Here is a 440,185-nt window from a genome sequence, read left to right on the forward strand (position 1 = left end):
TGCTGAATTGCACCAGATGGCCCAAGCTCAAAATCTGGGAGTCATCCTTGACTCTTCCTTCTCCTTTATCCACAATATCAAATCACCCAGTCCTCCCTTGATTCTACCTCATACACATCTCTTAAGTCCTTCCACTCTCTTCATCCCAATTCCCAGTACCTTAGTTTGGGCCAACATTATGTCTCATTGGGATATTTGCAATAACCTTTTAACAAGCCTCCATACCTCCAGTTCTAATTTGGTCAATTGATCTTTATAGGTTTTTAGAGCTTACGAAAAAAATTAAAAATAATCTTAGAAAAAAAATTGAGTGTTATACAGTTACTAGCACAAATATTCTGCTTTTGGATGTTGTATTATTTTGGGTTTGCCATAGAAACAGAGAGAGAGATTCTAAGGAATTGTCTCGTATGATTATGGAGACTGGCAACTCTAAACATCTGCAGGGCCAATGTCCCAACTGAAAGACACACAGGCTGTTTAGAACCAGGAAGAGCCAGTGCCAATTCAAAGGCTGTCAGGAAGAGCTGATTTTGGAAGACCAGGCCTTCAGGCAGAATTCTCCCTTGCTGGGGGAGGGTCAGCCCTTTGTTCTATTCAGGCCTTCTAGGGATAGGATGATCACAACACACACTAGAAAGGGCAATCCACTTTACTTAGTCCACTGATTTACATGTTGGCTTCATCCAAAAACATCCTGACTGAAAAGTGAGAATATTATCTAAACAAATATCTCGGGATCTATAGCCCAGACAAGTTGAAACATAAAATTAACCATCACACATGGGGAGAGTAAATAATATAATAAGCCTGAGTATTAATAAGTCTAGCTAGGTGGCTAGGTGTGGTGTAGACAAGCTTACCAGTTTTCGTGTCAAGACTCACAGGCATATTTTATCTCAGCCTGTTTCAGTAAACAGTAATGACACTTTCCTCAAAAAACTGATATGGTTACATGAAAAAAGCTTTTTTTTTTTTTTTTTTTTTTGAGATGGAGTTTCGTTCTTGTTACCCAGGCTGGAGTACAGTGGCGCAATCTCAGCTCACTGCAACCTCCGCCTCCTGGGTTCAAACGATTATTCCGCTTCAGTCTCCCGAGTAGCTGGGATTACAGGCACCCGCCATCATGCTTGACTAATTTTTTGTATTTTTATAGAGATGGCATTTCATCGTGTTGGCCAGGCTGGTCTCAAACTCCAGACCTCAGGTGATCTGCTACCCCACAATCCCCCGGCCTCCCAAAGTGCAGGTGACAGGTAACAACATGCTAGCAGCCCTGGCTCGCTCTTGGTGCCTCCTCAGCCTCAGTGTCCACTCTGGCTGCACTGGAGGAGCCCTTCAGCCCGCCAATGCGCAGTGGGGGCCCCTCTCTGGGGCTGGCTGAGGCCAGAGCTGGCTCCCTCTGCTCGCAGGGAGGTGTGGAGGGAGAGATGCGGGAGGGAGCTGGGGCTGCACGCAGTGCTTGTGGGACGGCGTGGGTTCTGGGTGGGCATGGGCTCAGTGGGCCCTGCACTAGGCGTGGCCGGCCAGCACCTACTGGGCTTGATCAGGGGGACAAGCTCCCTCTGGGCTGCCAGACTGTCTGGGCTAGGAGCCACAGAGTCCCACGACGAGTGCCATTGAGAGGGGAAGCTGGCTAGGCTTCTGGGTCAGGTGGGGACTTGGAGAACTTTTCTGTCTAGCTAAACGATTGTAAAGGCAGCAATCAGCATTCTGTGTCTAGCTAAAGGTTTGTAAACTCACCAATCAGTGCTCTGTCAAAATGGAACCATCAGCTGTCTGTAAAACGGACCAATCAGCTCTCTGTAAAATGGACCAATCAGTAGGATGTGGGTGGGGCCAGATAAGGGAATAAAAGCAGGCCACCTGAGCCAGCAGTGGCAACCCGCTCCGGTCCCCTTCCATGCTGTGGAAGCTTTGTTCTTTCTCTCTTTACAATAAATCTTGCTGCTGCTCACTCTTTGGGTCCGCACCGCCTTTATGAGCTATAACACTCACCACGAAGGTCTGCAGCTTCACTCCTGAAGCCAGTGAGACCACAAACCCACCAGAAGGAATGGACAACTCCAGACGTGCCATCTTTAAGAGCTGTAACACTCACCGTGAAGGTCTGCAGCTTCACTCCTGAAGTCAGTGAGACCATGAACCCACCAGAAGGAATAAACTCCGGACACATATGAACATGTGAAGGAACGTACTCCAGACACACCACCTTTAAGAACTGTAACACTCACTGCGAGTGTCTCCAACTTCATTCTTGAAGTCAGCGAGACAAAGAACCCACCAATTCCGGACACATTTTGGCGACCACGAGGGGACTATCGCCTATCGTCAAGTGGTGAGACTATCGTCAAGCGGTGAGACTATCGTCAAGCAGTGAGACCATCGCCTATTGCTGAGACCATCACCTATTGCCAAGTGGAGAGTCCCATCGAACTCCTTTCTCTTGCTATTCTGTCCTATTTTTCCTTAGAATTCGGGGGCTAAATACCGGGCACCTGTCAGCCAGTTAAAAGTGACTAGCATGGCCACTGGACTAAAGACATGGGTGTCAGGCTTTCTGGGAAAGAGCGCTCTAACAATCTCCGACTCTTCAGAGTTGGGAGCATTGGTTTGCCTGGAACCAGCTTCTGCTTTTCCTGTACTTCTGGGCTGAGCCAAGCATCGACAGAGAGGAAAGCCATTCAGCTTCAGGGTGCCAACAACAAGTTGGTTGACCCAGCAGCCATGAGCGGAACTCTCAAAGGCATGTCGCCCAAGTGAGACTCGCCCATCTATCCTATCTATCCTGACCCTTGTCCCCTGGGTCCTAATGCTTGCCAGACAAACTTCCCCTTGCCTCTTTTCTCTGAGGCTAGCCCCCCTTCTAAAAACCACTCCCTATCTCTGGTGCTTTTCTAGTTTCTCCTATAACAATGATTTCTAGTATCAACTTCAGGACTCTGTTACCTTCTTTAGGCACCCAGGCTCACCAATCAGAAAGACATAATTTTTGCCCAAAGCCCCATCATAGGGGGAACTATCTGGAATTTTAGGATACCTCCTCAGACAAGCAGGCATAACAAATGCTACTCCTGAAGCTAGGAAATGGGGAGCCTCAGAAATTGTATCCTTCCTGTTCATATAAGCGAGGACAAAAGGCATCACTCTTCCAACTCTGGAGATCCCTTCCCTCCCTCAGGGTATGGCCCTCCACTTCATTTTTGGGGCATAACATCTTTATAGGACACGGGTAAGGTCACAATACTAACAGGAGAATTCTTAGGACTCTAACAGGTTTTCGAGAATGTGTCGGTAAGGGCCACTAAATCCAATTTTTCTTGGTCCTCTTTGTGGTCTAGGAGGACAGGCAAGGTTGCAGGTTTTTGAGAATGTGTCAGTAAGGGCCACTAAATCCAACCTTCCTCAGTCCTCTTTGTGGCCTGGGAGGAAAACTAGTGTTTCTGCTGCTGCGTCAGTGAGCGCAACTATTCCAATCAGCAGGGTCCAGGGATGGTTGCAGGTTCTTGGGCAGGGGTTGTTTCTGCTGCTGCATCAGTAAACACAACTATTCTGATCAGCAGGGTCCAGGGACCATTGCAGGTTCTTAGGCAGAGGGAGAAACAAAACAAACCAAAACTGCGGGTGGTTTTGTCTTTCAGATGGGAAACACTCAGGCATCAACAGGCTCACCCTTGAAATGCATCCTAAGCCATTGGGGCCAATTTGACCCACAAACCCTGAAAAAGAGGCAGCTCATTTTTTTCTGCACTATGGCCTGGCCCCAATATTCTCTCTCTGATGGAGAAAAATGGCCACCTGAGGGAAGTACAAATTACAATACTATCCTGCAGCTTGACCTTTTCTGTAAGAGTGAAGGCAAATATGGAGAGAAATACCTTATGTCCAAGCTTTCTTTTCATTGAAGAGAATACACAACTATGCAAAGCTTGCAATTTACATCCCACAGGAGGACCTCTCAGCTTAACCCCATATCCTAGCCTCCTTATAGATCCCCTTCCTATTAATGATAAGCCTCCTCTAATCTCCCCCACCCAGAAGGAAACAAGCAAAGAAATCTCCAAAGGACCACAAATCCCCCCGGACCATCAGTTATGTCCCCTTCAAGCTGTAGGGGGAGGGGAATTTGGCCCAACCTGGGTACATGTCCCCTTCTCCCTCTCTGATTTAAAGCAGATCAAGGCAGACCTGGGGAAGTTTTCAGATGATCCTGATAGGTATATAGATGTCCTACCGGGTCTAGAGCAAACCTTCGATCTCGCTTGGAGAGATGTCATGCTACTGTTAGATCAAACCCTGGCCTTTGATGAAAAGAATGCAGCTTTAGCTGCAGCCTGAGAGTTTGGAGATACTTGGTATCTTAGTCAAGTAAATGATAGAATGACAGCCAAAGAAAGGGATAAATTCCCTACTGGTCAGCAAGCCATCCCCAGTATGGATCCCCATTGGGACCCTGACTCAGATCATGGGGACTGGAGTCATAAACATCTGTTGACCTGTGTTCTAGAAGGACTAAGGAGAATTAGGAAAAAGCCCATGAATTATTCAATGATGTCTGCCATAACTCAGGGAAAGGAAGAAAATCCTTCTGCCTTCCTTGAGCGGCTATGGGAGGCCTTAAGAAAATATACTCCCCTGTCACCTGAATCACTCAAGGTTCAATTGATTCTAAAAGATAAGTTTATTACCCAATCAGCAGCAGATATCAGAAGAAAGCTCCAAAAGCAAGCCCTGGGCCCTGAACAAAATTTGAAGGCGTTATTAAACCTAGCAACCTCGGTGTTCTATAATAGGGACCAAGAGGAACAGTCCCAAAAGGAAAAGTGAGATCAGAGAAAGGCCACAGCCTTAGTCATGGCCCTCAGACAAACAAACCTTGGTGGTTCAGAGAGGACAGAAAATGGAGCAGGCCAATCACCTGGTAGGGCTTGTTATCAGTGTGGTTTACAAGGACACTTTAAAAAAGATTATCCAATGAGAAACAAGCCAACCCCTCCTCCATGTCCACTATGCCGAGGCAATCACTGGAAGGTGCACTGCTCCAGAGGACGAAGATTCTTTGGGTCAGAAGCCCCCAACCAGATGATCCAACAACAGGATTAAGAGTTCCTGGGGCAAGCGCCAGCTCATGTCATCACCCTCCCTGAGCCCCAGGTATGTTTAACCATTGAGGGCCAGGAAATTGACTTCCTCCTGGACATTTGCATGGCCTTCTCAGTGTTAATCTCCTGTCCTGGACGACTGTCCTCAAGGTCCGTTACCATCCGAGGAATCCTGGGACAGCCTGTAACCAGGTATTTCTCCCACCTCCTCAGTTGTAATTGGGAGACTTTGCTCTTTTCACATGCCTTTCTTGTTATGCCTGAAAGTCCCACACCCTTATTAGGGAGGGATATATTAGCCAAGGCTGGAGCTATTATCTACATGAATATGGAGAACAAGTTACCCATTTTTTGTCCCCTACTTGAAGAGGGAATCAACCCTGAAGTCTGGGCATTGGAAGGACACTTTGGAAGGGCAAAATATGCCCACGCAGTCCAAATCAGGCTAAAATACCCCACCACTTTTCCTTCTCAAAGGCAATATCCCTTAAGGCCTGAAGCTCATAAAGGTTTACAGGATATTATTAAACATTTAAAAGCTCAAGGCTTACTAAGGAAATGCGGCAGTCCCTGCAACACCCCAATTCTAGGAGTACAAAAACCAAATGGTCAGTGGAGACTAGTGCAAGATCTTAGACTCATCAATGAGGCAGTAATTCCTCTATATCCAGTTGTACCCAACCCCTATACCTTGCTCTCTCAAATAACAGAGGAAGCAGAATGGTTCACTGTTCTGGACCTCAAGGATGCCTTCTTCTGTATTCCCCTGCACTCCAACTCCCAGTTTCTCTTTGCCTTCCGGGATCCCACAGACCACACATCCCAACTTACGTGGACAGTCTTGCCCAAAGGGTTTAGGGATAGCTCTCATCTATTTGGTCAGGCACTGGCCCAAGATGTAGGTCACTTCTCAAGTCCAGGCACTCTGGTCCTTCAGTATGTGGATGATTTGCTTTTGGCTGTCAGTTCGGAAGCCTCATGCCAGCAGGCTACTCTAGATCTCTTGAACTTTCTAGCTAATCAAGGGTACAAGGTGTCTAGGTCGAAGGCCCAGCTTTGCCTACAGCAGGTCAAATATCTGGGCCTAATCTTAGCCAGAGGGACCAGGGCCCTCAGCAAGGAACAAATACAGCCTATACTGGCCTATCCTCACCCTAAGACATTAAAACAGTTGCAGGGGTTCCTTGGAATCACCGGCTTTTGGCGACTATGGATCCCCGGATACAGCGAGATAGCTGGGCCCCTCTATACTATAATCAAGGAGACCCAGAGGGCAAATACTCATCTAGTAGAATGGGAACCAGGGGCAGAAACAGCCTTCAAAACCTTAAAGCAGGCCACAGTACAAGCTCCAGCTTTAAGCCTTCCCACAGGACAAAACTTTTCTTTATATATCACAGAGAGAGCAGGGATAGCTCTTGGAGTCCTTACTCAGACTCATGGGACAACCCCACAACCAGTGGCCTACCTAAGTAAGGAGTTGATATAGTAGCAAAAGGCTGGCCTCACTGTTTACGGGTAGTTGTGGCGGTGGCCATCTTTGTGTCAGAGGCTATCAAGATAATACAAGGAAAGGATCTCACTGTCTGGACTACTCATGATGTAAATGGCATACTAGGTGCCAAAGGAAGTTTATGGCTATCAGACAACCGCCTACTTAGATACCAGGCACTACTCCTTGAGGTACCTGTGCTTCAGATACGTACGTGCGTGGCCCTCAACCCTGCCACTTTTCTCCCAGAGGATGGAGAACCAATTGAGCATGACTGCCAACAAATTATAGTCCAGACTTATGCTGCCCGAGATGATCTCTTAGAAGTCCCCTTAGCTAATCCTGACCTTAACCTGTATACCGATGGAAGCTTATTTGTGGATAATGGGATATGAAGGGCAGGTTATGCCATAGTTAGTGATGTAACCGTACTTGAAAGTAAGCTTTTCCACCAGGGACCAGTGCCCAGTTAGCAGAAATAGTGGCACTTACCCGAGACTTAGAACTGGGAAAGGGAAAAAGAATAAATGTGTATACAGATAGCAAGTATGCTTATCTAATCCTACATGCCCATGCTGCAATATGGAAAGAAAGGGAGTTCCTAACCTCTGGGGGAACCCCCATTAAATACCACAAGGAAACCATGGAGTTATTGCACGCAGTGCAAAAACCCAAAGAGGTGGCAGTCTTACACTGCCAAAGCCATCAAAAAGGGGAAGGTGAGGGGACAACAGCAGCATAAGCAGCCGGCAGAGGCAGAGAAAGACCAGCAGAGAGAGAGATACAAAGTCAAAGAAGGAAAGAGAGAAAGAGACAGAAAGGAAAGAGAGAGAGACAAAAAGTCAAAGAAAGAAGGAGAGAGAGAGGAAGAGACAGACAAAGAAGGAGTCAAAGAGAGAGACAGAGAGGAAGAGAGAGACAAAGAAGTCAAAGAGAAAGAGAGATGGAAGTAGTAAAGAAAAAACGGTGTACCCTATTTCCTTTAAAAGCCAGGGCAAATTTAAAACCTACAATTGATAATTTAAGGTCTTCTCTGTAACCCTGTAACACTCCAATACCACCTTGTTGTCAGTGTAAAGAAGGGCATAGCCTGAAATCACTGAGGCCACTGACAACCCGTAGCCTTCCTATCAAAAATCCTTAACCCAGCAGGTTTCCTAATAGGAGATCTAAATCTGAAGGTCCGACCACACATAGGAGGAACTCCCTTCAGGACAGGATGATAGATGGTTCCTCCCAGGCAATTAGGAAAAAAGACACAATGGGTATTCAGTAAGTGATAAGGAAACTCTTACAGAAGCAGAGTTAGGAAAATTGCCCAATAATTGGTCTGCTTAAACGTGCGAGCTGTTTGCACTCAGCCAAACCTTTAAGTACTTGCAGAATCAGGAAGGAGCCATCTATACCAATTTTAAGTTAATATGGACTGAACAAGGTCTTATTAATAGCAAAGAATAATTGAAATCCCAAACTTACAAGGTTTTCAACTAAAGTAAAGTTTGCTAAAAGTTAGTAGTGTAACATGCGTTATCCTACTGCCACACACTCTCAAAGGATTTCTCAGTTTGCAGGAAGTGATGAAATCTATCCTTACTCTACAATCCCAAATAGACTCTTTAGCAGCAGTGACTCTCCAAAACTGCCAAGGCCTAGACCTCCTCACTGCTGAGAAAGGAGGACTCTGCACCTTCTTAGGGGAAGAGTGTTGTTTTTACACTAACCAGTCAGGGATAGTACGAGATGCTGCCTGGTGTTTCAGGAAAAGGCTTCTGAAATCAGACAACGCCTTTCAAACTCTTATACCAACTTCTAGAGTTGGGCAACATGGCTTCTCCTCTTTCTAGGTCCCGTGGCAGCCATGTTGCTGTTACTCGCCTTTGGACCCTGTATTTTTAACCTTCTTGCCAAATTTGTTTCCTCTAGAATCGAGGCCATCAAGCTACAGATGGTCTTACAAATGGAACCCCAAATGAGCTCAACTAACAACTTCTACCGAGGACCCCTGGACCGACCTGCTGGCCCTTCCACTGGCCTAAAGAGTTCCCCTCTGGAGGACACTACAACTGCAGGGCCACTTCTTCACCCCTATCCAGCAGGAAGTAGCTAGAGCAGTCATCAGCCAAATTCCCAACAGCAGTTAAGGTATCCTATTTAGAGGGGGGATTGAGAGATGACAATGTGCTAGCAGCCCTGGCTCACTCTTGGTGCCTCCGTGGCCTCGGTGTCCACTCTGGATGCACTGGAGAAGCCCTTCAGCCTGCCGCTGCACTGTGGGGGCCCCTCTCTGGGGCTGGCCAAGGCCGGAGCCGGCTCCCTCTGTTCACGGGGAGGTGTGGAGGGAGAGGCATGGGTGGGAGCTGGGGCTGTGCACGGTGCTTGCGGGCCGCCATGGGTTCCAGGTGGGCTTGATAAAGGAACGAGCTCCCTGTGGGCTGCTGGAGTGCCTGGTCTAGGTGCCACGAAGTCCCACGGCAAGTGCCATCAAGAGGTGAAGCCGGCTAGGCTTCTGGGTCGGGTGGGGACTTGGAGAACTTTTCTGTCTAGTTAAAGGATTGTAAAGGCACCAGTCAGCACTCTGCGTCTAGCTAAAGGTTTGTAAACTCACCAATCAGTGCTCTGTCAAAACAGATCAATCAGCTCTCTGTAAAACGGACCAATCAGCTCTCTGTAAAATGGACCGATCAGCTCTCTGTAAAATGGACTAATCAGTAGGATGTGGGTGGGGCCAGATAAGGGACTAAAAGCAGGCCACCTGAGCCAGCAGTGGCAATCTGCTAGGGTCCCCTTCCATGCTGTGGAAGCTTTGTTTCGCTCTTCACAATAAATCTTGCTGCTGGTCACTCTTTGGGTCTGCGCCCCCTTTATGAGCTGTTAACAGCGAAGGTCTGCAGCTTCACTCCTGAAGCCAGTGAGACCATGAGCCCACCAGAAGGAACAGACAATTCCAGACGTGCCGCCTTTAAGAGCTGTAACACTCACCGTGAAGGTCTGCAGCTTCACTCCGGAAGTCAGCAAGACCACAAACCCACCAGAAGGAAGAAACTCCGGACACATCTGAACATCTGAATGAACAAACTCCGGACACACCACCTTTAAGAACTGTAACGCTCACTGCGAGGGTCCGCAGCTTCATTCTTGAAGTCAGTGAGACCAAGAACCACCAATTCCGGACATACAGGGATTACAAGCGTGAGCCACCGTGCCCCATCATAAAGCTCTTAATATAGTACCTGGCACATCTTTCAAACTCAGAATTTTTGAAACATAACACATTTTTTTTTATGTTAACAATTTCATCTTAGAACTGACTTTAGTCTCGAGTCTTTAAAAAATTTACATAAGCTGGGCGCAGTGGCTCATGCCTGTAATCCTAGCACATTGAGAGGCCAAGGCAGAAGAATCACCTGAGGTCAGGGGTTCAAGACCAGCCTGGCCAACATGGTGAAACCCCATCTCTACTAAAAATACAAAAATCAGCCGGATGTGGTGGCGTGCACCTGTAATCCCAGCGAGGGAGGCTGAGGCAGGAGAATCGCTTGAACCGGGCAGTAGAGGTTGCAGTGAGCCAAGATCACACCACTGCACTCCAGCCTGGGCATCAGAGTAAGAATTTGTCTCAAAAAAAATTTTACATCATTCCTTTGGGGTTTTTGTAGGGCTGGTAATGGACCGTTTACTACGTTTAAAAAAATTATTAAGTCTTTGAGGAAATATTTACGCTTTCAGCTCTTCCCCAACTTCTCCCATAAAGCAAACAGAAATGTAAAAAGGTCACTTTGTAAACTCTTAAAGTGCCCATAGAAAGCTCACTACCTGACACCAGCAGTTGTCCTAAGCTGACATAACTCAATAGAATTAGAAATCAGCAACATGTTTTTTCTTTTCTTACAGGGAAAGACAAATTGAGTTTTAGCATGGAGTTAAGCAAATAAATCTGTAGTGGAGGAAATACAATTTCTCCTCAAGCCTCATAAGTTCATAGTTGGGACAGATCCCTATAACAAAAGACAGATTAACGAGAGAAAAACAAGTAATTTTATTAATATATGCAATGTACATCACACAGGAGAAAACTCAATGAAAAGGTAAACACAAGTAGTGGCTTACAACTCTGGATTATATAGCATCTTCCACAAAGAATACATTTCAGAGAAGTGTGACAAGACGAAGGAAAGCAGTTTTAGGCTTCCAGAGGCAGAAACTGTGGAAGGTAAATATATGTTAAGAAACTAATAGTTTCTTGTTTGTAGATTCCTCTGGTGCTGTCTCAGCTGATTAGAGCCATCTTCTCATCTTGGTATCAGGAAAGCATCTTTCTCAAAGAAGTTTGTATGGCTTGCTACAGGTAGGAAAGGACAGTTAAAATAGCCATTTCTGCAACTACTGTTAGTCAAGCACCTTTAGCTCGAAATAATCAGTATGCCAAATCGGCGTATTTGGGGGTGGCATGTTCAAATTTCCTTCAGATAAAAAGAACAGAAAGGTCAGAATCTGGCCCTTACATAGTAACTGCATGACAGATGATGCACTTGAAAAATTGATACTTGGAGGAACAGCTATAAATATGTAAAAATAATTAAAACAAGATTCCAAAATCATGCCATAAAAGAAAACAAATTTCAGTTGGACTAAACATCTAAATGTTAAAAACAAAAATTTTGTAACTTTTGGAAGGCTGAATAGGACTATTTTTATGACATTTCCTATATAAAAACCAGAAAAAGCAAATCATTATGAAAGATTGGTAAAATTACGTTTTTAAAAATTCAAGATTTTATAACCAAAATATGAAGACAAACCAGACTAAAAAAGATAATTGAAACATACATAACAGATCGTTAGTATTCAAAATATGTAATATCTAAAAACTGACAAGTAAAAAAAAACAACATAGAAAAATGAGCAAAAATGCCTGTAATCCCAGTGCTTTATAGGAGGAGGCGAGATGGGAGGATTGTTTGAGTCCAAGTTTAAGGTTACAGTGAGCTATGATCCTGCCACCACACTCCAGCCTGAGCAATAGAGTGAGATCTTGTCTCCTAAAAAAAAAAAAAAGAGTAAAAGATATGGCCTCAGAAATCACACACTGCATTTGCTCAATATCCTGGTAGTTACAAAAGTCAGCACTGTAAAATGCAGGAGAAGGCTATACTGGGGCATGAACACCAGGAGGCCAGGGATCACTGGGGCCATCTGGAAGCTGGCTACCACATATATAAAACAATATTTTGTAGCGCTTTTAAAAAATATATTTGTATTAAAAATATAAAAACATGCTAGAATATATGCCCCCTCTAGTGGTTACCTCTGGGGACTCTGGGGAGGGAGGAACGGGACAGGATCAAACAGGTAACAAAGCAAACTTCAAATGTATCTAACATTTGCAATTACATGCATATGTGTGTCTGAAGAAAATATAGCCAAATGCTAACATTTATTACATCTGCATAGTAGAAATACACGGATTTTCTTGAAATCATTTACCTTTCCTATATCTTTGAAATATGTCAATAAAAAGTTTTAAGGTAATGAATCCAAACAAATGGAAATAAAATGTGCTTTTAATAATAATTTATTTTTACACATTTTAAAAATTGCAATTTTCAGGAGATGTAAGAAGAATATTTTTCTAATACTGAAATAAGCATATCTTTGGTATAGAAATCACACCCTATGTGTTTATCTTTAACTAAAAAAACTAATCAAGAACTATGACCTAATATGTTAAACAAAACTATTCTTTGCCCATCCATCTGTCCCCTCTCATAGCCCTATTGTGGGGCATTAGAATATAGTTCTGTACCTATCTCCATATCTACAAAGAATTAAGATGTTGTATCAAAAATGTCCAGAAGTTATATATGGTAGAGAATTAGTTGGCTTAATCGTTGACACACAACACAGAACACCAAAAGCAACATAAGATACAGGATGCAAAATAGAACACTGTCACTAAGATCAAATAATACAAAAAAAACACATCATTTAAATTTGATGCATTGCAAACAAAGTAACTTCTTTAGAATTATTATGTACACAACTTGCAAAGCTCAAAAAGTAATAGCACAGAGCCATAAATCTGATAAGGCACTTTAAAGATAGCAATCAAACATATACAAATATCAAATATAAACACTGTTAAACTGCAAAAGCAGTAACCACAGAAATAAATAGGGAAAAAATATGCATTCTTTCTAAACAGTCTTTCCCTTTCTGAAGTAAAGTCTTTAAAAAAAAAAATCAAAGAAGTACAAAAAATATTTATCATATATTTTTAAAACCTATCATCAAAGTCCAAATCTCTGTAAAAAAAGAATGTTTTTCTTCAAGTCAAAAAAGTTCAGATTCATACATTTCCTAGAGAAACAATGACAGTCTTCATGCTAAATATAGGAAGAAAAAAAGCTTTCAATTATGTTTGTTAACTCTTTTATTCAACAAACATTTAGTGAATGTTGTGTGACCCTGTTTTAGGTGCTGGGGATATAGAATAAAGACACAATCATTAGCTGTAGACAACTTAGCCTAACGGAGCTGGATCCACCACTAGCAACCTTAAAGTTACCTCCCTTGGTCCTTAAGATGAAACGCAACTTCAAACTCTGCCATGATTAGCATCTTGTTGCAAAACAAATAATGGTCTACCTAGTTTGCTACTGGTAGCACTGTGGCTCTATTAATATTAACTGTCTATTGATGAAGTTAACTTTCATAAAGGATTCTATGAAAGTTCAGAGGCATAAAGTATTTAAGGACAAACAAGTACTGGTCCGCAACAAAAATAGCATCAGTATTCTGCTTTCACAAAAACCAAGAAAACCAAGAAAAATTTCATTCTGAATATATACAGAACTGCTGGACAGAGGTCATCCTATATGGGTGGTACATGTACAAAATATGACATAAGAAGTATGAATTATTGCAGTCATTATTAAACAACGAAGTATGCCAAATCAGTCATCAGGTTTCAAAGAATCATAGCCTTCTTTCAAGAGGTCCCGCCACGTTTTAAGGAAACGTGCATTTTCTGTACATTTGAAGGCAAGTTCTTCCACTTGAGCTGATACTGCAGATGTGGCTTCAAGAAGTTTGGTTAATGAAAAGGCTGCCTAAAAAAAAAAAGTCAAACATAATTTTATTTTTAAAATTCTCATCTCATTTTATAAGCAGTCTAAAAATAGCTTAAGGCTTTGAATCCAATGCCCATGTTATTTTCTTTAAAAGTAATCAGTTTTCAAACTAAAGCACTGGCTCTTTCAGGGAACCTAAGAAATTCTTTAATATTGAGTGAACTTTGAAGAAACAGGTCTGCTAGAAAAATATCCATTATGTCTGAGACATGACAAATCACTATAGTTGTTTTCTTTTTTTTTTTCTTTTCTTTTTTTTTTTTGAGACGGAGTTTTGCTCTTGTTTCCCAGGCTGGAGTGCAATGGCGCGATCTTGGTTCACTGCAACCTCCACCTCCCGGGTTCAAGCGATTCTCCTGCCTCAGCCTCCTTAGTAGCTGGGATTACAGTCATGCGCCACCACGCACGGCTAATTTTGTATATTTAGTAGAAACAGGGTTTCTCCATGTTGGTCACGCTGGTCTCGAACTCCTGACCTCAGGTGATCCGCCTGCCTCAGCCTCCCAAAGTGCTGGGATTACAGGCGTGAGCCACCGTGCTTGGCCCAGTATTGCTGTTTTCTATGAAAATACACTAGAGTCTCAGCTCAATAAGATGACTTGGACCCTTGACACTAAGTGCCAGATATATCTGAGAGATTTCATCATAAATAATTCTTACTGCTATTTGGGTAACATGGGCATTGACCTGTGAACACTTTAAACAATGAAAATGTATAGATCAAAGAACAGAAACTCTGAGCTCTGACAAATAACATTAAAAAATCACACACAAATGCAGAAAACACTCGGCTCCTAGTGGAAAATTCACTTTTCAGCCAAACGTTTTCTTCACCAATGATATAAAATAAAACAGTGTTCCTCAATAACACATTAGCACTTCATTCTACATATTTACTTGCAATCAGTTTGTTCTGCAAAAATAAAAGCTGGTTAAGCACTCTAGTCATCCTTAAAAAAAAATACTTGCGGAGCAATGAGATAATCTAGTTCATCCCCTAGTTTCCAATCTGCAGGAAAGGTCAGGCCACAGAACTCTCCCAGAAGGTTACACCCTACATACCTCATTCCACTTGACCCACTCAAGAGAACATAAAACTCCCCTTCCCTGTCTTCTCCCCTCCAGTGGTGTGTGAGTTACGGTTGGGAGGTGGGGTGCTAGTTTCTGGGGATTCGAGATTTAACAGAAACTATCCTAAGTATGCATTCTAGCAATCATACAAAGGGAGGAGTCCTGAACTAAACCGTCAAAGAAGCCAATCCACGTGACCTAAACCCTTCAAGCTGGGTCCAGCGCTAAGCAGGCCTGGGGCAGACAATGGCATTATCAGCTGTCCCTGGGCAGGTGGCCAACTAGAACAGCAGGCTCTAAGTCCCATGGAAAGAAATCACAGCCTGATCTCAAGTACCCACAGAAAGCCAGCAAACCCATGCAGTGAAAACTATTCTCCGAAACCCATGCAGTGAAAACTATTCTCCGATGGGAAAGGAGGAGGCAAAGAGAGCCAGCAACAGGCAGCGCAGAGCTGCGTGGCTTCGGGTTACTGCGGATGATTGAAACCAGAAGGCGAGACAAAAAGAAACCAGTGAGGGGTGGGGCGGGTGGAAGGATAACCCCTTAAGACTCCTCACCACTAAATCTAAAGGGGGAACCCTCAGAGAGGGGTGGCACTTTAGAGGCTGGCATCCCTCCCGCTTCCCGCCCCCACGCTCTGGGGCGCAGAAGGGCCGGTCGTCCCGGGTCGTGGGGGTTGGGGGACCGACTCCCTAGCCTCGCGAGCCCCGCCGCCGCCGGTCTTCCCAGAGGCGCCGAGGGGGGACGCGGTCCCGACACCACACTCACGTCTCCGATCTGCAGCTCCACTTCCTCCAGCTGGTCCACCGTTGGGCCGCTGCTCCTGCTCGGAACTGGCCAGCCCAAACTCACTGGGCCGCCCGGGGAAGATGCTGCAGAGGCGTCTGAAGAGGAGGGAGAAGAGGGAGGCGGCGGGGGCGGCGAAGAAACCTGCAACTCCTCAGGGTGGGCCATGGGGAAGGGTTGGGACCGCGGAATCCGACCCGAGAAGCCGAACCGACACCAACTTTTAACCACTCGCGCCCAAAGCCGAGAGGCCCCGCCTCCTAACGCCAGAAATCCCGCCCAGTCTCCTCGTGGGTCTCAGCCCTGGACCACAAAGACGGTTCATTTTTCGGGACAGCCAATCATATGAGTCAATTCACCTTAGGCAGCTCACGGCTCCTGCGCGAGCCTCCAGTAGATCTCGAAAGGCGCTCGTAGAGAAAACTACACCTCCCAGGAAGCCGTGTGCGTCGCCCCGCCTTCTACTACCTTTCACTGCGCGTGCGTCGTGCTGTGGGATTCGCGGACCCTTCTGGCCGCGCTCTGTTTCACCGCTCCCGGGCTGGGACTTGGAGTCCCTTATCTTTTCCCGGTTTGGTACATGACCCGGAAGCCTCGGCTGGCCGCCGCGTCATCCATGGCGCCGGCGCAGAGCGAGAAGGAGGTGGGAACGCCGTGAAGCAAGAGCGGTCGGCAGAGCGGGGAGGCGAACTGCAGCAGAGTTCTTGCTTTCCGGCAGGTGATGGCGCCCCCCGCGGCCTAGAGGTCCAGCGCCCGCCGCGAGCAGCGGACAGTCCTGTTGTGTCCGACCGAGAGTCCTGGTGACTTTGAACATGCTGGTGCCGCTAGCCAAGCTGTCCTGCCTGGGTGAGAGGGAACGGGCGGTGGGGATAAGTGGAGGAGTTAGGGCAAAAGGGACAAGGCCGGTCCTGGGGGCCGTAGGCACCTCTCGCCCCTTCTCTCATCAGCTTTCTCAGGCTATCTAGGGCAAAGGTCACGCGCTGTCAGCCTGATGGGGGACCCCGGCTTCCTCCCTCTGGGGTTGCCCCAGTTGGTAGAATTAATATCTAGGCTAAAGGTCAAGGGCGGGGAAAACTTGTCAACACGCCCTCGGCATCACCACCACCTGTCAACACACACACACCTCGGTGGACTCCTGAACTGAGGCTTCCCAAATCCTGGTTCTAATCTTCAAACCTCTGTTGGAAATGGAAAAAAAAAAAAATCGTATTTGCCCAGTTTTTCTCCCTGGTCCTGACCTGACTTTCGTCTTCGCAGCCATTCTAGTTCAGTCTAAAGAAATTGAAGTCTGATCTGTCACATCATGGTTAACATTCATATGTTGACCAAGTCACCCAAGTGTATCTGGAGCCAGTTTTTCTGCGTTGTCTAAAATTAACTCTAAGGGCTGGGCGTGGTGGCTCAAGGGTGTAATCCCAGCACTCTGGGAGGCTGAGGCGGATGGATCACCTGAGGTCAGGAGTTCAAGACCAGCCTGGCCAACATTGTGAAACCCCATCTCTACTAAAAATACAAAAATTAGCTGGGCGTTGTGGCCCACTCCTGTAATCCCAGCTACTCAGGAGGCTTAGGTAGGAGAATCACTTGAACCCGGAGGTGGAGGTTGCAGTGAGCTGAGATCGCACCACTGCACTCCAGCCTAGGTGAAAGAGCCAGACTCCGTCTCAAAAAAAAATTAAATTAAATTAACTCTAAGGGCTTTATCGTGTTATGGGTATTCTTTGAACCATCGTGACAGATGAAGTTGGATGGTCTTTTTAAAGTTTTACTTAAATTTTTGTTGTTGTCGTTAATTCAAACAGAAAAGTTCCCTAAAGGATCTCATATTCTGTCATAACTGGCTTAATTTTTTTAAATCTTTAGTTTACTTAAGTTTTGGTGATAGAATCATTAAGTCTAAATATTCCAAATTCAAGGATATTCTTATGAAATTTCATGAAAGTAGAATTTTGTTAAATTTGGCTTCCATATATTAAGAAATTAGAACTTTGTTTAAATTTCATGTCACCCATGCATTTTTTGCTGCACTTAATGTATGGATAAGATGGTGTTTGGAACGTTAAAGTAGTCAGATGCTATCTGCCTTAGAGCCTAATTTAGATGCAATCAGCCTTGGGCCCAGTGCTAACCAAATTCCACTACCATTTCTGTTTTCTTTGGATGGCAATTCATTGCCATTTTCGTAGCCTGCTGGCATGAAAGAGGTAGACACCAATGTACCATCAGTGTGACTTTGATATGGTGATGCTATGAGTTCAGTGGACTTTGTGACCTCTCTTCTCAACCACGGAGACTGAATATTCAAATCTCTAAAGTGAGATATCAGATGTGTTTTCAGAAAAGGGGTAAAGGTTGTGACTTTTTTTTCCAGTCCTTTGGAGAAATTCAGACTACACAGTTCCAAATATTCTCAAGAAAATCAGTAGCTATACAAGCAGTAGAAATAGTTTGTCATATGTCAGTCATCAGTTTTCAGAAGTAAATAACTTCTATGCACTAAACTAGAATGCATTGAAAACTAAATATTTTAAATATTCGTTATAGTGTATTTGAACTCTTGAACTGAGTTCTAGAATATCTTTATGTATTTAATATACTTTTTTTTTCCAAAATTGAGGATAGGTGAATAGTTATCTAAGGCTTAAAAAGTGTTGCCAATATAGTTTTTTTGTCTTTTGGGGTTTTTTTTGACACAGTCTTGCTCTGTTGACCAGGCTGGAGGGCAGTGATGTAATCTCAGCTCACTGCAACCTCTGCCTCCCGGGTTCAAGTGATTCTCGTGCCTGAGCCTCCGTAGTACCTGGGATCACAGGCGCCCACCACCATGCCTAATTTTTGTATTTTTAGTAGAGACGGGGTTTTGCCATGTTGGCCAGGCTGGTCTCAAACTCCTGGTCTCAAGTGATCCTCCTACCTCAGCCTCCCAAAGTGCTGGGATTATAGGCATGAGCCACCATGCCTGGCCCCAGTGCTATAGTTTTTAGTATGCGTAAGTAAGTTCATTTCTTTGCCACTTTAAAAAAAAATGACCAAACACAGATTTTTATTGCCTTTTCACAGAAAATTACTCTGAAAAGCATTAATATTTTATAGTACCATGTGTCAAGGACTATCTAATATTTAGTCAACAAATATGTATACCTAACATTAGGTTTTCACATACAACAAGGTCAGTGCTTTTGGAGCATGCTATCTGCTGGAGAATACAGACAACTAAAGACATTTATATTTTTACCCTTTTTTGGTCACGTAAATGGTTTAAATTTTTAGTCTAATGATATTGTAACTTTTTAGATTTTTATCATTCTTAGAAAATAACTTTGAAAATCCTAGATTCTAAAAAAAAAATTACCTGTTTTCTTCATAATATTTTTGTGTGTGGCTATAAATGCTCTTTTTTATAACAGCTTTAATAAACTTTAATAAGATATGTCACAAATCATACAATATATACTATTTAAAATGTACAATTCAATGGTTTTTAGTATAGTCAGAGTTGTGAAACCATCACTGCAGTCTATTTTAGAACATTTTCATCACCCCAAAAGGAAACTATTCACGCCCAAGCCCCTTCCAGCCTTAGACAACAGTTAATCTACTTTCTGTCTCTATAGACTAGCCTATTCTGAATATTTCCTGTACATGGAAGCATATACTATGTTGTCTTTTTGTGACTGGCTTCTTTCACATAGCATATTGTTTTCAAAGTTCTATGTGGTAGCATATATCAGTATTCAATTTCTTCTTATTGCTAAATATTTCATTATTTGGATATATCACTTCTTACCATTTATTGATCAACATTTGGGTTGTTTCTACTTTTTGGCTGTTATAAATAATTCAGCTGTTGGCCAGGTGTGGTGGCTTACACCTGGAATCCCAGCATTTTGGGAGGCTGAGACGGGCAGATTGCTCGAGCCCAGGATTTCGAGACCAGCTTACACAACCCAGTGAGACTGCTTGTCTACAAAAAAATAGAAACAATTATCCGGGCATGGTGGCATGCACCTGTAGCCCTAGCTACTCAGGAGGCTGAGGTGGGAGGATCACTTAAGCCTGGAAAGTCAAGGCTTCAGTGAGCCATGATCACATCACTGCATTCCACCCTTGGTGACAGAGTGAGACCCTGTCTCAAAAAAAAAAAAAAAAAGTCAGCTAGGAACATTCATGTGCAAGTTTTTGTGTAGAAGTATGTTTTCATTATCTTAGGGATAGACTTAGGAATGGGTCACATGAAAACTCTATGTTTAACCTTTTGAGGAACTGCCAGACTGTTTTTCAAAGAGACTGCATCATTTTTGCATTCCCCCAGGAGTGTATGAGGGTTCCAATTTTTCCATATCTTTGCTAACTCTTGTTATTGAAACCGCCCAACAGGTTCTCCTTGCCCACTACCCAGACAGAGCCAATTTATCAAAACAGGAGAATTAGAATAGAGAAAGAGTTTAATTCACACAGAGGCGGCTGTACAGGAGACCATAGTTTTATTACTCAAATCAGTCTCCCCGAAAACTTGGAGACTGGGGATTTTAAGGATAATTTGATGAGTAGGGGGGTCAGAAAGTGGGGAGTGCCAATTGGTCAGGTCAGAGGTGAAATCACAGGGAGATGAGTTTGTCCTCTTGCACTGAGTCAGTTCCGGGGTGGGAGCCAAACGACCAGATGAGCTAGTTCATCGATCTGGGTGGTGCCAGCTGATCCATCAAGTGCAGGATCTGCAAAATATCTCAAGTAGTGATCCTAGATTTTACAATAGTGATGTTATCCCCAGGAGCAATTTGGGAAAGTTCAGAATCTTGCCACCTCCAGCTGCATGACTCTTAAACCATAATTTCTAATCTTGTAGCTAATTTGTTAGTCCTGCAAAGACAGTCTGGTCCCCAGGAAGGAAGGGGGTTTGTTCTGGGAAAGGGCTGTGATTGTCTTTGTTTCAAAATTAAACTATAAACTCCCAAAGTTAGTTCAGCCTACTCCCAGGAATGAACAAGGACTACTTGGAGGTTAGAAGCAAAATGGAGTCAGTTAGGTCAGATCTCTTTCACTGTAATAATTTTCTCAGTTATAATTTTTGCAAAGGTGGTTTTATTATTGCTTGACTTCTCGACTATAGCCATGCTAGTGGATGTAAAGTAGTATCTCATGTGGCTTTGGTTTGCATTTCCCTGATGGCTAATGCTGCTGAGCATCTTTTCATGTACTTATTGGCCGTTTGTATATCATCTTTGAAGAAGTGTCTATCCAGATCCTTTGCCCACTTTTTAATTGGATTATTTGTCTTTTGTTACTAGATATAAGAGTTCTTTCTATATTCTAAATATAAGTCCATTATCGGATATATGATTTGAAAATATTTTCTCCCATTCCACGGGCTATCTTTTCACTTTCTTGATGGTATCCTTTGATGCACAAAAGGTTTTAATTTTGACGAAGTGCAGTTTAACTGTATTTTTTGTTGTTGCTTGTGTTTTTGGTTGTTCTATCAAAGAAACCATTGCCTAAACCCAAGTGTTGATGAAAAAGCCAAACTCCATAAACTATTTGAAGAGATTAATTCTGAGCCAAATGTGAGGACCATGACCCACGATACAGCCTCAGGAGGTCCTGAGAACATGTACCCAAGGTGGCTGGGTTACAGCTTGATTTTATACATTTTAGGGAGAGAAGTTACAGGCAAAGACATTAATCAGTACGTATAAGGTTTACATTGGCTTGGCCTGGAAAGGCAAGACATCTCAAAAGTTCACGAATTTGTGTTGGGCCACATTTAAAGGCATCCTGGGCAACATGTGGCCCATAGGCTGCAGGTTGGACAAGCTTGCCTTAAAAGGTATCAGACTCTTAGTTAAATCTCTCCTAGATCAGGAAAAGGCCTAGAAAGGGAAGAGAATTCTCCACAGAATGTAAATGTTTCTCACAAGAGACAGCTTTGCAGGGCCAGTCCAAAAATTATGTCCAAGAAATATGTTTTGGGGTACAATACATTGATTTCCTCTAGGGCCTGTTGTCATGTGATGTTATACCAGAGTCAGGTTGGAGTTGGTATCTTATTGCTACAAAGAGGCTGTTCTGTCAGTCTTAGGATTTCAATATTAATGTTAATGCTGGTCAGTTATGTCTAAACTCCAAAAGGGAGAGGGTATAATGAGGCATGTCTGACCCTCCACTTACCATCATGGCATGAACTACTTTTTTGGGTTTCTTTGGAATCCCCTTGGCCAAGAAGAGAGTCCATTCAGTTGGTTGGGGGCCTTAGAATTTTGTTTTTGGTTTACACAAGGTCACAAAGATTTACACTCATGTCTTCAAAGAGTTTTATGGTTTTAGCAAATATAGGGTTTGATCTTTCTTGAGTTAACTTTTTTATCACCATAATCTTCTTTTTAACTTTTTATCTTGAAATAGTTTTAGATTTACAGATGAGTTGCAAAAATAGTACTGAGAGTTCCCATATGCCCTTTGTTGAGCTTCATGTCTTATGTAACCATAGTATAATTATCAAAACTAAGAAATTAACATTGATGAAATAAAGTTAATTAAACTACAGATTTTATTCAGATCTTCTTTTTCTGTTCCAGGATCCAGTCCAGGGCACAAGGTTGCCTTTAGTTGGCAGGTCTCCATAGTCTACTTCAATTTGACAGTTCCTCTGTCTTTTCTTGTGTCCCAGGACCTTTACAGTTTTGATATGTACTGGTCGAGCATTTTGTAGAATGTCCCTCAATCTGAGTTTTTGTGATCATTTCTCATGATTAGACTGAGGTTAAAGATTTTTGGGGATAAATACCACAGAGGTAAAGAGCCCTTTTCACCACATCATATCAGGGATACATGGTATCAATATGTCTTATTGCTGGTAACATTAAACTTGATCACTTGCTTAAAGTGGTATCTGCCATATTTCTCTACTGTAAAGTTAACATTTTTCACTTTCCATTCTCTACTTGTTAGAAGCTACTGAATAAGTTCATCCCACATCACTCAAAGGGAGGAGAGAATTGAAGAATTTGTGGATATATCACCATCTTTTTTTTTTTTTTTTTTTGAGACAAGGTGCTTGTTGCCCAGGTTGGAGTACAGTGACGTGGTCCTAGCTCACTGTAGCCTCGAATTACTGGGCTCTAGTGATCATCGTACCTCAGCCTCCTGAGTAGGTGGGACTGCAGGTGCATACCACCACACCTAGCTAATTTTTTTACTTTTTATTTTTTATTTCTGTAGAGAAGAGGTCTTGCTATATTGCCTAGGCGGATCTTGAACTCCTGGCCTCATGCAGTCCTCCCACCTTAGCTGAGATTTACAGTCATGAGCCGCTGTGCCCAGCCAACCACAGTCTTCTATACTTTGAACCTTCCCTAATAAAATCTTCGATCAAATATAATTCATTTTGACCTAGGGAGCAGAGTATACTTTTTGCTGAATGGCTTTCTAGCTATCTCTGCACCATTTAATGAGTAACCATTTCTTCTCCCTAATTTGAAATGGTATCTTTATTATATACCATATACCTATGTGTATTCTATTTCTGAACTCTTTATTCTTTTTTTAATTATTCTATCCCTTCTCCTATAACAGACTTCTAATGAATATAGCTTCAAATATAAGTTTCTATATCTGTCAAGAGTGGTTTCATGGGAGGATTCTTTGTCTTTTTTTAATGATAGGGACGATTATCAAGATGAACAGAGGCTGAGAAGGGAGTCAAAATTGAAGCTCAGAAGGGATGGTATCAGATGGAGGAATGTCTCTAGACAACGGGAGAGATAAGCCTTCTCATCCAGCTAGAAAGATTAACCCCAGTGGAGAAGAATATAGTCTGTTTCACTATATTCATTGAGTACAATCAACGGGAGAAAAGACATCTCTTCTGCTATAAACTGAGATAATGAACAAAGTATGGGCACAAATACAGATAATATTAGAAGTTACTGCCAAGGAGTTGAGAAAATTCCCATCTAATTGCTTCTGTCTTTATGAGGTTTGATGCTAGGGTACCTGCCCTGGATAAAGGAAAGAAGAGGTGGAGTTGAAGGTTTGAGGACAACAGAGAAGGTTCAGTGAACATTTTTGCAGATAAATCTTTGCATATTTCTGTTCATTTCCATAAAATACTTTTCGCTGACTCAAAAATGTATACATTTTTAAGGATATCAGAAGATACTGTGACCAGGTGCAGTGGCTAACGCCTATGATCCCAGCAATTTTAGAGGCTGAGGCAGGCAGATCACTTGAGGCCAGGAGTTCGAGACCAGCCTGGCCAACATGGCAAAACCGCATCTCTACTAAAAAAAAAAAAAAAAAAAAAAAAATCCAAAAATTAGCTGGGTGTGGTGGTGTACACCTGTAGTCCCAGATACTCTGGAGGCTGAGGCGTGAGAATCGCTTGAAACCAGGAGGCAGAGGTTGTGGTGAGCTGAGATTGCACCACTGCACTGCAGCCTGGGTGACAGAGTGAGACTCTGTCTCAAAAAAAAAAAAAAGAAGAAGAAGAAAAAGAAGAAGATACTGCCTTAAGAACCTGACCATAAAACCAAGTTTGTGCTTAAAGCCATTGACCTAACACGGTGATTATACTACTCCATATTACTCTCAAAGTGTTCAGCTTTCATGACTAATCCATAGTTAAGCCTGACATGAGCTAAATTGAATAAATTTGCTTATTAGTTTTAAAATATTTAAGATTTGAAAACATTGCTTTATGAGAAAAAGCTATTCAAAGTGTTCACCTAGGAAAGATTATAGTATATTTCACTATACTCATTGAGTATAGTCATTCATTTATATTTTTTCAGTCTACTGAGGAAAACTAATTTTAAGGAAGATAATAATTTTCGTAATTTTTGTGCAGCATATCAGTGCTTTCATGCCTTAAAAATTAAGAAAAATTATCTACCTCTATGTGCTACAAGATGGTCTTCAACTTCTGCTGTGCCTCGAATTACTACCCATTATACTATTTATCCCCGGGATAAGGACAAGAGATGGGAAGGTAAGTAATAATTTGTGTATAATTCCTGAGACTTTTCTGGATACTTTGTTTCATTTTGTGGAGGAGAGTATTATATTTTTCATAACTTAAAAACATCTAGTAATATTTTGTGGCTTTACCAAGTCACATGCTGCATAATGACCCTTCAGTCAACAACACGACAATTATAATGGTAATCCCTTGACATTATAATGGAGCTGAAAAATTCCTATCACCTAGTGACATCTTTTAGAACATAGCTTCCAGACCATCGTAGCTCAACACATTACTCAATTATTTGTGGTGAGTCTGATGTAAACAAACATACTCTACTGCCAGTTCTTTAAAAGTCTACCATATACAATTATGTACAGTACATGGGCAAACGACTGTTACTGGTTTATGTATTTACTGTATTATACTTTTATCATTATTTTAGAGTGTACTCTTACTTAATTTTTTAAAAAAGTTTACTGTAAAACAGACACAGACAGGTCCTTCAGGAGGTATTCTGGAAGAAGCTACCATTTGCATAGGAGATGACAGCTCCATGCGTGTTATTGTCTTTGATGACCTTCCAGTGGGAGAAGATGTGGAGGTGAAAGATATTGATGATCTTGACCCTGTGTAGGCCTAACTAATGTGTGTGTTTGTGTCTTAATTTTTAATAAAAGAGTTTAAAAGGTAAAAGGAAAAAAAATTTTAAAAAGAAAGACACATAGAAAAATGATATAAAAACCATTTTTTGTACAGCTGTACAATGTGTTTGTGTTTTAGCTAAGTGTTATTACAAGAGAGTCAAAAAGTTTAAAACATGTAAAAGCTTATAAAATAAAAACATTACTGTAAGCTAAGTTTAATTTACTGACAAAAAAATTTTTTTATAAATTGCGTGTAACCTAAGCATACAGTGTTTATGAAGTCTATAGTAGTGTAATGTCCTTGTCCTTCACATTCTCACTGCTCACTCAGTCACTCACCAAGAACAGCTTCCAGTCCTGTAAGTTCTATTCATGGTAAGTACCCTGTACAGATATACCACTTTTAAATATTTTATACTGTATTTTTGCTGTACTTTTTCTGTGTTTAGATGTGTTACATACATACTATATGTTATAGTTGCCTACAGTATTCAGTATAGTCAGTCACATGCTATATAGCTTTGTAGCCTAGGAGCAATAGCCTATACCCTGTTGCCTAGGTGTATCATAGGCTGTACAATTAGTTTGTGTAAGTATACTCTATGATGTTTGCAAAAGGGCAAAATTGCCTAACGATGCATTTCTCAGAAAGCATTTCTGTCATTAAGCGACTTGTGACTGTATTTTACACAAGTAAATATTTGCTAAATGTATAATAATAAATCTCAAAGCCAAGAATTAGTTTATGGAAACTGAAATAAAGTATGTACTGGAACAGAACCTAAGAATATAATCATACTAATACAGTAATATGCTTAATATAATTATTGTGCAAAACACAGGGAGAATTTCCATAAATAATACTCTGAAGCACAGTGGATATTTTTTAACTGTCATGTGATTTATCATGTGATTATTGGGTCATATTAATCCCAGAATTATTATTTCTCCCAGGAGTGAACATGGAAAGGTTTGCAGAAGAAGCAGATGTTGTAATAGTTGGTGCAGGCCCTGCAGGGCTCTCTGCAGCTGTTCGTCTAAAACAGTTGGCTGCGGCACATGAAAAGGACATCCGTGTGTGTCTAGTGGAGAAAGCTGCCCAGATAGGAGCTCATACTCTCTCAGGGGCTTGCCTTGATCCAGGTGCTTTTAAAGAACTCTTCCCAGACTGGAAAGAGAAGGGGGTATGAAAAATTGTTTTTTATACAAAGTCTAATCTTTTGTAATTGTATTTCAGTAATTGTTCCCAAATTACTGGAATATAGGAAACCCTTTTCATGTAACTCTATCTTTTTTTTTTTTCTTTTTTTGAGATGGAGTTTCACTCTTGTTGCCCAGGCTGGAGTGCAATGGCACGATCTTGGCTCACTGCATCCTCCACCTCCCAAGTTCAAGTGATTCTCCTGCCTCAGTCTCCCTAGTAGCTGGGTTTACAAGCACCTGCCAACACTCCCAGCTAATTTTTTGTATTTTTAGTAGAGACAGGGTTTCACTGTATTGGCCAGACTGGTCTCGAACTCCTGACCTCAGGCGATCCACTCACCTTGGCCTCCCAAAGCACTGGGATTACAGGCATGAGCCACCACGCCCAGCCCATGTAACTCTAAGGGAATAATTATATACTTTTTAAATTAAAAAAAAATTTATATCAGAATTGTAATTTATGATATTAAATATTTTTGTGTAATGCTTTCTACATGTATTTATGTAATGGGTATATGAGAAGATAACTTGAGAAGACCTTTGAATATTTCTTGGGAGGCATTTTGTATTTTGAGGGTATTTTTAAACTTGTTCTTTAAGTCTTTGTATGATTGTTCTTAATAAAGTAATAATTTCTGGGACAATGCAATATCTAAAGCCAAAGAGGATAACCTAATTTTCTGAAGAAACATATTAATATGGCTTCCCATAACCTAAGCAGAAAAACCACAGGTGTGATATACAGAGGACCAAGTCCAAGTTTTATTGTCTTAAATAAAATTTGTATGAATTTGGTTAAAATCTTAGATTGTCAATTTTTTCTTCTCTAAGATGGGTTATATTATACCTGTCCTACCTCCTAGATTAGATTATTCAGTGGTTGTGAATATACTTGCAAAGATCAAAAATTATATAAAATCTGTATTTTTTCCATATGGAATAAATTGAATTCCAAAAATTTCGTCTGTCTCTCCTTTCTGAAATATCAGCTCCCTTAAACTAGAAATACTTTAATTGGGCCCAGTTGAATTTATCCTTTTGATATTATATCAGAAATGGATATTATTGAATTAACACTGACATAATATCAATTCTAATAGAAAATGTTTTTCATGTTGAAGCCCTTTATTGCTTTGGCACCTTTTTTTTGAGACAGGGTCTCACTCTGTCACCCAGGCTGGAGTACAGTGGCACAATCATGGCTCTCTGCAGCCTCAACCTCCGGGGCTCAAGTAATCCTCCCACCTTAGCCCCCTTAGTAGCTGGGATTACAGGCGTGCACCACCACACCCAGCTAATTTTTGTATTTTTTTAGTACAGACAGGATTTTTGCCATGTGGGCTCAAATCCACTAGCTTCGGCCTCCCAAATTGCTGGGACTACAGGCCTGTGAGCCACCACACAGACTTTGGTGCCTTTTAATATGTATAGCCAGCAGGTACAGTGTAACAACATGTTAATTGTCTTTATCCAAAAGGAAAATAAAACTTCTCTTACCTTTCACCAACCAGGAAGTTTCAACTTAAGAGCCAAGCACCTTGGCTAACCTCTCCACAGAGACAAAAAGACATGAGGGTCACGTTTCAAAGGTGTTTCCAAGACTCCCAAGAAATATATTCCTGGGATGCAAAACTGGCAAGAGGTTTATTTAGATTTTTAAAAGATTCCCAGCCGGCCGGGCGTGTAATCCCAACACTTTGGGAGGCCAAGGGGGATGGATGACTTGAGGTCAGGAGTTCGAGACCAGCCTGGCCAACATAGTGAAACCCCCTCTCTACTAAAAATACAAAAATTAGCCCGGCATGGTGGCAGGTGCCTATAAGCCCAGCCACTTGGGAGGCTGAGGCAGGAGAAACACTTGAACCCAGGAGGCAGAGGCTACAGTGAGCTGAGATTGCACCACTGCACTCCAGCCTGGGTGACAGAAAGAGACACTGTCTCAAAAAAAAAAAAAAAAAAGATTTCTGTACATCTCAGACAGAGAAAGGATTCACAGTGACAAGTTTTATAAAGGAAATGCCAAAAGAAAATTAGGGGGGAGTTCTTTTTTTGTCATCAGAGTACATTTTATAGTTTTTTTGTATTTATATTTACACTTGCAAATATAAACTAAAAACATTTCTTTTTCTTCTTTTATTTCTAGGCTCCACTTAACACTCCTGTAACAGAAGACAGATTTGGAATTTTAACAGAGAAATATAGAATTCCTGTGCCAATTCTTCCAGGTAAGGTATAGTGAATATGCATAGAACTATGGAATTCCACAGCTGGAAGGAACTACATTTCATCTGACGAAATTTCCTCCTTTTACAGACGAGAACTGAGGCCCAGATATTTGAAGGACTTACTCAAAGCTATACAGCTAGCTGGTGGGAGCAGGACTAGAACTCAGTTCTTTTGTCTTCCAGTCTAGAAGAATTGAGATAGCCTTGTAAGCCAAGCAGGAATTTCTAACTTAGTGCTTTAATGTTGTTTGTAATGTAATAAATTAGAACTCTAGACCAAAATTGTAGAAAATAAGTTGAAAGTGTGACCATCAATGTAGCACTTATGTAGAAATACATATTGATTCGAAATTTTAAAGTATTTATGTTTTTGTAATGTCTTATCAATAAAAAGTCAGATTTATAAATTAAGCATATATTTATAGGGCTTCCAATGAATAATCATGGCAATTACATTGTACGCTTGGGACATTTAGTGAGCTGGATGGGCGAACAAGCAGAAGCCCTTGGTGTTGAAGTATACCCTGGTTATGCAGCTGCTGAGGTTTGTATAGTTTTGTTTTGTTTTAATATTTATAGGAACTCTCTTTTTTTAATAAGTGGAGAATTTTATAAAGTTGAAGAAATAAATATTTTTTAAAAGCCATGGGATTTTAGAATTATAAGATTAGAAGGAATCTTTAAAGTATCTAATCCAAAGAGTACTTGAATTCCTCATGTTGTACCCCCATCAAGTGATTGTCCAACTTATGATTGATCACCATAAGGGATGAAAAATTGTAGATTGTTGGTAATCTCTTCCTTATTTTGAACAGAACTTACCTATGGTTTTATACTATCCAGAACAAATCTATGCCCTCTTCCAAGGACAACTTTCTAATTATAATTATTCCCTGCTCTCTCTTCCTCCCTATCTTTACTCTGGAAATTTTTTTTATTTCCCAGTATAGGGGTGGTATAGGAGTTAAGGGAAAGGTTTGTCTCTGCCCTCTGAAGGTTCACCAGAAATGAACTGACAATAGACAGAGTAATAGGAAAGAAGCATACAGATTTATTTAACATGCATAAGCACAAGAGAATGATGACCCGATAACCCAGTGAGGTCCAAATGCTTATCTACCTTTCATCAGAAGGGAAGGGGAAATTGGGTGTTTAGCAATCTTGAAAGGAAGTGAGTGATTTTTAGGGAAAATGAATGCACCCAAGACACAGAAATTAACTTGTAAATGATTCTCTTTGGAATTTGAATGAGCCTGAGAGGCAGGCATGATCTTATGAAAAAGTGTTTGTCTAGGTGTAGTTGCTTTTTTCTGTTTTCTTTTCTGCAATAGATATTAACAATAAGATTTCAGGAATGGGATGGAAGACCATTGTGTTCTCTTTGGCAGGTCCAGTCTTAAGGTAGAGAATGGAATATCAGAGAAGAGCCGCATCCAGTGCTTTAGAAGAGATAGGATTGAAAGACAGGAGGAGGGGAAGGTCAGAGAGACCTTGAAGCTGCTGCTTTGGTTTAGCATGCCAGAGTGCCATATTTTAGCCTATCATTTTCTGAGCCCCAATAGCCGAAAGGTGTGATACCCTTCCTCGCCCATCATAAGGGTCATAGCTGACACTCCTATAACAAAAGACAGGGTAACAAGAAAAACATACCGCATTTGTTTAATCAAAGTTTTACATGATATGAAATCCTTCAGAAATAAAGGCCCCAAAGACCCAGGGGAAACCATTTTTATGCTTAGGTACAATAAGAATGGACAGCCATGTTGAAATGTGATTAGACAGAAGGGTATGATCTAACGGTAGTAGACTGAGAGAGGAAGCTAAGCAAGGCCTGTCTGTTCACATTCTCTTTGGCCTTTTTGTGTAGCATTTCTTCCTCCAAGGTATGGCTGGAGCAGAACTCCTCTGGAGTGAGAGTTTTCAAGGGGAAAGGGAGAAGTAAGAAAATAACCTTTCTAGGTTTTATGGCCTGTATTAAGGGAGAGGATTTCTGGTTTCTATGACTCAACCTTGAGGAAGAGGAATCCTGGTTTCTGTGACTTGCTTTAGGGGAGAAAGAGGGATGGGAGAAGGTAAGAAAGACCTTGTTTCTGAGGCCTTCCAGTCTTTCTTCAGTTCCAGGTACTCAGCATAGGGGCTGAGTGCCAAGGTAAGACTTCCCCCTCACCCTCTGAAGGTTCATAGAAAAATCGGCTCACAAGAGGCAGGTTAGCAGGAGAAAAGGCATACAGGTTTATCAGCGTGCATGAAGGGAATATTACAGAGTGATGACCCTGCCACACAATGGGGTACAGTTATATGCCTTTCTTGGTAGGGAAAATGGAGATGGGGAAGTATGGATGACTTTAGGGGGATAGTAGGTGATTTTTAGGGGAATTCAGTGGGCTTGAAGAACATACAGCGACCTGGGACAAAGTCTCTTGAGCCTGCAGAGGAAACAATGGTTTCTGACAGAAGCCTGTCCAAGTTTATTGACAGACTTCAGTCATTCTTCCTGCAATATGAGTTCAGTTCATGAAAACTCAGGAAAGGGACCAGAAGTAATTGTTTGCTTCTTTGGTAGGCCCGTATTTTAGGAAGATAAGGGAACTTCAGAGAACAACTTCATCCTGTGCTTTGGGAGAGACAGACGATTAAGAGATAGGGACAGTTGGCCAGGGAAGGTCAGAGAGACACTGAAGCTTCTTCAGTTCAGCATGTCAAAGCACCATATTTTGGGATATCGGTTTCTGAGCCTCAACATCGGCATGCCAGGGACATACTTTTTAGGGTATTATCTTATGAGCCCCAGCACTAGCTTAAATATTCTCAGTTCTTTCAGCCATGACGGTACATAATTTGAGTTTTGAGTTCTTTCAGTATTCTTGCTGCCCACTTCTGAATGGATCCTCTTCTTACCCCCTTTACAAAGTAGCACCCAGAATGAATAAACCACTTCATGTCTAGTGTAGAACTGTTATCTTCTCCATTCTAGAAACTGGTCTTCCATTAATTCCCTCAAAGTAATTACTTTTTTGGCAACCACATCACACTATTGATTCTTATTATGCATTACTGGGGAAATTATTAAAAATAAAATCTTGGCCGGGCACAGTGGCTCATGCCTGTAATCCCAGCACTTTGGGAGGCCAAGGCAGGCAGGTCACGAGGTCAGGAGATCAAGACCATCCTGGATAACATGGTGAAACCCCGTCTCTACTAAAAATACGAAAAATTAGCCGGGCATGGCGGCACGTGCCTGTAATCCTAGCTACTTGGGAGGCTGAAGCAGGAGAATCTCTTGAACCCAGAAGGCAGAGGTTGCAGTGGGCCGAGATCATGCCACTGCACTCCAGCCTGGGTGACAGAGCGAGATTCCATCTCAAAAAATAAAAAATAAAATCGCCTGAGGACCCAGAAAAATTCTCTTCATAAATTATAAAAAAGAATGAAACAGGCCAGGCGCAGTGACTTATGCCTGTTATCCCAGCACTTTGGGAGGCCCAGGTGGGCGGATCACGAGGTCAAGAGATCGAGACCATCCTGGCCAACATGGTGAAACACCGTCTCTACTAAAAATACAAAAATTAGCTGGGTGTGGTGGCAGGCGCCTATAGTCCCATCTACTCAGGAGGCTGAGGCAGGAGAATCACTTGAACCCGGGAGGCAGAGGTTGCAGTGAGCCGAGATGGTGCAACTGCACTCCAGCCTGGCAACAGAGTGAGACTCTGTCTCAAAAAAAAAAAAAAAAGGGCACAGTGGCTCACACCTGTAATCCCAGCACTTTGGAAGGCTGAGGTGGGCGGATCACGAGGTCAGGAGATCGAGACCATGGGGAAACCCCGTCTCTACTAAAAGTACAAAAGATTAGCTGGGCGTGGTGGTGGGTGCCTGTAGTCCCAGCTACTTGGGAGGCTGAGGCAGGAGAATGTCGTGAACCCGGGAGGCAGAGCTTGCAGTAAGTCGAGATCACGCCACTGCACTCCAGCCTGGGTGACAGAGCAAGACTCCGTCTCAAAAAAACAAAAAAAAAGAACGAAACAGTTTTATTCTTGAATTAGGCTTAAACCAAGACTATGATGCATATCACAGGCCAAGACAGAAATCTCACCCTTTTAAATAGCCAGGTAGATACAATCCATTCATTACATACATGTTAACTGTTTTTACAGGTACAATCTATTCATTACATACATGTTAACTGTTTTTACTCTAAGGAAAAATAAAATATCTCGTTTTTTTGTTGTTGGTTTTTTTGTTTGTTTTGTTTTTTGACAAGCAGGAAGTTACAACTTAGAGCCAAACACCTACCCAAATTCCCATAGACACAGGAAGACAGGAGGCATCCTTCTTGGTGTTCCATTTCAAAGCAATGGCTCCAAAGCCCTAAAAAAGACATTCCTGGAATGCAGTTTAAAAAGACTGCCATGTATCTCAGAGAGACAAATAAAGGATTTACAGTTGGAAGTTTGCTAAAGGAAATGCTGAAAGAAAAGTTATTGGCAGCAAGGAAAATTCAGTTTTTTTCTATTTGTTTTTACCCTTACAGTTTGTAAGTCAAATAAAACACGTAGGTCCCTGTATTATACTTGCTGCTATAAATTTCTGTTTTCCTAACCCATATACATGCATTTGGGGTTTTTGGACCCAAGTGTGGGATTTTGCATTTCTCCTTGTTAAACATTGTTGACTGGAATCGGTGTCAAAGTCACAGGTAGGTGGTTTGTAGAATCCATGATTTTCACTTTTGGAATACATACATGAACACTTATAGTCACTTGTATCACTTTTCTTTTTCTCAGGTCCTTAATGATTACCATCAACAGATTATTGATCTCTTTGCCAGGGTTTTTTGAGGGTACGCTGAGCCAAACTTCAGTTTAGTCTGTAGCCATATTCTGCTGTTGATTTGTTCATTTTCAGGATCTCAAATAAAACCTTCATATATATATATATATATGTATATATATATATATATTTTGTGGGGGGGTGGGTTCATATCCATTGCTGCTAATCTTTTCTTGTACTTCTCCATGCCCATGCTTTCTTACAATCTGCTGTGTAATTGCATTGTACATTTTGTACTTTACTATCCAGCGAGCATTTTCCTCCACAGAGAAAACAGAAACCAAGGGTTACAGACTATTGCTATTTCTCCTCATCAGAATTACACTTTTGACCTATTTTCCCCTTTTTTCTTGCTCCAAAAATAAATTTTTATCATCCTTGGTCTGTCTTCAGCTTCTCCCTGTTTTGTTTTATTTTTGTTTATTGAATGAAGTCTTCACTCATTTGAGATGTAAGCTTTCCTGACAGTTTCTCTCCACCTTCATGTTCTTCATGTGTTACAGGCCTCCATTTCAGATTCTTTACACGATTTGACATCTGAAGGGCACTTCGTGTTTAATCTTACTGGTTTCCCTAGTAATCTCTCTAGTAGTCTCCCCCTTTTCTTTCTCATCAAGGTTGTGGCATTGTTTTCATTTCCCATTGTGCGAGCTCTGTTCTTTAATACTCTGGAAGGGAGTACCTTAATACATGTCTCTTTATTACCTGAACATTTTAAACTCTGTATTTCTATAATCTAGAGAAGATGTTCACCTTCTAAGAAACCTAAGGCTGTTTACTGTTTTTTTCAAGATTATTATGAATTCTAAGGTATTAATAAATTTGTTTTTTATCGTTTTTAGGTCCTTTTTCATGATGATGGTAGTGTAAAAGGAATTGCCACTAACGATGTAGGGATACAAAAGGATGGTGCACCAAAGGTAAACCTTTTTAATAGTTACGTGCTTAATAAAGCGACAAACAACAGAAAGAACTGTGTGGGCATCAAAGTGAAACCCCATCTCTCCAAAAAAAGAAAACAAAATTAGCTGGGCTTCGTGGTATACACCTGTAGTCCTAGCTACTTTGGAGGCTGAAACAGGAGGATCACTTGAGCCCAGGAGTTCGAGGCTGCAGTGAGTCATAATCACGCCACTTCATTTCAGCTTGGGTGAGTGACAGAGCAAAACCCTGTCTTAAAAAAAAAGAAGAAGAAGAAGAAAGAACCAACTTAGACTTAATAAAGGTCTTGCTACAAACTGTACATTAATTATATGGGTGTTGGGATGCCAAGGCAGATAGATCACTTGAACCCAGGAGTTTGAGAACTTCCTGAGCAACATGGTGAGACCCTGTCTCTATCAAAAATACAAAATTAGCCAGTCTTATAACCTGGTCTCAAAATAAATAAATAAATAAATAAATAAATAAATAAATAAAAAATTTTAAAATGTCAAAAAATGTGGGTGTTAGAATACAGTAATTAATATGGAATTTTTCTTTCATTAAAAAATATAGAAGCAACTTTGAGCTAACAATGGTTTAGGCAAGTAGTTATAATATGTTTAAACATTTTTTAAAAGATAATAACATACAAATATACAAACATAAGTCAAACACATGTCAAAGATTTTATTTCATTTAGTTAAGGAGAGAATCAGTAAGATGTTACAACCAGTGCAAGGAGAATTCAAACATATACACATTTATAGGCCATCAATCCACTGCATTAACCAAATACATCAAATGAAAATAGTTTCCACAGTTTTTATTTCTCCACAATTTTCATTTCTTTGGACAAGAATCATTTTGCATTACTATCAGTAGGTAAATAGTGATATACTTTGACGTGTTTGTTTGTTTGTTTGTTTGTTTGTTTGTTTTGAGACGGAGTTTCATTCTGTTGCCCAGGCTGGAGTGCAGTGGTGCAATCTTGGCTCACTGCAACCTCTGCTTTCCAGGTTCAAGTAGTTATCCCGCCTCAGCCTCCCGAGTAGCTGGGATTACAGGCGTGCGCCACCATACCTGGCTACTTTTTGTATTTTTATTAGAGATGGGGTTTTGCCATGTTGGCCACGCTGGTCTTGAACTCCTGTCCTAGTAATCCACCCACCTCGGCCTCCCAAATTGCTGGGATTACAGGCGTGAGCCACCGTGCCTGGCCTTTATCACAGTATTCTTAAGCACTTTGACATGATTTTAACATCTTTTGGTAGATATAAAACTGATTCTCCACCTCCCATTCAAAATATAAACCTGGATAATTTTCAGGTTTTCACATCTTGTATTTTTGAATTTGAAAGCAAAACCGTTAGAACATAGAATTCTCACTCTTTGGAAAAGATAAGGAAAAAAATAGCTTGCTGTCCTATAATATGAACAAAACACAAATTAACATCTCAATCAACTAACCTGCCTATTCAGGTTTATTTATTATCCAATTTCCCAACTAGATTATAAGCTCCCTAAGGATGGAGATCCTGGGGTTATTCTAGTGCCTGGCATAATGCCAGATACATATTAGGTATCAGTAAATATGTGTCAACTGATAGTTTATCCTCCTCTCTGCCACTCTTGGAATAGAATTAGGAATCTACAGTCTCTTCCAGCAGATTTTCTCCTTCTCACATTTCCTGCTTTAAAAGCAAATAGCGGCCCGTCGCAGTGGCTCACGCCTGTAATCCCAGCACTTTGGGAGGCTGAGGCAGGCAGATCACGAGGTCAGGAGATAGAGACCATCCTGGCTAACACGGTGAAACCCTGTCCCTACTGAAAAAAAAAAAATACAAAAAAAATTAGCCGGGCGTAGTGGCGCACGCCTGTAATACCAGCTGTTCGGGAGGCTGAGGCAGGAGAATGGCGTGAACCCAGGAGGCGGAGCTTGCAGTGAGCCGAGATCACGCCACTGCACTCCAGCCTGGGCTACAGAGCGAGACTCCGTCTCAAAAAAAAAAAAAAAAAAAAAAAAAGCAAATGGCAAATCCTGTTTGGGACTCCTAGTGGTTTAACTGGCCCCATCAGAATCATGTGACATCTTGGGGCTCAGCCTGTCCCGCAGTAAGGCCTAAGAAGCTGTTTTTTAACAAGCCTCCAGGGATTCCGATGCATAGCCAGGTTTGTAAAGAACTGTTATCTCATACTGCCTCTCAGTAAAAGAATATGGTTTTTCATATATTACGGTTCTTTTCTATATTATGACTAATTATAAATTATATTTTAGTCTAAATATTTTTATATTTTATATTATAACAAAATTGAAGCACACAAATTCTACCATTCTAATATTTCATTTTTGTGTGTTCTCATTTGTTCAAATATGGGCTTATTTCAGGTGGCAGAGGTTGCAGTGAGCCGCGATCGCACCACTGCACTCCAGCCTGGGCGACAGAGTGAGACTCCATCTAAAAAAAAAAAAAAAGATTAAAAAAAAAAAATATATATATATATGGTTTTTAACTTTATGCTTTGCATTTGTAAAAACGTTTACATTTTGTTTGTTGTATTTATACAGATCTAATAGCATAGAAGAGTACAATGGAGTCTTAGTAATTTGAGCCCCAAAATCTAAGTTTTTAAAAATAGTACTACCACAAGATTAGAGTGGGGAAAATCAAAGATTCTGTTTAAGGTGTTGTTCCATTCTCTATTTAACCCACTGTAGCTAAGCTTTCTCCCTGCCATTTCACTGAAACAGCTCTTGTTAGAGTCACAAATACCTCCATTTTGCCAATCTGGTGGACAGGTCTCTGTTTTCCCTTACTTGACCTTCTAGTGGGTAGCACTTGACACAGTTGGATTATGTTTTCCTTCTTGAAACACTTTTTTGACTTGGCTCTCTTACAGCCTTCTCTTGGTTCCTATCTCCAATATGCATCTTATCATAAGAATTCTGATTTGGACATTTTTAAGTTACAGAGGTTAAGTAACTTGGCTGGGGTCAGACACCTGGTAAGTAGTAGGGCTGGGATTTGAATACAGGCTGTGTGGCTCCACGGCCTGTCCCTTGAACACTAAAGGGCATGTTACCTCTAAGAAGAAACAGAAATATGTTCATTAATATTTTAGTTCATACAGATTGAATTGTTTTATAAGTGGTGCTGGGGAAACTATATCCATCTGGAAGCAAATAGAGTTGGACCCCGGTTTGCTGGTTGTTTCTTTCTGGTGATTTAAAGATCTAAAACAATACAAATCAGAAATCTAAGAGATGACAGTTAACAGTTTTGGTGTAGGGTAAGCCACCCTACCGCAACAAGATACTAAAAACCTGTGAAAAAACAGACAAACCTTTTTTAACTTAATATATAAAAGTTAAACAATTCTTTATACCAAAATATACTATAAAGTCTGTAAATGTTTGACTGTCTGTAATATCAAGGTGCACTTAAACATCGACAAGAAAAAAGACAACACATTGGAAAAATGGGTAGAGTCTAAAAAATTAACAATTCATAGAACAACTCCAGTGACCACTAATCATAAGTAAAGATACTTAAATATGTTTTTTTCAGAGTCCAGAGGTTAAATGTCATTTCTTCAAAGAGGACTTTCCTGATCACTCAATCTAGAATAGCTGGCTTCTATTATTCTCCCTTGTAATACCCTCTGCTCTCTTTCATAGCACTTAAACAATTTGTAATTATATACTCATGTATTTATTTAATGTCTGTCTCTATGGCTAGTCCAAAGAAAAGGAACATATATTTTTTTCAATTCATCCATGTATTCCCAATGCCTAGCACAGAACCTGGCACATTGTAGGTATTCATTCACTATTTCTTGAATCAAAAAGAAAAGATGCTCAAAATAGTAATCAGGGAAATGCAAATTAAAATAGTATTGAGGGCCAGGCACCGTGGCTCACACTTGTAATCCCAGCACTTTGGGAGGCCAAGGTGGGTGGATCATCTGAGGTCAGGAGTTCGAGACCAGCCTGGCCAACATGGTGAAACCCTGTCTCTACTAAAAATACAAAAAGTTAGCTGGGCTTGGTGGCGGGTGCCTGTAATCCCAGCTACTCAGGAGGCTGAGACAGGAGCATAGCTTGAACCCTGGAGGCGGAGGTTGCAGTGAGCCGAGATTGTGCCATTGCACTCCAGCCTGGGCAACAAGAGCACAACTCTGTCTCAAAAAAAAAAAAAAAAATTAAAAAATTAAAAAATAAAATAGTGAGTTATCACACTTGATACACTAGCAAAAATGTAAAAGGAACAGTTATATCTGTCACTAACTGTACTATAGGGAAAGGGTCTTATATACTACTGATGGAAATATATGCATTGCTTCAGGCTTTTTGGAAAGTAATATGATTATATCAATTTTTAAAAAATAGATGTACCCTTTGATCTAAGAGGGCCACTCCTGGGAATCTATCTTATAGGAATAAAAGCACCAATATTGTACGTGTATACAGGTGTCCCTTGGTGTGCACGGTAAACTGGCTCCAGGACCCTCCAAGCATACCAAAATTCATGCATACTCAAGTCCCAAAGTTAGCCCTGCAGAACTCACATATATGAAAAATCGGTCTTCCATATACTCGGGTTTCACATCCGGTGAATACTGTATTTTCAATCCTCATTTGGTTAAAAATAAATCCTTGTATATGTGAACCCACACAGTTGAAACCCATCTTGTTCAAGGGTCAGCTCTATATTAAATATATATTCAAGAGTGTTTATATCTTATAACATTGTTTATGTTCATGCGTAAGCTGGAAACAGTGAATGGCTATTATCCATTGGCAGAGGAGCTGGATAATCTATCCTGTCTCTCTACATGGACTACTACCTAGTCATTAAAGAGAAAGATTTGAGCTATACAGTGACTTGAAAAGATTTCCATGAGGTATTTTAAGTGAGAAGAGTAAGATTATATGATTCTATATATTATATATTTACTATGTGATTCTTTATAATATTATACATTAGCACTGTCTCTTCTACATCTGAATCATAGTTCAATTTAAATCTGACTAGAATGTGAATGTATTTTAAATTGTCAAATGTTGCCATTTAACATGTTTTTGCTTTTCAGGCAACATTTGAGAGAGGACTGGAACTACATGCTAAAGTCACAATTTTTGCAGAAGGTTGCCATGGACATCTAGCCAAGCAACTATATAAGAAGTTTGATTTGAGAGCAAATTGTGAACCTCAAACCTACGGGATTGGACTGAAGGAGGTACCCTGGTTTGTTTCTGTAATTTTAATTTTGAAAGATGGAATTTAAATTTATTTGTATTATCAGGTAGTTTATAATACTGATTTAATTTTAGTTATATTTTTTCATTGTCTTGAAATGTTCATTATGACTAAAACTTATTTGCGATATTTTTCAAGGGTCTAGAAGATATTACTGATCAAATTATATTACTGGTTAAGTTAGTTTTACATGTTGGAATTGTTGTATCAAGTGTTGCTTGAAGTGAATCTTGAACTTGTGAATATTTGAATCTTTTTTATTTTCATTGTAATGCCATCTGCCCTGTTAGGATTGTTCTTGTTATCCATATGCTGTTTGTAGGATGACCACATCCTACGAAGAATTATTTTTTCAAAATTGTAATGTGAAGTTAATTTTCTTTATGAAAGACACACTCAGCCCTAGTATATTAATCTGCAACCTAAAATTTAATTAGGTTATGTATTGTACATTTTCTCAATTTATCCATTCTCTAGTCTTATTTTCCCAAATCCTAGGCTTATTAGAATGTAAATGTAAAATTTTCATTATAACCCTTTTGCTTAAATATTTTTGTGGAGCTAGCAATGGTGGCCCACACCCATAACCCCAGCATTTTGAGAGGCCAAGGCAAGATGATTGCTTGGGTCCAGGAGTTCAAGACCTGCCTGGGCAATGTAGTGAGACCTCATCTCTACTGAAAATTTAAAAATTAGCCAGGTGTGGTGGTGCACACCTGTAGTCCCAGCTACTCTGGAGGCTGAAGCAGGAGAACCACTTCACTCCAAGAGATCAAGACTGCAGTGACCTGTGATCATACCACTGCACCCTACCCTGGGTGACAGAGTGAGATCCTATCTCTAAAAAAAAAAAGAATATAGTAATTAACAACAAAAAATTTATTTTAGGTTAAATCTCAGAAAGGTTCAAAGTCTATATAAAACTAGATTCATTATATTGTGAATAAGGGTTTGTTTTGATAGATTGCATATGTCTGATTGCACATAATATTATCTGACTTAGATAAAATTTCAGATAGAAATTGTTCAGAATTTAAAATTTACCAGTCTGAAAAGAGGGTGAACAATTTATTTCAATTGTGGGGGGCAGGGTAGAGGGAATAAATTGCTTTGTTGGAGAATACATGTCCATTATGAAGAGGCCTTAAGTGTACAGCTACATTAATTTTTACATGGTGAACATATCCATGTGGCTGTCACCCAGATGAAGATAGAGAACACTACCAGTACCGCAGAACTTTCCCTCAGCCTTTCAGTAGGATTTCCTAATTTCCTATAATTGTATAAAAGTCTTTACCAATTTGAGAATCTATTTAATGTCTTAAAGAGTTCATAAGTTTTCTGACCTGTTTCTTTAATCTGACTCATGCTGCAGTTTGATATAATTTTCTTTGATATTCAAGGTGATCCACCTGTATTCTTTTTTCTTATTTTTTTATTTTTTTTTTGAGACTGAGTCATGCTCTCTCACCCAGGCTGGAGTGCAGTGGCATGATCTTGGCTCACCGCAACTTCTGCCTCCCGGGTTCAAGCAATTCTCACGCCTCAGCCTCCTGAGTAGCTGGGATTACAGGCATCCGCCACCATGCCCAGCTAATTTTTGTAGTTTTAGTAGAGACAGGGTTTTACCATGTTGGCCAGGATGGTCTCGAACTCCCGACCTCAAGTGATCTGCCCACCTCAGCCTCCCAAAGTGCTAGGATTGCAGGCGTGAGCCACCGTGCCCAGCCTTCTTTGATATTTGAAGTAATTTTGTTGTATTCTTATATTAGAGTTTTTCACTTGTAATTTTCATAAATAAGACATTAAACCTGGCAAGTTTTATGCATTGTGGTGACATAAAAACATTTTTAAAATACTGCAGGATTACTTTTTTGTTTGTTTTTGTTTTTCTTTAGTTATGGGTTATTGATGAAAAGAACTGGAAACCTGGGAGAGTAGATCACACTGTTGGTTGGCCCTTGGACAGACATACCTATGGAGGATCTTTCCTCTATCATTTGAATGAAGGTGAACCCCTAGTAGCTCTTGGTCTTGTGGTAAGTTATATTCCCATTAGGGAAAATTCTACTGCTAGAGTTATATTACCATCAGTGTTGTAAAATAAGGGTTTTGAATCTGAAGACTGTAAAATGCTTTTTATTTAAAGCTTACTTTCTAATTTTATCAATATGTAAAGTGCTTATGGCTGCTGTGTCGTTAAGTCTACTAAACACACGTAGCAATAGCAATAGTAGCTGCTACACTCCAGGCACTGTGCTGGATGCTTTTCTGAGATTTCTAAGTAAGTTTCATAATAACTGTGAAATAGGTATATCTTTATTTTACAGATGAGAAAACTGAAGTCCAAATAAGTTAAACAACTTACCCATATACACCCATTAAATAACAGGCAGAAATGCCTGACCTTGTCTGACCTCAAATCCCATTTCCACTGTGGCATGCTACCACTGAAAATGAAATCAGCACTAGGTTTGAACTTAGAACTTTTTAAAAATACCAGCAGTTTCTCCTTTTTTGGCCTCCTACACATCTTTGCAGTAAATTACATGTTGAACATTACAAAGAATGGAAAAATTAGTTTCTGTACCTTGCAACTGGTGGCAGCTTTATAGTTTAGTGTCATGATTAGACCTCCATATGATACATTGTTAAATTTATGTGTTACTGGTGTTTTTTGACCCCCCAGTCAAATGTTCATCCCATCACCTTTGGATATTTATTCCTGTGACTTAATTGTATCAAAGAAAAAAGATGTGGTTAATTTTAACACTTTGGTAATGCATTATAAAATATAACCTTCTATATTTCTTTTCCTCTTTTTTCTGAGTGTAGTTTACATCCTTTTTCTTTATTTTTGCCCCAGTTGTACTGTAGTATAGATTATTAGTTTCTTTCAAATTGGTATTGATTAATGTATAATAAATCATTACAGCTCCTTTCATAGAAACATAATCTGAGATGCTTACCTACAGATATTGTTCTAATTTGTTTTTTTTTGTTGTTGTTCATTTTTATTTTCTAATCTCATGATAGATTATGTTTTTCTAATTTGAACTTTGAGTTCCAGAGCAGAAGGATTTAATATGTTCTAAATTCTCATAATTTTGATGATAATAAACACATGCTATCCTTTTCTTTACCTTTTCTTTTCCAAACAGATTTTATACAATTTTTAATTTACATTTGGATTACTGCACATAGTGCTCCAAATACTTTTGAGTACAAGAAATTTAACCTACATGTTTTCTGATAAACATTGCTTACATTTTAGCTTGATTTAATTTGAAATAAAAATGTCTAATTTAATATAAGTGTAAATTTTTAAGGTTGGTCTAGACTATCAGAATCCATACCTGAGTCCATTTAGAGAGTTCCAAAGGTGGAAACACCATCCTAGCATTCGGCCAACCTTGGAAGGTGGAAAAAGGATTGCATACGGAGCCAGAGCTCTCAATGAAGGTGGCTTTCAGGTAACTCTTCCAACTTTTATTTTCCTTATTTCTGTATTATACATTCAGAATTGAACATATAATGTAACAAATTTAGATAAAGAATAAAAACAATATTGGAATAAGAAAAGTATGTAGAGTTTATAAAACTGTGTCACACAGTACTTCAATTACACCATGAATTTAGTTTTAAGAATATATTAGGCTGGGCACAGTGGCTCATACATGTAATCCCAGCACTTTGGAAGGCCGAGTTGGGCAGTCTGCCTGGGCAACATGGCGAAACCCCATCTCTACAACAAACAGAAAGATTAGCCAGGCATGGTGACGAGTGCCTGTGGTCCCAGCTACTCAGGAGGCTGAGACAGGAGAATCACTTGAGCCTAGGAGGTGGAGGTTGCAGTGAGCCAAGATTGTGCCACTGCACTCCAGCCTGAGCAGCAGAATAAGACTCCATCTCAAAAACAAAAGCAAAAAATAATATATTGATCTCTAGAGATAAATTCATGGACATTTTGTTTGTTAGTTGTTTTAACCAGAAAATAAAAACTGTAATCCATAATATTTCTCTTTATTCCTTAACTGCCAGGAAACTTAAAGGCAAATTTAGTTTTCAGCAAACATAATTCATTCGTTCCAACTACCTAGTAACATTCATGCCTTTTAGGTTACCTCTGTTAAGCTTTTACCTTAATTGTCCTATTTTTATATACATTCAAAATCTTCTCAAATATAATGTATTCAGTATGTATTAAACAATGAAATAAGACCTAGTAGCTAATTGTCATAAAAGCTGTTAATACTGTTGTAGAAATGTTATCATACAGGTAAGATGATCTAAAAATGTGCCCTAAAGCTTGTACCAAATTATTTGGAGCAAGTTCTTTAACTTTGGCCTTAAGAGATCATCTGTAAAATAAAGATGATCCCTCTGTCTCTAATATTCTAGGAATCTAGGACTATCTTAGAAATTGGATTTCTTTTAAAAAACTTATTATAAAAGTAACAGGTAATAGGAAAATTTGGGGAGGAGAAATTGCCTTATCTTTAAAAGTGAGGTTCTAAATACTTTATTACTGTAATAGTATTTCATAAACTCAAAACCATAGCTACATTATAAACATAATCACTAGAATCTTAAAATAATGCTGTCCCCAAAGTCTGTCATGAGATTACTTCTCATGAGATTGTTTTTGTTTCTAGAGTAGTAATTCCTTTGGTAGAAATATGTATTGAATTACATAACTGTATTCAAGCCTATTAAACTTTTAAAAATAATGTCCATAATAGTTACTGTCAATCTAACCCTGCTCTAATTTATAAAGGTTTCAGTATATTCAATAGTACACCCAGATTTTTATTGAAAACCATCTATCCTGTGTACTTAAGCATGTCAAACATGTCAAATGATTTGCAAATTGACAGGAGATGACTCTCCCCTCCCCCCACCACACCCACACACACACACACACACACACACACACTTTTCACCTGAATTTTCTGATTTCATTGGCCAGAGATTCAGAAACTTATTTCCAGTTAAGGTCTTGAAGACCTTAAGAGGCAACAAAGACTATACTTTCAGGGATCATTTCTCTAGTTCAATACTACAGAAGTTTCTCTGAAGGTGTAGCAAGCACCAGAAACCACGAGGAAAGTGCAGTATTCTCTCCCAAGTGTGATGCCGCCTGTCTCTTGATGTTGCTTTGCTCAGCTGCCATTCGGCATTGATTGTTTTATCCTTCCTTAGGGAGAGTGAGAGGGAAAGGATGCAGTCCAAGTGGCTCCCATTTAGGTAAAGAAAAAGAAGAGGCAACAATTCGAAACATTCAGTTTTGTTTATTTTGAGCTAACAAATACTGTCTAACTTTTTTCTCCTTCTTCAGCTGACTATACCAAAAATCATCTTCCCCTAGTAGGTTTCTAATTACTTGTAGCCCTAGTTTAATGAATGTCCCAAACAAGGTGCGTAGCTGCTAGTAACACAGCCCACCCAAGGTAGGATCCTCCTAGAACTTAAAAACATACATTTTCCTAGGGCGTAATATTTTTAGTCTTAGGATTTAAGCACCTATTTTGGAAGAACTTGCACTCATAGTTTATATCCTTTTATTAAATTTCACATTCTTCTGGTTCTTGAATCAAACTTGGTGTCAACAAAGCCACAGCCTTATTTGAGAAAAGCATTGTCATCATCTAAGTCCCTAATCTTTATCTGTTTTCAGCTAGTAGCACTCCAGATAGCACCTCCTCCCCATTGTCTGCTCTGTGGTCCTGATTTAATGCTCTTTTATCTAAGTGGTCCTAATCCTGAGTTTGGTCTGAGAACCACAGTCATAAATTCATTCCCCACATATACTGTGAAAGGACCTGGGCCCTGATCCTTCTCTCTTACCAGCATTCCTTCTGCCCCCTAGTTTTGCTTTTCACCACTATTCCCCCACAGAATTGTATCACTGATGAGAGCTGTGGCGACAGAGTGCTCACCATGTCTCTTTTGCAGTTGGTGTCAATAGTTTCCTTGTTAGCTCCCTCCTCTGAGTCCTTCTTAATACCATCAGCCAAATGTACCACTCACCATTTTCTCAACAAAGACCCCATGGCTTACTTTAGGAAATCCTCAGAGAAGAAAAAAATATAGAATGTGGAAAGAACAAGGCTGCTTGGCTCTCTTCTTTTCAAACTATAAGAGTACATTTTCCCATGCAAACAATCTATAGTTCAGTTGCTATATTGTGGGCTACATATAGACATTTATTGTCTAAACTGAAAAATATCCCACCCTTATTACATTGTTTTTTTAATCAGAAATGTATACCAAGGTCCACAGAATTGTCTTTATGTTTTATTTTGGAAATTCAGCTTGTCCGTAATCAAAATCTATTGTTTAGGGTAGTAGCTAGTTGCAGTGGTGCCATGATTAGAGCATAGGTTTCTATCCCTAGCTGTCAAAGTAAAATAAAGAGGGTGTATAGTATCCTTTGTAAGTCTTGTATTACCCTGAATGCACGTAAAAGCAAATCACAGGTTTTTTTTTTTTTTTTTTTTTTGTATATGCCCTTTGAAATTTTCAGGTCCACTTAATTTTGGGGGGAGAGAGGATACAATGTGATATTTCCATACATGTGTATAATGTTTAGTGATCAAATCAGGGTAATTAGTATACCCATCACCTCAAACCTTTATCATTTGTGTTGGTAATATTTAAAATCTTTTCTTCTATTTGAAAAAAATAACAAATTATTCTTTATTATAGTCACTCTACAGTGCTATAGAACAATAGAACTTATTCCTCCTATCTAGCTGTATTTCTGTATACATTAACCAATCTCCATATCCCGCCCCCACGCCCCGCATCCCTTTCTACCATTCCCATCCTCTAGTAGCCACTGTTCTACTCTCCACTTCCATAAGATCAACTTTTTAAGTTTCCATATATGAGTGAGAACATAGGGTGTTTATCTTTCTGTGCTTGACTGACTTAACATGTCTTCCAGGCTCATCCATGTTGTCACAGATGACAATATTTCATTTGTTCTTCCAGCTGAATAGTATTCCATTGTGTATATATATACCATGTTTCCTTGATCCATTCATCTGTTGGTGGACACTTAGTTTGATTCCGTATCTTGGCAATTATTGTGAATAGTGCTGCAATAAATATGAGAGTGCAGATATCTCTTCCACATACTGACTTGCTTTCTTTTGGATATATACCCAATAGTGGAATTGCTGGGTCATATGGGTAGTTCTATTTGTAGCTTTTTTAAGGAACCTCTATACTGTTTTCCATAATGGTTGTACTAATTTACATCCCCACCAACAATGTGTGAGTTTTCTTTTTCCCACATCCTCACCAGTAAATTTTTTGTCTTTTTGATAATAGCCATTCTAACTAGGGTGAAATGATATCTCATTGTGGTTTTGATTTGTAAGCAAATCACAATTTAGATAACAGCATTCAGGTTTAGAGAATATTTTAACTATGACATGGATATGTGTAAATAAAACATTCTATTTAAAACATATTGATGCTTCAGTCCTAAATCTGTCCCATGTAGATCAGTTATGAGGATAGAAAAAGAAAAACTCTCACAGAAAAATAGTAATAGTCCTAATCCTCACTCTTAGGGCAGGAAGAAGAAAACTGCCCCTGCTCTGTTTTATTCCTTTGCTCAATTCATTTTCATGTATTTATTTTTCAACCTTTCCCTACAACTCTAGAATACTCTAAGACTGATTTGGAGTATTCTGTTGTTCTTGTTTAATTTGAACTAACAAATGTATTCTGAATCTTTGTTTCCTCAGTCTATACCAAAACTCACCTTTCCTGGTGGTTTACTAATTGGTTGTAGTCCTGGTTTTATGAATGTTCCCAAGATCAAAGGTACTCACACAGCAATGAAAAGTGGAATTTTAGCAGCAGAATCTATTTTTAATCAACTAACTAGTGAAAATCTCCAATCAAAGACAATAGGTAAGAAATTCCTGTGTAAAGTATACAAAAGAAAATTGCTGGGTTATGTGTATTTCAATTGACATTAAAAGATTTGTATTGCATCTGTCACTTTATAGAAAGTATTAATAAGCATGCTATGCAAAGAAAACTACATGGCTTATTCTCAATAATTACAGTCAGTGATTTTTTTACTGTAATGTTCTGTTTTATTCACATCAAAAAAGTAGAAAAGTACCAGCGGTAGCCAGCCACGGTGGCTCACGCCTGTAATCCCAGCACTTTGGTAGCCTGAGGCAGGTGGATCATCTGAAGTCAGGAGCTCGAGACTAGCCTGGCCCACATGGTGAAACCCCGTCTCTACTAAAAATACAAAAAATTAGCTGGGTGTGATGGCGGGTGCCTGTAATCCCAGCTACTTGGGAGGCTGAGGCAGAAGAATCACTTGAACCTGGGAGGTGGAGGTTGCAGTGAGCTGAGATCGTGCCATTGCACTCCAGCCTGGGCAACAAGAGCAAAACTCCATCCCCCACACACAAAAAAGAAAAGAACCAGTGGTGTCCCACCTAGTTAGAAACTATTACAAATATGACAGTACTGCATTTATATTGCATACATGTAATACACACAATTAAGATACCTCCCAAATACTTAAGTATCAATGGAACAAACACCTTTACAAAAGGCGGAATTAGCTACCTATTCTTTAGCAAGCTTTGTAAGTATAGGCCTATGACTCTTCTGCTGTGGTGGAGAGAAACAGCCAGCACTTATACCTCCGTAAAGCTTTAATCTAAAAAGACCCTTTACCAGCTCCAGCCACACTGGCTTCTTTACAGTTCCCGGAACATGCCAAGCACTCCCACCTCATGGTCTTTGCTCACGGCTGGCTCCTTTGTTCTCTTTCCCTTTGTTTAAATAGCACTCACAGTGGCCCTGCCTTGACCACACCAATTAATGCACAACACACAGCACACACACAGTTCCCCCTGCATGGCCTTTTCTAGCGCATTTTCCACTTTTTGGTACATTATATTACTTACTTATTTATCAACTTTTGTCTTCTGCCACTTGGATGAAAACTCCGAGACTAGAGGTATTGCTTAATGTGAATCCTACACACCTGGCACACGGTAGCGACTCCATAGATATTTGATAAATGAGTCTTAATTCTTAGAATCCCCAGTAAATGTTCCTCTAGTTAGAGGTATGTAACCAGGTTATGCCTTCAAATCTTTGTAGGAGTGGAGGCCTAGCGTGGGGAGATGAAGTGGAAAACAGAAAGGGCAAAGGGTACTTCAGGGAGAATGGAATAGCCAAGATGGAGTGCAGTGGCTGGGTAGAAGTTTTTTTCTAATTTTCTTGTCAAGTATCGTTCCTTGTTGGACCACCAGCCATACTTGAACTGTATCATGTGTATATAGTACCACACATAGATAATACTGGAGCCAGTATATCACCAAAGACTAGATTGAGGGTTAAAGCCTAAAGAAAAGGGGAGTGGAGCCAGAACAGGAAACAATGACTGGAAAAAGTAGTCATGTGGAGTCCACCAAAAGCCGTAAGGGAACCAATCTGTCCTCTTTATTAAGTGCATGCACCAAGTTTTCTCTATGAAGTGGTGGGTTTTTGTTTTTAGAGACAGGGTCTCTCTCTGTTGCCCAAGCTGGAGTGCAGTGGTGCAATCCTTGGTCTCTGCAATCTCAAATTCCTTGGCTCAAGCAGTCCTCCCACTTTGGCCTCCCAAGTAGCTGGAAATTACAGGCTAGAGCCACTGTGCCCAGTTCTGTCCCTTCTTCTAAGGATACCAGTCATATTGGATTAGAGACCCACTGTACTGTAGTAGACCTCTTCTTAACTAATTATATCTACAACCACTAATAAGGTCACAGTCTAAGGTACTGGAGGTTAGGACTTCAAAACCTATTTTGGGGGGACATATTTCAACCCATAGCAGGTAGAAATAGTTTTGAGTTGTAAATTATGAAATTTTTTCACTCTTACAGGTAGCATGAACTTTTTATCTTAAAGCTTCTTTCTCAGTTTCACTAAAATTTGAAACTAATTTTCCATGCTACCAATGTAAGAAATCAAATGCCTTACTGCCTATTAATAACATATATATATCTAATGGTTGTCTTTTTGGAAGATGCCAACATTTATACATGAAAGAGCCTTCACTGTGGACCATGTTTTAAAAAATAATTAAGATTCACTCATCAGCCAGGTGCGGTGGCTCATGCCTGTGATCCCAGCACTTTGGGCGGCTGAGGCGGGCATATCACTTGAGCCCAGCAGTTCAAGACCAGCCTGGGCAACATGGCGAAACCCTCTTTCTACCAAAAACACAAAAATTAGTAGGGCGTGGTGGCGTGTGCCTCTGGTCCCACCTACTCAGGAGGCTGAGGTGGGAGGATGGCTTGAATCTAGGAGGTGGAGGTTGCAGTGAGCCGTGATCACACCACTGTACTCCAACCTGGGTGACAGAGCAAGACCTTGTCTCGAAAAAAGAAAAACTTCACTCATCAGCTATCAAAGTAGCAAAATACTTAGCGTATTTTATGCACATTTGGGCAGTTTCACACTTAACATTTCATGTTTTTAATAAAAGGATTCCATGTAACTGAATATGAGGACAATTTGAAGAACTCATGGGTATGGAAAGAGCTATATTCTGTTAGAAATATAAGACCGTCCTGCCACGGAGTACTGGGTGTTTATGGAGGGATGATTTACACTGGAATCTTTTACTGGATATTGAGAGGAATGGAGCCATGGACTCTGAAACATAAAGGTAATTCAAACAAGAGTATGAGTGACATGATCATTAAAAATTCATGAATGGGATCCGTTAGAGAAAGTGATTGTTTTAATGTTTTCAACTTGGAGAAATTATAAATTTAGTGTCTAAGAACAGTATATTATTACTTGAGGGCTAGTCATATTTCTTTGGTGTAATAATATTTTGAAGTTTTTATACAAATAGGCTTAAGAAAAAGTACTTCAAAATCATATTTTGTTAAGCATTTCCCTCAAAATTGTTGAAGGTTCTGACTTTGAACGGCTCAAGCCAGCCAAGGATTGCACACCTATTGAGTATCCAAAACCCGATGGACAGATCAGTTTTGACCTCTTGTCATCTGTGGCTCTGAGTGGTACTAATCATGAACATGACCAGCCGGCACACTTAACCTTAAGGGATGACAGTATACCTGTAAATAGAAATCTGTCGACATATGATGGGCCCGAGCAGCGATTCTGTCCTGCAGGTAATAATTTCCATCTATTCCTAAATATTTGCTTTAAACATTTTAGGAATGTGATTTTGTTCTTTTAAAAAATGATTTCTGTATCTCCTTCCATTCCTTAGAAATTGTAAATGACTTCATCCAGCTTCCTTTAGGAAACATACTTTTAACTACTGGTTTTGTTAAGCCTAGTTCAGATAACATTTCTCAAAAAAAAAAAAAAAGCCCTTTGTCTACGCTCAGACTAAGATGAAGATTCTTGAAAATGAAATACCTCTCTTTGCGTGTTCATGTGACTATTTAAAGTCATTTCTGTCATGGCAGCTCATCTGTATGTATTTGGGTGCATGTACTAGAATAGCACATTATGATTACATTCAGTCCAAGGAATGCTCTGAAACTTTAAATTCACCATGAATATTCTTTTAGTGCTGAGCTTTCAACTGAAATTACAGTAATAGGAACCAGGTCTCAAATGATATGGTAGAACAAAATAGTATTCCAATACTTGAAAACTAGTACATTCACAAAAGAAGATAGTGTGACTTGGTCTTTTGGCTTTTGTCATAACAGTGGGTTGAAAACTCCCTGAGGTTACTAAGGGACTGGATCTAATTTGGTTTTTTAGCTGTACCGTTAGGCTCCTCTTACCCCCAGTCACCCACAGTCTGAAAATAAGAAAATTCCAGAAACAAATAATTCTTGAGTCTTAAATTGTACACGTTGTTTTAAATTGTGTACCATTCTGGCTTGTCCCACCCTGGATGTGAATTATCCCTTTGTCCAGCATATTCACACCTAACATTCGTTATGTCACTTGGTAGCCATCTATCAGATTTACTGTCACATTATCATACTTGTGTCCAGTAACCCTTTAAAAATATCCCAACGCAGGAGTAGTGATGCTGACAATTCAGAGATGCCATAAAGTGCTTCCTTTAAGTGAAAGGAGAAAGTTCTCTATAAAGAGAAAAAAATCCTATGCTGAGGTTGCTAAGGTCTATGGTAAGACTGTATCTTCTGTGAAAGAGGAAAAAGAAATTTGTGTGTTTTGCTGTTGGACCTCGAACTGCAGAAGTTATGGCCAGAGTGTGGCAAGTGCTTCCTTAAGATGGAAAAGGCATCACATTTGTGGGTGAAATACATGAACAGAAACATGTTCTGACTGACAGTGTAAGTTGAGTACTACCTGAGGTTTCAGGCGTCTACTGGGGATCTTGGAACTTGTCCCCTGTGAATGAGAGGATGACTGTGAATAAGGGAGGACTTCGAGGTTGTGTGGAACTCAAACACTCAGTGTCGAGTACCCTTGATAGTGAGACAACTCAGCTGAATACTGCTGTACCTCCTTTTATTATGTACATGTAATTTACACTCACATCAATAGCAATGCACCAAGGTCTTCATAATCTCTATGGGTAAGCATTCAGAAAGCAACCTTTAAGGTTTCTGTGGCTACTCTTTCCTTAATTTTTACTTTTGAATTTAAAAATTTTTTAAAGTTAGGCACTTTAATATTATTTATTTTTACTTTTCAGGAGTTTATGAATTTGTACCTGTGGAACAAGGTGATGGATTTCGGTTACAGATAAATGCTCAGAACTGTGTACATTGTAAAACATGTGATATTAAAGATCCAAGTCAGAATATTAACTGGGTGGTACCTGAAGGTGGAGGAGGACCTGCTTACAATGGAATGTAAACGGCAGCTAGCCAGTTTCTTTCAAGTATGGCAAGATAACATTAAAATGTTTAGAGATTAACAGATTTCAGAATGTCTTTCTGCATATTACTGAATAGTCACAAAATGATTATCAAATAAAAATTTTATACTATATCTAAGATTGTCCCATAAAAAAATTATGGGTATTGCTTTTAAATAACCTTTATAAGAATGCAGCATCTTCCTACCTCTTCAGTTCTTCAGAGATTCAGTACCAAGAGCAAAATTCACTACTGGACTTTATGTTTGACTTGCCAAAGTTAAGTAATCAAATATAAAAATGAATATATATTCTAGACTGAAGTTTTGTTGAAACACAGCCATACCCATTGGTTACACATTGTCTATGGCTAATTTTGAATTACAACTGTGCAGTTGAGTGGGTGTGACATTACATGGTCTACAAAGCCTAAAAACTTTATGATCTGGCCCTTGCAGAAAAAGTATGCCCATCCCTGAACAAGTTTGTGTGTGTGTGTGTTTGTGTGTGTGTGTGTGTGTATTATCTATAAGTATGAAAACCTAGCATCATCCACCATGGATACATCAAAGAATTGAAGGAAACAATATACAAACTTAAGCTCTCATCTCTTTATTCAATAAGATGTGTCTTTACAAGTTTAAAAAGACTGGACACCATTATTCTTTATGAATAATGCACATAACCATTTTAAAAAACATTTTACTTGGCCGGGCACGGTGGTTCACACCTGTAATCCCAGCACTTTGGGAAGCCAAGGCGGGGCAGATCACGAGGTCAGGAGTTCAAGACCAACGTGACATGACCAATATGGTGAAACCCCATCTCTACTAAAAATACAAAAATTAGCTGGGCATGGTGGCACGTGCCTGTAATCCCAGCTACTTGGGAAGCTGAGGCAGGAGAATTGCTTGAACCCGGGAGGCAGAGGATGCAGTGAGCCAAGAGTGCACCACCGCACTCCAGCCTGGGTGACAGAGCAAGACTCTATCTCAAAGAAACAAACAAAACCACTTTACTTACTGTATTGTGACATGTTTATTAAGCATGAACCCCTATCAGTACTCCTAAACTGTAAAACAGTAAGGAACTAAGGTGTCAAACACATTAGGGATCATATTCATAGACAAAAACCTTTACATTTTCTTATTGCATTTATACAATCAACACAATAAGCAAAACTGAATCCTTTCTAAGCAAACATTTTTGCATATACTGCCTTCTCTTTATCTTTCTGTGCCTTTATCTTTTGTTTGACTTTCAGCAATTCTGCCTGGATAGCTGTAAAATAAATATGCAATGTGAGTTATTTCTCAAAATATCCAAAAAATTATGGTGACTAACAAACTATTTTAATGTTAACTACCCCTTGAAAAAACTTCTCTATAAAGTAACTAAGCCCTAGTAACAGAAAATCTGAGCAATCACACAAACACAGAAATGAAACGTAATTTTAGAGGACTGTCAACTGAGAGAACTCAAGCACATCAAGATTTGCCTTCTCCCTCTACATTAGAGAACAGTAATTGCTTCCCTTGTTTCATTTTAGTAATAAGAGACCAAAGACATTTTGTAATACCCAGATCTAGTGTCACTATTCATAGTTGGTTTATTTGAAAAACAAGCTTATTTTTGTCATAGTTTCCTAAAACATATAACCAGTACTTCAATACTAAGGTTATAGCCACATTCAACTTGAATGGTCCCAAATGTTAAATTTACCATGAATACTGTGTCTTACAATGCTGAGCTCTCGACTAGACTAACCAGAATAGGAACACAGTCTCAAAGGATACCATAAGACAAACAGTATTTAGACATATAAAAAACTACAGAGATGATAACTTGAAGAATAAATAACGTGAAAAACTATATTCTTGAATGGGAGTAGAATGTAAGCTCTTTGAGGGCAGGGACTTTGACTGTCTTGTTCATTGCTGTATGATAATGCCTGGCCCAACAGCAGGCATTCTGTAGTATCTGTTGAACAAACATCTAAAATCTGGCAAAGTGAACAATGGTTCCTGAGGATAAGTATTTAAATAACAAAATTAACTTTCACTACAAAAGCTGCCAGCTTACCTTTATCTTCTGGTGCTATCTCCTGAGCTTTCTTAAGATCAGCCTTTAATTGGAAAAAAACATTTAAGTTAGGTGTATGATTTATAAAGGTAGTTGTCTATTTTAAAAAATTAAACATTTGGAACAAAATTTACCAATGCTTGATCATATTCTTTTAATCCTTGCCATCCTTGAGCTCTGCGGTACAATGCTTTGGTATTTGATGGGTCTACTTCAAGAGCCTACAAAAAAGTATAAAGCTAGTATTTATATCAAAGTATTAAGTATTAGGCTTATATGCCAGATTTCAATTCATTGCCTATCAACTCCAAACCCATCCTTCACTGCTCTGTGAAAATGGAGCTGAAACATGCAAATAGCTCTCCTCTGCCAGTGGGCACTAAGTTTTGTCAGCAGAGGGCACTGAATGGACATGGAGGAGAAAGACATTTCTCTAGTTTCCAATATGCTCCCCACTGTGGTTTCAATCTCCCGAATGGGCCTGAACTAACAACTTTTAAGATAAAATCATTTTGAAGAAAAATTTGTATACACTTTTTACTTGAGTTATAAGTTTTTTAAGGAACATTAATAACTTAATAACTCTTAAGTTATAAACTCTTAAGTTTTTGTTTTTTGGTTTTTTAAGACAAGGTCTCACTCTGTGGCCCAGGCTGGAGTGCAGTGGCCTGATCACAGCTCACTGCTGCCTCAACCTCCCAGGCTCAAGTGCTCCTCCCACCTCAGCCTCCGAGTAGCTGGGACTACAGGTATGTGCCACCACACCAGACTAATTTTTTTTTTTTTTTTTGAGACAGAGTTTCACCATGTTGCTCAGGCTGGTTTCAAACTCCTGGAATTAAGCGATCCGCCCACCGTGGCCTCCCTAAGTGCTGGAATTACAGGCATGAACCACCATACCCAACCTAGGTTTTTTTCCTACAACAGGTCTTTTAACCTAAGAGACTTTATGCATCAGGTCTCTCCCCTAGAACAAACATTTTAAAATTATCTTTTGTTTATGTAACATCTTTTAATGGCCAATACTCAGATTTTACCTGCCTCACAGGTCAAAAAGAGATCGAGGCTGGGCAGAGAGGCTCTTAACTATAATACCAGCACTTTGTGAGGCCAAGGCGGGTGGACAGCTTGAGCCCAGGAGTTAAGAGACCAGCCTGGGCAACATGGCGAAAACCCATCTCTACAAAAAATTTAAAAATCAGCTGGGTATGGTGGCGAGGGCCTGTAGTCCCAGCTACTTAGGAGGCTGAGGTAGGAGGATCACCCGAGCCCAGGAGGTTGAGGCTGCAGTGAGCTTTGATTGCATCACTGCACTCCAGCATGGGTGACAGAGAAAAAAAAAAACCCAGAGTGAAGACCCATCTTTTCTTTTGATAAGTTTTTTCCTCTGTTGTATGATCCCTTCTAAATATATTCCTATCCCTTATTCCATCTACCCTACAAAATTAGGATCTCATTTTAGTTCTACTTGCTCTGAGCATAGCTAGTCTAGGTGCATGGCTTAATATGTAAAATTCTTAAAATGTTTCATTTGGAAAACTTTTCAAACTATACAACAGGGAAGAGAGTCATAATTGCTCTATTTGAGGAAGGTAAAACTGCCACCTTTCTAGCTTTATCAGTTAGCATACCTGGATGGCCCTCCTAAAGATAAATGACCTGTTCCAATAGAACCCATTCTCCATACACAAGTCCTGATGAACCTAAATTGAAACTGACCCCCTCCTATCCTGAATCACTTATTAAGCTTCTTGAGGGTATGGATCTTTTAATTAAAATAACTCGTCTCTGTTAGGTGCTTAAAATGTGCCAGGCACTACACTAAATGCCTTACATTGTGTTATATAACTCTCTATAACTACTTCACGGTGGCTCACACCTGTAATCCCAGCACTTTGGGAGGCCAAGGCAGGTGGATCACCTGAGATCAGGAGTTTGAGACCAGCCTGGCCAACATGGTGAAACCCTGTCTCTACTAAAAATACAAAAATTATCTGGCCATGGTGGCGCATGCCTGTAATCCCAGCTACTTGGGAGGATGAGGCAGGAGAATCACTTGAACCCGGGAGGCAGAGGTTACAGTAAGCCGAGACTGTGCCACTGCCCTCCAGCCTGGGCAACAGAGTAAGACTCCGTCTCAAAAAAAAAAGAAGAAGAAAAAAGCCATGCCTGACTGACTCCATAACCCACATTCTTAGTCATTTCTGACTTTGTCTTCTAATGCCTAACACATAATAGGTGCTCTTAAGTGAATACATGAGCTGATATATGTGCTTTGAGAAAAAAAGGCAAGGATCTTCATGGCTGTTAAGTGACACAGAGTTATAAGCAAAATGAATGTAGAGAAAGAACTGAGGGTCCAAAATATTTAGAAACAAAATGTTTTCTTAAGCCTCATTAGGTCCTATGCGATAAGATATATTAATGTATATAAAAGTTGCTACTATTCAAACTAAGTCTTAATCCAACTTATTCAAAAAGTTCAAAATCAAACAGACTTACCTCTAAACAACTGTCAATTGCTCCCTGCCAATTTGACATCTTCAGTTTACAAGCACCAATATTCAGTACACAGCTTAAAGCTATAGGTTGCAGCTTGGCTCTATCTGCTGTCTCAATAACAGCCTTTGAACTGTCCACGTATCTGCAGAATGCATTAATAAAAGCAGTATGAAAGACCACATAAACAGGAATTACTCTTCTGTATGTCCAGAAGTGTTATGTCATTTCTGATATAAAAAGCTCTAAAAATGCTATTAATAATCTTAATGATCACACTTTTTAAAATTTTTAAGAAGGCTTAAAAAAAATTGTTTTTGTTCCCCGAAGTGTTCAAAGAGGCTAATTTAAGAGCAATTCCCAAATCTAATTATGCACTAGTAACACTTTTCTATTTTTAAAACTCAGGTCCCCACTATGTACTTTCCAACATAATTATGTTTGGAACCAGGATTCTCATAATAGGAGAAGGGAATTCAGTAGAGGAAAGATGAAGGAGAACTCTATTGCGTTGATTTTGCATTGTCCCTGAAAAGGGCCCCAAAACTGAGCACACCTGGCCCCCAGAATTTGGTTTCTAAAGTTTTCTTTCTCTAAAAGAAATCAGAGGTCCTTGGAGAAACTGCCATATCAGATCTGAAAGTAAGGTAAGATGAGCTTAGAACATCTTGTGCAAAAAAGCAAGCAAGTGCTCACAGACTAATAGGAACATGCCAAAGGAAAGGGGCCTTCCACTGAACAAATTTGGAACCCTTTGGGCATGAAAAAGAATGACAATAATAGCGTACTAACAAACGGAATTGAAAACTACCCATAAGATATCCTCTAGTCCCTGCTACTTGGGAAGGTGAGGAGGGAGGATTGCTTGGGCCCAAAAGTTCCAGACCAGCCTGGGCAATATAAAGGAGGCCTTGTTTCTATAAAAGGAAAAAAAAAGAAAAGAAAAATATCCACAGGTCTATAGTGATACTTAAAAAATATGCGGGAGGCTGTTGCAAACAGAAGAATGCTAGTTAATAACTGTACGATGATAAACTTAGAAGTTCAGTATAACAGATTCAGGCATGGATTTTTCAATGATGCTAAGATCCACTGTGTGAAAGGTTGTTGGGGACTAGAAATTCATAGAATTTCACGATACCACCTCGGACTAACAAATGCTTCTGGCTGACACTACTTTAACCATGTGTGTGAACTCAAACAGGCCAAAGCGAAATGTGTCTTCAGGATGTGATATCATAGGTAATACAAAACAACACCTAAGTCTTCTTGCCAAAATATTTCACCTCAAACTAATCTTAAGGAAACAAACACATACAGATGGAAGTCTATAAAAACAACTGACTTGGACTCCACAAAAATGCAAATGAATAAAAAACCAGGGGAGGTAGGAAACGTAAGAGATACTACCACTAAATATAACACATAATCTTAGTTTGGACCCTTGATTTTTCTAAGAAATTGAAACAACTGGGGAAGTTGGAATATGGATTACTTTTTTTTTTTTTTTTTTTTTTGAGACAGAATCTCACTCTGTCGCCCAGGCTGGAGTGCAGTGGTATAATCTCGGCTTGCTGCAACCTCCACCTCCTGGGTTCAAGTAATTCTTGTGCCTCAGCCTCCCAAGTAGCTGGGATTACAGGCGTGTGCCACCAGCCCAGCTAATTTTTGTATTTTTAGTAGAGATGGGGTTTCACCATATTGGCCAGGCTGGTCTTGAACTCCTGACCTCAGGTGATCCGCCCAGCTTGGCCTCCCAAAGTGCTGGGATTATAGGCATGAGCCACTATGCCCAGCCTAAATATGGATTGATATTATCTATCAATATTACTTTGGGGTGTTTTAGTGGTATTGAACTTATGCAGAATGTCTTTGTTTCTTAGGAAATACGTGCTGAAATACTTAGGGTAAAGTATCACAGTATCAACAACTTCCTATCAAAATAGTTCTGTAAAAACGTAAACAGCAAAAGTTAAAAATTGGTGAATGTAAGTAAAACATATGAGTAATTATGTATTATTCGTTCAACTTCTGTCTTTTGAAATTTCTCAAAACAAGCTGAGGGAAAAAAAAGGAAATGCAACTATTTCAACACACCTGGTTATTCCACAAGTAATTTGCAAAAATATAATGAGCAATTCTTAATTTTAGTTTATAATTCAATTTATAATTTCTTAAAAATAATTTGTTAGAAATAATATTACCTTAAAACTTTTGCATATTTTTTAATAGCCATCTCCCAGTTCTGGGATTTGAAAAAAGTATTTCCAATGTTTTTTAAGTCTTCTGTTATTAATAAAATTTTATCTACCTGTATAAAAAAAATACAAATATGTTGGATTTTAGTAAGTAATGTGGTTTAATGCTAGATTCTATCATATGAGAGACTGAAAAAAAAGCTCAAACTTTTAGTACTAAATATTTTCACTTACTAAATTAATTAAAGTTTGACTAATCTGAAGGTACTCACATCTTTTAAATCTATATCCGCATCCTCAGGGAAGTCTGGATGACTGTCGCCAGAGCCATCTTTTGGGAATATTCCCCCGTCATCTCCTTCCTTCAATTCTCCACATTCTGCAATAACGCACAACTGTAAAAATAACCCTAAATTGTAGAAGTGCACTATCGTAATAATGAGAGATAAAAGCTATACAGCTGAAGTCATGTGCAACACTGTCCAATTCACAGATTTATGTGAGAAGGCTCATTTATGTACTATAATGCTGTTTTTATACATTCCAACTAATACGACAATGTTAGTATTTACATAAGCATTTTATTGCTATTCAGGAGCTCAATAAACACAGAATAAGTTGGCAATTTTATCATTGTCTATGTAAGTGGCGTTAGGTGGGGCATGAGCTTCCGGTTTACTACTATTCTTGTCATACATTGAGTGACAGCCTACCTCCTACAAGTAACTGAGCTTCCAACTCCCACTCACAACCCTGTCACTCAGGCTGGGTAGTATTACGGTCGTTTAGGGGTTTTTCTTTTTTTCTTTTTTTTTTTTAATAGAGACAGCATCTCACTATGTTGCCAAAGCTGGTTTCCAACTCCTGGTCTCAAGTGATCCTCCCACCTCAGCCTCCCAAAGTGCTGGGATTACAAGCATGAGCTATCATGCCCAGCCAATATTAAGGTCATTTTGATTCACAGACATTAAGTACACAAGGGTCTTCAGAGATAATCCAGTCTAAACCCATAAGTAATTTAGACAGGAGAAAACACGTGTGGAAAAGTTAAGTAACAAAGTCAAGGCCAAGCCTCTAGTTAATGCTACAATCCAGACAAGATTTTAGGCTTATTATCCTCATTCTACTATGTACTACTATACATACCAACTGAACAGTTTTGCAGGTATAGGAAGACTTAACGTAAACTAGCAAAGATCACCAAATGAAAGTTGAAATAATAAAAATCTTTAAAACTACCCTAATTGTCTTTCCCATTGTAGAAAAGTTAAAAAAAAAAAAAAAAGTGGCAGATCCTGGCTCCTATACCCAAAATTATTATAACATTTTTCCAGCTAATAATCACCTGATCCTTTTACTTATATTTCAAGATAGCAACTAACAGGCTGGGTGCAGTGGCTCATGCCTGTAATCCCAGCACTTTGGGAGGCCGAGGTGGGCGGATCACAAGGTCAGGAGTTTGAGACCAGCCTGGCCAACATGGTGAAACCCCGTCTCTATTAAAAATACAGAAAAAATTAGCCGGGTGTTGTAGCGCGCACCTGTAATCCCTGCTACTCAGGAGGCTGAGGCAGGAGAATAGCTTGAACCCGGGAGACAGAGGCTGCAGTGAGCCGAGACCGCACCACTGCACTCCAGCCTGGAACAGATCGAGACTCCGTCTCAAAAAGACAGCAACTAAGATAATAAGCGTATTCCACTGTAACTTTTTACTTACTTTAGCAGGTTTTTCACCTTTCACTTCCACATTTTCCAATATCCTTGCCACTCCTATTCCTTTAATTACTTGGCCAAACACCACATGTTTCCCATCCAAATGAGGAGTTGGAACTGTTGTGATAAAAAACTGAGAACCGTTTGTGTTGCGGCCTGCATTTGCCATGCTCAGTAAACCCTCCCGATCATGCTGTAGAAATAAAAATTCAAAGAAAACCAAGGTTAGATGTGTTCTTTTCTGAATTGTGTGTTAGTCTGAACTGTTCTTTTACTGAACATAAAACTAGGGTGCACTATACTACCATTTAGATCAAACTACTTTTTTTTACTTTTCACTTATAAAATTTTTAAATTACTTTTTATTTTTTTATAAACTGCAACCTTTAATTCACAAAACATGGGGCACTTAATCACTTTAAACTTTAAAAAACCTTATCAAAGTAAATAGGTAACAGAAACAATAGTCGGGGGGAGGGTTATTTCTAAATTGGCCATGAGAAAATACTTACACTTCACCTTTAAAATGAAGATACAGCATTATGAAACTCTTGTAATATATTTTGCCCTTTTTATGATGAAAGCTCTTTTTTTCTGGGAAGACCTGAACGGTCTTCCAAATTCATAAATATGCCTACAGTTTAAGTCTTCCTTTACAAAACATCAATAAACTGGAACAATAATGGGATACTGAATTTACCCAAGACATTCAGTTTGGTACTTTCCTAATCTCAAAAGAATCCAGATCATACAGGATTTGGATTAGGTTTTCATCCCAGATGAATCACCTCTTCGGAGAGTGCTCAAAAGAAACTGCTGCGTACATCTTGAAATCAAAATTCTACCTTGGCATAATCCTGTCAAAGGATCTATGAAACCCAATTTCTTAACCTTTTCACTTTATCTCCTAGGCTTTCTAAATGTATTCCTTGTTGGCGCATGCACCGTAACTCTCATGTTATACAATGTTTCATGACACCCCCCCACCCCACCAAAATGCCTTTTACTCCCCTCAGTCTAAATCAAATTCAGATTTTAAGGCCACCAAGTTTATAGAAAGCAAGAACCATGTGTCTTGTCTATAGGCCCCTTTTCTCTATATCAATGTGATCATCACATCACCTTTAGTTTTCATCCTTCTGGTAGCTTCCTTTGGTACAACAGTAACTAGAACTTTATTTCCTCAACGTCTCTTGCCTTTGTCTTTCCTCACCGATGTCCCTTTTTAAATTCTGCATCAATACTACAGTTCCTGCCTAACCAAATCTCAGACATGTTGCCGCCTTGCAAGACCCAGTCTGCACAGCCCAAGTAGCCATTCCTCCTCAATGACTTCCATAATAATTCAGACTGCATAAATCACATCTTTCTCCTGCAGTATACGGACAGTATTAGCAAAGTTATACAAGCAAGGATATTCAATCAATTTAGCATTTATTTATATACTATTATTCTCCAGTAGTCCCATGTATCTTAATCTTGTCTCTGAGGTAGGATTATAAATTCCTTGTCATCAAGGCCTTTCATTTTTATAAACCCTTTGGTGCCAGTGATAGTGGCTCAATAAACACTGGCTGGAAGACTGACGACATTTTTTCAAATTATCCTAATACCCTTGCTCATATTCCTTATTTCCAAAAATATCACTTTACTTTTGTACTTACATGTCCATTCTTATAACTTGAATGATGCAATATACCCCAATTACATCTTGGGACAACGAAGACAAGAAGGCACAGGCACCACTAACGTCCTTTAGGAGCTTGGACATTTAACTATATCTGCTAGTGTGCAAATCCCCTGATATCCTGGATATTAGTGATGGTTTTGTTGCTCTTCAAATTCAAGGATAAGGATGCACAAGTTACCATCCTTCCAACAATGGAAACATTTTTCCTGGAAACAATTTTGCCAGATGCTGGTCGCATTTAAAAACTCACTGGCTTAACTGAAGCATATAAAAACTGGATCACAATGAAATAATGCTGAATTAATCATTACTGAATGAAAACTTTTCCATATTAAAGAACCATTATTTACAAAAGTGATTCCTATTACAAGAAATGGAGAATCTAAGCACACTTGAAACATTTTTTGGTGTCTTAATCCAACAAGTATTCCAGATATATAACAATCTTTTTATCAGCAATAACATGCATTTTCTCTACTTTACCTTGTAATGGAAATTTTCATCTTCAAATTTTTCACCATAAATACTTTCTCCACCTGTCCCATTCTGATTTGAGAAGTCTCCACCCTGAATCATAAATTTCTTAATAACTACAAAAAAGGAAAATGGCTATTAGTGACTGAGACATGGATGCCTTTAGCAATGCTTACTAATGGATATGTACGTAAGACAACTTTGTAGTGCATGACTCTAGTCATGTCACTCTCCTGTTTGTCCCTCCCCACCCGTCTCCGCAACTCCAAACGCTTCAGGCTTTTCACCATCTGAATCCAACCTATTTTCACTGCCTGATCCCTGCTAACATTCAGAAAATCGGTTCAAATGATACCTCCCCTATAAAACTGTCACTGAAATCCCAAAGCTGTTATGTCCTAATTTTTCTCCCACAGTATCTTGACTCTGCCTACATAACATATGGCATTATGATCTGCCCCTTCCAGCAAACAATGATCTCCTTAAGTACACCAACTGTATTGTTTTACATCCTTATAACTATGTGCATGTACACATAGTACATATTAGTTACTCAATAATGTCTGCTGAATAAAGACCAATGATTCCCAGTAGATTTGTTCTACCCTAATGGAAAATTTTCAGCAAATATATCACTTTGTGTCAAAGGTTACCAAGATTGCTTTCATGTTCAGAGAACCCTAGAGCTCACACAAATCAGTATGTGGTTGGATCACAGTGGTAAGGATACACAGCGAGATGACGAGGGGAAAGACACAGGCAGAGTCTGGAAAAATCCATGTGCAGGCTTCCTTATGCTTTCTCCGTCACATGAAGTGCCACAGAACACACACTTCCCCCAGCAACAAAAATGCAGCAACATGTACACAGTTATTTCTGCCCAGGAGAGCCAATTAGAGACTCAGCACCCAAGGTATTTATTGGGCACACTCTACCTAGCATGTACCAAAATTCCAGACTCCCCAAAAGAAAGCACACATTCATGTTTGTACAAATAGACTAGGCATAGTAAATCATCATTACTATTTAGGAAATGGTACAAGTGTCAAGTTCCCAGACTCCAAACAAGTGCTACTCTTGCAGGCAGACCTTTCTAAAGATAGCAGTCTCACACTTGCTATGTTAAATATTTTCTGCATATAGTTTATTAGCATATTTCAAGTTTTTATTAAACATGAAAGTAAACATTTTAAATATTTTTTTAAAAGTTAATTTTTTCTTAATAAATCGTTTAAAAAAATGTTGCTCTTGTGATTATTGCTTATTTGCCTATTTATTAAACAAATACTTACTGAGTTCCTACTCAATAACTGTATTAGATGCCAAAAACAAAATGGTGAAAACATACAGTTCTTGAACTCATAGAGCCTGCAGTCTATTGGGAGAACCATTATCACTAAACAAAAGTATGATTCATTATAAAGTGTGATAAGCAGTATGAAATGGCATATTTTGACCACACTATCACCCGTGTGCCCAAAACACTGAATCTTCAAATCTGCTGCCTTCCCAAGCACTCATGCCCAAAAATTATGCATAACTTTTTTGTCACCAGGCAATGAAGCTACCTAAGGTTGGTTGACTATGGCCTTCCTTTCTCAATCAAATCTTCTTAGAGTGAAGGAGAATGAGAGGATGGGTAAAGCTAGGGGAGTCCATTTCTCTATAGATAAACCTTAGTACCATAAGTAATTCCACCTCGCACAGCCTAACCTTTACGAAACTGAGTTACTGCCTCAGACATGGACGCTAATAGTACTTTTTAAGCTTCACTTCCTACTTAGTGTTTTCTTCCCCAACTCCTAAAGAACAGGACTTGTCTGTATGAAGAATAACAAGATTAAGAAAATTTACACATACTTCGATGAAAAGGGCATCCTTTGAAATGGAGAGGTTTCCCAGTCGTGTGTCCAATGCCTTTTTCTCCTGTACACAGTGCACGAAAATTTTCCGCAGTTTTGGGTACGATATCTGCAAACAATTCTAAGACAATTCGACCAACTAAAAGAAAAGAAAATCTTGTCAGTATGCAAAACAACCGAATAGACAAATGATAAAAAGAAGGTTGGTATAATTATGGTAGCAGATCAATCATGAATTACCAAGTTCCCCTTTATTGTAATTTTTCTTTTTTGCAATTTCAAGAACACAACACATTGCTACTAACTATAGTCATTATGTTATACAATAGATCTCTTAAATTTATTCCCCCTTTCTAACTGAAATTAGGTCTCTCGTGATCAACATCTACCCAACCCCTGAAATCCACCATTCCATCCTCTACTTCAAGGTCAACTTTTTAGAAACCACATGTAAGTGAGATCATGCCTTGTCTTCCTGTGCCCAGCTTATTTCATGTAACATAATGTCCTCCATATTAATTCATGTTGTCAGAAGTGACAAGATTTCATTATTTTTTATGGGTGAATAGTACTCCACTGTGCACATACACCACATTTTTTAAAAAAAATCCATCTGTGGATGGAAACCTAGTTTGATTCCATTATCTTGGCTATCATGAATAATGCTGCAATGAACATGGGAGTGCAGATACCTCTTTGACATACAAACTTCATTTCCTTTGAATATACTCACTAGAATTAGTGAATCTTATTTTATTCTAATATTCAAATTTAGTCTACCTACTATCATGTATGTATATAAACAAATTTGAAACATCACACTAAGGATCATAACCAATTACAGTAGCCAAAAGATTAGCACCATGCAAGAGATATCATTAAATACAAATAGTTTTAAATCCTGAGTAATTCTTCAAGAGGTACTGAGAATTTCCAATCACCAAGCAACCAACAGGAGAAAATTGAACAGTCTTTGGGTGGGCGGACTTGCCACGTGTTACGTATACCTGCAGCCTTTGTGCTCTGAGCAAACTGCCTCATGCAACCTCTGAAGCAAAAGCTGTAAAAATTCCTCCTCTAGATAGCAGCTAAGACAGGTGAAATTAAACCTAGCCCTAGCTAGTTGCAACAAACCGAATGTACGTGTAAACGTGTGTGTGTCCTGTACATGCATTCAAACACATTGCCTGGCCAACAATTCCAACGTGTTCCAGAACAAGGCCAATCCAGTTACAAAGCAACACGCTCCCTAATTCACCAGGCCTTAGGAACTTCTGAGCGGCTATGTAACCTAGGCAACACCATCACTACGTTGAGCGCATTTTCCCAATGGCAAATTAAGAGAAAATGTTTGCTCATCTGAACGGACCTCTAAATTAAGAATCAGTAATAAGGCAAAAACAATGAGCAAACAAGTCCCTTTAACGTATAAATAACACAGCACGTGCTGATATATTATCTCATGTGGCAAATATAGTTTCCTGGGGCCCAGCAGACGCATATCCCAGGATATGCTTTCTGAACTGTCCCATTGCAAACATAAAATAATCTTATTTCATGCTAACTTGGTAGTGCAAAGGTGGCGTGGAAGTGCCACCAAATCAGGAGGCAAACCTAAAGGACGCCACAATTCCCGAACTAGAAATTTCCAGAAACTTCCGCACCACCGATGGCACTGATATAAGGGCGCTGGATCGATCTAGCCCTAGATCTCCGGGCTTGCTCCGGCGAACCAGCCTAGGCAGCCATCCCCTCCGCGAAACTGAGCAGCCACCGGCCGGAGCCGCATTCCGCCCTTGGAATCCCCCAAATCCCGGGAACCCCCGCCTCCTCGGGGCTTTTCCGCGAGCGTCAGACTCCGCTCACCTCGCTCCCCTCCGATGTCCACGTCAAAGAAGACTCGAGGGTTACTGGGGTTGGAGGGCTTGGCCTGGGGGGACGGGTGCGACATCTCGACTTGCAGACGTGTTTAGGACGGAAGATCAGAGTACCTCGTGGCCGCCCCGGCCGCTCAAACTCCAGAGTCCGTCTCCGCTGGAGACCGGCAGCGACGCTGACCGGCCACTTCCGACGCGAGAACCGGAAGCCATGGCCTGACTTCCGGCACCGCCCCGCTCCCCCGCGCGGTGTTTCAAAGAGCCTGAGCGACTCCGTGCAGCGAACCGCGTGCCCTCCGCCACCTGTTCCTGGCTTCTCATTTAATGAAGTTACGATCCCAGTTCTCATTATTCTTCTCGCTTGTGTTTCGTTGTCTTTCCTACCCTCGTGGCGTAGAGAGCTTTGGAGTCAACCCCATGCCAGCGTCAGCTCTGCCACCAACTTGAGTGTGACTTCTCAGAAACTCAGTTTGCTCCTCTGGAAAAAGAATAAAAACGCTGACCTCGGAAGGTCGTTTTGAGGATTAAAGACATGAATCAGTACAATGCCTGGCATAAACTGGTGGTACCCAACCAATAGGAGCCTTATTATTGCCATGTCGTTACAATTTGATCTTCACATTACAATGTAAGTGGTTAAGGGTTAGACTAAACGCTCCAAACAGCTAAAGCTGAGAGTCCAGAAGAGAGCACAGTTTTGATTCCTGATAAAACTGTATTTGGCGGGGCGCGGTGGCTCACGCCTGTAATCCCAGCACATTGGGAGGCCGAGGCGGGCGGATCATTTGAGGTCAGGAGTTCGAGACCAGCCTGACCAACATGATGAAACCCGTCTCTACTAAAAATAAAAAAAAAATCACCCGGGCGTGGTGGTGCTTGCCTGTAGTCCCAGCTACTCGGGAGGCTGAGGCAGGAGAATCGCTTGAACCCGGGAGGCGGCGGTTGCAGTGAACCGAGATCGCGCCACTGTACTCCAGACTGGGTGACAGAGCGAAACTGTCCCCCCCCAAAAAAAGAAAAACAAAAAAATACTGTATTACTATAGCCCACTTTTCCCTTATGGGGATCTGTGTAAAACATTTACTTTTTACACACACACACACACACACACAGATATATATGAGGAGAACATAGCCTTGCCTCTTAATAAAGCCTAATTTTGGAGAAGAGTGGCAATTCCCTGTGTAGATGCTTTGCCCTGTAGTTCTGTTGGAGCTCAGCAATTTGGATTCAGCCTGAGGCTTACTTTATCAATAAGGCAGGAGATATCCTTAGATGCTTCACATTTTTTTTTCTTATGAGAAAGTAAAAATATTGGAATCCAGCACTCAAATAATGTCTCAAAAGCCAGGAGCCTTGTGTCAACAGCAGCAGCCAGAGTGGCTTTTTGGAAGGAAAGACCAGTGCTAATTTTCCCCTATCAGAGCTGTCACCATCCCTCTAGATGAAGGCTCCTGCCCTACTAGCTACCTGGTCTTAGGATAAGTAAAAGTTAGAAGGGTTATGGTTAAAGAACAACTGATTCCTATTCTCAATTTGAATTTGCCTGTGATGTTATACACTGGACTAAGCACGAAAGTTGATGTTAAAAAAGAAAAAAAAAAAAAAAGCAAAAGCTTCAAGTTCTGACTACACGTATACTAGGCATGTTACCAAAGAAAAGTCATTTGATTTCTCTGAACCCTTCTCATTTCCTTTTCGGTAAAGTGCCAAAGAACAGGGTATGAGAATGGAAAAAAGATAATGTGTAAGCACTTGCCTTGTAATCTCTAAAGCATTCTTATACACTCTTTTTTAAATTACTGAAAATTAGATGCTATGGTGCCTGAAGTTGTTTTAAAATAACCTGGAGTCAGGTAAGTGGGTTGGGTTGTGGATGAAACATAAGGGCCAGGCAGATGATTGGTGCATGGGAGTTTATTATACTACTCTTCTTTATTTTGCACATTTAAATTTTTTCATAATATTTTAAAAAGTAAAAGAGAAATTACATGCATTACTAGCTACTCGTAATAAAACCAATTTGTTGGCCGGGTGTGATGGCTCACGCCTGTAATCCCAGCACTTTGGGAGGCCAAGGTGGGTGGAAAGCTTGAGCCCAGGAGTTCAAGACCAGCCCACACAACATGGTGAAACCTCATCTCTACAAAAAATATTTTCTAAACAATAAATAAATAAATAAAACCAATTTATAGAGTCGTTTTTAATTAAAATACCAACATACCTTTTGTGAAAAAATAAATAATAGGTGTCGGTGAAATTTTAGGACAAATCAGTAAGGATATTATATTGATTGAATTTTTCTGTGTAATCAAAAATTTGCCTTATTAACAAAATGCATACATACATAGGCATGTCCACATAGGTACTCAGCAAAAGTTGATTCAATTATATGACAAATATTTAGCTCTTACTGTATGCCAGCCTCCATTCTGAGTGCTGATGATACAATGATGAAAAAACATATTCCTTATCCTTTTTTTTTTTTTTTTTTGAGACAGGGTCCTGTGCTATCACCCAGGCTGGAGTGCAGTGGTGCAATTACAGCTCACAGTAGCCTCAACCTCCTGGACCCAAGTGATCTTCCCACCTCAGCCTCTTGAGTAGCTGGGACTACAGGCACATGCCACCATGCCCAGGTAATTTTTTTTTTTAATTTTTAAGTGTAATTCAAAATGATTTCCTATCAGATTTCCTTGCTGATCCTTTCAAATTCCAGCACATTAAAGTTAATACAAAATGTTAATTTCTTATGTTCTCCAATTCCTGGTGTTTATTCATGGTATTTATTCATGGTGGTTCCCTGAAGATCCAGGACGGCTCAGAACAAAACTCCTGTGTCTCTTGATAAACAAGAGCATCAAAATCATTCATTAATCCAGTCTCATGTCTGGGCTGCAAACTGATAACTTATACTTTGTCTCATATATATCACAATAAGTTCACATTAACATTTTTATTCTGATCTACTAGCTTAAATTTAACATTTTAGTAGAGATGGGGTTTCGCCATGTTGCCCAGGCTGGTCTTGAACTCCTGGGTTCAAGCAATCTGCCCACCTTGGCCTCCAAGAGCATTGCAGGCATGAGCCACCACGCCTGGCCCCTTATCCTTAACTACACAAATTATACAGTCTTATGGGGGAGAAAGACTATTGAATAAACCTCTACAATGCAATATAATTAGTGTTTTAATAGGAAAAAGACAATCACATTCAGCACACAGCAGGGGCACTGAACACAGTAGCCTTTTCTAAGGTCAGAAATATGAGTAAGATCAGTCACAGGAGCATATGTGGCAAGGAAGACAGGTAAGGAAGGAACAGGTAAAGAGCATCTTCAAAGGAGGGGAACTATATATACTTATAAAGTGAAAATGGGCAACGAGAATGTTATTTCTCCATGAGAAGCCAGTTTTTCAGATAGTGCTGCTACTTCAGGTGGGTGTGGACCACTTGTGTATTAGTCCATTTTCACACTGCTATAAAGGAATACCTGAGACTGTGTAATTCATAAAGGAAAGAGGTTTAATTGACTCACAGTTCCACATGACTAAGGAGGCCTCAGGAAACTTACAATCATGGCAGAAGGTGAAGGGCAAGCACACTTGGACCTTCCCATGTGGTGGCACGAGATGGAAGAGTGAGGATCGAAGGGGAACAGCCCTTTATAAAACCATCAGATCTCATGAGAACTCACTCACTATCACAAGAACAGCATGGGAGAAACCACCTCCATGATCCGATCTCCCTAGACACATGGAGTCTTTCCCTAGACACATGGGGATTATGGGGATTACAGTTCAAGATGAGATTTGGGTTGGGACACGAAGCCTAACCATATCAACTGGTTTCAACGTTGAAATCAGAAGTCATGCTTTGGTTTGTATTTTTGTCCAGCTCCTTCAGATTGAGTTTTCAGAATGAGTAACGGTTTTATAACCTAGCCCATTTTATCCCTGAAATAGAAAGGAAAAAGAACACTAAGAGGAGCAAACTCAAAGATACCCCTAATATATCTTTCCATAGCACTTATAACTTTGTAATATACTGTTTACTTACTTATTTCTCATACTCATTAAAAATCAGCCCCTTGGGAATGATAGATAGTAAGAGGAGTTTAAAAAAACAAAATTTAGCTCCACAAGGACAAGAACCTTTGTTTTTTTCATTACTCTATCCCCAGCACTTCTAACAGTGCCTGACACATAGTAGGTGCTCAGTAAATATTTTTGAATGAATGAATTATACAAAATACTAATGGCTTTGAGAATTTTATAAAACAATGTTAACAAGAAATTTTATTTCCATGCCTTTAAGTGTAATTCAAAATGATTCTGTGTATCAGATTTTCATGCTGATCCTTCCAAATTCCAGCACATTAACATAAATATAAAATGTTAATTTCTCATGTTCTCCAATTCCTGGTGTTTATTCACGGTATTTATTCATGGTGGTTCCCTGAAGACCCAGGACGGCTCAGAACAAAACTTCTGTATCCGTTGATAAACTAGAGCATCAAAATCATTCACTAATCCAGTTTCATGTCTTGGCTGCAAACTGGTAACTTTGTCTCACATATATCACAATAAGTTCACATTAACATTTTTATTCTGATCTACTAGCTTAAATTTAACATTTTATTACAAGAATTGACACTCATATGCCATAGCCTCTCAACCATTATTATCATGATGAATATACTTAGGTAGGCATATCTTCTCTGCCATCAGAATTCTGGGGTTCACATTCAGTCTGTAACAGATCATAGTTTGTGCCTTTGGACGAGTTACTTAGCCTCTTTGTGCCTCACTTTCCTCACCTATAAATCAGAATAATAATATGTATCTCCTAAGGTTATTATGAAGATTAAATGAAAAAGATTAAATAAAAGTGTTTTAGTATCTGACACACAGTAAGTACTCAATAAGGGTAAGCAATTACTAACCATAAGTAGCTAATACTTCATTATAATAGTTACATCAACATATTTCAAAATGGATGTTAAAACTGCAAAGGAGTTTTGAGGATTCCTTTGCATTCTTACAAGGAAAAAAAAGTCACTCTGCTTTACAGGTTTCTGGGTGTAAAAGATTAATTCAGATGTTACTCTCACTATGTCTAGGTTTTTCACAGTAAAGCAACAGCTTTATATAAACTGTCATATTCCTAGAACCAAACCAAATAAAAGAATTGTACCTTTCAAAACCACTCGGAACTGGATCTCCAGTGAAAAGATAAACCTTTTCCTAGAAAACACTTGTCCTACTGTCAGTCTGATTACATGGAACAGGACTTCTGAGTTCTGACATCTTGTCTGTGCTTAGCAAGGAAAAGAGCAGAAGAGGCAAAAGCATGCCCCGTTTCTTAGGGTTAACACAGTTTCATCCAGATGGAGTGGGGAGTTTTCCTGATAGCCTTGTTGTTATAATTTCTGTCTGTTGCTCATAAATGTGGTAGAATAATATTAATAGATTGCCTTCCTCCCCAATATTCTCTTTTCTCAATCTCATTGCCCATCACCCCAAGCAAGCAGCTAGGCATTCTGTGCTCTTTGCTTTTAAAGAAAGAAGTGACAGCAAAGAAAGCAGAGGGAACAAAGGGAATCTCTTCCTGACTTTGGTGTTGCAAAAGGCTTGGCTTTACAGAAACAGATAAGACTCTTGGCTATAGCAAAAGATTTGGACACAACATCTTTTATAAGGTCATGGCTTTCCATTCTCAGAAAAAAAAATCAAACAAAAAACCCACTTTCTGTGTTGGGAGATGACAAGATTGTGGATGGTGCACAGGGGAAAGTGAGAGAGGAGGCAATGGCAAGGCAGATTTCCACAGTCCCAGAGACAGGGAGTCTTACCATGGTCCCCGTCACATACCTGGGAAGCCACCAAACCTCCATAGATGGGTTTGTGAAATCCAGGAGCAGAGGGACGTGTTCCTTGATTCCTGAACTGTCCCAGGAAGGCAACAGGCCCCAGAAAGAGAACAAGATTCATGGTGTGATTAGGTAGATGGGAACTAGACAGGGTCACAGAGATTTTGTATGCCCTAACTTGAAGTGGAAACAAAACAATATCCCTGTACACTCATGTATGACATGGAAAAGAAAGGCAGCCTCCACATTTAAAGGGAACTTGCAGAAGGGAACTCTGAACTCATTAGAGGTTTGTAGAACTGATAACTGAGTTAGGATCATGAATTTCTCACTGGATGCCTGTGTAGGCAGATCACATTGAGAACCAGAGGCTCCAAACCCCCAAATTTCTGTTATATTAGGCTTTTTTGAATTTAGATCCAACCCCAAGGGAGAAAAAGGAGGAATACCAGAAATAGACACGGATTATGATATTACCAGCCCTTTAAAATAGGCAATTCAGAATTGAATTTCAGCGGAGTTATAGAAAAATAAAGTTGTATTTCATACAGATCTAACTTTATTCCTTTACATGGGCATAGGTTGTAGATCACTGAGGTCCTTACTAGGATCCTGGACAAATTTGAAGTAACATCCAACCTCTTTGTCAAAGATAAGAAATTAGGAAGGATAGCAGAGTTAGAAGAGGAAATTTCAGGATCCTGTCTGTAGAATCAGACTCTGAAACCAAAGATAGAACTCCAAAGAACAGTTTAGCATGTAACTCCTTAAAGAGGAGACGAAATGATTCTGCTCCTTCCTAGAGGAAGCACTGGTGTTGATGAGACAGTAACATGTGGGAGAGTTTCCTAACCAAGAATTTCTGCTCTGAACCACATAGAGAAAGTGATGCTTCCACTACAAGAGTCATAATTACAGATCAGAATGAGATAGCAACACTCAGGTTTTGCCTGCTAAATTTACGAGTATCTAAGGATAACTGTAGGTCTTCTGAGCCAGAACATTGAATAAATGAAAGACAGCAAATGCCACCAGGGGACAGCAGAGTCTCCACCACTGGCAGAAATCATTGCACAGACAGAAGTGGTGCAGTGGACTTAGTGCCTGAGGACTCCCAACGGGACAAGCTTCTTCATCTAGGGACTGGAAGTGACATGGCAAAAAAGGATATTGATTATTAGTTCACAATAGCACCAGGTAGACAGGGCTTATGTGCAATAAGGAGTAATAGTAAAATCTTTCTGAAGAGCAGTAAGATTATTTTCTTCTCTGCAGAGTAATAGGATTAATGTTTACTGTTTTCAGTTGAAAAAGTGTATTTACCCATATTTGATAGAACAAAACCAGTGATAGACTTGTTCAGTATTTCTTTTCTCTGAAGAAAAAAAAGTTACATGAACCTAAAAGAACTTTTAAAACAATGACTTCGTGACTATCATAAACAAAAATAGTAATAATTAGCACCTATTGATCATTACTATGTGCCACACTTGTGCCAGGTACTTTACATACTTTATCTTAGTTAGTCCTTAAAATAACTTTGGAATGTAGGTAACTTTATTATCCCATTTTACCTCTGTAATCCTTACAAGGCAAATAAGGGTTAGAGAGGTGAAAAAATGTTGCCCAGTATGATTCTAAAACCACTTCTACCATACACTAGAAAAATATAATCTAACAATCTTGATAGGTTTAAATATTTGTTTTAAAATACCATGATATATAAAGGGCCCCTGAGCTCCTTCTGACATTAATGCCGGAGTTGTTTTATCCCTATATAATTTGGTTTTGAGATATCATAATAAAATGGTTTAGGTTTTTATACCTTTTGTAAGATATTCTAAATTTATAGAATGTGAATAGAGGCAAATAATACATTTTTTTCACAGGAAATAAAAACAATAATAAAATTTCCACCAAATCTCTTTGCATGGAGTGAGAAAGGTTAGAGAATTAGTGCCAATCTTTTGGCATCTCCATGAACTTCCCTAATTCTGGGCAGAGATAGAAGCCAAAAGAAACAAATAGATGTGCAACTAACAGACGCTGGTGTCTCTGAAAAAGGGTTATGCTAAGTAGAAGAGTTTATATAGAGAGGATCTGTTAGGGCTTATTGATTGACTCGACTTTTGTGACCTGTTGAGGATTTAAGATATTTTCCCAACAGCAACAGTAAACCAATGAAAAGGATTTTCAGCAGGGTTGACATGAAAAGATTTGCATGTTTAAAAGACTATTCTGGACCAAGCACCATGGCCCACACCCATAATCCCAGCACTTTGGGAGGCTGAGGCAGGGGGATCACCTCACCCAAAGTCAGGAGTTCAAGACCAGCCTGGCCAACATGGCAAAACCCCATCTCTACAAAAAATACAAAAATTAGTTGGGCGTGGTGGTGGGGGCCTGTAATCCCAGCTACTTGGGAGGCTGAGACAGGAGAATCACTTGAACCCAGGAGGCAGAGGCTGCAGTGAGCTGAGATCATGCCACTGCACTCCAGCCTGGGTAACAGAACAAGACTCTGTCTTAAAAAAAAAAAAAAAAAAAAAAAAAAGACTATTCTGGTTCTAGCGTGGAGAACAAAATGGAGGGGAGCCATAATGGATTTAAAGAGGACACTGAGCAGGTTACTATTGGTGAGCGATGACTCCACTTGTACTAAAGTTGTGATAGTAAAGATGGATAAAAATGAATGGATGGGGGCCGGGCGCGGTGGCTCACGCCTGTAATCCCAGCACTTTGGGAGGCCGAGGCGGGCGGATCACGAGGTCAGGAGATCGAGACCATCCTGGCTAACACGGTGAAACCCCGTCTCTACTAAAAATACAAAAAATTAGCCGGGCGTGGTAGCGGGCGCCTGTAGTCCCAGCTACTCGGGAGGCTGAGGCAGGAGAATGGCGTGAACCCGGGAGGTGGAGCTTGCAGTGAGCCGAGATCGCGCCACTGCACTCCAGCCTGGGCGACAGAGCGAGACTCCGTCTCAAAAAAAAAAAAAAAAAAAATGAATGGATGGGAAAGGTACAGGGGTGATCAACAGTAACAAGTGTTGGACTGGATGTGGGATATGACTGTGCAGAATGGAAAAAGGATGACACTTGACTTCCTGAGATACACAATTGGATGGATGGTGAGGCTGTTTACTGAGATGAGGAACACTGGAAGAAAAAGATAGCGTTTGAGTGGAATATCATCACTTTGGTCTCAGACATGTTGAATTGAGGTACCTTTGAGACATCCAAATAGAGATACTGAGTAGTTAGTGGGACATATAAAGGGAAAGATCTAACACTCAGACATAAATTTAGGTATCATGGTATACAGATGATAATTTAGTGGGGAAAGGTGTAATAGTTGGACAAGGGGAGTAGAGGGTGAACAGAGAAAAGATCCTAGGACAGAGCCTTGAGAAACTGCACTTTTTAAAGGCCAGGAGGAGAGAAGAATGAGTCTGTAATGGAGGCAGAGAAGAAGAGTAGAAAGACAAGCCAGGAAGAAAATGTGGCATTATGACATTGATGGGAAAAAAGAGTGTTTCAAGGAGAGAGTGATAAACAAGTTGACTAGGAAATTAAGCAAAAAGAAGACTGATAGATATCCATTGAATGTAGTGACATGGAGGCAATTAATGAGCTTGCTGAGACTTTAAAAATGAATGGTATTATATCTCAAATAAAATATCCTGTGATTTTTCATTTTTTATATTCCTAGTCTTAACATTTATTCCTAGTACTCTTACTATTGTAATACCGTTAAAATGTATTGAAAATGATGAATACAATTTAAAAATCCTATAAACATAAAAATTTCTTCTTAATAATAGAGAGTTTTATTCCTTGAGATTCTGTTTCTTTGGCAGAATGATTTCTGGGAATTAAAGATACAAAAACAAAGATTACTCCATACCTACTGTGTGCCAGATGCTTTCACATATAGGTACCTTCTGTATCCTAATGCCATTATTAACCATCCTGGATACATATTGATTACTAACAGTTTGAATTTGGTAGCAGTTTGATTACTAACAGTTTGAATTTGATTGGTTTGAATGTCAAAGAAGATGGATTGGCACTTGGGAATTTTTTAGTCATCTTTCCAATATCATATCCCACCAAAGTTGGTATATCCCAAAGTGAACTCTCATCTATACCTTACACTCAAATTACCTTCTCCTGTTACCCTCTCTATTTTTTTTAAAGGTACCTTGGTCTAGAAACCCTTAAGATCTCACTCTACTTATGCACACAGTAGATCTCAGGAATGTTCACTGTCACCATCTGTCAATTCTTCTTGTATAATATCTCTCCAATTGATCTCCCTTCTGTTCAGGAAATTTCGTACATAAACAAAATAGTCTATTAATGGTTTTCCATCTCTATGGTTTCTCTACATTATAAGAGAAACATTAAATAATATAATGGGTACCATTCTTGATAAAACCAAAACAGAGAATTACTCCTCCCCAAGGTATTTTCTTGTATTAACCATCAAAAACAAACAAATGAATATATACTATTTTTGCAAATGGCCAAATAATGCTGTCTAGTTGTACAGATTTCTAGAATTCAAATTTGAAGGGTGAATAAGTTTAGTAAACCACAGGGCTTAATGGCTACCAGATTCCTTATGCAATTCTCCCTGACTTTTACCTGTATCAGCTGAGCCTGTTTTTTTTTTTTTTTGAGACAGAGTCTTGCTCCGTTGCCCAGCCTGGAGTACAATGGCGTGATCTTGGCTCACTGCAACCTCCGCCTCCTAGATTCAAGCGATTCTCCCACCTCAGCCTCCCAAGTAGGTGGGATTACAGGTGCGTGCCACCACATCTGGCTAATTTTTGTATTTTTAGTAGAAATGGGGTTTCACCATGTTGGCGAGGCTGGTCTCGAACTCCTGACTTCAAGTGATCCACCTGCCTCGGCCTCCCAAAGTGCTGGGATTATGTCGTAATTGAGATCACTAGTGACAATAAGAAATTCAGGATTTCTATGCTGGCTAAAGAGTAATTTATGTGCCCTGGATACTAGTGAGGAGCAAAAAAAAGGGGGGTTTGTATTGTTGCCCATTGAAAGGAATATCTCACTTCAATAAGAATGAGGGTTTCAGTGAGGGTTATGACATTTCTCAAATTGCAGCAGTGGATCTATTTAAATTGTGGAACTCTGCTGGAGCTCCAGAAATCTGTGCAAAGCATCATAAAAAAAGTTGACCATCATTCCACAATGTATACATATATCAAAACACTATATTGTACACCATAAATATATAAAATTTTTATTTGTCAATTTAAAAAAAGTGACCTTGGCTACTGAACTTGTGAGGCAGGAAAAAACAGCATACATGCTCAAGTGACTCTACCAAAGAGGTATGGAGAGAAAGTTATTCCTCCATTCCTTTTAAGCATAAACAAAATGCTATATAAACAGAAATTGGGAATTATGACTTGTGGCTTGTTTTGGTTTTTTTTGTTTTGTTTTGTTTTTTGTTTTTTGTTTTTTTTACAAAAGTGCAATTATTTATCCTGTGATATGTTTTTCTCACTTACTATACGATGGACATATATCCAGTTCAACTGACATAGATATGATCATTTGTTTTTAATAGATGCATAGTTCCATTGCAGGAATGTACCAGTTTTATTTAACTATCTCTCTCCAGGTTGACCTCAGTTTGGTTTAAGTTTTTGACAATACAAATAAAGCTAAAATAAACATTTCATATATATAAAAAATAAAAACATACCCGAGAGGCTGGTATTATACTCCTATTTCACAAAGAAGGAAAGAAGTTACCCCATAGCCAAATTGTCACAGCTACTCTTGTTTCTACAGCAGACTGTAAAACATGCCCTCCTAGGTCACTAAAAGCATTAATCTAACAGTCTGTCTAGATGTTTGGGGACAACTGTCAAAAAATGACAATTTTGTTTTGATCATTAGTGATATGAGTTGTTGCTCCTGAGAAAAATTAGCCAACAGGATCAATTACTTCTTGAACATTTCCTTAAAAGTGATCATGGGACCATGTTGTCAGAAGGAGGCTACATGTTCAGCTCATACACACACACACACACACACAAACACACACACATATCAATCATTTCAGCTTAAAATTGGCAATTTAGATCACAATTATTTGTTATGAAATTAATTTGAAATTTGGTCTTGGAAAACAGAATTCCTCTATAGTCTAATTTTGAGATATGCTGGATAAAGACTCAACACTCTTCATTTGATTTACTTTTATATTGAATTAAAATACCCTAATATTACAATATAGTGATAATATTTGCTGAAGTAATTTCATTAGGATGTAACATATCTACTGGGAAAAATTAGTCTTTATTCTGCAGATATTATTGAGTACCTAATACATGTTGGGCTGTGCACATAGTTATAACAGTGAAAAACAGTGCTGCTGCTTTTGAAGAGTTCAGTGTTTACTGAAAGAGACAGAGCATTATAAAATGTGTTATAAAAGGGAGGTAGCATTAAGAATCATGGGAGAAAAATTGGGCTATCCAACTTTGCAGGTTTCTAACAATTTCATAGGAGATGTGCTATTTGATTTAATAAATCAAATGTTTTAATAAATTAAATGTTGGAAAATACTAGGCTACAAGATTAGAGTCTAGAGGGACACATGCTAACATCATAGAGGTAACAAGCCCTAAAAACTGTTTATATTAGTCAATTCTCACGCTGCTAATAAAAAAGACATCCCTGAGACTGGGTAATTTTTTTTTTTTTTTTTTTTTTTTTTTTGGAGACGAAGTCTCTCTCTGTTGCCAGGCTGGAGTGCAATGGTGCCATCTTGGCCCACTGCAACCTCCGCCCTCTGGATTCAAGTGATTCTCCTGCCTCAGCCTCCCAAGTAGCTGGGACTACAGGAACATGCCACCACACTCGGCTAATTTTTGTATTTTTAGTAGAGATGGAGTTTCACCATGTTGGTCAGGCTGTTCTCGAACTCCTGACCTCAGGCAATCCACCCGCTTTGGCCTCCCAAAGTGCTGGGATTACAGGCGTGAGCCACTGCACCCAGCAAGACTGGCTAGGTTATAAAGGAAAGAGGTTTGGCCAGGTGTGGTGGCTCAAGCCTGTAATCGCAGCACTTTGGGGGGCCGAGGTGGGTGGGTCACTTGAGACCAGGAGTTCAAGACCAGCCTGGCCAACATGGTAAAACCCCATCTCTACTAAAAATACAAAAATTAGCCAGGTGTGGTGGTGGATGCCTATAGTCCCAGCTACTTGGGAGGTTGAGGTGGGAGAATTACTTGAGCCCAGGAGCTCAAGGCTGTAGTGACCTATGACTGTGACACTGAACCCAGCCTGGGCAGCAGAGTGAGACTCCATCTCCAAAAAAAAAAAAAAAAAAAAAGGAGAGAGGTTTAATTGACTCACAGTTCAGCATGGTTGGGGAGGAATCAGGAAACTTACAGTTATGGCAGAAGGGGAAGCAAACACATCCTTCTTCACATGACGGCAGCAAGGAGAAGTATGAATGCCTAGCTAAGGGGGAAGCAGGCCCCTTATAAAACCATCGGATCTTGTGAGAAATAACTCACTACCACGAGAACAGGATGGGAGAAACCACCTCCATGACTCAATTCTCTCCACAACATGTGGGGATTATGGAAACTACAATTCAAGATGAGATTTGGTTGGCGACACAGCCAAACCATATCAATGTTTCTATCTAAGAAATTAAAAACCAATAAAATAAGTGAACCTGTTATTACCAAGTGTAAGAGAGAACAAAATAGAATGTTAATAACAGCATATCTAACAAAAGTGAGAAACCTACATGTGTAGCTTATTGGAAAAAAAAATGCTAGAACAGCCTGATGGCCTAAATACATATAAGTCAAATGGGAAAAGAAGTGAGGCATGGTGGTGTGCACCTGTAGTTCCAGCTATTCAGGAGGCTGAGGTGGGACCACTTGAGGCCAGGAGTTCAAGGCTGCAGTGCGCTATAATGGCACCTGTGAGTAGCCACTCACTCCAGCCTGGGCAACATAGTGAGATCTGTCGGAAGGGAGGGGAAGGGAAAGGGGAAGGGGAAGGGGAAGGAGAAGAAGGGAAGGAAGGGAGGGAAGGAAGGGAGGGAGGAATAAAGAAAGAAAAGAAAGGATGGAAGGAAGGGAGGGAAGGAAGGGAGGGAGGAATAAAGAAAGAAAAGAAAGGATGGAAGGAAGGGAGGGAGGGAGGAATAAAGAAAGAAAAGAAAGGATGGAAGGAAGGAAGAGAGGGAAGGAAGGGAGGGAGGAATAAAGAAAGAAAAGAAAGGATGGAAGGAAGGAAGTAAAGAAGGAAGGAAGGGAGGGAGGGAGGAAGGGAGGGAGGGAGAAAGGAAGAGCCGGGTGCGGTGGCTCATGGCTGTAGTACCAGCACATTGGGAGGCTGAGGTGGGCGGATCACTTGGGGTCAGGAGTCCGAGACCAGCCTGGCCAACATGGTGAAACCCCATCTCTACTAAAAATACAAAAATTAGCTGGGCATGGTGGCGCATGCCTGTAGTCACAGCTACTCAGGAGCCTGAGGCAGGAAAATCGCTTGAACCTGGGAGGTGGAGGTTGCAGTGAGCCAAGATCGCGCCACTGCACTCCAGCCTAGGCAACAGAGTGAAACTCTATCTCAAAAAAAAAAAAAAGAAAAAAGAAAAAAAGAAAAGAAAACACAAATGGAAATAAATTCTTCATTTTTCATTTTTTCTCAGTTTATCCAGATTTGCTCAAAGCTCAGGACTACAAACAAAACACAACTATATATAAATAAATCTATCTAAAATATGTTCAATATTTTTATTCATTTTTCAAAATCTGGTAATGTTTGAGAGAAGTTTAAATGACATCTATTATCTACCAAACCTCCAATGGCTCAAAGACTAAATCATGAGAAATTTTCATTTGTATATGAAAACTTTTCCTTCTAGTCATATTCTTTGCATATAAGTAGATTTTTAAAAATTACTGGATATTTTAATACCTTTATTAGAGATGTAAATGATAAAGGACCAGATTGTAGGACTTCATGGGTCCCCCCAAAAAATGCCCTTATAACTTAAAACTAAGACCAATTGTTTAAAATTACTTATATATCATAATTTTTTTTTTGAGACAGGGTCTCTGCCACTCAGGCTGGAGTGCAATAGTAGTACCATAACTCACTGCAGCCTCAAACCCTAGGCTCATGTGATCTTCCTCCTTTGGCCTCCCAAAGTGCTGGGATTACAGGTGTGAGCCACTGCATCTGGCCTAGTATTTCAATTTTTAAACAGGTATTTTTTTTAGTCTCTGGATATCTTTATTTTAGTGGAAGATAATCATTATCATTAAGTAAACATTTAAAATAAGTGTTAACATTTATTCCATGCTTACCCTGTATCATGAGTGTTCCATATATTTTATATATATTTTATTTTATTTTATTTATTTATGTACTTATTTTTTAGAGACAGGGTCTCACTTTGTCACCCAGGCTGAAGCGCAGCCTGGACCTCCTGGGCTCACGTAATGCTCCTGCCTCAGCCTCCCGAATAGCTGGGGCTACAGGCATGTTCCCCAATGCCTGGCTAATATTTTAATTTTTTGCAGAGATGGGGGTCTCACCTTGTTGCTTAGGCTGATCTTAAACTCCTGGACTCAAGTGATCCTCCTGCCTCGGCCTCTCAAAGTAGCATGAGCCACTGTACCCAGCCCATTTTATTTTTTAAAAAGCTACACATTCACAAAGTACAATCAAAAGATGAAAAGGAATACACAGTGAAAATTTTCTTGGCCACTCAACTACCCAAATTCAAGCTTTAGAGAAATTCAGCGCTACCATTTTCTGTGATTATGCAGCAAATATGTACATGTATCATCTACTTGTCACTCATTTTTGCACTGTTTTATACTTTGCTTCTTCTAATTAACACTGTATCTTGGCAGTACCCCTTGTCATAACATAAATGTTTCCTCATTCTTTTTTCTGGCATGGTTCAGGTTGAGTGTCTTAGTCTGTTTAGTGTTGTTATAGAGAAAAACCTGAGGCTGGGTAATTTATTTTATTTATTTATTTTTAATTTATTTTTAACTTTTTTTAGACAAGGTCTCACTTTGTCACTCAAGCTGGAGTGCAGTGGCATGATCATGGCTTCCTGCAGCTTCTACCTCCCAGAATCAAGCAATCCTCCTGCCTCAGCCTCCCTTGTAGCTGGGACCACAGGTGTGTACCATCGTACCAGCTAACTTTTTTTATTTTTTTTATTTTTGTGGAGGCAGGGTCTCACTTTGTTGCCCAGGCTCATCTTGAACTCCTGGGCTCAAGCGATCCACCTGCCTCAGCCCCCCAAAATGCTGGGAGTACAGGCATGAGCCACTGTGCCTAGAGGCTGGGTAATTTATAAAGAAAAAAAGGTTTATTTGGCTCATGATTGTGATGTCTGAAAAAGTTCATGATTGTGATTCTGCATCTGGTAAGGGCCACAGGCTGCTTGCACTCATAGAAGAATGTGAAGGGCAGCTGCTGTGTGCAGAGATCAAGAGAGAAAGAGGAGGTGCCAGGCTCTTTTTAACAACCAGTTCTTGTGGGAACTAATAGAGTGAAAATTGATCCACTCCTCTCCCCTAGGAGGTGGGAGAGGATTCATCCATTCATGAGGGATCCACTGCCAAGGCCCAAACACCTTGTATTAGGCTCCACCTCTAACATTGGGAATCAGATGTCAACAAGGGTTTAGCGGAACAAACTTCCAAACCATAGCATTGAGTATCTCTAATCCAAAAATCTGAAAGCTGAAATGCTCCCTAAATCCAAAACTTTTTGAGGGCTCACATGCCACAAGTGGAAAATTCCACACCTGGCCTCATGTGACAGGTTGCAGTCAAAACACAGTCAAAATTTGTTGCATGCACAGAACTGTTAAAAATATTGTATAAAATTACCTTCAGGCTATGTGTATAAAGTATACATGAAATATAAATGAATTTTGTGTTTAGACTTGAATCCAAAGATATCTCATCATGTATATGCAAATATTCTGAAATCCAAAAATATCCAAAATCTGAAACATGTCTGTTCCCAAGAATTTTGGATAAGGGATTCTCAACCTGTGTTTGATTGCATAAGTCCATCAAAGCAGCCCCTTATAGATGGAGATTTAGGTTGTTTCCATACTTTCCCTACCATAACAGTATTACAATAAATATCCACACATAGGTATCAATTCACTCATTTACAAGTACATCTGTTTGAGAAATTCTAGCAAGAAGAATTGCTGGTTGTAAAGTATGTATGTGAGCCATGCACAGTGGCTCATGCCTATAATCCCAGCACTTTGGGAGTCTGAGGTGGGCAGATCTCTTGAACCCAGGAGTTCGAGACCAGCCTGGACAACATGGTGAAATTCCATCTCTGCATAAAATACAAAAATTAGCCGGGCATGGTGGTGCATGCCTGTAGTCCCAGCTACTGGGGAGGTCGAGATGGGAGGATCACTTGAGCCCGAGAGGTTGAGGTTCCAGTGAGCCATGCCTCTGCACTGCACCCTGGGCAACAGACTGAGATCCTGTCTCAAATATACATACATACATACATACATACATACATACATACATACATACAATTAAAAAATAAAGTATGTGGGCTTTAATTTTTGGTAAGTATTGCCAAACTGTCTTATGTAATGGCTACACTAATTTACACTCCCCCAAGCAATGTATGAGAGTACCTATCTCCACCAGACTCTTACCAACAAATGTATTTTTAAACTTTTTGATCTTTGCTAATAAGATTCAGTGGAAATGCCTTAGCACTTATGTTCTAAATAGATTTTCTCACTAATCTCTATAATAGTAAGTACTATTATTATCACCATTTTACATATGAGAAAATTAAGGCTTACAGAGGTTAGGTAACTAGCTAAAGTCATTCAGAGAAAAAGTAGAAGAATCCAGATTGCACTCCTGTTTGTTTCTTGAAAAAAACTCCTAACCACTAAGTACTTCCATTAAGAAATACCGTCAAATAGCTTTTAAATGTAAATTGCATTTCTCATAATTACCTTTAATGATACAAAACTGTTTCAGATAGTTCAGCAGGATTTTACAGCCTCTTCGTGTCCTTATCAGTATAATTATCACTGAACAATAGATGTGTGTCCTAGTTTAAAAAACAGCCTAGTAGACAGATGCCAGGTGAACTCCCTATAATGGTCTCATATGATATCACCAATTTGAAAGTTGTATCCCATCACCGAAAGCTTCAGCCCTCATTCTCCATACCCAGTGGCTCTGTTTCAGTTAGTTAAGCACAGATGGATGCTTAACTAGAATGCTGAAATCACAACATTCTGGAAATCTAAAAGATAACGTGAGGATTGCAGTAGCACCTTTGTTATCCATAGTTCAAGACGATTTGCAAATATTAAGGTGTGGCCTTCATCAAATGTAGATGGAATCAGTCTGCAAAACAACCAACCAAAAACTATGTGACTATTCTTTGCCACCCTTTGACAGTATTGGAGAGAATGTGCGTGGGGTGGAGAACTAATTATATCAGAATCATGTGCTCACAACATCTCAAGCTACAATTTGGAGACATTATCCATGCATTTTCTGGGTGTGGGCTTTCAGCACTTTACAGGTTTGACTTGTTTGCAGCTCTCAGTGGCATGCAGAAGGGCTCTGCCAGAACAGGTTTCACAAAGAGAAAATGCTGGTACCTCAACTTCAGCTCACAACCATTAAATTCTGCCTTTCATTCTGCATTTCATGTCAATGGAGAAAACAGTGGAGTATCCAAAAAATGGTATGGAGACACATGGGTGGCCATATGGGAAAAAAATTAAAGTTAGAAGTATACTTCACACCTTGTCCCAAAATGAATTCCAGATAGACAAAAAGATATATATATGTTTAAAAGTTTGATGAAAAAAATATGTGTATATATCTCAGGTGGGAGAGGACTTTTAAAATATAATACTCAGAACACATAAAAGAAAATATGAATAAATTAGACTTCCAATTAAAAAAAATTCTGTGTAGAAAAACCCACCATAAACAAAGTCAAAGACAAATGACAAACCAGGAAAATTTTATTCCAACTCATATCACAGACATAGTGTTCATTTCCCTAATGTACAAAGAGCTTCTACAAATAAGAGAAATACCAACATCCTTAGAAAAGTGAGCCTGGGATATGTGCTTACAGTTTTCAGACGTGGAAATAAAAATGGCTCTCAAACTCCCTCATAAGGAATGCCAGTTAAAACTACATGGTGATTGTCAAAAATTCAACAGTTAGTAGCCTCAGTTGGTCAATCTATGGGGGAAACTTACATGCTCATACATTATTGGTGACAGTAATTTGGCAATATTTATCAAAACACAAATGCTGGCAAAGAATGGGAAGATTGAGAAAAGTAATAATAAAAATCAAAAAGAAACACAAATGCTATGCCTATTGATTCCTCACTTGTACTTTTAGGGGAATGTAGTTTTAAAGAGGGTGGTTGGGAAAGGACAAAACCTGAAGGAGCTGAGGAAGGTTCAGGGAAGAACAGCCCAGGCAGAACACCAAATACTAAGGCCCAAGTTGAGAACAGTGTGAGGCATATGCTAGAAACAAGAGTGGCTGGAGTGGAATAAGTGATGAACGAGAATATTGGGAGATGTGTCAGGGAAATATTAGTAGGGCAGGACGTGGAGGGTCTACTAAGTCATCTTAAAGTCTTCAGCTTTTACTCTAAGCAGATAGAAAATCATTGGGGCATTGTGAGCAGAGGAGTGACCTTGTGTAAACTACATTTCTCAAAGACCACTTTACTGCTGTGAAAAGAACAGAGGAGAGAACAGTTAGGAGGCTACGGTATGAGGCAAGAGGTGGCAGTGAACTGAATCAAGATGACAGTAATAGAGGTGGTGAGAAATGACCAGATTTGGGGTATATTTTGAAAGCAGAGTCACCTGAATTTGCCAACAGATTGGATATGGGTAGAGAGAAAGAGTCTAGAATGACTGTAAGATTTTTGGCCTGAAAAACTGGAAAGACAGAGTTGCCATCAACTGAAATGAAGCAATGATTTGGAAGGAAGTCAGGTGTTAAATGATTAATGTGATTAACCTGAGATGCTTTTTAGACATTCAAATGGATATATCAAAGAAACAGTTTGGTTACATGAATTCTGATTTCTTGGGTGAGATCTAGGCTGAAGCTACAAATTAAGAAGTCAGCCCTTACAGGGGTCAGGCATGGTGGCTCATGCCTGTAATCCCAGCACTTTGGGAGGCTAAGGTGGGCCGATTACTTGAGCCCAGGAGTTTGAGACCAACCTGGGCAACATGAAAAAACCCCATCTCTACAAAAAATACAAAAATTAGCCAGGTATGGTGGCACTCACCTGTGGTCCCAGCTACTTGGGAGGCTGAGGGGGAAAGATCATCTGAGCTTAGGAAGTCGAAGCCGCAGTGAGCCCCATGACCATGCCACTGCTCTCCAGCCTGAGTGACAGAGTGAGACCCTGTCTCAAAACAACAACAACAACAAACCCCAAAACCGGAATTCAGCATGTAAAAATAGTTATTAAAGCCTGAGAACTAGATGAGGTCACCATGGAGTCAATGCAGATGGAGAGGAAAAGAGAATAAGAACTAATCCGAGAGCATGCCACCATTTAGAGGTAGGAATCATAAAGAGGAGCCAGCAGGAAAAGAGATTGACAGGGAGCAAAAAATGAGGTAAAAGTAAAACAACGAAAAGTGTGGTGTCCTGTAAGCCTAATAATGAAACCCACCAATGCGGAGAAAGTGATCGATAGTGTCAAATACTGCTGATGGATTGGGGAAGATGAGGGTTGAGACCATTAGAGTTAGCAACACAGGTCACTAACAAACTTGAAGACACACATAGCTTTAGAGCAACAGTTGTAGTTGCAGGAAGAGGAAGGTGGTACCTTTCCTCCCCATCATAAGGGTCACAACTGACATTCCTATAACAAAACGCAGGTTAACAAGAGAAAAGCATAACAGATTCATATAATCAAAGTTTTACATAACACAAGAGCCTTCAGAAATGAAGCCCTACAATCCTGGGAGAAATATTTTTATGTGTAGATTCAACAAAGAATGGACAGCCATGTAGAAATGTGTTTACAGACAAAAAGTGTATGCTCTAATAGTAACAGGCTAAGAGGGGATATCCAGCAAGTCTTCTCTGTTCAGATTTTTCTTGGTCTCTCTGCGTAACGTTTCTTCCTCTCTGGTGTGGGGCAGGACCCCTCTGGAGCGAGGGTCTTCTAGGGAGAAGAGAGAAGGAGGAAGGGAGAGGGTAACCTGTCTAGGTTTTATGGCTTGCTTTTGGGACAGGAGTTCTCATTTCTGTGAACCACCTTGGGGAAGAGAATTCTGATTTCCATGATTTGCTTTTGGGGAGAAAATGGGGGAGAGACAGGAGAACAGAAGAATGTCAGAGAGACCTTGCTTCTGAGGCCTTGAAATCTCCTTTCATTCCAAATACATAGCATGGCAAAGTGCCATACTTTGGGGGATCCTGTTCTGAGCCCCAACATGGTGAAAGCATGAGTGGAGTGAATTCAAGAGAGAAGAGAATCAAGTGTCTAGATATAACTACCAATACACAGGAAATATGGAAGAAAGATGAACGTGTTAAACAAAACCATGAGGATGCAAGCAGCCAAATCCAGAATGTAGGAACTTCTACAGGAAACAATGATCTGTTTTTTAAAAATAAGTCATATAAATGGCATGAAAACATGGGGGAAGAATACTGTTAGAGATGACAAAAGACTTAAAAAACATACCAGTGAAATACAATGTGTTTAAAGGCTGATTTGAGCAAATCTACATAAACGAGAAGTTTTTTGAAACAATCTAGGAAATTTAAAACCTAGCTGTATATTTAGGTTTGTTAGATATGATCATTGCTGTTGTGATTGACATTTGTAAAAGTCATTATCTGTTAGAGATGTGTATTGGAGTATTTATTTATTTATTTATTTTTGAGACGGAGTCTCGCTCTGTTGCCCAGGCTGGAGTGCAGTGGCGCAATCTCGGCTCACTGCATGCTCCGCCTCCCGGGTTCACGCCATTCTCCTGCCTCAGCCTCCCGAGTAGCTGGGACTACAGGCACCCACCACCATGCCTGGCTAATTTTTTATATTTTTATTAGAGACGGGGTTTCACCTTGTTAGCCTGGATGGTTTCGATCTCCTGACCTGATGATCCGCCTGCCTCAGCCTCCCAAAGTGCTGGGATTACAGGCGTGAGACACCGCACCCGGCCATGTATTGGAGTATTTATAGGCAAAATAATATGATGTCTGGGATTTGCTTTAAAATACTTTAGAAAACAGACAAAGGCAAGGTTGTCAAAATAAAAAAAAAACTTTAGAAAATGTAGGGAAAAAGAGTAAATGACATAAGATTGATAAAATGTTTCTAATGGTTGAAACTGGCTAAGGATATACAAGGCTCATTATTCTGTCTCTCTACCTTTGTGTATGCTCAAAAAAAAATGTTTTTTGTTTTTTTGAGACAGGGTCTTACTCAGTTTCCCAGGCTGGAGTGCAGTGGCGCGATCACGACTCACTGCAGCCTCAACCTGCTGGGCTCAAGCGATTTTCCCACTTCAGCATCCCGAATAGCTGGGACTACAAGTGTGCACCACCACACCCAGCTAATTTATAAATTTTTTTTTATAGAGACGGAGTCTCACCATGTTGTCCAGGCTGGTCTCAAACTCCTGGGCTCAAGCCATCTACTCACCTCAGCCATTCAAAGTGCTGAGGTTACAGGTGTGAGCCACCATGCCAGGCCAAACATTTTTTAAATAGTTCTTTTTATTTTTAGAGATGGGGGTCTTGATATGTAGCCCAGGCTGATCTCAAACTCCTGGGCTCAAGCCATCCTCCCACCTCAGCCTCCCAAGTTGTTGGAATTATAGTCATGAGCCACCACACCCGGTTTAATGTGATGATGTGGGGGGAGAAAGGAGACTCTTTGGAGGAATGTCTTTGAATAGCCAAGAAGGGATGAGAGCTGGTGCAAATGTGGAAGTGCTGGTCGTAAATAGGAGTACAGGACATTATATCCACAATAACGGGAGGCGAGGCAAGACAGAATATTGGCTGCTATGGTTTGAATGTGTCCCCTCCAAAATTCAGGTGTTGTCAATGTGATAGTACTCAGAGCTGGGGCCTTAACAGATGATTAGGCCACAAGGGCTCCTCTCTCATGAGTGGGTTAAAGCCCTTTATAAATGAGGCTTCATGCAGCATTTGGCTCACTTGCCCCTCTGCCTTCCATCATGTGAGAACACAGCCTGCATCTCTTCGGATGATGTGCCATCTTGGAAGCAGAGAACAGCTCTCACCAGACAACCGAAACTGTTGGTGCCTTAAACTTCCCAGTCTCCAGAACTGCGAGAAAATTAATTTCTCTTCTTTATAAATTACCCAGTCTCAGGTATTTTTTTTTACAGCAGCACAAAATGGACTAAAACATGGGCACAGATGTGAGAGGGTAGGGAAAGAAGAGGTGGTTGAAATTCTCTTCTGAAGCCTCAGTTCCCTTAATGAAACAGATGCTGGTTATCCATGAAGAGTGAGGTTGGGGGACAAAGTGTTGGAGGTCTGAGAAAGGGCAAAAATTGTTTGTCTAGGAGGGTGGGAAGTGAAGGTGCTAGAAAGATACGGTATGATTGCTAGGCAGCATTAAAATCATACTGGAATTTGGTGGCCAAGAATCTAATCATCAAGAGTTTTCTCCGGCCAGACTCCATAGATGAACGCATGTGAGGAAGAGGTAGAGTTTTAACCAGGGTTGTGGTTTTTCCATGCTAGTATTAGCAAGTGAGAGAGCACCAAATAAGTTGAGAGTTGTGTTATTTAGAACAAAGCTAGATTGCTATAACAAAGCAACCCAACATTAATTCTGAGACTTAAGTCAGATATTTATTTCTACTTCAAGCAACAGTCAGAAGTGACCATTTCAGGTCACTGGGTCTCATCTTCAAAGAATCATTTAGGGACTGGGGATCCATCTTTCCATCTTGTTTCTCTTCCACATCCTAGTGCATTTTCCTCATTTGAATCATAGAAACTGGTTGGCAGACACATCCTTTACCATTTACCAGGAGGGGGAAGAAGAGCTTGAAGAGGAAGCCCTTGCTTTAAGGGCCTAGCCTGCAGGTGCCACATATTACTTCGGTTTATATTCCACTGGCAAAATTTTAGTCTGATTGCTACACTTAAATGCAAGAAAGCCCAGGAAATGCCATATGTATGGTTAGCTATGTGCTTAGCTACAATTCTATCACTTTTGAGAAAGCAGAGGATGGATTTTTGTGGACAACTATAACTGTCTGCTAGGGAGTGATTACAGTTGACCAACGGATGTATACTAAGCAACAAGGAATGAGAGAATCTGAAAATCAGGAGGCATAGAGTAAAGGTAGTAGAATCAGGGATGGTAGACCTCAATGGAGTGAAAGAATGGCTGGGGTAGGGGTATGAGACATGGAGAATGCTGGGCATGGGGAATATGGAGTTACTGTTACTGACTATGTCAAAGTCTAGGGTATGATCTCACAGTGAGTGGCTGATACAGGGTGAAAGGTCCAATCACAGGAAGAAGGGAGGTGAAAAAATTGAGGCTAAGACATGAAAGCTGACCATTTTGGATTTTAAAATTACTTAGAATTATGCTATGTGTGCTGTTGGACAAAGTGACCCCACACTGAGCTGCTAACATCTGAGAAATGAGGGCAAGTGACTATGAGGGTTAGTGGGTGGTATAAACTGATGCCATGAGATTCAAAGCTGGAGATTTTTAGGGAGGAGGAGTGGTTCAAAAGTGAAAATGAGGTGCGAAAGGAACCTTCATCCCATCTCCAGGACCAACATCATGTAGATGTGGATTTGCTCAGAGAAGATCCAGAGGAGATAAATATATGCTTCTGATTTCTTCAGATTTTGAGAAAAAATACCAACTTTTTCTACCTGTGAGGCCCTTTGAAACACTATTTCCATTGAATAATACAAGGATAAACAAAAATTTTCTTTTAGAAAGGATGTATGCCTCCTGAATGTTACAGATTTGAATTGCCTTTTAAATAAGAAATGTGGGCTGGGCGCCGTGGCTCATGCCTGTAATCCCAGCACTTTGGGAGGCCGAGGCGGGTGGGTCACAAGGTCAGGAGTTTGAGACCAGCCTCGCCAATACGGTGAAACCCGTCTCTACTAATGCTGGGATTACAGGTGTGAGCCACTGCACCCAGCCCACATTTCTTATTTAAAAGGCAACTTAAATCTGTAACATTCAGGAGGCATACATCCTTTTTAAAAGAAAATTTTTGTTTATTATTCAATGGAAATAGTGCTTCAAAGGGCCTCACAGGTAGAAAAAGTTGGCATTTTTTCTCAAAGTCTGAAGAAATCAGAAGCATATATTTACCTCCTCTGGATCTTCTCTGAGCGAATCCACATTGGGAGAATTTGTCTAACAACCAAGTCATTTTTTTCTCTTTAGATCTGGCCTATGGAATAACCAAGCCACAATTTATTATCCATTTGTGAGGGATTATAATTCTTTTGAGGCTTTTCCTGGCAAAGCCCCCAGATTCTTCTTGTTGCATTTCTAGTTTATGAATCAAGCCTTTCATTTATTTATTTATTCAACAAGTATTTCTTTCCTTAGCAACCAGTCTAGCATGGCTTTATCCTAGGCACTTACGAGGTTATAAGGGCAATCCATTCCCAATCCTACAAGAGTTTACAGTCTATTTGGGATGACAAGAGAGAAAGAAAGAGAAAAGAAAAAAGGAAGGAAGGAAGAGAGAGAGGGAGGAGAAATAAAAAATACATTTAAAGTAACTAAAATACATGTGATTGTAAATTCAAAAAGAAATATGTGAAATCCATGAAAAGAAAACTATAAAACATTATTGTGGGACATGAGAAAAGGCTTGTAAAATGGAGAGACTTACTGGATTCCTGGGTGAGAAGAATCAGTATGGAATGGTATCAAATATGTTGAAATTAACCTAAAATTTAATTTATTTTAATAAATACTCCAACTCAAATTTTTAGAACTTGACAAGTCAATCATAAAATCTACTAGGAAAGATATCTATAAGCCAAAAAATTTTTTTTGAAAGAGAATAGCCAGCAATCCCACTTCCAGGTATATATTCAAAAGAACTGACATCAGTATTTTGAAAAGATGTCTGCACTCCCATGTTCACTGCAGCACTATTCACAATAGCCAAGACATGGAATCAACCTAAGTGTCCATCAATAGGAATGGATAAAGAAAATGTGGTATATATACACAATGGAATACTATTCAGCCTTAAGAAAAGAAAGAAATCTTGTCATTTGCAACACAGATAAACCTAGATGGAGGACATTATGCAAGTGAAATAAGCCAGGCACAAAGAGACAAATACTATGTGATCTCACTTTTATGTGGAATCTAAAAAAGTGGATCTCATAGAAGCAGAGAGTACAGTTACCAGGGATCGGGGGTAGAATGTCGGATGGGGACAGGGAGATGTTGACCAAAGGGTACAAAGTTTAACTTAGGAGGAATAAGTTTTCAAGATTGCACAGCTCAGTGACCATTGCTAATAATAATGTATTGTATATTTCAAAATTGCAAAAATATATACATTTTAAGTGCTATAATTACAAAAAAGTATATGAGGTGATGGATAAGCTTGACATAATCATTCCATAATGTATACAAATATTAAAACACCACATAGTGCCCCACGAATATATACAATTATTGTCAATTAAAACTAAAAATTTAAATTAGAAAAACAGGAAAAAAATGACAAAGCGTAAGTGAAAAATTTGCCCTAACAGATATCAAAATACCTTGTAAACCTATAATGATTAAAGCAATGCAGAAACTGCTTTAAAAAAGACTGAAAAAAGAATAGAAAGTCTGTTTAAAAACAATTGGAAGTTAATGTTAACTTTTAATAAGGAGTTTTCATGTGCTGGACACCAATATAATTTTTGATGATAGAATATGGTGATTTTTTTCAGTTTTCAATTTTTAATTTTTGTGGATACATACATAGGTGTATATATTTATGGGGTACATGAGATACTTTTTTTTTTTTGAGATAGAGTTTCGCTCTTGTCACTCAGGCTGGAATGCAATGGCGCGACCTTGGCTTACTGCAACCTCCATCTCCCGGGTTCAAGTGATTCTCCTGCCTCAGCCTCCCGAATAGCTGACAGGTGCCCGCCACCATGCCAAGCTAATTTTTATGTTTTTAGTAGAGACAGGGTTCCACCATGTTGGCCAGGCTGGTCTCGAACTCTTGACCTCAGGTGATCCACCTGCCTCGGCCTGCCAAAGTGCTGAGATTACAGGCATGAGCCACCCCACCTGGCTGAGATACTTTTATATAGTATTCAATGTGTAATAATCACATCAGAGTAAATGGGGAGAATATGGTGATTTTTAAAAATATATTTTGGAACAAAAAATTATAATTATATGCTGCTACAAACTCCTTCCATTTTCACCTACTTATTTATGTGAATAAGGTTTCTTAGCATTTACAACTATTAAAAAATTAAAAATATAAATTAATATTGAACCTGTCTCATTCTTGCAGTGTAATCTTCATTCATAAGAGTGAATAAATTAAATTTAGCTCCATCTGTCATTGAGAACAATGCAATTTTGTTTATGTTTAAGAATTACAAATTTGAGGCTGGGCACAGTGGCTCACACCTGTAATCCCAGCACTTTGGGAGGCTGAGGCAGGAGGATTGCTTGAGCCCAGGAGTTTGAGACCAGCCTGGGTGACATACTGAGACCTCATCTCTAAAAAAATTTTTTTTAAAGTTAGGTGTGGTGGTGTATGCCTGTCATCCCAGCTACTCAGGAGGCTAAGGTGGTAGAATCACATGAACCCAGGAGTTCAAGGCTGCAATGAACTATGATTGCACCACTGCACTCCAGCCTGGGTGACAGAGCAAGACGCTGTCTCTTAAAAAAAAAAAAAAAAAGTGGGAATACTACTACTACTTCTCTCAGAGGGTTGTTGCCAGGGTTAAAGGAAATATGAGATACACACAAGGAAAATGCTTAGAACAAGGCTTGAGATATAGTAAGTGCTATGCATGGGATTGCTATTACTTTTAAGAAATGGTATGCCACACCTAAGAATGTCAGAGATGACATATGAATGAGGCACCTCTGATATGTGAATTACTACATAATCAGCTTAAATACAAATAATGGTCATACTATATGTTACTGTTCATTCAACAAATATTAACTTGTCACTTGCTGGTTTGTACTTTTCTATGTGATGCATCTTCTTTTAAAAATGTTTTATACTTTTTATTTCCACAAAAATAAAACTTAATTTCTCTAATTTCTTAATGTATAAGGGTTTATAAAAAATAAATCAAAATGTAATACCTTCCATTTTGGATTTCATGCCAAAAATAAAATTACATTTTGCTATGTATCCAAATTACATCTTACGAACTCCTATAGTGTTTTATAAAGACAAAAACAAATTTTTAAAGGTTGAAAAAAGCTGGGCATAATGGAACATGCCTGTACTCTCAGCTACTTGGGAAGCTGAGGCAGGAGGGTTGCTTAGCCCAGGGATTTGAGACCAGCCTGGGCAACGTGGCAACACCTAGTGGCTATTTTTTCTTTTCTTTTTTTTTTTGAGACAGAGTTACACTCTTGTTGCCCAGGCTGGAGTGGAATGGCGTGATCTCAGCTCACCGCAACCTCCGCTTCCTGGGTTCAACAATTCTCCTGCCTCAGCCTCCTGAGTAGCTGGGATTACAGGCATGCACCATCACGCCTGGCTAATTTGTATTTTTTGTAGAAACGGGGTTTCTTGATGTTGGTTGTTCTCAAACTCCTGACCTCAGGTAATCCGCCCGCCTCAGCCTCCCAAAGTGCTGGGATTACAGGCATGAGCCACCGCACCTAGCTAAATTTTCTTTTTTAAGTGTTGAAAAAGTTTGGTAGAGACTGGCTTGCACAATAAAATTACTAAAGTGTTGTCTAAATGTATGCAATTGGCAAAATACCTGCATTAAACTTTTCCAGTTGGACTATAGTACTTGTAAGTGGCAGTTATAACCATTTAAAAATTATTGAATAACCACATACGAGCTTTTTTTTCAACTGAATATAATTTAGCTACAGGGTTGGTCAACATCATGGTAGGTAACAATGGATTCATACTAACTTTTTCAAGCCCCTAGATTTCTAGTCAACACATTGCAAGTAGTAATGCACTGGTTTTCACCATAGCAATATACTAAGCAATGGACTAAAAATTTAGCCAATGCTTTCCAATCTGTATCATTTAATGAATTTTATAAAGTGTTTAACTCACTTAACAATAATTAGCTCTGCTTTTGATCTTAAATAAGTAATGGAATCTCAATTATTCTTGGATAAAGGCAGGCAAGCAGGAGGCAGAGAACAGTGATTTTTAAACTTGCTTAGGTTTGAGGCATCACAAGAGAATCTGAAAAATTGTGAACTCTCTTCAAAAAGCTGCACATTCCTACAATACTTTGTACACAATTTGAGGGATCTAAGTGCTGTTTCTCAAAGTATCATCCATAGACCATCTGCTTCCAAATTTCTTGAAGTTCTAGTTAAAAGTTCAGATTCCTGAGCACCACTGCAGATTTACCAGATTGGCCCAGAAATAGGATTTTTAAGTGTCCACAGATGAGATTATTTTAAGATAGACTGTATTTTTTATCAAAGAAGAATGCACAAATAGCATATTCATGTGTAACATTTTAAAAGTCAAATAGTACTAAAAAGATTGTAATTAAAAAAAAAAACAACAGTCAGGCTGGGTGCAGTGGCTCATGCCTGTAATCCCAAGGCGGGAGGATCGCTTGAACCAGGAGTTTGAGAACAGCTAGAGCAGTATAGTGAGACCCTATTTTTACCAAAAAATTTTAAAAATTAGCAGGGTGTGGTGGTACATGCCTGTGGTTCCAGCTACTTGGATGGCTGAGGTGGGAGGATCGCTTGAGCGCAGGAGCTCGAGGCTGCAGTGAGGTATGATTGCACCATTTCACTCCATTCTAAGAGATAGAGCAAGACCCTGTCTCAAAAACCAAGCAAAAAAACAACAGTCTCCTATTGCAATCTTTCCCACACCCAGTCTCAGCCCTACAGGTTACCACCCTCAACTTTTCTAGCTAATTTCACTGATATTTTACTCTATATCTTTAAAAATTTATATGCTCGTGTCACTATGTCTTGACTAGCCAATTTTAGTCCTTGTCCATTGACTGCCTGCCATGGTGAATAAACACTAGGATCTTACTACCCTATGCTAACTTTACGTTCCTTCCCCCATGTCCCAGTATAGTTGTATAATAACTTTTTGTTAAATCAAGTCAACATTAATTATTAAGGCAATGTATTGCACAGAGCCAGATAATGCATTACAACCTCTTTTCCTGCATAGCTTTCATTTTTTTCTGAAGTTAGTAACTGCCGCATTGCATCGTTTGGTTTTCCATTTACCTATTGTTAATTTTTTCCCAGTGTTCCAGTGTCTTTGCATATACTTATCATTGACTTCTTTTTTTTTTTTTTTTTTTTGAGACAGAGTCACACTCTGTTGCCCAGCCTGGAGTGCAGTAGCACTATCTTGGCTGACTGCAACCTCGCCTCCCAAGTTCAAGCAATTCTCCTGTCTCAGCCTCCAGAGTAGCTGGGACTACAGGCATGTGCGAGAGCACCCAGCTAATATTTTTCGTTTTGGTAGAGACAGGGTTTCACCATGTTGGCCAGGCTGGTCTTGAACTCCTGACCTCAAGTGATCTGCCTGCCTCAGCCTCCCAAAGTGCTGGGATGACAGGCTTGAGCCATCACGCCCAGCCAACAATGATGTTTTTTATGCCCAAACATTTAAGTTCCATTTTTCTGAGCTACTCCTGGTGCCCTCTTCCCTCCCCCTCCTCTCTGGCCTGATTGTTTTGTTTTGTTTTTCTTTGAGATGGAGTCTCGCTCGGTCACCCAGGCTGGAGTGCAGTGGTGCAATCTCAACTCATTGTAACCTCTGCCTCCCAGTTCAAGCGATTCTCTGGCTAATTTTTGTATTTTTAGTAGAGATGGCGTTTCACCATGTTGGCCAGGCTGGTCTCAAATTCCTGACCTCAAGTAATCCACCTGCCCCAGGCTCCCAAAGTGCAGGGATTATAGGCGTGAGCCACCACACCCAGCCCTGGCCTGACTGTGTTTTAGAGATCCTGGGACATCCCTTCCTACAACCTTAGGAATTTTCTTGTTGCTTTTCTTCATTGCATCTTCTTTCCCATATCTTCTATTTTCTTGTTTTACTTCCCTATTTTGCTAAACAGCTTCGTAAGAAAGGATGCACAGATGATGTAATGTTTAAGACCTCGTACATCTGAAAATGTGGGTATTCTCTATGACTTGATTTATGGTTTACTTTGATAAAGGATTCTAGGATAAAAAGTTTTCCCTCTGAATTTTTTAGGTTGTAGTCCATTATCTTCAATCATCAAGGGTGGCTGGTGATAACTCTAATGCTTTTCTGAGTCCTATTCCATTTTTTTTTTGTGATCAGCTTTTTCTCTCTGGAAGATTCCAGAATTATTTTCCTTATCCAAGATGTTCTGAAATTTGATGATGATGTGCCCTGAAATTGTTTTGTTTTTAAATTGTTCTGGGTGGGCCCTATCAATATGAGGACCTCTATCCTTCAGTTCTGGGAAATTTTCTTCTATCATTTCTTTGATGATTTGTTCCCTCTCTGTTTTCTCCAATCTTTCTGAAACTTCTATTTTATTCACATCACTGTATATTTAATTTTCAGAGCTCTGTCTTGCTTTCCTTTTTCATGGCTTCCAATTTGTTTTATAGACATATCTTTTTGTCTCTTTGACATTAATCAATTATAGGGTTTTTTTTTGTTTTTTTGTTTTTTTTTTTTTGAGATGGAGTTTTGCTTTGTTGCCCAGGCTGCAGTGCAGTGGTATGATCTCAGCTTACTGCAAGCTTCAAGCAATACTTGTGCCTCAGCCTCCTGAGTAGCTGGGATTACAGGCATGTGCCACCACTCCTGGCTAATTTTTGTTATTTTTCATAGAGATGGGGCTTCACCATGTTGGCCAGGCTGGTCTCGAACTCCTGGCCTCGAGTGATCCCCCCACCTCAGCTTCCCAAAGTGCTGAGATTACAGGTGTTAGCCACCATGCCTGGCCTATTATAGTTTTTTTTGAAGTTGCCTTCTCCTTGCATGGTCTCCACTTCTCCAGGTCCCTCTTAGTTCTAAGTATGTGTTTTCCTTACCATTTTGGAGGCATTCATCAAATGTTTAGTGATTCTTGAATTACCCTTCATATTTAAGAATGACACCCCAAACACTTGATTTGAAGTTCTCTGTATGGAGTACTGATTTATGAAGTTCATGAATAGTTGCTCCAGCAGTGAACCATCTCTTCACTGGACTTTCCCAACTGTAAATGTCTGGAGAGCTTTTCTCTGCTGCCATTCCACTTCTCTAGGAGCTGAGCATTCACTTGATTCTCCTCTTTTGGTCCACTGAGGGACAGTTGTCCAGCCGTGCAGGGTAGGTGCAGAAAGGAACCTGGGGTCAGCCAGGCGTGGTGGCTCATGCCTGTAATACCAGCACTTTGGGAGGCCAAGGCAGGTGGATTACCTGAGGTCAGGAGTTCAAGACCAGCCTCGCCAACATGGTGAAACCCCACCTCTACTAAAAATACAGAAATTAGCTGGGTGTGGTGGTGTACACCTGTAGTCCCAGTTAACTGGGAGGCTGAGGCAGGAGAATCACTTGAACCCAGGAGGCAGAGGTTGTGGTGAACCGAGATGGCACCAACATATTCCAGCCTGGGCAACAGAGCAAAACTCCGTTCTAAAAAACAAAACAAAACAAAAAACAAAACCCACAAAACCTGGGGTCTATTTACGTGTAGACTTTCAAACATCTCCCATGTTTTGAGCCTACACACCTGACCTATCCTTTAGCGACACCTCCTGTATCCCAAATGTTGACACTTTAAGGATCTCTGAGGGCAACTGGCCCCTATCTTTACACTTAGGTTTTGACCTGTTCCTCTCTGCTAAGTTAATTACTACTTCTTCACCCACTTTCCGTCTTCCAAACATGTGTCTTTGTCCAAATACTTGTCGAAATCTCTAATTCTAATTGTGTCTCCCTTCTCTTTGTCTTTATTATTGTAGATTAATGTGTTTTTATTCCTCTACTGTCATTTTAGTGGGCTTTGAAGAAGTGAGAGGTGGGGAAGGGAATGCTTGTGGTGAAATTACAATCTGTAAATGGAATTCCTAAGTAATTCTTGTGCAACACACGCTTGAGGGTCACTGGCTAGAATACAGTGGGTGCTGGAATACTGGCTATTGACTAATTATGTCGTGAACTAGATGAATTTAGAAAGAATTAAATATTTAAAAGCAGCAAAAATGGTATTTGTTAAACTACTGACCTAAGGAGTCTCATCAGATCCCAAAATGAAAATCCCTGCCAAATAAATAACAAGAAAGAAAAAGAAGGAAGAAAGAAAGGTCCTAAGTATGTTAACTGTACCTATTTCTATCTATCCAGGTTGTGGAATAGATACCTTATTATATTCTTCTTTGTACTTTTCTGCATTTTCTAAATTTTATGCAGTGTGCATGACCGCATGTATGAGAGAGTTTCTGTACCTCTCAGCACCTCACCTCTGGAAGTAAAATAAAGTCCACAGAGTCTGAAACATATACATTAATTGAACAAGTTTTTATTGAGTACCTAAGCCAAAGTTAAATACCACAGAAGCATTAAGAAATAGGTAAATATTTTCTCGCTTTTTTTTTTTTTTTTTTTTTTGAGACAGGTTGTCACTCTGTTACTCAGGCTGGAGTGCATTGGCGCAATCTCAGCTAATTGCAACCTCAACCTCCTGGGCTCAATTGATCCACACCACTATGTCTGGCTACTTTTTGTATTTTTTTCGTAGAGACGGAGTTTTGCCATGTTGCCCAGGCTGGTCTCGAACTCCTGGTCTCAAGTGATCCACCTGCCTTGGCCTCCCAAAGTGCTGGGATTATGGGATTACAGGCGTGAGGCACTGCACCTGGTAGCTAACTATTTTCTGAATCATAACCTGAAAAGCTACTTAAAAAAACAGTTTGCCTCTCCCTCTCTCCTCTCTCTCTTTCCACGGTCTCCCTCTGTTGCCAAGGCTGGACTGTACTGCCGTGATCTCGGCTCGCTGCAACCTCCCTGCCTCGGGCTCCCGTGATTCTCCTGCCTCGGCCTGCCGAGTGCCTGGGATTGCAGGCATGCGCTGCCACGCCTGACTGGTTTTTGTATTTTTGGTGGAGACGGGGTTTCGCCGTGTTGGCCGGGCTGGTCTCCAGCTCCTGACCTCCAGCTCCTGATCTGCCCTCCTCGGCCTCCCGAGGTGCTGGGATTGCAGATGGAGTCTCGCTCACTCAATGCTCAATGTTGCCCAGGCTGGAGTGCAGTAGCGTGATCTCGGCTCGCTACAACCTCCACCTCCCAGCCGCCTGCCTTGGCCTCCCAAAGTGCTAAGATTACAGCCTCTGCCTGGCCGCCACCCCGTCTAGGAAGTGAGGAGCGTCTCTGCCTGGCCGCCTATCATCTGGGATGTGAGGAGCCCCTCTGCCCGGCCGCCCCGTCTGGGAAGTGAGGAGCGCCTCTGCCCGGCCGCCCCTTCTGGGAGGTGAGGAACGCCTCTGCATGGCTGCTGTGCAATCTTCCAAGTGTGAAGTGACAGCCTTTCTGCAGGTGTACCCAACAGCTCCGAAGAGACAGCAACCATCGAGAACGGGCCATGATGATGATGGCGGTTTTGTCGAAAAGAAAAGGGGGAAATGTGGGGAAAAGAAAGATCAGATTGTTACTGTGTCTGTGTAGAATGAAGTAGACGTAGGAGACTCCATTTTGTTCTGTACTAAGAAAAATTCTTCTGCCTTGGGATGCTGTTAATCTATAACCTTACCCCCAACCCCGTGCTCTCTGAAACATGTGCTGTGTCAACTCAGGGTTAAATGGATTAAGGGCAGTGCAAGATGTGCTTTGTTAAACAGATGCTTGAAGGCAGCATGCTCCTTAAGAGTCATCACCACTCCCTAATCTCAAGTACCCAGGGACACAAACACTGCGGAAGGCCGCAGGGACCTCTGCCTAGGAAAACCAGAGAACTTTGTTCACGTGTTTATCTGCTGTCCTTCTCTCCACTATTATCCTATGACCCTGCCACATCCCCCTCTCCGAGAAACACCCAGGAATGATCAATAAATACTAAAAAAAAAAAAAAAAAGTTTGGGTTGAGAGAAGAAAGTGTCTTGGGAGGAATTTTTTAAAACTGAGAAGGCATGGAATCATATGAGCATTTTTACATTTGTTTTACAAAATGTATTCAGGGCCGGGTGTGGTGGTTCATGCCTGTAATCTCAGCACTTTGGGAGGTCCGGGTGGGCGGATCACCTGAGGTCAGGAGTTCCAGACCAGGCTGATCATGGAGAAACCCCATCTCTACTAAAAATACAAAAATCAGCCAGGCATGGTAGCACACGCCTGTAATCCCAGCTACTTGAGAGGCTGAGGCAGGAAAATTGCTTGAACCCAGGAGGCAGAGGTCGCAGTGAGCCAAGATCACACCACTGCACTCTAGCCTGGGTGACAGAGCGAGACTCCATCTAAAAAAAAAAAAATGTATTCAGTGACTAATATCTCACAGATTCTATGCATGGAGTTAGAGATGCAAAAATCCAAAAATCCCCCGTCTCATCCCTTAAGAAAGATCCATGGTCATGATGTAGTAGGTTCCTGAAAAATACTCAGGAAAAATACAGCTGTCTGCATTTTGTAATTTATAAATTAATTTATATGCAGCCAATTCTCGTGGTTGTTTGGCCACCAGTCATTTTCCCCACTCCCCCTTCTCTTTTTGAGAGACTTGGTTTTGTTCTGGTGAGTATCACTCCACCGGGTGACTCAGGGAATAGTCTCGTTAGTCAAAGACAATCATAATAACACCACATCCCCCTTGCCAGTGATTAGATGCTGCAGAGCTTCTGAGAAAATGAAACACACAGGGAGAGACCAGCCCCATCTCCTGCTGAATATAGTTGCACCTGCACATAGTCCCCAGAAGTGTGGGGCCATCTTGGTGCCAGCCCGAAGAAGAATTTAACACATAGAGGAGAGCAGAGCCAAGGGAATCCCAGAGAAGCAGGGGTGGCTCTAGTATGCCATGACTGGCCCCTGTCCTACCTCTAGACCTAACATTTTATGAGGTAAAATGTCCTCTTATTGTTTAAGCCAATTTGCGCTGGAGCTTCTATTACTTGAAGTAAACGGCAATAACTGATACAGTCTGCTTTGTCTCAGGAAGAGGATTTGGTATAAGAGGGAGAAGACAGAAGGCAGATAGTATTACATGTTAGGTGATTCAGAAAGGCAAAATTCACATTCACAGTAGGAGACCCAATATTGGTGATGCTGAAGCAAAAGGGCTTTGGGGTTAAGCCAAGTAATCAAAAACAAAAGTCTAAGTCCCCTATACGATCAGTTTCCTAATGGGGACTTACAACTGAACAGCAATGATCTCTTCTTCCTCCCAAAATAAATAAATGGAAAAAGCTAAGAAAGTCTTTCTCATCTAGCAATTTCCATGGCAAATTCTTTTGTGAGGGTCTAGAGCTTACCATGGTGTAGGGATGGCAAACTCCATTCATTTATTGACTCATTCATTCATTCAGCCAACAAATACATATCTGAGGAGATACCATGTGCCAGGCATATTAGTCAACAAGTCAGACATAGTCTCTGACCTAAAGGAGTATATATGTTTAGTGTGGGACAAAGGTGTTATAAATTTAGTGTGGGACAAAGGTGTTACAAATTTATTTATTGGTTAATTACAAATTATCGTAAATGCTTTAAAGAAATAGAAAAGGGTGGTATAACAGAAACACTGGGGGCAAGGTGGGAGCTTTTAATTAAGAACACAGATTGAGGGAATCAGCCAGTCAACATGTGAATAAGTGACATTAAGTTGAGACCTGAAAGATAAATGGGAGTGCTGGGTGCAGTGGCACACACCAGTAATCCCAGCACTTTGGGAGTCTGAGGCCAGTGGATTGCTTGAGCTCAGGAGTTTGAGACCAGCCTGGGCAACAAGGCAAAACCCCGTCACTACAAATACAAAAAAAATTAGCCAGGCGCAATAGTGTGTGCCTGTAGTCCCAGCTACTCAGGAGGATGAGGTGGGAGGATCGCCAGGAAGCAGAGGTTGCAGTAGGCCAAGATCACGCTACTGCCCTCCAGCCTGGGTGACAGAGTGAGACCCTGTCTCAACAACAACAACAACAACAACAACAACAACAACAACAAACACATAGGAGTTAACCAGGCAGAACTGTGGGATGGGGGTGGGAGCACTCCTGACAGAGGAGGCTTGGTTGAAGAAATGAAAGCACACCAATGTGGCTAGAAGACACCAAGGGTGAGGTCGGGGGTGGATGATGTGAGATGAATTTAGAGAGGAAGGCAGGGACCCAAACCTCTCTTGGCAATGCTAAGAATTTTGGATTTTACTAAGCGTGATGAGAAACCACTAAAAACTTTTAATCGAAGAAGGGACATGAAAAAAAGTTACATTTATAAGTGATCCCTACAGCAGCTGCACTAGAGTAGATAGGAGTTGGGCAAGAAAGTAACCAATTACTACTGCCAAAGTCCAAGAGATAAACGGGGCTTGGACTAGGGTGATGGCAATGAATAGAGAAATAAATGGATGAGAAATATTTTGGATGATGAGATAAATAGAAGGATTAAGGATGCTTCCTAAGTTTCAGTTTAAACAAATGTGTAGAAGGAAGGTGCCATTTACTGGGATAGGGAAGATGGCAAAGGAAGCAGGATTTGGAACAAGCAAAGATAAAGAGTTCAGTGTGTGATGCTTTTAAGATATCCCAGTGGAGATATTAAATAGGTAGCTGGTTGTAAAATTCTGAAGAGAGGTCAGGACCAAAGGTAAAAATTAGGTGTCATCGACAGATAGACGGCATTTAAAGTCACAGGGATGGATGAGTTTATCTAGGGAGCTTAAGAATACAAATGAGAAGAATAGAAGTGAGACAAGAGAAGCCCGAGGAATTTCATACTTTAAAGGATAAGAGAGGCTGGGTACAGTGGCTCATGCCTGCAATATCCCAGCACTTTGGGAGGCCGAGGCAAGAGGATTGCTTGAGCCTAGCAGTTCTAGACCAGCCTGGGCTAATAGTGAGATATCATCTCTAAAAAAAAACATTAAAAAATTAGCTGGGTGTGGTGAGTGCCAGTGGTCCCAGCTACTCAGGAGGCTGAGGCAGGAGGAATGCTTGAACTTAGTAGGTCAAGGCTGCAGCGAGCTGTGTTTGTGCCACTGCACTCCAGCCTGGGCAACAAAGTGATATCCTGTCTCTAAATAAATAAAGGATGGGAAAGGAAGACCCACTAGTGGAGACTGAGTAGCCAACAAGTTTAGTTAAAACTAGAAGAGGTCTGCAATACTGAAAGATGAAAGTTTCCAAAAGGAGAAATGGTCAGTTGAATTGATTGCAGAGAAGAGAAAAATGTCGCTTGATTTCAGCACCATGGAGGTCACTGATTGCCACCGTAAGATTGTCAGGTGGATGGAGCTCTGCAAATACCAGAAGAATCAATTTATAGGATTCATTAGATTCAATGTTAGATTTTGAGGTTTTCTTCCCTGAGAGCTTCTGCTTTTTATTTGTTGTTGTTGCTGTTGTTTGTTTTTAAACACGGTCTCACTCTGTGACCCAGACTGGAGTGCAGTGGCACGATCAAGGCTCACTGAAGCCTCAACTTCCCAGGCTCAGGTGATTCTCCCACTTTAGCTTCCCTAGTAGCTGGGACTAAAGGCGCATGCCACCACGCCTAATTTCTTTTTAACTTTCTGTAGAGACACAGTCTCACTATGCTGCCCAGGCTGGTCTTTAACTCCTGGGCTCAAGGAATCCTCCCACCTTGGCCTCCCAGAGTGCTGGGATTACAGGTGTGAACCACTGTGCCTGGCTGGTTCTAACTGCTTATAAGGATGGTTATTTCATTATTTTTATTCTTTCTTAGACTCTCACTTTTTCCAAAAATGTAAATTTCCCGTTAAAAAATATAATAAAACTCTATCTTGCAAGTCCCACATAGGGTCCACTGGACGCTTTCATAACTTAACAGGATCTTGGTGATTCTGATTTCCTCTAGCTCCAGAAATTTTGCTATATCACTATCCTAGGGATTATTTCAACATTTTTCAGCAATTCCCAACTGTACAAGACAAGACAAAAATAGTTAAGGTGGGTGCTATAACAGAAACACTGGGGACAAAAGTGAAATAAATCATCGCTATTAGATGATTCTTCCTTTATCTTACTGTAATGCCCAAAACACTGTATCATCTTTTAAGAGGGTAGAAAAAAAATCTGGAGATATTATTTTTATAGTATTTGTTGTTTTTTTTAAAGCTTTCGTTGATAAATATTCAGAATTTTTCATTTTTTCCCATAACGGCAAAGAGAAGAAAATTGATAAAAATATTTCTAATAATTAGAAAAAGCAGATGTCTAATGCAAAAAGACAGAGGACTCTATACTTTAAAGATGATGGTGAAATTTTATTTATTTAATTTTATTTTAGAGACAGGATCTTGCTCTGTTGCCCAGACTGGAGTACAGTGGTGTGATCATAGCTCACTGCTTCCTCGAACTCCTGGGCTCAAGTGATTCTCCTGCCTCAGCCTCTTAAGTAGGTAGGACTACGGGTATATACCACCATGCCCAGCTATTTTTTTTTTTTACTTTTTGTGGAGAGAGGGTCTCACGCTGTTGCCCAGACTGGTCTTAAACTCCTGGGCTCAAGCAATCCTCTCACCTAGGCCTCCCAAAGTGCTGGGATTTATCGGTGTGAGCCATCGTGGCTGGCCTGAAACATGTAAGTGAAATCTCAGATTATGAGTCTTTAGATAATGATATCCTAGATACATTTTCTCAAACTCAAGAACTGACAATTCAACAACATATACCTAAGGATAAAAAGGAAATAGGGTATTCTCATCCAGTTTGACATTTAATAGGAATTACTTCCTTATTCAATACTTTGCAACAAGAACCTGAGCCATCCTAAAAAAGTGTGATATATTGTCATCTTTCATGGTGTTGTGCATCCAATATACTTCACATAGTTTATAAGATAACAAATGATAAAGGCAGATGTATATATACAAAGGTGAAGGGAAGGAGATCTATAAGGAAGAGATGAAAAAATTCATTGGATTGCTAATTCTACTTGGTGTTTATAAATCTAAAAATGAAAATATTTTGCAACTAAGAAACAAAGAAAATAACTACTGTCTCTTCAACAAAATGATGAGCCATCAAAGTTTTCAAAAGCACTGCTTTTTGTTTATTCAAGTGCAAGCAGCACAAAGGTAATGATAAAATAGAATCATTAGAGATGTATTTGAGGCTGGGTGTGGTGGCTCACACCTGTAATCTCAGCACTTTGGGAAGCTGAGGCAGGTAGATCACTTGAGGTCAGGAGTTCAAGACCAGCCTGGCCAACATGGTGAAACTCTGTCTCTACTAAAAATACAAAAAATTAGCCGGGCGTGGTGGTGGGTACCTGTAGTCCCAGCTACTCTGGATGGTTAGGCATGAGAATTGCTTGCACCCAGGAGGCGGAGGTTACAGTGAGGCAAGACTGCGCCACTGTACTCCAGCCTGGGTGACAGAGTGAGACTCTGTCTCAAAAAAAAAAAAAATGTATTTGAAGCCTGGAATCAATATTTATAAGATGATTGTGTTCCTGGTTCATATATGCTAATTGATAAGTAGTCAGTTACGTTCAAAGAACACTGTCCATTTAGGGTAAATAATCCTTCAAATGCAGGAAAATATAGAATAAAAAACGGGTTTGCTGTACTGAAATTAAAAATTTTTTAAAGAATTATTTTTCACTATTCCTTTATTCTTAGCTCTGTAAATGATTTGCAAAATGACTTAACAGTATGAAAAAACAGAACAGGACCATTGGTGACAAGTATTTTCTCTGGCATATTGAGAGATAAACAGATTGGCATTATTTGTCTCACATAACAAGCAATAAAGAGGACAGAAAACACGAACCTGCCTCAGCCTCTTATAGACTGGTCTATAAGAAAATAGAAATATTATCTCACCTAATGGAGAGTGTCAGGTTAGGGCAGAGGGATTGTGGCTCAATAATGCCATCAAGGACCCAGCTCGCTTCTATGTCTCTTTGCCATCTCCAGTCCTGGTTTCATCTTTAGGCTTGTAGCAAGATGGCATTAGACCTAGACATATAACATCCAAAGGAAGAAAAAAACCCACCTATCTCTCTCTCTCTCTCTTTCTATTAAGAGTGAGGAAACTTCTTCCAGAATTACTCCTTTTCCTCCAGCTCCTTTCTCTCTTGCCTCCTGTTAGGAATAAGGGTAACAGGTATTACATAGGCTACAAACAGTATCAATGCCAGTCTAATTGCAGAAGCAGAACTAAAACAACTTATATAATATCCACTAATTGAGAACTGTCACCAGGACTCAGAATGGACCGGACTAAGTAAGTCAGCCCTTTACAACTTCCCCTTTCCCATTTTAGTGTTGTTCTGTCATCTCCAAGCATTCAGGATATTGTCTTATTCCCTGCTCCTCTTGACAGCTGCGTACAAGAACAGCCAGCTGGTATATTTTCCAAGATAGGGTGAGTGGGAAGAGGTGAATAAAGGAGATGTATGGAACTGGGCGATGGGCCACGTGACCAGTGTTGGAGACTGAGATTATGACAAGCCTCAGGGACCAGGCAATGACCAATGGATGATGGGCAAAAGATTGGGTTTTTGTAGCGGCCTTGAATAGCCAATAAAATAAAATAAAAATAAAAAACAAGAAGACTGGGAGAGCTGGCTAGAGCTGTCTCCCAGAACTTTTTTGGCTAGGATTTTTGTATACTTTAAAAATCCAAAGGAGGAGGTGTGGCCAGAACCAGGATGAGGAAGAATGTGATGCTGAGAGGAAGCAAAGGGAGAAAGAGGGGAGAAGGGAAGCATTTTGGTTCCTTTTGTCTCCTTTAACTGAAGCCCTGGCTTTAATAGTTTAAAATACACACTCTTCCTTTATAGTTGCCTAGTCAAAACCAAAATTGAAGATGATGGCTAGAGCAGGTTATGATTTTTTAATTGCCTCTTTTGGATGATCTTGTCTATTTGGACTGGGTTGGAACTGAAAGAGTCCTAGGAAGTGAGGAATGAGGCACAATATGTCAAATTCCTCTTCTATATGCAGTTACAAAAGCTGCTAGGCTCATGAGGAACATGCAGATTTTAGTCTGGAGAATAAAGGACATTTTCTGACCAAGGATGGAGTAAAGAAAGGTGGTGAGTTGCTGGCCACAGTATGACCTGGGACTGTATCTGAAAGTCACAACGTATAAAGCCAATACCTTCTATATAGCATCCTGACCAACACTGGCAGCCCTATGAGGTAAAGGCCTTCAGCAAACAGAAATAGCAAAGTTGCAAATTAGGGTTCTGTGTACACTCAATTGTGCAAAAGGATGATTGCTCATCAGGATAAACAATCCACCATTTTAACAGTAAAAGTCTGAAGGAAACAAATGACTAAGTTTCCATTTCTACCACCTTTCTCTTACCTTTGTGAAATTTCAGCACATTATTCACAGCTAGTTCCCAACCAAGTCCAGAAACTAACACAATTAAAAAAAGAAAATGCAAAGTAAAATAGGCCCAGAATATGTTCTTTTGATTACTTATGTTTTTGGAAATATATTTTCCTTTTTGAGTCTCCAAGAGTCCTCCTCTCAACAAGTGTAAGAGAGCCCAGGTGAGTCACTGTTCTCTACTCATGGAGAAGCTAGAAGAGGCATGGTTGGGGTCTTACTAACTTTATCTCTATTTCCCATCATGGGAAAAATTCGTGAAGCCCAACGCTCTAAAACATAGATTAAGAAGTTGCTTTGAGTCTGGTAACGTGTCCTACACTGGCTGTTTAGAGCCCTGCACCACCAAGGATTAAATTCCAAAGGGGACTGGGGTGGGACAGGGCAGGAAAGTGGACTCAAACACATGAACTCCTCCCTTCCTCAAACCAAATATCTGCTGCTGATATACCTTGATTGACTGTTAAATATGTATTAGGAAAAACAATCCCTTGTTATAAAATATCTTAAGTTTCTAAATCTATGTAGTGAGTTCTGTGTGTGTGTGTGTGTGTGTGTGTGTGTGTGTGTGTTTTAAAGGGGGGGCTTAATATTTCAAATGCAACTTCTTATATAACCATGGTATGGTGGCCCAAGACGCCAAACAGAACAAATGATTTGGATAAACAGTTTACATTTTGTGAAAGCCTGGAGGAATCGAATTTGGACATGGAGGAAACCTGACAAAACCTTGGGTGCTATGTGATTCAAATCACAGCCCACCGAAGCGGCCACCGCACGTACCAAGCCTTCTCCCCTAGCATACGCCTTCTGTGAACGGGCTCTTGTACCTGAACAAAGCGAGGACCCAAGTTCAGGGGCTTTGTCTCTAAAGAACAAAGATCGGCCTAGCTGCATGCTCGCTGTGCGAAAGAACCCAGGCTCCGTGGGAACCCCACGCCACTCGCGGAGCTGCGCCCCGGCGGCCGCCCTCGCCTCCCGGGCCCCTTTAAGTGCCGCGCCTGCCCCCGTCCGCGTCCCCCGCGTGCCCGGAGTACTGGGCCGCCCGCCCGCTCCTGGCCGCACCTCCCACCTCCCGCCTCCCGCCGGGGTTACGTGAGCCCGGGGCGGGCGGCCGCCGGGCCAATGGCCGCCGCCGGGGCCGCCGCGCTCCTCCCGCGCCGCCGCCGCCGCCGTGGGGCTGCGGGCTCCTCCCGCAGGAGATAACTGTCAGCGCGCGAGGCGGTGGCGGGCCGGCTCAGTCATATGACCGGCAGCCGGCGGCTCCGGCGCCGAGCAGAGTTACTCAGTCGCAGCGGCCCCGCGCTCCCGCAAGGCTGGGCGGCCGCGCCGCCGCGATGGCCCCGCCACCGCGGCCGCCGCCCCCGGCTGCGCGCTGAGCCGCCGGCCCCCCGAGCGCCACGGCCGGAGCTGCGGCGGCGGCATCATGGCCCCGACCCTGCTCCAGAAGCTCTTCAACAAAAGGGGCAGCAGCGGCAGCTCCGCGGCGGCGTCTGCCCAGGGCAGGGCTCCTAAAGAAGGACCCGCCTTTAGGTGAGGGGGCGCCGGGGGGCGACTCTGGCGCGGGACCCGAGTTGGCTTCGGTGCTCGCTGGGGAGGGGACGGGTAGGGGAAAGGGAAGGGGCCGTCCAGGACGGCGCTGCCCATCGCCGGCACCTGGTCCCGGGCTTGTCAGCGTGGACGCGCCTGATCCGAGTGTGGCTCCGGACCCTCCGTGACCCTTCCTCCCGCTCTTTCTCCACAACTCAGGGTCCTTCCCCATTTCAGAGTTCTCTTGTGTTCCTTGGGGTTCCCGGGCGTGCGCTGTGCTTGGCTGTGGCGACCGGAGATTCTCCGGTTATTGGGGTGAACCCCTTCCGAGCAGAGCCGCCTGGGCGCCTCTGCGGGCCCAGCAAAGCTGTGAGCTGTCATTTTGAGGGCAGCTCCAACCTATTGTGTACGTGACAGTGTTTTGAAGTTCTGAAGGAGCAGCAGTCACGAAAAAGGCATCTTTCTTCTTTCTTGCCATATATGACAAGCTCTCAAACGGATGAATGAAAGTATGTAATTTCCACATCATTTGGAAGGTTGATGCCGCATGATGTGTGGAAAGGAGGAGTAAGATGCAATTATGAAATTTCCGAGATTTCAATTGATCAAAGCTGATATGTATATTTAATAGATTTGATCTCTCGAACACATACCTTTGAATATTGATAGCATTTATGGAGAGCTTACTACCTAAAATGCTTTATGTTGATTTCTGTCGTTTACTTTTCTGACAATGCGGTGAGGTAGGTGCTATTATAGTTCCCATTTTACAGGTGAGGAAACTTAAAGTCACAGATAACTTAGGCGGCTTGCCCAAAATCCAGCTGTCAGTGGTAGAGCCTGTGTTTTGACCCAAGCAGTTTGACCACAGATTCCAGTCTTTAAAATCCTTATGCTATTCTGATTTCAAGGGCTAACTTTTAAAAGAAGCCTTAAAATGTCCTATATTGCCTTTGAGCACAAGTATGTTGAGAAGTTTATTTATCTTTATTTAACAATTTTTCAACACATTTTAAAATTGAGCACCAATTCCCAATTCTGACACTATGCTAGGTGCTTTTTGGCCAAAATGTCTTGCAAAAACAGTTCACTATTAAACAGATCTAGACCCAGTATAATAAACCTTTAAAAGTTTCAAGTGAAACTTTGAAATAAATTCTGGATTAAGTTTTATGTTCTAGATTTTGCTTTTCTTGAATTCCGTCATTTAAAACAGTCTCTCACTGTGGTCATGTGAAAATTAAACGTGTGTGTGTGTGTGCACGCGCGCGCATGGAAGGCATATTGTGAGGACCTTAAACTCCCCAAGTTAAATTCTCATGTTTTCTTTAGGCTAACAAGCCTTATAATTTGAGTGGGAATTCTATGCCTTTTGTTAGGCTGAGTACTAGTGATGCCATGTACCTTCTCAGAATGGTAGAATTACTTCGGACCTAAGGTGTGTAATTTCGTCCCTTCCCTCCCTGTAACCCAGACTCCATCAAGGGTACAAAGCCTGGAGTGGAAGGAGCATGTTACAGGTGTCTGTACTTTGGCAGCTCTTGCCAAGGACATTTAAAGCCATTTGAATGCAGGAGGAGACAGTGGCGGTTACATTGTCATTGTTTTCTATGCTCCTTGCCTAATTGCCCACCACCATTTCCGCTATCCACAAGTTTAACTGAGTGTATTTGAACAAAAAAAACTGTGGCTATATTTAGGGTTTTGGGCCATATTAGGGAAATTGATTCCCACTTCATGGGAACATTTTCAGTAGTGTTCTGACTTCTCATTTGTGTATAATGAAGAACAGAAAATCGTGCCAAGTACGGTCTTTTTTTTTGACCTCATTGGGATTTTCTACAAGAATTTGAGATCGATGTTTTTGGAGAATTTGGGGATCCCAGTTGAACATCCTACTTGATGAGGGCCCCCTTCAATAGTGTCCCTGATAGAGGTCACCATGGAAAAGAAAGTAAAGTAGCAGATGTGAGCAAGGATGCTGGAAGATGGGAACAAACCATCCTGTGCTCACCAGACTGACAAAGGAGACCCCAAGCAAGTCTTTCCTTTTGCTCTTTTCACCTGGCTTAACTCTAAGATGCTGTGTAGCTGGTCTGGGAAAAGCTTCCAGGAAAATTTTTCTCTCTACCTAAAAAATTGTGAACCTGTGTTTGATTTTACCCAGATTTTGCCAAATAGGAGTTGGTATGTACTTCGAGGGGAACAAGGTGCCTTATTGCAGGGCATTAGCTGCCCTTGGGAACTACCTTGTAGTTAAATAGAGTTTTAGAAGTGAAGGTAAAACCCTTAGATTAAAAATGAAGTATTCCTAACATGAATTTGTATTCTTTAGTGCATTTAAGTACAGGATGTAACTTGTTTATCTGGAGATTGAAAATTCACTGAGGATTCAGGTAGACTTTTGGGACAGTTTTGTAGTGTATATGGGGGAGAATCTAAGATCCAACTTTTTGTTTGTTTGTTTTAGAGTTTGTATATCTTCTGTTTCCATGATGGACTTTCACTGGTTATTTTAAACTTCTCTTCTCAGAATTGTTTTGCCCTTGTTGTTAGTCTTTTTACTCTTGTGCACTTCCTAGTCCCTTCGCTGGGCTTATGACTGTTCTCATTCCTCCAGTTTTTACACACTTGATTAGAGAGGAAATCTGTTGTCCAATATAACTAGTTTATCTCACAGGTCATTTTCAGGACTTCATGCTTCCTGGCATTTCATCTAAAAACAGGATCATCATAGTCAAGATTTCTTCTGGAGTATTTCCTTTAGGATCTTGACAGAAAGCCCTTTTCATAGCTTTGAGGAAACAGGTTGCTAGGAAAACAAAAGGAATCACGATTGACCAAACTTACATGTTTGGGAGAAGTAGTCAGGAATGCTATATGATTATGGTATTTACATTTGAATAATGCTTCGTACCAGAAAAATAAATTAGGACAAAAAAAATGATGTGTACAGTGACTCAAGTCAGAAATAGAATTATGTTCTTGGTTACCTTGGATTTAAGGCCAGGATGTTTTCAAGCCACGCTATGTCCAGTGACTTACATGTGTGGTTCAAGTTTGAAGCATTATCTTAAGGTTGTTCTTGTTGTTGTTGTTTTTTTCTCCATGTCTTTTGTAAATTAATGGAGCAGTTTCAAACCCCTAAAATGTGTATTTAGCAGGGAGGTGAAAAGACCTTGGGCTACCAGATGTTCTTTTATTTTGGAGCAGTTAAATGAAGTAGGGAAGCATATATATTATCTGGGATATGAAGAACAAGTGAAGGCATTGCAGCTGCTTGTTAGCTAGCTGTGTGAATGCCAGAGAAGAGTATACCTAAGGCCAAATGGCCTAGTAAGTGCTAATCCCCACTGTTTTGTTAGAACAAATTTAATCTGTCATAGAGTTAGTATAAGTATAATTTAATCCACTTATCACATAGCATCTGATGCCTCTGTGCTTGTGGCTTGGCGCCCTACCTGTATAAATCCAGGCAGGACACCCACGGTCTCACCTACTGGAGTTTACAATCTAAAGGACAACAGATTATACACTAAGATGAATAAAGAGCAGACAACACATTGGAAACTATAACAAACAGATAAACACTGATAAAGAGTAGATTTTTATATAAGCACAGAATTAAGAACTTACTTGCTGTTCTTGTGCTTGGAGTGACTAAGGGCAGGATTGTGATTTACTCTTCCCTCACATGGAGGGAAATTACACAGAAGTGCTTCCTCCCCTCCCACTAATAAGTCTCCAGATGCAAGTATTTCTAATGAGATTTGTTCTGAGGTAGGGTGGATAATATTTTGGGAAAAAACAGTTTTGTTCTAGTACACTCAACATTTTTAATGCCAATAATATAAAACATGACATATAAATAGCGGTTTTGATTTCTTTTGACTACTTTCTAAAAGAAAGTCTTTCTGTAGATTTTTCTTGCTTGCTGCCTTGGATCTATTGGCATACTCCTTACATCATATCTCCTTGTCCTGAAAGATACTATGCACTGGTTAGTGATTTTTTCAGAGGTGAAGAAGGGAACCCTTCCTTTGAATTCAGTGAGTTCTATTAAGAGCACTTGGAACACAGATTGAGGAAGCCATTGATTCAGCCCTGCCTCATGTACCATGTTGATGGGAGACCCAACAAGACTCCATTTCTCTGATCCTCAGCTTTGTCATTTGTAAAGTGACAGCATCAGACCTGTGTAACAAAGTTGTGGTAAGGAGGTAATGAGCTTGAAAATCTTTTGAAAAGAATAACATGCAATACAAAATGATTTTAAGTATTACCAAGCATCTTTTTTTAGGTCATGGAGTTCAGTATTATTCCTGTTGAGGCTTTACGAAAATGGAACTATTTTTCAGAGGCTGTTTTCTTTCTGTAGATGAGAGTTGAGACAGTGCTGAATTGAACTGTTTTCACTTGCGTATTAGTTTTTTAACCTTGATGTAGTCAGTCATGAAACAGAGACCTTAAGTTTTCAGAGGGGTCTTAAAGATGTTCAGCGGACACTCACTCAAACCTGGTAGAGGTGACGGGGTGTCAGAAAGATTCTTAGAAATATGGTGTGTTTGTTTTTTCAAAGTTATTTGCAAGTTTTTATTATTAAGAATAAAATTGCATTTAGCCAAAAAAGGAAATTGGTTAAGCAAAATGATATAGTCACACAATGGATGACATTCTATAGCATCCAAATCATAATTTTATACACAGACACACAAAACAAAAGAAAAATGTTCTCAATAGAAGAAGTAAAAGCAACTCTAATAGCCTGACTTCACCACTGTGCAATCTATGCATGTAACAAAATTACACTTTTACCCCATAAATTTATATAAATTTTAAAAAGTAAAAGCAAGTTATAAATTTATGTGAAAAACATTTAAAAATAGGAGCGATTATGCATGTGCAGAATAGGCCAGCAACACTCTACACCAACATATTATAACAGTGGTTGCCAAGAGGTAGGTGAAAATTTTATTTTAATTTTTTGTGTTTTATTCTTGTTGGTATTTTTGGATTTTGCTCTAATGAATTTGTGTTACTTTTGTGATTTGGATTATTTTAAACCTAAATATTCTAGATTATTTAACTATTAGATTATTTAACTATTTAAAATAACTTAAATAGCATTTAGCATATTCTACACTGTGAGGGAATAGAGTAAGGATAATGTTTATGGAGAAATCTGATTTGAATAAATTTCATAGACTCTTCTTCGTCAAAATAACTGTTAGCTCCTATTATTAAAAGTAATATGTTTGTTATGAAGTTTAATGTATTTAAAACCTAAACTCATTATAAACCTCAGAGGCTAAGTTAATTGGCAGTGTCAGTAATGATAGGAGATATGTATGTGCAAAATGTTTACTAGTTTGACAGGGTCGCTACTTCACCTGAGCTTCAGAGCCCAGTGTAGTCTTCCTGGGGGCTCAGAGTACAGTTTAGGAGCTGCATGCAGCTCAAGCTTTATTTGAAATATGTTTAGAAAAGACTGACACAGCCCTTTGGATTTTGAGGGAATGTGGATAAGAGGCCTGGATTAGATGTTTTAAAAGCTAAAACATGTAGTTATAATTTTAAGTCCTGAAATGTGAATTTGTTGTATTATGCATTATTATTTGATTTAGTAGGTGGTACTAAGAGATGGACGGAGGCATGTGGTCTTTTAATGCATGGAGTATATAGCTCCAAAAAGAGCATTGGTTTTTGTTGTTGGTTTAGGTTGTGTTTCTCGTGGTTTGCCTGTAAGGTCAGCCTAAGGAAGCTACTTTGCCGTTGTGTTTCCTTGGAAAAGGAAGCTGTAAAAGATTGTCCTTGCCGTCATGAAATACTTTGGCTGCCAGCATGAACTCCTGGTGTGTGAATCTGATTTGGGAACTGGTAATGTGCTTTATTTCTCCAGCCACTGTTTTTCTTGGTGTGGGTGAAAAGGAACAAATGTTTTGTACTGATTGTACAAGCCCCTTGCTTAGTGTGAATTGTTAGGCCTGGACTATGAGATCATATACTTGGCTGTAAAAGTAAGTCTTTCCTTTGGATGTAAGAGTGCTGAAATATTTGGTGAGTTCCTACTTACCAAGCATTCTTTATCTCAGATTTATGAAAAATGATTATTATGTAAAAAAAGGAAAAACAGGATGGACTTTTCCAGCTAACTGGGCATGTAACAGTGATTTCCCTCAACCCCACCCCATCTGTAAATGGAACATCCATGACTCACTACTCATGGCCACACAGACACTTTTGTAACCAGTGCTTGAATGGGAGGGTGGGATGGGGATGGAAGGAGATGGGCTGGCACCCCACTTGTGTTCAGCCAGAATCTGTCCAGCTGCCTTTATAATGGACTTCTGAAAAGGACAATGTGCCTTCTCATGCATCATGCTACATATTTTTTTTTCCTTATTGCACTTTCTGTTTGTGCCAGAATAATACAATATATTAAGTGCAATAAAATGTAGCCATTAATACTATAATGTTGTGGATAAATGTTGTATAGCAGAGTACTCTTTCTGTTATATAAGATTTTAGTATTAGCATGAGTTTGGATCCCCGATTATCATATTTCTCTCTCCTGAACTGTGTGCCTTCATTTCTAGGAATTATTTTTCTAGTTATTTGTCCCTGTAAACTTGTTTAATTTGTAGATTACACTTTAGAATTTGTGTCCATCATAGTGCTATAAGAGATTTATATATTGGTTTATGAAGATGATTTTATTACCACACCTAAGACTTTTTAATCATAAATAAGAGATTTGTGTATTTGATATATATCTTTAAATAAATGATTGGTGTTTGGTTATGTGCTGATGTCTAATTGAAAATGACAACCAACTCATGCAGGGTATCTAAGTGAGAATGAGCACTGAGGCAGTAGGAATTCATCCCAAAAGCTGAGGGGGGCTAATTAAGAACCTACATATCTGGTGGGGACCTCAGCCTGATTCCCAGTAAGGATAGTTGCATGTTGTCATAGCAACTCTTTCTTCACAAGTTGAAGACAAGTTAGACGTTAACCTGCACATTCCTCAAGAGATGAAACAGGTGTTGATTTAGGATGTGTTAGGAAGCAGCAGCAAATTCACCAGTTCAATTGATTCTGGCTTTAACACCTTATAAATACTTCAGACTGCCAACTCTCTCTCTGATATGCCTGGAAAATTGGACATTTTTTGTCTTATAGTCAAAACCTTTGGGGTTATGGGGGGAAAAGTATGTTATCATTCATTTCTTCATTAGCTATCCTCATTTACTCAAGTTCTTTTATAAAATATGATTTAAAAATAGTAACAAAAATACCTTTTAAATTCAATGCCACAAAGTCTTTTAAAGCATACATTTGAAATAACTGTAAATGAAACAAGAAAACATACATGTGATAGTTACAGCATGGCTGTGAGAGTTCCTCTAAATCCTAGCCTTGCCATTGTGTCTCTGCTTTTAATGCAGTGCTTGGCAGGAAGTTGGCGTTTAATAAATACCTGTTGAATGAATGAATGAATTCAAGAGTTTTGAACACTGATGATCCTTAAAGAGTCTCTAGTATTCCAGAATCTGATCTCTTGAAATATTTCTTGATGTTTCTAGCATGCGTTGTGACATTTTAGAAAATGAATCTTGTTACAGACGACTCAAAGAAATTTCCTCCTTTTTGTCAATATTAGTGAATTATTTTTCTGGTATCAAAATGATAGGGTAAAAGTGCTCTAACAGTTGATTGACCTGCACCCCCACCTCCCTAAAAAAACCTTTAAGAAGACACTTGCCTAAGTAATATATCAGAGATCCAGTTATGAAATCCCACAGCTGTCAGAAATGACCTACTGAAAAATGATTTAAATATTTATGAAGCTATGAAATTGTTAGCTGTGGGTTGATGATGTAGAACTCTTCTCTATATACTTTTCAGATTCATTTGAATTCTTGTGTGCCTTGGTAAAACTGAAATACATTATGGAATGAAATGAGCAAATTGGTTCTCTCAAATTTAAGATAATAGTACACTTAATTGTGAAAACAATATTGATATTCTGAACCCTGCGAAGACTATATTTGCATGTTAAATGAAGTAAGCACTTTAGAAAAAAGATGGAATCATCTCTGCTTTCCATGTATGATTTTTCCATTTGAGAAACTAATTTAGAAATGGATTTGCGAATCTGACATGTTCTTTAAAAAGAATATGCCAGACTAACATATCATTAATGGTGGCCCACCCTGTGTGAGGAGGTGAGCCATGAGTAAACATTTTCTCCAAGCATATCAGGCAATGACTGTTTGCTTTAGAATGGTACATTGAGTAAGTTAGTTGCTAGGGCAGAAGGGGGCGGCCGGAACTACTGGCCCTGCCCTACCCAGAGGGCAGAGATGGACCCCGGGTAGCCACTTGGTGCTGAGTGCACAGGCTCCATGGAAGACCCTGTGGACGCTGGTAACTGGCCCTGCAGTGGGATTGCCATATATTGCTTAGTGTCATGTGTACCTGAGAAATTGCTTATACATGAAATTATGATTTTATTTTAAGATTTTTTCAAACATATCTGGTTAAAAGTTCATATAAAATATGTTGAAATGTAAGCCTTTTCACACCCCAATCCCCCTTCCCAAAGGCTACCATTGCTGTACCAGTTTCTTTCATATCCTTTTGGAAATACTCTATGCAAATACAGGAAAAAAAATTCTTTCCCTCAGACAGAGTGGTAGTTGCTGCCTACACTGTTCATCATTTTGCTAAAAGTTGCTTTGTATTCCTTTGAATAAATTCATGTATAACACTTAACCCAGTAGTTCTCAAGTCTGGTCAGACACTAAAGTCACCTAGAGAGCTTTAAATGTCCAGACTGCTTCTCAGAGATCTTGATTTAATAGATCTGGGCTGGGGCTTTATGTTTGTCTTTATGAAACTCTCCTTGGGTAATTTGCATGTGCAGCCAAGCACACTACAATAGTCTTCCCTTATCTGAGGTTTCACTTTCTGCTGTCAACCTCAGTCTGACAATATTAAATCAAAAATTCAAGAAATGGAGCAACTCTGGGTGCACTGCCTGTGAGTTAGCTCTGCTCTGCAAGGAGCAGTACCATTTAAAAAAGAAGAAAGAAGATTCCAGAAATAAACAATTCCTAAGTTTTGAATTGCACACCATTCTGAGTAGCACAATGGAATCTCCACTGTCACTTCATCTTTTCATGTAGGCATTTGTCATCTCACATCATCGCAAGGAGAAGGAGGGTGACTATAGTATGATGAGATATTTCCTGAGAAAGAGATCACGTTCACATAACTATGATTATAGTATATTATAATTGTTCTATTTTTATTATTAGTTATTGTTGTCAATCTCTTACTGTGCCTAATTTATAAATTAAACTTTATAATAGGTATGTATGGGAAAAAACATAGTATATACAGGGTTTGGCATTAAGCACTGTTTCAGGTATCCACTGGAAGTCTTGAAAGGTATCGCCTGTGGATAAGAGGGCACTACTGTAATTTTACCAGTCCTCTACTGATGGAGTATTTACTTTCAGGCTTTATTGTTAGAAATGGTGAACTTCCTGGTTGAAAGATTCTTATGCCATAAGCTCAAGTATATTTCCAGGATAAGAACCCAGGATGGAATTTCTGCCAAACTGCACTCCAGAGAGGTTGCACCTGTTTATACGCCTACTAACAGCATATGATAGCGGCTGTTTAGTGAAGATGATTTAAAGTACCCTGAAGAAATAGCAGTGGTAGGGTGGTGGGGAAACTTGGACCCTAGCTCATTCTTAGTAGTTGTTGATCACTTGTCTAGTTCAACATGTGTGCAGATTGTTAAACTCTTTTACAGCTCAATTTGGCTGTGCTTTCCAGACTTAAAAATGCTCATACTTTTTTGACTCAGTAACTGAAGAGAAAAAACTTTTGTGCATGAAAATGTTTAAAAAAACAAATGTTTGTGCACAAAGATGTTCTTTATATATTATCATTATAATGTTAAATAGAAGGATCTTAACAATTGTCCCACAGCAGGAAAGTATCTAAATTGTTATGTCAGCTTTGTAGGATAGTAATATAATAGTTAAATGATTATGAAGACAGTGTTAATATAAAATGTTTATGTTAAATGAAAACAACCAGCACCAGTTGGTATCTACAAGATGAATATATTAGTAAAATATGCAAATGTATGACCAAGAACTAGAAAGAAAAACAGAAAAATAATAAAGAACAGTTGACATTATGGGGTGATGAGATTGTGGGTAAATATCCTTTGTTGGTGGTGGGTTTTTTTTTTTTTTTTTTTTTTTTTTGAGATAGAGTCTCACTCTGTCACCCAGGCTGGAAGCAGTGGTACAATCACAGTTCACTGTAGCCTCAACCTCCCGGGCTTAAGTGACCCTCCCACCTCAGCCTCCCAGGTAGCTAGGACCACAGATAGGCATGCACCACCATACCCATCATTTTTTTTTTTTTTTGTAGAGACGGGAGCGGGGGTGGTCTCACTGTGTTGCCCAGCGTAGTCTTGAACTCCAGGGCTCAAGTGATTCCCCCACCCTGAGCCTCCCAAAGTGCTGGGATTACAAGCATAAGCCACCTTGCCTGACCATAAATATCCTATAAAATGTGTGGGCAAAAAATAAAAATTAGAGGCCAGGCACGGTGGCTCATGTTTGTAATCCCGGTACTTTGGGAGACTGAGGTGGAAGGATCTCTTGAGTCCAGGAGTTTGAGACCAGCCTGTCAACAAAAGGAGACCCCATCTCTACAAAATAAAAAATAAAAAAAAATTAGCTAGGCACATGCCTGTGGTTATAGCTACTTGTGGGTCTGAGGTGGTGGAATCGCTTTAACCCAAGAGGTTGAGGCTTTAGTGAGCCATGATTGCACCACTGTACTCTAGCCTGGGTGACAGAGGGAGACCCTGTCTCAGAAAAAAAAAAAAAAAGGAAAAATATAAAATTCTATTATAATACAAATAGCCACTTATTTATGATTATAAAGATGTTGTAAACCTTGTTAATTAGTGAAGACATAATTGTAGAATATGTACGTAAATGACTTCCCTGAAATCTTTTAGAAATCTTTTAGAATGCTTTTAGAATAGCTATTTCTCAAGAATTTTAAGGGAGCCCATTCTAACATTTAAAAAATAATAGTATTCTTTACCATTTTCTAGCCCCTATACCAAGAGCTTTTTACTTAAATCATTTCACGCATGTCTCATAGTTATCCTTTGATGATAGATATTTTTATTAGCCAATTTATAGATTATAAATTTACCATAATTTATGGATGAACACTTGAGGCTTGCCTGAAATTGAGTGGTTTACTAGTGACCCTGGGAATTCAAACTGAAGTCAGTCAGCTCGTATTAATATATGATCTGTATTCTCTCTCTGCAGATTAATATTTGAAGTACTTAAGACTGAGATTCAGTGGTAGATTTTGTGAGGTTTATAAGAAAGTATGAAATGTAGCTGAGTGCGGTGGCTCACGCCTATAATCCCAGCACTCAGGGAGGCTGAGGCAGGCAGATCATTTGAGGTCAGGAGTTCAAGAACAGCCTGACCAACATGGTGAAACCCTGTCTCTACTAAAAACACAAAAAAATTAGCCGGGTGTGGTGGCGTGCACCTGTAGTCCCAGCTACTCAGGAGGCTGAGGCAGGAGAATCGCTCGAACCCCAGAGGCGGAGGTTGCAGTGAGCTGAGATCGCGCCACTGCACTCCAGTCTCAGCAACAGAGTGAGAGTCCTTCTCAAAAAAAAAAAAGAAAAAAGAAAGTATGAAGTCTAAGTACTATTTTTAGGGAGCTTACTGTTAATTGTGCAGTTATGTATGATGTGTGAAAAACTAATTAATAATACAAAACAGTAGTTCAGGACCAAGTCTCTAAAGTCCTATTAAGATGAAAGGAAGGAGTGAGGGAGGGCTCTTTAATCTGGGCTAGTTAGGGAGGCTTTATGGAGGAGATAAGAGCTAATAGGTAGAATTCATAGAGGTGAAAAACTTTTTACCTTAGAGGTGTTCCTGAGTTTAAAATGGGTGGACCGGTCTCTGTGAAATCAGAGTGTTCTTGTGAGGCTAGATACATTTGGACCGAATTGTGCAAGTTGTTGCAAGCATTATTAATTTTAAAATTTAAATTTAGGTAACCCCAAAGTGTAGATGGGGAGGGACCCCAGTCTATACTTTGAGTCTTATTAGAGTAGGGCCTTTGTTACAGATTTACATTTTTTGTTTGTTTTTGTTTTGAGACAGAGTCTCACTCTGTGGCCCAGGCTGGAGTGCAGTGGCGCGATCTTGGCTCACAGCAACCCCCGCCTCCCAGGTTCAAGTGATTCTCCTGCCTCAGCCTCCTGAGTAGCTGGGACTGCAGGCGCATGCCACCATGCTTGGCTAATTTTTGTATTTTTTTGGTAGAGACGGGGTTTCAGCATGTTGGCCAGGCTGGTCTCAAACTCCTGGCTTCAAGTGATCCGCCTGTCTTGGCCTCTGCAAGGTGCTGGGATTACAGGCAGGAGCCACTGGGCCCAGCCTGGATTTACATTTTTGAATTCAAACCTGACTCTCCCACTTACAATGTGGGGCACATTATTCTCTCTAAATGAGTTTTTTTTCTTTTTTTTAATCTGTAAAACAGGTGTAAAGTTGCCTTTCTTGCAAGTTTGTCTGAAGACTAGAGATAATACCTATCAATCCTACTACACAGTGTTTGACAACTATTAGACATTCAATATGTAGTGACTCTTATAACTCTCAGAGACTTAAATATTATGTCTTTCCCTCCAGCTCTTTCCCTGTATTAAATGCATCTCTACTGATCTCAAGGTTGTAGGGAAATGGCAAGTAGCTTGTCTTTACCAAAAGGTGGAGTTCCTGCTCTGAAGGCAATGTGGAGCCACTGAGGTTTTAAGTAGTGGATTGGTGGAGCAGCTTGCTAAACACAGGGACCCTAACTTAAATTTTGGTGCTGGGATGCAAGTTAGTGCAGTTTTAGTGTATATGATATATGATATCAGCAAGTAAAACATACGTGTATTCCCCAGTCTTCCCTCTCTTTCCCCTATCCCAGACCTCTCTTATCTTCAAAGGGAAAAAACAAAACTCATACAAGCTGACAGCTTCATGCTCCCAGCCTTTAAGCTTTCCCTCCAGCCTATGGCAAAATCTGTACTTGGTAAACCTACCAGATATATAACTATCTCTTTTTGTATCTTTTAATATCAGGAGCTTCCTTTTTGGTTTTTTTTTTTTTTCCTCAAATTAGTTTCCTGACAGTTCTCTTGCCTCTTTTGATTCATTTCACAAACATTTATGAGGAGTCAGTTATGGCAGCTAATCCTAAAATTCCGGACTTATTGCGAGGAAAGGAGTTTGTGTTTGAAGGCTCTTACTAATTCAGTTCTCACGATTGTTGTATTTTTACAAACAGAAAAGGGAGAGGGTTGGAAAAAGGGAGGGAAAGGGAGAGACATTTGTATCAGAAACTGGGGGTGGGGAAGCTCCCAATTGTCCAGTAATCTTATCTACAGAGTGCTAAATACTGCCTGTAATTGTATGTAGGGGGTGGGTGCTAGTTTAGATAATGTGCCAAGGGAAGCGCACAACCTCTGCTGCTTGCTCCAACTAAAGCTGTTAAAAAGCAGTCTAGTTCCAGTAGGTGCAAATCCACACTTTAATTTGTTCATCATTTTGTCTTCATTCTTCAAATCCAGTTTGTATTGGACTTTGATCTTATAGCTGATTACTGTGCCATGCTGCTCTTTAGTTTACTCCAGCAGAGCATTGAGTTTTACAGCTTGGACTGTTAAAGTCAATATTGTGTTTAACACAGCAGTAACAGAGTGAGTTGTCTTGAGCTTGCCGTGACCTGCTAGCATGCTAAGCTAGCATGCTTAATGCTATTTAAGAGGAGAGTTCCTTTCAGAATTATGTCAAGATTAGCAATTGATGGTGAGAATTGTTGTGGTCCAATCACCAGACCACAGTAGGTAACTTCCCTGGGGTGAAAGCATTGCCATAGTGTTTTAGACCTGTGCTCTGCTCTCCATTTATTTCAGAAACCATTCTGTACAAGGCACAGGGCCTCCAACTCATCATTTTCCCTGCAGAGGTTTACCTCAGAGATGTTTTTAGTTGGAGAGGGGCAAGTTACCTTCAAGGAGAAAATAATTGGGTCTCTCTTCTTCTTTAATTCAAATTCCAAAGTATTGTAAATCTCATTTATTACCTGTCTGTTCCGAAGACTCCACTTTTCTTTTCATCTTAGAAATATTTGGCATGTGGATCTAGACCAACTCTGCCTGAAGCACTGAGGCAAGCAGGCTTGATCTTTTTTTCTTTTTTGCTTGGCCTTCTCAGGAGTCTGTTCACCATCAGATTAGTGAAATTTCACACAAATTAGTGAATTAGTGTGGCCTTGTCAGGGCAGGGGACGAGGACATTTGAACTGCATTGCTCTAGGCTCTAGGTGGCCTAAAATCCTCACAGCTGGAATTCTCCATCTGGTTCCATCCAGTTCCAGAGCCTGGACCAGTTCAGCTTCCTAGACTGAGGTTTGCATCAAAACTTACAAGTAATGAAGGGTTTATTATGTCTCCCATTGCTTTCTCTTTCTTGGGGACCTAACCGGTATGGATGGAGGAATGTACATGAGTCACATTTCAGAGGAAAGCTGGACAGGATGTGGAAGTGATGGGGAGATACTTGTAAACAAAAAGAATAGACAAAATCATGATATATAAAGTAACTTCCAAGTTTTGAGCCCGAATAATGTGGGTAGCATAATTAGTGGAAATAGGGAAGTTACAAGGAGAAGTTGGTTTTGTACACGTTGAATTTAAGATGTAGTTGAACACTCTAAGTTGTGATATTCATGAAGCTGTAGTTGTCAGAAGATATTAAGCCAATATTTGCCAAAGAGCCCAGAAAATTCATCTCTTGCTCTTTAAGACTTTTCTTTTTCTATTCCATCCTCCAAAATTACTTTTGTAGAAATTCTGTTCCTTCTTCCAAACTCGGTTTAGATGCCACCTCTGATTATCTTTGCTGATTGCCCCAAATGGGCATGCTGCTCCCTTTAAACCAGTGGTCCCCAACCTTTTTGGCATCAGGCAACAGTTTCATGGCAGACAATTTTTCCACAGACAGTGGAGTGGGGGATGGTTTTGGGATGATTCAAGCACATTACATTTATTGTGTACTTTATTTCTATTATTATAACATTGTAATAAATAATGAAATAACTATACAACTCACCAAATGCATAATCAGTGGGAGCCCTGAGCCTGTTTTTCTGCAACTGGAAGGTCCCATCTGGGGTTGATGGGAGATAGTGACAGATCATCAGACATTAGATTCTCATAAGGAGTGTGCAGCCTAGCTCCCTCGCGTGCGCAGTTCATAATAGGGTTCACACTACTATGAGAATCCAATGCCACCGCTGATCTGACAAGGTGGAGCTCAGGCAGTAATGCTCACTTGCCCACCACTCATCTCCTGCTTTGTGGCCCGGTTCCTAACAGGCCATGGTCTGGTACCAGTCCGTGACCCAGGGGTTGGGGATCCCTGCTCTAATTCTTCTTATATGGCAGTTACCACATTCTACTAGCTGTTTTTTATTTATCGAAATACTTTACCAGATTATACCTTGACAGCAACATTGTATGTATGTCCCTGTAGTGTAGAGCATAATACTAAGTACAGTACATTAGTAGGAGCTTGTTTAAATACGTTTATTTGAACCTGCATTGTTTTCAGCAACTACCAGTACTTAAAAATATGTGAATTTATTAGCCAGTATATAAAGTTCCTCTTTTTTTTTTTTTTTTTTTTTTTTTTTTGAGCCAGAGTCTCACTCTGTTGCCAGGCTGGAGTGCAGTGGCACGATCTCGGTTCATTGCAACCTCACCTCCTGGGTTCAAGAGATTCTCCTGCTTCAGCCTCCCGAGTAGATGGGACTACAAGCACGTGCCACCATGCCCAGCTAATTTTTGTATTTTTTAGTAGAGACGGGGTTTCATCTTGTTGGCCAGGATGGTCGCGATCTCTTGACCTTGAGTTCCATCCACCTCAGCCTCCCAAGGTGCTGGGATTACAGGCATGAGCCACCGCGCCTGGCCCCTCTCTTTTTTAAAACATAAATTTGTCTCCAAATTTGAAGTTTTAAGAACATCTCCATTATTTCAGAATTTAATAAATGTGTTTATCCTACCCATGATTCGTTCTTTCTTTAATTTTAAATTTAATAAGAGATGAGGTCTTGCTATATTGACCAGGCTGGTCTTGAACTCCTGTGCTCAAGCAGTCCTCCCATCTTCGCCTCTCAAAGTAGTAGAATTACAGGCGTGAGGTCCCGCGCCCAGCCCTACCCATGCTTCTTAACTGTATTTACTCCATTTTTTTCTTTCCAGTTACAGGGTTCTTTCTTTTTTCTTTTTTTTTTTTTTTAACTTCAGAGATTCTCCTCTATAGATTGTTTAATTTTCTATACCAGTTCCAGTTTAGAGTTTCGAAATTCACTGCCAAGAAATGTATGGGGTATTTTATTAAAAATACACTGTTTTACATATGAAGGCAAAGTAATTTTCATTTTGTTTCTGAGGTCATATCTGATTTACTCAGCATTTTGTTGGCTCCTCCCAGCTGACGTCTCTCTTTAGTAAATTATTTCTGTGGAACAAAACTTAGAGTTTAGGGTCTGTCATAAGAATAGTTTGAAGATCTTTTTTGCCTAAACCAATCTGACCTTTGCCTGGACTGAAACTCATTTGCCATCTGTCTCTTCCTAGAACCTTGAAAGATCTTACTGTTTATTCTCTTTACTTGGGACTTACCTGGTGAAAAACTATTAGTGCCATCATCTACAGGGATGGCCCTATCCATGACCAGTCTCCTCCGGATTAATTATGAAAATGTTAAGTTCAATCTTCACACTCATTGCTGAAAAGACCACTCTGTTTATATTTCTCCTTCCAGAGAAATGCTTATCTGTCCTTTTGTTTTCTGGACCTGACCCAGTTCTGTGTCCAAGATAAATATTCTACTGGCTTCATGCTGTTTTATCTTCATAAAAACAAGTCACCAAATACCTGTATACTAATGCAGTTCATATAGTAAAAACGTTAATTGCACAGGAGATTCAGATGAATAAAAGAACACTTATTTTGGTGTCTCATGGCCAGAGTTAAAAAAAGAAAACTAGATTTACTAGTGCACAGGTCATATGCTATTACAGCTTCAAGGAGCTGCCAGAAGCTCATTCCTTCCGTTTGCATTTTTGTGAATGTCAGTTCTGAAATAAATGAACAAACCCAGGACTTGAAAATAATTATTTCAACTATAAATTGTGCCTGTCCTCATATGGTAATGAGAATTCACAGTGGTTTTTATTTTTTAAAAAAACAGCTCGGTTTGGGAAAAGGTGCCTGCAGTCAGCCTTTGCAAACTTCTTTATTCTGTGAGATTTTTGTTCCCTGTTTTCTAAAGACAATAGTGACAAATTAACCAGAGTCAAAGGCATTGCAATTTTTATGTAGGGTTTCTTTGTCCTTATGAATTTTTTGTGATTCTCTCTTCATGATGCTATATTTTTAACTTGCCACTTTAATTGACTAAGATGAAGTAATTTCTTAGCGGGGGTGGGGATAGGAAACAGTAGTGGGAGAGATTATCTTCAGAGTCTGTATTGCTTTTGGGGGTCTCAGCTTTTTTTTTTTTTAATCTCTAAGTCTGTGATTTTTTGAATTTTACACTTGGGACAGAAGGATCCATGACTTCAGGTAGCTGATCCATCTCCCAAAGTCTAGGAGGGGAGGAACTTGGATTTAGCTGTTGTTGAGAAAGTTCAGAGTATTTTCAGCCCCCATGAGTGCAGTTAACCAGAGATCTTTTTAATGGAATCATTTCTTTTCCTTGGCAAATACAAAGATTTGTTTAGCCAATGAAATGTAGTGGGGATTTCAAAGCAGAAATGAGCTATGCATTTTGGAGGCTTAGGATGCCAAAGTTGGGAATTAGATGTTGTACAAACCAGTTTTTCCCATAGTTTTCTTTTCTAAAAATTGTGGTGGGAGAGAGGTGCATACTGGTTAAACGTGCTGCTCTGCGCCAACGACCGGTATTTCAAAGTATAAATGATAAAAGGAACTTAACTGTAAACTTGATATTTACATGAGTTTTATTTCCCAAAGCAGTTATATTTATTTTATAGAATAGGAAAAGGCTCACTCACCAAGGCTACAGAGCTAGTTACTCATATGGATAGGCCAAGATTGGGGACGCAGACCTTTTGATTCCTGCATCACACCTCAGCCAATTTTTAGTCCTATGAGTATGGCAAGTTCCCTTGTTGTGTAGTTAAAAAACTGTTATGAATTTATAGCTAAAATACATTTTTATGATTCTTAATTATCACACAACTATATTCTCTTGCATGTTGTTGGACTTTTTTGTTATTTTCATTAGACTTTTGCTTCTTTCTGGCATTGAGGGACTGAGACGTAAATTATGTAACTCTGAAAATCAAGTCCAGCCTCTTTCGTGTGGCGGCCCTGCCTCATTTCTCTTTGCGCTTCCCCTCATACTCTGAAGTCCAGTCAAAGCGAATTTGTCTCAGTTCCTCAAACAATCTTGAGTTTTTTCTTTATGAAGATTTCTTTGTTTGGAACTTGGCTCCTCCTTTCCTCCTTTAACCTGACTCACACTCCTAACTAGTGTGGTGATTAAGAGCGGGAGTGGGCTTGGAATTGGACTTCAGGTTTCGAACCCTGACACTATCACTTAATAGCTGTATGGTCTCGAACAAGTTGCTTAACCGTGCCGTGCTATGCTGCCTTTTTCTCTTTGGTATGTTGGGAATAATAGTAACCACCTCATGGTGGTGGTATGAGATTTAAGTGGGTGGTTTGCAGTTACGACCGTGCTGGGCGCGTAGTAAGTACTCTGATTCCTGGAAGCCTTTGCCGATAATCTGCTCTTTCACAGACTCATTGCACTGAGCACTCTGTCCTCCTGGAGTATAATTGCCTGTGCATGACTTACTACTCCCCTCTGAGGACAGGGATGACCATGCCGAATCTGTATTCACTTTGCAATATAAGCACTTGGCACTTATAGGCACAAGACAAATGTCTGAATAAATCAATAAGCAAAGGCCCGCTTAGCTCATGCTATAATCTTATGTGTTTAACCTCCACTTTTCTTTCTTTTTGTGATGATCTTTTTGCCTTTTATTTGGGGTTTTTGATGGGTAATTTTAGGAGAAGCTAATAGGGAAGTTTAACCTAGGTTGCTTTATGGCAGCTTCTGGAGTTGTAACACATGATTGCTTCATGTTGTTTATCCCCTTTGGGAGAAGAAGCCGTACATATGGACAGGCCTCTTGAAAAGTTGCTGTATTCTTTAAGAAAAAGTAGGTTCCACATAGAAAAGGCTAGACTCACAAGGAACTTGCAGGTTAACATTGACCACAAGTCTGGATTTAATCTAATAACTGCTGTAGCCTCCTGCTCCCCAGCTCTCTAAAGGCACACTCACAGGATTTCCTGGCACTTTGTTTTGTTGGTCATCAGTTGTGCTGTGGCCATAATGTAGCAGTGGAAGCCACTTGACTCCTTACCTTCCATGCTTCATCTTTAGGCAAGAGTAAAAACTAAAAGCAATGTAAAAGGAAAAGCTTATGCGAGAGCAGGATAGTTTCTGACTAAAAGTAATGAGAGTCCATTTTTTCCAACTCCAGGGGTTGTGACCTGGTTAGGTCCTGGCAGTGGTGGATGTGTTCTAGGTGAAATAATGCCTTACCTAAAGGAAAAGGGGAGAAGGAGTTTGCTGTGCTGCTGTGATTATTTTGTTTAAAGTCATTAAAGGTTTGGAGGGTAGTACAAGAGTGATACTAGCGAATAATTGCTGTAGAATCCATCAGATTTTCAAGGGGCAGTAGTGAAACACAAAGATCACCTGATCCCAAGCTACTTTCACAGCTGAGCTCTTCTATCCTTCACCCTCCAACCTCAGAGCCTCTAAAAGCAGTGTGTGTGTGTGTGTGTGTGTGTGTGTGTGTGTGTGAGAAATCACAGGCTTTTACCATTCAGAACGCATTTTTTCATACCTAAGATACTATGTTATGAAGGACAGTTCATTTATTTATTAGAATAATGGCTGTAAGTTAACCTGGTTTTTATAGGATGGCCAGGTACTCTGACTGCCCTTTATAATGATGTTTCTGATGTGTGCTCTGAACTCTAAAAGTAAACTTACAAATGAATTTATAGGATCCTCAATAGTAAATGTTCATTCAAAAGCATCTGTTGACATTTTCCATATTCTAGGTACAAAGCATTGTTAGAGTACAAGAATGAATAAGATAACACCCTGCCCTTGAGGAGTTCGGTTCATGGAGGTTTGCTCCCTATTCTTCTGTTATAACGTGCAACAGGAGCTAACAGTACAGATGAAGTATTCCTAATCCAAAAATCTGAAATGCTTCAAAATCGGAGTAGTTTCTGAGTAAACGCAATGAGAGTCCATTTTTTCCAACTCCAAGGGTTGTGGTAGCCTATTAAGTCCTGGCAGTGGTGGATGTGTTCTAGGTGAAATAATGCCTTACCCAAGGGAAAAGGGGAGAGGGGTTTGCTGTACTGCTGTGATTCTCTTGTTTAAAGCCATTAAAGGTTTGGAGTAGTACAAGAGTGATACTAGGGAATAACTTTTGAGCATTGACGTGACACGTCAAGCGGGAAATTCCACACCTGACCTTATGGGTCACGGTCCCAACACAATCAAAACTGCTACATATGCAAAATTATTAAAAATATTATATACAATTACTTTCCGGCTATGTATATATAAAGTGTATATGAAAGAAACATAAGTGAATTTTATGTTGAGACCTGGGTCCTATCCCCAAGATATCTCATAATGTGTATACAAATATTCCAAAATCTGAAAAAACGCCAAATCCGAAACACTTCTGATCCCTCGAGGGATTTGGAGTTTTTTCAGATTTTGGAATATTTGTAAATACATTAATGGATCCTATACTAAACTATAGGATCCTGTTAATATCCTATTAATAAATCCTGGCCATTCTATAAAAACCAGGTTAACTTATAGCCATTATTCTTAATAAATATTTTGGTTCGGATAAGGGATACTCAACCTGTATACCAAAAAATAGGCACAAGGAGACCTTACAGAAGTGCTCAGTAGGCTGGGCATGGTGGCTCACGCCTGTAATCCCAGCATTTTGGGAGGTGAGGCAGGAGGATCACTTGAGGCCAGGAGTTTGGGACCAGCCACGTAATGAGATTCCATCTCTCCAAAAAATTTTGAAAATCAGTTGGGCATGGTGATGCATGCCTGTAATTCTAGCTACTAAGGAGGCTGAGGTGGGAGGACCACTTGATCCCAGGAGTTCCAAGCTGCAGTGATCTGTGATTGCACCACTGCACTCCAGCCTGGGTGACATAGTGAGACCCTGTCTCTAAAATAAAATGTAAAATAAAATAAAATAATAAAAGTGATCAATAAAGTTTAGATGACTTAAGTGTCTAAGCTTAGTAGTATATACCTTTAATTTTCACTTTTTTTTTTCACTTAGCACTTTCTTAGATTTGTATCTTCTTATTTGGAGAGTTAGATGCTAAACACACATTTTAAAGTTGTTTTTATATTTGTGCTCATAATTTTTTAATTCTTGTCTTTCCATTTTGTTTGCGGGTGATTTTCCCAAAATAAATACCAGGCTATCATGATTAGAATTAAACAGTTTTCTGAAAACCTAACCTAATTTAATGGAATGGAGAGAGAGGGGTGAGGGTAACAAGGGAGGTGGAGGAGGGGGATAGCAATAAACGAGAAGGTGGAATTTTCTGATAGGAATTTGTGATTTCTCCCTTAACACTTTCAGGCAGTTTTGCTTCCAATCCTCTCTATAACTTCATTTTTATTTTTAGTGCCTACAGACACTCTAGTCTTTAGATGTTCCTTCTGCACTGAGAATCCTTTTTTTTTTTTTTTCTTTTTGAGACAGAGTCTTGCTCTGTCACCCAGGCTGGAGTGCAATGGTGCGATCTCAGCTCACTGCAACCTCCACCTCCCAGGTTCAAGTGATTCTCCTGCCTCAGCCTCCTGAGTAGCTGGGATTACAGGCACCTGCCACCATGCCCGGGGCTAAGTTTTGTATTTTTAGTAGGGGTTTCTCCATGTTGGCCAGGCTGGTCTCAAACTCCTGACCTCAAGTGATCCACTTGCCTCAGCCTCCCAAAGTGCTGGGATTACAGGCATGAGCCACTGCACCCAGCGTGCACTGAGAATCCTAAGAGAATTTTCATGTTGGTATGTTTGTAATACCAGAAATGTTACCAGTTACTATTGATGTGCAAGAAATTCTATTTTGGAAGGCCAAAACAGAGGATAATGCCTCCCTGCCCAGACGGTCTGATAAGAATGTCAGTAATGCCCTCTGTGTTTCATTTCCTGTGTGTTCTCTACATTCGGCATTCTGCAGTCTGAGGGTTATATACATCAGTAATCTCGAGTGCAAGCATGACACATATAGAAGGCTTGAAAATAGGTAAAACATGGTGGTAGGGGCAGCTGATAGCAGGAAAACTGTCCTTAGGGGATAACAGACAATGAGATCCAGAGAGTGGTGATCTGGAGAAATTAGCCGGGCATAGTGGTGCACACCTGTGGTCCCAGCTACTTGGGAAGCTGAGGCAGGAGGATTGCTTGAGCCTAGGAGGTTGAAGCTACAGTGAGCCGTGATTGCACCACTGCACTCCAGCCTGGGAGACAGAGCAAGACGCTGTCTCAATACACACACACACACACACATCAGGTGCTAAGTACAGTCCTCATTATTTGCAGATTCCTTATTAGTAAATTCACCTACTTACCAAAATTTGTAACCCCAAAATCAATACTCTCATCACTTTCATGGTCACTCATGGACATATGCAGAGTGGCAAAATATTTGAGTCACTTTACACGCACGTTCCCAGCTGAAGTCAAACAGGGTAACCCTCTGCTGTCCTGTGTCAGCTCTTCTATAAACAAGTGTCCTTTTCACAGTGAATTTTGTGCTTTTTTTTTTTTTTTTTTTTTTGCTGCTTCTTGGTAATGTCACTCTTTAGCCCCCACGTATAGTGCTGGAGTGCTGTCTAGTGGTCCTACTGTAAGAAGCTGTGATGTGCGTTACAAAGACAGTGTCTTTAGGTAAGCTTTGTTCAGGCATGAGTTAATAGTGCTGTTGGCTATGAGTTCAGCGTTAAAGAAGCAACAATATGCATGAAATAGGGTATCTTTCAACAGAAACACATATACACTATAAACCAAGGTATGTATTAATCTGTTGATGAAAATGTTGTAATCAGTGGCTTTCAGGAACCTAACCCTTTATTTCCCCCTAGAAGCAGTGGTTTGGTATTCACTAATTCAGTGTTCATGGTGACTTTATAGAACATAACTGCTTCACAGAATGAGAATGGGCTGCACAGTAGAAGCCCTCTGCAGCCTTAGAATGGAGAAGGTAAATGGGTGGCTTCATCCTAGAATGAGTTTTGGAGTCCAGTCTGATTGAAGGATGGAACGAGGTAGGGAATTAAAGTGATGACTTGTTGGCTTTGAAAGATAAAGAGGTGAAGTCAGGATGGGTTTGATAAAGGAAGTTATCAAGGGACTGGAAGATTGTATGAAGTCAGAGGGCAGGCCTGCAGGGAATAATTACAGCTGCAAGGATCAGAGGGTATAGTCAAAGTCTTGCTGGAAAATGGGGGAAGGTAGAAATGAGGGCAATTAAAGAAGGCAGAGAACAACACATTTGTTTTTGGATAGACCATTCATGGGAACTTTGAGCTCTAGGGAGTGATATAGGGATACTTAGGTCAGAGGACCCAGAGTGCTGATAAAGACAATTGGAGTGTGCCTACAAGGTGCAGCTGTCTGTGCAAATTTCCAGAAATTCCAAGAACCCTGAGACATGATCTAGGAATCCTAAATGTCCAGATGTGAAAGCAGGTATAAACAGGCCTATGCAAAGTATCACATGAGTGGCAGGTTCTTGACTACACAGAATACAGTGTACTTTTTCAGTTACAGGACCCACAGCATTTTACCATGGAAAGATGTAGAGAAAGAATCAAGATTTGTTTACCGATTAGGTTTAGGGAGAGGAGGGGAGGACAGGAGTGAATAGTCAAGAGTTGTTCCAGTTTGACTAATTGCTATAAGATGCTTTTTGTTCTACAGAGTTTGATGGATGTTTTACTTCCAGAGTTGTCTTTGTTATGTCATAATTCTTCAGTTTTCAGTTCCCTTATCATGTGATTTTTGTTATTATGACATTTAAGATTGGCAAATGAGCATACTTATGGTTTGGTAAATAGAGGTAATGATTCCTCTCAGTTCTGTTTGCATGGGGGTTGTGGAGCTAGGTCAGCTTCCTCCTGACTGTCTTTGAAGTTTCACTGACAATTCTGGACACTCAGATTCCAGCTTTCCAAGCTTTCCTATTGGCCACTGGGTTAGGTTTCATACTCCTTCTATTGGTTGCTGTGATGGGGTTTGTAAATGGAACGGAGGCAAATCATACTTGTACCCTACTATTGTCATTTATGTGAAGAGTTGTCTAGAACTACGCTGCCCAGCTCAGTAAACACCAGCCACATGTCTAGTCGGCCCTTGAAATGTGGCTAGCCTGAATTGAGACATTCTCTAAGTATAAAATTCACATTGGATTTTGAAGACCTAGAATGAAATAAAGAATGTGAAATATTCTGTGAGAAAGTTAATAATTTTAATATTGATGACATGTTGAATTGAGATTTTGTATATGTTGGATTAAACAAAATACTAAAATTCATTTCACTTGTTTTTTGTTTGTTTGTGGGTCCTGCTCTGTGGCCCGCTGGAGTGCAGTGGTCTGATCATGGCTCACTGCAGCCTTGACCTCCTAGGCTCAAGCAATCCTCCGGCCTCAGCCTCCCAAGCAGCTGGGACTACAAGTGTGCCACCATGCCAGGCTAATTAAAAAAAATTTTTTTTTGTAGACACAGGGTCTCCCTATGTTGCCCAGGCTGGTCTTGAACTCAAGTGATCCTCCCAAGTGAGCCTCGGCCTCCCAAAGTACTGGGATCACAGGTGTGAGCCACCGCATCCAGCCCTCACATGTATTTTTCTTTTATGTTTTTTAAGTTCTAGGGTACATATGCAGGATGTGCAGGTTTGTTCATAGGTGAACGTGTGCCATGGTGGTTTGCTGCACCTATCAACCCGTCACCTAGGTATTAAAAAAATATGGAACACTTCATGAATTTGCGTGTCATCCTTGTGCAGAGGCCCTGCTAATCTTCTCTGTTTCGTTCCAATTTTAGTACATGTGCTGCCAAAGTGAGCACCTCACGTGTTTCTTATTGCAGTTTTAAATATGGGTACTAGAACATTTAAAATTATATTTGTGGCTTATATTATCTTTCTGTTGAACAGCACTGTCTCTTTGAGTTATTTTTTGGGTTTCCATGGAATAATTTGAAAATGATTGTATTAAATGATATACTTCTAAAGAAAATTCTTGGGTCCAGTTACATTAATCCTCTCGAAGTTGTTAGTATACCTGAATGTATCCCTTATAAATAAAACAATTACTGTCATAAGTACTAAACACCCCTCTGCTAAGAGAAGTTTATTCATTTTCCTTGGAAATTCCTCTATCATAAATAAAATGAAGTCAACATTTATGACAGTTCTACTGGATGGAATATAACTGAATCCCTTTAAGAACTGGTATCAGGGTTAGCATTAGCTTGGATTTTGGACTAATCAAATGCAGTCATATTTTTAAATGTGCAGTTCTTTCTCAAAGGAGCATTTGAATCTATGTCACATTGAGCCGTGGTATAATGAGGTTTTGTTGTCCCTGAGAGAGTGACTATTTTCAGAACTTAGGTGAACAGCTATTTGCAAGGCAGCCTTAGTAAATATGACAGAAAAGAGGTTCATTTAAAAGCAGCTAGTTTAGGAACCACTTACTGCCTGCCTGCTCTCTGCTCAGTATTAACTGCACAAGCAAAACACAAAAGAAATTAAAGGTGTGGTCCATGTCCTCGAAGTTCATCCTCTGGCTCAGGGATTCCTAACTGACATCTACATTCTGAGGTATCTGATGAGATGTAAAGAGAGATTAATACCTTTATAATAGCAGCTAAAGCACTAAACTTTGAAAATTATTTCTTAAAAGTCGCAGATCCAAAGTTACTTGAGGAAACACCACTTCCACACATGTTCTGTTACGGGAATTGTGCATGGCTTGCAGGTATTCTTCCCTAAACCAGGGGTCCCCAACTCCTAAGCCACAGACCAGCCACACAGAGCAGCGGGCAAGAGAGCAAAGCTTCATCTGTATTTACAGCTGATCCCCATCGCCGATGTTACCGCCTGAACTCCACCTCCTGTCAGATCAGCAGCGGCATTAGATTCTCACAGGAGCACGAACCCTATCGTGAACTGCGCATGCAAGTGATCTAGGTTGCGCGCTCCTTATGAGAATCTAACGCCTGATGACCTGAGGTGCAACAGTTTCATCCCGAAACCATCCCCCACCCCCAGTCCATGGAAAAATTGTCTTCCACGAAGCCAGTCCCTGGTCCTGGAAAAGGTTGGGGACCGCTGCCCTAAACCGTGGTTGGTGGCAGTGTGTAGACTCGGTGACTGTTGTTCCAAGGTATAGCCAAGGGGAAAGTTGAACCATAGTTGTAGTTGGGGAGGTTCTGAGCTACAAGAAAGGTAGAGAATCCTTCAGAGGCATTGTTTATAGAGTCCGTTCTATCTTCCTATTACAAATATTGAAATGTTTTCGGAAAGGGACCATTTGGGAAGTTTTTATAGAGCAAATGGCCCTTGGTTTGGGTCCTAAAAGAACTTAGAGGATTCAGCTTGTAAAGTTAAATGAGGGGTACTTTAGAAGGGGAAATTGATGTGACTGAGGATATGTGGGGTGTTGAAAGGGGATTTATGAGTGGAAGAGAGAATACCTTATGTTAATTTGAAAGATAATTGTTCCACAGATATAATTTTCTAACTGTTGTGCTAATTTGTTCTAGAGCTTATTGTTCCCAAGGAACTTTGTGATGAGTCTATCTCAGAGTGTTTAATTGCCTGGAGCTTCCAGAGAATTGGCTATGTTTTTGGGGGAGGGAAGATGGGGTGGGAAGGTGATTGACCTTCTTGGGCAAAATCATTATTTGCCAGGTATCATTGTGGCCAAAGTTATTTATCTTGGCTTCATGTTGTATAAATACAGTGCAATCATCTATGAGTTTAGCAACTCAAATAGGACAGTGAGTACTTTTGGGCTTGTGTATATAAAAATTAACACGTTGCGTTTGTCTAGAATTTTATAGTTTTTCAAAGGGATTTTCAAATGCTCACATTTAACATCTCCAACAATTCTTGTCTATTTATGGTTAAGGAAACTGAGGCCCAGAGAGTCTAGTGTCTTTCCCCAAAGTCACATAGGTAGTGGATGACTAGGCCAGAACTAGACTTAACTCTTGCCTTCTCGTCCAAGGTTCTGTTCCTTGGTATGACACCCTCTCTCAGCAGGGACCCTGCTGACAGTGACTACGCGCTGGTGGCTGGTGTCTCCTGAGTTCCTTGTACTCAGCCTGATCATGAGGAACTGACTCAGAGAAACGAGAGTCTGCTGATTCAGAGCTGAATATCCTTTCCCAGTCTTTAATTTCCCAGCTTTCTCTTCTCCTAAATTGATTTCTGTCAGCTCCCAAGCAGCTTTCTTAGTTGTCGTAGCTATTAGAACTCTTAGAGCACTTTAAGAGTCTTTCTGACTTAATTTACTAGCAATGAATGTATTGCATGAGAAACCTTTAATTATAGCTATATTTTGGGTAGGTATCACTATTTTTGCCTGTCAAACCAAAACTGAAGGAGAACTGTCACTAACTTAACCTCTACATAGATTTCCTTTAATAATTCTCATTGACTTTGTTATTCTGTTATACACATTGACTTCCATTGAGTGGATTTGTAGCAGGCCAAGAATGAGTGAGATACCAGTACGAAGGCTATTACGGTAGTCCTGGCAAAACACTGGGCTTTGCTGGGCATGGTGGCTCACACCTATAATCTTAGCGCCTTGGGAGGCTGAGACGGGCAGATTGCTTGAGCCCAGGAGTTTGAGACTAGCCTGGTGAGACCCCATGTCTACAAAAAACACAAACATTAGCCAGGTATGGTGGCGCATGCCTGTAGTCCCAGCTACTCAGGAGGCTGAGGTGGGAGGATTGTTCGAGCCTAGAGGTCGAGGCTGCAGTGAGGTGTTATCTTGCCACTGCACTCTAGCCTGGGTGTCAGAGCAAGACCCTGTCTCAAAACAAAACAAAACAAACCAACCAAAAAACCCCAAATCCACCAGGCTTCGATTAGGGTGGTAGCAGTGGAATTTGGGATGGAAGCTGCCATCTCTCCACTGGCATGAGTCAAGAGGGAGCCAGGAGTGCCACAGGCTCCAGAGAAAACTTCTTGCCCAGCCTTCCTATCACTAGTGTTGAGAGAAGAGAGGGGCTTCTGGCAAGACCTTCTCCCACACCACTGGGAGACCTGTTACTCCATCACCACATCTGCTTTGAGACTGTTGGCACACTAATTTCATTTTCCTCTTTATCCTGTTTACAACTATTTACACTGACAGCCTTTAAAACACCAAGGCTTCTAGGTTTTTTTGTTTTTGTTTAAATTTTTGTTGTTGTTTTTTAGAGACAGGGTCTTGCCCTGTCACTCAAGCCAAAGTGCAGTGGTGTGATTATAGCTCACCGCAGCCTCAAACTCCTGGGCTCAAATGATCCTCCCACCCCAGCCTCTTGAGTAGTTAGCATTACACGCACGCACCACCATGCCTGATTACTTTTAAATTTCTTACAGAGACAGGGTCTTGCTGTGTTGCCTAGGGAGCTCTCAAACTCTTAAACTGAAGTGATCCTCCCACCTCGGCCTCCCAAAGTGCTGGGATTACAGGCGTGAGCTACCACACCTGGCCCTTCTAGATTCTTTCTTAATCCAAGTCTTTACTCTCCATATATAAGAGATGGATAATTAGATAAGTTTCCCTCCCACTGAATATTCCCTATTGCTTACCCTTCCCCTGCTTCATCTTCTGCTATAGCACTCACCATTTGTTTTGGCACACTGAATATTTTTCTGAATTATTGATTTTCTTCTGCCACTATCATGTAAACTTCATAAAGGTGGCATGGGTTTGGTTCATGTATCATCAGCATCCTAACAGGGTCTGGCACATGAAATGTTTGAAAAGATGAAGTGAGTGGAGTTTTAAGTCTTTAGATAGCACATTTTAAAAGTGAGTTCATAAATTATTCTACAAAAGCAATGAAATGCCTTTATAAACTGGAAGAATGTCAGATGTTCTTTGTTTTGTTTAATCCCATTTGGTGGCTTGTGTAATTATAATACAGATTAATGAATAACTCTTAGTAATTCCAAAATTACCCTAATGGCAATAATATGTATTTGTATGATGCCATTTACAGTAGCCTGAATGAATTTTTTATTCCTCTGTGAGATAAATAGTTGTATCTCAATGTTACAAATGTTAAAAATTATAAATGCTTAAAAATGTTGTAAATGTAAGAGAGAAGCCTATTCACAAAAACATTCCTTTCCAGGAAAACAGAGACCAGTCTAGTGTGAGACATAGGTGTGTAGTTGGTTAGAGCAAGGCATATGAGAAGGTACAGAATGATGAGAAGGTTTTACCTTCATGCTCATGAGGTGGCTAAATTGTCAGTAGTAGTTTTGGGCATGTGAGCTGCTGCTTCTCAATACTGACAGCATTTTAGGGGACTGGACTTTGTACAGCTCTGCATGGCCTGCTGAGGAATCCAGGCATCAGCAACAGAAAGTTCCAAAGCATTAACAGAAGATTTAATTATGTTATAGCTGTACATCCAAATGGAAGGGAGCTGGAGATAGCCAAGAGTTCTCTGCTAGGTGTTTTTCAGACATGCTTCTCATGAATTAAATAATTTTAGTCCTGATGTGGAGATTGGGAGCACTGAAAAGTGGTACTACCATAGAGCAGTTTTCTGTGATGAAGTAGGTAGAGTAAGCAAATGTGTTACATAAGAATTTCTGCAGCAACTCTTCCAGACACCTTCTACCTTACTTGATAACAGAGTGTCCTGATCACATGATTTGCAGAGAATGAGAGATCTGTGAATGATTGCTGAGATGATGGCCCCAACCCAGTAGCTCAGCTTCCAACTTCTTAAGCAGCTCTAGACTACTGATACCTTTCCTAGGTCCAAATGCTAGTGACAACCTGGCTCAAAATCAAAGTTAAACTTTAAAAGTTATGTAATATTTTGTTGCTGATGTGTTTCTAACTTGTGGCAGTCTTCAAAAAATAATCCCATAGCTGCTATTAATTTCAGGGGAATTAATGATCATATGATTATAATTTAATCATGGGGATGGGTTGTAAAAATCATACATAAGGAAGATAGGTTGTAGATTGAGTTCTGATATTGGACCTTTAAACAAAAAAGTCATGAAAGTCTTTATCCAAATTGCTGGTTATCTCCCTGATTCTAGAAAGGTTGAATCATTTTACCGAGACAAATAGATACGCAGTGCCTTTTCTTGTGGGTGGAGAGTTACACTGCCAGCCTGACCTGGCCACCTCTTTTTGGTGTTAAAGTTTAGATATGAAGTAGTTACAAACACAGCTTTATTGTAGCTCTTCTGGGCCGCTGTTTCGTTTATCAGATTGGGGATTTCCTGGAGCCTTAACTTTCTTTTCCTTATCTCTGTGTTGTCTGGATGCTGGTACCTGGTCAGATAGCCTTTCGGTAGCACTTTTTCAAAAAAACGTATAATATGTGTACTTTAAAAATTCCTCTCATTGTTATGTATATTGCATTGCTGCTTGATACTACACAAAGTTTCCAAATAAAGGGAAATTGTGGAGCTTTGTTTAGATACTTTAAGAGGGTAATGGCTACGGCTATATACTTTTGCTGGTTTTTATAAATATTAATGATAGCAATTATGTTGAAGGAAAAATTGTGTGAGTCAAATTGCACCCTTCCAGGGTGAGTGCTTTGCTTTTCCTTTCAGCTGTCAGAAATTGTTTTGCCTCTGACGATTCTCTTAAAATAAAGCTTGCAGAATTATTACAGATTAAGGAAATCAAGTGATCATTAATGGCAAGAATTGTTTTAAAAAATAGTTTTTCCCATTGTTTGTAAATAATACATGCCTATTATTAGAAAATTCGAAAATATAAAAGAATTTTTAAAAAGTATCCTGATCATGGCTGCTCAAAAGCGTTCTGATATTGTTTTTCTATGCTTTCTTTTTTCTGTTTTAGTTTTATAAAACTTTTTCTACATTTAGTTTTATAAAAGCATACTTGTTATCAAACTGCATATACAATTTTTATCCCATTCTTTTTATTTAACATAAGAATTTTCTATGTTTCACAGATTTTATGAAGATGTGCCACTCATTCATTGATTCTTTCAGTTACTGGGTGCCTTCTCTCTGTGCTCTGGGTGCCAAATGCTTTGCTTTTTAAAGTATGGAGACATGGGAGTAGAAAATAATCTAGATTATAACTAGGAACTGCACATCTTCCTGAATTTCCATGTAACTTTGATCTGGATCTGAAAGTTAAATTATTTCCCAGGTAGTTCCACATTTTAAGTCAAAACAATAATACTCATTGGTTTGTATTGTATATTTAAGCTAACTTTGTATGGATTAAAAAAAAAATCACTCTGCCTAGGAGTCTTTCCCTAGCTGAAGTGCTGGACTGGGAGTGGAGGGCAGAGCAGAATCCTGGGGAGGCGGTAGGGGCCGGTGTGCTTGGCTTCTGCACAGGAATTGTTTACAGGGGTGAGTGAGTAGGGCAGGGTTCATGTCAAGGTGTCCGACAAGATACTTAGTCACTCACAAAGCACATGACTTGGGCCTTGTCCTCAGAGGACTGAATTAGTGAGAATCTAAACATTCTAGGTGGCACGGAATTTGAGATGTAGAAGAAAGAATTTGACTTATCAGTCAGTGATATCCAATTGCCTCCTCCTTAGCCCCTTCCCAGATCTGTCCCAGTGGTCAGGCGCAGATGTGGTATGAGAATGAGCAGGGTGGGCCTGCTCGTGAGCAAGGATGCCTGGATTTAAGGCCTGGCTCTGCCACTGACAAACTGTATACCTTGGGCCAGTTCCTTAACCTTCCTGTGCTTCATTCTCCTCATCTGTTAAGAGAAGATATTACTACTGCCTACTTCCTATGGTTAAATGAAACACATAGAACGATGCTTGGCACATAAAAGAGCACTCAGTGGATCTAACTACATACCAGTATTTTCTACCCTATATGACTGAATTTGACATATTGACAAATTTCCTTAGCGCTGAGCTCGTCAGATGAGTTTAGATGGCATTAGGGTAGGTATGTTATTGTTTGATTGCACACTGAACTGGTATTGTGAGGATGGCCTGCTGCTTAGCTAGCTATTAGGAACTATCCATGGTCATGTTTCTGAAAACAGCCAAGTATTGACAGACTTGGTTCTGATCCTGGATCTGTCTCCAAAGCCCATTCCCCTAAAGTAGACTGCTTCAAAAAAGCTTGCACACCCCCTTACCTTAATCTACTGGCTGTAGGCTAAGAGGAGGACCTATTTTGTTTTTAATAAACTTTGATTGAATTATAATATACAAAACACTGTACATATTCGGGTTGCTGTGTGTTCACAGTACCAGCACTGGGATCAAGAAACAGCATCCCATAACCTTTTTGTGTCTTTCTGGGGACCGTGCTTCGAAGTCTCTGGTAGAAAGATTTGTATTCATTTGTTCTTGTGCAAGGAGAAGGCATTATGGAAGATAGGGAATTACCCGGATAAAGAGGAGGATCATTTGTGATGCTGTGGATCTTAAACCTCCCCCACTCCCTCCTGTCCTGTATTTATTTCTCCTTTTTTTCTCATTAATGTAATGTGAATATCAGAGAAAGAGGGATTCTTTTTTTTTTCCTTTCAAGATTGGACATACTGAGAGGAGAAAGATTCATTATTGCAAGATTCATTAAATGAGAATAATCAGAATGGACTTTTTAGGGAGCTGTATTAAGTCTTAGATTTTTCTCTTCCAAGCTACGTTTCTCAATTGTTGCTTCTGAGTTAATTTTTCGTTACATATCATGATCATTGCTTTTCATCATTTGAAGAATGTGAGGTCAAGGAATTACAGAAATGCATGAATACTTACCTAGAAACTTTCATGACTTTAATTCTCCCAACTCTAAATTAGGCATGGGAATGGGCTTTTTCTCAGCTGTCAAATCTTGGATTGGAGGTGGGTCCTGGCAGCACTGCATCCGAAGGTTTTGGAGAGGAGTCTGGGCATCACAGGAGACAATGTGATTGTTTAGAGATTTTGGCCACGGGGAAAAGAGGTTGGACTTGTGTCTTGAGTACCAGATATTTGTCTTTGGTGATCTAAATGATACTGTGCTATTTATTGATTCTTAAACTTGGCACTCTTCTGTAGGACCACTTAATACCTGGTACATGAGATTGGAAACAGTACAAATAGCAGCTTTAAAAAATTGAAGTAGTAGTCTGCCTTCCTTACATATACCACATGGATTCATCATGCTTTCATACTTCTGTGGTCCTCCCTTCCAGTGTCTTAGAAAGTTCATCAGTGTTGTGAAAGTAGCAGTGGTGGCAACAGCAGTTCCAGTCAACAACCTATTGAACCGCATGTGGAATGTGGGAGTCTAGTCAGTGATTGCAGACACTTTTGTAAATGTGTAAACTTTGGATAACCCAAATTATCTTCTATGATACATGGATGAACTGTAGAAAGGAAACAGATAACTTGGCCATGTGTAGGGTTACAAATAGGGTGGATGATAAATTGTAATATGCATAGTATTTAATATTTAAGAGCAGGCACCCAGCATGATAATGAATAACAATGTGAATACCTCTCTAAGTGTGTAATTACATTTTAGGAAAGTGAAGATCGAGAAAAAAGGGAGATTGGATTGAGGGAGAGAACAGACTCTTAAGCATAAAAGATCTACACATACCTCCTCTTAGTTACTCTCTGAGTTGCTCTAATGTCTCAGAAGAGTGGTTGTGATGATACAATTATGCTTTTTCCACTTACTGAAGAAATTTTAGAGCTCCTATTTAAACATAAGGAAATTTGAAGTCATGTAGAGACATCCCCTTTAACATATAATAGTTGTGGTTTTTTCATTTCTACCCTATTACATTTTATCAGATTTTGAACTGTGGAATTAAGGCTTATTAGTTGGGTAACAGAGGAAACGGCATTTTCACTTTTAAAAAAATCTAAAAATCCTTTCTGTTAAGATATCATGTTGGTCTCACTGATTGGAGTGATCACAAGATATTAAAAGCCTCTATGGGAGCTTTTGCTATAGTAAACGAGGGAAAGGGAGAAATGGAGTGTGAGTGTATAAGCACCCTCCTGATCAGACTGTATGCATCTGACTATCAAAGAAGCACACTGCTTGTTACAGTTAGATTCATATCATAGTTTTTGTTTTGTTTTGTTTTGTTTTTAGGTGGAGTCTCGCTGTGTTGCTCAGGCTGGAGTGCAGTGGCACGATCTCAGCTCACTGCAACCTCTGCCTCCTGAGTTCAAGAGATTCTCCTGCCTCAGCCTCCGAGTAGCTGGGACTATAGGCATCCACCACCACACCTGGCTAATTTTTTTGTATTTTTTTAGTAGAGACAGGGTTTCACCATGTTGGTCAGGCTGGTCTCAAACTCCTGACCTCAAATGATCTGTCCACCTCAGCCTCCCAAAATGCTGGGATTATAGGTGTGAGCCACCGTACCTGGCCCATATCATAGTTTTAATGCAAATATTTAGTGTTATTAAACCAATCAGAAAGTATCTGTTGGACATCTACCACGGATAAAACCTGCATGAGGTACAAAAATGAATGTCAAGACCCAGACTAATATGCAAATAATTTATAATCTAGTTAGGATCGTAAGAGATGTATTATACACTTTTTTTTTTTTTTTTTTTTTGGACACAGGGTCTCTCTCTGTTGTCCAGGCTGGAGTGCAGTGGTGCAGTCATAGCTGACTGCAGTCCTGAACTACTGAGCTAAGTGATCCTCTCACCTCAGCTTCCTAAGTAGCTGGGACTATAGGCGCATGCCACTACTCCTGGCTCATTTTCTAATTTTTTGTAGAGATGAGGTCTTGCTATGTTGCCCAGGCTGGTCTTTAAATCCTGCTTCAAGTAGTCCTCTCGCCTTGGCCTCTCAAAGCACTGCGATTATAGGCTTGATCTACAGTAGTTTTCATAGTGCCTGTATAAGTAATCTTTTGGTTCTCTGTTAAAAAGAGAAAGTGACTTTAAAGGCAGTTTATGGGAAGAAAGAACTCATGATCAGTGGCCATGTCAGTTAAGTTCTAAGCTCAAAATGTGTTCTTCTTGGAGAAAGGAATTCATTTTCTCCTAATCTGGTTTTATCTTGATACTATCAATTTAGCATGTGCCACAGAGAATTCAAGTTGTCATACGTGTGTTGCAATTTTTATTTCTCAGGAGAGGGTGAATTTCAGCTATTTTTTGAGTTTATTTTGAAGGAATTTTAGGGATTATATATATAAGATTGTCTTAAGGTAATTGAAGGCCCTGCCATGACATTAGTTTTTCTCACACTCATGGAGTGAAATGTGTGGATACCGTATATTAAAAGTAATGGCAAAAACCGCAATTACTTTTGCACCAACCTAGTACAAAGGTACATTTAAAAATTGCTGAAGCCAAAGGACCAGACAAGAGTTCATCAGGTTTTAGGAATCCATTAATGCTTTCTTCACCAAATTCCAGGACTAAGAAAAGGAAAAGAATTGGGGCAATCCCTTGTAGTTTTGTATGTAAAGATTTGACCTGTATTCCAGGGATCTTGATTTTTATTTCTAATAAAAGAAAAATGTTTTCTTCATGAACCCACAGAATCATATTGATTCTGTAGCATTGTTCTCCTTTTTCAGATGAAGAATATTAGTGTCAGAAGTCAAAATTGAGCTGCTTTTGTCCTCAGGTTGGGCTTTCTCATTTGAATATGCCTAGGAATTCAGTGCAAGAGTTCTGAGGGTTTATGGCTGCTCGTTATCATTTTTTTTTTCTTGTATTAAAGCAAGGATATATCCCTAATCTGTGTCCCACCTCCCCTTGTCATCTATACATTAAGTCCTACATTTGGCTGTTGTGGGTAACCATCCCTCACTTGCTGTGGGTAGAATTTTGCAAGATTGCAGAGTAAGACCTGTCAGCTGACACTGGCTCACATGAGAGCCATTAAGAGGGTGGTGTGGCCAATGTCAGAACAACCTTGCAGCTGAAGGCAAGTCACTGCATTGCCCAGAGCCATATGAACAGGTCTTGTGACCAATTAATTGACTACTGCATAATCTCCAGCTAGGGTGCACAGATGGAGTGAGTCAGTCCAAGCTGCTCAACCTGTTAAATGTCTTTTCTTTGCTAACTGGAGTATAAGCTTAGGAACAAAAGTAGGACTTGTCTATGTTTGTAATGGGATTGCAGACAGCGTGTTTTGTAATGTGATAGATGGATCTGACTTCCTAAATTATTGGCAGGCTTAATTTACGTAACAAATGAATGTTCCACCTTTTTTTTTTTTTTAAACCTTTGAAAGGGGAAATTAGTACACTGCTGTCAAGTAGCTTTTCTCACATACTGTATAGGGAGTGAAATGATTGTTTAGAACTGCTGGTCATTACAGAATATTCCTCACATAACAAAGGAACTTCAGGATTTGTCTCCAAGTCCATGTTTATGGTCAGGATAAACCGGAAGAACATTAAACCGTTCAGGAGATGTGCGGCGGCACAGCGAACACCACAAACCAGCCAGAGAGCTGGCAAGACTCTGCCAGATGTGTGAGTGATGCTGTTCCTGGTGCTGGGAGGATTTACAGGGCGCTTTTATGCACAAAGATTAAAAAACACACCGGAGTAGACAGGAGCACTGACCACACGGAACTCGACAACAGGTTTGAAACTTTAGTTGTTTCAAAGTCTCAGATAATTCTTTATTTAATTTACTGTGTAGTAAGGAGATGGAATTGTATTGATCTGAAAGTTGTTGTTTCTCATAAGTGCTTCTAAGTAGGAGAAATGGGGTTATTGGTGGATGTGCAGAGTCAAGTCCCTTCTCTTACAGAAGAGATGTAAGCATGGGTATTTTTTAGTGACTATTGTGACTTCGCTACCCATCTGTTTTCTTCTTTTCATTACCTCTACTGGAGCCAACTTATAAGAAGTGTGTACATCTTTGTCCCTTGAAGCTTGGATGAAACTGTTCACAGTAATTATCAGGAAAAAAAGGTGCAGTCCTGAAGTAGCAGCACAATTAGTAGATGGGGCTCAGGCCTGGGCGTTTTCACTTCATAGTCTGCGTGGCAGCCAGGTGGTTGTGCTTTTCCAGTTGGAAGCAGGGTGGTCGGGGTGACCCAGTCTTCCTCTGGAAGACCCTTTCCATGAGAAGGATGTTATGAACAGCAAATTTTAATAATGGAGCTTGTCTAAAAAGAATAGCATACTTATAATATTCTTTTTGGTTTATTTCATCCACGTTCTTCCATTAATAAATTTGGAAGAATTTATTAATTTTATTATTAGTGGTACTTAATTGAAATGCTATTTGTAAAGAATTTTATTGCATATCAATAAAAACAAAAAACTGTTTTGAGAATTACATTTCATTCCAGATTCTTCCATAGATAGATAGTAAGGAGAGCTAAAAGTTAATGATTAGTGTAAAAGCAAGTTTATAAGTGCATTTAACTTGGGCATGGTGGCTTAAACCTGTAATCCAAACACTTTGGGAAGCTGAGGTGGGAGGATCACTTGAGCCTAGGAGTTCAAGACTAGCCAGGGCAATGTAGCAAGACCCCATCTCTACAAAAAAATTTTAAAAATAATTAGCAGGGCATGGGGGCATGCAACTGTGGTGCCAGTTACTTGGGAGGCTGAGGTGGGAGGATCGCTTGAGCCCAGGAGTTGTAGGCTGCAATGAATTGTGATTTCACTTCTGTACTCCAGCCTGGGCAACCGAGCAAGACTCTGTCGCTTTAAAAATAATAATAATAAAATAAATTCACTTAAAACATTTTTTTCTTACAGAAATTTTCTCAAAATTAACATGTCTCATCAACTTTATCCCATAAGTATGCTTCTTAGTTTGGTTAAAAATAATCAGGATATAGTTTTTGTCACGTAAAAATCTTTGTCATTTTTTAATAGAAACAATAAAACAGGGCAACAGAGTGACACTTCTATCTCTAAAAAAGAAAAAAGAAACTTAATAAAATGGGATGTAGTCCATTACAGCGTAAGAGCACAGTAGACCGGAGAGTGAGAGAGAAGTGAGGAAGTTATTTTACAAGTGTTAGGTCACATGCTTTTCATTCAGTTAAAGAGATCTGTTTGTAGAGGAGGAGGTAATGATATGGTACATTAGAAAAATACATTTGAGTGTTCAGATAAGAATTTCACTTTTATACTATCTGTTTTTATCTGTTTCTTATCAAGAAAGGGCAGCTGAGTGATAGGAGAGAGTAACGGAGTGACACTCAAGTTTATCTGAATCTTGATCCCTAGCTCTGCTGCCCAGGAGCCTCTAACCCTGGGCCAGTCTCCAGGCTTTTCTTAATCTCACTCTCAACTGTTAAACTATGTAATTGGCTCGGATTATTTTAAAAATTCTTTCTTCTTCTGAGATTCTTAGATGTAGTAGTAGGGCCTTCTGTATTCCCTATTTTTGTTATTCTATAGAATTCTAGATCCCCAGATAGTTATTTAGGATGAAAGATGGGGATTGAATGTCCATGTAAGAACATAATATGCAGGGCCAATTTTTTAAAAACCTCTAAAATTTTTGATATGAGCTGCTGCTTCTTACCTTCGAAGTGATGCTTTAAATTTTAACATTTTCATACCTGTTATCCTCTTTCCTTATTTTAACTTCCTTTAGATTTACTTCTCTAGTGCTGAGAATTTTTTTTTTAGAACTTTGTACAATGATGACATATTTGTCAATTAATTGGAATTCATCTCTAGTCAGACAATGTGCTGTAGTAGACCTCATCTGCTTTCTCTTCTCCTTTCTACGATCTTGGAAACATTGCTTACTTGCAGTATTGTGCTTGGTTTCCAGAACTTCTTTAGGACTTGGGCCAACTTGAGGGTAGAAGTGAATTATTGACGGGCGCTTGCACTGAAGGACCTGGCTCCAGAGTGCTCACAGTTATCTGTTTGTCCAAGTCGTATGGCAGTCAGGTAGGTAGGACTTCCAATCTCTTTTTGCTCTTTGATATCTTAAATCAGTCGTTCCAAGTGGTCTTCTTAGTTGAGCACACTGACAAGCAGGGGTTTTGTTTTTTTTTCTTCTCATGATTTTCCAGTAACTGAAAAGATGAAGAGAAAGATTCCACAATTACAGTAGAATCACGTTGTATTATGTGATGATGGCCACAGTGTAAAACAGACGGAAACAGTGCAGAAAGAAACATGTTGGTCGTCTCATTGCGGTTCATGTAGCATGACACATTTCAGGATAGGAGTTGTCCTCTGCATCTCCATTTCCATTCCCCCTAACCTCTATAAAGGCAGATGTTGGGGTTCAATTCATTTCACAAAATTCTAGAGTCAACAAAAAACTACCAAGTTTGATGAGAGGCATCTTAAATGGCTTGTCAGTAAAAATTCCTTGTTAAAACTCCCTTCCAATCTAGTGACTCTTTGCTGGGCACGGTGGCGTTCATGCCTGTAATCCCAGCACTTTGGGAGGCTGAGGTGGGCAGATCACTTGAGGTCAGGAGTTCGAGATCAGCCTGGCCAACATGGTGAAACCCCATCTCTACTAAAAATACAAAAATTAGCCAGATGTGTTAGCAGGTACCTGTAATCCCAGCTACTTGGGATGCTGAAGCAGGATAATCACTTGAACCTGGGATGCAGAGGTTGCAGTGAGCCAAGATCGTGCCACTGCACCCCAGCCTGGGCAACAAAGCAAGACTCCATCTCAAAAAAAAAAAAAATCTAGTGACTCTTAAATATGATGCCAGGTATATGGTATCATCCTCAAATAATTGCTTTCAATCCTCTTTCTTAAAATATTGACTATAGCAAAGCTGCCAACAACTTTTGAGTTTTTCAAACTTTCCCAGCAAATTAGCAAACAAAATCCATAGGGCTGTTTATATGAGAAATCTGGGACTTGCCACACATATCTGTGAATCATTGTTGCTCTGGTGGCAAGAGAAAACTTGCCGTGTCTTTAAAGTGTACCCCTTACACACTGAAAAGGAACTGAAACAGAGCACTTCAGAGTCAATTGTGCTTTACAGTTTCATATCTTGAAATTTGAATTCAGAAGAAATTCTCTGTACTGCTTTAGAATCACCAGGATGATTCTAAATGAGTATATCCATTTTATGTACACTTTTAGATGAGATAATTCTATTAAAAAAGGGAAGTCCTTAGATTGTCTGTGGTAGTTACTTAACAAGAAAGTAAGTACAGAAACTTGAGTGCATTGTCCCCTGGTGAGCTGCTTCACATAGATAAGCTGACCATGATTTTATGACCAGTCTTTATTTATAGCAGTTGGGATTACTGACTAGGAAATATAAAAATAGTCACAGATTTAGAGAGAGATATGCTAAGGCAACAGACCAAAGAATTCTGAAGAGTATAATAAAAGGTCATTAAAAGTAAGCGTAATGCAGGTTTGTAGGAATGGAAAGAATGTTTCTCACTGCTGCTCCTGGAAACAGTGTGAAAACCACTCTACCCTGATGCTACTTAATAGAAAATGTAGCAGTTGGACAGGTTGAATGAAGTGGGTAGAGAGAAAAAACAAACCCTAGTCAGCTGATGGTCTTGTGCTTTGTGACAAGCTTCACAGAGAGGTCGTAAATGGTTGGGTGTGACTCTGATGGGTTGGGTATTGTGGTCACACGTTCTTCTGTGCTTCCTGCATTCCTTCCCTTTTTACTGATTTTTACATACCATGAGAATTTTTCTTTGACTAGTTAGAAGAGTTTATTTCTGCTGGCTAAGGGTAGAGATTTTGAGATATAATTCCAGACTGATAAGAGTGAATGAATCAAGGAATGCAGTGTTGTGTCTGATTCAGGGTTCAAGAACATTTGTCTTTTCCCTCTGAGGATACATCACTTACTAGGAATAAATCAGCAATCTTAATATAGGAGATTTTCATAGACGCTAACAACTGACATCAGCTTTTGTCTTGGTCATATTTGGATAAGCATTGATGACGTAACAGGGTAAAGCACTTGTTATTAATCACCATAGCTAACTGTCCAGAATGACAGTGTTCCAGGCAGAAGATGAGGTTAATCCAGCTCTGGAGTCTGCAGGCCAGTCACTGACTGGGCAGCTTCTGAAGCCTTTTTTCCTCAAGTTCTGCTCAGTTCTGTGCTGAAGCGGAATGCTGGCTGAACTGCTCCCCACATCCCTGGTTCTCCTGTTATGACTCCTGTGGTGAGTCAGGCTCTGGCTTAGCCTTATCCTTTTATTGTTATAGTAACAAAAGCCAAATAATTGCTGAACAGTGATGTAGCAAGCCCTGGTGGGAATTGGAGAGAGCAATAACTTGTGACCCATCTAAGATTATAACTGTCAAAAGTCACCAAAGAGAATCCAGCCTGTGGGTTATAAAAACACCCAAGGTTCCTGGGAATATTCTTATCTTTTATGAGTTCCCAAGGGGATATTTAGGTATCAGGTGTACATCCATCCATCAGCCTTATGTCTTTAAGGGTTTAAGAAAGGTTTTTAAAAAAAACTACTTTAGGTTTTTACAGAACAGATGTGAATGAAAATCCTTTTTTCTCACTATGCCATATCCTTTCACTTTCATGCCTCACCCTGTCCAAAGGCAGAAAAAGGAACTTAGTTAAGCTATTTTCCCACTTACTGATTTTCAGCTCTAGCATATGAGAACCTAGACTTAATACCAGATAAAATGGAAGGGCCTTTGACTTGGGGATCTTCTCTACCCTGATTTTATGATCTGAGGTTCTTCTCTGCCTTAAAATCACTGTCTTTGGGAACATCATCTCATCTCTCTGTTTTTGTTTTCTAAATAATAATAATTAATTAATAATAATAATGATGGTAGATTGGAATGGTGTTTCCTGAGCCTCAACTTCAGATCCACTGAACCAAATTCCTAGAGGTAGAGCTTGTGAAGCTTTGTTGATTACATACACACACACACACACAAACACACAAACACACACAAAACTTCTGGGGTAATTCTAACAATGAGCCAGACAACTTGGAACCAGTGGACAGGTAGTGTCTGAAGTCCCTTCCAGCTAACATTCTGATAATCTGTCAGTGATCCATGAGTCCCGAAGTTAGAGAAATGTAAAGGCTGGGCCTTGGGTAATCAGGGGAGTTAGAACTAGCTCAGTGGTAATCTTTTTCCATGTGAGCGAACAAGCCACGCGGGTGTTTGAGGAAGTACATTTTCAACAGAGAGAACAGGAAGTACAGAGATCTTAAGGCAGGAACATGCCTGGTGTGCATCCTAAAAAGAATATTGCCTCAGGGCAAAGATGATTTGGATTCAGCAAGTAAACGATCCTTCGTGGGAATGTGAATGGGGTGGATGTGTACTGGTGGATGGTTTAGCAGCAGCACACTGTGATATGAGAGGGAGGCAGAGGTCACTGCCCCTAATATCTTTCCCACTGGACCTTGCTTGATGGCAAAAACTCCTATTATTAAATTCTCATTTCTTTGTATTTAAGCATTGTTCTCTCTAGGCAGTAACTAATACCTTACTGTGAACTATCTTAGGGGAACATTCCCCTCTGTCAGTAGGAGCAAGACCACATGTGACAGTTGGGTACATTCTGTAGAGCAGTGTGTGAGGACTGACCCTCCTTTTTCCAGCCGGGTAGCTACAACAAGGAGGAGACGGCCTGTAATTCTGCTGAACAGGGACAGACTTGATAGCTACATCTGAAGCTGAAGTTATGTGTCCTTGGTTCTCATCTTTACAGGGTATTCTGTAGCTGACTGTAACAGACAAAAGTGATCTTCAGAAAATAATCCTGTCACAAATTTTTAAACCAGTGCTTATTCCTGAAAGTTTCTATACCTTAAAAGTTCCTTTGACAACTGAAATTAAAAGAATTTTTTCCTTCAAAAAAATTTTAGAGCAGTTTTAGGTTCACAGCAACATTAAGCAGAAAGTACAGAATTCCCATGTACACCTTGCCCCCACAGTATCAATATCCCACACCACAGTGATAGATTTGTTACCATTGAGGAATCTGTATTGACACATCTTTATCACCCAAAGTCCATAGTTTGCATTAGGGTTCATTCTTGGTGTTGTGTATTCTATAGGTTTTGACAAAAGTATAATGACATGTATCCACTATTCATACTAGATAGTTTCACTGCCCTAGAAATCCTCTGTGCCTTGCCTATTCATCCTTCCCTCCCTCTCTAACCCCAGGCAACCACTTGTCTTTTTACTGTCTCTATAGTTTTGCCTTTTCCAGAATGTCATTTGATTAGAATCATACAGTATGTACCCTCTTCAGATTGGCTTCTTTCACTTAGAAATACACATTCAAGGTCCCTTCATGTCTCTTCATAGCATGGTAGTTCATTTCCTTTTTAGCACTGAATAATATTCCATTGATTATCTCTTTGCGTACTGAAGGATGTCTTGGTCGCTTCTATGTTTTGGCAATTATGAATAAAGCTCCTATACACAGCTGCAGGCTTTTCAGCTCATTTGGATAAATAACAACAAGTCCCTTTGCTGGACTGTAAGGTAAGAGTATGTTTAGTTTTGTAAGAAACTGCCAAACTCTTCCAAGACAACTGCACCACCAGCAATGGGTGAGAGTTTCTGTTGCTCCACATCCCCACCAGCATTTGGCATTGTCAGCGTTCCAGACTTTGGCCATTCTAATAGGCATGTAGTAGTATCTCTTGTTGTTTAAATTTCTGTTTCTCTAATGACATACAATGTGGATCAACTTTTCATATGCTTATTTGCCATTTGTATTATCGTTGGTGAGGTGTCTATTCAGGTCCTTTGCCCATTTTTTCATCAGTTGGTTTGATTTCTTACTGAGTTTTAAGTGTTCTTTATTTTGGATAAAACAGTTCTTTATCAGATATATTTTTTGGGAATATTTTGTCTCAGTCTGTGGCTTGTCTTCTCATTCCCTTGACAGTGTCTTTCTTAGAGCAGAAGTTTTGAATTTTAATGAAGCCCAGCTTCTCAGTGATTTCTTTTGTAGACCACGCCTTTGGTGTTGTATCTGAGAATCCTTTGCCATGCTCAAGGCTGTCTGTATTTTCTCCTGTGTTGTCTTCTGTGAGTTTTGTAGTTTTGCTTTTTACAGTTAGGCTTGTAAGCCATTTTGGGTTTATTTTTGTGAAGGATGTAAGGTCTGTGTCGAGATTCTTTTTTTTGCACCTGGATGTCCCGTTATTCCAGCACCATTTGTTGAAAAGACTGTCTTTGCTCCATTGTATTACTGTTGCTCTTTTGTCAAATATTGATTTATATTTATGTGGATTTTTTTCTGAAGTCTCTATTCTGTTCCATTGATCAGTTTCCCTATTCTTTTGTCAATGCCACACTTCCTCCTTCTCCTCCTTTTCTTCCTCCTCCTCCTCCTCCTCCTCCTTTTAAGAGATGGAGCCTCACTCTGCCCAAGCTGGAGTGCAGGTTTTTACACCTCAGAAGGACATGCAGAGGAAGGTCCTGGAAGGAAGAGAATGTTATCCTAACTTGTTTGCTACTGGTATCAAGGTGATAGTGCAGTCAGGTTGGATGAGCACAGAATTTAGAGCCAGGAGACTTTGATTTTAGTCCTGACTTAGCCACTTACTGGACATAACCTTGTTAAAGTCTCCTAACTTCCGTGTAAAACATTATATAATACAGACTCTCACAGGACATTTGAGAAGGTCAGCTCAGGTGAATTCTGTAAAAGTGTTTGGTAAACTCTAAAATATTAGGCAATTATTTGTGCATGTGCTGTGCAGTTCTTATCACCAGCCTTCCCCTGCCTACATGCAAACACCAGACCTTCTGGAATTGGTGTCTCTAGGCTCTGCATGAATTATGCAGTAAAAAAGGCAGTTATTTAATATGATGGGAATCCATCTGATACACCACTAGAACAGCAATCATAAACTGAAAGACATACATGGGTTTAATCAATGAGAAAAGGGGTTGCTTTTTTAGAGAGAAACTTTCTCCTGTCCTTGGGGGAGGGAGGGGATGAAGGACAGGAAAATGTAGTGTACAAGTGTTGAGAAGAAAGCTCAATAAATGCCATTGTCTAGGCCAAACTACATATTTGAAAACTGAATCTGAATGCCTGGAATTCATTAAGGTGGTTTCCCTGTAGGAGTTCACCCACTGCCTCATGCTTTAGCTACCAAGAAGCCTCTTAAAGGAAACAGTAGTTAAGGGCTTGTCTTAAAGCAATGATAGATTCTTTGGGTTTAAAAAAATAGGGTGTTCCTGTTGTAGTCCTCATCTTTGTTGTTTGTTTTTACTTTTTCAAGAGACAGTACAGTCACACGGCTTAATATTCAAAAGGCACAAAATTGTGGTGCATGTTTAGAGCACAGTCAGCGTGCCTGACTCCGTGTTAAGTGCTTTACATTTAGTCACCAAAACAGCACTTGTAAGGTTGGTACTATTATATTATGTCCATTTTGCAGGTGAGGCTGTTGAGGAACAAAGAGATTAGGTAACTCCCCAAAGTTACATAGCTAGGAAGAGGCAGAGGTAGGACCTGAGCCCAGGATGTCTGGGTCCAGTCTACTACACTCCTTCTCACTATGCTGTTTTGATGGATGTTTATTACATGGTGCAGAGAAAGCCTTTCCCTTTGCTCTGTAAAGAGTGTAGAATGAAAAGTCTTCTGCTTTCTTTTTCATCAGTAATCCAGCTTTTTTTTTTTTTTTTGAGACGGAGTCCTGCTCTCTCGCCCAGGCTGGAATGCAGTGGCGCCAGCTCCGCTCACTGCAAGCTCCGCCTCTCGGGTTCACGCCATTCTCCTGTCTCAGCCTCCCGAGTAGCTGGGACTACAGGCGCCCGCCACCACGCCCAGCTAATTTGACGGGGTTTCACGTGTTAGCCAGGATGCTCTTGATCTCCTGACCTCGTGATCCGCCAGCCTCGGCCTCCCAAAGTGCTGGGATTAGAGGTGTGAGCCACCGCGCCCGGCCCAGTAATCCAGCTTTCTACTCCAGAGTTAACTAGTATTACCAATTCATTGTATTTCTTCTAGAGATAGTCTATACGTGTATAATAAAACCCAGAGTTCTTTACCTCCAATTTTTCCTTTTTCTAGACTTATGGTAGCATTCTATACACAATATTTTATACTTATTTTCGTTCCAGTCAAAAATATGTCTTGGAGTTTATTACATACTTACCTAAGGAGCTTCCTTATTCTTTGCTGTGTCAGTATAGCACTCCCTTGTATGGATGTACCATAATTTATTTAATCATCCTGCTGACAATTTGTTTCCAAACAGTGCTGCAGTCATTACCTTTTTGTACATAATCATTTTGTGCCTGTGCAAATTAATCTGTAGGATTCATTCCTAGAAGTGAACTTGCTGGGTCACGAGTATATATATATATATTTATTTTAACCTATCTCTTTTAGAGATAGTATTTTACAACCCAAAATAGGTGACAATTGTCTATTTATTTTGGTTCTTTCATCTTGCAAACGAGAGACCTTACACAGAGAATCATGCTTTTGACCTCTGGAAACTTCTTGGAAAATGGAAGTATTACCTTATCTGCATACGGTTTAATTAGATCTAGAAGTGAATAACATATAAGGCAATGTCTTGGGTATTTACTTTGAAATTTATTCAGTTGTCTATTATTAGTATATGATTTCCCAAAATGAGGGAGGGGAAAGATATGAAATCATCTTGATGCAAGTTACCTTTTATAATTGCAGACCAATATGTATTTCAGTAATCCAGGAATATAATAATGTGTTGACAGCTTTGATTATGCTGACAAGGGTGTAAAAGAATTAGCTCGGCCAGGCGCGGTGGCTCATGCCTGGAATCCTAGCACTTTGGGAGGCCAAAGCAGGCGGATCAGTTGAAGTCAGGAGTTCGAAACTAGCCTGGCCAACATGCTGAAACCCCCTCTCTACTAAAAATACAAAAAAATTAGCCAGGTGTGGTGGTGGGCGCCTGTAATCCCAGCTACTTGGGAGGCTGAGGCAGGAGAATCGCATGAACCCAGGAGGTGGAGGTTGCAGTGAGCCGAGATTGCACCATTGCACTCCTGCCTGGGAGACAGAGTGAGACTCTGTCTCAAAAAAAAAAAAAAAAAAAAATTAGCTCAGTGATTATTGAATTAATATATGCATGGAGATGAACAGTAAAGCTCTTTTTTTTTTTGTCAGTTTGGCTATTTTTAAGTACAAGTAGTTTCTAGTTTATAGATATCAGAAAAGAATAAATAATGTGCATTTAAGAATTAAGGGAACCATTTTGGGGAAAAATGGGCCATTTATAGAGATTCTGTGGGGGTTTTTTGTTTTGTTTTTGTAGAGTCAGAATCTCACTATATTGCTCAAACTCCTGGATTCAAGCGATCCTCCTGCCTTGGCCTCCCAAAATGTTGAGATTACAGGCATGAGCCACTGCACCTGACCTCTGTGGGTTTTTTAAGCAGAAAAAAGGAAGGAACTATTAATAACAGCAACAACAACATCAGAAGGCAAGGGGCAGAGTCTTGACTGCCACAGTGACCTGCCCACTCAGTGTTCCTCTCACCTCAAAAGAACTTGTACTTTTCTCCTTCAGATTTTGTGAGCACCTTTTGAAAGTTCTGTTGATTAGAGTTGTGTTGATATTAAGATGCTTATCAAAGACAGATTATGTTTAGCAGGTTTAAGGGATACCATGTAGTAATAATGTAGGTTAATTCATTAAGATTGCTTTCCTTTTCGTACCTGGCTGAGATCATCTATTCTAAATCACACTGTGCACATTTAATAGATAACTTGGGATTATAATGTGTTAGAATTGGAAGCACCAGACCTTTAGGTATAATTTTAGTCCCACCCCATTTCCCATTTTTTCTTTTTTCTTTTTTCGGACAGTGTCTCACTCTGTCGCCCAGGCTGGAGTACAGTGGTGTGATCTCAGCTCACTGCAACCTCTGCCTCCCGGGTTTAAGCAATTCTTGTGTCTCAGCCTCCCCAGTAGCTGGGATCACAGGCGCCCACCGCCACGCCTGGCTAATTTTTATACTTTTAGTAGAGATGGGGTTTCACCATGTTGGCCATGCTGGTCTCAGACTTCTGGCCTCTGATCTGCCTGCCTCGGCCTCCCAAAGTGCTAGGATTACAGGCATAAGCCACCATGCCTGGCCCCACCCCATCCTTTTATAGAGGAGGAGACACTGGATTAAGAGGTGAAGAAGTGACTGAGATGGGACTGTGGGATGGCTGCCTCCAGCCTAGGCAATCTGACATCCTGTGCAGTGCTCCGCTATTTTGTCTATGCTGTGGTGGCCCCAGGGCAGTGGCATGTGGGTAGTGGTGCTGTAAGTGCCACACACAAACTTCATCTGTTTTAGAGTTTTACTTGATGTGATCCTGAACTCAGAAAGGAAGGAAGAAATTCTGTCTTTTCCTCTCTGTACTTTGTAGTTCCTTGTTCATAGCACCCAAACCTTAGGCTGTATTGTGACACATACGATAATGTTTTGTCACTGCCGTGTGAACACATTATTTAAAGACTTATGTGGTTTTAACTTGTGACCTTTGCTACCATTTACACATTGTTTTAGTGGCAAGGAGGGGGAAAACAAGTTCAGAGCTACAACTAACCTACTTACACATAAACTTTTGGCTGTCATTTTTGTTAGAGATCAGTTATATTCAGGAAAATGTGGGGAACCTGAAAGTTATTTCAGTCTTTTGTCCTTTTCTCAGACATGGTAATCACTAAAGTGATCAACAATCCTTTATCCTATAATTCCAAAATCCTAAAATTTCTGGAAAATCTTTTGGAATTAATCTGAACTGATGTGAGGCTGTTTATAGTCTCTATCTAATCCACTTAGCATAAGTATTCATAACTTGGGCTGGTGAAATATTAATTTGTTTGTTTTGGGGGTTTGATTACATCTCAGCCCCTGGAGGAAGTATTATGTAATATGTAGTGTAGCATCTTTCTGATTTCTAAAAAAAATTCTGAATTCTGAAACATCTAGCCCCAAGGCTCTCAGTTAAGGAATTGTGTATCTGAGTAGATCTTTGAATTATGCTCTACAGTTTTAAAAGTGCTTTCATAACTTAATCTCTGTTTTTCCCAACAGCCTTGTGAGGTAGATAAGGCAGATGCATTTTGGGAAAGCTCAGCACTAGGGTTGGAGCATTCTAAAATCATCTGGGTTGAAGGCAGCAGAGCTAGAGTTAGAAGCCCTGTTTACCCTGGTGAATCCTAATCCGTGTCCCAAGCATCATGTCCTCTGTGACTCACATCCATCACTCACCCAACTGTGTGGACTTGACCTCTTTATCCTGTAGAGTCCCCATAAGTCCCTATAGACATTTATCTTGGCACCTGTAACAGTATAGTTAACTTAATATTTATATGTTGGCCTTTCCCTTCCCAGTTGTAAGCATATTGAGGTAAATACTGGATATAGTTAATTTCTGTTCCTGGTACCTTTCATGGTGCCTGTGTGAAGCCACACACTCAAAGGTGTGCAGAAGGAATGAACTCAGAAGTATGGTTCCATGCTTTTGCTGCTGATCAAACATATTTATTCTTTCATTCCACATTTTCCTTTACAAAAGGAATAAAGGATTTACATATCACCTACTTTCTTAAAGATGGAAGAATTGTAACCAACATGCAGTATAGCTCTGTGTTGGTAATATAACAGTGGACTACATTTAATTGGAATTGTTTGTAAATTAATATTAACATCTTTATGTTATCAGTATATATTAAAGCTTCTGATAAGAACTTTAAGCACTTTTCACTATACTCCTGACCACAGGATAGCAACTCAGTGGTGATTTTTTATGTAGTTCCACTGAAATTGCTCTAGGCAATTCACACAGCTGAGGCTGTATAAGTGCAAAATAGGGGAAGAAAGGAGAGCCAACACAGTCTTCCTGAGAGTACTAACATAGCAAAAGATAAATGAATTCCAAATCTGTTACTGCCATCTATTTACATAAATTTTTTCTTGAAATAAACAGCTTTTACTGGGTGGGAAATAATGTGTATTTTGTGCTGACAGGGTGAACTCTCATTGCTATGTCAAGCTTAATTTTCCCTTTTCTTCCACCCCTAGTCTTCATTTATTTTCAGGGTGTAGCTCTTTGGGTCTCCCCACTCTTCTTGAGCAAACCTTTTGAGAGATTTCTGTTTGTACTTAGAAGCTGTTTTTTGAGAGAGTAAGGAAACGGTGGAGGTTGGCAGAGAAAAAAGAATATAGAATAGGGTTAAAGAGTGGTTGGAAAATGTAATGTAGTGCGTTTCATAGGAGCAGGGTTATGGTTTGCTCATTGCTTTATCTCAGAATGCTTGCCAAGTGGTAGGCATGCAGGAATTGCTGGTTAAATGGATAGTATTTTTGCCAGTTTTTGTTGTCATCATTATTGTTTGTTTTTGTTTTGTTTCATTTTGCCTTTTCTTGGACCATTGAAAGTTTCCTATCATTCCTGACTGTTTAAATATTTACCTTCTTGGATCACAAGACTGTTCTTTAAACTCTTTATGTAAACTTATTTTTGACTATGTAGGGAGGCTTCCTTGTGTGAGACCAGGAGTAAAAACAGAGATCATGCTTTTTCCACATGGGGATACCCATGACCACTTCTACTCTGATTCCTGTAAAAGTTCAAGAGAAGAAACAACACCCACACTAGAACTGGTCTCAAAGGATATAGCAAATCACCCTGCAACATGTTATACAACTACTGCTCTTTTCCTTATTGGCCATTACTCCTCAAAACCCAGGATTTACAAGTCACTACTACCTCTGCATTTGCCCTGAAAATGGTCTTCTCAAATCACTTTAGTTCTCTTCCTAAAACACAGGTCAGATCGTGTCATTCTCTTTCTTGAAATCTTGGAATTGGCACACCACAGCTTGTAGAGCCACAGATGCATTCCTTGGCATAAAAATTTAAAGTCCTTCACAAGTAGTCCTCAGGTGCCTTTCTAGCCTCATTTGCTGTATGGTTCTTCTGTAGGAGACACATCCCAAGCACCCAGTGATACTGTCTTTTTGTGTTTGTGCTGTGCCCTCAGTCTGCAGTGACTTCCCTGTTCATTATTCTTTCTGTGTCTTTGTCCAAAATTTTCTCCTTCTTAGGAGGACACCAGTCATTGGATTAGGGTGCCTACTAATTCAGTATGACCTCAGCTTAACTTGATTATATCTGCAGAGACCCTGTTTCCAAGCAAAGTCATATTCACAGGTATAGGAAGTAGGACTTGAACATATCTTTTTTGGGGACACAATTTAAACTACAGTACATGGCTCTAGATATTTTAAAGAGAATTCTGTTTTCTGTGTTTCAGATCACTTGAACTAGTGTCTGTCATGTTTCAGGGAAGTAACTGAGACTTTGGTTCCTTGCTTTTCCAATCTTGATGAGCAGTTTCAGAAATGAGGCCTGGCTTCAATGCTAACCAGGCAAATCCTGGCATCATGGAATTTTAAAACCAAAAAGAGTCTGTATAAGTCATTTTGCTTAAATTTTACAATAAGAAAAGGTAGACAAATCATCTTCTCTTACTGTGCCTGAGGGCATAAAGTGGACATAAATAATACCCTGATGCCAAGGACAGTGTTCATTCTTTATGTTCAGCAAAAACAGAAATGAAATAATTCAGATTAGAATACATTTCCCTGAAGTGGTCAGCTATTTTTAGGCAAAAGCCCCAAGGCTTGTTTCCATACCCCTTTTGAATCATGCCGAGTGGCCCCAGTCATATGAAGAGATGTCATCAGTAAAGCACCAGGAACTGTGGTCGGTGCTCTTGGAAGCTCCACAGTAACTGTTGGTTGAATGTAGAAGTGAATGTGAATATGAAGAGAATATGTGTGCCATGAAGCTACCAATAGCTCAAGGCCTGTGTATCAGGGATGGCAGGGAAAGGGGCTGGGAGTGTGCTGGGAATTTCCATAGATTATCTCTTTTAATCTTCACAACAGGACCTATAAGTACTCCTAGGGGAGAAGTTCCCAAAACTATAAAACCGGTGGGAAGCAGAGCTGAGATTTGATCCCAAGCCTGTCTCATTCTGAAGCACTGGTGGCCTTTGTCCTGCTTCTGTTTCCTTTACCAAATTATGCAACTGTTTTTTCCTCTACTAATACTAAAATGTCAGTGTCTCACTGCACTTTGGGAGGCTGAGGCGGGCAGATTGCCTGAGCTCAGGAGTTTGAGACCAGCCTGGGCAACATGGTAAAACCCTCTCTCTACAAAAAATACAAAGAAATTAACCAGGCATGGTGGCACATGCCTGTAGTCCCAGCTACTTGGGGGGCTGAGGTGGGAGAATTTCTTGAGCAGGAGGTTGAGGCTATGGTGAGCCGAGATGGCGCCACTGCACTCCAGCCTGGGCAACAGAGCAAAAACCTGTCTCCAAAAAAAGGAAATGTCAATGTCAAAATTATATTTATGTATTTAACCAAAGGCAGTATTCATATGTAAGAAGAATAGAGTTTTCCTCTTTTTTTTTTTTTTTTTTTTTGAGATAGAGTCTCACTGTGTTGCCCAGGCTGCAATGCAGTGATGTGATCTCAGCTCACAGCAGCCTCGACTTCCCGAGCTCAGGTGATTCTACCACCTCAGCCTCCGCACTCCAGTAGCTGGGACTACAGGTGTGTACCACCATGCCCAGCTAACTTTTTGTATTTTTAGTAAAGATGGAGTTTCACCCTGTTGCCCACAAACGCCTGGGCTCAAGCGATCAGCCGGCCTCAGCCTCCCAAAGTGCTGGGATTACAGACATGAGCCATTGTGCCTGACCGTTTTGTTTTGTTTTGTTTTGTTTTTGTTTGTTTGTTTAAGAGACGGGATCTCACTCTGTCACCAAGACCAGAGTCGGAGTGCAGTGGTGTGATCATGGCTTACTGCAGCCTTGAACTCCTAGGCTCAAGTGATCCTCCCACTTCAGCTTCCTAAGTAGCTGGGACTACAGGTGTATACCATCACAACCAGCTAATTTTTAAAAAATTTTAAACAGTCTGGGTCTTGCTATGTCATCCAGTCTTGTCTGGAATTCCTGGGCTCAAGAGATCCTTTTTGCTTCAACAACCTAAGTAGCTGGGATTACAGGTACGAGCCACTGTGTCCATCACTCGTATCTTATAAAATACTTTTAAAGCATTTGGATCAAAAAATGAGACAATCTGAAATACATACTTTTCCCCTCTGTGTCTTTTTAAAAATTTTTAAATTAAAAAAATTATTTTTAGACTCCTGAATCAGAACAATTGTCCATGATTTTTATTTCCATCTTTTTTTCATTGAAAAATAACATGAAACATTTAATAAGGTGTTATGATCATTATTAAATTTTATCTCTTCTAAAGTAGCTGTTTTCAGTTTGATATTTGAATATGTGTTATTCTTCAAAAATAAGGATTGAACAACTTGGTTCTAAATTATAATGCTGTCTTGGCAAAATGTAATTATTAGGGCAAAATTCATTTAAAAGAAAATGCAAGGCAATTAAATCTGATTTTTTTTACTTTTAACAAAATCACCGTATGTACTATGTTATAATAATATATAGCTTCAGAGCCTTTTTAATGACCTCATTTTATTTATTTATTTATTTAGAGACGGAATCTCCCTCTGTCACCCAGGCTGGAGTGCAGTGGTGCGATCTCGGCTCACTGCAACCTCTGTCTCCCAAGTTCAAGCGATTCTCCTGCCTCAGCCTCCTGAGTAGCTAGGATTATGGGTGCCCACTAGTGCGCCTGGCTAATTTTTGTATTTTTAGTAGAGATGGGGTTTCACCGTGTTGGCCATGGTTGGCCAGGTTGGTCTTGAACTCCTGACCTCAAGTGTTCCACCTGCCTCGGCCTTGTGTAATTTTAAAATTTAGTGGTCTGGGTCATAGTCATCAGACTGTGTTGATTGTAAGTGACAGTGAACTAATTCCAGGAATAGTGCTTACTCAGGAACAGCTGGCTTTGGGTACTGCCAGGAATCTGTTTCATTCTATTGCTCACCTCTACTTTCCTCCACGCTGACTTTTGCTGACTTCATTTTCAGACAGGCCCTTACTTCATGATGGCAAAAATAGCCACCACCAACTCCAGGGTTACCATTTACAAGCTGAACAACTGAGTTTTGGGGCTGGCTCACACAGCCAGCTTGGGTCATGTGGCCATGTCTCATTAGCCAGACCTGAAACATGGACTCCCTCTGGACTGAGAGTAGAGGGAAGATGGTTTGAAAATAAACTTGGCTTATTATTATCAAGATTAGGAGGAAAGGATGCTGGGCGTGATAACTTAGGGCACAGCTTGTTGAAAGAAGGTACAACCAGAACTTTATATGTTTTGCTGTAGGGATTTAAGAAAACAAATCTGCTACCCAAAAAGAACATGTTCAGTATTAACTGCCTGAAAAAGGAAAAGACCAAAAATGCACAATTTGTGATTGAGTACCAGACACTGTATTAATTTTCTTTAAAAATCATAACATTACCAATCCTCTGAGGCAATTATTGCCATTTTGGAGCACTTACTGTGTGTCACACTTTGTGTGAGGCACTTTACGCTTTGTAGGACAGCTTTGTGAGGGCAGCCTTAATATTCTCATTGTACTGATGAAGAACTAGGAGGCCAGAGGCATTTGGGTTTGAATCCAGATGTGTCTGATTTCATTTATATCATCTCCTAGTTTTACAGTTTGCTTTTGTTAGTCTGTCTGTGTGTCCATCTATACTCCTCTGTCCTGTCAGAGCTCCCCCTCAGCTTCTCTAAGCAAGGCCCCCTTTCACCTCGGGCACCTCTCCAGTCCATTGGGAAACCGGCTCAACTCTGTCCTCTGAGCATGCCACCAGTGTCTGTCCCCTTTCCCCCACCTCTGCTGCTGGAGCTCTAGCCTTCATTATGAAGGGCCAGAACTCTTATTATGAATTCTGTTTGGCCTTCCTGCTTCCAGTCTTCATCTCTTCCACCCCCATTTTCCTTAACAGCCAGATTGAACTTTCAAAAAGTGCAGACCTGATCTTATCAAGCGTCTGTTTTCCTTGGCTTCTCATGGAGGGAGAACATGATCCTGGCCCCTGCCTGCCGTCCTTTCCACCTCACGGCACTCACTCTCTGGCCTTTTTTCTTCTTCCTTCTCCAGTGCAGCAGTCTTACACCTTACCACCTCCTTCTCTGTTCCTGTGGTGCGCTTCATTTGTTTTACTTCTTCAGGTCTGTGTTTACATATCACTTCAAGTCCTTAGGGACTTCTCTGTCCCTCTCCCCTACCCCTTCAATCTGGAAATCTGAAGCTGTTTACTGCTCCTTTTTGTACTTTTCACAGTTTGTAGTGATACATTCGTCTGTGATTATTTGCCTAACATTCCCCACTGAATCATGAACTCCATAAGGGTGGGGACCAGGTCTGTCTGGTTAATTAATTGCTGAGTCTCTAGCAGCAACCACAGTGCCTGGAACATCACAGACACTCAAATATGTGTTGACTGGACTGATGGGTTAAAAACTGAGTATATCCAAAGCAGTGCACTTTTAAATGATTATCTTTTCTGTAGTTCCCTCACTCTGTCATTTATTAAGAATGAACCTATGTTTTCCTCAGAGCAGTTTTATCTCAGTTGCTTTTGGTTTGCTTAGAAACATGCTTCCTTTCTTGCTGACTGTAATTGCTAGCAATTCCAGTGCTCTACAGTGATGCACTTGGTTTCTGAAACTCCTGGATTAGAGCTAGCCATAATCGGGGAAGATAATAAATTTTAGGGTATGTAATTCCTCTCAATTTGACCTCAGTGTGGGTGAGGGAAAGAAGAGAAGGCTCTACCGACTTGCTCCAAATGGTTCCCTGCCCAATAACACAGAAGCCTTAACACTCCTTTAACTCGGATATGCTGTCCCCAGAACCCAGGCATCCAAATTTAGCCTTCTCTGCATGTCCTTGTGATTTCTGACTGCCATCTGTGTCCAAATTGGCTTTGGAAGGAGAAGCTTTCTCTCCAGTGATTTATTATTTAAAGCAGTCTTCTCAGCCCTTATCATGAAAACTGGCAATTTTCGTATGGCCCGTTGGAATCCACATACAAGGCTATCTGTCCCAGGCTCACTGGTGCCTCAGTTCTGAGGGGATCACTAACCCTGCATGCTTGTGGCCTTTTGATGTGCACACAGGCATGGTGACTGGGAAGGTTATCTGTCTGTGATCATCTCATGTGCTGCAGATAACATAACTTCTTTTGCCCTTTTTAATCCACAGTTGGTCATGTTCGGAGTTTGACCTGAATGAGATTCGCCTGATAGTTTACCAGGACTGTGACAGGAGAGGCAGACAAGTCTTGTTTGACTCTAAAGCTGTTCAAAAGATTGAGGAGGTGACAGCTCAGGTATGAAATGCTGATTTGCTTTCTCCTTTTCTTTTGTTCTTTTAACCACCCTTCTGATCAATCATTTATTAATCTATCATCTTTTCTTTGAGTTATATTATACAGTGCCATTAATGGTTCAGAAGAAACATAAGCAAACATTGAATCCTTTAATCAAAGCCCTACCCCCAACAGGCATGAGTATGCTCACTGCTAAACACAAGTGAAACTGTTAGCAAGTAATCATGGCAGGAGCTAAGCAGTGTACTATTAATAGTACTAGAGGTAAATTTGCTGGTGAGTTGCAATCCAGTAAGATTTTGATGCCAAGTGAGTGCCTCAAATGTAATGGGAAAGCAGAACTCTAAAATTCATAAAGTGATAAAGTGTTAGCTTGAAGATCATTCTGTCCAGTGTTTCTCATGGATAATAATAAGTAGCACTGGGTTAAACAAAATTAAACAGCTTTGCTTACTTACAGGGCTTCCATATGCAAACCTGCATTGTTATCTTCAAAAAGGATTGTTTCTCAAACCGTTCTGACCAGGGGAGCTTTTATTTATTTCCCTTTTTTTTTTGTGGAGAGTTGTGTGGTAGTGGTGGTGGTGGTGGTGGTGTAGGGTGGGCGACAAGCGATGGGTAGAGTGAGGATAGAGCAGCTCTTGATCCCTTGTAACCAGAATGGGAATGGTAAAGTAACATGTTTAAGGTGAGAAGAGTCTGAACCTTTCTGGGTCTTTTTTGGATATGATACCAGGGTACTTGTAAATTCACTTTAGACCTTTCATTCTCTTTTCAATATTTGTTCAGATGCCTACAAATTAAATAAATCCACTTGTATTCATTCTTTTTATGTTCAATAAGTTGCTACCCATACTGACCAAATACTGGCAGTTTGTAGAATGTGCAGCTAAGTAAATGAACAGTTTATAACGCAGTCTTTGTCTCGTCAGGGCCAAGGGGTTGTTTTCCTGCTTTTGATAAGGATCATTTCTGCAGGAAGGAAGTGTTTGGTTAAACACAGTTTAGCTGGGTGGATTCCACAGTATTTTAAAGTGGAGTTCTGCCAGGTGGCTAATCATTACAGTAGTTGTTGGGCTTGTTAGGTAGGTGAAGGGAGGGAGGGGGAAACCAAGAAATCTCTCAGGTGATTCACTGTAGGCTTTCCTGGTTAGATTTGTAACAGAAATTTAGGTGAGCCAGCACTTGACCCTTTGGTGGACAGGAGATGGTTTACCTCTTAGTTTCTTGAATTATTTCCCATTTCTCTGAAGGCCTCACATGGATGGTCTAGTTGAGCAGCTATCACTGGGGCTGCTCATAGTGGTGGCAGGTGGAGGGGAAAAGAAACACAAGTTTTCAAAAGGAACTGGAATCTTCAGTGTACTAGAGCACTGATAATGCTGGAATCTGGAAACATAGGCTTTCTTAGAAGCATTCATCTAACCAAAAAGGCATCTTAGGTTCAGGAGGTTTGTAGCTTGCCCAAGGCTACAAAAGAATCCAGTCGGTGCTCTATTCACTACACCAGGTGGTGTCTCCAATAATAGACTGTTCAGCATTGTACTCCAGCCAAAGGGTCTAGCAGTCTGAGGCAGGTGGCACCTCGTGTCACTTAGGCCCTCTGAGGGGCTGTGTTTCTGGCTTAAGTGAGATTAAGTAACAGCTTTATCTTTAGCGTGTTGAGGGAGTGCTGGGTGCTCAGGAATAATCAAGTGCCACTTTGAATGCCATCATTTCTGGAGTGACAGTTGTGGTCCAGCACATTTTGTGTTTTCCTTACGTTCTTTTCCCATTTTCAGTCCCCACCGCCCCAGCCTCCCTTGGCAAGCACAAAACGTCATGAGTTTGTATCAAGCACATGACTGCAGGCATTTGCATTAGACCACCAGTGTGACTGTCACATTGGAGATTAGATAAGCTGCAATTGCATTCATGTTTTTTTCCAAGCAAAAGCTACACAAGGAAAAAAAAAAAAGGCAAAGAAGACTCAGAATATAAACAACTTATCATAGAGGGTGCAGGAAGCTTCTGTAGGGAGTAATATGTTTGGGGGGAGGTAAATATTAATAAAGGTTTATCCTTATACCTTTGTCACTGTGATAAAAATTAGTGGCGAACTCTAGGGAATGTATAGTAGAGCATCCTCTGTTGTCTTTAACCTTTGAAGACCATATTTCCATCACATGCTATGTAATTCACAGTAGCTCCTGTTTCAGGGTTTTGGTTTCATCTCTTACAAATTCAGCCTCATGATTTTCCTTCCTGTTACCTTTAAAGGAGTAGTAGAGGAGGTGTGTCATTAAAAACACAAGTAGGCCGGGCGCGGTGGCTCACGCCTGTAATCCCAGCACTTTGGGAGGCCGAGGCGGGCAGATCACGAGGTCAAGAGATCAAGACCATCCTGGTCAACATGGTGAAACCCCATCTCCACTAAAAATACAAAAAAATTAGCTGGGCGTGATGGTGGGCACCTGTAGTCCCAGCTACTTGGAGGCTGAGACAGGAGAATTGCTTGAACCCGGGAGGCAGGGGTTGCAGTGAGCCGAGATCATGCCACTGCACTCCAGCCTGGCAACAGGGTGAGACTCCATCTCACAAACAAACAAACAAACAAACCCTACGAGCCAGTCTGCCCAAATTAATAGTTTTGTTTTATTAGTTCCATTTGCTTAGTAAAAATTTAGATTTGAAGCCTCATCTTTCTCCTCATCAATGTAATGGATTATGACTCTACATAATACTAAAAAGCTAATAATCAAAACTCAAATAACCAAAACAGAGGTCAATTATATGAATTGAAGTGTAAATAATAGTTAAATTATTAAAAGAGGATAAAGTCTTAATACATAACCTGCCTCCTTTTGTCTAGAACCCTTCTTCAGCATTCTGCCATCCCAAACCATGTTTTTGTCATTATTGGGGAAAAAAAAAAGCTTCTGTTTTTTAATGCAACCTAGGCACCAGAATGCTTTTAAAAAGGAATTCCCAGTGAAGAACTGTTGACGAACCTGATATACTTAGTAATCTTTTACCTTGCCTGTCTCTCTTAACCTAGAAAACAGAGGATGTTCCTATTAAAATATCAGCCAAGTGCTGCCAGGGAAGCAGCAGTGTCAGCAGCAGCAGCATCTCTTCCCACAGTTCTTCTGGGGGATCTTCACATCATGCGAAGGAACAGCTTCCAAAGTACCAGGTACAACCATCCCTTCTGTGGGAATAGCCCCTGGGGTTAAAGTTATTTACTGTAATTTCTCCTCGGGAAATAATGCCTGCTCGAGGGCTCTACTCCAGGAATATGAGGACAAGTATTCAACAGAGTACTCTTAAATGTTTCACATCGATGTTGTTTTTGCTCTTTGGCTTTTATCTCCAATAAAAACTGTAATCAAGCAGAGGTAATACAGCCCACTGTGAACTGGATGAGGAAGAAATATTGCCAGTCAGGTAAATTACCTTGCTTTGTTTCCTTTGCGCTCCGATCCAGAATAATAAACATGTACTTTCCAGTTTTGTTATAAGAATTCCTAAGGATTCTGGGAATGTATATGGGCATCCTAAGAAAATAGAACATGCCAGTAAAAGGAAGAAAGCCTTGTATGGGAACAGAAAGAAATGGCAAGATCTAATCTGAGTATGAAGGATAAAAGGCTGATGGCATTTTTTACACTGTGTGTGTGGGGTGTGTGTGTGTGTGTGTGTGTGTGTGTGTGTGTGTGTAAGGATAGGGGTTAAGGTTATTGAGAAATGTTGGCTAACAAGATAAAAAGGAAGAAATGTTTTATAAATATTGAACGGCAAAAGGATATTAATTGATGGAGGATATATTGAACTTTTTCTTAAACCCATGTAGAATCTTTTCTACTATTTTGCTGGAAAAACAACACTAGGGAAATTACCAGCAAGTGGGTCTGGAGAACTTTGTTAATTTCGTAGTTAGGATTTGTGCCATGCATTTGCCCTTTTTGAGACACAGTGCTCCTGGGTCTCACAGCAGTCTGCAGTTTAAAAAGTATGGAGTAGAATTTTCAGCAGGTTGAGAATCACAGTTGGCATGTGGCCCTTGTACCCCAAGAAAAAGCAGATTATAAATGAAGGAGGTGGGTGGAAGTTAGTAATAAAGAATGTGAAAACCAGTTGGTTTCTGTCTGCATATAGTGGGAAGAAGTTGGTATGAGCCATAACGAGAGAGAGGAACCTAGCTGAGCAGAGCTGATAGATTTATCTTTCTCTTTCCGCCTCTGCAACCGTGTATAAGTAAGTGTGTATTTGTGCATCAGCGTATGTATGCTTGTGTGTCTGTGTGTGTGTATGTATTTGGAGTTTTAAAAAAAGATTCGGAAGAGTATGTTAAGGGTGATTCCCATGTTTTTCCTTGGGTGGAAAGCACACTGACAGAGAATGTAGTTGGTAGGTCGGGGTGCAGAACCACGGTTGCTTTGGTGGCACACTGGTTTGCTCAGCATTCATACCTGTCCTGTTCATCATTGTGTCACTAGCACTTAGCACAGGTGCTCAGAATTCTGCATCCCAAGACACTCATTCAGATGTCACTAGGTGAATGAATGTATTGGGGTATACGATTCTAGAGCTCCAGGAGAGCTCTTGGTCTAGAGACAAAGATGTAGGAGGTATTCTATGTAAATAATAATCAAAATCAAAAGAATAGTTGAAAAGGCGGGCAGTTAGTAGGGTTGACCTCCAGGCAAAACCACAGTAAGGGATGATCTGAGAAAGAAGAGAGTCAAAATGGAGAGTCATGAACAGCATCAAATATATTGAGAGAAGTTTAATAAAGCAAACTGGAAAGGGTCCATTGGATTTGACCAAGAGGGAGGAGGTCATCATTGGAACAGTTGGACTAGTTTGAGCTAAGAGGTAAAGTCAGGCTGTGGTAGATTAACAAGCCAGTGAGAGTAGAGGAAGAGGAGGCAGGCAGTCCACTCTTTGGATGGTAAAGGCATGAGAAAGACTGGTCAGAAGCTAGAGGGGTCAAATTTGTTGAAATACTTTTGTAAAACTTCAGAGTTATCAGACCATCTGTTATCTTTTGGGCCCTCATAAAACCCTATCTGCAGCAATGGGCATTTTTTATTCCACATTGTTAATTATTTGGCTGAATAATACTGAACCATATTTTTTTCAGGATGTTTTCTTAGTACCAAGAGAAGAGTTACAGTTATTTTCATAATTTAATCTTTGTATTTAGAGTTTATAAATGGAGATAATAGTAATCTTTGTTTCTCATAACACAAATAAAAATGAACTCTGATAAAACACTTGGATCCTAGGTGATGATGTTGTGTACAGAGAAGAAATCACAAACATTAGTAATACTTTGGGGGGAAAATAGGCAATCGCCATCATAAGTTAAGATTGTAAGATGACCACTTGAAGCTTTGAGAAATAGTTTTAATCACCGATGACACTAACGAGATTAATAAACATTATTTTCTGTTGCATTGCATGTCATGTTCCATGTACTAACTTTGATTTTGTTTTCTTGCATGTAGTACACAAGACCAGCTTCCGATGTCAACATGTTAGGGGAAATGATGTTTGGCTCAGTTGCCATGAGTTACAAAGGCTCCACCTTAAAGATACACTACATACGGTGAGTCTGGGCTTCCTTTTCTACTAGTTTTGAGAAGTGGAACGGTGGTATTGACTCCTTAACTCATAAATTTATTTTTCCCCTCTCCTTTTTTCCCCTCCACAGTTCTCCTCCACAACTGATGATTAGTAAAGTCTTCTCTGCTAGAATGGGCAGCTTCTGTGGAAGTACAAATAAGTAAGTGTAGGATTTTGCATTCCCCACCCCCATTTTTTAAAGTGTGTATTTCTAGATAGACTAATTCTTTAAGGGCCATAAGGCATTTTGAAATGGCAAGCAGAATGAGTCCAAATTAACAAAGGGGTTTTAAAAGTGGCTACTGTCCTATAAACAGTGAGTGGGAAAAGACCTTTGACTTTATTAGGTGGCCCTAAAGACAAATGGCTGTCTTTATATGTTTTGAGTCTCCATCTGTTACCCAGTCACCAATTTTTAATTTCCTGGGAAATCAAAAATAAAGAACAAAAGGGAAGGGGCTACATTATTCTGAAATATCTGAAAACTTAAACTCATTTTGGCATATTCATTCGTGTATTTTGAACTTTCAGGCAGAAATATTTCATATACTTCATTTTTTAAATAAAACAACAAAACACCAGTTGTACTTTGATAAATTTGAAAGAAGGGCTTGTTATAAATTAAAGGACATTCTTAGGGGTCAAGGAAAAGCTGTTTTTTCTTATCCTGGGAAATTAAAAATATTTCTCTATATATTTGAATACCATTAAGTGAGTCTTGGCTTACTCTTCAACAAAACAGTTTGAACATTTAACATTGGAATGTCATGACTTAAGCCAATATGAGAATTGTTATTTATTTCTTACGAGATTTGTTTTTAACAGACCCTTGGGATTATCTGAACGTTTATTGCATTAATTCCCTTACATGCAGATTTAAGTAAAAATTATTTTGGCTTCATTATGCTGTATTATTCTCAAAGTCTTTCTGTCGTTGTTTTTGTCAGCTCTACACACTGCAAAAGTCTTTAGTTTAATTGTTAATAAATACAATAAATTATTAAAATCTGCTTCCCTCACATTTTTATGAGTAATTCTTTTTAGAAGTTGTGAAATGAAACTCCTGTAAGAATTATAATGTCTGTTGCATTTTATTCCTGAAAAAAGTTGCTGAATTGCTCATTGATGTTAACTAAGAGTAAAAATTAATTTCATTTTGAGAGTTTATGTAAAATACTTAAAATGAATGTCAACAAATTGGCTGTCAGTTACTAAAGCAAAATGTAGAAATGAATAACAGTATCTCGGGTGTCAGTCACTGAAGCAAAATTTAGAGTTTGGTGTCTCATTATATAATATGAAATTGTTAGAAGTACAGTTGTTTAGTTACACGGGTTGAGCTACCTCCAAAATAGCTTTTGTTTTCTTCCAACAAATTCACCTGAAGTTGCAAGTTTAATTCCCTTTGGTAGATGTGAGACTTTGTTTATAAAGAAAAGTATTGAGTGACTGATCAGTCGTTGTCTATATTTGGAAGTCTATTAGAAAACAGCTTTAGTAGCTTCTTGACGTTTTTGTCCTCTTTCTCCTTTTCCCCCCATCTCTGGATATAGCTTGCAAGACAGCTTTGAGTACATCAACCAAGATCCTAATTTGGGAAAACTGAACACAAATCAGAATAGTTTGGGTCCTTGTCGTACTGGAAGTAACCTAGGTAAAATCAGAGATACAAACAAATTCTTTCTTTCTGAATACACTATTGTGGGTGTGTGTTTTGCTTTATTTGAGTTTGTCGTGGGTTTTTTTTTTTTTTGCGTTATCTTTAATCTGTGTTTATTTTTTGTGTGTGTGTACTTTGTTTGCCCTCTTCTATGTGTTTCCATCTCTAGGTCTGCTGCAAGCATGCAGCAGCAAACTGCTGCAGGGGGTAGCTGAAGGAGGACCTCTCCGGCTCACCCGGAGTGCTTCTTTCTTTGCAGGTTTGTGTGGAATGCTGAGTACAGTGTGACCCACACATATTAATAAATCCTATGCAGGTTCTTAGGAAAAATCCTACTTGTGCCTCTCTAGAAATCCAAGGGGCTCTTGTGATCACAGATATTGGTTTCAAATGCGGCCAAATCCATGGTGTTTCGAAAATTCTGCCAATGAACCTCTCTTGTAAATGTCTTCGCTAATACTGTAGTGTAAGCTGATTTTGATCTGAAATGAGCCCTTAGTATTTCCAAGAGGATTGTTTTTTTCTGATTTTTCTGGGCCTCTTCTGCTACTATGAACTGTTTCCCTTTGCCTTGGTGTCTTTTATCCATTTATTCAACTGCATCCTTACCTGCACGGAATTTCATTAAAAGTCACTCTAATAAGAGCATGGAAGACTTCTCTCTCTCTCTCTCTCCCTCTCTCATTTAAGTAGTGTAAATACAATTTCTAGGTTATTTACAGGTATAGTCATCTTGGTGTCTCTGAGATTTAACTTGTCTTAGCATGATTAACATGTGAGGAACCTCCATTACTAACATTTAAAGTTGTGAGTATAGCAAATGGTATTTTCCTTTCTGTTAAAGAACAGAAAGCCTGAAATATGCTAAGCACCATAGTTAACTGACACCCTGATAAAACTGACACGCTCCTACCTACTTAGAGTGAGGAAAATGCGTTTAAATACTCTCTTTAAAATTGTGAAAATAAACATGCTTCAAAAAATAGCTGTCAAGTATAATAATCAGGCAGAGCACTGGGCTGCTTGTCCATTTAAAACTTCACTACAGCAGCATCACATCTACCTTCTAGCGCAATAAGTATACAGCTTAGGTCAATCTGAAGCATTCCTAGAAATCTATAATACTTCAGAGTGTTTTCCACAGTTCATGCCAGAACATGAGTTTTTCTAAGTAACTCTACAATAATACTGTGTATGGGTGTATATGGAAAGAAATGGAGGAAGAAATATTTGAAAATGAGTATAAATGTTTTCTATCTGCCAAGAGAGTGGGTTATAAACAGAGAAACATTTTTTGAATTTATGAAATGGTTTTCAAGTATTTCTCTTCCCTAAGTCGCCTACAGTTACTACCAAAACTGATTATAAAGCATTTTGAAAATACATTGCTATTTAAATACTACTACTAATGAGGAAAATAGCTTAAAAAAATCTACCTGAGAATGTTTATTCATTGCATCAACTACACGAATCATTTATTATTCAGAGTTTTTTTTTTAAGAGTTGAACATCACTCAGAAAAGTTTGTATGCTTACAATTGAATACAGGCAGATTTTTATGAGATGGTTGCTTGGTTCTCTTTTCTTCTCATCATCTTTTTATATATTTAATTTTGCCTTCTAGTTAATCTCTATTATAAGCTTATGCCAATCATCAGTAGCAGTAGCCTACTTTGAAATTTAAAAATTACTGCAGTCATTTTAAAAACTTTATCTCTGAAGAGCCCAATAACATGGTTTTCTTGTTCCTTTATCTTAGCACACAGCACACCAGTTGATATGCCAAGCAGAGGACAGAATGAAGACAGGGACAGTGGCATTGCTCGATCAGGTACTTGTACTCTGTTTATTGGTTTAACTAACAGAGTGAACTATCTACAGTGGTGTGGAAGGTGGGAAAGTAGAAGACAGGTAGATAACCCTCATCCTGTTCTTTGTTTTTTCCTTCCTAAGATAGTCTGACATATCTAAAGATCTGAAACTTTAATGTACAGTATCCATGAGTGATTGTGCAACATAAACTAGTTTTTTCTAACACTCAAATTTATATGAGACTAATGTTTGTTAAGAAATTTCTTTCCAGAGTGAAGCTTCCTTGAGCCCATTGTACTAGTAATGTGCTTGCTTGACTGTTGAGTATAGACTCAGAGGAAGAGAAGGGTTTGTGGAAGTAAATCTGTCCTGTGACAGTGGGAGGACCAGCCAGCTGACCTGGTCACCGTTTCTTCTGTTCTAGAGACATGCTGATCTAGATTTTATCAGGTACCCTTCTCTCCTTGCCTCAAGGCCTAAACCTTTCTCTTACTGCTTTTAGGATCTCTTGGTTTCACCTTTTGTATGTGACCTCTTTTGAGTTTTGACTTGTGGTTCAGATCTGAGATTTTGTATTATAAGAGAAGGGTGGTGAATGAGTGAACTGAAATTCAAGGACTGGAGGTGGTGTGTGGTGCTCTGCCTGATGAATACATATGGTACAGGCAGCCCCTACCTTCCAGTGAGACTAGGAGCACCCTGCTGGTTTCTCCTGTGATACATGACACCTTCAACAAATGGGCCAGCCAGGCGTTGCTCAGACTGGATGCAGGCCTCACATGATGTTCTTCTTGGCCTTTCACTCATTTCTCTGTCCAGCTCCTCCCCTTAGACACTACTCCAAGGTCCTTGTGCTCCTGTGTAGCCTCAGAGCCTTTTAACCCACTCTGTGCAACTCTGCTCTTGTGTTACTAAATGAAATGTGATTTGTTACTGAGTCTCCAGTTTGGTTTACATATGTCACATAATGTAAAGTAATAGCATTTTATTTATGGTTAAAATTGATGTGTTTTGGTGTTCATAATCTTTTCTGTAAAGTTGAGCTGGGAACCTTTGGTCAGAAACTCTCATTGGTCAGCCGAGCACAGTGGCTCACCCCTGTAATCCCAGCACTTTGGGAGGCCAAAGCGAGCAGATCACTTGAGGTCAGTTTGAGGCCAGCCTGACCAACATGGCGAAACTCCATCTCTACTAAAAATACAAAAAAAAAAAAAAGAAATTAGCCAGCCGTGGTGGCGCATACCCGTAGTCCTAGCTACTCAGGAGGCTGAGGCACGAGAATCATTTGTACCTGGGAGGCGGAGGCTGCAGGGAGCCGAGATTGCACCACTGTACTCCAGGCTGGACAACAGAGACTCCGTCTCAAAAAAAAAAAAAAAAGAGACTCATTGATCGGACCTGTATCATTTTGACTTACAGCCATAACATAAAGTCTGAGAAGATAAAGGGAAACTTATGAAGCACTAAGTAAACTGTTTTGCTTTTGTTTCTGTTTAATGGTGCTGAAGATAACTCCTCCAGTCTTTGTGGGACACTGTCAGATAACTGAGTTCCATCAGTTACTCAAGGACAATAAGCATGTGTTACAGAGCTTAGTGTCCCAAAGCTCGGCTCCCTGCCTTTTTAACCACCCGCGACCCAGCCCCTGTCAGGACTGGCACTAGGGCTTTGTTATGGTTGACTTTCCTGGCAAGAAGATGTGGGCCTTACCAGAAGTCGCGGAGTGGGAAGCACAGCCCCTAGAACCAAGATCACTCTTAGTCAAAATGGCTGTCTTAGTGGGTGACAGAATTTAACATATTTGCCTCTGTGTGGTGGGAGCTCTTTAGCTCTCTGTGAAAGAAAGATGAGCAACATTCTACTGGGGCCCGTTCTGAACACTGACATCACAGTTTCTGCACAGCTGTAACCTTATTTATTTGTTTATGCCCCTTTTTGTTGTGGAGAAAAGATTCAGGGAATTTGAGGGACCTAATAACAAAGAAACATTATTAGGAAAAGTTTGGATTTTCCTAGGTAACTTTTCAGTTTATAATATAGTTCATATAAATGGTTCATGTTGTACAGGTTGAAATCTTACTTGTTTTGTATTCAGATTCTAAATTGCTCCTGAAACTACTTTTCCTTGCTCTTTGAGAAACAGGAAAGTTGGGAAGCCAAGTTCAAATTAAAGTAGAAAGTCAGATTAAAAGTAAAGATTCAGCCAGATCAGAATGCTTTTTTGCAGTCCATGAGAGGAACTAGGGACTGACCAGATTGGAGGGAATGGGGGATAGGTGTTGATACCAGTGTGAATTTTGAAAGCTGGAGAAGGCTGGCTTTCCTTGGTAGTTTGACTTCTATTCTGGGCAGTCTTTACTTCCAGTCTCCGGTTCTCCTGTTGGGAGGAAGGGAGCACAGATGGTGGAGAGGGCTGCAAATGGCCCTGAGTGGCATTCTGCTCTCCCTGCTATCCTGGTAGATGTGTTTACCTTCAGATATCATACCTGGGAGTGGTTCAGAAGTCACAGAGTCCACGTCAAGACTAGTGTGAGCTTCACACCGGTGGTGGCATTTAACACTCTTTTAATGTAAGAACTCTTTATGTTCACACTATAATTTGTTCTCTAAGATTTCATCTCCTTATACCCATCTAAAATTGTGTAGGGATGAAGGCCCAAGTTCTGAAACAGAGCAGGAGCTCCAAGTGTGAGAGTTAAGTTAGCAGTAGAAGATGTAGAGAAATTAAAGACATAAAGATATTATTTATTCTCTTTTAGGCCTGCTTTTTTTTTTTTTCTGGCTCTGTTGCCCAGGCTGGCGTGCAGTGGCACAGTCTTGGCTCACTGTAACCTCTGTTTCCCAGGCTTAAGCCATCCTCCCACCTCAGCCTCACAAGTAGCTAGGACTATAGGTATATACCACCACACCTGGCTAATTTTTATATTTTTGGTAGAGATGGAGTTTCTCCATGTTGCTCAGGCTGGTCTGGAATTCCTGAGCTCAAGCAGTCCACCCACCTTAGCCTCCCAAAGTGCTGAGATTATAGGTGTGACCCACCATGCCTAGCCTAGGCCTGCAATTTTTAACTTCCTGTCCAAATAGTTGACAAATGGGGAAATTTTTAAAAATAGTTTTATTTTCTAGAACAGTTTTAGACTTACAGAAAAATTGAGAAGGTAGTACAAGAGTTCCCATATAACCTGCACTCAGTTTACCCTATTGTTAACATCTTATATTAGTATGGTATATTTGTTACAATTAATGAACCAATACTGATACATTACTATTAGCTAAAGTCCACAGTTTTTTTTTGTTTTTTTTTTTTTTAATTGATCATTCTTGGGTGTTTCTCACAGAGGGGGATTTGGCAGGGTCATAGGACAATAGTGGAGGGAGGGTCAGCAGATAAACAAGTGAACAAAGGTCTCTGGTTTTCCTATGCAGAGGACCCTGCGGCCTTCCGCAGTGTTTGTGTCCCTGGGTACTTGAGATTAGGGAGTGGTGATGACTCTTAACGAGCATGCTGCCTTCAAGCATCTGTTTAACAAAGCACATCTTGCACCACCCTTAATCCATTTAACCCTGAGTGGACACAGCACATGTTTCAGAGAGCACAGGGTTGGGGGTAGGGTCACCGATCAACAGGATCACAAGGCAGAAGAATTTTTCTTAGTACAGAACAAAATGAAAAGTCTCCCGTGTCTACCTCTTTCTACACAGACATGGCAACCATCCGATTTCTCAATCCTTCCCCCGCCTTTCCCCCCTTTCTATTCCACAAAACCGCCATTGTCATCATGGCCCATTCTCAATGAGCTGTTGGGTACACCTCCCAGACGGGGTGGTGGCCGGGCAGAGGGGCTCCTCACTTCCCAGTAGGGGTGGCCGGGCAGAGGCGCCCCTCACCTCCTGGACGGGGCGGCTGGCCGGGCGGGGGGCTGACCCCCCCACCTCCCTCCCGGACGGGGCGGCTGGCCGGGCGGGGGGCTGACCCCCCCACCTCCCTCCCGGACGGGGCGGCTGGCCGGGCGGGGGGCTGACTCCCCCACCTCCTTCCCGGAAGGGGCGGCTGGCCGGGCAGAGGGGCTCCTCACTTCCCAGTAGGGGCGGCCGGGCAGAGGTGCCCCTCGCCTCCCAGATGGGGCGGCTGGCCGGGCAGGGGGCTGACCCCCACACCTCTCTCCCGGACGGGGCGGCTGGCCGGGCAGAGGGGCTCCTCACTTCCCAGTAGGGGCGGCCGGGCAGAGGCGCCCCTCACCTCCCAGACGGGGCGGCTGGCCGGGCGGGGGGCTGATCCCCCCACCTCCCTCCCAGACGGGGCGGCTGGCCTGGCGGGGGCTGACCCCCACCTCCCTCCCGGATGGGGTGGCTGCCGGGCAGAGAGCTCCTCACTTCCCAGACGGGGTGGCTGCCGGGCGGAGGGGCTCCTCACTTCTCATATGGGGCAGTTGCCAGGCGGAGGGTCTCCTCACTTCTCAGACGGGGCGGCTGGGCAGAGACGCTCCTCACCTCCCAGATGGGGTCGCGGCCGGGTAGAGGCGCTCCTCACATCCCAGACGGGGCGGCGGGGCAGAGGCGCTCCCCACATCTCAGACGATGGGTGGCCGGGCAGAGACGCTCCTCACTTCCTAGATGGGATGGCGGCCGGGAAGAGGCGCTCCTCACTTCCTAGATGGGATGGCGGCCGGGCAGAGACGCTCCTCTCTTTCCAGACTGGGTAGCCAGGCAGAGGGGCTCCTCACGTCCCAGACGATGGGCGGCCAGGTAGAGACGCTCCTCACTTCCCAGACGGGGTGGCGGCCGGGCAGAGGCTGCAATCTCGGCACTTTGGGAGGCCAAGGCAGGCGGCTGGGAGGTGGAGGTTGTAGCGAGCCGAGATCACGCCACTGCACTCCAGCCTGGGCACCATTGAGCACTGAGTGAACCAGACTCTGTCTGCAATCCTGGCACCTCGGGAGGCCGAGGCTGGCGGATCACTCGCAGTTAGGAGTTGGAGACCAGCCCGGCCAACACAGCGAAACCCCGCCTCCACCAAAAAAATACGAAAACCAGTCAGGCGTGGTGGCGCACGCCTGCAATCGCAGGCACTCGGCAGGCTGAGGCAGGAGAATCAGGCAGGGAGGCTGCAGTGAGCCGAGATGGCAGCAGTACAGTCCAGCTTCGGCTCGGCATCAGTGGGAGACTGTGGAAAGAGAGGGAGAGGGAGACCATGGGGAGAGGGAGAGGGAAGGGGGGAGAGGGAGAGGGAGAGCCACAGTTTTTTTTTATTTCCTTAGTTTTTCATCTAATAGCCTTGTCTGGTTCTGGGACATTACACTTAGTTGTCATGTTCTTCAGGCTTCTCTTAGCTGTGGTGGTTTCTCAGATTTTCTTTGTTTTTGGTAATCTTGAGGAGTACTGGTTAGGTATTTTGTAGATTGCCCCATTATTAGAATTTAATGTTTTTCTCATGATTACACTGAGGTTGTGGGTTTGGGGAAGGAAGATCATAGAAGTAAAGTGCCATTTTCGTCACATCCTATAAGGGTATATACCACCAACATTATTTATGACTGTTAATATGGTTCTTGATTACCTGGCTGAGGAAGTGTTTGTCAGTTTCTCCACTGTAAAGTTACTCTTTATTTCCTCCTGTCCAGGCTGTGTACTTTGGAAAGAAGTCAGGATGCTTACCCCATACCTAAGGGGTGGGGAATTATGCTGCCCTTCCTTGAGGACAGAGTACCTACATAAATTATTTGGACTTCTCCTGTGTGGAGATATGTCTCTTCTCCCATTTATTTGTTTAGTCATTATTCTACTATGGACTCAAAGATATTTATTTTTCACTTTTGGCTAAAACCCAATACTACTTCATTTCTATTATTTATTTATTTATTTTTTGGAGACGGTCTTGCTTGAACCTAAGCTGGAGTGCTCTTGTGTGATCATAGCTCACTGCATCACTGCAGCCTCGAACTCCTGGGCACAAGGGATCCTCCCTCCTCAGCCCCCTGAGTAGCTGGGACTACAGTCATGCACCACCACACCCAGAATTTTTTTTTTTTTCTCATATGTTGAAACAAGGCCCCACTATGTTGCCCAGGCTGGTCTCAAACTCCTGGGCTCAAGCAATTTTCCCACCTCAGACTCCCAAAATATTGGGGTTACAGGCATGAGCCACAGCACCCCACAACTTCATTTGTTTGTTGCTCAAATTGTTTCGGTTTTGACCATTGGGAGCTCTCTCAGTAGGCTCCCATGCTCCTTTAACATACCTCTGTCTGTGAGGGGTTGGGGTGAGTATTTTGAGCACTTCCTTACTTTCTGGCAAGACAAGATGCTCCAGAGTCATCTTGTGTATTTCCTATCCCCGTCCTAGAATCAGCCATTTCTCCACTTATAGAATGTCTTTGGAAAAAGCAGCACAAGCTGGGGCAGGTATGGAGGGAAATGCATCCTCATTGTATTCTCTTTTGGATATTTTGAATATGTCTTCTTTACATATACAGATCCAAAAGATAGCTTTTTAAGGGGTTATTCTAGTGGTTCCCATTAGGAATTTTCAAGTAGGGTCTTGGGAGAGAAGAGGGTTGGGTTTCAGCCATCCTAGGAGGTTGCATCAGCAAACTTCAGTGATAAATGGGACACAGGTTATGGAGGAGGAAGGAGGAACCAAGGATGCATCTCCAGTTTCTAACCTGAGAAAGCAAGTGGAAGGTGAGCATTACCCAGTACAGGGAAAGCAGGAGGCCAGGTCGGGGAGACAGATACTGAGATAATTTTCTAGCTACAGAGATTGGGATACATTTTTACCTGGAAATGTCTACATGTTCTCCAGTTGTGCATAGTCAGCTGTAATTTAGAAATAGGAAACTGGCTCTAGTGAGATGGGTTGGAGTAGAAGCTAAAATTTGGTGGGTTTTTTTGTTGTTGTTGTTGTTGTTTTGAGACAAGGTCTCGCTTTGTCACCCAGGCTGGAGTGCAGTGGCGCAATCTCGGCTCACTGCAACCTCCGTCTCCCAGGTTCAAGCTATTCTCCTGCCTCAGCCTCCCAAGTAGCTGAAATCACAGGCGCACACCACCACACTCAGCTAATTTTTGTATTTTCAGTAGAAATGGAGTTTTGCCATGTTGGCCAGGCTGGTCTCGAACTCCTGACCTCAGGTGATCCACCCACCTCAGTCTCCCAAAGTGCTGGGATTACAGGCATGAGCCACCGTGCCCAGCCAGAAGCTAAAGTTTGGAAGTCTTGAGTACATGAGTAGAGTAAGGTTCAGAGGGCTGGGATTGAGACCAGTGTCATCAAGCCTTGTCTGTTGACCTGAATTCAGCTTTAAACTCTTCCTCGTCAAGGTGTTCACATCATTGATAAGAAAAATACTTTTTCCATTCTGTCTGCAACTGCATTTCCTCTGTTCTTAAAAGTGGTAAAATAAAGAAAGTCAGTATAAGGAGAACTTACAATATATACTTTTAAACATTTTTATTTAAATGCTTTGAAATGAACTTTCAGGGTAAGAATCTACATTATCATAGTGTTCAGATAAGACGTGTTTTGGTCACTCTGCAGATACAGGATGTATAACCATCCAAAATTTGGTGTAGATGTCAAGATTGATGACTCTACATGCACACACCAAGAGGATATGAAAAGGTTTATTACTCACATAATGAGGCTGTTCTGGGGAGACAACAGGCTTCTCGAGCTGGCTGGAGAATGTCTTCAGAGAATGGGACAGGGGATTACACTGGGGCTTTTATGGTGGTTGCGAGATAAGGCTGGGGTGAGGGTTCCTGCATATGGTTTGAAATTCTCACTGGTACCAAAGGAGTGAGCACCTGGGCTTTCCTCATCAGTTTGCCCAGGTGTGGAGCAGAAAGGGAAGAGGGAGAGGAGGGTAAAGCTTAAAAGCTATCAGGAGTTGAACATCAAGAAACAAGTCAGGTTCTTTATTACAGTGTGGGACCATTGAATAATGAAGGATGGCATCCCGTTTGTACTTGAACCCTTCACCAACTGAACTGATAGAGTGCTTTGTAGAGAGGAGCAAGAGCAAAGGAGGGTACTGTTTTTATTTATTCTTTGTGTCAGGGAAAAGGCTGTGACACCCCATTGACCTTGCACAATTCCATACAGGCAAAGGCTTAAGCTGCATCTTATCTGAGCCCTGGCAGTACAACTTGATCCTCTTGGAACACTTCCCTACCTTCCCCGGGAGGCTGTCATGATAGTTTCTCATCCACTCCAGAGTTCTGATGAGGTATGGGACTTTCTGCCCTACCCGCCTCAGACTAGAGCTGCAATATATAAAAGCGTGTAGCTGCAGTCTAGAACTGACTCCCCAGCAACGGGATATCCCACAACTTGCCTTGTAGGCATCTGGCCCCTTTTGTGTTGGTGTTGTCCTTTTTGATGTATGGGGCAAAGATCACTGGGAGCTGGCACCTTTGGCTTATTCTTCTTTTCACTGTCTATGTAAGTAATAAACTATCCAAATCTAAAAATGCCTGGTTGTATCTTAACCGTCGAATCTTGGCCTTGGCCTTAGCCTTGCTTTGCCTTGTCCTTATATATGTGAGCTTGATAATCTGTAGTGTGGCTCAGTTTCTTATTTCTTTATATTTCTCCTATTTCAGATGTTTGGTATTTTCCTGGCATGGATATTTATCTTTCTCATTTCCACAAATTTATTTGGTCTTTTGCCTTAGCTTTTTCCTTTCTAAATTTGCATTCTTACATACCTGTTTAAGAAAAATTAGAAAGTAATGCAGATAGCAATAAAAACTGTAAGGGATAAAGGAATAAATCTAAGAAAAAATATGTGATACTGGTATTGAGAAATTGTAATAACTTATATTAAAAGAAGACCTAAATAAATGGAGCGATACATCAAATTCTGCAAATTAATCTATAAGTTTAGTGTAACTTGAATTAAAATCCTTCGTGGAGCCAGACTAAATAACTTTTACTTAAATGAAATAATAAAGGACCACATTTTTATGCCCTCCGTAAGTCTTTTGTAGACACCTCTTTCTTAGAGCCCAAACTATAAATAAAAGACATAGGACACTAGAATAATTTGACATATAAATGTGCAGAGTGAGTTGGTTACCAAGGTGGCTAGCGTTTATACCTTAGATAAATTAAAATTTAAGGTGTTTTACCATACAACATATCCACATAACAAAACTGCACTTGTACCCCTTATAAATTTTTAAAACCTTTGTATAAATTTTTTTTAATTATACAAATTTTTTTTTTTTTTTTTTTTTTTTTTTTTTTTTTTTTTTTTTTTTTTGAGACGGAGTCTCGCTCTGTCGCCCAGGCTGGAGTGCAGTGGCGCGATCTCGGCTCACTGCAAGCTCCGCCTCCCGGGTTCACGCTACAAATTTTTTAAAAAGGAAAAAATTTAAGATGTTTTGAAATCAAGGTGGTAAGAACATTGGCTTTTTATTAAAGGGCCTTTATAGGAATTTTATTAAAACTTTAAAGTACCTGTTTGGCTTTTGAGGACCCTTTAAAGTGCTAAAATCATTTTGTGATTTGGGAACTATAATGTATTCCTTATAATTTGATTTTCCTATTAACATTTTTGGTTTATTTTAAATGAAATTTTCCTGCTAGACAATAATTACAGCTATACTCATTTAGCTTTTAAATGCTCCTGTGTTTGTGTGTTGAGAAATACAATTGCTAAACTTCGAGGAACCTTGTATTTTTGCCAGTGTTTCAAGCTAAAACTTGAAGATAAGTAGTGTCATATTACAGTAAACAAAGATCATTATTGTGTTGTGGATGTAATACCCCCTGTGTCAAACATATATAAAAAGTGCTCAGATTCAGAGCCATACTATCACTTATGCCATCCAAAAAATTGTTTTTAATGAAGACAGGGGAGAAAAGAAAATCTAAATGCCGTATATACTGTGTTGGCCACAGGAAACTTTTAACAAATTCAGTATTCGAATTCTGTCCAGAAATGTGTTTCTCTAATGCTTCATTTCTGTCACACTTGAAGAGATGGGTATCACTGTCATCCTGCACATACTGTTTGCTCATTCTTCATCCAGCAGCGTTTCTTGAGCATCTCATGTGGCGGACATTTTTTTCTAGGATATGAGAATAGATCAGTGGTCAAATGGATATTATCCCTGATCTCACAGATTTTATATTCAATAAAGGAGAGACAGATAATAGACAATAAAATGTAGGCAACCACTTACCACTGAGGAAAAGAAAACTTATGGAAGGCCTCTCTGAGAAGATGACATTTCAGCTGAGACTTGAATGGCAGTAGGGACCAACTATGTGAAGATCACAACAAAGAGCATCTTAGGTACGGGAAGGGCTAGGGCTAGTGCAAAGATGTATCGTGGGGATGGGAGAGTGGTGCAGAATGAGCCTGGAGAGGAAATAAGGGGTCTGATCCCACTGATACATTTTTTATTTTGATGGGATTGTTTCCACATGTATTTGAATGGCCGCTGAAGACAGAGAAGAGTTAGGAGTTCTCTGCAGCATCCTTTCCCTAGATGTCTCCTTGCAAGTGAAAATGCTTGGCAGGGCATAGATCTGTTCTAGGGTCCTGCCCTGATCATTTGCTGTAGCCCTATTTCCTGGACAAAGTCTGAGGGTGCTGCCTGTTTGGAACTGTGATCACATTTTTCGGCAGAATAAATAAGCCAACCTCAAAACTTTTTCCTTTGAAGAAACTGGAGCTGCTTCTGAGTGCTTGACTTCTGCACCTTCTTTCTCGACTTACCACATTATGTGGTTATGTTGTTAAATCCTTGAAGACTTTTGTTTGTTCTTCTTCTCCCTCAGAGTGTGAGCTCCATGAGGGCAGAAACCTACCCAATCTGTCATATTAACAGATCTGTTCCCAGCAGCTCATATAGTACCTGGCATATAGTAGATGCTCAATGAATATTTGAATGAGGGGGGGAAAATAAATCCATCCATATATATAAGTAGGAGTATGCTTGGATTTTTTTTTTTGGTAAATATTGATATTATCTGGTTCTTTTCATATAGAATGTCTGGGATGTCCTCCCTTTGAGCCTTTTCCATGGCTGGCTTTTGTTGGCATTTAAGTCTCAGTTGAGATGACCCATTTTCATAAAGGTGTTGTCGACCACTGATTAAAGAATTTACCTCTACCACCCCCAAAAACCTTTGTGCTAGTTACTTAGAGAAAATCATGGTAACTTATTTTTATAGTAGTTACCACTGTCTGAAATAATCTTATTTATTCCGTGAGTGTAAGTCTCTTAAGGGCAACTACTCTGCCTATGTCCTTTCAGTTTCCATCCTAGGTCCCTAGCATGGTGCAGGCACTTAGTACGTGTTCAGTAAATATTCGTTGAGTGAATGGGTTTGATTTAAGAGCTTCAGGGCCTTATTTGGTCAAATCTAAATTCTTTCATCAAATAATCACTACAGTGTTTTCTAGTAAACTGTCACAAGTAGCAAAAATTTTTTTGCAGAGAAAGTCAAACATTAATCTTGAACTTGATTGGCACATGCCAGGAACAGCAGCAAGCAGCATTTTAAAATCTTTAGATTGATTCTCTTTTCTTGTTGTTAATCTCTGCAGGTATAAATGGATGCTAGTTGAAGATACCTCCTTAGATAGGAGGGTGGGGACAAAAGCACAGTTGTGTTTAAGCTGGGCGTTAACCAGATATAAAATGTTAACAGTAATCTGGTGATGGGACTAGTGTTAATTTTAATTTTCTTCTTAATGCACAAAACTGCCAAAGTCTTTGCAACCTATATGCATTAACTTTTTTCTAATTATAAAAGTATTGTAAAAGAAAAGCTCCTAAAAATATTAAGGAACATTTAGATATAGCACTTTTAAAACTGAAACCGAGCCTGTGAATAATTTAACTAAAAGTCTTGGCATTTGATAACTGAGGTACCAATTGGAGAATTTCTTTATCCAGTACATAGAGTTAACTGGAGGCACAGCTAGCACTGAACTCATGCAAAAGTTCTTTTCATTATCATGTAGATGCTAGGCCGTATTCCAAAGGTAGTGAGTCAACTAGGGGAGAGCCCATGTTGCTGTCTTGTCTTTCTCTTTTTAAAGAGATGAGGTCTGACTATGTTGTTTAGGCTGGACTCAAGCTCCTAGGCTCAAGCGATCCTCTGGGCTTGAGCTATCCTCCTGCCTCAGGCCACCAAGTTACTGGACAACATGCTTGCACCACCACCTTCATGAAGCTTTCTTTTTAAACAAGCTCCCCAGGTGGCTCAGATGTATACTAGCACTCGAGCATTGCATGCATTGCATCAGAAGGCCCTGCCATTCAGATAGTGAGCCAGGCCAACATTCAGATACACTGATGTTGACTGAATCCACCCTTTTGCCATGAAAATGGCAATTGTTTTCAGGTTAAGGTTAGTCCTCTTGCATTTGAAAGTTGTACTGAATTGTTATCTAGAGTATATGATTAACAATGATGTGCCGCAGCACTTTTACATAAAAATCTTAAAATACTTTTGATGAGGAAATGCTGGATAGCACTAAGCCAACACTGTAATATAAACTGTCTCATTTGCATGCCATAAAAAGTGTCATTCAGCAGGAAAAAAGGAATGTTCTCTTTGATTTTTTGCCTTCTCTTGTTATGTCTCTTTTACAAGTTGTAAGTTCTTCTCATAATTAACTAATTAGAACTAATAATCTTCTAGTACACCAAGTTGTCTTACTTGGCCCACCTTTTCCGAGAATGATTAGAAGGAGTGAAAGGCTAACATTTATCGTGTGGGTGACTGGGTTAAGTGTTGTATGCGTATTGATTTGTTTAATCTTCACAGGAAGCTTATGAAATAGCTGTTTTTTCAAATTTTTCTTTGGTCTGCAACCCATGCTAATGCATTTTACATCATGATCTAGTAAGAAACATCTTTATATATTACAGAGAAGTTTCATGGATTAATATTAACAGTGCAATATACTCTGTTTTCTTTTCTGTTTTTTTAAATGTTGGTTTTGATCCACTAGACAATTCAGAATCCGCTAGCAGATAGTAGCTTTCATGAAAAATACTGAGGTGTGGTACTTTATTGTCCCCGTTTTACAGATGAGGGAGCTGACACGTTAAGTAAACTGCTGGCCATGTGTCACAGCTACTAGACACAGAAGCAGGATTTGAACTAGGAGCCTGGACTCCTACTCAGTTTGCTAACCTGAATTATATAATACAGATAATTTCCAGAATAAATTGGACCTCAGGGTCTTCTCTGTCTTGTGTTGTAGGGGCAGAAAGGGTGTGATACCTTTTCTCACCCCTCTTAAGGGTCATAGCTGACACACCTGTAACAAAATACAGGTTAACAAGAGAAAAGCGTAACAAATGATTTAATCAAAATTTTACGTGAAGAGGAGGCAGAGCACGATGGCTGAATGGAAGCCTCCACCGATCGTCCTCCCTGCAGGAACCCCAAATTTAAAAACTATCCACACACAAAAAAAACAACTTCATAAAAATCAAAAATCAGGTGAACTATCACAGAACCTGCTTTTAACTTCATAGAGGGTGGGAGGGTAGGCGAGACAGTCTTGAATTGCCAGCACCATCCCTCCCCAATCCCCTGGACGTGTGGTGCAGAAAGGGAATCTGTGCACTTGGGGAGAAACTTTGCATTGGAATGCAGTGCTGCCAACACCAGGCAGAGCTCAGCTGGTGCCCACAGAGCACTTACTCCAGCCCTAGCCAGAAGGAAACGCCCATCCCAGCAGCTGGAACTTGTGTTACAGAAAGCCTTGCCGCCACGGGCTAAAGTGCTCTGGGGTCCTAAATAAATAAACTTGAAAGGCTGTCTAGACCACAAGGACTGCAACTCCTGGGCCAGTTCTGATGCTGTGCTGGGCTCAGAGCCAGTGGACTTGGGGTGCACATGGCTTAGTGATACACCAGCCGTGGCAACTAAGGGAATGCTTGTGCCACCTATCTCCCAACCCCAGGCAGTGTAGTTGGTAGCTCCAGGAGAGACTCCTTTCTTCCACTTGGAGAGGAGAGGGAACAGTAAAGAGGACTTTGTCTTGCAACTTGGATACCAGCTCAGACACAGTAGGATAGAGCACTGGGCAATGTCATGAGGTGCCTATTCTAGGCCCTAGCTCCCAGACAACATTTTCAGACACAGCCTGGGCACAGAGGAACCTGCTGCCTTGAAGGGAAGGACCCAGTACTGGCAGGATTCATCACCTGCTGACTTAAGGCCCTGGGTGAGACTCTGAGACGTGACATGACCTAGCACAGTCACTGCTGTGGTGGCTTTGAGGAGAGGCCCCTTATGCTTGAGAAAAGTGGTACCAGCTTGGCCATAGTGGGGTAGAGCACCAAGCAGGCACTTAGGGTCCTCAGTTCCAGACATTGGCTCTTGGATAGCATCTATGGACCTGCCCTGGGCCAGAGGGGAGCCCACTGCCCTAAGGGTGAGTCCCAGGCCTGGCAGCATTCACCATAAGCTGACTGAAGAGCCCTTGGGCGTTAAGTGAACGTTGCTATAGGCTGGCAGTAGCCACTATAGGCCTGTGGTGGTGGTGGACATGGAGAGAGACTCCTCTGCCTGGGGACAGGGGAGGGAAGAGTTGGAATGACTTTGTCTTGTGGCTTGGGTGCCAGCCCAGCTGCAGCAGAACAGAACACCAGGTAGATTTGTAAGGTTTCTGACTCCAGGCATTGGCTCACAGACAGCATCTCTGGACTCACCAGGGGGAACTTGCCACCTTTGAGGGAAGGACACAAGCCTGGCTGGCTTCACCACCTGCTGATTTTAGAGCCCTAGGTCTTGAGCAAACATAGACGGTAACCAGGTAGTAGTTGCAGCAGGCCTTGGGCAACACCCGGTGCTGTGCTGGCTTCAGGTCTGCCCCAATGCAGTCTCAATGGTGGTGGTCACAGGGATGTTTGTTTCACCCCTCCTCCAGCTCTAGGCAGCTCAGCAGAGAGAGAAAGAGACTCCATTTGTTTGGGACAAAGTAAAGGAAGAGAACAAGAGTCTTTGCCTGGTAATCCAGAGAATTCTTCTAGATCTTATCCAAGATCAGCCAAGGGGAGCACAGTGTCAGCTGGCTTGTTCAGATACAGCTGCAGTGACCAAAAACTTAGATCACAATACCCAAGTCCCTTCAAATATTTGGAAAGCCTGCCCAAGAAAGGTGGGTACAGACAAGCCCAGATTGTGAAGACTACAATCAATACCTAACTCTTCAATGCCCAGACACTGACTGACATCCACAAGCATAAAGACCATCCAGGATCACGTTACCTCACCAAATGGACTAAATACAGCACCAGGGGCCAGTCCTGGAGAGACAGAGATATGTGACCTTTCAGACAAAGAATTCAAAATAGCTGTGTTGAAGAAACTCAAAATTCAAGAGAACACAGAAGGAATTCAGAATCTTATCAGATATATTTAATGAAGAAATGGAAATAATTAAAAAGAATCAAGCAGAAATTCAGGAGTTGAAAAATGCAATTGTCATACTGAAGAATGCATCAAAATTTTATATGACATGGCAGCCTTCAGAGATAACCAAAGACCCAAGGGAAAACTGTCCCTTTTTATGCTTAGATTTGATGAAGGAGTGGGTAGCCAGGTAGAATTGTAATTGGACAAAAGGGGGTTGATCTTATAGTCACAGACCAAAGGGGAAAACCCACCTAGCAAGGGCCCATCCTGATTCTTCTTGACCTCTCTGTGTGGCATTTCTTCCTGTCAGGTATAGGACTGGACCCCTTCTGGAATTAAGGGTCTTAACGATCTACTTTCAGATAAAGTAGGCCTAAGAATTTCCTTATAGCCAGCTCTTACATAGAAAGGCAAGGGAATGTTAGAGTAATATTTCTAGGTTTCATGGCTGGCTTTGGGGGAAAAGGGGATCTAGTTTCTGTGACTTGCCTTAATGAAGAGGAATTTTAGTTTCTGTGGTTTGCCTTGCAGGGAGGAGGGGGAGCAGGAGAAAGAAGGTCAGGAGAAGATCTGAGACAGACTTGACTTCTGAGGCCTTCCAGTGTCCTTTGGTTCAAAGTGCTCAGGATGCCGGGGCACCATATTTTGGGGTACCATTTTCTGAGCCCTAATACTGTGACAGGAGAAAAGTATTTATCCAGCAAGTACCATCTGTCAACCTTGTTCTCTGCCTGCCAGAAGTTGATTTGCTCAGCATAAGGGAAGGAGAGAGGCAGGACCCTAGAGATGTGGGAGGGGCTTCTGGATTCTGTAGGGGACTTTAGGAACTAGGGGGCAGGACAGAAACGTCTAATTAGGATGTTTTATTAAGTAATTTTGTGTGACTCCAAGGAAAAGCTCTCTTCTAACTCCTTTCAAAATTCTCAGGAAAATTACCTGTTCACTGATACTTGAAATGTGGATTTGGTTTTGGGGATTTAAGTCTGATCTCAAGATGGCAACCAGGTCAGCTTACTGGGGCCAGGCACATGTAACAGTTTGGTTAAAAAAAAAAAAAAAAAGTGCCATACGTTCAGGAAGCATTTGCCAATTGCCTACTGTGGTCAAGGCACCGTTATGGATACAATGGATGCAAAGATGATTAAGACCTACCAAACAAATTTTCTGTGAATATCAGCTAGATAAAAGGAAAAGCATCTCAGAGACCTCTGCTTTGGAAAGAAACTTGAGTCATCATGTTCATTGATACTATTACAGACTTGTCCACCACTTACCCCAGTTGCCTAGCACACCTGGCATTTCTTATTAGTTGATAGCAAAGTAACTCCTGTAGTATTTAAGAGCTCAGGTCGGGAAGTCAGGTTATTTACATTTGCCTACAAAAGTATAAATGTAATAGTTCATGTGGAGACACTGCTTTATCAAGTGATATTCATGAGCATAGTATACTGTATTTACCAAAATCAATTTCCTTTGCCCTGTGATTTGTTTCAGAAAATGTTGACTGGCCATCTGTAGCACCCTATTTTATTTTCCACTGGACTGAGTGACATTTCAATGTCTAATTCCTTAGCCTTAGGGAAGTAAAAGCAGAACAAGTCTGTTTTCTTCCATTCTTTCAAACCAGTAGATGTTCATCAAGCAGCTTGACTTGAAAGAAACCCTTTGCCTACCTGAGAGGGACTAGTCCCTCCTCCCTGCCTGTTAGAAAAGTCTGGGATGGCACTGTCAGCTCATACTTCCTGAGACACAGGTGTAGGCATCTAATATGTAGCAGGAGGAAGCAGAGAAAGGTTCAGAGGCAAATAAGTAATCCAAGCAGAAAGCATATTGGAGAGTAGAGGTTTCTTTTTCACAGACAGCAGAGTAGCAGTGGGGGCTGGAGGGAAGAAGGATAAGTATTGTATATACGGAGATGAAGTTTGGGAGACAGGATACTAGATGGGGAAAAAACTTATTTGCCTAATTTTACCTCAAAGTATAGAGTGAAGGATTACTCAGGAGGAAATACGTGTAAAGTAAGCATTATGTATGGCATTAGTTACCAGGTGGCAATATAGTTATGTTGTGTGGACCATTTTAGTAGAAATCTGCAATCTACAGTCTGAGTAATGATTATTTTGCATTTGTAATATGAGCCTGCTAATTTATGCACTTGCTACATCTGTGACTTTTATTTCCTTTAATTTGTGTTCCTTTTTAAAGGATGTTTTCTTTGCTGTTCAGAAATCTTAGGAAGAGAGAAATTATAGTCTCCCCCTGCTGGATATGACTGGTAGAACCTGAAATTTTAGATTACTTGGCATAGATATTTTTTTTCCAATTTTTGGATTGTATTAAAATACATATAATATAAAATTTACCATCTCAACCATTTTATTAGGTTGGTGCAAAGGTAATTGCGGGTTTTCTCATTTTTTTTAATGGTGAAGTGTACAGTTTAGTGATATTAAATACATAATAAATGTAGAGTTCAGTGATATTAAATACATTCTTAATGTTGTGCATTATGTAGCTACATAAGGACTAATTTACCTCAACTTTCAAATTCCAAATTCTTCCTACAGCCTCACTAAGCAGTCTTTTGATCACTCCTTTCCCATCTCCAAGCTCCTCTACATCTTCTTCCAGCAGTTACCAGCGCCGCTGGCTTCGAAGTCAGACAACAAGTTTGGAAAATGGCATCATCCCAAGAAGGTGAGTTGCAAGTTTCCTCTTGCTGAGAAAAGTAGGAGTGTAGGCAGCTTGATGAAACTGGCAGGGAGGCTGTTCGTGCCTATTGTCAGTGGAAAAAGAACCAAAACTTTTTTATTAGCTTCAGCTGAGCCTGAAAGTTTACAAATTGGAAGTTCTAAAGGGAAGAATAAATAAAAGCTGAAATTTTAAAATCTCCTCCTTTGGAAGACACTGGGAAGTATCTGGGTAGTTGTATCATGTTGAGCTAGATTGGGTGTTCATTTAAAATGGTGTGCTCTCTTTAAATTGAGTCCCTTCCAGATGTAGCTTGTATAAGTAATGAAGGGTGGATCAATCTCTTCCTTGGCTACAGTGATACCAGTGTGGTATTCAAAAATATATGAAGTCAAGGGTTTGTGATATATTCTCTTTGTAAAATGTAAATTCTTCAACTAAACAGATATGAACATGATTTTAAATAGAGATGGCATCTAGGTATTTTCTGTCTTTATTTCAGCTGGTTTTGTGTGCAAAATGTACATTTGATGTTACATTCATAGCTTCCAACTTGTTCTTCCTACAATCCAAATACTTGAAGTGGAATTTTTATATGTACCTATAAAAATTCACATGTCAATTAACTGATTTAGTAAATTGACTAGTACTCAACATACGTAGAGATCTGTGAAGGTATAAGACAGTTCAGCTATGTGCCTGTACTTGGATAGTTTACAAGACGGTACATGATAAATATCACAGGGAGACATAAAGTGCCATGAGACTCAGGATGGAGAAAATACAGTGATGGTCATGGGGGGAATTAGGGAGCCCTTCCTGGAAGAGATGACACTGCAGGGACAAGCTGAGAAACTGCGGGGTCAGGGTGTGTGAGCAGCACATGTCAGGTGGCTTGCCTCGCTTCTGTTCCTTTCACAATCTTAGGGAGCTAGCTGGAAAGAAAAAATTATAGCTTTGTCACCCATCAAGAAGCTGCTTTTTGGTTGGTGGACTTTGAATGAAATGATTAAAAGCTTGGAATTTTGTGTGAACACAAGTCCTAGCTCTGTCACTCACTAGATGTCTGATAGAATAAGTTAACCTGGATTCTGAGTGTTGCATCGTCATCTGCAATATGATAATAATACTAGCACAGCTTCGGAGTGTGGCTGGGAGGGTTAAATGAGATAAATCAAGTCCGGTGTTTAACCAAGACATAGGATATGGGCAATAAAATGTGGCCAATGTGAGTTATTTACTATTATTATTGCTGTCATTGTCATTACCATTACTGCAACTGTCAGGAGACGGCATCGCCACCATCCTCACTGTCATTATGACAGCTTCTGTTATTGGAAGAGATAGGTCTTGGAAACCATCCTCTTTCAACATTTCTTTTCTGAAAATGTTTTTTTATCCCTTCAGGTTTAAATCCAAAGTTGAAATAATACACCTAAAATAAATATCTTACATTCAGAAAGGTTGTGAATATGGTCAAGGCTGGCTACCTAATTTATGGGCCAGTGCAAAATAAAAATGTGGTCCTCTTACCCAAAAAACAAGAAAAGAGTTATTAAAGGGACTAAAAAGAAAAAAAGTTTTTCTTTAAGAATACTTTATATGTAAGATATAATAGAGATGATAGTGATAGATGAATAATAATATAAACTAATAAATTCCAAACATAATATTTTTGATGTCATAATTTTATATTATAATATCATTATGTGATATCTTGTGTTGTAAGCCTTTTCTGCCAATACATTTGTTTAGTCATCAAAGTTTATAGTTTTAGCAACTTGGCTTTCAATGGATATAATTGAAAGTGATAGTCACTCCTGGCAAATGCAAGGTGGCAAATAATTTTTGATAATTTTTTACTTGGAGAAGGATCTTTCTGCTGATGCAGTCTTACATAGCTTTATGGACTATGACAACATTTGGATAATTTTTTATTATTATTATTATACTTTAAGTTCTAAGGTACATGTGCACAACGTGCAGGTTTGTTACATATGTATACATGTGCCATGTTGGTGTGCTGCACCCATTAACTTGTCATTTACATTAGGTATATCTCCTAATGCTATCCCTCCCCCATCCCCCTACCCCACGACAGGCGCCGGTGTGTGATGTTCCCCACCCTGTGTCCAAGTGGGGACATTGTTCAGTGCCCACCTATGAGTGAGAACATGCGGTGTTTGGTTTTCTGTCCTTGGGATAGTTTGCTCAGAATGATGGTTATGGATAAATTTTTGATAAACTTTCAAGATGTAAATTTTAGTACATCTGGATCAGATGATTCTTGTTAAACAGTTTTTTAAAAGATTTAATTCTTCACACAAATCCATTTTGAGTAAGTCTGAATTTAATTTTAGATGTAAATTTATACAAGCTTATTTTAATATTTCTTCTGACATTTCCTGTAACTTGTGGAGATCTTACAAGAAACTAAAAATGTTCTCATGAGTTATATATAATTCAAAAAGCCTGTTTATGCATTCTATCACTGTGTCCTCAATTACAAGGAAAAATTAATTTTAAAATGGCCTTCCTCTTTAATAATTTGTTCATTTGAAGCTTCATATGAAAACAGTGTATTTTTTTGTCCAGTATAACAATCTTTACATTCAATTTCTATTTCTATGCCTATGAATATTTACTTTGCAGTGTTGCAGCAGTTTTCAAAAACAGAGACTAAACTCTCTGCAGAATTATAATAACTCCCTGATATTCTGTATTGCAATGTCCCCATGTAGGCTTTTACTTTGTGATAATTTACTATCCTGGTGCTCAGGTCATAGAGTTAAATATCTGTGCAGACTCTATAGGGACAGGCTCTGGTGACTGATGGGCAAACTGGCCTTCCACCCTGGTTCCTGGAGCTACCAGAGTCCCTCCTCTCTCCTCTCCCCTATCACCCACAACCATGGCTACTGCAGCTTCTGTTGTCACCACAGTCACAGCCATTAGTGTGGGTCCAAGACCTGGCAGTGCTGCTTTAGAGTCTTCTAACACCATGGCCTGCCCCAGGCTTATGGGTATGTGCCTGACTGCCAGGCCAGTTGCTCGGTGTCTGGGCTGCAAGCCCTGGGTTCTGAGTTCATCCGTGCCCTCCCCATCATAAGGGTCATGGCTCCTTTAACAAATACAGGTTAACAAGAGAGAAACATAACAATTTTATTTAGTCAAAGTTTCACATGACATGGAGCCTTCAGACATGAAGATTGAGGGACCCAAGGAAAACTGTATTTTTATGCTTAAGTTCAACACAGAATGGACTGCCATGTAGAAATGTGATTGGACAAAGAAATATGATCTAATGGTAATAGACTTAAGCAGGAAAACCCAGCAGGACCTGTCTTGTCGGAATTCTTTTTGACCTCTCTGTATAGCATTCCTTCCTCCCAGGTAGAGGGTAAGACCCCTCCAAAATGGGAGGGTCTTATGATCTATTTTCAGGCAAGGTAGGTCAGAGAAATTATTTGTGACCAGCACTTACAAAGGTGGGAGAAAGTTAGAATAGTATTTCTATAATAGGTTTTACAGTTAGCTTTGGGGAAAAAAGAGGCTCATGTTTTTTTGATTTACCTTGGGGAACAGGAATCTTAGTTTCTATGCCTTTGGGGAGAAAGAGGAGTAGGAAAAGGAAGGGCAAGATAAGGTCAGAAAAGCAAGGTCTTGCTTTTGAGCCCCTGTCCTTCAGTTCAAAGTACTCAGCATACCAAAGTGTCATACTTTGGGGTATCCTTTTCTGAGCTTCATTGTCTCATTAGACTTCATCCGAACACATGCTTCATTGTCCCATTAAACTTCACTTACAGCACAAAAGTCCAAAGATAAAATTATTTAAAATTCAAAATGGTAATCACAACATTAAATGAAGCCTGGGGCCCTTGTGAGAGGGGGGACGCTGTGCGTGTGGGGTCGCATGCCCATGCAGCCAGCCCTTAATAGAGTACTGCTGAACACCGAGAACATGAGTGTAGCAGACGTTTTGAATTGATTACTGTGCCCGTGAAGATCCCTTTTTTTTTTTTTTTTTTTTTTTTGAGACGGGAATCTCACTCTGTCACCAGGCTGGAGTGCAATGGTGCAATCTCAGCTCACTGCAACCTCTGCTTCCCGGGTTCAAGCGGTTCCCCTGCCTCAGCCTCCTGAGTACCTGGGATTACAGGCGTGTGCCACCACGCCCAGCTAATTTTTGTATTTTTAGTAGAGACGGAGTTTCACCATGTTGGCCAGGATGGTCTCGATCTCTTGACCTCGTGATCCTCCCACCTCGGCCTCCCAAAGTGCTAGGATTACAGGCGTGAGCCACTGCACCCGGCCTAAGATCCCTTCATTTAAAGGATTTGTAGTTGATCTCTCCCTTTTGGCAGATATGTGGTTGGGAAAATTAGTTTTTTATGCTAGAGACAGGAGAATAGTGGGTACCAAACACTGTGATTGCTTCTGGCTTTGACAGAAAATTCATGGTAATTAAAAATGTCCTTCCTAAGAGAGTTAAAGGTAGCAGGGATGATAGTCACAGTTTCTGTTTTTTGTTAGAATCGGGCAACACTTTATTCTATAAAATAGAATGAATGTTTTCAGTATTCACAATTCTTAACAGTTGGCTCCACGCTGACCTCAGAGCCCCCTGCTGTGCCAAGTGGTAGACTTTGATTACTGGATGGGGAATGGGGCTTGGGCATCTAACAGCTAACCTCAAGGATTCCATCACTTACCGAGGCAATTGAAACCCTAAAGAGCAAGGTATAATGTCCCAGGAAGCCTTTTGATTTGACTTATTGAATTGGACCAACTTTATAAAGTTGCTGATGGGATGTTCTTTGACCTACAAAACATTAATTTCATATAGTCCAATGTAATACATAGGTTCAGTATAAGTTCAAAACTGACATAAATAACAATTAGACTAAGGAGTCCTGATACCAGTGATAGATTATTGAGATGTACTTAAATAGCCATTTTTGCTTTAATTATTTATGATCTTGAAGTACTTACAATGTATATAAATGCTTATCGATAAGTGTTAACAAAATTCTATTTGATTTCTTTATTAGGAAAAAAATTGTATGTAGCTGCAGCCTTTCCTTGACTCTCAGGGCTGTCGGTTGATCAGACTGCTTCCAGCTCCTTTCCTCAGTGCTCTGCGTGGCATGATGCATTGACTAGCATGAGCACCAGCAGACAGATTAGGCATGGGGTCAGAATCCCTGGTCATTGCCAGTATCCAAGTCATGAGCCTAGACTAGAAGATAGGAATCCTGGGTTCTAACTCCAGCATTGTTACTAAGAACCTTTCTGTTCCCGAGGAAAGTTGAGGCAGAACTGTGCCTCAGTTTCCACATTTGCAGTACAGCCTGTGTACCTTCTCTGGTGACATGGAGATAAAGTACTGATGAAGTACTGGGACACACACTTAAATTTTTGAAAACATTCTTAAACATCATTTTTTGTAGAATAATTTTTAAATTATAAGTAAGATACTACGTGACCTGATTTATTCCACGTTGCATGGTTGATGCAAGACTACAGAATGAAACTCAGTTGATTTAGAATTCAGTGGAGGGTTATAGTGAAGCAAGTAAGTTCTCCACTCTATTATAGCTATGGAAGTTTTTCAGAAATTTCAGCAGGTGGCACTCTCTCCTACGTTAAAACTGATGAGAGCATTGGCTATTGTTTATAGGGTGGAGATGTTGATGAGAAACTGTATTGGGTTCAGTGTTTATTATAATTTGATTATTAAAGGTCAAGCTGGCCTAAAGATGAGTGGACTGATACAGTCATTTTACTTTTGAAAAAGAAGGGAAATGTAAGATGACAGACAAAGTGGAAAGGATTGCAAGCAAGCCTTATTGTAATATAAACTCAGAAGAATTTCCTATACAGAACAGAAATCAACTACTGTAGTGCAAGAAAACAAGGCTTTAGTACCAGTACCTTGGTAAAGAAGAGAGAACATTGTATGAAATTGTGTGAAGTTCTAAGGAAACCTCAAGAATTTTCTCTGATGATTAGAATCTGGGAATTTCCCAGGGAAAGCAATTGATGGTTTATTGTAATGTGTAGCATTTATAACAGCACCATGTGCCATCAGTAACACATCTGGAGTGAAAACCTTTTACTGATTTACCAACCATACCTACATCTCCAGGATCTTGCTTGAAGTTAAGGGAAATAGTAACACATAATGAGGTTAGAATAAGATGTCTATCTCCTTTCCTTTAAAAATAAAATAGCCATGTGCAGTGGCTCACGGCTGTAATCCCAGCACTTTGGGACACTGAGGTGGAAGGATCACTTGAGCCCAGGAGTTCAAGACCAGCTTGGACAATGTAGGGAGACTCCATCTCTACCAAAAAAAAAAAAAAAAAAGTGTATCCGGGCATGGTGGCATGTGCCTGTAGTCCCAGCTACTTGGGAGGCTAGGTGGGAGGATCGCTTGAGCCTGGGAAATTGAGGCTGCAATGAGCCATGATCACACCACTGCACCCCAGCGTGGGTGACAGAGTGAGACCCTGTCCCCCCAAAATTAATTAATTAATTTAATAGCTTTCCTGACCATAACACTTTTGGCATATGTATGTTTAATAATAAAATCTAGGTTTATTTGAAATCACACAAGCTATGAGTAGAGCCCTAAGTAAATAAGTTGAAGACCAGGGGGCAGAAGGCTAATTCTCATATTCTGCCCAGCATGAGTAATTGTTATGTTGTAATTTATAGTAAAGAAAATGGAGGAAGCAGTTCCTTTCCATATTTGGCAGAGATAGGAGACTAGATGATGGAGTTAGAAAGAGAAAATGTATCGCCAGTCTAGGGCTCTCATTTGCAATGTTAGGTCCTTTGTGTTGGTGTTTTTGTAGGAAAAAACTATTTTATTTGTACTCTTGCTGTTAGTAGCTATTTGGTAGCTACACTGGCTTTTCACAGTAGTTAAGTAAGAGACATGGTTAGGCCATTTTTGTGAGGCTTACCCCACAAGACAAATTAAATATATATTTAGAAGTTTTGGGCTTCGTGGCTGTCATCATAGAAGCCGAGTCTCTCAAAAGAATCAGGTTTTTTGAAAATTTTACTGTAGCAGAAGAGAGGTAGGTGTTTCTGCTTGGAGGATTTTCAGAGAGCTTAATCATATGGCTTAATCTGAGCATTTAGAAGAGTTACTTGATCTAGTAGTTTTAACAGCCCTGGGAAAGTAATCCTGGAAGTACCAGTACATGTTCAAATGTGTTACTCTTGTTCAATAGAATACCACATAGTATCATTCCTCTTTTGATGTCTTATCTATTGGTATCTGACTATGTTTTGGATAAACAGATATTTCACATTCCTTCCTAAATATCATCAATTTGACATAAAACGATTCAAAGGAAAAGGACAAGAGTAACAACGGGAAATTTAAATTACTTGTAGCTTTCATTTGAGCTTCTTTCCATGTTAGGATAATACCGTGTGGCAGGCAAGCTGATGTTCTCATCTTCATGCCAGGGAATTATAGAAGAGAATGAACTAAAGGCAGAGATACTCTTAGTTATGACTGAATGTTCTGGGTGTCATCCCCAGTCATTACAGTTGACCTTCATTGTGACTCACTGATGCATGGCAACTTTTCAAACTTATATTTCCCTCCAGGTCAACTGATGAGACATTCAGCTTGGCTGAAGAAACCTGTAGCTCTAATCCAGCTATGGTTAGGAGGAAGAAAATTGCCATAAGCATCATCTTTTCCCTATGTGAGAAAGAAGAAGCACAAAGGAATTTCCAGGACTTCTTCTTTTCTCATTTTCCCCTGTTTGAATCTCACATGAACAGGCTGAAGAGTGCAATTGAAAAGGTAATAAGGATGTAATCCAAAGTCAAATAGAGAAGTGATTGTGGGGCTTTGAAGATGGCAGAATTTCTTTGCCGATGTATCAGATGTCTTTCCTAAGGAAGTTAAATCACCCGTAGCAGTGATAAATTTTAGGCATGTTGATGTTAGTTACCAGATACTGGGTTACCTTAGGGAAGGAAATGACTGCTTTTTCGTGACTGAAGGCATTATTACCTTGAGTGTTGTTAATTGATTACATAATTTTTTTCTTAATACAGCCCAGTAGATAAGTTATAAAATTTCTTCTCAGTAATTTGACTTGCTTTCTCTTCAATAAAGGCTATGATCTCCTGTAGGAAAATAGCAGAATCAAGTCTCCGAGTCCAGTTTTATGTCAGCCGTTTGATGGAAGCTCTGGGAGAATTCAGGTAAAATGGCAAAGTTTGGCAAATCCAACAGTAGATGTTTATGAGCCGCCATGGATAAAGATAAACTGTGACTTGGAAGAATTGGGGGCCTGGCAGTTATTCCTCACTTTTGTGGTTCCGCCCTTCAAGATGGAAACAGAACAAATGAAGCAAAAAATTTAAATAATTTACCGTTGAGTAATCCTCATATTGCTCAACCGACAGTCCCTGATAGGATTGTTTTTAACAGGATGAATGGGGAAAACTAATGTTCAGGTATCTCTCACCAGTCTATTCATTATCTTATGTCAGCCTCACAAAAGCCCTAAGCACTACTAACCCCATTTTACAGATGTGGAAACTTGAGTTCAGGGATGCTTATTCAAAGCACAGATGGAGAGGTTATGCATGTCAGGAAGACATACATTCCAGTTTGCCAGGACAGTCCTAGTTTACACCAAGTGTCCTCTGGAAACTGGTGTCTAGAGTCCTTGCTCCTAGTATCTGTGTGGAAAGGTAAATTGTGTTGGGTAGCAGGTGGGATCCTCTCTGATCATGCTGAGTTGGGATTGTTGCACCATTTAGAGCCACTTTCTTGATAGGGAATGGAATCCCACTCCAAAGCAGTCATGAGCGAATGAGTCAAACTGTTATTCCATAGAGGAAGGATAAAAAAAAAATTTATAATCCTTTGAATGTTAGAACACTTTTATGATGCTTAAAGTATATGCTGATGAACTCAGTAATGCTACCTGGAGCAAAATTGCAAGCCTTTTTTTTACTGTGGATTATGTGTTAAAGTACTCAAGTAACATGTTACTTATTATCTGGTGATTGCTAAGACTTAAGTCATATATTTGAGAATGACATAAAGTTGTGCTCTTTGATGGCAGTCTGATGATTAGTAAACCTTCCATAGTTTTTGGGAAAGCACTGGAGATTTGCCTGTTGCTCTGCTGTGGTCAGACTGGACACTCACTGGCTTGCGCTTGAGAATCTGGGTCCCACTTTTTTTTTTTTTTTTTAGACTGAGTCTCACTCTTCACCAGGCTGGAGTGCAGTGGTGCGATCTCGGCTCGCTGCAACCTTCACCTCCTGGGTTCAAGCGATTCTCCTGCCTCAGCCTCCCGAGTAGCTGGGTTTACAGGCGCCCGCCACCACGCCCAGCTAATTTTTGTATTTTTAGTAGAGACGGGGTTTCACCATATTGGCCAGAATGTTCTCTATCTCTTGACCTTGTAATCCACCACCTTGGCCTCCCAAAGTGCTGGGATTACAGGTATGAGCCACCACGCCCGGCTGAGAATCTGGGTCCTACTTTAATGGGGTGTCTATTTTTCAAAGGTCAAGAAGCTGAAAGTGAGGCTTTCTAGTTCTGTACTTTCACTTTCTGTAGAGTCTCTGTAGTAGCAACTCAACTTAGCCGTTGTCCCACAGAAGCTGCCATAGACAATAAATAAGTAAATAAATGAGCACGGCTGTGACCCAGTAAAACTTTTTATTTACAAAAAAAGGTGGCAGTCAGATTTGGCCCGTGGGCCATAGTGTGCAACCCCTGTTATGTGTGGAGCTTGAATCTTTTAAGGACTACATAGATTCAAGTTGTTTTCTCCTTTATTCTTTTACACCAAGATTATCCAAAATAGTATTTCTGACACTTTTGTGTTTCCCTCTCTTTCTGTTCTATAGAGGAACTATCTGGAACTTATATTCTGTTCCAAGGATAGCTGAACCTGTATGGCTTACTATGATGTCCGGCACTTTGGAAAAAAACCAGCTCTGCCAGCGCTTTCTCAAGGAGTTTACACTTCTGATAGAACAGATCAATAAAAACCAGTAAGCTTCCACTCTCTGGAGACTTGTATGCAAATCTCATGGCCAATGTGTGTACTGCATAGGATGTGCCTCTTTCTGTATTGACTAAGTTGGTTGTATCTTTTTCCATTTCTCCAAGGTTTTTTGCTGCCTTACTGACTGCAGTGTTAACCTACCACCTGGCCTGGGTCCCAACTGTCATGCCTGTGGATCACCCTCCCATCAAAGCCTTCTCAGAGAAACGTACCTCCCAGTCAGTGAACATGCTGGCCAAAACACATCCATATAATCCTCTTTGGGCACAGCTGGGTTAGTACCTAACTTGACTATTCAGAGAATATATGGGATGGAATAGGAAAAAAATGCTAGAATTTGTAGTTTATACCGGCTCTCTCACCCAGTAATTCATAGGTTGTCTTTGGGCAGATGAGGAATAGGAAGTTGGTCCCTGGATTCTAATTGTACGGCCACCACCTTCCTCTCTTTTTTCCCCTACTGGCAGCTTTGTGCTACACTCTTAAAGCAGTATAAGCCAACTGTGTTCTCCCATTCCACAGTGGCTGTTCACCCTAGAGCAGAATTTCTTAACCTCAGCACTGTTGACCAGGTAATTCTTTGTTGGTTGAGTTGTTGTGGGGTGTGGGAAGAGCTCTCTTACACATTAATGGATATTGAGTGGCATCCTTGGCCTCCATTTACTAGATGCCAGTAGAACTGCCCCTCTCACCTCCCGCCCAAAGTTGTAACAATCAAAAATATCCACAGAAAAGCACCTCATCCTGGAAAGCAGCATGCTATAATGACAATAATGAAAGCTGACACTATGAGCCAAGCACTGGTTTTACACATAGTCATTAGATTCTCATCCCTACCCTTATTACTCTCAGCCTCATTTTGTAACAATACAGATGTTGTCTTGTCCTTGTGCTCTTGGTTGTGAGATGTATAAACGAATACAAGCCCCCTCATGGTTAGGGGGTAAAAGGCGTGTCTAAATCAATTAAAGAATTTGTGGATATTTAAATGGACTTAAGGAAGGGGAGATATGGAGAGAGGCTAGTTAACAAATACAAAATTACAACTGGATAGGAGGAATAAGTTCTAGTGTTCTTTAGCACTGGATTACGATAGTTAAGAATAGCTTATTTTCAGAGAAAGCTAGAAGAGAGGTTTCAAATGTTCCCAACACAAAGAAATGATTAAAGTTTGGGGTGATGGATATGCTAATTGCCCTGATTTGATCATTACTCAGAACATGCCTAACTCATTCTTGGTCATACAGGAAGTTTTTCCTGGGGAAGACAGAACATGGTTGTTTTTGTTATGGAATAATAATAGTCTTGAAAAAAACGTAGTCTCATCAAGTGGAGAAGGAAAGGGGGCTGGATATTAAGGAAACATTGTATTCCATGCTGCTGGGTCACCCATTTTAAAACAATGCTAATTAAGTAGTGTGCATTTAGTTAGATAAATGTATTCATAATTAGGTGTGCTTCTTATTTGAAACATAACTGAGAGCCATTAATTCCCTATGTTCAGCATAACAACGAAGAGTTTTTTCCTGTGGGTTCACAATCCTCATCTTTCAGGGGAGATCATGTATTGTTGAAAGTCTTCAGTCCTCCCTTCCCCCAAACAATCCATCAGGGGTCTGGCTATTGACAAGAGGAGTGTGAGGAGGGGACGAGGATGAGGCCCTGGTCGGCGAAGGCCTGTGATAGCTTTGTAAAGCCAAGTGTAAGTGATGGCCGAGTTTCCATTATTACAAAGAAGTCGGGGGCCTTCAATAATTTGACAGGTAGAAGCACTTGCTTCACATTTTATTGTTTTCATTCAGTATTTAGCAAGTCACAGTAAACATGAAAATAGAAACTGCTGGGAATACACAATGATGGAGATATAATTTCAATCCAGGTTCCTAAGTATAGAGAAGACTATCTGGAATCATTCCAAAGACTCCTCTGAGAGCTTACCAGGACAGGTGCCACTGTGCGTTCCCCCTCCATGGCTGCTCAGCACTACCAGGGAAGAGGGAGGGAAGCTGGATGCCACTTTCACGGGTTTGCTGCTCAGGAGCTCGGTGATCCTTGCTTCTGCCCAGCCACTTCCCTGTGTACAATGTGATCGCCGCCCATTAGTGGGCTGCGGAAGCAATTTAGTGGGTTTAATTAAAAAGCATTTAATTGGTATAATAGAATAGAAAATATCAGTGATTTACATGTAGATTTTGTAAAATGTCTGTTTCAAAAGATGCATTGAGGTTGCAGTATAAAATGTATTTCTTTCTTGGCATAGGTATACAAAGTTTGAATGCCACTGTCTACACCACTGACTGAAGTAGTTCCATATAGGTCTCTTTTTGACCTAATGATCTTAAGGGTTTGTGGAAATGAAAAGGAGCTTTTCTACCCAAAAGAGATTTGGACCACTGATTTAATATAAGTTAAAATGTGTGAAATTTTTTTCTCAAAAGTTTATATTGTATTTTTCAAAACACAGTGGAATTAGACTACAAATCAATTTTTTTTTAATTCTCACTTTCTCAGAAATCAAACCATGTATTTTTGTTGTTGTTGTTGTTTTTGAGACAGAGTCTCGCTCTGTCACCCAGGCTGGAGTTCAGTGGTACAATCAAGGTTCACCACAGCCCCAACCACCCAGGCTCAAGTGATCCTTCCACCTCAGCCTCCCTGGTGGCTGGGACTACAAATGTGCGTCACCATGCCCAGCTAATTTTTGTAAAGGCAGAGTTTTGCCATGTTTTGCAGGCTGGTCGCTGGTCTTGAACTGGGCTCAAGCGATCCAACTGCCTCTGCCTCCCAAAATGCTGGGATTACAGGTGTCAGCCACCATACCCAGCTGACAACCACATTTAAATAACCCACAAGCCAAACAAATTGCACAAAAGAAATTAGAAAACATTTGAAATAATGATAATAAAGATGCAATAAGTTAAACTGTGTAGGGTATAAGGAAACACTGTTGAAAGGGGAATTCTACAACATAGACATTATTAGAATGTGATCAGGAATAAGTGTGCCTTTAAGATACTAAACTCTCTTCTCGTCTCCTTATTTTTGTTCTCTCTCAGCTTCTCCTGGTTTATTTTTGTTTCTGTCTATATAGTCCCCTACCTCTCTAACCCCCTTTCTTTCACCATGCTTCCTTTACAGGGCTTCTAAATTCTCTCAGCTTCTCCGCCTCATTCTTTCCTCCCCTCTTTCTAGTTTCCAACTTTTCACTATTGTTCCCCTCCACAGTTCTTTCCTTTCTTCTCCCTCTTCCTCCCTCTTTGTTTTCTTTATCTCTACATGTTTTACCCTCCTGGCTGTTATCTTCTCTCCTTCTCCATCCTCTTTTGGCTTCACCCCAGTTCTCTATCAATTTGCACCTCTCTAACATCCCATCTTTTTTCTTTCTGCTTTCCCTTCTCTCTATTCTTCCCTCTTTCTTCCTAAGTTTCTTCTGTCTGTTCCTCTGCTCTCTCCGTCTCTCCCTCCCTGAGTCTCCACTCTGTGTCCCCATTTGCCACCATTCCTTTCTGTGTCCTCCTTTCCTGTGACCTCTCCTCCTACTTTGTCCAGCACCTTTCCTGCTTCCATGCACTCTGTCTTCGGCCTATTTCACTTGGAAGGACTCTTGACTCCTTCACTTTTTCTTCTGCTTTTTCCCCATTTGCCTCTCTTTTAAATTTTTATTTTTAATTGAGGTAAAAAGCATATAACAACATTTATTATCTTAACCATTTCTAAGTGTACAGTTCAGTCTTGTTAAGTACATTCACATTGTTGTGCAATTTCTACATTTTAAAAAATTATATTCATGAAAACAAATCTACTCTAAAAATTAGCTTCAATTATCCAAGACTCAAGAAAAATTGAACTTCCAGTAAATATTTAATATTATGGGTCTACTGTTTTAAAAATGCTTTATTTTATGAAGTTTGGCTATAATGTAATAGCACTGGTTCCACTCACATTGCACTCATTATTTTATATAGTTTAAATGATTATAAATTATATTTTTAATAACCTTCCTTGTTTTACCATTTCCATTTATTCCTCAGTTATTAAAATATACAATACTCAAATGCATTGCTAAAAAATAATATTCTAAGTGGTCTTTCCTCTGTAGTTTGTTATACCAGATTTTGGATAAGTAATGCTTCTTCTTTATTAATATTGAAACTGATTTAACAAAAAATATTTCATGAATTCCTGAAATGACTGTTGATATCCTGCGGCAATAGGCAGATGTAATCAAAGTGTTAACAGTAATGAGCTCTTAGAAAGGTTTTCTCAAACAAAAGTCCTAGCTTCAGCCTACAATTCTGAGTTACTCTCTTGAATTCTAGGCTGATTTCTCAGTCACTTGCAAATGCCTCTCAGTTAAAGCTCTATCAGCCTATAATCTAGTCATTTTATAGAGAGGATTGTTTATTATTATTTATGTCTTGCCATTTGAATGTTCTTAGGAACCGTACACAAGGGAATACTCGCAGAAGGAGGTATTTCTTAATGGGTCCCAGGGGGAGGTACTTTCCGATGGTTCTCATAACTTTTTTCCCATACTCATCTATTTTAATTAGTTTTATCTAGTATATGCCCTTATAACTGCTTTCCCTCCTCTCTAGATGCATTCCTCAGAGGGTTTCTAACTTCCTACATTCTGATTTGTACTGATTACCATGTATCAGTTCTCCTTTATTTAGTATCTTTTCAGCTTTTGATTTGTTCCAATATTCTGGTTATTCTTTTTTTTTTTTTTTTTTTTTTTTTTGAGACAGAGTCTTGCTCTGTCACCCAGGCTGGAGTGCAGTGGCATGATCTCGGCTCACTGCAACCTCTGCCTCCCGGGCTCAAGCGATTCTCCTGCCTCAGCCTCCCAAGTAGCTAGGTTACAGGTGTCTGCCACCACGCCTGGCTAATTTTTGTATTTTGGGTAGAGACGGGGTTTCACCCTGTTGGCCAGGCTGGTCTCGAACTCCTGACCTCAAGTGATCCGCCCACCTCGGCCTCCCAAAGTGCTGGAATTACAGGTGTGAGCCACCGTGCCCAGCCCTCTGATTATTCTTTAATGGGTTTCTAACTCCAGTTTGGTTATACAAAGATACAATGAGATACATCTTTTTTTATGAGATGGAGTTTTGCTCTTATAGCCCAGGCTGGAGTGCAGTGGCAACACCTTGGCTCTCTGCAATCTCTGCCTCCCAGGTTCAAGTTATTCTCCTGCCTCAGCCTTCCTAGTAGCTGGGATTACAGGTGCCCGCCACCACACCTGGCTAATTTTTTGTATTTTTGGCAGAGACGGGGTTTCAGCACGTTGGCCAGGCTGGTCTCAAACTCCTGACCTCAGGTGATCCACCTGACTCAGCCTCCCAAAGGGCTGGGATTACAGGCATGAGCCACCGCACCCAGCTGAGATACATCTTTAGGGTCTTAACACAGTGCCTGTCCAGTTAGTAAACATAGGTTCTTTATTATAATTGTCCATCTTCTTATCAAATGTGTAACATTATAAAATGTAACAATCAAATTATCAAATGCAGTAGTTTTAATAGTTAGGCACTGAAGTTCTTTTGATGAAAAGCTTATTGCTGGGTGGTTGGATGACACATTTGCCCTTATTGTCTCCTCCTTAAGCTGACTGTAGAGCTCACAGTACATTAGTCAGTTTTTAATCAACTTGTCAGGATATAACTAATGGGACATATTTTTTTCCAGTTGAATTTTCTTTTCTGTTTTTTTCTGAGACAGAGTCTCATGCTCTTGCCCAGGCTGGAGTGCAGTGGTGCCATCTCGGCTCACTGCAACCTCTGGCTTCCAGGTTCAAGCAATTCTCCTGCCTCAACCTCTCGAGTAGCTGGAACTACAGGTGCACACCACCACGCTCGCCTAATTTTTGTATTTTGGGTAGAGACGGGGTTTTGCCATGTTGGCCAGGCCGCTTTCAAACTCTTGACCTCAGGTGATTGCCTGCCTCAGCCTCCCAAAGTGCTGATATTACAGGCATAAGCCACTGCGCCTGGCCCAGTTGAATTTTCAAGCGAAATGAAATAAAACCTTCAGACTCATTCATGACTAAGTGATTTTCTTCTTGTTAATCAAGCTGATTCTTCTTGGTGTGTGTATGCGTATTAAGATAATTCTGTGTAGACCACCTTATTAAGTATTTTGAATTAATTCACTGCACTTTTATTGAGAAATTCCTAAATTTGGATTTTATCCCAAGGCCCAATGTCCTGGGATTCTTCCAACAAATTCTTATTATTCTAGTTTCCAAGATATAGTATTAGATCTGGTCACATATTCAGAGCTCTGGCTTTAGCCTTCTTTGGGCCATCTCATTGGCTGATCCACTGAGCTGCAGGGAAGACCCAGCAGGCACTGGGAGGGGCTGTGGGCACAGCAGCACGACTCCCACACACCAGGGGTGGTGGGCCGCAGCCTGTGTCCAGACTGACTCGCTTACAGTGGCAAAACTAAAACGTAGTCCTTACTAGAAAGTAGAAATCATGAGTCTGAAGCAGGGACTCCAGATTGGGAATATAAGTTATCTGTTTTGCTCTTGTAAAGACGGATATATCTGTGATATGCTGCCTTGTAAAGACGGATATATCTGTGACATCTGAGACCACTGCCTTTGTGTCCACCTTTGCTCTCTAGGTGATCTTTACGGAGCCATAGGCTCTCCAGTGAGACTGACTCGCACCGTCGTGGTAGGGAAGCAGAAGGACTTAGTCCAGCGAATACTTTATGTCCTGACCTACTTTCTCCGTTGCTCTGAGCTACAAGAGAACCAGCTGACCTGGAGTGGCAATCATGGTGAAGGTGACCAAGTTTTAAATGGGAGCAAGATCATAACAGCCTTGGAGAAAGGAGAGGTGGAGGAGTCTGAGTATGTGGTCATTACGGTGAGGAACGAGCCCGCTCTTGTACCCCCCATCCTACCACCAACAGCAGCAGAGAGACACAACCCCTGGCCGGCAGGGTTTCCTGAGAGCCCAGAGGGCACTGACAGTAGAGACCTGGGTCTTAAACCTGACAAAGAAGCTAACAGGAGGCCAGAGCAGGGTTCTGAGGCTTGCAGCACAGGGTGCCAGGGGCCAGCATCAGACGCTTCCTGGAAACCTCAGAATGCATTTTGTGGGGATGAGAAAAATAAAGAGGCACCGCAAGATGGCTCTTCAAGACTTCCCAGCTGTGAAGTTTTGGGGGCAGGAATGAAGATGGACCAGCAAGCTGTCTGTGAGCTGTTGAAAGTAGAGATGCCTACAAGACTGCCAGACCGGTCAGTGGCCTGGCCTTGCCCTGACAGACATCTCCGGGAGAAACCTTCCTTAGAAAAGGTCACTTTCCAGATTGGAAGCTTTGCATCTCCAGAGTCTGACTTTGAAAGCCGCATGAAAAAAATGGAGGAACGGGTGAAGGCCTGTGGCCCCTCCTTGGAGGCCAGGGAGGCTGCTGATGTGGCTCAGGACCCGCAGGTTTCTAGGAGCCCTTTCAAACCTGGCTTTCAGGAGAATGTTTGCTGTCCTCAGAATCGGCCTTCAGAGGGGGATGAAGGCGAGTCTGACAAGGGTTTTGCAGAGGACAGAGGCAGCAGAAACGACACGGCAGCAGATACTGCTGGGCAGCTCAGCCACGCTGCTGACTTGGGCACAGCCTCCCACGGTACAGCAGGAACGGGAGGGAGGAGGCTGGAAGCCGCTAGAGGTTTGTATGTGAAGGCTGCGGAAGGACCTGTGCTGGAGCCTGTTGCCCCCAGGTGTGTCCAGCGGGGCCCTGGCCTTGTGGCTGGTGCGAATATCCCCTGTGGGGATGACAACAAGAAGGCCAACTTCAGGACTGAAGGAGACATTCCCCGAAATGAAAGCTCAGATAGCGCCCTGGGAGACAGTGACGACGAAGCCTGCGCTTCAGCCATGCTAGATCTGGGTCACGGTGGTGACAGGACTGGAGGGTCCTTGGAAGTGGAGCTGCCTCTGCCAAGGTAACTCCAGCAGGCTGGGAAGTAGAGGGAACTGGGTTCAAATCCCACTTTCCTGGCCTGACACCTGTGATGTTGTTAGCTACTACTATTGTCTGCTTTACACACAGTATCTTTTTTTCCACAAAGTACTAGAAGTATTATTAATTCTATACAAATGGTTTCCCACCTGTCCTTCTTCCAAAGATGGTCACTGGCTTAGCACCACTGAGCTCACTGGGACAGGTGGCCAGTGGTTGTCTTTGCAGCTATCGTGACCCTTTGGGGAAGCCTAAGGGATGTGGTGGAGATGGGGGAGGGAATAGGGAGTTTAATTTTCTGTCAACTGCAGAGAAGGTCCGTGGCTGGCAGCAGATGCCTTGCTTCAGAGGTGGTGGATTACACTCGCCGTGTGGCCTCTCTCCTGCCAATCAGAGCAGCGTGAGGTGGTTGGGAAACAACACCTCTTTCTTAACACTCCATCAGGTTGATTATTTGGTCTGTGATGACTGAAAGCAGTAATTAGAAATTTCTTCTGTTCTTCCGCACTGTCGTGGGCACTACTCTGTGCAGATATGTCAGATTCCTAAAGCCAGGCTTTTGGCAAGAGCCCTTCCTGAAACATTTTCTTTGGTCAGTATTTTGACACAGACTGCCTGGTGGATGTCCAATATGAGGTACAAACACAAACTCATAACTAGCCATGGATATAGTTTTTTTTTTCTTCCAGCCTTCCACTTTAAAAAACTCCCTTTTCTCCCACCTGTGATCCACTTACTTGAGGGTTGGTGACATGGACCACCCTGAATCTATTTTATTTACCTGTATCATTGGAGTGCTTGCACCAATTATAATGAAAGAAAAAAGTACATTTTTAGCTGTGCATTTTAATGGGCCACATGTTGTTTTAGGTCTCAGAGCATCAGCACCCAGAATGTAAGGAACTTTGGCCGCTCACTTCTGGCAGGCTACTGCCCCACATACATGCCTGATCTTGTGCTTCATGGGACCGGCAGTGATGAGAAGCTGAAGCAGTGCCTGGTGGCCGACCTTGTCCACACAGTCCATGTAAGTGATCCCAGTGTGGAGCCTCTGCCTGCTGACAGTGTGTCAGTCAAGGTCTTGGCTGAGAACAGGTGTTTAGACTGAAGAGAGACTAGTTAAGGGGTTGTTTATGGAGATGTGGGCAGGGTTATGGGAACCAGCTAGGGCTAGTGAGGCACCTGGGGCCTAGCAGCAGCTGGAAGCTAGAAAGCACACCTGGGCCTGACAGAGTAAGGGGAGGGTGCGTGACATCAGAGCCCTGGAGAGCCTGAGCAAGAACGAGGGGTGGCCTGGCTGCAGGAGCAGTGAGGAGGGGGTGACTTCCTGCCATCCCTCCTCCCATTCTCTGGTCTCTTTCTGGCGCCTCTCATTGGCTGAGCCCGGCTGAAAGCCAGAGAGCAGGGGCACAGCTGATGCAGACACACAGCCTTGTGGTGCATAGAGGTGAGCCTCCTGGGGCCCAGAACAGGACACAGAAGGGCAAGGAGCTGCTCTGGGGGTGGTGGGTTAGCAGATAGGCTGGGCAAATGGAATAAACAGCACAGATGGTGACAATTATATGCCGTCACGGTAAGGACCGAAGAAGTGTCACATGTGGTTTGTTTTTTATCTGATGCTTAAACAAGTTCCTATAAGTAATTTATTTTAACTGATTTGTCATTAAGTTCACTGTGATGGCTGCATGAGGATGACTGTATAAAGATTAACAAGTCTCACTGAAAAATTGCCTCGTGGCTGCTATTAAGTGCTTTTCTGCTATCTGCAGTGCAACAGGAACTAAGCAGTTAAGGAAACTGTCAATCTGATGGGCCTGTTTTTAACTGAGCTGTTATTGGGCAGATGTGCAAAAATAGACGTTTTGTATTAGAAACATTTGGTATCTTGTGCAATAGGGAAAGTCCTCACCGCATTAAGAAAATCAGAATTTGGCCTGTTACCTACCTCCTTGGCCAACAAGTATTTTTTTTTTGAGGTGGAACAAAAGGCATTGCATATTATCTTTGGCCTTGAGCATCTCCTCTGTGAAGACTAAACATCAGACACAGGCTAAACAGGCTAAGTATATTTATGTGAAGTGGGAAAAAAACTCAGTAGTGAAGCAGATGTCATCATAACCTCCCTCAATGGGGAGGGCTAAGAGATGAGGATAGGGCCATCCGAAGCTGGGGAAAGCCAGCCCAGTGTACATGTGTGTGGCCAAACATTCCTAACCCCACCCCTGCTTTGCGGTCACATGCCACCCCTCACCAGGATACTCCTGGGATGAAACTATGAAGTTGCTTTTGTCCCTATAATATCATAATTATTTAATAGCATAATTTCTCTTTATAGTTATGAACACCATATAGTCGTTTATCATTTCATGAGTCCTTGCATCAATGACCCCTGTAAGAACAATGCCCTCATTGTATAATGCTATCTAAGTTGTCCAAAACGATGTCTGATGCTTTGGCAATTTCACAGGCTGTATTTATGTGTGTTTAGTAACTGCCTATAACATTAAGGCACCTTTTGTGTCCGCTCCTGTTGTTTATATTCACACATGCCAAACTGTGAGTTGTTTTTTTTTTCCTGCTCTGCTATCATTTTGATTTCTAACAATATTGGTGTTGGTTATTGGACCTTCCAGCTGGGGACTTTGTTTGAATGCCCTGGATTTACTCACTGACCACTCTGGAAATGCAATCTATTGATTGATAACCCTCCTTGAACTTATCTGTAAAACCATTCATGAAATATTTTGTTTCCATAGGCTGGCAAGTTCTCATTTTTGTGTGTTAGATTTTCATGGTGACCCTCTGGCTCTATAATTCTTTTATTTGAAAAAACACAACCATGTTTACTCTGTCATTACTCTTCAAGCTTTTTCATATTTCATTTTCCCTTCCTTTTAGAAGGAGTGTTTTCACGCTGTAGCATTTCTCATTTCTTTATGCAATCACCCTGAGAGATCGAAAGTTATTAAGTATAATAACCTATATTGTGTCAAATTGTGGGTACATCCAAAGTGCAGCCATGCGTGGGTGTTAATAGGAAATTCCAAAGGGTTCATAAAAATATCTTCAGAAGTTTAATACATTCAGAATATATCCAATTAGCATTAGTGGATTTCTAATTTCACTTGACACATTCATCATAATGAATTTTGCTTTTGAAGTAGTGTTCTGTTTAAACTGGCGCTCTGGTCTATGGCAGTGTTTTTTGTTTTTTTTTTTTTTAAACAGGCTTACTTTCAACATCCATTTACAAACATTTGTTGAAAAATATTTTAGGAGTATTTGTTTAAACATTATTCCGAATTTACTGCTCCATAAAGCCTAGTGAATATTTAAATTCTTGAATATGTTGCCAGAAAAAGAAGCAGAGATCCAAAAACAAGTATATGACCAGAGTTAGAGCTGAAATAATAGCTTGTTGAAGAAGAGAAAATTGTAATAAATTGCTTTATCAAACTTGCTTTCAAAACCTATTTTTTAAGTTGGGCACAGTGGCTCACGCCTGTAATCCCAGCACTTTGAGAGGCCAAGGTGGGCAGATCACTTGAGCTCAGGAGTTCAAGACCAGCTTGGGCAACATAGCAAGACTTCATCTCAAAAATAAAATAGCGTTAAAAAAAATAAGAAAAAACAAACCAATTTTTTGAACATTAATTTCAGTGCTCATGCTAGATTTCAGCAGGCTTTGGTACTCATAATTCTTTTTAGAGAAGGATTTTTAACTGTTTAAAAGCAATTGATTCCAGTTATTGATCTCTTTTCTAGACCTGTGCACAATTTGGATTTAATAATCTGTCTTATGCAAATTAAATGTGGTTTTTTTTGTTTTGTTTTTGTTTTTTTTGAGGTGGGATCTTCCTGTATTGCCCAGGCTGGACTCGAACTGGGCTCATGTGATCCTGCCTCATTCTCCCAAGTAGACAGGATTATAGGCACAGGCCACTGTACCTGGCTCTAAATGTACACTTTTATAACTGCTAGTTTGGAGTTTTTCTCTCATTGAGAGATTGCTTTGTAATGCTTCCAATGTTAAGAATTTTTTTGTACTTTTCTTATCCTAGTCTCTTATGAAAGAAAGATATAGTAACTACTTCATCAATTTTCATTTTTATTACTGACTTTCACATATCGAGATTCAGAAGTTCTTTAAATATTTAAACACGTATTCTTGTTTAGTCCATATACTACCTCTTTTCTGTCATTTGAACTCTCTCTGCCTCCTAACATATAGGTTATACAGCTGCCTTAAATTAGTGTAAGGTAATACGGTTTCAGTTTTTTTCTTGCCACATCTTGTGCATTCTTTCCTCTGTTTTCCTTTTGACTTTAAATGGAAAGAGAGCAGGCGTATGTGCCAGCAGCATTCTATGCCTGTGACTCCTGAGTAGCCTTTTCCCTCTCCTTTTTCCTCTTGTGTCTGGCCTGTGAATACAGCTGACGGGGTTACTGTTGGGGTTATTGTGGGGCAGTGTAAGGTGATGAAGATCTCACTGACTTAGTGTTGATGGCTTGAGTTTGAGTCCTGGTATTACCACTCGTTTGTTGATAATCTTAGGTAAATAAACTGGCATTGCTAAGCCCCAGAAAAATGTATTTAGTGGAACAGATGAAATATGATTCAGTGGTTAGGAAGTTAACTTCTGAAGACAGACAAACCTAAGTTTGAATCATGGTTCACCCCTTAGTGGCTTTGTGGCCTTGGGCAAGTTTCTTTAATTTTCTTATCTATACTGTGAACAGTACTTACGTCATAGGTTTGGTCTGAAGATTCTGTGAGATCATGCATATCAAGTGGTTAGCACTTTGCCAGGCACATTGTTAAGTGCCCAATAAATGTGGGCCAGATGTGATAGCTCACCCCTGTAATGCCAGAGCTTTGGGAGGATCCTTTGAGATCACCCTGGGCAATATAGCAAAATCCCATCTCTAGCAAAAAAAAAAAAAAATAGCTAGGCATGGTGGCATATGCCTGTAGTCCTAGCTACTCAGGAGACTGAGGCAGAAGGATTGCTTAAGCCAGATGTTCAATGCTTCAGTGAGCTATGATCATTGCCACTGCACTCCAGCCTGGGCAACAGAGCAAGACCTCATCTCAGTAAATAATAATAATAATATATGTAAAAGTGCTTTGTAAATGATACAGCAATATATCATGTTTTTAATATGGGAGAGCAGAATGACAACCATTATTTTCGTAAAAATGAAAATTACTGTCAGAGATAAGAAAGCTATGTATGGGCCAGGCACGGTGGCTCATGCCTGTGATCCCAGCACTTTGGGAGGCCGAGGTGGGCTGATTGCCTGAGCTCAGGAGTTTGCGACCAGCCTGGGGAACACAGTGAAACCCCGTCTCTACTAAAATACAAAAAAAAAAAAAAAAGTTGCCAGGTGTGGCAGCGGGCGCCTGTAGTCCCAGCTACTTGGGAGGCTGAGGCAGGAGAATTGCTTGAACTCGGGAGGCAGAGAGGTTGCAGTGAGCTGAGATCATGCCACTGCACTCCAGCCTGAGCAATAGAGCGAGACTGTCTCAAAAAAAAAAAAGAAAGAAAGAAAAGAAAAGAAAGAGAAAAGAAAGCTATATGCGTATGTACTTAAAGTTCTCCTAACTAGTCAATGGCCTTGTCAATCCCAGGGGACTACTGTTGGGAATGATTGAACAGAACCTGTACACACATTCATTGAGTGCTAAAAACATTCATTTTTGCTTTGCCCAGGAGCAGACTGGACAGCTCTAACTCTGCAGGGCAGGGTCATTAAGACCAAAATTAACACTACATTTTGATGTTTTTTAAAAAACAACTATGCTCCAGGGCTTCAAGCATTTTACAAAATAATTTATAAGATGAAGTAACCATTGGATACAGCAGCCTCTTCCATTTAATTTTAAGCATAGCAACAGATTGACTCCAGAAATATCATGCAGGAATCAGTAGCACAGATAAAGAGCTTTGCTAAAAGCCTGGCTGTGATATATATATATATATATATGCTCATGAATACCTAATTAGTCCATGCAGTGCAATCAACCTGTAGGACTATAAAAGAACAGCAAGTCCCTTCAAATGGTAAATCATTACTTAAGTAACACAGATAACATTAAATACCTCAGGTCAGCAACAACCTTAAAATCAATAGGATACAAAGAAAACATCTATGTAGGACAAATCCACTATTTTGGAACATCTCTCGTTGTTTTCTTTTCCCCATGTTTGGATAATAAACATGGCAGTGCCTCAGGCCTCTAGCACCGTCTTCTATAGCCACAGCCCTCAATACAACACTACCTATGTCCACTGGCCTATGGAGCACTTTTAAAACTACATATTTTGACCTATAAATGGGTTTTGATTACCAGTTTTTTTAATGATATAGAACTAAAATCATCACACATTAGGCTTCTTATTGATTAGTGAAACCTTTGTATTATGTGTGTATTTATACACATGTGCACACATGTCACACTTGTATGCATATGGCATGTCATGCCAGGGTATGTCATATAAGCATGTATGCCAGGTCATGATGTTAAAATGTATTTCTTATCATGGATTGTGGTTAAAAAAAAAATACTGATCTCTGGGTATCCCCAACTCCAATCTGAAATCATTGTGATTCTCTCGCCTTCTCAATGTGACTAGTCTTTTTAAAGTTCCTTTTGATCTTCCCAAATGGCATCCCTGTGTCCACTTTACCCACTTCTACCACCTTGTGCAGTGCTGCAAGAGGACTTTCTAAAGCATGAGACAATCATTTACTCTTTTGCTTGAATAGCTTCCTATTTTCTAAGAGACTAAACTATAAACTCCGTAGCTGGAATTGCCCCTTTTATGTCCTTCAAATATACACACATACCCCTGTATCTCCTCTTATGCCCCAGTAACACTGTTTGCCATTCTTTAAATAGTCCACCTTTCCTCACACCTCTCTGCCTATCAGATTATGCTTTCTTTGCCTAGGACACTATTGAACAAACTTTTTTACATTTTTGAAGACCCATTTCATATGTTGCCTCTTCTTCAAAATCATTCCGGGCCCCATATCCCTGTTCTGTTCCAGATGTGTTCCTCTACTAGGGCTGCAGGTGCCTTGAAGCAGAAAGCAGGGACTTTATTTTCCTTATATCCCCAGCACCTTGCCTGGTGCCTGGCACATAGAAAGTGCTCACTAACGTTAGTTGACTCTTCCCCATAAAACTGGGGTTAGAGTCATGTGTGTCTATTACTTTAGTGTGGCCCTTTCTTCTGAAGTAAAGAGAGATGGGAGATGATCTTTCTTTAAAGAAACTTAAAGGGGAAGAGTAAGATGTTTAGACATGCCTGCAGCTCTGTGTGTTCATTGTCGTTACCTAAAGGAAAATAAAAGCTTATTATAGGTCTCTTGGGCTTCATGTCTCTTGCATCGTGTCAGAGTTAGACACATGTCTAATTTTGATGTTTTTCCCAAAATGTTTTACTACCTACAAGATATTTGAACATCTGTGCCATTCTCTGCAAAAAAGCTACCAACCCTCTCTCATTTTATTTTGGAGTTCCACATCTCATCATGTAACTTGATTCTGATACCCTTTCTGACCTTGAGCACCTCTTCTCAACTTCTGACTGAATTTTACTCAGCAAGTGGCCAGCCTGACAGTGCAGCCATTCCAGAAGTTATGTACGGTATCTTCAAGGCCACGGATTGAATTTGGGCCCTAGTCTGGTGAGCACAGGCACAGATACACAGAAGATCAGACATTTTCCCGGCACCCCTCCAGACCATCTTGCCACACTTTGAACCCTTTCTTCTTTCCCTCTACCCCTAAGTCTTCATACTGTCTTCATGTATACCTACCAGGATCCCTTAGCAATGTCCCAAGGTCCAAAATGATTAATTTTCCTCTTCCTCTTGTTTACCTTAGTACAACTCTGAAGCCTTTAGTGACCGACATTAAACCTGTTTCCAAGAGAAAAATTTCTGATAAGCAAATGCTTTTAGAGTTATGATAAGGCCATATGTGATTGTTACCCCTTCTGGTATTTTCATGTGTTAAAAATATGTTTGATGCACTAGAAATCTCCAGTGGTGGCACTTCAGGTGGTCGAGATAACTCGTGTCACCTGATGGGGCAGAGATGCTTTTGGGTTAGAGTGGGGAGAGTCACACCTGAGAGATTTATCGGTTGAAAAATACTTATCAGGTAGCTTTTATGTGCTTGGTACTGTGTTTATAGCAGTAGTCAAAATCTGAAGTAGAATTAGCAGGGGCGTGGTGGCTGTGTGCCCAGGGTCCCAGCTACTCAGGAGGCTGAGGTGGGAGAATGATTTGAGCTCTGGAGGTCGAAGCTGCAGTAAGCTATGATGGAGCCACTGCACTCCAGCCTGGGTGAAAGAGTGAGACCCTGTCTCCTCCCCCACCCCCCCTCACCCCCCCACCAGCCAAAAAAAAGATCTGAGGTGGGAGGATTCCAGCAACATGTACTAAACTGGTGTGGATGGCATGCCTCCCCTCTAAAACTATATAGTGATGGATAAAATATCACCATCCTCACTGCTGCCCCATTGTTATAATTCCTGTCATGAAAAAAAATGGAAATCCTTTTGTGCCAGAGATAAATGGAAATCTAAACCAAGGCAGTAAGCATGAGCTGTTCCTCCAGGATTTCAGTCTTGATACAGGTCCTAGGAATTGGGTGCTGAGTTCTCAGATTCACCCGAGGATGAAAGACTGTGGTCTTGTGTGCATGTAAGGCTTGAGACCTGGAATCAAGCCCCTTACCTAAAGCCTGGAGCTTCAAAGAACTATTCTTCCATGAAAAGGAGACTAGAAATCACCAGACATAAGCAGTGAAGCAGCAAAGAAACTGGCTGGAAACAGGTTAGGGAAAATAAAGTCACCCATGAGAAATCAAAACCCCCTGTCTGTGCTATTTGTGGGTTTCAGGTCCAGATTTATTCTACCCGAGTGATTTGCGAATCCCTACCCAAGAAATAAACATAAAACCAGAAGCATAGAAACCTTTAGGACTCTGGCAGAAGGAAGCACACTACTTTAGACACTTCCACAACCACAAGCTCATGAGACGCATATAGGAAAATGAAACATAGCTCCAGTAAGATAGGCCCACGTTCAGAAATTACAAACATATGTGGGAAACCAGGAAATCATCATGAGTGGAGGGCAAGCACATACAAGCAGGAGAATCAGCACTCCTCCAGTCGGCAATAACTATTAAAGTAGCCATGTTTAAAGTGTTTACGGTGATAAAAAGAAGGAATTGGAACCTTAAAAAAAAGAGAGGATAATGTGATAAATGATCATTTAGATTTATGTAAGAACTAAAAACAACTTCTAAAATTGAAAAATAGTCCCCGAAATTAAAACTCCAGGTATAGGTTAAAGAACAGAGCAGATTAAATACAGCTAAAGGTAATTAGAATTTGAAATGGAGGCTACTTAAGAAATTATGTTTTTGAGCTCTGAGACAAAAAGATATGAAAAATATCAAAGAGCAAGTAAAAGATGTGGTGGCCAGAGTGAAGAGACTTTATAGCATATGCAGAAATAGAATAGAGAAAATGAGGGAAAGTAATATTCAAAGAAAGAATGGCTGGCATTTTTCAGGTTAGGTAAGCACACTGACTCCCAAGTAGGGAGAATATTAACAAATTCACATTTAACAACTGGACATCAAAGATAAAGAAAACTCTTAGAAGTAGCCAGAAAGAAGACATGGCACCTGTCCTCAGGGAGTTTGCCATCTAACAGGAAATAGAAATAAGTCAGCAGTGAAAATAGTGTGGTCAAGTGTGTGGCAGCAGGAGGCCAGGGTGCTGAGAACGTACGCACAAGGCGGCTGTGGTGAGGACTCAGCTAGGGTCAGTAGCAGAGTGAGGATGAGAAGCAGGGAAGAGTGCAGGGCATAGCATGGCTTTTTCAGGGAACTGAAGCCCCTTTCGCTGATGACCCCTTCAGCATATCTCAGAGCTGGCTTTGCCACCAACAGGAGGTCTGTCTGTCCCCTCTTTCAGTAAAACTGCTGTCAGGAATGTCTACTCAACATGAGATCTAATTAAACTAAAGAGCTTCTGCACGGCAAAAGAAACTACCATCAGAGTGAACAGGCAACCTACAGAATGGGAGAAAATTTTTGCAATCTATCCATCTGACAAAGGGCTAATATCCAGAATCTACAAAGAACTTAAACAAATTTACAAGAAAAAAGCTAACAACCCCATCAAAAAGTGGGCAAAGCATATGAACAGACACTTCACAAAAGAAGACATTTATGCAGCCAACAGACACCTGAAAAAAAGCTCATCATCACTGGCCATCAGAGAAATGCAAATCAAAACTACAGTGATATACCATCTCACACCAGTTAGAATGGCAATCATTAAAAAGTCAGGAAACAACAGGTGCTGGAGAGGATGTGGAGAAATAGGAACACTTTTACACTGTTGGTGGGACTGTAAACTAGTTCAACCATTGTGGAAGTCAGTGTGGCGATTCCTCAGGGATCTAGAACTAGAAATACCATTTGACCCAGCCATCCCATTACTGGGTATATACCCAAAGGATTATAAATCATGCTGCTATGAAGACACGTGCACACGTATGTTTATTGCGGCACTATTCACAATAGCAAGGACTTGGAATCAACCCAAATGTCCATCAATGATAGATTGGATTAAGAAAATGTAGCACATATACACCATGGAATACTATGCAGCCATAAAAAATGAAGAGTTCATGTCCTTTTTAGGGACATGGATGAAACTGGAAACCATCATTCTCAGCAAACTATCGCAAGGACAAAAAACCAAACACCGCATGTTCTCACTCATAGGTGGGAATTGAACAATAAGAACACATGGACACAGGAAGGGGAACATCACACTCCAGGGACTGTTGGGGGGTAGGGGGAGGGGGAGGGATAGCATTAGGGGATATACCTAATGTAAATGACAAGTTAATGGGTGCAGCACACCAACATGGCACATGTATACATATGTAACAAACCTGCACATTGTGCACATGTACCCTAAAACTTAAAGTATAATAATAATAATAAAAATTCTAGCTGACTTTATATATTGGAGGAGATGGTTTAAGAATAATGAGTGATAACCAGATTTCTTTTCTCTGGATGGATTTGAGACTGAAGGGGTTTTTTGGTTTGTTTTTATTTTTTTAAAAACTGGTCTACAATTCACACACCTCTGCAGTCCTTTTAGTGGCTCTCATTCATCCTAGTGGGGTGTGTTGGCCAAGGACGATCTTGTATGGTCTGAATCTTCAGTTCCAAGGCTATGGAGGATGCAGTTATATAGGTGGGTCTTCTCCTCTGAGGAGGCAGAGGAATACCAAAGGGGATCTGAGGACCTTTAAGAGTAATGCTGAGAAGGTGACTGTCATCACATTCATCATGGGCTCTTTGCATGACTGACTAAAGGCCTTTCTTACAGCTACATAAAAGCTAATATTAAGTCATGGTGCTGTAACATAAAGAGAATTTTTGTGAAAAGGTATGTTGTCATGTAGCATCCTCTTATTTAAGTACATTTTAATAAATGTATAAAACTTACCAGAATTATATAAAATGAATAACAAATGGGAGTTCAAATGAAGCCAAAGAATCATGTGTTTTATTATCCAGAATATCTCAGAGAAAAACATAGAGAGAAGTGCTTCCAATTACCTGAATCATAAGTTGCCTATTCCCTTTGTGTTTTTTTGTTTTGTTTTGTTTTGTTTTTTGAGATGGAGTCTGGCTCTGTCGTCCAGGCTGGAGTGCAGTGGCGCAGTCTCGGCTCACTGCAAGCTCCGCCTCCTGGGTTCACGCCATTCTCCTGCCTCAGCCTCCCGAGTAGCTGGGACTACAGGCGCCCGCCACTATGCCCGGCTAATTTTTTGTATTTTTAGTAGAGACGGGGTTTCGCCGCGTTAGCCAGGATGGTCTCAATCTCCTGACCTTGTGATCCACCCGCCTCGGCCTCCCAAAAGGCTGGGATTACAGGCGTGAGCCACCGCGCCCAGCCTCTCTTTGTGTTTTAAAGAGGCTTCCCAGTGGCTTATCCCTGATAGTTAAACCCACACTGTTGTAACTATTGTGCAGACCTTAGATCTGGTTATGAATACAGAAGTCTTCACACTCCTGCTGTCTGTAATACACATGTGGGCTCAGACATCTCTGAAGATTGATAAAGGGTCAGTGTCAAGCAGCATAAAGATGGGGAACTTGTAGCAACATGCATGATAGAAGTGGCTGTGTTTTCTCCTAATGACAATAAATTCAGACCATCATTCACACTTCTTGCACTCTTGTCTTCTAAGGGATTTCCTTGGATTTTATAGTAGAGGGCTTGGGAGACTCATTGGGCTGAAAGTCGGAAACACTTGTGAGTTCCTAGACTTTATTTCTTACATGCCAAGATACTTAATAAGCTCTTTTTTTTTTTTTTTTTTTTTGTCCTGAGTGTTCCTATCTGTAGAGCAGTACTGTGTTCCTGCCCCCCTTCAGGAGAAATGACATGATGAATTAATAAGTAGTTATGGGAAGCATATATGCAAGAATGGCATTTCCTCACTCTTCATTGGGTTAAAAATAGGTAATCACGTGAAATACTAGTCATTTAAATGTGGTACATAGAAAAGAAATATATTAATTATGGTGCATTGGAGGTATAATATTGCCAGAAAATAAGAAATGCACAGATGACTTAATAGGAACTGGGTTGCATCCAAAAATAAACTGTTCACCACAGCTAGAATGTATTAGATATTTTGCACATGCCCAGCACTGTGTTATGTTCCTTTCAAAGGCTACAGAAGAAAAAGAAATGTGATTTATCTCCTTGAGTTACTTATAAAATCACTGAGTAGACAAACATGTGAAATCAAGAACAAGTTAAGACAGTGTGTGATGAAGTGCCAAAATGAATGGTGTGGACAGCAAGTGTTCTCAGAGGTCAAAGGAAGAGCAGTGCAGTGCATGTGGGAAGGTTTCCAGGGCGAGGGATGGACTCACGCCAGGTCCTTGAGGGATTGTGGACTTGAGATGGGGTGGCAGGGAAGGCATTTTGGGCACAACCTGAGGTAAGAGCAGGAATCTTTTTGGCCTGGAGAAGGAGGCTGTACTAGTCCCACTTCCACACAACTATAAAGTACTGCCCAAGACTGGGTAATTTATAAAGGAAAGAGGTTTAATTGACTCACAGTTCTGCAGGGCTGGGGAGGCCTCAGGAAACTTGCAATCATGGCGGAAGGTGAAGGAGAAGCAAGTACAAATTAACCAGGCTGATCCTGTTGATTCAACAAGCTGTAATAGCAAAGAAAACTCAATAATCTACAGATTTATAAAACAAGGCATTTCATTTGTTACTCTATCTTGAAAAATCTTCACAGGAAAGTAGTTTGGGTAAACAAAATATTGACAAGGTAGAAATGAATAAATGATTGTTTCTAACTTCTCATATGAGTGCAGCAAGGGGAAAATGATAATGGCGTATGGCCTCTACCTCCTTTCTTTCTGGAGACTGGCTGTCCACCCTAACAATCGTCTGCAGCTCCTTACTCACCTCCCATGTTCTTCTATCCGCAAGTCCCTGTCAGAAGTTTCTGAGTTACCCAATTAAGTTTCTGTGGGAGGCATGTAACCTGCTGTTAGTGGTCTGGAGAGGGTGGCAGGAAGGTGCCGGGCTGGCAGCTCTGCATTGATACCCTGGCTGCCGTTGGACACTCAGTGTGGTGTGGGCACTCAGGAGGGTGGCGATAGCGCAGTGCTTTTCTCAGCTGATGGAGGAAGTACAAACATATCGCAGATCCATTCTGATAGGAGAATTTGATAAATTATTTGGACAGGAAACTTATTTCAAAATTGATTCTCCTTAGCTTGAGAGAAAAGAGGGTAATTGATGTATATCAGCATCCATAAGGTTTGTAAAGTTTCTCAAACAGGCATTTTAAGTGGAATGCCTATATTTAATATTAGTATTTCTCTCAGATTTTCATTTGGAACTCTGAAATGAGGACCTGATTAATCTGAGACAATAATGGTTTGCAGGAGAACTTTTAAAAAAGGTAACTATACAATGTAGGCTTTTTGGTTTGTTTTTCTAGAGATATTTAGTCAAGGTAACAAAACCCTTTGGGAAAAAAGATGTTAGCATTAAGAAGAGAAATTTTGCCAAGTAATCTTACTAAACTGACAGGTATCCATATCATATCTCCCTTTTCCTTAAGGTGTATGGGAGGCCAAAGTGAGGCTCACCATGGTTCAGTTGTCAGCGTTGGGGTACAGGCATGCCCCACCTTCCTATTCCTTTTCTTTAGTTCCCATGCCCAAACTCCAAGTCCTAAGAAGAGCAGATAGTGGATTAGGCTTTTCATAGGTGTTTAAATCAGTCAATCTTAGGTTCGTATTTTTTAGAATACTTAATTTCTTAAAAGTACTGCTACATGTATGTTACTGCAAATAAGTATATGTATGAAACCTGCTATGCATGTGAACTTGATAAAATTGTGAACTTAAAAAACTTACTTGACAGATTTCACTATTTACTAACTTCTACTATTAAGGTATGGCTAGTAAGAAATAGTATTATAAAGAAGCATACATATAATTCAGTGTTTGTTTATTGTGGTTCTGTAGATGCCTTAAAAATAGTCTTCCCGGGCAGGCACGGTGGCTCACGCCTGTAATCCCAGCACTTTGGGAGGCCGAGGTGGGTGGATCACTTGAGGTCAAGAGTTCAAGACCAGCCTGGCCAACATGGTGAAACCCCGTCTCTACTAAAAATACAAAAAATTAGCTGGGTGTGGTGGTGGGTGCCTGTAATCCCAGCTACCCGGGAGGATGAGGCAGGAGAATTGCTTGAGCTCGGGAGGCGGAGGTTGTAGAGAGCCGAGAATGCACTACTGCACTCCAGCCTGGGTGACAAAGTGAGACTCTGTCTCAAAAAAAAAAAAAAAAACCCAAGAGGAATGTTAAATTGAATTCCAGGGCATAAGGTGTGTGCAGGTATGTATTTCTGTGACAAATCCAAACATAGTTTTCTAGATCTTAGAGTTCTTTAAATTCTGAAAACTTAGAGATTGACTGATAAGCCAGATCATAATATGTTTACACTGCCCAGTCTCTAATGGGGTTGAGTTTCCTTTGGAAAGATGATCAGAAATCTCCAGTCACCAGAACTTCACCTTCAACTCTCTGACCCTGTGCAAGTTCAGGCCTGATCAGGGATAGCCAGCAGTGGCCCCGGTGGCCCTTGAATTGTAACTAAAAGTAGTTGATGATATTTTTATCACTTCCCAGCATTCATTTCTTTTTCTTGAATATTTAGACTTCCCTCTAGTTTGTTCTTCCTTTAAAAAGTGTTTATTCTTTAGTAAATAAGTAAGTAGCTACTAAGTGATATAGTTAGATGGAGGCAATTGGATTGATTCAGGGAATTGTGTGTTATGTATTTAGTAGCCTGAGAATATGTAATTCTTGGAGTTTTTTCTCTTTTGAAAAGGTTCTGCTGGTTCTTTTCTGTTCCTGGGGCCTGCATGCATAAAAGTCAGTGATCCATGCTGTAAGGAACATGAGATGCTCATCGACTCTTGTCATTTGCTTGTGCTTAATCTGTCTCATTTTCATTCAGCAAGTAACATTTTTCAAATGCCAGCTCCTGTGCTAGAGGCTAAGGATGCAGAGAGAAGATTCAGCCCCACTTTCAAGGAATGGAGTCCCGCAAATTCCTGTCAGTTTGTCTCAATCTGTGTACTCATTGTTCTTTCGTCTTTACTCAGGTCTCTACCTCAGATTCTGCCTCTTTGCTCCAGTGATTTAAAAATGACTTGTGAGCCTATAATCCCAACATTTTCAGAGGTCAAGGCAGGCAGATCACTTGAGGCCAGGAGTTAGAGACAAGCCTGGCCAACACAGCAAAACCCTGTCGCTCTACTAAAAGTACAAAAATTAGCTGGGTGTGATGGTGCACACCTGTATTCCAGCTACCCAGGAGACATGAGAATCACTTGAACGCAGGAGCCGCGTGTTGCAGTGAGCCGAGATTGCACCACTTCACTCCTGGGCAACAGAACAAGACTGTCTCAAAAAAAAAAAAAAAAAAAAAAAAAGTAAGAAACTTTGGAGGCCAAATGTAGTGGCTCACACCTATAATCCCAGTTCTTTGGGAGGCAGAGGTGGGAGGAGCACTTGGGGCCAGGAGTTTGAGACCAGCCTGGGCAACATAGCAAGACCCCATCTCTACAAAAACGTTTTTTTTAATTAGCCAGGTGTGGTGGCACATGTCTGTAGTCCAGCTACTTGGGAGGCTGAGGCAGGAGGATCACTTGAGCTCGGGAGCTTGAGGTTACTATGAACTGTGATCAGACTTCTGCACTCCAGCCTGGGCAAAAGCAAGACCCTGTCTCTAAAAAATAAATAAATACAAAGACTTGTGCTGATTTTTCATGTTAGTATTTTTTAGTTTTACATTTCTCTTGCATGCTTACTTTTAAAATAATTGAGCCAACCTCTCTGTCCCTTTTTGTTATTGCATGTAAATCTACAGCCTTCTGATATAACCTAAGCTTGCAGAATCTTCCATCCATCACCTTCCTGGTATGCCTCTTGGCCCTTATTCCAGCAGTTAGTTGCTTAAAACAAAGCCCTTTGTGTTGGTAGTGGTACTATATAACTTATAGTCTATGCACTGTTGGGGATTGACACACTCTTCCCTTCCCTACCACTGCAGTGGGAAGATCATTTAGAAGACTAAGTTCGATTTGAACCTAGGGCCCAAATTACCTATTGCAAATCAATCCTCCTCCTCCTCCCCTTGCCCTTTGCAAAAGCTAGAATTCACTGTGAAAGGTGACAGGCATACGTTCAACTCATTGTCTCTATGTTGACATATGGTCAGTATGAGAGAAAGGTCTCTAATATAGATCTGTCCCATGGCATGACCAGCATGTTGTGGATTTCTGACAAATGCAAAGCAGTGAAGGAGTTTGCGCTCAAAATACAAATATTTTAAGTGTTCAAATTTCCTTTTTTTTTTTTTTTTTTTCCATAAGGACCAGACTCATTGATGGCAAGTCGTCATCATCTTGCTGTAAATTTATAACACACGATGAACAAGACCTTGGAGGAACTTGTAAGGAGAAGTCACTGAAGCCTTGTATCTTTAGTTGTCCGTTTTGGAGAGTGTATATATGCATGTGTAAGAAGCGTAGGGGTGAAAGGGTCATGAAAACCTTTGGTTGAAAATGGTGATGGGGTCATTATGTGTGTAAGAAAATCTTTGTACTTTTCAGTTAACAATTCTACAAAATGAGAACTGTCTTGGGAAACTGGGCTTTATGAATTCAAAAATATACTTTATCAAATTCTTTATCTCTCATGTTTAAAATTATTTGAACAGACAACTAAATGTTGAACATCAGACTTTGCCTGATTGCTGTTCCTTTCAATGGGAAAAATATAAATCCTGATAATAGGGTTTATATCTTTTTAAACCCTTATATTTTTATAAACCCTGATAATAGGGAAAAATATAAACCCTATTACCAGGGTTTTTCCTACTATTTTTCCTACTATTCCTTGGATAATAGTAGGAAAAAATGTTGGTCTGCACGAAGTTTTCATTCATCTCACCACTCTCTTTCCCATTTGTGAGAAGGAATACAAAGCTGCACAGGCTCCTCTTTTAGTAACAGAGTCCAAGACTAGGGAGTCAGATCACCTGTTAAAATTACAGTATTGCATCATGCATCTTTGATTTGTATTTGCAGCCTTCCCACTACTTGGATTAAGTCATAAAAATCACAGGTAACCATGGTCCAGTGGCAAAGCTGTATATCTCTTTGGGTTCTTTGTTGCAATTAGCAACTCTTGTTAACTTAAACAGGAGGGACTTTAGTGAAGGAATATTAGGAATGTATAGAATTGATGAGAAGACAAAAGAATTAGGGTTCAAATAGGCAACAAGGCAATTCTGGAGTTCCAGGAACCATGGACTACTTGAAGGTGTTTGTACTACGTCCCACCAGGCCTTGTACTAATTGCTGTCTGGGCAGGAATATGGTAGTGCCAACCATTTTTGGTCTTCTGTGCCGGTACTAACAAGGAATTCCCAGGGAAGGAGCATCCAGCTGGCATAGCTTGGGCCATACAAACACACCTTGATAGAGGAAGGATGGACCCGATTGCAGTCTCACCGGGCCTTGTCTAAGAAAGACCATTCTTCAAAGGAAAATTCGGATGGATTTATTGGAGGAAGTTATTTAAGCAGCCAAAAGAATCAAGCAGTCACCCCAGGATAGTAGAAAGGAGTAAGGACGGAAGCAGCCAGTACTAATTTTCCTTGGTAAATGAGGGTTAGAAGAATGTGCATATGTGCATTGGCTTTGAGGCAGGTCTCTCTGTCTCTGGCTCTCTCTATCCTCCCCCTCCCCCACGCATCCCTCCCAAGCAGTTACACTTTGATTTGTTTTGAGAAATTAGGTCTTTAAAAAAGTCCTTGTGACTGCTTCAGTGTTTACCCTATTTACCCTATGGCATAATTTACCAGTTGTTAAATCTGCTCTATCCATAACTGCCTGGCTGTCAAGAATTTTACATTTAAATGTATTTATCAGTAGTGAAACTTTGACCTTTTGGACTCAACCTGGATAAATAAACCCATCCCTTTGTGTTTCTTTTTCAGCATCCAGTCCTGGATGAGCCAATAGCTGAAGCTGTCTGTATTATCGCAGACACGGATAAATGGAGTGTGCAGGTAGCTACAAGTCAGAGGAAAGTGACGGACAACATGAAACTAGGCCAGGATGTCCTGGTCTCTAGTCAGGTGTCCAGTTTGCTTCAGTCCATTTTACAGCTCTACAAGCTTCACCTCCCTGCTGATTTTGTAAGTACTGGTTCTTATATCACCAAAGAAATCTAGTTTTAAAATGCTTTTAACAACATTTTGATTATAAAATCACAAATTCAAAAGTACTGTTTTAATATAATTGGAGATTAGCATAACTAAAACTAGAACATGCAGCATAAAACTCGCAACAGGATAGATTTCAGTAGTAATAGCTCTTCCGTGAAACAAATAACGAGGAGCGGCACTGGAATTTTTTGGAATGAAGTATATGGTGCAGTAAATAAGGAATGGGTGGAGAGATCAAGCATAAAAGGAAACTGTAAATCATCCACTGGAGAACTCATGAGTTCTCCTTTTATTAGATTGATATTTTAATAAGTAGGCCAGTTTCTGAAGGGATTGTAGTTCCTTTTATTAAGCAAACATTTTCACAAAGGTGTTAAGGATAAAATAGAATATCATTTGTGTAAACATTTCCAACATTTCCAGCTTTAAAGTACTATACACATGTAAGATTATATCAATTGTTGCTTTTTTTTTTTTTTTTTTTGACAGAGTCTCACTCTGGAGTGAGTAATTCAGTGGCATGATCTCTGCTCACTGCAACCTCCGCCTCCCGGGCTCAAGTGATCCTCCCACCTCAGCCTCTTGAGTAGTTGGGACTAGAGGCATGTGCCACCACGCCAGCTAATTTTTGTATTTTTTGTAGAGATGGGTTTTGCCATGTTGCTCAGTCTGGTCTCGAGTTCCTGGGCTCAAGCAATCCGCTTCTTTCCAAATGGGATTTTAAAATCACTTTCATAACAATACTTTAAATACAAACAACAGACAGAGCCTATACACTCTTAGAAAAGTATCAGTAGCTCCCCCCAGCCACTGGAATTAACATGCATGACAAAATCTTCTCAGTATCTGCGTATGTGCAGAGAAATTGAAAGAAAGAGAAAATACATTTAGAGAGGGAGGGGGAAAGGTTTCAAAAGAAGAAAAGCTTTTCCAGTGGTGATGAACACTTAAAAAGAGAGAGAGAGAAGCTTAAGGGCATATGGCATATAGCTGGGTAGAGCTTGGATGGGCTGACCTCAGAGACAGGTGTGTGAGGAAAGAGTCTGCTTTCTCTGCTGTTCCCTCCTGTCTGCACAGCGCTGTTCTCTGCAGCACAGCCCCAAACCAAAACATCTGTTATCTGCTTCCTGGCCTCCAAAAATAATGCAAACCTGTTTACCCAACAAAGCAGGAAGTTTTAAAATATTAATTACCTACGCTAATTGCTAATGTAATGGTCATTGTCCTGGGTTTTTATGACCAAATCTATACTTGTACCCATTCCTCAAAAAGAGTCTAGACTTTTATGACTTTGAAGAAGGTGCTCTGAAATACCGTCTGGTTGTTATCAAAGTCGGGACAGTGTGGCAAGGCAGGAAGACCACTGAGCGTAGCTGGGTTATGGTCTAGGCTTTGCCGTTGGTTAGTTGTATAACAATGGACAATCCCGAGTCTCTCCGAACCTCAGCTTTCTTAGCTGCAAAAGGAAGATAGTACCTGTTCAACAAGGGTGCTGTGAGAATCTTCTGAAAATTAGGGATATAACTGCTTTTTACTGCTAAAGCACCATGCCAATATTATAAAATACTTTAAAAGCCATATATGTTAGCTTTGGAGTCCCATAACCTGGGGTCAAATCCAAGTTCTGCTACTTCCTAACCATGTAATCTTTCAAAGCCTTAATTTCCTTATCTGCAAAGCTGGGGAAATAATAGAACCTATCTCCTATGGTTATGAAATTATATTAGAGAATGGATGTAAAGCACTTGGAATAGTGTTAGATGTTATAAGCACTCAGTAAACAGCTACTATTAGTATGATAGTCAATAACAATTAGTTTCATGAAACAATATTAATGGTTGCAAAGACTGACAACACCTTTTTTCCAAACTCTTTATTTGGGCTTTAAGCTGAAGCGTACTCTTGCAAGACATCTGTCCTGGGGCAATATGAGAAGCACTTGTGGATTATTATGATCTTATTTTTTGTTCTACAGTAGTAGGCAGTTTCTCCTTCTAAAAGCAGGTTGAGTTATGCTGATTTCGAGGTTAACGTTTCCTTTTCTGTAAGAGAAGTATTGTATATTAGACTTTATAGTTTACTTCATAAGTATTTGCCAAACTTTTATATTTCATTCTATAATACATACATCTTGTCACAGTTGATATCTTGGTTATCAAAGCAATAAATTGTTATAGTTAATTCTTTTTACTTCCTTTGGACAGAAGTATGTTCAAGCACCTACTAGTGTGAATGACTTATTTAACCTGACAAAACCAAGATCAAAGAAAATTTTATCTGCAGTTTAAAATTCTCCTTAAAAAAAAATCACTTGAATGAAACCTGTGATTAAATGGCTTTTAGAACCTTCAATACAAAAAGAGAAGGTAGCTATTTGAAATTTTAGAAGTTAAAAATTGGAGAAATCCATCTCAGGAATAAAATCCCAGAAAGAGGAGTTAAAAAAGCCCCCAGCATGGTTCAATGGAATAATCAAGTCTTTTTAAAAATGTTTTCTTTTTTTTTTTTTTTTTTTGAGACAGAGTTTCATTTTGTCACCCAGGTTATAGTGCAGTAGTATGATCTTGGCTCACTGCAGCCTTGACCTCCTAGGCTCAAGCAATCCTCCCACCTCAGCCTCCTGAGTAGCTAGGACTACAGGTGTGTGGGCCACTATGCCCAGGTAATTTTTTAATTTTTGTAGAGACAGAGGCTCACTATGTTGCCTAGGTTGGTCTTGAACTCCTGGGCTCAAGTGATCCTCCTACCTCAGCCTCCCAAAGTGCTAGGATTACATGCGTGAGCCACTGTGACTGGCTAAAAGTTGTCTAAATGCTTTGATTTCACGTCTAGTATATATTTCATATAGACCACAGTTCTTATTTCCACACTGCATCATACAGTTTTCATATAGGCTGTGAACACTGTAATTACTGTTTCCAAACAGAAAGGGTTCAATGTAATATGAATATTATTTTTAATATTTTGTGACTCTAACTAAAAATTTTCTATTTCACTCCATAAGGAACTGAAAGCTAATAAAGATCCTTTTACCACCTTGTTTACTTGGAGGAGCATTTCCATGAGAATTGGTGAAATCCTCCTTACTTTATTACTCTTAGTCACTTAGCAGTTGCGTTTCATCCACCTGACACAATGTATTTAAGATTTTAAACCAATGAAAAACTGAAAAGATTGCATCTCTGATAGATATTTTTTCCATGTCACTGATCAGCCCAGATGGTCAAGATCAACATTTTCAAATGCATCTGTTAATCTTTTTACCTTGAAAATAACAGGCCTAATGGTCTAGAAGAAAATTAGGTATGATGGAATTACCCTTGCCAAAGCCATCAGGTGTCTTACTGAAGATGCTCGGGTATCTGCCTGCCAAATGCAAAAGCATTTGCCTCTGGTGAAAGACACAGATGGTTGCTATTCTCTAAAAAAATGAAGCTGAACACAATTCCAAGGGTAAAGATGTCCTGAAAATAATTGCCTTTTCTTTATTGTTATTAAAGACCTAGTTAAAATACATTCGTGAAAGCAAAAGAAAAAAAAGTTGTGGGGGAGGTTCAAAATGACCTGTTCCCGTCAGTCTCCTCTGGAAATGTACTGGGCCAGAATAATCTGAGATATTGGGGGGAAAAAACAAAAACCATACTGTTTACTAAATTATTTATAACAAAAATGCGATTTGCTATGTGGTTACGGGTAAATTCACATTCTCAATATTGTTTAGCTATAAAAATTATATCAAGGAGTTCTTAATATGGGAAAGGATTATTATAAAGTTTTTTAAAGGCAAGAAACATACTTTTGGAATGATTTCAACTATGAAAAAAATACTTGTTTAAAAAGACTAGAAAAATACATACGTAAATCTTAATAGTTAGCAAAAGTAAACTTTGTTTTACAAGAACCTATTCTTATACCTGGTAGTGGTAGGGTTTGAGATGGCTTGTGATTTTTTAAGTGTATTTGAAACTGATGAGATTAAAGCTGTGTAGTTAGAAATGAATTAAAATTCTGACTCTTAAAATATTGGCAGAGATTTGACTTCTAGCCCTCATTGTGAATGTTCTTGGCTTTGCAGTGCATCATGCATCTTGAAGATAGACTACAGGAGATGTACCTTAAAAGTAAAATGCTATCTGAATATCTCCGGGGACACACACGAGTCCATGTGAAAGAATTAGGTGTCGTACTGGGGTGAGTTCTGTGAAGTGCCGTCACTTGTCCCTTTGATAGGTACCCCTAGCATTATACCCACTGACGTGTTTAGCCTGTGTCACCCTAAACCTCAGGCCCTGGTAACCCATCAAAGTATGTGGAGTCCATCAGATACGTGCCTCTGCAGCTCCCCAATGAACAGCATGTTCCATTATCTGATATTGGGTTTCACACCTACAATCAATCGCAGGACTTTAGGTTGGTCGTGCTTTGTTGCTCTTCTCTGTGGATTATCTTATGCTTGAAAAGAAAATTTAATCCCACACTGCCCGTTTCTAGTAACTGAATAAGATGCTGAAGTCACAAGCTGTGGGACATGCAGCAGCAGCTTGTGTTTACATTTCACTTCCTGGAGGAGGAGTAGGTTGGCACATTCCACCTGGTGGCAGGAAAGGCCCTTCTAGGCTTGAGGAGCCTGCCTGCGTGTCTGTGGGGGGACAGTGCTTTCCTTCCTTTATTATAAGCCCACCAAAGAGGAGACTTGTATGTTACTAAAAATGCCTATCATCCTCCAGAGGGTATTTGCCATAACTTCTCTAGGGGAAGTAATTCTGACTTTTGTTTTACTGTCAGCTTGATTTTTCAAAAGAGAACAAAAAGACATTGTACATTTGGGGAACTGCCCCCGCTTATCCATGATGATGATTCCCCTCACTTGGGAGAAGAAAATATTGTTTATAATGTCGACGTTTAAATTATCTAAGCCTCCTAAGAGACTGGGGCCTTCGTGTTTTGCTTAGATTTCTCATCTTTCACACCCAGAATGTGACGCCTGTGTTGTTTGGCTCTTGGCATTTCCTGTCATAGATTATTCTTACATACTTTATTTACAAAGTATTTCCCCCTTATGAGGTGTTTGCTTTTGCAGTTAACTTGCAACATGTCTCTTTGTTGTTTATTTTTTTGCTTTTGTTTATATCTCTCTACCAGCCTCATACTTCAATCCTGCCTTATTAGTTTTTTTTTTATTATTATACTTTTAAGTTCTGGGATACATGTGCAAAACGTGCAGGTCTGTTACATAGGTATACACGTGCCATGGTGGTTTGCTGCACCCATCAACCCGTCATCTACATTAGGTACTTCTCCTAATGCTATCCCACCCCCAGCCCCCCACCCGCCAAATAGGCCCCAGTGTGTGATGTTCCCCTTCCTGTGTCAGTGTGTTGTCATTGTTCAACTCCCACGTATGAGGGAGCACATGTGGTGGTTGGTTTTCTGTTCCTCTGTTAGTTTGCTGAGAATGATGGTTTCCAGCCTCATCCATGTCCCTGCAGAGGACATGAACTCATCCTTTTTATGGTTGCATAGTATTCCATGGTGTATATGTGCCACATTTTCTTTATCCAGTCTATCATTGATGGGCATTTCGGTTGGTTCCAAGTCTTTGCTATTGTGAATACTGCTGCAGTAGACATACATGTGCGTGTGTCTTTATAGTAGAATGATTTATAATCCTTTGGGTATATACCCAGTAATGGGATGGCTGGGTCAGATGGTATTTCTAGTTCTAGATCCTTGAGGAATCGCCCGCCACACTGTTTTCCACAGTGATTGAACTAATTTAGACTCCCATCAACAGTGTAAAAGTGTTCCTATTTCTCCACATCCTCTCAAGCATTTGTTGTTTCCTGACTTTTTAGTGATTGCCATTCTAACTGGTGTGAGATGGTATCTCACTGTGGTTTTGATTTGCATTTCTCTGATGACCAGTGATGATGAGCTTTTTTTCATATGTTTGTTGGCCGCATAAATGTCTTCTTTTGAGAAGTGTCTGTTCATATCCTTCGCCCACTTTTTGATGGGGTTGTTTTTTTCTTGTAAATTTGTTTAAGTTCTTCGTAGATTCTGGATATTAGCCCTTTATCAGATGGAAAGATGGCAAAAATTTTCTCCCATTCTGTAAGTTGCCTGCTCACTCTGATGATAGTTTATTTTGCTGTGAAGAAACTCTTTAGTTTAATTAGATCCCATTTGTCAATTTTGGCTTTTGTTTCCATTGCTTTTGCTGTTTTAGTCATGAAGTCTTTGCCCATGCCTATGTCCTGAATGGTATTGCCTAGGTTTTCTTCTAGGGTTTTTATGGTTTTAGGTCTTACATTTAAGTCTTTAATCCATCTTGAGTTAATTTTTGTAAAAGCTGTAAGGAAGGGGTCCAGTTTCAGTTTTCTGCATATGGCTAGCCAGTTTTCCCAACACCATTTATTAAATAGGGAATCCTTTCCCCACTGCTTGTTTTTGTCAGGTTTGTCAAAGATCAGATGGTTGTAGATGTGTGGTGGTATTTCTGAGGCCTCTGTTCTGTTCCATTGGTCTGTATATCTGTTTTGGTACCAATACCATGCTGTTTTGGTTACCGTAGCCTTGTTGTATAGTTTGAGGGCATGTAGCGTGATGCCTCCAGCTTTGTTCTTTTTGCTTAGGATTGCCTTGGCTATGCAGGCTCTTTTTTGGTTCCACATGAAATTTAAAGTAGTTTTTTCCAGTTCTGTGAAGAACATCCATGGGAGCTTGATGGGGATAGCATTGGATCTATAAATTACTTTGGGGAGTATGGCCATTTTCACAATATTGATTCTTCCTATCCATGAGCATGGAATGTTCTTCCATTTATTTGTGTCCTCTCTTATTTCCTTGAGCAGTGGTTTGCAGTTCTCCTTGAAGAGGTCCTTCACATCTCTTGTAAATTATATTACTAGGTATTTTGTTCTCTTTGTAGCAATTGTGAATAGGAGTTCATTCATGATTTGGCTCTCTGTTTGTCTGTTATTGGTGTATAGGAACGCATGTGATTTTTGCACATTGATTTTGTATCCTGAGACTTTGCTGAAGTTGCTTATCAGCTTAAGGAGATTTTGGGCTGAAATGTTGGGGTTTTCCAAATATACAATCATGTCATCTGCAAACAGAGACAATTTGACTTCCTCTCTTCCTATTTGAATACCTTTTATTTCTTTCTCTTGCATGATTGTCCTGGCCAGAACTTCCAATACTATGTTGAATAGTTGAATAGGAGTGGTGAGAGAGAGCATCCTTGTCTTGTGCTGGTTTCCAAAGGGAATTCTTCCAGTTTTTGCCCATTCAGTATGATATTGGCTGTGGGTTTGTCAGAAATAGCTCTTACTATTTTGGGATACGTTCCATCAATACCTAGTTTATTGAGAGTTTATAGCTTGAAGGGGTGTTGAGTTTTGTCGAAGGCCTTTTCTGCATCTATTGAGATAATCATCTGGTTTTTGTCACTGGTTTTGTTTATGTGATGGATTACCTTTATTGATTTGTGTATGTTGAACCAGTCTTGCATGCCAGGGATGAAGCCAGCTGGATCGTGGTGGATAAGCTTTTTGATGTGCTGCTGGATTCAGTTTGCCAGTGTTTTATTGAGGATTTTTGCATTGATGTTAATCAGGGATATTGGCCTGACATTTTCTTTTTTTGTTGGGTCTCTGCCAGGTTTTGCTTTCAGGATGATGCTGGCCTGGCCTCATAAAATGAGTTAGGCAGAAGTCCCTCTTTTTCTATTGTTTGGAATAGTTTCAGAAGGAATGGTACCAGCTCCTCTTTGTACCTCTGGTAGAATTTGGCTGTGAATCCATCTGGTCCTGGACATTTTTTGGTTGGTAGGCTATTAATTACTGCCTCAATTTCAGAACTTGTTATCAGTCTATTCAGGGATTTGACTTCTTCCTAGTTTAGACTTGGGAGGGTGTATGTGCCCAGGAATTTATCCATTTCTTCTAGATTTTCTAGTTTATTTGCGTAGAGGTGTTTATAGTATTCTCTGATGTTAGTTTGTATTTCTGTGGGATCAGTGGTGATCTCCCCTTTATCATTTTTTGTTGCATCTATTTGAATATTCTCTCCTTTCTTGTTTATTAGTCTGGCTAGCGGTCTATTTTGTTGATCTTTTCAAAAAACCAGCTCCTGGATTCATTGATTTTTTGAAGGGTTTTTTGTGTCTCTATCTCCTTCAGTTCTGCTCTGATCTTAGTTATTTCTTGTCTTCTGCTAGCTTTTGAATTTGTTTGCTCTTGCTTCTCTAGTTCTTTTAATTGTGATGTTAGGGTGTCGATTTTAGATCTTTCCTGCTTTCTCTTGTGGGCATTTAGTGCTATAAATTTCCCTCTAAACACTGCTTTAAATGTGTCCTAAAGATTCGGGTACACTGTGTCATTGTTCTCTTTGGTTTCAAAGAACTTTTATTTCTGCCTTCATTTCGTTATGCACCGAGTAGTCATTCAGGTGCAGGTTGTACAGTTTCCATGTAGTTGTGTGGTTTTGAGTGAGTTTCTTAATCCTGAGTTCTAATTTGATTGCACTGTGGTCTGAGAGACTTATGATTTCCATTCTTTTGCATTTGCCGAGGAGTGTTTTACTTCCAATTTTGTGGTCAATTTTAGAATAAGTGTGATGAGGTGCTGAGAAGAATGTACAGTCTGTTGATTTGGGGTGGAGAGTTCTGTAGATGTCTATTAGGTCTGCTTGGTCCAGAGCTGAGTTCAAGTCCTGAATACCCTGTTAATTTTCTGTCTCGTTGATCTAATATTGACAGTGGGGTGTTAAAGTCTCCCATTATTATTGTGTGGGAGCCTAAGTCTCTTTGTAGCTCTTTAAGAACTTGCTTTATGAATCTGGGTCCTTCTGTATTGGTTGCATGTAGATTTAGGATAGTTAGCTCTTCTGGTTGCATTGATCCCTTTACCATTATGTAATACCCTTCTTTGTCTCTTTGATCTTTGTTGGTTTAAAGTCTGTTTTATCAGGACTAGGACTACAACTCCTACTTTTTTTCACTTTCCATTTGCTTGTAGATCTTCCTCCATCTCTTTATTTTGAGTCTGTGTGTGTCTTTGCACGTGAGATGGGTCTCCTGAATACAGCACAATCATGGGTCTTGACTCTTTATCCAATTTGCCAGTCTGTGTCTTTTAATTGGGGCATTTAGCCCGTATTTGATTTAAGGTTAATATTGTTATGTGTGAATGTGATCCTGTCATTATGATGCTAGTTGGTTTTTTTGCCCGTTAGTTGATGCAGTTTCTTCATAGTGTTGATGGTCTTTACAATTTGGTATGTTTTTGCAGTGGCTGGTACCGCTTTTTCCTTTCCATGTTTAGTGCTTCCTTCAGGAGCTCTTGTAAGGCAGGCCTGGTGGTGACAGAATCTCTCAGCATTTGCTTGTCTGTAAAGGATTTTATTTCTCCTTTGCTTGTGAAGCTTAGTTTGGCTGGATATGAAATTCTGGGTTGAAATTTTTTTTTTTTTTTTTTGAGACAGAGTCTCACTCTGTCGGCCAGGCTGGAGTACAGTGGCGTGATCTCGGCTCACTGCAACCTCCGCCCCTCCAGGTTTAAGCAATTCTCTGCCTCAGTGTCCAGAGTAGCTGGGATTACAGGCATGTGCCACGAAAATTCTTTTAAGAATGTTGAATATTGGCCCCCCCTCTCTTCTGGCTTGTAGGGTTTCTGCAGAGATCTGCTGTTAGTCTGATGGGCTTCCCTTTGTGGGTAACCTGACCTCTCTCTCTGGCTGCCCTTAACATTTTTTCCTTCATTTCAACCTCCGTGAATCTGACCATTATGTGTCTTGGGGTTGCTCTTCTCGAGGAGTATCTTTGTGGTGTTCTCTGTATTTCCTGAATTTGAATGTTGGCCTGCCTTGCTAGGTTGGGGACATTCTCCTGGATAATAACCTGAAGTGTGTTTTCCAACTTGGTTCCATTCTCCCTGTCACTTTCAGGTACACCAATCAAACGTACATTTGGTCTTTTCACATAGTCTCATATTTCTTGGAGGCTTTGTTCGTTTCTTTTCATTTTTTCTGTAATCTTGCCTTCACACTTTATTTCATTACGTTGATCTTCAATCTCTGATAGCCTTTCTTCCGCTTGATCGATCCAGCTATTGATACTTGTGTATGCTTCATGAAGTTCTCGTGCTGTGTTTTTCAGCTCCATCAGGTCATTTATGTTCTTCTCTAAGCTAGTTATTCTAGTTAGCAATTCACCTAACCTTTTTTCAAGGTTCTTAGCTTCCTTGCATTGGGTTAGAACATGCTTCTTTAGCTCAGAGGAGTTTGATATTACCCACCTTCTGAAGCCTACTTCTGTCAATTCATCAAACTCAATTCTCCATCCAGTTTTGTTCCCTTGCTGGTGAGGAGTTGTGATCCTTTGGAGGAGAGAGGCATTCTGGTTTTTTGAATTTTCAGCCTTTTTGCCCAGGTTTCTCCCCATCTTCATGGATTTATCTACCTTTGGTCTTTTACGTTGGTGACCTTCGGATGGGGTCTCTGAGTGGATGTCCTTTTTGTTGATGTTGATGTGGCTGTTTTCTGCTTGTTAATTTTCCTTCTAACAGGCCTGTCTGCTGCAGGTCTGCTGTGGTTTGTTGGAGGTCCACTACAGACCCTGTTTGCCTGGGTATCACCAGCGGAGGCTGTAGAACAGCAAAGATTGCTGCCTGTTCCTTCCTCTGGAAGCTTTGTCCCAGAGGGGCACCCACCAGATTCCAGCCAGAGCTCTCCTGTATGAGGTTCTGTCGGCCCCTACTGGGAGGTGTCTCCCAGTCAGGATACACAGGGGTCAGGGATCCACTTGAGAAGGCAGTCTGACCCTTAGCAGAGCTCAAACGCTGTGTGGGGGATCCACTGCTGTCTTCAGAGTTATCAGGCAGGGATGTCTGCCGAAGCTGTGCCTACAGCCGCCCCTTCCCCCAGGTGCTCTGTCCCAAAGAGATGGGGGTTTTATCTATAAACCCCTAACTGGGGCTGCTGCCTTTTTTTCAGAGATGCCCTGCCCAGAGAGGAGGAATCTAGAGAGGCAGTCTGGCCCCAGTGGCCTTGCTGAGAGCTGCAGTGGGCTCCGCCCAGTTTGAACTTCCAGGCGGCTTTGTTTACACTGTGAGGCTAAACCGCTTACTCAAGTCTCAGCAATGGCGGATGCCCCTCCCCCAACCAACCTCAAACGTCCCAGGTCGACCTCAGACTGCTGTGCTGGCAGTGAGAATTTCAAGCCAGTGGATCTTAGCTTGCTGGCTCTGTGGGCATGGGACCCACTGAGCCAGACCACTCGGCTCCCTGGCTTCAGCCCCCTTTCCAGGGGAGTGAACCGTTCTGTCTCGCTAGCATTCCGGGTGCCACTGAGGTATGGAAAAAAAACTCTTGCAGCTAGCTCAGTGTCTGCCCAAATGGCCGCCCAGTTTTGTGCTTGAAACCCAGGGCCCTGATGGTGTACACACCAAAGGGAATCTCCTGGTCTGTGGGTCATGAAGACCATGGGAAAAGTGCAGTATCCAGACTGCAGTGCAGATATTGAGTTCCTCATGGCTTCCCTTGGGTAGGGGAGACAATTCCCCGAACCCTTGCACTTCCCGAGTAAGGCAACACCCCACCCTCCTTCTACTTGCCCTCTGTGGGCTGCACCCAGCGTCCAGCCACTCCCAATGAGATGAGCATCAACACGTGTAATCATAAGCTTTTATTCCCCTTTGCACTCATCTCTAGGTCCTCTTAGTGCATTATTAGTGGACTCACGTTCATCCTTCCTTTATCCCCTTCCTCCCGTAGTCAGGGCCAGTAGCACTAAAAGTAGTAGAGAACTTCTGTGCACTCTGAAATCAGATCTGTATGTAGCATTACTGGAGAAGGACTAGAAAACCCCATGAGGTAATGCCAGATACTGTTATATTTTTACTTTGAGGAATTCAAGGGTAAGGATTAGGACATAGTCCACAAACTGAAACAGTTCAATTTTTTTTTTCATGACACCTGGCATCATTTTTAGCCAGTGCCCATACTGTATCCACCTCTGCTGTAAGAGAGGCAGCCAAAGCTGTGTCTATTTGAAACCATGATGTCTCTTAACCCAGTACCTTTTAGTGTCACTTTGCTCTCAGAATCTTGTGGCTTAAATGCTCAGTGAGGATCCCAGTATAAACTTTGAACAAATTCCCAATGTTTTTTAAGAAATTGCTACCATCACCGTTTTTCTAAGTCCAATTTGAACTTAGGTGAAAAATCAGTATGCATTTAGAAGTGTTGACTGGAAGAATGAGTTTATAATGGAGAAAACCTTAAAGTATGATACAATGAAGTTATATAGGGAATACAGGAAAGTTAGAAAGTCTGGTGACCCCTGCCAAGGGAAAAAGAGCTTTATGTCCACACACAGGCACAACACACTTCCTGTATTTCTCTCCCTTTGCCTCCCTGGTCAGTGTCCACTGGAATATTTTATTAAAAGAGTAAGTTTATTATCCTTCCATCTGTTTTGCTTTTTCATTAGTTTAAAATGATAATCATCTATCAAACTTAGTACCTAGAAATAATACTTTCTCATAAAACCATGCTCTTTTAAAGTAATATTCTTTTCTTTTCTCAATATTCAGGATTGAATCCAACGACCTGCCTCTGTTGACTGCTATTGCCAGTACTCATTCTCCTTATGTGGCTCAAATCCTCTTATAAGCTAAAGCTCAGGACAGTTCTTCCTTGGAAGAAAAAAATCAAATTCTCAACGGAAGGAGAAAGGAATAAGCTCTCTGTGATGTCAAAAGCATGAGAAGAGCAAACAGAAACAGTCATTCCACCTTTTTGTTTTGTGTTTTTGCTGTCAAGCTGATGCTTCATTGAAGACTTAGGTTTACTTGACATAATAGCATTTGTGATTGTCGTGAACACTTTAGGCCATTTGTTACCCATGAATCAACAAAGAAACTGACCTTTTTGGTAGGAGGAAACATAAGCACTAAACACTAAGCTGTTGCAACAGATTGCCTTGTGCTGTTTGGGCAGAATAAAGACAAGTGACTTGAGCGGGGTGGTCAGCAGTGTACATAATATTCCAGTAGGAAACTGCTTCCGAGTTTAAGCATGAGCTCCCCAAACTGGAGAAAACATATTTTGCTATTCTGAGACAACAATCAGAATACAGACTTTGGATTCCAGGTCACAGTTTGCTTTTTACACAAGGTAAAGCAAAGAAAGCCACATTGTGCCATCTTCAGCTCCAGTGGCTTTAGCAGTGACTGTTTGACATAAAACATGTAAGAATTGCTTGTTGGGAAGAGTGCTTTAGGGACCCACTGTTTTCATTTCTTCTTGGAGTTTACCTTGTTTCAGATGCAGCCACGGGTAGGTCAGAGATGGATTGTTGGTGCAATAAACCCAAGAATCAATGTAGCCTCTTAATCCCATCAAGATGTAGTTTGTAGCAGCAAAGTGTACAGTCTGAAACCATATGTTTTATCCTTATATTTTAGAGCTTTCAGCAGCCTTTTTAAGAGAGGCCACTTACCAAAGTTATTTCTATAAGCTCAAGAGTGTTTCGGTTGGTAAGTTCTTCCAGCTGAAGCCACTTTTTCCTTATAGTTAATACAAATGACTATTTTTACTTTAAAAGGCACAGCTGTCCTGGTGGGAAATGAAACCTGCAACAGTTCAGGATGACTAATGAAAGCAATTAGCTTGAACATTTAGAAAAAATTCATATATGATCTAAATTTTTATATTATCATTTCTGTGCCTTCTAATTCCTGCATCCTTTTCAAAACATCTTTCCAGACGTTAACTTACACATTGTATAAAACCAACCAAAATGATTTCCTAAAGTTCATGCAAAAAAAAAAAAAAAACCTAATTTTCCGTTAATATAAAAGAAACTTTAGTTTACTGACCGTGAAACAGACTATGTACTGACATCCAGGGTAAAGTAAAAGACTTTTAAATATTGGTCATTAAAGGACAGGAGCTAAGCTAGCAAAGCAAAACATCTTTAGCACTTTGCAGATCTCAAGCAGTTAACCAGGCTCTGATTCCCTTCCACTGTTTTATGAATTAATTCCAGTTCTTTTCATGTATCTTTGAACCTAAGAATATGAAGTAATTTCCCTATTAGGGACTAGAATGACTTCAGTGTTTTCATTTGATAAAAATCAGAACTGCTACCTTTCCCTTTTTTAATGATGCAAAATGTAGATGAGTGCATTAAGGTTTGTAAGATCTTTATCATTTTATGTCATTCATTGAAAATTGAAATGTTCATTCTTTTTAATGTTTTCCTATTTCCTTTTGCCTAGCATTTGACTTTGGTGTTTTAAGTTCTGTAGTTCCATGACATCATTGTTTGCTGTTGTGTTACAGAGAGAGAAGGAACCTCACCTGTGGCTCAGCTCACCCCACATCCGTTTCTCATTACGTGTAAATAAACTGTCAGAGCTGATGTTACAGCTTTTACAGTTTAAAGCATTCCCCTCGTCTCTAGTTCCTTTTTTCTTGTTTACATGTTTTGGGCACTTTCCCTCATTCACCACCTTCCAGGGTTTCATAGAAAATAACTTGTTACAAAATCAGTTCAATTCTAATGTGGACATAGTGGCATGTTCATAATTAGACCCATATAGGGGACACTGAGCTTTAAATCGTTGATTCTAAACTCTATACATTAAAAAAATTCAGCCCAGGCCCCTCAAAGCCTGAGAAAATTTAATTTGCTCTTAATCTAATGTTCCAAAACTCACTCTTGGAAAAATGCCTGTTGGAAAACTACAGGTGGGTCACATGTGGGGGCTGTCTCCGTGACACTCAGGATTTCAGTCAGAACCTAATCCTCATATCTATTGCCTACAAAAATAGACCAAGAATGTTGCTGCTCTTTTATAATCCTTTAAATATTTAACATTCAAGTTTTCTTTGTCTTAAATTCAGCCTCTTCCTAAAAGCAAAAAAGAAAAAAAAAACCTCACAGAATTGTGTTGAGATCCACCGCTCACACGCCGTACACCACCCAGTGGCTTCATTCTGGCTTAGCCGCAGAGGCAAGAAAGGGACCCCACTTGCTCCCATGCCCACCTCAAGAAAAAACATAAAACAATTTTTTTTAAAAAAGAAAAGAAATCTACCTCAGTTGACAGGATTCCACCTTTAGGGTTTCTTCAACTTTTAAGTCTTACCTGTTGAGTGTAACTTTTGTAGCATCTTGCTTTTCCAAGCAAGCTAGTGAGGCATGACAGAGCAGAAGTCTGTAAATGTCCCTGTGATGGACCTCTTTCTAGCATGTTGCAGTTTTATTTTTAATAAATTGGTAAGTGAAATGAATGTAAAGGTAATTGTGTACGTTTTAGACATGACAATGAAAATTTAAAATGTAGCTTCCATACTTGTGCATAATTCCAAAGTATTTTATTTTTTATCAGTGTTAAATAGCTTTTTGTACAGGCTTCAATCCATTTTTCGAAGTGTGCTGTTTTTTAATGAAAGTAACTATAATCTTTTCACATCCCATGGAACTGCCGTTTACACATTGCAACTTTTTAAACTTAACCATATTTTTCAAAATTAACGTTTTTGGAGGGAGAAAAATCCCCGCTTGCTAAATGATACTAAACCGTTGTTTGGGCTCTTATAATTAGGTCCTGAGATTTTATAAAAATTTAGTCTGTAGCTTTTTAGGTTCTTCACTAGAGTTGGTTGTACATAAAAATAATAAAGAATATAAAGTATCCCAAAATTCTTTTAAAGTCTGGATTTTTCCGCTAATATGTACTTTAGAGAATATTTTGTTCATGCATACTTTCACGTTAAATTGAAAATGTCTTCAGCTTCTCTTGGTAAATGTGAACCATTTGTTTTTTATTGTGCTTGGGGGAGAGGGTATTTTAATATAATTTTTGCCTAAATCAAGCAGTCCCCTCTGAATGTTAATTTTTAAATGTCAAAATATGATGAACGATATATCTTGAAAGTGAGATTGCAATATGCTTAAACTTAAGTGGTATTTCAAAAATGAGAAAATTCTGGAATTTGTCATTTGAAGCTCCATAAGAGAAATTGATAGGACTTCGTTTTTGATCAGTCTGAATAGATACCAATGTCATTGTGTGGGAATTTTTTTTAACTTGTTTATGTATTATTTTGATCCATTTTTCTGTGGCATTTGGTGCAATAAAACTTTTGAATTTATCTTGAACATTTTCCTGGTGCTGCATGCGATTTGTTATATTTAATAAAATGTAGAGGTCTCATTTCTAATAATTCGTGCTGAAAACAAGCTGATTATCTCAGTGGTTTTTAACCGGGGTGTTTTGGAAATGCAGGGACATTTTTGGTTAGCATAATGACAGGTTAGGGTTACTGGCACAGAGAGGCTGGGGGCTCAGATGATAGGCGAGAGGTCCTGCACCATGTGAGACAGCCCCATGGGATGAGGACTTGTCCCACCCACCTCCTGTGTAACCCTTAAATGTCCTGCTGGACATTTATATGGCTAAAAAAGCCTGTTTATAATTAAGCAGATAATTCTGCTATACATAAAAAACACAATGTATTTTTACATGATTTTTGTATATAATGCATTCTCCAGGAATGCAATTGTTGTTGTATAAATTGAGGGAAGATTTTTACTTTGTAAGATTTAGAATTTTAGCAAGAAGTGGTCACTTGGTCTTTACCAAGAATTGATATACTTTTGGAAAACTGCGTTTCCAATGGTAACATAGTTTGGTAGCTATGGTACCCATGGAATTTGAGTCACCAATGCAGCACATCTCTATCAGTCTTCATTTGTAGCCCCTGCATTCATGAAGACTCTGTATATAGATGCCTACTTCATTATATTTTTTGAGATGGGGTTTTGCTCTTATTGCCCAAGCTGGAGTGCAATGGTGCAATCTCGGCTCACTGCAACCTCCGCCTCCTGGGTTCAAGTGATTCTCCTGCCTCAGCCTCCCAAGTAACTGGGGTTACAGGCATGCGCCACCACACCTGGCTAATTTTTTGTATTTTTAGTAGAAACGAGGTTTCACCATGTTAGCCAGGTTAGTCTTGAACTCCTGACCTCAGGAGATCTGCCCACCTCAGCCTCCCAAAGTGCTGGGATTACAGGCGTGAGCCACTGTGCCTGGCCAACTTCATTATATTTTCTGATCTACTGCCCCAATATTTATGTATTGAAGTAGTATTATAAATTACTTTTAAATTTCTTTTAAATTACAGTATAATAGGGCATTATATTGGTATGATATAAATTGAGTATATTTGTAAATTTTATTTTAGGTTAATAAAGGGGGCATACAAAATACTTGCTCTGAAAAGGGATGATGTCCACAGATATATTTGTTCTCAGGAAAAAATATGCCACTGAGAGCAACTGTTGGTACCAACATAATGCCATACTGAGTTATGTTATCTTAAAGACTGGGGGGAAAGTTACAGTAGATATTTCAAAATCCTTTCTGATAAATGAAAATTTCAAGTGTTTTTCCCTGAAGCTTTTTTTTTTTTTCCTTTTCGTGCATGTTCAGCTCTCCAAGGATGGCTTCCCTGCTGTGTACTCGGGTGAAACAGCTTTAAAATCATGCCATTGATAAAAGGATTTAAACGCACGTGCACACCACAGTGCTTTTTGGTTCCCTAGTGCCTGGACCGTTCTGTCAGACGCTTTCTGTATGTTACCTCATTTAATCCTCACAATGGATGAGGGGTACTGTGATGGTTTTTTTTTTTTGGTTTTTTTTTTTTTTTTTAAGAGACAGGGTCTCACTTTGTCACCAGGATGGAGTACAGTGGCATGATCATAGCTCACAGTAACCTCAAACTTCTGGCCTCAAGTATCCTCCTGCCTCAGCCTCTCAAGTACCGGGGACTACAGGCATGCACCAACACACCCAGCTAATTTTTTTTAAAAAAATTTGGGGCTGGACGCAATGGCTCACGCCTGTAATCCCAGCACTTTGGGAGGCTGAGGCGGGCAGATCACGAGGTCAGGAGATCGAGACCATCCTGGCTAACACGGTGAAACCCTGCCTCTACTAAAAATCCAAAACATTAGCCGGCCGTGGTGGCACGTGCCTGTAGTCCCAGCTACTCAGGAGGCTGAGGCAGGAGAATTGTTTGAACCTGGGAGGCGGAGGTTGCAGTGAGCTGAGATTGTGCCACTGCACTCCAGCCTGAGCAACAGTGAGACTCCATCTCAAAAAAAAACAAAAAAAAATTTTGTAGAGACAGGGTCTCACTCTGTTGCCCAGGCTGGTCTTGAACTCTGGGCCTTACATGACCCTCCTGCCTCAGCTTCCCAAACCGTTGGGATTACAGGCATGAGCCACCAGGTCTGGCCTGTGATGGTTAATTTTATGTGTCATCTTGGCTAGGCGATAGTAATCAGATATTTAGTCAAACACCAATCTGGATGATGCTGTGCAGGTATTTTTTTTTTCCTTTTTTTTTGAGACGGAGTTTTGCTCTTGTTGCCCAGGCTGGAGTGCAATGGCACGTTCTTGGCTCACTGCAACCTCTGCCTCCCGGGTTCAGGCGATTCTCCTGCCTCAGCCTTCCTGAGTAGTTGGGATTACAGGCGTGCACCACCACGCCAGCTAATTCTGTATTTTTAGTAGAGATGGGGTTTCCCCATGTTGGTCAGGCTGGTCTTGAACTCCCGACCTCAGATGATCTGCCCGCCTCGGCCTCCCAAAGTGTGGGGATTACAGGCATGAGCCACCACTCCCAGCCCAGTGCTGTGCAGGTATTTCTTAGGTGAGATTAATATTTAAGTCAGTGGACCCTGAATAAAGCTATTTATCCTCCATAATGTGGGTGGGCCTCATTCAACCTCTTGAAGGTCTTAAGAGAAAGACTGAAGATCCCCCAGGGAGAGAGAATTCTGCCTGCAAACTGCCTTCAGGCTGGAGCTGCAACATCAGTTTCTCCCAGGGTCTCCATCCTGTTGGCTCACCCTGCTGCGTTTGGATTTGCCAACTTGCACAATCACAGGAGCCAACTCCTAAAAATAAACACCCCTCCCTGGCTCTTGCTCTCCTACATGCACAACACACACATCATTGGTTCTGTTTCTCTGGAGAACCCTGACTGATACAGATACTTAGGAGATCAGTCCAATGATATGGTATGATAACCCAAAATGGAGTTGAGTAGGATCAGAAAATCGTCATTCCAAGTTACAGGAAGTAGACTTTCAAGCAAATATCTTTAACATCATAAACAGTACCAACTTGAGAGTTATCCCATAAAGGCTGACATAGATGTCACATAGTCTCTGAATATGTGTTGCAAAGAATTGGAAAACAACCCTCTGAGAAGGAAGGAGGTAACATTTGGTTAAAAGTGGTGGAAAGGCCCGGCGTGGTGGCTCATTCCAGTGCCTGTAATCCCAGCTACTCAGGAGGCTGAGGCAGGAGAATCACTTGAACCCAGGAGGCGGAGGCTGCAGTGAGCCAAGATTGTGCCACTATACTACAGCCTGGGCAACAGAGCAAGACTCCGTCTCAAATAAATAAATAAATAAATAAATAAAATAAAAGCCCAGCCCTGTGCACTCCAGTGACCCAGCTGATTCATCTTCTCCAGCCTCATCACCAGATAATTCTGTGTTCTATATTCCAGCCACATTGAACCACATGTACTTCCCCAAAGGTGCTAGGTTATTGTCTTTGCCCTGTCTGTTCTTCCTAGAATAGACTTCCCTTTGCCTCATCAAGTCCCCCCTGTTCCTAGCACAAAATTCAATTCATTGTCAAATCCTCCAGCACCTTGCTACTCAAGGTCCTCAGACCAGCAACAACTAACTGCATTTCCTGGGAGCTTGACAGAAATGCAAAATCTCAAACCCCATTTCAGACCTACTGAATCATAATCTGCATCTTAACATGATCCCCAAGTGATTTGCATGACCTTTAAAATTTGAGAATACTGCTCTCAAACTCGAGTGGATGAGGAAAAGAATGTATCAGTCACTGAGACTGAAGTCTGTGTATTGGAATGAAGGGGGACAGTGAGAATATTTGCCAGCAAAGAAATGAAATAGAAATGAATTACGTTAAAAGTGTCTATCATATGCACGTAAATTATACAATGCATATGATATATGCATTGTATGAAGGAAAAAAACTACCAGAAATCCAGAAGGGGAAAATAATGAATGTATTATTGTATGAAGGAAATGTATAATAATAAATAATGAATGTATTATTGTATGAAGGAAAAAAACAACCAGAAATCCAGAAGGGGAAAATAATGAATGGAATAGAAGATAGAACTTAAGAGACATTTTGTGATTTAAAAAGAGAGATTAGGGCATTATAGAAGAAGTGGTTTAGAGACTTGCTCAATGGATTTCCAAAAGTATTTTTTAAGAGCATTTTTGGGTAAATGTATATAAGAATGATACATACTGTTAAATCTCATAAATTGTACTTTTTAGAAACATTGTAATTAAGCTCTCTAACCTTAAGTTTATACATGGAAAACCAAACTCAAAGCATGGATATAAAATATTCCCATTTTCAACCATCTATTTTGATGGGAAAGCTTATGATACTGTCTATAGGTTTAAGCTTTTAAAATTTCCCCCAAGTCGCCCAGTAACGCAGACAAAATTCTACTTAAGAGACTTTCAGTGCATGGTTCTGATTCTTGTCGTGTAAGAATGGAAAATGTGTTGGCATCTCAAGTAAGAATAGTAATGATAGCCACTCACTGGGGGCTATGTGTGAGGCACTGCGTTGGAGGCTTTTCACATGTGGTATTCATTATTTGCTTTCAAATATGTAAGAACATTTGTTCCAATTTATTTTCCCTAAAGAGGATTCATGTAAAAGAGAGGGGGGTTGAGTATTTATTGAAGCATCCACACAAATTCTGCAGGACAGTCCAAAAAATGGACTTGTGGGACACGTATCTAAAGTAACTCTGGAAATTTAGAAAAAAGCCTCATTGATAAAAAGATAAATTATTTTGAATGATTCAGTATTTTGTTTATTTCTGGAATGGAAGGGGTATGACCAAGTGCTCAACTACTCTCAGGAATAATGGGTTAAACCGACCTCAGGTGCCTCTTGATGTGATGCACTGAGCATGAGGCAACGTCACTTATCTGGGATTCCTGACAAAAACACGTAACCTGAACCCACTCATGAGGAAACATCAGACAAGCCCATACTGAAAGACTCAGAACTGGCCTGGATTCCTCAAAAATGTCCGTGTTATAAAAGACCAGAGTGAGGAACTCCTCCACATTGAAGGGGACTAAAGAGACGTGATAACTCAATGTAATACATGGTCCTAGACTGAATCCTGGATCAGAATATTACAAAGGTCGTCAGTTGATACTTTTTGTTGTTGCTGTTGTTGTTGTTATTTTTTAAGACAGTCAGGCTGTCACACAGGCTGGAGTGCAGTGATGCAATCATAGCTCACTGCAGACTTGCAGACCTGTGATCGAGCAAGCCTCCCACCTCAGCCTCCTGAGTAGCTGGGATTACAGGCGTGCACCACCACCCCTGCCTAATTTTTTATACTTTTTGTAAAGATGGGGTCTCACTATGTTACCCAGGCTGCTCTCAAACTTGGGCTCAAGTGATTCTTCCACCTCAGCCTCCCAAAGTGCTGGGATTATAGGTATGAACCATCACCATCTGCTATTTAGTAAAATTTGACTGTGAACTTTAGATTAGATAATAATACTCTATCAATGTTAAATTTCCTGAATCTTATAAATTGTACTGTGGTTATGTGAGACAGCATCCTTGTTCTTAGGAAATACACCCTGAAATATTTAGGAGTAAAGGGTCTAGCCTGCAGACCATTTATTCCACAGGGTCTGTGCCTGTAGTCCTAGCTACTCAGGAGGCTGAGGTGGGAGGATTGTTTGAACCCAGGAGTTCAAGGCTGCGGTGCACTATGGTTGTGCCCATGAATAGCCAATGCACTCCAGCCTGGGCAACATAGTGAGACCCCCATATCTTAAAAAAAAAAAAGACAAGAGACGTTGGGGGGCATCATGTCTGCAACTTGCACTCAAATGGTGTAAGAGAGAGAGGAAGAAAGCGAACATAAAAGCAAATAAAATTAACAACAGATGGGGCTGGGGAAAGAGTATATCAAGTTCTTAGAGCTGTTGTTACAACATGCTCTACAAATTTGAAATCAAAATAAGAAGTCTTTTAACAGATTTTTTAATGCAAAAAATATTTCACTGGATTTGGCGAACGATAGAGGCGTTTGGGATAATTTAGTCTGTAATAGCTCTAATCTGACACAAAATTAGTTCAGCGACAGAAAGTAACTAATCCAAGCCCTCCTCCACACACACTGCAATAAATCATTTCACTTGGACCCATCTCAAAATTCAGACTACATTGAAATGTTAGATGTCGAACTGTTCCCTTTTTCAATACGAAGTATTCCTAAGGTCAGGATCTACTGAGGAGGACAGCTAAGTCTCCTGCCATCACAGAATGTCTCAAATAGACATAATGGCTTGCTGATTAATCAGATCTCGGGCAACGGAGGGTGAGTAATATTCTAGTGAATTGGCAAGATTCTCCAAAAGAGCAAGAAGTCTTTTTATGCATAGGGAACAGGAGTCTCTGAATGGGCCTCAGCTATTCTATTCCTTTTTCTAGCATGGAAATCTGCTGTCAAACTCTATTGAAAAACTGGACGCCTGCAAAGTTCATTGTGCTGTGGGATTAGACAGAAAGCTATTATTGGCGAATGGTTTGTACACAGACCTCAGGAAATAGTTGTTGAATATATACTTCCACATTCTTTAATTCTCCTCCTAACTCTATAAAATATTCAAAACAGATACCAAAATCCCCATTTTACTTATAAAAACCCATACAGGGAAATTATGCAACTTGCCCAAGATTCCATAAATAGTTTAGGGGACAACCTAGAATTCAAACTGGTATAAGCTTACTCTGCTAACCAGTTTGTGAGGTTTTGAGTGGAGTTACAGATTTACCTCCATTTCACAAATGGTGCTTTCTCAGCTCTTGGAACTCACAGGGGTCGCCATTCTCTCGAGGTTAAACCTAGTGATAAGAAATTCTGAGGACACAACCTCTTGTTTTCTTTAACTATAAAAGGGGAATAATGCCCACTTACCCACTGAATAAACATCACTGTGGCAATCCAGTATAAATTACAAAATGCTTCGATAGGTTAAAAGAAGCTACAAAACTGATTATTAGTATTACTATGAGAAACCTGTCCCTGATTTATATGTTAAAGCAGCCTGACTTTTTCTATGACGATTTAGAAAAGCAAAACATCATACCTTTTCCTTTTTTGGTAGCTTCGGCAGCTTAGGTGGTTTGGAAGCTCTTGGCAATGATGACTTACACTGCCTAACAAGAATAGCCCATTTGGAATTTCTCTGATCAGTGTCCTCGAAAGCACTCATATGCCAGGCAAAAGAAGCACGACTCTGTTTTCCTTGCATATCCAGGACATGAGGTTTTGGTTGCCTGGAATAGGAACAAATTGGTTCTGAAATGGAAAAGATCTAGAAACAAGGCCACCAGTTTTCAGATAGTTGAGATTTGTCTGTTTTTCTAGTAATTTAAGGTGATTCTAGCCATGTGGCTTAGGAAAGCTGAAGACCTGACCCATCCTGGGAAGTTTCTGTACTCTCTCCACTCTACATCACTGGACTGCTAGAGATCCAAAGAACCACCCCCCAGATGGACACCTATCTATGAAGCTTGTTGATGAATGCACTACTGTCCTTTCAGAGCCAAGCATGGAAGATGCTGTGAAGTTGAAGGTGATATGCTAACGCTGAGGCTTCATGAGACCCATGTGATCTCCTGAAGGACATGGCCTATCCATTTTGAGGTCTCATGGACATTCAGGAAAACACCAGCTTTTCTATTCCAAGCTCTGGCTTTGGACTGCATTTTAGAGGAAAGATCTAGGCTTCTTCCTCTTTCCCTGGTGAGATCCTTGGCTAAGTTCTAACAACCCTAAATTAGAACATTATCTCAGCCCTGCCTTTCCATTATAAAAGGCTGACTCTGGGGAACAGACAGAAACAGGATTGTAAGGGTAGGGATTTGCCAACTCATTTGGAAAGCTGTTGTTGCTTAGAGAGCCTCTTGGGACTTCTTATTCACCATCCTTCCACCTGGGCTGCAAGAGCCCCTTGGGGACTGCAAAGTTCTCTTTCTAGAATCTGAGTCTGTGGGTTCCCAAGGTCTTTGGACCATGATTTGTGGGAGATTTGCATCGCCCTTCACTCACTCAAGAATCTACAGGCACTTTCTACATGGCTGGCACAGTACAAGGCACCGTGAGGACCAGCAGTAATAAGACAAAGCCCCTGTTGTCATAGAGCTTATATACCTGTGGGGGAGACAAAAAATAAACAGATAACTGAAATATTTGGGAAGTACTAGGAAAAAAAATTAAGGCAGATGAGTAGAAAATCTTGGGCATGCTATTTTCGTGAGGTTAGACAAGAGAGGACGAGGTAACGTTTGAGCAGAGATCTCAGTGAAGCAAGAGTGTGAGCCATTCTCCCAGCATACAGAGGTCAGGCAGTTCCTTCCTGCTCCTGAGAATCACAGAATCCCTGTGGTGGGAGGGAAGTGACCATGGCTGTCTCCAGCAGACCCTCCCCTGACATCCCATCATCCTAGAATAAAGTCTGAGCTCCTCAGCGTAGCATGCAGGGGAGTTTGTTGTTGCTGTTTGGTTTTTGTCTGCTTTTGCTTTATGTATGTATGTATGTATGTATGTATGTATGTATGTATGTATGTATGTATGTTTGTAGAGATGGAGTCTCGCTCTGTCACCCAGGCTGGAGTGCAATGACACGATCTCTGCTCACTGCAACCACCACCTCCCAGGTTCAATCAATTCTCCTGCCTCATCCTCCCAAGTAGCTGGGATTACAGGTGTGCACCACCACCTCCAGTAAATTTTTGTATTTTTAGTAGAGATAGGGTTTCACCATGTCGACCAGGCTGATCTTGAACTCCTGACCTCAGGCCATCCTCCCACCTCAGCCTCCCAAAGTGCTGGGATTACAGGCGTGAGTCACCACCCAGCCTGTCTGCTTTCTTTTTAAAAATGGTCCTGCTGGGCGTGGTGGCTCATGCCTGTAATCCCAGCACTTTGGGAAGCTCAGGCAGGCAGAACACGAGGTCAGGAGATCAAGACCATCCTGGCCAACATGGCAAAACCCAGTCTCTACTAAAAATACAAAAAATTAACCAGGTGTAATGGCACGCGCCTGTAGTCCCAGCTACTCAGGAGGCCGAGGCAGGAGAATCACTTGAACCCAGGAGGTAGAGGTTGCAGTGAGCCAAGATCACGCCACTGCACTCCAGCCTGGGTGACAAAGAAAGACTCCATCTCAAAAAAATAATAGTTATAATACAAACAACTAGCTGGGTGTGGTGGTGCACGCCTGTAATCCCAGCTACTCAGGAGGCCAAGGCAGGAGAATCACTTGAACCTGGGAGGCGGAGGTTGCAGTGAGCTGAGATCACATCACTGCACTCCGGCCTGGGTGACAGAGCAGGGGGGAAAAAAGGTCCAACCTCAGTTGATCCTTCTGGCCCACTCTCCTCAGCCTGTCTCTACTTTCAGACACACACAGTCCTTCCTTTCGCCTTCGCCTTCCCATCGATGAGCTCCAAAGAAGCTGCACTCTGAGACTCACAGCCTTTTGCTTCAATTTCCTCTGCTTGTGATTCCCTCTCCTCCTTATTTCCTGGAAAACTGCAACTAAGTTGGGGCTTTAAACATCACCTTTTCCCTGAAGACTTTTTGTTCCTGTCATGAAGCAATTTTTCTCCTTTAATAGCACTATTTGACTTTTTTTTTTTTTTTTTGAGACAGATTCTCTGTCTCCCAGGCTGGAGTGCAATGGCATGATCTCAGCTCACTGCAACCTCTGCCTCCCAGGTCCAAGCAATTTACCTGCCTCAGCCTCCCAAGTAGCTGGGATTACAGGTGCCTGCCAAGCCTGGCTAATTTTTGTATTTTAAGTAGAGACAGGGTTTCACCATGTTACCCAGGCTAGTCTCAAACTCCTGACCTTAGGTGATCCACCCACCTCGGCCTCCCAAAGTGCTGGGATTACAGGCGTGAACCATCGTGCCCGGCCTGACTTCTTTTGTAGAAACTATTAGAATATTCTTGAATTCCTAGCTCAGCAGTCTCTCTTTCTACAAATTCAGTGCTCCTTAAAAGGCCCAGAGTGTATCTCATTCGTCATTGGCTCCCCAGTGCCATTACCCTGCCTGACACGTAATTGACACTCAACTAATCTTGGAGAATGGAGGAAGAGGGAAGGACAGAAAAGACCAGAACTGAGTGACAGGAAGGGCGCCTGCCTTCCCTCCCACTCCCTTCACCCCACCTGCTCTACAGCCTCTTTCCGCTCCTGCCAGGCAGCTGTGTAGGACTGGATCCCTGCGGTCCAGTTTGTCTGAGTTGTGTTATTTACAAGTACAGATTAATAGCTGGAAATAATTTCAAGAAAGCTTAAAAGGCAGGATAGCTGATGGTGAGAATGTAAGCAACAGATAGTGCTTATAGTTTATATTAGCTTGATTAATGATGCAAGGAAAAACTATTTCATGCAAATGTCACCTTTTCTTTAACATGTTATACAAGTAACTATATAGAAGAGTTTAGAAAAGAAAAATCCTTGGCCATCTTTAGTCTTCACTTAAGTGCTAAAATATTTTATTATCTTTTAAATTCAGTATCTCCTACATCCCTGAAATTGGGAACACCAGAAGCAATAGAAAGTTAAAAATTAGATGTAGTTCAAAGATATTAAAGGTTTTACAAATATACTGGCCACATCAACTATGGGGATTTACCCACACTGTATTGAACTGGGCCCCAGATGGGACCCAAAGTCTAAAGAGACAAACCAAGGAGCAGAAGGTTTGGTTCCAGATGGGCCATGAGTGCCAGGCCCGCGTGATGGGTAGGTGTCAGGTGCACACACAAAATAGCAGCAAACACACGCATGCCCCACAATGAACACCACCACCAGACGTTTATAGTACAACATTCTTACTATTTAATTATTACACTAAATAGGCCCCTTAGGGTCAGATACTTTTCGTTTTTGTTGTTTTTTGAAACAACCTGAAGCTTATAGAAAAGTTGGAAGCACAGTACAAAATCTTTTCTCGAACCAGTTAAAAGTACTGGTTGTTGACAGGATATCTATCATCCCCCCAAGTTGTTGACAGGATACCTGTCATCCCCAAGTACTTAGTGTGTAATTCCCACAAACAAGGACATTCTACATAACCTCAACATAACCGTCAAAAGCAGAGAAAATGGGAAAATTAACGTTTTTATATTACTACCATCGAATGCTCAGACACCTTCAAGTTTGGCCAGGCATCCCAGTAACACCCATTTTGCAAAAGAATCCAGTTCAGAATCACGTGTTACATTAGTTTTTATGTCTCCTTCAGTCTGGAACTGTTTCTCAGTCTTCCTGTGACTTTCACATAGCCTTGATACTTTTGAAGAATCCAGGCCAGTTATTTTGCAGATGTCCCTCAATTTGGGTTTCTTATGTTTCCTCTTGGTTAGATTCGGGTTATGCATCTTTGGACAGGAATAACACAGAATGACCATAATTTTGAGTTGTCCCATTACTGATGATGTTCACTTAGGTCACTTGCTTAAAATGCTACCTACCAGAATTCTCCTTTATACCATCACATTTCTTGTTATTAGCACTTTTTGGAAAAGTACTTTGAAATTATGTAAAAATTCTCATCCCATATGAAATGTTGTATTTGTTTAAATCCACTTATTTCATTATGGGCTCACGGTTTCCTGCTTTATCCAGTAAGTAATAATCCATCACCAACATTGTTCATTTTGATGCTCAAGTTATCCCAGATTTGGCTAGCAGTAGCCCCTTCAATCTGGCTTCTGTGTCCTTTTGACATGTCCCTGTCATTCTTTATACACTTCCTTATGTTTTGGCACAAAAGATGTTCCAGGGTCATCTTTTCCCACCCCAGCCCTGGAATAATCCATTTTGTGAAGGAACTTGTTGGAGGTGGGGCCTGGTGGGAGGGGATTGGATTACGGGTGTTGCGGGGGTTCTAATCATTTAGCACCATCCCCTGTTGCGGGAAGTCAGGGACCCCGAATGGAGGGACCAGCTGGAGCTGCAGCAGAGGAAGATGAATTGTGAAGATTTCATGGATATTTATCAGTTCCTAAATAATACTTTTATAATTTCTTATGCCTGTCTTTACTTTAATCTCTTAATCCTGTTATCTTCATAAGCTGAGGATGTACGTCACCTCAGGACCACTGTGATAATTGTGTTAACTGTATAAATTGATTGTAAAACATGTGTATTTGAACAATATGAAATCAGTGCACCTTGAAAAAGAACAGAATAACAGCAATTTTTAGGGAACAAGGGAAGACAACCATAAGGTCTGACTGCCTGCGGGGTTGGGCAAAAAGAGCCATATTTTTCTTCTTGTAGAGAGCCTATAAATGGATGTGCAAGTAGGAGAGATATTGCTAAATTCTTTTCCTAGCAAGGAATATTAATACTGTGGGAAAGGAATGCATTCCTGGGGGGAGATCTATAAACGGCCACTCTGTGAGTGTCTGTCTTATGCGGTTGAGATAAGGACTGAGATACGCCCTGGTCTCCTGCAGTACCCTCAGCTTACTAGGATGGGGAAAAAACTCCGCCCTGGTAAATTTGTGGTCAAACCGGTTCTCTGCTCTTGAACCCTGTTTTCTATTGTTTAAGATGTTTATCAAGACAATACATGCACCGCTGAACATAGACCCTTATCAGTAGTTCTGCTTTTGCCCTTTGCCTTGTGATCTTTGTTGGACCCTTATCAGTAGCAGTAGTTCTGCTTTTGCCCTTTGTCCTGTTCCCTCAGAAGCATGTGATCTTTGTTCTGCTTTTTGCCCTTTGAAGCATGTGATCTTTGTACCTACTCTGTTCTTACACCCCCTCCCCTTCTGAAACCCTTAATAAAAAACTTGCTGGTTTGAGGCTCAGGTGGGCATCACGGTCCTACCGATATGTGATGTCACCCCTGGCGACCCAGCTGTAAAATTCTTCTTTTTATACTCTTTCTCTTTATTTCTTAGCCAGCTGACACTTATGGAAAAATAGAAAGAACCTACATTGAAATATTGGGGGCAGGTTCCCCTGATAATCCCCCTAGTGCTGTCTCGTGACAGAGTTCTCACAAGATCTGGTTGTTAGAAAGTGTGTAGGCTGAGCACAGTGGCTCAAGCCTGTAATCCCAGCACTTTGGGAGGCCAAGACAGGCAGATCACCAGAGGTCCGGAGTACAAGACCAGCCTGTCCAATATGGTGAAACCCCGTCTCTACTAAAAATACAAAAATAATTAGCCAGCCATGGTGGCATGCATTTGTAATTCCAGCTACTTGGAAGGCTGAGGCACAAGAATTGCTTGAACCCGGGAGGCAGAGGTTGCAGTGAGCTGAGATCACACCACTGCAATCCAGCCTGGGTGACAGAATGAGATTCCATCTCAAAATTTTAAAAAAAAAGGAAAAAGAAAAAGAAAAAAAGAAAGTGTATAGCACCTCCCACTTCGCTCTTTCTCCCTCCTATTGGCCATAGGAAGATGTGCCTGCTTCTGCTTTCCCTTCATCTTCTGTCATTATTGTAAGTTTTCTGAGCCCTCCCCAGAAGCAGAAGCCTGTACAGCCTGCAGAACTGTAAGCCAATTAAACCTCTTTTCTTTATAAATTACCCAGTCTCAGATATATCTTTATAGCAGTGCGAGAAAACATTAATACAGAACTCTAGTTCCTTTTCACGGAGAATGGTATTTAAAAACCCAAGATCACAGTGTTAAACATTCTTATTGCTATAGGGGTGACAGTGTTCCTGAGCTACAGTTTTCTCCCTTGCCATATTTGTAAACTTCTTCTACTACAGTGATAAACCTGGCTCCCATTCCTTCTACATATTTACTTTTTTTTTTTTTTTTTTTTTTGAGACAGAGTCTTGCTCTGTCACCCTGGCTGGAGTGCAGTGGTGCGATCTTGGCTCACTGCAAGTTCCACCTCCTGGGTTCATGCCAGTCTCCTGCCTCAGCCTCCCAAGTAGCTGGGACTACAGGCGCCTGCCACCACACCCAGTTAATTTTTTTGTATTTTTAGTAGAGATGGGGTTTCACTGTGTTAGCCAGGATGGTCTCAATCTCCTGACCTCGTGATCTGCCCGCCTCAGCCTCCCAAAGTGCTGGGATTACAGGCGTGAGCCACCGCGCCCAGCCTTACATATTTACTTTTTTGATCTGCCTCCTTGTCTATAACCAATCTCCCAATGCTACTGCCACCCCCCTCTGCCTTGTGTATGGCCTCCTCACACCACTTGGAACCCAGCATCCCAACCCAGGATGCTCTCCCCAACAGACCCCTTCTCACTCTGCTCTGGACCACCACAGTCCCCCAACTTGCCACTCTGGGGCAGAAAATCTTTTTGCCAGGCTGCACCTAGTGGCTCTGAGACTGTATTGTGGAGGAAGGGAAGAGGAACATGGTCAGATATCTCTGAGACATCCCCAAATGTCTAGAAGAAGATACTGTATATATCTGCTGATTAAATAAATTGATTTTATATCACTAGATCCAGATTGTTAGATCATATCATTCAATCATGTTTTAGGTCACTTTTAAATTGAGATATAATTCATATACTATTGAATCCACAGATATTTAAGTGAACAATTCAGTAGGGTTTTATTATATTCAAAAGATTATGCAATCACCACCACTTAATAATTTCAGACATTTTCACCAACCCCAAAAAGATACTTTATATTAACACTCAGTCCCCATTCTCCCCTTCCTCCAGCCCCTAGCAATTTCTACCTGTATGCATTTGCCTATTGGGAATATTTTATATAAATGGAATCATACAAAATGTGGCCTTTTGTCTTCTTTCAGTTAGAATAATGATTTCAAGAATTGTCCATGTTGTAGAATGTACTTCATTCCTTTTTATGACCAAATAATATTTCATGGTATGGATATATAATAGTTTGTTTATACATATTCATCACTTGGTGGATATTCAGTCATCCCAGCACCATTGTCAAAAAGACTACTTTAACATATTGAATTGTCTCAGCATCCTTGTTAAAGTTAGTTGACCATAAATGTAAGGGTTTATTTCTGGACTCTAAAATTTATTCCTTTGATCTATATATCTATCTTTATGCCAGTACCATACTGTCTTGATTACTGTAGCTTTATAGCAAGTTTTGAAATGGAAAAGTGTGAGTTCTCCAACTTTGTTCTAGGATTGTTTCGACTATTCTGGATCCCTTATATTTCCATTTGAATTTTAGGATACACTTGTCAATTTCTACAAAGAAGCCAGTTGAGATTTTGATAGGGACTGCATTGAATCTGTAGATCTATTTAGGGAAGACTATATTAAGTCTTCTAGTTAATGCATATGTATTTCTATTTATTTGGGTCTTCTTTACTTTCTTTCAATGATGTTTTGTTTTCAGTGTGCACATTTTGTGCTTGTTAAATTTACTTCTAAATGTCTTATTCTTTTCATATTATAAATGAAATTGTTTTAATTTCATTTTAGACTATTCATTGCTAATGTAAAAAAATACAATTGATTTTTGTATCTTGATCTTACACTGTGATCTATTGAACTTATTAGTTGTAATAGATTTTATGTAGATTCCTTAGGATTTTTTTACATATAAGATCATGTTATCAGCAACTAGAGATAGTATTACTTCTTCTTCTCCAATATGATGCCTTTTATTTTGTCTTCTATCTAAGTGCCCTGGCTAGAATACCTATCACAAGGTTGAATAGACATAGTGAGAACTGACATCCTTGTCTTGTTTTTGATCATAGAATAAACACATGCAGTTTTTTACCATTAAATATTATATTCTCTGAGGTTTTTTTTATAGATTCACTTTATCAGTGTTATAGGCTGTTTTTCTCCCCAAGTTTATATGTTGAGGTCCTAACCCCCAAGGTGATCCTATTTGCTGATAGGACCTATAAGGAGATAATAAAGGTTAGGTGAGGTCATAAGTGTGGGGCCTTTATCCAATAGGACAGGTGTCCTTATAAAAAGAGAAAGAGACACCAGAGAGCTGTCTCTCTGCATATGCACATAGAAAAACCATGTAAGGACACAGAAAATAGCCATCTCCAAGCCAAGAAGAGTGGCCTTACCAGGAACCAACCCTAACAGTACCTTGATCTTGAATTTCTAGCTCCAGAACTGTGAGAAAATTAATCTCTGTTGTTGAGCCACCCAGTCTGTGGTATTTTGTTACAGCAGTGCAAGCAAACTAATACAGTCAGGTTGAGAACATCCCCTTCTATTCCTAGTTTGTTGAGTGTTTTTCATCATGAAAAAGGGTTAGAGTTTTTGTCAAATGCTTTTTCTGCATTTATTGCGAGGATCATATGGATGGTTTTTGTTTGTTTTTTGTTTTTTGAGACAAAGTTTTGCTCTTGTTGCACAGACTGGAGTGCAATGGTGCAATCTCTGCTTACTGCAACCTCTGCCTCCTGGGTTCAAGTGATTCTCCTGCCTCAGCCTCCCAAGTGGCTGGGATTACAGGTGCCCACCACCATGCCTGGCTAATTTTTTTGTATTTTTAGTAGAGACATGGTTTCACCATGTTGGTTAGACTGGTCTCAAACTCCTGACCTCAGGTGATCAAACTGCCTTGGCCTCCTGAAGCACTGGGATTACAGGAGTCAGCCACTGCACCTGGCCTATTTGTTTTTTCAAACAGGGTCTTACTACATTACCCAGGTTATACTTGAACTTCTAGGCCCAAGGGATCCTCTCACCTCAGCTTCCCAAGTCGCTGAGACTCCAGGCATGTACCACCATGCCTGGCTTGACCATGTGGTTTTTATCCTTCATTCTGTTGGCATGGTATATTACATTGATTGATTTCCATACATTAAATCAACCACGCATTCCTGGGATAGATTCCACTTGGTCATGATGTATAATCCTTTTTATGTTGCTAGATTTGGTTTACTAGTATTTTGTTGAATATATTTTGTATCTATATTCATAGCAGGTATTAGTCTGCAGTTTTCTTGTTATATCTTTGTCTGCTTTGGTAACAGAGTAATAAATGAATTGGAAGTGTTTCCTCCTCATTTATTTTTCTGGAAACAGTTTGTGAAGAATTTCTGTTAATTATTCTATAAATGTTTGCTAGAATTTACCAGTGAAGTTATTCAGGCTTCACCTTTTCTTTGTGGGAAGTTTGTTGATTAATGATTTAATTTTTTAACTTGTTATAGGTCTATTCAAATTTTCTCTTTATTCTTGAATCAATTTTGGTAGTTCGTATCTTTCTACTGATTTATCAATTTTATTGAATTGATCTAATTTGTTGGAATTGTTCGCAGTACTCCCTTATAATAATTCTTATTTCTATAAGATCAGTAGTGATGTCCTTATTTTATTCCTGATTTTAGTAGTTTAAATGTTTTCTCATATTTCTTAGTCGGTATCTTAGTTCAGCAGTCCCCAACCTTTTTGGCACCAGGGACCAGTTTCATGGAAGACAATTTTTCCATGGACGAAGAAGGGGTTGAATGGGATGGTTTCAGGATGAAACTGTCACCTCAGATCCTCAGGCATTACTTAGGATTCATAAGAAGCACACAACCTAGATCCCTCACATGCGCAGTTCACAAAAGGGTTCACAGTCTTATGAGAATCTAATGCTGCCACTGATCTGACAGGAGGCAGAGCTCAGGCAGTAAGGCTCTCTGGCCTGCTGCTCACCTCCTCCTGTGTAGCTCAGTTCCTAACGGGTTACACGTCTACAGCCCAGGGGATGGGGACACCTGTCTTAGTTCATCTGGACTGCAGTAACAAAATACCATACACTGAGTGGCTTATAAGTAACAGAAATTTGGAGGATGGGAAGTTCAGGATCAAGGCACCAGCAGATTTAGTGTCTAGTAAAGACTTGCTTCCACCTAGACAGCCATCTTCTTCCTGTGTCCTCACAGGGTGGAAGGGTCTCTCTCAAGCCTCTTTTATAAAGGCACTCATCCCACCTTCATGATCTAGTCACCTTCCAAAGGCCCCACCTTCTAATGCCATCATCTTGTGGTTGAGGACTTTAACATATGAATATTGAGGGGACATAAACATTCAGACCGTAGCAATCAGTCTCACTAATGTTTTGTCAATTATATCATTTAAGAATCAACTTTTAAAAAAATTTTCCTGATTGCTTTTCTATTCTTTATCTATTTTTATTAGTTATTATTTCCTTACTTCCACTTGCTTTGAATTTAGTTTGTACGCCACTTTCCAGTTTTTTTTAAGGTGTAAGGTTAGGTTCTTGGTTTTATATCTTCCCTTTTTATTGTAGGTATTGATAGCTATACATTTCTCTCTAAGCATTACCTTCGCTGCATCCCTAAAGTTTTCATGTGTTGTGTGTTTGTTTATCTCAAAATATTTTCTACTTCCCTTGTGATTTCTTTTTTGACCTATTGGTTATTTAAGTTTATTGTTTAATATTTACAAATTTTTAATTATTGATTTTAAATTTAATTTTTATTATGGCTGAAGATGTCATCATAGTTCCATGATTTCATGCCTCTTAAATGTACCGAGACTTATTTTATGGCCCAATATATGGTCTATCTTGAAGAAAGTTCCATGAGCACTTGAAAAGAATGTATTTTCTGTTGTCATAAGGTAAAGTATCCTATAGATCTCTGTTAGATCTAGTTGGTTTATTGTGTTGTTCAAGTCTTTTAATTTCTTGTTGATTTTCTGCCTAGTTGTTCTATCTGTAATTGAAAGTGGAGCACTTAACCACATATTCTCACTTACAGGTGAGAGCTAAACAATGAATACACATGGACATAAAGATGAAAATAATAGACACTGGGAAATCCAAAAAAGGAAATGGAGGGCACTGAGGTTGAAAAATTACCCACTGGATACAATGTTCACCATTTGGTAATGAGTACACTAGAAGCCCAAACCCCACAATTACACAGTATACCCATATAACAAACCTACACAGGTACCCCTGAATCTAAAATAAAATTAAATTTACAAAAAATGTGAGTGGGGTATTTAATTGTCCAACTATTATTGTTGAATTGTCTATTTCCTCCTTTAGTTCTGTCAGTTTTTGCTTCATGTGTTTGTGGGCTCTGTTGTTAGGTACACATTTATTTATAATTGCTGTCTTCCTGATAGACTGACCATTTTATCATTATAAAATGCCCTCTTTTTTAAAAAATATATTTTCCAGCTGGATCTGGAGACTCTTAAAAATGCTCTTCTTTATCTCTGTAACAACTTTTGTCTTGGAGTCTAAATTGTCTGACATTAGAGAAACCATTCTAACTCTTTGATTACTACTGTCTGAGGTATTTTTTACTTTCACTTTATGTGTCTTTGAATCTAGAGTATATCTCTTATACACAACGTATACTTGAATTATGTTTTCTTCCTTTTTCTTTTTTTGGCCAATCTCTTACTTTTAAATTTTTTATACTTATTTTTAGAAACAGGGTCTCAGTCTGTCACCCAGGCTGCAGTGCAGTGGTATTGAGAGGTGACAGCGTGCTGGCAGTCCTCACAGCCCTCCCTCGCTCTTGGCGCCTCCTCTGCCTGGGCTCCCACTTTGGCGGCACTTGAGGAGCCCTTCAGCCCACCACCACACTGTGGGAGCCCCTTTCTGGGCTGGCCAAGGCCAGAGCCGGCTCCCTCAGCTTGCAGGGAGGTGTGGAGGGAGAGGCGCCAGTGGGAACCCGGGCTGCGCGAGGTGCTTGCAGGCCAGCTGGAGTTCCTGGTTAGACTGGGCTTGGTGGGCCCCGCACTCGGAGCAGCCGGCGGGCCCTGCTGGCCCCGGGCAATGAGGGGCTTAGCACCCGGGCCAGCAGCTACGGAGGGTGTACTGGGTACCCCAGCAGTCCCAGCCCACCTGCGCTGCGCTCGATTTCTCACCCGGCCTTAGCTGCCTTCCTGTGGGGCAGGGCTCAGGACCTGCAGCCCGCCATGCCTGAGCTTCCCACCTCCTCTGTGGGCTCCTGTGCAGCCTGAGCCTCCTCAATGAGCGCCGCCCCCTGCTCCACGGTGCCCAGTCCCATCGACCACCCAAGGGCTGAGGAGTGCAGGCGCAAGGCACGGGACTGGCAGGCAGCTCCACCTGCAGCCCCCCTGTGGGATCCACTGGGTGAAGCCAGCTGGGCTCCTGAGTCTGGTGGGGATGTGGAGAACCTTTATGTCTAGCTCAGGGATTGTAAATACACCAATCAGCACCCTGTGTCTAGCTCAGGGTTTGTGAATGCACCAGTCTACACTCTGTATCTAGCTACTCTGGTGGGGCCTTGGAGAACCTTTATGTCTAGCTCAGGGATTGTAAATACACCAATCGGCACTCTGTATCTAGCTCAAGGTTTGTAAATACACCAATCAGCACCCTGTGTCTAGCTCAGGGTTTGTGAATGCACCAATCGACACTCTGTATCTAGCTACTCTGGTGGGGCCTTGGAGAACCTTTGTGTCCACACTCTGTATCTAGCTAATCTGGTGGGGAGGTGGAGAACCTTTATGTCTAGCTCAGGGATTGTAAATACACCAATCAGCACACTGTGTCTAGCTCAGGGTTTGTGAATGCACCAGTCTACACTCTGTATCTAGCTACTCTGGTGGGGCCTTGGAGAACCTTTATGTCTAGCTCAGGGATTGTAAATACACCAATCGGCACTCTGTATCTAGCTCAAGGTTTGTAAATACACCAATCAGCACCCTGTGTCTAGCTCAGGGTTTGTGAATGCACCAATCGACACTCTGTATCTAGCTACTCTGGTGGGGCCTTGGAGAACCTTTGTGTCCACACTCTGTATCTAGCTAATCTGGTGGGGAGGTGGAGAACCTTTATGTCTAGCTCAGGGATTGTAAATACACCAATCAGCACACTGTGTCTAGCTCAGGGTTTGTGAATGCACCAGTCTACACTCTGTATCTAGCTACTCTGGTGGGGCCTTGGAGAACCTTTATGTCTAGCTCAGGGATTGTAAATACACCAATCGGCACTCTGTATCTAGCTCAAGGTTTGTAAATACACCAATCAGCACCCTGTGTCTAGCTCAGGGTTTGTGAATGCACCAATCGACACTCTGTATCTAGCTACTCTGGTGGGGCCTTGGAGAACCTTTGTGTCCACACTCTGTATCTAGCTAATCTGGTGGGGAGGTGGAGAACCTTTATGTCTAGCTCAGGGATTGTAAACGCACCAATCAGCGCCCTGTCAAAACAGACCACTCAGCTCTACCAATCAGCAGGATGTGGGTGGGGCCAGATAAGAAAATAAATGCAGGCTGCCAGAGCCAGCAGTGGCAACCCGCTCGGGTACCCTTCCACACGGTGGAAGCTTTGTTCTTTTGCTTTTTGCAATAAATCTTGCTACTGCTCAGTCTTTGGGTCCACACTGCTTTTATGAGCTGTAACACCGCTAAGGTCTGCAGCTTCACTCCTGAAGCCAGCGAGACCACGAGCCCACCGAGAGGAACAAACACCACCAGACGCGCTGCTTTAAAAGCTGTAACAGTCACCGCGAAGGTCTGTAGCTTCACTCCTGAGCCAGCGAGACCACGATCCCACCGGAAGGAAGAAACTCTGAACACATCCGAACATCAGAAGGAACAAACTCCAGACGCGCCACCTTAAGAGCTGTAACACTCACCGCGAGCGTCCGTGGCTTCATTCTTGAAGTCAGTGAGACAAAGAACCCACCAATTCCGGACACAGTATGATCTTGGCTCACTGCAGCCTCAACTTCCTGGGCTCAAGTGATCCTCCCACCTCAACCTCCTGAGTAGTTAGGACTATAGGTGCATGTCATCATGCATGGTTACTTAAAAAAATTCTTTTTGTAGAGATGGGGCCTTGCGGTATTGCCCAGGCTGGTCCCAAGCTGCTGGCCCCAAGCAGTCTTCCTGCCTTGGCCTCTCAAAGTGTTGGGATTACAGGCATAAGCCACCATACCCAGCACAATCTCTGGCATTTGATTGGATTGTTTAGTCCATTTACATTTAATGTGGTCATAGTCATTGATTTGGTAGGATTTATGTCTGTTATTTTGCTATTTGTTTTCTATATGTCTTAAATATTTTTTGTTTCTCTATTTCTTCATGCTTGCTTTTGTGGTAGATATTTTCTATCATTTTAGCCTTGCATTTTATTTAAATAGTACACTATTTTAATTCCCTTGTTGTATCTTTTAGCATGCGTTTTTGAGTTACTTTCTTAGTGGCTGGTCTGGGAATTATCATTAATATCTTATTTCAAAATAATCTAGTTAGGATTAATACCAACTTAATTTCCATCATATGAAAAACTTGGCTTCAGTATAACTCCATTTCCTCCTTCCTCCTTTGTGCTATTAGTTTTAGACAAATTACATTTTTCTAAATTTTATGTCTATCAATATAATTCTATAATTATTGTTTTATGCAGTTATCTTTTAAATCACATAGGAGAAAAGAGAAGTTACAAATCAAAAAATATATTAATACTGACTTTATAATATACCTATGTAGTTACCAGTGCCCTTTATTTCTTCATGTGGATTTGAGTTCATGTGTATGGTCCTTTCATTTTAGCCTGAAATATTCTCTTTAACATTTCTTGCAGGGCAGGTCTGCTAGTGAAAAAAATTCTCAATTTTTGTATATCTGAGAATATCTTACTTTCTCTTTCATTTTCGAGGCATAAAAGCATAGTATTCCTGCCTACTACAAATTTCTGCATACATAGAATTCTTGGCTGACGGTCTGTCTTTTAGCACTTTGAATATGTCATCCTCCTGCCTTCTGGCTTCCATGGTTTCTGCTGATAATTCATGTTAATCTTATTGAGGATCTCAGTCTCTCTCTCTCTCTCTCACTCGCTCTGAGTTGAAAGAGTCTTGCTCTATCACCTAGGCTGGAGTGCAGTGGTACAATCACAGCTCAGTGAAGCCTCGACTTTCCAAGCTCAAGCAATCCTCCCCACCGCAGCCTCCCAAGTTGCTGGGACTACAGGTGCACACGACTTTTCCTATTTTTTGTATTTCTTATAGAGACAGGATTTTATCATGTTGCCAGGCTGGTCTCAAACTCCTGGGCTCAAGGGATCCACCCATATCAGCCTCCCAAAGTGCTGCGATTACAGGCATGAGCCTGTAATGCCTGGCTTTTTTTTTTTTTTTAAGAGATTCTGTCACCCAGGAGTGTAGTGGTGGGATCAGAGCTCACTGCAGCTTTGAACTCCTGGACTCAAGTGATCCTTCTGTCTCAGCCTCCTGAGAATTTAGGACTACAGGCATGCACTACCATGCCCAGCTAAATTTTTTATTTTTATTTGGATAGAGATGAGATCTGACTACATTGCCCAGGCTGTTCTCAAACTCCTGGCCAGGCCTGGCCTCAAGCAATCTTTCTGTGTTGGCCTCCCAAAACACTGGGATTAGAGTCATGAGTCACTGTGCCCAGCCTTTACTAAGGATCTGTTGTATATGATAGTCATTTTTCATTTTCTACTCTCCAGATTCTCTGTCTTTACCTTTTAACAGTTTGACTGTGATGAATCTTTGAGCTTATCTTACTCAGAGTTTGTTAAACCTCTTGAATATATAGATTACTGTTTTTCATCAAATGTGGGAAGTTTTGGCTATTATTTCTTCATATATTGTTTCTTCCCCTTTCTCTCTCATTTACTTCTGGGATTACCATTTTGCTATGTTGGCACACTTGATGGTGTCCCACAGTCTCAGAGGCTCTGTTCATTTTTCTTCATTTTTTTTTTCTTTTCTGTCAGAGTGGATAATCTCAATTGATCTATATTCAAGTTCACTGATTACTTTTTGACAGCACAAATCTACTCTTGAGCTCCTCTAGTAAATTTTAGTAAATTCTTTATTTTTTATTATACTTCTCAACTCCAGAATTTTATTTTTAGATGTGGTCTCATTCTGTCACCCAGGCTGGAATGCAGTGGCATGATCTCGGCTCACTGCAACCTCTGCCTCCTGGGTTCAAGCAATTCTTGTGCCTCAGCCTCCCAAGCAGCTGGGACTAGAGGCACTGTCACTATGCCCAGCTAATTTTTGTAATTTTGTAATTTTAGTAGAGACGGGGTTTCATGATGTTGGCCAGGCTGGTCTTGAACTCTTGACCTCAGGTGATCCACCTGCCTCGGTCTCCCAAAGTACTGGGATAATAGGCATGAGCCACCATGCCCAGCCCAGAAATTATCATCATTATTATTATTATTGAGACAGGGTCTGGCTCTTTTGCCCAGGCTGGAGAGCTGTGGTACAATCTCACCACAACCTCCGCCTCCCAGACTCAGGTGATTCTTGTACCTCAGTCTCCCAAGTAGCTGGGACTACAGGTGCATGCCAGCACACCCAGCTAACATTTGTATTTTCAGTAGGGATGGGGTTTCACCATGTTGGCCAGGCTGGTCTCAAACTCTTGACCTCAAGTGATCTGCCCACCTTGGCCTCCCAAAGTGCTGGTATTACAGGTGTGAGCCACTGCATCCAGCAACTCCAGAATTTTTAAAATAATTGCTATCTTTTTATTGATATCCTCTGCTTGATAAAACATTATTCTCATACTTTAACTCTTTAGATACAATTTCCTTTAGTGCTTTGAACATATTTATGATAGCTGATTTAAAGTCTTTGTCTGAGCCGAGCATGGTGGCTCACACCTGTAATTCCAGCACTTTGGGAGGCTGAGGTGGGTGGATAGATAGAGGCCAGGAGTTCAAGACCAGCCTGGCTTCAGGTAGAAATACCGGGTACAATTTGTTTTTCTTTGCATAAATAAATAATACATCTGTTTATGCAGTGTTCTTTTAAGGAAGACAATTAAAATTCTTAACACTAAACAATTTCAAGAATTGTATGTCAAAGCCGGGTGGATCACTTGAGGTCAGAAATTAGACACCAGCCTGACCAACATGGCAAAACCCCATCTCTATGAAAAATACAAAAGTTAGCCAGGCATAGAGGTGGGAACCTGTAATCCCAGCTACTTAGGGACCAGCTGAGGCAGGAGAATTGCTTGAACCCAGGAGGCAGAGGTTGCAGTGAGCCAAGATCGCACCACTGCTCTCCAGCCTGGGTGACAGAGTGAGACTCTGTGTCAAAACATACATACATACATACATACAGAATAAATAAAAATAAAGTTTTTGTCTGGTAAATCCAATGTTTCAGTTTCCTTGGAGATAGTTTCTATCGACTGTTTTTTTCACCTTGTGTATGGGCCATTTCTCATTTCTTTGGGTGTCTTAATTTTTTGCTTTTGGCAAATGTCCATGGGGTAGAGCACACAGAGAGTCAGGTCAAACAAAAACAAGCCCTGAGAATGAAGCTTCTCAGGGGATTTCAAGACAAGTCAAAAATGACATTTCTTTGGGTACAGGGCTTCTCAAAGAGCTTCAAATCTGTGTTCAACTTCCAGTGACTGGTAAGCTGCTGATGTTCATAGTTTCCATGGATGTGAGGCTGTTGGTTTTCAAGGCTGCCATGGAGCTAGGAAGAGAGGGATGGGAATAGTACAATTTCAAATGGCACAAAAATCATTGTTATTACAAAGATTCAGCCATGTTTCTCAAATAAATGCTCCAAGAATTGCTGCAAGCATTTGGTTTATTCCCAGTGGTTTCTTGTTTATACTTTATTTATTTATTTGTTAATTACAGTCTCGCTCTGTCACCCAGTCTGGAGTGCAATGGCGCAATCTCGGCTCACTGCAACCTCCACCTTCTGGGTTCAAGCGATTCTCCTGCCTCAGCCTCCCAAGTAGCTGGGATTACAGGCACACACTACCACGCCCTGCTAATTTTTGTATTTTTAGTACAGACAGGGTTTCACCATGTTGGTCTTAAACTCCTGACCTCAAGTGATTCGCCTGCCTTGGCCTCCCAAAGTGCTGGGATTACAAGTGTGAAAACATGCCTCCAGTGTTTTCAAAAAGGTGATTTTGATGATTTTTGCCAGTGTTCTTGTTTCTTTTTTAGAGGAGCATATTTTTGGAGGTCCTTAGTTCACCATTCCTGAAGTGCTTTCCAAACTGTATCATTGTGAAATGAAACGGAGACTCACTATTTAAAGGAAAAATTGCCTTTTCCTTTTGTTTCCACTTCTTCATTTGCCCCTCCTCCATATGCTGAAGTTGTGCCTTGGGTTGCCATTACTTCATTGTAATGGTTCTTACCCCAGCCAACAGCAAGCTCTTTTCTGTCAGATAAAATCATCTCTTTTCAGACTTTCATATATGGCTTCTCAGAAGCATCTGTGATTGTTGACATTGCCTTCTTAGAAACCCTTTCCTCTTGGACTTGCAAAACTTTTTTATGTCTCTCCTTCTACCTCTACTATTATTTCATCTATATTTCTTTTGGAAGAATCTTTTATTCTTTCTGTTCCTTTACCATTGGTATTTTCTAGAATTCTACCCTCAATTCTTATCTCTTTGTACACTGCCACTCACCTCCAGGCCAGGGAATAGTATTTATATCCAAGAATCAAACCAACATCAACATATTGATGTTTAAATTTTTTACTTTCAGTTCTTACAATCTAGACACAAATGCCTGACTTTTTACTGGAAATCTCATAGCTGGTAATACTTTCTAGTATGTATTGAGACATATGAGGTTACAGACACTATGCCAGTTGGTTTATATGTATTATCTCTCATCTTTCTAATAATTTCGTATAATAGGTATTATTACCCATTTTTTACATACTCAAGATTAGACTGCTAAAAAGCAGAAAAGCTAGGACTTGAACTCAGAGTTGTTGCCTTCCAAACCTATGCAATTATCTCATCTATAAAATAGGAACAGGTCAGGTGTGGTGGCTCACACCCGTAATCCCAGCACTTTGGGAGGCCTAGACAGGTGGATCACTTGAGGTCAGAAGTTTGAGACAAGCCTGGCCAAACAGGTGAAACCCCATCTCTACTAAAAATACAAAAGGTTAGCTGGGCGTGGTGGTGGATGCCTATAACCCCAGCTACACGGGAGGCTGAGGCATAAGAATTGCTTGAACCCAGGAGGTGGAGGTTGCAGTGAGCCAAGATCGTGCCACTGCACTCCAGCATGGGTGACAGAGCCAGACTCAGTCTCAAAAATAAAATAAAATAAAATAGGAACAATAATGTAATACTACTTATGAGGGTTAAATGAGTTAATACTTATAAAGCATTTAAAATGGTATCTGACCCATAGTAAAAATTTATACGTGTTAGCCGTATTATTATTATTATAGAATGCTGCCTCTCAACTTATCTCCCCATCTCTCTGCTTTCCCTACCCACCTGTCACCCCTCAAAATACTCTCTCCTTCTTGTGTTCCCTATTTTGGTCAATGATATAACCATATACTCTGCCACCCAAGAGAGACATATCAGAATTAGCTTTCATTTTTACTTCTCCTCCATCCCTCCACATTTAGTTGGTTGCCAAGTCTCATTGCGTCTTTCTTTAAGCTATCTCACCACCCCCAGCTCTCTAATTCAGGCTCCCATCATCAGGATTATTGCAATATCACGTAACTTGTCTCCCTCGGTCTCTCCTTCCTCAGCTCCATTCATTCAGCAAACAGTTTTCTATACCCATTATATATCAGGTATTCTTTCTAACACATGGATTTGATTGTATCACTTCCTTAAAGAATTTAAAAGAACAGGTCATTGCCTATTAGAATTAAGCACAAAATCTTTAGTGTGGAGTTTAAAACACTATGCAATCTTTTTCCCTATACTGCAATTCCATCCTTGCTTCCCACCAAACTTTTAAAACAATACCCTGTGTTTTCGCCATACCAGACAACCAGTCATTCCCTTAAGACATCATGATGGTTCACCCTTCCATGCTTTGGCTTATGCAATCCCATATGGCTGGAATTCCTTTCCTGCCTCCACCTCCACACTCTTCTTTTAATTTCCCACACAGCCTTGAAAATGCAGCTCAAGTGTTACCTCTCCTACAAAGCATGCCTCAGTGTCTACCCACCTGCAACACTGGGACACAATGATTCCCTCCTGTCTTCCCCACAGACCATTGTTCATACCCACGACACTTGGGGTAGTCATGTTGACTCCTTCCCTCAGTAAATCTGTGATAAAGGGAAGGATTCATTCCTTACGTCTTTGTGTCTTCAGCATCTAGCCGAATTCCTGACATAGATCACATTTTCAGTCAATTTTGCTTGCTTCTCTAATGATACAAAAAAAAGTGTCTGTCTCTGGCGACGGAAATTGTGACTGCACAATGATAAAGGGTTTGGAGTGTGGTAGAACTGATTTTAAATAACAAAACATATTTAAATTTTCCTTAAACATTGTTGGTTATTTGAGAAATGACCAAGATTCTCCTAGCGGCCTGAACGTCTGGGAAATGGGGTAAGAAGATAAAATAGGCTTCAGCCTTCAGTGAGGAAAGGACTGGCTGTGCCTTACTTATATAATGTCTAAAACCAATAGGACAAACTCCACTTTAATTTTGACACTTTAGCCAGAGAAAACACTCCAGAGGGCTGAAGAAGGGACCCGCCGGGGCTGCTGCTGAGCTGGGTCTTTGGTCTTCCACCTTTTTGTGACTTGAGCTGGGCCCACAGTAGCATCCATGTCAGCCATTTTGATTTATGACCAAACAATTCAATGAACTCTCGGTATTTTAGCAAAATAAGGAGCTTGAATAAACATATTGACTTAAATGGATCAAAACAGATGGTTATTCTGGATAACTGACCACCCAGCTTCAGTCTTGCCCAGAAACAAACCTTATATTCTTCTCTTTGGCATTCTGAACCACACCTTCTGGAGATTCTCTGGTTGACTAAAAATAATTCTAACAAGTGGCAAAATTAATGTCTTTTTGGATTCCAAAATTAAAGAAAGAAAATCACTGTTTGTTTGAGTTCCAGGGAGTCAGTCTAGCTGCCTAATATAAACCGCAGAAACAGTCATTCACTTGAGTTTCACATAGAGAAATAATGTGGAAACTTCCCTTTAGGACTTCAACATTTTCCTTGCAGCATCAGAACGTGATGTAACTCTGTGTATTCATGTATTTCAAGCTTGTGAAGAGGACCGGTGCCATATCTGTGCCGTGACTTAAAAGCACGACCTGTTTCCTCAGCAAGCTGGTTTCCTTCAATGTTTGCTTTCTCACAGTGGTACCGATTTCTGCTCTTTCCATTTCCAAAAGTACTAAAAAGCCATTGATGGCACATGGAAATTTTTGAGAAACACATTTAGAAACCATTTGGCAGGATCTGTGCTTTCTGGGAGAACAAGCCTTCTTTCCCTGTTATTTTCCCTTTGGAACATTCACAGGAAAACAAGACCTCTGCTCTTTAAAGATCTTTTTTGTGTGTGATGGTGTAGTCCACACCTACAGAATCTTCCAAAGAATCACAATTAGGGCTTTAAAGATGTATTTAATCATATTTTCCTCGCTACATTGGCTTTCCACATAGGTAGGGTGGGTGTTACTGCTGACACAGACAGCCACATATGTGGTATTTCAGCGACACTGGCTGCCTGAGAAAACACTCCCTTTTGTCCTTGTCTGCTCCTTTTTATTCCAAAACTGGAGATTAGGCTAACAGTGCACACAGCTAGGAGAGGTACTATAAGGCATGGTCACCCACCCCTTTTCGAGAGAGCATATCTTGAAGGGGTAATACCACAAAGGAGGAACAGGGGAAACCAATGCTACAGGTCCGTTTTAGACGTATCATCATTGAGCTGATCCAACCTTATTTCTCAGACATTGATCTTCCTTTTCTCCCTGCCGCCATAGAATCATTCATGATAATGTTGTATCTTGTTTGCAAAACATTTCATCTTAATCCTCTGGGTGAACACTTATTTGATACTGGATCAACAGTTGTCATGGAGATGATTCAAAACAGGAAGTTATCTTTATATTTTGTATTTGGATGAACGAATGACTAGACAACCATATTTAGCAATTATTAATAGAGAAAAATTTAAACGTTAATGGAGTTTACCCAAGGATAGTTGTTGCATGGGAGGTTCTTGGTAAGTGCAACCGAAAGGGGTTTATAAAAAGAAGCAAAATTTTAGCGATCAAAATCCATAGGAGCTTATAGAGAGTTATCTAGAAGGCATGGGTCATGCTTACTTGTTTTATGTGCAGTCTTCAGGATGCTGGGAAAATCGAGGTTCCACTTCTGAGTGGTGGCATCCTGTTTAAAATAAAGGTCCAAAGTAACATCCAACTGATTAATCAAGACAATTTGAGGCACTTAGCAGCCTTAAGGATCCAGAATCTTTCCATCTGTTTCTTCTGTCTTTAGACATTGTCTTGGCCAGAGTTTACTGAGCACACACTGACTATGTGTTCAGCTATGTACGAGTTCCTCTGGGAACCCACAAAGAAAGTGAACAGTCTATGTAATACAGACTCATGGCAAAAGGCACAAACATTAGTATATGTATAAACAATAACTGATTTACGGCTATACCTGTGCATGACTGAAATGGGTATTAAGAGGTTATTTGATGACAATAAATTCCAAGGATAATCAGTCTTTCATGATGAAATATGAAAGATAATTTTTTATACCAGCTTAAATCTTTTATTCTTGCTTAGGAGTTTCCTCCCTCCCAAGACAGCAAAAATGTTTATGATCTGTTTTACATCATTAACAATTCAAACATGGATTTATGAAATGGGTCTGCGTATCTATGGACAAAACTATTTTGCAAAAATGGTAAGAATTATTTAAATTTCTAAACAAAATTGGATGATCCCACATTAGTATGATACCCATGCTGTCTGGGGATCAAAATGAAATCGCTCCCCGAAGAAGTATTTAAGAAAGCACAAGAGACGTCATCCCAGATTGCCAGTGTACCTATTTCAGACAGATGAATATTGCTTAAATGCCATTTTTAAAAGGCAGAAAGAGGTAACAAAGTGTAAACATATTTATTTTTCCTTTAAGAAGGAAAAGCCCACTCTCTAGGGCTCTTCTCTATAAGGGAAGCATCAAAAAGATTATGCAGTTCAGCCAAATTACATGCACCATATGCTTCGAACCTCAGGTTGTGACTATTTTGGTTTGATTTATTGCTTTGATTTCATAGGAATACAACCACTCTACCTGAAGGGCTTGTTAAATATTCTACCACTATTCTAAAGAATTAATTGAAACAAGAAAGGTCTCACATTATGCTAAGTGAACACTTCCTTGCTAATTTGCCAGATTGCCTTCTCCAAGCTCCAGAATGTGAAAAATGCCATCCTTGCCATAGTGACGTCACCAGGACATTGCTGGTTGCCCTTATGGGCTCCAGCTGGGCTTCTAGTTACACCAGTCATGCACTCTAAATCAAGCATGTTGTCTTCCTGGGCAGAATAACATACTGCAAAAGGTTACTGTTGCCAAGAGTTTGTCCATGATGTAAAAATACACAGTGTTTATTGATTTTCATTCAGTATTTTTAAATGATTTATATGGAGTAATGAGCACATCAGGTTTTCTCCTGCACATAGCCTCAGAGGCAGCTGTCCAAAATCTTACCAGAAATGTGGCCTATTAGATCATCTAGGGTCATCTATTAGAAGTGTTGAATATAATTCCCGGTGTTCCCAGAGAGGTGGGAGATTTTATAAGACATTCAGGAAGGTCTTCCAATTCCAGCAGTTTGGGGCTTCTGAAACTAAACCAAGTCCAGTTTCTCTTCACGCTGGTGCTTCCTCAGCATCACTTGCTAATTTATACATCAGAGGGCAACACAGGGAAGGAAGGAGGACAGTGTTTCTGTGAGCTGATTGGTAGCAATTGGAGTGAAGGTTCTTTGGGAGAGTATAGCAGTATTGACTCAGTTTAGTTTTGGATAAGTTTATCTATCCAGTTGGTAAATCTTGACATTTATTAACTAAGAATAAAGTTGATCCAACTTATTTTAGTTACTTTGCAAATTTTAAATATACACAAAAAAGACAAAATAGTATAAAGATCCATAGAACTAATCATTCAACTTCAAAAAATATCAATTTATAGACAATCTTATTTCATCTCTATCCTACTTACTAATCTTCACACCACCCCATAATATCTTTTGATATGACTCTAGAAAATATGAAAACTCTTTCTTAACATACATTTCTCCTAAAAATTAAAAAATTTTGACCAAATATTCAGTATTCAAAAGTCTGATTTGTGTCATGTTAGGAATTTTTAACAGTTTGTCTGTTAGGACAATCCAACTAAGTCCCACACCTTGCAATTGGTTAATTTTCTTTTAACTCATAGGTTCTCTCTCATCTCTTTGCTTCTCTTCTCCTTCTTCTCCCTCTTCTCCTCTTATTTGTTGAAAAAAACTGGGGCCGGGTGCGGTGGCTCACACCTGTAATCCCAGAACTTTCGGAGGCCGAGATGAGTGGATCACCTGAGGTCAGGAGTTCGAGACGTGAGCCAAGATTGTGCCACTGCACTCCAGCCTGGGTGACAGAGCAAGACTCTGTCTCAAAAAACAAAAAAACAAAAGGATCCTTTATTCTATAAAATTTTTCACAGTACACTTTTCTGATAACATCTCCACGATGTCATTTAGCATGTTCCGAGGTCATCTGATTTCCTATACATTGTCAGTTGGCTTTAGAGGATTGATCTGCATCAGGTTGGGTTTTTAGGGGGCAAGGCTACTGTATTAGTTTGTTAGGGCTGCCATAACCAAGTATCACAGACAGGGTGGCTTAAACAACAGAAATGAATTTTCTTACAATTCTTGAGGCTAGAAGTCCAAGATCAAGGAGTCTGCAGTGTTGATTTCTCCTGAGGACTCTCTCCTTGGCTTGTAGATGGCCATCTTCTCCCTGTGTCTTTACATGGTTCTCCCTCTGTACCTGTCCCAATTTCCTTTTCTTATGATCCCACAATTAGGAGGGATTAGGGCCCACCACAATGACCTCATTTTAACTTAATTACCTCTTTAAAGGCCCTATCTCCATATACAGTCACATTCTGAGGTAGTGGGAGTTCGAAATTCACCATATGAACTTGGAGAAGGAAACAATTCAACCCAAGGAAACAATTCGTCTTGGGTGGTGGTGTGTTTTTCCACGAAGATGCACTAAATATCTCAGCGTCACTCTTTTTGTGGTTTTGGCAGCCCTGAATTTTCAGTCCCTAGATTCATTGATTCACCAGGGTTTCCAAAGTGGTGATGTCCTAATTCTGTTGTTCCTTCTTTTTTTTTTTTTTTTTTTTTTTTAGCTGAATTACCTTGATTCTTTTTGAAGTCATTTTATTTTCTATTTGGTTATGCACTAATATATTGCAAAGGTGGAATTAATGTTTCTTTCCTCTTATTTACCGTTTTCAAAATAATGAGTTGGTTTTAAAATAGTGTGACCAGTTTGTTGTGTTTTTCCTAAAGTGACAGTATGGACTCGTGAATGTTCATGGATAAATATGTGGATATGTATGTATGATGTATACTGATCCATTGCAGCTATTGCCCTTATTGTTCAAGTTGTCCAATTTTTTTGGCCAGCAAAAATCTCTCTAAGTTTGGCTCCTAAGTCCCTTAGACAGGACTGCAGTAGTCTCTGATGGCTTTCTTGCTGTCTGATATGGCAAGATGTTCTAGGTTCATCTTTTTCATTTCCTTCTCCAGATCCAGAATCAGCCATTTCTTCAAGAAGCACCAATTTCTTTTAGGAGGAAAGGTATTTGAAGAATCTGAGTACTAGGAGACATCACAGCTACTGAGTTGATCTCTATGTCTAGGCCTTTACAGAGAATAGCGCCAGAAAAAAAAATGCAAATGCACACGTATAGATAGACAAATAGACATATATAATCTTCCAGTCAAATTCAGGGTTTGTTTTTCAGGTATTTTATGTTAACATCTGTGTTTTCTCTCTCCCACTCCAAGAATGCTGGTACTCAATCAAACAAGGAATGATTGAATAAGAACATTATATGATTGATCATTTATCCCACAATATACCCACAACAGAATCTGAGTAACACTATGAATGCCTCAACCAAGCTTTCTGCTGTTCTTTTTGTTCTCTGGATATACCACATTAGAGATTTATACTCATTGGGTGGTTGAGGTAGGAGGATTGCTTGAGGCCAGGAGTTCCAGACAAGCCTGGGAAACATAAAGAGACTCTGTATCTACAAAAAAATTTTAAAAATTAGCTGGCTGTGGTGGTACCTCCCTGTAATCTCAGCTACTTGGGAGGCTGTGGCAGGAGGATTGTTTGAGCCCAGGAGTTCAAGGCTGCTGTGAGCTATGATCACATCACTGTACTCTAGGCTGGGTGACAGAGCAAGATCCTGTCTCAGAAAACAAAAAGGAGATTTCTACTCAAATTATTGTGCTTTAAATCTCTTGGAATAACTCTACTCTGTGAATTAAACTATCAACTAGAAACATGTGGCTTTTTGAAAAAAGTAATATTTAAATTAATTTATAACTAGGTAAGAAATGTACCTGGTTCCAAAGAAAAATCAAGGGTGGAACCAGCATTGCTCCATTTTTTTTTCTTGTTGCTGTCATTACCATATGGTTCTAATGCAGATTAAGAGATGGTGGTGTCCTGGTAGATTTGGAGGAGGTGATACTTGAATCATGTCTTACTGAACAGCTGCAAAGAGTGACTTTGGTTCTGGTAGAAACTGTCTTGAAGGTCCTAGCTCTGCTCAGTGAAGAAAACATTTGTTCTGCCACCCACAATGTAATTCATCCTTGAATTTTAATGAGTTAGCCTTTAGGCTGCTAGACAGAAACAAGCCACAGCATACTGCATAAACCCTGCCATCTTTACATATTGCTGTAGAAGCTAGAAATGAAAAGTTTTTATTGTCAAATGTGTGGTAATTGTGCTCCAAGGTAATTCATCTGAATGTGTGACGTTCCATTTCTAAAACAGCAGCATCTTGGAATCTAAATCCAGCACTTCTAGAAGCTAACTCCTACCAACACTTCAAGCTCAGGTGAACTTATTGAGCCTTCCTGATCCCTGTTCGAAGTTTAGACTTCCGGATATGTGTTTCCACTGCACCCTCTAAAATCCTCCCTGATGTTAACAGGCTTGGCACTCAGTTGTTAAACTTTGTTAAGTATCCAGACCCAGCATCAAGCATTGTATCAGCACAAATAGGTAATCCTGGCCGGACACCGTGGCTCACACCTGTAATCCCAGCACTTTGGGAGGCCAAGGCAGGCGGATCACTTGAGGGTCAGGAGTTCGAAACCAGCCTGGCTAACATGGTGAAACCCCATCTCTACTAAAAATTCAAAAATTAGCCAGGCATGGTGGTGGTGGGAAGGTGCCTGTAATCCTAGCTACTTGAGAAGCTGAGGCACGAGAGTCACTTGAACCCGGGAGGTGGTGGTTGCAGTGAGCCAAGATTGCACCACTGCACTCCAGCCTGGACCACAGAGCAAGACTCTGTCTCAAAAAACAAAGAAACAAAACAAAACAAAAAACAAATAGGTAATCCCTAAATATTGGTTAACTCAAAATTTCTATCACTGCATCCTAATATACTCAGGTAAAATTACTGATTTATGTATTCTCCCCACCAACCAGATGATAAGCTCTTTTAGAGCAGGAATTACATCTTATTTTCTTGGTACTGTACTTGTCCATAGTTTGATGGAATAAAAAACATTAGTGATGCTGTTTGAAAATTGAGTTAGAATTACAAAGAATAAACATGAGCTGCTCTTAAGAAACATAAGTTTGAGTCAACATTTAAATATAAAGTGATAACATACAAAATATCAACTTAATGCTTACCGCTGCAGTCTGCCTTTTGTACCCTCAGACTCTATAAACATAATATAAATGTTTCTGTATATTTTATTCTGTGTTTTAATATCAGGCCTTTAAAGCAGTTAATTGCTTAGTTCATCTGGAATTAATTTTATTACATGCTATGAGGTATAGCTATAATTTTACTTTTTCCAAAAGGTTAGCCAGTTGCCCCAATTCCAATTTTTCTTGGATCCTATATCATGGTGGCTTAACTCTTTTACAGAACAATTGGATAACCTTGCTGATACAAACACCTGGCCTCTAACTTCAAGTGGGCCTTCTTTGTTTCCTGAAGACCCCTGCCCACTTCTCATTCCCATCACTCTCATCAGTTCTCTATAGGACAGAGTTTTTTTACAAGACTTCATAGACCACTGAATTATACACTTAAAATGATTAAAACAGTAAAATTTGTTGTATATCTTTTACCACCATTTTTTAATAGCCAAAAAAAGAAGACTCCATGGAGAACAAGGCCTTCAGGTTTAAACTTCATCAACTACCACCATAACCCCATACCCCACACTTACATGTATAAGTGCATCCCTACCTACATATGCAAGCCAATACTGTCTCCTTTTTAGTCTCTGGGAATGAATCACTGCTGACCCCAGAACAGTGCTCCACAGCAGTAAGCCCTTCTCTAGATCAAGCTTCTTGAATCCTAAAAAAATCCTACACTTGGCCCTTCATCTGCCTCTAGTTACTATTGACATTTTCTTTTTTTTTTTTTTTTTTGAGACAGAGTCTCGCTCTGTCACCAGGCTGGAGTGCAGTGGTGCGATCTCGGCTCACCGCAACCTCCACCTCCTGGGTTCAAGTGATTCTTCTGCCTCAGCCTCTCAAGTAGCTGGGACTACAGGCGCCCGCCACCATGCCTGGCTAATTTTTGTATTTTTAGTAGAGACAGGGTTTCACCATGTTGGCCAGGATGGTCTCAATCCCCTGACCTTGTGGTGCAACCACCTTGGCCTCCCAAAGTGCTGGGATTACAGGTGTGAGCCAACGCACCTGGCCACATTTTCTTCCTTATCCAAATTTTTCAAAAACCATGGCATGTTTTGGTTTATTCCACTTCACCTCCCATTCATACCTCCCACCCATCCCTCTTTGCCTTCCCCTCCCTCTTCCCCTAAATTGTTCTAGTTGTTCTCTTCTCACCAAGTCTCTGTCTTGGTGAGACAGACTGACTGTCTACTGAAGAAAGTAGACATCTTATTTCTTATTTGACGTCTTATTTCATGGTGAACCTCAGCCCCCCAGGGTCTCCTCTGCTTCTGCTGTATCTTCTTTCATGGCTCTTCTTTTTACAATCAGAGTTTGAATTTCCTACAATTCTGCCCTTATTCCTGTGGTCTTTTCCCTTCTCATCCACTCACACATTTTCAAATACAACCTAAAAATGATGGCAGAAAAAGCTCTTCAGCACAGTATTTCCATCCAGCTTCATACATCTACCTCTACTTGTCAATGGTGATCCCACAGAAACCTGGAATCCACCTGAACTCATCATCTTCCCCATTAAGGGAGCTGCTTCTTCCATGCTGTGTCTGAGTTGATCTGCTTCTACTTATTCACTCAAACTAGAAAATTTGGAGTCATCACTGCCTCCATGACTACTTTCATCCCTTCTGGTAAGTCCTGATAATTTTTCTCCTTAATAATTCTGGAATCTGTTCCTCCTCTCCACTTTGACTCCACTCCTCTAGGCCACTATCATTCTCCTGGGCTGCCTGACAGATTCATACCTGGTCATGCCCTGCTCACATCTATCTTCCATCCAAAATGTAAACCTGCCCTTGTCGCTTTGGGTACTATGTAAAGGGATGGGTGGACAAAATTTAAATTCCTTCCTGGCTTTCCTCCTCCTCTGAAGGTCAGAACTCAAGAATTAACTTGCCCCTGACTATGTCACTGTCTTCATCGGTCTCTGTACTGTTCATGATTACACTTTGGGATCTGGCAGCACGCTATGACACTCATTTGCATCAGTCCACAATATTTCTCACTTCTGAACATTTGTTACTGAGGTCCGCTCTTCTTGAACCACTCCCCCACATCACTGCCCTTCCTTTCCCACCTAACTTCACTTTTCAGATTCCTCCACAGACAGCCTCTGTGCCTTCCCTCCTCATCTGTGTTCTGGGTGACATGCATAATACCCTGGCGTGGCTGCATCACTGCTCTGGCCATGTGTTTCAGAATTACCTATGTGTCCACTCTCCCCCTACACGAGGAGCAGTTTGATGGAAAGGACCATGCTGCAAAATTATTGATTTACTGACTGAATAAATGAATGGTCTGATTGAAAACTTTAACCCAAGTAGTCAGAAAAGGGCATTTCCTTTTCATCGAACATGGAAGAGACCATTTGGAATACAGTGAGTTCCAAGAAAAAGACAAATACTGAACAACTACTCTCTTTCTATTAATAATTTTAAAACACCCTTGCAAGGACTCTTGATGGTTTATAGTCATCAAATATCACATAGAGCCGCATGGCTGTCCCTCATCGCTGGGCAGATGAACAGTTGGGAAACCACACCAGCCACAGACATAATGATGACACCAATGAGAAGCTATATGCCGCAGATAAGACCTTCCCCACAACTGAAAGCTGAAATTTTACCAAATTCAAAATCTTTGAACTAGTTTGACCCCTACCAGGAAGATGGACATAAGACTCATAACATAACTTGTCTGATTTTTCTTTTTTCTGTAGTCTTCTGTTCAGTACATGAACTTTGCCTGGACCTAAAATCTTAGCTCATCTGTTTACTTGTAATTTGCAGTCCATGCTTTGATTTCATCACCACAAATCATTTTGTTAGGTCCAGGAGCTGTTCCCTCGGTAAACCTGGTCTCCTGAAACATGCTGTAAGAGATACAGTTCTCTCCAAAATGCTAAGAAATTACAGATGACAGACCAGTGAATTGATAGTGCCTCTTTCTCACACACTTTAGATGTGTGTGAGATATTTGAGATGTATCTTTCATAATTTATATGAAGAATTTACTGTAAAAGGTCATATTCTGAAATGAACTGATTTTTCCCCCAACTTGGCATCAAGTAATAGATTAGTAAGTTCTCTTCTTAAAAATCACAGTACAGTCTCTTGAGCTAGCTTTTCTTTCAAAAACAGTAGCTTTTCAAAGACCAATGACATCTCGTCTGTTTGCTCTCAGTGCTGCATTCTGAGATGAAGAATATTCATTTGATAAAGTTTGGCTCTGTGTCCCCACCCAAATCGAATCCCAAATTGTAATCCCCACATTTCAGGGGAGGGACCTGGTGGGAGGTGATTGGATCATGGGGGCGGTTTCCCCCATGCTATTCTTGTGATAGTGAGTTTTCATGAGATCTGATGGTTTAAAAGTTTGGCACTTCCCCCCTGCCCCTTCTGCCACCATGTAAGGTATGCCTTGCTTCTCTTTCGCCTTCTGCCACAATTGTAAGTTTCCTGAGGCCTCCCCAGCCATGCAGAACTGTGCACCAATTAAACCTCTTTCTTTATAAATTACCACATCTCAGGTCATTCTTTATAGCCATGTGAAAATGAACTAACACATCATTCATTTACCAAAGACTGACTGATGTGCATCTTGCATTTCTCCCTTGTGGCACCTACTATGATTGCAATTAAATGATCAATCATGTATTAGGCTGTTTCTATCCCATCTCCCCAATAGAAGGTAAAGAAAGCAGGAACTGTGTCTGTCTTGTTCACTTCTGAATCCCAGGCCTAGCACAGTGCCTGGTACATAGTTGGCACTTGGTTATTTATTGAATGAATATATCAGCACCAACTATCTTTGTGGCTACAGGGGTAACAACTACAGGAGCTCTGTACTGTCCTGACTACGGCAGCAGCTTCCTGAGAACCCTACTCCCCCACTGCTCAGCTGAAGGAGAGGTGAGGGAGGGAGGAATAGGCTTGGGAAAGGAAGTGGGAAGACAGTTTTTACTGAACAGACCTAAGGGGCCAAAGTAAGAATGGGCACTAATTATCTCAAAAAAATCGCAGAACTTTGCTACTTAATGCTTATGGAAATCCCTCCAACGTGCCAGGCACTGACAGTCTTAAAAACAGAAAACTGTCCAGATTTATGGATGTTTTGAGGAAAACAACTCCAAGAAAAAAAAAGCATGCATTTATGTACCAATATGGTTTAAAATAGTGGCTGACATTAAGTCTGTGCTAGTTTAACAACTGGTTTTGGCAGTATTTCTTATGAAATAAAACAGGCAATTTTCTACACACCACCCAACTAACATAAAATACAGGCACACCTTACACCTTTCTGAATAAACAAAAAGCCCTGTTTATTCAGGTCAGTGAATATTTCTTTGGCACGGAAAGTCCTAGCTTTATATTGCAATTTGTTTTTCAATTTAGGAGCCCTAACTACTAACATTCTTGTTGACTATTGCCATTTCTCCCATAGTAAGTTAATAGTGCCACTGAAATAATGAAGCAAATATATCTATTAAAATTCATATTGTTAGCTAAAAATGATCAGTATAAAGATTCAGTAAAGAAATTTTATACTATATTGATGAGTTAATCCTTCAAAAGTAGAACAAAAAGTCCGAGAGATGGAAAAGACGAAAGAAATAAGAAAATAAGAGATTAAAATGTGTAATATCTAACTAATAAAATATCCAGAAAGAGGTCAAACAAGGAAATCAATTTTTTCATCATTATTTAAGAAAAAATAATTTTCATTTTTACCAAATAGAACACTTTTACATATATATAATAGAGAGCTTTTTCTCCATTTTAATGAAATAATTTAGATACATGTAGATAATACATGTAAATAACACTAAAATGCTTATTAAAATGTTAATCCCCTTCTCTCCCTGCTCCAATGTTCTCTTCCCCCAAAGCAACCACTTTTAGCCCATATGGTTCTAGTACTGTATTTAACCCAATACTTATACTCGATAAAGCTCCTTCTGGAGCCCCCACTTTGCTTGTTCCTGTCTGAATTGAAAGTTCCCTAGGCTCCTGCATAGCCAAATTCCTAGTCCTTTAACACTGTCTTAGGAATTCCCTTTGCCCGTCACCCTTGTTGGGTACCTTGGTTCCTGGACTGGACTCCTTTTTCTTTGTTTTACCTGCTTGTCCTGCTAGATAACATTCTTCAGCTGCCTCTTGGGGGGAAAAAAAGCTTGGAGGTACATTTTTTGAGTACATAGATGCCTGAAAATTTCTTTTTTTCTACCTTCCTACTTGCTCATTGGTTGGGTATAAAATTCTAGGTTAAAAGTCATCTTCTATCAATTGTGGAAGTCATTGCCCCAGTGTCTTCTAGAGTCCAGCATTGTGTCAAGAAGTGTGATACCATATTGATTCCTGATCCTCTGTAAATATCCTAATTTTCTTCTTGAAGGCTTTAGAGTTGTCTTTTCATTCTGATATTATGAAGTTTCACATGCCTGTATGTGGTTTGGTTTGGTTTTTTTTTTTCAATTCACATTTGATGAGACTTTTTTTAAGACAGAGTCTTGCTCTGTCACCCAGGCTGGAGGGCAGTGGGATGTTTGACTCATGGCAGCTTCGATCTCCCAAACTGAAGTGATCCTCCCACCTCAAGTAGCTGGGACTACAGTTATGCGCCACCATGCCCAGCTAATTTTTGTATTTTTTGTGGAGATGGATCTCACCATGTTTCCCAGGCTGATGTTGAACTCCTGGGCTCAAGTAATTCAACTGCCATGGCTTCCCAAAGTTCTAGAATTACAGGCAAGAGCCACCGTGCCCCACCATTAATGGAAACTTTCATTCTGGAAATTTATTATTCTCTTCTGATAAATTTTCTTGTATTATTTCCTTCTGTTTTCTCTGACCTTTTTCTGAATCCTTTGTTAGATATTATACATTTTAACTGATCTCTTACTTTTTCTCTTCTTTTTCATCTCAGACTTTTTGTTCTACTTTTGAAGGATTAACTCACCTATATAGTATACAATTTCTAGACCATACTGAATCTTTATCCTGATCATTTTTAGCTAATATGAATTTTAATAGATATATTTGCTTCATTATTTCAGTGTGCTGTACTTGTTTCATACATAGTATTTATTAATAGACTGGCCTGCTTTGTTCAGGATAGTTTCAGTTTATCCTATTGTCCTGGTGACTAATTGATTAGCTTTCTCTTTCACTTTCAAAAGTGTCCTGTCTTGGGTGATAAATTATATGGTCATACTATTTATTAAGGCCTTCCTATGTACCAGATGCTGTTCTAAGTCTGTATATTTAACAACACTATCTATACAACAATCCAGTGGAGTAGATTCTGTTATTTTACAGATTAGAAAACTGAGGCATAGTTTAAATAACTTGTCCAAGGTGTCATAGCTAAGAGGTGGTGAAGTTGGGACTTGAATTCAGGAAGTCTGTCTTCAAAGCCATTGTACTTCATTAGCATATAGATACTGCTTCATGACTGATTAGAATTCCCTATTTGCGGGATATTAAGTGATTTCTGACTTTTTATTCCTGCTCACATATTGTTAGGCTTCCTTCCAGCAAAACTTTGTACATCTCCTTTATTACTTACTTGGGAAGGATAAATTCCTAGTGAACCCAATTTTCTTGATTCTCAATTCTGTGCTCTTTCAACTCAGCCATGCTGCATGCCTGTTGAATGTGGCTGCTAATTAATGAAGTCTAAGATTATGAGCAGACAGACCACAAGAAAGTGGATCAGTTATATATGATCTTGCTTCTATTACGAAGCAAAAGTAAAGACTAGGAGAGGCAATATTGAAAAGAGCTGTGTTTCTGTGACTTTGAAGCAAATGAAAAACTGGGGAAGGTTGTAGTTAATTCTGGTCCTTTAAAACCCATGTTTCTCTGGTCATGGCTGACAACCACTTTGGCTGTCCTTACCTTGGGATTTGCAGCCTCTTGACCCCGAACCCCATCTACCAACAATGACAGTCCACAGGAACTTGCAGTGTTCGTAAGTGTTCCTTAAGACAAATCCATAAATCAGCAAGTAAGTGGCAAATTTATCAGGCACCCCCAGTTTGTGAAGAGGCATCTTTATTGTGACATTAGATCAGAGGCATGTCATCATTTCTTTCTAGAATGGTGTTTGACTGTAATTCCACTGATTTAATAATCTCAAGTCTTTCATTTGCACATATTGAAAAATCCATCCATGGAGGCAGCTAGAGGTTTCCTTAAAATGTTCCTTCTATGCCTGGCTTAAATTTCCTCTAAGGAAGTCCTCATCACTTGAACTCATTCAGCTTCTCAAGCCTAAACCACAGCCGTTTGAGCTGTTAGGCATACAATATAGACCAGGACTTGTCTTTTATACACAATTCAGCAAATTGTATCAAGTGCCCATTTATGCCAAGCACCATGTTCAATGCAAGGGAAAGGGAAAGCAAAAGCAAAACCCTGCCTGCTGCACAATTTTGGGGGGAAGACCAATCGGCAATGGAATTGAGTCGGTCTTCAAAGTGGAGACTGAGGCTGGGAGTGGTAGCTCACACCTGTAATCCCAGCACTTTGGGAGACCGAGGCAGGTGGATCACCTGAGGTCAGGAGCTCAAGACCAGCCTGGCCAACATGGTGAAATTCCATCTCTACTAAAAACACAAAAATTAGCTGGGCGTGGTGGCAGCTGTCTGTAATCCAAGCTACTCAGGAGGCTGAGGCAGAATTGCTTGAACCTTGGAGGCAGAGGTTTCAGTGAGCCAAGATTGCACCATTGCACTCCAGCCTGGGCAACAGAGAGAGACTCCATCTCAAAAACAAGCAGGCAAAATGGAGGCTGAAGGGAGGGTCTGTGGGAATGTTAAAGGGTTCACAAAGGAGAAAACATGTTCAAGCTTATGTTTTGGGGGCTTCCAGCGAGCTAGAGATGTTTCCTACTGTGAGCAGCCACAGCACACTGCTTCCCATTCTACCGTATCCTGTCAGGTTAAACTGCCAGTTTTATATCTTATTTTTATTTTCCCTGTTATAAGCTTCTTGATGGTAGGTGCCAGACTTTTATTCATCTTTGTTTCCTAAATGCTTTGCTGTAGTGCCTACCACCTAGTACGTGAGTACTAAATGTAGTCACACATCACTTAACGGGACATGTCCTGAGAAACGTGCCGGTAGGCAATTTCATCACTGTGTGCACATCATAGAGTGTACTTACACAAACCTGGATGGCATAGCCCACGACACACCTAGGCTATTTGGTATAACCTATTGCTCCTAAGCTACACACCTGTACAGCATGTTACTGTACTGAATATTGTAGACAATTGTAACACAATGGTAAGTATTTGTGTATCTAGACATACCCAAACATAGAAAAGGTAAACAATATAGTATTGTAACCTTATGGGACCACCTTTCTATATGCAGCTCCTCATTAAGCAGTACACAGATTGATCGAATGAAGAATGAATGTTAAATTCCCCCATTTTACGACTAAGTCAAAGAAATAGATGCAGGAGAGTGCTTTGTGAGAAAATTTAAGTTATTCCAAGTAGAACAAAGAGGACACACACACGCACACACAAATGCATACAGAAAAGAATAGGAAAGTTTTGAGGAGCTAAACCTGCAGAGAATGTCAGATTAGTGGTAAATGGTGTCGAGGAGCCAAGTTCCCATGTGTGAGTTCCTATTGCTGTGAAATGCTTTCCCTAACTAGGTGACTAGCTGAAATATGTCAGGGATGGATGAAAGTTCAGATTGCTCAGTGATTTCAGAACCTTGAGTAGTTTTCCATACATTCTCACTACAGATGTGAGGTGAAGAAAAAGGGGAAAAGGCTTAGGCTAGACTTTCCAAAATCACTTTGTCTAAATTCCTCTTTCTGGCTTGTAAAATGACAGGGAAATCCAGAATCTATTTACTTTGTACAGCACACAAACACATTATTTGTATTTTTGGGGTAATTTGGGATTGCTGGTTGGTATTTTAACTTTAAGGATTTGTATTTAGGTATTTCATGTTTGCTGATCCAATGTCTCTGAGGTAAGGAAAATTAACACACTGTGAAAGGAAGTAAAATTTACCAATGAATCAGTACTCCTTGCTTGTTATTTGAAAAGAACATGACTTGAAAAAAATTCTGTGAAATCATGAGTAGAAAGATGATATGGTTTGGCTGTGTCCCCACCCAAATCTCATTTTGAATTATACTCCCATAATTCCCACATGTTGTGGGAAGGACCAGTGGGAGATTATTTGAATCATGGGGGTGGTTTCCCCCATATTGTCCTTGTGGTAGTCAAGTCTCACAAGATATGGTTTTATTGGGGGTTTCCACTTCTGCATCTTCCTCATTTTCTCTTGCCACCACCATATAAGGAGACTTCCCCAGCCATGTGGAACTAAGTCCAATTAAACCTCTTTTTCTTCCCAGTCTCAAGTATGTCTTTATCAGCAGCATGAAAATGGACTAATACAGTCAATTGGTACCAGGAGTGGGGTGTTACTGAAAAGATACCCAAAAATGTGGAAGCAACTTCGAAACTGGGTAAAGGCAGAGGTTGGAACAGTTTGGAGGCCTCAGAAGAAGACAGGAAAATGTGAGAAAGTTTGGCACTTCCTAGAGACTTGTCGAATGGCTTTGACCAGAAACCTGATAGCAACATGGACAATAAGGTCCAGGCTGAGGTGGTCTCAGATGGATATGAGGAACTTGTTGGGAACTGGAGCAAAGATGACTCTTGTTAGGTTTTAGCAAAGAGACTGGTGGCATTTTGCCCCTGCCCTAGAGATTTGTGGATCTTTGAACTTGAGAGAGATGATTTAACGTATCTGGTGGAAGAAATTTCTAAGCATCTTGGGTGAAATTTAGCAGCATCTTGGGTGCTGCTAAAGGTATTCAGTTTTATAAGGGAAACTGAGCATAAAAGTTCAGAAAATTTGCAGCCTGACAATGTGATAGAAAAGAAAAACCCATTTTCTGACAAGAAATTCAAGCTGGCAGCAGAAATTTGCATAAGTAATGAGGAACAGAATGTTAATCCCCAAAACAACAGGGAAAATGTCTCCAGGGCATATCAGAGGTCTTCATGACAGCCCCTCCCATCACAGGCCCAGAGACTTAGGAGAAAATGGTTTAATGGGCTGGGCCCAGGGTCCCCGTGCTGTGTGCAGCCTAGGGACTTGATGCTCTGTGTCCCAGCTGTTCCAGCCATGGCTGAAAGGGGCCAACATAGAGCTTGGGCCATGGCTTCAGAAGGTGCAAGCACCAAGCCTTGGCAGCTTCCACGTGGTGTTGAGCCTGCGAGTACACATAAGTCAAGAATTAGGGTTTGAGAACCTCTGCCTAGGTTTCAGAAGATACATGGAAACTCCCAGGCAGAAGTTTTCTGCAGGGGTGGGGTGCTCATGGAGAAACTCTATTAGAGCAGGGTGAAAGGGAAATGTGGGGCCAGAGCCCCCCCCAGAGTCCCTACTGGGGCACTGCCTAGTGGAGCTGTGAGGAGAGGGCAACTGTCCTCCAGACCCCAGAAAGGTAAACCCACTGACAGCTTGCACCATTTGCCTGGAAAACCCACAGACACTCAATGCCAGCCTGGAAAGCAGCTGGGAGGGAGACTGTACCCTGCAAAGCCACAGGGGTGGAGCTACCCAAGACCATGGGAACCTACCTCTTACATCAGCATGACCTGGATGTAAGACCTGGAGTCAAAGGAGATCAAATTTGGAGCTTTATAATTTGACTGCTCCGCTGGATTTTGGACTTGCATGGGCCCTGTAACCTCTTCGTTTTGGCCAATTTCTCCCATTTGAACAGCTGTATTTACCCATTACCTGTACTCACATTGTATTGAGGAAGTAACTAGCTTTTGATTTTACACACTCATAGACAGAAGGGACTTGCCTTGCCGCAGAGGAAACTTTGGACTATGGACTTTTGGGTAATGATGAAATGAGTTAAGACTTTGGGGGACTGTTAGGAAGGCATGATTGGTTTTGAAATGTGAAGACATGAGATTTGGAGGGGCCAGGGGCAGAATGATATGGTTTGGCTCTGTGTCCCCACCCAAATCTCATCTTGAATTGTACTCCCATAATTCCCATGTGTTGTGGGTGGGGCCTGGTGGGAGATCATTTGAATCATGGGGGCAGTTTCCCCTATACTGTTCTCGTGGTAGTGAATAAGTCTCACAAGATCTGATGGTTTTATCAGGGGCTTCCACTTTTTCATCTTCCTCATTTTCTCTTGCTGGTACCAGGTAAGAAGTGCCTTCTCCTCCCACCATGATTCTGAGGCCTCCCCAGTCATGTGGAACTGTAAGTCCAATTAAACATCTTTTTCTTCCCAGCCTCAAGTATGTCTTTATCAGCAGTGTGAAAACGGACTAATACAAAGGAACTACAAGAACACTGTCCCTTTCCAAACTTGTTTGCCTTTAAATCAATGTAGCTTTAGAGAAACCCACTGACTTTGAGATCAATCTCATGCCCAGCTGTTTAATAACACAATAATTACAACTACCAAAATAAGAAGTTGTATTCCAAAGAGCTAAAGAAGTCCTATCCCTGGAAATAGTTTTTCTCGAGTTCAATGACTCAGAAACATCTAGAACAAAAGATTATCACAGAAAGTTAGCTCTCATTAGAAAATAAAAACAGGCATTTCTGAAGTTAGCCTTCCTATTATTTATTAAAGGCCTAGAAGATAGGGTGGGCTCTTCAGTAATGGTGAGTAGCTCCTGCAGAATCCATTCACCTCTTAGAGAAAAAACAAAAGCCCTGCCAATTCGTTGTTTGCTAATACATTCTCTTATGACCTCTCTTAATTGGACTGTAAACCATTCCTCTATTTCCTATCTATGCTTTTTATTCTGCTTGTTGAAATTAGAAATACTGTAGGTATACATAAGGAAACACCCAATTGCAAACAGAAGAGATCATATGAAAACAAATCATCAGGTCACACATCTAGAGAAACTTGAGATACTTAAAACAAGAGTACATTTCCTTTAATTTATAAATTTTTAAAAAATCAAAATAGATTAAAGATTTAAAATACACACACACACACACACACACACAACAAAAATGAGTTAACCTACACCCAATAACTGCACTGTCTCTCCATCAGTGAATCTTGTGCTGAAATCATCTGTTACATCTATCTGCCTTGAAAATTCTGTGAGCAACCTAAGAGTAAGGACTCTGTGTACAAATTTTTAAATTCTGAGCGCTTAGCACATAGCAAGTCATCAATTTGCTAACCTACATCTTTATCAGTCTTTAAGATACAATTAATTGTATAACACACCATTAATTTTGTTTTGTTTTGTTTTTTTGAGACAGAGTCTCACTCTGTCACCCAGGCTGGAGTGCAGTTCCATGATCTCAGCTCACTGCAACTGCAACCTCCACCTCCGGGGTTCAAGTGATTCTTCTGCCTCAGCCTCCTGGAGTACCTGGGATCGCAGGCATGCACAAAGACGCCTGGCTAATTTTTGTGTTTTTATTAGAGATGGGATTTCACTACTTTGGCCAGGCTAGTCTCAAACTCCTGACCTCAGGTGATCTGCCTGCCTTGGCCTCCCAAAATGCTGGGATTATAGGTGTGAGCCACTATGCCCGGCCTGAGCCACTGCATGCTGCCATTAATTTAATAGTTTTACACTGGAGGCCAAAAAAAAGGCACTGCATTTGAACATGGTATTTATAAACAGCTATATAAAATGCATCCTGATTTCAAGAATATTAAAATGTAAAAAGTATGCCTTCGAACGGAAGAAGTCCGGTAATTGTGCTCTAACTGAATTTCTCATGTCATAAACAGAGTGGACTCTTGCCTGCATTATCTCAGTAGACAAACATTTCTCAGCACTAGTGACACTGACTCAAAGCATCCTACTTTTCCTATACTGCTTTTTCTGAGGCCACTGATCACCTCTAAATATTTGTCTGCTGTGTTTTCCTTGATTTCTTTGTTTCCTTGCATTAAACTCTTCCTCTCAAAATTCTTCACCGGCTGCTATAGCCTTCTATAGGAATTGACCTCTAAAGGCTCCTTTTCTTCTTCAGTGGCTCCCATTTATCTTGCCCTCAATGTGGGCATCCCACAAGGCTCAGTCCCTTTCATTTCTCAGTTGTCACTAGCGGTTCTCAGCCCTGGCGATACATCACAATCATTTATAAAGCTCTTTTAAAATGTCCAGGCCCTAGCTGGGTGAGGTGGCTCACGCCTGTAATCCCAGCACTTTGGGAGGCCGCGTGGGTGGATCACGAGGTCAGGAGTTTGAGACCAGCCTGGCCAATATGGTGAAACCCTGTCTGCACTGAAAATACAAAAATTAGCTGGGCATGATGGTGAATGCCTGTAGTCCCAGCTACTTGGGAGGTTGAGGCAGGAGAATGGCTTGAATCTGGGAGGCAGAGGCTGCAGCGAGCGGAGATCGCACCATTGCACTCCAGCCTGGGCAACAGAGCAAAACTCTGTCTCAAAAAAGATAAATAAATAAAATATCCAAGTCCAGATCCGAACCCCGATCTATAGGATGTGAGCTCTGTGACCCTGGTCATGTGACAATCTCTGACATTCGATCTCTTCACCTAAAATTAAGATATTGTTAAATCTGCTTCATCAGATTGCTGTATACACATGCTTTACTTCCCCATCATTATAACAAATATGGTCTCTTCTTTTCTCCATTTACTTAAAGCCCACCTTTCTTTAAAAGCTCAACTGAACCTTTCCCCTGGCCCCAGCTCTCCATAATTACATTTGTTTTGGCTTGTTTGCAAAGCCCACTGAAAACTCGAGATGGGCCTGTAAAAATGAAATCGTCTCCTGGCTGATGTTTCTTTTTTATTTATTTATTTTTTTCTTCAGATGGAGTCTCGCTCTATTGCCCAGGCTGGAGTACAGTGGTGTGATCTCGGCTCACTGCAACCTCCACCTCCCGGGTTCAAGTGATTCTCCTGCCTCAGCCTCCCCAGTAACTGAGATTACAGGTGTGAGCCACCAAGACTGGCCCTGGCGGATCTTTCTATAGCTGTTCTTGTCACCTTCCAATCCCTTCTCCATATAACATTCCAACATTCCAGAATGCTCTTAACAAAACAGGTTAAGATCAGATTGCTTTCTATTTTAAATCTTCTAATGAATTTTCTTTGTTCTTATATTTATTAAAATCCAAATTCTCTAACCCAGGTCACAAGTTTCTACAAAATCTGATCCTCATCTCACTACTCTCCCCATTGCTTTCTATACAGTCTGGCAGCATAGGTTGTAATTTGATGTACTCTTTCCCACCTCAGGGCCTGGCTCATGCTTTTCTCTCTGCCAGGAATGATCTTGTACTCATCTACCTTTTTTCTTTTTTTGAGACACAGTTTCTCTGTCGCCCAGGCTGGAGTACAGTGACACCATCTCAGCTCACTGCAACCTCTATCTCCTGGGTTCAGGTGATTCTCTTGCCTCAGCCTCCCAGGTAGCTGGGATTACAGGCACCCACTACTACACCTGGCTAGTTTTTGTATTATTAGTACAGACAGGGTTTCACCATGTTGCCAGGCTGGTCTTGAACTCTTAACCTCAAGTGATCACCCACCTTGGCCTCCCAAAATTCTGGGATTACAGGCGTGAGCCACCGTGCCCGTCCTCACCTATCTTGTCAACATCGGCTTAATAATCACTTCTCTCAGTAAACACTTATCTGACCCTCAGTCCAGGTGGGTGCCCTGGGAAAACCTTCTCTTTACATCCCATAAATATTCTTTTATAATGAACTATTTTATCAGAAACCGGATGGATTCGGGTCAGATATTAACTTTTTCTCAATATACCTCTATATTGTTTGATTTGTTGCCATAAGCATGAATTATATTTGTAATTTAAAACATTTGCTTTTGAGAAACAGTATGGTCTGTTGTTATTTATTTTTTATTTTTGGAGAAGGGACTCTGTTGCTGAGGCTGGAGTGTACTGGCATGATCAAGGCTCACTGCAGCCTTGACCTCCCGGGCTCAAGTGTTCCTCCCACCTCACCTCAGCCCCCTCAGTAGCTGGGACCACATGTGCGCACCACCACTCCTGACTAATTTTTAAAATTTTTCTTGTAGAGATGGGGATTCTATGTTGCCCAGGCTGGCCTTGAACTCCTGGGCTTAAGCCATCCTCCCACCTCAGGCTCCTGAATAGCGGAGACAGGCACAGCCACCATGTCCAGTTAGTTTTTTATTATTTGTAGAGATGGGGTTTCATCATGTTGCAAAGGCTAGACTCAAACTCCTGGCCTCAATTGATCCTCCTGCCTTGCTGGGCCTCCCAAAGTGCTGGGATTACAGGCATGAGCCACTGTGTCCAGCCAATACATTATTTTTTAAAAGCCATGTTGTTGCTTCAATGTCTGCCTCCTCCCCTAGAATACAAGTTCCAAGAAGGGCATATACTGAGGTTGGCTGGTTCACCATGATGGCCACAGAATCTAACAGTGCTTTGAACCCAGGAGATGCTGAACATACTGAGTGAATGCTATTGACTGAAAAGAACAGAACATGAAAACTGGTTGGGAGACTCAGCACTAACCTTTGCCCAGGAAAAAGATGGCTCTCAGGCCACCTTAGAGAATGCAAAGGGGTGGGGCACACCTGAAACTGAGTCAGGGCCCTATTCAAAAGTGCCCTGTTAACAAGGGCTTTGAAACAGGGTAGGTGCTTATAGTCTCACAAAAGAAGGAGTATTCAGGTTATTGGTGTCTGACTAGCTAAATAGGACCCAAGCCAGGAGTTATAGATGAGTCCAGGAGGTTGTCAATACATTTAATTAAAAAAAAATCTAGCTATAATTTTCTAAATATTATCTTCATTATTAATTTGGCTCTCAGTGTTTGCAAAGTAATTTTGTTATTTTTCTTCACATATACACCCAGTTTCCTAGTTGAATCCGCAATCTCCTAAATACAAGGTCTCTTTCATAACTATTCTACATCCTCATGACTCAGTTCAACCCACAGCATATTCCCTAGAAATGAATATAGCCAACATTCTTTCATTCAAAGAACATGCCCAGGGCTTCAGTGTTTCTCAGATACCCTCCAACAAGTTTCTAATGTTTAAATAAATGCAGCACATTTTCATGCTTTTACCACCAATGCTTGTTGAAGTTTTATTGATTTTCAGTGGTCTTTAATGTTTTTCTTTGCTTGGAAATATTTGATAAGGTAATTGCAGTGGATGCCTGCAATGCTATCTAAACAAATGAAGTAGAATATTTTAATGAGAATATGTGTTATTCATGCTTTAAAGTATATCTGTTTCTTTGTGGCTTTAAATATGGTACATGTTTAATAAGTTATACAATTGCCCACTAAGGTATTTTTTTGTTCTGAAATGATAGGCTTTTGACATGGGGTTTGAAGTCTTTTCTCTATTTGATGCAGTTTATATTGGTATAGCATAGCCACCTCAGGGCTAATAAAATCCAGTAATTTTGCATATGCTAATAGCTAAATCCTTCAACAATTAAAAGTGAAGTAAAATAAGCCCCAGAAATCCTCGCCTTCAAAAACCTATGATAACAAAGACAGTATTCAATCTGGAGTCTTGTAAGAGCAATGCTGATTGATCTTTTCCCTCTTAGGAATCTGAATCATATGTTATACCTAGATGACAAGTCAGCTTTTGCTTGTTTCCTGTAATTTAACATGCTGTGAGCTACCCATGTTTCATTTGGGTCAGAAGCTGCCATAAGATAATTTGAATTGAAGCCATTATGTGACTTTAGTAAGATTATGTTTATTAACCCAGATTACCCATTATGATGGTTTCCAGGCCAACAGCATGAAATGAGTTTTTTAATCTGAGAAAAATTAATATTGTTTCTTCCACAGAGATAATTATTTATAAAGTTAAAGCTAATCTACTAATCCAGTTGCCATTCTTAATAGCTTCAGGCTTGCTTCTCCTTTTCTTTACTATAGTCTAACAGTTTCTCATTCTAACTATGTTGTGTTATTCCTTTTCTCCCCTTAATTAAAATTTAGCAGATAGTGAAGATTTACTGTGTTTATTAGAAATAAAAATTCGTAAATTTATCAAAAACCTACATGAAATAAAAAGAAAGTGTTAATATGCTTAAAAGTTTACAAAAATGAATCCTGTTACCAATTTAGGAAAGAAACACAGTAATTAATAAAAATATATTCATATTTGCTTACCATGGGTTTTGATATCTGTGGGTTATTGAATCAAGAGAAGCTTGACTTAGTTCTTCATACTGTAAAAGGAAGAAAATTAATGTACCATAATTCCAAAGTAAAGAGGTGGCAGGTCTAAGTATCCATATTTCTAGTCAAAAAAGGAAGTCAGGTTGGGAAATGAAATAGAAAATGCTAAATTCAGTTAAAAGAAGATCAGAGAAGAAGACAGGCTTTTGATTCCTGAACAGAGAGGAAAAAAGTACAAGAAGTAAAATAAACAAGACCCTATGCGCTTTACTTTCCCTCTTTGAAAGGAGGGGTGCTGGGTAGGAAGAAGAGTGTGATGCGTCATCACTAAGTTGCTTTCCAGCTTTATGATTCTATGTCTAAATAAGCGAGCATTCTAAACTACTGTCATTAGACTCAAACAGGTTACCTCTTTTCACTTTACTTTCTCCTTACAGAATCAAAAAAATGTGGTCGCAATAACGTAGGAAAGAGCTGGATTATAGACAGACTGTGGTAAAGTGTAGATTTGAAAACTCCTTTCAGAAGGCATAATTCAGAGTATTGATAATGTATTTGGTGGCTTTGAGTGGTTCTTAGATTAAAAAGTAATTCCCACCCACCCCCTCCCATGTGCATTGAAATGATCTGTTATTACTGAATGAATGACTGCTATATACTGACTCCTCTTTTCCAGGAACTGTCAGATGGATGGCACATCTTGTAAATAAGCATGGGGAATAAAAGTGTCAAATTTATATTGAAAAGCGTATTGGTCTATAACCATTTCTCAAATTTCTATACTAGGATTGAGAAGCCATGACATAAATTATCAAAAAGTATTTCACTTCATTTGTGGATGCATTTTTTACTTACATTAGTATGGGATGCGCTATTCATAACATCTCAAAAAGTGGCAAAATCCTATTATAAAAATTTCAACATTAAAGGAATGATGTTACTTAGTACTTTTTAAATTCTCTTCTCTCCTCTTCCTTTTCCCTCAAGCTTCAGTTCAGAATGACTTTCCTTATTGACTACCATAGAGTTCTTTGTGCTTGAGAAGGCAAATTCATTTATTTGTGTCATCTTCTCAGGGATAAAGACCTGAAACCTTAATCTCTTCAATATTCACACATAAATTGAACAAAGGAAGGCACAAAATAAACAAGGTCACTATTCCATAGAAACTTTGAACATAATCTGCATATAATAGAAAGATCATGGGACAGTTTTTCTCAATTGATTCTGACATGATCCCCTGAAAATTGACCTTATCCATTGAATTTTATTATGAGCTTCTGGACAAATTTTGCAGGACTTGGATGATCTTTAGTTTTATGCTATTCTTATCTTTAATAATCCAAAATTGCATCTTCTTAATTGGGGAAGACCTTTCTCAGAAACATAATAACACATCTTTTTTCCATTCCTCCTATAGATATCAGTCCCTATAAACAATCTGTTATCTAAAATAAGCTGGTCCTTCTCTATCTTAATTTATTAATGAAATGCATCATGATTTATTTGGACATCTATGTTTACTGTAGTGTTAAACCTAATAAAATTCAGACTCAGATAAATCATTTTTTTTTTTACTGGCCAATCATTCCTAAGAGTAAAGATTGATTTCAAAACCAATTCAATATCTTCATTGAAATGGGTAACAGTTATATTTTCTACCTTAAATCAGTGAGAACCTTTTACACTTATTTTAAATGTTTTCAACAAAAATAATTACAACTCCAATTTGGATATTTCCTACAGATCAATCTTCAAATAAGTCTGTTTATTAACAAAAGGGAAATACCTGCTAACTACATTCACATATCGTGAGTTACACAATTTCTAAAATGAGTAAAAACTGTTAAATTTGAGTTAAATTAGTTGCAGACATTTGGGGCACACTCTAGTTAAAAATTAAAATCATTGCTTAAGACTTTCACTTTTAATCTCTAAACTCTAGTCTAGTCCTGACACATTTAGGAAGTCTTTTGGGGACTGTTCCTGAGGAATCCTCTGCTTTCTTGCAATAATCCAAGATGGTTTTCTTAGTATATCCAATTTTTACTTTTCTTACTTCTAGAAAGAACAATTTTCCATCTCTATAACTATGAGTCTTTCTCACCCATACAACGAATACAATGGCAATGTAATTTGAGAATGCATAGACACTAAGGGTTTTCTTCTATAGCCTCCTCTTTGGTAACATAGGGCTCTTAGTATCAAACATTTGAGTGGAAAATTCCCTACGGCTATCTTTTCTTATGCTAATGTATTTTTTCCTTCACTTGCCTCAATTTGCAAAATATTACTGTTAACCCCTTAGGTGTCTTTCTTCCCACAGCCTGTGAGAAGCATTTCCATTGTTGCAGCAGGGTCACCAAATTGCATAATGTTGCCTATTCTAGATTGGAACTATTACAGGGAGAAAGGGGACATAAAGGCCTTTGCATGAATGGAGCATTTGAAGAATTCATTTTACATTCAGAGCATGAGTAGAAACAAAACAATTCTTTCTGAAAAATGTCGGTGTTTAAGGCATGGATTCAGTGATGCATTTCTCTTGTTAAAGGAAAAAAAAAGTTCAGTGCAGAGACCCATACGTACTTCATTTTATGCCACATTATAGATGGGTTTGAGTACCAACATTAATGATATCCTGGTCTCTTTTAACTATAGTTTTTAAATAATCTGAATTAATTCATCAACTTTCAGCAAATAGTCTAAACATTGGGTTCTGTGAGTTTGTTCACTGTGGCCCTAGTATCTCTGCTTTCTGGGGAGTATCTAAATAATGAGCAACATAGTCTCTCATGTTTCTAGTGTGCTTATAACACTATAATTTGAAAATCCATGCAGGCAGGAAAATATAGTATAGAGAGACATTAATACTAGATCCCATTTGTTGAGCATGCTAAGTGCTTTACACATGTCTCTATCCATTTAATAATACGCTAAGGTATTACTGTTATCCTGTAGTAGGTAGTTTTGTTTTTTTTTTGTTTGTTTTGTTTGTTTTTGAGGCAGGGTCTCGCTCTGTCACCCAGGCTAGAGTGCAGTGGCACAATCTCAGCTCACTGCAACCTCTGCCTCCTAAGTTCAAGCAATTCTCCCACCTCAGCCTTCTCAGTAGCTGGGACCACAGGTGCACACCACCATGCCCAGCTAGTAGAGAGAGGGTCTTGCCATGTTGCCCAGGCTGGTCTCAAATTCCTGAGCTCAAGCTATTCATCTGCCTCAGCCTCCCAAAGTGCTGGGATTACAGGTGTGAATTACTGTGCCCAGCCAGTAGGCAGAATTCTAAGAGAGCACCCAAGATTCTCACCCCCTGGTATACACACGTTCTCAGATATTCAACTGAATACAAATCTAGGTGCTACTGTGAAGGGATTTTGCAGATGTAATTAAAGTCCCAAATCAGCTGACTTCAAGAAAGGGAGGTTATTCTCAGTGGGCCTAAGCTAATCAGGAGAGCTCTTAAAAAGATCTAGGCTCTCCTTGGCAAAGGGGATTTGAAGCATGAGAGGGATTTCACAGGAGGGAGACTCTCCACAGCTGGCTATAAAGATGTAGAAGGGTCAGCTGAGTACGGCGGCTCACGCCTGTAATCCCAGCACTCTGGGAGGCGGGCAGATCCGAGGTCAGGAGATCGAGACCATCCTGGCTGACACGGTGAAACCCCAGCTCTACTAAAAATACAAAAAATTAGCCGGGCATGGTGGCGGGTGCCTGTAGTCCCAGCTACTCGAGAGGCTGGGACAGGAGAATGGCGTGAACCCGGGAGGTGGAGCTTGCAGTGAGCCGAGATTGAGCCACTGCACTCCAGCCTGGGCAACAGAGTGAGACTATCTCAAAAACAAAACAAAACAAAACAAAACAAAAAAACATGTGGAGGGATCATGGAGTGAGGTGCCTGGGTGGCCTCTGAATGTTGAGAATGGCCCCGGCTGACAACCAGCAAAGAAACAGAAGTACAAGTTCAGCTCTACAACCATGAGGAACTGAAATCTTCCACAACCATATGAACTTGGAAGACAGCCCCAGCCTCAGATGACTTCACAGCCATAGTTAACACCTTCATCTTTGGGAGATCTGAGTGGAGAGCCCAGTCATGCCATCCCTGGATTTCTGACCTATAGAACTGTGAGCCAATAAATGAGTATTGATTTAAGCTGCTAAATTTGTGGTAATTTGTTACGCAATAGAAAACCAATATATACCCATTTCATAGATCAGAAAACTGAGGCATTATAAAAAATGGCATTCAGACTAGCATGCAAGGGGAGAAAAGGAATATAAAAAAATTCTTCAACTGGCTATTTTAGCTTAAAAGCCACATTCCATTTTCATTACAGTCATGTATTAGTCCGTTTTCACACTGCTGTGAAAATACTACCTAAGACTGGGTAATTTGTAAAGGAAAGAGGTTTAATTGACTCACATTTCCACATGACTGGGGAGGCCTCAGGAAACTCACAATCATGGCAGAAAAGGAAGCAGGCTTGTCTTACATGGTGGCAGGTGAGAGAGAACGAAGAAGGAAGCCCCTTATCAAACCATCAGATCTCGTGAGAACTCACCATCAGGAGAACATCACAGGAGAAACCACCCCCACAATCCAACTACCTCCCACCATGTCCTTTCCTTGACTGATGGGGATTATGGGAATTACAATTCTACATGAGATTTGGATGGGGACAATAAGCCAAACCCTATCAGGCCACAAACATAGATTTGCCCTGAGAAGCAATATAAATGCTAATTGCCTCATTAATTCTCAGAGAAAAGGCATATTTTTCAATGCAGTGGGTGGAAACAAAAAACAAAACAAAACAAAACAAGAACAAAACAACAAAGGTAAATTTTTTTATTTTCTCCCAGTATCCTTCCAAGGAGATAAATATTTTCCTTATTTCATTCTATAATTCAAAATACACCAGGATTTTTTTTTTTTTAAAGAAAGACTGGAATTAATTTTCTTGGGAATTGTTATGATTTGTGATGGATGACCAGCCATTCTGATTCAGTCCTTTACCCAGAGCTGGTTGATGATTCCTAGCAGGGTCTGAAATCTGAGTGGACTATTCAAGCAACAGAAAGCTATACAAGTGCTTCCAAGTCACTATGTGTGCTCAGTGCAGAGTTTCTGAAATACCATCAAGGGCCTATTTTGCAAGTGTACTCACCCTTGGAGTTTTCTAATGTGTTTGCCACTGTTGTTAATTCTAAGGTTAGAAAGTATGCTCCCCCCAAGTTAATTGTCCAATTAGCTCTACAACTATGGGTTGTAAAACAAGCACTGTGAACATGAGATTTGATATGAAGGAGACTGTGCCCAGTTTCCTTAAGTTTCTATTTAAAAAAAAAAAAAGGTACATAGTTTTGAATGATTTTATTGAATAAGCTGGGAGTGGACAAATTGCCAACCTAATACACACTTAAAAATTCATTACTCTTTATCTACAACTTGGTGTCTCAACAAAGACACTGCATGAGAATAGAATAGATTCCAGTCTCCATTTCTCATCGTTTACTGATCATCATTTACCGCATGCTAAGCACTAGGAGATGGTGGGTGGGGGCTGGTATTAATGTTGTATTGATGTTGTCAGTACAAAGACACATACAACAAATCTCAGACCTCAAATTGCTTAAAGCCATTGGAATGTGGCTAGAACTGTATAGTGCAATTACTGACAATAATCGCACTAAACTTCCACAAAGAAACTTTCCTGTGAATTCTTCCCAAGTAGGTGGTCACAGTGGATTCCTATAGCGTATACTTTCAGTGCCATTTCTTCTTGCCCAAACACAGAGCTGAGACCATGCAGTGGGGGGACCCTATATTTAATGAACTATTCCTAAACTTCCCCAATTTAAGTTCCTTGGTTTCCTAGATTTAATCCTGGGAAAAGAAATCTCCAGGTTTCTGGTCTCATTTGCTATGCATGCTATGCATTTTTGTCAACATAGCTGAGATACCCTGGGAGTGTTGTATATGAATAATAGGGAAAAACTACAGTCATAAATTTACAATGATTTAAGAATTTCCTCCAGTGATCTTAAAAAGACAGGATTAACACCAGATTTAGAAAACAGATGTCCTGGTATTTGATCCACCTGTGCTTGGGATATTGGCTCACACAGAAGTTTCAGAATTCTTTGACAATATACTTAACAGCCTAGCTATGGAGTCATACTACACTTTTACTGGCACCTATTCTAAGTTATAGCATCTCTTCTTAGCTTTGTATGTCACTATCATCAAATAACATTTGTTGAAAAATCTGTGACATATCCTTAATTACTAACTTTAAGAGGCTAAATTTTTTTAAAAGGTGATATTTACATTTAGACACATACTCCAGATATTGTGTCAAGCCTTAACGAGAGTTCATAACTACCACAATATATTTTTAGCCTGCCTAAATTAAGGGATAAAATAATCTACCAAGCTTTACATTACTTTGGGTTCTTTTTTTTCTTTCCTTTTTTCCCCTAAATTTTCACATCCTAACAAATGATGTGACAATTAGGACTTTTGTTTTCCAATTTGCCAATAATTTTCTAGAAAGTCACCTCTAAAAGAGAGAGAAAGCCCTGTGCTTAGTTGAGAGGCCAGGTAATTGGGGGCTGGGATGCCCACTTGAATGTGGCAGCATCGCTGGCTACCAACAGGCTTCCCATTCCAAACGCATTACTCTTTGTGGAACTGCTTTGAACACGGTACAGAGAGTACACATCAGTGATACACGCCTCCCTTGATGTTTCCATGGTCTGTTAGGAAAAGGAAGCATCAAACATAAAATTTATTTTCTGGAAATTTAGATATAAGTAAAATTTTATAAGGAAGTTGTTTCCTTCAATGTATTTGAGAATCCTATAAAGCTAAGCTTTGTAAAATGGAGAAAATGTAACATCTGTATATAACGAGGTTAATATATTATTTTCAAGAAAAAGGAGGGTGATTTGGTCTCCCTAGACAATATTTCTCCCGCCTCACAGATGGTCAGCATGTGGTACTCTCGCACTAAAGCCTTCTGGTGGTATCATAAGACATATAACTTTATACCAGCCCTTAAGGATGAAAGGTGCTAATGTAATTATTTTTATGTTAAACCACAAACTGTTAGGATGCAAATAACTATAAGTAAAAAGTGAGAACTAAACACGCACTCATCTGGGAAAGAACAGCAGCCCTCCAAAGACATGCCTAATTTTAGAAAAGCTATTTTCTATTTTGCTTTTATAAGTTAGTTGAAAAAGGAAGCTTTATTATGTTTCTAAAATTGTCTATACTGATAACATCTGGAGATTAGGAATTTTAATGAGACTCAAAACTGGTGGCTATTTTTATGATTGCTCTAGATGAACCCCAAGGTAAATGAGAATTTGGGGATAAAAAATGCAGAAATTCTGAAATATGTATTTTGGTGGTCTACAGACTTATCAACTCCATGCTGGCAATACATTTTTCCCAGATGAATCTGAAAACACAGGACACTGTTGTGTAGGAGTTTAGAAGACTGCATAGAGTTAGTGCAAGGAAAGAGGGTTTGGCTTGGTGAGAACTCACTCTTATTTTTTTCCCCATAATGCCAATGATTGTATTTTATATGTTTTGAAAGGCAATAAAGTGCTTACAAAATACAAATTCAAAAACTACTATCAAGTGATTTCTTATGTCAAATATGTGGGTAGTATCATCTCTACTATTACGTATTTATTTACTTATTTTTGAGAAGGTCTCACTCTGTCACCCAGGCTGGAACGCAGTGGCGCGATCTTAGCTCACTGCAACCTCCACTTCCCGGGTTCAAGCAGTTCTCCTGCCTCAGCCTCCTGAGTAGCTGCGATTACAGGCGCCCACCACCACGTCCAGCTAATTTTTGTATTTTAATAGAGACAGGGTTTCACCATGGTGGCCAGGCTGGTCTTGAACTCTTGTCCTCAAATAATCCGTCCTCCTCAGCCTCCCAAAGTGCTGGGATTACAGGCATGAGCCACCATGCCCAGCCTCTACCATTTATTTTGATATTATAAATGAATTATATTGCGTGCAAATGATGCAAAGTGGGATGCTAGGAGACAATTGATGGAACCATGAAGAAAGGGATGCATACCTTATAAGATAAAGCAAGTAGGTTTGACCCCAGCCTGACCCTGCCTTAGAGAAAAATGATAACGCAACTGTGTACATTATAAAGTGGCTCCAATCTAATGTTCTGATCTCATTGTCTATCATTGCATTTCATACATCCTGTATTCCTCCGAGTCCTTGATTTCACACGGCCTGGGATGAAATCTTGGCTCTACTATTTACTAGCTGTGTGGCCTCAGGCAAGGAACCTCACCTGTTGATACCTCAGTTTCCTCAGCTGTAAAATCATCACAGTACCATTCTTATTAGTAGCCATCAATTGTAGCTCTTTTTGTGTTTACCTTCTCTAAATAAATTCATAGTGAGCAAAATGTCTAATAAGCCAATCTTGTATCAGTTTATTCCATAGCCATCAAGAAATTCAACATTTCATCAGAAGGCTGTTCAAATGTCCATAAAACCGTCACAAAGAAGCTCTATTTCATGACAGCGGAACTTGTGACAGTTAAAAATGAGGCAGAGATTTCAAAGCCTCAAAATTTTGGTTTTTATTACCTCATATTACATATAAATATGTTGATGAGTTCCCACAATTCTCCTTATTACCTCATATAGTTTTTAAAATATATAATAATTAGTTATAATATATTATGATTAATTGATTTAATATTTTCTTTGGGGTCACACCCATGAAAAGTCAGTCATCATGTCCAGTGTAACATTGTTTCTGTGAGAAAACCAAATGACTTAAATCATTTTGTCACGAGGTCAGAGCACAGGTGCAGCAAATGGACATTAGGAAGCCAGCAGACCCCGTTGAGGTTGGGGTTAAAGAAAGGCCAGTGGAGAGGAGACACGACCAGCTAAGCAGCAGTTAGAAAAGTTCCTTAGTTTAGCACGGGATTGAAACTAAAGAAACTGTTTCAATTGTCTCCATATATTCTTGCAGAAACAACATATATAGTTTGATAAAGACCAAATCCGTTTTTTTTTTTAAAGAATGTGCTGCTCTTAAATCCGAGATGATGAAAGTAATGGTCTGTCCTTGTTTATACATACATTTATTATTATTGCATTGTAACCCATGTAAGAGTCAGTAGGAAATAGCTAAACATTAAAAAATCTGGAAGAGGAACTCAATCTTGTGATTTTTACTGACCTCCGCAACGTGGGGGAAGATTTTCAGGTGTCACTCAGCATGGAAGTTATTATCTTCCTGCAAAAAGCCAGATGATCTGCAGAACCCCTCCTAGTGCCCCAAATAAGAGAAACCATTCCCAGGTAGGAGGCAGCTGCTCCAGGCATTTTACCAAGACTCTATTGGAGGTGCCTGAGCGTCCTTAACCGCCAGTCTTATATAAACCTGGAGCAGTAAATTAGGCAGAGCAGCTGTTAGAGCTATAAAAATCCAGGAGATGAAAGTTTTGCTTAAAATCCAAGCTCTGAGCAATTGCCATGAGAGACACTGAGGAGTCTCTGCAGTTAGACTAAAACAAGAAGTGACCATTTTGATTTGGATTATTATGGGACAAGGAAGAGCAAGGGATATGGAAAGGGTCTATAGACAGATAAGAAACTGGAGAACGAACAGGAAGTGGATTGAGACATTTCTCAAAGTGACACCACACTGAGAAGTTTACCAGTTCCCTTGTGAGGGCAGCCCTGGGTTAATGCCACCACTCTTGTATAGTCTTTGTAATTAGGAGCATGTTTGAATGCATGGAGTGTATGTGTATGTATCGGCTCAAGTGTCAATTCACGCACCAAGTCTGACTTTTTAGAAGTAGCTGCCTGAAGCACAGGGTTGATAAGGAATCAAAAGTCTGAGTCTACAGTCCAAAAATGACACTGTGAGCTGGGCACGGTGGCTCACACCTGTAATCCCAGCACATTGGGAGGCCGAGGTGGGAGGATCACTTGAGCTCAGGAGTTTGAGACCAGCCTGGGCAACATAGACCTTGTCTCTACTAAAAAAATTTTTTTAATTATCTAGGTGTGGTGGCATGTGCCTGTAGTCTCAGCTACTCAGAAGGCCGAGGTAGGAGGATTGCTTGAGCCCAGGAGATGGAGGCTGCAGTGAGCTATGAGCATGCCACTGTACTCCAGCCTGGGTGACACAGTGAGACCTTGTCTCAAAAAAAAAAAAAAAAGATTTTGATCTGCCTTAGATGGAAAGAGAGAGCGGTATGCCTTAGATGTAGAGGGGGAGATGAGTAGACCCAGTGACAAAACCTAGATCTTAACTGTTAAGGAAATTATAGATGCTTCAGTGCTGGTATGTGTGGTCATTCTCAGTGAATCTTTTTTTTCCCCCTATTCTAAAGCTCTAAGTCCAAGGAGCTTTAAGGTATTGTTCAAGATTGTTATCTGAGACAGCTAGACCCTTGAAAACAATTACTGTTAAAATACTGGGGCCAAGAAAGTGCACAGATGAGAAGCAACATTTCTTATAGTATATTCCAAGCAGTTTCTGAGCGTGCCACAGCTGGGGAAGAAAATCACTGTGTGATTGGTTCACTGTGAGATTGGTTCACAATCTCAGAGACAAAGAGGACCCCGTTACTCAGCAGTGCAGTGATTAAAAGCAATCCATGAAATACTAACTAGAGATACAGAATAAATACATTCCTGGAAGGCTAACTCACAGCTATCATCTCTTTTGGATTCCCAGCTTGCTTTGAAGACCAAGGAATGCTTGATTGCACTTCATTTGAGCAGAAAAACAGGTTAAGTTAAAGATAAAGAGGGAGAGAGGCTATACACACTCAAGATGGTCTGACAGATTGAGGGCTGTGTCCGAGAGCAGGGCATCATCACCCAAGGAGAAACACCAAGACAACAAAAGTTCTGGACTTTATTCAACCCAGCTGCCTTGCTTTGGGGCTGGACTTTTCTTGCTGGTGGCTAGTTTGATATTTAATCAAATCTTGGATTTTCATTTTTATTGCCTAAGTGGAATAGGACACAGTTTAAGAACCTAAGCATTCATTATACTTAGCTTGTCACTCAGAAACTGGTCTTCTTTGGAATATGCTGTAAGAGACATTGCTTATCATCAGTACCTTTTCTTGGCCCTGGCATTTAAACATATTACAATACATTAAATATAATATCATATTAAATTTAATGAATTACATGAAATACAACCACAACAGTACTAATAGCTAAAATCTGGATGTCAGCCTGGTGCCAGGATCGCGCTCAGTGCATTCCTTGGGTTCTCATATATAGTCCTCACAACATAACAATATGAAACGCATATAGGGCTTGATACATGCTAGTTACTGCTTCTAGTGCTTTACTAATATTAACTTATGCACTGTTTACAACAGCCCATTACCTGAGCAAAGACAATACAAAGGCCTGCCTAGAAAAAATATCCTAGAACTAAGATTTCATAATGAAGACACTGACGCACAGAGGCAAATGAACTTAACCAAGGCCATACACAGCTAGTAGGTGGCAGAACTAGGATAGAAATTTAGATGATCCTGTGAAGTGGGCCTCTGAATACTGCCATGTAGAAGAGGCGCAAACAAAGATGCAGAGAGGTGAACTGATTTGCCCAAGGTCACAGAGCTAGACCTAAATCAGAGTGTAACCTCAAAGACTGTGCTCCCATCCACCCTCCTGGACTGCCATAGTTTGGGCCAGAAAAAGGTTTTTCTGGCCGGGTGTGGTGGCTCACGCCTATAACCCCAGCACTTTGGGCGGCCGACGCAGGTGGATTACCTGAGGTCAGGAGTTCAAGACCAGCCTGGCCAACATGGCGAAACCCCATCTCTACTAAAAATACAAAAATTAGCCGGGCCTGATGGCATGTGCCTGTAGTCCCAGCTACTTGGGAGGCTGAGGCAGGAGAATCGCTTGAACCCAGGAGGCCGAGGTTACAGCGAGTCAAGATCGTGCCACTGCACTCCAGCCTGGGCGGCAGAGTGAGACCCTGTCTCTAAATAAATAAATAAAAAATGGTTTTTCCTTTTGTTAACCTTTACCAGATGAAAAGAATTTGAGGAAATTCAGTTATTGCATGATTGATACATTCAATTTTCAGACAATGCACAGGCCTGCCTGGAAAAAAATATCCAAATTCTCAGATTTTACTTCTAAAATCCCTTGTGCACTCTTCTGTTTCAGGGGAGACACCAGGATCTCATGCCTATGTCTACATCACCAACAGGAAATAAGACAAGGTTTCTAAAACCCTCTGACAACATACCCTGAATTATTAATACTTGATACGAAGGCATTATCAGTACAGTGAATCTTAAAGATCTGAGACGCACGTGTTAGGTTTGTGGATTATGGGATGCCCAGCACAGGCTTCTTTCTTTCCATCGTCTACGCATGAAGCAGTGCTAGGATGGGGGAAGAGTGTGTGCAAGTGCCTCAGCCTGAATGTGAATCAGAATACATTCCAAAGACAAACACAAATGCTTTTGGATTATCCATGGCTTTGTTTTCCTCATACCCTTCCCTTGGTGTATTAAAGGGCTCCAGGAGTGGAGCACATGCATTTATTCACACATGTGTCTTTCTGCAAAACTCAAACCTCATTATGTCTCAATGAGAAATCAAGCATCCGACATTTCCTTTGGAAGCAAATTCATAAAGAATTCAAGTTAGAAAACAGTATACTATGAAAAGCATAAATTTAAGAGCAATACCTTGATATGAAAGCCACTCTCCAGTCTTGATTTGTTGATAAAATTATACTGTGGTACTCCCCAGCCAATTTCACCAACGTACTCATGTTTATATTTTGCTGGCAAGCTTCTATTTGAGGCAGGCCTCCATAAATATCTGAGATCTCCAGTTTTTTCTAACGCCAGATGCTGTTCTCCTACATAGGAGGTGTGCTGATGAATTTTGGGTAAATAATCCTTTATGTAGTCTGGACCTTTAAAAGACAAAAAGTACTTAAAACTTCTCCACACTTTATTCTAAGATACTTTTGTTATTTTAACCGTTGAAATACTAATAGCCAATAATTATATGGCACTTACTATGTTCTAGGTTCTATTATAAGCCTTTTAGACATGTTAATTCTTATTACTTATTTATAATTAATAATTCTTATTAATGCTTATCTGTTAATTAATGCTTATTAATAACCAAATGAGATGGGTAGAATTTTTTTCCCCAGTTTATGTATGGGGAAAATGAAAGATTGGTTACTTGTCCAGAATTATAGCTAACAAGCTCTTTGTACCCGGATAGGCTGATGTGAAGGTTGGGCTCTTAACTGACCCATTAAACTGCTTTGTATATAATCAACTTAATACAGACATGGGCTGGATGTGGTGGTTTATGCCTGTAATCCCAGCACTATGGGAGGCCAAGGTGGGTGCATCGCTTGAACTCAGGAATCTGAGACCAGCCTGGATAACTTCTGAGACCCTGTCTCTACAAAAAATAAAAATTAGCCAGGCATGGTTGCACACACCTGTGGTCCCAGCTATTTGGGAGATGGAGGTAAGAGGATTGCTTAAGCCCAGGAGGTGGAGGCTGCAGTGAGCTATGACTGTGCCACTGCACTCCAGCTTGGGCAATAGAGCAAGGCCACCTCAAAAAAAAAAAAAAAAAAAAAGACATGATATATACTAAAATTTATCACATGCTACATTTGCAGGATATAGGCCTTCAGATATTGAGGTGTTTTATCTAGGTAGATAAAAATCTGAAATGTGTATTAGAATACTCCGAAAATGTATTAGCAAAAATTGAAAAATGGAGAAAATTGTTAGATGAGGGTAGCTTATAACAGATTACCAAAGGCAGAAGTATTTGTATTTTAAAAGTAAAACAATGAACAAAAAAAAATCAATGAATTATAGAAATAGGTGAAAAAAGCAGAAACAAGAGAAGGTCTGGGTAAAGATCACTTAAATGAATTTTTTATTATGATACTTTAAGTTCTGGGATACATGTGCAGAACGTGCAGGTTTGTTACATAGGTATACATGTGCCATGGTGGTTTGCTGCACCCATCAACCCGTCATCTACATTAGGTATTTCTCCCAATGCTATCCATCCCCTTGCCCCCCACCCGCAACAGGCCCCCTTGTGTAATATTCCCCTCCCTGTGCCCATATGTTCTCATTGTTTAACTCCCACTTATGAGGGAGGACATGCAGTGTTTGGCTTTCTGTTCCTGAGTTACTTTGCTGAGAATGACTGTTTCCAGCTTCATTCATGTCCCTCCAAAGGATATGAACTCATTCTTTTTTATGGCTGCATAGTTATTGCATGGTATATATGTGCCACAATTTGTTTATCCAGTAAAACATTGATGGGCATTTGGGTTGGTTCCAAGTCTTTGCTACTGTGAATAGTGCTGCAAAAAACATACGTGTGCATGTGTCTTTATAGAAGAATGATTTATAATTCTTTGGGTATATACCCAGTAATGGAATTGCTGGGTCAAATGGTATTTCCAGTTCTAGATCCTTGAGGAATCGCCACACTGTCTTCCACAATACTTGAGCTAATTTACACTCCCATCAACAGTATAAAAGCATTCCTATTTCTCAGCATCCTCTCCAGCATCTGTAGTTTACTGACTTTTTAATAATCGCCATTCTAACTGGTGTGATATGGTATCTTACTGTGGTTTTGATTTGTATTTCTCTAATGACCAGTGATGATGAGCTTTTATTCATATGTTTGTTGGTCACATATATGTCTTCTTTTGAAAGGTATCTGCTCATATCCTTCGCCCACTTTTTGATGGGGTTGTTTTTTTCTTGTGACTTTAAGTTCCTTGCAGCATCTTGATATTAGCCCTTTCAGATGGATAGATTGCAAAAATGTTCTCCCATTCTGTAGGTTGCCTGTTCACTCTGATGATAGTTTTTTTGCCGTACAGAAACTGTTTAGTTTAATTAGAGCCCATTTGTGAATTGTGGCTTTTGTTACCATTGCTTTTGGTGTTTTAGTCATGAAATATTTGCCCATGCCTATGTCCTGAATGGTATTGCCTAGGTTTTCTTCTAGGGTTTTTATGGTTTTAGGTCTTACATTTAAGTCTTTAATCCATCTTGAGTTAATTTTTGTAAAAGGTGTAAGGAAGGGGTCCAGTTTCAGTTTTCTGCATATGGCTAGCCAGTTTTCCTAACACCATTTATTAAATAGGGAATCCTTTCCCCATTGCTTGTTTTTGTCAGGTCTGTCAAAGATCAGATGGTTGTAGATGTGTGGTGTTATTTCTGAGGCCTCTGTTCTGTTCCATTGGTCTACATATCTATTTTGATACCAGTACCATACTATTTTGGTTATGTAGCCTTGTACTATAGTTTGAAGTCAGGTAGTGTAATGTCTCCAGGTTTGTTCTTTTTGCTTAGGATGATCTTGGCTATGTGGGCTCTGTTTTGGTTCCAAATGAAATTTAAAGTAGTTTTTTTCTAATTCTGTTAAGAAAGTCAATGGCAGCTTGATGGGGATAGTATTGAATGTATAAATTACTTTGGGCAGTACGGCCATTTTCATGATATTGATTCTTCCTATCCATGAGCATGGAATGTTTTTCCATTTGCTTGTGTCCTCTCTTATTTCCTCGAACAGTGGTTTGTAGTTCTCCTTGAGGAGGTCCTTCACAGCTCTTGTAAGCTGTATTCCTATGTATTTTATTCTCTTTGTAGCAATTGTGACTGGGAGTTCACTCATGATTTGGCTCTCTATTATTGGTTTATAGAAATTCTTGTGATTTTTGCACACTGATTTTATATCCTGAGACTTTGCCAAAGTTGCTTATCAGCTTAAGGAGATTTTGGGCTGAGACAATGGGGTTTTCTAATTATCTAATCATGTCATCTGCAAAGAGAGATAATTTGGCTTCCTCTCTTCCTATTTGAATACATTTATTTCTTTCTCTTGCCTGATTGACCTGGCCAGAACTTCCAATACTATGTTGAACAGGAGTGGTGAGAGAGGGCATCCTTGTCTTGTGCCGGTTTTCAAAGGGAATCCTTCCAGCATTTGGCCATTCATTATGATACTGGCTGTGGGTTTTTCATAAATAGCTCTTATTATTTTGAATACGTTTCATCAATACCTAGTCTACTGAGTGGTTTTAACATGAAGGGGGGTTGAATTTTATGGAAGGCCTTTTCTGCATCTATTGAGATAATCATGTTGTTTTTGTCATTGGTTCTGTTTATGTGATGGATTACGTTTATTGATTTGCATATGTTGAATCACCCTTGCATTCCAGGGATGAAGCCAACTGGATCAGGATGGATAAGCATTTTTTTTTTTTTTTTTTTGAGACAGAGTCTCACTCTGTCACCAGGCTGGAGTGCAGTGGCATCTCAGCTCAATGTAACCTCCATTTCCCAGGTTCAAGCAATTCTCCCATCTCAGCTTCTCGAGTAGCTGGGACTACAGGCACACACCACCACGCCCAGCTAATTTTTCTATTTTTAGTAGAGACAGGGTTTCACCATGTTGGCCACGATGGTCTCAATCTCTTGACCTCGTGATCCACCTGCCTCAGCCTCCCAAAGTGCTGGGATTACAGGCATGAGCCACTGCACCTGGCCAGATAAGCTTTTTAATGTGCTGCTGGATTCAGTTTGCCAATATTTTATTGAAGATTTTTGCACTGATGTTAATCAGGGATATTGGCCTGAAATTTTGTTTTTTTCTTGTGTCTCTGCCAGGTTTTGGTATCAGAATGATGCTGGCCTCATAAAATGAGTTAAGGAGGAGTCCCTCTTTTTCTATTGTTTGGAATAGTTTCAGAAGGAATGGTACCAGCTCCACTTTGCACCCCTGGTAGAATTCGGCTGTGAATCTGTCTGGTCCTGGACTTTTGGTTGGTAGGCTATTAATTACTACCTCAATTTCAGAACTTGTTATTGGTCTGTTCAGGGATTCAACTTCTTCCTGGTTTAGTTTGGGAGGGGGTATGTATCCAGGAATTTATGCATTTCTTCTAGATTTTCTACTTTATTTGCATAGAGGTGTTTACAGTATTCTCTGATAGTAGTTTGTATTTCTGTGGGATCAGTGGTGATCTCCCCTTTATCATTTTCTGTTGCATCTATTTGAATATTCTCTCCTTTCTTCTTTATTAGTCTGGCTAGAGGTCTATCTACTGTGTTGATATTTTCCAAAAACCAGCTCCTGGATTCATTGATTTTTTTGAAGGGTTTTTTGTGTCTCTATCTCCTTCAATTCTTTTTTTTTTTTCTCTTTGAGACAGAGTCTCTCTCTGTCAGCCAGGCTGGAGAGCAGTGGCACAATCTCGGCTCACTGCAAGCTCTGCCTCCCGGGTTCACGCCATTCTCCTGCCTCAGCCTCCGCAGTAGCTGGGACCACAGGTGCCCGCCACCACGCCCAGCTAATTTTTTGATTTTTAGTAGAGACGGGGTTTCACTGTGTTAGCCAGGATGGTCTCGATCTCCTGACCTCGTGATCTGCCCACCTCTGCCTCCCAGTGCTGGGATTACAGGTGTGAGCCACCACGCCCGGCCTATCTCCTTCAATTCTACTCTGATCTTAGTTATTTCTTGTCTTCTGCTAGCTTTTGAATTTGTTTGCTCTTGTTTCTCTAGCTCTTTTAATTGTGATGTTAGGGTGTTGTTTTAGAATTTTCTCATTTTCTCCTGTGGGCATTTACTGCTATAAATTTCCCTCTAAACACTGCTTTACCTGTGTCCCAGAGATTCTGGGAAGTTGTGTCTTTGTTTTCATTGGTTTCAAAGAACTTATTTATTTCTGCCTTCATTTCATTATTTACCCAGTAGTCATTCAGGAGCAGGTTGTTCAGTTTCCAGGTAGTTGTGCGGTTTTGAGTGAGTTTCTTAATCCTGAGTTCTAAGTTGATTGCACTGTGGTCTGAGAGACTGTTTGTTATGATTTCTGATCTTTTGTATTTGCTGAGGAGTGTTTTACTTCCAATTATGTGATCAATTTTAGAAATAGTGCTATGTGGTGCTGAGAAGAATGTACATTCTATTGATTTGGGGTGGAGAGTTCTGTAGATGTCTATTAGGTCTGCTTCATCCAGAGCTGAATTCAAGTCCTGCATATCCTTGTTAATTTTCTGTCTTGTTGATTTGTCTAATATTAACGGTGGGGTGTTAGACTCTAACACAATAATAGCGGAAGACTTTACATCTCTTTGTAAGGTGTCTAAGAACTTGCTTTATGAATCTGGGTGCTCCTGTACTGAGTGCATATATATTTAAGATATTTAGCTCTTTTTATTGCATTGATCCCTTTACCACTTTGTAATGCCCTTCTTTGTCTTTTTTGATCTTTGTTGGTTTAAAGTCTGTTTTATCAGAGAGTAGGATTGCAAACCCTGCTTTTTTTTTGCTTTCCACTTACTTTGTAAATATTCCTCCATCCCTTTATTTTGAGCCTATGTGTGTCTTTGCACATGAGATGGGCCTCTTGAATACAGCACACCGATGAGTCTTGACTCTACATCCAATTTTGCCACTCTGTACTGAGTGCTGTGCTGGGAGATCCATTGCTTTCTTCAGAGCCAACAGGCAGGAATGTTTAAGTCTGCTGAAGCTGTGCCCACAGCCGCCCCTTCCCCCAGGTACTCTGTCCCAGGGAGATAGGAGTTTTATCTATAAGCCCCTGACTGGGGGTGCTGCCTTTCTTTTAGAGGCACCCTGCCCAGAGAAGAGGAATCTAGAGAGGCAGTCTGGCTAAAGTGGCTTTGCCAAGCTGAGGTGGGCTCTGGAGACTTTGTTCACACTGTGAGGGGAAAACCACCTACTCACGCCTCAGTAATGGCAGACACCCCTACCCCGCCACCAAGCTTGAGCCTCCCAGGTTGGTTTCAGACTGCAGTGCTGGCAGCGAGAATTTCAAGCCAGTGGATCTTAGCTTGCTGGGCTCCATGGGGGTGGGATCTGATGAGCCAGACCACTTGGCTCCCTGGCTTCAGCCCCCTCTCCAGGGGAGTGAATCATTCTCTCATGGGCATTCCAGGCACCACTGGGGCATGAAAAACAAAAAAAAAAACTCCTGAGGAATGCTGGCAAGATGGCTGAGTAGAAACAGCTCTGGTCTGAAGCTCCCAGCAAGATCAACACAGAAGGTGGGTGATTTCTGCATTTCCAACTGAGGTACCCGGCTCATCTCACTGGAACTGGTTAGATAGTGGGTGCATCCCACAGAGGGCAATGGGTCAGGGAACTCCCTTCCCTAGCCAAGGGAAGCCACGTGGGACTGTGCCATGAGGAACAGTGACCACTGGCCCATATACTATGATTTTCCCAAGGTCTTCACAACCCACAGATCAGGAGATTCCCTCAGGTGCCTACACCACCAGGGCCCTGGGTTTCAAGCACAAAACTGGGTGGCTGTTTGGGAAGCCACTGAGCTAGTTGCAAGAGTTTTTGTTTTTTTTTGTTTTTTTTTTTTTTCATACCCCAGTGGCACCTGGAATGCCAGTGAGACAGAACTGTTCACTCCTCTGGAAAGGGGGCTGAAGCCAGGGAACCAAGTGATCTAGCTCAGCGGATCCCCTCCCCACAGAACCCAGCAAGCTAAGATCCACCGGTTTGAAATTCTTGCTGTCGGCACAGCAGTCTGAAACCGACCTGGGAAGCTCAAGCTTGGTTTGGTGGGGAGGGGTATCCACCATTGCTGAGTCTTGAGTAGGTGGTTTTCCCCTCACAGTGTAAACAAAGCCTCTGGGAATTTCGAACTGAGCAGCACCCTCCACAGCTCAGCAAAGCCACTGTGGCCAGACTGCCTCTCTAGATTCCTCTTCTCTGGGCAAGGCATCTCTGAACAAAAGGCAGCAGCCCCAGTCAGGGGGTTATAGATAAATTCTCCTCTCCCTGGGACAGAGCATATGGGGGAAGGGGCAGCTGCGGGTGCAACTTCAGCAGACTTAAACATCCCTGCCTGCTGGCTCTGAAGAGAGCAGTGGATCTCCCAGCACAGCATTTGAGCTCTGCTAAAGGTCAAACTGCCTCCTCAACTGGGTCCCTGACCCCCATGTCTCCTGACTGGGAGATACCTCCCAACAGGTGTTGACAGACACCTTGTAGAGGAGAGCCCTGGCTGGCATCTGGCGGGTGCCCCTCTGGGACAAAGCTTACAGAGGAAGGAACAGGCAGCAATCTTTGCTGTTCTGCAGCCTTCGCTGGTGATATCCAGGCAAACAGGGTCTGGAGTGGACCTCCAACAAACTAGCAGACCTGCAGCAGAGAGGCCTGACTGTTACAAGAAAAACTAACAAACAGAAATAGCATCAACATCAACACATCAACAAAAAGGACATCCACTCAGAAGCCCCATTTGAAGGTCACCAACATCAAAGAACAAAGGTAAATAAATCCACATAGATGAGGAGAAACCACCGCAAAAAGACTGAAAATTCCAAAAACCAGAATGCCTCTTCTCTTTCAAAGGATCACAACTCCTTGCCAGCGAGGGAACAAAACTGGACAGAGAATGAGTTTGATGAACTGACAAAAGTGGGCCTCAAAGGGTGAGTAATAACAAACTCCTCCTAGCTAAAGGAGCATGTTCTAACAGAATGCAAGGAAGAACCTTGAAAAAAGGTTAGAGGAATTGCTAACTAGAATAACCAGTTTAGAGAAGAACATAGATGACCTGATGGAGCTGAAAAACATAGCATGAGAACTCTGTGAAGCATACACAAGTATCAATAGCCAAATCGATAAAGCAGAAGAAAGGATATCAGAGATTGAAGATCAACTGAATGAAATAAAGCATGAAGACAAGATTAGAGAAAAAAGAATGAAAAGGAAGGAACAAAGCCTCCAAGAAATATGAGACTATGTGAAAAGACCAAACCTATGTTTGCTTGGTGTACCTGAAAGTGACGGGGAGAATGGAACCAAGTTGGAAAACACTCTTCAGGATATTACCCAAACGAACTTCCCCAAACTAGCAAGACAGGCCAAAATTCAAATTCAGGAAATACAGAGAACACCACAAAGATACTCCTTGAGAAGAGCAACCCCAAGACACATAATCATCAGAGTCACCAAAGTTGAAATGAAGGAAAAAATGTTAAGGGCAGCCAGAGAGAAAGGTTGGGTTGGCCACAAAGGGATGCCCATCAGACTAACAGTGGATCTCTCTGCAGAAACCCTACAAACCAGAAGAGAATAGGGGCCAATATTCAACATTCTTAAAGAAAAGAATTTTCAACCCAGAATTTCATACCTAGCCAAACTAAGCTTCGTAAGTGAAGGAGAAATAAAATCCTTTGCAGACAAGCAAATGCTGAGGGATTTTGTCACCACCAGGCCTGCCTTACAAGAGCTCCTGAAGGAAGCACTAAACATGGAGGGGAACAACTGGTATCAGCCACTGCAAAAACATACCAAATTGTAAAGACCATCAACACTATGAAGAAACTGCATCAACTAATGGGCAAAAAAAAAAAAAAAAAAAAAAAAGAGCTAGCATAATAGAGACAGGATCAAATTCACACATAACAATATTAACCTTAAATGTAAATGGGTTAAATGCCCCAATTAAAAGACACAAGACTGGAAAGCTGGATAAAGAGTCAAGACTCATCGGTGTGCTGTATTCAGGAGACCCACCACATGTGCAAAGACACACATAGGCTCAAAATAAAGGGATGGAGGAATATTTACAAAGTGGAAAGCAAAAAAAAGCAGGGGTTGCAATCCTACTCTCTGATAAAGCAGACTTTAAACCAACAAAGATCAAAAAAGACAAAGAAGAGCATTACAAAATGGTAAAGGGATCAATGCAATAAGAAGAGCTAAATATCTTAAATATATATGCACTCAATACAGGAGCACCCAGATTCATAAAGCAAGTTCTTAGACACCTTACAAAGAGATGTAAAGTCTCCCACTGTTATTATGTTAGAGTCTAACACCCCACCGTTAATATTAGACAGATCAACAGGACAGAAAATTAACAAGGATATTCAGGACTTGAACTCAGCTCTGGACGAAGCAGACCTAATAGACATCCACAGAACTCTCCACCCCAAATCAATAGAATATACATTCTTCTCAGCACCACATAGCACTATTTCTAAAATTGAACACATAATTGGAAGTAAAACACTCCTCAGCAAATGCAAAAGAACAGAAATCATAACAAACAGTCTCTCAGACCACAGTGCAATCAACTTAGAACTCAGGATTAAGAAACTCACTCAAAACCGCACAACTACCTGGAAACTGAACAACCTGCTCCTGAATGACTACTGGGTAAATAACGAAATGAAGGCAGAAATAAACAAGTTCTTTGAAACCAATGAGAACAAAGACACAACTTCCCAGAATCTCTGGGACACAGGTAAAGCAGTGTTTAGAGGGAAATTTATAGAGTAAATGTCCACAGGAGAAAGCAGGAGAGATCCATATTGACACCCTAGAACAAAGCTGGATGGAGAATGACTTTGACAAGTTGAGAGAAGAAGGCTTCAGACGATCAAACTACTCCGAGCTACAGGAGGAAATTCAAACCAAAGACAAAGAAGTTAAAAACTTTGAAAAAAATTTAGATGAATGTATAACTACAATAATCAATACAGAGAAGTCCTTAAAGGAGCTGATGGAGCTGAAAGCCAAGGCTCGAGAACTACGTGAAGAATGCAGAAGCCTCAGGAGCCGATGCGATCAACTGGAAGAAAGGGTATCGTGATGGAAGATGAAATGAATGAAATGAAGCGAGAAGGGAAGTTTAGAGAGAAAAGAATAAAAGGAAACGAACAAAGCCTCCAAGAAATATGGGACTATGTGAAAAGACCAAATCTATGTCTGATTGGTGTACCTGAAAATGACGGGGAGAATGGAACCAAGTTGGAAAACACTCTGCAGGATATTATCCAGGAGAACTTCCCCAATCTAGCAAGGCAGGCCAACATTCAGATTCAGGAAATACAGAGAACGCCACAGAGATACTCCTCGAGAAGAGCAACTCCAAGACACATAATTGTCAGATTCACCAAAGTTGAAATGAAGGAAAAAATGTTAAGGGCAGCCAGAGAGAAAGGTCAGGTTACCCACAAAGGGAAGCCCATCAGACTAACAGCGGATCTCTTGGCAGAAACTCTCCAAGCCAAAAGAGACTGGGGGCCAATATTCAATATTCTTAAAGAATTTTCAACCCAGAATTTCATATCCAGCCAAACTAAGCTTCATAAGTGAAGGAGAAATAAAATCCTTTACAGACAAGCAAATGCTGAGAGATTTTGTCACCACCAGGCCTGCCCTAAAAGAGCTCCTGAAGAAAGCACTAAACATGGAAATGAACAACTGGTACCAGCCACTGCAAAATCATGCCAAAATGTAAAGACCATCGAGACTAGGAAGAAACTGCATCAACTAACGAGCAAAATAACCAGCTAACATCATAATGACAGGATAAAATTCACACATAACAATATTAACTTTAAATGTAAATGGACTAAATGCTCCAATTAAAAGACACAGACTGGCAAATTGGATAAAGAGTCAAGACCCATCAGTGTGCTGTATTCAGGAAACCCATCTCACATGCAGAGACACATATAGGCTCAAAATAAAAGGATGGAGGAAGATCTACCAAGCAAATGGAAAACAAAAAAAGGCAGGGGTTGCAATCCTAGTCTCTGATAAAACAGACTTTAAACCAACAAAGATCAAAAGAGACAAAGAAGGCCATTACATAATGGTAAAGGGATCAATTCAACAAGAAGAGCTATCTATCCTAAATATATATGCACCCAATACAGAAGCACCCAGATTCATAAAGCAAGTCCTGAGTGACCTACAAAGAGACTTAGACTCCCACACAATAATAATGGGAGACTTTAACACCCCACTGTCAACATTAGACAGATCAACGAGACAGAAAGTTAACAAGGATACCCAGGAATTGAACTCAACTCTGCACCAAGCGGACCTAATAGACATCTACAGAACTCTCCACCCCAAATCCACAGAATATACATTTTTTTCAGCACCACACCTCACCTATTCCAAAATTGACCACATACTTGGGAGTAAAGCTCTCCTCAGCAAATGTAAAAGAACAGAAATTATAACAAACTGTCTCTCAGACCACAGTGGAATCAAACTAGAACTCAGGATTAAGAAACTCAGTCAAAACCGCTCAACTACATGGAAACTGAACAACCTGCTCCTGAATGACTACTGGGTACATAATGAAACGAAGGCATAAATAAAGATGTTCTTTGAAACCAACGAGAATAAAGACACAACATACCAGAATCTCTGGGACACATTCAAAGCAGTGTGTAGAGGGAAATTTATAGCACTAAATGCCCACAGGAGAAAGCAGGAAAGATCCAAAATTGACATCCTAACATAACAATTAAAAGAACTAGAAAAGCAAGAGCAAACACATTCAAAAGCTAGCAGAAGGCAAGAAATAACTAAAATCAGAGCAGAACTGAAAGAAATAGAGACACAAAAAACCCTTCAAAAAATTAATGAATCCAGAAGCTGGTTTTTTGAAAGGATCAACAAAAGTGATAGACCGCTAGCAAGACTAATAAATAAAAAAAGAGAGAAGAATCAAATAGACGCAATAAAAAATGATAAAGGGGATATCACCACCGATCCCACAGAAATACAAACTACCATCAGAGAATACTACAAACACCTCTACACAAATAAACTAGAAAATCTAGAAGAAATGGATAAATTCCTCGACACATACACCCTCCCAAGACTAAACCAGGAAGAATTTGAATCTCTGAATAGACCAATAACAGGCTCTGAAATTGTGGCAATAATCAATAGCTTACCAACCAAAAAGAGTCCAGGACCAGATGGATTCACAGCCGAATTCTACCAGAGGTACAAGGAGGAACTGGTACCATTCCTTCTGAAACTATTCCAATCAATAGAAAAAGAGGGAATCCTCCCTAACTCATTTTATGAGGTCAGCATCATCCTGATACCAAAGCGGGGCAGAGACACAACCAAAAAAGAGAATTTTAGACCAATATCCTTGATGAACATTGATGCAAAAATCCTCAATAAAATACTGGCAAACTGAATCCAGCAGCACATCAAAAAGCTTAACCAACATGATCAAGTGGGCTTCATCCCTGGGATGCAAGGCTGGTTCAATATACACAAATCAATCAGTGTAATCCAGCATATAAACAGAACCAAAGACAAAAACCACATGATTATCTCAATAGATGCAGAAAAGTCCTTTGACAAAAATTCAACAATGCTTCATGCTAAAAACTCTCAATAAATTAGGTATTGATGAGACGTATCTCAAAATAATAAGAGCTATCTATGACAAACCCACAGCCAATATCATACTGAATGGGCAAAAGCTGGAAGCATTCCCTTTGAAAACTGGCACAAGACAGGGATGCCCTCTCTCACCACTCCTATTCAACATAGTGTTGGAAGTTCTGGCCAGGGCAATTAGGCAGGAGAAAGAAATAAAGGGTATTCAATTAGAAAAAGAGGAAGTCAAATTGTCCCTGTTTGCAGATGACTTGATTGTATATCTAGAAAACCCCATTGTCTCAGCCCAAAATCTCCTTAAGCTGATAAGCAACTTCAGCAAAGTCTCAGGATACAAAATCAATGTACAAAAATCACAAGCATTCTTATACACCAACAACAGACAAACAGAGAGCCAAATCATGAGTGAACTCCCATTCACAATTGCTTCAAAGAAAATAAAATAGCTAGGAATCCAACTTACAAGGGATGTGAAGGACCTCTTCAAGGAGAACTACAAACCACTGCTCAAGGAAATAAAAGAGGATACAAACAAATGGAAGAACATTCCATGCTCATGGGTAGGAAGAATCAATATCGTGAAAATGGCCATACTGCCCAAGGTAATTTATAGATTCAGTGCCATCCCCATCAAGCTACCAATGACTTTCTTCACAGAATTGGAAAAAACTACTTTAAAGTTCATATGGAACCAAAAAAGAGCCCACATTGCCAAGTCAATCCTAAGACAAAAGAACAAAGCTGGAGGCATCACACTACCTGACTTCAAACTATACTACAGGGTTACAGTAACCAAAACACCATGGTACTGGTATCAAAACAGAGATATAGATCAATGGAACAGAACAAAGCCCTCAAAAATAACACCGCATATCTACAGCTATCTGATCTTTGATAAACTTGAGAAAAACAAGCAATGGAGAAAGGATTCCCTATTTAATAAATGGTGCTGGCAAAACTAGCTAGCCATATGTAGAAAGCTGAAACTGGATCCCTTCCTTACACCTTATACAAAAATTAATTCAAGATGGATTAAAGTCTTAAATATTAGACCTAAAACCATAAAAACCATAGAAGAAAACCTAGGCATTACCATTCAGGACATAGGCATGGACAAGGACTTCATGTCTAAAATGCCAAAAGCAATGGCAACAGAAGCCAAAATTGACAAATGGGATCTAATTAAACTAAAGAGCTTCTGCACAGCAAAAGAAACTACCATCAGAGTGAACAGGCAACCTACAAAATGGGAGAAAATTTTTGCAACCTACTTATCTGACAAAGGGCTAATATCCAGAATCTACAATGAACTCAAACAAATTTACAAGAAAAAAACAAACAACCCCATCAAAAAGTGGGCAAAGGACATGAACAGACACTTCTCAAAAGAAGACATTTATGCAGCCAAAAAACACATGAAAAAATGTTCATCATCACTGGCCATCAGAGAAATGCAAATCAAAACCACAATGAGATACCATCTCACACCAGTTAGAATGGCAATCATTAAAAAGTCAGGAAACAACAGGTGCTGGAGAGGATGTGGAGAAATAGGAACACTTTTACACTGTTGGTGGGACTGTAATCTAGTTCAACCATTGTGGAAGTCAGTGTGGCAATTCCAAAGGGATCTAGAACTAGAAATAGCATTTGACCCAGCCATCCCATTACTGGGTATATACCCAAAGGATTATAAATCATGCTGCTATAAAGACACATGCACACGTATGTTTATTGTGGCACTATTCACAATAGCAAAGACTTGGAACCAACCCAAATGTCCAACAATGATAGACTGGATTAAGAATATGTGGCACATATACACCATGGAATACTATGCAGCCATAAAAAATGATGAGTTCATGTCCTTTGTAGGGACATGGATGAAATTGGAAATCATCATTTTCAGTCAACTATCGCAAGGACAAAAAACCAAACACCCCATGTTCTCACTCATAGGTGGGAATTGAACAATGAGAACACATGGACACAGAAAGGGCAACAACACACTCTGGGGACTGTTGTGGGGTAGGGGGAGTGGGGAGGGATAGCATTAGGAGCTATACCTAATGCTAAATGACGAGTTAATGGGTGCAGCACACCAGCATGGCACATGTATACTTATGTAACTAACCTGCACATTGTGCACATGTACCCTAAAACTTAAAGTATAATAATAATAAAATAAAAATAAAATAAAAATTGACACCCTAACATCACAATTAAAAGAATTAGAGAAGCAAGAGCAAACAAATTCAAAAGCTAGCAGAAGACAAGAAATAACTAAGATCAGAGCAGAACTGAAGGAGATAGAGACACAAAAAACCCTTCAAAAAATCAATGAATCCAGGAGCTGGTTTTTTGAAAAGATCAACAAAATATACTGCTAGCCACGCTAATAAAGAAGAAAGGAGAGAATATTCAAATAGATGCAACAAAAAATGATAAAGTGGAGATCACCACTGATCCTGCAGAAATACAAACTACCATCAGAGAATACTATAAACAGCTGTACGCAAATAAACTAGAAAATCTAGAAGAAATGGATAAATTCCTGGGCACATACACCCTCCCAAGTCTAAAGTAGGAAGCAGTCAAATGCCTGAATAGACCAATAACAAGTTCTGAAATTGAGGCAGTAATTAATAGCCTGCCAACCAAAAAATGTCTAGGACCAGACAGATTCACAGCCAAATTCTACCAGAGGTACAAAGAGGAGCTGGTACCATTCCTTCTGAAAGTATTCCAAATAATAGAAAAAGAGGGACTTCTGCCTAACTCATTTTATGAGGCCAGCATCATCCTGATACCAAAACCTGGCAGAGACGCAACAAAAAAAGAAAATTTCAGGCCAATATCCCTGACGAACATCAGCGCAAAAATCCTCAATAAAATATTGGCAAACTCAATCTAGCAGCACATCGAAAAGCTCATCCACCATGATCAAGTTGGCTTCATCCCTGGGATGCAAGGCTGGTTCAACCTACACAAATCAATAAAAGTAATCCATCACATAAACAGAACCAATGACAAAAACTGTGTGATTATCTCAATAGATGCAGAAAAGGCCTTCAACAAAATTCAACAGCCCTTTATGCTATAAACTCTCAATAAACTAGGTATTGATGGAATGTATCTCAAAATAAGAGCTATTTATGACAAACCCACAGCCAATATCATACTGAATGACCAAAAACTGGAAGCACTCCCTTTGAAAACCAGCACAAGAATAGGATGCCCTCTCTCACCACTCCTATTCAATGTAGTATTGGAAGTTCTGGCCAGGTCAATCAGGCAAGAGAAAGAAATAAAGGGTATTCACATAGGAAGAGAGCAACTCAAATTGTCTGTTTGCAGATGACATAATTATATCTTTACAAAACCCCATAGTCTCAGCCCAAAATCTCCTTAAGCTGATAAGCAACTTCGGCAAAGTCTCAGGATACAAAATCAGTGGGCAAAAATCACAAGCATTCCTGTACACTAATAACAGACAAACAGACAGCCAAATCATGAGTGAACTCCCAGTCACAATTGCTACAAAGAGAATAAAACACATAGGAATACAACTTACAAGAGATGTGAAGGATCTCCTCAAGAAGAACTACAAACTACTGCTCAAGGAAATGCAAGAGGACACAAGCAAATGGAAAACATTCCGTGCTAATGGATAACAAGAATCAATATCATGAAAATGGCCATACTGCCCAAAGTAATTTATACATTCAACACTATCCCCACCAAGCTACCATTGACTTTAACAGAATTAGAAAAAACTACTTTAAATTTCATATGAAACCAAAAAAGAGCCCACATAGCCAAGAAAATCTTGAGCAAAAAGAATAAAGCTGGAGGCATCATGCTACCTGATGTCAAACTATACTACAAGGCTACGGTAACCAAAACAGCATGGTACTGGAACCAAAACAGATATATAGACCAATGGAACAGAACAGAGGCCTCAGAAATAACACCATACACCTACAACCATCTGATCTTTGACAAACCTGACAAAAACAAGCAATGGGGAAAGGATTCCCTATTTAATAAATGGTGTTGGGAAAACTGGCTAGCCATATGCAGAAAACTGAAACTGGATCCCTTCCTTACACCTTTTACAAAAATTAACTCAAGATGGACTAAAGACTTAAATGTAAGACCTAAAACCATAAAATCCCTAGAAGAAAACCTAGGCAATACCATTCAGGACATAGGTATGGGCAAAGACTTCATGACTAAAACACCAAAAGCAACGGCAACAAAAGCCAAAACTGACAAATGGGATCTAATTAAATGAAAGAGCTTCTGCACAGCAAAAGAAACTATTATCAGAGTGAACAGGCAACCTACAGAATGGGAGAAAATTTTGCAATCTATCCATCTGACAAAGGGCTAATATCCAGAATCTCCAAAGAACTTAAATAAATTTACAAGGAAAAAAATACCTTATCAAAAAGTGGGTGAAGGATATGAACGGGTACTTCTTAAAGAAGACGTTTATCCAACCAACAAACATATGAAAAAAAGCTCATCATTACTGGTCATTAGAGAAATGCAAATCAAAACCTCAATTAGATTCCATCTCACACCAGTTTGAATGGCAATCATTAAAAAGTCAGGAAACAACAGATGCTGGAGAGGATGTGTAGAAATAGGAATGCTTTTACACTGTTGGTGGGAGTGTAAATTAGTTCAACTATTGTGGAAGACAGTGTGGCAATTCTTCAAGGATCTAGAACCAGAAATATCATTTGACTCAGCAATCCCATCACTGGGTATATCCCCAAAGGATTATAAATCATTCTATTATAAAGACACATGCACACGTATGGTTATTGCAGCACTGTTCACAATAGTGAACAGTGAATACTGACTTGGAACCAACCCAAATGCCCATCAATGAAAGACTGGATAAAGAAAATGTGCCACATATACACCATGGAATACCATGCAGCCATAAAAAAAGATGAGGTCATGTTCTTTGCAGGGACATGGATGAAGCTGGAAACCATCATCCTCAGCAAACTAACACAAGAACAGAAAACCAAACACCGCCATGTTCTCACTCATAAGTGGGAGTTGAACAATGAGAACACATGGACACAGGCAGGGAAACATCATACATTGGGTCCCATTGGGGGGTGAGGGGCTAGGAGAGGGATAGCATTAGGAGAAATACCTAATGTAGATGATGGGCTGGTGGGTGCAGCAAACCACCATGTCATGTGTAAACAAACCTGCACATTCTGCACATGTACTCCAGAACTTAAAATATAATAAAAAACTTTTGCAGACAGCTCAAATAAATTCATTTTTTAAAAAGAGATAGGGTCTTGCTATGTTGCCCAGGCTGAAGTGCAGTTGCTATTCACAGGTACAATAATAGTGCTCTAAAGACTTGGACTTCTGGGCTCAAATGATTCTCCTGCCTCAACCTCCCAAGTAGCTGGGACTACAGGCACATGCCACCAAGCTCTGCTAAAATTGGTAAAGTTGATGACGTGAATGTGAAAGATCTAAGACTTTCTGTAAGAAATGGTACTTACTGATGAAAAACAGACAATGGAGCTACTGGCCCAGGAAGAAGTTCAAAGCCCCAGAACCAAAATGAGTGTAGAAGTGTATGGGCAGACTGGGGACAGAAAGAAGGAATTTCATTTCTTTTCCAAAAGTTAACCAAAGACCTTGGAGACAGAATCTGTGTTGTGGTGACAACATTGCCTCAGTTCTTTCTGGCTCCTGTGGCTCCCTTCATCTTGTTCTTAAATCAGGGAGCTCAGTATTTGCAAAAAGTGCAAGGCGGGCAAGGGCTTTGATCCACTGCCCCTGACACGTGGACCAGGTACTCTTGATAGGATGGTCAACGTGTAACAAGACTGTGCTCAGAAAACGAATCTCAGCTTTCCAAGGAAGCTGAAAATGTGAGGGTTTTTCAGAAACAATTTTAGCAGGTGTTTTCACAGCTTCCTAATCACCATCACTCCCCGTGAAAATTGAGTATTCACTGAGTGGCTAATTTCCCCTGATGAAAACATCGTGGCTTCAATTTTATTTGCTTCAGGTTTTCACTTAGAACTACTTTGATAAAGCATAGAATTGTCAGAGCATGAAAACCTGTTTTCTCTCTCCATATGACAGGTTTTGAGGTCTCATTTACAAAACTCTCTCATAAGGAACTTTTTGCAATCTCTTCTAAACAGTGAAATATGGAAGAACTGTATTAGTCTTTTTGGAATTGCAGTGTATGTTTAAGCCAGTTTTTAAATTTTATTTTATTTTACTCTGAGGTGTACCCTTCAGAAAATACTTTTTTTCCTTTTTAGAAACAGGACCTTGCTTCACCCAGGCTGAAGTAAAGTGATGCAATCCTAGCTCACTGCAGCCTTGACCACCTGGGATCCAGGGATCCTCCTGACTCAGCCTCTTGAGTAGCTAGGATTACAGGTGCAGGCCATCACATTTGGTTAATTATTATCATTATTTGTAGACATGGAGTCTTATTGCCCAGGCTGGTCTCAAACTCCTGGCCTCAAGTGAACCTCCTGCCTCGGCCTTCCAAAGTGCTGAGATTACAGACATGAGCCACTGTGTCCAGACTCAGACCAGTGTTTTCCCAAATACTTCATCAAATGCTGCTCGTATGAGTGCACCATGAAGGTGGTGTTGTGTGCGGGAGGGATCTCTATAGTCAAATGCATTTGGGAACACTGCTGGCTACATTTGCCTTGCAGATATTCACAGCATATGAAAGTATATTAAGAGTTCTGATAAGACTTACGGTAAATAAACTATTTACAATTACATAGCTCAGTGTTCCCCAAAATGATTTAAACATAGATGGTTTTTCCCTACTGGGTCACTTATATGCATCCTATTGTAAATGTGAGAGTAGATATTTATCTGTCGTTAGTTCCTAAGTTGTTCCGTGGACTGCAGTAAGTTTTTGAAAAAAGCCATTACTTGCCAGCTGTCTTGGTTTGTGCTGCTATAACAAAATACCCGAGACTAAGTAACTTGTAAAGAACAGAAATTTGTTTTCATACAGTTATGAAGGCTGGGAGTCCAAGATCAAGGTGCTGGCAGGTCACGTGATGAAGGCTGCTCTCTGCTTCTAAGATGGTGCCTCGTTGCTGCATCTTCTGGAGGGGAGGAACACCGGGTCCCAACAGGGCAGCAGGTGGAAGGACAAGCAAGCTGGAGGTGCCGTGAAGCCTTCTTTATAAAGGCTTTAATCTCATTCATGAGGGAGGAGCCCTCATGGCCTAATCATCTCTTAAAGGCCCCACCTCTTACTCCTAGCATATTGGCCATTAAATTTCAACACCTGAATTTGGGGAGGTGGGCACACTTAAACCATAGCACAAGCTGAGTCAAAAGCACTTAGTTTTAGAAGGTGTGATGGAAAGTGCACATGCTTTGCAACCCAAGTATGTGTGTTTCTGTGTGTGTGTGTCCAGTCAGTCCAACAAACTTCATCTTCTGCCAACACTTGAAAAAAGGGCTGGGCGTGGTGTGTCAGGCACCATGGAAGGCTAAGAAGGGAGGATCACTGGAGTGTAGGAGTCTGAGACCAGCCTCGGCAACATAGTAAGACCCTGTCTCTACAAAAAAAATTTTTTTAATTAGCCAGCCGCCCATGGCATGCCCGGGTAGTCCCAGCTCCTCAGGAGGCTGAGGCAGGAGGCTCATTTGAGCCCAGAAGTTTGAGGTAGCAGTGAGCTATGATCATGCCACTGCACTCCAGCCTGGGCAACAGAGTGAGATCCTGTCTCTAAAAAAAAGAAGAAAAAAAAAGAAAGAAAAAAAGGACCCAACTACAATGTGTTAATAGAGAAAGGGAAAATTCCATCCCTGAAGCAAATGTGTCTTTCTGACCTCTTCTGTGCAGTTTTTTTTTTAATTTCTATTTTCATGCTATTACTGGGATTCTCTGCAGTTTCATTGTCTCATTTAGTTCATTCATTTATTCTTTCACTGATTTATTCATTTATTCAACACATACTTATGAACAGCTACTACATGTCAGGCACTCTTCTGAGTGCTTGGAATATAGCAGTGAAAAAAACAAAGGCCGCTGCCTTTATGAAACTGGCATTCTTTGAGAGGCAGGTACTAGAAATAAACAATTCTTTATCATCTGGATTATCACCACAGCCTCCTTAACTAGTCTTGGCTCTAGTTTCTCTCCTTTCTAATCCATCTTCTACACAGCTGCCAAGAATGATTTAAAACTCAGACAACATTAAACACTTCCTTTCCTTAAAAACATGAAATAACATGAAATAATTTTCTCCAGCACTTGCAAATTTGTGTCCATTCAGATTTCTCAGGATTGAAGAATAATGTCTTCCTAATCTGACCATAATACCTTCCTTAACCTTTTCTCATTGTTAAACCAAACACTATGAGGCTTATTGTAAATGCTTTCTTCTATGGAGAACCTATCTAATCCCTTCAAGTCAAAATTAAACACCCAGCACGATGTAGATGGTAGCTTCATTGAATTTCACTTCTTCTTTTCTATATCAAATTTACTGGATCTTCCTCATTTGTAAGCTCTTGGAGAAGAGTTGTATCTTATTTATCTCTGTTAATTCTTAATGGCCAGCACTGTGCTTTGAATGTAGAAGATCCACAAAAGAAATGGATGTTGAATAAGTAAGTGAATTGTTGATTGAATACATGAATTAAAGAGTTCCATTATAAGACTGAAGATATATAAAGTCATATTGGGTGAGAGGCAAGCACTTCTTTAAATTTCCAACGAGCAACTTAATTTCCAGAACTGCCTTAAAACCCTCCTATTCTGGGATTTGTGTTAAGATACTTAAGTGTAAGGTCAGAGGAAGAATTGCTTTTCACTACATTTATTTTTAATACTTAGAGGTAGAAGGATGAGAGCTCACAGTTATATTATTTCATTTTATAATGTTGCCTCATGAGGTCAATCCTCTATTTCAGCGACCAGATGGAAACCCACCAAATAAATAAATCAAAAGGAATCAAGTGGACCTTGGAAATGAGTGTTTCAATAGGTATATTTGATAATCTGTTGACACTAGAGTCATAATTTGCCCCTTGAAGATGTGCAGTGCAGGACAGCTGGGCTTGTCAGGGGAATCAAGCCAAGGTAAAGGTCAGAGAGCGATGGTGGGATTCGAACCTAAGAAATGAACTCTAATGGGCACGTCTGACATGTGCACATAGGGGGAAGAAAAAAGGAGATACTGCTAGAGATTAATTACTGCAACTGCTAATGTGAATAAGGCTCTTCAATTCTGAAATTTACCACAGAATGGACTCATGGCCCGGAAAATTTTTAAATGTTGCATTTCAATTCAGTTGGTACAATTATGCAATGGGTCTAACCATTGAAAGAACTGAAAGGTTAGGTTTGTCAAATTTCTGAATGAGCCAAATAAACAGCAGGCTAAAGCATCCTTGCTACATACCTTAGTTCTATTCTTAAATGATAAACTTTCTCATTTTTTTCGTTTTTCTTTTTAGTAAAGACAAGGTCTTGCTGTGTTGCCCAGACTGATCTTGAATTCCTGGCCCCAAGTGATCCTCCTACTCTGGACACCCAAAGTGCTGGGATTACAGGCATGAGCCCCGTGCCTGGACTTTGTTATTATTCATTTTGTTTTTTGTAGTCAAACTTTCCTGTGGATAACCTGAAAGCAGGGGCAGTGGTTACTAATTAAACTGCTTCCAATAATAAACTCGTGGGATTATTGTGTCAACTAGGTAACTGATATAATTATGCCTCAAATTATAAATTGGAATTCAGTCACAAAGAATTAGAGAATTCACCTGACACTTATGCACAGCTTAACTGATGGCTTAAATAATATATTTGGCACCTTACCACATGCCCAATAGTGGCTCAGTGTGAACAAAGGCCATTATGACATGGCCTCTGTTTTTCTGGCCTCCCGTACAATCTAAAGACCATGCTCACCTCCTTTAGAAAATATTTTCTGAGCTGGACGTGGTGGCTCAGGCCTGTAATTCCAGCACTTTGGGTGGATCACAAGGTCAACAGATCAAGACTATCCTGGCCAACATGGTGAAACCCTGGCTCTATTAAAAATACAAAAATTAGCTGGGCGTGGTGGCGTGTGCCTGTAGTCCCAGCTACTCAGGAGGCTGAGGCAGGAGAATCGCTTGAACCCGGGAGACGGAGGTTGCAGTAAGCTGAGATTGCACCACCGCACTCCAGCCTGGCAACAGAGTGAGACTCCATCTCAAAAAAAAAAAAAAAGAGAAAACATTTTCTGTTCTTCATGGCAGACATTATTATTCACTGAAACTTTAAAATACAATTTGATCTGTTTCATTTGTGTGCTGAGGTTTCCTAGCCGTTTCGTGACTATGTGTCTTGTCTCTTTGCTTGAGAGTTAACCCGTTTTTCGTCCCTATTAGAGACTCGCACTATGTCTCATTTGCTTTGGAACCTCTTTAGCATTCTGGACAGTGCAATGCACCAAGCAAATGCATAGTAATATTTGCTGAAAGAAGACTGCTTGCTCATTAAATTTGCTGATGTATCAAAAATATAAAATTCCGTAGTTTTCCTGTCAAGTAGAGAAAGAAGGCAGAATCAAAAATTTTGTAAACATCCTTGGACTTTTAGTTGAAAAGTAAAACTGACCCATCTTGACGAAATTTTGCAACCAGGTGAATCCACATATTCATCTCTCCTGAAAGGAAAATCTAAGTAGATAACAAATAAATTACATTTTCTTTATTTTGGCTTGCAATTTTCCTAGCATAAATGTGCATGATATAGTCAGTTTTATTACAAGAAACTCTCACCATTCACATAGATAGGCTCTAGATATTTCATGAAAAAAATTAGTAAGATTTGTGTATATAGAACTAATAAAAATCCATTTGAGTGCTGCAAGTAATAGGAAATCCATTGCAAAATTGATTAAACAATTAAGGAAAATTATGTCCCATAATAAGATCTTCTGAGGCAGGAGGAATCCACGGTTGCTTTCTTCAGTAGCTCAATGATGTCTTCGGAATCACAGACTTTTCCATCTGTGTGCACTGCATCCTCCCCTTACTCCTGGCCAGTTCCCCTTGAGGTCCCAAGGAGGCTGTCACGGTTTCAGTTATCATAGGCAGATACAATGATGTTCAAGAGGGTGTGTGTATGTTTAATCAGCGGGGAAGCCCTTCCTAGAAAACCTCAGATAAATTCCTCTCTCATTTTATTCACCAGGATTGAGTCATTCGTCTCTTACTAAAACCAAGCGCTGGCAAGGGAACTGGAATTTCGATGACTGGCTTGGATGATTCAGAATTTAATCCTGAGTCATGTGAGGTCAGGGTAGACACCCAAATAAAATGGAAGCTCTCTGGAAAGGGAGAAGAGTGTGCTGGCCTCTGGGTAGTCAGCTACAAAGCAAAAAGGAAAACATTCCTCAGAGAAAACACACACACACAAACACACAGACACAATGCAACTTTTCACTGCTGCTGTGCAATTTACTTTTAAGACCACATGAAATTATTTGAAGTTACTTCTTTTCTCCTCTTTGGTCTCTGTTGCTAGCTAAATCATAATTAGTTTGCTGTTTGTGCTATCATACTTGTGAATATGGCTTTTTTTTTTTTTTGAGATGAAGCTTCGCTCTTGTTACCCAGGCTGGAGTACAATGGCACAATCTCAGCTCACTGCAACCTCTGCCTCCTGGGTTCCAGGGATTCTCCTGCCTCAGCCTCCGAAGTAGCTGGGATTACAGGCATGCGCCACCACACCCAGCTAATTTTGTAATTTTAATAGAGACAGGGTTTCACTGTGTTGGTCAGGCTGGTCTCAAACTCCTGACCTCAGGTGATCTGCCCGCCTCAAAAGTGGTGGGATTACAGGTGTGAGCTACCGGACCCAGCCAAGGATATGGGTTTATACTAAAGCAATGCAAAGAAATGGAGGCAAGCCAGGGGCTCATTCAGAAACTATCCTCACAAAAGGCAAGGGAGAGGGCAATTATTGGTATTCCTCCATATTCAAGCTCTTTAGTTGTTGTTGTTATTGTTTAGAGACAGGGTCTCACTCTGTTGCCCTGGCTAGAGTGCAGTGGCACAATCCTGACTCACTGCAGCCTTGAACTCCTGGGCCCAAATAATTCCCCCACCTCAGCCTCCTAAGTAGCTGTGATTACACGCATGGGCCTCCACACTCGGCTAATTTTTAAAATTTTTTTGGTAGATATGAGGGTCTTACTATGTTGCCCAGGCTGGTGTCAAACCCCTGGCCTCAAGTGATCCTCCCACATCGGCCTCCCAAAGTGCTGGGATTACTGACATGAGCCACTGTGCCTGGCCTCCATAATCAAACTCTTTGATCTACAGCAGAGGTCAGCACATTTTTTTTTTAAAGGTCAGATAGTAAATGTTTTAGGCTTGCAGGTCATACATACAATCTCTATCACAACTCCTCAACCCTGTCACTGCAGTAGACAATACGTAAACCAGTAAGTGTGGCTGTGTTCTAATAAAACAGAATTTATGGGCACTGAAATTAGAATTTTATATAGTTTTTATGGGTTGGTAAATATTTTTCTTTTAACTTTTTTCAACCACTTACAAAGTGAAAGCCCACTTTTAGCTGTATAAAAAAAGGTGGCAAGCCAGATTTGGCATATGAGCCATGGTTTACTAAATCCTGATCTACAGCGGTTTTCATATTTGTCTTTTATCTTACATCTCCTTCTTGCATATTTTAGATATGAATGAAGCTTCTCTATTTATTAGACTTAATTAATTGATTATATAACTGCAAAAATAAGTATTTCATTTAAGTGGACTATTTTGTAGATTCATAAAAGAAGGTACTTTTTATTTGTACAATAACAGGTCCTAATGGAGAGTCTTGCTTGACTCTACATTCCCAGTGTCAATTTGGCCCCATATCATTTCTGCCTTTGTGTTAATTGGTTTTCTTATTATTAGAGTTGTATAAATGACCAGTGAGAATATAAAACAGATTTGCTAGCACAATAAAAAATAGAAAAGTGGGGAAGACACTAAATTATACAGATAGATTGGAAATAACATTAGGTAAGAATCGCGCCGGTTTTACCCACACTGGAAAGAGCTGAGAGGTATGCATTGCTCTTTTATTGCTCTGAGTAATGATGGTAATTATGATGTAATCCACAGAGCACAACCGACACTGGACTGGGTGGAAATAGTGCTCTCAATCCTCCACTCTAGAACAATATGGGTTGTAAAACGTATGTACCATTGAGGCCAGGTGTGGTGGCTCATGACTACTTTGGAAGGCCAAGACAGGAGGATCACTTGAGTCCAGGAGTTCAAGACCAGCCTGAGAAACATAGTGAGCCCCTGTCTCTACAAAAAAAAATTTTTTTAATTAACTGGGCATGGTGGCACACACCTGTGGTCCCAGCTACTTGAGAGGCTGAGGCTGGAGGATTGCTTGAGCCCAGGAGGTCAGGAGGTTGAGGCTGCAGTGAGCCAAGATCGTGCCACTGCACTCTAGCTGGGAGACAGAGTGAGACCCTGCCTCAAAACAACAACAAAACAAAAAACAAAAAAAAACCCATTGACTTAATAGTAGTTTTGCTTCAAAAAAAGAAAAGAAATTTACCACTTTAAATGTAGGCATTGATAGCAAAGAGTATCACAATTATAGACAAGTTAAATGTAATTTATGAAAATGACACTTTTAGCCTGGATGAAATGTGGCAATTCCCTAGATAAACAGTACATTAGGAAGGGCTTGTCTATTTCTAGATGGCAGTAAGTGACTTCAATTTAGGCCAGGGTAATTTAGATCAGTAAGTGGTATTTCTCAACCTTGTAAATATATAATAAAGGGAAAATAGCTCAAAGTATGCTGTAAGAAAAACATGTAAACCTGCTCTCTGGATTATTGAGAAATATTTAATTGTGTAAAGCAAGTAAGCTGTAATCAACAGAATCTTTACATTTTTTGGTATCTCTTTGTAAAACCTTTGCCCTTCTCTACTTAAGACACCCAGGGAACTGGCTGTGCTTCCCGATCGTTAAGAAGACTGAAATAAAGTGACTCCTTATTCATTCCAGAAATGGATTTCACTATGCTGCAGCACTTAGCTTGTAAAATGGATTTATAAACAGGTGAAATATTAGGTGGGTAAAGCCACATGACAGTAAAGATTTACAAATTAAATTTCTTTATCTGAATATTCTTACTTTAAGGATTTATTTTCCCATCTCTGCAAATAAACATTTTTTTTTAAGAACCTACTTGGTATAATAGAAAGAGCACTTGAACAGGGAAAAATGTCAATTAAGATTTTGGTTTTGACCTTGCTGCCACTGGCATAGAGAACTTGGGAAAGTCATTTCATCTTCCTTGGTTAACTTCAATTTCTTTCTTTTTTTTTTAAACCAGCTTTATTGAGATGTAATTGACATACAATAAATTGCACATATTTGAAGCATACATCTGTACATTTTTATATATATGTACACACATGAACAGGGTTGTCAGATTTAAAGTACAGAATGCCCAGTTACATTTGGATTTCAGATAAACAATGAATCATTTTTAGTATAAGTATGTCCCAAACATTTGCATGGTACATATTCATACTAAAAAAATTTATTCATCTGAAATTCAAATTTAACTGGCCACTCTATGTTTTTATTTGCAAAATCAAACAGCTCTATCCATGGATTCTCACTGTAGTTAAGATCAAGAACTTATCTGTCATTTTTCCCATACCCAGGCAATCACTTTTCTGCTTTCTGTTACTATAGATTAGTTTGCGGTTCCCAGAATTTGATCTAAATGGCATCAAATCATACAGTATGCACTCTCTTTTGTCTGGCTGCTGCTTCTTTTTTTTTTTTTTTTGAGAGGGAGTCTTGCTCTGTTGCCCAGGCTGGAGTGCACTGGTGCAATCTCCGCTCACTGCAACCTCTGCCTCCTGGATTCAAGTATTCTCCTGCCTCAGCCTCCCTAGTAGCTGAGATTACAGGCGCACGCCACCACGCCCAGCTAGTTTTTGTATTTTTAGTAGAGATGGGGTTTCACCATGTTGGCCAAGCTGGTCTCAAACTCCTGACCTCAAGTGATCCACCCAACCCAAAGTGCTGGGATTACAGGTGTGAGCCACCATGCCTGGCTTGTCTGGCTCCCTACACTAAGCATAATTATTTTGAGATCATCCAAATTATAACATGTAGCAATAGTTTATTCCTTTTTATTGCTGAGTAATATTCTATTGTACAGACATGTAACATTTACCTGTTGATGGACTTTGGGGTTCTTTTCAATTTGGGGCTGTATAAAGCTGCTATGAACATTTTTCTATAAATCTTTTTATGGACATTTGTTTTCATTTATCTTGGGTAAATAACTAGAAGTGGAATGGCTGGATCATATGGTAGATGTATTAATTTGTAAAGGAACTTCCAAATTGCTTCAACAGTAGTTGTGTCATTTTTGCATTCCCACTAGCAGTATATGAGAGTTCTATTTTCTCCACATCTTTGCCAACACTTGGTCTTCTTAATTGGTGCATTCTAATAGGTATGTAGTGATACATCATTGCAGTTTTAATTTGCAATCTCTAATTACTAATCATGTAGAGGACCTTTTGCTTATTTGCTATCCATATATTTTCTTTAGTGAAGTGTTCAAATCTTTTGCCCATTTCTTAATTGCCTCGTCTTCTTATTGAGAGAGTTGAGCTTTTTAAAAAACTTTTATTTTAGGTTTGGGGGTACATGTGCAAGTTTGTTATATAAGTAAACTCATGTCATGGGGGTTTGTTGTACAGATTGTCACCCAGGTACTAAGCCTAGTACCCAATAGTTACTTTTTCTGCTCCTCTCCCTCCTCCCATCCTCTACCCTCAAGTAGGCTATTGTTCTCTTCTTTGTGTCTGTGAGTTCTCATCATTTAGCTCCCACTTATAAGTGAGAACATGCAGTATTTGGTTTTCTATTCCTGCATTAGTTTGCTAAGGCTAATGGCCTCCAGTTCTATCCATGTTCCCACAAAAGACATGATCTCACTCTTTCTTATGGCTGCATAGTATTCCATGTCGTATATGTACCATGTTTTCTTTATTCAATCTATCATTAATGGGCATTTAGTTTGATTCAATGTCTTTGCTATTGTGAGTAGTGCTGCAATGAACATTTGTGTGCACGTGTCTTTATGATACACTAATTTATATTCCACTGGTTTTATACCCAGTAATGGGATTGCTGCATTAAATGGCAGTTCTTTTTTAGCTCTTTGAGGAAGTGCCACCCTGCTTTCCACAATGGTTGAACTAATTTACACTCCAACAAGTGTTCCCTTTGCTCTGCATCCTTGCCAGCATCTGTTATTTTTTGACTTTTTAATAATAGCCATCCTGACTGGTGTTTTTGTGGTTTTGATTTGCATTTCTCTAATGATCAGTGATATTGAGCTTTTTTTTCATATGCTTCTTGGCCACATGTATGTCTTCTTTAGAAAAGTATCCTTATCACTTGCCCACTTTTTAATGGGGTTGTTTGTTATTTTCCTGTAAATTTGTTTCTGTTCCTTATAGATGTTGGATATTAGACCAAGAGTATTTTATATGCTCTGAATACAAGTCCTTTATCAGATATGTACCTTGCAAATATTTTCTTCTAATCTGTGCTTGTAGTTTCATTTTTTAAAGTGTCTTGTGAAGAGCAGAAGTTTTTAATTTTGATAAAGTTTACTTTATTAACTTTTATTTAATGGATCATACCATAGGTGTTACACCTAAAAATTATTTTGTTAAAAAAATTATTTTTTGTAGAGATGGGATCTCATTATGTTGCCCAGGTTGGTCTCAACTCCTGGCCTCAAGCATGAGCTACTGTGCCCAGCCTAAATAATCTTTGTCTAATCTAAGATCACAAAGTTTTTCTCCTATGTTTTCTTTTAGAAGTTTTATAGTTTTAGGTTTATACATATAGGTCCATGACCCGTTTCAAGTCCATTTTTGTACATAAGAAGAGATATGAAGTTCAATTGTTTTTGTATATGGATATCCAGTTATTTTGGCACCATTTGTAAAAGACTATCGCTTTTCACTAAATTGCTTTTGCATCTTTGTTTTAATGATACATATCACTACACACATGCACACACACACACACGCACACACACACACACACGCAGTGTTGTTAACTGGGTCCCTATGTGAAATGTATTTCTTACTGTGGACTGCAGTCAGAAAAGTTTGAAAGGCAGTGCTATGATGGCTACCTGAATTACTTTTTTCTCTCTCTCTGGTCTCCTAATCATTCTTGTCTATCACTTCCATATATTCAGTCCTTCCTGCTTCTTCAATTTCCACTGTTCCTCTAAAACGTCATTTTCTATGAAAGCACATTTATGATCACCTCAGGAAAGCATTGTTTTTGCTGTTCCTTTCATTTTTTCCTCCCCTCTCTGCTATACAGGGAAATGATAAAACATTTTATATCTCCCTGCCAAGTTTATACCACTCTCTGTGTAATTCACCCTGTGACCTTTCATTCAATGTTTCTTGTGGTTCACAATTGGTTTACAGCACATCATTTCCTTTTTCATTTGTTTTGCTTTATTGGGAGACAGCATGATGTGTAGAAAAGAGAATGGGCCATACTCCAGCTGAACCCTATTTCATAATAGGCTCATAACCTTCTTCAAAATACCATCTCTCAGGCTCAGTTTCTTTATCTGAAAAATAAAACCACATCTAACAACCTCATATATTTGTTGTAAGAATTAAGTAAGGTATTGTATGTAGCATATGTGAGGTATGTCTAGTCCTATACCGGACACATAATAGATGCCTGATGATAGCTATTATCACCATACTAGGTACCTTCTAACCACTTCTGTTATTTCCATCACCTTCCCTCATGTCTGTATCTTCTACTATGCTAATGCTATTGTAGGCTGTACAGTACGGCGCCTCAGATAATTAAATTCAATGACCTCAACTACCCTTGTGAGAATGATTTTACACAGGAAGTGTCATGGTGCCAAAGAGACGAAAGAGATCAGATTTCATTTCACTCTAAAAAAGAAAGACATTTTTTCTTCCACAAAAGAGAGCTTTAAACCTCCTTCCCATTATCAAGGTAGACAGAAAAATACTCCTCTTTAAAGAGAACACAGCTACTAGAAATGCTAACCATTCAGCTAACAGGGTCAGAATGGTAGCTCAAACTACCATTCCCCAGGACTTAAAAGGCAAAAATAAGAATGCTCTGTGAATGCTGATAGGGACAAGAACATTCTAACCTAGACCAGATAAGAAAATGTTGGACACAGAAAAGGAACTTAGACTGATTCACACTTTTGACGAGTCATCTCACCAGCTGAGTCCATTTTGGGTTTTTTTTTGTTGTTGTTTTGTTTTATTTTTTGAGTTGGGGTCTCACTGTTACCCAGGCTGGAGCACAGTGGCGCAATCCTGGATTACTGCAACCTCTACCTCCCGGGTTCAAGTGATCCTTCCACCTCTGCCTCCCAAGTAGCTGGGACCACAGGTGTGTGCCAACACACCTGGCTAATTTTTTGTTGTATTTTTGGTAGAGACAGGGTTTTGCCATGTTGCCCAGGCCAAGCTGAGTCCATTTTGAAGAGGAATTAGAGATTGTCTGAAGCTACTCTGTGCTCTTTTTTTTTTTTTTTTTTTGAGATGGATTCTCACTCTGTTGCCCAGGCTGGAGTGCAGTGGTGCGATCTCAGCTCACTGCAACCTCCACCTCCCAGGTTCAAGCAATTCTCCTGTGTCAGCCTCCTGAGTAGCTGTGATTACAGGCCCATGACACCACGCCCTACTAATTTTTGTATTTTTAGTAGAGACGGGGTTTTGCCATGTTGGCCAGGCTTGTCTCGAACTCTTGACTTCAGGTAATCTGCCTGCCTTGACCTCCCAAAGTGCTGGAATTACAGACATGATGTATTCATTAGTTTTTTGTTAAATGTTAAAATAATCAAGAGCCATTCTATGAGTTCCTAGATTCCTAGCCTGGGTAGACTTTACCTGATTATAAATAATAATGGGAATTCTGGCACCTAACATGGTTGTTCTATTTTTGCACTGGGTCACAATTTCAATACATTTACTCACTTTTATTAATACACAGTAAGTGTCAAGCTGTTTTTTTTACCATAATTAATTCATTATTATTCATCCTATTAATTATATGACCTGGTATTAAAGCTACCAGGTCAAGAGTGGTTTTGTTTGTTTGTTTGAGATGGAGTTTTGCTCTTGTTGCCCAGGCTGTTTAATTAATACCTTCTTCCAGAAACTTAGTTTTAAAAAACCATCGGCCAGACACGGTGGCTCACACCTGTAATCCCAGCACTTTGGGAGGTCGAGGCAAGCGGATCATGAGGTCAGGAGTTCGACATCAGCCTGACCAACATGGTGAAACCCCATCTCTACTAAAAATACAAAAATTAGCTGGGCATGGTAGCGCAAGCCTGTAATCCCAGCTGCTCAAGAGGCTGAGGCAGAAGAATCCCTTGAACCCAGGAGGCGGAGGTTGCAGTGAGCCGAGATCGCGCCATTGCACTCCAGCCTGGGTGACAGAGTGAGACTCCGCCTCAAAAAAAAAAAAAAAAAAAAATCAACCAGCCTGGCCAACATGGTGAAACCCCATCTCTACTAAAAATACAAAAATTAGCCGGGCATGGTGGTGAGTGTCTGTAATCCCAGCTACTCAGGAGGCTGGGGCAGGATAATTGCTTAAACCTGGGAGGCAGAAGTTGCAGTGAGCCAAGATCACGCCATTGCACTGCAGCCTGGGCAACAAGAGCGAAACTCCATCTCAAAACAAAACAATAATAACAACAAAAAACCATCAACTAGGGTGTTTGGATATATGGATGTTCCAAGATAACATTAATCTGAGTTTTAACAAGTCTCCAGCTATACTTTCCGATGGAGCAGCCACTAGCCACATGTGTTATTGTGGCTAGCCCAAACTGAGAAGTGCTATAAGTCAAAAGTACACACCCAGAGTTCACATACTTAGTACAAAAGAAAAAATGTAAACATTTTGTTAATAACTTTCAATATTGATTTCATATTGAAATAACTTTGGATTTATTGGATTAAACAAAATATATTATTAAAGTTATTTGTACCTGTTTTAATTTTTTTTTAAGAGGGAGTTTCACTCTGTTGCCCAGGCTGGAGGGCAGTGGTGCAATCTCGGCTCACTGTAACCTCCATTTCCCAGGTTCGAGTGATTCTCTTGCCTTAGCCTCCTGAGTAGCTGGGTCTATGGGTGTGCGCCACCACGCCCAGCTAATTTTTGTATTTTTAGTAGAGACAGAGTTTCGCCATGTTGGCCAGGCTGGTCTTGAACTTCTCACTTCAAGTGATCCACCTGCCTTGGCCTCCCAAAGGCTGGGGTTACAGGCGTGAGCCACCGCGCCTGACCCTCTTTTAATTTTTTAATGTGGCTGCCAGAAAATGTTCAATTATGTATGTGGCTCGAATTATGTTTCCGTTGAACAGTGTTGGTCTGAAGTTTACAAACTTGTGAAATTCTACAATACTTAAAGCTGGTGGATAATTATAACTGTGGCTCATTAAGATTTGGAAAACTTGTTGCAATATTTGTTAGAGAGGGAGAGGTTTTTAGTGTACATAACTGGCTGAAGAGTCAGACAGAAGCAGTATAGAAGGGTCATTCAGAAGTCCAAAGTGAAACCATTTTAAGCAACCATGTTTACGCAAGATGAAAAGCTAGTGGCTTTAACCTGTGGGAAAATGTACCACACCCTGCCAATGCAATGCAAAGTTCATCTTGTTACTCATCCCTGAAACCTGCCCCCAGCTTTCTATAGCTAATTGCTCACAGTTGGATCCCTTTTAAAGTGAGATTACCCTCCCTACAGGATATGTTGTACATGCTGACAGCCAAGTTTCCAAGGTTTTCATTCAACCTAATACTCATTTTTGGTCATATTACGGCTTTGAACAAAATGCTGAACATGAAGAAGCTGAATTGAAGATGATACTAAGTGGTGACAGATAGTAATCCCCAGGATGCATCCTGGTTGTATCAAAGAGATACAAAAGAAACTTAAAGACAGAGGTTTTAAAGTCAGAGCAATCATAGATTGCCAATAACTTACTAATAATATATAAATTTAAAACATGTCAAACACAGGTAGGACAACCTCAAGGAAGCATAGAAATCAGGGAGTCAAAGTGGCAAGCATTGATAATGTTCACCCACCACAAACGAGGGCTGAGGGTCCTCCCTTTGAGAGGCAAAGCTCAAAAGAGAAGGGTTAGGATTGGTCAAGTTATTACAGTTTAAGGCCATTAAGCCAATGTTTAAGATTGTTTTCCCTAGAATGCCAGTGTTGTTCTAATATTGTCCTGTGAAAGTTTTGATGCCGGCAGTATTTTCTTCTAAAATGTATTTAAAATATATTGAAGAATACGGTAATTAGGAGGCCAGAGATCTAGCAACTGAAGCAGCATATGGCCAAGCCGTGTGGGGTGCGCCTGAGACGGGAGGCCTGTAAACAGGTGGAGATCTTCAGGCAGAATCTTTTCCAGGAGGCTGAGGAATTCCTCTACAGATTCTTGCCACAGAAAATCATATACCTGAATCAGCTCTTGCAAGGTACTGCCTCAATGTGGCTGACCTGACTTCCCTCCGGGCCCCACTGGACATCTCATCCCAGGCCCTCCACCCAAGGATGATGAGATGGAAACAGATAAGCAGGAGATGAAAGAAGTCCCTAAGAGTGGATTTCTCCCTAGGAATGAGAAGGTCCTGTTCCTGCTTGCCCTGGTTAAGCCAGGAGTCTGGAGTCTCAAAGAGAAATGCATTCTAGTGATCACGGGATCCAGCACCTGATCCTCAAGATTGAAGATGGATGATTTTGGGGTAGCAATCCAGGAGAAGGTGCTGGAGAGGGTGAATGCCGTCAAAAGCAAAGTGGAAGCTTTCCAGACAACCATTTCTAAGTACTTCTCAGAACGTCAGGATGCTGTGGCCAAGGCCTCCAAGGAGACTCATGTAATGGACTACTGGGTCTTGGTGCACCAGCGAGATGAGGCAGCCTATGGGGAGCTCAGGGCCATGATGCTGGACTTCAGGGCCTTCTACGCTGAGGTTTAACATATCAGCAGCAGCAACCTGGAGAAAATTGTCAACCCGAAGGGTGAAGAGAAGCCATCTATGCACTGAACCCAGGACTAGAAGGAAAATAAATGACCTATATGTTGTGTGTGGGAAAAAAAAGAATATGGTAATTACATAATAACAATGTAGTTATCAGTAAAATGTCTTTAAGAAATGGTATATTTCACCTGGCACAGTGGCATGCGCCTGTAGTCCCAGCTACTTGGGAGGCTGGGGTGGGAGGATTTCTTGAGCCTAGGAGCTCAAGTCCAGCCTGGGCAATATACTGAGAACTCTCTCTAAAATAAATAAGTAGATACAATACAAAATTTTTAAAAAGAAATGCTACATGTGAGGTTTCTAGGACATTACCTATGAGATCATCTGATACATGCCAGCCTCTTTCATATACATATTGATACCTCAGTTTCATATACCTGTTATTGTGACTTCAGATTTTATCTGTAAGGTGGAGGATAACATATCTACATCACAGACTTTTGTAAGAATTGAGATAATTCGGTCGGGCATGGTGGCTCATGCCTGTAATCCCAGCACTTTGGGAGGCCAAGACGGGTGGATCACCTGAGGTCAGGGGTTCAAAACCAGCCTGACCAACATGGTGAAACCCCATCTCTACTAAAAATGCAAAAATTAGGTGTGGTGGCACACGCCTATAATCCTAGCAACTCAGGAGGCTGAGGCAGGAGAATCACTTGAACCCGGGAGGCGGAGGTTGCAGTGAACCAAGATCGTGCCACTGCACTCCAGCCTGGGCAACAGAATAAGACTCTGTCTCAAAAGAAAACAAAATTGAGATAATTCATGTAAAGAATTATGACAGCGCCCATTTTAAGCAGCTGGTAAATGTTAGATGATGATGAACTAGTATTGTACATATATTTAATGATCACTATGTTCATTTTCATGTTATAATTTTAATACACATTTATAAAGTGGATCAGATGTTGACTATTCTTAAATAATTAGTAAATAAAACAACATTGCATTGTCTTTTAAATCCAAGAATACACTTCATTTCATGAATTCCATTCCTGTTAAGCCCTTTTAACACATTATAATTGAAAAAATATTGCTGTGGTTATGTAGCCAGGACTCAAGAAGCATTAAGTAAAACCGTGAATGAAGTGAATTTGAGAAACATTGCATTAGACATTCGATCATCCAATATTTTCATTCTGCTTCGAGTCTATAGCAGTGGTTTATTGGGCTCTCAAGAGAAAAAGCTATGGTTTTAGCATTTACCAGTTTCTGCGGTATAAACATTTCCAACATGGTCAATGTCAAACTATTGTGTGATGTCACTGAATGCAAAGTTGGAAAGAGATGCTAATAATTGGTTCTCTCAAGAAGGTACAAACAGGCTCCCAAACACCACTCACATAAATACTTTGCATGATTATAGCATGGCTTCTCATACAGTGTTCATTCATTCATTATACCAATGGTTCTGCAAATGTGATCCCCTGACCGACAGCATAAGCATCACTGGGGAACTTATTAAAAATGCAAAATCTCAGGGCCCACCTTATATCTCCTAAAACAGAAACCATGAAAATGAGGCTTAGCAATCTGTCTTAACAATCCCTCCAAGTGATTCTGATGCATCATGTTTGAGGACCCCTGCCCTATGCTCTTGCTGTTGTTTCTGAAGGGGAAGAAGTGCCAAGTAACTTCTGACATTTATTAATTAATGTACCAAGACTAGCAATGTTGGTATTCTCATTCTTCAAAGCATCTAATTATGGACTCTGAAATTGCAATTTATATATTCCTAGAATCAACAAAGGACACCAAGCTGCTGCTCTTTTGCATGGAAAGGTAATCTTATCTTCAAATGTCCCCATGTTTCCGTTGCTATTGAGAGGCTCTCATAAGGGTTAGTTAAGAGTTCTACTGGCTTGGCTTAGTGACTCATGCCTGTAATCCTAGCACTTAGGGAGGCCATGGTGGGCAGATCCCTTGGGCCCAGGGGTTTGAGACTAGCCTGGACAATATGGCAAAACCTTATCTCTGTTAATAAAAAAAAATGCAAAATTACAAAAATTAGCCCGACACAGTTGTGTACGCCTATAGTCCCAGCTACTTGGGAGGCTGAGGTGGGCGGATCACTTGAGTCCAGGAGGTTGGGAGGTCGAAGCTGCAGTGAGTTGTGATTGTGCCATTGTGCTCCAGCCTGGATGACAGAGGAGACTTTGTCACAAAAAAACAAAAACAAAAACAAAAAACAAAAACTACTGCTTGTGATTTCTGGTTGCTTCTGCAGCAGAGACCACGGGCAAAATCCTGGTGCTGAAATAAATATATGCCCTGATATATTAGTGGACACGTTGTTAATCTACTTTGTATGGCTGGTTGGTTGTTTGAAAATCACATAAATACAGCCCTAAATTCAGTTATACTGTATACAGTATTGGCAGAGATACATGGTTTCCAGGATGTTCTAAGGGAGCTTTGGATAGGTGCAGCCTTCAGAGGTCAGCAGGTACGACCTTGCACTCTATGTGGGCTCCCCTTCACAGCACGTGTTCATCCAACTGACAAAATATTTCCAGTAACAAAAGCACATTCTATTTTTGGACAGGTCTAATTATTCTTCCATACATTGAACTAAAATCTGCCTTCCTGTAACACTTCCTGTAACAGTCACACAGTAGTCTGAATTCTGAATTCTGGTAAAGAATCCCCGTCTCATTGAAATAGCCCATGAGATCCCAGGAAAGGGTCACTTTAGGCTCTTTTGCAAATTTGGCTTCCCCGCTTCTTTCAGGCGTTCATGTAACAACATTCCCAGGCTCTGCACCACTCTGCCTCTTGATGCTCTTCAATTTATTAACATCTGGCTTAAAATGTGGCATGCATAACCAAAAATAATGCTACCATGTGGCCCAATCGGGGCAGCGTTTGTTTCTGGAACACAGCTCTCTGTTAATGCAGCCTGTTATTGTGTCAGCTTTGTTGGCAACTGAGCTAACCTCCGGGCACATCTCCAGTCTGCAGTCAGCTCCACGCTCCACATCAACCTATTGCATAATGTCTTACCTATCCTCTACTTGGATTGTTGATTTTTAAACTCTAAGTGCAAGCTTCATATTTAGTCCTATTAAATTATAACTTTGTGAGTTTCAGACCCAATTCTAAAATAGTAACATCTTTTACAGTCCAAATTGTCATCGAATTTTACTCTCTCTTCTTCCTAGGTTTATATGTTCAGCAAACGTAACCACATGATGTCTCTCTTTGTATAAAATCCTGAGGAAACTGTTGAACAAAACAGCGCTGATTCCTGTTCCCCTCCCTCACTCAATTATTTACCTCAAAGCTTGAAACTAGAATAAAATGTCCAAGTGAAGTACCAGTTAAATATTGACTTTCACTTGCCAATTTTACTTCAATCTGTCTTTCAACTGAAGTAGCCTAAAAAATGAAAATGTAATCATTCTAAATAATTCTTAGGGAACATTTAGAATGCCTAATGGGTATTAAATATTTGAAATATAAATCCCCATTCTTTGATGTGTGCAAAAGGAGGTAGTTAAAGAATAGTATAGAGTAATTAAAAGCTTTTATCATGATCTAGGATTAATTGAAGTATTTAGAGAGTGGTGATGCCATATTGAAAACAACTATTACAACATTTAGGGTTTTGTAATTTTCTCTGGGTTAATTAATGCTTATAAAAATTATTCTGGCTGGACGCGGTGGCTCACGCCTGTAATCCCAGCACTTTGGGAGGCCAAGGTGGGGTGGTTCACCTGAGGTCGGGAGTTCAAGACCAACCTGACTAACATGGAGAAACCCTGTCTCTACTGAAAATACAAAAATACATGCCGGGCATGGTGGCACATGCCTGTTATCCCAGCTACAGGGGAGGCTGAGGCAGGAGAATCGCTTGAACCTGGGAGGCGGAGGTTGTGTTGAGCCAAGATTGCACCATTGCACTCCAGCCCGGGCAACAAGATCGAAACTCTGTCCCCCCCCCAAAAAATAAATAAATAAAATTATTCTGAGTAGGCATAGTGGCTCATGCCTGTAATCCCAGCACTTTGGGAGGCCAGGGTGGGTGGATTACCTGAGGTAAGGAGTTTGAGACCAGCCTGGCCAACATGGTGAAACCCCATCTCTACTAAAAAAAATACAAAAATTAGCTGGGCGTGGTGGTGTGCACCTGTAATACTCAGGAGGCTGAGGCAGGAGAATCACTTGAACCCAGAAGGCAGAGGTTGCAGTGAGCCAAGATCACATGATTATACTCCAGCCTGGGTGACAGAGCAAGACTCTGTCTCAAAAAAAAAAAAATTATTCCTCAAATGGCTTCTTAAATCTATAAAAATTGAAAATAATTATAAAGAAAAAATTTAAAGCCAAGAACAGTAGTTCCATGACTTGGAAGGCTGAGGTAGGAGGATCACTTGAGCCCAGGAGTTCAAGACCAACCAGGGTAACATAGTGAGACCCTAGCTCTCTTAAAACAAAATTTTAAGATATCTTACTTAGCACAGAGTATTGGCACTTAGAGATCATGGGCTATGTGAAGAAATATATTCCTAAACTTGATTTATGAGCTACATGATTACGTGTAATGTGGAGTTGAAAACAAATAACATCATGATCGAAAATACCATAATTCAATTCAGAGGATGTGGGCTGAGATGATACCTGATCTGATACCTTCACAGCACCCAGAGAGGAAAGATCAGAAAATGTGTTTTCAATAGACATGGTGAGAACACTGCTAGGGAAGGAGTGGCAGCATTTTTAACATGAATAACCTTAGCTAACCTATCACCACAGTATGTTGAAATAATTTTTTTTTTTTTAGAGGATCTCACTCTGTCATCCACGCTGGAGTGCAGTGGTGCCATCACGACTCACTGCAGCCTCAATCTCGTGGGCTCAAATGATCCTCCCACCTCAGCTTCCCGAGTAGCTGGGACTACAGGCCCTCAACACCATGCCCAGCTAAATTTTTTTTATTTTTGTAGAGATGAGGTTTCACTATGTTCCTCAGGCTGGTCTCGAACTCCTGGGCTCAAGTGATCCTCCCACCTCGGCCTCCCAAATTGCAGGGATTACAGGCATGAGCCACTGCACCTGGCCAATTTTTGATCAAGTTATGCTGATACAAAATAGCACTGAGGATCCTGCTTAATTAGGTTTCCACTTCAAAAGCAATGTTGTGTATTTGTTACATCACTGCTTACAGGAAAGCAAATTAACTTTACAGGTTTGAATATGTTGTCAACAGCCCCATGTCTACCATCATTCTCCAGTGGCCACAGGTTCTTCACAGTAACCAAAGTATATTTAAATGTTTTTAAAATGAGAAATAAAGTGAAATGGGAACCCTGTATGTTGCTGGTGAAAATGTAAAATGGTGCAGCTGCTGCAGGAAAAGGTATGGTGATTCCTCAAAAACTTAAACAGAGAAATACCATGAGATCCAGCCATCCCAGTTCTGGATATATACCCAAAAGAAGTGAAAGCAGGGACTCAGGTATTTGTACACACATGTTAATAGCAGCATTATTCACAATAGCCAAGAGGTACAGAGGCAACTCAAGTGTGGTGTATACATATGTATCAGTTCCCTAGGGCTGCCTTAAGAAAATACCACAGACTGGGTGGCTTAAACAACAGAAATTTATCTTCTCACAGTTACGGAGCCTGAAATCTAAAATCAAGTGCTGTTAGGGTTGGTGACTGGTGAGCCCCTCTTCCTGTCTGGTAGGAGCCCACCTTCCTGTCATGTCCTCAAATGGCTTTTCCTCTGTACAGGTGAAGACAGAGAGAGGAAGGCCTGATGCCCCTTCCTCTTCTTATAAGGATACCAGTTTTATGAGATTATTTTAGCACCTCATTTAACCTCAGTTACCTTCTAAAGGGCTGGCCTCCAAGTACGGTCACACTGAGGGGTTGGGGCTTCAACATATGAATTGGGGGGGTGGGGATAAAAATTCAGATCATAACAACATACAATGCAATATTATTTAGTCTTAAAAGGGAAGGAAATTGAGACACATGCTGTGATATAAATGAAGCTTGAGGACATAATACTAAGTCCAATAAGCCAGTCACAAAAAGACAAATACTGCATGATTTCACTTAATGAGGTCCTGAGTAAATTTACTGGGACAGAGAGTAGAGTAGTGGTTGCCAGAGGCTAGGGGAAGGGGAGAATGGAGAGTGAGTGTTTAATAGGTACAGAGGTTCTGTTTTACAGGATGACAAAATTCTGGAGATGGAAGAGGTGATAGTTGCAAGCAATGTGAATATACTTAATGCCACAGGATTGTCCACTTTAAAATAGTTAAAAGGTAAATTCTGTTATGTTTATAAAAGAAAAGAATGAGAAAAGCACTCCAACATTAAACCATTCGTGTTTTAATATGCAGCCCAGGGCCAGGTGCGGTGTCTCACGCCTGTAATCTCAGCACTTTGGGAGGCCGAAGTGGGCGGATCACAAGGTCAGGAAATGGAGACCAGCCTGGCCAACATGGTCAAACTCCGTCTCTACTAAAAATACAAAAATTAGCTGGATGTGGTGGCTGGCGCCTACAGTCTCAGCTACTCAGGAGGCTGAGACAGGAGAATCGCTTGAACCCAGGAGGCAGAGGTTGCAGTGAGCTGAGGTGGCACCACCGCACTCCAGGCTGGGCGAAAGGGCAAGACTCTGTCTCAAAAAAAACTGCAGCCCTAAATGCTACTCACTGTAAGTGGATGTATCCCTTCTGAAACAAATTTAAACACACACACTTACCATGCTGCCATGACGTGCTGTCAGTCTCTCAGCCACTAGCCTAAAAGTCTGCATTTTATGCTTTTTCTCCATATTGGCTTTTCCAATGTGTCAGATGGGTATTTCATCATTTATGTCAGGGGTTCCAATTTTTTGGCTTCCCTGGGTTACATTGGAAGAAGAATTATCTCAGGCCACACATAAAATACACTAACACTAACCATAGCTGATGAGCTAAAAAAAAAAAAAAAAATTCAAAAACATTTCATGTTTTAAGAAGCTTACAAATTTGTGTTGGGTCACATTCGAAGCCGTTCTAGGCTGCATGCAGCCCGTGGGCCACTGGTTGGACAAGCTTGATTTACATCTACCTTTCCATAACTCTTAAATTTTCATTATGCATTGCAACTTAATTTTTTCCATGTGTTATAATTACAGTGATGGTAATAAAATTACATTTTTACTGAATTACAGGAAAATCAGCTTTGGGGTTTCGTAAGTCCTGCAAGACTGTAAATAATTTAACAATATCGTCAGATGTTGACTGACTCTAAACTAGCAGAATTGGAAACTCCCAGATTTATTTTGCCTCTGTCTCTTTCCCTTCCTTGGCTAATATACAAATGCAAGGAATGCCTGTGTCCTAACACACAGTAAATATTTGTGAATAAATGAATATATGTGTGTATTTGCATGTTATGAAAACAATTCCTTTACTGAAGGAAAGGAAAAATGCAGTGCCTCATGCAAACCAGTCATGTGCAGACCTCTAAGCAACATATTTTAGGATAGCATTACATTATTGTAGGAATAGTTCAGTTTTTAAAATACAGATAATAAGTTTATATTTGGAAAGAATTATTTTCAGGTGCAGCAAACCATTTAGAAATAAAATTTAATTCAATATAACTTCCTCCCTTTTGAAAAGCAAAAACAAGAAATGCTGGTGCAACTTTCTGAGCGTCTGTCCTAATGCCTTTGCACATGTCATATAAAAGTTTCAAGATTTACTAGATCAAGGAAAGAGAAACAGTCTATTCTATTAGAAAAAAGAGAGTTGGAACAAAGAAATTTAGCTTTTACAATGCTTTGTAATTTGTATATAAATATGAATAATATCGCTTCTCGGCCTTTTGGCTAAGATAAAGTATAAATATGAATAATATACATTCAAATGCTGACAAAAGATTAAAAACCTAGAATTTTGTGCAATTAGAATGAGTAATGATTATAGCTGTTTAAAATTTATAGTAAGTGCTTAGTATATGTGTGATATTGTGTTGATGGATCAGGAGGTGGCAGAAGGAGAGAAAGCTTGGCCCAGTCCTCAGAAAGCTTATAATATAGCTAAGAAAAGAGTCTTATGCACTGAATAACTACAGCAAAGCTGGGTGATGCCACCTTTCACTGAAAAAGAAATTCAGAGAAGGGTGTGGTCAGTCTGTAGTAGTCATGGAAAATGTGGTCCTGAGCAGGACTTAGACAGACTGATGACGTCAACACACAAGTTTTAAAAATTAGAATTCGTAATTTTAAAAAAATACAAGTATACAATCAAATACTTGTGAAACGCGGGGATGGGAATCTGTTAAATTTTCCTGTTCTCTGTGTAAGAGACATGAAATGTAAAGCAGATTTCCAAAATCACTGCCGATCTCTATTAATCAGACCATTATGACATCCTATTGATCCATATTAAAAACTTCATAGCTTTCCACGCACTTCAAAAGCTGATTTCTCCTGACAATAGATGAAGAAATTAAAGCTATAACCATGGGCCAATTAGCTGAACTCCCTTTAGCCCACTTATTATACTACTGTTCACAAATGAAAACATAACACTACTTTTGCTCCATCATGTGTTACTTTTTCATGTTAATTATTACTGGGGAAAATCCAGCAATTTAAAAATTACAGATCGTTTTCTAGCTCCCAATTTTCTAGTTAACAAAAATAAAAGGGGATTAAGTTGGTTATTTATTTATTTTTCCTTCTCTCTTAGGGAGGCTTTCTAGATGGCCATCTTTTCTATTTTATTTTTCAACCTTTTCTTTGGTAACCCCTTGTGGTTGCAGCCTAGCTACTTCAAGCGTGCTTGCCAGCTAAAAAAGGCTAAAGTGGGAGTCTAACTGGGCTTTCAATTTCGCTTTTTTGACAGCAGCCTGCCCCCCACAGGGAGACACTAGGTGAGCCGCAGCTGGGCCACTGGAGAAGGGGGATAAATGCATTCCGTTTCAGTTGTGTGATTCCCTCCCGTTGCTTCCCACAATGCATCTGTAACACCTTTACTTTTCCATTTCTGCTAGAAAGCAAATCTCTGTCTCTTCCAAAGGACAGTGAACATAAGTAACTACCACCCTGGAAAGCTCTGTGGGGAGCGATGAGACGGGAGGGGCCCGGGTGATTAGAGTATGGATTGGAGGGAGCAGGTGGGAGCTGTTTCTCTGAAATCTGCTTCTAGATGTTGCCCTCAGCAGTCCTTTATTAGTGAACAAATAGTATAAATCATTGAGAAAGTAGTAGTAGAGAAATGTTAGATGGGAAAGGAAAAAGGACTCCTCCCCTTTCCGTCAACATACCCTATTCCAGGCAAAGAAAAAGTGAGCAAAAACAGTGTACAATGATAGGTTCCTTCTGCACTGCCTTTTTGTGCTGAGATTATTATTGGCCCAGGTTAAGGATAAACAGTTATCCCGAATGACTCCCTGGATGGAACAGTCAATCAAACTTGTAAGTTAGTGCCTATGAACAGTAAGACAAAACACAAACACAAACACATACACACACACACACACACACACAGACCTTAGACTGCAAACTTCTCAAGCCCCTGCAAATCAGTTCATTCATTTACTCCTTCCTCCAACAATTTTTTTTTAAGAGACAGAGTCTCACTTCATTGCCCAAGCTAGAGTGCAGTGGTGCAATCATAGCTCACTACAGCCTTGAACTCCTGGGCTCAAGTGATTCCTCCCACCCCACCTAACACGATCTTTTTAGTGTACTCTGTATTGGGCTGTTTTGGTGTGTCCTGCATGTCCTATCTCCCTATCCTTTAAAGCTAGAGCCAAAAAGAGAGTTCCAGAAGTCCTGGTTCCCCAGCTGGAGTTGCCCAAATAGACCGCTTCACAAGAAAGTTTCTGCCTGTGATATACCTAAGTGGATAGGCCACCAACACCAGTGCAGGAAAGTGATTCAGATGCTGGAGAACAAGCAAGAGCTCAGAGCCAAGGAGTCAAGGCAATGTGGGTTTGAGAATGGTAAAGAGGAAGTCTTGGGGCAGCTTATAAGATATACAGGGAGGCAACACAAAGCGAGATGTGGGCTAGAATAAGAATGCATCACACAAATCTAGGACTACTGTGGCTGCTTCAGGAGTGGATTGGGATGCTCCAGACACAGTCAGTGGGCTTTAAACTTGTCCGCCAAGCTGGAACCCATGAGGATTAGTGGAACCCAAGGAGGTCTCTTATCACCCACAAGCCTCCAACACTGATGAAGTGGGTGGTTTGCACTGAAACTGGTGCCTTTCAACATGGGGCTAAACATCACCTGGCCCAGAAGCCAGTGACACTGAAGGAGGAGGCAGGGAAGGAGCTGGAGTTCACTGTGGATGTGGCAGCTGCCTCACCACAACAGAGGCAGCATATCAGTAACAGCTCACGTGGCTGCAGCAGCCCCTGGGGACTGCTGTTGTATTGAAATGATACGTCTGCTGCTTCACTTCTGCTTTCCAAATTTCCCACAAAATGTCTCTCGTGGCCCAGACAAACCCAAAACTATGTAGGGAAGGGAATCTAGGACATGTAGTCCAGTGGGCTCAGCTGACACAGTACGAACCTGCCACAGGCTGTGGCAAGCTCAGTCCAGCTAAGGCACTATGTTGTTTTCAGTTTGCACTTTACATAATTTCTTTGACTCTAGTGATAGGCAATATGTACTGATTAATGATATAAAACTGGACAAATACCTGGACGGCTTATCATTGAACAAGGCAAAAAAATGTCCAAACTATAAAAAGTGAAAGGAGATTGTATTAATTTTTTTGTCCCTAGGCAAGTATGATGGTTCAGAATGCTGGTCTTGTCCCCCTGGCAAAATTTGAGGCCATCTCTGAATTACTGCAATCAATTTGGGATAAATTCACAGTCTTCTCCTTGGGTTTATAATGAAGTCAACAGGTGGTTTTGATAAAAGTCATCTTTAGTCAAGAAGAACAGCAAATTAGGCTGGGCACAGTGGCTCACGCCTGTAATCCCAGCACTTTGGGAGGCTGTGGCAGGCGGATCATGAGGTCAGGAGATCGTGACCATCCTGGCCAATATGGTGAAACCCCATCTGTACTAAAAATACAAAAAATTAGCTGGGCGTGGTGGCGGGCGCCTGTAGTCCCAGTTACTCAGGAGGCTGAGGCAGGAGAATGGCGTGAACCCAGGAGGCAGAGCTTGCGGTGAGCCGAGATCGCGCCACTGGACTCCAGCCTGGGCAAAAGGAGGTCCTGCATGTCCTATCTCCCTATCCTTTAAAGCTGGAGCCAAAAAGAGTGTTCTAGAAGTCCTGGTTCCCCAGCTGGAGTTGCCCAAATAGACCACTTCACAAGAAAGTTTCTGCCTGTGATATACCCAAGTGGATAGTCCTCCAACACCAGTGCAGGAAAGTGATTCAGATGCTGGAGAACAAGCAAGAGCTCAGAGCTCTTTTTGAGACTCCGTCTCAAAAAAAAAAAAAAAAAAAAAGCAAACCATAGCTGGATAAATACACCAGTGAATGTCACCTCTCATAATTGCACAAGATTTCCTCGGAGTAGAGGTGGGTATCTACTTGGTGATATCTGTGGAATGGCCTGCATCTTTTCGTCTTTCTCTGATTGCAAGGAAGGAAGTCAGTAATGGCTTATAGATGCGGGAACTTTGCCCAGTACCCTGACATCATGAGTGCCTCCCCTTCTGCTTGGTGCTTATCTGAATTCTCTTTGCACGTGGAAGTGGATGTCATGGCACTGGAGAGGCTGCCTGGCCAGGGCAGCAAGTAAGGGTTAGAATTCAGGAAACCAGCTCAACCCAGTTTTAGCACTGAAAGTTCAGTGTCCTGGGAATCCCTTCATCGTGAATACAGTGGGACAATTGGTCAACTTAGGCCAGAGTGTGGCTGTGGCAGGAACAAGGTTTTGCTGACCTGGACAACAGGAGAAACTAAAATCAGAAGAAAAGGCAAAGGAAATGTACAATGAGAGGGATGCCAGCCATCTGGCCTGCTGGGTTTGCTGACTGGAGAGAGGGGGACAGTAAATCAGTTCTGGGGGACAATAAATTAGAGTTGATTTGTAAATCTTTCACCTAGATTCCCTAAATGGGCCAGGCACGGTGGCTCACACCTGTATTAAAACTACAAAAATTGCTGGCATGGTGGCACATGCCTGTAACCCCAGCTACTCAGGAGGCTGAGGCAGGAAAATTGCTTGAACCTGGGAGTCGGAGGTTGCAGTGAGCCGAGATTGTGCCACTGCACTCCAGCCTGGGCAACAGAGCCAGACTCCATCTTTAAAAAAAAAAAAAAAAGATTCCCTAAATGTCCTTTGGTAGCAATTTTTAATAATGTAACTAGAGACTAAGGTTTGTGATTTTCTATATGTGCAGCTTTTCCCTTTTCATTCTTCTTCCATCTCTGTGCAATTGTAGAAGAGAAAGAAGCTATGGAGAGATGGGTAGGGGGTGGGATGGCGAGTAGAACAGAGGGTAAGGGTATATCAGTCATTTGGTGAGGGTAGGAGATAGCAGAGGATCAAAATATTTGTCATCCCTTTTAATGAACAGACTACAGGGATGACGGTTATGGTAGAAGTTGTCTTTGAAGCTGCCTTATGTTAGAGTCACTTGCTCAAAATTTTATCTACTCAGTTGTGTCCAGTGGAGATGTGACAAAGTGAGTGCCCCACATTGAAGTATCCCTGCCCTTGGACCTTCTGCCCCTGGGCCGGTTAGAGGTAAGGGAGTCTTTTCCTTTCCAGTTATCTGCGAGGCTACCCTATGCCACCTTCTGGGAAGTCTGAACCCTGCTTTAACAGATGGTCCTTAATTTTCATACAATACATAATTTTCTTAAGGCCACAATCACAGCCCCAAATGTATGCTTCAACTTCCAAACGTTTAAGCTAAGGCACTCTGACGTTCTTTTTTGTTGTTGTTGTTGTTGTTGTTGTTGTTGTTGAGACGGCGTCTCACTCTGTTGCCCAGGCTGGAGTGCAGTGGCGCTATCTCAGCTCACTGCAAGCTCCGCCTCCCGGGTTCACGCCATTCTCCTGCCTCAGCCTCCCGAGTAGCTGGGACTACAGGCGCCCACCACCACGCCCGGCTAATTTTTTGTATTTTTAGTAGAGACGGGGTTTCACCGTATTAGCCAGGATGGTCTCGATCTCCTGACCTCATGATCCACCCGCCTCAGCCGCCCAAGTCCTAGGATTACAGGCGTGAGCCACCGCACCCGGCCTCTGCCGTTCTCTTAGGGGGTCCACAGTGGTGCAGCAATGGTTTACACATATAGTTTCTGTCTGTGGTTCTGTCACTTCATCACACAGAAATGACTAGACAAACTCCCATCCAAATTTGGAGATAATCTGACTTAATTAAAAGCTAGATGTTATGAATAAATCTCACAACCTTCTAGAGTCATCCTCCAAAGCCATTCAAACACAGGTACAATAAGAGGCAGCCATAATGGCCAATTGGAGAAAGCCATTCACATTAAGATGCTGTGGACCAGGACAACTGTGAGCCTTCATCACAAAATCACAGAGGCAGAGGTTTTCAGTGGCCCACATTGATTTGTGAATGAGCAGCTTCTCCATGCTGGTGCTCATGCCTCAGAGTGCTCCTGGGTGAGCAGCAGCTGGGAAATTGCTTATTTAACCATGATTAATGGGATTCTTGACCAATATATAGAATAACATAAATAACTTTGTACTTTATGGTCTTCACACAAACAATCCATACATGTGGACAATAATTCCACAGCATCTTCCTTCCTTCAGAAGCAGAAGTAGAATCAATACAATGTTATAGGATTTACTGCAAATCCTGATTTCTATCTCTATCTTCTGAGTAGTTTTATGCCTGGGTCAATGCTATTATTTATTTTTAGCTCACTTACAAGGGAGTCTAAGATACTCAGTTTGAGAAAAGAAAGAAATCCCCAAGATCTGGAATGGATTGTTTTGTATCCATGCAGACAAAAGAAGCTGGCATTCCTCAGGACATTTCCATATCTCCAACGGTGTGCATATCCTGGTGAGGGGTGGTGATCAGGAAGGTGAGTTTGGTTCAGTGGTGGATCTTGCGTTCTAAGTGGCTATAGAATCCTCCGAAAAGGAAATAAATGAAATCTACCATGTCAGTTCCTTGGTATGATCTGGAATCATAGATCATTTTATTTTTTTAACTTCTTTATTCAGCCCACATGATGAGCATGCCTACTTTGCTCTGTTTCCGTTTTATGAAAAGAGGGTGGTGATAGCTACTTAGCTTGTAAATGGGACTTTGAAAGAGTCTGGAAATCCCTAAAAGAAAGAGATGTGGGAGGTATTATTTCCTTGCAATGAACACAGAATTTATGTAACCCAAATGCTACCAGCATTTATTCACTAATCTTCCCTTAACTTCAGATTTGTTTGCATAACTTTTGACGACTTACATTCCTAATTATCCTGTCACCAGTGCCGTCATTCACTGGGCAGAAAACATATTCCATTTTTATATTATCATTTACAGAATGGTATTATACATGCTAATTTCAATAATTAAGTTAAATAATAAAATTAAAAGTATGTTCCCATCTTCTGATCTTCCTACTAAAATTAGATCGTAAAGAGCAGTGGAATTGGAGCACATGTGAGCTTCAAGGTGCAGAACATACACAGCTCCTACTGCTCTGGGCCTACTGTGTCTCCCACATGTGTCACTGGACTGCCTGCATCACAGTCTCCTGGTGTGCTTCTTTAACATTCAGGCTCCTAGGCCCCAAAAAACAATCTGGGGTATAGGGCCTGAGGCTCTGCATTCTTAAGTGTCTCCATAAGTGGTTCTTATGCATATTACATCTTGGCCTGCAATGCCCTAGATACGGATTGTGGTTAGCTCAGAGTCCCCTTCAGGAAGACTGTGATAGTTAATAGCGTGTGTTGGCCGGGCACGGTGGCTCACGCCTGTAATCCCAGCACTTTGGGAGGCTGAGGCTGGCGGATCACGAGGTTAGGAGATCGAGACCATCCTGGCCAACATGGTGAAACCCCGTCTCTACTAAAAATACAAAAATTAGCTGGGCATGGTGGCACCTGCCTGTAATCCCAGCTACTCAGGAGGCTGAGGCAGGAGAATTGCTTGAACCAGAAATTCGGAGGTTGCAGTGAGCCGAGATCATGCCACAACACTCCAGCTTGGCGACAGAGCGAGACTCCATCTCAATAAAATAAAATAAAAATATATGTATATAGTGTGTGTGTCAACTTGACTGGGCTAAAGGATGCTCAGAGATCTTGTTAAATATTTTTTCTGGGTGTGTCTGTGAGGGTGTTTCCAGAAGATATTAACATTTGAATTGGTAAACTGAGGACAGAAGACCGTCTCACCCATGTGAGTGAGCATCATCCAATTCCTGGAGGGCAAGAATAGAGCCAAAAAGTGGAAAAATGGCAAATTTGTGCTCCACTTGGACCCTCAGACATCAGTGTTCCTGGTTCTCAGGCCTCAGGTTTGGAGTGGAACTGTACCACCGGCATTCCTGGTTCTGTAGCTTACACACAGCAGATCATAGGATTTCTCCCTCATAATCACATAAGCCAATCCCTCATTTGCTATATCCTGTTGGTTCTGCTTCTCTAGAGGACCCTGTGGTTACGTCACTTCATCACACAAAAATGACCAGACAAACTCCCATCCAAATTTGGAGATAATCTGGCTTAAATAAAAGTAGATGTTATGAATAAATCTCACAATCTTCTAGAGTCATCCTCTAAAGCCACCAACAGAATGGCTGTATCACAGACAGAATGTTCACAAAGAACCCCAAAACAGGATTAGGGTCACATGTTATGGCACACTGTATCTCTTTTTTCCTCAGTAACCACCCTTGCCCCCAATTATGCATTTGTGAGTTTTGATCATTGTTTAATAAACTTAGAAGCTGCTGTACTTGTTCTAGCCACCTCAAATTCCTGGCTCTGCCCTCAGGTCTCCGCTCCTCCAGCCAGAGAAGGTCACCTGACTGCCAAGAATAAAGCTTAGAAATAAAGCAGATCTCTCCTCTCCTCCACGAGGTTTCCCAGGGCTGTTGTAGGTCCTTTTCAGAGCTACAGTTAGGTATCATCCTGACTAGGAACTCAGTTCTGCTCAGACTCAGCTTGGAAACGAAGTAGCTGGATGCCTTGTGATGTTTGTCTGGTTCAACCCTTACTACGGAGCAGGGGCAATCCATCTGTGTTCATTTCCTCCTCTCAAATGACCACCTCTCCTGCAATCCTGTCCTTTCCAGAAATTATCTCCTTTATTTTAGAAAGTGCTGCCTCAAATAAATGATTTGACCAACTAAATGATTTGACCAACTAAATGATTTGATGTCTTTGTCAGTGCCATTATTCTTGAAGACATAGATAATCTTCTATCCACTGCAGACTTTTCCCTGAGGTATATTTTTCTAAAAGGTGATATCTTTGGTCAACGGGGGCTTTTAATAGGCACGGTGAAAGGTTCTACCTTTTCTGAGATAATTACTGGCAACTGGGGTTAGCAAGACAGTGAGGCACTTTATCCTTTATCACTTGCTGTGAATGAAATTGACTAGGATCATACACAGCAGGGGTCAAGGGTAAAGTGCTTCCTTGCTGGAGTTCAGCTTGTGCTACCTCTCCTCTTGCAAGAAAGGGAAGAAAGGAAAGGGAAATGGACTCAAGGTAAACAGACAAAATGACGCCTGTAGTTAAAAGCTTTCCACCAGAGGCCCCTAATGAGATCTTTCTATTCTTTCTGAATGACATAGAGTTTTCATCAACCAAGATTATGTAAACTAATGAAGTTTATAGGCAGAATTCCAAACTTGGCCATTCTACTATAAAATATTTTTAATGGAACTTGTTTTTCTTTAATGTTATTTAGATCAGGTTTACAAGAAAATCCAAAAAGCCAATGTTTATCAGGATAATGATTAGCATCACAAATAACTTCATCTTCTAGGCCCAGTAGCCATTAGTTTACTTATATTGCTTGTGACCTACCTCAGGTGACAATATGCATATACATATATAACACATGTGAAGCCTACCACATGCCAGACACTAAGTACTCTGTACATATTACCCCATTAAATACCCTATGAAGTAGATATTATTATGGCCATTTTACAGATGGTGTAACTGAGACACAGAGGGGTAAGTATCTTGTCCAAGGTCACAACAATAAGTAAATGGTGGAGCCAGAATAGTTTAGATCCTTGCTACTCAAAATGTGGTCTGGGAACCAGCAGGGTGGGCATCACCTGGGATCTTGATGGAAATGCCGACTCTCAAGCCCACCCCAGTCTTGCTCTGTCGCACAGGCTGGAGTGCAGTGGCATGATCTTGGCTCACTGCAACCTCTATCCCCTGGGTTCAAGCAATTCTCCTGTTTCAGCCTCCCAAGTAGCTGGGATTACAGACGTGAACCACCACACCTGGCTAATTTTTTTATTTTTAGCAGAGACGAGGTTTCACCATGTTAGCCAGGCTGGTCTCGAGTTACTGACCTCAAGTGATCCCCCCAACTCGGCCTCCCAAAGTGCTGGGATTACAGGAGTTAGCCAGCACACCCACCCCAAAATCTGCATTTTAACAAGCCTCTCCAGGAGAATAATTTCCACATTAAAGTTTTAAAACCATTTGCTTAAATAATCTTAGATTATTTCTTCCTGTACTTTAAAAACCTGCTTATGGCTTCAGACTTTGGGAAATAAGGTGTACTTGGTTGGCTTATTAAGAAAAATAAAGAATTTTAAGATGGTTTTGTGTCCTTTCCCCAGCACCAATCTCCCCCAGATAATCAACTTCTCAAGAGAAAAAAAACAGTTTAAAAAATATTATTAAATTCTTATTATTTACAGGTGCTTTCATTTCATTAAACCATGATAGAAACCTTATAAAAACCTTATATCCCCCAAATTACAGATTTTTTAAAAACTGAGTTCAAAAGAGTTAAGGGGAAAGCCGACATTGGTGTCTAAGTTTACAGTTTTTGCTTCTTGAAGCAGGATCTTCATGCTTACACCTATTTCCTAGTAGGTAGCACAGGGCCTGGCACACAGTAAACAATCAACTCATCTTGCATTTAATAATTTTTTCACATCCTGTTTCAACAACAGAAACTTCTTTTTGCTTAATCAAGAGCATTTCATCCTGATTTAAAGAAGTGATATTCACAGTGCGCTGCCCATGCCGACCTTGCTAAGCTTGCTCCACACACCCTCCTATGCCTACCATGACCACTGTTCAGCAGATGGAAGATGATGCCTAGTGGACAGCAAAGGCCTTGATGAATACGTGAAGGAACTAGGAGTGCGAATAGCTTTGTGAAAAATGGGCACAATGGCCAAGCCAGAGTGTATCATCATTTGTGATGACAAAAACCTCACCATAAAAACTCAGAGCACTTAGAAAACAGCACAGTTTTCTCGTACCCTGGGAGAGAAGTTTGAAGAAACTACAGCTCATAGCAAAAAAACTCAGACTCTCTACAACTTTACAGATGGATCATTGGTTCAGCATCAGGAGTGGGATGGGAAGAAAAGCACAATAACAAGAAAATTGAAAGATGGGAAATTCATGGTAGACTGTGTCATGAACAATGTCACCTGTTCTCAGATCTATAAAAAAGTAGAATAAAAATTTCATCATCACTTTGGACAGGAAATAGCTATGAAAATCAACAAGCTCAGTTCAATGGGCAAATCTCCATACTGCTTCTTTTTTTTTCATTACTGTGTTCAATTATCTTTATCGCAAACATTTTACATGCAGCTGTTTCAGTATCAGATTAATTAGGCTCATCCCTTTGGTTAATAAATAAATGTGTTTGTGCTAAAAAATAAAAAATAAAAAAATTAAGAAGTGATATTAACATAACCTACAAAGTATCAACTTTGGAAAATTAAATAAAGCCATGGAAAGGCAAATAAATCCTCCTCCCTTCCATCTTAGCTTATGCAGTAATTATTTACATACATATATTTGTATTTATATATTTATATTTATGCATATATAAAACAAAACCAAAAAACTTGAAGTTAAGACAAAGCTTTTCCTTAGAAGTCCTCTTCTACGGGGTTGGTTCAGGTGCTTTTCAAAGGGATAGCAGCAACTGATTTTTTTTTTTCTGCAAATTACATTGTGTTGAGTTAGGTGACCAATAATTTAAGGTAGGATTGATTTGGAGTTGCTGTCACCTATAGATAAGGCTTTCATATAACACTTATAGTTTTGTAAATGTAATAATACGTCTTATGAAAAGAACAGTGTTTGATGGAGGACAATGAATAAGGTCTCCCACTTTTGCTATTATGATAGCAACGCCTAATATCTAATGTCCTTACCAAATAAATCACTGCAAATGGATATAATTAAGCTAACTAGATGTTTGGCAATTTTGTTTTCAATAAATGGCCCATTGTATTCTATCAGAAGATCATTTCCAACTATCTTAGCTTTTAATTTATTATTTTTGAGTAGACTGAAGAATCATGGTAAGGACATATGTATATTGTCTACAATAGAACAAATTTTGATTCAGGGCAAACTGCATGCTATGACAACAAAATAAAATGCAGGTAAAAATAAAAATAGACAAATAAAATGCAGTTTAGTCAACCCAATGTTTCAGTACCATTAAAATGTGTAAGCTTTTGTCATGAATTAGTTTTTAAAAATCTAAAAGAGTTGCCTTGTGGATTATATTGCTGGGACTTAAACTGCATTTGCAGTAGGACTATTTTATTATTTCTTCAAACAGGAAACCACTGGCAATTCAGTGTGAAGTCATTTTCTATTTTTAAAATAATTGAATCTGAGACATAACTATTAGTATGACAGTTTCACAGAGCAAAAAATAAGATGAATAAGTGGGTCTGAAATGCTGGCTAATGGAGCAATACATTTCAAAATTACATATACATTTATGTACTTCTCCGACCACTTACAGTTTCATTCATCATATCGTTTTTTGGCCATTTCCTAGAGAGTATTTCCAATTCTAATGTATTTCTAACAGAAATTTCATGCTGTGATCACTCCTTTGTAAGGTAGAGTTCTGTAATATTTCTGGTTTACATGAGCAGACTTTCTAGTAGGTATATGATGGCTGACTAAATATATTAATACTTTTATTTAGTCAGTAATCTGGATGTAAGGCACATAAATACCCCATATAAACAGGGAGCAGGCAGAAGCTTCTATCCTTCTTACAAGGCTGTGTGGCCTTCAGCAAGTCACTTAACTTACCTGAACCCTGAGTATTCCCATCTGAAAAAATAGGTTAAATTAGATTATCTGTTATAGTGCCTTTTTAATTTTATGTCTTATATTAACTATTTCTTAACTATATTTAATTTGAGCCAAGTAGGAATTAATGAAGAAAAATCTGAATTAAAGAATGTATTTTTAAAGAAATGTAATTTTTAAGTATTTTTTTTTCCTTCGAGATAGGGCCTTGCTCTGTTGGCCAGGCTGGAGTGCAGTAGTGTGATCACAGCTCACTGCAGCCTCGACCTCTCAGGCCCAAGCTATCCTCTGGCTTAGCCTTCTAAGTAGCTAGGATCACAGGTGTGCACCACCACACTCGGCTGATTTTTAGAATTTTTTGTAGAGATGAACTCTCTCTGTGTTGCCCAGGCTGGTCTCAAACTCCTGGGCTCAAGCAATCCTCCCACCTCTTCCTTCCAAAATGCTAGGATTATAGGTGTGTGCCACCGCATTCAGCCCAAGTTTTAAACTTTAAAATTGCATAGGAGCTGGAACTGGGTAAACAAATTAATGTCATTTGTATGTAAACAGATGTTTTAAAAATATATAACCATGCTCTAAAGTAGTTTTTAAATTTTCTTCCTAATTTTGTTTATAAGGTTTTTATAGTAAAATCTTTGTAATACAAAAATAACATTTTCTAGGCAGGTGCGGTGGCTCACACCTGTAACCCAGCACTTTGGGAGGTGAAGGCTGGTGGATCACTTGAGCTCAGGAGTTCGAGACCAGCCTGGCCAACATGGCGAAACCCCATCTCTACTAAAAATACAAAAATAAGCTGGACGTGGTGGCGCACACCTGAAATCTCAGCTACTCGAGAGGCTAAGGCAGGAGAATCGCTTGAATCCAGGAGGCAGAGACTGCAGTGAGCTGAGATCGTGCCACTGCACTCCAGCCTGGGCAACAGAGCAAGACTCTGTCTCAAAAAAAACAAACAAACATTATTTATAAAATCTCCTCACTATGTCATTACAGAACTTAGCAAATTGGTAGTAAAACTTCTGTGGAAGAATAGCCAGCAGATAAATGTTTTAAAAGTACAGATGGTTAGCTTGCCCTATTAGATTAAAACTCACAGTTATCGAAAACATGAATTATAGAAATCAGAACAGCATCTGATTGTGGGAGGATTGACTGGGAAAGGACATACGGGAACTTTTTAGAGTGATAAAAATATTCAGTATCTTAATCTAAAAGTGCATACATAAAGGTGCTCACTTTGTAAAATGTTATCAAGCTAAAGACAAATTAATGTACTTAATAGAGTATGTTATATATCAACTTTTTAAAAAGGTTTTAAAAGTTGGATCCACCGATAGTTTTTTCAAAAAGAATTTCAATTCCTTTATTAATTGAAAGCTAAATAAATTCCAAGATCCATCTGCAATGTAGGAAGTAACTTATGCTCTAACTATGATACTCAAAAAGAAGAGAAATGAGTGGGAAAACAAAACAAAACATATGGCTGAGTTTTGTGTAGTGTTATGTGAGGTAATTTCCTGTTATTTCTCAGGGTTTTTGGAATTGGATTTGTGTTTCCTTTGGATGCCACACTATGCTGTGATGGATATTTAGACTGAGCAAATCAACCCTATTATGTTCTGGTTATCCAATAGATTATAAGCTTCTAGAAAAGAGAACATTTTTTTCATGTATATTTTTGTATCCTCCAATGCTAATGGACAAGTTTTTAGTATTTAATTGGCACTCAATTTGTTAAATTGGATTTCAAATATGTAGGATAAAAAATTAGCATCAAAAATGTATTTTAAAAGGAAATATATCAAAATTTGATAGAAAAATGAGACTTGATGAGTGATCACATTAGTTAAGTGGTCGAGTATACCAGCTAGATATATACTGTGAATCATCACATAGAATAATGAAGCGTCAGTGGAAATTTTTTAAAATGAAAATTAAAATAACTGTAGTTATAAATGATAAATAAAAGAATAGTGTTGGCTGGGTGCGGTGGCTCATGCCTGCAATCCCAGCACTTTGGGAAGCCGAAGTGGGCAGATCTCTTGAGCCTAGGAGTTCAAGACCAGCCTGGGCAATATGGTGAAACCTCATCTCTACAAAAATACAAAAATTAACCAGGAGTGATGGTACACGCCTATAGTCCCAGCCACTTGGGAGGCTGAGGTGGGAGGATCACCTGAGCCCAGGGAGGTCAAGGCTGCAGTAAGCCATAATCGTGCCACTGCACTCTAGCCTGGGTGACAGAGTGAGACTCTCCCTCAAAAGAAAAAAAAAAGAGTAGTGTTATGCCTATGCCAAGAGAAAGCAAAATTGTATTTATTTATTTATTTATTTATTTGAGACAGAGTATCACTCTGTTGCCCAGGCTGGAGTGCCATGGTGCAATCTTGGCTCACTGCAACCTCTGCCTTCTGAGTTCAAGCAATTCTCATGCCTCAGCCTCTTGAGTAGCTGGGATTACACGGGTATGCCACCACTCCCAGCTAATTTTTGTATTTTTAGTAGAGATGGGGCTTCACCATGTTGGTCAGGCTGGTCTCAAACCCCTGACCTTAAGCGATCCACCTGCCTCGGCCTCCCAGGTGCTGGGATCACAGAGTGTGAGCCACCATGTCCAGCCAAAATTTCACTTTAAAATTAAATTAGAAATCAATAAAAATCCTATGAAACTCTTAAAAGTGCTCTAAAGTAACTCTCAGAATTGCTGCGAAATTCCTCAGTATTTTCTCAACCTCTACATAGTTTTTTTTTACATTATTGACATCCAAAATAATTTTTAAATGATTTCTCATGATATTTTATTGTCATATTAATTATTAATAGTGACAAGGTATTTTTCTTGTTTTTATCACAATTACACAATATTTGCATGGATTAAATCAATCTTTTGTTTGCCTAGCCTGGGTACTTCACTTAAACTAATGTTTTTATGAAAACACGGACTTTATATTAAAAACAGTTCCAAACATGGAGGAAAGAGCTCCAAGCTCCAATAGGTTAGAAAGGTGGTAAGTGATGGGCCTTATAGGAGTTAAAATTATTATTCTTGAACAGCTCAAAAGTTTGATTTCTGTGAACTGACTGCAGTACCATCTAAGACATAAGCATCCCTAAAGAGTTGAACTTGGCTATAATCAAGCCTCTAGAGCCAAATTCAGTTTACAGAGAATAAAGGAACAAGTTAAATGATATGAGAAGGAAGTAATTGACAAATTCGGAATGTTGGACATTTCTGCTGCATAACTGATCCAGTTTCTGCAACAAGTAAATGGCAGGGAAAAAAGAAGGGAAGACTGCACCAGTTTAAAAGAGACAAAAAGAGAAAACACAACCGAATGCAATGTGTGTTGGATCCTTATTCTCAAAATCAACTGTAAAAATACATTTTAGAGACAATCAGGAAAATTTTATTATGGAGTTGTTAATTACATGATGCCAAATGATAGTTATTAATTTTGTTAGGTGCAGTCACGGCAATGTGGCTATGTAAGAATATGTTCATATTTTTTCAGATGCACAAAAAAATATGTAAGTGAAATAATATGATATCTGGGCTTAAAATATTTTTACAAGAAAAATACGAGAGATGTGAGTCAAACGTGGCAAAATTTTGATAAATGTTGAATATGGGTGACAGGTAAGTGGGAGTTCATTGGCGTGTGTTTTAAAATAGTCACAATAAAATTTGTAAAAGGCAAAGGCAAAAAGGATTCATATCTACTTCTTCGAAGTAATAAAAATGATTTTTAAAAATATTGATGGGGGCTGGTTGTGGTGGCTCATGCCTATAATCCCAGCACTTTGGGAGGCTGAGGCGGGCAGATCACCGGAGGTCAGGAGTTTGAGACCAACCTGGCCAACATGGTGAAACCCCATCTCTACTAAAAATACAAAAAATTAGTGGGCATGGTGGCTCACGTCTGTAATTCCAGCTACTTAGGAGGCTGAGGCACGAGAATCACTTGAACCCTGGAGGGAGAGATTGCAGTGAGCTGAGATCATACCACTGCACTCCAGCCTGAGCAACAGAGGGAGACTGTCTCAAAAAAAAAAAATTGTTGGGCTTTAAATACGTATACATTGTTCATAGTATATACAATTCTCTAAAGCTTGTGGCATTAATAAGTTATATATCTGTTTGTATCTTTCACCTGCTAATTCTGCTCTCTCTATATATACCACATGAAAATAAGAGAACAAGAAAAATAATTTATGCAAAGTATTCATACAAATTTGTAACAGTAAAAATTAGGAAATTATAAAATACAGGAGGCTGTGAAGCTAAGTATTATATGTCAGTATAATGAAAGGCAGAAATCTATCAAAGGTGACAACAATTTGAACTATGTAAATACATAAAACTAAGTATATACACTGGTGTAAGTTAGAAGAAATTTTAAGTGTTAATTAAGACTCTTGCACAGTTCCAAATGACAGAAAACCCAACCCAAACTGGCTAAGGAAAAGAGGAGATTTATTGGCGGATGAAAATTAAAACTTTAAAAGGCACAAAAATCTCTTCAAAATAGATTATAGACCTAAATGAAAACGTAACATTGTAAAATGTCTAAAAGAAAACACAGGATAAAAATCTAAATGACCTTTCTTTTTTTTTTTTTTTTTTTGGTAAAAAAGTCAAAAACAGACAACACCAAAGGCTGACAAGGACACAAAGCAACAAGGACTCTCATTCATTGCTGATGGACATGCAAAATAGTATAGCTGGTTTAGAAGACAGTTTGGCTTAACACAGGATCCAGCAATTACTCTCCTAGGTATTTACCAAATTGATCTGAAAACATATCCATGCAAAAGGCTGCACATAAATGTACATAGAAGCATTTCTCACAATTGCCAAAAACTGGAAGCCACCAAGATGTCTTTCAATAGGGGAAGGGATGAACAAATTGTGACACATCCGCACAGTGAAATATTATTCAGTGGTAAAAAGAAATAAGCTATCAAACCATGAAAAGATGTGGAGAAGCCTTAAAATGATATTGATGAGGAAATGAAGCCAATCTGAAAAGACTACATAACTGTATAACTCCAGCTCTGTGACATTCAAGAAAAGGCAAAACTGTGGAGACAGTGAAAAGATCAGTGGTTGCCAGGAGCTAGGGGGAAAGGAGGAGGGGGGAATGAATAGGTGAAGCACAAGAGATTTTTTAAGTGGTGAAACCATAACGTATGGTACTATAATGGTGAATACATGGTCCTATTAATTTGTCAAGACCCCCATATATTTAATAGCATAAAAAGCAAACCTTAATGGATGCAAATTAAAAAAATATATTTAGGAGATTGTAGGATTTCAGGAAGGAATTCAGACTGTGACAAGAAAATCTAACTGTATTACAAGTGCATAAAGCAACCTTACTGAAGAGGCTAGAAAGAAAATGTGCAGACTTAAGTAACTTTGGAAATGAATAGAGTTTATAAGAACAAAGGCAAAAGGAATTGCAGATAAGCAGTGTACTCTTGTTGACAAAGTCCTTCTCACAGGAGTAAAAAAGAGGTAAGAGTGAGGAAAGAGATGATTTTCCCAAAGCCAAGTGAGTCACAAGAAGGGGAGTGGATGAGATGGATGATGAGCAACACAAATCATAAATGCCCACCATAAATATGCATTTGATTATTTTTCTGTAACATTGTAAAATATGCTCACAATTTGGAAAAAAAGAAAAAAAGGCCAGGTTCACGCCTGGAATCCCAACACAGGTGGGTGGATCACTTGAGGTCAGGAGTTCGAGACCAGCCTAGCCAACATGGTGAAACCCCATTTCTACTAAAAGTACAAAATAAATAAATAAATAAACAACCACATGTGGTGGCATGTGTCTATAGTCCTAGCTACTCGGGAGACTGAGGCAGGAGAAACACTTGAACCTGGGAGGTGGAGGGTGCAGAGAGCCCAGATCGTGCCATTGCACCCTAGTCTGGGCAACAGGGCGAGACTCTCTCTCAAAAAATAAATAATTTGGAAAAAAAGGAAATAAAATGAAGTTTAGTTTATGCCTTATAGACTTACCACAACTAGTCATATTCTATTTTTTAGATATTATTATAATTTCACACACACTGCCCAAATCATTTAAAGTAAGTTGAATGAACAAAACACAAACCAATCACTTTACTAGGTTTAATGCATATCCTGCTCAAATTTTTATCAAGCAAATATGTCAAGTTTATAATGTTATGAGAAGCTTAAATCAGTGTTAATAAAAATTTGATGAAAAGTATGTTTTTTATTACATCAAAGAAGTTTCTCTTGCACAAACCATAAAAGCTATGCTCATTCAAATATTCCTTTGTGAAAGTTACCTCAGATATAGTGACAACTGCTGTGTTAAAGACATGTTTATGGCAACAAGATGATGATGATCAGACTGAGTGGGCATAATGAGATAGCAGTATCATGTAAATTAAATGTAGGTGGGTTGGGCATGGTGGCTGACGCCTGTAATCCCAGCACTTTGGGAGGCCTATGCAGGCAGATCACCTGAGGTCAGGAGTTCAAGGCCAGCCTGGCCAACATGGTGAAACCCTTGTCTTTATAAAAATACAAAAATTAGCTGGGCATGATGGCGGATGCCTGTAATCCCAGCTACTCAGGAAGCTGAGGCTGGAGAATCTCTTGAACCCGGGTGGCGGAGGTTGCAGTGAGCCAAGACCGCGCCATTGTACTCCAGCCTGGGCGACAGAGCGAGACTCTGTCTCAAAAAAAAAAAAAAAAACCCAAAAAACAAACAAAAACAAAAAACATATGTGATCATTGCATTGTTATATCCGTTATATAAAAATCATATATGTGAGAGAAAAAGCAAATTTAGATCTCCTTGTGAAAGCATACACAAAAACTATTTACCTGTAAAAATCATTTGTTTTCCCACAGTAGTAGATGTTGGCTTTTGGTATGATACAGATGCCATGGCTAAAGTCTTAACTGTGCTACTGGATTTTCTTCTTCGGCTTCTTCAAATCAGTTAAGCTGCACCAGAAAGAACGAAAGACTCTGCAGTCTTTCCTCTCCCTGCTTGTGACCTGCACCAGGTGGTTGCTAATGACTCTTTATGACAGGGAGATAGAATGTTCCTCCTTGCAGAGTTCTGCATTCCAATCTCCAAGAGCAGAGACAGATACTGCTATAGTCTTCCCAGAACTTGCATCCAGTAATAACTTTTCCTTATTTGTCAATATCAAGTCAGAATACACTTGTTCACAGGTACTAGATCCAGTTCCAGCTTATGTCCCAGATAATCTGGCAGGCTCAGTCACCATTGTCTTTCAACATTTCAAAAAGAATGTCTTGCAGAAATATGTTACAGCAAAAAACAAAAAGCCCCCACAAACCATGGTTAAATATATTTGACAAACACTGGCAAGATAAAATACAGTAAAAAATAACATTAATAAATTAATGAGATAATTACACACACACAAATATATATAGATATATTTCCAGTCTCATATTCCAATCCCTCCTTAAATAGTGCTTGTGCTTTGGTCATGTCAATCTACCTGTGGTTCTCAATCTGTGCAATGCTTTCTCATTGTTCTGAGCCTTTACACATACAATTTGCTCTTGCTGTAATGTTGCTATGCAAATATTTCTTGTCCTTTGACAGTCAAGGCCCACATCTGCTCTTCCAGGAGGATGTCTGCAGACACAGCTAAGTGCTTTCTTCTTCATGTCCCTTTAACCTCTATAGCACTGTGTTTAGATGTATCTTTTTAACTCACCTCTTTAATTATTTGTCTATTTTATCGACCTCCCCACTAGAATCTGACTTCTAGGAGTTTATGATAAAAGTGTACTTATTTATATTTCAATTTCCAGTGACTTGTATGCAATAAATAGTTAATAGATGTTTGTGGGATCAATAAGTGTATGAACAGTAATTCTAGCTTGCACAGAAATATATCAGCTACCTGATAATCCATTGAAGATAAATTCTAACAGTAATTTTGTATTCAACATTAAATATATGGAGTTGTCTACTGTAAATGTAATATCTTTTATATTTTGAGAATTATAAGAAAAACACTATATTAACTCTGGAAAGGCTTACAGTAGGCTTATGGTAGGCAAAGAGATGTGCTACTCAGGTAGGTTCCCTTTCAAGGAAGGCTTGTAGCCCAGCTGGAGGAAGGACTGTCAGCAGACAGTGTCCAGCTGTCAGCACCTTCGGGGTCTGCTTTGGCTGCAGAGAGCTGCCTCCTCTGTCTGAGGTCAAGCCTTTTCCAGTGGAGCCTGTGTCAGGTGACTGAATGAGGTAGGGGTATAAAGACCAGTCATTTCTCACCAGGTTGGTCAAGGCTGTGTTGAGCCCTTACAGTTCTTCTTCTTCCTCTGATCAGTCCTGCTTCCTCTCCTTTCCTTTCACAGGTATTGAACCCAAATAACCACCTTGCCCCCCACTTTCAGAGAACCCGACCTGAGATAACTAGACAGCGTAAGCACATATGCACAAATGTATTATACAAGAGTGCTTCTCATTTTAACCACTCAGCCCTCCTAACCAGAAACTGAATGTATTTCCCCAATGTGGGCAACTAGAGTCAGTCGCTGTTGTGTTACTGATCTTTGGTGTCACTTTCTTTGGTCCTGACCTGCATTACGCTCTTCTTTACCTTCCTATGGCCCGCTACAGTTTCAGAAGCTTTCCTACTCTTTCTGCTGTTAATTAATTCTGGTTCCTATAGTCAGGGGCTCTCTATCTCTCTCTAGCTGAAAGTATCTTTCTTTGAAAAGTTCCTAGTTGTGTCTTTGAAACTACCATTGTCCAAGGCGCCCAACTTTGAACATTCCTAGAAGAGAGAAGCCTGCTCACGTCACTTGTGGTTTTAAGGATGCTGAGAAGAGAAAGGAAGAAGGAACCTAAATGAAGAAAGTAATTCTTTAGTAAACAAGGCAGAAAATAAATGAGATCTTGGCTTTTGTTGGAGGACTTCCCATTAACCCTTCAGGGGAAATGCGGGCTTCTGCTTTGCCTTTGAGACTGTTACAAACTTTAATCTGTTGTAGGCTTAGGGTCAGACATTCTGATGGCAAAGGCTGGAGGGAAGGGAAAATATGGGAGAAGAACCAGGTTAGCTCTTCTCCATAAAATTATTCCACTAATTCAAGACATATTTAGGTTCATTTGTTTTGTGTTGTTTCAGTTTTTAGAAATTTAAAAATTTATTTCACAAGTAACGTATTTACATAGTTTCAAAGTAAAATCCTTAAGGGATATTCAGAGAAGTCTAGCTTTTATCCTTGTTACCTCCTGCTGTTCCTTCCTTTTTTTTTTTTTTTTTTTTTTCTTGCAGGAAACATTTTTTAAAAATATAACTACAAGGCCTGGCATAGTGGCTTATACCTGTAATCTCAGCACTTTGGGAGGTCGAGATGGGCGAATTGCTTGAGCCCAGGAGTTTGAAACTAGTCTGGGCAACATGGCAAGACCCCCATCTCTACAAAAATTAGCTGGGCACAGTGGTCTGTGTCTATTGTCCCAGCTACTCGGGAGACTTAGGTGGGAGGATTACTTGAGAGCCCAGGAGTTTGAGACTACAGTGAGCTGTGATCATACCACTGCACTCCAGCCTGGGTGACAGAGTGAGACCTTGTCTCAAAAACAATATATATATATATATACACACACACACACACACATATATACACACACATATGTATATATGTATATATATGTATGTATGTATGTATGTATTTATGATTATATCCTCACCTTTCCTAAAGAAATGGCAGCATACTGAACATACTATCTTTTACCTTGCTTTTTTCTATTAATCCATCAGGAGATCACTCCATAGCATTACATAAAGATATTTCTCTCTGTCTCTCTCTCTCTCTCTCTCAATACAGCTGCAAAATGCATTTACCAGTTTATTCAACCAGTCCACTATTAGTGGTCATTTGGGCTGTTTCCAATTTTTTTGCTATTACAAAGATTGCTACAAAGTGTAGTTTTCTGCATACATCTTCTTACATTTTTTGCAGACATCTTTGGGATAGATTACTAGAAGGGATAGTCCTGGGTCAAAGGAAAACACATATGTAATTTTGCTCAATGTTGCTAACCCTGCCACCATCATGGTTATGCCATTTTGTATTCTCATCCACAATACCTGAGAATGCCGATTTTTATACAGCCTCACCCACAGACTATGTTGTCAAACTTTCTAATTTTTTTCAATATGACAGGTAAGAAATGGTAACATAGTAATTTACACTCCTGTTCTTGTTAGTGTGATTGAACATGCTTTCATGTGCGTCAGGGCCATGTACATTATATGCTATGAACTATCTAGTCTTACCTCTTTTTCTATCAAGTTGTTGACTTTTTTCCATCCTACATTTTTTTTTTAAATGAGCTAACATTCTAAAGAAAAACATAAACAGAGAATGAAAATACAATGTAGTAAGAGTAACGATAAATGTAGTAATACATTTAGTAAATACCTGATTTCCCAGAGTCATGGGAACAGAGAGGAAGATCACTTGGCCGGGGCTGGGACGGAAGCTGAGGGCTGATGATGTTGTGAGGTAGGGTTTCCTTGAGGCAGCGATGTTTGAACTGTGTTGTAGAGAATGACTAGGATCTAGACAAGGGACAAGGAGCTGGAGGTTGGGGTGGGTGGTGAGGGCATTTTGGGCAAAGGGCATAGCTTGAACGAAAGGCTAGGAGGGGAGAAACAGCCAATAGCACCGTGCCTAGCAAAAATACAAGTTCCTCATTGCTAGAGAGTCATGACTAAGAGGGTGAGCTGGGAGGTGAGGCTGGAGCTTTACTCTGTAGGTAATGAGGACCCCTGATGGTTTTATAGTCTTATTTATTTATTTTATTTCACTTTTTTGAGGCAGAGTCTCACTGTGTCACCCAGGCTGGAGTGCAGGGGCTCAATCATGGCTCACTACAACTTTGACCGCCCTGGGCTCAGGTGATCCTCCCACTTCAGCCTCCAGAGTAACTGGGACTACAGGAGATGAGGTCTCACCATGTTGGCCAGGCTGGTCTGGAACTCCTGGGCTCAAGCAATCCTCCTGACTCAGGCTCCCAAAATACTAGAATTACAGGCGTGAGCCACCACACCTGGCCCTCTGAAAGGTTTTAAACGAGCAGACACTGGTTGGTGTTGGGTTTAAATAGAAGACACCTGACTGTGTGGAGAATGGGCTTAAGAAAAGCGAGGAGTCTGGGGCCCAGCAGGAGACTGTTGAAGTGGCCCAGGGGAGTGGAGGTGGGGCCTGAACTAAGCCAGGCACAGAGGAGACACATTTGGAGTGTGTATTGAAGAGTAAGAATGACCCCCAGTTTTCTAGTTTGGCTGACTAGTGAGTAGTGGTACCCCAAAATAACACAGAGAAAACAAAAGAAAGAAAACGGAGGCCAATAAATAAATTGATGGCATTAACTAGATGTGGATTTGTACATGCTGCACAACAGGCTAACAGAGCAGTTAAAATTAAGCCCAAATTGTCATAAAGTATTGTGACAGCGACTGAACTCATTACTGGGACTAAAAGTGGTCTCCATGAGCCACCAGATGCCTTTTTATTACAGAAAATCTCTATTGTTTATGAATCAATAGTTGCCTCTTCTAATGAAACTCAGGGTTTGCTGCTCAGCACAGATGAGATTTTGGCTATTGTCTTGCTTCGATAATTGAATAGCTAATTCAGAGTTGATAACCACTTTACCAGTTACAACTTGGAGGCCAATGCAGTGGCCCTGTAAAAGTATCTTGTTTTAACATTTGTGAAAGAATCAAGTTATATATCTTAATGATATAAAAGTGATACAAATTAGAAGCTTTTATTATATAGCAGTGATATATCTCTAGATGAACACAGGTCAGAATGTACTACAATTACATAATAACATTCAAATATCCTATTATGAAGCACACTTGGTAAACTGGAAAGCTTTGCCACCGTTTATCAGTGAACCTTATACTTTTAAGCACTGTATGTATAGTACTTAAATATATATATGGTACTTAAATATGTGTGTGTGTGTATATATATATGTATGTATTTTTTCTTTTTTGGGACAGAGTCTCGCTCTGTTGCCCAGGCTGGAGTGCAGTGGCGCGATCTTGGCTCACTGCAACCTCTGCCTCCCAGGTTCAAGCAATTCTCCTGCCTCAGCCTCCCGAGTAGCTGGGATTACAGGCCCGTGCCACCATACCTGGCTAATTTTTTGTATTTTTAGTACAGATGGGGTTTCACCGTGTTAGCCAGGATGGTCTTGATCTCCTGACCTCGTGATCCGCCCACCTCGGCCTCCCAAATTGCTGGGATTACAGGTGTGAGCCACTGCGCCCGGTCTGTATTTTTTCTTTTGAGACAGAGTCTCACTGTTGTCTAGGCTGGAGTGCAGTGGTGGGACCATAGCTCACTATAGCCTCAAACTCCTGGGCTTAGGAGATCCTCCTGCCTCAGCCTCCCAAGTAGCTGAGATTAGAGGTGTGTACCACCACACTTGGCTAAATTTTGTAAATTTTGTAGAAAAAAGGTCTCACTGTGTTTCCCAGGCTGGTCTTGAACTCCTGGCCTCAAGATATCCTCCTACCTCAGCCTCCCAAAGTTGTGAGCCACTGCACCCAGCCTAGTACCACATATTTTTATGTCTTTTCCATGTATTCTATATTCAGGAGATAATCTGGAAAACACACTGAATAGAGCCACAGACTTGGCTTCAAATCCCAACAACTCGTCTGAGTAACATTGGCAGGTTGCTTTTCTATGAAATGAGAATCATTGTGCCTACCTATAAGTCAATTGGGATAATGGATGTAAAGTGCTTGCCACAGTGCCTGCTACATGGTATGTATTCAATAAATATCAGCTGCAATATTGGTCTCATCATGCTTCCCCTAAATCCTTGCCACCCACCCCATTCTTCCCTGAAAAAACATAGATGATTAATACAAATTTAAACAGCGACCATCATAACTTTACTTTTTGTATTTGAATTTGCAACACCAGCTCACAAAAGAGTCTGTAGTCTTCCTCTGGCTCATTTAACTCTAATTTGGGTAAGATGACGCTGAGAGTATAGTGGTGCTATTCCCTGCCGGGCCAATCAACCCAACTTCCCCCAGTTGTAGTTAACTTAATTGGGGATGATGCAACAGTTAGGCTTTTTCTATGGACACACAGTTTTTAAAAATAAATACACAAAACAATATAATTTCTATCCTGTAATTGCTATACTACACATTTAAAAAACAACAGATAATTTAAAGCCAGTGTTATAGAAGCAATAATGGTCATATCTTATAAATGCGTGAGTTGTCATCATTAAAAGCAACCCTACCTATTACTAAGACTGAACCCCTTATTTTTCCCATGAGCTGTTTGACACTGGAAGAGGTTAGTTGAGGAGTTAACCAAAGGTACCAGGGTAGTTGAAAATAGAACCACCACCACAACCAAAAAACCCCAACACTCCTGATTCTCAGTTCGGAATGTTTTTCTCTCTATTCTGCCTTGTAAAAGAAACTGTCATCTCATTCATAGTGTTGTGGATGTCAAAAGCCCTTGGAGATTGCTTTAGTGTTTTATGTGGTCTTTCTCCTCCCACCAGTTTAATTTTCTGGTGAAGCCTTTTTCACTGATCAATGAACAAATATAATTGGACACTTACTATGTGCCAGACACTGTGCTAAACACTTACCCCAAACTTTTCTTGTTATCTGCACAATAGTGTTATGACACAGAATTATTACCCTGATTCACTGAAGAGGTGAGCTCTACAGTTTAGTGTCAAAGTTTTGCCTTATTGTACATCCACGACAGAGAATGTTGATTCCCAAATCTGGCTAATTATTTTGGGGTCTTAATAACTGAAATCTAAATTTGATCTTCAACAAACATGTTTTTCAAAATGTTATTTTTACACGATTGAAATTCTCCCATATGAAAAACTGATCATAGTTAGAAACTATTCCCTCTGTGGGCTATTGTAACTTCCCAGCCTGTGAGTGCAAATGAACTGATCGTATCATTCAATCCTAATATTTTCCTAGTTTAGTATCTTTCCCACCCCTGTAACTATAAAAAATCAACCTCCTTTCAAATGTCTCCTCTCCTCCGTCCACCAGCTCAAGTCTCTGGAGGTCCCAGATGCCCACGCTTCCCTCTTTGCTCTCTTCGAGGCTGCTGCTCTGTAAGTTTTGACTTGGCTGCTGTTCAAACCTGTTTTATCTAAGCCAGTGGAGCACTTCTCTACATTGGCCATTGGCCAAAGTGAAGTTCTGCTAATCTCTGATCCCCAGATCACTCAACTGCCACTAGGCTTCTGGCTACTGTTCCATTCTCTGTATTGCCATTCTGACTTGGACTCCTTGGCTCAACGAGAAGGGAAACAAGTCCCTTCCACTATGAGATGCTTTCTTAGAGGGTCCCCAGAAGGTTTTCTTGGGCCCCCACAAAACAACACAATTTTGGGTGACAACTCTTTTAATTATTTAGCAAGCACACTACTGACTGGCTAGGGACTCACTAGGTACTTTTTTTATTTTGTTTTTGTTTTTTTGAGACAGAGTCTCGCTCTGTTACCCAGGCTGGAGTGCAGTGGTACAATCTCTGCTCACTACAACCTCTGCCTTCCGGGTTCAAGTGATTCTTGTTCCTCAGCCTCCCGAGTAGCTGGGACTACAGGCATGCACCACCACACCTGGCTAATTTTTGCATTTTTAGTAGAGACAGAGTTTTGCCATGTTGCTCAGGCTGGTCTCCAACTCCTGGGCTCAAGTGACCCACCTGCCTTGGCCTCCCCAAGTGCTGGGATTACAGGCTGTCATCTACCGTGCCTAGCCTAGGTACTTTTGATTTTAAAACTCCTCTACTCTGACCCCCAGGTCTTCTATTGAATGCAGGGCACCATGCCATTCTTATTCTTTGCTCCTCGTGAATTCTTTCTACCACTCAGCAAAATGTACCTGTGGAAATTTTCTTTCATCAGCACCCTTCTCCCTCACTAACTCCCTATTTTCTATCCCCTATCCAGTTTACCAAACATGTTTCGAGTTATTTTCCCTAGAAACTTCCAACTCCCTTTGAAAACACTGGATACAGTTAGCTGCCAAGAGGGAAGCAGAGAGGGAATGTTTCCCCAGTGCACAGCCAGAAACCAACCCTTCTTATCTTCCTGGGTAAATGCATTTTCATAGTGGAATAGAAATATTTACATTTATTTTTTATTTTATTTTATTTTTTTGAGACGGAGTCTCACTCTGTCGCCCAGGCTGGAGTGCAGTGGTGCGATCTCGGCTCACTGCAAACTCTGCCTCCCAGGGTTCACACCATTCTCCTGCCTCAGCCTCCCGAGTAGCTGGGACTACCGGCACCCACCACCTTGCCTGGCTAATTTTTTGTATTTTTAGTAGAGACGGGGTTTCACTGTGTTAGCCAGGATGGTCTCAATCTCCTGACCTCATGATCCGCCCGCCTCGGCCTCCCAAAGTGCTGGGATTACGGGCGTGAGCCACTGCACCCCGCCTTTACATTTATTTTTTAAAAATACAATTGAATGTCATCTAGAATTACTATGTAGTCTTCCATAAGCTCGTCTACAGTTCCTCCTTAGAACCAATGTCTGAAGTTGAGTGTCTCCTCTTCACCCAGCTTCCTGAGACCAAGCACAATTTACAGCAGGCTACAATCCAGGATTAGTTTCAGTGTCATACTTTTGATGTTAAAAGAGAAGACATAAGCTCTTAATATTTGCCATTCATTTGCCATGCCATAAAATGAACATTCAAATACGTGACTATTGATCCCCAAAGAGAGTCTTATAATTATAACATAAAAACAGCTCTTACCTTTTACCTGAAATGGATTATAACCAGGCTTATGAGCATTTGGGCCAGGATTAAGAAAATACTCCACTTTGAAAATTTTCGTTTTTTAGCAAATTCAGCAGTATTTCAATGAGAAAATTACTTTCCTTGTTGTATATTTTATCGAGATTTTTAAACTTAATCGTTTTATTTAAACTCTAGTATAACATTTTTAAAATGTTATTTTCAGTGGCAAGGAAGTTTGAGCTGAAGGGGAGGACAACATTGGGAAAGAAAACACAGCTGGGCACGGTGCCTGTAGTCCCACCTACTCGGGAGGCTGAGGCAGGAGAATCGCTTGAACCCAGGAAGTGGAGGTTGCAGTGAGCCAAGACCGAGCCATTGCACTCCAGCCTGGGTGACAGAGCGAGACTCCATCTCAAAAAAAAAAAAAAGTGAGAAAGAAAAAGAAAACACAAATGGGTCTGGGACCTCCTTTGTGTTGTAACCAGAGGCCCCTCCCCTCCCCACTATCACACAACCTAGATGGGAGAAGTTAAAAAAAAATCAAGTCAAAAGGCCCTGTATTAAGGAGAAATAATGTCGTGGTGGAGAATGAATTTGGGAGCTTTGGAACTGGGGGAAAAACAGCAAGATAGACAAGAAGAGTGTGGGAAAAATGGGGGTAGGTGGAGAGGGACACACAGCCCTTGGAAGGGGAGTTCGTGAGGGTTTTTCTGTGCTCCAGTCATCCAGGAGGAAAAGCCTAATTTTAATTTTATTTGTTACCTCCAATATAACATTTTTCAAGGTGACGAATGGGACAAGGGTGGCACAAGGCATTTTCTTTAGTGTGTTAAAGTCATAGCTGAGCTGGCTGGGCACGATGGCTCACGCCTGTGATCCCAGCACTTTGGGAGGCCAAGGTGGACGGATCACCTGAGGTCAGGAGTTTGAGACCAGCCTAGCCAACATGGTGAAACCCCATCTCTACTAGAAATACAAAAATTGGTCAGTGTGATGGTGGCTGCCTGTAGTCCCAGCTACTCGGGAGGCTGAGGCAGGAGAATCACTTGAACCCGGGAGGTCGCAGTCGCAGTGAGCCAAGATTATACCACTGCACTCTAGCCTGGGCAACAGAGTGAGACTCTGTCTCAAAAAAGAAAAAAAAAAAAAAGAAGTTATAGCTGAGCCCAGAAGTCTGGAAAGTTGAGGATTTCAGATGTAGATACATCTCATACAAAAACATATTGTAATAATCCAAATAAAATGGTAGGCCAAAGATAAAAATATTCCAGATAAAATATTTGAAAATAATTTGTCTAATTACTATAAAAAGTTTAATTACTCAAGGATTTGATTATTTAATCAAGATTTTTAATCTCAACTTTATAAAATGTACAAAAGCTAAGGTATTTTTGAGATGATGAAGTCATAGATACATTATTTATTTTGGATAACTCACTTTCTTAATATAAGTTGAAAAAATTGTTCTCATAACAGCTAACACTAAAGTTTCACTTAGGTTGAAACCTTTCTTTATTATTTTTAGGCCATTGAAAGTGAAGGAGGAGAAACCCATAGGGCATAGCCTAAAAGGGCCAGCCTAAAGGAGACAGTTTTAAACTTTTGCACAAAAGAAGTAAAAGGAATGTGGGGGTGAGAATAGCTATGAGAGAGAAAGGGTGAGAGAAGGCAGCCTGAAGAAGCTGGAAGGCTGAAACTGAACAAAACTGGGGTGTTCATTATCTGTTGCTACATAACAAATTACTCTAAAATTTAGTGGCTTAAAACAACAAATATTTACCATTTCACAGTTTTTGTGGGTCAGGAATCCGGGCACTGCTTAGCGAGGTGCCTCTGGCTCAAGATCTCTCATAAGATTGCAGGCAAGCCGTCAGTTGGGGCTGAGGTTTTATGTGAAGACTCAAGAGGGAAGATCTGATTCCAGGCTCTCTCACATGGTTGTTGGCAGGATTTGGTTCCTTGGAGGGGTATTGGAGTGCACTGTGTGCCTCTCCATAGAGCAGCTCAAAACATGGCAGCTGAGGCCGGGCACGGTGGCTCCTGCCTGTAATCCCAGCCCTTTGGAAAGCCGAGGCGGGCAAATCACTTGAGCTCAGATGTTCGAGACCAGCCTTGGCAACATGGCGAAACTCTGTCTGCAAAAATTAGCCAGGTGTCATGGTGTGTGCCAGCTACTTGGGAGGCTGAGGCAGGATGATCACTTGAACTCAGGAAGTCGAGGCTGCAATGAGAGTGACTGAGCCACTGCACTCCAGCCTGGGTGACAGAGTGAGACCCTGTCTCAAGAAAAAAAAAAAAAAGGGCAGCCGGCTTCCTTCAGATGGAGAAAATGAGAGAGGGCACCTGAGACAGAAGCCACGGTTATTTTGTAACCTAATCTTACAGGTGCCATTTCATCACCTCTGCCCCATCGTGTTTGCTAGAAACAAGTTCACAAAACCCAGCTCACACTGAAGGGGAGGGCATTACAAAGGGCATGAACAACAGGAGGTAGGGATACAGGTTACAGGTAGCCAATGAGAAGTCCTCAGCAGCACTGGGAGTATTTTAAGAGCAAGAATGTTAAATATTGAACTTTCAGTTTTGGTGTTTTTTTGTTTGTTCATTTTTTGTTTTGCTTTTTGTTTGTTTGTTTGTTTTTTTACTGAGACAGAGTCTTGCTCTGTTGCCCAAGCTGGAGTGCAGTGGCACAATCTTGGCTCACCACAACCTCCACCTCCCTGGTTCCAGCGATTCTCCTGCCTCAGCCTCCCAAGAAGCTGGGACTACATGTGCATGTCACCACACTCAGCTAATTATTCTATTTTTAGAAGAGACGGGCTTTCACCATGTTGGCCAGCCTGGCCTCGAACTCTTGACCTTAAGTGATCCACCCACCTTGGCCTCCCAAAGTGCTGGGATTACAGGCGTGAGCAACTACGCCCAGCCCTTCAGCTGTTTATAGTGCTGCTTCAGCCTGTTAAGCATCAAAGCTGCCTCTATACAACCCATCACATGGTGGAAGAATGACCGATCCATAAGAGGTGTGGTAAGGCATCAAAGCTGCCTCTATACAACCCATCACATGGTGGAAGAATGACCGATCCATAAGAGGTGTGGTAAGGCGGGGTTGATGGACAGAGAGTTGGAAGTTATCCAGACTTTGACCTTTGGTTGCCTCATTCTTTCATTCCTGTATTCTTTGAGGCCTTTTAGAGCACTCCACTTCAGTGACCATGACTTGATCAGTTTTGTTAGACCACTTATGCTCTGGAACCTAGCATTTAGAAAAGTTAAAAATATTATTTGTGTTTTTCAAAAAAAATCTAATCTTGTGCATTTTATAGTTTTTTAAAAAATTATAAAAAGTAGATTTTTATACACAAACTGAATAATCAACTTCTAAATAAATTTGCTCCAAAAAGTTACTTAATCCTAACAGAAAAGGAAAACCCCATACATATAAACATTTATTTGTGTCTGAAACCATATACTCATCTATTTAAGCAAGACTTTTCTTGATTAATTTTGTATTTTAAAAATTTCCTGATTCTTTATATTTTCTCTGATTTTAAGGGCAAAATTTATGCTAGATTTTAAATTAGAAACATTCTTCTCATTCCTGCCTTGTTCCATTGATTGATTAAATTTTTTTTTATCTCCTAGTGCTTATCATACATGCTTAGAAAACACAGGGTTTCCATCAGTCATCTATCTTGGTTGCTTTATCTGTTGAGTCACAGTCACATTGCCACAGATTCTTGGTAATCTGAAAAATACCAAGATGCTCTTAGATAACTGAAAACCCCGGCGAAGTAGTATTTCCTGCGCTGTACCAAACAAGCTCTGCAGAAAAGTAACTAGGCTGGAGCCAGTGGTTGACAGTGAGGTTGCCCAATCCCAGTTCTATGGAGAGCCCTGCCTCTGGGTCTACACAGCACAATGGAAGAAAGACAAAGAGAATGGCCTGCCCCACTACCTGCTCCTCAGTGGCCTGAGATTCTGTATAATCTGAAATAAATCTAAATGAATAAGAAGACGGGGTTTCAAATATGTGAACCATGATATGATAGCATGTAACAGAATAGCATGTAATAGAGAAAGCACAAAGAGGGAAAATAAAAGAGCTCCTGCTCCCAGTCTTTAGAGATGAGGATACTTACCGCGTGCTGGTGTGCTTACCTTCCTTCAGAGATGATTGTTCATGCTTTCAGCGATGTTTTGCAGTCTGTAAAGGTACTGTTTTGCCTTTTTGCCTTTCTCTAGGCCACCTGAACTCGCTTAAGTAATCATACCTCCTCCAAAGCATGGTATTTGAGAACAGACCTGGCCTCTGTTTCAGAAGGACATAATTGACCGTTTTGTGTAAGCACAAAAGGGGGTGGGGTAGGAGAGCTTTCCCGAGCCTGTGCTATCTCCTGTTGAAGCCCATTTGTTAGCCTCGTAGGCAGGGCGCGCTGGAATGCCTGGCAAGTGCAAGTACAGTGAAATGCCGTCATTGTGCTGCTCTCACGGCGCATGTTTTCCCACGTACAACATTCAAAATGTTCAGTTCCCTGGAAAATGTTCTAAAGAAGTTGCACTGTATTAGGCTTTGTCTTCTCGTCTTTCACAAAGGCAGACAGCCCTCTGTTGAGAACAGCCTTTCCATAGGCATTTCTCTTGGCTCAGAGCCACATGGACGTAACCTAGAGCCACCGAGCCACAAGAAAATCTTGGACCAGAAGCAGGGGGAGGGGACGCTTTGCACGGTTTTTCCTCCCACATTCAATATACACAGGGATCCCGAATTGAAAATGCCTATCAGTTTGCAAAGGATGATATTGTCAAAGAAATTTGTTTACAATGATAACTAATAATTTTTTTCTCTCCCCTTCCACTTTTTTTTTTTTTTTTTTGAGAGAGTGTCCCTATGTTGCCCAGGATGGACTCTAACTTCTAGGCTCAAGTGATCCTCCTGCCTCAGCCTCCAGACTTAGCTGGCATTACAGATATGCGACACCATCCTAGGCTTAATAATTATTATTTTTTTAAAACCTGAGATAATTTACTAAATGATATAAAGTTAAAATTTTTTTTAAATCGGAGTATAAAACATGGGCTTTTAGTTGACATAATGTAATTTGAATGACTTAAAATACAGATGTCAAATGTTAAGGTTATGTCAGGTGCACTTATTATATTTATTAAATATTACCAATTCTGATTTTCATAGAAAGAAAATAAAAGAATTCTCTATTGTAAATTGACAAAAAGATGGCAGGGATTTCTGAGAAAACACTGTCGAGAAAGATAAAGCAACGTCAGTTTGTGACATTTCAGTGGATTCTATCTTCAACACAGATTAGCTTATTATTTTTATTTAAGTAAACAAGAAGGTCCAGCTGGACCAAGTAAGCTCTCGTATTTTTCTGTTCTTTCGCTGCACACAAGTCTAAGAATTGTTAAGAATTGTTTTACTGGTTTCCTAAAAGCACCACAACAGCTTTGAAAATGGTTGAGAAGATGTAAGAAAATAGTCTGAAACATATAGATGAGATCAAGATTCGCAAAGATTGATTAAGGGATAGAATGCAAACCAAGTGATTTTTTAAAAAATTCTTATTGATACATAATAGTAGTATATATTTTTGGGGTGCTTCTTTTGATATACGCAGACAATGTGTAATGATCAAATCAGGGCATTTAGGATATCCCTCACCTCAAACACTTGTCATTTCTTGGAAACATTCCAAAGCTTCTCTTCTAGCTATTTTGGCAAATCAAGTGATTTTAAATACAATCACTTGTTTGATTTCAGCTTAGGATTTTCCATCAACTTTTCTTAAAGGTATTTATTCTTTAGAATGTTCTGAATTTTTATGATTCGTTAAGAATATTGATCACCTGTTCTCAATTTTTTTATACAAGGTTAGAATCCACTTAAAAATGAATTAAAACCCATATGATTTTTGTGTCTGTCTGGAAAATAGGGTTCGACTTCCACAGATGTCATAGAGAGCTCAAATATATACTGCATTACATCACTGATATTGTAGCTGTCACAGAAGAGAGAAAAAAATTTGGTACTGGAGATGTCTTGGTAGAAAATGAGCCTTAAAGCTTCTTGATAGATATAAGGCAATCTCTTGATAACATGTCAAGTAACTTAGACGTTACTTTTAAAAATGTGCATTGCTAAAAGGTGCCCGTTAGTGTCAACACATATTCTCTGGCCCTGGGCTGCTCTTTTTGACCCTGCAGGGGAAGCCATGAAAATAAAGTGAATGCTGGCATTAATCAAACCAGTCTTTATTTTGACAGCATTTGGAATTCATTCTTCTCACTGGGTGGTACTGCCACCACTGTATTTTTTTTTTTTTTTTTTTGAAATGTGCTTCCTGATAACTACTGTCAGGCTTGAGAAGTGGACAGGTGTGACTCCCTAACTTGAGGACAGGCCTGCTGTATTGAAAGGGAAAAGAATGGAAAGGGAGGTGTGATAGCATTTTTAATAAATATGTCTGCAATTCATGATAGTGTGAGTATAATATAAAAAGAAGGGAGGGGGAAGAAAGGGGGATGGGTTAGGAGTAAGGATCACCATATCCAGTAACAGCCCAGACTCAGAGAGCCTTAAGATTGGATAAATGTAAACAGCATTTTATTGTTTAAAATGTTAAGATAGCCAGGCATGATGGCTCACACGTGTAATCCCAGCACTTTATGAGGCTGAAGCAGGAGGATTGCTTGAACCCAGGAGTTCGAGACCAGCCTGGGCAACATGGCTAAACCCCATCTCTACAAAACATAAAAAATTAGCCATGGTGTGTGCCTGTAGTCACAAGCTACCCAGGAGGCTGAGGTGAGTGGATCACTTGAACCCAGGAGTTCAAGGCTGCAGTGAGTTATGATTATAACACTACATGCTAACTTGGGTGACAGAGCAAGAACTCATCTGTTAAAAAAAAAAAAGCTATAAAAAAAAATCTTGGCCAGGCGCCGTGGTTCACGCCTGTAATCCCAGCATTTTGGGAGGCTGAGCTGGGTGGATCATCAGGTCAGGAGATCGAGACCATCCTGGCCAACATGGTGAAACCCCATCTCTACTAAAAATACAAAAATTAGCCAGACATGGTGGCGGGTGCCTGTAGTCTCAGCTACTCAGGAGGCTGAGGCAGGAGAATCACCTGAACCCAGGAGGCAGAGGTTGCAGTGAGCCAAGATGGCGCCACTGCACTCCAGCCTGGGGGACAGAGGGAAAGACTCTGTCTCAGGAAAAAAAAAAAAAAAATCTTAAAGATGTTTCCAAAAAGTGCTATTCTTTGCATTTTCTTACAGAAACATAAAAGCAAAGTGGCTGTATAACAGAGTAACCAGAGTTTTGGTAAACGTGGTTTGAATTATGTTCAGATGAATGCAAAGTGATATGTTTTCTGGAAAAGGTATCTAGCACATAGCTTTTTTATTGCTTGAAACTGTTTAAGATTTCACATGGGCTTTTGGGGGGAGCTTCATCCTTCTTGAAAATCTAATACCACTAGACTGTAAACTGCTCAGAAGAAAGGATTACACCCACCATTTCCCATGCCTCTCCCCACAGTGCCTGGTACTTCGTACACAATAGAAACTAAGAAATATTGTGTCTGAATTACTAAAGTGTCACATTCAAAGCACTTTCATTACCAAATGCAAAGCAGAGACCATTTATACTATGGTTATTTCCAAAATCTCTTGCTGCTAATTAATGAACTCTTATCTGTCATGAGATGTAACATCTATTTAGAATGATGGAAATAGAATTTCTCTCTTTCATTCTTTTGTCATTCTCATTCTACCATTCATTTATTTCTTCAATAGCAAACATATTTGCTTTTTATTTATTACTCAGGTTTTTGCTCCTAGCATAGTGAAACTGTCTGCAATGTCAGAAGAGATGTGTTAAGCTCTGGTACCCAGCTGCGTGCTGAAATATAGTAAACGACTGGCATTCTTATCGCAGTTTCTGTGGCCTATTACTCTTTGTTTCATTACTGTTTAATATTTACTAAGAGTGCTGTCAGCTCCTGTGCTTTCATTTCCTCTCCTTCACAGGCATCTCCCCCTCCTTCCTTGCTCTTCCTTGCCCTGCCCCCACACCCTCCAGCTACCACTATCAACCTCACTGGAATTCTGGATGCTAAAACAAAAACAAAAACAAAAACCAAATTTCCCTTGCCATCTTTCATTTGCAAGATTCCTCCCAGAAAGTGCAAATGATTCGGATGGAGGGAAGCAGACAAAAGAGATGAGTTCTCCAGGCCAAGTACATAGAGCTAAAGCAGACGTCTCACACTGACGGCCAGTATACCTAGTTCGCACAATGTTTTGATTTCTTTTTTTTCCAGATGAACCAATATCAAAATATCAGGCCTTGTGTGCTAATAGAAATGTCCAAATTCTCTTAAAAAATTGGAAGACCTGGACCTACATTCCTGCATGGTAACAATCAGCTACAGCAGAGTGTCCCATGCTCCATGAGTTAAGTAGACCCTGAAAACAACAACAACAACAACAACAACCAGCAACCAACAACCAACACAACCCCTGCACACGGTAAAAAAGATTTATCTGCTCAGATGCCACAAACTCTGCAACTAGCCAGTTGTGCAGGGTAAAGCCGACTGAAACAGTGAGAAGTTTTGTGGTTGGAACTTGATTCCCCTGAGGCTCCATCTTCTCTTCCGTAGATGGGGTAGTGATGCTGCTATCTGTCCCCATGGGATTATCTCAAGACTATTATTATTATTATTATTATTATTATTATTTGAGGCGGAGTTTTGCTCTTGTTGCCTAGGCTGGAGTGCAATGGTGCGATCTCGGCTCACTGCAACCTCTGCCTTCCAGGTTCAAGCCATTCTCCTGCCTCAGCCTCCTGAGTAGCTGGAATTACAGGCGCCTGCCACCACGCCTGGCTAATTTTTTGTATTTTTAGTAGAGACGGGGGTTTCTCCATGTTGGCCAGGCTGGTCTTGAACTCCTGACCTTAGGTGATCTGCCTACCTCAGCCACCCAAAGTGCTGGGATTACAGGTGTGAGCCACTACGCCTGGTCGACTATTATTTTTTAAAATATGATTTGAGTGACAGTATCGACTACATGACTGCTAGTTTTTCTGGGTTCATTCTTTTGGGTTAAATGGTATCTACTTGATGCTCCCCCTTTTAAAATACAAGCATACATGGATGGGTAATATATTGAGTTACAAATGCACCTAGGTTGAGTTACACCTAGGAGAATACAAGGATGGCTGTGGGCCGGTAGGGTCCCCTAGCCATGAACCCCACACCTCACATTCTTAGTTTCCCCTAGCCCGTGCCTTCCTATTTCAGGTCTCTTCCAGGATCTTTTGGTGCCTTCTGAAAACTCAATGTGTGTTTTGTTTCTGAGTTCCCTTCTACCACCCCATCATTTTAAGTCATTCCTGGGAGATATGGACCTTACTAGTCCATTCTGTAGGAGCCATTCTAAGCAGACTGAATCCATGGGTGGTATAAGGTTGGCAGAGATTTCCCTTCCTTCTTTTCTTCCTCCCTCCCTCCTTCCTTCCTCTTCTTTCTTTCCTCTTCTTTTTCTTTCTTTCCTTCAATTAGAAACAAATCCAAGACTAAGCACGGTGGTTCATACCTGTAATCTCAGCACTTTGGGAGGCTGAGGTGGGAGGATTGCTTGAACCCAAGAATAAACCAGGCTGGGCAACATAGTGAAACTTGTCTCAAAAAAAAAAAAAAAAAAAAAGAGAGAAAGAGAAAGAAAATAAAATAAACAAATCCAGATTTCAGCAATTCATTTTTTAAAGAGATGGAATCTTGATTTTTTGCCCAGGCTGGAGTATAGTGGTGCAATCGTGGCTCACTGCAGTCTCCTAATGCCTGGACTCAAGCAGTCTTCCTGCTTCACCTCCTCAGCCTCTGAATAGCTGGGACTACAGGTGCATGCCATTACACCCGGTTAATTTTTTTTATTTTTGTAGAGACAGGGTCTCACTATGTTGCCCAGACTGTTCTTGAACTCCTGTCCTCAGGTGAACCTCCCACCTTGACCTCCCAAAGTGTTGGGATTACAAAGTGTTGGGTGGTTGTGAACCACGGTGCCCAGACTATTTCAGCAATTTTTTTCCAATTAGTTTATCATTATTCCAGCTCAAGTCTTTCCTTAAAAATCATATCATAATGACCTCCCCTCCTCCATCTTGCATGGATGCAGGAAATGTAGCCCTAACTCCTAGGATTTCTGAGAAGCCAGGGATCATGTTGACAAGTTCCACAAGCCCATTTTGGTTGCCACTGTCCCCTCTCACTCCCCACCACACTGGAAGCCTTTTCCTCCATCACCTCTCGTGCTCACACCTCTCCCCAGTCCACTTTCCTCCAGAGCACAGACACGTGCTTCCCTCCTATCCCTCAGTGCACTGCTAACAGAAAGCCATTGTCTTTAACATTCTTCACTGGACGGTGGGCGCTACACACAAAATGGAAAACAACTTGAGACTTCAGTTTTTAAAACTTTGCTCCTGAGGACAGTGGCCATCCCCTTTCCAGACCTTCTCCTGCTTGCCTGTGTCCTCCACCAGCTCAGCTGCTCAATCCACTATCTTTCATGGTCTTCCTCCCCAACCCCTCCCACCCTGCCCCTTGCCACTCACATAGAAAATGCTTCAAACCATAATAATCTCTGCAGCATGTGCTCTGCTCCCACTGGAGTCAGCATTTTTAATCATTAAAGACAATATCGAGCACCCCAGGCTGAAGCAGCTGTATTTAACTTATTCCCCCCATTTGAGGCTTCTGCAAGGAAGTCTGCATGACTTATAACTAGAAAGCCTTATCAAGGCCCCCTGCCTGTCCTAAAGACGTCCTTTAAAGCCATCAGAAATATTGGAGGCTGGTGTCAAAGCTTTTGGATGCTTTTCTATTTCTGGAGAGATCTCAAGGCTTCCTTAGACCTCCTTAATAAGAGCAGGTTATAAGGAACTACCTGAAGAATTCAGTGACAGGAAAAGCATGTATTGAACCTCTACTGTCTATGTATCTGTGGCGCTGCCTGGAGAGACATAGGGTGCTCTATAAGTGTTTGAGGACACCACCTGACTCTTTTCTTTTCTTCTGTGTTTTGAGAATTTACAAATGTCATGGGAAACTGAACCATATGAGCAAAACTCAGCATGCAGAAGCTTTAGCATTTGTAGTCTCTGTTGCCACAAGAACTTTTAAAAAATGAAAAACAGGCCGGGTGCAGTGGCTCACCCCTGTATTCCCAGCACTTTGGGAGGCCAAGGCAAAGCAGGCAGATTGCTTGAGTTCAAGAGTTTGAGACCAGCCTGGGCAACCGGGCAAAACCGCATCTCTCCAAAAAAAAAACGAAAATTAGCTGGGTGTGGTGCTGTGTGCCTGTAGTCCCAGCTACTTGAGGAGCTGAGGCTGGAGGATCACTTGAGCCCAGGAAGTTGAAGCTGCAGTGAGACAAGATTATGCCACTGCACTCCAGCCTGGGTGACAGAGTAAGACCCTGTCTCAAAAATAAATAAATAAATAAATAAATAAACAAATATAAAAAATGAAAAACAAAAACACGAAGAGTGAGGCTGATGTGGTGAACACTGATAGCAATTATGTTCTGATAGGGTTTTGAATTTCAGGGTGGATACTAGCGAAACAGGGAGTCCTTCTTCCCTGAGGAGTGTGCGTTTTTAAAGCAAAGGATAAAGAAAGCTTTTACTGCAAAGCTTGGCCTCCAGCTCACAAATGTAAATGTATGCCACAGATACTGAACAATAAGTTATTCACACCTGTGTCAAGAGAGGAGGAGCCGCTTGTCTTAGCTTCAGACCTTACCATGCTCAAAATGATAACCAATGTTCCAACACCTCCCCCTCCTCCCAGTTCCTCATTTCCTTTTTCACTCCCAAAGGTATGTTGTATTTCATTTGAAAGTGCTTAGAGACTATAGCAATATGCACTATATAAATAATAGATGGAATGCAATAGAATGGAAATAGTCTTGGACCCCTGACTTTGGCTTACATCCCAAAACAGACAGATTTAGACATGCAAACACTGTTTCTTTGACAGATTTGTTCTCTTCCCCGCTTTCCTTAAAGCTATCATTTCATTTACTTATTCAAATTTTTGTATGCCTGTTTGGAGGGTAGGGGAAGTTCACAGTCTTCCACCTCTATTGTTCACGGTGGATGTGCTGAGTGTGGAATGTCAGTGCATATAAAATATAAAAAAATAAAGGCAGAGGAGGGAGAGCAGTAGAAAAAAGCATAAAGTATAAGATAGAATTAAATAAAACCAACAATAAACAGTTGCTTATTTTGTGCCAGGTATTACATCAGAGTGATGTAGGGATACAAAGAACATCGAGGCATGGACTTCATTTCCAAAGGACGTGACTCTTGCATGCAGCAAACTAAGATAAATGCTAGAAGGAGATGGTAGTGCATGAGGAGTTTGTTTTAGTAGGAGAGATCAAGCTGGAAAGGCTTCCTATGTAGATCTTCTATAGGATTTTGAAGATGTGAAGAACAAGAATTTGATAGGGCAAATAGAATGAGCAGAGGTACAGAAACAGAAAAGCAACAAGTGGGGTGGGGATCCATGGGCTGGAGTAACAAAGGCTGAACCCAGATTAAGGAGGAAAGAAAGAAAGGAATTCACATGAAGTAGGCCGTTCATTCTATGCTGAGCTTCTTCAAATGAATTCTCATGTAATCTTCTAAACAGCTTTGTAAAATAGATACTATTCTTCTCCTTGCACAGATAAGCAAAGTGAAAGGTTAAATATTAGCACAGGGATGGGACTTGAACCCAGGTCCTCTGACTGCCCACCTTGTCCCCCTGTCAGGGTACTGCTGTTCTGTGCATTTTTTCTATTGCCTTAGACCCCGGATTTAGGATTTGGAATTTATCTATGGACAATGGGAGCCACTGAAACTCTTTTCAGCAAGGGAGATACACAATTAAATCAGAAAAGAGAGAACTATCATTAAAATGATCAGTTTTTATCAAAGGGCCTCTTTAGAGGGCAAGGGGCCCAGATGGGACAGTTAGCAGGCAAGGAACAGTAGCTCTCATTTCGTGACTGCCCTTTTAATGTATCTGGCAACTGATCATCTGATATAACACTTTAGATCATTGTCTAATAGTCTGAAATTAATCTGAGTTTTTTATAATCTAATGTGTGCAGCAGCTACAGTACATTTTTTCTCCCTTTATTTGGTTCCCAAAAGATTAATTACATCAAAGACACCTATTCCAAATTTAGTACAAATTAAAATCACTGAAACATACAGTGCTAGAGCACTCATGCATGGCTGATGGTAGAGAAATCAGAAGAATCACTTGGAAAGTAATTTGAAACTGTAGATCAAGTCTCAAAAATGTTCATTTTTGAAAATTTTTATAAAGAGAGATTTCAATTGGAGAAAATGTGTGACCAAATATGTTTATTGCCTCATTATATAATAATAGAAAATAAATGGCATGTTTACCAAATAAAATATTATAAATGTATTAAAATGAAAAACATCAGCAACGTGTCAGAATATAGAAATATTTATAAAGTAATGTTATACAAAAAATTTTGAGTACATGATTATAATTTTTAAAATCATCACATGTATTAGTAGCTACAGGAGAGTAAAGTAGAAAATGGCAATTGTAAGTTGTTTGTTTGTTTGTTTGAGACAGGGGCTCACTCTGTAGCCCAGGCTGGAGTGCAGTGGTGGGATCTCGGCTCACCGCAGCCTCAACCTCCCAGGCTCAATCAATCCTCCCACCTCAGCCTCCCAAGTAGCTGGGATCCGAGCTGCATGCCACCATGCCTGGCTAATTTTTGTAATTTTTGTAGAGCTTTCACCATGTTGCCCAGGCTGGTCTTGAACTCTTGGGCTGAAGTGATCCACCATGTAGATCTCCTAAAATGCTGGGATTATCAGGCGTGAGCCGCTGCACTAGGCCAGAAAATGGCAATTGTATTTGCTGGGCTTTTTTTTTTTCCTTTAAAATTGTTGTTACGGTTGTTTTGAACATTTTTTAATAGTATTATTTTCTAAATGTCATGTCTGCAGGCAGAAGCAACTAGGGTGAAAGGGGACAGAAAATCCATCACCAAGAACAGCAATATGCAATTTTTATGCCAAGTACTAGCAAGAGAAATAGTTTTTGGTTATATATTGTTTTGTGTTGCCCTTGATTACTGAGTGTTTATATTGTTAAGCCAGAAGTATTTGACATTGAATGAAAGGAAGATATGGGACTTCTTTTCTTATAAAAATGTATGTCATTTTTATAATTGGGAAAACATTCACATTATACTTTTTCAATTGTGTACATCTTCATCTGTCTGAATAGGTTTAAGGGCAACTCTGCCTAAAGGCAAATAAATAGATAAGAGCTCCGAAGTCTCTTTTAAAAGGTGTATGGTTCTATGACTATCAATCTAGAAATTCACAGCTATTACAGGAAAAGAAAGAACATAAATAGCTACAAAAGAAATAATGGAAGCATGGGTAAAAGTGGCTTATTTCTATTTAAAAGCATAATTATAATATTGAGAATAAGATACCTTTTTTATTTTAACTGGCACATTTATGAAAATGAAATAATACAAGAATAACTGTAATGATAATATTTTACAAAGCACTTTCATACCCATTATCTTTACAGTTTTACATAAAGTAAAATACCGATCCACAAATGGCATATAATACCTTTAATGTGCCTTCCTACTTTAATTTTAGGATAACTATTATAATGAAAATACAGTAGTTAAAAAATCTGAGTGCAAATGTCGTTGTGATAGGTACTTGATAAAATAATTCACCTTGAACATAGACACAATCTGTGAGAGCTTAAATTCTAAAATGTACAGCAGGAATGCAGACATATATCATAGGATGGCTTAGTAAAATGAACAAAAACAGAAAAGACAATAGCACAAGTTGAAGCATGCTGGTGGTTAGATCCATAGGAACTGCAAAGTATGAGATGACATTTCCCTGTGCCATGGGACTCTATACGAGGCTGGGGGTTGAAGTCTATTTTTGTCCCAGACCCCAGAAAGCAAGTTTTTCTAAGGTTCTGTATCCTAAAATATGAATGTGAATTTAAGAGTGATAAAATATGGAGTCAAATATTTTTAATGTACTATAGAGCAGATAGAGTTTATTTTATTTAATTTATTCATTTATTTTTTGAGACAGTCTCACTCTCACCCAGGCTGAAGTGCAATGGCACAAATGTGCCTCACTGCAGCCTCCATCTCCTGGGCTCAAGCCGTCCTATGGCCTCAGCCTCCCAAGTAACTGGGGTTACAGGTGTGTGCCACCAAACTCAGATAATTTTTTAATTTTTTGTAGAGACAGGGTCTTGCTATGTTGCCCAGGCTGGTCTCAAGCTCCTGAACTCAAGGGATCCACCAGCCTCAGCCTCCCAAAGTGCTAGGATTACAGGTGTGAGCCACCACACTCAGGCTGAGTTAATTTTAAAATGCAGGTGAGTTTTGTGAAGTGATCCCTGGGGTATTGGAAAGGAGATAATGTCTGAACAGGGAAAGAAGAGCATCAAAGGATTAATTGATGAGATATGGCAGGCTGACTCCTAAAAAATGAGGCAAAGGCCTGGAGCATGCTGTCCTTCCCCATGAGAGGGATGTGGATGCTCAGGGGACTGTGCTTGGCTATAGGGGCTGACCTCACGATTCTTTGGGGTGAGAGAAAGCACAGGGGCCAAACACAAGAGTGCTTTCCAGTCATGGGGAGGCATATGCAGCTCTAAGGCAAAGCAGCAGAAGTCCCACCAGGCACTCAGGGCACAGAACGGTGAGTCCTACCGTGGATGGGGTTTCCAGGACTCCTGGCATACCTGACTGTTGTGTGCAGTGCACCAGCCATTGAGTGGGCCGAGTGAATTTCCAGTAGAATTCTAATATATCCTGAGGTTTCCAGAATAGGAACCAAGACAGATTTCCAGTTTTACCAGCTGGGTCAGATAAGAAAATTGACTCAAGAATTGGAACTTTAGTGAGGAGTTCAATTACCAGGATTGGACAAAGAGGGACACGGATTCAGAGGCCTAGTGGGGAGGGGAGCAGCACTGCTTCCCAGCCAGTCCAATAATACTAAGTTCCAAATGAGGTCATTGTACTTGCTGCCAACATCAGGAACTAAAGTGGCACCCAGCCTAGAGTGGCAGCCCTGGACCTGGCTGTTAAGGCAGATGTAATCTACTGTCAGTGGAGTCAGAAAACAGAAGTTTAGTGTTTAGAGCTGGTGACTACACAGGAAAAACGATTATTTCCCAGACACTGGAAGAGTGTTAGTAACGATGGTGGCCTGAACACAGAATAGTAGGTAAGGATGGTGTACGCCAGGAAGATAAAGCATTTTCTGATAGTTGTAGGTTGAAGGAGCTATGGTTAACACTTAAAAATCTGAGAGGCTTTGAGGTAGCCAGAGAGATGGAGACCACAGTGTCATCCTGGTGTTTAATCCTGTGGGGTACAGAGCAAACTAAATGCCATAAACCCTATTTGTGAAATAGCTTAACCTTATGTAAATTCTAATTTTAAATTACCATTCATAGAGTAGTATTAAGTATATATAGCATAGGCTGGGTGCCGTGGCTCCTGCCTATAGTGCCAGCACTTTGGGAGGCCGAGGCAGGCAGATCACTTGAGCCCAGAAGTTCAAGACCAGTCTAGGCAACATGGCAAAATCCTATATTAAGAAAAAATATATAAATTAGCTGGCTGTGGTTGCATGCACCTATAGTTCCAGCTACTTGGGAGGCTGAGGTGGGAGTATCACCTGAGTTCAGGAGGTCAAGGCTGCAGTGAGCTAAGACTGCACCACTGCACTCTAGCCTGGGCAACAGAGAGAGACCCTATCTCAAAAAAAAAAATATATATATATATATATGTAACATAGCTGAATACTGACTATGGTAAACAAATTGGAGGGAAAGGAATATAGCCAGAAAACAGCAGAAAAAAACCTGGAACGCTGAAGTTTGGCCTCTATTGGAAAAACCTCACCACCCTCACCTCACACACCTTCAACTGTGAGAGCTGGCCCCAGTCCTGTATTTTTGTTCCCTGTCCCCTCATCACCTTCAGACCCAATGCCTAGAGTCCTCAGGCCACCTTTCAGAAAACACATGTACTTGCCTTACCCTGAGACCAGGAACACTGTTGGCCCTTCACTGTATCCTGGGACACTGGTTCATGGTGGGTGGGAGACACATGGCATGGGCGCCTCCATTTATCCTTTGAGCCAAAATGAAGGTTTGTAAAGAAGTGAACACTTAAAAGATAGAGATGGGCTGGGCATAGTGGCTCACACCTGTAATCCCAGCACTTTGGGAGGCCGAGGCAGGCGTATCACCTGAGGTCAGGAGTTCAAGAACAGCCTGGCCAACATGGTGAAACCCCATCTGTACTAAAAATACAAAAAAAATTAGCTGGGGGTGGTGGCACATGCCTGTAGTCCCAGCTGCTTGAGACACTAAGACATGAGAATTGCTTGAACCTGGGTGGCAGAGGTTGCAGTGAGCTGAGATTGCACCACTGCACTCCAGCCTGGGCGACAGAGCGAGACTCAGTCTCGATTAAAAAAAAAAAAAAAGATAGAGCTGAAACAGCAGGAGCACCATGGAAACTGGAGGCTTCCCTCTGGGAAAACTGCAAATGTCTTATCCCTGCTGGGGAGAGCGTGGCAGTACTGAGTGATAGAGTGAGCACCAGCAGCCATGCATAGTGATGGTATAAAGGTTGGCAGTGACCAGAGAAACCAGCAGCAGTGGGAACAGTACAGCCTTGTTTGCAGGAGCAATGAGTGACTGTACAAATGCCACGTGTGTGTCGGGAGCTAGACCTCAGCAGAATCTAACTGGCTGCCAAAAAGAGACAGGACTACCAGGGGACCCTACTAGGGGTTAGAAGGAGGGGATGTCTTATCCCCAATTCCACTGTGAGCAGCTAAAAAGCAGAGACTATTTTCATTATTTTTGTAGTAGTTACCTCTTGATTGTTCCCTGGCAGGCTGCCTAGAAAGCAAGGGTTACATAGATTTGAAACTAAGGTAATTGGCTTTAGTTTTTATGTTAATTGCTTTAATATTTTTCCTTTATTACTACTATGGGCCACTATTTTAAAACACCTATCATATGCTAGCCATTATGATGGAATGGGTATTTACATATATGTAAAAGATTTAACTATGCCCCCTTTTCAGGTAAGATAATTGACTCTCAGGAAGATTAACTGAAACTTGAACTCAGGTTGTGGTGCCTAGTTTCAAAACCCAAAGCTTCCCCACATTCCATTCACTCTTTCTTTTAACTCTTACTGTGTAAAGTGAGGTTTCAAAACCCTTTATCACCTCACCTGACTCTTGACTAGTCTTGAAAGCTTCTTGTGATTTCCTGTCTACAATGTTGATCTGTTTGCCCCAAGTTCATTCAGGCTGATTGCATTTTTTTTTGAAACAGGGTCTCTCTCTCTCTCTCTCTCTCTCTCTCTCTCTTTCTGTCGCCCAGGCTGGAGTGCAGTGGCACGATCTCAACTCACTACAACCTCCGCCTTCCAGGCTTAAGCAATCCTCCCATCTCAGCCTCCCAAGTAGCTAAGACTACAGGCGTGCACCGCCAGGCCTGGCTAATTTTTTTTTTTTTTGTAGAGGCAGGGTTTTTGCCATGTTGCTCAGGTTGGTCTCAAACTCCTGGGCTCAACGGATACACCCATCTCAGCCTTCCAAAGAGCTGGGATTACAGGCATGAGCCCAGCAGGAGTCTGATTGCATTTTTAAATGGTCTCTATCTCAAATAAGTTAATAAGACAGACTGTATAAAGACACTATCATTTGGTGTAAGTTTAGTTCTATTTATGACTCAACCTCACAATGATAATTACAGAATAAGATGTTAGGGTGGCTTCACAATACACAGTTTCAATGCTTTCATTTTAAAGACCAACAAAAGAGAAGACACTAAGCAAAAATAGGAGAGGCTTACAAAATTAATAAAAGCTCCACTGACTCCGTAGGTTATTTAGCTCACTGTGTTCTAAAAACAAACTTATCTTGGGCCGGGCATGGTGGCTCATGCCTGTAATCCCAGCACTTTGGGAGACCGAGACAGGAGGATCACTTGAGCTCAGGAGTTCGAGACCAGCATGGCCAACATGGTGAAACGCCTTCTCTATAAAAATTAGCCAGGTGTGGTGGCACATGCCTGTGGTCCCAGCTACCCAGGAGGCTAAGGCAGGAGGATCACTTGAACCCGGGAAGCAGAATTTGCAGTGAGCTGAAATCGTGCCACTGCACTCCAGACTGGGCAACAGAGCAAAATCCTGTCTCAAAATAAATAAATAAATAAATAAACAAACAAATAAATAAAAATAAAACAATCTTTAAGAGACTGGTATTTTCCTTGGCTCTTTTCATTGAGAGTTCATTCCTAAAGCTTTAGTTGTTATTTGTTTATTTAAGTACTTACAAGGATAATATCAAAAGACGGCCGAAAGCGTGTTAACTTTGGTATTTGTAATTTATCACTATATATTATTAATGAGTTGATGAATAAATAATGAATAGTAAGACGAACAGAGAATATTTTTTGAATCAACAAAATTGGTTTGAGCAATGGTTACAATGGAGTGATTAATGTTCAGTGGCTCATGGGTTTGCATTCTTCATATTTACTAGGGTAAAAGGATCATGTGGAGCCAGAAAAACGTATGAGGAAATTTTAAGATACTTCAAAGGAATTGTTTCTAAAATCTTTCTAAAAAAGACATATGTAGGGAAACAAAAACAATTTATTAGTAGCTTCATTGCTGTTCTCTCTCAATGCTCATTTTAATGTTCAAAACAAATCTCTTGGCTGGGCGTGGTAGCTCATGCCTGTAATCGCAGCTACTCAGGAGGCTGAGGCAGGAGAATCACTTGAAGCCAGGAGGTGGAGTTTGCAGTGAGCTGAGATGGCGCCACTGCACTCCAGCCTGGGTGACAGAGTGAGACTCCATCTCAAAACAAAACAAAACAAAATAAAATAAATGTCTCCATTTCTTCCACATCTTCCATTTTATTTTTATTTTTTATTATTATTATTATTATTATTTTTAAGACTAGTCAAGTGCATTAGTGAGAAGAGGAGAAAGAGTAGAACAAGGAGTTTGACTATGAACAATCAGTTGACATAACTCATCACCTTCAGACTAGCCAACATCTTCCATTTTAATGTGAAAAATAACAAGCCAAGTAGGCTAGAAAAGGATTACTAAGTAAAATCACATTTCCGATGTCAGTAATATTCTTGAAATTCTTCACTGTTTCTTGTTTGAAAGAAATGCAGATGATTCGTATTTTTCCTCTTACTCAAAAATGGTCAACAACAAGATTGCTTGAAAAAGCATCACTGTATTTCATGTTAACTTTTCCCCTAACACTTATAATGTCTATGGTTTCCTCTCCCAAATTCTATTTTAATGTCTGAAAAATATTAAATACCCCAAATTTTGTGAAAACTACATTAATTATTAAAAGTTTTATACATATAAACTTTATATATGCATATATTTATATGTTTTTAAATCATTTTCATTAAAAGGCCTTAGTCTAATTCCATTGAGACTACTGTCTGTCTTTCACCTGTGAAGTTGTATAGATTTTTTAAATCAATTTCCACATATGGAAAGAATACACATGTGTATTGAGGGAATAAAAGGAAGCATTGATTATCTCTCAAATCATATTAATGTAACCCAACATTGAGTTTTCTATTTGGTTCCATAGCTTTGCATTAGTAATGCATGCAGTTATTTGCAAACAGAATTCCACATTCCCTGGGCAGAATGGTGACGGGGAAGATGCATTTGGTCAGGGGACCTTTTAGAGAATTTCACATTATACCTGTTCACATAAACTTACTCACATACATTTGCACTTTTATTTTGAAAGACCCTTGAGCAAAGATGTCTTGCTAGTTCCTCTCTATGCAGATTTTCTTTTAGAACTCTAGCTGCTTTTGAGTATTTGACAATGAATAGAGACCAAATGGCAGCACCTATTTTGAAGGAAGAGATGGGGTAGAATCTATTCTCCATCTTCTAAGTAAATGTTCTAAATAGCTAGACAAGTTCACCATAAACTAAGTTTCATACCATAAGGAAGAGTACCTTTTCATCAGCCTTTCATATTAAATAAAATTGAGACTTTTGAAATATTTATTCATTTAGGCAATTCTTTAAAAACTATTTTTCTTGGCTGGGTGTGTTGGCTCACACCTGTAATCCCAGCACTTTGGGAGGCCAAGGCTGGCAAATCACTTGCGGTCAGGAGTTTGAGACCAGCCTGGGCAGCATGGCGAAACCCTCTCTCTACAAAAAATACAAAAATTAGCCAGGCGTGGTGGCATGCATCTGTTGTCCCATCTACTTGGGAGGCTGAGGTGGGAGGATCTCCTAAGTCTCTCTTCTCAGAATAAGGTAGTTGCCATGGAAACAATGACACTGACTAAATTCAACTAGAAACATTGCCTGTTAAATATGCCACATACATACAGTTCTTTCCTTCCTTCAAAGTAGAGAGAAGTCATCTGGAGAGTGGGTAACAATCTTAAGACATTGTAATACACTCACATTGATTCCAAGAGTCATTGAGATTTTGCTATATGTCAGACCTATTATCCCCATTTTATAGATAAGAAAGTTAAGGTTATGAGAAGTTAAATAACTTTTCCAAGGGTCACATAGCTAGGATTCAGAATGAGACATGTCTGATATCAGAGTCCTCTCTGCTATGTGGCTGCCAATCATTTGTGGCTATGTATGTGTCTTTACTTCCCTCATTGTTCACTTCTTTCTCAAGCTTCCTAAATAGCTTCCACTTTTATAATTCCACAGATATTGTCTAATTCAAAATTCTAAAATTGTTTGGGCAAAATGTTGCAGTCCTCCAAGATTCCATTTACCTTTTACGCAAATTTCAATTCCCAGAAATATGACATATTACATAACTTGAGAAACATTTTGCCATAAAACACTATGAATGCTGGAAAATAACTAATGCATACCTGACTTGTAAGTGATATCTGCAGGGGACAAAAATGAAGAGTGGTGAGTATTGGAGTTATGGATGCTGCAATCCTATGGAAGATGTGCTGGTGCCACAGGGAAATATGCTTTGTTAGATCTAGGGGTGTGGATTTCAATGCCCTCAGGATATACGACTGAGTCCTGGGCTCACACAAGACAGAGAGCTAAAACCAACACCTCTGCATGAATTCAGAACCTTCAAAAAGCTATGTCCTTAGTGAATGTGTGGAATGTATGTATGTGTGTGTGTACATATGTATGTATGTATACATGTATTACATATATCCTATATATGTATGGGATGACATACGTGTGTGTATTTTATATATATATATATATAATATTAAAGGGTTGAGTAATATACATCTCAACCCTTCTCATTAACACTTGAAGTCAACAAAGAAACTTGTCAGTTTGGACCCTTTGTGGAAGAAAACAGTCTCTCTTGGGAATTTGTAACCTTATATCTGCTCTTATCCTGGCTTAGGATTTGAATTTATACCAGGGGTTGGCAAATATTTTCTGTAAAGGGCCAGAGAATAACTATTATCAGCTTTGTACACGTAGGCTCTGTTATAGCTATTCAGCGCTGCCTTTGCAGAGGGAAGGTGCTGTAGGCAATGTGTAAACAAACGGGCATGTTTGTGTATCAATAGAACTTTTATAAAAGCAGGTGGTGGTTTGTTGATTTACACTATCTGCATGGGCCAGGAACCTGTAAGTCAAAAAATTGATCCCAATAAAAATTGGTCTTTCACATATTTCTGAATATAAAGCATACAAGAAAGCAGTACAGCATACCTGAGAGCCAGCAGACATGGGAGGAATGGGTTCCCCAGGACATTCAGATAATAGAATGACTGGATAGGAACTATAAAATAAACATAAATGTGATTAAGAACATAGAAAGACTCTAAAGTGTGAGAACAGAATGAGAATCTATTTTTTTAAAAAACCAACATATAGGTTTGAAAGGAATAATTAAATAGAACTTTTGATTTTTTTTGAGATGGAGTCTCACTCTGTCACCCAGGCTGGAGTGCAATGTCCGCCTCCTGGGTTCAAGCGATTCTGCCTCAGCCTCCCAAGTAGATGGGACGCCACCATGCCCGGCTAATTTTTGTAATTTTAATAGAGGTGGGGGTTTGACATTTTGGTCAGGCTGGTCTCAAACTCCTCACCTCAGGTGATCCACCCGCCTTGGCCTCCCAAAGTACTGGGATTACAGGCGTGAGCCACCATGCCCAGCCAATCAAATGAACTTCTATAAATGACAAACAAAAGTAATTGAAATTAAGTATCAATAGAAAATTAGAAAAGGAAGTCTTCATGTCTAAAACACCAAAAGCAATGGCAACAAAAGCCAAAATTGACAAATGGGATCTAATTAAACTAAAGAGCTTCTGCACAGCAAAAGAAAATACCATCAGAGTGAACAGGCAACCTACAGAATGGGAGAAAATTTTTGCAACCTACTCATCTGACAAAGGGCTCATATCCAGAATCTACAATGAACTCAAACAAATGTACAAGAAAAAAACAAACAACCCCATCAAAAAGTGGGCAAAGGATATGAACAGACACTTCTCAAAAGAAGACATTTATGCAGCCAAAAAACACATGAAAAAATGCTCACCATCACTGGCCATCAGAGAAATGCAAATCAAAACCACAATGAGATACCATCTCACACCAGTTAGAATGGCGATCATTAAAAAGTCAGGAAACAACAGTTGCTGGAGAGGATGTGGAGAAATAGGACACTTTTCCACTGTTGGTGGGACTGTAAACTAGTTCAACCATTGTGGAAGTCAGCGTGGCGATTCCTCAGGGATCTAGAACTAGAAATAGCATTTGACCCAGCCATCCCATTACTGGGTATATACCCAAAGGATTATAAATCATGCTGCTATAAAGACACATGCACACGTATGTTTATTGTGGCACTATTCACAATAGCAAAGACTTGGAACCAACCTAAATGTCCAACAACGATAGACTGGATTAAGAAAATGTGGCACATATACACCATGGAATACTCTGCAGCCATAAAAAATGATGAGTTCATGTCCTTTGTGGGGTCACGGATGAAACTGGAAACCATCATTCTCAGCAAACTATCGCAAGGACAAAAAACCAAACACCCCATGTTCTCACTCAGAGGTGGGAATTGAACAATGAGAACACATGGACACAGGAAGGGGAACATCACACACCGGGGACTGTTGTGGGGTGGGGGGAGGGGGGAGGGATAGCATTTGGAGATATACCTAATGCTAAATGACGAGTTAATGGGTGCAGCACACCAACATGGCACATGTATACATATGTAACAAACCTGCACGTTGTGCACATGTACCCTAAAACTTAAAGTATAATAATAATAAAAAAAAAGAAAAAGAGCAGAAGTGAGACTTAATGAGCCAAAACTGACGAAAATACCCATAACTTGGAGAAAGGAAGAAATGGAAAATAGAAAAGGTAAATTGGGATGGAGAAGAAACCAAAAAGACATATTATTTACAAAGCAATGATAATTAGAATTGTAGTCTAACTTGGTGAATCTTCCACTTGAAGTAAAGTAGATCCTTTTGGGAGCTACCACTTTAGGGCTAATAATGCAACATCTCTGAGCACATCTTTCATCTCCTAGATTACCTCTTATGTTGGTTCCTCCTAGAATTTCTTTTCTTCTAAGAAACAATTAGGCTGGGTGCCGTGGCTCACGCCTATAATCCCAGCACTTTGGGAGGCTGAGGTGGGTGGATCACCTGAGGTCAGGAGTTCGAGACTAGCCTGGCCAATGTTGTGAAACCCCATCTTGACTAAAAATACAAAAATTAGCCAGGCATGGTGGTGGGTGCCTGTAGTCTCAGCTACTCGGGAGGCTGAGGCAGTAGAATCTCTTGAACCTGGGAGGCGAAGGTTACAGTGGGCCAAGATCGTGCCACTGCACTCCAGCCTGGGTGACAGAGTGAGACTCCGTCTCAAAAACAAACAAACAAGAAACAATTAAATCCTACTTCAGATCCTTTTCACTTTCTCTTAAAAATGCTTCTGAAATTAAATAATGCTAGAAGTCTTTAGGAAGTGTGAATTTAGGTTTTTAACTTGTTTTCTTTTTTCTTTTTTTTTTTAAGAGACAAGGCCTCACTCCGACACCCAGGCTGGAGTGCAGTGGCGTGATCATGGCTCACTGCAGCCTCAACCTCCCCAGGCTCAAGCAATCCTCCTACCTCAGCCTCCCAAATAGTTGGGACCACAGGCATGTGCCACCACACCTGGCTAATTAAAAAAAAAAAAATCTTTTGTAGATATGAGGTCTCCCTATGTTGCCCAGCCTGGTACTCATTTTCTGTAAAACATGAATATACCTTGATGCAGTATTAACATTTTTCTTATACCCTTTAGAAACTCCTTTGTACATGATACATATTTTTTTTCTTCAGTTCTTTTTTATTCCTAATGAAGCAAACATCTGGGATATTTAATACAAAGTGGAGCATTCTTGACTAACCATTTAAATATTGTCTCTATTTTGTTAGACTATGACATTAACAAGAATGGCTCCCACCTGTCTCTCGAAGTCTACTGGAAGGCTTTGGAATCCTAATAGCAGAGATTGCATATTTAGTGCCACAGAGAACTAAGCATGTAATATTTTAAGCACGTTATTGTAAAAGAAGGGAATGACTAGTAACCTCTCGCAAAGTACAAGAAGGAGGTAGTACACTTTTTTTTTTTTGTAACAACAATTAATCATGACAGCAGGACTCAGATGGGGAAAAGGACAGATGGTTCTTATTACACCCTGCCCCTAACTTGAATTACCATTCCCTACCATAAACAGAATGTGCCAAAACTGTAAGAGAAAAAATCATGAGATAAAAATCTGCAATATTTTGTGCCATCAAGTTGTTTAAAACCACAATGTAATGACAAGTACATTTAGTGAATACAGTGAAGTCAGAAAATCTTTTGCCATAATAAACATCGACAGTCATCAAGTATTTAATTGATTCAAGGGTAATATATACACTGGCAAGTGATTGAATGTAAATATGTTTTAAAGTGAATTTTTAAGTTTGCATCATATTGTCTAGTATAATCTTTACAACTCCACTGTAAGCTTTTGTTGCTTTAATAGTTCACTAAGCTTTGACCTACATAAACTAAACTTTTCTGAGTGGTGATTAAGTTTTAGTGCCAGATGATGCCTAGACATTTTCAAATGTAAAGATACACATATGGTTTGGAAGAGCCTTAAATTATTGATATCAACCAAGTGGTAGATAAGGAGAATATTTTGCTAACTTTGGAGGTATTTCTTACCTCCTTCACACATAAGTCTTATTAGATTGTCCTCAATATGGCAATCTGTAATGTAATACTTATTAGAGAAGAGTGCTGTGAAATGGAGACATGCTTTTTATCATTTAAATGTATGCAGACCCATATACTCAGAATTTTCAGGATTCTGAAAGATATGAGTGAAAACTTGTGTCAGAGAATATATGTTTATGTGGCACTTATTTGGTTTTATGAATGTTTTAGAGGGAAAGTTGCCAGGCGAGAACTCATCCTCTAAGGACGCTTGATAGCATGCTGGAACCATTCGTTCTGGATCTGCGCCAAGCCTCAGTGGTCAGCAATGATGATGAGCACTATTGGCAACATGATTTTCAGAAAGAACAATCAAAACAGATTCTGTTTGTTGCCCTGTGGATTGGTTCCAAGAAACATCTTTGTCTCTGGATGATCAAAGCATGGTCTGATAGGCTAAGAATTGTTATAATTAGCTAATAATTTTGGAGCAAAAAAAATTATTAGTGGCTGCTAACTCGTTTGCATGCTAATGTTTTTGGAGGGAGGGGAAAATCTTTTGAGGCTTGACATTTAAAAAATGGATCTGAGTTAACTTTTGGCGGTAGTTGTTGTTAGAATAATATACAGGAGATTGTATTTAGGTGATGCCTTCAGAGAATCCTAAAAGGTGGCTGGTAGAACCTGTGTGTGGTTTCTGGTATCTCAGGTAAAGTTGTCCAGAGTGAGCTTCCTCTTGAGGACAAAGGACAAGAGGAAGAACAGGAGGAGCCTTGGATTTACAGATTCTACCATTTACTCACAAGAAGAATAAAAATTCAAAACACCTGCTGTCTCTCAGGATAGAAAAGCAACACAGCCATTTCTTTTAAACAAAAGCAAACACAGGGCAGCAAGGAGAAATTCATTATGAAAGAAAATGAAGCAAGTATCTGGACTTGGGCCCTTCCCAAGCCCTGAAAACTAAAGTCTGAACATCCTGATAGATGAGTCACTGCCTCCTTCCTGCTAATGTTTGTACCTGAGAATTCTTTTTTTCTTTTGTCACCATGAGGGAAAGAATTCTTTTTTCCTGTTGGCTCAGTAGAAGAGACTGGAGGATTCTACTCCAGTTTCTCAAGCTGTGGAGTTGTGGTGGATGATGATGTCAGAAAACAGAGAGAGATTCCAAAATCCTGGGTTGCAGGTTGGAATTTGACTGCTTTCCCACAAAAACAACAGGGAGCTAGAGTTCTTTGGTTCAGCTGCCTGGGGGTTAGTAGACCTGCAAGGTCCTGCTAGGAAACTGACTACCATTTTTAGCATTGTTTCCATAGGAATTTTTTCTTCTAAGTTCCAAATGAATTCACAAATACCTGTTTTAGAAGTAACAATAGCGGTTAGAGCCAGACATCCGTGGCTCACCCCTGTAGTCCCAGCACTTTGGTAGGCCAAGGTGGGTGGATCACTTGGGCCCAAGGAGTTTGAGACCAGCCTGGGCAACATGGCAAAGCCCCCGCTATACAAAAAATACAGAAATTAGCTAGGTGTTGTGGCGCATGCCTGTAGTCACAGACACTCAGGAATCTGAGGTCAGAGGATCACCTAAGGCTGGGAAGTAGAGGCTGCGGTGAGCTGTGATTGCGCCACTCACTCCAGCCTGAGTGATAAAGTGAGACCCTGTCTCAAAAAAAGAATAAAAGAAAAATATTAATAGAAGTTTGTAGATTGAGGACAACTTGGATTTGAATGTCTCCTTTGTGTTTATTTCTTGATCTTTTCTGTTATAGTGTTTTAATGATGCTCATTGTTAATCTTATGAATTCTTTTTTTTTTTTTTTTTGGAGATAGGGTCTCACTTTGTCACCCAGGCTGGAGTGTGGAGTGTAGTGGTACTAACATGACTCACTGCAGTCTTAACCTCCTGGACTAAGCAATTCTCCTGCCTCAGCTCCCCGAGCAGCTCAGATTACAGACGTGCACCACCATGCCTATATAATTTTTGTGTTTTTTGTAGAGATGGGGTTTCGCCATATTGCCTAGGCTGGTCTCAAACTCCTGGGCTCATGTGATCTACCTGGCTCAGCCTCCCAAAGTGCTGGGATTATGTTAATCTTATGAATTCTTTTTTCAGTGTCCCAAATTCTTCAGAGAAACTACTTCGCCAATAATAATATAATTGCTCTAAAACTAGATTTAGAATATTAATGAAAAGATGTGCTTTGATAAGTATAACAAAACATGGTGAATTATGCTGGCTTCTTATTTTTTAATTGTAGGAAGGTAAACTATTATTAATATTTATGGACTATTTCCTATCTTTTCAAAGGTTTTGTTAGTCTTACAATGCTGCAGCCAGAGAAGTAGGTGACATGTATTGTTAATGCATATGCAAATTATTCTAATGGAGTGTAATCCCATTTGTCTTTTGTGCTGTGTTTGTGCTTTTTTGAATCCACACAATGTCACACCTATGGAGGGAAGCTGTTCGGTTTAGGAAGAATACATTTTCTTTTTCTTTTTCTTTTTTTTTTTTGTTTTGGAGACAGGGTCTCACTTTGTCACCCAGGCTGGAGTGTAGTGGCGCAAACACGGCTCACTGCAGCCTCGACCTCCCAGGCTCAAGTGATGCTTCCACTTCAGCTCCCCAAGAAGCTGGGGCCACAGGCGCACGCCACCATGCCCGGCTAAAACTTGTATATTTTGTAGGAATGGGGTTTCACCATGTTGCCCAAGCTGTTCTCAAACTCCTGGGCTCAAGCGATCTGCCCAGCTCAGCCTCCCAAAGTGCTGGGATTACAGGTGTGAGCCACCGCACCTGGCTGGAAGAATACATTTTCTTCTATTATTCTACCTACTCTTCATTCAGGCTCTCTTTGACCAAAAAAATAAATAAGTAAAATTCCACAACAAATAATAAAACCAAAGTACCTAACCATGCTTGTACTTTAAAAATAAGAAGAAATGGAAGCTCTCCTCTCTGTCCACCCTGCTGCCATCCTCCCTCTCCTAATCCAGTCATTTTTCCCTTCAGGAAATAATCTGGACTAGAAATATGTCCAAAATATGTCCTAAGAAAAACTGAATTCTGGCCGGACATGGTGGCTCATGCCTGTAATCCCAGCACTTTGGGAGGCTAGGGCGGGAGGATCACCTGAGGTCGGGAGTTCAAGACCAGCCTGGCCAAAATGGTGAAACACCATCTCTACTAAAAATACAAAAAAATTAGCTGGGCATCATGGCAGGCATCTGTAATCCCAGCTACTCGGGGGGCTAAGGCAGGAGAACCACTTGAACCCAGGAGGTGGAGGTTGCAGTGAGCCAAGATCACATCACTGCACTCCAGCCTGGGTGACAGAGTGAGACTCTGTCTCAAAAAACAAAAACGAAAAACTTAATTCCAGTGGAGGCTTTCTGAAGACTCTTGGTGATAAAGGGTCCTGTTGACTCTGGTGAAAATGCAGGTCAAGACTTTTCTAGTGCATTTCTTGCCAGCATCACTGAATTATTCAAAACAATTGGGATTCAAATATTACAAACATATCAATTTATACTTTTTACCATTATTTCAATAGCACTTTTTTTTAGTTGCATGTGACAGAAACTTCAACTAGTTCAAGCACAGAGGGCATATACTATAGATGCTGTATGCTCATATAGCAGTGAAGGCAGGCATAGAAGAGAGCTGCAAGAACAAGGAGCTCAGGGAATGAAATGGGCACAATGACTTCAGGACCCTCTCCTTGGCACCATCTTTCTCTTATTCCTAGTTGTCTGCTGAGTTCCATTCTATAGAAGGCTCTACTTGAGAAGATGAGGTATGGCCACAGACAGCCCCAAGGTTACATTTATCAGTTATTCATTCAAGAAGAGGACAAGCCACTTCCCTCCAATTTGGGAAGTTCTGGGTACAGAATTCTTATTAGTCTGGCTTAGAGTGCAGCTTCACCTTGTGAAGTTATCCTTATTCTAAGGGATAGTAGGAATATAAGTGACCCACCATGATCCTGGGGTGGTTTTTGCAGTGAGTGGGGCAATGTGTAATGGAGCACATGTTTTACAATCTCAACAGAAGCAGGAGGTTGACCAGAAGAAGAAGGATATTGAATCTGGGAGGCAGATGAAAATATTAACTATACAGTCCATTATATTATTCATGTTAAGAATTTGTATCAACCAGAGACCCTCATAACATGAGGTAAGATGAGACACTCACATTAGGGATTTTCAAGAGAGCTTAATAAAGACACTATTTACAAGGATGCAAGGGGGATGTGGGGAAACCACAGTGATGCAATTTCTTGGGGCTGGTAAGAGCAAGGGCCTTACCAATCTGAAGTCTGGTCAAGGATGGAACCCTTGCCCTCTCACAGTGACCATCTAGGGAGGGACATGGGGAATAAATACTTCAAACTCTTGCTGTCCTTCTCTCCCATCTCCTGCTGATGTACTCTATTAGTTGAACCTGCCTAGAAGCAAGCAAACAACAGAGTCCATTGATGTAGTCCTTATAGGTCAGCCTACCAGTGCAGAGACGAGAGTGGAAATGGGTGGTGATCTGGAGGGTCAAACAGAAAATTTGCAGCATGGCCTTATTTACCTACAGACAGATACACATGCATATACATGTACATTTCATGTGACAGAAACAACCATGTAACCGAATATTCAATTTAGTCATATACATAAATGTCAATGAGATATTATCCGTGATATTCAAAGATTAACTTGTCATCAAGTATTGTGTAAACAAAATCTAAAGGTTATTATTTTCCTTTAACATTTTTTTCTAACCATACTTTAAAATACCACTGCATTGTATTGGATCATTTTGTAATTGTGTTTCTATAATGATGAGAGATTTCTAGTAGATGAGTGGCCTGGAAAAAATTCAAAGAGACAGCGTGGCATAATGAAAGCTTTTAGAGGCGGGCCAACTTGGATTTGAATCCTGTGTGATAATCTTGGTCACTTTAACTTCATCTGTGCCAACAGCGTGTAGGACAAAGCAATCATATCTGGTGACAGGATGTGTCATAGACCAAAACTCAAGGACTTCCACTATGCATAAGTCACCAACATTCACATGTTTAGATCCAATTAAAATAGTGATGCCATGACTATCAAGCATCAAGCAGAACATAATTTGACTCATCTTTTTTTTTTTTTTTAATTCTGAAAGCTCTTCAGTATTTTGTAATGAGGGCTCACAGTTTACAGTGATGAACATCCATGAGCATTGGATAATGCTAAAACTTTTGCTTCACCATTTACAGCAGAAAAAAAACCCCTGGCTGGTGGCACTAATTTTTTTCCATGTAATCAAGAAGATTTTGCCACTAACTAGGCCTTTAAACCAATAGTTGGCTTTTAGTTTCTCTAATGATGGGGACGGTGGTGATGATGAGGATGATGCTGACATTTATAGGGTACTGGGTACTATGTGCTTCACACATGTTAATTCTCCCAACAACTGTGAGTCAGACACTATTGTCCCAATTTTACAGGTGAAGAACTTGCAGCTCAGAGGGTTATTAAAACAAGATCACACTTCCAATAAGCATTAAAACTTATCCTCAAACCTTGGTCTGTGTCATTCTAACACTTTCACTGATGGCTAAAGATGACCAACTCCCAAAAGATTGCTCTTTTGACCTATAGTTTTAATTCTGGGTGATAAGTTTACTCTGTTATTATTATACAGCATACAGCAAGCTATAATTAATTTCACGGTTACTTCTATTTTTGTAACTGCTGTTTTGATTTCTATTAGTTGAAATATCTATCTATGTAATGTCTTGTTACTAGAATAGTAATGGGACAACCAGCATATTATGAAAAAACCCAGCATATTATGAAAAGCATTTTATTTTAAATGCCTAATAAAAGCATGTTATTTTCATCTACAGTTTGAATACATGTTCACAATTTAAAATATAGGAAAAGTAGGGGTAAAGTCCTGATGTCCATTTTTTAATGGTAATAAACAGTAATAAATACTTTAAAACATTCTTAAACAATTTTTTCCTTCTTTTCTTTCTTTTTTTCTTTAGAGATAGAGTCTTGCTCTGTTGCCCAGGTTGGAGTATAGTAATACAATCATAGCTCACTGCAGCCTCAAACTCCTGGGCTCAAAGGATTCTCCCACCTCAGCCTCCAGAGTAGCTGGGATTACAGACATGCATCACCATTCCTGGCACTAAACAGATTTTTTTTTTTTTTTGAGATGGAGTCTCGCTCTTGCCCAGGCTGGAGTGTAATGGCGCCGTCTCGGCTCACTGCAGCCTCCACCTCCTAGGTTAGACCGATTTTCCTGCCTCAGCCTCCCGAATATCTGGGATTACAGGCACCTGCCACCATGCCTGGGTAATTTTTGTATTTTTAGCAGAGACAGGATTTTGCCATGTTGGCCAGGATGGTTTCGAACTCCTGACCTCAGGTGATCTGCCCACCTTGGCCTCCCAAAGTGCTAGGATTACAGGCGCGAGCCACTGCGCCTGGCCTAAACAGATTTTCTTTTTTTTTTTGAGACAGAGTTTCGCTCTTGTTGCGCAGGCTGGAGTACAATGGTGTGGTCTCGGCTCACCACAACCACAATCTCCGCCTCCCAGGTTCAAGTGATTCTCGTGCCTCAGCCTCCCAAGTAGCTAGGATTACAGGTGCCTGCCACCACGCCTGGCTAATTTTTGCATTATTAGTAGAGATGGGGTTTCTCCATGTTGGTCAGGCTGGTCTCAAACTCCTGACCTCAGGTGATCTGCCGCCTCGGCCTCCCAAAGTGCTGGGATTACAAGTGTGAGCCATCACACCTGGCCCAGATTTTCTTTTAATGTGTTTTTCTTAGGAGGGTTTTTCTTGGGAGGGAAGGTTAGCTTCTTTGGTTTCTAACCCAAAGTTTGAGGTTAGTAATACTTTCTTATAAATTACTCTCATTATTTAATAAGATGGCATGCTTTATAAACCCAGCTGTATTAGAAATGTATAATCAAATTTTTATTTTTACTTTTAAAATTTATTGAAAAATTTCTTTCCTTAAAGCAGATGTTACCAAACTCAGAAGACCAAAGTCCCATTGCTTAATTCATTTCGAACTCAGTGTTAAAGCATGATACAAAGAGATCTTTAATTACCTAGAAAGAAACTCTTAGGTAACAGAGTGATGATGACTAATATACTGGAAACAAAATGAAAACAGAGGTTTTCAATTTAATGGAACAAAGTAATATCCTGTCAAATAAAGTACTGAAACTGAGATATGTAAACCAATGCTATTACGGTAGCAAACAGGTGGCACTTTCATTTTCTTTTCCAATTACCAAAGAGGGGATGTAATCAAGAGTCTCAAGTTTATATATAAATAACATAGAAAAAAAGGCAAGCTACCTCTAAAAATCATATTTTTAAATGTGAAAAAAAGCAGAGGACTGGGGAGACAGATATTTGAAAGTTAAATCTAAACTTTGATTTTTTTTTTTGATTTTGCTTCAAAAATTAAATGGAAAGTAAAGGGGGAAAATCGGAAAGAACAGCATACAAATAATGTTTGTTAAAGAAAGTTTTCAGTGTATTATGTATTTTACGTCATGATTCCTGTGCAGTCATGAGCACCAAAGCTTGCTCTGAGATCCAGAACAGTGCCTGGCTTTGTAGTACATCTCCAATAAATATCCCTTAAATAAATAAATAAATCCCCAAGCAATTGGCAGGAATCCAGAGAACTTGATAGCACTAGTTCTACACCAAGTTTCTGAATTTCGAAAAGATGAGAGTGCGGAGTTCCTACTGGCATGGAAATGGCTCTGTCCTAAGGGCAAATAGTGCCCCAGTGGAGAAACACTGAGGGCTTCAAGACTTCCTCTACTCAAATGCCAATATTTTTCATATAAGCACTTCACTAAGTTGGTCAGCACTTTTTATCTTAGGCTGAATAAATTTGAGAGAACCTTCCAAAGCCTGGGTATTTAATGGAGAATGGCTGAGGGTTAGAAGGTGAAGAAAGCTTGATGACTGTATGGGTGGATTGTAAGGAAAGACATGGGATTGTGTTGGTGGATTGTAAGGAAAAGCAGGAAGTAAAAAGACAAATTTCTCACTTGACATTGGAGATAGAGGTGGTCCTACACAACTTGAACATTACCTAGTTTCCTAGATCAATATGATCCACTGGACAAACTAATTTGTCATGTAAAAACCAACTGGAGGCCAGGCATGGTGGCTCATGCCTGTAATCCCAGCACTTTGGGAGGCTGAGGCGGGTGAATCACTTGAGGTCAGGAGTTTGAGACCAGCTTGGCCAACATAGTGAAACCCCGTCTCTACTAAAAATACAGAAATTAGCTGGGTGTGGTGGTGCAAGCCTGTAATCCCAGCTACTCAGGAAGCTGAGACAGGAGAATCACTTGAACCTGGGAGGTGGAGGTTGCAGTGAGCTGAGATCATGCCATAGCACTCCAACCTGGGTGACAGAGTGAGATCCCATCTCAAAAATAAATAAATAATAATAATAAAAACTGGAAACTTTAAAACACTGTCATGGTGTGTTTGTGTCCCTCCCAAAATTCATGTGTTGACATCCTAACCTCCAAAGTGATGTTTTTTAGAGGTGTGGCCTTTTGGGAGGCAATTAGGTCATAAGGGCTCCACCCACATGAATGGAATTAGTGGCCAAAAAAAGAGACTCCAGAGAGCTTCCTTGCCCCTTCCACCATGTGAGGACACAGCAAGAAGCTGCCTTCTAAGAAATCAGGAAACTGATCCTCACCAGACACCGAATCTGCTGGTGCACACCCTGTTCTCAGGCTTTCTAGCTTCCAGAACTGCGAGAAATAAATTTCTGTTTTTTATAAGCTACCCAGTTCCAGGTATTTTGTTATAGCAGCCTGAGCAGGCTAAGACAAATATACTGATTTCTGTTCAAGAAGTCTTCTAGTCAAGAAGACTTGGGGTTTTTGTATTTGCTGTTTTCATGGCAAATTGTTTGGTTTTACCAAGCCAGAGATCAACCATATATTTAAAGCACAAAAATTTGGAATCCTGAATTTCATTTGGTTTCTGCTTTAATTTGGTGTTCTATGTGAGTTCTATATTTGGCACATGAAAATTGTCACAGGATATTACTTTTTACTTCTAATCACCTTTTGGTTTTGATTGTTCTTTCCTGCTTTTAATTAGATTTTTAGTAATAGGAAAAATGGGTTTGAGGAGAGTGTTTTTAAAAAACACTAATGCATTCTCAAGCTGAAAAAAAAGTAAAAATAGTAATGCATTTTAATTTTAATTGTATTATTTATGTTACCTATGAAGCACTTCTCTAGCATTTAAATCCCACCTACAGTCTCAAAATGATCTTTTGCTTTATTCCATCATCTCCCATTATTATCAAATAATCAAATAATAATAAAAAGTGTCAAATAATAATAATGGGAAATGGGAATAATAGTGAGAATCCCAGTTGTCTTTTGGCATGTCTTGATGTACAAAGTGACTGTACAGACTTTTTCTCTCGCCTCTAGAAGCTTACAATCTAGAAAAGATATATGCGTTCTGATACATGCACAACAAAGACTTTATTTATTTATTTATTTATTTATTTTGAGATGGTCTCACTCCATTGCTCATGCTGGAATGCAATGGCACAATCACGGCTCACTGCCGCCTCGAACTCCTGGGTTCACGTGATCCTCCCACCTCCACCTCCCAAGTAACCAGGACTATGGGCACAGGTTACCACACCAGGCTAATTAAAAAAATTTTTTTGTAGAGACAGGGGTCTCCCTATGCTGCCCAGGCTGGTCTTGAACTCCTGAGCTCAAGCAGTCCTCCTGCCTCGGGTCTCAAAGTGCTGAGATTACAGGTATGAGCCCCTCATTGAGCCCCTTAATTGATTCTTGAGCTAATTCATAAATGGGCAGTAACTTATCGTGACATATAGATTAAAGCAGCGATTCCCCATTGTTAACACTTTTGGTATCTCCTCATGATGAGTGCCCCCCACCATCTATTTCTATTTCTATATGTATATATATCTATACCTCTTTTTAAAAAACAACAAAATTGGGCTATCATGGTAAATTCAGGTGTGAAGTGTAATTTGTTTGTTTGTTTGTTTGTTTGAGACAGAGCCCAGGCTGGAGTGCAGTGGCACGATCTCGGCTCACTGCAAGCTCCACCTCCCAGGTTCACGCCGTTCTCCTGCCTCAGCCTCCTGAGTAGCTGGGACTACAGGCGCCCACCACCATGCCCGGCTAATTTTTTGTATTTTTAGTAGAGACGGGTTTTCACCGTGTTAGCCAGGATAGTCTCGATCTCCTAACCTTGTGATCCGCCTGCCTTGGCCTCCCAAAGTTCTGGGATTACAGGCATGAATGACTGTGCCCGGACTCTTTGTTTCTTTCTCTTTTTTTTTTTTTTTTTTTTTTTGAGACGGAGTCTCACTCTGTCACCCAGGCTGGAGTGCAGTGGCATGATCCTGGCTCACTGCAACCTCCACCTCCCAGGTTCAAGCGATTCTCCTGTCTCAGCCTCCCAAGTAGCTGGGATTACAGGTGAGCACCACTGCACCTGGCTAATTGTTTGTATTTTTAGTAGAGACGAGGTTTTGCCATGTTGGCCAGATTGGTCTTGAACCCCTGACCTCAGGTGCTTCAACCGCCTCAGCCTCCCAAAGTGCAGGGATTACAGGCATGAGCCACCATGCCCAGCCGATTTTTTTTCTTACTAAGCATATTGTGAGCAATACTCATGTTATTGAATAATTTTGAGAATGTAATTTTAGTCTGGTCATGGTGGCTCATGCCTGGAATCCCAGCACTTTGGGACTCCAGGCAGGAGGATTGCTTAGGCTCAGGAGTTCAAGACCAGCCTAGGCAGCATTGGGAGACCCTTGTCTCTACAAAAAATATAAAAATTAGCTTGGTGTGGTGGCGCACTCCTGCAGTCCTAGCTACTTCGGAGGCTGAGATGAGATCACATGAGCCTAGGAGGTGGAGGTTGCAGTGAGCCATGTTTGCTCTGCACTCCACTGCACTCCAGCCTGGGTGACAGAGTGAGACTCTGTCTCCAAAAAGAGAGAGAGAAAAAAAAACAAAAAGAAAATGTGATTTTAAAGCTGTATTTTATTCTATTGCTTTAACATAATTTATTTAATAAGCCCTTTCTTGTTGAATATTAAGATTGTAACCACCTTTGCATTATTATAAACAGTGGTACAGTTAACTCTTATTTACTTATAACTAAATTTTAGAAGTGATATAATGAGTCAAGGAGGGCCTGGAATTCTGTGTACAGATTATTGGATTCTTGATTTTCTCATATTTTCCCATCCAGACTCCGCTGAAACTCAACACTTACTCATTTAATGAACCTGGTTTACATGAGAGTTCTTTAAAAGTTGTGCTTCTAGGCCGGACGTGGTGGCTCATGCCTGTAATCCCAACACTTTGGGAGGAGAAGGCGAGCAGATCACTTGAGGTCAGGAATTTGAGACCAGCCCGGCCAATATGGCAAAACCCTATCTCTGCTAAGAATGCAAAAAAAAAAAAAAAAAATTAGGTGGGCGTGGTGGCAGGCACCTGTAATCCCAGCTACTCTGGAAGCTGAGACAGGAGAATCACTTGAACCTGGGAGGCAGAGGTTGCAGTGAGCTGAGATTGCACCATTGCACTCCAGCCTGGGTGACAGAGTGAGATTCCATCTCAAATAAATAAATAAATAAATAAATAAATAAATAAATAAATAAATAAATGAATGTTGTGTTTCTACTATGAGGAGATAAACCATAAAGAAGAAAATCAAGCAGAAAAATGAATAATCTAAATCTAACAATTCCACTTTTCTCTCTCTCTCTCTGTGTGTGTGTGTGTGTGTGTGTGTGTGTGTGTGTGTGTGTGTGTGTTTTGAACCTGAAAGGCAGAAGGATTTATCAAATATGAACCTGGAAAAAATGAATGGACTGAAGACTGAGAATAGGAGGTTAAGAAAGCCATTTGGTGACAAGCTGGGAGTGCTGAAATATTATCTTCAAATAAATATTAAGCAATTTTAGAAAAAAAGATGCTCAATTACTTTTTCACTAATGTAATTAATCTGATCATAATTAGAAACTACATTGCAAAAACCATTCTGGTTATATATTGGCAGGTAAATAATCAATTCAACTACTTACCTATTTCCTATGTTTGAAATTAAACTATTCGGGCCAGGTGCATTGGCTCATGTCTGTAATCCCAGCACTTTGGGAGGCTGAGGCAGGAAGATGGCTTGAGCCCAGACTGGTCTCAAATTCCACAGTGAGATGCCATCTCTACAAAAAATACACACATACAAAAAGAAATTTAAGTTTTGGATTTCTCCAGTCTCCTTGGTTTGTCTTAGTGCCTGACAGCATAATCAGAGCTGAGTTTATTGGCTCCTAGTATTTTATTAGATTTCTATTTAAATGTAGGTTTTGGTGTTTATTAATCATTTGGGAGATAGATTCACAATGCTGCAATTTTCTCGTTTAAAATGTATGCTTGGCAGGGTGCGCTGGCTCATGCCTGTACTCTCAGCACTTTGGGAGGCCGATGCGGGTGGATCACCTGAGGTCGGGAATTCAAGACCAGCCTGATCAACATGGAGAAACCCCCCGTCTCTACTAAAAATACAAAATTAGCCGGGCATAGTGGCACATGCCTGTAATCCCAGATACTTGGGAGGCTGAGGCAGGAGAATCGCTTGAACCCGGGAGGCAGAGGTTGCAGTGAGACGAGATCACGCCATTGCACATTGCACTCCAGCCTGGGGAACAAGAGAGAAACTCCATCTCAAAAAAAAAAGTATGCTTAATTCTTGTCAATGTTAATACATGTTAGGTGTGCACATCAAAGTAAAACTATGAATAGGCCATGCCTTGGGAGATTAAATGCTGCCGATTTCTCACTGTCAGAAATTGCCTTATTTCTTTCACATTTCACTAATTCAGTTGAGTCCCTTGTGTATCCTAGTCATACATTATGATGTAATTTTTCAGGTAAAAATGCTCTGTTCTTCCAGAAATCATCTTTTCTGAAGATTCTTTCAACTTTGTTTAAAACCATAGCCTTGAGGAGCAGTCATATTTTGAAAATATGTCAGTTTTGCCATACCCATCATCCTTTTCATTTCTGGGGAAACTATGAAAACTAGGAAGCTATGAAAACTAGGACAAGTTGATTTTAATTAATATTCTCATAATTCTCTCTAGAGTGAATTGTAATTTCCATTACTTTAAAAGTGCTTCTGGGACCCCAAGAGACAACATTCCCCAGCTTAACTACAGAGTTACAAGAAAGTATAGTAAATATTAGTATGGTATTGTGATTTAAGAAAATTGTTGGCCAGGCAGGGTGGCTCATGCCTGTAATCCCAACACTTTGGGAAGCCAAGGCGGGCGGATCACTTGAGCTCAGGACTTCAAGACCAGCCGCACGAACATGGCAAAACCATGTCTCTACTAAAAATCCACACACAAAAAAAATTAGCTGGGCATCATGGTGCATGGCTGTAATCCCAGCTATTCAGGAGGCTGAGGCAGGAGAATCGCTTGAACCAGAAAGTTGGAGGTTGCAGTGAGCCGAGATCGTGCCACTGCACTCCAGCCTGGCGACAGAGCAAGACTCTGTCTGAAAACAAAAACAAAACCTAAGGATTAGGCCCTGTTACATGTTGTGTTTTATGAATTTGTTAGCAATCTACAAATTTAATAATATGAATGCGGATGAGTTATCCGTTATCCTTTTGTATGAGATAAGGAAGTGTATTTAGAGGACAGGTACAGTTACAAAAGTTACAGACTACCTCTGTAGAGCATAGAGCAATCGTTTAATTTGGTTATATGTAGGGCGAAGCTATCACATGTATTTGTGTTAAAAAAAAATAAAATGAAAAACTTCCTGCAATTATGGAAAACAGAATAGGACTTGATACTTGAGTGTTAAACAGGTTTGCAATCACCCTGAGTAATCTAGCAGACAATCCACCACCCACCCTATTATATAAGGAATCATATTTAGTTTTTTTTTAAAAGCATATGTTTAAATTTAGACACTTTTTTGGCTGATGCACTCTTGCAAAGTTGTCCTTGAATAAGAAAAGGTAACTTACCACAGTCACAGCACACAGCCATTGTTCCTGGTTGCACACCTTGTTCCTGGTTGGGGCAGGTGCCCCCAAATCATGCTGGATTGTCTTTCCATGGTACCCTCATGGCTGACCAGGCCTGAATACAGACTCTTAGAAATCTTAATGCTGACAAAATTATGGTGCACCACCCCCATATTCAATTCTCAATAAAACAATGCTAATTTTTTTTTTTTTTTTTGAGACAGAGTCTCGCTCTGTCGTGCAGTGGTGTGACCTCAGTTCACTGCAACCTCTGCCTCCCATCTGCAACCAATCAAGTGATTTTCCTGCCTCAGCCTCCCGAGTAGCTGGGATTACAGGCATGCACCACCACGTCTGGCTAATTTTTATATTTTTAGTAGAGATGGGATTTCACCATGTTGCCCAGCTGGTCTCAAACTCCTGACCTCAGGTGATTCACTCACCTTGGCCTCCCAAAGTGCTGGGATTACAGGTGTGAGCCACTGTGTCCAGTCAAGTAATGCTAATTTGTATGGTAGAGTCCAACAACTTCTGATTTTTCTTTTAATGATATTTAATTATTTCATTGAATTTCTTACGAATTGTACTGTTACTGTGATTAGATAAAAAATGTTTTCATCAGTAGGAAGTACGTGCTGAAATATTTTGAAGTTTAGTGTCGTGATGTTTGGAACTTGCAAATTCTTTAGCAAAAAAGACCCTATGTGTATACACACACACACACACAGAGAGAGAGAGAGAGAGAGAGAGGCAGAGACAGAGAGAGAGACAGACCAACAGACAGAAAGACAAAGAGAGACAGAGATGGGCACAGAGACAGAGAGATGGACCAAAATGTGGTAAAATATGTATGATTTTTTTCAAATTTTCTGTAGGGGGGAAAAACACATAATCACTAAAATTAGAATGCCAAGTATCAAAAGAAGCATAGTTGATAAGTATTTTGTGTAAACTTATTTATTAATTTTTTTGAGGCAGGGTCCCCCCTCTGTTGCCCAGACTGGAGTGCAGTGATGTGACCACTGCATGCTGCTCACCATAGCCTCAACCTCCCAGGCTCAGGCAATCCTCCCACTTAAGTCCCCCAAGTATCTGGGACTACAGACATGCACCACTATGCCTGGCTAATTTTTTTTTTTTTGTAGAGTAGGGGGGGTCTCATTATATTGCCCAGGCTGGTCTCAAACTCCTGGGCTCAAGCAATCCTCCTGCCTTGGCTTCCCAAAGTGTTAGGATTAGAGGCGTGAGCCACTGTGCCTGGCCAAGTCACTCATTTTAGATAAACGGATTTACAAAAGCACACAGACATAAATTCAATCAACCTCAGAAGTCACTGGACAAACACCAAGCCAATTACTTTCTAAAGAAGTCCAGCCTTTAAAAACAAACTATCTAGTTTCTTTTGATGAATTTTTTCTTCTACAACTTTAGCTTTCTACCAACTCAGAACCTAAGAATCAATAAAGCAATATTTCTTACACTGCCTTAATCAAAAATAGGTATTTTCTTCTTTTTTTCATCCAATTAGTACAACTTAGTGACTTTTCTATGCCAGGGCTAGTGTTGGGCTCTGAATATGCAAAAATAAAAAGACAAGGGCCCTGTCCTCAAGTTCACAGTCAATTGGTGAGGCAGATTTTTGACACATAATTACAGTATGATGTAAAAAGTATTATAATAATGGTATGTATAAGCTGCTATGGGATCATGGTTTAAGAAGCCTTAATTTATCTGATGAGAAAGGAAGGAGGTGATAAATCAGGTTATAATGATACAATAATAAGTAATAATGGCAACAACAACAATAATAATAGTGGTCATACACCAGGCAAGTCCTAAATACAATAGTTATAGAGGGGTAGGTAAGGGTTGACAGTTGGCATAAGCCAATACAAATTACCAGGTAGGGAACAGGCCCAGAATATGGCAATACAAATCTTGGGTAAAAAATGCTAGCAAGTCTACCTGGCTAGAACATTTTTGCCATTGCCACAAACTCCCTTCGCACATATTTCTCATATGTCATCTAGCTAATATTGCCTCCACCCGAAAGAGGCCTTGAGGCTCACAGGAGGTAGGTATGCATTTTGCCTCTGGAAAAACAGCTGGTGTGTGGCAACATAGAATCTAGGTTAGAACTCAGGTGTCTCAGACACTTGCTCCATTTAGTATGTAATGCCACCTGCCCACAGACCTTTGCTTAGGAGAGTCTTTAATAAAAGAGGAGTGGGAAGTTCAGCATCAGGGCTTGTACCTGTAATTGCAGCTACTTGAGAGACAGAGGCAGGAGGGTCTTTTGAGCTCAGAAGTTTGAGGCCAACCTGGGTAGCATAGCAAGACCGTCTCAAAAAAATAAATAAATAAATAAATAAATAAATAAAGGTGGAATTGGGAGTAGGAATTTCACAGGTGAACCAAGGAGAAAAGAGAATTGTAGTCAGGAGGTGCATATGCAAAGCATTAAGGAATTAGAGAGTTTGGCAAATTCTCCTAGGCCCAATTAATTATTAGGCATAATTGGAGTAGAAGGTATTAGAAGAAAAAACTAAATAGTCCTACCTGCCAGAACACAGGGCTCTTGAATATTATGCAAAGGGAACTGTACTTTATGGAGTAAGCATTGGAAAGCCACTGAAAGACCTTAAGCTTTGGAATTCCATGATCAGATTTGGTTTTTAGAAAGATGACTGTGCAAAGGCCAGACAGACTCTAACAAGAAGGGAGTCAGCCAAGGGCAAGCACCAAGCAGGGGTTGAGTCTGCACTGTGACTGGAGGCACCTGGCAGGATAAAAAGGTCTTACCCTTTGCCTGTATTCTCTACATAATTTACAGTCCTTCTTTCAACATGACGAAATGTATCATTTTTCCAAAATAATCATAAAAACCATCATGCCAACATGTTATTTTAAAACTGTGGTGGCACATGCCTGTAGTCCCGGCTACTCAGGAGGCTGAGGTGGGAGGATTGCTTGAGTCCAGGAGGTTGAGACTGCAGTGAACTGTGATCACATCACTGCACTCCAGCCTGGGCAAAAGAGCTAGACCCTGTGTCCAAAAAATAAAATAAAATAAAATAATAAAATAACATAAATAAAATAAAATAAACAACATAACATATTTAAAAGGTATCATTTTTGCAAATGGTGCCCAGGGAAGCAATGGTTTCCTCTACTACTTCCAGCAATGCTTCTCCTTAAATGGCATTTTGGAGGGATTAAAGACAGAAAATAAGGTTTAGGAGAAAGAATGCCTGAACTAGGTCAAAGACAGTAGGAATGGTGGTGGGGAGGATTGGCCTTGTGATTCAACATAACTTGATAACTGATTGACTATGGGGCCAAAAATGAGAAAGTGTATCAAAGATGACCCCTTGTTTTGCCTGAGCAGCTGGGTAGATGGTGGTGTGAGATATGGGAATATTTGGAGAGAAGATTTTGGAAGACAGATGCTAAGTTTAAATTTGAACATGTTAATTTTGCATTTGGATGCCAAAATTGTTTCAGCACCACTTATCAAAAGATTGTCCTTTCTCTACTGCACCTTTCTAAGAAATCAGTTGACCATATTTTTGTGGGTCTATTTCTGGCCTTTCTATTCTGTTTCATTGGTCTATGAGTCTATTATTTTGCTAATAATGCACTGTGTTGATGAGTGTAGCTTTATAGTAAACCTAGAAGTGGGGTGATGTGGATCCTTCAACTTCATTCTTTTTTATCAAAAGTGTTTTGCTGGGGGAAGGAAAGGAGCAGGGAAGGGTTGAAAAACTAACTGTTGGGCACTAAGCTCAGCACTTGGTGATGGGATCATTCATACCCCAAACTTCAGCATCATGCAGGTAACAAACTGGCACATGTACCCCCTGAATCTAAAATAAAAGTTGAAAAAGAGAGAAAAGTGTTTTGCCCTTCTATATGAATTTTACAGTTGTCTTGTTAATATCTATAAAGAAACTTGCTAGAAGTTTGATTGAGATTGCATTGATTTGATAAATCAAATGGCAGAAAACTGACATCTTAATAATATTGAGTCTTCTAACCCATAAACATGGTATATTTTTCCATTTACTTAGACATTTTAAATTTCTTTATAAGGGTTTTATAGTCTTCTGAATACAGATCATGCATTTATTTTGTTATATTTATCCCTAAGTACTTCATTTCTTTTTGCTGGACTTTTTGATTTTGAGGTGTCTGTGTAAGTCTATTTGCAGATGTGGGAAAATAAATATAGAAGTCTGGAGGTCTAGGGTGTCATTTAGGATAAAATTCAAGTTTAGTGTAGTCACATTTCTCAGAACGTGTCAGATTTTTCAAGGACAAAAAACAGAGAAGAAAATATGGCTGAGGACTAAGTCACCTTAATCACCAAATCACCAACAAATGGTTAATTATGGCACTTGATGTTCTAAGTTTAAGAAATGAGTCAAGGAAGACCCAAGAACCCCCAAAATCAGAAGGCACCAAAGAGTATGTGTCTAGATGCTGACTCTGGGAACATGCTAAGTCTCTGTTCTCATATTTGTAAACAGGTATAGTAATAGTGCCCATTTCATAGGGTTATTGGAAGATAAATAAGACAATCACATGGAGGACATGGAAGAATGCTTGGCATATAGTGAGCACTCAACATCTGTCAGCCATTCTTACCAGTTGTGTAAATTACTTTCTAGGAGCTTACTGTGGGAATGTCTTGGAAAAAACGTCATGGCTTTTAAAATTCCTGGTATTTTCTGGCAATGACTATTGATTTTCACAAGAAAAATTGGGATTCACTACTAAAATAAGTTTTCTTACATGAGATATGCCCAGGTCTGGGTACAAAGGTAAACTGTATATAATAAAAAATTTGTGGCTGGGTGCAGTGGCGCATGCCTTTAATCCCAGCACTTTGGGAGGCCAAGGCAGGAGGCTCACTGGAGCCCAGGAATTTGACACAAGCCTGGGCAACATAGTGAGACCTCATGTCTACAAAAATAAAATAAAAATAAAAAATTAGCCACACATGGTGCTGCATGCCTGCAGTCCCAGCTACTTGGGAGGCTGAGGCAGGAGGATTGCTTAAGCCCAGGCGGTCGAGGCTGTGGTAAGCCATGATCACACCACTGCATTCCAGCCTGGGCCACAGAGTGAGACCCTGTCACAAAATAAATAAACAAATTGTAACCTCTGGAATTCTCTGCTAAAAGCTCTTCATTTAGAAACCATGCCTGCTTGCATTTTTAAAAAAATTAATACATAATTATTGTATATATATGGGATACATGTGATATTTTGATACATCCATTCAATGAATAACAATAAATCAGAGTATTTAGGATATTCATCACCTCAAACATTCATTGTTTCTTTGTGTCAGGAATATTTCAAATCTTCTAGATATTTTGAAATATATAATAAATTGTTGTTAACTGTAGTCAACTTACCATGCCATCAAACACTAGAACTTATTTCTTCTAACTGTATGTTATTTATTTGTTTTGAAATAGGGTCTCTCTATGTCTAACATTTGTTATTTATTTGTTTTGAAACAGAGTCTCTCTCTGTCACACAGTCTGGAGAGCAGTGGAGTGCAGTGATGCCATCTCAGCCCACTGCAACCTCCACCTTCTGGGCTCAGGTGACCCTCCCATGCCAGCCTACCGAGTAGCTGGGACTGTAGATCCACACCACCAGACCTTTAAAAAATTTTTGTTAATAAAATTACTTTAATTATGCTAATTAAATGCATATTTGAATTAATGAAATAATTAATAATTTAATTAAGTACATAAATTAATTGTTATGTTAATTAAATACAAAAATTTGGTTAATTTTTATATTTTTTGATACAGATGGGGTTTCACCATGTTGGCCAGGCCGGTCTCAGACTCCTGCATTCAAGCCATCCACTTGCTTCAGCCTCCCAAAGTGTTGGGATTACAGGCATGAGCCACCGCGCCTGTCCCTAACTGTATGTTTATAACCATTAACCAACCTCTCTCTTTATCTCCTACACCCCCTGCTTGCTATTTTTGATATGTGTTTCAAACATCTCCGAAATGAAGTATGGGAAACATAATTAGGTATTACCATGGACTCAGAATTCATATTTTTCCTTCCTATCCCTCATCTTCCCCAATGATTGCCTAGCTTTGCTCACAGATTTTATCCCCATGGTTTAGTCTGTCTCCAGCTCTGCATGAGACCAGAGTTCTTCAAAATAATCTCACTTTAGGGAAAGGACAGAAATTGGACAATGACAGCTCTATGGTCTGGACATTGTTTGGCACTTTGATGGGGAAAAGGGGAGAACTGAAACTCTTTACTAAAGTTATTATTTCTCCAATTTCATTCTCACTGTGTTTACAAGAAAAGCCAAAGGAATGTCTTGCTCAGAAAGGGGACCACTCTCTAATATTGGCAGGTACCAGGATAGAGGCCCACAGCTAACTGTGCTACTGAGATAGTAACAGAAAGTATAGATTCTCTAATCAGGCAAAAGTGCCTGTACTCCTTCAAGATCTCTTGTAGCACATTGTCAGGAAAAAGCCAATCGGTCTGAGACTCAGTGCCAAGGCTCCTGCTACCATTCCTCCCAGAAATTCTTAGGCGTCTTTGTCTTCACAAGTTTCCATAGTTCTTGATGGAAGTTGTGTTAGACTACATAAAATGTGTCTTGCAAGTATTTTAAAAATGACCATCAAGATAAATCAGTAGACACTGACATTCTTCACAGAATTAGAAAAAACTTTAAAATTCATATGGGACCAAGAAAGAGTCCATACAGCCAAAACAATCTTAAGCAAAAAGAACAAAGCTGGAGGCATCATGCTACCTGACTTCAAACTATACTACAAGTAACCAAAACAGCATGGTACTGGTACAAAAACAGACACATAGACCAATGGAACAGGATAGAGATCTCAGAAATAAGACCACACATCTACAACCATCTGATCTTCATCAAACCTGACAAAAACAAGCAACCAGGAGAGGATTCCCTATTTAATAAATGGTGCTGGGGAAACTGGCTAGCGATATGCAAAAAATTGAAACTGCACCCCTTCCTTACACCTTATACAAAAATTAACTCACAATGGATTAAAGACTTAAGTGTAAAACCTAAAACCATAAAAACCCTAGAAGAAAACCTACGCAATACCATTCAGGACATAGGCATGGGCAAAGACTTCATGACTAAAACCCCAAAAGCAACTGCAACAAAAGCAACAATTCACAAATGGAATCTAATTAAAGTAAAGAGCTTCTGCACAGCAAGAGACTATCATCAGAGTGAGCAGACAACCTACAGAATGGGAGAAAACAGATTTTGCCATCTATCCATCTGACAAAGGTCTAATATCCAGAATCTACAAGGAACTTAAACAAATGTACAAGAAAAAAAAAACATCAAAAAGTGGGCAAAGAACAGGTGAACAGACACTTCTCAAAAGAAGACATTTATGCGGCCAACAAACATATTTTTAAAAAGCTCGACATCACTGATGATTAGAGAAATGTAAATCAAAACCACAATGAGATACTAGCTACACCAATCAGAATGGTGATGATTAAAAAGTCAAGAAACAACAGATGAAGGCAAGGCTGTGGAGAAATAGGAATGCTTTTACTCTGTTGGCGGGAATGTTAATTAGTTCAGTCATTGTGGAAGATGTTGTGGTGATTCCTCAAAGATCTAGAACCAGAAATAGCATTTGACCTAGCAATCCCATTATTGGGTATACACCTAAAGAAATATAAAGAATTCTATTATAAAGACACATGCATGCATATGTTCACTCCAGCACTATTCACAATAGCAAAGACACGGAATCAACTCAAATGCCCATCAATGATAGACTGGATAAAGAAAACGTGGTAAACATATACCATGGAATACTATGGAGCCATAAAAAGGAAGGAGATCATGTCCTTTGCAGGGAGATGGATGGAGCTGTAAGCCATTATCCTCAGCAAACTAATACAGGAACAGAAAACCAAACGCCACATATTCTCACTCATAAGTGGGAGGTGAACAATGAGAACACATGGACACAGGGAGGGGAACAACACATACCAGGGCCTGGCAGGGAATAGGAGGGAAGGGAGAGCATCAGGATAAATAGCTAACGTATGCGGGGCTTAACACCTAGGTGATGGGTTGATAGGTATAGCAAACTATCATGGCACACGTTTACCTATGTAACAAACCTGCATGTCCTTCACATGTATCCCAGAAGTTTAAATAAAATAAAATAAAAAGATAAATTGGTAGAAGAAATGCCTCAGGTCATTTTGCAGATTCCTCTTGGTTTATCAGACTGTAATGCTATAGCTAATGTTGGACACAGTAATGAGAAGCTTCTGAAGCATCATTCTTTGTCCTGTGGTGGGCCAGGGTATGGCACAGATTGATTTGATTTTAAAATCTTTTGAAAACCTGGGAATTGCAAATGTTACAAGCAGCACCGTGACTATTACTTTTGAATATAATTAAATTGGATCTCTCTAATTCGACTTTATTATACACTTCTTAGAGTTAGCCTTTTGAGTGCTGTATTTACATTTGTACATATCAATATTTGAAATAAATAATTTTAAAAATGGGACAATAACACAAATTAATAGATGACAACTACCTCATGCTTTATAAAATGGACATAAACCTGGTAACAGATTAAATATTTGTAAGAGTAAATTCTAATTTTCATTTATTCAATAAAGGCAGAGATGCCTCCAGAGCCCCGGTTTGACATGTCTGCAACACAGCTCCTGTTCTGTCTTGTGGGATACTAGAAGATTTCTGGGGACTGCCAGCTCTGTCTACCTGTGCCAGTACTCTTAGCATTGCAAAGATGCTGATCACCTGCATCTAGGAATCACTGTTCTGGCTGCCTTGGCCTCCCAAAGTGCTGGGATTACAGGCGTGAGCCACCCACCTGACCACAAGGAAGATATTTCTAACCACATTTTACAAGGGTGGAAATTTAGGCTCAGAGAAGTTAATGGAAATTATTTATATTTGAGGCTCTGGGTTGTTTACAACAAATCAATTAAAGCTTATTTTAGTTTTCTAAGTTCAAAATTCTGTAAAGTTAATTAGACAAGTTGATAAATTTTTAGCCTAAGTTCTTTGATAGAAACTGGAAGGGCCATATAAATAGTCTAGAACTAATGCAATTTCTTTTTGGGAGAAGGGTTAGAGGAAAAAGATTTTTTATTTTTTATTAATTTAATTTTATTTTTTTGAGACTGAGTTTCGATCTTGCCGCCCAGGCTGGAGTGCAGTGGCACAATCTTGGCTCACTGCAATCTCTGCCTCCTGGGTTCGAGTGATTCTCCTGCCTCAGCCCCCTGAGTAGCTGGGATTACAGGCGCCTGCAACCACGCCCAGCTAATTATTGTACTTTTAGTAGAGATGGGGTTTCACCATGTTGGCCAGGCTGGTCTTCAACTCTTGACCTCAGGTGATCCACCCACCTTGGCCTCCCAAAGGGCTGGGACTACAGGCGTGAGCCACAATGACCAGCCATGATTTTTTTTATTAATCCTGCTTTGAATCATTGTCATATCAATCTAGCAAGGAAAATATTTCTTTTTTTTGTTGTTGAGACAGAGTATGTCTCTGTCACCCAGGCTGAAGGGCAGTGGCATGATGTGGGCTCACTGCAACATTTGCCTCCGGGTTCACGTGATTCTCCCACCTCAGCTGGGAGTACAGGTGTGTGCCACCACGCCCAGCTAATTTTTGCATTTTTTTTTCTAGAGACGAGGTTTCACCATGTTGGCCAGGCTGGTCTCAAACCCATTGAGTTCAAGTGATCTGGCTGCCTTGGCCTCCCAAAGTGCTGGGATTACAGGCGTGAGCCACCCACCTGACTGCAAGGAAGATATTTCTAACCACATTTTACAAGGGTGGAAACTTAGGCTCAGAGAAGTTAAATTCTTTACTCAAGGGCACAGAGCTAATGTATATCACAATAACCTTTCAAATTCAGGGCTATCTTATATCAGTCCTAAGGTTTTTCCATTATATCACTTACTTCATATATTCTATTATAACCTTATAAAGCTGCATTTATTGACTCCATTGATAATGCAGATCGCATTTCCCTCCCTGTAGCAATATGATAAAATTCTGTTACTTCAATCACTTCTATGCTATTTCTTTTGTGTCAATAGACCCATCTATGAGGCACCTGGCCAGGTTGGGGTGGAGTATTATGGGCTTTTATTGGTTTGTGACTTGGTTTAATTATCACTGGATTCTTACAGAAAGGCTATGATGACACAGACTCATTCCTTTTAGGTGAGATAAGCATAAGGTGAAACTGAACTCTGTTTTAAATGCCATACCAGAACTTATCACTGGTTCTATTTATGTTATGTGATAAGTAAAACACAGGCCGGGCGTGGTGGCTCACGCCTGTAATACCAGCACTTTGGGAGGCCGAGGCGGGCAGATCTCGACATCAGGATATCGAGACCATCCTGGCTAACACGGTGAAACCCCATCTCTACTAAAAATACAAAAAATACCTGGGCGTGATGGCAGGTGCCTGTAGCCCCAGCTAGTCGGGAGGCTGAGGCAGGAGAATGGCGTGAACCGGGGAGGCAGAGCTTGCAGTGAGCTGAGATAGCGCCACTGCACTCCAACCTGGGTGACAGAGCGAGACTCCGTCTCAAAAAAAGAAAAGAAGAAAAACACAGAAGATGGCCAGGACCAATTGTGATATGTCTCTCAAGGGCTTGGACAGTTCTGTCTTCTGAGCCATGTCTCATACATTATCTTCACTTAGTCCCTGTATTGTATTCCATCCAATGCTGACAGTTTCTCTTTTTGCCATTTACTTGTGCTTTCTTCCTTCAGGTCTCTAACTTGATACATGTCACCATTTCATATTTAAGCCTTCCTCTTTAAACTCCCAAAAAGACAATATGCTTTTCTCCTTTGATTTTCCTCCTTAATTTTTTTTTCGCAAGATAAAGGACTTTCTGATAGCTAAAACAAAAATAACAATCTGGCTGGGCGCGGTGGCTCATGCCTGTAATCCTAGTACTTTGGGAGGCTGAGGCAGGCGGATCATGAAGTCAAGAGATCGAGACCATCCTGGCCAACATGGTGAAGCCCTGTCTCTACTAAAAATACAAAAATTAGCTGGGCGTGGTGGTGTGCGCCTGTAGTCCCAGCTACTCAGGAGGCTGAGGCAGGAAAATCACTTGAACCCGGGAGCCAGAGGTTGCAGTGAGCCGAGATCGCGCCACTGCACTCCAGCCTGGCGACAGAGCGAGACTCCATCTCAAAAAATAACAATAATAATAATAAAAAAATAACAATTTAAAAAAAGCCTCATTTTCTAAACAGGTCCTCAGTGTGTGTTTCCCATGCCCTTGTTTGCCCTTCACTTCCTTTGCCTAATTTAGATTTGTAAGCTCAACACATAAGCACTTTGTCTTTGTTTATGTACATATGGTGCCTAGCACTAGTCTTGGGTTTACCAAATATTAAATAATCATGACTTCAGAATGATTATTAGTATTGGCATTTAAAAAATCACAGCTGGCCAAGAATACTGTTTTGTTTTGTTTTCTCAAATGACCTTGTCTGATTTTGACACTGCTATGGTCGACAGCTGTACTATAGCACACTTACATTTACCCTTGAATACCACCTGGAGAACAGAGTTGGCACCAAGTGTAGCTGTTTTACTTTTTTGGAACACTTTTACAGATTCTGCACTGCACACCGGTTTGCTTATGGATGTAATTTCAGTTGTGTATAATCACCTTAACAGAACGGGAAAAACCCAGATACCATCTTGTACAATGCTCTATTATGACAGAATTATCTCAATGGGTTAACTTTGCATGTTGGAAATGGGAGGTTTTTTTCTCTTTGATTTACTAACTTGAGCATTCATGATATCTAGTGTAAGCTCTAAAAAAATCTATGCATTAAATACTCTTGGATTATGTAGTGCATTTATATTGTTAGAGTTTAAAATAAAGTTCTTAATTTTACCTGCTTTTAGGCTTAAAAAAAACAAAAAACTTAATCTGTATCTCTTACCTAAACTCCTTTACTCCCCTTAAAGCTGGCCAAATGATTCTGGACCATCATCCCATGGGCCAATTTATAAAAATAAATGCCAAATACTACATAACAATAGAAGGAATTGATGGTAGATTAGAAGTTTAACAATGCATTTCCTTTTAGAAATGTCAGCATCAGCTTTCTCACAATAAGGGAAATACAAAGGTTTTTCTCTGCCACTGGCCCTATATTTCAAGTGCAAACAAACCAATGAAAGAAAGTAGTTATGTCAGTGTGAGGGATACAATAGTGTAACTGAATAGAACAGTTTCGTTAGTGTGTATATTTTTTATTTTTATTTAATATTATGTCCAGACAGAACCTAGGTAATAATATTGATAAATCAGGGGGAGATGGTTTCCTTTTTCTGAATCAGTTCCAAAATATATAAACATCTACCTGACCTCTATGTTAGTGTAGTTCTGTGGCAGCATCCTCAACTCTGAATGTTATGATTCCTGTACAATCAAAATGAATAGTCTGATACTCTACCTGTGCTTCTGATACATTTCATCATGAGATCCATCCTATGAACTCACTGTATCTCTCCCTGAATGTCTGTAATTGTACTCCCCATCAGGGACTCTCTGGAATGCTACTTGTAGGTGAACACAATATTTCCTAGTGGAGTGTGCTCACTGAGAATGACACAATGTGTAAACAACACCCTTCCACCCTCCTGAGATTCTTACTGACTTGACTACAAGGGTAAAAGTAATTGCAAACCAACGCTTAAAAAAATGTTTCTAGGGAAAGGGGAGTGGTGTGAGGAATGTCTTTAACAGAATCCAACTTCTCTCAGCTGGAAATCTTGCCTTGAGAGGGTTGTAACCACTGGAGAAAGCAGTAAGGAGAGGAAGCTCTTAGCAGAGGAGGGCAGTTTCCTGGATCCTTTCTATTATCCTTACCCTCCTTATAGGAGAGGTGAGTAAATTAAACCAATGCTTGGCACATGGAACAAGCTCCCAGGAGGCCAGGGAAGGAGCCATATTTGTCTTATTCGTTATTGGTATTCCAGGCATGGAGATCAGTACCTGGCACACAGCAAAGCACACAATAAATATTTATTGATGGAGCAGTAAGGGCTTGATGTGTTTTTAAAACAAAATGACTATGTATGTAAAATCTCCCTAATCTTGGGTATAGCTGGACTCACGGGAATTTAAAACAAATATTTTAATTCACTTTTAAAGATGACCCTAAATGCCTAACCCACACGATATATTTAGGGATCTATTAGATTTTACAGTTGGAAAGATCAAAGCTTTTTAAGTTACAAGTAGAATGGTATAAAGGCCAGAACTTGAAAAGTATTTCTGAACTTAAAACCCAGTGCTCTGTCTCTCTTCCCATCCCCCAGTGATTTTCTAGATAATATGATGGTAGTAGAAACAGAACAAAGAAACTCTCATTTTTACACTTGCCTTTATGAGACAGCATAATAGATGGCTTACTTTGATTATGGTTTGTTGACACAGTTTGGTTTAGACTAATTGGCAGATCTTTGTCTAATTCTGTCTTCCAGGTTGTGCCTAGCACATTACTGGTGCTCAAATGTTAATAAAACAGCAATGCATGCCAAGTATCTGATGTCCTAGATGCTGAGTGGTGATATGCATTATTGACATATGTAGATAAGTAGGTTATACATAGTGTGAAAATTAGCTTTAATTGAAGTTAAATGATAGCTTAGAAGTTGACAGTGAGTTAGTCATTTTGTTGGTGGATAAAACATACTATTATGTCTTACCTGAGGTGATTGATGTAATTCAGTGTCACAGTAGAGCACACAGAGAAAAAAGACTTGGGTTTGCAACTGGAATTCATAACTCTTGCTGTGAGATCTGGCAGAGAGGCATTCCTGTCTGGTGTAGAAGGTCCCCTCTAGCATCCCCCCTCCCCATGGGGCAAGGAGTTCCATACTCTCTGAGCACCTGGAACCCTGGTCCTGACTGCCTTGCCGCTTCCAGACCTCATCTTCCAAGGCTGGCCCCTGGCCCGAGGAATCACCAAGGGGTGGCTTTTTTGAGGGGTGTGATATCACTTAGATGTGTAGGCTGGGTTGTCCTTGTCCTTTTTTTTTTTTTTTGAGATGGAGTCTCACTCTGTCACCCAGGCTGGAGTGCAGTGGCTTGATCTCAGCTAACTGCAAGCAACCTCCACCTCCCAGGTAAAAGCAATTTTTCTGCCTCAGCCTCCTGAATAACTGGGACTATAGGCACACGCCACCACGCCAGGCTAATTCTTGTATTTTTAGTGGAGACAGGGTTTCACCATATTGGCCAGGCTGGTCTGGAACTCCTGACCTCGCGATCTGCCCACCTCGGCCTCCCAAAGTACTGGAATTAGTACAGGCATGAGCCACCACACTAGCTGGGTTGTCCTCTTATGTGTGAGCCTTTCCATGGGATAGGATGAAGCTGAGATGGAAAGAAAAGGGGATTCCATTTGCAGACCAGATACCAGTACTCCCTGCAGTAGTACTCAGTACTCCCCCAGTTAATTTGTAGCTTTTAGTATTTATGATAGAGTATATGGATCCCCATTTGTTAGCTGGCTCCAGAACTTTCTAAAGTTAAAGGCAGTCCGGGAACTAGGACAAGTCATGTAGCCTATTTTAGTGTCAGTTCTTCATCTGTAAATAACATGATAACACTGTCCCACTAGCCTCAGAGAGTTGCAATGATGAGAATAATCTTAAATATAACTACCATTTATTGAGTATATACTGTTGTTAAACCACTATGCAAGGCACTTTGCATGTATTATCTTGGATCGTCACAAATCTTCAGGGTATGCAACTTTTTCTTTTTTTGTGACAGGGTCTTGCTCTGTTACCCAGGCTGGAGTGCCATTGTGTGATCATAGCTCACTGCAACCTTGAACTCCTGGGCTCAAGATAACCTCCCACCTCAGCCTCCTGAGTAGCTAGGACTGCAAGTGCACCCCACCATGCCCCGCTCCTTTTTTTTTTTTTTAAGTTTTTGTGCAGCCGGTGGTCTTGCTATGTTGACCAGGCTGGTCTTGAACTCC

At 40.4% G+C, this 440,185-nt stretch overlaps 5 protein-coding genes, 3 non-coding genes and 2 pseudogenes across 13 annotated transcripts; 5 read left to right on the plus strand and 5 right to left on the minus strand.

Moving 5' to 3' along the window:
* Window positions 1-10,611: 10,611 nt before the first annotated feature.
* C3H4orf46 (chromosome 3 C4orf46 homolog) lies at window positions 10,612-15,843 on the minus strand. The gene is made up of 2 exons (XM_003822539.6): window positions 15,567-15,843; window positions 10,612-13,703 (listed from the first exon to the last, which is right to left on the minus strand). The coding sequence occupies exons 1-2, from the start codon at window positions 15,750-15,752 to the stop codon at window positions 13,548-13,550; spliced, it is 342 nt and encodes a 113-aa protein (XP_003822587.1). The 5' UTR covers window positions 15,753-15,843; the 3' UTR covers window positions 10,612-13,547.
* A 114-nt stretch (window positions 15,844-15,957) lies between these two features.
* On the plus strand, window positions 15,958-54,701 carry ETFDH (electron transfer flavoprotein dehydrogenase). Of its 2 annotated transcripts, none has more exons than XM_003822536.6 (13): window positions 15,958-16,430; window positions 24,430-24,570; window positions 26,145-26,374; window positions 28,537-28,618; window positions 29,044-29,162; window positions 34,288-34,365; window positions 39,461-39,607; window positions 41,526-41,666; window positions 42,957-43,100; window positions 47,388-47,556; window positions 50,147-50,329; window positions 50,583-50,804; window positions 52,322-54,701. In XM_003822536.6, the coding sequence occupies exons 1-13, from the start codon at window positions 16,397-16,399 to the stop codon at window positions 52,483-52,485; spliced, it is 1,854 nt and encodes a 617-aa protein (XP_003822584.1). In that variant the 5' UTR covers window positions 15,958-16,396; the 3' UTR covers window positions 52,486-54,701. The 2 variants fall into 2 exon arrangements, with proteins under 2 accessions (XP_003822584.1, XP_054967949.1); XM_055111974.2 differs by lacking the exon at window positions 15,958-16,430 and adding an exon at window positions 23,258-24,145.
* On the plus strand, window positions 44,649-44,864 carry LOC112439776 (small nucleolar RNA U3). The gene has a single exon (XR_003028000.1). It is a non-coding gene; the product is annotated as a small nucleolar RNA U3 (small nucleolar RNA).
* PPID (peptidylprolyl isomerase D) lies at window positions 53,083-68,079 on the minus strand. The gene is made up of 10 exons (XM_003822538.4): window positions 66,871-68,079; window positions 65,003-65,143; window positions 63,152-63,258; window positions 60,983-61,171; window positions 59,538-59,660; window positions 59,272-59,378; window positions 57,071-57,212; window positions 54,703-54,789; window positions 54,569-54,611; window positions 53,083-53,767 (listed from the first exon to the last, which is right to left on the minus strand). Exons 1-10 carry the CDS (start codon window positions 66,953-66,955, stop codon window positions 53,679-53,681), a joined length of 1,113 nt encoding a protein of 370 aa, XP_003822586.1. The 5' UTR covers window positions 66,956-68,079; the 3' UTR covers window positions 53,083-53,678.
* A 42,596-nt stretch (window positions 68,080-110,675) lies between these two features.
* On the plus strand, window positions 110,676-248,129 carry FNIP2 (folliculin interacting protein 2). 5 transcript variants are annotated; one of them, XM_055111975.3, is made up of 19 exons: window positions 110,985-111,088; window positions 150,351-150,472; window positions 167,710-167,836; window positions 170,874-171,011; window positions 173,329-173,429; window positions 173,535-173,606; window positions 175,000-175,100; window positions 175,276-175,365; window positions 176,866-176,937; window positions 194,883-195,012; window positions 202,636-202,837; window positions 203,156-203,244; window positions 204,913-205,059; window positions 205,178-205,347; window positions 211,704-213,030; window positions 213,918-214,074; window positions 231,722-231,922; window positions 236,028-236,143; window positions 244,552-248,129. In XM_055111975.3, the coding sequence occupies exons 2-19, from the start codon at window positions 150,462-150,464 to the stop codon at window positions 244,628-244,630; spliced, it is 3,330 nt and encodes a 1,109-aa protein (XP_054967950.2). In that variant the 5' UTR covers window positions 110,985-111,088; window positions 150,351-150,461; the 3' UTR covers window positions 244,631-248,129. The 5 variants fall into 5 exon arrangements, with proteins under 5 accessions (XP_008974384.2, XP_003822582.2, XP_054967950.2 ...); XM_008976136.4 differs by lacking the exon at window positions 150,351-150,472 and having other exon boundaries at window positions 110,676-111,088; XM_034959337.4 differs by lacking the exons at window positions 110,985-111,088; window positions 150,351-150,472 and adding an exon at window positions 147,582-148,185.
* On the minus strand, window positions 136,360-136,466 carry LOC112439785 (U6 spliceosomal RNA). Its single transcript, XR_003028005.1, has one exon. It is a non-coding gene; the product is annotated as a U6 spliceosomal RNA (small nuclear RNA).
* Window positions 232,099-379,304, minus strand: SPMIP2 (sperm microtubule inner protein 2). The gene is made up of 5 exons (XM_003822535.5): window positions 375,608-379,304; window positions 313,772-314,004; window positions 301,013-301,071; window positions 255,237-255,426; window positions 232,099-233,994 (listed from the first exon to the last, which is right to left on the minus strand). Exons 1-5 carry the CDS (start codon window positions 375,669-375,671, stop codon window positions 233,980-233,982), a joined length of 561 nt encoding a protein of 186 aa, XP_003822583.1. The 5' UTR covers window positions 375,672-379,304; the 3' UTR covers window positions 232,099-233,979.
* On the minus strand, window positions 249,452-249,521 carry LOC112439716 (small nucleolar RNA SNORD55/SNORD39). The gene has a single exon (XR_003027954.1). It is a non-coding gene; the product is annotated as a small nucleolar RNA SNORD55/SNORD39 (small nucleolar RNA).
* LOC100974360 (proteasome activator complex subunit 2-like) lies at window positions 347,799-348,532 on the plus strand (annotated as a pseudogene).
* On the plus strand, window positions 366,676-367,423 carry LOC103786770 (fatty acid-binding protein 5-like; annotated as a pseudogene).
* Window positions 379,305-440,185: the final 60,881 nt, after the last annotated feature.

The sequence above is a fragment of the Pan paniscus genome, chromosome 3 (genome assembly GCF_029289425.2).
Source record: "Pan paniscus chromosome 3, NHGRI_mPanPan1-v2.0_pri, whole genome shotgun sequence".
In the NCBI taxonomy this organism is placed as follows: Eukaryota; Metazoa; Chordata; class Mammalia; order Primates; family Hominidae; genus Pan; species Pan paniscus.

Bases quoted from the DNA above. Each gene is read 5' to 3' on its own strand.
- C3H4orf46 (XM_003822539.6), bottom strand. From the start codon at position 15,752: ATGGCCCACCCTGAGGAGTTGCAGGTTTCTTCGCCGCCCCCGCCGCCT. The intron at 13,704-15,566 runs GTGAGTGTGGTG...TTTTTTTTTTAG, and splicing joins TGGAGCTGCAGATCGGAGAC to GCAGCCTTTTCATTAACCAA.
- ETFDH (XM_003822536.6), top strand. From the start codon at position 16,397: ATGCTGGTGCCGCTAGCCAAGCTGTCCTGCCTGG. The intron at 29,163-34,287 runs GTTTGTATAGTT...TATCGTTTTTAG, and splicing joins CTGGTTATGCAGCTGCTGAG to GTCCTTTTTCATGATGATGG. The intron at 47,557-50,146 runs GTAAGAAATTCC...TTTTAATAAAAG, and splicing joins TCTCCAATCAAAGACAATAG to GATTCCATGTAACTGAATAT.
- PPID (XM_003822538.4), bottom strand. From the start codon at position 66,955: ATGTCGCACCCGTCCCCCCAGGCCAAGCCCTCCAACCCCAGTAACCCT. The intron at 61,172-63,151 runs GTAAAGTAGAGA...TTATTTCTACAG, and splicing joins ATGAAAATTTCCATTACAAG to CATGATCGGGAGGGTTTACT. The intron at 59,661-60,982 runs GTAAGTAAAAAG...TTATTTTTACAG, and splicing joins AAGGTGAAAAACCTGCTAAA to TTGTGCGTTATTGCAGAATG.
- FNIP2 (XM_034959337.4), top strand. From the start codon at position 148,010: ATGTGCGGCGGCACAGCGAACACCACAAACCAGCCAGAGAGCTGGCAA. The intron at 176,938-194,882 runs GTACTTGTACTC...TTCTTCCTACAG, and splicing joins CAGTGGCATTGCTCGATCAG to CCTCACTAAGCAGTCTTTTG. The intron at 195,013-202,635 runs GTGAGTTGCAAG...ATTTCCCTCCAG, and splicing joins AATGGCATCATCCCAAGAAG to GTCAACTGATGAGACATTCA.
- SPMIP2 (XM_003822535.5), bottom strand. From the start codon at position 375,671: ATGGCATCTGTATCATACCAAAAGCCAACATCTACTACTGTGGGAAAA. The intron at 301,072-313,771 runs GTATTGCTCTTA...TTCCTTTTACAG, and splicing joins AGAGTGGCTTTCATATCAAG to TATGAAGAACTAAGTCAAGC. The intron at 255,427-301,012 runs GTAAGCAAATAT...TTCCTATTCCAG, and splicing joins CACAGATATCAAAACCCATG to GCAACCAAAACCTCATGTCC.